The following is a 576716-nucleotide window of genomic DNA, read 5'->3' as shown; positions in this document are numbered from 1 at the left end:
AACATAGGGGCTCTACAAGAAACTTTGATTCTTTTCACAGGATTTTTTGAATTCAGATATTGAGAAACCATCTGATTAAGATGCATACAGAGAAGCAGCAAAAAAAAAAAAAAAAGAAAGACTAGGAAAAAAAAAAAAAGAAGACCCTAGAAAAACAAGGAAAGGATCAAAGTAACAAAATAAGTAATAATAAATATTAAAAAATTTTTTTTAAAGTATAGTGCCAGAATAAGAGGGCAGGGAAAGGCCTAGGAACATCAGTGTGGTAAAAGAAGCCCAAGGATGATGGTAGAAGGATTGTACATGGTTTTGATTGTTTGGTTTTTTAATTTTTGTTGTGGGTTTTTTTTGTGTGTTTGTTAGTATTTGAGCAGCTGGGGAAGGAAAAGGATTTGATAACCTACTGCAAAAATAACACTAAAGGTATTTCCACCTTGATACTTATTTCCATTTACAGACACATTCTACTGTGTTTCTATTTGTCATCTTAAATTGAGACAGCAAATACAAGGTCAGTGTTTAAAAAAAAATTAAAAAATATATATATATATAAACAACCACAAAGTCAACAGTCCATGTTTTACCTGGCATACATCCAGAGGTTTTTGAGGTGAGAGGGTTTTTTTTTATTTAATTAGGAAGGTGCACCTAAAAGTTAGGACATTAAAATTTAGCCTTAACCTCCTTGCACTTCAGTTCCACAGCTTCAGAAATTTGTTGTTGGAAATGTGCTTTTGAAAGAATAATAAGGATAATTTTAGGAACAGCCATAAGGAAATTAACTGGCATGATAAGAGAACCAAAGAATTTCCCAGAAAAAGAAAATGAACACTTCTGCAGACAGTTACGATTTTGGATGGTGTAACATAAATAAGACCTGAGGCTAAACCACATAGTGAACAGGATGAAAAGATATGTTGGATAACCAACTGTAAGCCAGAGGTCTCACGGGAGATAAACTGTGTGTGACTGTGTAATTAAAGATTATATCATAACACATACGAACAAGAGGATGAAATAAGATTAAACGGGAACTGTTCATTGCTATCTGTTCTTCTTTCCCGACTTTTAACATTGCAGACCTATTATTCCAAATGTCATGTTAGAACAGAGAAACAATTGTGGATTTTGCACAATAAGAGCAATTAGAAATAATCTTAAAAGCACTAAAGATTACTATTAGCTCTATAAAAAGAAAAAAAAATCTGTTTAGCTCTGCTGTTACAAATAAAGAATATCATTCCACCAATTTAATCAGTTCAGAACACTCACGTATAGCTGAAACCACCTGTCAAGGCTTCAAAGATTTTCCATATTGCAGCCCCTTGCATATATTTCTCTTCTCTATGATGTTTGATGAAAGAACTAAAGAACAGAACAAACTATGAGTCACTGGGAAACCCACTGCTAACCAGCACTTAGAAATATAAAATGCAATCAGATCCTCATTACTATCAGCTGTGTGTTGTATTAGTAGCCCTTAGATCACATTAGGAGCTGCAAATGTTATGCCCTAGTTTTCCATATTTTCAATTATATGATTTCTTACTGTTTTAAAATATTGGTTTTTATTCAGTCTTTAAATCTGGAATATAATTCATTGTAGTTGTTTCTCAGCATCTGCAATTCAGAAAATATTCCTAAGTATTTGTGACTACAACTAAATGTGAGAAAGTAATTTTAGACCATTTTTGAACAGAGACTAGCAGTGAAATAGAAGTAGTGATTTCTATCAAAACTCAGGTCGTGGCTACAATAACCGTGAGATAAAACAGTATTCCCCTTTTGGCACCTGAGCTCTGTCTTAAAATTTTCTAATGCACTTTACGGAAAGTTAATGAAGTTATCCATGTCAAACATGTTCAGACATGAAAGAAATTCAAAGCACAACATTTGCAACTTTCAGTTTAGGTTTCACAGGACAATAAAACGTTTTGCTATAGAGAACAATCATCAAATTCTCCCGATTATCTGAGGAGCAGGAGGATTCCCAAATGCATTCCAATAACAGATATTGAATCTGCAGCTGGTTAACATTACATTATAATGAAGTATCTGTAAGATCTGAATGCATTCTAGGCAAGCTCTAATGTACATAGGTAACTTCTCTGTTTTATAAGGGATCCCTTCAGTACCATTGAAAAATGGATTTTCAGCTAAGCTCTGAAACAGTGTCACGAAAACACAGAATTAGAGTATGTACTAAAAGAACTTTAATAGGGAAATGAATCATAAATAAAATTCACTCTTTCCACAGCCAAATCCAGTATTAGTGTGATGAGATGCAGTACATTTCACAAGAAAATGACAGAAAATCAAGTTCAACTCCTCTAAGCATTTTGAGCTTATGATACAACTAATAAAATCTTCTGTATCACCATAAATTTTGGGTTGATGATTTGTCAAGACTACAGGATTAGCTTTGAGTGCAAATTAATTTCTTAGTACAGTTTTCCATACAGCTCTGTGTCACAGAGAGAGAATAATAGTACATGAATTTGCACAGGAATATGGTACTGTATTCTGCAGTACCAGCTTAAATAACACAGTGATGCTCCAAATTTCTGCTCTATTATGATCAAGCACAGCAGTACTTTTGGAGTGTTGCCTTTTAATATATTTGAAAGAGTTTGATGTGTTAAAAAGAAGTCAAAACCAGTTGAGTGGAACCACTCCAAGAATGTACACTGTGTTGTTGTTGCAAGCATTATTTCAATAGAGGGAATATACCTGAGTGTTAAAGAACAGAATGTCTCACAGAAAAATATCTCTATTCTCTTCTTGCTTATAAAATACAGGAAAACATAACTACTGCTTAACATTTGAAAAAGCTGTCGGGATAATGCCTAGTGTCAAAGCTAATCAGCTATCTGGAATTTATTCAGAAAAAAAAAAAAAGGTAAATTCCCTATTTGCTCCAGGTGCCTGGGACAGAAAGTGAAGCAGTTGTTTAGTTTTCACTCCCCTGTGTTACTCAGGCACATCACAACATCATCCTGAAAACTCTCCACCAACAAGCCAATCATTGTAAATGCAAATAAGAAAAAAATCATAGAAATTGGTTTGGGAGCAGATGGAAGAGATCATTTGGGGTGTTTTTGTTGCTGCAGTATTTTGACTATTTTAACTATCAGACAAGCTCAAACAGTTTCAGGCAAGTCACTTAAGGAAAATAAACCTGCCTTTAATAAAAAAAACAAAAAAACCTTGCATATGTGAAGGATGTTAAAGTTAGATGAGCTTTTTGTATCTTTCACTGTTTATTTTCTAGTAACATATTCATAATTCAATTAAAAACTTCTCCTTACCATAAAACAGAAATATTCTCCATTTGGTGAGCACATCTATTGGATTTTCTGACAGTTTGACACAAATATTTATTAGTTCAGAAATGTATTGTAGGCATTAAATGCTTATATTCTATTTGCTGTTTTGTTTTTTTTTATCCTCACTGTTTGTTGCACATTTCTTTAACTGCCTCTTAGTTACCATTGTTTTGTAAGGAAAGTACTGATATATTATAAACTACTGAGTTAAAAAAAGACCTCCACCTCTTAGATTGACAGACAGAGCAGTGCCAGCATTATTAAACTTAAGACCGGTAAAAAATATATTATGTTTTCTCCTATTCAGCCAAAACAACAAAGTAAGGGGGGTTTTCCTACAGGTTTAATGTAAAAGTCCCCAGATGACAAACACAAAAGCCTAGATATCAAACAGGATGAAAATGCTGATGTTCAACACCTGCACTGTGTGAGGGCCAAGAAGTAAGATACAGAGTTTGCTAACCAACACACCTGCCTGACAGCCCAGTTTTTAACTCTTTCCTCTTCCTTCTTAAATTCCTTACTTAAAATAGGAGAGGATTCTAATAGGACAATGTGATCAAAAGAGACATTAAGGCCTACTTTTAAAACAGAATGTACATTCTGCCTTATTTTAACATGTGAGTATTTTATTTCTATTAAAAGGCTATTGAACCTGACAGGCTTTTTCATGCCTATGAAATTATTGGGGGAAAAAAAGTCATATGAGCTGAATGAAACTGTTTGCTATGCCTACCAAAGCGTTTGTGTTAATATGTTATTATATCCAATAATCTGACCAGATGTTTGCTGCTTAAAAAAAGAAAAAGAAATATGCTATCTATTCTTTCTCCCTGCTTCTCAAGGGGCTGCCACGAGGTGGTTAAAGGACATCTGTCTATCTACAGCCAATCCTAGGTATGTGCTGGAACTGCTTTTGCAGTCCATAATCACTGAGTATTCATTCTAAAGTACTTGGGATTTATGTGTAATGTCACAAAAGCCTGAATAGAGCCAATACTGAAGCAGTTCTTACATGCCATTCTTGAATCCTTCAAAAAGAAGAATATTTGAAAGCTTTCTTCTTATTTAATTAATGCTAAAAATGACTGTGAATCTATTATGTCCTCCATCGTTTTTAACATAATACACACAGATTAATTGCTGTTGTGGATAAGGAGAGTTTGCCTAACTATCTGGCTGAAAACTGGTGCAGCTATGATCTTTTATGCAATTGCTCGGCTTATGTTTTCTTCACCATTTTATGTAGAAACCATATTATGGTATTTTCAGCTATTGCCCGGAAAGTTATAAATGAATTCAAAACCAGCAATCATGTACCAGAGCAAAATGGGATACTGCATACATGAGATACTTCTGCTTAATTCAGCAGAATGCAGGGCTAAAGCAGAGACTGTGGACTCCATTTTGTATAGTTATGGCTGTGTATTGTTTGTGTTTTCCCCACATCACACTACAACAGGGTATGATCACACCAACACATCTGCAGCAGAGTCTTCGACTTTCTTGGCAGGGTGAATAGCATAAGATTTTTTTAATCTTAAAAAGGTGTGACTCCATTTAACACCTATTAGTAGAAACTGCCATTGGTTTGAATGTGATGCTTGTTTACTTTTTCTTTTTTTTTCCTATTTGCCTTAATTTGAGGGAAAAAAACCTTGAAAAGTGCTCAAAAGTAATAAGATAATTGAGACTTGACTCCCATGTATTTGTTGTTACATTGTGTAGATTTGTATATTCTTGTACTAGTTACAATGAAATACAGAGGGTTTTTTTTAAGTTTTGCAAAACCTTCGTTGGCCAAACTTGCATCTTTTCTCCATAAAATCAGTGTATGCAATGTTGGGTTCTGGAAGAGCAACCTCTATATTACGTGGCTTAAAATAACAACAGTGCAAAAAACCTTGTTTCTTTGGAAGGTTATCATAGGTATATATATATATATGTGTGTGTGTGTAAGAAAAGCAAGTGCACTCAAGGAGCTAAATGTTCTGAGTTAAAATGCACTGAAGAGTGACTCTAGAACAGAGTTTAGCTCTTCAGAACTCAAACCAGGAATCCTGCCTAAAGTCCCCCAGAAAGAAAGAGTTTTCCAGAGCTTTATCAGGCAACATGTTGTCAAACAAAACCAGGGCAAATGTGGAAGATTAAGAAAACTGGTGAGAGATGCTGCTTCCACCCCTCCTTTCTTACAGAGTATGTTTGGGTTATTTGTAAGAAACTCCTCAATTCTTTTGAGCAATGACAAATCAAAAAGTGTTTTTCATGTTTCACAATCCCAGAGGCAAGGACATGTACTGTTTTAATGTTTTTACTTGACCAAATAAGTTTTAAGTTTTGACATGCTTCCAGCAATATTCATTTCTCACTTACAAAAGAAAATAATCCTCCCTAACATTTGACAACATCTGTATGGAATACAGAAGAGTAGCAAACAGTATTTCTTTTGGACTGCCATCTCCCGAGCTCATCCTTTTAACCTCCATTTGAACTTTTGCGGTAGTTAAAATGTAGATTGACTCTTTAAACAGAGCTAAAATGTACTGACAGGGTTGGAGTAAAGGTTTGACCACACTAACAGGTTTAAGTGTCTGATACTTTTGATAATCTGGCCCTGTGTGTCATGGGTCTTTCTGAGTGGATTCCATCTGTCCCATAAAGTTATTCATTGAAACATACCGCAGCCCTTTGATCTTCCCTGTGCGAAGATTCCCGTGTTCCATAAAATCAACAAGGTGTTTTCATTCACTGAAAAGCCAGATCTTGAACTTGTTGATTGGTGAGACTACTGTGTTTGTCAGTGCATGTGCCTTTCCGCTCTTTGTTTCTGACAAGTTTCAGTGACCCAAGTAACATCAGTGAATATCAAAGTCTTTGTTATTATGACACAAACAATTGGTATTTGGCCATGTTAGCATAATATCAACTAAGAATGCAAATTAATGGTTGCACTCTGAGCTAGAATACACTGTAGCAAATTAATAAAAGTGTCAATAATGTTATTTTTTTGTAGTGAGATGTTTTAACATCTGTATGCGTTCTTATTATGAAGGTTGTCCTGTAAACTTGCTGATTAATAGGGTTACTTAAGATTGGTATTGTAGTGTGAAGCAAGCTCTTTAGTTGTTTTGTTTAGTACTTAGTTTCATGTATTATTTTAAACACAAGTAAATATTTACAAATAAAAATCCACACACTTTTAGGTTTCATTATCAAGATAGAAAGCTCAATTTCCACTCTTGTGACTACCCAATATATCTGTGCTCAGACCTTCTGCTATCTGATACATCTGAAAACAAACCCAGAGGCATGGGCTCTCACTGCACCAAGTGCATGGTGTGGGTCTTTCCTGACTGGGACTCTCAGCCACATCCAGAACTGTCACTTCAGAGCCCTGGAAGACCTTCAGAGTCATCATGATGGGAGAAATCCAATCAGGTCTGGCCTTCAACTGTTGTAGCGAATGAAGAACTGAGAACCCTCAGGGGGAACTCCTCATCCTGTCTCAGCATCCAACTAGTAGAGCTGCAGTACAGTAGGAGTACTTTCATGCAGACAAAAGTAGGGCAGGATTTTTCCATGTTGATTTGACAGCTTCATTCAGGAACTACACTGTGTAGCTTATGATTCATGATCATGAGGTCCCTTCCAAACTGGGCCATTCTGCAGCTGCTAATAGAGCTCTATACCTTCATTCCCATTGCTCATTTGGGTCCCGGTTAGCAGAAACAGCTCCTGGCGTTGTAAATGCTGCCTAGAACCATCTTACATCCAGACAAAAATCTGTTAGGACTTGTGAAATGAAAATTCATTTATTTTATTCTTTGTGTCTTCAGATGAAACTTTATTTACTCCATTTGTTTAGCTCACTATTTCATTTAAATAGCATCTGCTATACACAAACTTTTTTCCAGTCATTCATCATATCGTCAGTTAATTTTAACATCAGTATAATTTTACACATGAACAAAGACACTTCTCCTATTATTGTAAATGCTATTAATATTGAAATTATATTAAGTATTATACCATCTGCTTCCAGAAATAAGACAAAACTTTGGTATGTTTTCATGCAATTTACAGTGATCTCATTAGATGGCAGTGTAACATTCAAAACAGAAGTTTTATGTATTTCATTCTCACTGAGAACATGAATGATCAGTGATAAATATAATCATCTTCTAAAGGCAAAGTTACTTTCACATTTTGGAATGTTCCAATCTATTTTCTGTAAATATATCTTCAAATTAGATGTTGTGTTGATAACTGATTCAAGATATTCTTTTTGTAAAAAGGTTATAATTTTTAGTAAATAAGATATTATTTACTGTTAGCTCTAACTCCAAGGCCTTAGTCAAAAGCACTTGTGTTGCACAAGTCAATGCGTTAAATGGAATGGTGATTTTAAACAAGTTTTATGTCCTCTTGATCCTTAGTCCTACTGAGAATCAACTCAGCTGCAAATCGAAGTTGAGAATACATTAGTATATTATTCCCAGCAGCAAGAACCTGCACAATTCTGGGGGTCAATAGATAATCATGCATGATTTGAGAGTTAAATGGAGGGGCTTATGTCTGCTTCTCAGCATTGGCCTATTTCCTACAACATAGTATATGATCTGTGCTGCTACAGTGTGCAGACTTGCTGTGTTACTTTTCAGATCTTGTTTTTCTAGAACTGAAAGCAATCTGAGGACATTTTTTTTCTAACTCCTTTATACATTTTTTGTCCAGTACATCAGTGTCTATTAAGGAGGAAGATGGAGCATTAAAATAATCAAAAGCTTCTGCACTAAACCTGAGAAAGATAATACAAAGTAAAAGCTATCTTACACAACATTGGGCTACAGTGATACAATGAAAATGTCAGTTCATTTCCCAGGAGCAGTCCAAAAAACAGAACTAATGGAAATGATAGGGATTGTTCTGTGTTAATTTCTACTTACAGAACAAATAAACAAAAAAACCTCACCCTTATGTCTCTGTATATGCATGATATATACATGTATTGAATTTAGTAGACAGTTTTATCACTAATGACAAAAAACAAAAACAAACGAGAAGAAACAACCTAAATGCTTGTAATAAAGATGCTCAAAGGTATTTACTCCAACTCAGAGGAGAAATGCTAAACTCTTTCCATGTGAAAAAGAAGTAAAATGAGAAGACGTTGTTCACTGTTGTTTACAGTTTAAGAAACTGTGAAATTCTATGGAGAAGAAGGAAGAAAGTTTAGAAGGAAAGAAGGACTGTGGGACAGAATGGAAAGAGAGAGAGGAAAGCAAGAGAGACATTTCAACAGTGTAATTAGAAGTGGTACTCACTGCCATAAGCAGTTTTATTGGTTAAAATACATAGGCTTAGAAAAGTATAGATAAATTTATAAACAACTAAATAAAAAAAAGCATCACCTCAGGTGCAGAAAATCCTTGAGCTGGAAGAAATTGGAGGATGAAAAAACAGTGCTGTTTGCTTGTACTGTTTTCATCTTATTCCCCTCACATCTGCCATTGGGCAGCTGAGTCCACGTGATAGGATGTTGATATCAACTAATACATCCTTTTGTGCAACCTGGTACCAATGTTAACAGGAAAAACAACTAATCATATTTGTTCATGCTATGTTCATGATTGTTCCTCTGAGACACAAAAACCCATTTTCCACCTACAAAGCACTTTCAGCATTTTGAGTCATTACACTCATGCAGATCTATGCTTTTTTCTTGAATCTATAGAGTTTTAGAATTGCTGGAGGAAAATGATGGTAAAGAAGCACACTAATTTCACTAATCCTTCTTCAGCATTTCTTTACTGTCAGCTATTCTGATAACAGCAGAACATGTATGGGAAAAAAATCATTCCCAGCTAAATAATGCTTTACATCCCTCTCTGACTTTATAATATGCATTCCTTCAGCATAGTTACTGATGTCCTGTTTCTTTCAGTTATACTTTTCAAGGTTACAAACTAGTATTTCAGGTGCCTGATCAGACCAGCATTCTCTCTAATGTTCTACTGTCCTCCAATGTACAGACATCTCAGGCACTGTGCTAAAGTGAACTGCTTTTGTCTGCCAATATTCCTTGAGGGATTTCTTTTTTTCAAATACTGTCCTATGTGATGTGCATTTTAAGAAGCTCTGGTTCTTTAAAATTCCATCTATTCATCTGGAAGGTCATGTTATCAAAATGCAGTCTCCTTCAACGGCCTTTACCCATAAGGCCTGGTAAGCACTGCTATGAAAGATGGAATTCTAAGGCTTCAGTGGATGTTTAGCAAAACCTTATTTCAGACTAGTGGTTGGTTTTGTATCATGTGAGACCTCTACCTGACTGGATTTTCCCATCTCTGTCAAATGACCATGTTTTCCTTTTTTTTAATCCTAGCATTATACACTGGTAAAAGTTCATCTCAGATTTTTCCTCAGGTTCTCTGATAGAAATGTTTTATTGTTTCCCTGCCTTGGTTATTGGCACATTTAAAATGGCATGGTTATTTCCTACTTATTTATCTTTACAAACTATTAAGATCATAAAATTCTCATAATTTATTTTTCTGCTTCACTTTATCAACAAGTTACTCTGTTCCAGGAAATCAGAATCCATCAAACCAACATTACCATTGGGTCCTTGGGAGCAGGAAGGCTACACATAATGTGGTAGAGTGACATAAGTCTGCAATAAATAAAAGGAAAGGAAGCAGTGAAATTAATAAAACTTGACAACAATAATGATGTAAAAAGTTACTATTTCCAATATATTCCTGTGTTTTTTTCATTTACATATCAATTAACTGTTTTTTTTTTCCCATGATAGCAGAAACAGAACTTTTTTTTAATAATGAGGACTTTGAAAGTGAAATCCAGAATCATTATTATTGTAATAGCAGTAAGACTTAGCAGATTATGTTTTCTGAATATGTTAAGATGCATAGGTGGCTGGAGTTCCCATTGCACCCTAAGCACTAACGGTTCCACAGTATGTGTGGATTGTGTATATCATGCCTTTGTCTGGAAACAAGTGACAAAATTTGTCTTTTCATTGGATATAATCAGCTTTTAACTCATACTGAAATGTAGCATTGCCACAACCATATTTAGTAACATATTAGTGTGTCAAGCTAAAAATAGATATATTTGAGCAGAATATTTTCTGAAAATATTAGAAGAATATTTATGTGATACAGAAGCAACAAATGGATTTAAGGAATTTTAGAAGTGTATATTGTAAACATGCAAAACTACAGAGGTAAATCTGAGTATGTAACTAATGTTGCATTTTATCTGTGAGCAAATGTGTCAGATCAGGAAAAAGACATGGTCCAACACCTTTATATTCTTGTATCATCAGTCTCTGGTGACAAAAAAAAACCAAAAAACAACAACACCAAAACTGTTGCTACCGTAGAATCATAGAATGCCTTGTGTTGAAAAAGATCACAATGTTCATCCAGTTCTAACCCCACTGCTGTGGGCAAGGTTGCCACACTAGTGACCTAAGACCAGGCTGACCAGAATACCACCCAGCCTGGCCTTGAACACCTCCACAGAGCATCTGCAACCACTCTGAGCAACCTGTTCCAAATCATACATGCATCAGTATTCTCTATCAGATAAATTCATGTTCCCCATACAGTTTTCAGGCATGAGAAAACCCCCACTCTGTTTGCCAGTAAACCCTCTTGTCTGCCTGTTCAGTTGGTGAGTAAAGCACCTAGTACTCAGGGGAATGGGAGCTGGACCACACAGGGGCTTGGATACCCCAGCTCAGAGAAAATGGAAAGAGGTGTAATTGTACTGACTGTTTTTGAAAGAAAAAAAGCCTATCTGCCTTTTAAGGACAGACAGCCAATGAGATTTGCTTCAGAGCAGACAGTTTCTGATGCTGCTCCCCAGCTCTGTCATCCAGGGCTAAATGCCGGTAGAGCAGTTTGATCTCCGGCTGCTGCCGCTGCTGGCTGCACGCACACCTTTGCTGCTTAGCACAGCGTCAGGTACTCGGCTGTGCTTCACACCCTTCCCTCATCGATATCAGCTGCATCTCTGCACAGAAGCATGCCAGCACTGCAGGCTAAGACATCCCACAAGTGTCTGTGGCAAAGCCTTCATCACAAAAGAGCAGCATTTGTGCAAAGAGGACACGAGGCTGGGAACTTGCTCAAATTGTCTTAAGCCCATCCTGTTATTCTCAGTGCTCTGGACCACTTACAAGTTCTGTCTTAGGAAAAGAGAAGGAGAAATGTTAGACAATTACTGAATTAATTAGCTAATTATTCCAATGTATTTCCAGCAAACTTAAAAGAGATGAGTGTCATTGTGATCTATGTATATCTACTGTCAGATAGCATGCTAAGTAATTTTATTCCTCAGATGTCTGTAACAAAATACTCATTTGTAACATCATTACGCAGTCATGGATTTTATACAGAAAAGCAAAACACCAGAAAATTTCCTTCTTTTTTTGAAGCAATCTGCAGGAAAACTTGAACAACAACAACAAAATGAAGTTCAAATAAACAAAAAGATCAAAAATATCTCTTTTGGTTATTTTTTTCTTTGCTATCAGATCTCTTCTGCTGATTTGTATAGGTTGTCTATAAGAGAGAGTATACAAAAACCTGTCTTCAGATCTCTAATAGGAAATCCCCACTGCAGCAATAAATATTCTATCTGTGGCAGGCAATTGGCAAGCTACCTTGATCATGATAGTCCCTGGCTGACAATCACACAAAAGTGAGACCAGAAAGTATATCTTAAATGTTTCAGCATTTGGATTTTCCTAACTGCTCCTTTCAAGTCCTTTATGAACAACTTGTATATAGATCAAAACATGCTAATTTCATCATTGCTGGCCAGCATCATAAAAGAACCATATGAAAACATATGGGCACATTCACCAACTTTTAAAGCAACGAAACTGTTCGTAGAACTATTGAAGTTTCTTCATAAGATAAAAGAGCTCTGATGTTTTGAAACAATAGTACCTCTTTTTTTTTTTTAGATATGAAAACATGTGAGAGTGTTATGTGTCATTTATTATCTGTCACCTTTTCATTTAAAATACTGTCAAGGGGCTGCCTGAATATGTAAAGGCAACAAGAGCTAGTGCAGTGCAAAGCCAAGATAGGTTTAGTTCTTGACACTGAATGCAGTGCTTAATTCCCCAAGGGCACAAAGACAAAATATACAGGGAAGTAAAATCTAGTTATGAGATATAACTTACTTTACCCTCTTTTACACTGATGGGCTGCAAAGGATCTCAGAGATGCTCAGGGAAAGGAAATGACAAAGAATGGCCAAAAGAGGGTGAGAGAGGGTAAGAGTGCTAAGAAAAGACATACTTGTCATATGAAAAATTTTCATCAGAGTAGGCAGAATGGATAAGGTAAACTCTGCTAATAATCTGTAATTAGACAAAATTAACTTTTCAAGGTATATATTCCACAAATTAAAAAAACTACTTATCTTTTATTATGATTGTTGGCTTAACATCATCATCAGAACAGCTGAGAACACTTTGCACAGCTAAGATTAGCAGGTGCATTCCCAGATAAAAGAATTTATTTCTTCAGTATGGTAAACTTGAGGAGTTAACTGAGGTTGTAAGCCAAAAAACCACAACCATTACACAAAGGTGGTTATCTTAGACTCAGTTTTTAGTAACAGATCAAATGCAATATGGTGCTTGCAGTGGTACTTGAATACAGACAGAAGTCATTTCTAGAGACAATTTCATACTTCACTTACCAGTGTATAGCACTCACAAAACTAACTTCAGCAAACTTAATGATTTGTGGACAGATACCCATGGAACCATGACCTAAAAGAGAAAGTGTGAGAAAGTACTGTGCCCCACTGAGTTTATAGCTCACTGATCAGCAGTTTCTATTTATATATGAAGGTAATTGTGCAGAATTAAGGGTATTTGCTGACCACTTCATGGACTGTTAAGCACTGAGTTCTGGTTCATACAAAAGAATATTCAAGCCTATCTGTTAAAAACTGCAGTTCTATAAGTTTGGTAAGAAGGCCAGCAACATAACAGCCCTGAAGACTATAACAAGTTTCCTGAGAAGGAAGAGTCACCATCCAACATTTTAAAAATAAAACCCATTACTAAATCACATCTGGAATATAGTAGGCGAAAAGCATACATTTGTATCATAGTGGAACACCTCCCTTATGAGGAAAGGCTAAGAGACCCAGGTCTGTTTAGCCTTGAAAAAAGAAGACTCAGAGGGGATCTGATCCACGTCTATAAAAATCTAAGGAGCGGGATGCACAGGGATGAGGCTGGACTCTTCTCAGCAGTGTGTGATGATAAGACGAGGGGAAATGGCCACAAACTGAAGCATAGGAAGTTCCACACAAATGGGCATGGGAACTTCTTCACAGTGAGGGTGACGGAGCACTGGCACAGGCTGCCCAGAGAGGTGGTGGAGTCTCCTTCTCTGGAGACATTCAAGACCTGCCTGGACACTTACTTGTGCAACCTGGGCTAGGGAACCTTTTTTGGCAGGAGGGTTGGACTCCACGATCTCTAGAGGTCTCTTCCAACCCCTACAATTCTGTGATTCTGTAGTTCTGTGATAGTGTTTAAGGTTACCAAACAGATTGATGATTTTAATAGGTACCTTCTGCAGCAGGTTAAATTTCTAAAGTTACATGACTTTTCTACATTTGTTAAGCTTAAAAATTAGGATATATTGTTCCCTCATAGGTAGTGAAATTGAGGTGTAAAGACTTTGATAGTCCCAATGTTGAATAGACAGAGGAAAGGGTATAACAAAAAGCAGAGTGTAGCTCCAGTTTATAGGAGGAAAAGGAGATTCTTTTGTTATATATGTACCCAACAGAGTGATTAAGACACAATGGGTCAGATGTTACCCCAACCAGTTTATTACAGATTCTAGTTGCTTAGGGAGATGGGAAAGGGAAGATATGGGCTATAGAAAAGAGGTAGGAAAAAAAAGCAAGGTGTCTTCGTAGAAAGCAAGAGTCACCACCGGGGTTCCAGAGTTGCTCGTAGTTCAGATGTTGATCTTCAGTAGGGATGCGTCGTCGGAGGTTGTGTTATTCGGCTGATGGCGACTTCTTCACGACAATAGTACAAACATTAGTTTGTATTTATGAGTCCCAAGTGGTTGAGTCAGCACTCTTTGGAGTGGCAGCTTCTAGTTTACGAGCCTCGGCAGGAATTTCAGGCCTTGCCAGCAGTTAAGAGAGAGCGGGGAGTCATCCATCTGTATCCTGTTTTCACAGGGTACAATGGTACCAACACCCAATCTCCCGAACTACTTGTTTGGTCACAAGTCATATCTGCCGCCAGTAAACACTTCTGAGCACACCTTTTCGAAGACAACAAGCTCTAAAGAAATGCTTTCAAATGTAAAACTGTCCACAAAGTGGTGCCAGCTCCGCACAGCGATACCCACAACTCACTTCCTTACTGCAAAAAATGACTCAGAAAGCGAGCTTTGAAACAAAAGGAAAAAAAAAAAAAAAAAAAAAGAAGGGTTCAGGCAGTATTTCTGAATTTTCATGCTATCACTAAATTACGTGACTATTGGGAAGAATAACAACAGTATTCTGGTCAGCTGAAACTAAGGAGTTTCCATCTGGACTTCAAAAATTGATAACTCACATGAGCTGTGGGATCTCTAGTAAGAAAGACATTAATTGCACAAATCATCTTAGAGCACATCTCAGTGTTCAAATGGTTCTGAGAATATTCTCTTCCCTATCAGTTCAACTTCCAATTTGATCACTGCAAGTTCCAGCCAACTGCCATGCATTCATAACTCTATTAGAAAATTATACTTTCCTGCTCCAGCAGAATACAAAACACAGAATTTGCATTATTGGGATATTGATGACTTGATAGCTAATATGACCCTACCCAGAAACTTCAGCACAATGAGAGGGTCAGTCGACTGTTAAAAATTTAGGAGTAAACAGATTCCTATCACTACTGATACCTCAGCCATGTATAGATGAAACTGCTTTAAGGCAAATCTACCCACCTTGAGACCCATGGTCACATCAATGGCTCCTTCTATCAGCTTAACTTAGAGATGTCAGGAATCCTATTTTATGAACAATAAAAACATGAAGCTGTTTCCTGAAGGTCTCAATCACTGAGACTATTATTTCCAGGAACAAAAGAAAGACTTTTAACTAACTTGAAAAGTATGTTTTGCAAATATATGCTAGAGTAGACCTGTATATATAAAGAGATGACATTTGGGAGGCAAATGAGAGTTAACTTAGGCTCTATTCATATATCCAGTAAAATTTGTGATATCCATGAAATAATTATGTGATTTGGGTTATTTTAACAAGACTTTACAACAGAAAGTTGTTATTAACCTCACTTTCAAAAGACTACCTTTCTTACACTTTCACTCCTTTCCCTATGAACTGAATTTACTAAAGATTTGCTATAAAAAGAGAACAGTATCACTGCACTTTCAATCCATTTGAAATATAGAGAGCAAGTGTCAACGCTCCTGTAACTGTATTTTCTCTTTCTTCTGAACTTCCAGAATGGTTCTAGTGTCTGATCACGTTGCAGATGAAATAGTTATTTTGGCAAGCTGCCAATCAATTTCTGTTTGAAACGTAATATCTCTCACAATGGCAATAGGAGTAACTGTTTGATCTCTTCCTTTTTTTGTTTTTGTTTTTTTGTTTGTTTGGTTTTCCTTTTTTTTTCTTTATTATAATTATTATTATCTGTGTACAATTTATTCACAACATTGCCATGGTTTAGTATGTTTCACCTGAGAAGCTTTTTTTACACATTTGTTTGTTAGTCCATTAATGTGTGAGTGTTAAGAATCCATAGGAGACCATAAGAAGCGCTGAGAAAACAAAATGAATAAACAAAAACTTATGGTAGTGCCATAAGTGAAACTTTCCTTATTAACCTCCTGATGATATATATCAGTTTAAAAATGTGTTCTTTCTCTGTCTTCAGCAACATATTTCTTGCCTCGTACTGACAGAGGCATATATACATCCAGATATATACTACCACCAAGCACACTAACAGCTACAACTTCACTGTAATAGCTGAATAGATCACTGAAAAAAAGCATCACATTATTGCATCTGTGAAGTTAATAGTTTTCCTCACATTTTAAGCAGAAGAAGCAACTGAGAAGATTTCCAGAAGACATTCTTACTGCTAGCATCCCTCTGTTTTATGAACCAAGATAAGCAACAGTTAAGCGTCTTACCACAATGTTCTCAGTATTTACAATGCAGAATTGGTACATTATGTTAAGGCAGCACTGAAAATATATTTACAGCGACTAGAAATGCCTTACCTCCATTTAGTTCATGGCTGTGAATGAGGAGTGTGGAAAACCCAGTGACTGGTAGAAGTATAACTAGAGCCACCTAGTAGTCCCAATATGATTACATAAATTGTAGTTAAAAAAATATAAAAAGTCACATCCACAGTTCATATACTTTCTGTTAAAGATCTGTGCTTAAGTGAATCTTTAGAAAGCTACTGAAGGAAGACTGGATAGCTATGTAAATGACTTGACAAAGCACATTAAAAAATGAAAATTGTCAATAAAAGCTACAACGAAAATGTACTTGTTAAATGACTCTCACCTATCAGAAAGTTAATTCTGCAAAAACCTGGAGTGCTCTCAGAGCACGTGGCCATCACAGTGATTTGAAATTTCAGATACAATCAGTGAAGCCAGCTATCACATCTGAGCATGAGAAGTAGCACTAATAAGCTTATGGCAGAAAACATGAAGATGCAGACTCAACCAAAGTGCTCCATGCAAATATAAATGGTTCAGACCAATGAAAAAGCCATGTGCCTTTCGGACAAAAGCAGTGCACTTTTTCCAGTTAAATCAGCTCATCTAATTAAAAAAATACTAATTTCCAGAGGCATTTATGTTCTATATCCAAGCTAGATGACTACCACAAAAGCTTTAAGGACTGTTAGAAATTCTAAATTCTGTATTCTGACCAGGAATACAAAGATCATTAAAAGTAACAAATTCACTCTAAATGTACTCATAAATAGAACCTAAGCCTGGACTTCAGAAAACCTGATGTCTGGCTAGAAGGTTAATTCTGACAGAACTTGGAAAAGAGAGCAGCAGAAAACAAAATGCATAAAGAAACAGAACTGGCATGAAGCACCCAATTCCCAGTTACTTCTGTGTCAAAAAGACCAAATGTTTTACAGTTTCTGTAAGAACCAGTGGGAAGCAGAAAGTGGAGCTGCACCTGCTATGTAAGCAGTGTGACTGCCTCGAACTGTTCTTCCTTGGGAAAAAATTGAAAAGAAGAAACAGGGCAGTCAGTTACACAGGGATTTATTTCAACATATGTTACCTTAAATGTATGGGAAGTCTGCCTTTAGAAATTTCATCTCAGCCTTTAACAATGCCACTTCCTTCAGATTACTCAATTCATGACATTAGAACAACCCCTGACTTTCACATTGATAGGGTTATTGCAAACTAAAATTTGTTGCAAACTAGACCAACGATTCTTCTGGTTAAATAAAACCAAACTCCCGATTTTTATCCATTTGGGCACCTTTCATTCTCAAACTGAGGAAACAAACAAACAAAAAACAAAACAAGAAACCATTAACTTCATGTGAAGATCATGATGGACAGAACATAATAGAAAGTATGTAAATGCTAGAAATGAAATGGGAAAACGTATTAAAATGTTATTTCAGTGGAAATAAGCCAGTACTGCAAAAAAAGAGGCTGTGACAGCTTTCTAAAGCTCTAAAAGTTTTATAAATTCATTTGTCACCACAGTGCCTGCCACAATACATCCTGATCAAGGATTATTAACATACATCTCAAGTTGCAGTGAGATATATAAATGACCAGCATATATCACTTTCTTTCTTTGGTAATATACTGGCTAGGTATTGGGAACCATAAGTTTCAGTGGAAGATTGTTCTTCACTTAAAGCTATCTTCAGTTACTGCTCTACATCGTATCACATCTGTGAAAAAAAGATGTGCAACAAAATAATTACTAATACCATTCTTGCTATACTGAAAGTACTTTTGAGGTAGTTACATTAAGAGTAAGTTGTTAATCCAAAGAAAGATGTCTACTTTACTGGTAAAGTTGAACACACCTGCCAGAAATGATGGGGGTTATCTACAGAGTAGCAGCCAGGAGTTTGTTAGGCAACTTATATGGAATAAATTATTTTTTTAACATGCATAGGAAATTTTTTAGCTATTTAAAGTACATATTTCTGTCTTTACTTGCTAATTTATTATTAACAAGACTCAGCATCACCCCCAAAATCATTATTTTATGGTACCTTGAAGCACATCACAACACTGTTTTAGTAAAAGCATTCATTGAACAGTAGATCTTCCACAACCTATTTTTCAGAAAATTTTAACAAAACCTTCACCCTTAGTACATTACACATCATTAGCCATGAAGTGCTGAAACATCTTTTTCCAGATCTGCAATCAATTTCTACTTGGCAGAAAGTGATTTTGTCCTTATACTCATCCACTTCTCATTGTAGAATGGAAGAGGTTCTGGTATAGCAATGGCTTTAGGAAGTGTGTTATATGCTGGAAAACATGTTTTGTTAATACCTTGATTTGATATAAATGATGCACATGTAGCACTTAAATGAGTTACTCTGAACTGGAGCCCATTGAGAAACCTGGCACCTGAAACCTGAGAGGAACTCTGGTAAAGCACATCTCTGGCTGCCCTGCCCTTCATCCAGCCCCTTTCCTGAACCCATCTTTCCCATGGAGGTGCCAGCCATCTGACAGCAGACTGCAGCAGGGCTAAATTACACAGAGTCTGTCATCAGTCCTCAGTATTCTCACACAGAGTGGAGGCTCATCTGTCAGTCAACATGCTAAGAAGTTTGTGCCTCATAACTAATAGTCCTAAATTAAATTAGCATGATATACTTGCGTAACAGTACCTGGCATAAAGTCAGATCTTGTCTGTGTTCAAACTGTATGTATGCAAAAACTTATGCTCAGATTATTCCCTAAGGGAAGGATTAGGGTAAAAAAGTAATCTCCTCAGGTTCCCTCCTGTACTTACAGGAAGAAACAGCATCCACTCACATTAAATCATCCATTCAGCAATATCAGACTTCTTACTCAGTTACTATTCCCCCTTAAAATTATTGATACATAGTTAAAACACTTTTTATAGTCATGAAAACCCTAGAAGAAAGCTTGATACAATGCAGAGGATTCCAGTCATCTAGTAATTTGTGTGCTAGTAAAGGAAGTAGTAGAAAGTAGTAGTCATTTGGCATAAAACAAAAAACAAAGTGTGACACAATCTAAATCAAGATCTTGAGAGCTACTATTGTTCTTTCAAGGTAATAGTAAAACACTTCATTATTTTCTCAGGTTTATAGCGTTACTTATGATATGCAAAGAAACTCAACTTAAAAAGGACAGTAAACCAAATGAAGTGAAATCATTTTTAATTCCCTTTTATAAATGTGCATTTAAATTCAATACAGATCTGCGAGGCACTTTCATAGATCAAAAAAACTGAATACTCTTTCCCAAAGAAGGATAGTCATGAGGCAATGACATGAGCACAAAATATAACCTTATCTGTAACTAACAGACAATGAAATCTGAATATTCAGGTTTTGGATGAGCTATAATGCCATTTCTATATCATGACACTACCGTGGACGTATTGGCACTGTAAATTATTTCTCATTGGGGTTAGGGGCTTGTATTCTCTTCATATCCCAGTAAAAAATAAACTCTGTAATAAATAAATATATAAAATAAATATATGCTATCTGAAGTTATATAAATAGGTCCATCCTGAAGAAAAGTTCCAGCTCTGACTATAATGCATTGACATCTAAGGTCCATCACTGAAGTGAATCCACCAAAACTTGGTATGCAGTTCTCAGGTTTTTTTTGTTTGTTTGTTTGTTTTTTTAACTATATTACAGTTTTTTTTTTTTACTTCTTCCAGCCATTGTTGGATCTGCATGATGTAACCAGATTTTTGTGGTAATTTATGGGCCAAAAGTAATCCAGACAAAATCCCCAAGAGTCTGTTATTTTTAAGAAAGTTGCACTCCAACTTCACTCTTGTTACTGGTTGCCACACAGTTCAGCAAGTTTGAAGGAAGCTGGTCAGCCGTCAGTTTTAAGGCTTTGTCTCCTAAATGCAAACTTGGGAAAACAGAGGTCTGTCCATCACAGAACAGCTTCTTCAAATCCTTTGTGCTGGTATTGTCATATGAGAACAGACAAGATGAAATAGCATTGGGTTGATTGTCTTTCCAAATGTCCCTCTCTCCTCAGCTGTATCCTAACACATCTTTGTACAGTTCTGGAACTCTTTCAGGATCCACAGGTCTGGGCAGAAAATGTGTGAATTTCTGATGTCTTTTGGACCTTGCTCCATCTCTGGGAGTACCATCTTTGTTAAGTGCTACGAAGTATCGCCGCCCAGAGTCTCCATGTTTGTACACATTGGAAGAGTAAGTGTTATACCAGTTTTCCTCAAACTGTTCCCTGAAGATGCACTCGGAAGTTAGTTTCTCCTACACAAAGGAACAGCAATAGAAAGATAAGTCAAACTGTTATTATATACCTCAGCATATGTATGAAAAAAACAATAAACAAGATGTCCTAATATCTTAGGCTTGTGTTGCCTGTTAACAAATTCAAGAGAAGTACATAGACCTAGCTTCCATAGTTTGGAAGCTTAACTTGCTCTTTTTTCATCTGAAAACTGGACCTGCACTTGTACAGTTTGGGATTTAAACATTATACAACTCACTCGCAAAGAAGTCACTACTTATTTACAATTTAACTAAAATTCACTTGTTCCACAGTAATTTAACGAATAGATTTCTGTCATGGGGAATCCACCGCTCTAGAGATTAGACCTGCATACATTCTTTGTGGTATGTTACTTTTCAGATTTTAAGCAGAAGGACAAGACTAATCACAACAAAAGAATTGTTGTCATTGCTTGTATTCTGTGGGGACACTGTGCACTGCACAAAGGAAAACTACCTTCACCTCATTTTCTAAGCTACGTGGTCTAGTTTAAGTGCAAGCAGCATGTCAGCAGGTCAACATTTCATATTTGTTTAGACCACTGATTTTTAGTGCTTGCATTGTGCTAACAAGTGAATCAAAAGCTCAATATGTAGTAGCTGACATGAAAGCAATACTTACAGAGCCATACAGTTCTCCCTTCTCATTCATTCCGAGGTAAAGGCCACTGTCTACACCTCTTATGCTGACCAGTCCCACTGCCACACTGATGAATTCAAGGATACCTGATATCCAAAGGAAAAAAAGAAAAAGAAAAAAAAGAGATTGGTTTAATTCAACCTGTGACAAAAATCAATTAAATCATCAAAAAAAAAAAAAGGGGGGGGGAGGGCGCGGGGGAAGAGGGGAAATGTATATATAATAAATACTGCCTACTTTTTCTGAAACTTTAACTACTGTATTAAAATATATACATGTTCACATGAAAGCTGCCTGAGAAGCCTCATCCAGGTAAAAGAATCCTGCTTTATTTGAAGAAGGTTTTTTCTTTTTTTTCCCCACCTTTAATTTTAATGATGAAAGGTTTTCATTCATCACTCCGGCTAAAACCTTTGGTACTATGTGGTTGCAGTCTATAATGATTAGACACTGTTTGCCAAGTTGCCTGCTCAAACATCAGGAGATAGGTTTGAATTACCTGAAAATATACTTTACTTTTCTCTATAGCATTATCTTAAAAAAACACTTCTATTATTAGATCATTTGAATAGAAATCAAAGTACAGACGAGAATTTTATATAACAGAATCTACTCAAAAAAAAAAAAAAAAGTAGGGGGGAGGTAAAAAGTATTTGCCAGAGCTCTTATCTAAGCTATATGGGCTCACACCTCTTGACACAACCTGCTATTTTCTCAGCAGACTTTTATGTGCATTAAAATACGGCATTTTTTTGGTCATGTTTGAATTATAGCATTACTTATAGTACATTTTCCAAAAAATGTAATACATGTTAACAATACAAAGCATTCAGAAGATGAAGCACTATTTGAAGCCTGCAGTTCGGCAAGTGTGTGCCAGCCCACTACACCAATTGATATGCACAGATTACAGTGCATATAAAATACGAAAGAAAGGAGATGTGTGAACCATGTTTTTGGAGTTGTTAATAATGAAAACAAAGCCTCAGAAATAAGCTGTTCTGGAATCATACCTAAGATTTTGCTAAACTGATTTGTGGTTTTGCCACTGTACAAAAAAATCTCTATCTAAGGAAATTATGGTCAAAATCAAATATGCTATTAAAAATATCTTTTTGTCTATTTGCTGTATTAATGATCACACTCTCACTCAGGACCATTTTTCACTGCAAGGCAGATGGACTGCACAATAATTTAAAATGTTGTGAATTTTAATTGAGGTTTGGCAGGTTTTTTGTTTATCTCACCAAGGAGCAAAGAGCATAAATCCTCTACAAAGAGCAATCATAAAAAAAAAAAAAAAAAAAAAAACCCTCTACTGCATATAAATCATCCTTGTGCTCCAGTTCCTAAAACACAGGAGCCCCATAAAAGAGGTGGAGGTGTTTTGTCTCTCTGGTATCATTTTCAAAGCCGCTCTTTTTCTAAGCTCTAATAAGCAGGTGATTCAGCCACAAAGCAACCACATCAGACAAACCTGCACGGAACTGTGGTAGAATAAAGGAAGAACATTTCTAAAAAGCCTGGTAAATGTTTGATCGGAGGCTATATTTTTCTTTTCTTTTTAAACACAGATTTATTTCATGTTTACATGCTGCTGGAAATCTCCCTTCTGAGAAGAGCTCTGACTGCTGCTCTTCTACTTCTGAAAACCTCCACATGTTATAGAAGCAATTAAGCGCCATTCCAGCAGATTGTTTTGGCTGAGGAAAGGATGATAGGAAGCTCTTTAATCTCCTTTTTATGGCTGCAGAATCATCACACGCCCAAACTCGAGTGCAGTTGACAACGGCAGGTCAGCTCAGATGCCTCGTTCCTACAACTACTCTTTACGATTTACTCTTACATTACAGGAATTATCCATATTTTGGGGCTCAACACCTCGCTTTGGTTTACTGGCAGAGAGAGCAACGGGTACTCCAGGTACTCAAGAAGAATTCTAGTCACCTCTGCTTTGCCCTCCTGTACCTCAAAGAAGCCTCATGCCACGTAAGGGCCACTATGAGCTACATTATCGTATCACCCCAGGAACGAATACAGAAAGTTGGGTCCCACCCTCACCCGTTCCCCTAAACCCTGTACCCAAAGACAGGGCAAGACACCCCGCAGGGGCTGGGCAAAGCACCCACCCGCCTGCGCACTCAGACACCCCATCACCTACCGAAGAGGCTGTGGTCCTGGCGGGTTCCGCGCACGCTGCCGTCGGGCAGGATCTGCAGGTGGAAGCCGGTGCGGCAGTAGAGCTGCCGCCGCCGCAGGATGCCCTGCAAGTGAGCCAGCTCCGCCGCCGCCGCCGCCCGCTCCGCGGGGCCCCGCTGCTCCCCCAGCAGCGCCGGGCGCTCCCCGGCGGGCGGCAGCAGGAAGTGGGCGCCCACCGGCTGCCCCAGACCGTCCAGGCCGCCCAGGAGGGCCCCCACCTCGGCCAGCGGAGCCATGGGGGCGCGGGGCGAGCGGGCTAGGGCGCGGCGGCGGGCGGCTGCCGGCCTCTCCCGGAGGGCATGTGGGGCTGCGCGGCCGGGCCCCGAGCATGGGGAGCCGAGCCGAGGCGAGCCGGTGCGAGCCAGGCGACGGCTGGTGTTTATACGCCCCGCGTGTATATATATATATACGGCGGTCCCCCTGACATATGCTAATGAAGCCCTCCGCGGGGAGGCCGCGTTTGAAATTGTAAACCCGCTCCCCCTCGCCTCGCACCTTCTTCCCATCTGCCCGGCGGCGGGGAGGGAGCGAGAGAACGGAGGGAGGGAGCAGCGAGAGCCGGGAACCTCCCGCCGGGGCTGAGCCGCACGCGCACGTGTGCACTCACATCTGCGCCCGCGGTTGCGGGCGGGCACAGCGGCACGCGGGGCACTCGGACCGGCACCAGAACCTGGTTGGGGTGTGCGGGATGTGCACCGCGGGACAGGTGCAAGGAGAGGCGGGGGGAGGGGGGAAGCGGGAGATAGGGCGTTACCTGAGGGCGAGGCCTGCCCAGACACACATGAAAGGAAAAAAGCACAAAGATCTGACAGTTCTACTCCCTGTTTCTGAAACGCTAATAAAATGCACAGCGTTACCCTTGCCTTTTATCACTTCAGTTACAAGGAGGGGAATTTTTAAAGAAATTGGCATAGTCAGGGAGGTGCTTTCCCCTCTGCAAATTCTCCCCCGTGCTTAATTTATTAATGTGACATGAAACTGATCTATAGCAGTTGGGTATCAGTCTTTAAAAATATAAATGGGCAGGCCCGTGGATTGAGTTAAACGTTTCAAAGCCTGCAGACATGAAGGGAAAAGGAACGAGAGATGGCTCATCCCATCCATCTGTGCTGGGGCACTGCAGTAAGCCCGTTACCAGCACCTGGAAGCACTACAAAGCAAAAATAATGCCGTGTCCTGTAGGGTCCCTGGTATCTTTCTGTAGTTTTGAAACAGTTTAGGATCTTGCTGTCCCATTGGATACGGAGCTCGTGCATTTTCTCAATCCCAAAGCAAAATGTTTTACACATTCAAAATATTCATTATTAGCACTGATAAAGCAATGGTGTATTGATCCTAAAAGCTTGACTTTTGCATGCTTTGCTGCTTTTTCTTCAATATCTTATGACTCCTGGGGCTCAAACTACATGACACATCTTAGTGTTTGCTACATAAAGCAGATCTTGCCGATATTAAAACAAAGGTGTAGAGTATAAAATGCCAAGATCTTTCATGGTTAATTCTTTCAGAAATTCAAGAGAGCTACTTGGCAGTGTAAGGTTTCATTTAAACAAAAAAGTTGCAGAGATTCATGAAAGATTAGTTCTCCAGTCTTGCTTCATGATCCTTTCAGTTGCAGTCTGAATCTGAGAGATCAAATGGATTTGACTGCTTAGCTTTATTTGCTGTGGAGAGTATAGGGCTAATTAATTGGCAGGTGCTTTAAAGCAGGTAATGCTACACCTTTTCATCATTGCAGTCCTAAGTACTGCCCCTGTGTGCACCTGAATTATAAAAAGGCTGCTTTAAAGCAAGTGATTTACTGTGGAGGGACTTAAAACTAAAAAAACTAACGCTAAATACAATGATCAGATAAATCACCTCAGAAGAGAGCACAGGCAGACCTGCTCTGAAGGCAGTTACAGATAGATGTTATATTATTTTACCTTTCAGATAACAGAAGCCTGTCATGTGGTGGGACCCAAAAATCCACCATCACTGAGATTTCAAAGCACATCTGTGTAAACATTATCACATCAGTGTAAAACATCAACCAATGAGCTTTCTCTTTGAACCAAATCTACTTAATTGCAGCGCTAAATCAAAGAAATAGATCAAAGTTGGATCATCTATATGGCACCTATTTCTCAAGTAGCCTGCAAACTGATTACTCAAATATACATAAAATGTTTGAAACAAGCATCAAGCAATTTTATTGACATGATGGGCAGGTCAAGATCAAATTGCAATTAGTTCACTGCAGCTGCTGTGTTGCAGGACATTCACTCAGATGGTACAGCTAAATACAGGAGATATATTCTCATTAGCCAAAAGATGTCTCGTTATGGAAAGTACTACCAAGTCCAAGTGGGACTTTCCACATCCTACCAAGAGTAGAGGGCTCTTCTGGTCAGATGGCACTGCTGTCCTCAGCAATGAAGGTGTTTTTGAGAAACACATTCTCAGCCATCGCCTGCTGGAAGGCCTTTGTGACTGAAGCTTTCCTGTTATATAGTGGAAACATTTAATGTTGAGTGGAAAATACAATAGCGATCTTTTCAGAGTGGAGTCTTTAATGTCTGGCCAGTAAACCGGTTAGCTGTTTTAAAAAGAACCAGAAAAGAAACAAAAAAGAAACAAAAAGATAAGAATTTGTTCTGCTGTTTGTATTAGTCATGTGACAGGAAACGGTAGCACTTGGTACCGTTGGGTAGGGGTTGGTACCTTCTGAGACTATACCATGGGAAGTTAAATAATTTTGAAGAGTCTTTTTACAAGAGTGTGCTACTGAACATAAAGCATACAGTACATCTAGTTGACACTACGTATACTTCCTAGAGGCTGCACTTTCAGTGTCGTTGAACAAATATACATGTGCTCAAGTTCTTATTTCCATAGCAAGTAGTGGGGGCTTCTACAGACAATATAATTACTGTATATTACCTAAGAATGGCATATTGTTATAGGCAACACCTGGTGGCTACCAAGGGATTGGAGAAAGCAATGGACTGAAATCACTGATATATAGGCTGTACATACATATGTGTATATAGAAAGAGAACTGTGTATCTATCAAGTAGGTCAGAAAATGTTGTCAGCTCTAAATTTTTTTCTGCAACGTTATGACATTATTAAATTTAGAACTCCCTCATAATAGTGCTGCACAAGCTGTATTTTACTCACACAATAAAATAACAGCTAGGAGAAAGAAGGGGTACAGGTCTTGTGTTTATGAGAAAGAAAGCTCTAGGAGGAATAAAATCCACTCAACCGAACATAAAGAAATGTGTCCAGCTGGAGATATCAGTGTACCATGGTAATTTCCAGATGATTCCTATTTCTACAATTCTATGATTCCTGTATTTAGACAAGAAAACATGGTCCACTAAATTCATCAAGAGCAGAACGTACAGAAGCTACACTGAGAGCCTTATGGAGTGCTGCCAGTCTGAATAAAATAAGATTTATTTTACTTTATGTACTAGGAAAATGAAACAAAACAAACAAACAAAAAAAGGTAATTATCAAGGCTCCATGTACAAATCAGGTGATAATCTGATGATGTAAAACCTTTTAAATGCAATATAATATACAATCTTCAAAATCGTTTAGAACTTCATTTTCTGAACGGATACAGCTATTGACATAGAACTGATGTACTATATATGCATGTATACATACATTATATATATCTATGTATATGCATAATGAAAAAACTGAGGAAGTAAAATTAGTGCTGAAAATATATTATTTTCCTACAGAAGTTCTATTTTTCTTACACTTTTATTGTTTGTTTTTTTTTATATGAAAAAAACATCCTTTTAAGACTCATTGTTATATTGCCCATGTTTTTGTAGATAAAAATGGATAACTCTCGCTAAAGTGGGATGGGATAGAGAAGCTAAGTGGTGAGCTACCTAGGTAGTGAGGAATCTTTATGTCCAATTACATCCACTGAGAATGGACTTTATCCATATATTCCAACTAACTGTCTCATTTGGTGGCTTTTATGTCAGTTCTCTAAGTGGATCGCTAAACAAAGAGCACCAAGATTTACTTATACTAGATGGCTTCTGAACATAGGATGTGCAGACAACTTACAGCTTTTGACTTACTGCCCAAATAAATTGCACTCTTGTTCCTAAGCAAACGCCTCACTACAGAAGCTTTGACTAATGTGCTCGGACATAAGTAGTTACAGATGTTTATTGGGTTTTTTGAAGTGAAAAAAAGGTTAGCCTAAGGGTGTTATTGAAAAGTCATTAAACTGAGGCTAACTGATTGCAGTGAAATAATGTCATCAGGGACATTACTCACTGTTCCCATCTATACTTTTAAGTAATTGATCACTCATTCAGCTAACAGATTTACTTCAAGACACTACATTGACAAAAAGTGATTTCTTTTCCAGAAATGGATTAGCTATCATCTCTCCAAGTAGCTGCCTTTCCAGAAATACCTCTGAGATACTTCAACCTTGGATATGCTTGCAGTTGTATGAACTGTCAGATTGCCTGTTGTCAAACACAGGCACAGTTCTCCTGCGACACAGTATGATAATTACTGAAGTTTTTCTTATAAATTGTATTAAATGTATTAAGTGAGGTTTAGTTCATATATTTTCTGAAATATCTGCATATGATTACATAATGAATTCACATCTTGTTCACAGTAACAAAGACAGCAAAAAATTAGGGGGAAAAAAAACCCAGTCAACTGAACCTTGGGAAGAGTATACTTACAAAAAAAAATAAAAAATTGAAGCTGTACCTGACCCCAGGAAAAAAATATCCTTAAGACTTGAAAAGTCTGTATGGAATTTATGAAATTTCAACACAGCATAGGTGGCAATGCATGTTCTGCTATGAAAATGCTTGCCCATCATAGAATCATAGAATCATGTTCAGTGCAAGTTGTATTGACACTTCTTTGAGAAGTAAATTCTGGATACATTGTCCTTTATATTCTGGGAATTTGAGTGCTACGTTGTATACAGAACTAATTAATAAGACTTGAGCTTCTATTCTGACTTCCAGTGCTGGATTTGTTTTGCATTGAGAGAAATTTTACTTCAGGGAATCATAGAATTATAGGGGTTGGAAGGGACCTCAAGAGATCATTGAGTCCAACCCCTCTGCCAAAGCAGGTTCCCTACACCAGGTCACACAGGTAGGCATCCAGGCGGGTCTTGAATACCTCCTGAGAAGGAGATTCCACAACCCCCCTGTGCAGCCTGTGCCAGTGCTCCGTCACCCTCACTGTAATGAAGTGCGGAACCTCCTGTGCTGCAGTTTCTGTCCGTTTCCCCTTGTCCTGTCTCCACACACTTCTGAGAAGAGTCTGGCCTCACCACTTTGTCCCCCACACCTCAGACATTTATAAACCTGGATCAGGTTCCCTTTCAGTCTTCTTTTCTCAAGGCCAAAGAGACCCAGTTCACTTAGCCTTTCTTCATAGGGGAGATCCTCCAGGCCCTTCACCATCTTTGTGGCCCTGCGCTGGACTCTTTCCAAGAGATCCCTGTCTTTTTTATACTGGGGAGCCCAGAACTGGACACAGTACTCTAGATGAGGCCTCACCAGGGCAGAGTAGAGAGGGAGGATCAACTCACCTCCCTTGACCTGCTGGCCACACTCTTTTTAATGCATCCCAGAATGCCATTGGCCCTCTTGGCCACAAGGGCACACTGCTGGCTCACGGTCAACCTGTCGTCCACCAGGACACCCAGGTCCCTCTCTACAGAGCTCCTCTCCAGCAGCTCATCCCCCAGCTTGTACTGGTGCATGCAATTATTACTCCCCAGGTGCAAGACTCTACACTTGCTTTTGTTAAATTTCGTCTGGTTTCTGATTGCCCAGCTCTCCGGCCTGTCCGGGTCTTGCTGAATGGCAGCACAGCCTTCAGGCGTGTCAGCCAATCCTCCCAACTTCGTATAATCAGCAAACTTGCTGAGGGTGGCCACTATCTCCTCACCAAGGTCACTGATGTTGAACAAGACTTGACACAGAACGGACCCCTGGGGGATACTGCTGGTTACAGGGCTCCAACTGGACTCTACACCGCCAACGACAACCCTCTGTGCCCTGCCAGTCAGCCAGTTCTCAATCCCTTCACTGTCCACTCGTCTATCCCACACTTTCTTAGCTTTATTATAAGGATGTCATGGGGGACAGTATCAAATGCCTTGCAGAATCAGCCTCAACTAGAGACAAAACAGATTTATTAGTAGTAATTCTTCAATACTTGCTTATGCTTGGGGCTGTCCATAGCCAAGGATATTTGGCAGAGATGAGGTTGCATACATTGTATGTGCAGTTTCCTTTGGGAGTTGATGGGGAAGGCCTCAAAGCACAATCTTATAAAAGGGTGGGAGGAACTGAAGTCTGGGGTCACTTTGAAAGGAATGGGATATATGCTTGAAAAGGATATAGGGGAATTCTGCTTTTCTGAGAACCTGAGGAACAGAGAGAAGTACTGAAGGGAAAGGTCAGATGGATGTGGTAAAGGAATTAAGTAGTTAAACTGAGTCCCAGCTAAACAGTGTGATAAACAACCAAAGAAAAGGGACATTACCTGGCTCAGTCAACCTGGTTCAATTAAAGTATTCTTTGCTGGCTATTTGCTTAGCTCCCTGCTTCACAACTCAACTGCAAAAACTGTGCCTCTCACAGCCAAGCACTTCCTATGGACATTTTATAGTACAGGTCCAAAAATGATGGAGCAATCTGCCAGATACTTCGGCAGTTTCCACTAACTTTAAAAACTGATGACTCAATATGACAGAAGTTAGTATCACAGGTTTAATTTCAGTTTATGTGAAATATCTCACTTTTTTTTTTTTAAGTTTCAGTAGACTGCAGAACTTTCTATATTCACAGCAACAGTTTTCAAGATTTGGAAACAGATCAGGACATCAGGCATAATTTTAAGGGATTCATGGACTCACAGGAGTCTTCTTTATAATAACTAAGGTCATTGAATGTTTTTGACTCAGAAGTAAAACAGCAAACAATTTTGAGAGCAGCAAAATAACCATCAGGTAGATCGAGCTGCCAAAGTTAAGGTGGCTCAAGTAGACTTGGACTGGCAACACAAAAGTGAATTATTTCTAGCTCGGTGGGCCCATGAGACCTCAGGCCATCAAGGAAGAGATGCAACATATAAGTGGGCTAGAGACCGAGGGGTGGACTTAACTATGGATGTTATTACACAGGTTATCCATGACTGTGACACATGCGCCACAATTAAACAGGCCAAGAGGATGAAACCTCTTTGGGAGGAAGGGCGATGGCAAAAGTATAAATATGGAGAGGCGTGGCAGGTTGATTATATCACCTTACCAAGATCTCGCAGTGGTAAGCGTTATGTGCTCACCATGGTAGAGGCAACTACTGGGTGGCTTGAAACATACGCAGTACCCCATGCTACCGCCCGGAACACCATCTTAGGGCTCGAGAAACAAGTCCTATGGCGACATGGCACTCCAGAGAGAATTGAGTCTGATAATGGAACTCATTTCAAAAATTCTCTTGTAAATACTTGGGCCAAAGATCATGGCATCGAGTGGATTTATCATATCCCCTATCATGCACCAGCTTCTGGTAAAATTGAAAGGTACAATGGGTTGTTAAAAACAATGTTGAAAGCAATGGGTGGTGGAACATTTAAGCACTGGGAGAAGAATTTGTCAGAAGCCACCTGGTTGGTCAACACCAGAGGATCCATCAATCGCGATGGTCCTGCCCAATCCAGCTCTCTACTCACTGTAGAAGGAGATAAGGTTCCTGTAGTACATGTGAAGAACATGTTGGGAAAAGCGGTTTGGGTTCTTCCAGCTTCTGGAGAGGGCAAACCTCTCCGTGGGACTGTTTTTGCTCAGGGACCTGGGTCTACCTGGTGGGTGATGCAGAAGAATGGGGATGTTCAGTGTGTACCACAAGGGAATTTGATGTGGGGAGAGCGCCCTCAGTAATTCTATTACTATGTATATATGTATATATGTATGTTGTATGTGTTTGTATTTAATGCTTGTTAATCATTGTTTATGTATATATATATATATTAAGCATGATGTAATGATGTTGAATAAGGGGTGGAATGTCATGGTTTTATGATTTTTGGTACTGGTATTCCACATCATAACATCATGTAGTGCATTTAGAGTTAAAGAGTTAATGTTCCAGCTCCGTGGACCATCGATAGTTCCAGGTATGCCTGTCTCAGAAGAGAAGAAGAACTCCATTCCCCAGAGGACTTTGCGATGCTTTGCGTTCTTACGTGTTTACGCTCAGAGGGAAAGATAAAAACTGTCTGCAGTCACGGGACTCTCTTCTTCCCTTCGGGACCGAGCTCGGCAGTGGGTGTTTGTTGCAGCCGTCTGCCTTCAGCGTTAGCGTAAGGCCTTCGGTTTATCGGACACTCTCTCTCTTGCTCATTTTATTTGATTCATTTGCCTCAATTCCAATTATATTATATTATATTGTGTTATTTTCCTTTCTGATATCTTATTTAGTAAATTAGCTTTCCTCCTCAGATCGTTGCCACTGTTTTGTTCCTGGGCCCATCTCCCTTCTCCTTTTTCCCTTTCCCCTTCCCCTTCCCCGGGGTGTGGGCCCGTGGGTCCCCCGCCTCAATTGTCACGGTACCGGGTCGAACTGTCCCGCAAACCGGTGACAAGCTGTCATCTCTTCAAGCTTACTGCCCAAATGACATATATTCAGAAGCTCTTTCTCCCCTGAAGGTATTGGTTCCAGGTTTCTATGGCTGGGTCATCCAGGTAGACCTCAGAAGTGTAACTGAAAACAAAAGGGTAAGTTATGGAACGAGCTCCCCAGGGCAGTGGGCACAGCCACAAGCTGCTGGAGTTCAAGGAGCATTAGGACAATCCTCTCAGACATAGGGTTTGAAATTTGGTTGGTGCTGTGTGGAGCCAGGAGTTGGACTTGATGATCCCTGTGGGTCCCTTCAAACTCAGGATGTTCTATGTTTCCACAGTTCTATGCCACAAGACACATGCATAAGCTCAGTCCCCACTCACGGCAGTTTCCACACACGGCCCAACCACTCTGGTTTAGGCTTCCCATTCTCGGACTGACACAAGCTCTCCTCCTTCAGTCTAACAGCCTCTTATCCCCATCAGTTTGCCCAGAGCCCACCACTGCCAAAAAGCACTTGGCTGCCTGCTGCTGCCTCGCTCTGAGGCCGCCCCTCAAGCACCAGGACCACGGCAGAAGCTGTCACGGCCGCACGGCTGCCAGCGGAGGCAGGGGAGCATCTGGGCAGCGCCGCGGACCCAGGTACCGGCGGGCTAGCGGGGGCGGGGACTAGCTGAGGCCTGTCCCTTCCCCACCCCTTCCCCGTTTCTCGCGATGTTTTCCCCGGCCGCCCGCGGGAGCTCTGTCCGCCTGTCACCGGGGCGGAGCGGTGGCCATGGCCGCTCTGCGCACCTTTCTGCGGTGGCGCCGCCGCTTGGGCTCCGCACCTATAGCCCCGCCGGCGCGGCGGCTGTGGGCTGGCGGCGGGGCCGGGCCGAGGAAGTGGCGGCGGGAGCTGTGCTGGGCGGCGGGGGCTGCTCTAGCCGGTTACGCGGGCTATCAGCTGTCCGAGCGGCGGCGGGAGCCCTCTCACCGGCCGGCAGCCGCCGAGGCGGGCGGAACTCGGGCGCTGCTCCCCATCCCCGTGGCGGCCGCTGCCAAGGAGACGGTAGGTGTGTGCGCACCGCGCCCTGCCCTGCCCTGCCCTGCCCTGCCCTGCCCTGCCCTGCCCTGCCCTGCCCGCGGCCGGAGCTCATCCCGAGAAGGCGCAGGACCGCGGGGTGCTGTCAGCTGGTGGCCGAGCGCGGATGGAGGAACGCTATCCCTCTCCCTCCCCTGCGGAGCCGGCTCCGTGTTATCTTTTTAATACCAGGCTTTCTGTCTTGCCGAAGGTTTGCGCAGGGCTTTGTGGGAAGCAGCGGGGCAGTGCTTGGTGTATGCGAAGGCTGTGCTGGTTCAGCAAGAGCAGTGCACCTGCTAACTCAAAACAGCTGGCGTGAACTTGGAAATTGAAATTTCCTAGTAGGGAGAAACTCCAGCACAGTGCCATTCTTAGCAAATGATATTGCTTTTGTTTGTTTGTTTGTTTAATTATATGTGATGTATTTTTTTAAAATGTCAAGAGCCGTGTTTAGTTGGTCTGCCAGGATGACATCTCAGACCACTCGTCGGTGTTGCAAGCGACCTGCTTTCAGTACGTCAAGTTTATATTGTTTGTGGGAAGATGCTCTGTGTTTTTGCAGTGGAAACCTCATGCTGTTAATGCTTATGGCTTAAATTGCTAGCCAGAGGCAGCTTCTGTGAGCAGCGTCGCTCCTGAAGGAGAGATGAAGCAGGCACTTCTGACTGTGCATTTGTTGTCTTGAGTGCATTATCAGGTCACAGAGAACCTAACAAACTCTGTTTTTCATGCTGTTTTGATTGGACAAAACTCTACATCATTTGATTTAGCCAGTTGTAAGTTTTCAGTTTCTTTTGAAAGAAGTATGACTGTTGCATCCTAGAAAAATCACTAAATATAGCATGATATGTAATTAGGAATTTTCAGTTGCGTAAATTCCAAGATGTTGAAGTTGTAAAGTCTAAAGTTTTAAATGTCAGAATTAAGGATAGATTTGAATTAATATGAAGCAATGCATAAAACAGAATGCATCTTTTGTGCGTACTGTGCAATAGTTTTGAATGCTATGGAGCTGAATGTGGGGTAGGAGGGAAAAAACAAAAACCTTCTGTTCCCATGCAGAAAAACTGTAATTTAGTTTTCAGTCTTAATAACAACAATATTTAAAGAAATAGGTTGAAATGTGCTCGCACAGTTTGTGTAAACAGACTAAATATGCAAAGACATGGAATCTTGGAATACCTGACTTTGTTACAGCTTTTATTTTGAATGGTCTCATTGATTCCTAATTGGAGACTTGAGTGTCCAGCATTCCTAAAAAAGCATCTTTTCAATTCTTTTCCCCCTAAAAATGATGATCAAATAGCTGTGGACTTCTTGAGTTAAGTTAGTGGATTCCTCTCCTTTTTAAAATTATTGATTATATGCTGCAGAAGGGTTTATGTTGCAGTAAAGGTCATAGTTTGATACTGGACCTATCTGTTGAGATACAAAGTGGTTTTTGACCATGAGATTCATCTGTCATCTGTAATCCATTTATCCCTGCAGACCCGTGTGTCTTTCATGACAGGCTTCTAAAACACCTACAGAGGTGCCTTCTTAGGGAAGGTAAGATGCAAATACCATGTTCAAATTGCACTGAGTGGTATTCGTGGTACTGTGCAATGGCAGTATGCTGCTCCTAATCTTCCCTCCAGCAGGATGCTTTTTTCAGATGCTCTTTACTAGGACTATTGGAAGAGGCAGCTGATGTCTCTGCTCTCACTGCCTTATGCTCTACTGTAGCTGCTAGGAGGAATAAGTGAATTTTTTTTTTGTTCCATCTCTGGGGCTCCATGTAGTAGATAGAAATGCAGAAGCAATTTGGCTAACAAAATGAGTACTTTTGGATGGTTTGCATAAGCTTACAGCTTAGAGCACACACATGAAAGAACAATCCTGACATTGAAGTGATCACCTCTTGCAAAATTTGAAATAGTTTCCTCATAATTGCTGGTGATTCTTAAAGTTCAAACTTTCTAATGTGGGTCAAACAAGTCCTTCTCCTCACTGTTTGGTTATGTTAAAAAAATTCAAAATATTAATGATAGATAACTGAATTTTTAATAGTGCCCAGTGAATTTGTAAGTGAGAACAGTATCAAAATGTGTTCAGATATTCAAGTACTTGTAACACTCTTGAACACTTATAATTTTTAAGATAGATATGGATAAGACAGTCATATCTAGTCTTTAATTCACGTCTTCCTTATTTCTTGAGATGGCTTTTTGTGGAAACATAATAAGCAGAATGACCTTTGTGATTCATCTAGGCAGCTCCAGCAGACAGAAGAGGTTTCTAGTTTTCTTAGACACTGAAAGAGATGCATGTGTGTTTGTTTTGAATCCAGTTTGTTTTGACTTTCTGAGAACAGCTATCTTTTTGGAGGCCATCTTCTTCTAGATAATGTTCATATGGCCACGTGGTAAAGTATTTTGAGCAGGTAAATCTCACATAGTTAGTGTAATGAAATAGTTGCTCGACCGAGTGTATACTGGAGGTATTGTGGTAGAGATTTGCTACAGATTTAAGATTTGCTACAGATGCAGCATTAACGTAAGCTGCCTATAGGATTCCCTTTTTCCACATAGTTTTCTAAGAATAAAATCAGCCCTGAGGATCAGGGGGTTTATATGTAATTACATGGATTAAGATCTTGGACATTCTAAAGGGTACTGGTTTTGTTGTTGTATTTGTTGCCAAAGTCCACAGAGCCTTCTACTTAATTTCAAGTTATCTTCTATGCAATATTTCAAAACCATAGTAAAATTCTACACTCAAACGTACTGGTTTTATGGTAGAAGGATTCAGTGAAGACTGGAAGAGCTACTTTGTCAGTCTAGGAGATGCTTATTCAGAACAGAAACTTTTTGAAAGAGCCATTATTTTAATACAGCTTTTCTGTATTGACAACTGAGAGCTGTACTGGCCCTAGAAGAGGGCCAGTAAATCCTGAAGATTTCAGACAATGTGCTTCTCATGAAGTCTTCACCTTGTCAGATCAGCTGTGTACCGCGCTCTTTCACCAAAATACTATGGTATCAGAAAAGCATAATTCAGTGTCAGAGTATTTGTGTTCCACTTCCTTGCTTTCATATTCCTTGCTTCCACTGTTGTTTCTATAGCTGATTAATATTTTCTTGGAAATACCAATGATGTATTTCCAAGCACCCCAAAGAGATCTTTTCTGCAACTGTGTTATCATTCCATAAAGGTAGCAAATCCCAATTCCAGACTTCATGAAACAGCCTAAAAACTGCTTCCTTCAGAGGTGATTTAGAAATTTGAGTGGTTGAGGAGAGACGGAGAGAGTATTTACTTTATTAGGTTTCCTGAAGGCACACTTCATTTCCAGAAGCTGCATACTTTGGATGTTTCTAGAAGTTTTTCTTTCCCTTCTACCTCAGCAGTAGTGTCAAACTGTGAAAATACTCAAAAGGTCAAGTTTATTTGTAGCAACATATTTCTAAGTGGATTACATCATGTATTTCCAACACTATGAACTGAAGATGAAGACTTTACCTCCAAAAAGTAAGGCAAATTCCCTTAGGGAGGAGGCTCTTCTGCCTGCTCTGGGAGCATGCTGCTCTAAGAGATGCATAAAGGATCATTTACACAAGGATCACTTGTAGTTAACCTTTTTTCCATACACATTGTGTGCTTCACGCAGCAGATCAGTTGCCAAATGCAGGAAAGTGCTTGGCTCTTCAGCTTATATTGTCTGAAGCTCCTCACTGTGTAATCACCCCAATGAGGTTAGTGCTTGCCAACCAACTGCAGCAAGATTCATGTTGAAGTAAAAGGCATGTTTACCTCTTGGAATTACTTCTTTGTTCCTTAAGATGTTTACGATGCTCTGTGCTTGGGTTACTATTGTTTCAGTCTTGCTGGCAGCAAAGCATATGGACCTGTACAGCAGAATATATGTACTAACTGAAACTTCTGGAAGAACTTCTGGAGTTTGAGTAATTTACAGGTCAGACTCAAGTAAGAAGGACTGTTGGAGAATATCTGAGTGTAATATTTATTTTGGAAGATTTAAAAAATAGCTGTGCTTGTAGATAAACACTGTTACCCCAAGAATTTCCTGTAATGGTATTGTATTTGAAACTGGCCCTTTTCTCAACGTTTTAAACACATTCCAGCTTCCTATGCTTGTAAATGTTTTAATATAATAACGTCCTTATCTCAGAGAAGAGGGATTAGCTAAGGGAATTGTTGGTTGTTCTACATCTAAGAAGTCTACTAGAAATATAACTTCTGTAAGCATCAAAACAGTTTTGTCTGCTTCTGGGATTTTCCCACACTGGAAACATGACGTTTAACCTTTTGGCCACCCAGCATGAAAACAAAACTGTGCTACTTTTATCTACATGGGAGCATATTAAATAAGCCTCAAGTCAAATCTAGACGAAGGAAGTTAGGAACAGCAGTGCTTTGAAAGCCTTTTTATTTTAATAATTTGCACAGATTCTTATTGATGGAAGACAGATTACTTGCAAGTAGCAATTCAAAGAAACTCACTCACTTGAAATAAATTACTTTAAACTGCTATAACATAACATACTTTTGACTGCAAGCAAAAGGTACTTTTAATAGCAAATGTTGGCTTCTTTACCTAGTATAGGTTCACCTTCGTGTCAGTTGGAAAAAAGCAAGAGAGTACGGATTTGACTTGGAACCTTGTGTTTTTTTTTATGATACTGCGGAGCTTTTTGTTTCATATAAATGCATACTCAGTATGTAAGTTATTATCTGTTTGTTTGTAAAATATTTTGCATTCGCTGTAGATATTCTTAGGTTCTTAATATTGGAGTATCATGCTGGGGTTAGATAATAGATTCTTTGAAAAATTTTTTTTTCCAAACAGTAAATCCTATATCTGGTGTTTAAGCTTGTCTCTGTGGAAAAGTTAAATCTTTTCCCATATAATAAAACTTCTGAATTACTGTTCTAACCTAAAAGAATATTTTTGTTGTGTTTTTTTAGTAAGAAAGGTAACTATGTCATATTTTATCTTATACATCTTACTTCTACAGAACCTGAGCAATTTAATTACCATTTATTGATATTTTCAAGTAGTTTGAGGTCATATCTACTGCAACATTTTAATTGCTTTGGTGTCACTGTGTGAACTCATGTCATGTTTTAGGTTATCATACAGCAATATATAGAGTTCCTTCATGTATTTCACTGTAAGGCCATAGAGGTAAACACATTGTGCCAAATTCAGACAGATCAGAGCTCTAACATAAGTGAGTCAGTAAGGTAGATATGGGACCAGAAGTGGAGATTCAGCTGTGCTTCAAAGAAGTTTGGGTAGTATGTGGACATCTTTGGTCAGAGTACTGGATTTTCAAGGCTGTGTGACATCTCTCTATTGGTGGTTAGTATGTGAAAGATGAACCAAAAATGGGGATGAATTTTAGACAGCAGTTTTGTTTGATAGAAAGCCTAGATTTGCTCTGCTTATGTTTTTGCTGTGATTAAAGGGGAAAAATACAGAGGGATATTATTCTTAGAGTAAAGAGTGCATTCAAAGCTGATTGACTTCAAGATATTGGGTGACCATAATGGAGATCAAACTTCTGAAGGACTGCTTCTCGGTGAGATGTGGTGGTCTTGATCTTAGTTGATCTCTAAATGCTGCGTTTCTAGAAAGTGGATCTTAGGAATTTTATGAAGTCTTTGAAACTTTCTCAAAATTAGTTTGGACTCCATCTTATCAAAACATGATAAATATAAATTAAATTGATGTTAAAATAGTTGTCTGGAAAGTGTTTCCCTTTATATCCTTTGCATTACATCCTTTGGTGGTGGATTGTGTGGAAGTCACTTAGTCAGTCTTGGACGTGCTTTTAAATATCTCTGTATTAGGCATATGTATGTACATTTGCACAAAGGGAGTATTAAAAGCAGCAAGAAATTAGGCCAAGGCAGATTTTCTTTTTTTCTCCTCAGCTGATATAAACTAAGCTGTTATCTATGTGGTCCTGATTCTGCAGGAGGCATGTAGAAGTCAAGACTGTATATACCAGCACTTCAAAATGCTGCTGTTGGGTTGGCACTGTGCTTGAGAAAAGGCATCGCATAAAGTGTGGGAGGCCAAATACTGAGTGATGAGGCACTGAGTTGGAAAGAGGAAGGGCAGCAGGACATGAGCTATGAGCTGGTTGATTACAACTCTCAGTGCGTAGGTTTCTGTGAGGTTATGGAGAAGATAACACATTGTTTGTGAGAGCTTTCAGGCCTCTTTTGTCCCATTATGTATTATGTCCATTTACTTTGTGAAGGTGAAAGGATGGGAATTAATGGCCATCAGCTAAGTTTTTGGCTTCAGTTGCAGAGCTTTTCTATTATTATTATTATTATTTTTTTTCTCCTGCAAGTTCAGTGAAGCAGATTAGTATATGTGTGCAGATAACCAGGAGCTGACCTACTACTCAGAAGATACCACTGCTGCTGGGAGGTGCGTGACATTCTGCTTGAAGGAAGTGACTTTGTCCAGTTTTCTGAAGGCAGTGTGATGTGAGATCCTTGTGGTTATTAGGCGAGTTTGCAAAGAGATGTACTTTCATGAAGGTTTTTGAAGATTGCTGGCGATTACAGAGAGATTTAGTCTGGGTGAGCTCTTGAAACTTCAAATAGAAATTGGAATTTTATTGAATGGTGTTCACTTCTTTGCCAACAGTACCTTCCCTGAAGTATCCAGAACCTGCTTTCTGTGCCTTATTCTTGTGTCTATTAGATTTGATGGTAGTGCTACTTAATACAACAGGACGGCCTAACCTGGGCATAAATGTGAAATAGATCAGTTGGGAGCAAATTGTGGTATCACTAAAATTGCTTCACTGAATTATGATCCCCCACTTTTGGAGAATATATTGATGTTTTGTAATTGTGTAGAGGATTCCTTAATTCCTTAAAGGAATGCATGGAAAGATATGACTTGAGGTAATAAGTTAGACTTTTTAATTAGCATATTAAGAAGCTCATAGTAATTACAGATTCTATGCAAGAGAAAGTTGCTATAGGTTTCATGCATTGATTGCAGGAAACTGGGAAAAAAAATAGTATTCCTGTAGATGGTTTTACTTAGCAGTTAGTTAAGGCTTGTACCTGGGGTCTTCTGCAGACAAACCCTGCTTAGCCTTAACTTGAACATTTGAGCCCTCTATACATTTGAATCCATGTTAGAACAGTAGCGTAAACCACTTGTTCTGATTCATTCTGTTGAAACCACAAAGATCAAGATACAGGTGTTTTTATTCCTCAGAATAAAAATATGTGTAAGCCTGTAGTTTCTCTGTCATGCTAACCTGAAGTAGGTGCAGGCTGCTGCTGGAAGAGGTGTCATGATTTCATGATTTTCCATCAGTATTCCACATCATAACATCATGCAGTGCACTGGGAGTTAAAGAGTTAATGTTGCAGTCCCATGGATTGTTGATATTTCTGGTCACTTGGTCTCAGAAGAGAAGAGTGAACTACAACTCCCACAAGACTTCATTTTTCCATTTCAATTTTCCATTTGGAGGGGAAGATAAAATGAAATGGGAGTCATGAGACTTCCCTCTTTGCTTCCTGGCTACTTTGCCAGAAATATTAGACTAAGGACTTCGGTTTCATAAACTTTCTCTTTTGAATTTTATTTGATTTATTAGCTTCAATATCAGTTATACTGTATTATGTTATGTCATCTTGCATTCTGCTAATGTATTTAGTAAGTGAAGGTTTTTTTCTTTAGCTTGTTGCTACCACTTTCCATCTCCCTACCTTTTTCCTTTCCACCCACTTCCTTTCCCGGAATGTGGATCTGTGGGCCCCTTTGTCCTCTCATCACGACTGACCCATATATTTTCTTTTCCCTAATCTAAAAATTCCTGTGGCCTAGGTTTTGGAACTAATACTTCTTGTGGGATAGATCCAGGAATTTATCTATCTAAAAATAGCACCACCAAAACAAAAATTTGTCAGACGTATCCATTCCCTTATCCACTTTGGCACTTAACAAGTAGAGGATGCAGGTGCCAGAGCAGGGGCATTTATCCAGAGGGTAAAATTCTAGTGTTCTTACACAGCTGGAGGGAAAATATAGATTGGCTAAAATAAAGCAGAAACTGTGAGTTTGGAGACTGAAGTACTGGCATGAGTTAAGTTTAAGCATGCCTTAAAAATTCCATGTTTGCAGTATGATGGTTTGTATTAGCAGAGGGTATTTCAGGTTATGTTGAAGTATGTCTGTGGATTTCTAAATACTTTTCTAAATGTCTTAAAGGCAATACTAAGCAGCAGTACCTGAGATGGTTTGAATTTCTTGAGAGTAAATAATCTCAACATACTCAAAATACTGACAGTCAACAAAATGTGAGGTGATATTTCTTGAATGATGTAATGATGTGTTATCTGCAGATTCTCACTGTTATGCGTGATTGATGATAACTGATTACAATTGATTACAAGTACTGTATGTGTAACGTGCCCTTGAAGCAGTGTCTTCTCTGAAAGCTGACTTTGCAGAAATACTGCTTTATTACTCATGCTTACAACCTGCATTTATTCAATAGCACATGATAGCACATGAATGTTTTTACTTGTAAATGGGTATGTCAGAAGATAATTCTTTGGGGTGTTTGTTTGTTTGTTGGCTCCGAGTAGAGAGTAGCCTTCCAGTACCTAAAAGGACCTGCAGGAGATATGGGGGAGAGAGGCACAAGTGGTAATGGCTTTAAACTAAAAGAGAGGATTCTCTGAAAACGCATTTAGGTATGTTCTTAGTTAAAAGACAAATAAACATTAGTTAAGTTATTGCTACTATTTGTGTCTTGGTTAATTATGATACATGAAGTATTTTAGATGTTCTTGTCATTACAGACAGTATAATGATGACGTTGGAAGAATGGGTTATTTTACTGGTAAGATACTTCATTCCTGTTTTATACACTGGATGAAGTTACCTGTATCATTGCTTGTCCTTTTATGAAGCAATTTGGTTGATGTTTTTCATCTCTGTTAAATAAATAAATAAAGAAAACACAAGTTTCTTAATTTTAAGTTCTTGATTCCACAGAGGAGCTTGCCAGTTATGAGCTGAAGAAAGTTTTCAGTTAGTGGTAACATATTTTCTGTTGAAATCTTTGACAGTATCAAATAATGATGCAACAGTTGAAGTCACTTAAGAGTTTTGTGCTATTAAGTTTACAAATAGTCAATGAGTAGCTTTGGTTGTAGTGGTTACATGAAGCAGTAGTAATCATAGGAAGTTTGCACTGGGGAGTACTGTGGAGTTGTTTTGCCTATTACTGTCAACAGCTGCACTCTCTATGAAGAAGCAATTAAAAAGTATTTCATTTTCTTCTGGAAACATCAGACCTCAATTTTAACAGAGTCATTTTAAGTTACACAGACCTTGTGAGTTAGAGTTGCTTTCTTTTCTGAACCCAAGTCTTTTTTGTATTCGTTGTTTTTTAAACTACAAGCTTAGCTTGTGCCAAGAATTTTACTTCATAAAGATGCTGAAATTATGGAAGGATGAAAAAGATAGTGGTGAAATCCTAATTTAAGCTCTTACTGCACAACAGTATTTTGATGGATTTGACTTAATGATTTATCATATTTAATTTAGAGTTTCTCTGTAGGGAATGGTAGTAGCAATTGTAAAATGATGCATTTAAATTGTTTCCTTCTCTCTTTGAAGGTTACAGAAAACAGATCAGACCTTGAAGATTTGCACCTTTATGCTACACCTCGCGAGCAGCGGTTTCGTAAATTTGCCAGTTTAGAATTTGAAGGACAGCTCTATATGACTCCGTATGACTTCATTCAGGCTGTCACAAATGATGAACCAACACGTAAGCAGTTTTATTTTGATAAAATTGCTGTGGAGATGATGGTGATATATGTTATTTTTCCATTTGTTTTTTATTATTACTGTTGTTTGTGATTAGTGTGTAAAGATGCTGATTCTTCACCTTTTATTTTTCATGGTATCTAAATGCATCCAGTCAGCATCCTGATAGTTATTACTTTGTAAACATCTCTGAAATGTTTTCCCTCAGAAATCATTAGGTGAATGCTCTTGTCTTAGAGGTCACAGGCAGCTCAGTAGGTGTGAAAGATGAGTTCATTTTTACCATATGCTTTGACATGGATACAGTTCTGGATTCTATCCAAGCCGGACAGTTGGGCTGTGAAATTTCCTTCCTTCCTTTTTTTTTTTTTTTTTTTTTTTTTTTTTGAACGTTCTGCGTAAATAAGCAGGCAAGGAACCTAAACAATTTAGAATATTGTTATTTTATAGCTTTTGCCATCCTAAATTGTCATCTGATGTAATTTGTTTTTTGTTTTTGTTTGTTTTCTTGTTCGGTATTTGTTTGGTTTAGTGTTCTGTTTTGTTGGGGTTTGTTGTTGTTGTTTATTTTTATTTTTTATTTTTTTCCCTACAGAGATTCTACAAGCATATCAAGGTATCCTTACTGTGCGTAGGAGTTTCAGTCCTCAGGGGATCCACTTTCTACATTTAAAATTAGACAGAGGCAGCACTATGTATCAATCAAGTTAATGAAAATAAACTGTCAACTTTAGTTCACTTAATCTGTTTATTTTGCTTTAAATATCAAAGAGTGACCAAATAGAAAGGTGAATATTACAATCCATTGCTGATCTTGTTTGATTTCTGGGCCCTCAGGCATACAGTGTATTGGTAGCAGCATACAATTTCTAAGAAAAGTGACTATTTTTGCTCAAATGTGACATATATAGTACCTCACTGTAGATTTAAGGAAGAAAACTAGTACAAAGAGATCAGTCAAAAGCAGGTAAACAGTCAGAAGAGAAGTTAAAGCTTTTTTCCCCATTGTTCTCTTAGCTGTAATGAAACAGAGGAAATAATTCAGCTGATTGTGTCAGGAATCAAAACTCCCATAACTTTTAACTAAAGATATAATCACTCTTTGTAACAGTATAGACAGAATAGAACTTAGATGATGAAAACCTGCAAAACTATAAAACTCCCACCAGGAAGCAAATCTTTGTTTTCCATTGTGCTCACTAGTTGAGAAAGTACATCTCTTTTCTCAGAAATTACTGTAATTACACATCGTTGCTTCATAGTTACTTTTTCAACCCAGGTCTCCATGTGATCCTTTTTCTGTGACCATGTAATTGGGCTTAACCAGCTTTTTCCTAGGCAGTCCATTCCGTAGCATAGCCATGTATGGTTATAGACCTTTTGTGGCGTGTACTGGATATCAGTTAAAGAAGCATTACAGCTCAGTTTTATAATAGTGTATAAGTGTTAGACTAGTAAGGCTTTTCCATGCTAATTTAGGCTTCCTCCTCCCTCACTGCAAATATTGAGATCATCAAAAAGTAATTAAACAGCGTTATGTTCCCAAGAATATTCTGTGTGTTTGTCTTACCAAAGGAGAAAAGACAAGGAGTTCAAGCAGTGAGAAACTTCCTGAAGGGGGGTTGTGGTGAGGAGGGGGTAGGCCTCTTCTCCCTGATAAGTAATGACAGGACGAGAGGGAATGGCCACAAGTTGCGCCGGGGAAGATTTAGATTAGACCTGAGGAAGCATTTCTTTTCTGAAAGAGTGGTCAGGCACTGGAATGGCCTGCCTAGGGAGGTGGTTGAGGCACCATCCCTAGCACTGTTCAAGAAGCGTTTAGATGAGGTGCTAAAGGACTTAATTTAGTAGTTGGGTAGAGATAGTGATAGGAGGATGGTTGGACTAGATGATCTTATAGGTCCTTTCCAACCTTATGAACTTATGAACTTATGAAACACTTCCAAGTTTGGTGCAGAGGACCTTGCGTAGATCAAAATCATTCACAGTTAGTCATCCAGCTCCCAGGAAGACATCAAGTTAGTCTCCGAAACTGAAGGCAAAACTAACATGCATGCCTTTAAGTTTTGTATGCAAGTTGCCGAGATTACATGACAGGGATGGCTGAGGGATGGTGAAAGAGGTAGTAACTAAGTAGAAGGAGAGGACTTCATTATGATGGAAATCATATTATCTGGAATACTTAGGCAGAACTTGGCTGAATTTTGGGCAAAACTCTGACAAAAAAGAAGTAATGAGTGAACTGAACAGCCTGCAGGAGTTACCACTTACAAGTTCTTATCTCTGAATATTTAGTTTTAATCTTCGTACTGCTTTGTCAGTTTGAGCAAGTCTTAATCATCTGTCTTGCTCTATAGAAGGTAATAAGTTTAAATGAAGTATTTCTCTGAATAAAATAATATCTATTTGGACCAATTTTTTAATCATTTTGGTTCTGTTTTAAATGATAAATACTTAGATCCGTGCAGGCCAACATATTAAAATATCTATATTTTGCAATTAAGAAAAACATACACTTGGACTTCTTAAGGATTAAGGCTATAAAACAAAATCACCCTTTGAAGAGTAATAATAGTAGTTCTTTATGTCTGCTTTGTAGAAAAGCTAATAATACTAGACCTGAATGAGATCTGTGATGTAGTGAATGCATCTATTGTGATTGATTTACTTTGGAGATAGAGTAAACTCTACAGAAGTCAAGAGGGTATTCACTTCCTTTTTTGATTAAACACTAGCTAATATGGTAAGAGTATATTTTCTTTTATAACATACAACTTTTGACTCTGGGCAGCTGTTATAAAGACACAGATAAATGGTATAATTAACTTATTGCTGCTGACTTTACTATAAAGATTGTCATTAGGGAAAAATATATTTTTTCCTAGTGATGCTTGTTACATTTTTTTATCATCTGAATATGTATTGTTATGTTTAGAAAAGCAATTAGAAGAAAAGGAAATATATTTTACTCCTTTTAGCTCTTGGTAGATACTTAAAAGAAAAAAAAAGCCTAATACTGAGCTGTAACAAGTATGCATGTAGACAGAATATTTTGCTTATATGTTTAGAAGGACAAATCCATGTGTAAACATATATAGGAGATTATCTTATTGGAAAGCTAGATATAATAATTTTTATGGTAGACATAAACACAAAGCAGTTAATATTGTGAAGGGGTTTATTTTGTTTGGTTTTATTTAGTATTTTTAGATAAGGCTTTAATAGTAAATAATCAAACTGAAAAACATGTAAAATACTGTTAGCTCGTGTTATACCAAGCAACAGCATAACACCATAGTTGGGGTAGGATTTGCAGACACTCTTAGTAGTGTTACTGGGATATAAATCTACAATTACAGACACTTTCTAACCATGAACCACTCACTGTGATCTAGTATCTGTCTCATGATTGTTCCTTAATGAATCATGGAGACCATTGTGAGAAAGGAATTTGTAATTCTACAGGGTGTTTTGCTCTGTAATAATGAGCCTTTACCTACCAAGAAGTTATACATTTTACCACATAATACACACCTTTTTGTAGCTTTGTGAATTCCCATTCACTGAGCATTAGTTTAATATTGCAAAGATTTGAGAGGGTGGGGATGGACCTCAAGTTCTGAATTCTTGCAAGGTTGTGGACAACTGTTGTCAAATGCCAGTATCTTCATCTGCTCTTTGATGCTTTCATTTTAAGGATTTAGGGAAAAAGTGTCAGTTCACAGTTATCTACTATCAGCTTTCAGTTCTGATGAGCAGTTCCTGTTCTGAAATTCTCAGATTCTTTTTTAAAATTTCGTAGAAAAAATTGAGCTTGTCAGCAGCTATAAAAGCGAGCATGAATCTTAGAGATTAGGAGTGGCTAAAAAGAGTCCAAGCTTCTAATGATGTTTTAAGGATTTTTTTGTTTGTTTGTTTTGTTTTTCCTTTAAAATGTACAAGTAGTGAAGCAGGGACATAATCTAGTCTATGATTTGAATAATACTGCTACTAAATGAAAGATTAGAGGGTTGATTAGAGGTTAACCAAGTGCACTCTATTTCCTGTTTAATGCTTTAACAGTCTGTTATGGTGGTAGAAAGTATTTTCTCTCACTGAGCTAGATTTTGATTAAAAGCTATGTCTAAATTGATCACTGAAAGTTAGGAGTCCACATATGTGTTACACTACTTACTTTTTTTAATAACGTAATAGGTATTTTTTGGAACCAGGCTGTAGATTCAGTGAATACAGTAGGGAGAACACTTTATTTATTTAGAAAACAGCGGGTATGGATACATTATAATTTTAGTGACACTGTATTGTTACAACTGAATTTGGTATGTTGGTAACTTTGTGTTTTGTTGCAGGTGCTAAAAAGTGGCGATCCCTTTCCAAGCAGGTGAGTAACAATTTCTGTGCTATCTTGTAGCCACGATTTTTGCTGTAGTTGCCTACTTTCATGATGGGAACTTGGAGTCACAGAGGTTTTTATCTTTAAAACTCCTTTATTCGATAAATTTCTTACTTTTCTGTCACTTCAGGCAGATTTAAATGTAAAATCTCAAGCAGGCACAGCTGCTCAAGCATGTTATGTTGGATTTACTGACTTTCTCAAACCTCTGTCAGTTTCTTTCTCAGCTCATATCTGACTGTGTTTCTTTATTGTCTAAGTGTAACAGCTGCCTGAAATACTCATGCCACTCTGTACTTTTTGTGGTGGTGAAGTGCCTCTTACATTTCAGTTATTTTTCCTTTTTAATATTTGTACAACTGCAACAGAACTGTGTCCGCGTCCCTGTATTGAGAGGAAAATACATTCATATTCATAGGGGAAGTTTGCTTTGGTTCAGGTCAAGTGTTTTGAAGGAACTTTTATTTGCTGCTGAAATAATACACTTGCACATGCACACTGAAGCCAAGGATGAGTCTCCTTCCTGGACTTAAATAAGTTTTGGTAAAAGTTTTATGTGTCTTTCCAGTTCTGTAAACACTTATTTGTGTGAGTTTTCTCAGATGAGCAATTTTTGGTTTAATAATGTATGCAACATTTATGTATGTGAGACTTTCCAAAGTCAGTGTGCTGAACTGAAGTTAAATTAAATGGTAGAGTTGTGTGCATTTCCTTTCTTTTTGCTTTGATTTCCTAGCACTTACTAATAAAATAATCACATCTTTGTTTAATTATTTACCTACATATCAATATTTTTCACATTTTATTTTTTTAGGAATTGAATCAGATCCTTATGGAGACACCACCAGTTTGGAAAGGATCATCCAAACTTTTCCGTAACCTTAATGAGAGAGGTGAGGGATAAGAATTTATTTTCCTGACCCAAATTATCATATGTATTAACTTATTGTTGCTGAAGTAGTGTTGTGCTTTAACCTGAATCACACGATAATTGTTTGTTGTTTTCTACGTTTTACTGAATAGAGACATTCCTTTTAATCTCTGTAATGTTTTAATCATGTCAGCTTACAGATAGCATCTTTAAGTGAATTGGTATTTTAGAATATGTTAAACTGATTTTGACTGTTCCACATTGTTTGTTCTAATGAATAATTATATTTAGAATGTAGATGGAATATTCCAATATAGCCACTAAATCTCTTTTTTTAAGTGGTGCAGTGATGTGATTATTTTAGGAAGTAATGGCCCTGATATATTTGAAACTGTTTTGAAAAAGGTATTTATTCAGAAATACTATGTATCCCTGTAAAGTCAGAAGATCAAGGTTTTGTTAGCCTTTAAATTTATGCTGTTGGTAAAGGAAGAGCAATACACATTGTTTCATCTTTTTATTTATTTATTCTTTTCTTTATTGTGCTTTATCGCTTTAAGAAGCTGTGATCATTTGTGTACAAACATTCAAAAGCTGTTTACAATAAATAAACCACATATTCTTTTGCTTATTTTCATTATGGCAAAGGGCTATCATAACTTTTAGAATACTTTCAAAAGCAACCACGAGTAATTGCTATAAAGTCAATATAGATGTATAAAATATTCATACCAGCAAAAAGATTCCAAACAAATGTGTTTGTTTATTTGATGAATCTGTTTCACAGAGGCACAAAGTTGCAGAGGTTGGAAGGGACCTGTGGAAATTGAGTTCAACCCCTAACTACGTCTTAATGTTCTTAAAGGATTAAATAATCCCCTTGCTTTCAGAGGAGCTCACAGGCTTGAATTTCATGAGTCTCTAATTGTAAACTGCACTTAACACTTTTTGCATTGAGTCTGCAGCCAAAACTATGGAGAGACATAGATACTGTCATATGTTTCTAGGCTGATGTCTGGACAGCTCAATCTTGAAATATAGATTAAATAAAATTTCAGCTTCACATTCTGTTAAATCAATAAATAATTAGTTAAAGGAATGTACTTGGATGTTCCTTACCAAGTCTGTAATAAAATATCTCCAAAATACAGTTTTGATTCAAGAATACTTAAGATTTATGTTAATGAAATTCTGCAGAAGCTGATAGAATTAAGAGGATTCAAAACTTGAGTAATAACTTAGTACTTACGTAGCTTTTCCGTACACTTCACAAAACAAGTTATTGCATTTTATAGATAATGTATTATTACTTATTAATTACTTTACTTATTAATTATTATTAATTATTATCCATATGTAATAGAATAGATGAGAAGTCCTTCATAAAGTCATTTAGTAAGTCAGTGAAAGGAATGAGAATAGAATTAAAGCATCCTTCATTCTGATTTAATGTTTCCTTAATATATGGCATGAGCACTCCTGGATTAATTTACCCATTTTCTTTAAAACATGCACATTTTAGTATGAAGCAAGTAGCAAAGGCCTATATCAATGTATTTTGCAATAGATTTTTTTGAATTAGTTGCACTACGTAAGTTTATGCGAGCCATCCTTAGGGCTTGCTGTTTTACCCTTGAGTGACCTTCTATTCTTTCAGATCTTAGTATAAGCTTTTCTTTCTGTTCAATTGATATTACAGAGTCTCTTTCCCACAACAGTCAGTGCAGTCAACCAGAACTATCTGTCTACAGCTACCATATACCAGTACAAACAAAAGGAGAGAATGCTTTCAAGTCCTTTCATATTGCTGTCTTCGTGCCTGTGATAGGTTATTTGTCAATTCCATTTCCTTCCTTCATTTTACGACAAAGGAGGAAGGTGTCATCAAACAAACAAAAATTTACATTTTTTACATTTATAGACTGGCTATTGAAGAACATCTTACATCACTGAATGAGTACCTATGAGGTATCTGATTTCTTGATAGTTGCTTCTCCAAACAGATTTCAGTAGACAGTGTCAGTGCTGTACAAATTCTAGCCACATATTCATACATTGTTGTGTTATTGGAGAATGCAAATGAAGAAGTACCTGGAGTTCTTAAAATCTTCAGTGCAAAGCTGGAAGGAGGGCAGAAAGTCCTTGTGAATATTATTAAAGAATGAATTTGGCAGCGTTTAAAGAATAGAAATTAATTTTGTTCAATAATTGTGAAATCCATATAATAATACAGTGTCTTAGTTTGAATTATATGTGTTTATGTGAAAAAAGTTCATAAGACTAACTACATTGCTTGCTCTAAAAGTAGCCTCCTATTTACCCAGAAACCACAGCAGCTGCAAAGAGCAAAATAGCACAAGTTTATAGAGCGAGTCTCAGCTACAAAACACTGTCTTTTTAATGTAGTCATCAACACTAGCTATGCATTTTCACCAGCAAAGAATAAGAGACTGCGTGCCCCACTGATGTCGTGTGCCAACATAACAAAATAGGAAGCATTAATTTTGGAGTAGCCCTCATAAATACTTTGTAACATATTCATTTAAGTTAAATTTTACAAGATGTTATGTGTTTGAAGATGTGGCTGAGTTTCTTAGAAGTGCTTTTGTATTTGATTTGGACTGAAATAAAAAACAGCCAATAACTTGTGAAAATCCCAGCTGTTAGACATATCAAATCTGGGACATCAAAATACTTCTTTTAATCTTCTAAAATAATCTAATATTGTCACTACATGGTTATTGTTAGTTCAGCCTTGAAGATCATTAGAGCTAAGGGCTATTGGTGGCTATTTCCTGTTCTTAGTGCACTTTAGGGTGCTTTTCTTCATTTGTACTGTGTGTGTTCTTTTCACTTGAGCTGGAGAAGGGGAAGTAGAACAGCTTTTATGATACTGGACATACTATTTGAATATTGACTTCAGTTCTAACTTAAATTTTGCCTTCTTTATTTCTGAAAAGAAGTGCTATTAAATTCTGATTTCCTATTGACATCCAATGAAGGATGAAAAGCTTAGGCATAGAAGAAAACAGCATAGATTCCTTTAGGTCTAAACAGGTTTAATAAAATATTCATTATAATTACAAATTTCTTTAATAAGAGTTCTAGTATAAGTTGCAGGTGATTATTATGAAGGTGTGCATATAAAGAGAATTCAAAAAGTACAAGCTGTGCTTTCGTCAGTAATATTAGGCCAGGCTTTCAGTTAATATAGGACATGCACTTACAAAGCACATAGTAAAAATCAAGAACTGTTTTCAAAGAGCATGCATCAGGAGGGAGCCTGTTCAAGTTTGTAGAATAAATATTCTCATGCTGTTAGAGAGTTGCTATGCATTATTGGTGAGTTTTTCAGAGAGTCAAATAAATTATTAGCTTCTGAGTGTCTAACCAGCTTCTCTTTAGTGAGCTGTTCTCCACTAATTGTAGTTATTTGCCTTACTTACTGTATTTTCTAACAAGAATGCTCAAAAATGAACTAGAAGAGCTATAAACAACAGAAAAAAGAACTTAAATACATGAACTTTCAGCTAATGCAAACAAAAAAGAATTTGCATATCCACATGTATGAAAAATGCTTGTTCTTATACATAGATTTAATACTTTTTAGTTAAGATGTGAAGACAATGTAAAACTAATAAAGCATTATTTTTTTTCTATTGATGTTTTCAGGTGTCATATCTTACACAGAATATTTATTCCTCTTGTGTATTTTAACAAGTAAGTATTTTGGGGAAAGGAAAACAAAAATCCTTCCTTAGAATAATTTGTAAGATCTGAATTTATTGCTGTACATTCTTTTTTGCTCTCTCCTGCATATGGAAAAGATGATGTGTCTTTCTTTCTTTGAACCTCTCCTGTCCTACAGGAATCTTGTGTTATGCTTTAAGTTTACTCTTTAGAACACCTTTTAGTGAGCGTTGAGAAAGTTGAAGTTAAAACTTTGTTAAGAGCTAAAGTTTATTTTCTTATATTTCAATAGAATTTTCAGTTATATATACTGAATATACTGAATTTACTGTTCATAGAGGATGTTGAGTCTAGGGAGAAGCAAAGAACATCCATTATTATTGATTTAATTGACTTCCTTGTATATAAAAAATGATATCACACAGACAGTGATATAACATCTAGTGCATTTTAGAAAATCTGTCAAACTGATTTCAATACTTGTTGTGAAACAGAGCAGGAACTTTACCATGAACATTTACCATCCATAATCACTTCATCAATTCTTCTATCATTTACTTGTTATCTGGACTAAATTTGGCCATAATTCATCCATATTGCAAAGCATGTTGTCCAAAGACTTCACTTACATTTGCCATTAGAGTCCTTATGTTTATGAACTGATTAAAAATTTAACCTGATCTCAAATTTCTGTGACTTGAAGCACATAAACAAGAAATTAGAGACTCTCTCAAATCATCATTTGTTTTGACAAGTTTTTGCAAAAAAAAAACAAAAAACACTTTTTCAAAATTTCTTTTGAAAACACGGTGTTTTCATAGGAAATTTATTTCCTGCAACTTTGTTTTATTAAAATAAAAACAAAACAAACAAATAAAAAAAACAACATACCCATAATCTTGAACTGACCACTATGTCTTTTTCTTGGATTTTTTATTTCTACTGTATATTTCCCATAATCTATGAATTTGTGAACTTCCCTTAAGTTTCTATAACATTAATAATATTTTATACTGACATTGTGATTTGCATTTACTCTGTACACAAGTTTACTGATTTAAATTAGCTGAGGATGATTTTTTAGTAAAAGATTCTGTATAATTTATTGGGCTTCATACATGTTGGTTTTTTTTTTCCAATTAGTGAAGAAATATTTTTCTGTGTGTTTTTTCACAGAGCCACATGCGGGTTTTAGAATTGCTTTCAATATGTTTGATACTGATGGCAATGAAATGGTGGACAAAAAGGAGTTCTTAGTGGTACGTATATCTTCAGTGTTTGACCTTTCAATCTGTTAATGTTTTTGTGTTATCTTGAACTTCAGTTTTTGTCATGATTGTGTCCGATAACGATGGCAAATGTAGTTTTGATATCTCTTTAGAAGTTAACTTTTATAGATTCTTGGTTAGTGGTTTACACAAGCTTTCTGAAGGCTGTGCAAGGCCTTTGTTTTCTGCTGAGTAAGTACAGTTAATGGAATAAAAAAATAATTACAACAATCATAGAAACAGTTGTTTATAAAAATGATATTTGCAAAAGACCATTTTAGTACATTTTTTGCAGTTGTTTGCAAATAAATATGCATAAACACATATGAGACAAAGCTCACAAATAAAGAAAAATATGAAGCAAAATACATAGGTAGTGTGGAACAGACACAGGAGTGGACTTGTGTCTGAATGCAATTAAAAAAAAAAAAGGCACTTGACTTCATGCATGCTGTTTCTGAGTTGTTTTCAACTCAAACCATAAGGCTTAGTCCATGTAACCTGTGCTAACCTAAACAACATGGAAACTTGAAAGAAACTGTCTTCAACACACTTCATTTTCCTCAGTTTTCCTTTTTAAGGATGTGATGTACAGCCAAATGAGTGAGATCTGAGGTCAGAAATGCTTGTTTTCTTTTGTCGTAGCTTCATCAGAATAGGTTTCCTTTGCTTTGGAAGCTTCCACTTCCTGCAAAGTATGGCTTGCAAATCATTTTTTCTCTTATAATATTAAATGTACATTTGTTTCTATTTGCTTATTTGTGGTAGCCATCTATTCCTCAAAAAGAAAAAGCCACCCAACATTTAGTTAATTGGCTGATGGACCACATGTGAATGGAGGGAGTGTCTTTCATGATTCTTCAAACCACCTCATGGTATAAGCTGTCAACTTAAATAAAAAGAATGGCAGAGGAAATTGAATCAGGAATTGCCTTTCCAAATCCTCTGTTGAAAATGAGATTGAGAAAATAAGTATATAAAGGAGGGAAATAAGGATGCTTAAGGATGGATATTTACATCTTTCTTTTTAAGTGTGCTTTTATAATCCTGCTTTGTATTTAATATCTGTCATGATCTCTAGTAGCTTTTAAAAATTATTCTTTCTTCTTTTCCTGTTATTATACTTGGTGGATAGAGAAAAGGAGGATTTTCAAACATTAGATTTGCTGATTTCCTCCTAACACCATATTAAACAAGTTTTTGTGATAGATTAAACCTGACTCTAATTCTGCTGGATTACTGTGTCAGTAAGAAAGACTAAAGACTGTAAGGAGAGGATGTCTGTGTGGGAAAAAAATATGAAAATGAAAGTTGAGTTAGTGATGCTCCAGCTTGAAATATAGCTAGCTGCAGAGTAAACATTTGGCATCTGTACTCAGTGCATCGGTGTGCAAAATCTCCTCTGTACTTGGAAGCAGGAGGCTTTAGACGTAGACATATGAACTATATCCAGCATTTGCAAAAGAGTTCTCATTGATGACAATTAGCTTTCATAAAATTGGAAGTCAAGATAATACTTTCTAGAGAATGGTATAGAGATCAGCTGTTATGTGAATACTAAGAAAAAGTGTACATATAGTAAGGAGCTGCAAAATACTTTTTTTTTTTTCTGATAAAAACTTCAGTGGTTTTGTAAACTAATTCCTTGGGTGTTTGTGATTTTCTCTCTGCTTATGTCATAAGGGTGAGGTCAGGGAACAGAAGGATTGTGTTCCCTTGATACAGGAGATCTTTGGTTTGCTGCTTTCAGCAATCAATCTCATCCATAGGAACAATGTTCCTAGGAAAGTACTCCTAGGTCCTTTCACATTTGGTTTTCTACTCACTGGTATCCTATAGCATTCCTTCTGAACAAAAGATCCATTTCTAGAAGTTTAGCAAGTGCATTAATGGTGAATGCAACAGAATCCTACTCTCTTTGCTTCAGTGGCAGGGGAAATACATCCAAGGGTGCATTGCTTTTTTTCCCTTGATACTTTCTTTCTTTCTCTTTTTTTTTTTTTTTTTTAGTTTTCTAATTACCTGCTCTTCTCTTTTACTTGATGGCTTGTCACTTTACTTTTCACTAGGTATTTTCTTTCTGTTTCTCTCTCCATTTTCTTCTTTCCACAGTTTTAGGTTGCAAACTGTGCAATATTCTAGGCCATCTATGTAAATATCCTCTGGTGACTCTCCTGGTCAGTATGCATTGCAGTTGTTTCTGCTTGAAAGTTTGAAAAAAAAATGTGAAAAGGCAGACCAAGATCTGTAAATCAGTCCTGTACTTAAAAATAGACTAGAATATTGTGCTTGTCAATGTACCTATGTTTGCACTATAGGTAATTTATAAATATACGGAAATCCATAAAATATTACTTCCAAAAGAATTTACTCTTTGGTCTCTAAATGCCGTATTCATTTGTTTCTTTGCTGTCATACCTCAGCAGTAGTTTACTGATCCTTTTGTCTTAGTCATCTACCTTCTCTGAAATATTTGTTCTGATTGAATATGGAAAATTTTCTTGCAGTTTATCACACATTGCATTTTACTGAACACATGCTGATCCATGTGGAGCTCTCTGTGCATGTAATTTCAGTACTGTGTTTCTAACAGACTACTTTTAGGTAAAATTAAGTTTTTGAAGCAACTGCCACAGCTGTGTAATCATGCTACCATTGTTTGTATGCCATGATATTTGGTTATGAAAATATCATATTCCAGATGGAACAAATCTTCAGCCATAGCGCATGCTCTCTTTGGCTCATTTTGTGATTAGCACATGCTACAAATGGCAGTATAACATTTTCTGATGCAGGTTTTGAAAAGCTGAAATTCGCTGGTAGATGACATCAGAGTAGCCTCAGAGTGAGTGTGAAAAATAAATAACGACACTTTTTTTCTAATGGTTTGGAAATGTTAATAAGTATTACTATAAATGAAACCATGTAAAGACTATAGATAGTTACAAAGAAAGATAAGTACAAATCATAACATGAAGACTCTGATTTCCAAAAATAAACATGTATATTTTAAATCCTGTTTGAGGTTGTCTCAGAAGTCATGTTTAAAGTTCTTAACATAAAGAGATTTGGGAAAGAAGTATTTTACAAGACTTGAAAGTCTTTGAACAGACTTGAAAACACAAAGGTACTTGATAAATTACTCTTGAGGAGTAGTTTGTTGCTGCTTACAGAGAATGATTCGCCCCGACCAGGTGTTTCCACCCCATGCTTGTGCCAGCAGGAGTAAGAACAGATCTGTCTAGAAACTAACATGTAAAAAAGACTGATCCAGCTGACTGCTTAGCTGCACAGCTGTATTAAGTAGTACCTGACAACAAAGGATATGCTTAGAGGAGGTGGAAAAGGCTGGAACTCCCCCTTTTTGTAGGCCAGTACAGACCTAGTTTGGCTAAAATACAAAGCTGAAGAGGATGTTCTGAGTATTGTGCTTCCAAATAGAGTTATTAGCTTTATTTTGTGAAAAACAAAATTCTTTTGCCTCTCTGTGCTATGCTTAAGATGAGAGAAGGGAATGTAAAGGCATAGATGTAAACAAAAAAGCGTAATTGGAATATTGAAGCATTTTCATACTGCATGTTATGTTACCTATGTAGAATGGCTGTTATGCACGTGAGATAGACTGAAAGCAATACAGGAACAAAATTATTTGTTTTGTAGCTACAAGAGATTTTCAGGAAAAAAAATGAGAAGAGAGAAAGAAAAGGAGATGAAGAAAAACGTGCATTGTTGGTAAGTAAAATCAGAATAGTTGCAGCTGGTAGTCAACTTTGTTTTCTTTAGAATGATGATGCACTGTGTTCACTTATCACTTTTTTTTATTTCAAAACAAATTCTTATGGTAAGAAAAACAGGTTGGGTTACTGCAATTGTTGGGAAATTACTTAAGTTGTTTATAGGAAATAGAATATTTAAATATTCCATTATATGTAAGGACATATAGCATGAATTCCATTTGGAATCTATAAGTCTAAGAAAACTGAGTAGTAATGACTGTATTATTGTCTATAAAAGAGAGACATCGCTTTAGCAAAAGCAAACTATGCTCCTGTTCTCATAACTTAGGAAGACTGTTAATATAGGAATGCTGATACTTGATATTATTGTGATTGTTTTAATGTAGCTGACAAAAGGTGTTAAGCAAACTTAAGACTTTATATTCAAATTTATTTATTTTTATTAAATACTGCTTGTGACCAATACCAAATATTTTTAATTTTTATTATGTGAATAGATTTTTTGTGGAACATTGAATACTTATTTAATTCAAACTTGTGTCTATTGTGTGCATGAGGAAGGTAAGTCAGAAACAGACAAGTTTGTGGTTTGTCTGGAGGATGGCAGCAGTAGCAGAAACTTCTACTGACGGACAAGTTTCTGTCCAGTTTCTGTCAAATCCACAGCAGAAAAAAAGTTCATTCCAGATTCTCATATTTACAGCAAAAATTCTTCAGTTTTGGAAAAAGTAATGATTACAAAATGGAACATTCCACCTGACAATAATCTTCTCAACTGTCTACTTTTGTATGAAAATTTAAAGAATAAGATGAAAACTAAACCATTTTCTGTCTACCGTACATTAAATATAAATTTTAAGACCTGATATTATGTAAAATAAATCTTAACCTATTCTGTTGTCTTTATTTTTTTTCTTCTGTCTTCACACTGACATGTGATACTTGTCTTGGCGCATTTTTGCTGTATGTCAGCGTCTTCAACTTTATGGATATCATACTCCTACTAACAGTGTATGTACTCTAAATATTTTTAATTCATGCAGTCTTCACCAGTGAATTCAGATAGTATGCTATAAGGCTTCTTACTACATCTTTGCTATTCATCAAGACAAGTACTAATTAGTAAAGATGTAGTGGATCGTTACCTCTGTGAAAGGTTGCATGTGCTTCTTACATGCATTTAGAAACAGGTCAGTACCTAGAGGAAAGGTTGCTCTGTTTGTATAAAATGTAGGAATCAGTGTTTTTAGGAATATGACAAAGCATGTCTTAAGAATTGCAGGTCTGTATTTAATTAACCTGAACCTGTCTTGCCTCCTTGTGTCTAATGTGACATAATAGTTAAAGTCAAATTAAACTTTGCCTTTTTATTGCCTGACCCCACCCTACTGCCAAAAAAAAAAAAAAAAAGAGCTTTTATATTTTTCTGCTTCACTTAGAGAACAAAGAAATAAGAACTTTCATCCTGGGCTAAAATAGGATCTTAGAGAAAAAAGCCCTTACATTATGTATGTGACAGTAAACTTACTTCTGATCATTTTTGAAGAGTAGGAGATGCAACTGGCAAGAGAGTAAGTGGATCCTCAGGTTTTTTTTGATGTCTTCACCAGAATTGTAGTTCCCTTTTCAGTTTCTGTTGATGTCCTGCGGATCAGAAATTGCTATAGAGCAAGGAGGTGCAGCCTTAAACTGTCTGGGAAATGGCACAAGCGATGTGTTAGGCCCTTCTCAACTTTGAAAACAGCTGTAATTACTTGAGAAGTATCAAGATCTGTAAGACTTAAAAAAAGTAAAAAAAATAAAATAATGAACGCAGTGCAGAATTGAATGGATTAAATATTTTTGTATTTTTATCTGCTTAGGTTTTTTGTTTCAACTCATTTTCTGGTGCATACTGCAGTTGTATGTTAAGACTAGTTCTGCATGTATTGCATGAGTGCTTTTACTAGCCAAATGCCAACTGAAACATGATAATGATGATGAGATGCATGTAATGAAAATATGCATGCCCTAAAGTACTAATTCTAATGGCTAAAGAGAATAAGTTCAGAAAATACTTGAGATAAATGTATTACAGAATTGTACGCATAAAAAAGTGAGGTGGCATCCCTACACATGGCTTAGGAGATATAAGAGGGATAAGTAAGTGTTAGAGAGAAACTGAAGCCCTAAGGACCTAATCCTGTACACACTGAAATAAAGCAATTTATTTGATTTTTAGCAATTTAGGACTTAATGTAAGCAAGGGTATAATTCCCAGTAGTTTGTCACGTTTCTTTGGTGATAATTCATGGAATAATTGAGTGGAATTGGATAGAGGGGAAACTGAAATAACTTCTAGAAGCATCAGGCTAGTTAAAAAATACATTCCAGCAAATATTTTGAAGTGTTCTGCAACCGACACTTCATATTAAATATCTGCATGTATTTTTATTGTTTCTATTTTATAAAGTTACAAATGGATTTACTGCAGAAATGTTGCTTGCCTCTATAGTATTGAGCCTTATTTTTAAAAAATTTGAATTATATAATCAGTCATATACATATTCATTTATTTATATATGTAAAATACTGCCAAGGCAAATTAGTACATGGCAGTCACATGCATACTGAGACCTACTGCATTATGAAAAGCTCTTAAATATACCTTTGGTCATGTAACTGTATCACTAGTGGAGACATGGCAAGTGTATTGAAGACCTGTTCCCTGAGGTATTGTGCTGAAGAACTTAAAGAGAAAATGGAAGAGTGGAAATCATACTATATTTCAATTAACTAAAGGATTTCATATGTTTATGTTTCTGTGTTTGGCATATTGTGAAATACAGAGAGATGGTAAACCTTCAACTCAATAGTAATGGTATTCTTCATGATAATGATGTGTTACACATTGTTCAGCAGTCCAGTCAGTGTAAATCATCTGAAAGAACAATACAAATTGATACTAAAATAAATAATTCTTTTTTTGTTAGAAGATTTAACTCTTTTTGTAATTGAAGTTTCTCTTGCATGCCCATCTTGACATAAGCAGGTAGTCTTAAAAATAGGAGACCAGCTTCAGATTAACTGGTAGAGAGAAAGAGGAAAATCCATTCTGTTGCAGTTACCCTAATCAAGTTTAGATAGCACTCTGCTGTCTTCATGATCCTTTCCCCTAGATTCTTTGGAGAAGAATGAAGTATTACACTGATCTTTTAAGACTAATTGCAAGATAAAGGAGTTCATATTATAAAAAGTTTTTTTCAGGCTGCCAAAAATGATGCAGAACATCTCAGAGAAAAATGGTAATTGTTTTTTCTTTGGAGAGATTATACATTTGTTTTTTGTTTAAATAAGGTAAGTTAGTTCATTAGATGTGCACAGTATTTTCTTGAAATGTATGTTACAATTAAAGTTGGATTCATTAGGTTTGATATTTAATTTTCCTCACTAATGATTCTGAGAAGTTTGTATATCCAGTTGAATACTGACTTTTGTATTTTTACCAACAAGGAAGCAAATTTAATGCCATAATAAAGTAATACATTTTGGTAAAACAAATGTGAGGGGAAAAAAAACAGCAGCAAAATATTGAGTTTAGACTGCCATTTTCACATGTGCTTATCTAAAAAAAAAATCTGATCTGTGCTTTCTTTATTTTGTTTGAGTAGGTGGGGCCAGGTGATACTTTTTTGGCACAGCTGCAATATGAGTAAAAATCAAATAGCTGTAATAGATCAGTATTTTGATTTAGGAAGTGATGTAAATGCGTGGAGATTTTCTTTTGTTGAAGTGAGCCGTGTTTCTGATGATCAATTAGAAAAAAAGTCTCTTACCTGTTATTTTATTGTCCTTCTTGAAACTTCTGCAGGTTCTTAAAACAGAAGGAGAGGACCTTGTACCTAGAAGCTACTGGGATACCTTGAGGCGTAGCACAAGCCAAGCTCTCTTTTCAGACCTTGCGGAGGTATAAGGCAACCTCTGTCTCTGGTCCATAAACATATTCCTATTTCATCTATTTCTCTTCTCATTGTTTTCCTTTTGTATATATTTTGTTTCTTTTTTTCATTATACTTATTTTAAACCTGAAAATTCTCAGGTGCAATGGATTTGGTTCCATACAATGCTCAAAATGCATACAATAGCTCAAAGCTATTACTCCAAGTAAAAATAAAATTACCTTTTGAAAGAGTTGGAAAATTGAGTCCTCTTCACTCATTGTTGTAAGGAAGTATTTTCTAACCATAGCAGTGACACAATTTCATAGGGAGAGAAGTCATTCAGGAAACCTTTGTCATTTAGGCTTGGTCCAGTGATGAGACAACTTAATGAGAGTTGCAGCCTCTTAAGCATTTAATCTTTAGGTCCTTAATGTACTTTTTATGTTATCAAAGCTTACCCTCACAGAAACAGTTTCACACAGCTGTGGGATTGAAACAGAAATGTTTACAGTAAACAAATGTTTGTCAATCTTTTTTAATATTACAGAATCATTAGGGAGGACTAGTGATATCCCTGAGCTGCCCAATTCATTTCCATGGTTCTTTGAATTCTGTTAAGATTCTTGTTTCATGACTTGTTTTGAAATAAGTAAGTAAGACGTTTGTACTGATCATTTAAGTGGGTCTGAAAAGTAGTTCCTTTAAGCTTTCATATGCCTTGTATGGTGAAGTCAATTGCTTATCTGATTGTGGCGCTAAAGGATGCGCAGCAACTCTCCACTGAATGTCAAGTGTCTAGTCTTTAGTTGCATGCTTCATGAGCAGGATCATAGAATAGGATCATGCAAAAGAACATGGACCTGAAAGAAAAACCTCCAGGGTAAAACAGTCTTTTGCTTTGCTTCATAAGCAGAGTATGTTTCACATTAAAAGTAATTAGTGTTTCTGCTTGTGGGGTAAATAACTCCCAACGATAGTACTTCACAACAAAATAGTATAGATGATAGTATATTTTGGGTAGTTCTATATAGATGGGATACAAATAATACAAAAGAGAAGATGGCGCACCTTCAAGATGTCAAGGCTCACAGGGAACTCCACATAGGAGGGATCTCTGAGAAGAGATCCTTTCCTGGTGGTGGTCAGCCCTTAAATGGGGTTTGGGAGAGGTGGAGCCAGGCTCCACCTCTTCCAATCACACAGGTATATCACCTTCACCTGTGCCCAAATGGCTGACTCGGTGCTCACCCCCAGGTGACCAATCAGCGTTTCAGGCCGTGATTCAGCAGTTCTCATACACTGCTGTTTCTCTTCAGAAACTATTTTGTAATCTGTGGACCTGGATGAACCTTTTCTAATTTCCAAGCTAAATTTACGCCCTTTTACACCAGTCTGTCATTACTTAATTTCAGTAGGGCTTTTTTGTCTTATTTAGTGTTAATCTTCTTAGTAATGGTTGTGTCTATAAACACAGTCATAGTTCTCAGTTTTTGGTATTGTAAGCTAAACAAAAGAATATAGTTGGTAGTTGTCTTAAGATAGAACATACATTTCCAAGGTATCAAATACACCTTCTTTGTACCTTTCTCAGCTAGAATGTTTGGATTTTTTAAAAGTAAGTAAATTACCTGAATCTAATGTTACCAATCTCATTTTTAAATCAATACTTATAGTAATAATACATTAATCATCTTCTAATTGGAGAATTCTAATTAATCATCTTCTAAGTCTTATGAGGAGCGGCTGAGGGAGGTGGGATTGTTTAGTCTGGAGGAGGCTCAGAGGAGACCTTATTGCACTCTACCACTTCCTGAAGGGAGGTTGTGGTGAGGAGGGGGTGGGCCTCTTCTCCCTGATAAATAATAACAGGACGAGAGGGAATGGCCACAAGTTGCGCCGGGGAAGATTTAGGTTAGACCTGAGGAAACATTTTTTTTCTGAAAGAGTGGTCAGGCACCGGAATGGCCTGCCTAGGGAGGTGGTTGAGTCACCATCCCTAGCGCTGTTCAAGAAGCGTTTAGATGAGGTGCTAAGGGATTTGATTTAGTAGTTGGGTAGGGATGGTGATAGGAGGGTGGTTGGACTAGATGATCTTGTAGGTCCTTTCCAACCTTATGAACCTAATAAACTAGCATAGCTGATTTTTCTTTCCTTGTTTTTGAACTGATGAGTTCCTGGGCTATGAATCCAGTTATTAGTCCTTAATTAAGCCACCTAATATTAGAGTTCTGTCTGTCCCAAAATGAGTGCTCCTGTCTGTGGAAGCTCAGGGAGACAGAGACAGGGTCTCTCATTTCACTGGCTGTTTAGTGAGCTTGGGGAAACAAATTTTTTGAATTTGCTTTATTCTTAATCTACAGCTAACATGAATTCAGTCCCGATATAGATGCCCTTATACTTGCTAATCTCTACAGGGCTTTGATTTGAAGATAATTTTTACACAGAATGCCTTAGACTAATGTCTGTAACTTAAAATGTCATTGAAGGTTAATAAAAGCTATGTTAAACATTGGTTTAAGTTGTCTATAAAGTAGATAGCAGGTCTTTCAGCTCACTTATAAATGATTTTATGAAGAAAAATGGTATGTACTTCATTTGTTCCTCTGAGAATTTCTCACTTCTCACCACAACAGTCTTTATCTTGTTTTAAGTTTGAGCCAACTGGCTTTCATCCATATTCTTATCTCTCCCAAGGTACTCTCTCATCTCAGTGATACTATAGCCATCCGTACTAAGTAGCCTAAACCTAGCTGACACTAGAGTCTGTGTTGTTCCATAGCTTTTTGAGAAGGCTTTGTGTGAGCTGAAAAGGAGAGTAAATATGGTTTGTTGTTGTGAGAATCAACTTTCAAGATCTTTCTAGGTAAAAAAAAAAAAAAAAGGTTGTTCTTCACACTCAGTTTCTTGCAAGGGCAGTTTACAGTATTCATTCTGCTGCTCCTAATTTAGCAACTACACCATAGTGTTGCAATATTCCGTTTACTACTGAATTTGGCTTGTAAATTTATTCTTAAGTTCCTGACTGAAACTGGATATGAGTAAGTCTGTGATAACTATTGAAAAGCCAAGGACTTGCAGTAAGAAAATTCTCATTATTTTAAAGCATAGTATTCATATTTCATTCTTGGACTATGGTTCTACAAGTGAATCATCACTCATGAGTTTTAATTACCTTTAATCAAAACTGTGAATTTCACAGAATACAAAATCAAATAGGTTTTATTGTTATTTAAAAAACTTTAAAATATGTTAGATCAAAATAGTCTCATTTTTATAAATGCAAGTAGGTGTGGACTCTTCATTTTCACTGATGTAAAATAGAAAACTTATTATTAACAATAAACAATAGCTTTAAATGACTAAAGCTTTTTTATTTGCCCTTAAGAAAGAGAATTTATGTAATGCTATCAAGGCAAAATGAGTAATGAGTTAGTTTTTTGTTGCCTGCAGTTCTGTGGAGAAGCACACAGAGTTGAGTTTCTGGACTGAAGTTTTTAGAGATTTTTTATTGTTGTTCTTTTAGTGAGAGTGACCAAATGGGAATTGTAAAAAGACTTACTACATATTGTATTTGTTAAATGGTTCTTTAGATATGGGTGAGTGCAACCTAAGTCTTAGGTTTTGAAATGTTTTTGCAAGATGAAAGGCTGTAATTTAACATTTGATATCTTTTCAGTGTACTTGAGGGAAATTGTTTGAATGTACTTAGGGATTTAATTGCTTAAAAGACATAAGAAATCAGGGTATCTGTGTTTCAGTGTATTGTGTCTTGTAGTGGAGGAAAACAATATTAAAAGACAAATAGTGATAAGTTTTCTGAATTAATTTGCTCACTGTCTTAATTGAAGGACTTGAAATCTGTCTGTATATATACTATGTCATCTTAGTTCTCCCTGGAGAAGAATATGAGAATAAAGAGGAAGCTTAAGTAATTGAAATACAATCTTGAGAGTCCTGAACTGATGATAGTATTGTACAGAAAAGTTTTTCTCTTATTTCTTTAGCTCTTGGATCTTAAAAGGAAAGAGTGTGTTGTTAATGCCTCATATTTTTTCTTATTGTCTATACCTATATATTTTTAATGGTGGAATACTGTGCCTTGTTTAAGACCCTTATTTTACTGACTGATTTTTTTTAGCTTTTCAATATCTGAGTAATCTTTTAGTAAAAGATGTAAGATCGATGCACGTGCATCAATGCTATATTTATACCATAAAAAAGTTGAATGTACTCATCTAATAGTCATGCTGTTAAAAATGGGCAAAATTAGCTTTTTCTACTATTATAATTCTGTGTGAGAATATTTGATAGTTCTTTATTAAGGAAAGCGTATTGCTACATGTTAAAAAATAGTAATAATTGATGTCTGATGCAGAGATGACATATTTTTAGGAGAATGAATGAAAAATAATATAACTCCTTTATTTATTTATTAATTCATTTATTTATGTTTTTATATATTTGGCAGTAAGATTTGAGCTGCAGTCATCTGTTGTTTATAATACTGAATCAAATAAAGTACACCTTATTAAGTATTCATAGAATATACATATAAGATTATATGGAGTAACTTTTTTAAATACCTTCATAGTTGCCTGGTAGAAAGGAGGGGAGACTTTGTACAAGGGGAGTTATTCTTGTGATTTACCTCATCTGATTAGATCATTTTTGTCCTCCAAGGGTTTATGGTTTTATTTTTCATTCTGTTTCCATATTCATTGTAGCATCTGTAATATTAGGTTGTTATTCTAGAGTGTTTTCTACTGAATGCAATTAACAGCTCAATGCTATTTTGTGTGTAAAAATGCTCTTTTGTCTGACTAAATTAATTTAACAAATTTTAATACTAAAATCTTTTTAAACACTATGAACATAAACACAAAAGAAAATTTCTTTTTATAGAAAAAAGAAATTATATCTTTTTATATTTCTTTTTATAGAAAGATCTATTGTGTTGATAGATGTTCTCAAATTTATCATTCTGTAACTAATCCAGTCATGTTCTTTGATACATTCTTTTTAATTTTAATATTTAAGCGTGCTGATGATATTGCAAGTTCACTGTCAGATACAACACTGCTTGTGCACTTTTTTGGCAAGAAAGGAAAAGCTGAATTGAACTTTGAAGATTTTTATAGGTAAGTCTCAATTTTATGAATTACTTTTAAAGAAACTCATGCTGGTTCTAATTAATGTGTATTATGTTACTATACATATTATTTCTATATTCATGTACTTAATGTATATAGGATATTAAATTTATTCTCCCATTTTTCTGCACATATAATAAAATAATAAAAGCAACAATGAGACAGATGTATGGTGTGTTGTTTGGATGGTCCTGTGTCGAGCCGTGAGCTGTACTCAGTGATCCCTGAGCATGGGATGTTCAGTGATTCCATGATTGTTACCAGAGAACTACTTTGGTCATTAGTTGTATAGCTAGAACATAAAGCAGGATCAGGGAAGTTGTGCTTCCTTTTACATATAGCTGTAATGTACAGTCAGTGCTACAAAAAAGGAAATAATTTGTATTATACTATTTGGCTTTGTATTTAAGAAGTCTTCTAATGGACATGCTTATAGAAGAACAGTAGAAATATGAAATGTTGATTTTCTGTAATCATGTTTATGCTTCAGATTTATGGATAACCTACAAACTGAGGTTCTAGAGATAGAATTTCTTTCCTATTCTAATGGGATGAACACTATCAGTGAGGAAGATTTTGCACATATTCTTTTGAGATATACAAATGTGGAAAATACATCAAGTTACTTAGAAAACATGCGCTGCAGGATTCCTGAGGAAAAGGTAATTGTTTAACTGTGTCCTGATTCAGCTGAGACAGAGTTGATTTTCTTCACAGCATCTGGTATGGTGTTATGTTTTGGCTTTATGAGAAAAACATTGTTGATAATGTGTTGCTGAGCAGCGGTGTGGGGAGCCAAGAGTGTTTCAGTTTTTCAGTTTCTCTTACGGTTTTGCCAGCAAGGGGGCTGGGGGAGCGCAAGGAGCTGGGAGGGGACAGAGCCAGGGACAGCTGGCATAAAATGGCCAAAAGGATATTCCATGCTATATGACATCATGTGGAAAAAATAAAAAATAAAAAAATTAGAACTGAAATGGAGGGAGTTAGCTGAGAAGGATGCATGCATATATACGTGTGTATATACTCCCACACTTGAGAGAGGGGAACTGAGTGAAAGGTGGTGGGGTGTTAGCTGCTTGCTGGATTAAACCACAGGAGGGCTGCAGTGAGCCACAGCATCTAGTCTCAGTGTTGTCAAGGTGGAAACATAACCTTGCTGGTCCAAAATTCTGAGATTGTATCACCAATTTCTGTAGCACTAGGAATACATTCTGTTCGTAATCTGTGCATTTTACATATTTCAGGTTAATTGCTGACTAAAAAGTAGAATAGTAAAGAACATAAAATTATGTGTGTAGTTTAGTTCGTTATGTGATTTAGTAATCTTTTTGAACTTTATACTACATTTAAGTTCAGTTTAAATGATAAAAAAAAAAGCAAACAAATCTTAAGACAAAAAAAAAAAAAAAAGAAAAGAAAAATTCTAGTGATGAGGTATTTGAAAAATCCTCTTCTCCTTACACGGACACCTGAATGACATCTCTTCAGAAATAACGACACGCTTTATCTGTCTGTATTATAGTCATAACAGTGGATCACTCATATGTAGTTATTAATGGCTGTGTGATTCTTATTAATGACTGAGGAATGGAAAGAGAATGCAGAGCTGTTTATTTTGTACTTGATTAGATTTAAGAGGCAATGATATGATTGAGAGCAGAGTTCCTGCTTACTAACCCCCTCTGAGTTGCCAGACTGTCTGTTGAAGAGCTCAATTGTAAATTCTAAGTACTCTGTAAAAGGTCTACACAACTTTTAATATACAAAGCCAAGACTGTGCAACAGAAATGGTATAAAGCTCTTTTTTTCCTGGTTCCTTGTTGCATTTTGTTTAACATTAAGATCAAGATTTGTGTGTATAAAAATCTGGATAAATTGAATATAATAAGATTATCTACGACTGCTGTTATTTTTTAAACAGAAATACTTGTTTGAATGGTAAACATGTCTTCCAATAGCACTGTTCCAATAGCAAGTCTTCCACATTAGTTTCCTCTTCTTGATCTCTAATGGGCATATCAGCTGAGAGTAACTTCTATGTAGAATGCTTTGTCAATTGGTTAGAAGCTTGCTTATGTTGCGTTCTGGAAATATCCTGGCACTTTACCACTGCCATATATCTAAATGTCGTATGCTATACATCTGTTAATTAAAACAGAATATTGCCCTTTTTCGTAATGCCATATCGCTGTTTTGGTGAAAGTGTTTTCAATGCAGTGGAAGAAGTTAATTCCTGTGACTACCATCTTGCTTGAGCCTCTCATTGCCCTAGAGGCATTGCTCATAAGTTTGTGCTTTCTTACACTTGAAATAGCATTGTAATTCCAACATTGTAGAATTACTACTTTTTTTCTCTATAGTGATATTCTGCAAAACTAATACAAACCAGAGGATTCCATTTAACAGAAAGTGGGTCTAGCCTGTTAAATAATAAGCAGCTACTTTCACAGCTGGAAGTGTTAACCTTTCATAGAGCTCTATGTAGCAGTCTCTAAAGAAACCTAACAATCATTTGGCATGCTATGATCATGTTAAAATGTTCATCTGGCATGCTGCCTGCTCACATTATGTTTTCTTCCTTTTACTAATTGTATGCCAAGCATCTAGTGATTCATTCTGGCACCTGAAATAAGTACAAATACCAGCTTCTGAAGAAATTCCATGAATTTTAACAGAATTTGTGCACTAATGTAACAGATTTCTCTAGTAAAATGAAATAAAATAAAAATAAATAAATAAACCACTTTCATTTTTATGTGCAAAGGATGAGAAAGGATGAAATTAGTATCATTCTAGCATTAATTCAGTCCTGAATTCATCCAGAGTCTCTAAGATTCTTTCAGTACTGATGTAGAGGTAAATTATCTTATCTTTGGATTGGTAGCTAGGACAAGAGAATAGCAGAGTTAAGTACAAGGAAAGGGGAAAATGCTCATTTGAAAACTTAGCACTTTCATAGAAGAAGTTCTGAATCCTGGTCAAAAGGGAAAACATTTTTTAAAATTTGGACAGGCTCTGCAAGAATTAAGAGTACCAACTGAAGATATGACTAAATATGATATATAAAACGTTCAGCTTAGATTACAGTACTTACATTAGGTCATGTTTATTAATTCCATATAGTTTTGTGAACACACATACATGTAAATGGTTTGTAGTGGTTTTCATTAGTAGCTATTGTAATGTTTATACAAACCTATTCTTGTTCTCAGTATTAATTGTCACATCATAATAATCCTCATGAAATTTTTAAGATGACCTGAGGTAGTAGAGAAGTATTTCTGACTGTGTTTTCGATAAGAATTTGTTATCCATTGCAATGGAAAATAGGACAGACATCTTACATTCTTTACAAGATCCGAATTCTGTACTTCTCATATCAGTACGAACTTTGTTTATTTCAATGACTGTAGTATGTCAAATGAAGTAGATTTATGCAGAGGCAAGGTTAGTTTATTTCTTTGTTGTCACTGCTGATACTTATAATCATGCTAATACACATATTTTTTTCTTCATTAGGGTATCACATTTGATGAGTTTAGATCATTTTTCCAGTTCTTGAACAACCTGGAAGACTTTACAATTGCAATGCAAATGTATAATTTTGCAAGTCGTTCCATAGGTCAAGGTAAGTATTTATAAAACATCAGATAATTGTTAAATTTTTTATTTTTTTACAATGTTACAGTGCTGTCGACTGAAATTGAGGAGGAGACGGGCTTTTCATTCCTAGTTTGTACTTTGGGCATCTCAAGTAAAATTCTGAAAAGGCAAGGACTTTTGCTTAGAGAGAAGTCACAGTCTTAAGAGACACGATAAAGCCTTAGAAGGTCATCTAAGTACTGGATAAACTGAATGCAGAACAATTTGAAATTAAATCCTGCAGTAAAAGAGTTAAGAGGCACTTGATGACACTAGTAAGAGATCAGCTTAAATTAAATGAATGCATCTTTACATAGTGGGTGTCTGAAACTTGCTGCTCTGAGGTTTGTAGAAAGAAACAGTATCAGAAGGTTCAAAGAGGGACAGACTTTTTCACAAGTCATTAAGTGGGAATTGAAAAATATATACCAACTAAAATCCTTAATGCCAGGGGGAGTGCAAGTTGAAGTGGTCAAACTTGTGTACTTGGCCCAGGTAGCATCTCAGTGAGTCTGATGCATTAGCACCTATGTAGTCCTACATCATGTAGCTTTACTAAAATATATGGTTTTCTGCATTCTATTTCCTAACTTCTGTTTCTTGTCAATTAAGTAAATGCCATCAGCATAAATGTAAGTCTAATTATAATAAGATTTTCTGGTTTTGTTATTAGATATAGTATATGTACTGTTATCTTTCATACAAAATATTTGATATTGTGGGCATTGTTTTATAATAGTTGAGAAATACTTGTCTTGGACCCAAGAAATTCAGTCCTGTTTTACCAATATTTTATTTTGAACATGTAAGCATGAAAACTTGTTTGAAGAGATTGCTTGGATTTCAAAGTTTGAACTTCTGCATTTATTTTTTCTTCTGATATTTTCTTCATGTAGATGAATTCAAGCGTGCTGTTTATGTAGCCACAGGTGTAAAGCTTTCACCACATTTGGTGAACACAGTGTTCAAGATTTTTGATGTCGACAGAGATGACCAATTGAGTTACAAAGAATTTATCGGCATTATGAAAGATAGACTTAATCGAGGGTTCAGGGTAAGGATTTTAATTTGAATATTAATTCATTTTACTACTTACTACTACATTGGCCTGTGGCGTGGGTATGTTGCAAACCAATGGTTCATATCTATAAACACATTTTATAGAAATCCTGAAGCAGTCTGTAAGATAAATAATTCCTTCTGACATTCTTGATTTTTTTTTTAAAAAGATACATAGAACACACAGTGTATAGTACACTAATCAAATGGAGATGGTCGATTCACTGCATACTGTCACTCTGTCATTTCTTCTGTATTGTGCAACTCACAGATTGGTATTAAGAGCTCTAACAAGGTTAGTAATAACATATGAGTTATTTTCAGGGAAGAGAGAATTTACCTTTCTAAATTGGCCAGGTCAGGTAAAGGTCCACCATCAGCTGTTTTAAAGCATTATTTAAAATACAATAATTATTTAATAATGAGTGTTGAAAAGAGTTACAGGAAATATATTTTTAATTTAAGGTTACTTTTGGTAACTTTACCCTACACCTATCATTCTAAGTTACAAGAAGCTTGAGGGCAGATATTTACTTGCAGAAAATGTTCACAGGGAGCCAGCTTGCAAATCATATGTAGAACTTTTCCTTTAGGTGAACATACAGGCCTTGATGCTGTCTCCAGGTTTAGTGTAGGAAATTGTAGAGAAATAGGAAAAAAAAAACAAAAGAGTATGATCACTAAATGTCACAGTTGGTTCTCATAACAGGTGTTAACATCTTTAATGAAATGCAAAATGCTATTCTTACCTACAGCTTAACCCCCTAGCTAGACATAAATTTTGAACTTTTAATTTTTCCGTAAGATGTATATAATGATTTCTGTAATTCACATTTCAGTATATTACTTTTGTAATGTAATTTTAGTACCACAGAATTAACTTTCTACATGTAATTTTTAAGCCTTTTGTGTTGCTGAGTCTATTTGGATTACTTTTTATTTTTGTGATATAATAATCTAATTTAAAACTGTGGCTAACAACCACTGTATTTGTGATGAGCTTATTTTCTTGTTGGTCCTCAAATCGTTTTATTATCGTATGGGAATGATAATTGTTTCATAACTGTTTCAAGATGTTCAGATATATGTTTTAATTGTTTACCAATTGTAAGTGTGCCACTGTACGTTAATTTAACCAGAACACAGTCTGCTTACTAAGCAATTCTTGTAAATGTTTTACATGTTTCTACTTCACAAAGTGCATGAAAGAAATCACAAATAATCCCTGAGAATCTATGTGTCATTCAGCACTATTTAAACGTATGCACATATATTTCTTTTGCCTTGGCCTCTTTAAAATATTCTAGTGAACTCTGTAAAAAAAAAACTTTGAAGAATAGATGAGGATGTGTAGATGAGTAGCACTTAACTTTATAAATAATGTCTAGTTTTAATTAGATATTAGATATCACCTGGATTGCAGAGAAGATACAGTTTAGTCCTATTGTTCAGTGACCAAAAATACCATATTCCATTTTATTTTTCCTAAATTACCAACATTCAGGCTTGTTTGATTATTCAGAAACCATTCTTCAGTATTTCAAGACAGCTACAGTAACAAACTTACTGTCATTTCAAGTAAGATTTTTTTACACAATGCTGATTTTTCTGGGAGTGAATAGTGGCCTGTGAACTGAAAACTGTAAAAATTCTCCATTTTATTTTAATAACTCCTTTCTCCTCCCATTTAATTTTAGAATGAGGACTAGAGAAGACACAAGAACTTTCTTGCCTGGAATTGGTGGAAAGTGTCATTAATTACATCCTATTGTTTGTACATGAAAAACTGTAGAATATTTAGTGTGACTAGGATAAGTAAAAGTTTACTTTTTAGTTCCTACCTTGTGGTGTGCTCAAACACTGTTTTGTGCTAAATCAAAACTAACATATCACTAACAAACCTGTGTTAATAACTATGGTTTAAATCCATGCTCAGATTTGGTCAGTTATGTTATACAGATGAAAGAACATTATTTCCATGTGTGCAATAGTTTTTAGTAACATGGAAATTTTTGCCTCGTTTTATAGAAATGTTTGCCTGGAAGAACCTTGAGGTTATTACAGATTTAGCTGAAAGGACTGTGTGTTATAGAAAAGGACATTTTCTAATTATATACTAAGGAAAAGGGACTCAAAGCAAAAAAAAAAAAAGTGTTACGCAGATGCAGTTAAATTGAAATTCTAAAAGATCTGTATCCTGTTTATCCTACCTAAAAGCATAGCCATAAATTTATAAACTTGAAGAAAATCAGGTACTACCCCTTACAGAAACGTCATAAATATTCATTTTAACATGTATCTGTGATTTAAAATGTTTTGAGAAAATAAATGTTTTCAAGACTTTATTTAAAGGAACTTAGTTTAGTGTTTTGAAGCAAACTAGAATATTAAGCTGCCATCAAGTGGTCAGTCAGAGTATTGACATAAACTTAAAAAAGAACAGAAATTATTTGCTGATTGATTTAAAATGTTGGTTTAGGTCTTTTTTTTTCCAGTTTATATGTATGTAAGTAGATTCCCTTTCCATTACAAATTCAGTTTTTAACCTGAAAGATCCGGACCATAATGACTAAATGAAAACCTTTTTACCCAGCTCCTACTATACTGTATCTTCTAGTTATTTGTCACTTAAAGCCATTTTTTTGTATTTTCATGATACCGTTGTCTTATGCTTACCTCTGGCTGCCTTCACATGTTGTCTGCACCTGCGCACTTCTCAATCTTCTGCTCCACAGGGCTACAAACCTATACAGAGGTATACTACTTTCAAATCCTGCGTGAGGAAGGAACTCTATAGCAGATAAATTACGGTATGTGTTAGCTGCCCAGTCTGAGTGTGCTGGCATGCTTGCAGGAATGGCTGAATGTTAAACTGTTGCTGCTTTGTTTCCCATTTCAGAATTCAAGACTAGGTTATTTGATTGTATGCAATGTAGCAGCTCAAAATGTCGTGTTGTGTTTTTGACTGAAGCGTTAGGATTTTATCCTGGAGCTGACAATAATTCATGCTGTCAATGTTTTGTGAGCCAATTGCGATTTCATGCTATGTTTAGGATAGGGGAAAGTATTCTTTTGTAGTTTTTGTTGTTTTTTTTTTTTCCTGTCTGTCCTGTGACCATCTTTTCAGTAATTTCTCAAGCACCTCTAGCCAATAAATATTTCCAGTGAAGACTGGAAAAGCAGATTTTTCTCCTTGAGAGACTGTTAGTAATCTGATTCTACTTTGGTGTGTATAGATGCTTTCAAAAGCAAGAATGTTTTTGCACATTTTTTTCTACACCAGAAGTTTTAAAAACAGGCACTGTGACCACACAGATCACCTTGACTATTTCTGTATATCCACTATATGAATATTCCAATTAAATTGTATTGTGAAGTGTAAAAACTGCAGTGTGAATATTTTGGGGTGAAACTATATTGTGAAACTATCAGTCACACTGTGGATGCAGCAGAAAAGTGTTGGTAGACACTTGGATCTTAAATTCTCTTATATAAAGCAAGAGTTTGTTCCTTTGCAGTTCAGTTTCGATGCCAGCACATTTTTCCTGTTTATAGGCTTTTCAGCAGTTACTATGAGGACTGTTAAAAGCTAATGTAGGTCCCATGTTTGTCAGTTGGAGCCATAAAATCACTGAGGTTGGAAAAGACAGTGATGTACCAGACAAAACCACATAGCCACTCCAGTGAGTGGACCAGTGGAGCATCCAGTGCATCTCATGTGCTTTTGACCCACGTGGATTTAACTGTAGTTTCCGAACTATTTTAAATTCTGAGTCATGATATTGAGGTGCGATATCTTGTCTAATAAACATCTTTAGATGCCTCTAGTTTAAGTCTTTGTTCCCTAACTTTGAAACAGCATGGCAGAAAAGCAAGAAATCTAGCTATACTCAGCTTGATTTTCTTGGATCCTGTTTGTCTGAGATGAAGTCTCATCTCAGAAACTTTTAAGGATTAGAATTGGGCTCCATTTTCTCAGACTGGTAGCTCACTAGTTGATCTGATGTGTTTCTTTTGACCTCTGTGTGAGGTAGGTAAGAGATAATGTATTTAAAGTATTGACCCATTCTGGTGGTATAGCATGCCGTGTATCCTAAGCAGTCATCTTCCGAAGTCTTCATACCATTTTTCCAGGAATTGACATATCTTTTGAACAGGATGTTGTTTTGAAAAGCAGAAGTAAGGATAACTTGGGTTGTATTCAGGTTTATGTGAATCTCAATGACTTGAGATAAATTTCTGAAATAAACTTTCGATTCCTACAGAATTTTCTTTCTTCCTTTTCCACATCTTTAAAACTCACAGCATTATCTAGGTTGGAAAAGACCTTCAAGCTCACAAAGTCCAACTATAAGTCTGACGTACGGAGTTCCTCGTTCCTCCTAATTCTGCTATTCATTAGGTTGTATTTTTTTTTACATTGCCAGGTACAGGCTGCATTGTAATTACATATCATATGCTGTTTAAACTGTAAACTTTTCAAGATTATGAGCAGCTCTGGCAGAAAACTGACAAAGTATTGTATGATCATGATGTTCCCTAATAATTTCAGTGAATGCTATGTGACTGACTGAAGCAAAATTAGCTTAGTGGAAAAAAAGAGAATGAGCATAAAGTTTGAATACCTAGACACCTTGACAAAGACCTGAATTTAGGCAATAAATTAATGTGTTTGTCTGTTGAGGTGCAATAAATTGGATACACATTTATATTTATATAATAAATATTAATATATTTAAAGAAATATATACAGACATGCACTCACACAGTGGAGATTTATAATGGGAGATTTTGTCACTTTGCATAATACAAAGTTATTCTCAAGGAAAATTTTCTAAATTGAATAATGTTATCTCTACAGTACGTGCTGGGAGGCAGCACAGGGAAACCAAATTAATTGAGTGACCTAGTATGGTTACAGGCAGCCTTGCAGGCAGTAGTGTAGAGGTGGCTTGTTAATTTAACCTGCTCTTCCTCCCACCTTTAACTCTCTTGGGTGCTGTAACAAGAATGCTTCTAGTGTCTATCTGGCACCTATCAGATATCTGTTCCCTGTGCAGTGAAAAATGTGGTATAAGCTGCATGTATATGAAATTCCTTCTTCCCTACAGACGTGTTTGTCAGCTACTGCTCATCACTTGAGCAGCTGTCTCTTGTGTATATGAACATATCTTGTTAGCTATTCTGAGTTTGTTGTGGAAAATGATACATAGCTTACAATATTTCTTCAAATCTATTGTTAATATTAAAGTTTGTAGTAAATGTCAGTTAATGGAAATAGAAACTTGAAGCTAAAGCATATGAGAAGAGATATACTTTCTGTGATAAACTTAGATGAGATAGTTGGCATACTTACCACTGATTATACTATAGTTTGAATTGGCACCCTGAAATGATCTAAAACAGTACACTGCCCTCAGTGTTGTGTATCTCCATGTTGCACTATTGCCGTTTACTTCACAGAATATAGAATGCTAAACCCTTGTAATAAATAATTAAAATCTGTCCTTGGGGATCAACTATACAAGCTTGGTGTGATCCAACCAGCTGAGAGTATTCTTACAGAGCTTGATTTTCTGCAGTGGTCTTGCTACAGGGCACAGAACCTGACTTGACATCAGCAGGTACTCTCCTATAGGGCGAAAGTAGAAATCACATTAGCAGAGAACTGACAAGTAAATTTGAGACAACTCTGCTTTGATAGTTTTAAGAAAAGATTATCTAAGAGCAAAAGGTTATTAAGCACCTCTCCTATGGGGACAGACTGAAAGAGCTGGGGCTTTTCAGACCAGAGAAGAAAAGGCTCAAGAGGACCTTGCAGCAGTCTGCCAGTACCTGATGGAGATGTACAAGAAAGCTGAGGAGGGACTTTTTATAAGGGCATGTAGTGATAGCACAAGGGGAAATGGCTTTAAACTAGAAGAGGGAAAACTTAGACTAGTTGTTAGGAAGGAATTGTTTACTGTGAGGATACTGAGACACTGGATCAGGTTGCTCTGCAAGGCTGTGGATCATTCCCCCTATGTGGAGGCATTCAAGGCGGGACTGGATGGAGCAACCTGATCTAGTGGGAGTTGTTCCTGGCTATAGCAGGGAGGCTGGAGCTTAGATAATCCTAAAGGTCCCTTCCAAACCAAACCATTCCATGAAGAAATTTTTAACATAGTCCTTTCAGAGCTAATTTCTAAAGAAGGATGTTAGAGGCCAACTCCACTAGGAATTCCAATCCCTTTAGAAGTACTCTTTGATAAATTATTCATGTGTTCAGTAACTGTCATAGAGATTTAATATGTAATTCCGATTTTGATGACTTTTACAGTACTGAGGATAAATATTGTCGTAATTGTAAAGAAATTGAGATTTATATCCCAATATATTCTTGAATACTTAAAGATCTTTGCATTATTAGAACTATTTGCTAGATAGCCTGAATTCTGTGGGTTTTCTAAATCTGTAATTCAGTTTTTTAGGAAGTAATAATACGTTAAAAAAAAGGGGAGGGGCTATTGGGGAAGAAAATTTCATTTTGAGAAAGACATGATTCTAGCATGGAATTAGAACTTCATTTGAATTTTAGTAATAAACTATCTTCTGTTTTATGATTTGTCATGTGGTTAGTAATATGAAAGCTTTTAGTTTCCATACTTCTCTAATATGCAATGGTTGAATACATCTATCAGAAAAGAAAAAAAAAAGTAACAGGCTCTTTGGGTTTTTTAAACTTAATTAATCTCTAAAATAGATGAAGTGAGAAATGTGTGGTTGCACATTACAAATATAACTGAAAGTTAAAGAACTCAGACTTTTGGTGCTAGTTAGTGCTAGACTAGTTCCTTGGTGCTAGACTAGTTCCTTGGGAAAATATCTGGATACACAGTGGCAGGAAAATGTTCCAATGGAATGTGAGCAACGCATTCTTTCTACAAGTTTAGTACACTGAGAGTAGATACAATAATGATGCATACATTTAGAAGTAAATGAACAGTTCATGTAGTTCAGTGTTTCTTGTTACTGATTTTCACAAATATTTCTCTGAACTTGCTTAATAAAATAAAAAGGAAATGCATACCTTAGAGCACTAGTTTTTCAACTGGATGTGCTTTTGTTAAATAACACAATACATTTTGCAAGTAATGGATTTTTAATAAAATCGATCATAAATCTTAACTAAATTACATTCTTGTAAGTATTGTTTCATTTGAAATCTGTGCATGTGAAGCAGTTATACAGTGGACATTCGTCCATGCTTGCTGAAGGTTAATGGATACCCAACAGTGGACATGACCACAGTGAGGTGGTTGGTGGGTGGTTTACCTCCACTGGCGCAGATTTTTAAAGTGCTGCATGAAGGCTCTTGTTCATCACCGGTGAAAATGCATAGCTAATGGTGGTGATTATGTTGAAAAACAATATTTTGTGGCTGAGAATCATCTCTATTAAGAAATATTATTGTACTCTTTGTATCTGTTGTAGTTTCCATGGAAATAAATAGGAAGCATTACTTTTGGAGTGACCTACAAAAATTCCTCTTTCTTCTTTAGCCTGTTTCTTGCTGTAATATTTAATCTTGCTCCATCTTTGTGTATATACTATCAAATTAGTCTTCTGAACTGTGGCATAGTGGAAGAAATAAGAACATCCAGTGTTTCTTACAGACAGTATACAGCCCAGTGATACTCTCAGGCCAGCTGTAGGCCTCTATTCAATGGACTGTTATCCATGGAATCACAGAATGGAAGAGACCTTAAAGCTCAGCTAGTTCCAAGCTCCCTGCCATAGGCAGGGACACCTTGCTGCCATAGGGCCCATCCTGGCCTTGAATACTTCTAGGGTGGGGTCATCTGTGACCACAGTATTTATTAATGTTACTGTTCTACAATGCTGTTTAGGATTTAAGGTAACCTAGTGTAAAGAAGCATTCTTATCACCTACCTAGATTTCATTTGGCTGTTGATGATGCCTCAGTTTCATGAACATCAATAATTTTCTGTTTTCTTTATTTTGTGTTAGAGGTGAACTTCCTAGTGCAATGTCAACACAGAGAAGGAAGAAACATAACTATAGAGTAGGACATACTTGAACGAAGAGGGAGCCCTTTCTTAAAGCTTTTGATATAAATAGATAGGGTATTAGTTGAATGCTAATTGTGTGCTGTGAGGTGAGGATGTGTTTTTAAAACTTACCTTACATGTAGATTTATAACCCTCATGTTAAGTACTTTTGGGCCATTGAAGTATTTGATCTTTCATGATTTTTATACTAAGACATATGAAGTCTATATGAGTTTGAATAAAATTTAATGTATTATTTAATGAAATTTTTTTTTTCAATGTATGTTTCTCACTTTTCACAGGAAGGTCCCAAGTATGGTTGGAAGGAATATTACTCTTGTGTGATGACTGTAACCAGTGAACATCTCAGAGATTTATGGAAACAATTTCGGAGACGAGATATGCTGAGATAAAGAAAACAAGCAGGATTTTGTGCACTGGTTAGAACTGTATTTATTCTTATAAATTCTGGTTGAGGAGAAGGCTAACCCAGGTGAATCATGGATCTTCCAGGTGCAGTAGAAAACACAGGACTACTTTTCCACTAAAAGTATAGAATTCATACAACCACTTTTCAGTGTGTATTTAATTTAAGTGATAAGCTGTAGTCTGATTGACACAAGTCTTTTTCATATGAATACATTTTGAGTATTTGTTATTATTTTGAGATATTTCTCATGTAAAGGAAAACAAAAGTTTTACACCTGGCTAAGCAAACATTTTGGCAATTGAGAGAAACTGCCTATTTCAATTTAGACTGTGAATTTGCTTTCAGAAGGACACTGCTAAATGTTTGTGCTAAATTGGGAATGAGAGAGCTTTATGTAGCATAATAATTACATATGAATTGAATGTACAAATTACTCTTAGAAGTTAACAAATCTGTTACGGTAGAATTATTGATTATAATGTGAAAGATAGGTGTTTACCTAAGAGAGGTACTGTATGAACTATAATGTTCAGATTCTTCAAGTCTTATTCTTGTCTTTATTAATTCAATCGTTTAAAAATTGTATTGATTTTAAGATGTCTTATGTGTAATATGTTGAAGGAAAGTCAAAATATTCAAATTCACGCTAAGTAACACACTTTATAATATTTATTATAAAACTTATTTCCATGTGTATGTTCACTTACCTATTTCTGGTAGAGTAAAATTGTGTTTCTTGTGAATAATGCACTTTTATATGAAGACATGGCTTTGAGTAGAAATTATAGTTGTCTAATTCACTACTCTGGAATGCAGAATCTGAAAAATAGGTAACTTGTGTTTGTGTCAAATGAAAAAGCAAAACAAAACATCAATGCATGCAGCAGCACAGAGCAACACTTACTAATATTTGAATATTACATATCAAATACTAGACATAAATTAGGCCTTTCTAAGGTGATGGAAACTACAGGCAGTCAGTAGCCACAGTGACTTTAATGACATGTGTGTTTAGTTAATACTGAAACATTCATAAAAACATTGCTACATTTGGGTCTTTCTCTTATTTTTTTCCTTTGCTATTCTGCAGCAGTTTTTTTTTATCTTACTCCCTTTCAAGATGACTGTTATACGTTGTGTGTTAGATCTCAAGAAACATGAACACAATTTTATATAATTCCTGAAAAATGTATTTACCATCTTGGGCTGGATGGTACATTTGTGTTTGCTTAGGAACAGTCTATGTCTTGAAAGATTTCAAACTGAATATACTGTAGGGAACCTGCTTTAGCAAGGGTGTTAGACTTGATCTCTAGAGATCCCTTCCAACCCCTACATATCTGGGATTCTGTGAAATCTTTTGTTACTCCAAATGCCTGTAAAAAAAACTTTCTGAAATTGTGTTTAGAGCACATTGTTTAACTGTCATTGTATAACACATGAAGAATATATAGCATCTGTATAAGTACAGCTATGTTCAGAAATGCTTAATGTACTGTAACAATTCTGTTTAAAAATCAAAACAAAATGAAAAGCGGAATTTTTTTTTAAGAAATTTCCATCTAGAAAATTTAACAAGTGCTAATTAGTGTCTTTTTCCTTAGCTTTAAAGAATAAGTGGGCTCAGAAAGCTTTTGAAGGATGCTATTTTAATTTATATTTTACTTAGAAATATCAAATTTCCACCCTGAATTCCTTAAACTAGTAACTATGTAAAAAGAATCAGAAAACATTTGTATAGGGGTTCTTGAATTGACACAAAAGAACATAGATGAGATGTAATCTCTGTGTTGGATTTAGGGAGTCATTAGTATTCAATGTATCATCTTGGTACGCAGAACTGTCTCACTGCTTCTTGTCAGTGTAAGTAAAACCCAATTTGCTGCTTCAGTTATGAAGGACAAAAAAAATGGGAGGAAGGGATAGGGAGTTATTGAAGGAGTTCCCCTCATCCCCCTTCAGTCACTGCTGCCCTCTCCCCAGTGGTCTCCTGTTGGAGTAGGCACCAGCACCATCATCATTTGTCTCCTTCATTACCGTAGGCAATGGTGCACTTTGCTTTTATGGCTGGCTTGAGACAATTTTATCATTTTCCTAACTGTAGTCACTCAGTATAAAATAGAATGTGAGAAGTGTCAGATTAGTTTTTGAGGGTATTTTTTTCATGTTTACTACAAATAATATATGTAATGTAGAATATGAATAAATGCATTGTATTTCAAAATAAATGTACTTGAAACTAATTTTCATTGCAGTGTATATTATTAAAATTGAATGTTGTTGGTCATACTGCCTGCTTTCCTACAGTTATCTGGTTATTTTTTCACCTAAAAATGATAGAGGAATGTTTCACTTTCTTTTAATTCACTTTATTTGCATAACAGTCTCAAATGAATAATCTTGTCATGTCGTGCTCTGGGAAATGTCTGGATTTTTTTTTTCCAGTATCTGTTTCAAAGTAATACTTTTAGAAGGAGAAAAATCAAACCAAAATCTTTTCAGTAAGTGAACCCAAAACAAAACTATAGCAGTACTGTGTCTGAACTCCCATTAAAGTCAAGCCAAAGCTAATATGTTTTCTAATATATGTGAGGTCCAAATGTACAGTACTTTTTCCAGTATTTGAAAGTCCATGAGAGCTTTTGTTTGGCATCCTGAAGCTGTCAGCAGGTGGTGCCCTTGGACAGATTAAGTTCTTATGCATGAATATATAATTAAATACATGGGGTGTGTGTTAATCTTGAATGAGTAATGTTAATTTTTACCGCTACCTTGACTTACAGATTCTTCCCACAGGTGAACACTATTGTTAACTGGAAGAGTTCCACAGAAAATATTAGTACTCAAAATTATAATATAAAGTACCTCTTATATGTGCAGAAATAGCAGCACATTAAACATTTAAGTTTTAGTAACTTGTTTCTATTCAATCTAAGAAAATAAACTATTACTCCTGGTCAGCTGTTTTGGATTTTTTTTTTGTTTGTTTGATTCTGAAGTACACAAAGCTCTGAATTATGTACTTATGCCTACCTTAATTAAAAAAAAAAAGATGTACATCATTTTAAATTTAAATTTTTCATTTACAGATTTATAATTGTTCATTTTAAACAGCTACAGCTACAATCCATGCTTTTTTTTTTTTTTTAATATCTGGGTTTACTGTAGTGCTGCAAAAAGAAAAGAAAAAAAAACCCACAAAACAACAAAACCAGCCTTTCAGATATGTAAATCTCTGCCACAAGATACTGAGCCTTGAACTAGTCATGGAGGCTTTCTAAAAAGCACGTGTAGAGAATTGTGTGAGATCCAGAAATACTGCAAACTGTTTTAAACCAGCAAGCTAGCTGAACTAGTTAACCAGGCAGCCCTGAGTGTAGGGGTTTCACTAGAGGCTGCTGACAGCAAAAATTGAGCTACGTGTGGGCTGCCGTGGGGCCAATCTATTTTCCAGAAGCTGAAATGCAGAACAAGGAAGATGGTAGTCTGGATTCAGAGAGACTTGTGCTGCTGTGGTAGGTGCTCGCAGATTATACTTCCTGCCAGAAACAGTGTAGCTTGTGAATAGAATGTGCCCCTGCACTTGAAATCACATGACAAAGCATGACACAAGGAGCAGGAAGGGGGGTCCAGGAGTCCGTCTGTGGCAAATGCCCTAAGAGACTGTCAAAGCCTTCACTTTCTCTATGTAACTTAAGTCATTTTCTATGTACCTTAATGTTGATAGTGGGCAAATTGCTGAAACCTGGCCCACAGACTCTTGGGAAGGGGGAAGAAAAGATATATTCTGAGGTTCCAGGGCCAAAGAAAGCAGGAACATAGGCAGGTATCTCGTTCCTGGACAACACTCAAACCCATATATATGTGAATAAGGCATGGAGTTGCTCGGCCCTGTCAAGAAATTTCAGGGCATTACCTGTGTACAAACAGGTTTCAATTGCCTGCAGAACTTAATAATGGTTAGGATTTAATAATGAAAGCATCTGTAGTAGACAAATAATGTTTGGTTGTCAAACTGATAGTTCTCTACTTAGATGTCTCCTTTAGGAGAAAGTCATTAACCTAAGAATCTGCTACTCCAAGGGGCAGAAACAAGTGGTGCACACAACCCCTGGTGTCACCAACAAGGTTTCTTACAAAGAGTTTTTCAGGGGCATTGCATTCCACAGGGCTCGGATTCTTGCATGATTTTTGTGTTATGCAGAATCTCATCGGTCGGTTAGAAATGGTATAACCTTTTCCTGTTTTTCCCACCTTAAGTGGCAAAAGGGCAAAACAGTATAGAATAAAAACCTCAATATGAATAGGCCTGGGAGAAAAACAATGAAAAAATTACTGCCAGAAAGTGACGGAAGAGTAGGTGAATAATAAACCTAAATACAGCTTTGAACAACATCCCTTATGACACTCTACAGATATAGTATTGTATCAGTCCAGGGACAGCATTCAAGAAATCACTATGAAACATTTCTTTACCTGAAGAGGAGCTAAGTGAGCCTCTTATGTGGAGACTATGGAAAGTGAAAAAATGAAAAGCATACAACAGCAGTTGGGTTTGGGTATCCAAACTCTAAGTACTTTGCTTGAGTGAGCAGAGAGCATGAGAGTGAATGAATACCTTCGGGCCAGCCCTTCAATAAGCATACATCTTATGGCTAGAATATTTAAGACAGGAGTGGCTACCAAGTAGCTTATTTCCATATAGCTGGGAGCTGCGAACTACAGGCAGATGGTACTCAACTCCAGCTATGATGCAAAATGCATTTGCTAAGTGGAATCTCTCATGAAGGAGAGACTACAGAAAGATTTTTTTCTTTGTATGGTAAGTGTGCTTCCACTCATAGGCACTCTGGAGAGGAGGTACCAGCACATAAGCTATCATGAAGGTCAAAGAACATCCCTGCAGAGCCACTGGCTTGTCTAATTAGCAGTGTAGCTGTTTGTTCGTCTGTGTCAATGTGGATTCCTGCTTCTACCTGCCTGTCTGTGCATTGCAGTGGTATGAAGGCAAAGTTACCCTCCTGCCCTGTTGTCCTTCCTCTTCTGTTGCTTCACAGAATGTGTGAGACATCTGGTGACTGAGAAACTACTCCATCATATCAGCTTGCTTACACAAATGAGATGTTAATAGTCAGAAAAATAAATTCCTAGTTAGATTCACTGGAAAAAATATTTCTTCATTTAAAAGCATTTTTAATGTGTGTTTATTCAGCACTAACAACATTCTGCATATGCCTTGTTTGGGAGGTTTTAACTGACCAAATAAAAAAATACATGTATTTCTAAAATGCTGTGCTTAAAATAATCAGAAATTTATTGTGGGATTGTAGGAAGAATCATGCTTCGTGACTTGCACTCAGTAAATTCGTGACAATTTAAAATGAGCTCACAATATGAAGTATTGTTTTTCCACACTCAGTTGTTGTAATGGTAGTCTTAAGAGTTCAGTGGAATTTTATAGGTGTTAAACGTTGTGCTTCCAGCTACTTGTCATAACTCATGAATGGGCTGTAAATATGAATGTCTATGGCTATCTCTGGATATTAAATCCTCAGGAAACTGAATGGATGCTTAAATAATTCCCAACCTAATTCTGATAAATGCTCTCTCACTTGGTATTCAGGTATTTAAACCACATATACATTAAGAAGAACGCTGTCGATTTACATAATCGTTGTTCTGGTTATATTCTTTTATGGCTCATTTTACTTTTTTATTCTTATTGGTTTGAAATTTTATGACCTTCCAAACAATTGCAAAACAGAGCTCTAAAGAGACTCCTTATGGCAAATTACCAATTGCAGATCATTTCTCTCCGCCATTTAAAACGTTCTCCCTCCTTGATATTTCCTTCTATGTTGCTGCTATTACTTTATGTGATTGATTATCAGGAACTGTTTATCACATGTTAAAATACGTTCAAAATGCCTGCATAATTTCTCTAGATGTGCACAGACCTTGTCCTACTGTTCGCTCTATCTGGATGACTTGCTAAGGTCAGAATTCCTAGTGCCGTTCCTCAATTCTTAAATGCACAAAATGCTCTTAACAGCTACCTCTACACAACAGGCATTGTAGAAATGCAGCATGATCGGACAGTAATGCAAAAGAACTCGTAAAGTCAGCAATAACAACTGTCATGTAACTTTTATCTCAAAGTGGTGCTTTCAACTTTCACAGGAATATTTTTAAACTAGGCCTCTTCAGAAGGTGTGAAGGCAGCTTCCCATGGAAAGAGGTGCTATCAGCACTCTCTACTTCTGTACTCAAAGCAGGAACCTCCCCTTCAGAGTGCATGGAAGACTACAGCACCTGTTTCATTGTCACCATCTGATAAGGACCTTGCCAGGTGAGATGCTAAGGGAAAGAGGGTAATCTAAACACACCGAGGCCACCTCTTCAAACCCAACTACCTCCTGCCTAGCTCCTGACAAGACAAGGCAGTCATTTGCCTTTGTTTTCTCTGTCTATATTTGTGTGAGCAACAGCACAATGTGGCCCAAGTAATTGCAGAGAGGCTACCTGAGCTCAGTCAGTCAGGAAACCTATCTATGATGACCTAATGATTTAGGTCATCCCAGGATTTACTTTTGCCATAATGCAATAAATCCTTTTAATATGCTCTCTTGAGGTTTTCTGTTGCTAACAATGCTCTTTGAAAGCTGTGCTGCAGCACAAAGAGGGAGGAGGAGGAGGAAGGTTTCTTTGGGGAGTGGCAGAGCTGTGGAGGCAATGACTATGGAGCCAGAGGGACAGGCATGGGGTGAGGGCAGAAGGGAAGGGCCCTCTACTGCACTCTGACCAAAAGATGATGCAAGGTAATGAGCATCAACCAAGGCAGGCTTATCTGGTGTTTGCCAAACTGAAATAAAGTTGGCCTGTTTGTTTCATTAAACAGACTAATTTTGAACCAGAATGAATATGAGTTTGGAGCCCTAGTAAAGAGTATGCCATATTAAGAATTAACAGCCATTAGAATACTAAATAAACAATCTCAATTATTGTGAACTCTGAGTAGTAGGAGGGAAATGGTACTATCCATAGAAAAGTCAGAAAGCTAGTCTACTGATGCCCACTTCCAAGGAGGGGCAATAAAGAGCCTCTAACCAGAAGCTGTACAATCTGATTTGAGGTCTTTAAAGAATTAATTACTTTGTTATAAAGACTTCACTGCTTATCACGTTTCCCTGCCATGTGTTGTTGTATGTCCTGTATCATATCCAGCATTTTAAAATGGTATATGGGAGAATTCTATCTTCACAAGAACAGTTTTGCCAGCATAAAGGCATCAGCACAGCAGGTGCTGTCTGTGCACTTTGGGAGTGGTACGGGAACAGAAGGCAGCACACTACCGTTCCTTTCCTCTGTACTCTTCAAAAAATGCATGAAGGGACAAACAAATGGGTATTGGAACATTCAAGAATTAGGTCAGACATACAACTTATTATTTAAATAACACATAATATTTACAAAAATGATACATTTATGCAGCTTTCCATAGGTTCCAGGTATGATACAAAGACCTACTCATTCTTACACATTGTTTCTCATGGTCCAGCCCTATATCCCTGGAAATACACAACACACCAGGTGCCTTTTCTGTGAGAGCTCACTGTCACTTATTTCCAAATAAACATATGAAAAGCCATCAAATGGATTTAATTACCTTCACTTCTTTCACCTTTTGCCAATAGAGCACAGGACATGCCTTCAGGCAGTGGTAATTTCACTCTTCATACTTTTAAAATCTGTTTTGAGTAACTGTGGATATTTTCGTTAAACATACTCAAGTCAAATGCTTTAAATCTTGTATTAAAAAAATTGTCCTGACAATGACTTGCAAAATGAATTAAAATTGAATTCATTAAGTAAAACCATGTGGTTTTATTGTCAGTGATACATTGGTTTTGGTCCTTATCCCCTTGTTTTATGAAATACAGTATGCATGAATATGACATTTAGTTTTTTAGTACCTCTTGCAATATCTTTACCTTTTCAATTGAATTTGTTCCCTTTCCTTTCATGTTTTAGATTGTTCCATTCCAATTTATATTAAACTCTGGAAGTTATTATAAGCCATTATTATAACACCATACCAAAATTCCATATGATGCAGAATATTCTCTTACTGTTATATTTCCATCTTTTCACAGTGCAGTGTTTGTACATTGATGAGATGGTTCCACTGAGCCATTCACCAGTATTTTTCTTGAATGGGTGAAGATAATCTCCTGCCATGGCATATTTTATAGCTGTACACTTTCCCTTCAGTGTATATAATTCTGCATTGCTCATTCACCCAGTTCACCGAGGCTAACTGAAATTCACTTGGCTAATCTTGTAACAACAAGGGAATATGGTTTTGCATTGCATTAAAAATACTGCAGCTTTATGGCCATCTCCCCTTTCTGTGAATGTAATAAGCATGCCAACCACTCAACCTCATATTTTGTAACCTGGTGGCACAGGTATTTTATGTTCTGGGTTGTTTTTCTTTTTTTCTTTTTTTTCTTTCAGTCTCGAGTCCTGTTTCTAATCAACAGCAGCCGCACTGCCATTAATTTGCTGCAAGCACGGTCTCATGCGTGGGACATTATGGAGCCTTTTTCCAAGTGAGGACACGTTCTGTGCCCCCAGCTCTCCACGCTCACCGCACTGCCAGCGCTCTGGGAGCTTCCAGCAGCCTGCAGAGACTGAGCCCTTCCCGGCATTTCTGATCCCTCAGCCAGGATTCGGCTGTGCCTGGATTTATTGGGACACCTCAGAGATGTTTGGTGACGACGCCCGTAACTTTGGGAAGGGTGAGTCAGCAGCTGCGTGCCGGCTAGCATCCCGTGCCAGCACCGCGCGGTGCCGGGGCTCCAGCAGCCTCTCAACGCCTGCTGCAGAGCCTGCCAGTCGTTACTGATCAGCGTGAGCTTTCATTGCTAACTGTTAAACACTGTCTTCAAACCGAGCACTACTTGTCCAAGTCTTTTTAAAGCGTATTCAAGGGAGGTTTAATGTCACAGACGCTGGGTGCAAAAACACGATGGAGGCACCAAAAAGAACCACAGGATCCAACCCCCTGCACAGGTCTTGCAGCACTTCTGCCCGAGCCCACCGTCTGAGGCACCTACACCGCCCAAGGCTGAGCCCCCAACCCGTCCCGGTGGCGACGGCAATGTGCGGGCGGGGCCGCCCTACGCGGGGGAGGAGCGCGGAGGGAGGGACCCGGCGGGGCGGGGATGTGCGGCCGGGCCGCGAGCCGCGGACTGCACGGTCGGGATGCGGTGCGGGAAGATGGCGGCGGCGGCCCCCTCAGCTCCTGCAGCCGGGGCGGCCGGCGGATGGGGCGGCGTGCGGCGGCGCTGCCAGCGGCTGCTCTACTGGGTGCCCGTGCTCTTCATCTCCAGCATCCTCTGCTGGTCCTACTACGCCTATGTCACCCAGCTCTGCCTGCGTGAGTGCCGCCGGGAAGGGAGGGTCGGGTCGGCAGCGGGCTCCACGGGACGGGGCGGGCGGATGGGGGGCCGGGTGCGCTGCTTGCTGCGTCCGCTCCACCGCCGTGCTTGCAGCCGGAGCTGGTGCAGGTGGCACGAGCACAGCGAGCGTTCATTGCACAGCTGTGTGCAGGAGCGGGGACTCCTGCCGGCCCACACTGAGAGGCTCCGGAGAGTTCCCGGTCGGGGAGCGGTGCGGGCAGGAGGTTTGAGGTAGCCGGACTTCTCGTGCCGCTGCTCGGCCCTCCAGGAGCTGCCACGGCTCCCGGCTCGGGCGTGACGCCGGCTGCTGCCGTGCCCTCGGGAGTAACCCGGCTGCGGCTCGATGCTCCACCACCGCTCGGACGCTGGTTACGCGAGCTGCTGGGTTAGAGCAGTGGAACTAGGAGGGTCCGTTACACATTAAGCTAGCTCGGCTCTCTGAGCCGACTTCGGTTCCCGTTGGAGCGCATCTTGCAGGAAACGATCTTTAAATTTTAGATGTGTCATGATGTTTAGATGCTTCATGATCTTCTTTCGAGTGCAAGTGTTCAATGGCGCAGAGGAACGCAAGTTTTCTGTTGCTTCCCCTTCACTGATGTTGGAGGTTCAGGGACCGTCTTGCTGCTCGGGATCAGTTCCATGAATGACGGTGAGGGGGAGTGCCCGGGTCAAGCTCGGTGCGTTTGTATGTCTGTGTAACTTTGCCGGACTTAAGCTGTTTGTATTGAAAATCTCAGTAGTCTGATAACTGATTTGGGATATATACATATATACTGTGGTTTTTTTTTTTTGGAAGAATGTGATGAGAGGGCTTGTGTCATATGGGTGTTTGGCTGTGCAGCTGGACTATTGCACCAGCAATGGTTTCTAGGCCTAGCACCTCTTTGGGTGAAAGGCTCCTGCACTTGCTATGGGGTACTGGCAGCACTGAGGTTGAGCTTCTTATGCTTTTTTTCTTCCATTTGCAACATTCAAATTTCATAGAATCATTAAGGTTAGATAGATGGCTAAGGTCATCCAGTCCGGCTGTCAGCTCACCATCCCATATGCATTAATTGTGTCCCTTAGTGCCACAACTTTATGTTTCTTGAACACCTTCAGGGGCAGTGACTCCACCACCTCCCTGTGTGCCCTGTTCCAGGATTTATTTAAAATTTGTTAGTTTTAAGTGCTGTTCTTCAGCTAAGGAATGGGATTTGGGTTCTGCGTTCTGAGAAGAGGAGTGAAGGGCCCATTGTAGTGTGAGGAAATGTCCTGCCAGTGGCGGGAAGCGGCCAAGGAGTTGTCAGGTGGCAGCAGGAGGGCAGGATACATCAGGAAGCAGTGACCTTATAGTCAGTGTCTGTCCCAGTGCACACAGTCTTTGACAGTTAGACAATAGAGTCAGCTTAAAACTTACTGTAAGCTATGATATGTAAATCCTTAGCCCCTCAGAGCAGAATGTTTCAGATAGGGGAGAAGGGAGAGGGACTACAGTACCCACAGCTTTCATTACCAGAGTCCTTTCTACGGAGAAATGCATTTCTTTACATTTTCTTTCAAAATCTTTCTTCACTCCCTGTCCATTCGCCCTGTGTTACCAGTGTTGGAATTCAGCATAGCAGTTGCCTGTGACTAGCACTAATTCCATCTTTAATCCATATCTGGATGTTTTTCCTCATTTTTGGCATATTAAGGCAAAACAAACTTGTGTCTTGTCTCACTAATGAATGTTTAGTGTAAACAACAGACGGAATAGCTAACAACCCTGAGAACGAAAGCCAGCAGCAGGAAAGGACTGTAAGCGTTTCAGGCCTTTGAAGCCAGCCTGTCTGCTCCACTCATCCTCTGCTCCTGCAGCGCTGCCGGCTCAGGGGATGTGTGTAATGCTGATTTGATTGTGACTCGCTGTCACTGCTGCAAACAACAAGACAATGTACAGCAGACAGCATCAACCGTTGTGCAGCAGGACTCAGCAAGCAGCACTGCACATGTGTATGGTTTCTTTGAGCTTTTAGTGATGAGAGTTTCAATGAGTGATTTTGGATGTTTTTGCATTTCTTTCTGAGTCATGAAGGAAAATCTTTATGTTTAAAGAGGAACGATGTTTCCTTTCATTGCTAAGACTGTTAGGGATGGTAGTTACAGCATTGAGTGATGTTTTAGATGTCGGTGGGGGGTGGGGAAGGAGTGAAGAGTAATGATATAGCTTTAGAAATTGGGGGGAGGTGGAGGGGTGGAGGTGGGAGGGAATTGAGAACTTAGACCTGTTATATTACCATGCTTTAGCCTTTAAGATATAAGGGGAAAGTTCCTGAACACTAGCAAATGTTTATCCTCTCCTGCTAGCTATGGAGTACAAGAATTACATGTGCACTTGAGTCAGTTTTTAATAGTTGCAAAGCTAGAAGTGGGTTAAACACAAAGATACATTTATTTTCAAAGGATCTGTAACACAATGTGTGAGAAATGTTATTTCTTACAGACCTAAAGGACAATACTGCTGCTTGCTTTGTCTTAGCATGTCACTTTGGGTGCAAGATGTGAAGTCATCACTGAAGGGCTGGACTGAACACTGATGTTTGTAGAAGGGAACATGCATTGTACTGGAAACTTTATTTTCTTTACAGCAGTCTCTAATTTTTCCTGGATAGTATAGATAGGCTTTTTTCTAGGATCAGCAGCACGCTTAAGTAAAATGGGGCTTTTTTTTTTTTTCTTCAACTTGTTTTAATGTAATGGCCAATTGATATCTTTGAGCAGTTCTCCATGAAGGAATGAGATGTATCTATGTGTGAGTGCTGGAGATGAACATTTTCCAGACCATCAATGCCATTTTTGGAATTAGCAGAATAAAAGGCAAATGTCTCAGACAGCTGAAAGGCCATGTCAATGTGATGAATCATGGTGTTGCATACAAATATGAAGGATAATATTACTTTTTCAAGTTGGTGGAAGCATGAATCCAGTAGTATGCAGTTCTGAACAAAGATGAGAAACTAAAGCATTGAAATGGCTGCTTATTTTTAGGAATGAGAAAATCCTTACAGACTTTTTATAGCTTAAAACTGATCCTGTCTATGTACTGAAAAAGGCTGTGTGCTGTAGAGGGTAGGTTTTAATCCAGGATTTCTTGAGCTTATTGCCTCTGACTAATTTGTAGTCTTTAGTTAAATCAGGTGACGTTTTGTACGAGATACCACAACTTGTCAAATTCATTTCTTCCATAAAAGTATTCCATGTAACCACAGATTCTTGCATCTGGAGATAAATGAATGTAAAATGATGCTTGGTTATAGTACATTTGGAAGTATGTGATGAAATCTCATGGTTTTCTAACTCCTGCCACTTGTCCGTGTACATCTGGGGATGCATAAATTTGAAACCAAAGAGATTTTTAAACATATTTCTTTTCATTGCTTTTATCTTCTCTGATTGCAAGCCGTTCAAAATTTCATAGTGACATACCTTAAAAAAAGAGGAGAAATTACAAGCTATGTACAATTAATATGTTCGGTTTTGATAGCAAAGCCAGTGAAATTTCAGCCTAAGTTATTTGGTACAACAGCATGAACTGCAAATTGAGATTTTCCCCCATCCTCTTCATCTGTATGTCCACACTCAGAAAATGCATTTTTGATGCATAAATTCTGCATATGGAAAGAAAATAATTTTTCTCATGTCTTCCTCCTTTAGTGCATCTCTAACTCCCATTAGTAGAACTATAAGGGACTTGGAGTAGTTATCCACTCCGTGCTTTGGGTGAGGCAGAACCTGTAGTTATTCTGCTTCTGACAGTTGTTTTTCAAAAATATTTCTGACACTGTTGTATATGGAGATATTTCTTTTTCCCTACTGGTTGTGATTTGAAGTTATGTATAGGAAGGAAGATATGGAATTTGACAGTGATGTAGTCACCAAGAACACCTGTCACAGCAACTGTGCTGGTGAAAAGGTTGCCCAGTAAAGTACACGCTGGTTTCATGTACTCAGCTTTAGTACATTTTTTACATGATATTGATTTTAATTTGAAGGATAATACTCATCGTCAGGGAGTCTTATCTTGAAATACAACCTGAATCTGTAACTTTGAAGGAGGTAAACCAATGTGTCATGGAGCATAGAAATGAGCAGTACGTGGGTTTTTTTAGTTACTTCAGTTAAGGGAGAGGGAAGAGAATATTCCTATCTGGTGAGCAGTTTGGCTGATTTGGGAATGTGTAAGTGATTTCAACAAAGCTGAAGGAAGAGGCACCAAGACGTTAGCAGTCCAGGAAGGAGAGTTTGTAAACTGCAACCTGATATTTTGGATCTGAATATGAAACTGTGCTCTGCTCATCACTACCTGCAGTACAGAACAGGAAAACATGACACAATGCCCAGATGCTAAAGATGTCAGTGGTCATTAAGTGGATGGAGGACCAGACTGGTTAGGGCTGAACAGAGGTTTTTTGTCTGAATGCAATGTCAGTGGAATGGAATTATGGCAGGATAAAAAGCTGCTTAATTTTCACAATATAGACGCAGAACTAATGCGTGCCCTAGAGGCATGGCACAGTGTCATCAGGGGATCAGGAGCAGCAGAAAGAAAGGAAAAAAAGTGGGGGCCCAAGATTTAGTCAACTGTATTTGAGCTCTTTGCTCCATATGTTCTCCAAACGGATCAAAGGACTTATTGCTCAAGTCTTGCAGTCATCTACAGCTTATGTTTTGCTGTAGAAATACAGGGTAGTTGGTTGATTGTTGACAAATGCCCTATCTGAACATGTGTTGCGAAGGTAGTGAAGGATTTTGGTCAAAGCATGTTATATATTTGTAATGTTTTGCAAACACCTTTTTTTTCTTTTTTTTTTCCCTCTTCTAAGATCTTTGGTTACTTTTAGGAAAGTTTAAAATCTCACAGCTGAAGTAAAATTGGCTTCTGAATTTTAGCCAGCACAATTCCAACATGTTTCTCATATGTAATTTGATTTCTCTCTGAATTTAAAAAGAAAAAAAATCCATTTTTGAAATTGAGTTAAAGTATGTGTTAATTAAGACTGATGTTTCATCACATGTAGTGCCTGCTGTGCTGCTCTAGTTTTTGTGCCTTGAAGGTTAAACTGGCTATAAGTTGAAAGTCTTAGGTCTGCGATGAAGATATAATTATCAGATTGAATTGTGTCTTTCTTTGAATATGTAGCACTGCTTGATATATAGCACCTTGTAAAGATGTATTCACTGGTATGTTTTACTTCTCTGCTGTAAGGAATCTGATCGTACTCATTGTTTAGGAGTAGTTTTCAGGTATTCTTTTTGGCTTGGAAAGTAAATGAGAAGTCTGTAGAGGTGAAGGATGAGATCTGTTTTAGGATGTACTTGGTTTGCAAGTAGTGTTTTTGTTGACCCTACCTAAGAGGCTGTCTGATAGTAGCTTCTTGCTGAGTAGTAGGCATTGATGTAGTTTGATGGACACGGTCCTAGGGCTTAAAATGAATCTACTGACACATTCACAAATACTGCCAAATCCATATGTGTGGATTCCTAAGGACTGCTTAAGCTGACCTTAAATCTACAACAAACTGTTCTGTTGCTTTTGTCCTTTAATGAAGCAGTGGTGGCTAGGTCTTCCCCCTTGTCATTTTGAATCAATGCAGTTCACTGCTCTGTCTGGAAGAGTGGTAGTTTGTATTACTGGCACTGATTTTTTTCCTCTCTCTTCTTTTTTAATTTTTTCTTTTATTTTCAAACAAGCATAGAATATTTGTCACAACATTTTGATGTGTACAGAGTTGAACTGGATCTATAGACCAGTGTTTTACTGCTTCATACATGCTATAAAGATAAAATGCATACTCAGTTTTGTGAATCAGGTCCACGATGTTAAATAATATAAAAGTTTGAGAGAAACAGCTATTTCTAGGTGTGGCTGTGGAGTCTTAGAATTAAATCTATCTGATATTCCCATTCCAAAGTTTTGATGCGCATCCTTAAAATAAATATGGAAACAAGATTTTAAATTTAAAAATTCATTCATTGCTTTCTCTAATCTTGTTATTTATTTTTAACCCATTACATTCACAGCTCAGAAACTTTGATTTTTAACATTAATACTTTTCTTCCAAGATCTTTGGGCTTATCTGCTAGCAAGTTGTCTTCCCCTGTGTTTAGCTACCTGGAGATGGATACTTACTTAATTTTTCCATGAATTAGAGTAAAAAAATTCTAGAGAAAATGAACTGTGTTTTAAGAATTAGGAAGTCCAGTTCTAGTCCTGTGTTTTAAGGTCAGGTCTGAGTCAGTGCAGAGTAACTTAGCAGAGTCAAAGGAGCATGTATGAGTTAACCTTTTACAAACAGTTTGTAATCTGGTAGCCTTTGTCATGCTGTCTTCCTGTTGTGTGACTGGACCTGCTTTGGTTAGTCAGAGGCTGTTTTGCTGGTCATTTTCCACCCTGCTCTGAGCCTGAAGTCCTGAGGCTGAGGTACTCTCTGGATATCTTCAGTCTTGTGGAAGCATGCTCACTAAGGCTGTGCTGTGACAAACCACATCCGCAGGTCTCTGTGGCCAGCGATGTGGTATCCTCTTCATAGCAAACTTTTTTTTTTTTAATCTTTATTGTGAGGATGCTGGAGCACTCGTACAGGCTGCCCAGAGGCTGTGGAGACTTATCATCCAGATCAACCAAAGCCCCCTGACGTGGGCCTGGGACCCTGCTCTGGTGTCCTAGCCTGAAGCAAAGGGATTCTGTGGTCCTATCTAACCCCAACCAGTCTGTGATTCTGTGATATAGGAGATAATTTGGCTATCAAAGTGGCATTTTTCATGTTAAAATGCCTTTCTCAGCTAACAGGGTGAATTCCCCAGACTCCTCTGTGTTCTCTCCATCCTGATTTTTTTTCCTCTGAATTTTTCTTTTTTTCCACCTATATTTTGTAACATAATACTTTGTCATCAGTCCACTGTTACATTGTCTGTGCTTGCAAAAAAGTATTTGGCAGTGTAGATGGTATACTGATTGTGATATGTCTTGGTGGATGGTATGCAAGAAACAAGGCTTCTGGCACCAGAAGTTGGTATCTACTTTGGCCAACATCCCATGTACGTCCCAACCTGCTCCCTGATGCTGATGAGCACTGTCTGTGGGCTGTGTAATGAAACAGAGAGGCTCTAATTATGTGATAGTCTGCTGGTACTGAACCGTAAATGGCATGCTGGCAGCGTAGCAGGGGAAGGCTAATTGCTAATGAGCCTGGCCCTGCAGTATCGCAGATGAGCAGAGCTGTAACTTTTTACTGACTACTTGAAGATGGGTCACGGGTTTACAATTACCTCTGGCTCTGAAAATATGGAAACTGACATACCACTTCTATTTCAAAGGATTTTACTCTGCTTCCTCTGAAATTGTAAAAATTGCTTGACAGTTGGGCTTGGTGTGTCCTTGGTGCTTATTTTTGGTCATTGCAGATGTAAGTACTTTCTACGCTTATTATTTCTATGCTATTTGACTACCAGTAAGTGAATGTGCAGCAGTTAAGCTCATATTTATTAATGACCATACATGGTCTGACCTACTTTTTTGTGCATTACCAGCAGTGAATATAACCCCTAGGAAGAGAGATGAGGAAACCACCAGAAAGCATAGTATAAATGATTCACAAAAGACTATATATATATCATCAAATACTGTTGAATAATGTTGCAAAGCCAAATCACTTTCAACTGAAAAAACAGAGAATGTTTTTTTCAGTAAATGCATCAGGGGAGCTGAAGGAGGGGAAAATAGCAAATGTTTCTTTGTTCAAATTAAAAATTAGTCAGTATTTTCTTGTTAGAAAATGATTGCTCCATGCACTTCAATAGCATGATTTTTAGAATTATAAACAAATTGTAGTTACTCTAAGAAGATTTTGTATTGCAGTCATTCTACAAAAATAATTCTTCACAAGAGCTTTAAAGAAAAGTTGTGTTTGTAAGAGCTGCTCATTTTTCTGCTGGTTAATTTCCCCCCATATCTGGGGGAAAGAGAGTTACAGCAAATCTTAATTCATCCCTGGTTCCATATTACTGCAGATACCTTTTCATTGTTTTTCCACAACTTTATACTTCCTCCAGGGAGCCTTTATCAAAGGTGATTTAAAAAGACACAGTGAAAAGTTGTAGGCTATTGGATATCTTGCATATCCCTCTGTGTCACTGTCAGAGGGGATGTTTGCTTAACAGTTCGGTCAGACTCCTTATAAACAGCCATCGTGATGTTTGTAGAAATAAATAGTGGTGAGGTGGAAGATGTTGGCTGCTCTCCAGAGTTGGCACTTTATCTTGCTCAGTGGGGGCAATTCAGGAGTGCATGGAATAGCACTAAACTTAGCAGTGGGTAAGAGAGATTACAGTGGTTAGATATGTCCAAAAAGCTGGTTCTCAGTCACCTGTGGGCACTTAATGCTTTAGCCTTCGTGGTCTGCAGCTGCTGTCAGGAGTACTTGGCTTCCAAGCTAGATATTGCAGAAGCTGAAAAGATGTTCCACTGAGCAGATGCGGTCTCTGAAAAGCATATTTAGTCTGGGAGGTTCACAGAAAATTTGAAAAGTTGTAGGCTTGCAGTGAGAAAGAAATTGCTAAATTTGAATTTGTCAGATGAGTTGGTCCCTTACTTGCAGGCATGCAGGGAGTTTTAGTTGGGGGCAGATGGATTGTCAGCATTCAAAGTCTCTCTGTACTTAATAATTGTAATTGATCACCATAAACTGTGCTGTTTTAGGGCTGAGGATGTGTGGAGGAAGTGAATGTGCTTGTCTGATGTTGATTCATTGTTCAAAAAATAAGTCTCAAGCAACTTAACTTTGGGTAAAATATATTACCTAATGGGTGTGACAAGTGCTGTGAGAGCAGTGCCCTAAGTCATTTCTCTGTTAGGAGGAAAAATAATACAAGATTGGTTGAATTAACTTTAGTTTGAAATTAGTGCTTATGCACTGTATGCCTGGCTAAGGCTTTTTTTTTCTTTTTTCTTTTCAGAGAGTAGTTATTCTGAGAAGACTAGCAAAATTTCCATTACAGACTGTAATGGTACAGTTATGAAGGTTTGCAGAATCCTCACGAAGTGGACGAAGAAAATAAACATTTGTGAACTGTCTTTCTGCCCTAATTTGAGAGCTTCAATATTATTAAATTAACACATTAGCTCTAAAGATGTCTTTTAGTTACTTCTCTTGTATGACTATTTACTTAAAATTTTGGTAATTCTCACATGTTCTCATCCTTCGGCATTTCTGTTCCTTAGAGTTATATATGCAGGTTCCCTCAGCTTCTTTCTAGCAGTCATCTGGATTGATATCTAACTTACGAAACTGTGCTGTTGATTAGCTAGGTCAGAAGGCTGAGGGCAAAACTAGAGTTCTCTTCCTAATTCACAACTCCTGTGGTGTCTTTCTTACTTCTGTAAGAGCTTGATGAACATGTTTATTTGCTGCTTTCACTCAGGTTAGGTAGGTGCTTATTTTAGTAGAACTATAGTAAAATATCTATTTTAACAGACCTGGAATAATTTAGCCCATCTAGTCCAAATCCCTTATCAAAGTAGGGTTAGATGTCAAATCAAGCCAGATTATTCAAGCTTGTATCCATTCTCCAAAAGTGGAGGCAGCACAGCCTCTCTGGCCAGCTTGCTTCACCAGTGAACTATTCTCATGATGGAAAAGCTTTTCCTTGCATCATATCTGATCCTTTCATTTTAATTTATGCTCAGTATTCCTTGTCCTTCACTAGCCACCATTACACTAGCCCAACTCCACGTTCTTGATGCCTCCCAGGAGTTGCTGGGGGGAGGGTGGGGTCCTCCCAGAGCCCAGGGCTGAACAAGTGCCAGTCATGCAGTCCCTGCTCAGAGGATGGGTGATTCAGTCCTACAAGCCTGGAGGCTCTTCCCTGGACTTACAGCTCGGTTGTTTTGGTGGGCCCAAAGCTTTTGCCCAATGTTCTGATTGTGGTCTATTTTGGCTCATTTTTATTTTTGTGCCTTGGAGATCTGAGGTATCACCGATAAAACCTGTTCTAGAGTCTGAAGTCTCAGCCTCAAAAACAAACATAAATATTGAACATTATAAGGAACATAATAAATAACAATAATAATAATGAACAACAGCTAAGAAAATAACTGTTCTTCAGAGGTGGCTTCTCTTGGTCTAAACTTGGGTAGCTTCAGATAAAAGGAGGTGCTATGGAACAGAGCCTGTGAGTAGAAGACAGGAAACCTTGTAAGTAATTGAATTTGATATTAGATATTTATGCATATTTGTGATGTATGTATGCAACTGTACTGTAAAAGTATGATAGTATGTGGTCTTAAGCTTGTATGATTTGATGATGATTCTTCCCTTTTCAGTTGAAAAACAAGTTTAAAATACTGAGCTATGTTTGAATAGCAAATGACATATTTTTTACTCTCTCATTTTTCAGTAACAATGACAAACATTGGAGAAAAAGGTAAGATTTTTGTTAGCTGTTTGTAAATGAAATTCATATGTCGGGGTAATATAGCAGTTTTCCAATAATCGAGATGCACATCTAATGAACTTGAAATGAGTTTTTCTTTTTGTAATGTTCCTCAACTTCCTTTGTTATCCTGTTACTGCTTTTGCCATTCAAAATAGAAATGAGAAAAATAAGAACTTCTTACTCTTCTTACTGTCTTTCTGAGGAGTCAACTAGAATAACTGTCATGTTCTGTTTTGAACAATCCAGAAAATGGGCAGTGTTTGTTCAGGGTACAACATAATATAATTGAGAGGTGAATTTTTTTCTTCAGCTTCATTTTAGTTATTGTTTTGAATGAGCAGAACCCTTAAGATATGTAACTCTTTTAGAAATTAATAAGACTGCCTGATTAGCCATCACTGCAGCTCCTACCCAAAGCCATTGAGATTGCTTTTCCAGGTGCTATTTTAAAGCTGCATTGCAACTTAAAACTAGAAAGTGTGGTGCCATAGAGCTTGAAAAGTGGGGAGAAGGTAAGGGTTCTAAGGCTCATGGTGTGCTGCTTACACTTGTGTACTTCCAGCAAGCTAAGTCATTTGAGATTCCCTCACTTAGTACAGGCTTTTGCTAATAAAGAAGTATTCAGTTGTGGTTTTTTTATTTATTTTATTTTTATATATATATAAATATATAATAATTATTATTTTTTTGCTTGAAGATCAGAAAAAGACATTGGAAAAACTTTAGATGTCCTTATTTTTATCTGCTCAGAACCTTGGGAAAAATTTCACCTGGCCTGTAGTGTTTTTAAAGTGAGAGCTAGGTAGGTGTGGATTGCTTTCTATTGTAGTGTTGTAACCTTCTGGGCAACAGTGGCTGTTTTTAAGTGGGTTACTTTCATGGAGGACTACACAGTTCCTTTTTTTTTTTTTTTTAAGGGAAGAGTGTAAAATGGGAGTATTTTTGTGCAGCAGTGGGTTTTTGAGACAAGGCTCTGTCACAGTGTGGGGAAACTGGTTGCTGGGTGACCAGGGAAAAGTGATGGATTAGGACCTTGGCCACACTGGAAAACTGAGGCGCTTGGGTCTTGTGTAGACATTAAAGGGAATAATATCTTTAGGCTATTTCTTTCTTCATGTGTATGAAAAAGGTAAAAAAAAAAAAAAAAAAATACTATTCACAGTTACCACTATTGCAGCGATAAAGTACAGATGAAGCTTAGTAAATGCTGGTGTACCAAACCAATGTAATGCCCTGCCTTGCACTCATTTTATACCATGAATATACTCTTTTAAATAGTACTGATTTTTGATTGAGAGAATCGGGATTTTTTTAGAATTGATAAAAAATGTTCTACTAAAAATATGGACTGTTTCTGACAGATGCTTGTACAATAGTGAAATAGTCATTTAGTGTGATCTGGGATATTATGGTTGTTCTGGGTTCCAGATCTGTTCCTTACTTACGCTGATGAGACTTTTTTTTCTTTTTATAAACAGGACATATGGCACTGTGCAGTGTTGCTCTTCAGATGTTGTTAGCTTTTGTTTCTTATTTTTGTAACTGTCTAGTGAGCAAGAATAAATATTTACCATGTTGCCACTTCTTTTGAATAAAAAACCATTGTTACCAGAAACATATATTCAAGAGTTTTTTGTAGTTTCTCCTCCAGATTAACAATAATGTTCATTGTTGCTTTTCCTGCAGTTATGTAGAGCATTACATATGTATTATGGAAAATTCTCTAATGCTCAATAGCCATGTTTATGTAGGCTAACCTTTTGGAGGCAGTATTTCAGATTGTGTAGTGAAAGTGCACAGGTTTCCCTTTACTATGTCTATTGATGATCTAAAACATTTACAACAGCTGCATAAAGAATCCATGTAACCCTGTGCTCTGTATAATCTGAGTTCATCTGTACAGCAGGGAAATATTTTGCACTGCTGCGGTCCTGACTGGTCTTTATTTGCCAATTCTGTACCAAAGGAAGAAGAACTGAAGGAAATGTTCCTCCTTGTATACTAGGGCAAGTAAATCAGAGAGAAAAAGTTTTGGATTTAGTATTCACTGTAGTGAATTGATGGCCTCACTGGTGCCTTCCTGTAGTAATGTGCAGAATGATTGGTACATACAGTGGGAGCTTTGGAACAGAAGCACGTATTGGTCCATGGCATGGCAGGCTGTTTGAGTGAATCTTAAATTCTGTGTTATCTTAAAACAGACCAGCATGGTAAATGTTGACTGGCTTCTGATTTTTTTTTTTAATTAAATTCCTGACTATATTGCTGTGAAGAATATAAAGTAGTGAGCACTTTAATTTAAAGAACCTGGAGGGCAGCACGTCTGTTTCTAAAAAAAACCTATATCTTAAAAATCTAGCAAAACATATTGACCAGGTTTGGTTATTATTCAGGTATTGTATGCATACTAAGTCTCCTCTCTGTAGTTCTTCAGATATTATAAGAGCTTCTTGTTTAGACAGCTATAATTACCACATGGTTCGTGAAACAGAATGCATACATGAATCAGTTAAGTAGGGTTTAACCAATGTATGAAGAGAAAGTGCTTGCTCAGTACTAGGCTGTTAACAGTTCCCTTCAAACTTCTGCAATATGTGTAGCCTGCATAGTGGCTTTCCCCACGCAGTCTGTATTTGTCTCACGTAAAGTTGCAATGCAGTATTTCTGTTGCAGAGCTTTTGCAGAGCCTCTGTATTTACATCTGTTAGAGCAAATACCTGTTGCATGTACTGTATCTGTCTGCAACTACTATAATATCACTGGTCTGTTGGTATTAATTCTGTTCCTTTTTGATTTTAGTTGTGTGCCTGGTCGCTTACCACATATTTTTCATGCTGTTCGTCTGGTCATATTGGAAAACAATCTTTACTCTACCAATGAATCCTTCAAAAGAAGTAAGATAAACTTAACTTTTATTTCTGAAATAGCTTAGTCAAGTGCCTGATTTTGTAGCATTTGGATAACTTAGTCTCTGATCTCATGTGGATACCATAGAAAGATATGGCTAGTAGTTACAGCTTCTTACTTGGAATAAGTCAGATTGCAAACAGCGTAATAACAAATAATAATAATAATGAAAAGACCTCTAAATGTTAAATATATTTGAATTATTTTTAATTAGATAATATTATATTAAAAAGAACTCCTTTCAATAAAAAAGAAAAAAAATTAAACTGTTATTTGAATTAACAGTTTAAATATCTACAGGACAGAATAGTTTTATGTGGATAAAAAGTCATTTCTGTGTGCTTAAGACACATTTTGAATTGCCTGTCAGCGTTTGTCAGTTGTCCCCTAAACGAAAACTACTTCCTCATCTGTTTGGTTATGAAGGAATTTGATTGTGGCATGAGCATCTAGTCAAGTAAGCTGATGATGGGAAGCCAGTGCTGACTAAACAGGAGGCAGCAAGTATAGAAAAGCTGCATGGAAGGAAGGTTTGTAGTTTCTCTAAATTAAAGTCCAGCTGGTATAGAAGTGTTCAGTGAGAAAGATGGAATTGTCTTGAAGACCATTAAGATCCAAACTATGTTCAACATCACATAGCCTCAAGGCAGTTGCTTTTAGTTCTGTGTATTTGATTTCATTAATAAATAAATTGATAAAACAATAATAATAATAATAAAGTCATAGTTTTTAATGAAGTTATTCCCCATGCAGCTTGGTACAACCTGAACAAGCATTTGGCCTCTTCCATCCTGTCTGTGTACAGACACCCCAGCTTCCTCAGGAGGTGCTACAGAACCTCTCAGCCAAGAGGAAGCATTCTATGGTTGTTTTGGAGTTTGAAATGCCCACAAAGCCAATACTTCTTTTGGGATGGAAGCATCGTCTTCTACAGCTACTGTGCCAACATCATATAAGCAGCTTGTGATTTCTGTGGTCTGTTTTGCAGAGGTTGTTCTCTGAATAGTTTTTAGTGAAGGAAAACAGATGGAGTTGTGAAGACAAGTAGGTGATTCAAAGCAATTGATGTCTTCCTTGAATTTTGCACTGCACTCTCTACTACGTTGTAGAGCAGAAACGAAGGAAATAACTGAAAAATTAATTTCATTTAGTAATTATGTCACAGAATAGGTGCATGTACGTGGTGACTTTGGTGGTAAATCAGAAGGCCATCCAAGTTGCTGGTCTGATGTCACTAAAAGACTTTCAAAACATCTTGACAAATCCTCAGTAATTACGTTGATATTTGAAAGCCAACACAGATTGCTACCCAAGCACTTCAAACAGCATACTAAAAGTAGTGAAGCTAGGTAATGGGGAGCAGTGTGTCAGGTTTTTGTGTTCTTTGAATTTCACGGTGTTGCTGACAAAGTGACATCTTGTGTTGTCCCATGTCATTTTGCTAATTTGCTAGGGCACTATTTTAAAATATAATTAGCATGCTTAGTGATGTTAAGTTACTGTTTGCCTTTCAGTTTATGGGATAAAGTCTGTACATGCAAGTGGATGCACTTCCAACTTAGTGGTCAACTAGAGCAAATATTCATTTGAGGGCTAAAAAGAGAATAACGCTTTTGAGTTTTGTTTTCGTGAATACAGCTGCTGGTGCAAACCACACAGCTTGCATGCTAGTTTTTAAGTTTATTTCAAATTTTACAAATGAAAGTGTTCAAGTATCAGCTTCGTGGCTTGTAATTGAAAATATTGTTAACCTGACTCTTCTGCAGCTCAGTGTGTTATCCCTCTCCCTCCCGTATTAGGGTAGTTGCCCTGAGAAACACTTCAAACACAAACAGTATTGTGCTACCCTAACTGCTTCAGGTCAGACTGTACCATTCTGTGCCTCCATGCACCAGCTGTGTGCAGGCATTGCGTGGCAGTGGGAGAGAAGATGGCTTCCAGGAAGGTTTTGCAGACTACTCTGAGAAACAACACAAAATGATAGAGCAATAGCTTTATGTTCTTCAAAATAGAAACAGTAAAAACAAAGGTCTTCTGAAGTGAGTTTCTGAAGTGAGAAATCTTTTGTCACCCAATTATAACCAACTTAGATGTTAGCAACAGGAGTGCATTCTTGCTATTTAAAAATGAAAAGTAATCTGAGAAGCTCAAGGTAAACCACTAACTTCTACTGTAAGACTGTGATATCATCAGGAAGGTAGAGTGATGCTTTCTCTGTGGAAGTGAAAATGGATTCCTGCCTCTTTTTTTTCTGCTCCCTTGGCTTTACATGCACTACTTTTGTTTAGGGGAAAAAAAAAATAAAGGTCGTGTTACTATAGTGACTAACTCTTCTGCCTTTCTGTAGACATAAATTCTAGACTCCTGTATCTTCCCATTTCAAGAAGCTGCAGCAACAATGCTGGCTGTGATGTGTTGAAAATCACCTAGAAGTACTGCAAATTCAAGCTACACCATACATCTCTTGAGTATATTTTTCCCCTCAGTGGAGCTGTTTGTCCTTGTGTCCTGTCACATGATGACAGTTTCATGCAGAAGGTGTTGAGATTGAGATTCTGCCATGCAGGATACCCAGCTCTTCCCTGTTCCCAGCCAGGCTGAGGTAAAACCACATCCTAATGCATCCATGTAAAGAACACCACGTTCTCCAGTGACAGAAAGTAAAAGGGAAAATGACAGAAACCTGAGAAGAAACTCAGCATTTTTTTTTTTTAGTATCATATTTTTATTTCAGTTAAAGGCGTCCCTAGCTTATATTCATTATCTAATATTTGGTATAATGGAAGTAGGTAAACTACCTTTCAAAGAATTGGTAATTAAATTTGATTGTGCTAGCTCTTGATCCTGCCCTTGACATGTGTCTCTTAATATTTCTGGAAGCATTCAGCATTACATCTATACCAAATGAGAAATAATTTTTTTTTGTCTTGCTTCAGTGATTAGTTAAAAAATGCCATAAATTAAATTGATGGTCTTAGGATCAATGAGTTATTTGCTGTAATACCTTGTACATGCTGCTAATCCATCTTTATAAAATGAATGTTTCTTTTTACGTCTCTACAGGTACTTACTTAACTTGAAATTTGCTGATGTGTCTTTGGTTTTAAAAATTATTTCAGTTTCATCTGTCATACTCAGACAAAGAATCCCTAGAAAGGGAGCCAAGAGGTGAATCCCAGCAAGAAGTCTTACGACGAGCAGCCAAGGATCTTCCCATCTATACACGGACAATGTCTGGAGGTAAATAGGTGTTCAGGAGACCACAAAAGGCAGGTGTCTTGATCTGCCTGGCTGCCTGAACTAATTAAAAAGGGTTTGGTTGGTAGGGAAGAACTTCTTTTCATAGTTCATAAACAACATGACCTAATAACTTTAATGTAGCTCTATACAGTTGTGTTCATTCAGTACAAAGAGTGTTAGAAAGTAAATTGCTGTGTATGATTTTTCATTTTACAGGGGACTGTGAGGGCCTTGCTAAATGTTTGGAAACTGAAGTTAATTAATAGCTTTTAATACTAGCAAACTGCAGGTGAATCTGTACTAGTTCAAACTACATTGATTTCTTTGTTCATAAGTTAAAAAATAATAACAACGAATTAATCATTAGCTGTGTGTGGTATGTAATTAGATCACAGAAAGAAACAGTTTCTGTTTTACTTGCTGGCTGTTCGGCTGCAAGAAAAATTATATTGTAAATTTGTGAATGTTTGAGCTTAATGATGCTGTAAGTTTGTGAATGTTTGTTAGCCGAGCAAATGTGGAAGATAATTTCATTGAAAAAATTAAAGTTGTTAGAATAATAGCTTAAAATAGCTTTTTTTGGTTGAAAAGATTTTATGGCTGGTTCTAGAAAGTGTGTTATGAGTTTGGCTGGTTGATTTGTAGCATGCACTTGAGGTTTTTAAAAAACAAACAAACCCTGATGGGCATAGTTAAGATTGCAAAAATGGTATTTTAGCTTTCCTCTGCTAGATTCAACACTGCAGTACCTTAAGGATGCTTCAGAGTTTGCAAATTCTTCTGATCTCACTGCAGCACTTTTCTGAGACCACAGCTCAGCAGAGCTCTCAGGAAACAAAATGTATATCTGTAGATTAAGATCTAATCTTGCAACTTTTTTCTTTAGCAATCAGATACTGTGACAGATGCCATCTTGTAAAGCCAGATCGTTGCCATCACTGTTCTGTGTGTGACAAGTAAGAAAATATTTTAAATGAGTAGCTTTCCTGAATAAATGCTTTTTTCTTGATGCAGAATTTCACATGCAATAGCTTTTGATTTTTATTCTCAGATTTTACAGGCTTAATATTTCAACAGAAAATTTTTTTATCTTAACTTTTTATTTTTCAGGTTTATTTTTGAGTTATTACTGAGGTAGCTTGTAATCTTGACGCCAAATTGGATTATGCGGACTTACACACCATTTAATTAATAGATGACAGTTATTAATAAGACCTTTCCTTAGGATGAAAAATCTGCTTTTTCTGTTAGAATCTGAATATGACCACTACCCATCTCAATCTAATCATGGTGTCACTTATATCTCACTTGAAGTAATAAACTTAACGTCCTAGTTTTTACTGGGTAACTTGAAGGCTGTTTCTGTTTAAAGCAGGAAACAACCAAGAAGCCCCCATTTCTATCGGAAGTAGTAGTATAAAGTTTTTGTTCATAAAATGTGGAAGGAAGCCCACCTCTGTATTTCCCACAATCTAATTACTTTCATTGTCAGCTTTCATCCTTCTGACTTTTCTCCTGTTAGCTTCAATGTCTGTGGGCTTCTCTGCTCTTGTGGTCAATTATTCAAATGTCTAAATTGAGAACAGTCTTCTACAAAGACTGATTTTTGTTGTCCTGTGGCTATTCCAAATACTCTTCAGCTGCTTATGTGTCAGACTTACCATTTTGCAGGGCATCTGAAAGAGTCCGTGACTGAAGGCAGAAAGAGGATCTTGGTTGTACTGTGTGTGGTGGTGATTGCAGTGTAAGAAAGGAACAGCCTCACATCTAAGCAGAAGAAAGTGTTTTCTCATGGAATGCCATTAGTTAATAATTTTTGCAAAATACCTTAATTTCATCCTTTAAATTTCAATGGCTTCAGTTGTCTGATTTATTTTTTGTACATGTTTTATAAATGGAGAGTGATTAAGTGCAAAAATATTTTGGATGTTTCATACATTATAAGTTCTTAAAATACATATGTGTATGTATAAATATAAATGTAAATACTTGGATATATCTTTATTTGCATCATTAAGTATGTAATAATTGAATAAGCCTGGTTCCTAAATCTTTGTCAGAGAAATGTATTCAGATAGGGGAACAAATCTTAAAGCTGATTTTGTAGGACAGCATGCTCTTCCATCACTAAGCTCTTGAAAAAACAAGTAAACTGTATTATGTGAAATTTTTATAGTCTTTGCTTAACAGACTAGGTAACTAATAATACGTATGTGGAATCTTGATCTCTATTTAAATTAATTCTGATGAGTAACTGTGTTTCTGACTTTTCTCTTTTTTTTTTTTTTTATATTTCAAAATCTGTTGTTTTGGTGGTGAATTTCTTTTTAATTTAAGATGCATTTTGAAAATGGACCATCATTGTCCTTGGTGAGTGTACTACATGTTTTTCTTTTTACTTTTTGATCCGTTAAAATAAACGTTTTAGGTATCGTTGGTGGTGCTTCACCATTCCTAAAACTGGATACTGACATGAAATTACTAGTCTTGCAAAACAGTTCGAATTATTTTGTATCTCCTTTTGCCTATTTATGAGTTGTGAAAAAGAAGTTTATTTCTGAAGTTAGGGTGAGGAAGACTTCTGGTAAGAAAGAAAAATTCCTTTTAGAATTTCATCTTTTTTTCCATGTATTGTTGTGGACTTCACTAAATGATGAAATATTACCCTAGGTTGAAAACCAAGGGGAAGTGCTGTGCTCTCCTTCCCTTACCAAAGTAACGTTTGCTCTGTGAAGTAGAGCTCCTAGGACAGCTTACATGAGCTTCCTGGAAACATCTTGCTAGCTCTTCAGTTTTAAGGGTTCTTTGTTTTCTTGCTATCTTTTCCCTTCTTTTTCCCTTCCACTCTTCCCCCTTTTGCAGCATACTGGCCTTGAAACCAGTGGATGGGGATATGGAATTAATTTCCTTCACTTCGATGGGCATCTCACAGAAATTTATTAGAGTCCAATATTAGAAAGCCTCAAGTTGAGAAGACTTTTATTTAAAAAACCCATCTTTAGACATTCTTTGGAAGGCCTCTTTGACCAACAAAAGTAAGGGTACAAATCAGTATAGTGGATAGATAAACTTTTTTAAAAGTTTTTTTGGTGAGGAGAAGTGGAAAAGAACCCATGTGATGCTTAGGGGAGCAGGGAAACAGTAATGGGAATTAGTGCTTGACTATTCTAGTAGGAGTAGGATTTCTGGAGAGGACAGGTAAAAACAACCTTGGGAAAGTAAGGGGAAGCATTTGGAAGGAGAGATAGTGAGATGACAGTCATGTTCTTGCCCCAGATCAGCCATTTCTCAATTCTTGGGAGGCTTCATTTTGTCCTACACTCCTGTGCTAAAGAAGATGTTGTAATAAGTGGGAAGGATGATAATTTGCCTTCTAGCTACTCTAAAATATTTAAGAGATGCAGAAATTAATGATTTCTGTAAGCTACTACTACCCATGTTACAGATGGAGCTGTAGATAGAAATGGTGATGTCTTGAAGCATCACCAGAAGATATAATTTGATATATAACAATTCTAATGCTAACAAGGTGTGTTATAATCAATTTAGAAATCATGAGAAACGTACCTCCTTTTGTCCTTTGAGTTTGAGAATCATAGAATCACTCAGGTTGGAAAAGACCTTAACGATCATCAAGTCCTACCACAACCCAACCATTCTACCCTAACTCTGACAACCCACTGCTAAATCATGTTCCTGAGCACCTCATCCAAACGGTTTTTAAACACATCCAGGGATGGCGACTCAACCGCCTCCATGGGGAGCCTATTCCAGTGCTTAACAACCCTTTCTGTAAAGAAGTGTTTCCTGATATCCAACCTAAAATTACCCTGGCACAACTTAAGGCCATTTCCCTTTGTTCTATCACCAGTGAGAAGGGACCAACCCCGCTCTTGCTGTAAGCAACTTTCAGATACTGGAAGAGAGCAATATCGTCTCCCCTCAACCTCCTTTTCCCCAGACTAAATAGCCCCAGAGAAGAGTTTTCTAATCCTTAATTTTGTGATTCTTTTTGTTAACTGAGTTGCCTTGTAACTTATTTGTTTACCTGGCGTTTCTAGTAAAATAACTCTTGAGTTAGAAATGATCTGTTTTCTACTTTACTTCAAAAAAGAAGCATTTTCAATGTTATCTATAATCCAAATTGAACCTAGAATGTTCTTTTGAATAAATATTTAACTGTAATAGAACATGCTTATTTAGTATCTTGTCTGTGTGCTATCAATTTTACCCATCCTCAAAATGTTAGTCTTCATATTTAACTACTATTCATGGTTTTTATTATTTGATACTGCATATGCAACTAGAACAGTTTCAAAAGCTTGATGTTTACTTTCTTGTTAATCTTTTAAAGCAATATTTTCTTCCTGTAATAACTCCTCAGTCTGAGGCTTTGTCAAAACTTAGAAGCAGGATGATTAATGAAAGTTTATTTTAATGTAAAAAAGAATGATAAGAGAAATATTTGATTCAAGAAATGCTGTCTTCGCTGAGTCACATTCTATCACAACTATCACGTGATAGTTCTTTTCTCATGCTAAAAAGTGTCATAAATACTACCATAAAAAAATGCCACGAGAGTAAACTGTTATCACAAAAACCTTGAATCTGAATAGCTTGCAGTTCATCACAGAATTGCTAACTTTGGCATATAATGAAAAAAGCCAATTCACTAGCGAGAACTGTGAATTTGTTTTCCAATAAGAATCATGATGTGCTTAGAAATGTCTTTTTTTTTTTAATTAGAACAATATATTGTGATTCCTACTAATTTGTCATTGATACAGATTTTTAGCTGTCTTTTTTCTGTTTAAATGGTGATACCAAATTTAATGTTTACCCAAGATGGCATGTTTTGTTAAAACAAATGAACAATAAAACCCCACCTCTGCTGACCCAATGGATTGGTACCAGTGGTGTACAGAGAAAGGTCATTTGATGTTTTAAGATTTTGCTTTGTTCTAATTACTGCTTATCTTGCTGTTAGCTTCACTATCTCCCTAAATAAAAGAATAGTTGCAGTAACCTCTCGAGGCAGCTGAAGCTGAGCCTGTCAAAGCTTTTTTTTTTTCATTATTTTTTTTCCAGAATTATTTTTCAACATTGATACTTTTGTGGCTGTAGTTTTCTCTTAATTACCTAACATCCCTGATAAATGAATAAAATTTCACATTCCTTCCTTAACTAACTCTAAGAAGAATTATGTCAAATTTAGCAGTGCAGTGGTTTTGTTAGCTTCTTCATGCAGCCAAATAACAGAAAAAGGGAGCTGTTTACCAATAAATTCTCCATGGGCACCCATTCAGTATTTTTCATTAGATGGATGTTATATCACTGTGTTTGCTAGAGCTGTAAAATTCATAATACTTAGCAGATTCCCATTAAGGGCAATATATTACAATACTAAATGGGCCCTCAACATGTCTCTTTGATAGCGTATATGAGTAGCTCATCATCATCTATAAATCCTTTAAAAATGGGAAGCAGGTAAACAAGCCTGTAGAAAAACATAGTGAGATTTACATTAATATTTGGATGTGTAAATGTTCTTAGTCTCTCCTATTTGCTATCGTGTTGTCTCTGGCATGGAACAATTTCTCTTTATTCCTTTATTATTTTATGTCAGTGTAATGGTAAAACTTGGATACCTAAACCTTCCTATAAACTAGAAAAATTAACTGTAATTCATATTTACATTAGATGTGCTAGGAACAGATTTCATAGAGTAAGATGAAATTGCATTTCAGTACCTGTTGAAAGCTGTACTACATTGTAGAGTTCCTTTAAGTATTTATTATTATTATTGTTGTTGTTGTTCTTTGATTAGAAATACTATAGTAATCCAGAAGTTAAAGCTAAAACATGTTTCAGTAGCTTGAGGCACTACAGATAGGAAGCAAATCTGAGTCTACAGAGTAATATTACATTCTATGAAGTAAATAAGTTTAATCTTAAATTGGAGGAAAGCAAAGCAAATAACTACCTTTACATTCCGTTTTCATTTTTACTTTTTTTTTATCAGGGTGAACAACTGTGTTGGATTCTCCAATTACAAATTCTTTCTTCTCTTCTTGGCTTACTCTCTACTGTATTGTCTTTTCATTGCTGCAACAGATTTACAATATTTTATCAAGTTCTGGACAGTAAGTAACTATACTGTAAGAGAATGTAGCTAGAATTAGACTTGAGTTTTATATTGTAACCTTCTTTTAATATGAAGTACAATCTCTTGTGTATCCTATTTTATGAAATTTCTCTTATTCCTGGCTTATTTTAAAGTTGTATACAACAGCAACCATTTAGAAAGTATTTTGCAAGAGAACTGAAATTTTGGATAAGTTGTATTAACAGATTCTAATGTCATGCTATGGAAAAGCTTTGGGAAGGAATTTTCTTTTAGATGAATTATGACTATCTAGGTTCACAACTAAGGATATTACCTCCTTAGGTTTGCAGTTTTGATGCTATAATATAAACAACTAATTAAACAAGATCACTTTTGGAAGATAATTTTTCCCTAAAATACACTTGGAAGTTCAGATCCAAATGTCATGTTCTTGTGTCAGTGTTTATACTAGCTCAAGAAGGGGCAGTTTCTTTAGCTTACATGCTGTCAAAAACCAAATTGCCTATCTGTCTGTGCGTAAAAGGTGCATCATTTATTTACTCAGGCTCTTGTTGCATGATATGTTTCCGTCTGCACTGAATTGGATCTGGGTGAATAGAAGATTATTAATAATCAAGTTAAACAGCTATTTCCTCATTTCTAAAAGCATAATTTTTTTATTTATTTTTAGAATGGCCTTCCTGATACTCAAGCCAAGTTCCACATCATGTTTTTATTCTTTGCTGCTGCTATGTTTTCTGTCAGTCTGTCTTCTCTCTTTGGGTACCACTGTTGGCTTGTCAGCAAGAATAAGTCAACTTTAGGTAAGCTTAATGCTTCTATGTTTGGCAGCGAAAAATAATGAACAGATGGCTATTATATCAGAACAGGTTTTAAGGCACTGCTTCTACATTTAGTTGTAAGTAAACTCAGATATGTGAATGACAGTTTAACAGTTACGTGTTCCGTCCACCACACAGTTGTGGATGTGTGGGAAGGGCTGCTTTATGGATTAATTTTAAAAGCTTCAGAGATGATGCCTGTGTCTCTGCTGTGGGACTATTTAGAACTGTGTCAAATGTCGTAATTAAACCAATATTTCCCACCACCCTGATGTGTGGTTGTCAAGTTACACCTGTCCTTTACTGTGTCGTGGATTGCAATAATAATACCAATTCACTGAAGTTTTTAGACGGCTAAATGTTTTCCTGTTGATACAAGCTGAACAAGGATACCTCTTTTGTATTTTCTTTCTCCAGTTTTCTTGAGATTTACTTGTAGAAGATTAGAGGAAAATTTTGAAGATATATGATTTGGAGGAAAGCTTGTTTACTTCAAGGCTTGTGTAGGGTTTGTGGGTTTCCTCTGCATTCTGTATGACTTAATGCCCCTTACTCTTGTCTAGGGATGTGCTGTGGGAGCTCAATTTCCCCCGTGGATCCAGAGTGGTCTGAGTGAACTGTGCTGTCAGCACTGCAGGACATGCTTTATATAGCCTGCTATATATATAGCCAATTAGGGGAATTAAATGGCTATCAGTCAACATGTGGAAGGTGAAGGAATTTTCTGCCTCAGGCACCCTGCAACACTTGAGGCTATATTTAGCTCTCTTCCCCTGAAATTTAGAGTGGGCTTGCATGGGCAGTGATCTGGGAATATAAGTAAAATGCTTTCTTTATGTAGCTGTGAAAACATACAAAACTTTTCTACCCCAGAGTGTAAAAAAAGCTGGTAACATAGGGTAAGCTTGATTTCTTTTCCATTGCTCTTAGACCCTTTGTTCAGCCTAGTTCTTTTCCCTAAATGCTGTGGTGTATCCACATGTCAAAACCTTCATGTAACACATCACACCATTAGAAGCAGGTTCCTCACTCTTTTTCATCTTGGATCAGGGAGGAGGCTGGCAGGACACTTTCACCCATTCCTGCATACACAGCAGTGTGTAACAGTGACTGTAGATTCCATGAGCCAGCTGGGTCATTTGAGCAGCACAGCCATTCCTCTTGGCTGGACGTGTAATTGCATGAAAATTGGTGTGAAACTTGAATGTGCTATCTTGTGAAGAAATCTAATGAATTTTTGCTTTATCTTTAAGAGGTATTCAGAGCACCCATATTTCATCACAGAACAGACAAGAATGGTTTTAGCTTGGGCTTCAGCAAAAACTTAAGGCAGGTGTTTGGTGATGAGAAGAAATACTGGCTGCTGCCTGTGTTTTCAAGGTAAGCTCATTTGTTGAAACTGTTCAATGTTCACGACCCACAGAGTGTGGGCTTTGGTTTTTATTTATTTAATTTTCTGAATTAGATATGGTAATATTTGTTTTAGGGGAAAAATATTCTTCAAGGAATTTTTTTTAAGCACAAGTCTAATTTTGATTTTTTATTTTTAATTTTTTCCCCCAGCCTAGGGGATGGTTGCTCCTTCCCAACTTGCCTTGTTAATCAAGATCCTGAGCAAGCCTCCACACCTGGTGGTCTTAATTCAACGTGCAAAAAGTAATCTGCTTTTTGTTAAAAGTTTCAAGTACTTGGTATTCTGTTTCAAGCCAGTGCATGTATAAATTGAATCATGTTTTATGCGTAGACTTTCCTATTAAGAAGTACAAGTCAAATTTAAATCAGCCAAGTTGTAGTTCAGCTAAGCCTTGTGAGACTTGTATTTAAATTTATGTAAATAAGAGGTTTTTTCCGTCTATACATACGTCCACCCTGTAACTGTCTCATTTCAGTGACATCTCACAATGTGTGTTTTCCATGCCTGCCTCATTAGTGTCAGTATGTTCTGTTCTATGTGTGGGCAGTTAGTTGGTCTGCCTGATGGTATTGCCACGCAAGGCTTTTGGGGACGGCCAGCTTCTTTGTATCTGTTGCAAGTTAGTTTGTGTACTGGAACCCAGATCTCAACATTTTTGTGTGACAGGTAGCCCTAAAGTAGGGGGTGGGAAGGAAACCATGTTTGCAATTCATGTGTTCTGTTACTGCTGATAATCAGAAACATTATCTTTCATAGCCACAACATCCTTAAAGTATGAAAAGTATGCGGATGTTCTTGAAACCAAATGAAAATTTCACAATAGCTTAGTAAATCACATTGTACCTTTTTAGAAATGTTTACATGATGAAGAGTGATAAGGATGGTAGATATGAAAACATTGACTAAAAGGGGCTAACAATCATATTGACAGTCATTTATTCATAAAACAATATGTTGCATTTCAGCTAGCTGTGCATTGACAGACAAGAAATGACATCCAGCTGGAGAATGTTTTAAATCTTTCCCTAGTGACCGTGTCAGTGAGAAGGGAACCATAGCTTAAATTAGGAGAGAGATTCTGGAGGTGTTCTCTCTACTGTTATTGTGGCAGGTTTGCAGTAGTGGGAGAGAATATGGAGAGAGTGCATTTGGGACTAATGGGTACAAATATATATGGTCTGTCAAAGAAAAAATTTTAAAGTTTCCCTGTTCTGAGATTACACTTGTACCTGTGACAATATATGTATTGATAGAAGGCGAGTGATTCATCAGAAAATAAGCACAGTAAGGGAAGTAAAATACCACGTGTAACAGACTGTTTGAAATGTCTGTTAAGGAAATGGAGTTTTACAGCCGTGTTCTTTTTAATGACATTACAGTGAGAACCACCTGTTCCCTGCGAAGCCGCTACGCGACTCCCAGAGCCACCTCCTTACTGATACGCATTCCTGGTCAGACATCGGTGCGAAGGTCGAAAAGGGCAAAGTTGGTAAGGAACTGTCATGTGCTGCAGTGATTCACTCCATAATAAACTTTTGTCAGATACAGTGTAAATATGACCATGGTCACTCGGTTTGGACTAACTACATTTCTTATAAGTATACCACTAAGCTTATTTGGGTATTTCAAGCTGCTGTGCCTTTTCATGGCCCATTAAACCTTTCATGCCTGTTAAACATGACAGGGAGGTACTGACAGCACCTAGTGGGTACCAGTCAACACCATCAGGCTGGGAATTCTTTTGGGGACAAACTTGTTATATGTGAATATGATGATGCCTTGTTGCAAAAGCCATGTAAAGAAAAAGTTCTTTGTTTTCTTAAAGGTATGAGCAATCCTGCATTAACCATGGAGAATGAAACCTAGCTTCCCTAAGAAGAAACAACTGAATATTTTAGGAAAGGTACGTTGACATTCTGTCCGTTTAATTTTCTGTTCCGTGATTCCTGATCACGTGAAGAATGCACAGAAGTTCCTAAAGTAATTCCTGTGTGTTTACTTTTCCTCTCAGTTTGTTTTACCATGAGGCACATGAATTAATGGTTTTAAACTAAACCTGGGTCATACTCACAAAATACTGTTTCACCTTTACACTCACTGCTTTTAGGTGATATTCCAAAATGTTTTGATTCCCTTTCTCTAGGTAGCTAATGACATTTTGATTATTTGAGCTGCTCAGGAAACCTTTCTAAAGCTAGGTTTAAAACTGAAGTTACTTCTTAACACTTAACAGATTATAGCTTGCTCTGCTAAGCAGGCAAAGTTCTATTAGACGATGAAGGAAAAATAGACCTGTTCTAATATGTAAGACTATTAGCAGGTTGTTCTATGCTAAGTACAGAGCTGCATCCTAATTCATAATTTAAAGGTAATGCCAACGATCAATGATCAATGGTTGTCAAAAAATTCTTTCTTGCATTAGTATCTTCTAACATAAGAAACTGGTTTGAGAAGCAGCTAGCAGATGACACAAAGCTGTGTGGCACAGTTGACAAGCTAGAGGGAAGTGATGCCATCCAGAGAGATGTGGAAAGGCTTGAGAGGTGGGCCCATGCCAATCTCTTGAATTTCAACAAGGCCAAGCGCAAGGTCTTGCACTTGGGTCAGGGCAATCCCAAGCACAAATACAGCCTGGGCTGATTGAGAGCAGCCCTGAGAAGGATTTGGGAGTGCTGGTTGATGAAAGACTCAATGTGAGCTGGAAATGTGCGTTTGTAGCCTGGAAGGCCAACTGTATCCCAGGTTGCATCAAGAGAAGCATGACCAGCAGGTTGGGGGAGGTGATTTTGCCCTTCTGCTCTTGTGAGACCCCATCTAGAGTACTGTGTCCAGTCCTGGGGCCCCCAGCATAAGAAGGATGTTGAGCTGTTGGAGCAGATCCAGAGAGCTATGAAGATTATCAGAGGACTGGAGCACCTCCCCTACAAGGACAGGCTGAGAGCTGGAGCTCTTCAGCCTGGAGAAGGCTCCAAGGAGACCTTATCGTGGCCTTCCAGCTCCTGAAAGGGACCTACAGGAAAAGTAGGGAGGGACTTTTCATAAGGACATGTAGTGACAGGACAAGGAGAAATGGCTTCAAACTGTAAGAGGGTAGATTTAGGCAAGATATTAAGAAGAAATTCCTTACTATGAAGATGCTGAGACACCGGAACAGGTTGCCCAGCGAGGTTGTAGATACCTCCTCCCTGGAAGCATTCAAGGCCAGGCTGGGTGGGGCTTTGAGCAATCTGCTGTAGTGGGAGGTGTCCTTGCCTGCAGCAGGGGGGTTGCAACAAGATGATCTTAAAAGGTCCCTTCCAGCCCAAACCATTCTTGCTTGGAGATGATATCCCAAATAAACTGGCAAGATTTATTGCAATAACTTAATTTTTTTAAAACGTTCTTCAATTCTAATGATGTGTTTTGTGTTTTACATTCTGTTCCAGTTCAAGAAAAAGCTGTTGGTGGAAGGAAGATGAATTCTTCCAAAATCAGCTCTATTGGCCAGCTGCTCCTGTCTGCTCCTGTGTGGATGTGCTCAGAAAACAAACTGACAGATGATTAGCTGTCTCCATGTCACCGCTTGAAACATGAAACAAAACATGCTATTTTGAATCACGTAAAGAATGTTTCAACTTAAAATTACTAGTTTTGAATGGTGAAGGGTGATTCTGAGTACTATGGGGGGTGAAATAGTCTTGAGTTTACTATTGTAAAAATTCTGTGGCTGGTACTGCTTCAATATTCAGCACAAAAAAAAAAAAAAGTTACCTCCTTTGGTACCTGCCTAGATTCTTGCCCTGGTTTTGAAAGTTCAGCTGTTAATTCAAACCACTGTAAGTATTTGACTTACTAAAAAAATCAAATGTTTGTCCTGCTAGCTTGATAAAGTTGGAGAATAATCAGTGCTGATTATGGAATTCAGTTGCTTGGTGGACCGCATTTTCTTTTGCGTGCTTGATATGCAGTTTTTTGAAGATAAAGAAACCCAAGTGAAGTGTCAGACTGTCCCTGGAACTGTTTTGGAAAACATTATTGCAAAGACTCCCTTTTGCATAACTTGAGAAGTTGTAGAGGGGGAAAAATCTCCTTTGATAATTGAATACTAGTGAGTCTCTGGTGAGTGAGTGATTAAAAGGCCCACATTCAGAAGGGTAACGTAAGTGAAGCTGGTACACTAGGGATTTTTATGAAAGCTGCACAGGACAATCCTATGAAATGGGGATTTTATTCTCCCATTTAGAGCCTTCATCTCTTCAAGAAAAGGAAGGCTGGCACCTCACTTGAACCAAAAGTCATTTTGTTTTGTTATCGATGTTTTTATTTTTTGAAAACAAATCTGTGTTCCTGATGGCCGCTGTCTTTCAAAATCTTACTTCTTAACTGGTAGTTGTCTCAGATATTTTTTTACCTGTTCTTTAAGACACTGCATTTTTGACTGCATAACTTAATATCATCTACAATCGAGGATACATTGTTTTAACTTATGATACTTGCAGTTATGGGACAATGGACAGTTGACCAGTACCAAAGGCTAGACTGCTGCACATCGGAAGCTCCCTCCAATGAGCTGGAGGTAGACAGCAGTTTTCTTAGTATCTGAGTTAACCAGACAGATAATGAAAGATACAATGCTTTATCGACTGCAAAGTCAAGGAAGTTTTTGCAACACAAATCTAATTGTCCTGTGCCTTTTGTATACACATTTATGGTATCAGTGTTTACATTTAAATGCTAAGTATTTGTTGTTCTGAAAATAACAAGAAGGAACTTAGTTATGCTTTTCAGATAGGATCACAGTGTAAAGATTCAAGCTGTTTGTTCGAAGAAGAGCAAGCCCATTTAGAATACTGGTAGCAAGACTAAGTGATAGATCTCTGACAGGAAAAATCATTAACTCTTCTACAGGCAGGTAACTCTTTTGTTTTTCCTGGGATTACAACTTAAGTGATTAGTGTTGGAGCACAAATGTGGCTATTTTGTTTTGTTTCTTGTGAGGAAAAACGTAATGTGTAGTTGTTTTTTTTTCTCTCAAAACATTAGCAATCAGAAACCACGTGATTCTTGCCAGAAGTGCCAGAGTAGAGATCCATTGCTTTTTTAAAGCTAGCATGAAGGTAGCACATGGTTTACATGATGACTGCAGACAGCCTAGTAACCAAAAGTTTTCCACAGCTATTTATTCAGTGTTGTCTTATCAGCTTAGTTTGTATTAGTTTTTGTTTAAGGTATAAAGGGGAGAGGGAAAAAAATATATTTTTGACACTTTCAAGTTCTCTGGCTGCATAGCCTCAGTTTTATTTTATTTTTTTAATGCAGCTAGGGTGATTTGTTGTGGAGCATGCATTTGAAAAAGTAAAAAGTAAAAATTCAGCTTTAATGTAACCTGCTCCATATTTTTACATAAAGACAAATACAGCTTTCTTCCCAGCAAAATTCATAATGGGAATTGCTGTAATGCAGGTGGCAGACTGGCCCTGTGGCACGAAGGCAGTCAGCTTCCCTGGCTGTGTCCAGGGCTTGCAGTGTCTCAGTAAGGCTCTGAACTGATGTAGAGAAAGGACAGAGATCAGGAGCTGCCCAAGTGTCACAGTAGTCACATTTAGAAAGCACAATAGCCCTAAATAGTGTTCAGTTTTGATGTCGCTGTTGGCTGTCCCCCTAGGAGTAAAGTGAGGGAGAACATGAAGCTAAGGAACAAACTGATGAAGGGAGAGAAAGGAAAGATGAGAGATGAAGGTCATTCAGTTAAGGTCAGCAGATCTGAGCCAGAGGGCCACGGTTATGCCTGATCACAGGCGGGTGTGCACTGTGTGTGCCCGTGAACGCCAATGGCAGCTGGGGTGAGAGCAAACTCAATGTGTTCCAAGGTGTAGTTTCTGATTCTACTATATTTTTGTCTTTTAAGTGCCCCAACAACCTACATAGTATAGAGAGAAATGGAAATGGTCATCCTGACATATTGTCATTGAGCACTAATGCTATTCCAGTGCATGTGGGAGAATCTGTGAACAGGTAATACAAGTAAGAACACAATGTTGTTTGTCCGTTCCCAGTGATTCTCCTGTTCTTTACACTGTTATTGCTAGGCACTTTACTATAGTCTTGTAGGTGACTTCTGTATTTTTTTTTAAAGACTGCTTTATACCTACTGTACAGTTAATCAACTTTTTTGCTAAAAGAAAAAAAAGCCCTGATATATGTCTAGAAATAACAACTCTACATTTCGGGCTTCTTTGGAAGTTGGATGAGTTTGACACTCATCTAATGAGCCCGAGTCCCTCAAGACAGCAGAGTTTATTTTGTATACACATAAGCAGTCATATGAATCACTAGTCACCCCCACATGCTTAACAAGCTCCCATAATTTGTGTTAGAACAAATCCACTACATCTCTACACCAGAAGTGGCCCACAGATATCTTTATCAGGTGAAGTACTGGTGGTACAATGGTCAAAGTCTTCTCAGAGAGCTATTTTTACTATAGCTGACCATCTAGATGCTCCTTCAATTGAGCAATTAAACAGACAAAGCTCCTGTTGTGAACTAAAGCATAGACTGAAAGTAAGTTCAGCAGTTTGAACTACTGAAGCCCTGGTAATTATTTCCAACACTGTACTTAAAATCATGGTATTTAAAAGTAGGCTTTAGCAGGGGTGGAAAAAGAAAGACTGTTTTAGTGCATGGTATTCTACAGCTGTTGTTAGTATCACAGCTGGACTAAACACTTTCACCTTGATTCAGTTGACTGGTGTGTTGGATGTAGTGGGAAATTAATTTCCACATATCTTTAGTATAGAACTTTGCCACTTGTTAATGTACTGCTCATATAAATAAATGCTTCATGTTCAGCAAATCACATATGTACTGGTCATTCATATCCTACTTTCAGTTTCACCAGTCATCACCTGTACTACAGCTTAATTAACGTAGCTACTGTAATTGCCCTCTTCACTCCACAGGAACAGTTATGTGAAGTAGAGGCTGCAATGAGCCTGGTCCTGCTCAGCCATGGCCTGGATCATGCACTCTGACCTCTTCCCCTCTTTCTACAGATGCTGGGGGGTTTTGGTGAAATCCTTGTACAGAATTACCAAACCCTGTAACACAACTTCTCACCCAAAACAAGATTAGAGAACACACTGTACTGTTGTATGGGTGATGGGGTGTCACTGTTGCCAGCTATAGCTTTTTCAGTAGTTAGGTGGTAAGAGGACAGGAAAAGCAGCAGCCTTCTGGGGTGAAATTGAAAGCAAATAGCATATGACTTAACCCAAGAAAGCCTTGTTTGTTTGTCCTTTGCTGTTTAATTTTCCGCCTTTTTGGTCATTCATTCTAGATAGATAATCCTTCGGTTTCTCAGACTTTTCCTAATGGCACCTGTTCCTGACATAGAGTAACTCAGGCATCCTGCCCCTCTAGTTCTCAGTACTTGGAGCAACGAGTACAGGCTTTTGCCTAGATCCTCCGGTTGAAATCTTCTCAAGCAGATGGGCCCAACACTTTGCAGCAGCAGTTCAGCGAACACACAGGGTAAGCAACCCCATTCCCACCCTCCTCCATCTTCACAGCCATAACTGATTGCCATATCTGAAACAGACCCAACACCTCCTGACAGTCACTATTTTGGGAAGCCTTTTTTCCCTTCTCAGTTCATTTAAGAAGTCCCAGTTAACAGTTATAATTACACAAACTGTGTTACACCCCATTATTTTTCCTCATATCAATAGATACTGAACCAGTCACTATTTCAAGCTGGCAAGCACAAAACAAGGTCAGAAGCTTACTGATGGTACAGGCATGTTAGCATATAATCTCTGCATAATGTACTACCACAGGTATTGCTGTGCTTCAGAGCATGCAGAAAGACAACCATGAAGAAGAACAAGGAGCTTGCAAAGCTCATCTATTTTATAATGAAAGATAAATAAAAGATGCTGACAGCAATGTAATGTCTTCAAAAACAAGCCAGCAGCCTGTTCCAGATGGTAAGGTGATAAATGCAACCACAGCTCAGAACTATATCCAAAAAAAGGTACAGCATGTTCTATGTAATGCCACTCGACCCTCACAGTTGAGCTGTTGCTGATTTCCAGTTCCCACAGAAGGAAAGGCCTCCCTTCCCCTCCATCTACTTTCCTTGCTGTATTGTCAGTTAGCTGAGGCATTTCATGAGAGCAGGAGAAAGCTCGCTCGGGCAGGAGAATTCTCCCACTTGAGCAGAGGCAAAGAAAATCTCATCTGTGCTGGCAGGAAAAGAACATGAGAAGTCTCCGTCAAAAATCAAGTTCACCATCAGAAAGCAAATTATATTCCCAACCTGAGATGTAAAACAATGGAGGAGAATCATCCTCATTTCTCTACCATAACTACTCAGGTGAAAGGGAAGACAACACCTAAAACAAGCTCCTGTAAACCAGCTATAATACATTCAGGGTGAGGAATGCCAGTAAAACAACTTATGTTATGACTGGGGAAGTATCCCCAGACAATTTGTGTTTTAATAAAACCTGATTTTGATGTAGATTATTTGTGAGAGTTTGTTCTAATTCTACAATCTATATATCCCACAGTTGTTACTGGATGCTTTTGGCTCCCTTTGCATCACTGACTTGTCACAGTTAAATAAAAAGCTTGGAGAGCTCTACTTAGTTTATTCGTGTGTAAAATAATAACCTCACAATTTATGGAATTACAGTTGTGAGCTCAGTGCGGTTTAAGGAATTAACAGTATGGGAGTGTTAAATAGCTGGCGTTTACTGAGAAGTTCTAAGAAATGATTGACTGTGGAATTATTTTCTTCCTTTCACTGTGTTCAACCAGCTTAGACAAGTTAAGAAACCAGGTGGAAGTTCAAAAAGAAGATCTGGAAATGTACTTTTCTCAAGTGAAAACAACATGTGGTAAAATGGAAAAAAAACAGCTAAAAAGCACATCAGCAAAACAGAATGATTTAGCTTTGGGAGCCTAATGCAGGCCTCAAGTTTGTTGCCTTTCTTCCCCCTCTTTCTCTGAATAGCATGTTAGTTTGTATGTAGCATACTGAAAATAAACCAACCCCGGGCCTTATAAAGTTATGTTTTCATTCTGTGAATGCAGCTCAGTCCAACACAAAGGGAAAAAAAAAACCTCAGCGTGCCACTTCACAATGGTGAAAACCAGTAACAAGAAGGAGATTCAACTGTGTACTACAACTGCTATGTTGTGCTTCTACCGTGACTTCAGTATATTACTTCATCACTTACCTAAATGAAAAATCCCAGATAATATCAAACACCTTCAAACAAATAAGCTTAGTATCAAAACAGTAAGTTCTTATGTGGAATACCTAAAAGAACCCTGTCTGAGAGTACTGGACTCCAACATACTCATTTTGCAAGCTGATTTAATCAGCCCTTAAAAAAAAAGTTGATGAAGTGACCACAAAAAAAAAAAAAAAAAGGATGAAGCAAGAGAATTGTTTGTACCTGAACAGCAACTACCACTCAAGAACATTCAGCCAACAGGATTAAAATCAAGATTTCCTAAGCATTAATATTTAGAACCTAGGAAACCTGACTCAGCACTATAAAATAAACTGATACAATATCTTACCTGCCATTTCACTTCCTGGGACAAGAACATCTCAAAAGACAGTGTACTTCAGAATGAAAGTTACAGAATCAAACCTGTTACTTAAGACAGTGTTTTAGGGGACTCCCCTTAGCATGAAAATTAACACCATCAGTGCTGTGTAATTAATGGAAACACAACCTATAACCCTGCAAAAGTATCTAAACTGTATTTATGTAGAGCTACACATGAAGCATACCTGTTAGCAACCAGCTTATTCTGCTGTGACTAGACCCCTCTTAACATCTTGCCCAGATCCACTCTTTGCTATCTGCAGCTGTTCAGGCTCCCCCCATTTAAAGCAGTACTAGAATTATCTTTGATATAGCACTTTGAAGCTAAATAAAACCAGATAAACGATAACAGACTCCAAGACACACTGCACTCTTTGGCTCCAAGAGTTCATAATGCCCCACTGTCACAGAGCGAATCAGTCATCTCTTATTTCAGCAAAACACAACACTGGGAGAGCATGGCAAGAAGAAAAGTGCAGACCTTACGCAAAACTCTGTCTACACCAGTTATGTCTTCCAGTCCATAAACTAAAACACGAAGCAATCATTCCATCCTCACTGCACTGCATGTCCCCCGGGTGACCAACAAGCAGAGGTACGTCATGGCTGCAGGACACTCCTACTCATGCCTCATCTACTAGTTCAGGATCCAGGTCAGACTAGTTAAATATACTCTAATACCACCAGATCCATGTAAGTTAGCAATAGGAGAGAACTGTGACAATCTTGTCTGCTCACAGCTCAGTCAGAAGCTCTCTCACCTTCATCAATCCAGGCTTCTAATTGCCTTCTTATCCTTCATGTTTGGAAATGGTTTCTAGAATTAGAAACCAGGGACTGAGGTGACAGCAAGTGGTCTGCAGTAGCCTGGGTCCTCCTTTGAAGGTAGGGCTGAAATCTGTTCTCTTCTCCTCCACAGGAAACAACCCTTACCACTAAAATGACAACATTCAGGCTTGTTTGTTGCTTTTCAAATCCCCTTATCAGATTAAATTCCAGATGACAGACTTTGGTTTTCTTAGTACAACCACTGCACAGTTAGTGTCTGCATCCCTCCTGAGCTATCTGTCCCTGCTTCCACAGTCTGTATTCTCTCTACATCTCAGTTCAGTCAGAAGCTCCATGTTCCCCAGTGCACACATTCCTGCAACTTTTACTTGGCTTCCTGCACAAGGGAATGAATAATTCTTGAGCTTGAAGTAAACAGACATAGGATTCAGGAAAATTCTTGGATGTCGGAAGTTACAGGTCATTCCCAAATTCGTAACAGAAAATGTCCCGAATACTCCAAATCCACTTCAGACCTGTTTTCTCCCATCTCAGGGATTCCTCCTGCTTAGTTTCAATGAGGAAAAGGATTAAATGCTTGAAAAAAAAATAAAGTGACAGAACATAATGTTCTTGGAACATCTGACTCCAAGAGCCAAAAATACAAGTGAGGAAAAAAACCTAATCAAATCAGACAACAGCTTTTGATACTGCATTCCTTCTGACAAACCTCCAACAATAGATTTTAAATGGATTGGGAAGAGGAGAAGCCTGCAAAGAGAATTCCTGTCTCTGAACAAAAAGGTACATGTCTAGACAGCTGGAACTCTGCCTTTACATTTATTTTCACAAAATGAATTAATTCTGTTCACTTTGGAAACAAATTGATATTTGAGGCTCCGCAGTTTACAAATAACAATCCTACACGTAAGAACAGATGACCTTCGCCCCCCCCCCCCCCCAAATCTTGACAACTCACCATGCAAGTCACTCCTTAATGGAAACTGAATCTAATTTTGGCACACAAACCAAGCGCTGCATAGATGCCTCCCAGCTGTAAGCAACGCTCATCACAGCAGATCACATTTGATCAGAACGAGTTCTCACACAGAATAAAGCATAATCTTTATCAGTGTCTTTTAAGGTTTTTCTGTTGTTTTTTCCTCCACCCCAGGAAAAAAAAAACAAAACGCTACAGAACATAATTGCTTAAAGTTAAATGTCCCATGTGAATTTTAGGCTAGGGCTAATGAAAAGTCAGCCTGATCCTGCAGGCTCGTGGCCCTCTGTGGTGGGACACCAGGTGCATACCTGCTGCTTATCCTTGGGTTTAGGTTCTTCCACCAAAAGGAGTACCAGCTCTGACAAGCCCATGACTGGAAGCAAAGCAAGGCAAAGGGTAGCATGCAGGATGCACAACAGTCACTTGAAAAGGATACCCCACTCTGATTTAGAGCTTTTTACCATATACACCTTCAAAATCCTCTTAAAACACCCCTTCGTTCACACCTAAAAAGTTATTTCAAAACAAAACACAGTTCTTAGAAAAGTTATTCCCTTCAAAAATTAATCACATTTACCCTGTATTAGCTATTAAAGTTGAAAACAAATGTACTGATTTCAAGGGTTCTTCATTCTGTGCGTACACATTTTCAGTTGAACCGAAGTATTAAAAGCTAGAGTTTGATGCCACAGTAAGAATGCATCGTGCCCTTCTGTCAGATAGCACTTATCTTCTTGTTAAAGCCAAAGTCTGAGTTAAAAAAACAACTCTCTTTCACCTCTAATGCATAATGATACCAACGGAATTCATCAGTGGGGTTTGGTCACTTCAGGAGTACGCTGTAGTTAACACTCTAGCAACACAGGTCAGTGGGAACCAGTGCAACCAGAACTCTGCTCTGGCAGTGGCATCCATCAGCAAGCAGTGAACTGCAGCATTTCACAGAGGAAGAGAACCATCATGTCCAAACAAAGCAGCACTGCAGTATCACTGCCCGTAACACACCTTCCAGGAAGGAAAAAAAACAACACAAAAAAAAACTTAACGAAACCACCAGTCTCTTGTTATGTAAGAAAACATTTTTAGGCCTTTATTTACAAAAGCTTTAAAAACAAATACCCTCTGTTATGCAAATTATTTGTTGTTTAAAAAGGACCACCCAGTTACATTGTCGTAACTCAATGAAAAAAGGTGTTTGGTGCTGTCTGTTATTTGTCTTTGCAGTACAAGGTACACAGAATAATTGGTGAACATCTGGAGCTGTTCGGTGATTGATTTCGTGTGGAACACACACACCCCTACGCGCGCACCCAGGCACACGATGCCGCACTTTCCATCATTTCAGGCTCAGATTTAGCTATTCAATACCAAAAATGCTTCCTGCACAACTGCTCTGTACACATGGGAAGCAGAGATAAGCACATATTGTAGGGTCCTTTAAAACAATATATCTAAAATATATTGCTAAGATGTACTCAAAAATAAACTAGCATTACACTCCTCAGGTAACTTTATTTGTTTTACGTTATTCATATTTTGTTGTTTTACAACAAATATCTGGAACACCTGTCTTTGTAGTGACTACAAAAAGCACGATTTTGTTGTCCTAATTCAGTTAAATTATTATCTTTTTTCAGGTCTTTGGGTTTTATCTTGAACTAAACTGAGTTTGAAAAATTGTCAAATTGAGTACATAATAAATATGACTTCATAAAAAAATATTTGGAGTATAGGTTACTAGAATAAAAGTTAATCAAGGGAAGCATGCCATTACAAAATTCCTACTATCCCATTAGCCTTCAGATCTCAGCTTAATGGCAAGACAGTAAAGCCACAGCTGTTCTTTTCCTGAAGGGTATAAAGCTGTTTCCTCAAGCTTCTTTTCCTCATCACAGAGCAGACCTAAAGCAGCAGGCCAACCAGCAGTTAGCATGTGCAGGACGTGTCTGATGGCAGAACAAGTAAAACAACAGCAGTTACTATGGTTTCAGTAGTATGTTTTGCTTGAACAAATGAAGGTTATGTAGCAAACGTCATATTCTATGAGTTGAAATATTGAAAGATACCAAAAACAGTGTGAAGCTGCTGAACTTGCTAAGGGCAAAAGAAAAAAAAATCTTCAATTGAAACAGAGGATTGAGTCAGAGTTGCTCTCTAAAGTGCAAATTTGATGGTCCACAATCTTGAATAGCTAAAACGCCTGCATACTGGAAGGAACAGACATGAACGGGGAAGTTAGTTACAATCAGCATGAGTGAATCTGGAGAAGGGAGGGGAAAGAGACAAAAAAAACTAAAGACCAAAGACCGATATAGGTAAGTTTACCATACTATTCATTATGATTTAACTTTCCCCTTCTCTCTGCCACACTGATCCTATACATGCTTCTTTACAAATGGGTAGTTATGACTCCAAAAAATAACCCATAAAATTCTACATATCAATATTAAGATCAAAATCTGTGATAGGAACAGTCAGGTTTAGTACATAGAAAGGCAGAAAAGAAAGTGTGCTGAGAAAGGGGGAAAAAAAGCCTTATTGTCCAAGGGGTTCAACCAGAGATAAAACGTATGTACAAGCATGTGGAGCTCAAAAAGATGGCCTTTCATTTCATGTCATGACTGCTTGTTGGCTTCTTCTTCATAAGCATTTCCCGTGCCATTTTGTACATAAGATGACCCCGAACCAAGGCCATACAAGTGGCCACAATATTTGGCATCGTCAATGTGATCTTCAAAGAACATCTGAAGTGTTAAAAGAAAGACACAAATTAATGCCACCCAAGAGACCCATTTTAAACAGAGTGACAGGCTTAAAAACATTACGTTGGTTTTAACACTGTATATCACATACCAAGATTCAGATGACATAACTAACGTGACAATACACTTAATCTCAACACACGATCAAAATATGCTATGCAGTGTGATTCTTTAAAGGAAATCAGTCGAGGTATGCCATCAGTCACCCTGTGCACCTCACCTCATGAAACAACCACGTGTTTTGGTAATTTGGTATTACCTCAGCTACCACTTGCTTTTCTGAAAGTGTGAAAGTATTTCTCCAACAGATTTCTTGTGGTTTCTCACAACAGATATATGTTTGGTATTTGTTACAAGTAACCACAGTTTACCTCCTTATCACTGTGGAGGGGATCCATCATACCTTGTCTTGAAACAAATTTACACTACATGGGTTTGAGGTGAGAATGAGGAGGTACTTTTTTGAGCATAGAAACTACGGAGTTTAGGAAATGCAACTTCCTGCATTTCTCTACTGCCTCCTCTTAAGAGGAGGGCTTCATTTGAAAAAGAACAGCAAAATGAAAGAAAACTATTTTTTTTAGTAAGACTGCATTTACATAAGACTTTACAAGTCTTAATTATCAATAGAATTCTTCAGGTTCTGTGCTGTTGGAATTATAAATGGAGGAAAACCCCAAACCACAGCTTGCTGTTGCAGCGTCAATATTTATGTATTTCTGATGAGAAGAAAAAGATCCTAACTTTTTGGTTGGGATTCAAAAAGCCAGCAAGCTGAAGTTCCAAAAGAAATTATTAACACTTATCAACACCATTTCATACTTTTAAAAACATTGTGGAACAGTTTCTCGCACCAACATATATTGATAAACAGTGAACTCCACTGAAGAAGCTGTAGAAGTGCACACCAAATATATTTATTGCTGCTGACCAGCATGTTTTTACTTTGAAATTCTACTTAAAAAAAAATTCCTGAAAAAATAATTAGCCTTTGTTGGCTTATTTAAACAAATTATTTGCACTAAATGCTAGACTTCTCTAAGTAAGAGCTTAGACAAATTCAGGCAGATAATCTGTTTCTTTAATAATATGCAATTTGTTATATGGCAATCATGGGTTTTGAAAGTCAGCATCTTAGATATGATCAAGTACTTTTCTTCATTTAATTTAGATTTTGTTTTAAATTCAAGAATAAAAGATTAACAACAGCATGCAGACTGCAGTTAACACCACCTGTGGAGATCACAGGTGGATCATATGACAAGCAAAATCCTCTGCTGCACCTGTAGCCCATGACCAGCTCAACAAGGTCAACAGTTTCAGGAGAGGAAAACAGCATTGTGAAGAGCAAGCCAGATTACATCACAACACTTATTTTTCACCTGCTGTCTCACTAGCAGTTGTTAGAAACTCAACGTCAGTTTTCTTCCTTTATAAAAAAGGCCAGTTTAGAGCAAGTAGAATCCTCAGTATGCAATAGTAAACCTTACAAAAAGATTAGGCTTGCTATTGCCATTATTAAATGGCACCACATCTCTGGCAGAATGTCACATTCAGATGCCCCAGCATTTTTACAGTGTAACTGCTTTCAAGAAGCCTCTTTAGAATTTGTACTGTTCATGCAAAGTATCCTAGTAATCTCCTATTGTACGCAGACAGATAGCAAGGACACACAAAGCTTCCAAGTCTTGATTTCCCTTTCTGCAAAATTTTAATTGACTGATGTGTAATGTTTTAGAATCTAAGTTAGTTTTGTCTGTGCCTTACTGAAGGTGGACTTGGGATGAATTATGTTATTTTCCCTGCAGCAGCCTACAGGTCTATTTAATACACATGTACCCTGCAAGTTTTAGCTGGAAGTGGCTAGCAAAGGCACATCTGCTGATTCCCTGCTGCTAGGCCTGTCACAGGCAGCAGTACACACCAGCTGGGTGTTAGAGCTCAGCAGAAGCTCTACAAAAAGCAGCCTTAATACAGTCATCCAGAAAAGTCTGGCTTCAGCTGCCACTTCACAGAAGAAATTCCGCAAAATAAGGAATGAAAAAAAAAAAAGCCAGGCATACAATAAAAACAAGAAGGAAACAGAGCTCACAGTAGCTAAGTATAGAAACAGTAGGGCTGGTTCACAGTTACTCTGGGGGAAAATACAGTCTTAAAAAACATCAAAAAAGCAAGTGGCCTCTGAAGCCCCTTAGAGATCACCTTCAAATACATCAGACTTATAAGAATCAGCAATTCCATTTACAACAGCAAGTTACTACTATGGAGACAAAACCAAGACACAAGCACCTACTTCTCTCATTTTGAAAAAGGCCATTCCTGTGAGTAAAGAATCAGATCCTGCCTGATGCTGTGGTCCTATCCTTTCCAGCTCTAACTGCTCAGCCACTTCTTGCAATCCACCCTGAAAATGAAAACATCTGTTAACAGTTGAAAAAATGAAAACAGAAAACAGAACACCAATATCTGGGAAAAACTTGTTATACCAGACTTACAACTTCAGTACATTTGAAATGCTTGCACAGAAGCTTTAACAGACTCTGCTGGAAGCTCAAGCTTTCAGTATCAACAGTTGTATTCAGTTCCATCTGAGAAGAGCTTAAAACAAGCTGTGTCTGACCAACAAAACTACTATTGCTTCATGTTCCATCCTCCCCAATGCACAGATGTTGCAGCTTAACAGAACAATTCCTTCAAGAGGTTGAAAGGACTGGCAATGCTGAAGAACAAAACAACCCTTCTATCTGAATGAAAGTTTAAACGGTAAAAATGTCTTTCTACAAGAAACACATGAATTCAAGTTCTTACAAATGGGTGCTCAGTTAAAATATCTAGGCTCCCTCTGAAACACTGTTTTTCTCCTCCACTTACCTTCCAAAAGTTCAGTAGAGGGTTTTTTACTTCCCTTTACAAAAACTAGGAAGACAAAAACTAGAAGACAATCCATCTGTACAAGACATTCTACTCATCTTTAAAATCTGTTTCATTAACTGTCATAAGAGGGTAGGAAAAAAGAACATACAAATCATGGATTTCTGTTTTGCAAGTTGCTTCTTAAGATGATGAACGGCAAAGACAGTCAATTTCCACTTAGAGATGTATATTCAATAATCACACCACACAGAATGAAATCTATCTCTTACTAAAAAGAATATAAGCAACCCACATGCAAAAAGGAACCATTTCAAACTCACTGTCTGAATGCTTACACATGGTTTAAAAGAACGTATTGAGAAGGTACAGAAATGGCTACCTATCTGCTTGTGTAAGATAAAGCTTGTACAGTTTTGAAACTTATTTTCTGTTAAGCTTAGATTATGTTAAAAATATCTCAAGTTGTAGAGCATCTAAACAAACTTCATTTTTGTGCCTCAAAAATGACTGTTGATAATAACCATTTGCAGAAGCAAACAGTCAGAAATTTAGTTTGGTTTTACGTATATATGTCTACCCTTCAAGTGATCTGCATTACACTTTAACAGGGATCTTTGTAAACTGGAGGAATATGATTTTGCACTTTTTAAAAATCATTCATTGGTAAATCTACTAGGCACAGACTAAAGCACGTGGCACATGCTTTATGGTCTAGAGACATAAAAAACCAAGGACAAACATTTAGTGCAACTATAAGACTGTGCAAGGTAAATACGTCACACAGAGGAAACTTTTAAATCGAGACTACCTAGTATCTGAGGTCACCTGTGTCCTCACACCTTGAGCCTGTTTCAGTTGTAGAAAGGGAATCCATGTGAGGTAATAATAGTCAAAGAATTGATACAGTAATACAAATCTGACCAGGATGTCAGACCTAACATTAAGAAAATTTCTACCAATTTTAAGGCAACACATTTTATTTTAAAAATGAAAGCTCCAGTAATAACATTTCCAAGTAACAACAAGCTAACCAACACGAACCACTGGTATTGGCATGTCTAGCTTTATTCTAGCATGAACACTTAAGTATAGTTTGCATAAATTTGGGAATTAAGTCTATACATAGCACAGCCAAGCAGTGCAGCTTGGAAGAAAACAAAGTGCTTCAGTCATTTGCTTTGGAGACAACATTCAAACACTGCATACAAAGCTAACTCAGTCGTTTAAGCTATAATCTTAAGAAGTACATGGTTGATGGGCAGAAATCTAATCAGATCTCAAATAAATGCATGTTCTCTACAATCTAGCTCCCAATAATTAGCTATTGCTATTTGCAACAGCAGTTGCTTTTTCAAGGTACTATTTGCTGTTTCTAAACTCCCAGCTTTCCCAAGCTGCAATTTAACAGTGCCTCATCATTATCTTCTGCTAGCTGTTAGGCTATCGACACCAAGTTCAAATAGCTTTTAAGAAAAAAACACTCAATCACAAACCAATACTATTTATGCAGTGGCTGCAAGCTCTGGAATATAGCAAAATTTACAGAAACAGCAGCAAAGCAAAGAATGCTTTGAAAATAATCCTTCCTATATTTATAATTACTAATAGATATATTTGTAAAGATTTTGTTATAATTGCCTCCAAAGATCATTAGGCTACTGAAATTTTTTTTCAGGAAAGGCTTTCACACTCAAGATAGGAAGATTTAACTTGTGGGGAAGAAGAATGGTAGAAAGGGATTCATAAGAAAATGAAAGCAAGGCCTATAAACCTACTTCAGAGTTGCCATTATTGTAAAACTGAATTGAATCTTCTACATGAAAAGATTTTTTAGAGGCCAACTAGGAATTTAACCTATACTACACAAGTTCTTCAAGTTAAGTCACAGCCTGCATGCTGCTGAAGTAGACTAATGTCCATTTTTTGAGTAGCATGCTGCAAATTCATTACAAGAGCATAAACAGCAGAGGTAGGTGGGGAGCTTACAGTAAGTCGACATTCTTGTATGAAAATAACTTACACAAGTCAATAAATGACGACTGCACAGCAGTTCAATTCTCTGCCATTTAATAGAGATCGAACGTGACACACGTTAGGAGAAAATGCATGCATTTTTAGAGTCACAACATGGAACATTTAGCAACCTTTTTTTTCAGACAGCTGCTCTTGATACAGTACAAGTCCACAATAATTTCATTACTGATGTTTAAAGTGGTAGGATAGCCCACATCTCTTCCTGTTAATACCAGTCTGCAAGTTAGAAGAAAGGATCAAGATCTACTGCAGGAAAGCTGCCCTACATATTAAACTCTGAAAAAGCCTGTTCTTAAGGTTTGCTGAAAGATGACCCACGAAGGCTTTTCTTACCTTCCAAAATACATTTGAATCTCTAAACATTGCAGATTACACACAACTGTCTTAATTAAATGACAAGAATGTAATTCTCTCCTCCCCAAAACCACTTGACATATCACCTCTGGAACAGAGACATGGAATGTCACTTTCTTGCCTTTCCCAGGTCACTGAAGTAGATTATCCACACTGTTCTTGCTAAGTGTATCACCACCACAAAGATAAGAGATATTTTCCTTCACTTGCAAGTAAGAAGGTTGTTTTTTTCTTGTTGGATTTGCTGCCCCTAACCCTTTGAGACTCCTGAAGTCCTTTTTCCCCCTTCTAGTTTCTGTGGAGAAAAACACATCTAAAATGTTCTCTAATATCCAGCCATTTGCGCAACCGATTATCCCAATAACTTGATAAAGACAGGGTAGGCATACTTTTCCTAATAACTAGAAGGGAGCTCTCCATTTTCATCATCAATTTGGTTAACAAAAGGAATTACACATCTTTGTAAGCTACTATTTAAGTGACACACTAAATATCAAAGGACTATTAACTCCACGCAGATCACTAGTTCAGCATGACAAAGTGAAAAGCCTTAGGATTTCATTGTACTACAATCAGTGCTCTCTTTTTATTCACGTTCTTTTTAAAAAAGGCTGAAAGATCAAGTTACTTTCCATAAAAGCAACAAAGTCACTTATTGCCTCAGATGAGTGGTGCACTTCATTCCCGTAGCAGTCCAGAATCTTAAAGTTCTTTAGCAAGTACAGTCGTTAACAATCCCTGGTAGCATCTTTCACTTTGCTGTCTTCCCCTTCACCATACTTTGTTTCCATTCATTTTCCAGTTCAATTAAGTCTCCAAACGTCATGCCAATTAGCAGCCCCGCTGGCCTGATATGAGAGATAAGTTTCTAAAACTGCTTTTTTTTCTAGAAGTCACGTGCTGCTCCTGAACATACGCTGCTCTTTATCTTTCCTTACAGGGCCATGTGAAACATTCTTCACTCCATTCCTCTTCCCAAAAGACTTCCACAGCATCATGGTTGCAATTACCTTTGTGAAGACGGTCGCAGCCCTTTAGTGGACTGCACAATGAGGAAATAAGAGTACGTGAAACGCAGCGATTCTTATCACTCAAGAAGTGAAGGATTAATCTCAAATGTGAGTTTATCATCTGGCAACAAAGACTGGGCATAGCTATAAATACAGTATCAACACAGTATTTTTTAACTGGTGAGTAGTTATAAAAGTTGAAGTGCACTTCTGCCTGCCGCTATCAATAGCCTTTAATATTAAAGGCACTAAGCTCAACAACAGACCTGTTTAAAGGATATTATCAGAGCAAAAGTAGAAAACCAGCATACAGAAGAAAAGCTTTGAGCACAAAGTATTCTCATCCCCATCCCAAAAGAAATGTTTGGACTGAATCATTAACAGTTTACTTACCTTCAGATTTTTGCAACTCTTCATGAGATACTTTACATCATAGATGACAGGGAAAAACAATCGCAGTATCTCAAAGAAGTCCAGCTCTTCTTCAGGTAAATTAGAGTTGGTCAGGATTTTGATTAGATAGCCAAAGTCATATCCACTGCAAATAAACAAAAACAATACAGTCAAATAACTTAGAAGCACGCTTTTCACTTCCAACATCAAGACTGTTAGACATTAACAGGAAGATATTTTGCCTAGTTCAGCACAACTTAGACTGACTCTTACAACAGAGTAAGAATTAGTGTAAACAGCCCCACTGCAGCTTCCAGAGAAAACATTTTAATTTAGTCTCAAGAGGCCACGTGAAGAAGCAAAAATGTGATCTGCTTGCAGATCCAATTACACGATCTGATAACAAGAACAGAAATAATCCTAGCTATTCATCAAACTAGAAGGGAGGAAAAGGCTGCTACAGTTCTTTGAAATCCAAAGGAAGGACAAGCTTTCACATGAGCAAACACATTTTTATGCCTAGAGGTAAGTTTAATTCTCAGCAGTGAAGACGAGTGGGTTGTCTTCAACCTTCCAATTAAATTAGTACAAAGTTAGCCAGCTATCAACTTTCAGAAGCTTGTAGACTATGACTCATTTGGAAGGCAAGGACAGAAAGAGTTTGAAAAATTTGTGCGTACATACAAGGCTAGGTAGAAGAAACTGAGATCTGACAGAGTGTGCATAGTGGAGAAGAGCCTGGGAAGACTTTCTTCTCTCCACAATCCTTGACTGAAGAAAGAGGACACAGGAAGGGGGTGTGGTGGTAAAAACAGAAAGCATGAAATAGACTACTTTCACAAAGGGTTATGAGATGAACCAGAGGGTTTCAAGTACACAGTAAGCACAACCAATAAAAACTCATCCTTTTCTTAGGAAGGTGGAAGTAATAAACCAGATTACTCATGATCTGATCATAAATCTGCTCCTTCCTAATCCCTTGCAGGATTGCTCACACACACGCACTGAACCAGACAGGAGACTGACACATGCTCTTAGGTTAGCACTGAATTAAACAGGTTTCTAGATTATGTTGGTGTCCTGGGTTCACAGGTGGGACAGAGTTGATTTTCTTCATACTGTCTAATATGACGCTGTGTTGTCACTTCAGGAGAAAAGCAGTGTTGATGATGCACCAATGTTTTAGCTGTTCCTGAGCAGCCTTAAACAGCATCAAGGACATCTCAGTTTCTCATACAATCCTGCCAGCAAGAGTGGACTGAGAAGACACAAGGAGCTGGGAGGGGACACAAACAGGGAGAGCTGACCTCAACTAGCCAGAGGGATTCCCCCATACCACATGACATCATGGGAAAACCATTAAATTGAGGGGAGTTGGTCAGGGGCAGGTGCTACCTGGGCAGTGAGCAACTGCATCATGCATCACATGTCTTACGTGTGTATAATTATGATTACTGTTGCTTCTCTCTTCACAAGAGTTTTTATCTCAACCCACAAGTTCCACTTTGTTATTTGTTTTCCCAATTCAGGCCCTCACCCCATCAGCAAGTGAAAGGCTGTGTGTGGTGCTGAGCTGCCTGCTGGGTTAAACCACAGCAACTTTAAAAATGACTGTACCAGCAGGGTTGCCCAACTGAAGGCTGTATCAGCATTCACAGCACATACACAGTCTAATTCAAGTGTACGGGTGGCTACCCAGACATGAATTCTCAGTTTCCATCATCGTGTTCATTCTTGGTTGCATAAGCATCGTATTCTAAAACAAGAATTTTGCAACATGGTCCAGTTCTTGACTGGGGTCTTTCAGCATTAGTTGTGAGGTGCGCAATACAAGACAATACAATTAATCATAATTCAATTACCCTCTAGAACTACCTGAAAGGAGTAAAGGTAAAGGGCAAGAGGGGGCTCAGCCTCTCCTCCCAGGTAACTTGCAATAGGACAAGCTGGAATAGCCTCAAGTTGCACGAGGGGAAGATCAAGTTGGATACCAGTGGTAGGTGGACATTTGGACCACATAATCTTAGAAGTCTTTTCCAATCTTAATGAACCTATGATTCTATAAACAAATCAGCTAAGAGCACTGTACTACCGATCCTGCAAATACTTAGCATCTACTTGAACTGGTGATTGCTGATGAAGGCTTAAGGCTTTAACCTACTTACTTGTAAAGAGGTTTGCTTTTTGTACCTTTTGTATATGACTAAAATCTCTGCATCGCCTTAGCTTACACATTTCTAGGCAGAGGGCAGACACAGGTTACTGAATGTATTGTTTCTCAGAAGCCCATTAATACAAGATATGGGGATGGTATAGACTACTGCAGCTCTCCCAATGGAGTTTCCAGTATGCTAAATAGGAACTTCAAGCTGGATGAATCCTGTGCTGCAACCACTGCTTTGAAGCTGTTCTGGCAGCAGTCCAAGCTCCTCAGCAGCAGCCACTGGCCAGCGAGCAAAGGAGCCAAAGATAAAGAAGGTTTTCAATGGAGCCTTAGGATGTAAAAACCTGCTGCATACTTAGCAAAACAATAGCTTGAAAGTTTTATTAGATCACCTGTGACACAAGGGCAGCCCTCCACAGAACAAGGGGAAAAGAAAAAAAGCCCCAGCAGTGAAAGAAAATAAACAAAACTGCTCAGGATTAAGTAGACTCTTAATCCTCTAGAGACTACAGAGTTTATTCACAAATGCACTGAATTCCTAACATCTGTCTGCCTTGTGACTCAAATATAACAAGTGCATCAAAAATTTTCAAGTGAAGGAAACAATATTTGTGTTCACACCATTTCAAACAAATTCTATTACTGGACTACTAGAAAACATTTCCTATTTCTATGAGAAGGAAATACTGTAAGAACAGTCAAAGGATTCATTTAGAATTTATTTTGAGAAGGAATAGGCTTTAACAACTTCACAATTATGATTTTTTTTTCGGCTGGAGATTGTAGCAGATACATTCATTTTGGAATCCTCATAAGGAAAATGGAACATGATATGTGAACAGGGAATTTATTTGACAGAAATACCATTCCATAACATGGCAGCATTCATTAGATATCTTTCCATGTATCCTAAACACAGACCAGTTTTAGTCAGCTCAACAAAGTTCTCTCTTACATTCCTAAAAGTTCCAGCTGCTTACACTTACTCCCATTGTGCCCATGTCAACAATCAGAAAACCACGTGTTATTAAGAACAATACAATATCAGGGCATTCATAATTTTGTTAGTATACTTCTGGGGCTTGATATGGTTCAGTCATCCAAACTTATAAAGACATAGGAACCGTCATGCCAATTGAAGGCTAAGGTATATTTAGTGCAAACATTTTCAAGTGGCCACTGCTGACTGCTAACAGAAGGGTAAGAAGGCTTACAGTGAGCAATTATGTAATTGCCTGTTCATTAGTGAAGTTTTCTTCTAATACTCTAACAGGCAATTAGTGGTTGGTTTATACCCTGGAGCAGGGAAGCTTCCTTTCTTAAAAAGCTTTCACTATTTCTAATATAATCACTTTAAGTTAGAAAGTGCAGCTAGCCACAATCCCTGGAGCTATACAGCACCATACGCAATCTTATAACCACTGTTTTTCAATAAACGTGGACAGCTGTAGGCAACAAGACTATCAAGAGAAGATCAGATGTGACTACATTTCTTTCACTCATTGCCCAGAAAAAAAAAAGAAATCAGACAATTAACAATGACTCCACCCAAGCACCAACAGGCTCTGAAACAAATAATACCTGACAGGGCTGAAAAACTTTACTTCACTGTATAACTAGCTATACATTCACATAAAATATGCTGGCTAGCTTTTAAGTTTTACTAAAAGCAGTTAAACATAAATTATTAATGAAATGCAATGGCTAGGAACTTCCCAGCTTCCCAAAACACATTTAGGCCTAAGACATACCTGCAGTACTTCCCAAGGCATATCAAGATCACACATACCAGCGAACCAAACACCCAAAAACAGAATGTGAGCTATTGTTTTATGACTGGCTAGAATGTTAAATGTCCACAACTCTCCTGACTGCGACAAGTATTATCAATTCAGGGCCTCCCCTTTTTCTCTCATCAACTCAAATATACTTTAATGCACTGAACTTTTAATGTAGTCTCCTATGAAACTGCAGTATATGAAAATTGATGACAACAAAAACTTTCTTCGCTCATGCCTAGCGGAACTGCAGATCCACAGATTTGCCAGTAGGTCAGAATGCCAAAGCAGCTACATCAAATGCAGATAGATAACATGCAGAGAAAGCTACTTCAGAAGCTGCTATCTTGGGAAAACAAAACAAAACAAACCCAAAACATAAGACTTCCAGGAAATTGAAGAATAGAAAATGAAACAAAACCAAAACAACTTCTCACTATGAGAAAGGAGCATTCCCTCGTCTGACAATGGGCTAAGAGACTCAGAAATCTGGGGTGTTAGCAATAATCAAAGCATTCTGAAAAACCAGAAGCAACAGCATAGTCAGCAACTAGCAAGTACAAACTTTCCACTATTCTAAGAATTACTGCATAGAGAGCCTACATGAAACAAAGCTTCATCTGAGCTGTCACACTATTCAAAGTTTACACTAATAGAAAATCACAAAGATATATTTATAAACAACTGCTTACTATTCTTTGCAGCACGTTTTGTGACCCATGTTCATTTCATATTTGAGCAAAACATTAACATCCTCAGAATTTCACCCATTACTCCAAGGTTTTGTGCTTAACATCAATATGCTCTGTCAAGTGCAAAAGCCTTTAAATGCTTTCAACAGAGTTGTGGACGTTCAGTGTTTGGCACAGGAAATTAGGAGGATGTCTTAAGATTTCTAAAGACATTTTCAGTGAAGTCCACAAGAAAAACACTTTTTTGCACAGATGCAAATGAAGATTATTAAAACTATCCCAAAAACTAGACACAAACTGCTAAACTCTCAATTATTGCAGTTTACACTATACTTCCATCAGCAAAGTGTTATTCATATCAATCATAATCAGAAAAGCTACATTTTAAAAAGAATATCTAGTGCAGAAGTGGTTTATGACTCTTCTGCTACAGGTTACAATGTGTCCTCGAAGTTAACACTAGAAAAAACTTTGTAGCAATACTTGCTTCTACGTGGCAATAGCTGTTGACACACAAGTTGCCTAATGTACCTCAGCTATTCTCCTGAAATATCCAAGTTATTTTGCTGTTGTCAAGTGTAAAGTACAAATTTGCACATAATAATAGGTATAAGACGCTGATACAAACTTAATTCAACACCCATTTAGCATCTCTGGTTATTCCAAAGTAGTTAATGGCATTCTTATTCCATTATTTTTCCCAAGCTGCTGCTGTAGTTGCAAGACAGCAAGAGTAAGGTTACACAGGAGATGTAATATAAGCAGAGACAGCCGTGAGTGGAAGATGTTATACGCAGAGCAGGCAACAAGGACGCTTACAGATTATCTTTTTTTGAAAGTCAGTCTAACTGCAGAAATGTTTCTACTAAGCAATATTGTTCAATAATTTTAGACAACCAAATGTGAGATTTTAACAGCCCCATACAAAATGGCTTTTTTTTTTTTTAATCACTGTTTATAGAAATCTTTTGAACTTTACTGAATCTTAGTCATTAAGTTACATGCAGAGTACCATGGCTTTGCTAAGTGTCAAGCTATATAACAACATGCCTTTCTAAGCCCCCTGGAAGAGAAAGCATCTTCATTAAAGTTTGTATTCAGGTGGAGCATCTATGTAGTTTTGTTCTTTTTCTTTCCACCAGGGAAAGCGTACAATTACTTTCCTTGTTAAGTGCAATTTTCTACCATCTTACATTCCCTGGTGAAGCAAGCCTTAGTTTTTAGCTGCTTAATGACTTAAATACTGATTTCTCGTAAATACTGATTTTTCTGATTTCTGATTTTTCTTAAATACTGGATTCTCCTCTGAACTCCCCTCTAATACTTAACAGTTAAGGATGAAGGATTTGGTGTGTTGCTTCCCCCCCTCCAGCTTTGACATCAAACACATTACCCACCAATGTAGCACATATGAAAAATCAAGAACATGACTGCAAAGAAACCTCCAGTATTCAGCTAAAACACTTATTCTACTTTCGTTGACTTGCTTAGCAGACAGCATTTAGGAAATACTACTTCTCTGAAAGGGTGATCAGGCACTGGAACAGACTGCCCAGAGAGGTGGTGGAGTCACCGACCCTGGGGGTGTTCAAGGGACGTTTGGATGTTGTGTTGAGGGACATAGTTTAGTGGGAGCTATTGGTGAATGGTTGGACTGGATGATATTTTAGGTCTTTTCCAACCTCGGTGAATCTATGATTTAAAAAGTTAACTTACACTCATTACATAGCAATAAGCCTTTAAACTCACTGTTACTTGTACAAAGCGCAAGCTATCACTGGCATATAAGCTGACCATGCAATTGCTAATGCCTAAGTTTTAAAGTTTTAAGTATTATTAACAGAAGATCATAGAATGGTTTGGGTTGGAAGGGACTTTTTAAGATCATCTCATTCCAACCCCCTGCTATAGGCAGGGACACCTCCCACTAGAGCAGGTCGCTCAAAGCCCCACCCAGCCTGGCCTCAAATGTTTCTGTGGAGGGGGCATCTACAACCTCACTGGGCAACCTGTTCCAGTGTCTCAACACCCTCAGATTAAGGAATTTCTTCCTAATATCTAGGGTGAATCTACCCCATTACAGGTTGAAGCCATTTCTCCTTGTCCTGTCACTGTATGTCCTTATGAAAAGTCCCTCCCCACCTTTGCTGTAGGTCCCCTTCCAGTACTGGAAGGTCACTATAAGGTCCCCCCAGAACTTTTTCTTCTCCAGGCTGAAAAGCCCCAGCTCTCTCAGCCTGTCCTCGTATCTTGACTGATTTACAGTATTCTGGCACTCTTGTTTCTATTTCTACTTGGAAAACACATTCCTGCAGTGGAACGATGGTAAAGTACATTCACTGCTCCAGCTAGAATTAAGACTTCTACCAGGGTTCTCCTAAGCTGAAGAATTTTCATCTGCTCATATTAATGGATTCACAGTAAATGTAACTCTGCTTTATAAAACTCCTTACTAATAACTACGTGGTATTTCCCATGAAACAAACTATATGTGCTCAATAACTGCTTACACGTAGTTTGTTTTTAAATCCACTATTATTATGTACACATGCGATATTAAAGATATAATGCCACCTGCTGGCTTAGAAGTTCCACGAATTGCTTGCTTATTTAACAGTTTTGCTGTTAAAATGCCATCATCTACACCATTCCCATCCTGTATACTCTACTCTTCTAATACACAATACCATACATATCACAGCAGAAATAGTTTTCTAAGTCTAACTAATCAAGATATACGCTATACCAGCAGATGTACACTGCTTAAAACTGGAGACACAAAACCCAATTATCAAAACAGACAACTTAATTACTTAACATACAGAATTTACCTGTGAAATGAAAGCCACTTGACTCCTTCACAAAGTACAACTCCCGATGTCATAAGCAGTTCTGCAAAGTATTGTGTCTCAATTCCTTCTTCCTCATGCTTTTTAAACTGGATACCAGATGTTGTTAACAGTTCAATAGAGTCCTGTGCATACATATCTTCTCTAAAAACAGAGAGAAAAACATTCTTAAAATCTATAGACCTCACTGATCATAAACCTGGTAAACTTTTTTTTCCTTATGCATTAACACAGACTTTACTAGCAATACAGGAGCAGCAACTTCAATCTGTTCCATGTTTATAAAAATAACCACTTTTCATATCTTTGGTTGAGTTTCATTAGCAGCTCATTATTCCTAGCACTTCCTATTCTAGACCCCTTTACAAAAATCTACTTCCTGTTCCTCTTCTCATTATATAGAACATTCTTTTTGCAAACTACAGAGGAAAGTAGATCTATGAATACAGTTATCAAAGTTTAAGGTAAAAGATATTCTTAATTTACAAAACAGTTGGAGCACTGATACCTGCTGTATTATAGAACTTAAATCAATCTCCAGATCCCAGTGCTATATTTGTTCTGTATTTTCCATCCACTTCTTGCTATCTGTAACTTAAGCTTGCTTGTACATTCAGACACACACTCATCAAAAGGGAAGGAAAACAATTCTAATATGCCTTACTTGATCTTTTTATCTCTGCATAAGTTCCACTTACCACCACCATTTTTGTGAACTCTCGGGTATTTTATAGTGAAAAGGTAAAACTTTAAATGTATAATCCAATCTTCATCATCACAGAAATATATAAAACAATCAATGGAAAAAAAATGCTAAGGTGGCTCTACTTAGATGTTATTTATATTACTGTCTGCAACATACCGTTCTACAAAGTCTCTTTACCATATAGTTTTCCATTTTAATGGAAAAAAAATCCTCAAGAAATAAAACCAGTAGATCAAACTTGACTATTAGGTTCAGTTGCAAACTTTTATTCCTTACTCTTAACAGCAAGTCATAAATCATCAAGAGAGAAATACATTCTTGGGACACGTATCTTTTTTTCCTTCTCTCTCACACAGCTGCTCATTAGTTCTCCAGCTTTAAGGCATCAGCTTCCCAACACCTGTCCATTTCCATAACACATTAAGGAGCCCATCCAAAACAAACATGCCTATCATGCTCAAAATAAATAACAGTTTATTTCTAGTTTGTTGCTCTGCATTAATCAGGTGAATAGTTACTTTATAGAAATATTTATGCTCATTAAAAACATACAGTGATAAGAAGTGGTTGGAATAACAAAAAAAAAAAGCCTTCCAGGCAAACTCAACAGCTGCTTTGCTTTAGAATCAGAACACTTGGAACAGTGTCACTTCCCAAAAGGAAGTTTAGGAAGACACACAAAAAAATCATTTGGTATCCCTGTTCAAAATGTTCAACCTTTATGCAGTACTTATTTCATTTTGTATGAAATCAACCCATAAATGAACGACAACCTAGATCCCACTTTGCTAAACTTTCTTACCTATGCAGCATCTGAAATGAATGGAAAACTACTTTTGTTTTCAGCTGCTAGATATTAGTAGAGCAGCAAGTTTAGACAATGAAACACCAAATTGGCACTTCCTTTTCTTTCAAGAGATGCTTCAAACAAAACTAAAAAGAGCATGTCACTCCTCAGACCAAACTTATTTGTGACAAGCCACAACACTACTTGTTCAGAAAAGTAGAATGATTAAGAGGGACAGCAGATTTTCTTCATAATTGTAATTACTTTAGAAATAAGTCTTTTTATCTGAAAAACAAAAAACAAAGGCTTGTTCTCTGGGCTTCCTTTGTAGGCTGCAATTTTAACTTATGTATATTGAGCGTTTCAATGATCAGCCTAAAAAACTGCCTAAAATCCCCAAGCCTTCAACAACAAATTTAAATTTGAGGCTCTGATACTTTTCAGGACAAAAGAAAACCTGTCAGTCCAATTATATCTATTTATGGAAAAAATCTAGATGGTGCTCTAGCTGCTTTAGTAACCTTGTCAAGTTCTGATAGATGTAATTAGAACTTTACTTAGGCATCTCATCCCGCTGAGTAAGTCACATTCATACTTCAGGGTTTACCACTAGTAAAGAATACATTCTGAAATGAAGGCCAAAATACAGCTTTGACAGACAGTAAAAAAAACAATCTTCATTTTCTAACATAGTAACTAGAAGAATCCAAAACAGAAATCTCTACAAGACAGACCACACTGAAATAAGGGAATAACATGCATGAGTTTGACTGACAGAAGTTTCCCCCACATAAAGGATCCTAGTCAGTAGATTAAAAATAGCTGTTATAACTTTTACAACCTATTTGTCCGCTAAATCAGAAATGTAAATCCAAAAGTATAAAGATTTAACACTCACGTTAAATTAAATTTAAAATTAAATTGCCAAGTTGAAGTTCCTGGAGGGTATTCCCCTTGTTCGTTCATAAACGTCAGTCCTAGTTGAATTATTTTTAGCAAATCTACATTACAGCGTAATAATTGGTATTGATAGTCTGCATTGCTTCTGAATTCTCCAATAGGCCTTGCAACTACTCCTGGAAACTCTGTATCCTGTAAAGAGAAAAGCAAAACTTTATTAGAAGATACCTGTAAAATTTCACACTTATCATTTTAAATAAAACATTTCAAGCATCAAAAAAATTCCAAGGCTGAAGAATACTGTGTGCAAACATACCTTTAAACTGGTAACAGATGGGGGTCTTACTATTTATGCATTAAGAATCCACTTTTTTCCCCCAATAGAGGTGGATAAATGACTTTACTACCATCAAGTTCACTAACATCAGATATCATCACGTTTTTTTACAAGAGCTTCTTAGATAAGCTCCAAATGCTTACTTACCATAGCTACATAGTTATACTTTCGTATAACTTGACGAATTTTCTTCATCTCTTCGTCCAAGTTACAAGCCCAGACCTCACAGATTCTTTGGCTATGGTCTACGGTAGCTGCTGGCATAGTGGGGGGCTTTAGAGACCATACATCAAAAGTTACACTTGACTGAGGATCAGTTTCATAAAGAGAACCTTACTCTCCTTTTTTTACCTAAGAGAGGAAGAAAGCATTAAGCTCTTATTTATCAGTTACTAGGAAAAGATGGTTAAACTGCAGGAACAAACTTCACCCTTCAGCCCTTCACCACAGCATAGCAGAACCACATCAGTTTCACTTACAAAAGTTTGTTAGCGCAAAATAAAGCCCTCAGATTCCGCTGGTAACCGTACTTCGTGCAAAAAGCCATGTTCGCTGGCAAGCCCTCTCTAATGCAACGGATCAAAAGGACACTAGGGCCCATGAGCGGAGCGAAGGAACACGCTCCTCCGGGCTCCATAGCCGTGCGTGGCACGAAAAAAGCGCCAAAGCGCCTCCCAGCGTTACGCCGTGCTCGGGGACCCGCCAAGTGCCAACGAGCGGCCGGTGCGAGCACGGCAGCGAGCACAGCAACCGCATCTGCATCCCGGCGGCATGAGCCCCTTCCTCCAAGCCCCGCCAAACGCGCACAGACGCGGCCCCGTTCTCCCAGGCGCGTCCCCGCAGAGCCGAGGCCTGCCGCGTGCCCTGAACAGCCTCCAGGCCTCAGCACAACACCGCGAGGCCTTCCTCAGGGCCGGCGCACTCCCAAAGGGCCGCGCGGACAACCCCGGGGATTCCCCAGCCCTCGGGCCGCCTCAGGGCCGCAGCCCCACCGTTTCCGCGGGCCGAGGCCTAGCGGGGCGCGGCTTCACCGGAGAACCGCCGAGCTCGGCCCCCCCCTCGCCCGCCCCTCACTCACACGCTGGGCCGCGGGGGGGGCCGGGCCAGGTCCTGCGAGGCCCCCGCGGCCCCCGCCGCCCCGGAGCCGCGAGTGGGCGCGCAACACGCAGAGAACGCAGCGCCCGCCACACAAAGCCATTACATCATCGCCGCGCGCCGCCGACGCGACCTTTCCCCCCTCACCTCACGCCGCCGCTCGCGGAGCCGCCAATCGCCTCCGGCTCCACCCCGCTCCCCCCTCGCCCCGCCCTCCCTCTCTGATGGGGCCGGCGCGCGCCTATGACGCAACTGGCGCGCGCGGCCGTGGAAGAAGCGGAAGGAGGGGGCCAGGGGGAAGGAGGTGGCGGTGAGGTGCGCATGCGCGCGCGGAGGCCGGGCCGAGGTTCCGCCGGTGTCCGGCCGCCCGTCGGGCCGCGGTGCGGCCATGAACTGGTTGTTTCCTCTCGGCAAGGGCGGCGGTGCCTCTTCGTCTGCCGCCACGCTGCCAGCCCTCACCAGTCTCCAGCAGCAGAAGCAGCGGCAGATCGAGTCCCTGCGCGGTGCGCACGCCTCGTGAGTGGCTGCGTCCGGGTCGGGCACCCCTGTCTGGGCCTGTGTGTGGCTTCACCCCCGGAGCGTCGTCGGGCCGAAATCGGAATTCTCCTCGCGAGGCCCTGCTGGCTTGCACGGGACGGCTGCGCGGCCCTGCTCTGCGGGAGGAGAGGGGAGCTCCCTGGGGACGGGTTATGGGAGTGTACTTGTTGAAAGCAAAGGGTCAAATATTGGATGTAAAGGTTCTGTCAGTTGTGGCTGTGTTGGCAGCAGTAGCACGGCTGCCCTACTAGTTCTGGGAGCTGTTCTGCTGAGGCACAGCTTTACCTCACTAAGAGCTGGCTCTACTAGAGGCTTGTTTTCCCTTGGTGCTCACCGCATATGTAGGCGGGGTTTCTCCTGTTCAGCAGCAGCAGTTTTACAGTAATAGGCCTTTCTTCTTAGAAACTTCTGAGAGCACAACTCAGTTTCATGTGTTCCTAATCTGTTAACTGTGCTCATCTCCTTTTACAAACATACAAAAATGAAAAAGATGGGGATCTTCTTGAAAGAGTAGAGTGGAGGGCTACAAAGATGATAAAGAGTGTGGAACACCTTTATTTTGTGAGGAAAGGCTGAGACCTGGGTCTGTTCAGCCTTAAAAAAGAAGACTCAGAGGAGATCTGATCTACATCCTTAAATATCTAAGGAGCAGGAGGCAAATGGATGAGGCTGGACTCTTCAGTATGTCATGATAGGACAAGGGGAAATAGTCACAAACTGATGCAGAAGAAATTCTGCACAAATGTGCATGGGGATTTCTTCACAATGAGGGTGATGGAGCACTGGAACACGCTGTCCAGAGAGGTCTGGAGATGTTCAAGACATGCCTGGATGCCTGCCTGTGCAACCTGGTCTGGGGAGCTGCTTTGGCAGGGAGGAATAGAATCCTTGATCTTTACAGGTCCCTTCCAACCCCTCAAATTCTGTGATAACCATGCTTGATGTATATATATCATGTTATGCTGACATATCAGCATCTTAAGGGTAGGAGCATGAGAGATTACAGCGAGAATCCTTCAGTTAAGAATGAAGAATGGTGATTTCTGTGCATGGTGTACCAGAGGAGAACCTTAAACTCTGGTTGGTTTGCTGCTGATGTCTGATAGTTTCCTCAAAAAGTATGTGTTATCCCCGGAGAGAGTGGATACTTTCTTGTGAGGGATAAGGTCAAGCTGCCTGAATGTGGTGAGTAGCTGGATTTGTAACTTACTCCCTTCATTCCTGAAGCTCTTAAAGCAAGAGTTGCAAATTACACGTGCAAATGATGCTTTGAATAGATGCAAAACATGCCTAGCATTGTAATTAACATAGATTTGCAGGTTTTTGGTATTTTTGTTTGTTTGGGGGGGAGGGGGAGGAAAGGAGGTAATTGTACAAAAGAGTGTCTGGCAGAGAATGTAGGGGTATTTCTGAACTTGGGTGCAATGAAACTTTTTGGGAGCACCCAGCTGCCATTATTACCAATCCTAGCTGTGTTCCCTCTGCTTACATGGGCACTTCTTGTGGAGAAAAATATTAGTAACCAATTGCAGGCAGGAAACGTGGCAGAGAAACTAGTCTGCTTCAAAGCTTTGGTTTGACTGAGGAATTATAAGGTGAGGCTGATTTTTTTTGCCATTTCTTTCCTGATCTCAGCCTTGGTATGTTTGTGTTGTCAGTTAATTATGCATCTGAGCAAAATCTCCTCCTCCATGTTCTTTGTGTTCTTTGCTGCCTTTCAAGACACTCTTCCTATGCATAAAATCACAGAGTGTTTTGAATGTTGAAATCAACTGGTGCAGTTGATTTTAAGGAGTTTTTCTTGGAAGGAGCACATTTGAATTCACTTTCATAAGTTTTTGTGAGAAGTTTCTTGATGGTTGCAGAGGGTCTGTCTCCTGATAGTCCCTGGATTAGGGCCTTCTTTTTTTTGCAAGTAGCTTTTCTCCAGGTAAAAGTTCTTGTATATCAGTGTAAGTGATAGAACTTGAGGTATGCAGACAAAAATATACCTATTAAATAATTTATTATTGTATTAATGAAACAATCAGTGTTATTTATCCTTTATACACTGGTTTGTAGGCAGTGTAGAGGAGCAATACCTTGTTGTGCACAGGGTGAAAAATAAACTGGGATTGCTGACAGATCAGTGGGCAGCACCATTGCTCTGCCTGTATTAGTACTGTTTGTGATAATGCTGAGGTTCGAATTTTTTTCTTTTATCTTCAGTATTCAATATAGTATTCTGAAGCATATTAACTTCTTCAAGAGTTTTCAGTTTCATTCTTAAAAAATAAACTAATTAGAAAACATCTGAGATCTTGCCTGTTTTTAGAGTATAGGTACCAAGGCTGTCATACTGAACATAAGTTGGATGCTAACAATTTCTTTCTTGACAGCATTGCAGAAATTCAGAAAGATGTGGAATATCGTCTGCCATTCACTGTCAACAACTTGACAATTAATATTAACATGTAAGTAGGTTGGGATATCATTATATGCACGTCTTAAAAATTACAATTTTCTCATCAAAAGTATCAATGGAACATAAGTAGGTCCTTCTCATAACTCATTTCAGGAACTATTTCCTAACTTCGTGTTAGTAGTCTTAGTAATCTCTGTGAAACTAGCTCTGAACATGATGCAGATGCTCAGGTCAAAGCATAATTATATTTTGCCGTGCTCAGTTCCTCAGGTATCTGCATATTTTTAGTTGAAAGTGAGCAGTGGAAAACAGTGAGGATTTCTGATGTCTTTGAATCCCTGACAGGTGAAAACAGAGAGTAACTGACAGATCTGCTGTTAACTCCTGGTATCAACTCTTACCACAGTGAAGCTTGTGGTTCATAGTTTGAAAATGATTTGTTATAATATGCTCTATGAATTTGCTTGTGCTGGGGGGGTGCTTCTGCTCTGGTAAATGTTGATAATATTCTGTTCTCAAGATTTTTATTACTCAGCCATGTGGTTTTGCTAACTTACCTGATATTCTTGCAAACTACACTGCACTGCCTTTAGAGTAATACAATTTGTGTGGAACTATTCTCAACACATTATAGCTTTGCCTTTGCAGTGGACATAAATGCATCATTGTTATTCTGCAGTTCTCAGTAAATGCTCTCTGGTTCCATGAAAATCTAGTATGCTAATGTCTGTGAAGTTTCATTAATGACTTCTGATCTTGTAACTGAATAATCCTCGCCTGTACTTCATACTATATTTCTCTGTAACTGTTTTCATAGAAGAGTAAGGTTACGTAAATTATTGTGCTTTTTCTTTGCATAAGAAGCCTTTTTAAAGCATATTTTGTGGAGTGTAGTAATGGTTATTCGTGTATTTACAGCTTGCTTCCGCCTCAGTTTCCTCAGGAAAAGCCAGTCATCAGTGTTTTCCCACCTGTGAGACATCATCTAATGGACAAGCAGGGAGTATATGTGACTGGTCCATTAATAAACAATGTATGTATGGTTTGTATTTCCACATGTACAATTCCACACATGTACGATTAATTGCAATTTTAGTACGTTATGGTAGATTATTAACAGTACTTGTGTTGTTCTTTTGTGTTTTGTTTTGTTTTTTTTAAAGAAAGGTCTAATGTTGATCCTAATCCCTCTCAAGTGTTCTTGGTTTGAAAACAAAGGCTCAGTACTGTTTGTTCTTCTTATTCCTATTAAAGAGTAGAGTATTCCACAGAGTTAAAATTAAGTTAAGATAGCTTAGAGAATTCCTGTCTCTTTTCTTGTTAGTGCCAATAGCGCAGTTTGAGTTTCTCTACAGTTTCTCACAAATTAGTGAGAAATATGTTTTCAGACTGTTCTGTTACATACTTTTTTCAACCCTAATCCCGTTAGAAAAGATGCCAAAGTTTTGCCCTAATATGCAGGATTTTCATTTGCTGTTCTTTTTTTGTTTTTCTTTTTCCCCCTGCACCAATAATGATGTTGTTGGGGGTGGGTCTGTTGTTTTTTTTTGTTTGTTTATTTAGAGTGACATCTCCAGAATGATGCAACTAATTCTGTTTTTGATCTCTTATGTAAATCTTGTGGGTTTTTTTTAACTGTAGCTCATTAATTTAAGTTTTCATTGTTCATCAGAAAATTCGTATTTAATTGATTCCCTGTTGACAGTGGAATACGCAGAAGGACTTCTAGTTTCTGTTTCTCTTCTGAGTGGCTTTGCCACTTAAAGCATTTGGTGGTTGTACATAAGCAGTTTACATTAGGCAATGTATTTCTGAAATGGCTTTCAGAATTGTCACGTGGACATAGTAAAATGTTCGTGTTCATCATAGTTTATAACTGCTAGATTCCAGGAATATTTTTGCTTCTTCACCTAGCTTTAATTATTATTATTTTTTTTCGTTAATACTAGTTTACAATGCACTCAGATCTTGGAAAAATTATTCAAAGTTTACTGGATGAGTTTTGGAAAAATCCACCAGTCTTGGCTCCTAGTTCAACATCATTTCCATAGTAAGTATTTATAATGATACATATAATACATACAATAAATATCTATAATGATACGTAATCATGTATAATAAAGTCAGCTTAAAATTACAAAACTGAATATTAGGAGGGCAGGAAAAATGTAGTGAGTTTAATGGGAGAAACATGTCTGCTGCACCTGCACAAACTGATGGGTATGCTTGATCACATTAAGTATTTTGAGAAGAAACAGTAGACTTGGTTGGATTTATATGGCGATATATTTTATGTACTTCTGTTTTCTTGAAAGTGTGCTAATATTTACAAAAGATAAAATCTTGCATTTGCTTTACACCATCAACTGAGAGTGGTGTTTCTCTGTATTTTTCATAGTTTCTCAGGCTTGGAGGTAGTTTTCTGTTGCACATGTGCAACTGTGCATTTTTAAATAATCATATTAAATATGCAGAAGTAGCCTGAGACATTGCAGCTTCGTCTGTACCACAGTGCTTTTTAGGGCTGACAGTGATATTGAGATTAGATGAAGCTGCAGCTATGAATTTAAAAAATCATGTTATTGAAAACTAGTTATGAAGGTATTGTCAAAGCTGTTACATTCTATATTGTAAGCAATAACTAATGAATGACATGCATTTCTCAGGATTTTAAGATGTAGATAATATAAACTTATGTTTTAGTTAGTGTTTGAGAAGTTGTTTTATTAGAATTAAGAGTGTGTGCATTTTTTTCTGCTCAAAGTATATGTTCCACAACAATATTCTTTTTATGTTAGAAGTAAATGAGAGCAGAAAATGCTAAGTTGTTTATGGAGTTGAAAATTCAATGGTATGTCTTGTCTGTGGTCTAGCAATTGTAATACAAATGATAAGAGAAGTGCTCTAAGCAGCTGTTTGCTGACAGCCATGGATTTTGTTTGTTTTTAGCCTTTACAGCAAACCAGCTGGAATGCCTCCATATGCTCCTCAGGGGTTTCCATTTCTTCCTCCATACCCACCTCATGAAACAAGTAGAACAATGGCACCTGTGCCTGTTTCTGAATCAGTTTCTTCAAGCTACACTACAGACAAGCCTGCTGCTCCCTCTTATGGCTTGATTGCTGATCTGCCACTACCTGTTCCAACAGCAGAAATAGTGCTTCAGGTCTGTGTGTTGACATTCACTGCTTAAGCTATCAGATACTGGGTGCAAGTCCACTGAAAGACACACAAGGCATTGCCAGAAAACTCTAACAATTGTTTTGCTGGTGCTAGGGAAATGAAACTGTAATTTTGGTTGTGATGAAGATTTTTTAGAACAAGCTTGAAGCCAAACATGTTTCTTCTTGAGTTTCAGTGAACTAGAATTATGCTGCACTCTTCCCTGCAGCTGTGACTGTTTATCGAGATACAAAAAATGAGGTGCTTTTCTGTACAAGATTTCCTGCCCAAAAGCTGTCTGGTGAGAACAGTGTGCAGTGTCAAGTGGTCATGTGTAGAACATGAAGAGGTTCTTATTTTTCTGCTTCAAATAGCTACTCTTCATGGATCTGAGTGTGTGTACTTGCACGCTTCTCAAACTTCTTCGATCTGGAAGGATTTTTTTTTTAGTACCTTCCAAAAAAGGTACTTGATAGCCAAATGTTTAGTCTTTTACCCATCACAAGAATAAAACCCTGCCTATAGAGAAAAAGAAAAGCTTTTCTCATCTTGGAAGACGGTTCTAGTTTTGTAGAAATGAAAATTTCTACCTTTGAAGACAGATTTTTTTTTTTCCCCTCTATAGACCTTCTAGGCAGGATAGGAGGGAAAGTCATGCAGGAAATCAGAACGTCAGTTTCTTTTATCTGTTTTCAGTTCCCTGAGCTATACTCCTCTTGTGTGTTTCCTGGGTCATTTGACTCTTGTGAAATTGATGACTTAGCAAAACAATATGTTTTTTTCTTCCAAAATTGACTCTTTTTTGATAGTAGGCCACCTCAGATATCCCTTACTGTTTTGTTGTGATGGTTGAGTTGAGACTTCCCCTGTTTAGAGATAGTGTTACAGTTGCTTGTTACTTTTCCAATTTTACTGGTTGCTGGCAAACATTCACCTCTAGTTTTGGATTAATCAGGTTATCTACCAAGTAATCACTCATAAAATCTGCTAATCGTTTCTAAAATTCCAATTAGGTTGGCCAGAATGGATTTACTTACAAGATGCCTGATGTTCCTGATACCTTTCCAGAACTTTTGGAATTGAGGTAAATGATTTTTCCATAGCCATTAGAAGGTGATTACCGCTGTGTGTGATTTTGCTCATAATTCTGCATATATCACTGAAAGGTCTTTGTGGAAATGATAAATAGGACTGCTACCAGTTACTAAAATTACACAATGAGAAAGTAAGCCAGTCTTGTATTCAGACAGGCTTATTTTTTAAGGTATTCTCAGTGGGAACAGTACTTAAGGATTCAACACCAGAAAAAAGAGCATTTACTTCTGTTTTCCTTAAATGTCAGTATTCTGCTGTCTTTGGGGGTTCACTGAAGACTTAGTTGCTGCTAAAACAGTAGGAGGAAATTTCTAGATAGAAAAGGGGTGGGAAAATAGACTTGAAACTAGTTCAGAAATGACCTTCTCTTAAATGGTTGGGCAGAAGCAAAAGGTAAACAATGGAGACTACTTTGTGAGCAGCTCACCATTTGCAGCAGGGTTGGATTCAATAAATCCAAGTGGTTAGGTGCCAGCTGTCCCAGGGTGAATCACTGTCTTATCTGAATAATTCATACACTTATTTTGATGAAAATATTTGCATAATATATCTTACCACATTTCAAACATTGCGTCAGTTACTTTTCCCAGCAACTCCCTCAGGCGTACTGAGACGGTCTTCTGAATCACTTATCTGGGATTGAACACAATACTAATTAATTACAAACTCTGGAAGTTTTGGGAAGTCAGTTTGATCATTTTTTTGGCCTTGCATCTTTATGCTTTTGTCATAGGTTATTATCAATGTTGTTGTCGGTGTCCTTTCAAGAAGGAAAAGACTTTGGCAAGGAAAACTTCTGTTTCTTTGTTAGCTTCCTTGGACGCCTTCTAAAGAGCTTGTGTTGAATTTAGCTAAGTCAGCTATAACTTCTAGCAGCATCCTAAATATGTAACATAAAGTTTGTACAGGCTATGAGAGGGATGTAGTTGAAGGATTTATCAGCAATATGAGTGTATTTAAAAGTCATGAACAGTAATGCAGTTACGCCAAGTGGAAGAGTTGGGAATGAAAGAGTGAAATTGAGCATAGGGAGAGGGGAACAAGTTTTTATCTTTGTTTCTCACCTCCTAACTCAACTGGCATTAAATTAAAATATTTTTTCCATGTTGAGTGTGTTTGGCATTTGATAGAAATTGGTAGGTAATCTCCCTGTATCTGTCTCAAGCCATGCACCTTCCCATCTTCTTTTTTCCTACATTGTATTAAGGAAGGGACTGCCACCATAGTAGCACTAAAACCACTGTGAAGAAAGGCTTGAAATATGAGATACATCTTAATACAGAACTTTTTAAGCACACTGCATAGTAGAGCTTGCAATCCAGGAGAAAACATAAAAAGCTGGTGAATTCCTCAAACTTTTGTCTTCTGGCAGAAATGAGAGACTCCGCGTTTAATGCTTATTTTTAACTTTAAATGTTTTCTTTCTGTTTGAATGTAGTATATCAGAGCTGACCAATATGAATGAGAAGGAGGAGGTATTGTTGGAACAGTTTGTTAATCTACCACAACTGAAGCAAGTCATTACTGATAGAGATGAGTTAGTGAAAAGCATTGAAGAGCTCGCAAGTAAGATGTCAAAAAATCAGTATTCCTGGCTTTGCTCTGAGAACTAAATCCTGTAAAATAATAATAGCAACTTTATTTTACAGAAAAAAATTTGTTGCTGGAGCCTAGTCTAGAAGCAAAAAGACAGACAGTGTTGGATAAAGTAAGTGAGCAGTAAAATCCTTTTCAGAAATTAGTTGTAATATCTTAGTTTTTCAGGGGGAAAACATTCTTTCTTCTTTCTTTCAGTACGAGCAACTAACGCAGATGAAAGCAGCGTTTGAAAAAAAGATGCAAAGACAGCATGAACTTAGTGAGGTATAATCTCTTCTTAAGAATACTTCACTAAACCTAGGTTTTGATTTGTATCTCTATCCAAACAGATTATTCTGATTAAATTCTAATTTTATGTGAAATAACAAGATTCACTTTAAACATGAAATAAAATGGTGTGAAGTTACAACTGGATTGAGAGCAAAATAATGTTAAAATTGCACTGCTATTTTTCTTACAGTACTGCAGAAACAGAGTTGGACAGGGGTATGATGAGCCTTTAGAGCTGCTCTTAAATACTGGGGCAAAGAGTATTAATAGTAAAAGTACTTCTAAAGAAGGTTTTAAGTATTGTACCCATAGATTATATATGCTGTCATAATGGCTTCTGCCATCAAATCCCACTATGCTGTTTCATAGAGGTGGAGATTCATTTGGTCACTTAGACTTTCATGTAGTAAAACATAGGGCCACAAAAATGATAAAGGGCCTGGAACACCTCTTACGAGGAAGGGCTGAGCAACCTGGGTCTGTTCAGCTCTGAGAAGACAAGACTCAAGAGAGGATCTGATCCACGTGTATAGATATCTAAAGTGCGGGAGGCAGAGGGATGAGGCCAGACTCTTCAGTGGTGCGTGCAAAAGGACAAGGGGAAATGGTCTACAAATTGACATACAGGAAATTCCACACAAATGTGCATGGGAAATTCTTCACAGTGAGGGTGACGGAGCACTGGCACAGGCTGCACAGAGAAGAGAGGTGGTGGAGTGGGGATGTTCAAGACCCGCCTGGACCCTTACCTGTGCAACCTGGGCTAGGGAGCTGCTTTGGCAGGGGGGTGGACTCCAACCCCTACAATTCTGTGATTCTGTATTATTCACTTTTCCATGTTTCAGTCATCTATCTTTCTTCTTCTCGGAAATGTGGATTTTGATGGGCAATACAGTACTAATAGACATTTTTATTTGCTTAGAGTTGCAGTCCAAGTGCTCTGCAAGCCAGACTTAAAGTAGCTGCTCATGAAGCTGAAGAGGAATCTGACACTATTGCAGAAGACTTCTTGGAAGGCAAAACAGAAATAGATGACTTTCTTAGTAGTTTCATGGAAAAGAGAACGGTATATAAAATAACATTCTATCATGGTCATTCTAATCTGAGAGATATACAGTATATAGTACAGTATACAGTATATAGGTAATAAATTAAGACAGACTTTGAGTAGTCCTATGATTCAAGGGTGCTTTAGCCAGCTCCAAGGAAAGTTTTCAATCTATTTAAAATGGGATCAGTGTTCTGGATACATGTATATTCAAGGCAGGAATGAAAAGATCTCCTGTACTAGACCTTTGCCTGTGCTCTTGGGGGTATTTTTGTGCCAGTTTTCCCTGTATTCTCTATAGATATAAGGAACATAGCCACATAGGCAGTTTTAAATTTGGGAAGCTTACATGTTGTAATTAATAAATTAATCATTGTAAGTTCTTAAACTAATTAGTCTTTTGACAGCTATCACCAAGGAAGTAGCATGGTCAAAAGCCACTACTCATGCAGAGTTAAGTGCAACTTACTGTGTAGTGTACCTTTCTTTAAAGGTACCTGATAAATGCATTTCATAATAAAGGAAATGTTTTTCAGGTATGCAGTTGTGGATGGAACAGTGTTACCAATATGTACAGTTGTTCAGCCTCAAGTTTTGAAGGGAGGTTCACAGGTCTCTCCCTTGCTAAAGAGCCTGTAAAGTAGCTAAGTCATTAAAGAGTATGTGTATGGTATGCAGTATGTGTTGTGCAGAGTTCCGTTCAGAACTGTCTCTTCTGTCTCTTGTTTTCCAGCTCTGCCACTGTAGACGAGCCAAAGAAGAAAAACTTCAACAGGCAATAGCAATGCACAGCCAATTTCATGCACCACTATAGGTAAAATGCTGTTTCCATATTTGTGATGAACCAATGTTTTTAATCTACCACATTATTACACATAAACTGCTAACTGCAACAGATTTGTTATAATGCCTAGTGTTTTATTAATGGTCTGCTTGGGAATAAAGTGTGCTGCACCAGTTCATTAAATTTAAAACACAATTTCTGGAGGAGTTTAAATATCTAATTATGGAAATCTGTCTTTACAGGTTTCTTGCAAACTACACCTGCCAACAGAAGAGTGAAAAAAAACCCAGTAAAGCACACTTTTTAATAGCTATTATTTGCAAATAAGCATTTCATCTTATGTGGTTGTATTTATAGAAGAGATTGTATACAGAGCTGGGACTGTTTTTGTACAAATTAGAATGTCTCTTTATATTCTCATTGTACTCAAGAATCCTTCTATTGCAAACTTTGCACTAATTTCTTGTATTTATTGTTGATAGTTCTTATTATATTTAAGTTCCTGCTGCTATACCCCATTCTTCAAAGATTAAATATCTAAATATGTAATTTTGACTAGCTTTTTACATTTTTATAAAAGCATAATTCATATCTTTTGTATTTTGAAATTGAAACTGATTTGGCTTGATCTGTGGAGGAGTTTGAGATAAATGGTGATAGAGTTTTGGAAACTGAAGAAGTTCATAATCGGAGATAGTAAATTCACAAGCTGTCTTTTCTTGAAGCCAAAATGTTTAAGAACAATTTTTGTTACTTTTAAGTGATAACACAAAACTAATTATAGCCTGTGCTCTGTTTTGGATGAGCAGATCTGGATTAAGCAAAGGTTATGTTGGAATTAAGTATATTGGAAACGAAATGGAATGAATGATCTCTGTGTAGATGTGGTATGTTGCTCAGTAGCACCGATGCACTTGATTTCAGGTGTGGCCTGGTACCTAGCACTGTAATTAAACACAATTTCATCTAACGATTTCATTTTCATGTTCGTTTTTACTTATTGAGAAACAAATTAGATTATCTTCTAGTTCATCTTTTATGCAATGTGACTGTGTGTGAAGAGCTCAAAGACAGTACAAAATCTAATTCTGAAGTTGTTTGTGAAGTAGTAGTTACCCTCTCCTATTTTTAAGGAACAAAGGAACTGATTTGGCTGTGGTTAGGTTGTGTGTTGTGTTAAGGCCAATGCTAAAACTTGGAAGTGAGCCTTAAGTCAGCCCTTTAATCACTGAATCTTGTCTCAGGTTAGACATTTTTGTTTTCTTTATTATTATTATTATTATTTTAAGTGTGAGCATGTGTTAAATGAGAATGGCTAAGAACAAATGCAGTATTCTGTAGGAGAAAAATACAACCCCTCAGCACATGCATGTGTATTCTTTCTTGCTCTTGCAAAAAGGCAAATTATTGTTCTTATCGGTGGATTAGATTTCCATGCAGATTATGAAGTTCCAGAAGAACAAAAGTACAGTTTCTGGAGAGAACTATGGTAAAGAACCGAATAAATCACTGTCAGGGAGTCTGCTCCTTCCTTACCAGGAAACAATGATGTCTTAGATACTGCTCTGTGTTACCTAGCCACAAAGCATCACAGTTTCAAGGCTCAGTTTAAAGGAGGTCATAAAATCATTTAGGTTGGAAGGTCAGTTCAGTAGAGTACCTTGCCACTAATCTTCTATCGGTCCTAAACTCAATACTGGCAAAATGAGGTAGGGTATTTCTTTGGAATTAGAGAAAAGTGAGTACATTTGAAGATAAGAAAAATGATGACAAACTTAGTTGCAAGAAGTCAATACCAGAGGCTAGTGACTGTTTGAATGGAGCATTAATATCAGTCCTGCTGTACTTTACAATATTGTAGTTGTTTGTCTTAAGCTACCACCTTTCATGGCGTATGTATTACTGGTGTTTGATGAGGTTGTTTTTTCTTGTAAAGCTAGCCCAAATTCTGATTGGATGTCCCAATAAAATACAACTGTGATCCAAATCAAAAAAGATATATATGTGCCTGAAGAAAAAATTAATTGTAAGTGCCACTGATTAAGCAATAATGTACAGAATATCTTTAGAAATAAATTCCACTGGCTGTGCATAATAGTGCTTTTATATGGATGTAGTACTTCTGCTAATTTGATAACTAAACCCCTAATTTAACGCAAGCTTGGCTTGCACGAAAGGTTTTCAAAAGGCTTTGGACACAGATCTCCCAGTAATGTGGTTTCTGCAGCTCTTCCTCAGTTGGACAGCTATTTTCCTTACATATTTTGTAATGCTATGGAATTGCAGGCTTCTGTCCTCATTTGCCGCCTTCTGTTGAATGTTACATATTATGGTGCTCTTCTGTAATGACTGAACTCTACAGCCAGGTCACTTTTAGGGGAATTGCTTCTTGAACTAGTAAGAGTTTTCAACACTTGAGTTTTTTCTCTTAGATTAGTTCTGTTTTTCAAGAGACAGCACTTAGAAATGCAAGATTCCTCCATAGAGACCTGATGGCAGTGAAGGAGAGTCTTAAAATGTCAGTGTTCCATGCAGTGTTTCTTTCACAGGGATGTGGAAATCTGAAGTCCTTTCTATTCTCCTTTTTTCATTTTCTCTCTCATATTGTTGTTTCTGTGTTTAGGATTTTTTTTTAAGTAGTCAAAACCCATTCTTTAGAAAAGAAGCATGAAACACTGAATCCATCAGTGACATACTTGGTCAATTAGAGATATCCTGTAAAATAAATAGAAATGGCCAGCCTGCTTCTGGCTCTTACAGGATTTGTCAGTTTGCTGCTGTTTTTCTCAGTGTTGCTTTTCATTTTCTTTCATTTTTCTTTTAGTCTAATACTAGTTGTGCCAATGCAAACTTTTCCTTCAAGCTAGCCTTCATACTGTCACCAGCAGATATAATAAAACACTAATAATTAATCTTGTCAGAGGCAACTGGCTGGTAGTTCATGGTGAAGCATGTTCCTTACCTTATTTTGCAGAAATGTGAGGTGTATTTGTAAATTGAGCTTTAAGCAATTTCCTATGAAGTGTAAGAGGATTGAAGCTGCTGTTAGATGCACATCCTAGAATCTTTTGAAATGTGTTAAGCAGTCTGGAGTAAGTAGGGGGCATACAGTGATTGGTTTCTGAAGACCTTCCCCTGTGTCACACCCATTGTGAGGTGTTCTGCCAAATAAAAAAGTGAAATAAGTGAGTAAGAAATGTCAGAATAAGGAGGTGACTTGTCTTTGGTGTTCTAGTAGTTTGGGGTGGAAGCAATGGCCCATTCTGTATTGTAACTGCTCACTGAGCCTGGTTTTACCTGTTGTAGTACCTGATCTTATTTGCATAGGTTTTTGTTTTTTATTTTTCTGTAGCTGATTTTAGTCCTTTTGGCAAGAGGCTTCCTAAATCCTGAACTTATTTCCATATAGCAATTGTAACTTGATGGTATTGCAGACCAGAGAAATGTTAGAACATGTCTGAAATCAATTAAGGTTCACTGTAGGGGGATATTGCGTACAATGTTGTTAATGGTAGGTTCTGTTGGAGATTATAGAAGAAACTTCTAGATTTCACAGCTTATTTGACATGCTAAGCCTTTCTGAAAGACAGGGACTGTCAGATATGTATGGTTATGCTAACCAACACTACAAGCAAAAGACCATATAAATCAGTTCTAAGTAATATCTAATCTATAATTGTCTTGTTTGTTCTGTACATGCTCCTGCAGCTTTGCCACGTTGGACCTTGACCAAATGCAGACGTTAGAAATCTTTTAGTCTTGTTTCTGTTTAAGTTCTTATTACTCCCTCTCAAGACAAGAAATTGTCTCCTAAGAGAGATAAAGCTGAAATAAAACACTGGCAACACAGTTAAAGTCAGCTGTTTCAGCCTTATTGTGTACATTACTCTGAATAATAAATACTGTACTGTGTCAAACTTACAAATAAAGGCTTATGGGATTTTAAACAAATTTGATAGTTGTCTCAAATTATGGATAGATTTGTGCATTTCAGTTATTGGGTAGGTACAGAAGGTAGATACAGAATTGTGCTGGAAAGTGGTGGTGCAGAAACTACTCAAAAAGACAAACTTTCATTCATGGTATGCAGTGTTCTTAGCTGTTCTAGTTTAACTCTTTAAACTGTAGTAATTCCTGGAGCCTTCTTCATTAAAATGGGTTTTGTAAACCCATATTGCGGCTCTAGTTAATGCTTTTTTAAATTTTTTAGCTTGATCAGACAGCCGTAGAAATCAAATTTATATATAGTAATAAGCTACAGAGAAAGCCTGCATACAGGTAATAAGTGAGTACCATAACAGTATGAAAGTGTCTGCAATTTTTAGTCATTGAATGCAGTACATTGTTCAGAATACTTCAGGAACGAGTAGACTTAAAAACAAGTCTTTGCTTCAATTCAGTCACTTCAGTGAATCAATAAAGTTTAGTTAGATTATTTTACATTATGCTTTATATGAGAAAACCACTACGTTTTAAAATAGCATTATTTACTGCCTCCTAGTGTCTTATTGGCAGACTAAATAATATAAGGTAAATGCTTATTTTAATATTCTGTTCTGTCTTCCAGTTCTCTGGCAACATTTCTGGCCATTCTCAACACAGGTTTGCTGTACTCATGGTGAAATCTTCTAGGCAGAGGGCACCTCTTTGTTACTGCCATTTTAATTATTGTAATATTTGTATTGTCAAACATCTTTTATGCTATGTGAACTTCCTGTAACTTGACCTTACCTTCAAAGAATGTAGTTTGCCCACTCAAGTTTTATGAAGAGCTTTCCTTCCTCTTCCTTGCTTTTGCTGAGATCCTTCCCCCTAAGCTGTCTCTTCCAACTTTATTTCTTATTTCTCAGCTTTTCACAATCACTTGCCAACTTATTACCTTTGTTGATGTTGTGTGTAAAGCTACCACTAGAAGTAGCTGGTCAATCAATTTTCTTTGTTCTTCAGCCAGAGATTGTTTATTGGATTCACTCTTTGATCCTGTTAACTTCAGTGTCCTTTAGGTACATATTTTCCTACTAAAGAACACCATGAATAGAGGCTAAAATTACACTGCAGAAACCTATAATGCTCTTCTAATCCCTTCTTCCCAGCTGTTTGTTATGCTTGTGTGTCCTATTACAAATTATTCCTTGGCTCACGCCAAATTTGCAAGAGGGGAGGATTCCTACAAGGCTCCAAGAAATTACAGTAATTCAGTGTGATTTCCACATCCTTCATATTCTACATTCCCTAAAAGAATTAAAGAAGATTCCCATGTAATCAATTCAAGTTAATTCACAGCAGCTTAAAAGCTTGATTCACATGTGAAAAATAAAAAGCCTTCCTTGACCTCATTACAGAAATTAGGGAAGCAAACTGTAATTTAATTCGGGATTATGAAATAATTTAACCATCTATACACCACCTAAATATTTATTTGGAAGTGTTTCTCAGCACAAATAATGTCACAAATACATAACATTGCAATTAAAACAATAGTAACTAATGCAAAATTCCATGGATTCAAAGACATCACAGCAGACTGTGAAGCAGAAACTTCATTTAAAATGTTAGTATGTTGGCATTTCAGCTGGTAAAGCCAGTTACAAGGAATTGCATAAGCAACATGAAGATAGTACTTTGAGTTTGCAAATTATATATATATATATTTTTTTTCCTGTCCTGCATTTGTTTCTAGGCATGTCTAATACGGTACAATAATATGATATGCAGTTCTACATTTTAAAGATGTGAAATAATATCACCCAGTCTCAAACTCATTTTTATGAGGAATAGTTGTACATATTTTGTTTTCAATGCTGACTTGACAGCCATGTTTCTTTACTTTGAGAAAACCCCTTCAAAACCTGTCAGTACCGTAAATTTGACGGGCTACATTCAAAATATTAAACATTATTAAAAGTACAATTAAAATCAGGATACTCATTTATTAAAAAGCCATGAAGATTAAAAATGAGAAGGCTTATATAGATATAGATTCTCAGCAGCATGTAATTTATCATAGCCCTCTTCTTAATTGAGTGACTAATATATCAAACTGAGGATTGGCCTTCCCAATGCAGCAGTAAGATAAATCTTGCTGTTCAAAGACAACTTCCATAAGAGAATATTAATAATACTGAAGTTTAAGTACTCATTTTTTTATAAGAAGTTCTTAGAACAAAGTGAAAAGATATCCCACAAAAGCAAACAGACTAAGAAAATCTAAAGTTTCTGAACTGAGGTATATTTATATAATTCAGCAAGTAAATCTGTACTTCAAGGAGAAGTATGAAGCGCAATCAAAGTAAACTTACATTACTACCATGCTTTGCTTCACTGAGCTCAGTACCACATCACTGCCTCCAAGCCAGTAGGAGCAACAAGAATTATACTTCTAACTGCTTGCTTAAATAGAAGGGGGGGAGGGGAAAGACTTGGAAGCACTGCAGCTTGATGTGGAGGCCTTTTAGTGTGTTTCAAAACATCCTATGTGGGTTACTTCCATATCTATGATTACAAAAACTACTGTACCTAATTGAAAATTATAAAACCAAACTTGAGATTATATTTCCCGATGTGTTGTTCTACTCCATCTTTAATATTAGAAAATAAATACTTTGAATTAGTCCTTTTCTTAAATTAGCATTGCTATGCTCTTTTGAGGTTGGCAAATGCTAAAAAGAGAATTTTTGCATGCAGATAACAGATAAAAACACCTTGGTTTTGTATTTTGAACAATAAAAATTGGAAGAAATATTCTTCATAGGAATTACTCTATGGCGATAACCTTTCTTTAATTCTGAATTTGGAGTAGTACTTATATAAATTATGAGTGAGTTTGGACTCCTTATGGCCTGTACAGCGTACGTGTCTTACTCTCTCTGAAATAACATTGATGAACAGGTATCAAAATAGACTTGAGACTTAGGATTTTTATTGTGTTCAGAATTTTACAGCCTAACATCTTTCATTTTAACAGGAATTTTCTGCCACAAAGATTAAGTGTTGTTATACTGATGGAAGTTTTACTCACAGAAACTTCTGAACTTTCAGCGCTAGTTGAGAATCAAGCACCAATGGGACGCAGTCACGTGCAGCAGCTGCTGCTTACTAAGGAATCTTTCTTTGGGCTCAATGCTGCTTTGTCCCCTTAAGCAGATGTGTTCATTTGCTAGGTTTATAATGCCTGTAGTAGGAGAAAATGGGCTGTAGTAGGAGAAAATGGGAAATAGTTGTTGGAGTTCAAAAAGCAACACTGCTCATGGGGAAAAAAAAAAGAATATATAGTGTGTCCAATGGCAAAAAAATTACAAAAATAAGTTTTTACTAATTCACCAGTAAGCCTAGTGCTAATGAGCCTTCAACTTTGTCCATACATAGATTACTTTGGAATTCTGTATTTTTGGAGAATAACTATTATTTTGTACAATAAATAATTATGGGAATGTACACAGTAAGGAATAATTATGCACAGCATTGATAAAGTGAAAAGAAACACCATATTGGCTTAAATAAATATTCATAACATCAGAGATTACCTTTTGTTAGCATTGTGTCTTAAAACTAATGATGGCTTGTTCTGCTTAATCTTTACTTACAGAATTGCACAGTTCCCTTTCTTTGGATTATTTCTTCAGGCCACAGACAATTCCCATTCTTTGTCTGATTAAAAGTTGTCACTCCACACCATAAAGGACTCAACAGCATCTATATCCTTGCTGCTGTGAAGGCGTTTCAGACTGCCAGGCATGCAGCTTCATCTGAATCCTTGCCACTGTCTTCACTAGGCAAGCAGCCACCCCCACTTGGGGACCGACAGCTTAAGTCCTCCACCCCAGACTCCTGGTCACTGTTAGCTGAGAGGTCAGGATCAGAGCTTTTCAGGTTGTCCTGTGTCAAAATCAAGGCTGAATCTTCTTCATCCCCTTGTGAAGGGCTCCGGGATGGGAATGACTTCAGATCGATGCTGTACTCCTGGGGAGTGTTAGCGATGCTGTTGTTGGAAGCAGAAAGCACTAACTCCTTGCTTCGGTCTTGCTGCTTACTCTTGACTTTATTCCCATTTAATTGCAATTTTTGAAGGTTTGCCAATCTCTGAAATAAAGGAGAGAGTATGTATTACATGCACACATTTAGGATTCAGTTTTCCTTTTGTCTTTACCTTTTGAAAAAAACAAAGAAAAAGAAACTAAGTTGAGAACTCAAGCCAAGTGGAACCCTATAAACTTGCCTACTTGTGGAGTGTGGAAATGGCACAATGCTGTCACAAACTGATGCAGAACTGAGTTACAGAAAGATAAAAAAATTATTTAAAGAATAATATTTGTCCACCATCAGGTGATTTTTTTCCTTAAAGAAAGAAGTCTACCTTTGTGTCTTATGAATGCCAAAAGCAAAACATTCCTATCAATTCATGTGAGGACATGGATGATGACTGGATATTGTCATGCCAGAAATGGATATAGTGTGTAGGAGATCCTTCCACACGTGGAGCTGGGTTTCATTTGCCATTAGATCTGAATGTCCCAGATTTTAATGTGTTTATTACCTCTCCTAAGACTGTCAGCTCTTCTTCCAGCTGTTGAGTCTCCTCCTTCACTGCCATCAGATAATCAATCACTGACTGTCGAGGATGCAGCCCCTTCTCAAAGCGGTTGTACATACCACTCCAGAATCTGAAATTGATGGGGAGGTCGGGAATCTTGTGAGATGGCTTCAGAAGACTTAAATACATGCAATTTTTCCAGCCTTTTTTCCCCAACTGTGCTGGAATGTGTACACATATTGCATACACTCATTAAATATTTGATAAAGTTTATGGTTCATTTACTTTGGGTCTATGATGAAGATGCAAATCAGTGGGCAGAGCTTGAACCACTTACTGTATACAACAGAGAGAAAGGTGAATGACTTAGATCACACGGCTCTGGGTGATTCACTGATTCAGGCTTTCAGCAATTCAGGACATTACGGATAAGCAATGGCACAGCTTATCAGAAGAACATGTGTCCTCCAAGAGTAACACAGACTTTTGCTATGGTACTTTGTGCTACTTACATTGCATCGCTTTGGAGCATGGAGCTATTTTTCAAAGAAAAGAACTCAAACTCAAGTCTGTAGCTTGCTGTAGCACATTTCTGTTTTCCTCAGAACACGTGGCCAGAAGCTGACTTTGCAAGCATAAGTAGTTCAGCAGACAGGTTAAGTAACAGAGAGACCTGCCCTTGGATGAAGCTGCCAAGCCAACAAGCTATTATTCCTATCCTAATAGTACATTATTTAAGTCACATTCTTCCCTAAGTTTATCATCTGATAGCTCATGTTTGGAAATCCTCACGCAACCAAGTAATTCAATTAAAATCAACTGGATTACTAAGCCAGTGAGTATCAGTATTTCTTTTATAAATCTCACTATACCAAAGAATGAGATTAATGGCTATTTTTAAAGTGTTTTAAAATGACTATGACCTGGGACAGCAGATGTGAAAAACTCAGTTCCTGTCATTTAGGGTATTTATTTTAGCAAGAGATTTTACTTGCTATTAGAAAATAAGCTTATTGTTTTTGCTTAAGTCATGTTTCTTGTGTAATTCTAATCAAGTTCTCCTTATTTTAAGATCAATGGCGCAATTAATTACTTGAGTCAGGATGTCAATATGAGCATTTTGAAATTTATTAGGTATTGTTAAATTTTGAAGAAAAAAAACAACAAAACCTTTGAAGTATACACAACAGGTGTACTTTTTAAAATGACAACATGGAGAAAGCCTGCCTTTTTTATTTTTTTCCTGAATGCTTGGCTTAGCAATTAAACTGTATCAAATTATCATTTTGAAGTCTCAAATGGAAGAAGTTTAAACTTAAATTTAGAAAACATTGATGATAACAGAACTGAAATAGCTGCTTCCCAGTGGAAGATGTGAGTAACCACAAAATTAGGGCATGCAACTATCAATATAGCTCTAATCTTAAGCTTCTTTTCAGACTAATACTCTGCTGTGGAACACTGCAGAGGTGTTGGCTGACTGAGCATGCAAAGAAGAGACACACTGCATTTGAACCTGAATTCAGTTTCCATACATTTTCTTACAGAATCATAAATAGAAAGGCATTATGTTCTGTACTAACACAACTGTAATGGTGTGCTCCCCCCTCTCCCATCTTCCACCTTTTGGCTTGGCTGTTATGCCCAAAGCCTTGCTTAGGACTGATAACGCTGGCCTGATAAATACTATGACTGAGCCAATCATCTTAGCCCATAAATAGTGAGCAGACTGAGAGCCCCTTGAGCTCTAATTCTCATTACCAGACTGCATGTGATCCCCAGTTCCTTTGGGATACTGAGAAGCTTGAGTGGCTGTAGTTACAGGGTGGATTACGTGGAATAATTACTGGAGATAACTTTGTGAAATACTGTAATCTTAAAAGAGGAAAATAAAAATAAAAAACTGTTGAAGAGATCTCCAGGGTGGAATGCAGCAAATACACAAGGAGTCTGTTACTTGGTAGTTCCCTCAGGAACATAAGAGCTGCAATCCTTACATTGTTAGCACCAGAGGAACCAGTGTGCTGACTTAACAGACCCAGCACAAAGAATGGAGCAAGTTGTAAAACTCTGAAGCCAGATCACATGGATGGAAATGTGGTATAGAACTGATAAACTGTGCAGTAGTCATTTTGAGTTGGCAGCTTTTCAAATTGTCTGTTGCTCAAATCACAACAAAGATAGGTATGATTAGAGTCACTCAAGCACCACTTGACAGTAAGAAGATAGTATAAAAATGGCTTAAGAGAAGCAGTTTGGGAGAAAATACTATTGCAGACAAGTCAGGAGGACTGGGACCAGTCAAGTGGCCGAGCCTCTCTTCCCCTGCCATAGACACACCTATTTGGTAAGATTCACAGTCACTTCTTGCCCCTGGAAACTAAGAAATATCTATGGAATTATTCTATAGTTTAACAGATGTGCAATCAGCTGTACTACTCACCTTGTTAGTGCTTGTACATGCTCTGCAGACAGTGTTATTATCACTGGAAATTTGAAAGAATCTGTAATCTGTTGCTTCAATAAAGAGTACTATCATCTAAGTTAGTCAGGGAGCAGCCAAGCCCCTCAGGAGTGGCTCTATGAGTACACTCAAACACAGAGGCAGGTGCCTCACACTATGGGTGAATCTGTAATCCTAAGTGTTCTCTTTGGAAGGTCATCCAAACAAAACTGGACCTGTAGCACCAAAGTAGGTATTAACCCTTTAGCACAAAATCATCCTATAGTTCTCAAAGGCAAGGAATATTACCTACTTGTACAAGAAGTTGCAAGGAGCCATCTGTGGGTGCAGGGTCCCTTGGGTTTGACTGTGTTCTGGTCTGTACAAAGGATTCAGGTAATCTGCACGATTTTTCCACAAGTGAGCCCACAATGAATACGTTCGTTCTTGGACTCTGAAAAAATATAGTCAAGTATATCAACATCTCTGGCATGCTTCAGGTATTAATAAAGCTCTGTTAAGGCACTCCAATGCTGTTTCTACTCAGCTTTATAATTCCTTAGCAGAATTAGGTGTAAGTTAGAAGTGTAGAGATGCCTTGGTGAAACTGGAGGGAGTCATTTATAACTCATGCAGGTCATACGCAGTTGGTAAGCCTGATATGTGTATGAATGCTAACTGACTTCAGAGGCTGAGCAGTCATTTGTTGTCTCTACTCTGAGAGAAATTCAGGTTCAGCCTAACATGGTTATTTTACCACCTGGTACTGACAATTGCTACACAAAATAATCTTTACAAAAATAATCTTCACAAAACAATGCTTTACAAGGGAGGATCATGATTCTGTCAGGCAAAGAGGCTTTCTGCTGCTTTTTAAGGTTCAACACAATAGGTCACTTTTTATGTGGATCACAAAGAATGGGTTATGGACACAACTTATGCCATACAATAGTGGAGTTGAGTATTGACCAGGAAGCATGTAGTACACAAAGACAGGTTAGAACACAGAAGAACAGTGACTCAAACTGAGAACTTAACTAGGGTTAAAATCATCTGGTTTTTTTGGGTTTTTTTTTCCTTTTTTATTTTTTCCCATAGCTTTGTTGACAATTTGCCTTATATATTGTCAATGCTGTGGCTTTATAAAGATCTAATGCTCTCTCATCAGTTCTTATTAATCCCTGTCATGCACACCATGGATCATAGTCACAGCAGAGACCCACCTGGGAAGATCAACTCCTCTGGTATTAATCTGTGTCACTAGAAGATGACAGCCAGGAATGCTACACTGCACCTTGAGCTGTATGAAAGCCTGCACAGCTTCAATACAGTAACACCCACAGACCTCGACAGAAATACACGACTAAAGAAAAGGCCTTCTTACTTCAGCTCTTGTCTCTCCTTCTGGCTGTTACACAGGAAATTACCAAACTGGCAGGAATAGATGTGGTGCTGTATATGGATCAGGAATCTCTCGTTGAACTCAAAGGCACAAGGAAACTGTTCCATTAGCTGCCAGACACACTCGATGAACTGGTCAATAACTGGGGAAATCTCCTTTGGATCTCCATCTAAATTGCCATACCTAAAGCAAGACAAGAAACATTCAATTATAACCTGAAATCCTCTAGGAAAACTGAATTAACACTAGTGAAAACAAAACTCTCCTTTTCAGCATACAAGCTATATTGTAGCTATTAATTTCTAAAGTCTCAACCAGAAGTATATTCTTACTTACAAAAATGATGCAAGACTCATTAAGTAGAAGGAAAGCAGAACTTTTCAAATAGGAACAAAACACATTTACAGGTGTCTTGTTGCCTCACAGGTAGTTACAGCTGGCTGCTGCATAGCCATGTTACAACATTACTAATAGACAACTGTGCCACAGTAACAGAAGTCATCATAACTGCAGTGACTTCAATAAGTCACTGGACAGTCTCTCAATGGTATACTACTGCCAGACCCAGTAAACAAAGCAGGAGACTAAATGAATAACCTCTGCAGGAGATAGTTTAAAGCTGCCCTCTCTTAGTGACATTTTTAGAAGTTGGGAAATTCATTACATGCTACTGTCTCTATCAAGTGAACAGGAAGCTTTCTATCTGTAAAACTGCCTGCTGGAACCACTTGCAGTAGGGGACCTTGAAGAACAGAAGCCTGAAATATAAAACACAGAAGTAAATCAGTGTTTTATAAAGTTCATCTAATAGGAAGAAACATTCTTAATTATTCTGTTTGTCTAGTGTATATATATAGTGTGTGTATATGTACACACACACACACACACAAACATTACATGTGTATGCCAACACAGTGAAAATCCATCAGCATCTAAAATTGAAACCCCTATTTCTCCTGCTGAAATTTCTCACGTGTTGTGGCATTGCACAGATTTCCTGAAAAGTTGTTTTGTTTTTAACTAGAAGATAAATTTACATTCATATCAGCCAATATTATGTTAGAGAATATTATATTAGAGATGCCCAAGATAACTTTTCAGGTAAAGAAAATCAGAAAGTTATATATTTGGACATTTCTGAACAAATGCTACTGCTTTCATCACAAGAAAAAGCATAATAGGAAAAGTATATCTTAGTTAATGCTAAGCATTTCTATGAGTTATCTATTAAGTATTATCTTGGAAGATGGATGCCTTCCTGAGCAGAGACTGAAGTGGGAAGTCTTGGGACTACTGAAAGATCTGCTGGGGTTCCAAAGGCGTTTTACAAGCCATGAATTATTTGTCTCTTACATACATCTCTCAATGCTCATAGCAACTGCAAGACCAGCACTCAGTGTTCCCAGCAGCAATCTTTGAGTGTATATATGAGAAATATATGAAAAAATACATGAAAATATTTCACTTCATTTCCAGGCAGCTAACTTATATAGTGGGTGAAAAGAATGTGGTGATATGCTCAGGGTGTTTTGTTGATATGCTTTGAATGACAACAAGTAAAGTTAAATTGGAATGGCCGTGGATAACAACTACATAAAATATACATAGAGAGAAAAAAGCTTTGCATGGCCTTACCTGTGGTTAAATTTGTGACCAAAGGAAACCCAATCTTTTTCAATTAAAACCTAAAATGAGAATATTGCCTTTATTGTAGTGGAGCAGAGCTAACACATGTTGAAGCAGGCAGAAGAATTGTATAAATAAGCAATATTAGAATCCCAGGTAATTTTCAGAATAAGCAGAAAAGTTACAAGCCAGACACAATGTAAGCAAGCAGTACTGGAGTCTCAAGTAATTTTTACAGTGAGCAGAAAATAATGAAGAATGTGCACCTCCACCAGTTCAAGGGGAAGTAACATTCTTGAATAATGCAAGTAGGATGTCAGTATTTCTGCATAGCTTAAATTACTTTAATTCATCATTTTCTAAAAATAGAACATGACAATGTTTCAAACCTCCTTTTAATAAGTGCCCATCAACTTAACCACTAGTGCTGGTTTGCTTTGAAAAGGAACAGATCTTTTGACAAGCTTGTTCATTGCAATCAAATGTGTAGGGAGCACACAATTCCACTAGAAACAAAGTTATTCATCTTAGCATCCTCTAAAATGTTGCCATAACATTTTCATTTACTCCGTGGAAGAGAACCTGCTTACCATGAATCCTTTCATAGTTCTGTAATGTGGATCCAATAGAAGGCTTGCTACAGAGCAAACCTGGGCTGTTCTGTCCCAGCCATCAGAGCAGTGAACAAGCACACTCACACCTTCCTCGGCCACAGCCTGAGAACACAGAAAATGTCAGAGACTTCATGGGTAACAGAGAGGCAATGGTAAGAGAGGAAAAGTGAGACAGCACAGTATGGGAGGGCATTCATTGGGAACTGGTAAAAGTGTTTTTTATTCTACCACAGACTTTCTGAATGATGTTGAGCATAATTTCTCTTATTTGCAAGATATTCATCTCATCCTATCCTATGCAGCGTGGTGGCTGCAGCATCACTTGTTGGTGTACCAGTACAGAAGGATACAGGATCCATATCAACAGTGATTTTATAAAAGTGTGGTGAATCTTGTCCCATGTGTCAAGCAGTCCTAATTGTCAAGTTGTTGTCTATTCTGGTTTTGGGTTACTTTCATGCTTATAGTGACGGTGTTTTACCTGCATGGAATAACTAAATATTCTTTTGCACTATGTAGAAAGAGGAGAAAGAAATAACCCTTTGACCATACCCAGGATGGAGAAGATCTAGATGGCAGTACCAGTTCACAGTTCTGTGAATACAAATGAGACCTAAATATTGGATCAGGGAACTTCGAGAAGAAGGTTATAAAATCTCATTACTAACACATGATACCAGCACAGTCACCTGGTGGAGAGCTACAGCAGTTCTCAGTGCAGAAGGCCTGCCGTGTACAAGAATATCCTGACCACACAGCTCACAGGACAATTACAGTACATCAGTTGTTCAGAGTCAATAGTTAAAGCCAGTTCAGCTACTCCTAATGCTCTCACTCATATACCAGCAATAGAACTGCCATGTTTCCACGTGACTCCTAATTTCTCTCCTTGATGGAGATCTTAATAATGGTTATGTTTACCTCTGATGCCAGGATATTATCACACCATACTGCATTAAATACAGCCTCATCATGGTTTCGGTCAAAGCCTGTGGCAGAGATGAACATTCACATCTAATAAACAACATCGTAACAATAAATTTAAAGTAAATAGCTCTGGAGAGAGAAACCTATTTTATACATAATCCAGAAGAAACGCATAAAGAAGGGGTTATACTAAACTCCCCTAAAGAGTTTTGTGGTGCATTATTTTTAGAACTTGAGAGTTATTTTGAATTCTAAGGAGTTTGGCATTTGTCATTTCTAAGGAGAACTATACTTAGAAAGCAGAGAAATAGGTTATGAAAGACACTGCTTAGAAAAATAAACGTTTAGATTAAATGTGGGCTTAAAAGGGAACAAGGACAATAATAAATTATCTATGTTTATCCCAAGAGACAAAGTATATTCTACTAAAATAGAACCCATATGGGCAAAAGACCAAGAACTGAAGACTGAACTGTGCAAATAAGAACAAGTCAAAACGCATGCCCAAGGATGCATAAGACCATATGGACAAAGAATGTACTCCTTCCTACATTAATGGTGAGTCACTGACAAAAAAGCTGGCAGAAGCTAACTAAATGACTTGATGTCTGTAAGCTAGTAGTGCTGGGAGAAATAATGTGCTTTTATCCTGCATATGGTGTTCAGGTAAGAAACTGCAACTGCTGAGCAGGAAGAAACAAGGCAGGAGAAACAGGCAGTTACTCAGGAGGGAGATCCATTAAGTTTATCCATACATTCTTGTACGGAAGGTCTCATAAATGAAATGGCCTGCATAAAAAGAATTGTTCAAGTTCTTATTTATATTCTTAAAAAATAAGAATAGAACCAGAAAAAGATGTTGCTCAAGAATGGAAGTAATAAAATTAAAATTGCTCTTAGAAGATGATAAATATCTGCATTACTTGAAGTGGGATTAGAAGAAATAATTTCTTACTAAAGCTGGCACTTTTTCTCTGAAGCAGTTACCATGCATTTAAGAGTAGAAGTCACTACAGAATTTGGCCATTGTAATGGACAAGTATTGGTTTAGGAGGTGAATTTAGGTGGTTGCTTAATAACTCCAGGAATAATGTTAATATTTTTGTACAAACACAGTGTGAAGTAGTAATCATAGAACAGAAACCTTCAACAGAGAAACAGTGGAGAAAGCAAGGGCAATAGGGAAAGCAGCAGTGACAGCCACTGCTAGAGGGTGAAATCACAGAATTGTAGGGTCTGGAAGGGAACTCTGGAGATCATCTAGTTCAACCTCCTGCCAAAGCAGGTTCCCTTCACTAGGTTGCACAAGAAAACATTCATGTGAGTTTTGAGCATCTCCAGAGAAGGAGATTTCACAGCTTCTCTTGGCAGTTTTTTCCAGTGCTCTGTCATTCATGAAGCAATTAAGATTTTTTCATGTTCACATGGAACTCCCTGTGTTCTAGTTTGTTCTGTTGCCTGGTCCCATCCACTTGATGCCCACTCATTAGATATCTACAAGCACTGATAAGATCCCTGTTCAGACTCCTCTTCTCCAAACAGAACAGCCCCAGGTCTCTCAGCCTTTTCTCACAAAGGAGATGCTCCAGGACCCTATCATCTTTGTGGTTCTCCACTGGACTTTCTCTAGTAGTTCCCTGTCTGTCTTGAATAAGGTTATTCAAATATATGACAGTAACAAGATATGGGATAATAGATATTACAGTAAATTCAAGATATTCAGTGCAAAAACACAAACTTGTTTTTACTCTATTACCAAAATGTCCATGCAACAGCACCTAAAAATTGTTTTTCTTTGTCATCACAAAAAACATTAGTTTCAGATACAACTTTACTAAAGACTACAACAGTTACCCACAAAGAATTTGGTCCTCACTTTCTATATCTGGTTAGTCCAAGTTCTGTTTCAGTGTTCCACACTTTACCTTTGCAATAAAGATGCCAGCATCCATAATGGCTTTGATATGCTTCAGCCAGCCAGAATTTTCAAGGCCCCACAGAAAGTCACTCATTGAAGGTGATTTCATTTCACAAACTGTAAAATAAGCTTAATCTTAAATGCACAGTCAATATGGTCCCTTATGCTTTCAAAACTTTACCATTACTTTCTCACACATTTGAGAAAAAGGGCTGTTTCCGATTTTCCCAAGTACATACACTTCAGTTTAAAAGAAGCTGTTGGGAAGCCTGCTGCAATCAGTTTACCAAATACATCCTTCTTAGCAGCATGCATTTTCCCAGTTGTGTTGTGAGTATAGTTTTCAAACCCTTTAGAGAGAAGGACTTTTTTTTAAAACACTGATGGCATAGAATCAAAAATACACATATTTCTGCCATTGGACAGGTAGACAACCACCAAAACATGCCAAAGCCACTTATCCCCAACCATATTTGCTGGTGATGCTGAGTTAAGAAAGTGACTCAAGAACAGTGCCACGAAATCCAGCCTTTGGCATCACCACATGCAGTGGTGCTTCAGATAAAGCAACTCACTCAATGGCTCCTTCTCTCTCAATGAAACCTTATTAAAATTTGACATGCAGCCAGGAAACATCACCTAAAGGTGAGGAAAAGTCGTAACTCAACAAGGAAAATATTTTGCTGCAAACTTTTCTAGTTCTACACCGCGTTTAAATAAAAAAATATATATATCTCCCAGCTTTCACATTAAATTATATCCTACCATATTCAATAGCCTGGGTTTTTTGTTTGTTTGTTTTACATTACAGAGTTTGTTACATCACAAGAAATAAAGCAATAATTAGATATTAATTATAATATATATAATTAGATATATATCTAAATTAGATATCTAATTCCAGCAACAAGCACTCAGCAGCATTTGGTGCGATCTGGAGTGAGATACTAAACTCACCACATAAATACACATTTATTCTGATCTATGTGGAACTACACTGCCTCTAAGTAAAAGATATAAATCAATGAAACTTGTTTAAGGAGTACAGTGAAACAATGCCTTTTTTTTAAATTGGGTTGATGTATTACCTGTAAATTAATAATGTCTTACTAGCTCTCCAAACATCCTCTAAAATTCTCACTTCATTTTCACCTGTAGTAAAAATTCCATTTCCTTCAGCATGACCAAAATTTCATTTTACAGGACAAATTCAGAGTTTATATCACATCTGAGTGTATCCAACTGTCCTCACTCCTTTTAATTCAGAAGCAAAATAGCCTAATGTGTCCATGTGAAATCTTGCAATCCTTGTATGTAGGGTCTCTTCCAGATGGTGATTTTAAAAGTCATTTTTGAAGGGTATTTATAAAAAGTGCATAGATAGCAACACTGAGAGCAAACAGCTTTTCACATGATTAATGCTTTTGTGCAGATGGGAGCATGACCAATTGGTAGCTGAATTCTGACTGAAGCTGCTGTCTCTGTTTACACAAGTCCAAGGTAAAACTAAATAGTGCTTTGCTCATTCCCACTACCAAACTGGAATCAATATTTACCTACTACTTCACTGTGCAAAGTTCAGACTGTCCTAAACTAAAGACACACACCATATACTTCCCATGAATTTGGCTACTGATCTGGACCTTAGAACTAAGCTCAGATTCCTAAGGAAAAAGGCATTTCCATCTAAATAAGAAAAATAAATAAATTGGTACCAGCATGAAAAAAAACTAACAAAAAACTCCGTACCCTTTTTCCAACAGAATAAACATACAAACCCACTTGACAGCAGAATCTGGGAGAAATAAGACCTCCTGCACCCATGCCATGGGAAAGAGCACAGGCTAGGAACAGGAAAAAAATCAAGAACCTATGGACAGTGGTCACCACAAACACCAGACAACAGGTTAGCACTTCAGCCTTTCCAGTGAGAAGTTCTTGTACCACATTTCCTTCTAACACTAAGAATTATGTCAGGGAAGTTGTGCATGGGATCAAAATTAACACAAGTGCCAATACATACACCCTTGTTTAAAGAATAAAAATCAATATTATACAAAGCAGAATGAGTCAGCAGGGACAACAGTAAGACAATTGTTTTCTGGAAGGAAATTTTTAATTCCAGAAAAAAGGGAAAAAAAGAAAAAAAGGATTTTTCTTCCATATTAAAGTGAAATTCCATTTTTTTTGTATATTCTAAAATAAGATCCATTATCCTACCAATTTAATATTACATTTAATAATTTATATTTTAGTTTACAAAAAAATTTTGTTAAGATTAACATATTATACAGAAACAAAGCTATGTTAAAGTTAATATAAATAAATTTGTTAGAATTAAAGTTAAAATCACAAATGGAAAAAAAGAGAAAAACTGTCTTTCTCATGTAAGGTACCAAGTTCTATTTATGCACCAAAAGTCATAAGATTCAGCAAAATTCTCAAGTCTTACAGACTTCTTTAATTTCTGTTCTTACAATCAGGTCTCTAATATGAGACTTCAACAGAATATAATCTCAAAAGAAAACAAAACATAAGAAAAACAAACAAACAAACAAACAAACAAGGAGATTTTTGCAACAGATGCTAGGAAGTTCTGCCCTTAAGCAACATTGTTGGGAATTATGTTGTTACCTTTCGGTTTGGACCAGAAGCCCAGCTCATGAACTTCTGGCTCTAAAATAATATACAGCACTATCTCGTGCAGCCAGGCCAGTTGTTTACTGCTTCAACTTTGCTGGTCTCAAGCTGAGCAAACAAAGGGATGGGTTTGTTCAGCCAGCCTCTACTCTAGCCAAACAAGGCTTTGCAGTTTGCTAAAAAATCTATTTTCCATCCTGAGACCTTACACCTAAGCAACTAAGCAAGAATACCCCACAATGTACTAAACAGATGTTAACCTAAAATGTGTGTATCCTCACATTTGTAATGCAGAGAGCAACGTGCCAAAAACCTTCCTCCTTCAGTTGAACAACAACATTACTGAACAGGGACCACAGAAAGTCCACTCAGACTGACTTACAAACATCTCTGATCAAAGAGGACAGGAAAAAGTACATTCCTGTACATCTGCCTTCTTTGTTAGTCCCTATGGGAGGGTAGAACTCAGCAGAGACACTACATCTCTTGAAAAGCAGTAGCCACATCAGCACTTCACTGGGGACTGGGCAGCTCTTCTTGGGATGGTCCAACTCTACAAGAAATGAGGACCAACAAGAAACTGTCCTCAGGCATCACACTTTGCTCCTGGTTTTCATAAATTGCTCTTATTTGGAAACAGAACACATCTCTCCCTATGACATTCTTAGATCTAAAATTCACATTTGCACATGGATGATGGGATACATAGAATAAAAGGGTATGGGTTAGAGCATGAAGCCAAGGAAAGCTAGATCATGCTGATTCAGGAGGTGAACATTCAGAAATGTTTTGTTGATGATATATCTGAAGTAAATACTGAGACTGTGTGGGCTGGAGCGATCACACATTATTTGCCTGTTAAAAATCAACAAACTGTGGGTCAAGGATGGCTTATTTATCCTTACCCTTTTCCAAGAAGGCCTCTGAACAGTAATGTAATTCAAATAATAATTGGCAGTACAGATATCCTGTTTTATACACTAGGTATTTATAAAGCAATTATTAATTCATGTGGGATAATGAAGGTGTTGAATTGTTATACATATTGACTATTTCATAAACAGCCCTGATGTGACATGCTCTATGCAGAAAACAAATAAATCTGTTAAAATTTAAAATGCAAAGAAAAAAAACCAACAAAAAAAAACAGAAGCCATTATCTTTTGAGGCTGCTTTTTTAAAGCCTTCTTAAAAGACTTTTTAAAAGTCTTCTATGTTTTCCATAACCATATAGCCAGACATAAGCATTGTTTTCACTGTACCATCAAACTATAAACCACAAAGGAAGAAGCAGTAAGGTACTGAAGTCAAATTACACTTGTCATCAGTAAGTTTTATCTAGAAACTCATGGAACAAGTTGTTTTCACAATGAGAAATATATCCCTAAATGTAACAATGATCCATGGCCCAAATCCATGAGCTAGCAGGTAGTTTTCTTTTATTACTAATTTCAGAGAAGTTCTAGTTTGAGTCTAATCTTTTCCTTAGTATTCAATAAAGAACAGTAATACCTTCAAGCATTTTCTGCAGACTACTTCTCATGACATGGATGTTCTCAATGCCTATGAATTGAAACTTGATGTTGGAGTAGTTATCTTCATTTTCATAACCCTTCCCTGCTGCCCGGTTTGCCATTGCGTTGAGCTGAAAAAGTTAAGGAAACTGGATGAAAACAAGCATAGAAAAGACTCTTTTCAAAACAAAGCTCATGATCTACTGCAATAAATCAGTTATTTAAGTCAGGTGTAAATAGGAAGCATTTGTCACAGTGTCAACAGGAAGACTGATCTCTATTTCACACACTGAATGCTAACTTAAACACAAACAAAACTACAGCTTACATAAGGCTCCTCTGCGAGAGCACGAGGTTTTTAACTTGCTTTTAAAAGGCTATATTGTTTCGAGGTCAGCATTATGTTTACTAGCAGAATATACCCAGAAGGTGGCAGTGTCTTATCTGTTGTGCCACTGTTCCACGGCATACATAACACTGTGACGCTTCCCAGAACATACCAGATTACCCACAAGTTGATACAGCTTCCTTTTCTGAAGCCTAGAATAATATAGGAGTGAAAGTTGTTTTCCCAAGAAAATATCTTGGTTCCAGCAACAGAAGACCACAAAAGACCTGAATTTACAACATTACTACAAGCACCTTCATCTGCAATGCAGTGCTATCAAATATTTTGCAGACCTTCAGCTAAAACAAAACAAAACAGGACACACACTGAAATGGAAGTTGGATTTTTAATAAATGTGGTAGAACCCTTGAACTTCGCAATAAATATCAAGGTATCAGGAGTAACAAAGTTGTCAGCATTACAAAGCCTTCATGTCTTTAAGCACAGGTAACAAATTCTGTTTGGGAAAGATCTCACACTTAACTAACAATGAACATTGCAAATCCATAATGAAAGGCATCAACAAAGCTTTGAGACACCTGGGGAGGTACAACTAGGACCAAAAAAAAAAAAGACTGGCCAATATTCATGAAAAAACAAAAGAAAAGATCTTGCTTACTGTCTCCAAAATAAAGGATTAGGCAGATAACTCATTTTCCAGTCTGTTTCCTAATACAGCAGGAAGCATTATCAATTTGCTGATTCTGTGGTTACTTTTGAAGTTCACAGTCATATACTACAGTACTTAGCTAAGCTCTATCATGTAAAATGTGAAATAGAGTTTTCTCTCATGTCTCTCATCTTGGCATTTTCTAAGACTTCCATTTCCTCCAGTAGAGATTTGAACTTAGCAATAGGAATACAGTTACATTTGTGGAGGAGCATTAGGAATTGAAAAACTGAATAAACATCATCATAACACAAAAGAAACTATAGATTGGAAACTGTTAAAAAAAAAGACAGCATTTTAAATTTACTCAACTCTTATGTAAAGCTTCTTTCAGCTTGTAACTTCCAACAAGGGAAAAAGTGAAGGAAAAAAAATTAGTCTATTAGCTGGTGGCTTGCTGATCTTTTTGACTGTCAACTAACAATTAAAAAAACCAAACCACTGCCTGTGAACAGCATGCCATTTAAGGCCAGAATCCTCAATGTGATTTGCTAGAAAGATTAAAATTGTCTGTTGACTCCTAACTTTTCTCTTTTGAAGCAGACCTTAATATAAGCAGCACGAAGACGTTTCCCCTGACAAAACCATATAGCTACAGGAGGAAAGATCTGTATGCATGAGTAAGTCATTGTGAAGTCCAGAAGCTCTAAATGAAACACACCTAGCGCTTAACTGACCAAATCCCCAGCAATGCACATGCTGTCTCTCCTCCAGCATAGCAATTGTATCACATAAATCCTTCATTAAAAAGAAATCTGAAATAGACTAAAGTAAATAAATATAAGGTCAAATTTACAAGGCTTTCTGACACCCATTTATTTTAAATATTGTCAGTTGCCAAACTTTGCAGCTGACACAATATTTACTAACAACTTTTCCACATCAACTATCCAAATTCCATCTGTTGCTCCTAATGTAGTTGTTGTTATTCTCTAAGTTGTCTGTCCCTGCTTAATTTCTGTGAATATGAAAATACAACCTCTAAAGGGTACAGACCTCACTGGTCAGATTTCCTAGCATCCTCATTAGTGTGAAGGGTAACAAAATTCTTTCTTTTTAAGAAGATTAATAGAACTAATTTGTTTCATTCATAAGTTTAAACTAATTTCTTCTGTAAATGTATGGAAGAAGGAGAAAATGAAGATGGTATTCAAAGTAAAACCTCAGTGCTGGTCACCCTGGTCTAGTTAAATAAAGCAGATACAAATATTTCCTCCACAGTCAAATCTTTTGTTTTGAAGATTAGCAAGCACAACAAGGGACAGCACAAAAAATGCACTTATGAATTCTGGATTCTAGGGTCTGTCAATATTCATCATCTTCACAAGTAGTCAGTCCTGTTGAGAAAAAAAAGCAGCTATCCTTCCTAGAGCAATGGCCCAGACTTACAGACGCATCTGTTCCTCAGAAACAGCTTGCACAGGGACCACTGTCACTGTTGAGTCACTGCATAAATGCTCCAGGGCTAAAAAAGCCCAGAAAGAAGGTATCACCCTTATCTTCCCAATAAAAAAGAGGTAACTGTAGGTGAAACTGTCCACCAAATTACAAAGTGAAATGAGACACCCCTGACTTTGTTTCCTTCTCCCAGCTATAGCTCATCCCATATCTACTAGGAATTAGATGAAGGCTTGCATTTTTGGTATCTCTTCCTTCACATGCTTTGTTAGTTCCAGCAGAGAAGAACACATACCCCTGCTCCCACCTCCTGGCACTGAATCCTTCCTAGTCCTCATAATCTTGAGCTATTTGCCAAAGTTGGATACAATTTTTATTACCTTCCAACCTCTTCTAGGTCATTACTGTGTTTTCATGTTTCTGCATAGCATAATTCCTCTAAAGCTTTAGTCTTAGCCAAAGATTTCAGTTAAAGAGGTATGGCATCTGAGATAGTTCTATATCATACTTCAGATTATCTCTCTATAATACCAAACTGCTAGAAGTATTCAAAGTACTCTCCTCAATTCTTGTAACCCGAGTAAGTGCATTTGACCTTAGCCTCAAACATATATTGAAATTTTCCCAGTTGTATGATGTCTTGCATGGAAAATATTAGTCTAAGTAGGTAGAGGCTCACAACATTACAAATAACTGTAATTAATAACTGTAATTTTCTAACAGGAATTATTTTTCACTAACCTCATCATTAACATCCTGTGTGTGCGTGTGTGTGTGTGTGTGTGTAAAATAGCCTTCTGTCAAATAATCTAACAGTTACTGCTTCAAGTTATTCTTTTTCTATACCTTAACATTTTGATAAGAACAAAAAAAAAAAAAAAAAAGAGAGACACAGCATAAACAGTAAAACTCAGAAAAACAGAGCCAAGATTTCTAGTTAAAACATGCCTGATAAATCTTGATTTAAACTGTGGAGTTGCACAAATGCAACTGTGCCAGTCATTTGGGCTACGAATCTTCTCAAACATATTCAGCTCAGATTCAGTCCTGCTATGGGCAAGAAAGGTAATACACTTACTTTGGGACGAGTGTCAACAACATATATGAAATCACTTCCTGGGTTTGCTTTTCTGATGGCCTGAAGCATCTGTTCATCTTCAAGGCATCTAGCACTAAAGCCAGATAAAGGCTGGCTGCTCCTACATATTGAGGCCTGCAGAAAAACGAACTAGAAGTCAGTAAACTTATTAAGCAGAAATCAGTTAGCACTAAAGAAACTCATGTTTACCACAGAATTATAATCACATGGGAAAGGCAAAAAGAATTACATTTTTAGAAACACAAGAAAATATTAAGGTAATAAAACCTCAGTACCTAGGTCTTGAATCAAAGTTTTAGAGCTATTTTAAATATAGTATTTCCCTCATGTGGATTATCTCCTGAAGACAATCTCTAGAGAATAATGAATATAGCAGTGCAATCACAATAACGTGTATTTATTTTTATTTTTATTATAATAATAATAATGACATAACAACATAAAGAATGAATCCTTCTGCACTCTCACTCACACTTCAGCTACGATATTAATTACACCCAGCATAGACCAATAAACTCTTTATTGAGCAGTCTGAGATATGAGTCCAGGAAACAAAAATGTGTACATACTGTGCAGCCAGATCACTGATGTGCTGTATTTTTAGTACTGCCTCTAGAGAAAGACCTCACTGCACAGGAAGTGAGTCAGGCAGCATGAGTCTTGGAGCAAATTTATTAATCAGTGCAATTGAAACAGTCAAGAGAGATTCTCTCCAGACTCATCAGAATCAGGCCTTCAGATGAAACTTGGAAAGAAGGAACTGAACACGGAGCAGGGAGATTGTATTTCCCAGTTTCTGCTAGGCTGAGAGTAGTTGGAGCTGTAGGGGCGCAGCGCTGATGTAGGCACTTTCTACACACTGAACATGAGCATGAAGGGAATCTGCCTGCTGAAGGTCATAACCCATGCAGGCTGCCCTACAGATTATTTATTACTGTGAGAAGGAACATGCTGATTTTCAGCCAAGTTTTTTCTGTACTTAGTAAATGGGATCTTTAATATACAAAACCATGAATTGCTTGGGAGCTTTCTCAGAGTTTAGTAATAGATTCTGCCATCAAATCAGTAGTTAGCTACTTTTGCCTGCTGATCAGCACATATCCCAGTGATTTAATACATGCTAATACTTTCCATGACAAAAATGGTATATATGGCTATATTCACAACCTATCATTTTAAAAGAAAGAAGATATTTCTCCCTCAATCATGGTGTATCATACCTGAGGTAGACACATACCTCAAGATTAAGACTAAAATTAGAGTTGCAGACTAAGGTTAAGGATCAGGAAAGTTAGGGCTAGAGCTCATTACATTACAGCACTCTCTGTGCTCAACAAACTAAGATATGTGCTGGCACCGGAAGAAGAAAATTGCTTGTCTATCAGGGTAAGCTTGAAGTTAAGATCACATATAGCCCAAGCTTATGAAACAGCTGCACTGCCAGTAGTGCAAAACCAGGAAGACAAATTGGCCTAATAACCCATTAGATATCTCAATCAGAAATCATTACAAATGATCACCAAGAAGAACTTAAGCCAGACCAATTGCTTATGAAGAGCTCATACATCTAAAAAATGAATTGGGGTGTGTTTAAGAGTAGGTCAAAAGATCAGGTTGCTTTCAACCCCACTGGCTGAAAATATACTTCCAGACTTTGATCTCACCATAGCCACAAAGGTTCTGAGACAAACCGAGTGGTGTCACAACATCATTTGAATTTGTGAATAACCAAATTGCTACGTGACTGTTCCAGGAATGAAAGACTGAATGAGTGGCACCCACCCCCACTGCACAACTCTTCCCAACCTGCTGTTACTGGAGTTATTCAGTGTCTACCATCACAAAACTTACCCTACTCTTGCCCATTGCTCTTTTACCTGTCAACTCATACCAACTTCCAAACTCACAAGGAGGTACTCCAACACTGCTTACCTTTCAAGATCAAGGAGCGAACACAACACTTCAGACCCCAGTGGCCTGAACATGAATTCTAACCTTACCCCGAGCTCCAGCCACAACTGGAAAAAACACCTAGGCTGAAACTATAGAACTTATCCAAGCTGGACCACTATGTACTGAAACTTAATTGATCCCTTAGACTTCTTTCACTAATATTTGGAAGTGTCCAAGTGTTTTGAAAGCTGAGTATCTGCATTTGGACTTAGCCGATTATGCAAAGTAAATAATTTTGAAAATGTTGTCCTTAATTAAATAAATGAAACAATATACAGTTTATATATAGATGGTATTAATTATTTAAATCTTCATATTCTCCCATCTTGTAATCAAATCCTTAGATTTGTACTGAAGCAGAATTCTGCTGAAATAAGTCGCAAAGAAGGAGTCCAAAAACATCTCATCCTGCCTTTCTGAAGCTTGAACCTAGGACAGGTATCACCATTAAGAAAAAACTACCCTAACCACCTTTTAAATCTTTTTAAAAGCAAACACTGTTTTCTCCTCACAGAACCTCACTAGAAGAATTACAAAAGCAAGGTCAAATACTGGAAGCTAAAAACTCACATTGTTATCCTTGCAGTAGTAGGAAAGAGCTGGGAAACGCCTTCTGCTCCGAAATTTAGAGCTCCCCACTATGATGTGTGCAGTCGCAGACTTTGGTACATACACTTCTGTAGGATAGGAGTCACAGACCTGTGAAAGGAAACTGATTATTTAGTCTACTAAATACATCTAACATTAGCCAGCTCCACTCTACTGCAAAATAAACAAACAAACAAATTGGGGAATTCTAGTATCAGGGAATATTCCATAGTACAACAACTATACACATCACCTGCATTTCCCAAAAGCTTTTGAAATTGGAAAGTGTTGACTATATTTTGCAGGCAACAAAACTGAAGCAGAAAGGTTTAAGGGCTGCATTTCCAAGTGTTAATTCATGTCTTGCTGAGAATATACATTCAGGTCAGAGTATCGTAATCTTCATTATGTACAGCATCGTTGTATTTACAACTACTACTTCCACCTGAGCAGAATTTGGATACAAGAATGGAAAAGCATCAAGTTCTCAAACATGGGAGGGGACTACAGAGCCAAAATTTCCACTGAATATGGATTACATAACATAAAAAAAATAGGGTCTTCAAGAAAAGGAATTCATCTCTATGAAATGAGGATATTTAAAAGGCAAGCAGCCCAGCCAATTTCTACCTTCTGAGAGGAACTCAGTGATAAGGGAGGACAAAACAAAACAAAACTTGCAGGGAATGGCAAGAGATGCAAAAGGAGGGGCTTGTGGTTAAAGACGTTGCTGTGGTGAATTGGTTTCTATGCACGATGCTACTTTTCCTACACTTTATCTTAAGAGAGGTCAAATACTTTTTCTGCATGTATTAGCAAAAAGAAATATTGACAGCACACTCAGCTTTCTCAAGAACTTCAGAGGCCCTCCTTAATATAAACATACTAAAATCAATAGAGTAAATGGAGTGTATGGACCAACTTCTTTCAAAAAATATTTTGCCTATTATTTCTCACAATTAAGTAACGTTCTGTGGACTTAATTGTGCAAGACTGAACTAAGCAGGACAGACTGAACTAGGAAGAGATATCTGTCAGCTGACCATCGAAAACATTTAACAGTTAACCATAGAGGCTTCAAAGGATTGTGAGGGTAGCCACTGACAAAAAAACGATTAAATTCACTATTTCAAGGTGTTTCTTTTTCTTTTCTTTTTTTTTTTCTTTTAGCATACATGCAGTATCAGGAAAATGGTAAATTAAAAACTTTAATTTAGGCATGAAATATTAATAATATAATACTAATAGCCAAATAGTAACATTTAAAACTTACTATAGACAATTTTTACCTACATTAAATGAAGACATGTCCTTTCTTCTGCTATTTGTGTACATTTTGATGTGAAAAAAAAGAGCTGCACCTTACTACACATGCGCACAGAAGCATGAGCACACAAAAGTTCTGTATCTGAGTGCTAAGTAGTCCACAGCCAGTACAGTCTATGGGTTCCATGACATAAAAAAAAATAATAAAAATCACAACTCACTCCATAGTCTCTATTTACATCACTAATCTGCCAGTAATTGTTTGGAACACCCATCCGGTTATATTCTTCATTGAGGTCCACAAGCTTCCAGCCTTTCTCTCTTTCTTCTTTATCTAATTTTGGATTGAATGAGAAGCAATACAGCTCTTCATATTTCACTGAAACAAACAAAAAAAAAAGACACTTCCGATTTCTGATAAAGACAACACATGCAAAAACAAAATGTAGCACTGTCCCTAATGTAGTTTCTCTTACAACTACTATGAATTGCTTCTTGAAGTCCCACATCCTGTCTTGTAGCTATTGTCAGTCAAGCATAAATTGAAAGTACTGTGCTTTTTTTGATGTTGCTATTTGCATAAATCAAAATATATGTGCTGTATTAATACAGCTACTCAAAATATTCTGTTCTACTGGACATCTTATCTATCTATGCAGCACAGTCTTCCTAAACGAACCAACTCGAAAGTACCTGAAAAGTTTCCAATAAGTTCAATGAAATTTTCATTTTATGAACTGCAAAATTCTGCTCTTCACTTATTAGCAAAGGCATCTGAGATACAGCTGTTGTAATAAATACAAAAATAGCATGTGCTACATGAATCATTTCATCATGTCTATAAAACCATTTAAGTAGCTATGCCACCTGTCACCCTCTGTCCAGAACTATATGGGGCAAAATTTGCTTGTACTGAAGTTCTTAAATTCTTTTTATTTTCAAGGTATCTCTATTTATACTAATGAGTGACTTAACTGTGGTGGCAAATGGCAGACAGACACTATTGCCATTACATGCCACCTGTCACTGATACAAATAGCTACTCAGCATATAGCTTGAAAGGAAAATTGTTATTACTGCTGAAGATACTGCTATGTTACAGGGGCATATTTCACTTTGTTGCTTTAAGTTCCTTAAAACTGAGACAGTGAAAATTTGCCTAATGGTTTCTGAATTTCTCTGATTATGTAATCTTCCCTAGCATAACGTTACATGTACTGCAGTTGCATGTTACTAGTACTACTATTACTACTACTATTCTAATTATAGATGTCACTTGATAAATAAAGTTCAGTTGCAGCGCTGGCTGACTGCAATTTTTCCACTCTACACAGTAGATAAACCTGGTGTTCTCCCAGCAAGACAAAAATTAAAGCCAGTTCTTTCAGTTTCATACAGACTGGTGCAAACACTTCTGTAGCTATCATTTAAAACAGGCAAGCCTTGTCAGTTGGTTCCTATAAAAACAACTATGGCACAGAGGATCAAATGTTGGATTTCACTGCAACAAGGAAAGGTTTCAAAAGGATCCTGACCAGATTTAAGAAATTCAAACAGAACACTTTCAAAAACTAAGTAATCGTAGGCCAAAACACAGGCAGTCCAGTGGAACAAATGAACTACTTGCTGAAAAAGATTTCATTCATTTTAACAAATATATGCACAGCACAAAAAGGGAGAATTCAGATCTTGATGTGGCCACTAAAGATATCATTAGATTTTTGTCACAGTAGGAATACAAAATTTCACTAGATTTAAATACTTTTAGTATTTTCCTAAATTCACACTAATAAAAGGCAGCAGCTACTAATAAAATAGCATTATAATATATTTTCTATGGTCAGTGATCCCATAGACTACCATTTTATTTAAAAGTTCATCTCAAAAATTATAATAAATAGATTATCTCATAATGAGCATTCTTCATTGCTCCACAAGTGATTATTTTATAACGCCTCTGTGCTCAGAGACCTCTCCTTTTATCATAATGCATCTCTATTGAAGTATTTTCTCTTAAGCTGCAAAGGAGAAGAAAAATGCACAGCTACACTTCACCCTTACGTTCTCCCTCTTCAAGAGCAAGATTCACATTTGTGCCATGTTTCCTCCCCATACCTGGCCTTGCCAGACGTATGAGAGAGATGTAGACATCGTGGCAGTCTCGCTCCTGAGGGATGACCAGCTGGATAACCTGGAAGTTCTTGCAGCGGATCAGCAGCGGGCAACCTGTGGCAGTTGTGGCTTGCTTCTCAATGGAAGAAATTTGGCTGTGGAGAACCTGCAAGGGAAATGAAATTGGTTACGTCAAGTGATTCAAGTCTTCAGAAAGAAAAACAGTTGCTTGTAAAGATCTGCCAGGACACAGGAGCTTCTACTACTGTTTCAGAAAACACACAGTCTTACAGTTTTGTTCCTGTCTCCAGTATCAGGCTCCAGAATTACCACATGACCTACAGACAAAGAAGCACTTCTGGAATGTTTCAGCTGCTCTGACATTAGCCTAGTCACAAAGCTTTTCCACAAAGTGTCTAAAGCCTTCTGTTTTGTTTTTTTTTGTTTGTTTGTTTTGTTATATGCTAACAGTCGTCAGAAAACAAGCTCTTTTGTCTATCTCTACAGTGAAAAGATGAACCAACATCAGTTATATTAAACTGGAGTGTTTTGGTTAAAATGTTGGTCCTGATAACTGACAGAATGGAAGCTCAGGAAGACAGACAAGAACTGACTGAGCTGAAGCGGTAATCCACTCTCTAAACAGCTGAACTTGACAGCAGTGGTTCCTCAGAGAATCACAGCCGGTATTCATACAGTGAAAATCCTTGCATTCCTCTTACTTCATTGCAATATCCAGAACCCACAATTTTTTTTATTTTTTATTTTACAAAATTATCAAGCTCCGAAGGTTTTCAATTGGAATTTCATACACTATCCCATGATAGGAGCATCTGGAGCATCTATATAAACTGATTTACTGCATTTAATCTACGTTACAAGTTGTTTTCAAATTACCATAAATAAATTGTCATGTACTTACAGCTAACTGAAAAAATAAAAATCATACCCAGGTTTCTTTACGAGTTTCAGAACTATTTTCCACAAATATGACATGAGTAGCTGTTAAATACAGGGTTCCCACTGAAGCTTTTCTTGAAGATAAGCGATCAACTAACCGCACATTTTCCACCTAAACAAAGAGAGGACAGAGGAAGAAAAGAAAAAGAAAAAAAAAAGGCCATGGTATAGCATATTCTAGTGACATCTCAACATTCATATTTTGTCCACTACAGACATTGTGTTGACATAAGATAGATGTTTACCACCTAAACAATACACAAAAACAAGTGAGATTGATCTACTTTTGTAAGCAACAGAATTTAGGATTCATACGACAGTTCAGGTTGGTAGTCAAGAGGTCCCGAGTCCAATCTCCTGGTCTAAGTATGTCCAGCTCTGAGGTTAGATCAGGTTGCCCGAGGCTTTACCCAGTTGGGTGCTGAAAATCATCAAGGATGGAGTCTGTCCAACCTGTCTGGGTGACCTGCTTCTTTGCCAAACTGTTCTTACAGTGAAATTAATAGAGAAGCATGTCACAAGATACAGTAGTACTAGAAGAACCACTGAATACTTTAGTGCTACGTGTAGTACTTTTACTTTTGTAATACTTCTGGTATTGAGGTCATGTCTAGAAGGTTTTCCTGAGGAAATCATTTTTACAGCTCTTGTTAAAGGGAAAAAAAAAAAAAAGGCAAGACTTATTAAATACTTACCTCCTCTCGAGCCCATTCTTCTGGAGCCCTCCCACTAATATCAGCTGGAGGGCTGCAGACACAAGGGCACAAGAGCATCCCAGATTTTAAACTGCACTATACATATGCTATAAGAAGATTAGGGAATAAACTGAAATTCTGAGAAAGTGACACAAGGGAAGTAAATTGAAACTGTGAGTCATAAATAGTTTTTTGTTGCTACAGGAGTGATCTAGCTAACACTCCCTCCCAGAAATTCCAGTGAATGCTCAAGTCATTACTGGTTTGTAAGAGAATACAGAATGGTAAAAAATAAATCAAACACAGGAGTATCTCAAAACTGTGAAGCTTGAACTAAATAATGTTGGAAGGTTGCCTCACAACTGAAAAAAAAAAGTAAAAATAAACATACTATTTCACACATAATATGAAAAAGCATAGCTAAAATCATCTGAACCAGAAATGGTGTGTGTGAGAGCATGAAAAGAGGCTTTTCCCATAAGATCTTCCCAGGGCCGTATGAAATGACTATCAGAAAAGTATTTATGTGTGAGAAAATATGATATATTAAGTAATCAAACTCCAGATCTAACATAATGTTCATTTTTCCCCCTCTTGTGGTACCTCTGTATCCAAACATCTGCTAGTAAAAGAGCTCAAAGAATTTCCCACTTTGTTAACCTTACCACAACCCTGTAATAGTATGGTAGGATCTGGCATCCATTCAAGCCCTTCCAGAATCATCAGTGCCACAAAGAAAGTTACATTTAAATAAATAAATTGGGGGGGGTGGGGTGGGGTGGGGGGGAATAGAGAGAAAAGTAGAAGGGAGAAGTGGTTGAGTGAATTTCTTCAATGGGCCTCACTCAGACTTACAGATAAGTCTCCAGTGATAGTTCATAAAATGTTCCAGAGTTTGTGCCTGTGGGCCTACTAGGGTTGATAGCAGTAGACTCTGAAGAAATGCTTGTCTTCAATCACTTTTCAACTAGAATAAAAGATTTAACACCCACAGTTTTGCCTCAATGGACAAGAATTGATGTTCTCTTTTTGCAGCAATGCTGACAACAGGTGAGAGATTGTAACACGTTCTGAATCCTCAAAAAGGTAGCTTGTGGCTTTTACACCGTTAATACATGCTATGTGCCATGTTTCATAGGCATTTGATCTGATGCTATCTAGTGTTTAAGACTGATAAGCTAGAAGGATAAATAGATTAACAAGGTAGACAATGAATGCCTGAAACAATTTGTTAACAGCTTTAGTGGGTTTTCTACTGCAACAATTTTAAAACAAAAATTAATTGCTTTTACTAAAAAAAAATAAATATCCTAGTTCAAACACATTAAATCAAAATAATGCTGATGATCAAGATCATATAATGTGTGGTAAATCACCAGAGTGGTTTTATAACTCTGGAACACTGGAGCACATAATTTTCACACAAGCAGCAACAGCACAGCTGTGTGCAGCCTGCCTACCACTGGAAGAGAGCTTCAGTATACTGCTAATCTTCTCCATAACTTCTTTTCAGCTCTCCACTCAAGACTTACAAGTTCTTTTGTATACCCAGTTATTTTCAGGATCTGGAGCTGATAACTGCTGGAAAAATATGACTCCATTAAAATCAGAAGGGTTCTATTCTTGTGTTTGAAGTACAAAAGCTGTGAGTGCTGCTTCAAGAAAATGGGAGAGGGCAAAAGAAGGTTAAAAGCTTTACCACTCAAGTTGAAATAAAAGCAATTTTGCATCAGTTTGCTTAAAAACAGAGTGGGGTGCAACAACAAAAAATAAATCAGCAGAGTCCTTTTCATTTTTAATAACACAGACTCCAGATTACATTGAAAGAAGCTTTCCATAAGACTCAGAAATGGGATGTAGTGCTTCATGACGATTTTCCTCTCTGTTTTAAGTAATTTCACTGAAATCACACAGTGATGCCATCACCTAAAGAACTGAACATTTGTAACATATAATCTAAATACACTGAATTAGTTTACAATAGGAACAGTGTGGATCTTAAACATATAAAAAAAGCTGGCTTGGTAGCAAAATGTTTAAAAATTAAACAATTAGCAAAATCAAATTTCCCTCAAGGCCAGCTATTATCTGCTTTAAAACAAACAAACAAAAAACAGCTAGAAAGCATGAATAAAGTCTTTTCCTAGAATCATCTACTTCAGAGTTCACATACTAGAGTCTTTTACTCCTAAGAAAAGAAGTTATTTTAATAAGAGACATCCTTTTACTCCCTTACCCTGATGTTTAGCTATGCAAACCTTTTTTTCATCCTTTAAAGCTTTTTCTGGAAGTTGGCTTGCAGTGAGCTCCCGTTTTTAAACAATCTTCATGATTCCCATAAACATTTTAACTTTTGGCTCTCATTCTTTCTAAATAATTTTCACATTTTTATGCACTTTCCTCTTTGGAGTTGAACATTTCCATGTTAAACATTTCCATGGGATATTTTCCCCACCTCTTTTACTATTTCAGGAATACTCAGCAAAGCATAGTCATTGCTGTCACACAGAAGTTCCAGTTGTACTTTGAACCAGGTCTTTCCATCACTGCTTATGATCAGGTCCTAGATTTATTTAGAATTACAGAGAATTATTTTCTTTCCAATATAATCAAATAGCCTCTGTAAAAGCCATCATTTACAATACCTGCAATTTTATCTAGGATCATATCTCCAGCAGTTATCCAATTTGGCAATGTTTTCAATTTCTATGGCATTTCCTGCCTCTGTACCCTGCTTGAACTTATCTAAGCCATTGCAGGTGATGTGACAACAAAGTTCCTTGCCTTTCCCATGTAACTTGCCTCTGAGAACAGCCTGTCACATTGATTATTTTTCTTATCAATTTCCTGATGTGTTTATTACATAACCATTCTCATTTATAACCAGTAAAACATTAGTTTCCACAATTTTTTCCAGACAATATTTGTCCAGAAACACAGACACAATTGGTCCAACTGTCTATGGTTTGGTTTTGTTGTTTTTTTGTGTTTTTTTTTTTTTTTTTTTTGCTCTGGTTAAGTATAACTCTTGGTAACTTCTGTTTATTTTAGAATATAGGATTTTTTCTATGAACAGAAATCTGACACAGTTAAGCATTCAAAATGCTAACCAAACCAGTCTGAAGAGTGGTATCTAAGTAAAGACCTTAATAAATTATTTGAAGCTTCTGCCTCCACCATTTACTTTTGCCTAATGACTGTAGTTGTCTGAACTGAAAGAAAAGACTGCCAAGAGATTTAATTCAATTATTACAATTCCTTATATGGGGGCCAAACCCTCTTTTTTTTTCTGTGCAATTTAGATGACAAAAAAAGGAGGAAAAAATAGAAATTAAAGGGAATTCGAATTCAAAACAGATGGAAGGCATTTTTTACTGAGAATAAACACGACAAATGGCTTACAAATAAGGTTGCCAAGAGGTCATTCAAGAAAAATTTGTATTATTAGAGAAAAGTGTGGGTCAAATCTCTATTCAGGCACAACTCTCACCAGTTTCAATGGGATTCCCACCTAAGGAAGAACAACAAAGACATGATCCTGAAAGCGATCGGAAAAATTGCTGTACCAAAACATTTTTTCTAAAAATACCCACATACCCTTAATTTGTTTTCATCCGTAGTACAGATTTATTCTTGAAAAAGCTCTGGCTGCATAGCCTATTTTTAAAAGCTTCTTGAATACAGTACCTTCGTTCTTACTTCAGTTTATTTAGGTATTTCCAAACATAAGACATGATCATAAAATTGCAGAAGTTACTGCTCCTTTTTCATACATCGTGTGGGAAAGCTCTTCCAGATAACTGAAGGATCTATTTTTTGAGGGGGCATAGGCTTGAGTTGGAGAAAGACAGAGAAGCAACATGTCAAGTAAAACTGTCATGGGGTTTTATTTCCAGCACAGACAGTATCTGCCTGCAGCTTTTCCTCCTATATAAGAGCTAAGCTGAGTGATCTACTGCAATTTTAACACCACATATGGAAGGAGGATACAGGTGGAAAATATGTCCAGAATCTAACAACAAAATTGCTCTACTCCTGACCATCACCAAGCAGGATCTGTTATTAATGCTTCCTTTTCCTTCCCACCAAAAAGGAGGAAAGCTGTGCAAACCTTTACAGAGAGGAGGAAGGTACAGATTGAAGACAAGCAGGGAATCTCCTAGCTCAGGCCACATCGTCAGATGCTTCTTTCTTGTACAGTCAGACAAAAATGTACTGCTTTGAAACAAGTTAGCGTCAGATAAAACCTGATCGTGTACACTGACATTTTAGAGTACAAAGGGGTGGAGGCATTTTTCTTACTTCAAGGGTACTGCAAGTGCAATGATGCAGTGACTTCAATCACTGATTCTCTGAATATGGGTGAGTTTCCAAGGTTGTGAATGGTGTCTACCACCAAAAGAAGCTTTGATTGTGGGTTAGTTTTGGCCTGTAAAATGAGGAAAGGAAAGAGGGAACTGAAGTTCGGAAGCTTGCAGTGCATATTGGGCAGGGCCATGGGAACACTAGAGCATTATAGCAAATGCACAGGATCTGCAAGACAGATCAAGCTTCCAGCACGGCCTTACAGGCTCTGCTTGTGCCAGCTCAACAGCTGCTATTTCATAACCACCACTACGGCTGAAAAGCTTGCTCCAGTGCCAAGGGATGGGGCTGGCTTAGGGTATCATGGAGCCCTAGAAAGGCTTCATGTCCAGCCACAACTTCATCTTCCCTAAGGCTCCTAGACCTGGGGTTGCAGCTGTTTTCCCTGCTTACCTTGCAATGTTACACACACAAGGAGAAATCAAATCTTGAGAACTAGCAACACGGCCCTGACTGACTTCAACACTGCAGGCATGCAAAAGCTAAAGGAAGAGCTTGTGAAAGCCAAAAGCCTGAGTCTAATGAGAAAAAAGGAGCACAGCTGGTATGGTTTGAGGCCAAGTGGAATATTTGAGCTTTCTTCACCCTGGTTGACCTCCGTCATCCATGTGTTTAGCATAATTCTCCAGAGTGAAAAAATATAACATGCAAAAGACCAAATGCTGCAACTGTAAAGATGTTTTTTACCCACCCAGGGAAAGTACAATGTTGTACTCAGTAAACAAAATATATAATAAAACATCTTTTTGTATAGTCCTGGAACAAGAAAAATGGAAAACAGAGCTGCCAATGAATGTTACTATTTAATGTGGTTTCTATTCTATTTCAATAAGAATCATAAAAACTGTAGTCGATCCATGTAAATTTTCTGTATTTTCATCACTGAAAAGATTTCTCAATCTGTAGCACAGAATCAGAAGACCACATATGTCAAAAGAATCATCCTTAAAATTTGAAAATAATTAAATTTAAATAAATACACCTTAAATTCCTTAGGGCAAGCCAGACAGGAGGGGGAGAATATTCAAGAAAAGTTTAAGCAAGCCTAATTCATTGAAGGACTGAAGTAAAGCTGAAATAATGGAAAGAAGCTGAAAAACTTTTAAGGAATTACTTGAACTACTTGCATATTAGCAAGATACTGAACAAATTACCAAACAAATAGTTTGATTAAAATTATCTGATTGTCTGATGTGATTTATAAAACATGGGACCTCAATACCATATTATCATACATATATGAGTAGCAATTGTGTAACTGATGCAGTGAACTGTAACCTATTACAAGTGTACACAGCATTGCAGTATGGTGTCTGTACAACACAAAGACACGGAAATTATCTAGGAAAGAAATGAGCAACTGATGAATTTCCTAAGTCAGTAAATCTTAATTTTCCAAATTTTTTTAGATTTACTTTTGAAAAAGAATAAACAAAATTATTGTATATTACAATAACATGTAGCAGGGAGGAACAGTTGTGCACGAAGCCAAGAAGCAATGAAGAAAAGAATGGAAACCAAATAATTTTTTGCAGGCACATTATTCTGGCACCTTCAGTGCCAACTTTTGTTTTGCTTTGATCAACACTACAACCTAAACAGAAATAAAGTGCATAGGCATGTATATGAAAGTTATGCTTTTTTTCCCTTTTGAAACATTCCAAATCAAAGGGTTCTTATCCCAAAGGTAATGACAAAAAGGAAAGCCAAGTGAAAAATAGAACTGAATGCACAAAAGCCAAAGAGGTGAATCCTGAGTCTCTTAAAGATAAAGGAACACCTTCATCACCTTAAATAGCCTTTGGATCACTGGCTCCATCAATGTTCTTGCATCGGCTCATAAATTTGGCAGCATTTTCCCACACAGATCATTCTTTCCTTCACTCTCTTCTAAACTGCCTTTCAGTTAGCATTCTGAATCAGATGTTTTGGTATTAAATCAGAAACACTATTAGCCTGATTTAGCACAACAGCTCCTTTTCTCACTTGAATAAGTCACTCACTTCACAAAGGTCAGTGTACTGGATTCACTCAGTTAGATGTAACCAGTCAACACTTAATTAGTTATTATTTAAATGGTCAGCTGTCCTACAGGCTCTTACTACTACACAGGCAGAGTTTCAAAGAGGTGTACTGGACGGTCTCTAGAGGTCCATTCCAACCCCTACAATTCTGTGATAATAACTATATGGTGTGTTTTAACCTATTTCACATGGAACTTCCAACAGGATAACCAGAGATCAAGAACAGAGAAATGGATAGAGAACCAAAAGTTATGTTCTGTTTCTTTAGGAGAATATATATTAACATGTAATTGTGAGCTATATGAATAAGATTACAGAAACCAGAAAACAGTTTTAAGAGTAGTGACCAGATAAAGTTGATTATTTTAATAAAAAATGAAGAAAGTATTAATGCCAAAGTTTCCGTACCTTAGTTACATAACTATGTTAAAAGCTTGTACTGATGAAGAATAAATGGTAACTGGAGACTACGAACCCTCTCTAATGAGATTTCAGAGATATCTGTCTATGCGTACAGACCTTCTGCTCTTAAATCATGTATCTAAAGCTAAGCATTAAAAATCTCATTCCATAAGTAGCAATGCCCAAAGTAACACAAACTGAAAAAACAGGAGAAAATACAATACAAACTTTCCACTGATAAGCAGAAAAGTAAAATTCCAGCTGTGACCATTCTTGAAAGTTTTACTTGTAGTTCTCTGCAACAATCATGTTACTTGAAAACAGCATGAAGGGTTTTATCTATTGTCTCACCAGAGTTAACTGTGTTGGGTTAAATACATCTCCAGTACTAATACATCTTGCATAGCTAATGAAATTCAGGAAAGAGAATGGCACAGAGGACTTCTGTGATTGAAGTGTGCTCTTCTAGGCCAAATCTGCCAAAAGAAAATATCACTCATTTGCACAATGCGAGAAATTTGTTTGGGAAAGTAATGTACACGGTAAAAGGATTTTTCATCATCATGAGAAACAGAAATCTATCTTAAAGTTTTCCTGAGAAAGAAGTCATTGAAAAGAAATACCTCACTATAACATCACAAAAACAAAAGCACCTGAGTAACTCACATCATCCCAAGTATTGTGTTAACAAGAGATACTCGACCAAATGAATTTCTGAGTTAATTCCACCAAAGTCAGCTGCTACACAAGGGATAAATACGATATATTCTTCATTTTAAGAAGCCCATCCAATCAAACTGCTGCCAATAAATGATGACAAATTATATGGAACAGTGGTAAAGTGATTAGCAACAGTGCGCAAAGTCCCCTTATGAAATAAATATATCTTTAGAGCCTTATCTGTCTACCTGTTCATGGTTAGCATATCCCTAGAGATGTTAACAAGATATCCTTCTAGTCTATGTGGAAGTATTGTTCATTAATATTGTTATACCTGTTACAAGCACTTCAACAAGTTTTGGCAGTTATCATAGCCAAATCTTGCTGCTCAACCTGTACTAATGGCTGACAGTGGTTGTACTGATTTTTAAAAGATTATTGGAATTATATATAACTTTATTTAGCTATGCTTGACAGTTAGCAACTTTTAAATATACTCAAATTACAGCCTTCATAAATAGGATGACATTTACATTGTGACATTTACATCACTGCTGCCTCTGTGTATTTGTGGATGCACTCTCCATTCCACCTAGAACATCATGGTTGAACAATGGCATTTAGTACATAAAAATCTGTGTTAGAGACTCAGCTATATACTGTCCAGAATGGCTAAGGAATACAAATTAAAAGACAATGAAGAAAAGCAGTTTTGTCTATTTCTGCTGTTGACTTGCTATTTTTGCATGCTAAGGAGAGATGGCAGTTATATTCAGAACTAGAACTAAAAGCATTATGCCTTCTGGTGAAAATCTAGATAGTATATCATTAGCAAAAGTATGTAGTCATGTCAACAGCACATGAAAAAACTGAACTACTGAGCAGGTGAATACACACATTTTGATAAGAAAGACTCAGAATTGCTTTTGGAGCAGGAAATCCTGCTGGAGCCCTGTGGTGCTGCCACAGAGCACACAGTAAGGTTGATCCAGAGGACAAGATATATTTAGAGTTCAGAAAAACCTTCTGACAATCAAAGATTTTTAGAGAAACTAAGATAGCATGGTACTGGAGGAGAGATCCATTTACAGACTGAAATCTGCTTTAAGGATAGGAGGCAGAGTAGGACTTAATGGCATGTCTTTCAGTACGGAGACAAGTCAGCAGTGAAATCCTACAAATTCTAGACTGTTTTTGCTCAACTTTATCGTGTCCTGGAGAAAAGAGTATGCAGTAAAATCATCAAGTCTGTGGATGATAATAAGCTTTAGAACACCAAATGTTATATTTGTGGCACAAGAACTCCAGAAGGGCTGTGTGCAAGCAAGAGATGCAGACAAATACACATGGTTTAGCTATGGGGGAAGAAAAACACCCTAAAGCATGTCTACGCAACATGGATGGACACAGAAATCAGTTCCCTCAAAGAGTAGAAATCCAGGGGGCATTGCTGACATTTCTCAGAAATGGGTTATGATCAAGATTTATGATGAAGGCATGGAAAAGGTGAAAATGAATGTTATTCTCCAAATTACCAAAGCTAGAAGCAAGGAGTACTGAATGAAAATTCTACAGCTGTGATCTTCCGCAACTTGATCCCACACAGGCAAAGGATGGTAGCATCTCCAGAAAGGGCTTTGGCAAACACATGCACAAGAAGTCTGTAAAGGGATGTGAATCAAACAAGAGAGGGATGGACATTGCCACAAAAAATATGGACACTGTAAGAATGAAGAACACAGCCAGGATCTCTTTCCACCACTGGAATACACAGAGCAGTGACCTAAATTAACAACTGGTCCAGATGATATTGAATTTCTTTCTGCTTCTGTTTGTTTCTTTTATTTAAATGACAGCTACGCTATAGACGCTCAGATTTATTTTAATATTTGCAAACTATCATTCACTACTGTTCTATTTAAACTAAAATAAAAAACAATTGCTAATCATTTTGGCAACAATTGATGTTACAATTTTTACTGCTTTTTGAAAGAAAAGCTTTTATTTAGGACAAGAACTTTGTTTTAATTTTGTATTAGTAATTTCACTAATTTTCTAAGGTTGAGACTTATCTTAATTTTCAAAGTGGTTGGGAACTCTGGAAAATCACATTATTGTGAAATAAACACCTCTACAGAGTAGAGCAGTTGCTTATCAAGCTTTTCACTGGACAAAACTGGATGGAGTTGGGAAATGGGATACCAGAAACTAACATTCTGTATGGTGAGACTAATTTTACACTGTTGAGGATGGAAAGCATTTAACATTAAATTTCAAATTATCAGTGAAAAAAATCAGTAAAAACAAACAAAAATAAACAGCACTGTTTTGGTGCCTGATTTCCTGTTTCCTTGAACAAGCAAATCAAAGATACCATATCCGCTAGATAACTGTAGATAGACTGGGGCATCACTATATTTGGGTGTAACTTGAGAAATATATTTTGTCATCTACTCATATTTAATGTCTTGGCTTTTATCCATTTGAAGAAGGATTTTCTAAAGGATTTAAAGACATCTTTGCATCCTGCCCTCTAAACTGCCTTATTCCAGAGACATAACTTCCAGCACAGCTACAAGTATAAGGAGATGCCAGGAATAAAGACTGCACAATCAGCTCCCAATGAGTATGATTGCCAGAGCAAGTTTTGAAACATCAGTGCTGTAATTTCTCACAGCTGTATTGTTGCTACACATATGCAATACCCACTTCTGCAACATATTAAGGCATATGTTTGCAGAAAAACTAACAGAAAAGCTTCCATTGTCCACAATAGGCTTGGGTTATCCATTAAAAACAAGTAGAAAGAATTGTTTTCAAAATTTTTTTGCCCTTATTAATCCCTCTCATATATATATATATATATATATATATATATATATATATATATATATATATATATATATATATATATATATCTTTTTTTTCACATTCACGTCTTCAACATTCTTTGGCTCATGGCCTGATCCAGCAACTTCCACTGACCATTTCCTACCTGTGGTAAGATGATTCTTAATGTTCTGACATTCTTCCTTCCAGAAAAGCCAATAATAAAACATGAAATACGAAGGAACAGATCCTATAAATACATATGTTCCTAGTATATTCATTTTGTCACCTAAAGACCCCAAAATCCAAGTCGAATAAGAAGAATTTCATCTCAAATTAGCATCATCATGTTAGATACTGACAATAAACAAATAGGCACAAATAAAACACAGATAACTTTTTAACAGCTTTGAAGGGTTCCTGGAAGGAAAGAAAAATAAATAAGATAAAAATATATCCTTTGCCCACTTCAAATTAGTATATTGTGGGTGTTCATTTTAGATGTTATTTTCATGTGTGTGCCAAAATAGTATCTCAATTTACAGAGCAAGATGGAAATTCTGTTAATAAACACAGGCTTCACCTGCAGAAAAATGGGCTAACAGAAGACTACAGCATCAGTCTATAAAAACTAAACAAATTAATCACCAAATCTGACACTGGGATGAGCTACAGGACAGCACACCTTCGTTCTGATTACCTACAACCCACGATGGGGGTCTGCATTCATCAAGGCAACTCAAACCCCCAGCCCAGCGCCCAGCACCCCCACCCCGGGCGGCCGGGCAAGCTGCAGCGCCCTATATCCGCAGCCCTGCCCGCCGCGGGGCTGCTCCCACCCGGACCCACCTTGGGCATCCGGATGTGCTCCATGGCGGAGGCCGACCCGGCCCGGCTCCTCACGTCAGACGGGCAGCCATGCGCACCTGAGCTCGTACAGGCCTTTTAAATACGGATATTTATATATATATATATATAATATATATTAATTTATCTCCACGCTTTCTGAGGCAGATGGGATTAAAATAATTATATATATATATTTTTTTTTTATTATATTTTTTTATTTTTTAAAGGAGGCTGTATTAAGAGCGGAGGATGCGGCTGTTTGGGTGCCGGCAGGTCAGCAGCTTGGCTCCACCTCCCGCAGCCGCCATGCTGCCCGGCGGCGAAGATGCTCGCGCGGCCCGGAGCGGCCGCATCCTGCCGAGGGACGGCGCGGGGCGGCTCTTGGCGGGTCGGTGTCTGGAATTGCACCGCTCGATGCTTCCCGTGAGGAGAAGGACGAGAAACAGCAAGGGGAGCTCTGCCTGAGGTGGCCTCCCCTTGTCTTTTCTCATTCCCTGGTCCTGCGATCACAGTATCTCCAAGGCAAAAGCTGCACTCTGTGAAACTGAGGCACAGAACTGTGTTAATGTCAAGCTCTGAGTGTGTCTTTCCATAATTCTCGGTGTGCACAAGGGGGGATTTTTTTGTGACATGTGATTTTCAGTCTCATGCAAGAAAGTGTTTGTCCCATTGCATGCCTTGCCTGGCCTGTGAGATCTGGTACCTCCTGAGGCAAGAATAGATGTTTGAGGGCTGATTTCCTCGGGTTACCTGGGCAGACATGGAGAACATCTCTAACCAGCTTCAAATCACGGTCACATTGTGCAAACTGACAAACTCGTCAGAGTTTATGTCAGCGTGCAAATGAGAGATGCTGCTGATCTCAGACAAACCTGGCTTGACCTTTTACCATTTCCTTCAAGAACTACTTAAAGCTTGTAAAATGCCCTAATATTTTCTATTGATCAATCAGCAGCCCTTGACAAATAGGCAATTCCATTTTGACTAACCACCTTAGAGACAGAAACAAATCTAGTAAACCATACAAAGCCTATGGCAAGAGCATTCTTCAGAGGAGCAGAAGCTCCCCACGTATTCTTATATTGTCAGCAGAGAACAGAGCAAGCTTAAGCTTTTTTATGAAAGCTAAAACATGGGTTGAGGATGACTTGAGGCCACCAAAATTTTTTACTGTAAGAGTATAAAGCCACTTGCACTGTTCCTGCCGATGTTTCTCTAGTCCTGTCACCTTTTTGATAGATTGTCCAACATTGCGATTTTTTTGTGCCAGCACTTTGGTTAGAGGAGACAGAAGATGTGCTACTAGGAGTAGAATGTAAGTTATGTCTAGATTTGACCTCTCTGTTTCCTTCTGCCACTGTTTTCACCCACTTCTGCCTTTTTTTTTTTTCATAATTCAGCTGTTGTTACTGTATGGGATTGGATGGTTTACCCATAATCTGAGACACCATCAACTGGATGAAATCTCTCCTCTACTGAGAATTTTTATCTTTCCATTTCACTTTGGTCATGCTGATCTGATATAAGAGTTGAAGATATTTTCTATTTGAAAATTCACTGGAAGGCATCCATAAAAGTGCAGGAGTTACATAAAAAGTCATGCATTCACAAGGCTCTCAAATGGTGGCATAGTTTGCTCTCTATCTTAAGCATGAGCTGTCAAAATCAATTCAGAATTAACCAACTATGGAATATGTTTCCTTTGTAGTTATAACTAAATGTGATTCACAGCTTACATTACCATCTTTTGGCATTTGCAACTGCCAGTAAGTGAATTTGGAAGAAAGCATGGTCATCCTTTCAGTGCCTGGAGATACTTGCCTTTCCTTTGGTACATCTTGAGGCTTATTACAGCCAAGTTTAAGTTCTGCTGTTGATGGTGCTTTATCTCTGCTTCAATATCTGCAAAACTAAGCTATTGCTCAGAGGACATTGAGATTCTGTATGTAACAATCAGTTGCTCCACATCCTGAAAGAGTTTATTAACTGTCTTGAGCAGATAAAATTATTAATGGGTGAGTATGGTTATAATCAGAACTTGGGTTTAGATAAAAGTTCTGCCTACTGCATTTGTCATGTAAAGATATAGTAATTACAAGCTTTTAAAAATTCTCTTACATAAAAATTTCACTTTCCATAAGGGAAGTTGTCTTAACAGACGCAGAATCTTCACAGACTAATCCTAAAAGTGAAATACAGAAGTACAGTGAGACCAACAACAAAACACAGTACTCCATAGTCTACCACTCTGACTCAACTAAGATGTTGAGACAAGAATATTAAATTGTCATTACTAAACAGTTTTTTAACTATCTGCTGCAGCTGCCAATAAAGTTCAATGCCTGCAGAAGAAGGACAGCCACTGAGGGCTAGAATGAAACTACTGTGTTTCTTTTCCATGTCCATAAGCAGGAGAGACAGGTTTCAGCCTAATCTAGTAAAACCTGAAAACACGTTTAACTTACAATGTACTAAAATCTCTATTATAAATAATGCAGTCACCTGAATGCTCAAAATTTTTCTGTTAGTTAAAATGTGGATTTGAATCATCATGTTAAATCTGGGAGGCTTTGTAGAGTTATTTGTGTTTTGCAATTATACTTTACTAGATTACTGTTGGCTACCTTTTAATGTAATCTTCAAACTCAAATAATAAATTTATGTACTCATATTAACACCTATTATCAAATGTTATCTACAGATGGCTTTAAAGAAATAGAGACATAACTTAAAAACCCACATGTTGAGTAGAAATCCACACAGTTTCTACAGGTGTGTCACCAAAGAAGCACACCTGCACTTAGAGTAAGAAGTTGTTTGCTGGCATCAAAGCTTTTTCCTCTAGTGCAGCACACAGGTTGCTGGGCTGGGGTGGCAATCTGGGATCTTTTCACTCACTGGACAGCAGTCAGGCACTGTAGCATCAAAACTCCTGTTTGCCTTTTACCTTTTGCCTGATGACAGCAGCCAAAATTGCAAATGCATCCATGTGATTTGTAGGCGTCTGCAGTACTTACACCTTGGATAATCAGTACCGTAGATTCAGAAACAGTGTGTCTTGTTCTGTGTTTCATAACTTTTGAACTTTTAGAGGGAACATCCCAGATTTCTTGTGGGCAGTGCTCTTAGACACACAAACTTCTTACTCAGTTAATCTAACAGGAGCTGCATGTGACAAGGTGAAAGCAAGTAGCTTTGACTTTATTGTTTAACTCAGCTGTTACTTGGCTTGACCTTTTAACATTTCCTTCAAAAATTACTCAAAGCAGTCTTTGATTTTGTCTTGTTATAAAACATTATTGCATGGTTATAAAAACAAAATTCACACAGGAAAAAGTACCAGTAGTACTCTGGAGACCCGATCAGTCTTGTTCTACAGATAGCCCAACTGATATGCTCCTGGCCTGAGATGCAGAACAGAGAAATAAAGCAAATAAAACTCTGAAAGGACTCAAATAGAAGCCCAGTTGCTAACATGAAGATTTCACCAATTGAATTATGGTTTTGGCAAAGTACTAACTTTATTTTTTAATGAGAACATTTCAACAAGATCAGAACAGTTAATCCAGCTACTCTAAAATGATCTATTTTTCGTAACAAAGCATGTCAGGACAACCTACAGCACAGTGTTGGGAGGACAGCTGCAATATACTCAAGCTGCTGTAAGTCAGACCAGAGGGTAGAGCAGCTAAGACACGGGAACTTGGCTGACCCAGACAAGGATGTCACAAGCCCTGATGGCCACAGATGTCACCTCACTGTACAGGATGTGGTAGTAGGAGTAGGGTGTGGGATAAAAGAAGGAAGAATTTGGTGTAGTCCTCTGTGGAACTAGGAGCTGAGCTTAATGATTCTTCTAACTTGGGATATTCTGTGATTCTTTGAACATCTATACAGAACTGAAACTGAAGTGATTCCTACTATCTTACTGACAGTCATCACAGTGAGTGATCAGAATTCATTTTGTCTGACTTCTGCCTCTTGAAATCCTTCTGAATGAGGAAGATATCACTTTGCTCCTATATATACTGTAGTGCTAATGAGAGAAGCTGACAATGAGAAGTTGTCAGTGATGTCTTTCTTATTTACGTTCTGTGAAAAGGAGGTTCAGATCACACAAGCCTTTTTCAGCTACTGACAAGCAGTTTACATTTTGAGAAATAGCAGACTAAGCAAGGGTCATAGAAACCCCAGTGTTCAGACTGGAAGGGTGTTATGATTGAATTCCCATGCACTCTTCCAGAACTTGTCCAGTTTTTATTTGAATTCAGTTTGTTTTATTTGCACTGGGTAAGTGTTTTTCAGGGTCTATTGCTACTTACTAAGTTTTGAGGAAAAAAATAAATGTTGGAGTGGGTTCTGAAGAAAACTGTGTTGAACTGCTTCTGGCATTCTCTGTCTGAAAGCTCTGTAATCTGAGTTTCTGTCAGTTTCCAGCTCTGTGTAGTATTAGATTTATGTTCTTGATCACTGTCAATTATTTTCACAGATCATGTATGCATGAGAAGGCAGTGCTTGTTGTAATTTGTTCCCAGAGCGGAATGTCCATGGTTTTGTTCCAAGGTACTTCTGCCAGCTGGTCACAGTCAGGATGTATGAGCTATCATGACTGAAGTCTTCACCTGTAACAAAAGGATGTAATATTCAGAGAAAAATGCATGAGGTGAGATGTATCATTAAATACAGATAGCTACAGATATGGTTATACATAACTGCTTGCTCTGAGACTTGTGGTTAGCTAACAGTGATTATATTCAATGCATAAAGTATATGACTATGCTGTATTTTTGCTGCATGCCACCCTGTCAGTCACTGAACTGTGTGAGCTTTTACTTACTGGCTTGCATCTATAATGCTAACCTACATTTACACATGACTCAGAAAAAGACCAAACATTTGCCTCATGCAGGCCCAATAGCTTTTCCTTGTTCTTGGTGTCCACAGAAGGCAGATATCTCAGTAGCTGGGCTCACCAGCCACCTGCCTCATGTACATTGTGTATCACCAATTATGTAAGAGTAACGCTCCAGATTCTCATACTTTCTGTTCCCTGCTTCTGTTTCAGATATTCTGCTGCTTGCTGCTGCTGTTTTGCAAGCCACGCTATAGCACCTGTCACAGCACTGTTGTCCCATGCTAGTGTATGGGAATTGTTAAATCATGGCCTGAACCACTGGATCACCTGAGGCGAGCACAGAGTCAGCTGCGGGAGCACAGGTGAAGACAGTTCACCTGTGTGACCTGAAGGGGTGGAGTCTGGCTCCACCTCTCCCAGACTCCATTTAAGGGCTGACCACCACCAGGGAAGGATCTCTTGTTGGAGATTTTTTTTTCTTTGTGGAGTTTCCCTCTGTGACCCCTGGTCTTTGGAGATGGGTGAGCATTTCCTTTATTATTGATTGTCTCTTTGCCATCTTGATAATCTCTCTAAATTACACCATCTATCAAATATCTGGAGTAACAATACCATCTGGTATTATTCATTTTGTTTTCCACCCTACAGCTAGAGGAGACCTCAACAAATATCTCGATCTGATTTTCATGAAGCGACTGCTGCTGATGCATCTGGGAGTATCTGCTTGAAGCATTACTCCTGAAAGATCAAAAGGTGAGTCCTGGCCTGGGTTTTGGCTCAAAAGTAACTTTCCTTCATGAAACTAGTAGTGGAACTGCATCATTTTAACCTAAGTTGACTGGCAGTGTCACAGATAAGGAAGTTCATGCCTGCAAGCCTCTATTGTAGGCAGAGACCGCCCTTCAGCACCAATATAGTCCCTTACAAGCATTTCACTCTCTGAAGAGTGAATGTCCATCTAAAGCTGGTCTCTCAGTCTCCCCAATAGCATGGCAGTCTTCCGTGTGACAATCATTGACAGATTCTGTTGGCACTGGCAGCAGCCCTGGGAACAGAGTGCTGGTTGACTATGGATGCCTGCTGCACCTTTATCTACTGACAATTATTAGCCTCAGAAATCCCCTCCCAATGGGCTTCCCACGGCAAACTGTCAGGGTTAGAAGCAGGCTTAAGCATGGAAAATGCCCATCATATTATAAGGCAATACTGTAAAACTTGCAAAACAGAAATGTGACTTTTGGTTCCTGTGAGCACTACCTTGGCCAATATGTCTAGTAAGCAGTGTCAGAATATCACATTAAATAATAATGCAGTTGGCAAAATTCAAGAAAAAGAGAAATACTACTAAATAAGGCAGTAAAAAGGAAACTTCTCCAAAGGATTTAACTGTTGTCCTATGTGGCTTCCAAATTGTGGCTCTTTGCTCAGTTTGGGTTGTAAAGTTCATGTTCCACCACTGCCTAACTGGTGGGGACCATACAAACCCACATCAATACTCTGTCTAGACACTTGTGAACCTACAGGACCTGGTATCTTCCACAAAATAAAAGCTTACATAAGACCTCTGCGTTAGGAAATGCAACTTGATGTACCTTAACCTGCAGGGTCATGAAGCTCTTGTGTCTCCTCCACAGCAGCTCTTGCTTTTCTTCCTTCTCTTTGACATCACTATGGATCATCACTACAAGTCACCATACTTCAATTTTCATTACAGCAGTGTGCACACTAGTGCCATTTCTCTAGAGTGTTTATTGTACAAATAAATAAATGCATCAGAGTATTGCTGGGAAGGAGTGTACCAAAGCATCTACCAAGCTGTTTTTAAAAGAATTAAAAAAGACATGCTAAGTAGTACTAAGTCTAAAAATTGTTTCTGTTATTGTTGCTGAATGATCCATTGTATAAGGCAGCTGCAAGTCTTCATTTTTCTGAACAATTCTACACCCTTCTTCACCATAACTGCTCATCTGCTTCCCCTAGAGATATTATTTCTTGACTAAAAAATCTAATTCTGTGATCTATAGCAACTTAAAAGATCACCCATCCACCTCTCTTGAAACTATTAGATCACACTCCTCTGAAAGCATTCTGATAATGAGACAGGCAAGACTTGGCGTCAGATTCACTGAGAAGCAGGCTGGAGTGACAGTGACAGCCTGAGCTGCTTTTGGTTGACCTTCACCACTTTGAATGTAGCTAGCTCCCACATTGTACTGCCAGATCCACTCCCACTCCATATGTGAGCTAGTGTCCCTGTGGACCTACAAATGACACAGCCTGGAGAGGCTAACTATTAATGTTCAGCAACACTTTTGGCTTCTATGCTGGGCATGGGAAAGTCCACACTGGATAGGCTGATGTGTTGGAATTGTGCCTAGCAACACAGAAAGCCTTAAATTTTCTGTTAGCTTTTTAATTCTATTCTATTTTTTAGCATCCTTGACTTTTTGGCAAATTTCTGTGTACTACGATGGTAGATTTTTCCCACAAAATAGGAGAGAGAGAAAAAGTGCAATAGGCAGGAACTATACCTGCTCTGATTTTTGAAGGCAGTCTGCTCACTTTTCTTATGTGTCAAGGTTATGTGTCAAGGCAATGACTAGGGTTCAGTAATGATCTTTTTTTTTCTTCTTTTTTTAATTAAAAAAAAAAAGGTGCTAATCTGCTTGTATTTCAAGTAATCTGATTTCCTATGGTAGTCAGATTGGTGGTGTGTGAGGTGTGTGTGTGTTATGAAGAGGTGAAGCTCTGACTGAGAATTTAGTTCCCAGAAGTTTTGGCTACTGAGCAGAGGAGGCAAGAGATTCACCTGAACAAGCAGCAGTGTGAGCACGGTTTCTACTAAAGACCAGAGAATCTGAATGTGGGAGAGCTGTCTTTCAAAGCAGGAAAAGCTGCGCTCTGTGTTCAGCAGAAACTTCTTACAGAAATACTAAGAGTTACTCAAGTACTTTGAGCTTAAACACTTACTCACTGCAGATTTGCACCCAGAGAGCTGGCTGCTGGCCAGATAATACCAGAGAAGAAAACTCTGGCCTAGTGATGCAAGTAAAGAATTGGCATTTGACAAGGAAAATCTGCTAAATTCTCATATTAGAGTTTTCTCCCTCTTTCTCTCTTTCTCTTTTCCCTCTTTCTTTCCAATATAACATCAACTTTTCACTGACAGAGAATTGTCACATCTAAATATACATTTTTGTGTTTGAAGTTACAAGTGTCATAGAATGGCTTAAATTGGAGTGGACCTTAAAGATTAGTTCTAACTTCACTGCCATGGACAGGGTTGCCAACCATTAGATCAAATAGTTTGTTCAAGACTGGTTGTTGACTACCAGTTGGAGTAAGTGTTTGCAATTTACCCATTCAGTACACTCTTGAACCTGGGATTGTTCAGAATCTAGGTTCTTGTTATTGAGCAAGAAGCTACTTAAAAGGATGGCTGCAAAAATGTCTCTTCTGCCACTGAACTTCATAAATGCAGAAGCATCACACTGGTAGGGCTAAGGTTTGTTATAAAATAAGATTTTCTGTTTGCAGCAGAACTAGTCTTTGTGCTTTGAGGCACAAATAAGAAATCCCTGTTTATAGGCTCTTTGTTTGTTTTGGCTATCAGTGTTACTCTGCTGCAAAATAGCACATTTAGTAAAATCTCTATAAAGTTTAATAAACTTTTTAAGCATCTTGGTTTGTTTCTTAGAGTGACACACACAGGAGCCCAGAAGGCACTTGGCTGACTGGCTAGCCATGTTTCTGCAGTTAAGTCCCATTTGCATTCAAAGATTCCACTGGCTAAAACAGGCACTGTCTTACTTCTATCCCAAATGTTCCCTCTCTCCTCATGCTCTCACACATTTCCTGAGTGTGGGCTCTTTTTCTTATAATCCATTTATGAGAGTATCAGTCTCTGCAGGAAAAGATATTTCCCAGATTCCCTGGAACTTGAGGTACACCTTTTCTCAAGAGCTATAACATTAGAGATTCTGAAATTAATCACCCCATTACTTCATAGGTAGTATCAGCACCCTGCAGATACAGTGCATGTCACTGCAGATTTTCTGCTTCTCCTTCCTAGCTGAAGCTGAGCAATTTTCAACTTTAAAAAATGCCTTGAAACAATCATATCTGTAGCCACTATCCAACATCCACTTGCAATTGTGCTAAGTTCTTAAACAGCTTTTTGAGTTGAGCTGCTAATCCAAATTGTTATAATGTTGTTACAGCTATTTAAGTTCAGTTCTATGTTGTCTTTCTTCTCTTATTTCTTGGTTTAGTACTAACATAATCCCCCTTTTCTGTACTCCTTCTATTGGGAAATAAATCCAGTCCATGTGTGCTAATTCTTATAACAATCATACATTAAAAATATATATATAATATATATATACAAAATGCTTCTAAATGCTTGCATTCAGGCCTAACATTTTCCAGGCAATGTTACAAACATAGTGCTTTCCAAAACTACTTTAGTAATTAAAAATATATTTACCCTTTTCAAAAGACAAAGAATTGAAGAGGATCTTCTGGACCATCATGTTTAGTCCCCATTATATGATCTTCTTCACAAATTCAGTTAGCTCCATTTTAAAAACTGTAACTTCATTTTCCCCTTCCACACCTCTCTTATTGAAGTATTAGATACTGACTCATATGTCCCAGCCAAGATGTATGGGTTTGGTTGTGCCAGCACGTTCCTTTGCCAATCTAAACAGTTCCTCTTTCTCTCTCTCTTTGAAATATATACTGTAATCACATTTCCCATCAGCCTTCAATTTGCCAAGATGAAAACTCTCTTTTGGAAGTATTTATGCTACAGATTGCACTATGGTGTATATACACCACAAGACAGCTTATGATGAGGGCAATCTTCCTGTGAAAGACAACGATTCTGTGCAATCTTTTCAAGTAGATAGATCTTGGCAGCTTCCTTTTATTTGATACGCTTACTGTATTATGTCTCTTATACTATCTTTTTTAACAGATCTAAATATCAACCTATGAATAAGAAGTTATAACATAAATTTAGATACACCTCTATAATGCAAATGTACATACGTTTTTATATTTGTCAAGTCTAAAATATTGATTTAATTATGTTGTGAAGGAAGATCTATATAAAATACTGCAAAGTAATTTGTGTACTAGGACAAGCAAACTTTATCTGGAAGATTAGAAAATGTGTGTTGAGAAAGTTAAGAACATTCTTCCCCTTTGTTTTACAGAGATTCCTACAAATGTGAAAACACCTACTCTAACAAGTGAACAAGGTCACATGCAAAATCCAGTGTAATTTATAGGATGTTATCTGTTTTCCTTCGAGAAAACAACTTCAAATGAGCAAATATTTTAAATTACAACAAGAAATTATGTGCAATATCCAAAACATGTTACATTCTTCCTTTCCACTTAGAAAGCTAGTTTTGACTCAATGGCAACTATCTGCAAAGGTATTCTTTTCTTCAGCTTCATATATGTATACATATACACGTAATGTATACATACACATGCAAACACAGATGAACAAAGACATACACAAAATAACTAGCTGTACAATTTATGGGATCTCTGTAGTCAATTACAAGCCTCAGTTGTAAACATTTGTTTCCTTGGGGAATATTTCAGTAATTACTGAATGCTGTTGTTGTGCAGAGATGGAGCAGTGTGCTGACATTGTTTCCCCAGTGGTACAGGAGGGACCAAATGATTCAGACAGCTTTCTTCCCACCACACTAAGCAGAACTGAACTTAAAAATGTGTCAGTATATATTTATACCCTTTCTTCTCTGAGGGCAGAAGGGCTGTTTAAGTCTTCCACATCTGGCTGCTCTCTCCCACCCTTTTCCTGTGGGAAGTTCTCTCACATCTCTGGCCACAGAGAAAGGGAAGATTAGCTGTGTGGGGAGACTATATAGCAACCCAAAGGTCAGTAGAATCTTCCTGGGAAAACTGATTTAAAGTATTGCTTTACTCTGAAAAGTGGTTTTGTAAAGATTTCAGTCAGTACGGTGACTGGCAGAGACATGTTAAGTCACAGGAACAAATTTAGGAAAGCTGGAGATTCTAGTAGGTAGGGTCTCTAGGACAGAGTGTGGAACTGCAGAACTGTGACTACTAACGTTTGCTGAAAGTCAGTGTAAGAATATTATCAGTGAAGACCAATGCCATTGCCAATAAAACAAATTAGGTGACTGAAATGTGTGGAGAAACCCATGTTTCTCACAATGTGACTATACCACACGATTGGCACATAGTCTGCAAAAGAGGCTGACCAGACTTCCAAAGATCAATTTTGCATAGTTTGTATGACAGGAAAAAAAAACCTAACAGCAGTGACATAAGACTCTACATGAATATTTACAAGAACCTAGAATCAAAAACTTGTTTGTTAAAAGATAACCGTCTTTACAGAAAGCTTCTTTCTCAAGTGTGAACTTTTTGTTCAGGCATCTCGGAAGCTCAGCAAGATAGCATCTGTATCTGCTTATTGAGATTTCTTTGTAAATCAAAGGCAAGATATTTTCTCCCACTCCACACTGGAAATTTAGACTCTTGGAGACAGTTCAGTATCTGAAGTCAAAAAGATACACTGTCTGTGGGCTCTGTTGATGCTGAGAAAGAATAGTTTATGGTTCAGAATCAGAACCATAGCATCAGAATTGATACTGGCAATGCACACCATGGCATAATTTTTGCTGTACCATTTTTAAAAAGGAGTTCCATTTTAAGCCTTAGGATTTCACTTCTGCTGGAACACTTTTTATTATTCTCTTTTTGCTGGTCTCCATACCTGATAAACCGCCATTGGCTGATGCTCCTTTTGTGCAGACTTCCATTGAATAATTCATATAATGCATACTTATCCAGGCACAGAAATATCTAAGTATCTGAGTAATGCATGTGATTTCTGAACTTATCGAGCCTTTCAACTCAGAATGCAAAACTTGCACTTATTTCATGCCTTAAAAAGTCTCAAAAACAAAATCACAAACCCATCCTAATTTAAGAAATTACCTCCTCTTCTTCTTGGAGACAAATTAAAGTGTCATTTTGATGCACAGCTCATGTGGAAAAGTAGAAGAGATGAAAGGAAGCCAACTATGCAATCTCATTGTGCAGATTTCATTCTTTAAATGTGCCGGAACTTATACTGTCTGGTTTAGCTTCAGCAAGTTATCTAATATATCTTAGTGAGGGAACTCATGTGATCCATTATAGCTAATCAAACCTTAAGTACTTAGGCAAATTCCAGCTCCAGAAGAGAATAAGTTGAGCCTGTGAACAGTAATTGTGTACAACAGACTATAGCAGTGGTTAATATGTAAGCAACCTGCCGATAACTATAACTAAAAGTATATTTTCTTTGCTGATGAGGCTGGGCAAGTTTCTTGGCATGTGCACATTCTACTTTTAGAGGTTTAGTTGACACGGCCTCAGTTGCTCAATTTACCATAGGCTGCTGGAGATACTTGTTGGTTACCTCAACAGTGTTCAGGGAAAAACAGAAGATGATTGCAGCTTTCCTGCCACTCCCCCTACACTCCCCTTGGTACACCCCCTTGAAGTGTCAAATGGCAGGCCCGCTTTACACAGCTGAAAATCAAGTACTGCCAGAAATTTTTCCTACTGTTATGGAAAAGCAATAATTCATTTCTGACTCTACATAGCCAAGATCTCTAAAGAAAATAAATCCCCTAAACTGATGGAAAGAATAAAAATTGCCATCCACTGATCATGTAAATACACTGTTGAATTTTTATACCTTTTTTTTTCCTGAAAATGAGTAATCATTTATTTACAGATATACACAACTTCTCTGTGTTTGATTTAAATGTACCTTTGTTGTTGTTCAACGTAATAAGACATAGTGGTTTTTATTTATTAACACAAATTAAAAATACTTCTTGGGTTTTTTTCTCCTTTGCAACATTTTTTCCTCCGTGTTTGTATTTGAGAAGGTTAAAGGACGATCTGTCCTGCATAATAAAAGTTCTTATTTATCTAGTGACCAAATGTATTTCAGTCAGCTAAAACGTGTTCTGCCAAGTAATTCTGTCATGACCTGATGGGTATTAACCTGCTGAAAGGGAAAATACCTTCATTTTATCTGAATATCTGAAGGAAGATACATAACAGAACTTTCAGTGTTGCTGGGAGCAGTGCTGTCTGGAAACTCCTCTACCTAGCTCATGGCAATGCTATTCAGAGGCAGTGATCCTGTGAGGATCACCAGTTACAATCTGTGAGGATCACAGAATCGGTTCCTTTGGATTTCACTCCATTCATGACTCTCTTGACTGGTCACCCAGCAAAGACTACACTTGTCGTTCCCTGAGAATGCTGTGTAGACAGAGTCAAAAGCTCTACTAACGTCTACATCCACAGCCTTTTTTTCATCTAAGTGGGTTGCATGATCATAGAAGGAGATTGGGTAGCTTAAACAGGACCTGCCTTTCAGGATTGCACTCAGATGATCTGTTCCATACCCTTCCAATACTGACATCAGGCTGACAGGCCTGATGTTCCCCAGATCCTCCTTCTGACCCTTCCTATACATAGGTGTTACATTGCCAAGTCTCCAGTCATTTGGGACCTCCCTGGTTTACCATAACTGCAGATAAATCATGGAAAACGGCTTGGAGAGCACTTCCACCAGCTCCCTTAGTACCCTCAGGTAGATTCTATCAGGCCCCATGGTCTTGTGACAGTTCAGGTCGAGTGACAGGTTGCTAACTGTTTCCATCTGAATTGTGGGAGATTTATCTGCTCTGCATCCCTGCCTTTCAGCACAGGGTTCTGAGTACTTTGAGGATAACTGCTCTGACTATTAAAGACAGAAGCAAAGAAAATATTGAGTACTTCAACCTTTTCCTCATCCTTGGTAGTAATGTTCCCCACTACACTCAGTAAAGGATGCTATAGTATAGGCAGAATTAAATAACTTATTTAGTGGTTCAGATCAATGCTATTCAGTAACATTCAGAAGATTTATGCATAATGTATACATTTTATTGGTAAGGATAAGAACACATAATCAAAATTGCTGACCTGCTGGATATGGCAAGGGTGTGAGCAAGTATCTTTTTTGCTGGAAATGTTTTGGTAGAATTTGTTTCCCACTAATAACATAATTTCTCTGAATAACTAATCTTTATTGTACTGCTCATGTTAATGATGGCAGTCTGATGACATTCCACACCATACCTAAAATGTCCAGAAAAAAGAATGAGAGAAATTTTACTGAGAATAAAACTAGTCCACCCTGGAGGACTACCAGACCTCCCGGAAACATTCATTCTGAGTTCTGTGACACTGCCTTTTTATAAAAGCAGTTATGGGTTTGTCAGTGTTTCAAAGCCATTGCAGAGAATGAGAGAGCAGGCAAATCCACACTTGTCAATGGAGCAATGCAATGTAAGTAAGGCTCGAGAGACTATCTGGTTCTTTCTCATGTATTAAATCACGGAACTTTAAGACCCCTCTTACACTGGATTTAAATATTTCAATTCATCCTTTAAAAGCAATTTTGACAGAGGAAAATGAACTCATACATGACTGTTTCAGGTGGCATTTTCATAGAAGAAAAGTCTTTTGATCCAATAGCTAATCATTGCTTAACTGCAAGAAATATGGTTAGTTATTGTGAAAAGAACTGTATTTAAAACTCCTTGTCTGAAAGGCAAATGACTTTTAGACCTAAGCAAGAAGTGCACTGGAATATACTTGATCTTCAACTTCTTGAAAGAAAAAAAGGAATAAGGAAAGGAAGAAAGAGAGAAAGAGATGAGGGAAAGAGAGAGAGAAGTATGGGTTTTTCCTATGTGTTTGATAGAATGTAGAATTAGCCTCTTCAGGCATTATACGCTGCAGAGTGGGTAGAAGTACAGTAGGGCTGGTTTAAAATCTTTAGGAGTAGGCTGGCTTAGTTGTTTTTAGAAATGTAAGCAACATAACTAGCTTGGACTGAGGGTAGTTGACAATTAAGTACAATCACCACTTTTTTCTTCATATCAAATCTTGAATCCTTGACATCTTGAATCAAATCTTAAGAACTATTTGTGGAAATTTACAGAAGAGTTTAGCTCAGCAGTGAAATAGAGAATGTGTAAACCACTGATCACACCATATACAACATAAATGATACAGAATTTCTTGTAAAGTTGGATCTAAGCAAAAGCCTTAAGTTTAAAGATGGCACATAACAACACAAAGGCAATGGAGAATTTTATTCAAAAGTCAACTGTATCACTGAGCTCTGGTGTTCACAGAACAACTGTTTTCTTAAAGAATACAGAAGGGATGAGTATATGTGTGTATATATATATATAATATACATATGCACATAAGCACACACTGTATACAATGACAGAACATTACAGAAGAGAGACAAGCAGATCCACAGCCAAAATTTTTAAAGGTATTCCCAACAGTCTTACGTATTCAGACCATAGTAAGGAAAGGCCTTGTAGAATATATTCAAGAAGTAGAATATATTCAAGAAGAAAGAGATGATGATTGCAAGATTTATTCCAGCTATTCTTAATGCTTGTTATTCTTAGCAATAACTCTCCTTAGCCAGACTATTCTTAGGCTTAAAACAAGTTTTTTAGAATATCTGGCCCAGGGGAACAATCTGAATTATTTAGGCTGAAGGAAGGGGGGGAAAGCGCAAAACCTCTTTAACCTATGAAAACACAGAGTTGCCAAGTCTCAGGCATCTCAAACAAAAATGGCAAAACTCATAAGAAGCAGCAGTTTTATGGAGCTGATGGACAATACCAGAATGAAGAGAACCAGAACTGCATGTGTGTCAGGCAGGCCTCATACTGTGGCACTTTTTACAGCTCTCAGACAAATTTGGGCTATGGGATATGTCTCATAAGCAACATCCAAAGCACGACATGTTAAGAGAGCTGCAATAACTCTCTCCTGTTCCCAGTGCTCCCTGGAGCTTGGCCACAAAATCCCACACGGAGCTGCACATGATGCACTTTCCTACCAAGCCTGCCTCAGAGCTGCCCTGTGAAATACATCTAGTAAAGGCTTGTAGGCTCTCCAGCAGTTTGAAGAGCCTGGCTCTGGTGCAGGCCACCTCCCATCACCTTGGGGGCCACGCTGATGCCTTTAATCAAACAAAGAGAAAAGTACGACTTCTCTAATGTTTGTCTTGTAATGGTTATTCTGTATGTGCAGACTGCATTATTTCAGTAATGTATGTAATTTCAGTATGTCTAGAATATAGAAGATTATACACAAGATACACAAACTAGGTGGTCAAAGAAACAGATGTAAGTCTCAAAGCAGGGAATTGTTTTGTGACAAATTCTTAGGTAACTTAGATTAACTTCTTAGATTGTTTGCATTAGATTCCTGCCACAACAAGGCTGTTCATAATCAAATCGTAGAATCACCAAGGTTGGAAAAGACCCCCAGGATCATCTAGTCCAACCATCCACCTACCACCAATATTTCCAGTAAGGTAAGAAGAGGTGGTGGTAATGATTTTGGAGAAAAATATTGAATGCATATGCACCTTCCAGGAAAATCTTTACATATGTAACACAGGCAACCTATTTAAGCTGATCTTTTGTGCCAGCTGCACACATTAGGCAGAACAATCCCTCTGGCGGGTGCCTACAACCTCAGCAGCAACCTTGCTGCTAAGAGGCAGAAGTGCAAAGCATTCAGGGCGAAAATAGGTCGGAAAACGCTGGTAAATGATGGCAAGAACTCGAGAAGAGTCGGCAATAAACGTCAGAGGTTTATAGGCACCCGCTGGAGGTGGGAAGCGGGATGGCCGCTCGCGGAGATCCCGGATCATTTGCCCGTTCGGCAGTGCGGGAAAGAGGGGACGGCCTCCGAGTGGGAGAGGAGGAGGGAAGGGCGGGAATGGGGAGTGAGGCGGCCTCGCACGTGTAGGAAGGCCGGGCATGGGGGCTTTCTGCTTTCGGCCCTGAGAAAGCCCCGCCGCTAAGCCCGCATCTCCAGCGCAGCCCTTCCCGCCGCCGCGAGGAGCCGCGCCCGGGCCCCGTAAGTGCCGCCCTTCCTCCGCCTTTCCTCCCCGGGAAAGGGCGGGCGGGAGCCGCGGAGCCGAGCTGTTGGCGGTCTCCTAATGAACGGGGCTGGGGGAACGCCTATGCCGGGGTCCTCTCGGCTGGCGAAGACGAAGCAAGGGAGACCAAGGGCTTTCTTTCAGCTGCCTTTAAAGTCCACTGTGTCTGTGTGTTTTTTGGGGGGGGGGGGGAGAGGGGGAGAGGGGGAGAGGGGGGATATCTTTTTACGCCTTCCTCCTGCACCATGTCACCTTCCCTGCTTGGCTACCAACGGCTGGGGTGTGCGGGCTGTGAGGTGTGGGATCTCCTCGCTACCTGAGGGGGAAAAGGTGGGGAAATCCCACTTCAAGGGTGAGCATGGCAGAGGTGCGGGTCTCTGGCAGTAGTAAAGCAGTTGTGAAATGTAAGGTTCTTCTGCTGGCTTTGCATGTTTAAATTTAGAAATGTGATTTAAGCGCATGTAATCCAATGGGTGACACTGCTAGCAGCTGGAGAAAGCTCGTCTAGTGAAATAGTCTTTAAAATGTAATGTGTCTGAAGCAGCAGATCAAAAACCTTGATTTTAAAATATTGGTTTTCACTTGAGCTTTATGATGATGAGGTTGGATTGGCTGAGTGCTTTGAATCTGATGGAGGTCTTGCCTCAGAAGGAACTCCCATTAAATCAGGTGAACAAGATCAATGAGTGTTTGGGGATACCACGTGCCTTGGTTCTGACAGGGAGTGTAGTTTCTACCGATCGCTATGTCTGTGTTTAATGCTTCATTCCATTGAGAGTAACTCAGCTTTGAAAGTGAGAGATTTCCTGAAGCTCGGCTGAAGACTGTGTCCTGTCAGAACTGAAGGGCTCATGCTAACTGCACCACTCTGTTTCAAGTATATTAATACCCAACCAGTATTTATTTTAAAAGCTTTCAAGCCCATTTCTCTTTGTATTCATCCTTAATAAAACCAGAACAAAATACATTACAAGGTGTTCAAATGTTTCAGAAGGGGGGGAGTGTAAGACAAGGGATCACAGTATATAGAACTTGTTTATATAGAAATAAATAGATGATAGTTTGTTTATCCTAGAAAGACAAAATAAAATAAGTTCTATGAAAAGTTCATGTAGACATTGTGCAGATTCAGTACAAAGTGGATCTTGGATCCGAATTTGGATTACACAGGGTGGAAAATGTTTTGTGTTCTGTTTTGTGTTACCTACCTGCTTCTGTAAGCAGATGTCCATTGCTGTAGTTGGCTCCACTTGATTCTAACCCGGCCCACACAATTCTTCTGAACCCCACCGGGCTCTTGTATAGACAAACAGGAATTAAAAACACCCCACACTTACTATGACAACAAGGTGCCGCAATATTTTAATGGCTCATTTTTAGTCTGTTACTATCTGTTGTGCTGAGGGTTATCTGTGCATGGAATAGTCTTTTGTCTAACTGATGTTATTAAAAAATAACTTGTGATGCTTCATATTTGGCTGAAGACTGGTCACTTTGTGAAGTTCAAATGTAGTGAAGTTTTCATCCTGAGACTCAGTAAATTGGCTAGATTAAAAATGACCTCAATAAAAGATGTATGGAAATGTATGGAAAGGTAAGCTTTGCTAGTATAGCTTTTGATTATTTTCACCCATAGAGATTTGTAAGGTTCATTTTGTCACCTGCCCATTATAAGACTGGTATTAATCTGACAAAAAAAAAAAAAAAAAAAAAAGCACACAGTGTACTTTCCTGCATTGTTGCTGTGCTGTTTTTAACTAGAATTCTCCCTTGCTCATAGGAGGACCACCAAGTGATTTTACCATACACATTGTATATAATCCACATCTCTTAATTTGTTCATTTTACTTTTTAAGAATAATGTGTTATTTTCTGAGAAATATATGGAATAAATATATTTTTGCTGTGAATAACATTCTTCTTTATGTGACTCTGGGTTCAGTGCAGTCTAATCTTTACTTTCATTACTCTGAAAGCAATGAGCTGCTGGTTTGCCTGTTTTGTAGTTGTGTGAATTTATATAGCCTAATCCCTGATCCAAGCCCATTTTGTTTGAAGTTAGTTATTTCTGTGTTTGAAGTTTGATTGCAAGCTGTTTGATGAGATGAGAAAGTGATTGTGTTTATTTTGTTTGCGCAGTACCATGTGCACTGTGGTTGTGGAATAAATAATAATTTAGAAGGAATTTGGAAGGGATTATTTATTGTCCTTTCATTTCGTTAGTTTGAAAAACATCTTCATATTGGTTAAAGAAAATGTAACATTTGGATATCATGAAGATATCTGATTACTCCCATGAGGACTTAAATAAACACTAAATTGAAAGGAATTAATGCAAGATATGTTATAATATGGATTTTATTTTACCCTTGTATATTTTTGGACTATCATGCAGTTAAGAGAAACAATAGGAAGTGACTTGCCATGAAGTGCTTTCAGCGCTGTGAGCTAGGATGAGAAGCTTGTGGCAATATAGAAGTAGCATGAATGTGTGGTTCTTTTCAAAGGTGCACTGTTTCGGTGAGCTTTTTAGGAGAAGGAGTTTAGATGACTAAGCTGTATTTTTGATCCATGTCAAGTTAGTCTAAATTGTCTAATGGTTTCAAGTGAGTATCTGGGTGTTGTCATTAGCAGAATTCAATTGCTCTCTTCTGCTGCAAGGATGTAAAGAGAGGGAAGAACTTTCAAGGGTGGTACTGAAGAAGCGCGTGTCATGAAATATCAGTCTTATTGTGTGAAAATTGTAGGCTAAAAAATTCTTATAGCTTTTTGCAGTACTTGTTACAAGGTATTAAAGTGTATGTTCTGCAGTTGTTGTTTGTCCTGAACAATGTTTTTAGAAACTCTGGAAACAAGAGATACATTATCCCTGAACATTGCTTTCCAAACTGTGTCTGTTTCTTTATGTAGACTCACCAAGGGCTTTCTCCTGGTTGCTAGGGAAGTCCTGGGTTTGGAGCTTCCTTCAGGCCAGTTTGTGGAAATTACTTCTGTGACTTTTTCCTTTACATCAACCAAGGCCTTCAGGGACTCCTTTATATTTTGAAGATAAGTTTTCAGGAATTAAAATGTAGATGTTTGTACATAATTTGGGGAAGAAAAAAAAACCAACACAAAAAACAACAGTCTTTCTCCTTATTTGTCCCATGAAAATGCAACTTTTGTTACGTTGTTAGAGCATGATCTTGAAAAATACCATATATACCATATAGAAGCAAGTTACTCTTGCTGTGAGGCAGTTTGGTAGAATGACTGTCTTCCAGCAGCAAGGTATTCCCTGTCTGTTTTTTGTATGGTGGAAATGGAAGAAACTGGGGGACGATCAGCCCTGTAACATGCTTTTATGAAATGAAAGAAATCCGTTCTAATTGTTTCAACATTTATTCTTTGTGAGACACTGCTTCTGAGTATCCAGTGCAGAATTGTTTGGAAGCTTCCATGCAATATCCAACTACTAGAAATATTTTATGTGACCATTTTAATTTATTAGATGCATATGCCTAATTCTGAGGTAATAAGTTTCAGCATCAGACTTAATAACCCAATTTTATATCTAATTGTCCAGATATAAACTTTTAAGAGCCTCCCCCGAAAGTCTGTAGTACTTTTTAAAGCCTTCTATGGTGTTTAATTGCCTGTGTACTCCACTTCATTAGTTGTCTAAGTAAATAACTTTGATTTGTATAAAATCTAAGATTTTTTTTCCTATTTGACTGTTTTTCTGTCCTGTGTAGTAACAGATGGGTTGCACTTAGTTCAATGAGCCAGATGCAAAAAGAGCAGAATTTGCAGTAAAATACTGTTGATGTTGTGTTTTCACCCACACGCAATAAATTAAGTCAACTCTCTGATATATAAGGTGAACGTTTACACAGTTTCATTGTTACTAATTAGAGTGTATCCACTATGCTCTGGGAAACAGGTAGCTTTCTCCATCTTGATTTGCTTATAGGTTTAGTTTGTGCATTTCTTTCTGAAGCAATGTCAGCATAAGCAGCTCCTGTGTTCTACTTTGGACTGCTATCTTTTATTCCTGCTTCAATAACCCTCTGTGTCTGCACAGTTGTTTGTGGTACTGTGCAATAAACTGGGTTAGGAAAGTTTCTTTTTATTTTGTTTTCTCCCTTGAGATACTTTTGATCAAGAATCTGTTCCCTCTTCCATTTCATCACATGACCATGAACATGGCTGTGCAGCCCCAACTATGGATGCAGAGAAGAGAGTAAGCAGTAGGAACTGTTTAAATTGTACTGCTTCTACACAGCTGTATAATGTAGAGTAATTTCTTTGGTTTCCTTCCTTTTTTTCTTTTTCTTTCTATTTTTTTTAATCTGGAGAAAGCATTAGCTGCAAAACTTTGGTCACAGGAATGCTTTATCCCTCAAACTTCAGAATTAAGTTTGGATGTTTAGAATCATACTCCTTTGGAGTCCAGTTTGATAGTTTCATTCCTTTGGACAGAAGGTAGAACAAGTAATGTATTTTAATCAAGAAGATGGCACTCACCAAGTGCATCTTTGTTGGTACTATCTTTTATTTTAATCTTTTAATTTTTTTAATCTTATATTTTTATAATCATCTTATATTTTTTATCTTTTTATTTTAATTATTTAATTATATCTCAACTTGTCCAAGTTTGTGCATTGGAAAGCCTATAGAAGTCATCTGTCTGCGTATAGAATTGGATCAGATGAGGAACTTGCATGAAGCTGCATATTTTGCCACAAACTCCTAGGGGCCCAGGAGGGGCCCCATCTGAACTACTGAAGTCCTTGAAATTATTGGTATTTCTTGTGACTGATGCAGTTATGATGAAGTTTATTTGGCTTCATTCAGTGTTGTGTCCCAGTTAGATTACTGAGCATAACAGAAAGATAATTTCTTGAGCACATATCTGAGGTAGTAGCAATCACAAGAAATACATTTTCTAGCCTCTGGAGGCCAAGATTGTCATTGTATCAGCCTTCAAAAAATGGTGAAGTGTAGACCATGCAGAACAAAACTCTGTAGCTGTTGAAATCCTACCCAAGGCTGGAAAATGAGAAGCAGACTATACTATATGTTCAAAATGGGGTTTCAGAATACGTCCATACACCTAGCTGTGTGGCAAGCAGCAGCTGACCATCCTAGAAAAAAGTGGAAATCACAAAAATTTTTGCCCCGCCCTGCATAGGTTGTTCTACTGTGTTTTGTTTCTGATTTGATCATTTACAGAGGCTTGCTCTTCTTTTGTAGGTATCATTGAAGACTGTTTCCAGAAACTAGATCTGAACCTTCTGCCCCTTCTGGGATCTTTCTCATTACTTAAGATAGCGTGCTAATGTTACGTTGTTTTATGGACTATGGAAATTTAAACAATGTCATGTGGCAGAATTCTACATATAAAAGATGTCCTGGCTGGTAGAGAGGGCCTGTTTTGGTAGTTGTAGAATCATAGAATGGTTTGGATTTGCAAGGGACTCTATCAAATTAGCAAACAAGTCAGCATCCAAAGAAGAAAAAAAATCCAAAGAACAACCTGTTACAACAAGACTGTTGCTGTATGACTGTGAGAGTGTGCCCTTTTTCTCTTGTGACTCCAGGCTTGTACAGTGTAACACTGAGCTTTTGGATGGTAGGAAGAAGATGGTGCCTGGATGCCCACCTCAGCCTACTTACTGTGCTTGGATGATCAAATGACATGTTTTAAAACATTTGAGCAAAGGAAAGCATCAGTATGAAATTTATATCAAAAAGGAAACGGGAGTTATCTACTTCTAGACTGGTTAGAGCACGTTAGGTGCTGCTGTGAAGCATGTTTTCCAATTTCTTTAGATCCAGAAGGATGATGCAGGACTGTGCCATGGAGTGGAACAAAGTGCAGTGAATGGCCAGGAGTACTGAAAGACTATCTTTGAAAATAAGCATCTGATCTGGACAAAAATGTTGGTGTAAATATACCGAGGATGGCTTGTCTCTGCCTATACCTGCTGCAGTCAGATCACTTCACTGATTGTGATATACAGGTGGTTTCACTTGTACATGCCTATGTTGTTCTTTCTGATTACGTTCTTAGTTCTGCATCTAGTCTTGGTCCAAGTGTGTCTCACTGCTGCTTTTCAAGTTCTGGGACTGATGGAGGGCTTATTCTTTGTTGATGGGAATAGTAGGAATTAAAAGTAAGATTCTAGCAGTGTTTGATTACCTATCTCTGCTTATCTTGGCAGTAGCCCATCAAAAATGAGCAAAGTATGGCACTGTAAAGTCTAAGACGATAAAAGCTCCTCCAGTGGAGTGCTCCTGGTAAATATGAATGCTCTAGTGAAATGTCTCTCAAAGAAAAGAACCTTTTATTCCAGACTGACTGTAGATGTTCAACTGATGGAGCATCGTCAAAAACAAAGCATGAAGTTATTTTTATAAGGGTTGCATTTGCTGTGCAATGCAAAATGTTGGATCTGCATAACCTAAAAAGCACCAAAGAAAGAAACCTGTAAGAATTTAGGTAGAGAGCAATCCTATTGGGTTCTTCTTGGGCAAGGAGTTGACTGAAAGAGTATTCCTGCAGGAAGCAGGCAGCTGAACTTGAATTGCAGAGCGAATAAGCCCAGTTCCTGTCCTGAATCAACTGAGCAAGGTTTGAAAGGCAAACGTTCTTGTTTGAATGTACTCATAGCAATGGTATAGTGGAGCTGACTGAGTCAGGAAAATGGATGACACATCACTAGGAAGACAGCTGAAGCCACCATCCCACATACTTTACTTGTATTTGGTTGTTTTACCTCTGCCTTTTCATACTGTTGTTTTTTCTCAGATTAAGTTTTTGTGCTGGCCTTATTTGTGAGCTGGGTGTTACTGCAGGATGAATAATTGCAGTCATATTTTTTATCTTAGCACAGCTGAAAAGCTTTTTGTTCTACTAAAAAGTATGTTTATGGAAATAATTTTTGCCATGTGGGTGCAATCTGTAGTAAATTCAAAGAACTTTTATAGCAAAGCTCATAATTTTGAAGGGATTTCAGGCTTTTGATTATACATAACCGAATTTTTGGATCAGAGATAAAGAATTAAATATTTTCTTTCTTAAAAATAAAAATAAAAAATAAAGCTGACTCTTCCTTCCCTCCTGTTCTGGAGCTTAAACAGCTTGGCAGCAATGTTTGAACATGGTTCCAGTTAAACCAGTTTTGAAACTTAGTTTGGCAGGCTAGGATGGAGTAAGGCCAAAGTATATTAAAACTAGGTTTGAAAACTTAATTTGAAGCTAAAATTGTAGCTGTAGCGAGAGACACTGATGTTGAACCCAGATGAAATGTTTGTTTCTTTCCTCTTCTTTTTCTCCTCTCTCCAGTTAGACAAGCTGTGTGATGCTGCTGGAAGCTGCTCTGACTTTTCATGAATCTCACGGCTCTTCTGCCTCAGCCTTAGTGTGATGTGCAGTTACCTCATTCTTTGAGGAGTAGCTGACTTTTTGATTAGATAATTAGATAAAAATTTGCTTATTTAATAACTCATGTAAAGCCTCTAATGCTGCAGATATCTGATCTTTTTCTTTGCTGTGCCATCACACAGCAAAGTCGAATCAAAGGCTGTTTCCATCTCCCTTGAAACCTAGTGTTTTACAAACATAGCTATTTTCAACTGCTTTAGTTTATCTGCTGTTGACTTTAGAAGTACAATTCGCAGTATGACAGAATGACTGCGGGATATTATTTTTCAAGTCAGTATAAAAGCGATTGTGCATCTTTTTTTCCCACAGTGAAAATGTCTAGACTTTTCTGAACCTTTGTAAAGCTGTTATCCAGACAAATTAGTTCCATGACTTTGAACCACATCAGCCTCAAGAATTATCCAAATATCTGGGGTCACCAAGTCATTTTACTTTTAGCTATAATACAAAACACTGCTAGTAATCTGAAAAGCTGACAGATGTGAAAAAAAACTACTCACTGGTTACAGCCTCTATTTTTTTTTTCCTTTTCTTTTAGAAAGGTTTTCAGTCCATCTAAGTGTTGAGATATTTCCCATCAGAATGGGTACTCTGTTGCAAAATAATTCAGGCTGTCTTCATGCATCGATACTTATATTAAGCATAGGTGCCATGAGGAATCCTTTGTGGCTCAAGTCTAAACCCAAGGATAAGAATAACAGTCATTGTAATACACAGTTATATTTTTGGGATATGTTCAGTTAATTTGAGGGACTATCACACTCCAAACTGCCAGCAGTTTCTCTTTGATGTTTGGTACTGTTTCAGAATTTGTTTCAGAATTCACGCTAAAATTAACTCTTCTATATCCTGGCCTTTTCATCTAGCTTAGTGTGTGCTTCTAAATGGCCTTTTGTCCAGCATGTACTTGTTTTTATGCTGTCTTTGTATGCATAATATGCTTTGTATGTATATAATATGCATAATATGCTTTATATCAGTCTGATCAACTTTAAACCAAGAAATCCTCTGAATACAGCTCACATTCACTTGGAAGGCATCTATCTACTCTCTTTTGCACAGGCTTCTCCAAATGTGCTTTAGTTTAGATCCAGACAGTCAAGCCTGTGAACATTATTTTGTTTGATCTTCTGTCCTTTGTGGGAGAAAGGGGAGAAAAAAATAGTAGTATGAATAAACTGTGATAACCTCTTTCAGAAAGAGTCAGACTCATTGTTTTATCAATTTCCCCAACTGAATGTTAGCTTTCAAGCTTTGAACCTGTTAACAGAACACAACTGTCATTGTATGACATAGCTTTCTGGGATGTTTTTTCAGTTTGTTTCCAAAGCCTACCTTACAGAGCTATAGGAACAGGTAGAGTGAAAGGCAATTAGAAATTACTTTAACTCTTGAAGTAGTTATGATAGTGTTATCACATTGCTGATCCCATTGTGCATTTTACAGTTGAACACCTCTCTGCTTTTTCAGAGGTGCTTTCTGAGATCTATGTGTAGGTTGTGACAAAATTTCAAATGGTACACACTCGTACATCTATCACATCTATCTATTTAGAGAGTAAAATTATATCTCAAAATAAAATAATACACAGTGGAGTCCTTATTCTGAAAACTGAGTTTGATCTGTTTGATCTCTGAGCTCATTTTTCTCCCATTCCCAAGTTTTGGTTTAATAACTGTCGCAACTTTTATAGGAAACATTGCAGTCCAGTGGTGAGCCCACTGACATCTTTCAGGGGTGAAGTAAGTTTTTCAGCTCTGTACAATTCATCCATTTACACCTGCCTGGACTAAAACATCCTTTTAAATGTATTACTAAAATTCCTGGCTGTTGATTAATTGTCTGCAGTTTGTGGCAGGTTTTGTAGTTCCATCAGAAAACCAATTTTTAAGGACAGTTTTGAACAGTTTTTTGCACAGTGAGGTTGTGGAAACCCCAGCCCTGGGGACATTCAAGGCAAGGCTGGATGTGGCTCTGGGCACCCTGGTCTAGTGGTTGGTGACCACCCATGGCAGAGGGGTTGAAACTAGATTATCTTTGAGGTCCTTTTCAATGAGGCCATTCTATGATTCTAAGATAGTGTAACGGTTCTATTGCTTTGGAGACTGTTTTCATTTCTCTTTATGGCTGTGAGGAATTTCAGAGAAAGTGACACGTGCCTTGTGATGTTTTAGCTCTCCTGCTTAGAAGACTACAAAGTCAATACTCAGCTATACTTAGCAACTAGAATTAGTAAGTCGCCTCAAAAAACAACAACAACAACAAACCCAACACAAAACAAACCCACAAGCTTATCAAAGAATCACAGAATTGTAGGGATTGGAAGGGGCCTCTAGAGATCATCAAGTCCAACCGCTCTGCAAAGTAGGCTCCCTACAGCAGGCTGCGCAAGTAGGTGTCCAGGCAGGTCTTGAATATCTCCTGAGAAGGAGAATCCACAGCCTCCTTCGGCAGCCTGTACCAGTGCTCCATCACCCTCACTGTGAAGAATTTCCTTCATGTATTGGTGCGGAACTTCCTATGTTCCAGTTTATGGCCATTTCCCCTTGTCCTGTCCCCACAGACTGCTGAAAAGAGATTGCCCATGTCTTTTGGCTCCCCCACTTAAGATATTTATAAACATTAATAAGATCCCCCCTCAGTCTTCTTTTCTCAAGGCTGAATAGGCCCAGATCACCCAGCCTTTCCTCATAGGGGAGAATGAGAAATGTCACATGGCTGGAAGAACATGACTTTTCTCTTTCAGACTTTTACTCTTAGGATTTTCAAAGATATCTTTTAACATCATGTCAAAAAGAGACCAGTCTGTCGATATCCAGTTCATCTTTAAGTATCCTAAGTGTGAGTTAGGATGGCTAGTATTGCTGCTGGAGAGTTTCACTTGAAGTAAAAACCCTACTGACATTCAGAGGGAATGTAAATGCAAATGCTATGTAACACAACAAGAAGTCATTTGTGACAGGTTTTCATAAGTATCTGAAAAATATCAAATTTCATTAAGTTTGTAATATTCTCTATGTGCAGGCTTTGGGAGTAGAGATCCCTGCCTAAATCAGTAGACGATGCCAAATAGTTCTAAGCAGATCTTATGGCATATCTTCAAGGTTGATTTTTGCCTCTTGCTCTAGCTGGAAGTTCTGCTGTGCATAGAACGATAGATTTTTAAAACTATGCATGATTAGCACCAGAAGATGTGAGATGTCTTTCATATAACTTCCTAGATAATTGCATTTCAAATAGGAACCTGTTTGCTCAATTTGGTCCTTTACAACTGAATCTGTGCTGGCTCCCTTCTTCCCCTGAGGCAAGTAAGAAATGGTTTCTGGCTAGATCCAGCTTCTGTGCAGACACTTTGAACTCAAGTTCCTGTCATTGCCACCAGAGCTTGTGAGAAAGCAAGGGAGGACAAAATTGTTCCTAATTGTGATCCAGCCATAACAACAATGACTGGGCCACCCAGAAATAAGCCATCCTTTTGGATAGTAGATGCTGAAAAGCAATCCAGGAAATACTGTGGTCTGTGCTCACACACATGCGCATAACACACACACACACACACACACACACGAATGCAATCACACACGCAATATTAGGAAAGAATGAAAAATCTTTTTGGTGATAACTAGACAAGTTATTTGCAGCATCTGGAGTTTTGGGGGCCTGAATTTTGGATTTAGGGTTTGTTTGTTTTTAAGCACATAGATAGCCCAGATTATAATAGAATCTAGGGTTTTATGGAATTTTCCCTGGGATTTATTCACATCACGGTTGGAGATGAGGCTATGTTTTTTTCTGTAAAATTAGAAAAAGTATTTGATTTAGAAACAAATACGGGGAAAATTATCTTGTTTCACTTCAAGTAATGGGTGATTAAAATGCTGAAAGAGGTGACCATTTTGCTAAAGAACAAATATGAGATATTTTTGTAACTAAATATGCTTTTTTTCTCTGTTGCTGATGTTCAGTACTTCTTAGTCAGAGAAACATGTTTAGGGAATTCCTAATTACCTATGTGACACCCCTTCTTGGTCAGAAGTTGGGCATGCCTTTCAGATTTATCAGAAATGGCCAGGGAAGAAAGTGACTAAGGGGAGGAGGTCATATTAAAAGTTTATTGAGATGGCCTGAGTTCACTATGGGTAGAATTAAAAGTTATAAACTTATAGGGCTTTCTCAAGGCTCAGAAATAAAAAACTGAAAAACTGGATTTCACCAGATCTCCATTTGGGAGAGAAGATGACCTGTCCCCACAGCTGCAGTTCCAGTTGCTGTGTGAACCAAACTGTCCTGAAAGCACAGTTGTGCAGTTTTAATGAGTGGACCACTGCAAGCAGCAGGTATGTTGTCTGATCTTCTGTGCCACTTGGTAGACACTAAAGTAGCATCATGGGCACTGCTATTTAACGTTCATATGACTTTTAGTTTTTACAAGCAGAACAACCTCCTGGAAAATTTGCTGAACTGCTAAGCTGCTAGCTTTTCTAATGCTATCCAGACTGTTCATACTGAAAATAAAATTGCAAGCTAAGAATTGTGCTGTCTGGCTTGGGATCACAGATGCACACATGCACACACATAAGTTGGGCATTGTGTAAGATGTTTGTTCTTCCACATGCCAGTTATTATTTTCAGAATATTCAGCACTTAATTAATTAGTTTTTGTGTTGTCTTAAATACTTTTTACACTGCTGAAATGACTTTTTTTGCTATTGCTAACCTTGTTCTAGCCTTGTTCTGAGACAAGAGCTGGTTTCTTCAGGCAGACATGCCAGCTTTTCAGGGTCAGTGCAGTCCATCAGAAACCATACAGGTCTGCACAGCAGCAGCCTTTACTGTGGTTATGCAACTCTTGTGCACAGCTATAATTTGATTAAGATACAAATGAATGAAGAACCCTACATCTTTTCTTAGGAGAAGTTCACAAAGGGTTTAGTGTTTATCTTTTGAAGATGCTGAGTTTAGGCACGTGAAAGGGCTCTTGTGATCTTTTTACTTAAAAGTCATTGGCTAGGCCCCTTCTCTCAAATGCTTCAGTGTTAATCAGTAGAGAAAGGTTTGGGGCTTAATTTTATCTTAAAAGTCATTAATACTTACTGTTAGTTGAGCAATGAAGTTCTAGGACTGGTCTAGTTTGGCAAGACTTTATTTATTTGTTTGTTTGCTTGTTTTATTTTAAATTTTGTCTGGTTTTGAAGAGAACAAAAATAGATGGGCTATGAAGATGTTGAAGGCTTTAGAAGGCAAGAGTATAAGGAGCAGCTCAGGTCACTCGGTTTGTTGGGCTCAGAGAAGAGGAGGCTGAGGGGAGACCTCATGGCAGCCCACAGCTCCTCATAGGGAGAAGAGTGGTGATGCTGATCTCTGCTCTCTGATGATAAGACCTAAGGAGCAAGGGAGGGTCAGCTTGGGTGTTAGGAAAATACTCTTCATTAGAAGATAGTGGGCATGCAATGGGATGCCCATGGATGAACTGCTGGAGTTCAAGGAACATTTGGACATTCAGACACAGGGTTTGAATTTTTGATAGTCATGTGCAGAGCCCAGAGTTGGACTTGATGATCCCTGTGGGTCCCTGCCGACCTGAGGTGTTCTATGACTACAGTTTTATGATTTCAGCTTTTGCTAGTAGCTTGCCCAAGAGGCTGTTGTGGAAACATAGTAACCATGGGCTAAGAGATACAGCCCTATTACTGATGAAAAACAGTAAATAAAACAGCAACCTTCTTATCATTTCTGCAGGCATTTTCCAGCACGGGAAATTATTGCTAATGTAATACCTCTGGAAATTTCTAATAGTAAGATCTTAAAATAAAACCCGAATATTCTCCCAACAACAGAAAATACAAATCAGCTGAGAAAGAGATTATGTATTCTTGAAGATTCCATGTATAAATATGTATACACAATCATAGAAGGACTGGACAATTAATTTTTAGATGATTAATTCAGATAATGTAAAAATGATAATTTAAAAATGATAATTAAAACCAGGCAATCTTAAAAAAAAATACTGTAAAGGAAACATTTGAAACAGCAAAAGTACTCATTTTGTAAACTGATAAAACTAAATAGTAAAGCATAAAATTATAGTAATGAAAGTTATGTAATTCTTAATTTGTTAATAATATTATAACTGAAGAGTCCCATTTTTGGGGATAAAAGATTAGTAAATTCTTTGATTACTTTTGAGATTTGTTGTTAACTTTTGAGATTTACAAACAACATTTGCATTTATGTAGGCTAGAATAATCTTAAGTTTCCATTATAAACAAATATATTCAGTGGTATGTTACTACAAATTTGCTCAGTGATATGGTACTACACATTTGGCATTTGTCTTGGAGTAATGTCATAAATTGATCTTTTTTTTAAGTTTCTTTGCTTTGATTTGAGGTGGTGTGAGTTCCACCAGCCTCATCAGAAAGTAGAATAGAACATTATTCAGTAACAAATATCTAAAAAAAATATTCAGTGCTTTGATATTTTAGATTCTGGTCAGTCTTTCTCCTGTATGTACAAGAGTAACATTCTAAGTAAAGTCTTAGAAAAGTCACTAGATGCTTATTAGCAGAGGTTTAATCTACTGTGGGTGAGGTGTGCCTTTAACAGGAGAACGTTGCAATAAGTGGGAATAAAGAAAGGCAGGGGCTGGGCATTTAAAAACTGCTAGAAGAATTTCAGGAGGTGAATCTAGTGTGTTTAAAACATATATGAATTAATATTCCAGAAATCTAATGAATTTCATAATAATAAAATTTTTCAGTATTCTGCATTTTATAATATTTTTCCTGACAAGAGCCTTAAGGCATCCTGTGGAAGCAGTTGTCCATATAGATCCCTGTGACTGAGAGACTTGAATTCCTACATATAGGATCATCCCAGCAGGTTACATCAAAGGTGACCATTATATTAATTAAACACAGAAAAGATGCCTGCTAGCACTCCTTTTACAAGTACTAATACATCTCAAATCCTCCTGGAGTTGCATAAACTGTAAAAACCATGTCATGTTTTTTACTTGTGAATATCAGAACTTACCTTTGTTAGAGTTGGCTCCAAAGTCATGACTTTCAAGGCGAAGTAGCAGGCTCTATTTGAAATTTCTATTTGAGGGATTGTAATGTTTCACTTATACCCCAGTCCTGCCAGCACTTTTGTTCATGTTTAACTTCCACACATTATGAATAGTCATATGGGCAAGCACATGGATATGCATTTGCAGAACTAACGCCTCCAGTTATGTAAGAAGGCATAACTTTTTGGCCTAGAGCTGTGAGGCTGTATCTGTGAGACAAGTCAGAGACAACAGTGGAACAGCTTTTAACCAGGCAGAGTTTGTCATTTGGACTCCTATAGTATTTTGATTTAGACTGTGCCAGAGTTTCTTTTCACAAATGAATTGGGATTATTGTTATTATATTTTTAAATCCCTGGGCATAAATTTCTGCATAAATCTCTGACATCTTCATATTGTTTTGACACTAGAAGAGAAAGTCCTAGAGGAACCTTCTGTTGGAAAATAACAGTTCTCTCTTTCAGTTCATTCCTTCTGAGGTGGTCAGCTGTTTCATTGCAAGAAGAAAATTTCCAAGCAGATTCTTCATGGCAAGAATCTGCTGCAGAAATCCCTAAGGTACACAAGTTAGAGAAATGTTGGATGAGGCACTTCGGATGAATCCAAGAGTGATGTGTTTGCTAAGGAGCAGAAAATGCCAGAATCTAAGCTCTCCAAAGTCAGAACCAAAGTCACGAAGTAATGTTGTTGGTCAGAACAGTGTATCTATAGCCTGTAATCGCCAGGCTAGGGGAAAAGTTGGGGTGACTGGAATGGAGGTTAACACGAGGAAAAATCATGAGTACTGATACTGCTGGAGCTTTCATGAACAAAAGCTTTTCTCTCTACGCCTTTTAGGACTTTAAGAAAGGAATAGCCTCTGATAATGTAAGAAATGACATCTGAATTCTTGAAATAAGCCACCCCAGTGGAGCATGCTGTTTTTGGAGATGTTTCTCTTTGGCTCTAGGAGAGATAAGGAAAGGTTGTCTTGTCCCTTGCATTTAGCCACAGAAAGTAGGACATATCATGGGAAAAGAATAAGAGCCTTCTGTGCTTCTTCAGCAGGGGCAGATCTTACTCTCAGGGAAGAGTGAAAGCTGAAAGCAAGTCACGGGCTGACACAGTGCATACACTTCAATTAAAATATAGGAAAAAAAAAGATTTTTTAATGATGGGGAATTTAGAGCTTTTCTTATCAAGACTTGTCATTTCAGTGTTCTCTGAACAAAAAGAGAAATACCAATACACAAATGTTTAAAGAGAAACAATACACTGTGAATAATACTGACTGGAAATCCTACTGCCTTTTTGAGGTACTGCCACTGAAGGAGTAAAAATACTATTGTGTATTACCCTTGGAGTTTAGTTTATTATGGAAGCTAATTTTTAAGAAAATAGGATTATTTATTGATTGTGTCACAAGAAGATCTGGACTATTTTAATCTCAGCATTTTTCCATTTCGAACCATATAAAGGAGAAGAAGCTATACAGTGTGTCCTGGTTCAGCAGAACGCTCTCTAGCCAGGCGCTGTAAATAGAGACTCTTGTGTCTTGTTTCTAATCACAGTAATATTTTTCAGATTAGTTATGTGCTTCTAAAGTGCACTCAGCAAAAGCTTTTTTCATGCTATGCTATTGGGTTCAGGTCTCAAAGCATTACAGAATGTTGCTCAAAGTGTTCGACACACTTAAGTCAAATTATTTATCAGAAGGGCAGCAAATGTGAAAACTGGGCAGACTTAGGTTTCACAGTGGGGGATGAAGTTAAACATCCCCATTTTTCTCGTCATTCAGGGTGTTTTAAAAAGTGTCTCCATTGGATGCATGGGGGGGGTACCTTCACAACCATGTGTGCTTTGTATGTAGGAAAATAGATGTGTTTCAGTGGAGAAAACAGCATCCTGATGAGATGTTACATTGTTGAGAGAGTGGATATGGTTCATCTGAACAGCAGTGAGACTTTCTCCCTCCCTGCCTGTACTGGGCAAATCACTCTCGAGCTCCCGACCTCCAATCACCTGGGGCTGCAGAGCCTCCACCTCCTTCACAGCAGCTTGCACACAGCGTTTAGTTTGCTTTATCACATATTTCAGTAAAATCACGTATTTAGGACTACAGAAGTTCAAGACTGGGTAAGAGAAGCAGAAAATTGTCTGTCTAGCAGAAGTTGTTCTGTAAAAGGTTTGTAATGCTGAAAGAAGGAATCTGAAAACAGTGTAGCTTATCATACAAAACATTACCTTCTAACATATGTGTTTTTGAATAGCAAGACCTGTGCTATTTTGTATTAAATTTAGTGTACTTTACATTGTTATTATGTCTTAAGTGCAAATTAATGTCTTAATATATGTGATTAATGTTTTCTTTCTCAGTCTGAAATCTGCTTCTACTTTGGATGATAAGTCTTTCATTTTCCATTTATGCATATTCTGTTACAGGGGCTGCTTCCCAGTTTTAGGGCCTTATGAATTATTTAGATGCACTACTTTAGACATTCAAAGACAATAGAATTTCTTTGATTGTCTTGGGCACAAAGTCAACTTTTAGGACATCAAGAAGTTGCAGCTGGAGTAGAGTCATGAATAGAATGTCCATGTGTGTACACATAAATTTTTAACTTTTTTTTACTTTCAAGTTTTACTGCACTGGATCTAATCAGTGTGATACTGCAACTTTGAATACAGTCTTGCAATAATAAATATAGCAAGCAATTTTTTTTTCTGCTGAATTCTGCAGGTGGAAAACAACAGGTACAACTTTTAAAGGTTTTTGTAGGAAACTAAGGCTGAAGAAAGATTCTGAATTAATCTGTATATTTGTATTTTTGCATTTTGAGTACGTTACAAACATGTTAGGATATTTGCTCTGTAATTTATATGCTACTTGAAGTGTAAAACTACTGCATCTGATACTTATTAAATATATTAGAATATAATAGGAGATTATCAGTATAAATTAGAAGTAAATTATCTTTAAACTAATTTTGCTTTGGGAATCTTTAAATACACATCATGGCATAACAGTGTAACAACTTTCAGAGGTATTCTATGGCTATATAATACTTTTTTTGTAGGTGAATGTTTACCTTTTTAATTAGAATTTTTAATGGAAAATTTTGTACAAAATATTGATTTTCAGCTGCAGTGGTAATTTAATCAAAAGCTTTGTTGTTTATTTTTCCATCTGAAGCTTGGATTTGATACATAGTGATTTAAACCACTTATTTAATATAATTAAAATGTTATTTTTGAATGAAAGTTTGGTACAGCGCACACTGACCTTATACAACCGTTACTTTTATGTTCTATTGTTATCCACCTATTTGTGTTTTGTTGTGGAGTAGAAGGCTGATAGTTTGTGAGAACTGTAGGTTTTATGGACTGCGTATCTAGTGCAGTTTTAAAGCTGAACAGAAACTTTCCACACGGAGACTTTGCCCCTTGCACTGTGTTTGTAGATAAAACTTTTTTTAGACCAAAGTTGTGCTGCAAGGAGAAGGCTAGCACTAGATAGCCATTAAATATTCCTGATCATCTGGCCATCCAAAGGAATGGAAGATCTGGTATGAATTTTAAGACTGAACTCATCTGCTTGGGTTGGCATTCAGATGAACAGCAATAAAGTAGTAAATTGTCTGCTTTACAGCCAGGAGTTTTGCAGTCAGGAAAGATTAAAATTAAGGAGAAGGTTCTGTAAGCAGCTACTGTAAAGAAAAAACAACAGGACAATAAAGGATAGGATAGGGAATGGCACCCATTCCCTAAGGAATAAGGGAAAAGGGATAGGAGAAGAATCTGTGCTTATTTAGGTACTCCAACAAATACTGTCTATGTCCATGAGACTTGAGGAAGCTTTTTCTTTTTTTCCCTGTGTTAGATCTATCCTATTCCCCTCCTGTTATTATGAAGTCCCCCTGTCCTGTGTCTCTTTGTTGTTTGCAGTTGAAAAGGAAAAACTGTAACCTCTGACATGAACAGCTGTGTACTTCTTTCTAGGAATGCATTCAGGGAAGGGTGAGGCTTGAATATGGACTGAGCGTTGGTCCTTAAATCTCAGGCAGTTGAATTGAGGCCTCCCTTTTTCAGATGACTGTTGAAGACATTTTCTGTGTTACGGAGTACTCTGTAGCAAAAGAAAAGCTTAATCCAGGAAAGGTTTCAGGAGTGCAGTGACCCAGAGTGAGCAGTCAGGAGCTGCCACCACAGTTTGCTTACAACAAAGGCATCTTGCCAAGGTCAGTGACGAATGAACTTCATAGATGTTTGCTTCTGACAAATGTTTCTGTAAAGTAGACCAGGCACAGATGTGAACAGGAGAAGAAATGCATTGGATCTGCTTTTAGTCTCACTAAACATCTTACTGGAGATAAATGCCTGCAAGCATCAAGCTGAAGCTGTGAGGAAGCCTCTGAGAAGAGCCAGAACTGCTCAGCTGCGTGGGGACAGGCCTGAAGGGCCTGGATTGAGGTGGTGACAGCAGGAGTGAAGAGGTTCCAGAGGCCCCAACAGGTTTTGAATGCAGCAGGAGTAAGGCCCTTTCTGAGCATGGCTGCAAACAGTTTGAGGTTGTCCAGGACGATGCTGCCACCAAAAGGCACTCCCAGCCATTGCCTCTTTGTTTCTGTAAGTTGGTAGCCAACCATGAAGTGTTTTTAGCTGTAGTGCTGTGGTGAGATGTGCTTGTTCAGTAGCATGTATCCTTTGGGCCCTGTGCCCAGATTATTCTTCCAGAGTGGGTAACGTATATCCTTACAGGTGGCACCTTAGATGAATCACTTGCCAGTGTTTTCTGAAGGCACTTTGTTACCACCTGTGCTGTTCAGGCCTGTGTGGAGACCAAATAATTTCATCAGTTCTTCCTGTCAAGTATGAAGTGATCTGTACTGGACTCTTCCAGTGTTTAATCCAAATCTGAATGGGGCCCATGTCTGAAGCAGTGCTCTGTACTTGGGGCACAGCAACACAGGTTGTGAAGTAGCAGTCAGACATTTGTGGCACATGTATAGATAGTTAGGAACCAGTGTAAGGAGTTCAGAATTGCAGTGGTCCTCATAAGATACGTGTTTTTCAGGGCTGTGGAATGATGGATATACCTAAAATGTTATGGGTTTTTGTGTTTTAAGGGTTGTTTGTTAGTATGATTGTTGTTTTGTCTCCATGAAGTTTGTGTCTTGTACCTTTCTTTGCTTGTGCTGCAGTCTTAAAGAAGACCAAAGAAGAAAGGGTGGGTTGGATTTAAAAGAGGTGTTTCACCTTACAGACTTATGGTCGGCAAGAACCAGCCTCCTGTGTGGAAACACAGAATCATGAGTTGGAAGGAACTTCTGGAGATCAGCTTGTTCACCCCGCTGTTCTTTTCACAGGAATCAGAGAAAGGACGAGCAGAAAGAAACAACGTATTTTTTCAAAAAGATTGCTTTTCAGCTGAAAAAGTAATGGCACCCAGCTGGCCACTGTGATCGATGACTTTAAAATCCTCAGGATTTATTGCAAAGTGTAAAGGAGTAATCTGAGATACATTTGAACAAAAGGAAATTGTTTAGTGTTCAGAAAACAAAGTCTGCCAGAGTAGTTTTTCCTGTTAATGAAATATCAACAATCTATTTGAGGGCAAAAAAAATCACTCAAAAAGCCAAACCAACCAACCAAACAAAAAACAACAAAAATCCTTGCCTGCCTTGCCTCCTTGCTCAGTCCTGGGACAGCCACCACCTTTCCAACAAGCACTCTGCCTGAGCTATTCAAGTTTGTTTACGTTCAACTTCCCTTTCCCTGAAAGTTGAACGGAGACTTTTTTTGATGAGTCTCTTTAAAGCAGCATGGCGATGTATCTGGGGGAGCTACAGGAAGAGGAGGAAAATGTTTCTGCTCAGATTTCTCTCTCTCTTTAATATCCAAGGCATTTTACTTCAGGCAGTCACTCAGAACGGCAGTTTTCTTGCCTCTGAATCTTTGTTCTAGGAGCAAATACTGCCAAAGTGAGACATCTGTCTTGATGGAAAATCATTGCTGTTAGTGATGAGTAGAAATGTCTGTTACTTATCCAGGAGACTGATACAGATATGGAGGAATATATGAGCAGAATACACTTGTCTAAATGAAAAATGGTCCCTGCTCTTAGGAGAGTTGCTCTAAACAGATCATGAGCACAACGTAGACATTCATGGTATGGATTGCAACAATAGACATCAGTCTGGGGAGATGGCAGATGGCACTGCTTAATTCTTACCAAACTCTTCTTGCCTATCAGTTCTTAGAAGCTTACAAGGAAGAGTTTTATACATTTCTTTTAAAGATAGTTGGTTCTGGGAAACTTTGTTGATGTGTGAGGGTGTAGAAACACTGATTTAATCTTTCAAGCAGTTTTTACCAAAGTGAATTCTAAAGGCAAAAGCCATGTTATTTGCATCCAGAAGGGGATATTGTATTGGCTGTGTCAGTATGCTGTATTTTAAAGCTTTTGGTGTTTATAGCCTTGATATTGTAGCTTTAAGGTATGTATTTATGTTACTGTTGATCCTTATCTTGAAAATCCTAGTGATACATGAGTTAATAGATTGCTGTTCTGGTACTGTTTTAGAAATGTCTAAGAATAAACCAAAAACAGATAAAGAGAAGCAATTTCTTCTTTTATTACAGCAGCATGGTAAACCAAAACTTTATCCCTAGAGAAACAAGTACTAAATATAACCAAATCTCTCAGGTGTTCTGTGAGGGGAAAAGCACATGCTGTCTTATTCAATGCCTTAGAGGAATGTAAATATATTAATAGGTGTGATTAAAGTTCTTTGTGTAAATGCATTTATGTATCTGTTCTGCGCAGTTACAGTGCTACCTGCTATGTACTGCAATGATCTACTTTGTTTCAGAGCTCTCCATACACCATGTTGCCCTGTGGACCAGCTTTGACCTTTGTTCGGTGCCTGGTGCGTAAGAAGAATGTCAAGGGGGAAGGTCTTGAAGACTCGTTGTGCCGATGCTTATCTACGCTGGACCTTATAGCACTGGGAGTTGGAAGTACCCTTGGTGCTGGTGTCTACGTCCTTGCTGGAGAAGTTGCCAAATCTAATTCTGGACCTAGCATTGTTGTTTCCTTCCTCATAGCTGCCCTGGCATCTGTGATGGCAGGTCTCTGCTATGCTGAGTTTGGTGCTCGTGTTCCCAAGACTGGTTCTGCATATTTGTATACTTATGTTGCTGTTGGTGAACTTTGGGCCTTTATCACTGGCTGGAATCTCATTTTATCCTATGTTATAGGTAAGCCTAAGAGCAAACGTGGGACCTGAGGCTTTCTGAGAAAGCAGATATCAGAAAGGGATTTGTTTATTTCTGTTTCTGTACTTAACCTACTGTTGTTTTTCAGTCCTACTGGGATCAAATAACCAAGGTACATGTTCCACTACAGAAGGTATAAGCATACCTATCTGTATTTGCATACCTACAGGTATTACAGAACTGTTGCCCAAATCAGTATAAAATCAATATATCTGAGTGTTGTTTTGTAGTGCATTCCTGGTAGGAAAGCGGTAAGAATAAGGTTGCATTTAGCTGCAGTCACATACATTCATTACCAGAGGAGAGCATTAGTCTTAAATACTAACTCTAGCAATATATATGTTCCTAGTGTTTGTTTTTTCTTATTTCTTTACTTCCTGGTAGACAATCTTTTCTTAATGTTATTTCCTAAACCCCTACAATTCTGTGATTCTGTGAAACCATTGTTTTGTATAGTATAATATTGTATAATTGTGTAATATTTTGACTTTAAAAAAAAGTGTTGTCCAGAAGGACTTCAAATATAAATGATATAAAAGTATTTCTCTTGCAAAATTTTGGGAACAAATTAAGTACAGATTTGTATATTTTATTTGTAGGATAGTATGCTGCCATTCATCTACATGGAAATCTACAATGTTGAAATCTCTAAATAAAAGTAGCAGCATGTTTAGTTTTATTTCCTTTTCAATAGAAGTAACTGTATTTCACTGCATTCATGCAAAACTCTAAGTGTGCATATATTCTTTATGTAGGTACATCAAGTGTAGCAAGAGCCTGGAGTGGCACCTTTGATGAACTTCTTGGAAAACAGATTGGTCATTTCTTCAGAACCTACTTCAAAATGAATTACCCTGGTCTGGCAGAGTATCCTGACTTCTTTGCTGTATTCCTTATATTGCTTTTATCAGGTAAAAGATATATCATTTGTGATGGTTGTAATGTCAGAGTGTTTCTTACAGTCAGAAACTAAAAAATGCTAAGCTGTAGTTTGTGTTATGTCAGAAATACATAGTAATATCTGAGCAGTTCAAATGAACATTTGTGCATTGACGAAATGTCTCTGAGAATTAAATTTATATGAAAATAATAATATATATATATATATTTGTGGGATTTTATATATATATATATATATATGCATACTGTCCTTTCCTTGATAGTGAAACATAAAATAATCAGTTATTGTTAGGTTTTATAAAACATGTGATGAACATTGATGCAGGAAAATCTTTACTTCTGTTGTATTTTAAAATTACAAGAACTGATACCTAGTGTATGCTTTGTGAGGCATCAGAAATTTCCAAAATAGTGGAACCTTTTCATTTGCTTCCCAAAAGTGAGTGTTCTTAAATTTAAGTGAAGGAAATGCTGTGTGTGTTTTAAAGTGTATAGTTCATTTTATACAGCTGGAAGCATTTCATTGTTAAATAGAGGTTTTACACATCTCAAATATTTCTTGTGTTTAGACTCTCTTTAGATCAAATAGAAGCAGGAGCTTTTTTTCTCTAGGAAGTTACACTGATATATAAACACATTCTCTTATTCTGAGTGTTTTTGGACTCTACTGGGGAGAAAAATTCTGTTAAGTTCCTAATGCTACAAGAAGTGGCCAGTGAATCGTAAGCTTTTAGTAGGTCTCTGTACATAAAAGACGAGTAGTAGAATAAAATAGGAAGCCTTAATCTGTGGTTATGCTTGTATCTTCAGTTCATTTGTTCCATCTGGTTTTTGGTTTTGTTTGACTTATGAGAAGAAAACATTAAAAAAGGGAAGAAATTGCTAAAGACTGTAACAGGAAAAGCACTGAGAACTACATTATTTAAAAGACAGGATTTCTTTAGATTTAAGATGCATCTACACTGTGAGTTATGCTGCAGTGTAGAGATTTCCAATGTGACTCAGCACCCATACCTGCAGAAATTGTAGCCAAAATACCATTTATGCAGAAAACTTGAGCAGCTCATATGATAACTTCTGTGCTATGATGAGATAGAAAGCATCTCATTAGCAGTCAGAAATTTTTTAGACTTTATCTTGAGAGGCTTAAAATTTTCTGAGTTAATCTCTAAATAATGAGGGAAAGCATGTATGTGATATTAGTGGGAATGATTACAGTGCAGAAAAGCCAGAGTCTTTCCCACTCTATTCATTTTTCCTGATCTGCTTTCTGCCTTTTTTTCCATAAAAATATTATTATGCTAACAGTTCTTAGACAATAGGATCCTGATGAAATAACTTTCCTATCATATAAATGCACCAGTGTGCAACTCAAGGCAAGCACATTTTATATCATACTTCTGTAACAGAATCTCTGTAAGTCAGAGATACATATGAACTGGAGGCATGCATTTATTTTAAAGGATTTGTTAATTAGCTAGGAAATGGGGCTCTTACTCTGTGATGGATCCACACTAAAAATTTAGAACAAACAAATCAGATTATTAATCTAATAATTATGATTATTTTAAATCTAATCATTATTTGTTCTGTACATGATATATTCTACCAAGATGTTCTTATTAAAAAACTTTATAGCTCCTCTTGTTTCACCACATAATATGGAGGTATGAACTAGAAGCCCAGAAAAGCAGTAACAATTGCTCAAAACACTTGTAAATACCTCAACAGAACAGTTCAAGAAGGTTGCTGTTTTGTGTTTTCCAATACACACCTGTTGCCATGCTGTCAGTTTACTGAATTTGTGCTAAAAGTATAAAATCTATTGCTGTTTTTATTATTACTTGTTGTACTGACAAATACATCTTCTTGATAATAACTTTCTTACTGTATATTGTTATTATTTACTGTAAATTATTTTTATTTTATAGGTCTGTTATCATTTGGAGTAAAAGAATCTGCATGGGTGAATAAAATTTTCACTGCTATTAACATCTTGGTCCTACTCTTTGTTATGATTTCTGGTTTTGTGAAAGGAGATGTTGACAACTGGAAAATAAGTGAAGAATATCTCATAAACCTTTCTGCAATAACAGAGTAATTACTTTTTAAAAATGACTTTCTCATATTCTTAGCAACTGGTGTTAAACATGCTTTTGTACTATTGCAGGTATCTTATTAACAGGTAGCTCAGTGTTGGCAATGATAAACTTTTTATTCTTTTAGAAAAAGTTTTCATTTTCTAGTTTGTATTTTCCTAAAATATAATAATAATTAAAAAAAAAAATTCTGTCGTACTTCAAGACTTTTATTTGTGACCATTTGAGAAATTACTGGCTTCTTGTCCTTAAGGTTAATTACAGTATTTTATTAGTTAATTAATTACAGTATGTGAGTATGACAACAAAAGTTTCCCTACACCATTAAAATCTTATTACTCTGCCACAGACAGCAAAGGGGGTAAGATGATAGTTATTAGATTCAAGTATTATTCCATTTACTGTAATTTTTGTCTTACAAGTTTTCACATGAATGTGTCTTCTCATGCTGCTATGTAAAGCGGAAGCCTGTCTTGATGGCATTTTAAGATATTGTTCCAGAATTGCAGGGGGAAAGATGCATATGTTTGACCTACCAGTAATAGAAAATAACATGTTTTTCTGCTGTATTTTTATTCTTTATAGGAATTTTTCATCCTACAATAATGTGACGAGTATATATGGGAGTGGTGGCTTTATGCCCTATGGTTTCACAGGAACTTTGGCTGGTGCTGCAACCTGTTTTTATGCTTTTGTAGGATTTGACTGCATTGCAACAACTGGTATTGTATTTATATGTATGTGTATGATAGCTTTTTGGGGTGGGAGCAAAGGAACATAATGTCTTTTTAAAAAAGACTTTTTTTTTCTGCCCAAATCATGCTAATTGACCCTCAATTTTTAACAGTTCTCTGAGATATCTCTCCTAAAGGCTGGATTGTATATGGGCATATGGGTTGAGTACTTAGAAAATAGCTAGAAATCATGGGTTTTGACAATTCTAAATATAGAATGTATTTTATGTCCATTAATTATGCCTGTGTTTTTTGAATGTCATTTCTGGCAACAAAATAACTGATTTTTTATTTGTGCGGTTTATAAATAGGATAGGATTCTGAGGATTTAGGCTTACAAATAAGCATTGTCTGTGAAAATATCTTGTAAAGCTAAATGTTTTTGGCGTATGTGTGTTTTGTTTCTTTTTCTTCCTTTTATTTTCAGGAGAAGAGGTCAAGAATCCTCAGAAAGCCATACCCATAGGAATCGTGGTGTCCTTGCTCGTCTGCTTCATGGCCTATTTTGGGGTTTCAGCTGCACTGACTCTTATGATGCCATATTATCTGCTCGATGAGAAAAGTCCTCTGCCAGTAGCATTTGCGTATGTTGGATGGGGCCCTGCAAAATATGTTGTAGCAGTGGGATCCCTGTGTGCTTTGTCCACAAGGTAAAGACTTTGATATGCTTTGGAAAAGTTGATGGGTATTATAAGACATTTAAATATACATTAATGTGTTTGTTTGCTCACTTCCTGCAAAGGGTTAACATTAGTATTAGAAGCATGTTTTGATCTTAAATCTTAAATTATGTTTTAATCTTAAATCGTGTTTTAATCTTAATTTCCTTCACAATATTTTCATTAGTTTATGTTTCTGTTTAAAATCTACTGATACTTAACTCTACCTCTTGACCAAAAATTCTGACCTCTTTGACCAAAAATTATTAAAATAAGTATTTTCAGATACATGACCTGCAAGTTACCTCTGTTAAGTGATGAAATATACCTCGCTGCCTTTGCTCTGTCTCACAGTCCATTCTCAAACAGCAGCTTTACAAACTGTGTGCTTGCAGGCAAATTGAAGAGGCAAATACCTATCTCCCCTTGTCATCTTCATTGCCTGTTATTCTCCAATAGCCAATCTGTCTTATGACATCATTCCTTCCTGTGATTTTTGTGGGATTATTTGAAATGTAGATTATAGCTGTAAGAATAGGGTAATTTACTTCCTCCTGTAAAACTGTGAATGTAACCTGCTATTTTAATTTAAAAGATCAGTGAAAGCATACAACATATAAGTATGTGTTCATATATATCACACCCTAGCTGTAATGTGGTATAAACACTGTCATGGAATAGAACGCTGCTTAGTGCTTGAATTTAGGGATAGAAAAATGCCGATTCCAGTCTTTTACTTGAGATATTTTAGGTAAGGAGTCATTCAAATGAGCTTCAGTGACATGAGTACAGACTGGCATTCCACTAAGAAAAAAAGTATACCTGCTTAAGCAGGAATACTAACAGTACTCTGAGGTAACCCTGGTGAGGATCAGCCTGATTATGTTGATCATGCTTAGTCCGGATGATGATTTAAAGAAAGGGAATATTTTGATGTAAAAAAATAATGAAAAAGGCAATAGTTTCAGAATGACATAAAAGCATTATGTAGCTGTCTGAAGAATATTATTTACATAATTAATTCTGAAATTATAGTTATTTTCAATCTAATTGTCATTGGGGGCTCTACTCAAATTTTCCTCTATATTGATAAATAGTGAAAGTGATATGTAAGTGCTGATACTGAAAAACAAAATGCACTGAGATAGCAAAAAACCGTTTCATAAATTTGAATTGCTTGCCTGTTTAAAGTGTATTTTGAAGTGATACATTTCCTTGTTTGGAGAGGTTAATCTTTCAGAATGTTGATCAGTTTAGAACAAAACAAAGGATATTCTATTTCATATTCTTCAGTTTAGAGGTGTAATTTAAAAAAACAAATTCAGATCATTGCTTTTGGTTTGTATGGTTACCTCTAATCATGTTATGTTGTGAATTTGTTTCCTCTGGGTAAAGGTGTTCATTGGTATTTCCATTATTTATGTGAACCCACTTAAAGGGAGGTAGGATAAATATAAAGTCAGAACAGCACAAATTTAGTTGTGGATTTTAACAGTATTTGAATTGTACAACAGGATTTGAAGAGTAAACTGTTGTCCTGATTTAGAAAACATTCATTCTTGAAAAGTGCATTCATATATCAAAATCAGTTAATGTGCAATACTTGTGAGATTATCTCATGTGTGTCTAACCTTAATGCTTGTGTCTCATGAGTATTACCAGAGGTACTTAGCATCTGTGGTATGTAAAATCTGACCCTTCTTTAAGTGGTTTAGTTGACACCCTGCAACACCTAAGGCAACCATTCAGCTGGTTAAATGCCAGTATGCTGCTGTGGAGGTTGTATTGGCTATGAATTTGCCTTTATCCTTTTAAAGTTTTTGTTTTCATAATTATGATTATTTAATTTTGAGGGAAAGAAACCACCTAATATAAGAAGTCTGTTTAAAAAGAGCTTTGAGTTATTAACAGTTTAAAAGCTTTCTGTGTGTTGCTAATAACAAATCTAAAATAACTACTTATTCCATAAAGGAAACAATCTCAGAGAAGCTTGGCTTGGAGAGCTTTAATGGAAAGAAACAATGTGCTCAAGTGTAACTGCTGGTGCTTACTTTGAGTTACTGTTAATCAGCAGCACCGTGTGAAAATGTGAAGCAAAAAGATGCTGCAAATGCTTATTGATTTGCTGCTGCTGAGTGACAGACTTTTTTGAGGAATACTAAAGCTTAATTGCAGTGAGCGTGACCTGGCATATGTTCCTGGTCCACTAATAGCCAAGTACTACAGTGATGGCAAGAGTTATTTTGCTGACCAGAATTCTCTCTAATGAAGAAATTCAAATTCCTAAATTAAAAACAGTCAATCAAACAAAAAAGGTATCAACTTTACAGGGAAAAAAAAAAAAAAATTCTATTTCTGCCAGAGCTGTAGTTTCTTCGGCTATGGGGCCTTCTGATTTTGTCTTATGATCATAAGATTCTGTATATGGCATTAATTAACATTGTTTATCTTTTCTGTGATACAGCTGTGCTGTCTTATGATCATAAGATTATGTACAGGCTATTAATTAGCATTGTTGATCTTTTTCATGATACATCTCTGCATGAACTGTGTTTGCTATGTTGCATGTGTTTGCTTTTTACTCAGTCTTCTTGGATCCATTTTCCCAATGCCACGTGTAATCTATGCTATGGCGAAGGATGGGTTGCTTTTCAAATGTCTAGCTCAAATCAATTCCAAAACGAAGACCCCTCTAGTTGCTACTCTATCGTCTGGTGCAGTAGCAGGTGAGACTTAGAGTTGATCCTTGTAAAGAAAGGTGCACTGCTAAGCGCATTGCTTGTGTGGAAATTAAACACTTGTGAAATTTTGATTTGCTTTTGACTGATCAAATATAACTGTTGCCAGGTAAAGTAGGCTACTAGTGAATCTTTTTTTTTTTTTTTTTACCACAGATTTTGTATTTGTTTGCTAATCTTGAGAGCTTTTAAAGCCTAGGTTCAAAATCATCAACAAACTTTAGAACAACACTGATCAATTGAGTGGAAAACCGAGAGCAGCAACACAGAGCCTAAACCAGAATCCATAAACTCTTCCAAGCGTTCTTTTCATGTAGTTGGATTTACCAGTAAAGCACTGTGCTTTTAATAACCTGAATTTGAACTATACATTTTTCTGTTCTAGTCTTCTCGGCTCTATGTTCCCTTTACCCCGAATTCTGTTTGCCATGGCACGCGATGGTTTACTCTTTAGTTTTCTTGCCAAAGTGAGTAAGAGGCAGGCACCAGTTTTTGCCACCTTGACAGCAGGGGTCATCTCTGGTAAGCTCTCAAAGCCCGTGTTTCTTAAAACTGAGATTTGAACACTCTGTGCACGTGCATGGTAATTCATACTTTTGAAAAAGGGCTGCTTGTTAACTTCCCTTGCATGTAAGATGGGAATAAAATCAAAGGGTTTAAGAACTCTAAATCATAACAGTTCTGATTGTGGTAATGTCTTTAATGTCACAGAATTGAAAGTGATTTTATTTATGTATTTATTTTTAAATATTAACTTCTTGTGCTGTGAATAAGCTTCTTACTTGATCTGAGTCCCTTAGGCTGATACCCTCCTCACAGGATTTTCTTGTCCAATGAATGTAGAAATATGTACCACATCTTTAATGGGGAAAGCAGTCGTCAAGTTTTTTTATTATGAGACATGAGAAAAAAACCCTGTATTTGCAATGGGATCAGCTTTTTGTAAAATACATACACAGATTTTATTTTCAATTTCTTCTAGAAGAAGATGATTCTATTCTGGGACAATCTTACCAGGTTACAGTTGAGAAATGCGTTTTTTTGTGTGTGTTGGGGAAGTTATGTGTGTGTGTGTGTGTGTGTGTGTGTTTGTATACACATGCCTACATATAGTTTAGCAAAATAGCATTTTAGTTGCTGCTGCCAACATTTATGTTTTACAAAGAGAAATTTTTAACATACAGCTGTTTCATTTCTGTCCATACTCCCTGAAATGGCACTGCCCAAGTTTCATGGTGTTATTTCAGAGAGGTGTCTAATTATCTAAGAAACTGGAAGCACTTGGTGTTTTTAACGTAAAGGCAAATAAATGCCTTAAAACTAAAATGTGAAAGACATGCCTTATAGCATTTAGCAACCTGTCTAACACTGATTTAAACTGAGTTCAGAACTAAGACTAAAACATTTTATTTTGACTTTTAATTTAGGTTACTTTTTCCTCTATAATATAATAATTTGGGAGTGCAGTTATGTGAGATGAAATTAACACCTTTAGCTTAAATCAAAGTAATGAAGAGGAGAAAGAAAGCCTAAAGGGTAACTAATAGGTTTTCCTAAAGGGTAAACTAATTGGTGTGACTGTACAATCCTGACTGTAGCTGTGCAACAGCAGTCACATGGACTTGCTTGTAGACATCATGGGGAATTTGGTGTATGAATAATATATTTGAAGGCAGCTTAATCTATTAAAAAAATGCATATTTGGTAACTTGTGGTCATAAATAGTTTTGCCAGAGAAGTAAAAATATGAGCAACAGCTCATATTATCTGATTTTTCCCATTAAATCCTAGCATGGGTAGTTTCATAGATGTAACAAATGTTATCCTTTATCCTGTTAGCCTGTTAGGTGCTTGGCCTCAATTAAATTTACCAGCTCGTGGCTAAAGCTGAGTCAGCTGTCACATGCTGTTACTGTGACTTACTTTTTCATATATACTAATCATGATTATGAAACTCTGCACATGGAAAAATATTTAGTTGTCCATTTATAGCTCCTTAATTGTAAATTTGTCTGCCATCATTACGTAGAACTTGAGTAGAAATAAGAGAGGTGAAAAAGCATTTTTTCTCTCTTATTCAGAATCTTGCTTACACATTTTGAGAATTCAAAGCAGTTAGTTATTCAGAAATCTGTCACATATATGAAGTAATGACTTCTTACAATAAATGACTTCTTGGATTTATGAACATCCACCCTCTTTAAAGAAGACAGGAAGATTTTCCTTCCTTCATTGGAAGAGGAGACTAGCAGATGAAATAAAACTTCTCTAACACAGCAGTTGTGCTTTCTGAAGCCATGTTTTTGTCAGAATCCAGAAGGAGGGGGAATGTGTGTTTCTGTGTTTGTGCACAGATAGACCTGTCTACAATTATATTAGAAGTATTTATAAAATAAATTACATATAAGCATTTCTAAATATATAAAAGTTTGTGTATGCATACCTGTACAGTGTATAAAGGCTACATTTGATATTTTCTTTTATTGTAAGATTAGTTACGATTAAAAAGATTCAATATTTATAGACTATTTGTATATCTCAATAGAGTAAGTAAAATACAGATACTTTATGAGGTTTTTGACCATATATCAATTAATGCTAGCCTTTCATTTAGTGACAGTAAATTTCAATTAATTGTGCTTATTTCTCTATGAATTCTCTGTGTGCAAACAACACAGACAAAAAAGAATCTCCAGAAGAAGGCGATATTAACTTTTATAGACAAAATGTCTTCCATAATTACTCATAGTACCATGGTAATTTCTGTCTACTCCAGTGATCTTAAGAATATTATTTCTTGTGATATTTTGCTGTCTTTCTTGAAGACCACTTGAACTAAATTGGTTTATTAAGATAATAAAAAAAACCCAAGCACCTATTTCATTATAGGCAACTTCATAAATGTACACAGAGACTATTCTGAAATCAGTGGAAAGTTCACATACTAAACTGGGTTGCATCATTGTTCCTCTGTTTTGCAGTGGAAGCCATCTCTTAACTTTTATGAGATTATTTCACAGCATCAGAATCTTATTCTATAAAAATGTATTTTAATGGGCCCTCATCCAGCAAGCCATGTATGAAAAGAACTTCTGACCAAATAAATCCAATACAAATTGCTTGATTATTGCAGCACAACTGTGTGGCCCGCCAGTCTGCCTATCCACACAAATAAGATTCCCAACTGCAGGAAATTAGGTTCAGGAATGTTGACTATGACTTCAAATGTGCTTTGAAGAATTACTCTGATTTCCCTCATACTGCTCTCAGTAAAACAATTTAAACTTACGCTGGTGACGGACTTTAAAATCTTGACTCAGTATGTAAACCTCATACAAATTTTGCATTTTCTTTTCTTTTCTAGCTATTATGGCATTTCTTTTTGACCTAAAGGCTTTAGTGGACATAATGTCTATTGGCACACTTCTTGCTTATTCACTTGTGGCAACGTGTGTCCTCATTCTTAGGTGAGTCAAGGACACCCTTTCCGTTTTACAATGGTTTATGTTGTGTTGTTCACTGTCTGAACAGAAGTCACATTTACAATGGATGTTTTTGCTATATAACTAAATGTTTGAGAGCTGTCTGTATGCATATAAATGACTACTGAGAAAGAAAACAATGATGTATTGTCATATCAGTATAGCCATTAGTCACATTAAAACTTCATGTGAAATCTAGACATCTTTTCCAGTAGATAATATTTTATATTAATACAATCAATGCTGTACCTTGGGCCTGTCACATTGAGGTGGCTCTATGTGGAGAGATGGAGATGGATGAACAAGTTAAAATAATTGCTTTGTATTGTCCTGTCAGAAGTCAGTAAGGCCTCTCAACAATTCAGATCATCACAAATTGTCAGTAGAACTCTGTTACTTCTTCTGTTTTACAAACAGTTTAATAATATCAATATATTGATAGTTTTAGGCTATTTCTATATTTATTCTGTTCTTTTTAATTTAAAAAGTCAATCTTTGTTATTTATGTAAGTTTGTGACTAATCATATGCTCACACACTGGGAAATTCTCAGTCTCTACTGCAAAGTGCTTAATACTATGCCTTTAGGAACACAGTTCTTCAATTCCCAGAATAAACTTCATTATTTATTACCCCACTTTTTTTTTTTTTTTTTTTTGCACAGGTATCAACCCAGTTTAACCTATGAGCAACCCAAATATTCTCCAGAAAAAGCAGCCTTGGCTGCATCAGAAAGAGAATCTGCAGTAAGTGAATCACAGATAAATATGATACAGGAGAGTCACTTCAGTCTTCAGACTCTGATTAATCCATCCAGTTTACCTACAGAACAGACTGCAACTACTGTTAACTGTTTAGTGGGTCTGTTAGGTAAGTAATATACAACATTAACATAAATAATGGAATTTCATTATAGACAAAATTGAACATTCAATAATAACATACCTTCCCTCGGTCATCATTAATGCATCATTCTGGAGAATGCTTTTATATTTCATGATGGAATAAGTCCATAATCTTGTGTATTTTCCATTACTTAATCATTTTCATAGCATTTCATACTGAAGTTTCACTATCATTCATCTTAAAAGTCACTTCCTCTTCAAAGCTATTCCATCATTTTGTTTTTCACACAGCTTTCTTGATTTGTGGCTTGAGTGCTCTCACTACATATGGGATTCATTTCATTGCTAACTTGGAGCCCTGGAGTACTGGCCTTCTTGCTGCATTGGTGGTGTCCTTCATAGTTACCATTCTCCTCATCCAAAGGCAGCCTCAGAACCAGCAGAAAGTGGCCTTTATGGTGAATAAAATAATAGCTATAATGGGAGGTTTGGATGTATCTAAGAAGTGGGAAAGGGGCAGAGGGAGAGAGAGACAGCCTTTTTTCAGGTAGTCTTTCATTACTGCATAGTTGCACAGTTGTTTGGGTTTTTTTTGTCACTGTAAGTGTAGTGTATGCTCACAGCTGAATCGTGCGTAGGTCTCATTCAGGTCTCAGAACTAAGAAAAGGGTTTTGCTGCCCACAGATTGAATGTGTGATGCGCAGATGAATGTGGCTGCACAGAGTAAGTGTAACCTTTGTATAGTCAGTTGTAACAGCAAGCCAAATCTTCTAGATGTTCTTTCAAACATATGCCCAAAGTGCCCATTGTTGAGACACAAGGAAATTTAGTCCTCAGTTTGAACACTTAGACACTAGAAAACAATTCAGAAACTGATCAGCATACAGTCAGATTATCTGCATTGTCTGCAGTGATTTGGATCACAGTATAATTTGCACCTCTCCGAGGTACGGCATTTCATTTTGAGCTTATGTTCTAGGGACTATATAATGGAAATAGTGAAGCATAGTGATGAAAATAAAGAAGTCTGATAGAACTAGGGAGGCAACTTGGAAAAAAGGATATATCTGTAAAAATAGAAATAATACTTTTCATCTGTACATTCAGGAATTCATTGGTATGTGTTGAAAGATTTTTTTCACAGCCTTAGAGAACATATTTTAAATGTAACTTACTTTAAATGCTTAAGATATGTAGAAATTGGTCATTAAATACTGAAAAAGAAAATTTTACTATAATTCAATAAGAAATTTTTACTATTCTTTTTAGTGAGATTTGTCACTCCTAGCTCATGTTGTATAACTGAAGTATGACATAAGTAGTTGACATAAGCAAGAAATTATATTTAATATAATGAATGTTTTAAATATTTCCCTTTAGGTTCCATTATTACCATTTTTACCATCACTCAGTATCCTGGTAAATATTTATCTGATGGTACAGTTAAGTGCAGACACTTGGATCAGGTTTAGCATCTGGATGGCACTCGGTAGGTACATCTGCTCATTTAAATCACCTTTGTTAGGACTGATGAATCCTGTCTTATCTAATTCAATTCTTTGCCTTTAAATATTGGAATAAAAGCCTATGTTTTAGTAAAAGTCAGCTAGTATTTCTAGTTAAAAAAAATTAAAAAAAATAAAAATCATGCCTTAGAAGGGATATATATTCACCAAAACTGCAAAAAAAAGTTTTGATTTAAAAGAAGACTTAAAGTTATAGAATTAGTTCCAGTAAGTTGCAATACTTTTATTTCTTGTTTACTTAGCTAAAATTGTGCTGAAATCTTTTTGCAGTAGTTTTTCTTTTGCTATATCAGACGTTCTCCTTTAAGATTGCATTGATTTTTTGTAGTCATAGATTAGAGATACTAGTTTCCAAGACCTGTTAGAGCAAGCAGCTATGCAAAATTGATGCACTGAAATTTATCATCTCCTCTTTCCGTACAGTAGACAGTATTTACTAGACAGTAAAAATTAGCACTACTTGCCTGAAAACCCTACTAACCTTTTATTTTCTCCCTTTTCCTTTTGACAGGCTTTGTTATTTATTTTACTTATGGCATCAGACACAGTCTTGAAGGTCATCACAGTGATGGAGATGAAGATTCTTGTTCAGAAAATAGTGGTCTGCAAGAAAAGAACCCTGTGGAAGAAGTGGATGAACCTGAAAATGCAAATGAAAGTGATAAATTTCTTGCACATGAAAGGACAAGTGAATGTTAATTTTTCTAAACACATAAGTCTTTTAAAGCTTTAATTGATACTTTACTTATGGACTGAAATTTCAAAAGCTTTCTACCAACGTCGAGCCTCTTGAAAGTGTTTACTACAAGGCCTGGCTGATACTTTGGTCAAGCTGCTAATCCATCTTCATCATTTCAGAACTGACAGCATGGAGCTTAAAATTTAAATGAAACAAACAAGCAAGAGAAGTACCCTTTGTCAAGCAGAAATCTGGATGTATTGTTTGAACTGATGTATACAATTGCTGACAGTCACAAAACATGAAGAACTGCTTGCAAGAAGTTCAGAATATTTCATGCTGCATTGTGAACACAAGTGTCTTTCACATGTCGTCCTTATCTCTGTTACATGTTCTGGTGTCCCAAATAGCAAAGCAACTAACTTGCTATTAAAATACCAGGTACTCATTTTTTTATACAGAAGTAACACTCATGGGAGAGAAATCGAAGATAAGCCTGAAAAAAATTTGTGAAACAAATGATGAATTGGCAGACCTGATACTTTGCAAAAAGTAGAAAATCATATATTTTTATAAAACTAGTAAAGAAAGATTTTTTCCCCCTTACTAATTAGTAGTCATGAACCACTCAAATAGAAAAGATCCTTTAAAGTCTTTTATTCCCTCTAAATACTGTTCAGGATTTTCCCTTCTGTTTTACACAAACTCTTTTCACTTCAGAGATGCTCTGTATATAAAACAATACTTTCCAGAGCGGTTATGTTGTTTTCTGCAAAAACTTCTCTTCAGAAAAATTGATGCTCAAAATCTCTACCTTCTTTTCAGATAGAAGGAGGGCTGAAAAAGAAACAAACAAACCCAAGCTTTGGAAAGAATGCTCTTTAAAATAGTATTTCAGTGTTTCATCAAGCCACAAAAATATGTTAGCACAGCAGTTTTTTGTGAGCCAAGTCTACACCTCCAAATCCATTTGTGTGAGTAGGATGTCTAAATGCTAACTTCTGTAAGGAACCAAATGACTGCAACAGTGCTGTGTGAAACATTATTTTAAAGCTAGTGAAAATGTACACTGTTCTTTCAATTTAAAAGTCACATTATTTAACAAAGGTACCCAGACATTTTAACACTTTTTCTCAGCAAATAGTAGACTTCAGTCACTTAAAGGATTCTACAATATGAAATTATTTTGCAAGAAATAATTTATAAAAATATCTTCCCTAATTTACAGGATATTTTTTTTGTACTTTGTTATGGAGAGTAGCATATCTGAAGACTAATATTGCCAGTAACAATCATTGGCATTAATCTCTGTTGTTAGGTACAAAAATTTTATATCCTGGGAGAATGGTGTTGGTTGGCAGTGAAAGCACCTTTTTATAACTGCTGGAATTTTCCAAAAAAAAAAAAAAAAAAAAAAGAAAAGAAAAGAAAGAAAGAAAAAGAAAAGAAAAGAAAAAGCAACCAGTTAAGCTGCTTCTGTCTCTCTCCCTTTCTGTCTTTCTTCACAGCAATGGAATCATGCTTTTTTAATCTAAAAATGAGTTTTGTTGTTTTGTTGTTGTAAGAGAGTAACATGCCTAGATGTAGAAGACATAAAGAGGAGTCCCTCTTGATAGGGAACCCTGGAGTGTCCCAATGCTCCGTGGAGGAATGAGTCTGTAGTCTAAGCCCTGATGCCCTTCTTTCCAGTTTGAACTGGGAGGAAAGTATGTTTTTCAGCCCTGTAGTTGGAAGGAATTTGTACTGTTGCAATAGTGGCCTCTGCTGGCTGCTCAGCTCAAGGAGCAGCAATCTGAAAAGATTACCACTGCTTGTCTCCTGGGGCTTATTCCTGGCTTTATAGCAATCCAGACAAAACCACCAGAAAATATTTTCTGGAAGACCAAAACAGAGCACTTACAGGTGCCCGTGTTTTTCTTTCAAAGTGCAGGATAAGGAGTGTACAACAGGAAAACCACCTACCTCTTTAACTGAGGTTTCAACATGTGCATCCTGCAACAGCCGTTGTCCTAAGGACCATTGTTCTAAAGACTGGTGGTCCTTAAAAAGGGATGGGACAAAGGATGAGGAGAAACTATAGAGTAAATGGCAATGCAGTCCTATTTCTTAAAATATCATAATTCATCCTAAAAAGTTATAGCCACTTCTTTGCGCAATTTGTCACTGTTTTACAAGATGTTTGTAAAGAAACACTAAAATGTCCTATTTGACTAATACAATATAGTGTATGCAAAATGTTTTGTTCATAGGGATAGACAGTGATTTTCAGGACAGTGCCGAAAGCTGTTGATAAGTTTCAGAACCTTTCTTCAGTGAATGAAAGAGCCATCTGTGTCGGTTGGATTTGCCATTTTAATTGTGTTTCTCAACTGTGTGCCTGCCTATGTGTTTGCATCGATCTGAAATTAGCCTACAGTGATTCTGATGTATTAATTAGACTAGTTTCTATACTGCACTGGAATTTTATTTTGAAGGGAGTCTGTCAGTATAAGAACTTCCAACTAAAGCAAATGGTAGGTAAGGCTTTTGGAGATATATGAGAGATTTTTTCCAGCTTATGTGTATTTTGTATATAGTGTTTCCCTGAACATTTCTATATTATTAGCCTCCCATAATTGAAGTAATTAATTATATGAAAATAATGTGACTGTTACAAGTGTTGTAAGGGAGACTGGGAGCGGCTGCAGCACAGGAACTAGCCAGTTAACTAATGATAAATAAAATGAAATTAAAGGAAAATCATTGGGTATTCTCAGTTGCTTTGACTGCACAAGGCTTATTTGTATGTATGTACAGTTAATGCTATTAATAGTTCATGGCTAAGAACACTACAAGCCAGAAGTGAGATATTTATGCTAATTTTGATGTGCATTTGTACATGTAATCTTGAAATTCCAGATGCTTTTCTGGGATATTAGCAGAGCAGACCCCATGAAAGACAGCCATGCTGCTTCTTACACAGGGGGGTATGTGCAAAACCAACCCCAATTTTGTTCTCGTGTTTGCTGTATTTGCCAAGCGAGCAGCTGAAAGCACAAGTCCGTTGGAACTCAATTGTTATTTTTTATCATACTCGTAGTTGTTGGTACTGTAAATTGTTCTGTGCAAATAATAATGGTATGTATTTATATATATATTATTGAAGGTAGCTTTTTTCTTTTTTTTCTTTCTTTTTTTTTTCAGAAATAGATCCTCCAAAAACTATATTTGCATTGGTACATTCAGGATGTGCCTCTAGATATGGGAATTATTTTTATCAGATTTAGGAAAGTAAATCAAAGCAAATATAAGGGAGAACAAATAGATCTCTTTTTTTCTCCTTCGAGGAGGCATAGGAGTTATAGCTCACTTCTGCATAATTCACATTACCTAATGTGACCTCCATTCAGTATTCTAAATTCTAGTCCTAATTCTGCAACAGGAAGTGTTATGAGATATCTCAGATTTCATTATTTGTTATCCTGGACAAAACTATTATGTTAACAATAGTGTGCTTCTTCCTGCACAGCAAATATGAGGTAGATTCTTGAAACCTGTCACACTGTGTTCAGGTCCCCATGCGTAAGGCCATGTATATTGCCTGCTGTTGGAGAATAAAGATCAATACTAGAGGTACAGGGTTACTTATCTATATGCTTATGAACTTAATTATGCCATGCAGAAACTTCAAATGGTACAATTAATTTAAAAATAGTATGGTAAAGCTTAAATACATGTTTCTATATTTTATTAGATGATGAATGTATGAGTCTAGCCACCTTTTCCCTGAAGTTTATGGAACGATATACAAATATTTAAGAAAGAAAATGCATACTATTTTCATGAAGGTTTTTAATAAGTGCCAAGTTCAGATGTCCTGCAAGCATCCCAACCTGGGTGAGATCCTGACAGTGCATGAGATCTACATGAGACTGTGCAATCATGATAATCCTGTCAGATGTCTTTGACACTGGGGTGCGTTTTGTACAGTAGAAATTTAATTCACATGATGTTTAGCATGTGTTACTTGGTTACACAAAAACAAAATAAAAGCACCTTTTATTGTAAGGTCCTGGTTCTTTCCAGGCCTGCCAGGAGGTTGTACAAATTGCAGTATGCTCACTGAAAGCACTGAGGTTACTCAGTGTTAAGCAGAAGCAGTAAGCGGTACTCCATGTAGTGTAGGATCTTTGTATTTGTTTTCAATTTTCTGTCTACCTTATTAAAGGTATATTAAAGAAATATTAATTTCTTTCTGGTATATGTTTTGAGGACCTCTGCATTTTTTATAGTTGGACCTTTCCAAAGCAAATGCCCTCACAATGTCTTGATCTGTTTTCCATTTGATTTTAGAAATCAATTTCTTCAGCATCAGCTAAGCTGGAGGATTTCTGTGCTAAGATGTGCATTACAAAGAACTGTGTGTCTACATATTGTTTATTTTTACTGTAAGTTGGACAAATTCGGTTGCCTTTGTATGTTTCCACTGAGCCTTGCATGAGGCAAACTCCACCTTCAGCAACAGAAGTTTAGTTGCAGTCAGGATTTGAAAGTTTAGGAGGGTTTTCTTTTGTATTAACAGAAAGCAAAGCATGAAATATGTGTTATGTATTTTTAAGAATAGTTATGTGTGCTTCATTTTAAGAAACATTAGTTTATATACATTTTAACTTTTCTTCTTGTTCACGTGCACATCGTAATGATTACGACTGTCATGTGCTGCTGAGCATTTAAAACAGCGATAGAATGACTGTGATACAACTTAAAATACAAATTTGAGTACTCTAGCCAAAAGTCCTGAATTTTGTGAATGTAAAAGTGCGTATTTAAGAACATGGTGCTTGTTTATTCATTTTTTTTCAATAAGAATTAAAATCAGCAATATTTTTAGTTACTTTGGTTTCAAATTCTGATGGAAATTGCATTGCTTTTCCTATATACTGTAAGATATGTTTTGTGGGATAACAATTGTGCATTTGTTCCATATTTTTTAAATAAAGCTGAATATCACTTGTATGTACTCCGTATAGCACCTCTGACTTGAATCACTATTGTAGTTTTAGTAAATACTAAAATAACACTGTGACATAATAATCTCTAGTGTCATCTCATGTAATGACATTATACAAATCATAATTCCCAATAAATAGGATGAAAGCTCATATAGCTTTTATAGAGGGGAAAACAAAACAAAACAATCAGGTTGGAGTTCTGTCACCCAGTGCTGAGACCTGAGGATTGAAAAGACTGAAAATTACCATTTGAAAGACTGTCACTTAGGACACCTACTTACATATAACATATGAATGTTGAATCTGGGCAATAGATAATGATAGCCTTGAGATACAGAACCACAGTCCCAGCATGAACTTGCTCTTGTTTTGCAGACATTTGAGTCATCATCTTTGCTCACAGATTTAAAAGCAGCTGTGATTTTGCTCTACTCTGGGTGTACTGCAACCCTTCTAATGATTACAAATGAAAATGTAACTAGTTTTCAGTGCGTATCCATTAAAAATATAAAACTCAACACGTATAACTTTAACACTTTTCTTAATTGTATGTCAATAAAGCAAAAGGTAAGTATCAGCTTGAATATGCCCTGGAATGAATGCAGATGGGCTGCTACCTCCTAGTGCTGGTACTGTGCTTCTCAGTATGTACCAGTGTGTGGGGCTCTGTCAGCATTACATCTTTGACCTGGCCTGTGCGTGAGAAGTGAAATTTGACCTGAAGAGACACCTAAGAATTGCAATTAACAGCAGTTCTGCAGATGATACAAAGGAAAATAAACGCTCTCTGTCAGGAGAGGCTATGAGCATTTACATTTTATATTCTGCACCTTTTCTCACCCATCATCTCCACGGTTCATTTTCTTTAAAACAAAAGTGACAACGTTTTCAGAATCCAGGACTTGGTGGTATTGTAGTTGTCTAAAAGTGGAAATAACTCTTTCAATAGCAACACCTGCTATAAAGCAACTTCTCCCGGGCAGGCTTCTGGGAACGACTTTGCTACTGGAATGAAACTGACTTCACAGCGTCCTTCTGCTCCCTTCAGCCACATCGATCAGAGCTCGACACGCACCTGCAGTGCCACCTGTGAGGCGGCAGAGACGCAGCCCTGCACAGCTCCCACCTGTGCCCGGTGACCCGGCGCGTTTACGACGCTGCAGGACGGAGGGAACCTGCAGCCGGCAAGAACCGCAAGCGGCATTGGCGAGCTACCTCGCGCGAGACCCGCTCTCCCTCCCTTCCTCAGAGGAGAACCCCCATCGCCGCGCCGGGGCCGTGGAGCCGAGACGGGCGCGCCCGACGCGGGCAGCTCCGGGTCCGAGGCCCCCGCTCCCGGCACCGGCATGCTCCTCCCCGCCGCGGGGCCACCGCCGCTCCCGCCCCGCCTCAGCCCGGCGCTCCGGCCGCTCTCGCCATGCGGTTGTTGGTGCTGCTCAGCCTGCTGCTGCTGCAGGAGACGCTGCCGCACGGTGAGCCGCCGCGACACCCTCACCCCCCCCCCCCCCCCCCCCCCCGTGCCCCTCCCAGGTCCGCCGCCCCCGCCACGTCGGGGGCTGGCGGCCATCTCGGGGTGCGGGGGCTCCCGTCCTGCATGGCGGGGTCGGGCGGGCTGCGTCCCGCCGGCTGCCGGAGAACCGATGCTGCTGGCAGGAGACGCGGTTTGTTCGGGGCCGGGAATTCGGGTGGAGATGGCGGGAGGCGTCGCAGGAACAGCCGCAGCCCCTCCGCTCTCTGCCCCTCCGCTGCCTCCGCGTCTCTCACACGTCGCTCAAAGCCGGCGCTCGGGTCCCTGCGCCGGGGAGCAGCTGCCACCCCGCAGTGCCTTGAGGGGCTCTCGGTGCAGCTGGGAGTTGGGTCTCGCCTGGTGCTGGCGGTGGAGGATGGAGCAAGGGGTGCTTCGTGTCTGTCAGGGAGCAGTTGTGACTTTTTTTATTTATTTATTCCAGTTTGTGTGGGTTTTGTGCACGGTTGATCTTTTAGTAGGAATGATTAGACTTTCTTAACACAGCATCAGGTCACAATGAGTTCTTGGCAGGGCAGGGGTTAGCTTTTGGCTGGGGATGGAAGCTCCTAACCAAGCCTTGGCTTATTTTGACTTTGACATCTGGAGAACTTAGATAATTCCCTGCAATTCACAATGTGGCTCTGGCCAGTGGCTTATCCTCTTCTGAAGCTGCCAGCTGTTATGTATTGGTGGGATGGAGAGGGAAAACAGGTACTGTCCCCTTCTGCTGCCATCTGCAGTATGTTGCCAAGGAGAGCTCTGGGGGTGAGGTCAGGGCCCCCTTGAAACTGGAGGTCTGCAGAGAGGTCTGGGTTCTGACGTGCAAAGAGAAAGGAAAAGAGGCAAGTCCCTCAAGTGGCCCGGGGAATGTGGGCTAAATTTACTGTAAGGACATAAAGATACATCAACCCAAGAGCTGTTAAGCACTGCCTGGGGAGGCTGTAGTATCTCTGAACTGTGAGGCATTCACAGTGTCCAGAGCAACCGAGCTGGGGTAGGAAAGGCTTTTAGGAGTCCTTTCCAGATTATTTTTTTCTTAAGACTGTGAAGGAATTACATTCCAGACAAGAAGTTGCTGTATTAGTGTGGTGTAGAAGAGGATTTTGACTTAAAGATGGTCAGTGGGTGTTGCCACATCAAGAAAAGTGTTTTCCATTTAAGAAGTAGGCAACAAAAACCCAGAACAACAAGAGAGTTGCGGCTTGGGCTAAAGATCTTCCAGGCTTGCTTTCTTAGTTCTTCTGCTTTGTAGTGAGGTTCAGCTGTGTGCTTCCTGCTGCGTCATCCGGAGACTGACCTATGTGAGCAAGTAACGTGGTATGTGTAATCAAGTTTAGATGAGGGATTCTGATGTCAGAATAACAGTCCTGACTTAGCTGGTAGTAGCTTACGAACGGTGAAATATGTTCCTCTACATCGTCTGCAGACTTGGATGACAAGTTTTCTGTAGATGATTGGTGTCTAGCCCTTTGACTTACCTTGGCCATGTTGAGTGAAGAGGAATTGTCTTGGACCATGTGTAAAATACGAAATATGCAAAACAAAACAAACAACAACAACAACAACAACAAAAAACCAACAAGAAAAACCCCTCACCAAAGCGGTTTGGATATTTTACTTTCATATTGTGAAACTAATGTATTTGTCTGATTCGATGCAAGCAGTTGCAGTTCTTAGTGATCTCACAGGGTGTTACTCAGATTTTTTTGATAAAATTGTACTGATCTGTGCTTCATCCCTTAAAGCAGTTGATCACAAATATACCTACTGCCAAGAAGTGGTGACACGAATAAGGCACAACTGTGGACCAACAGTTATCTTTCTTTGGAGAGAGAGGGCTTATAGAAGTGTAGTAGAGGCATGATATGATTTTTGTGTTGAATATCTGATTGCAACCTTATATATTCTCTTTGAAAACTTGCAGGTATTGTATTTATGTCAACTGAAAATGGAGTTGCAAATATGTGGGAAAAAAAGGGTTTTTTCATTCTTTAAACCTACTGTTAAGTTTCTTTATGAAAATGAAAAGTACAGCTATACATTTTTTGCTGTTCACAGGTCTGTGTTTAGCCAACGTATCAAAATACATTCACTTATTTGTTTTAAGTCTAGCTAGCAGTGCAGCCACCCCATACCCTGGTTTCAGCTCAGGCAGTGTTAATAGTTGCGATGTCTTGCTGCTGCTGAGCGATGGTTGTGCATTGCTGTGGTGGTGTGGAGCAGGCAGGGCCGGGCTGTGCCACATGCTGTCTGCGGGCTGGATGTGCCTGCTCTAGGGCGTCACAAGCAGAGCTGTGTCTAGCCTGTTCCATTCTCTTAATTATGGTCACAAAGACCACCATAGCTGTGTAAATGGACTAGTTGAGTTTGTTCCTTCCCTAGGCAAGTCCTGTAGTTTGGGTGTATGAATGGAGGACTCTGTGGTGGGTTCTTTGTTTCCAGGTGACTTTGGTAGCCTGTTCCCTTTACCTTATGTGACAGACTACTGTACTAGTTAATGTCATTAAAGGGCACATTGAGATATGGCCCAGCTTTGAGAGGGGACAGATTACGAGGCGCAGGAAGCAGTGGCAATGGTGGGTGTTGAAACAGACTCCAAAGGAGAGCCAGGGAGGAGCATGGCTGTGGCTTGCATGGAAGCTCACATCTCAGGGACGTGCAGAAGAGAACCAAAGCTTCAGCATGGGAAAACAAAGCCCCCGGTGATGATGGTGCTTCCTGAAATGTCCTCTTGTCACCTGCAGGGAAACACTAGATGAGAAAGGCAGAGTCTGGATGTTCTGGGGAGAGTGGAATAGGAGGAAAGTATTTTCTCTAGCTCTCAGTGATCCTAAACATGTGGAACAGAGGAAGCCTGTGTGGAAAGGAAAAACTTCATCTAAAGAAAATTGAAACCAGGCTTCTGGCACTCAGAATTGGAACTTTCATAAGCAAGCCTTTAACGATTTTGTAGCGGCAGTGTCAGGTGTGGAAGAGGACTGCATTTCTGTGGGGTGATGCTACGAGGACAGTGTATCATCAAGCACATGTAGGAATGGAGGTTGGCAGAACAGCATGACAATGGAATGCTGACAAATAGGCTAATCTAATTAATGTTAAAATAAAGAGACAGAAACAAAGTTTGTGTGTTTCGAGAAGTGCTGTGGGGAAATGGAATGCACTGCTTGGAATGAGAATGCTGATCTGGGGCCTTGAACACCAGGGCACAAATTGCACAGGGGAGAGGAAGGAGCTTGCCCTGAGGGAGAAATGGCAGCTTGATTTGAAGACTGCTGTAATCCCTGGTGAGCTTTGTCAGTAAAAGCCATCTGAACCAAGATAGCAGCACTATGAAGGGAAGACAATGTAGTGTGGCCAAGGGTATGGCTGATCGTTAGGGGAAATTGAACAGCAAGGGCCGCAGATAGCAGCACGAGAGTTACTGGTGCAGGCTGGCTTGCCTGCATTGTGTTGTGATGCTGAGTGTGATCAGCCAGATGCCACAAGTGGTGGGCTCTTAGGGCAGCTGCTTGGAGAAGAGCAGCAGCTCCTGACTTGTTCCTGAGCAGCGCTCATGATTGGATGCAGATGTTGCTTTAGAGCAGCCAGGCTGTAGTTTTAATATTCTTGCAGGAATAATAAAAGCCAAAGAGCGAACTGTTGCATTTAATTTGAGAAGGGGGAATTACTTAAGATGAAGAGGCTTCTTAACACACATCTGAGTTAAATATAAAAACCAGAATAGAGCAGACAAAAGTTTGAGAAACAACTTGCAAAAGGGATAAAAAGCAACCATAAATCCTGTTCTCCTGATGTGCTGCAGTGGGGCAGGAAGAGACAGCCATGAGCTTTGTGGGCCTCTTAGGAATGGGCAAGAGGAAAGAACCCCTACAGGAGCAAAAAAACCTGTAAATTACACACTAATTGTCTGTATGTATGCATCTGTGTTCTCTGTAGTGGTGTCTGGAATGTTACTGGAAAATGCTGGTATAATAAACACAAACTGGAAAGTGCAGTGTCTTACTGGGCACTGGAATAACATCTCTGAGGCAGATTCTTTCTCTTTGGAGGAATCATTAGAGGACATCTCATTAATTTTCCAAGCAAGTTGCTTCAGATCAAATCGACAAAGAATGTGCTTGAACCTGGTGTGCAGCCTGCTTTTGCCTTCTTTCCCTTACACAGTGGTGATGGAGTTTAAATACTTTTCTTATGCACGGGTTCTGTGCCAAGAACTATCAAATAGAGTGGGGATGTAGCAGTTCAGAAGGGACTTGCTTGAAGCACACTGCTGTGCTGCAAAGGTACAGGTGCTGCCGATAGTGCAGCCAGTACCAGCTGTAACCCATGTTAATCAGCACACAGTGAGGCTGACTTTAATTCATAGTGGGCTTTTTGTTTGATTTTTATAATAAAATGCCAGAGTACTTAGTATGGAAAAAACTGTATTCAGTGTGAACTAGCTGCCAGGCATAGATTGTAGAGTCTTTCTGCCCAAAATATCAGTTTTAGGCTCATCTCATAAAAGATTTTGCTTCCTGCTGTCAGTTACAGCATGAAAAATCTTCATTATTCATTTCCTTAGGTATTTTAATGACTGAGATTTTAAAGACTGTTCTCTCCACTTTTTTTATTTTTCTTTTTCCTTTCTTTTCCTTTTTCTTTTCTTTTTAAGGCTTATGTGCATGTGGCACGTGGTGGGAACAGCTAACAGCTGTGAGTAAGCCTCTGAGATAAGTCACTGCACTGCACAAGTGCACCCTTTAAGCAACTGCAGCATTCATCACAGATCCTTTTGGACAGGAACTTTTGGGATCACTTGGTGAGCTTATGCTTTTCCAGAAAAGTTAAAAGCAATACATGGGCTTACAAACAGAGCATAGAGACTTGTAGGCCAAAGAGGTGAAACTGGAGTTGTGTGTGCTTAGGAAACATTTATTCACATGGATATGTGTAGGAGTAACTGGTCCTCTGAGAAGTGATCCTTTCTGTCCTCTTGCCTAACACCCAGCTGAGACTCCGAGAGATGCAGTTCTGTTGTTAAATATTTGGTTTTTCTTGCTTTCCTCTCAGAAGTGTTTTGCAGTGGTGCTTTTTGAAGGGACTTGCATGTGACAAAAGGAATCTTTATTCACTATTTAGTCATTGGTTAGCTTTGCTGAAGCACTTCAGCTGATTGGAGGAGTTCCAGAATTCATTGGTTTGAAGAGATGATTTTTACTCACCATTAATTTTCAACCCAGAGACAGCTGAAATCCCTGTTAAAAATTAGACTTTAAGACATCAATGATAATTTTGTGTGAATCAGTTTAAGATAGCTCACTTTTCCATTTCCTTTGGTTTGTTTTAAAAGGCTGCTGTTGCCTCTGGCAGGTAATGGAATCTCTTCTGCTTCTGTTTCCATCTGCTCAGTAGAGGTAAATGGCCGTTATAGAGATGTGATTAATTAAATACTACTTTCAGGTGACTTAAGTACTATTTGTATTTTCACAGTACATAACGTAAATGAAAAAAGACCTGCATTATTACTAGCATTGTAAGAGTCACCATTAGCTTCTGTACTTCCCATCTTTTTTCTACGTCTCTCTTAGAGCAGCACAGTGGTTATAAAAGGTTATACAGCACTGATGGGTTTGTAGCCATAGGTATAGAGACAGAGCACTTGTGTAATGTTGCACAGTAAATGGCAGTGATATAAGATAGCAAAGACAAAAGTTAGTAGAGAGAAAAATAATGTATTCCTTTCCCTTCCCATCTGCAAAGTTCTCATGCCTTACATATTTGCCTGTTTATATGACCTACAAGTATAGATTTTCCAAGTGTTGTTGAAAGCTCTTTTTTTTTTTTTTTTCTGTCCAGGGAAATGAGTCATGTCAGAGACCTCAGAAACTTATGGAAATTAACTCTTTCTCTTTTTTATGAATCCTTTATAGGAAGAACAGAACATTAGTTATTCTCTGTGATAATAAAGAAAAAATGATTTGCAAGAAGGCTTTTTTTTTTCTAATTGGTAACATTGCTGCCTTTTCCTTATTTTATCAGTTATTGGACAGTCTGCAAAAAGTAAGCGTCCAAAGGAACCAGGGGAAAACAAAATCAAGCCTATCAACAAAAAAGTAAAACCCAAAGGCCCAAAAATGAAGGAAAGGGAACCTGTTGACTCCTCCAAGTCCCAGTCCATCCTGATGCAGGTGATGGATAAAGGCCGTTTCCAGAAATTAACTGCCACTTTAAGCCTGTCTGCAGGACAAAGCATAGAACTGCGATGTAAGGGGAGTAATGTGACTTGGAGCTATCCTTCATACTTGGACACTTTTAAAGACTCCAGACTCAGGTAAGGTATTTTCCATATTTTGGGGGGAAAAAAAACAAACACAAAAACAAACAACAAACTTAAGGTTCACCTAGTGGTTTCTTGTCTGTAGCAAAGGGTAAGTGTCTTTTGGTCCTCCTGTTACTGCCCTGGGATGCACACTGTGGAATAGTCGTGTTGCATGTGAACTGGGTTTCCTTCAGATGAATCTAAAATAGAAGATGTGGTCCAGAGGGACACCAGTATGTTCCAGCCACTAACAGAACCACATAAGAGTGAGGCTGAAATAAAAACCCTGAAATGTCTGAGGGTGGGTGTCGGGGACTGACTGCCAATTCTGATGTTCTGCAGAGACCTGCTGCTGTTGGGTTGTTGCTAATGTAGATGTCAGTTAAGACAAAAGGATTAATTTCCTGAAGGAGTTCAAACCCATGTCTCTCAGGTTGCAAAACAAAAAATGTACTTCTCTAAGAAGCAAGTGAGGCTAGTGTTTCCCTTTCTATCAAAGTTATACTTGAGTGCGGAGGGGGCTGCAAGATTCACACTGCAGAAGTGCAACAGAGCTTAATGCTGAAGGTAGTCACCTTGGGTTTAGGAAGGATTTTTCTTTCATCTAGTGACATCTTAATAGATGCTGCATAAACAGTTGTGAGAGTAGGTGGAGGAGCAAAGGTGTCCCATTGATATAACCATCTCCAAAACCATGTGTTTGTTGACCTTCCCAGTTCTGGAGCTTAGTATATGCATAGCTAAGAGTAGATTGAATGTAATATTCTCATTCTGTATTTGAAAGAGGAAGGCTGTGTAAAGGAGTTCAGGGATATCTGCCATTAGCACTTATTTTGCCAAGAGAAGAGCTCATTTTCCCTGCTTGTTTTATGGAGATTTATCTTCAGATATTTTCAAAGAACAAGTAGTTGAGATACTAAGGAGCACCCTGGACAATACCCTGGGAAAGTGCTTACCTTATTAGATAAAAGCAGAGGTATTAGTGTGTGCAAGTTCTACTGTCATTTTGTTCCTAAATTAAGTAGAATTTAGCTTTAAAAAAAAAAAGTTTAGGAGTTCTAAGTAAAATCTCTATGATAAATTCCACTTCCTTATAATCGTGAAGCTACCTTTAAGTCACAGTTAATTACTTTCACTTTGCTTTTCAAAGAATGAGGTTGAAAATTGACAGGTATACCCTGTGGTCTGTAACATCCTTTTGAAATTCATGAGCTGATTCTCCTCTTGATTGTATATTTACTTGTTTCCTGGCAGCTAAGGAGTTCCAGAATAAACTGTCTGAATAAGCCTCTTTAGTGTGAGAAGTTGAAACAAGCCTAGTTCTGCTAAGGGCTTATTGTGGCAGTGTCTCTCCAAAGATCTGAATAATTTGAACAACTGTGTTTTCATTTACAATAAACAATATTTTATTCAGAATAGATTTTAAAAATATATTTGATATATTTTTCTCTGATAGGACAAGGGAAAATGCCTGTAAACTCAAAAGGGAGTAGATTTAGGTTAGGTGAGAGGAAGGAATTTTTTACTGAGAGTGGTGAGGCAGTGGCTCAGCTGCCCAGAGAGTTGTGGATTCCCCATCTCTGGAAGCGCTTGAGTCCAGGTTGGATGAGGCTCTGGGCAACTTGAGCTGTTGTGGGGGGCAGCCCTGCCCACGGCAGGGGGTTGGAACTGGATGATCTGTGGGGCCTCCAACCGAAGCCATTCTATTACTCCAGCAGGTGGCACACGTCAGCCGCGGTACGGGCCCGGCCGTACTGTTAGGGATTCGCTTTCATACTGAAAGGGAGCGCCACGTGAGTGGTGGTCATGGTTCCCATTTCTAAGTCTATCTCACCCTTAGAAGGAAGCTGGGGCAGAGGTGGGTATGTATAGTGTGCATATTGGTACACAGGCAGGAGTGCTTTCACAGGTATTGAGGAAACTGCAGGGTAGAGCTGCGGTGCTGTAAATTGAGACAACAAACCACTTAGGCAGTGAGAACCTATCTGTGTCTGAATGTCACTCATTTCACGTGCTCTGAAGTCTGTAAGCTGACAGGCTCTGCTTCTTACCTCGAGCAGTAAGGATGTTCTGTCCCTCTCCCTATGTTTTAGATAGCTCCATTGTGGCAGTACCAGTGCAGCTAGATGCTCACTAGTATGCATGCTATGTTTTGGCTTCCTTTAGCTTTTTCTTGCTTTTAAACTTGTCACAGCATTTCTGGCAAAGGTCTTTTGAACTTAAAATAACTAAAGCTTAATAAGGTGAATGTATGGAAAATGATTTTGAATGAGGCTTTTTATCTTTCTTTGAATGGTCTCAAAATGTTTCATTTTTACTTTGAGATATGTGAAGCAGAGCAAAGCTTTGGCTTTTGAGAAAAAATTTATCATCATTTAAAATACTAATGAAATTGAAAGCTGAAAGAAATGTAGATCAGTTGATGAATTTGCCATTTATGGCTTACTCAATGTAGTCTGTTTTGTCTGCTTAGCACGGCCATGTCACAAGCCTCAACATTTCCACTCTTTCAGTTGCCAGGTTATGTTAGTGCATGTTTGTGGAAGTACTCACTGGGTTATTTCCATTGATTACCAGATAGCTTGTTCTCAGTTAAGCAGAACACGCTGTACAATAATCAATTAACTCTGACCTTGTTTTTTTCTTTTTTGTCTGTTGGGATTTCAGGCCATAGTTCAGTGGCTGCATTAATGGTTGGAGGCTAAATGTTCTAGCCTAATGGGTTCTCTATAATGTTGCTTTTAGTGCTTGCAGAACATATTGTGCCAATGTGGCCATGTAGCTTATGAAATGTGAACCGTGGATCTAAAGGTAATAGGGACTAGGACGCATCTTGGATTTCTCTTTTCTTCTGCTTGACTATGATACACAACAGAATGTCTTGTGCAATTAGGAATTGATCAATGCTTATCCAAGAGCTGAAGGTGTTCATAATGTAGCGTGCGTATATTAAAAATGGAAATGTTACTTTTCCATAATTCAAAAAGTGGGAATTAGATGAGGTCATGTAGGACATTGGCAAATAGGAAGCATGTTTTGCCTCCTTCTTTCAGGCAGCTCTCAAAACTGCTATGTGATGGATGAGTGTGAAGAGCCTGAAGGCTCTGGTGGGAAAGGTCATTCTCCCTGTTTGTGTTGCTTACTTGGTGTGTTTTAATTTCTGAGCACCCAGCCTTGGCTGAAGGCTGAATGCTGAGTTATGTGAGCCTTAGCTAACACATACCAGCTGTGAGTGCGGTCTCCTAGCAGAGCACCCAGGGAGCTTGAAATGTCAGGTGTTGTGTGCAGCTGAAAGCAGCAGCCTCTGGATAAGTGAATGTGAACAGTTAGCAGAAAGCTGCCCGCAGTCAAGATGTGAGCCAAGCAGAGCCCATGTGGTAGAGCCAAGCGTGTCTGCAGTAGTGCTGCAGTTACACAATAACAAGGTGGCCTAGAGGAGAAAAATGCCTTTAAAGTTTGCTAATCCCTCAAATAAAGGATTCAGTAAGTCCTGCATCTGCCTTAAAAAATAACTGCTGCGTGAACAGAAAGAAATAGGATGGTAAGCAGAGAGAGAGAGCCCACAGCTTAAGCAAGAGCACAGGAGCTGCTGGGAATTCATGCAAGCTGTGTCCAGACCCAGCCTGAAACTCAGAAAAGGAGTTTACTATTAAATACCTAAAACTGGGAAAATCTCTCCTGACTTGATTACAACAGAAATGACCCTAGATGGAAAGGAGAGCAAGAAGCCTTTGTGTTCTGGCTCTGCTACCATGTAAAGCAGTTGGTTGAAAATAACATTTTTACAGGTTGGAGCTGTGGTGAAATGTGTCAGTGCTGCCACATATCTGTCCTGACAGGGTCCCCAGACCACCTGTGCTGTGGGACCAATGCTTTTGCAGTGCATCAGACGGCAGTGTAGCACGTGCTACTAACTCTGACACTGCCTGTCTGCAAGAAAGAGCCAGGAAAGCAAACAAAAGTAAGAACAAGGTGACACTGTGACTAATTAATTTCATAGTTAGGACCCTTAGAAACAGCCATTATCTGTATGTACAAATTGATTTACAAGTTTCAATCCAGTGAGAGAAATATTTGGAGAAGGAGGAAAAAGTGGCTGGGTTTTTCATGTAGTCGCCTCATGCCCCTGGCAGCATACTTCCAGCAGTACCCATACCATGTTCTGAAGTAGACAAGGGTGACAGGATTGCAATGAGATGGAGTGGGGCTGAGGAGGAGGCAAGGCCAAGATAAGTTGAGATTGAAGGTCTTCATGATGGGCGTGCAAGTGGGAAGCCAGACTGCTGTGTTAGACAGGAAAGTGTTCATGCTGGAAAAAGGCATAAATCTTTGAAGGAACTGTCATTAAAGTGGCTGCTGCTCACCAGTGGTGAAGTGGTTATTTTTTTTTGTTTGTTGCTTTTTTTTTTTTTTTTTGTAGTATGCTACTGAAGCAATGCTGCAGTTGAAGTAAATGGTATCAGGAGAGGAATGTGATTCATGTGGCTTGATTTGGAGTGTGAAAATATGGGATATATTTAGACAAACTGAAACAATGTGAACACACTGTCTAGGGCAGTCACAACCCATTTTCAAAGCAGGGATTCCAGAATGAATTCAGGAGTTAACTATATGTGATGAAAGCTTACTGATGCTCATGCATGAAGTTTAAATAAAAACTGTTCACGTGCAGGTCTTTGCTGGAACAAAGGGGGAAGCTACAACAGAACTCTGTAGGAGAAAAATCTGTAGCAGAACAGGAATGAAAAAATCAAAAGTAGAAATGATCTGACAAAAAACATACAAGGAAACACACCTGTGTGTGTCTCTGCCTTTTGTTTTTCTTCACTCCAGTATAAAGCAGTTGGACAAGTATGGTCAGCTGATCCTTACAAACTCCACCGCAGCAGACACAGGTGAATATAGCTGCTGGCTTCAGCTGTGCAATGGTAACAAATGCAGGAAGGATGAAACAAAAATGGGTTCAACGTACATCTTCTTCACAGGTAATTAATTATTTTGGGGATTATTAATATACAATACTGTGAAAATGTTTTGTTTGCTAGCAAGGAATAAGTCTATATCAAATTTTTCACTGTTAAGATGCTTTTCCCCACAATTTTAGTCTTTTTTTAAATAGCAGATGTTAAGGAATAAAGTTTTGGTGAAGTTTGCAGATATTTGCTAGCTTTGTGTGATTTGTGAGTCCACTTTCCCTATGGATTATGCCAAATGCGTGCCTGAGATAATAGAATCAATTACCTTTGAAAATACTGACGTGCTGAGAACCTCCTACAAAGTGAATCAGTGAAACTTTTAAAAATGTGTCCTCATAAAGAAAATAACTCGGTGTAGGAAACTTGTTTTGTTATGATATTGGGGCCACCCCATGTACTCTCTCCCTCCCCCTGTATATTTCCAGTTACCCGCTGCTCATTTAAGATCTTGGCCTCGTCAGTCTTGGTGAAGACACAATTTCTTTGCAGCATCTGTGTAGCATGTTGAGAGGCAGAACACCCTACATGGATGTATTGCCCTGCTGAGCCTGAGATTGGCTGCATCCCCAGCACAATGGGGATGAGGTCATCACAGAATAGATAACCGTGTGCAGTTTACTGCTGCTTGGTGCAAAAGAGTGGAAATCAAATGGTTAATTTGGTCTTCTAATGGAAATAGTTCAGAGTGGTAAGGCAACCTTTGCTGCATGATTAAAGCTAACACGTTCTTAACTAGTGAATATTCCAGTCCAAGCATTAAGATAGGATTGTTTGCAATAGGTTTTGGATCTAAATAAGACTATGAGGCTGTGCTGAAGCCATTTATCAGAAGTGCTTCACTTTCAAGGATAAATCCTTCAAAAAGGCTGAAATAAACTTCTCAGTTAAGTTACTGTGGTAAATGCTTAAGCTAGAAAGAGGAAATTCAACTTTATAAGGAGTAAATCAAAGATGGAAATATTCTATACATGTCTATCTAAAAGCACAAAATATTTCAGTTACTTGGCAAAGCAGTAAATCAAACATTTTATTTAAAATTAGGTGTATTAAAAGACTATAGCTACTCCAAGTATGTCTTTCCAGTAGTGCTCATCTTACCTTGTGGGTTTTTATTTTTTGTGTATGCTACCCTTTTAAAAGTGGACAAGTGAAAAACAGTAGATCCAAATGAGTGGATATTTACTGAAAAAGAATTCTGAAGGTTTTTTTAAGATTGAGAGGTCTGGCTACAGCAAGGACCACTTTGATTCTCTTTTCTGTTTAATGTTTTTAATGCAGTCTGTGTAAATACACGCTCTAAGATTCGAAAGTGTTTTTTTCATGTGTCTTTGAAGCAAAAAGCTTTGCATTCATTTTTAATGTTACCCGTTTTTTCTTCTTGCTGTTAAACCAAGATCTAAACATTATCCTAACTATTTCATCTCTTTTGTGTAGATAAAGAGGAACTTTTTGTACCTACTCCCAGTTATTTTGAAATTGTCTACCTGAATCCAGATAAACCTGCTGTCATCCCGTGCCGTGTTACTACTCCTTCAGCAAAAGTTACTCTACACAGGGAATTTCCAGCAGAAGAAATTGAAACAGATGGAAATAATATTATTTATGATGCGAAGAAGGGCTTTGTCTACCAGCACCCTACTTTTGATCATAAAGGTATTGTCTACTGCAAAGCAGAGTCACAGGGAGCTCCTCAGATTTCCATCAAGTATCACCTGCTCTATGTGGAGGGTAAGGTGATGTTTCCTATATACTTACATTGACTCCTGTTTCTTCTGCTGACTTTGTTTAGAAAACAAGTTTTAAAAACTGGGTGTGTAAGATGAGTGAATTAGTCCCTGCATTTTGAAATCTTCATCTGAACTGAATGTGATAAAATTTGGTTGGTATGAGCTTCAGAAGTTTCCCAGTGTAGTGTGGAAAGTTGCAGGTGTACGTCACTTACGTGTTTCATTGGGCAAACTGATGCACAGCTTGCCTCTTACTATGTCTTATTAGTCATTTAATGTCAGAAAGTGCTTTCCTGTTTCCTAATGCTGTTCTTCTGTCAGTCCCCAGGGGCCCACCCTCAGCCACGATTGTGGCATCACCTGGTAGAGCCAAAGTCAGAGATGGCATCCACATAGTCTGCACAGTCCTCGGAGAGCCAGATGTAGATGTGAACTTCAGCTGGCAGTACCCAGGGCAAGAGGTAAGAGAGATCTGCCTTGGCTGAAACCCCTTCTGTTCTTCATAAAGGCAGTACTTTGGATGCTAGTCACTGTCTAGATTTGGTGTAATGAAGGCTCTTTCCACTTGTGGTGTCTGCCTCTTGCTAGCACAGGCATGCTGCCAGGAGGAAGCAGCACATCCTTTTTAAACTTCATCCCTCTTCCCTTTTGGGAAAAGCCCTGAGAAACCTAGAAGCAACACAGAAGGATTCGAGCAGTTACTAATTTATGCTCCCTGTCCTGTCCCTTCCTTTAAGTGAGGGCAGCTCACTTAAGCAGCAGTGCTCTTGGTTAGAGGCTCAGAACTAAGATCATGGATTGGGTGATATGGTGAGCATGGGTAAGGTGGAATGTGGGAAGAGTTTGGCAGAAGAGTTCCTGTGTCTGGAGTCCATTTGAAGTTGGGAAGGAAAGAGGCAGGCATCTAAATAACCAGAGAAACTTGCAGCTGTTGGCAAAGTAAAAAGTAAAATGCTGGAGAAAACTAAAGTGCATCCAGGTCCAGGGAAATGATGAGCAATAGTTTGTGTGGATTTTTTTGTTTTTTAGTATTTAATTTTTAGCTAAACACCCACTGTCATCCTCTGTATTCAGCCTCCAGCATTATGTTGAGCGAAATGTAGCAACAGCTTGCAGTGTTTGTGGCCTTATTTCTGAGAGTCTTCATAGCAATTTACTCTCCTAAAACTCTGGACCTTTGTCATTCTATACCTCTTGCTGCTTTTATACCTTTCTCAGTTGAATAGCTGTTCAGGTGTGGTTGCTGCCTGGTCCTGGCTCACTGGTCTTATCGAGTGTGATGCAGAGCTGGCACACACTACAGCAATGCCTTTCCAGCCCTGGTTCAGCGCAGACAGCTAAACGTGTAAATTACCTCCCTTGTTTGCTCTAGATACCATGCTCACAGTGCACAGCACGTGTGCCATCAGGAGAGGACTGCACCTTCCCCTTGTACCCATGTACAGGGGTTGAGAGACAGACTTTGGCCCGTGGCTTGCATCTGTCGTGCAGCCTGGACCAGATCTGTGTGCCGATCCATTGCTGGAACAGCTTCAGCTGTGCCTGGGTATCAGGGGGAAAAGTCTCACTTGGCTTTCTGCCCCAGCAAAGTGAATGGCAAAGCAGCAGCACTTAATGCTTGTTGCAGACTTTTCTTAGTAAGTTAGTACTGACACAGTGCAAAAGAAATAACTTTGAGAAAGTTTCTCAGTTCCACCCCTCTAATTTCAGTAGAGAGAAGTTCCTGCAGTAACTAACTGCTCAGTTATTGCATCTCATTCAATCCCGTACTTATTCCTCTTACTTTTCCCCTCAGGTATTTTTTCTCTTGCCCCTCCCTGGTAATTGCATTTGCCTGCAGGGAGCACATACCGATCCACTCCTTCATATGCTTCCCTGAAACTGTCTTCAAAGCAGATGCAATTAATTTGAGGAAGACTGGGCCAACAGCAGCCCAGCCAGGCAAACAGAATCTGCCTTGCATGGCGTTTACCTTCACTTTTAATACAGTCAGGGAAGTTCCCCTTGCTGTATTCAGGGACTAGCTTAGGCTTGAATTTCAGTGTGCAGCAGTACTTGGTTGCAGGCAGTGCTTGATTTTCACACTGGGAACAGGAGGCTAGTGCCTTGCTAAAAAGTGGTGGGGGTTTTTTGTGTTTTTTCATTTGTTTGTTTGTTTTCTTCTTTTAAAGGTAGTTGTTGCTAGCTGTAAACATCAGCCACTGACCAGGCAAAGCCTGCCTGCATTGTGACTCATCCCTAAACTTCACCAAGACCAGCAGCTTTTCCTGTACTGGTCATTTTGTGAATTCAAGGTTGTAGCTTTGGCTCTAGATAAGTGCTTAACTCACTGTTTGCTGCTATTAACTTAAGCCTTGTAGATCCGTATGGGAAAGTGGTGGATCTACCTATTTCATTAAGTGCAAAGAGCTGGCTTCCAAGCAGAAGGCTTTTTCTCAGTATTAGCACAGGACAAAGCAGCACGGATAAACCTGCTGACATGCACGATGGAGACTGGAAGGAAAGAGACAGCTTTAGTGCCTCATTAGGTCTGCTGCTCTTCTCTTGGCCTTTGCAAATGCAAAGGTAAGAGAGAGTCCAAAAAGGAATTCACGTGTAGAAAAAATGTCCCGTTGTGAACAGATGAAACAATATTGTAGAAATATATTTCTGAGTATCCTCATACATATTTTTGGCTTTGATGTTATATACAGTTCTTCTGGAAAGTGTAGCACAAGAACTAACCTAGAAGCAGCTGTGAATTGTTATTGTTTATTTGTATGTTACTTCATACAGCACTTCTGAAACTGGAAGAGGAGGAATTATTTAGTCCCAAGTAGCTTTGAATCGTGTTTTGTACCTGAGAGTTTGATAGAGCAGCATCACTAAATATTCTTGCTTTTTTATTTTTCCTCTTTAAACAGCTGGAGAAGCCCGTGATCATACAAAACTTCTGGAGACTGATAAACAGAGGAACTGGACACACCACAAGAATCTCAAAGAGTGTTCTCGTTATTGAGGATTTTGAAGCCAGAGATGCTGGAAACTATGTTTGTATAGCTCAGAACCTACAAGGAGCAACAACAGTGGCTACTAGAGTTGAACTGAACTAATAGGAAAGGCTTCTGGACTCGTAATGAACTGTATGTTGCTTTACATTTTAACTGTTCTGTTGTGTTATTTTTTGTTAATGTTTAAGTGAAAGCTTTCTCTATTGCTTTCTTTTCCCATGTCAACGCATTCCATTTTCACTAGATAGAAGGCCACGGCAAAATGTGGTGCCCTACAGGTGGCTGTAATCAGCTGTGTTAGAAATACTATAAATATACTACCAGGTTTGATACTATAAAGTATAATCCACTTTCAGCCTGAACATGTATATGGCTTTTTGTATTTGGGAATAGATGCTCTTGCACTTTTCTTTGCATGTGGCCTTTTTCCTCGAACCCTTTCACAAGGTGAACATGCTGCCTGCTTTGTGCCTTCTTCCTCTGTGAAAGCTCAGAGGATTTTTAATGTCTTCAGAAATCCAGCAGTGCAGGTGCATCTCTTGTGGTGCTGTGCAATATAAGATTTAAAGTACTATACGTGTTTAAAACAAACAAAAAAGCAAAAAAAAAAAAAAAAAAAAAAAAAGGGGAAAAAAAACCCAAAACCCCCACAAAAATTTCTTATAGAAGCAGCCAGTAGCAGTATTTTTAAACAATTAAATTCCTTAACATTATAAAACTCAGTGAGTGCGTGTTCATTTCTTATTTATAGTAAGATACATACACACACAATTCTCAGTCTTGGGAGGAGATGGGTAATAAATATACTGTAGGATAGCAGAGTGTCTCCAGAGACTTGCAGCCGAGTGACTGTGGTAGATGCTGTTGCATCCTTAGAGCTCAGTGTGTTGCTCACTTAAGGCTGCATTCCACAGCAGATGTAGCACTGTAGCATTATTATTTTCTAAAGTAAAAGCTTGAATTTATTTATGTAGTATCATTTACAGAAGAAACAAATAACAACGTAACATGATTATAAAATGTCCGATTATACAGCAGGTGTTCTCTCAAGTTAATAATTTCAGCTTGACTGTTACTTTACTGAGGAGGAAGGATGTTGGGTTCACGTGGAATAGTATCTGGAGAGAGAAGCAATTGCTTCTCACTGTAGACTGCCACCACAAGGAAAGAGCCCTTCCAAAAGAAAGGTAAGACCCCAAATCCCAACGTTGTTGGGGCGTTTTGGCATTGCTGTTTTCTTTTTCTCCCCTTCTATGGCTCAAAAATAGGATCCATGCAAGTTAGAACTTCTAATACAAAACTAATTAGTAGTGCAGTTATGTAACAAACCGTCTCTTAATGCAAGCAGTGCTATTTACAAGGCCTGTGAAAAACAGCTTATTCTGACCTGAGGAACCTAACTAGGAGCCTTGCTTACACGTTTACATACATCTCAGCCTGCATTTGAGGAGCAGTCCGAAGGATTTTATTTGGCACTGGCTTGAAGTAATCCCTTGCTCCAGAGATGTCAGACCTTTAAGCAAATGTTTATAGTACTGCTTTGAGTGGTACAACTAATGTAAGGAAGAAGGGCCATGTATCTACCCATCAAGTCACGAATCTGAGTACTGCTGTAACTAACACAAGCAGTGAACAAACCTGCTGAAAGTTTCCTCTTTAGAGTGAAAGAACCTAAAATAATGTAACTAATATGATATCAATGAAAGCCTTTGAAATGACTGTGCAAGTCTCCTGAAAGAGGCTGCACAGGGAACACCCCACATTGTCCATTACACTGCTGTCCTCTGGAAGTAAGATAGCTACCAAAAACTATACCCCAAGCAATTGTATCAACGTGGAATGTGTAAGAAGCAGTCCTTTGAGAATCTTCCCATTGCTATAAAAAGATGTCAGGGATGCTACACTGTTACTGAAATTACTAAATATTTATCATAGAATTTTATGGTAATACCTGAACAAGGACTTCACTGTTTTTCCTTCTAGGCAAGACTTTAATCTGACCGGAGTAACTTTAATAAGCTCTGAGCTTCTGGATGAGGCTGTGCCATGTTTTCATTCCTTTGTAGCATTTTCATTTACCTGGAAAATACTTTGTTTTAAACTACAGGAACTGTTTCAGCTTCTTAAATTTCAAGATGTTCTTAAGGCTTAAATTGGATGATTACATTTCTTTATCTCCCACTTGCTCAATATTTTAATGACAGTTGTCTAGCCTTGTTCAGTACTCCATCATTTCCCTGGTGACAGACTGACAGGAGAGAAAAAGATTATGTAAATGCATCACCCCTGGATAGCATCCCTCAGGCTTAACCGTTACATGGGAGGAGCACGGGAAGGTCTCAGACCCAATTATATCTACAGAAGCAGCACCTTTACTGAAGAATCTTGTGGGTTTTTTTCTCTCCTGCAAACATCAGAAACATTGCCTGCACCATTATAAACAGTGAGAGGAAATTACTGTGTATTTTAACATAGTTCTTGTTTTCCCAGAAGCCTCATGGGCAGACCCGATTCTTTCCAGCTTGATGCAAATGCATACTTCCACTTAAATAAGCAATGACACAGGCTAAAAGAATGAAGCCTGAGAAATGAAGTCTTAAGTGAACAGTCAAAGTCACGTGCCCTGACCTGCCAGCATTGCTGTTTCTATTTCCCTGCCTCAGCCTTGCTCCACTAAAGCAAGGTAGCAGCAATTAGTGATGGTATTTGTTAATTTTATGGATTAAATTACTATTTCAAAGTTCTGATAATCTTTTTAACTCCAGGTCAGCCCTGAAGTATTTCCTCGTCATCAGGCAACTGCAGTTCTGAAGAACAGTAGTTACTGTAGAAGGAATTTCCAGCACAAATTGCCTGATAGCAGGTGGCACACAGGTCTCGATGTCTGCCCTGACAGACAGTCTCCAAGGAGCAAGAGGAAATGATTCAGCTCAAATTTTACTGCAAGGTATGGTGCAATTCAAACCAAGTGCCTTTAAAGTATGAATAGCTGGAATGACAACAAACCGTTTGGAACTGATAAAAATGTTACTGTGGCTTCTCATGAATTTCAGCATTCGAGATAGATAAGGTAGAGTATCTGAAGAAAATCATATAATTGCTCTTATAGCTCTAGACATTTGGAATACATCTATGTGTATAGAAATTACCCAACTTTAGGGCTTTATTTGCCTTTGCCAACACATGGTATCTAAGTCAAAGCTGGAAGTGTTAATACTCAGTTAAACAGAGATAAGTACTGAAACACATGAACAGAGTATTTCTACAGTCTGAATTTTTATACAATTATTTCATAACAGCATTACAAATCTGACTGCAAGCAATTCAGAGATGAGAAGACTCCTGTATTGCTGACTTACCCTAGCTGCCCTCCACAGTCTTTGTATTACTTCCTATGCCACGCTTACTGTTCTGCACTGGAGAAGCCTTCCCCTTCTCCCTGGTGTGAAGGGGTGCACACTGTGCTTGATCTTCAGGCATCTTACTGTACTCTTCTTGAATGTTTTCTCTGAGGCACCAACAAATTCTTCACAATGCCACACTTCTGTCCTTGTGCCTTGAGTTGCTGGACTGCTGAATTCTGGTGCTGCTGCAGTGGTGTTTTGGGTTTTTGGTTTGTTTTGTTTGTTTTTTTACAGAAAAGAATCCTGACTAAAAGGGAGTAAGTTTAAGAGGAGGAGTCTTCTGAGATGTCTTTAGCAGAGGGTACCTACATTAACCCAAACATACTAAGAATTTTATCACTGCATAATTCTGTGATGTTATCTATGTTTTTGTTGTTTGGAAACAGCTATCTCAAGCTGAACAGCTGATGGTTATAAGCAGCTCTGTGTAACTTTGACTTACCAGAGTGGCAGGGTGGAGTTGCGATTTTCTAAGGGTTAGGTGAACATTAATGTTTGCAGTGAAGCTTTGCTACTTTGCTTCTGCTGTGCTGAGCAGGTACTAAGAGATATTAAAAATTTAGAAGAATGCTGCTGCTTCTTAGCTTAGAGATCATTTGACTACACACGCAGGAAAAAACCTTTCAATTAGTACAAAAATTTATTTTTCAAGCATTCAGCTCAAATACACGTGATTGAATCTCTTTGACCATAGCAAATGAGAGAGTTCCAATACATACCTTAAGCCAAGTTCCAACCCCCAGAAGAGTTCCATAATTAAATTTAAAACCCCATAAAACAATCATAAGCACTGAGATCACTAACAGTGGCACGTACAGTGCCTTGAAGGGGGGGGGAAGGTGAAGAGAGTATAACAGTCAGTGAAATGGACCCTTAACTTGCAGGTTAGGTAACATTCAGTAAATTGAATGATGAAACAGTTGATTACAAGTTTAATATATTACATGTTTACTGAGTGCATGAGCATAGTTACCAGTCTTGTTTCTGTGTTCATCATTAAGATTGAAGTATTGGGTAACATAGTTTGAATTGGTTCTCCAGTTTAGTTTCCTCAACTTTTCCATCTCAATTCCTGTTCTCAGACTGCTGGAAAACACAGGGAAACCTGGTTGTGTCTTATTGTAACAGTTAACTGTATAGCTAACAAACAGCATTAGCTGAACAGTAGCGTTGTGGTGGTGCTGGAAATGGCACTGTAAAACCCAAGCTCTTATAAGCACAGAGTTTTGGATTACTGATTTGAACCTGTGTCTAGTAGATATGATGTAAAGATTTTAAAACAGGTCTGACCAAGGGAGTAGCCAGGTTCAGAGATTACCTTGTTTAAGCTGAAACTCAGCATATGACATTTCCAGAAATGCTGACACCCTCAGCCTCCAGGTGCAGCAGATGGACAAAATTCTTCCCCTACTCTATGGAATTTCCTGTACAGGATCTTTTGCCAGATGAACTGGTAAAACACCGATATCCTGCAGTCTTGGAGGGAAGGTGTAACAGACTTAGCAAGATAAATATCCACAGCTATCACCTTGCCCCTCTTCCACAGGAATTGAGCCAACCCTGACAAATGTTAATACAAATGCTTAAGAAGTGAACGTGTCACCAGGTACACTGAAATTCACAGATGACTTAAGATTCTTCTTGAGAACTTGAGCACTTAATTATTGCAGTTTGCTCTTTGGCTTTCAAATCTTGTATTTCTTTCAGTAGATGACCTCTGCAATGGCTGTTTAAGGATTCCTTTTCAGCAGGTAAAGCGATAGGTCTGGGCACCTAACCCTGCAACCGTACTGACAACTTCAGAGCCACAGTGTCCTTCAAGGTCAGATTCTGAATCTGTTGACTTGAAAGACAAAATTCACTGCAGCTAACAGCCTCTTCATAACCGGTGCTGTTGTGCACGCACAATATGGCAACAATTCAGTTTGCTGTTAAAATTCATTCAAAATTGCATAGAAAGGTTTAGACCAAGACATGGAGTCAGTGGACAAAGCTTTTCACTGAACTGCAGCCAGGAAGATGAAGGAAACTGACCTACAGCACTAGTGGCTGTCATCATTTCTGTAAGAGTACTCTTGGCTAGAAGCATGCGCTGACACCATTATTAAGGAAGCACATGTCAGTCTGTAGTCTTCAGCTTTTATCCTTTATTACATACACAGCAAAGAAGGCAGCATTAGACACACGCACAGTGTGTTACATCCATTCCATCCACAGCACACATCGCACACGCAAACAAACAGCCTTTAAAAAAGTGTCTGTGATAAGGAACGTACTATAAAGGTTGTGATCTTTAAGCCCCTGAGCTTTTCCTTATGGTTAGGTGAAAAGGCAATGAATAAGTAAGTCTTTCCTTGCTCTCTAAGTGCTTTGTGCGATGCTGTCCATAGAGGTCATAAAAAGTCTTTTTGGGAGAGGCTATGCAAGTCTTACTCCCATAGTCTCAGTCTCTTATCGGCATTTTTGCACCCAAGTTTCCAGTTCCATTTAGTTGTCATACTCAGCTAATATATCTCTTGCTCCTGCAAATCACAAATGAAATGCAATCCCCTTTCTTTTGCGAGATGTCATCTTGGTGAGACTGTAGGACTAGAGAAGTTAGCAGAATTTCGTGGGAACTGAAGAGGCACAGATGGGAGAACTGGGAGACAGTTTCCTTGGGCTGCTTAGGTCACCATTGTGCAACTTCCACAGAAGTTCTTCATTCTCCATTGACAGACGTTTGTTGACTTTTGATTCTTTCTCTAGGGACTCCTGTAATACAGCTTGCTCAGTAGAAAGTTGCCTGCAAAAGACAGATTGATGTCAGAGCACGTCATGGTGTTAGAGGTTACAGTATTCAGTTCATTGTTCAAGAACAGTTTGAATTTGCATTTAACTCTGCTTTGCTTACCAGCTGAATTATTTCTTAGGATGAGAATTAAATGAGGATTTACTGTGTTTGCAGTGGGATTTACATTATTAGCTTGCAAAAATCAGGAGGAACTCCCAGTAAGGAGCGTTCCTGAAGGCCAGTAAAGATGGCCAGAAAAACTACTTGAAAAGTGAGACTTGTCCCACTAACAATGACATACGTTTAGTGGCTGTGCTCAAGCCCTGGGCTCTTGGTGCAGGCTCAGCTCTACTCAGAAGCACAAATTGAAAAGGTTTTCCAATCCATTTAAGTAGCAGTTGAAGTTAGGAGAACCTCAGACCCATTTTATTTGTGCTAAATATTGCTGTAATTACTAACTGAACCACGCTGTTTTTTTCCCTGCTCTGCACTGGGCACAGATCACTCAGCTGAAGCAGTTAAATGTCAAGTCAGGTTCAGCTTAGAGGCGCTAGTACTGGACATGCCAGTGGCATTCTGTTGTAAGGTGGTACATCTGAGATATTTTTTCTCCCTGAAATATTGTTTTGGAGCACTTTGAGCCTTACTTCTTTACAGTCTCTTCCTGTTTGGGTTTCTACACAAGAATGTACAGATACAGAGACAGAAGTGGAGAAGGAAAGATTTCTTCTAACAGGAGCTACGTAAACTAGACAGTGATGTTTACACACTTTGCTTTCTTCTTATACAGTCATCTTCCCCAGGTTAATAAGGACATCTAAAAATTCCCAGATATTTTTCACCTTGAAAGTTCCATGTGCTTGTCCATCCGAGCTTTTAATTCTTCATTTTCCTGCTCAATCTTCTTTAATTTATCCATTAGGATGATGTTATTTTCCACCTTGGAATAAAAGGTCACAGTTTAAAATAAAACCCATACACACACACTCAAAATACCAGCAACCTTAGTGCAGAGTTTGCAGACCTTGTTATGATAAAGGAAAAAACAGGCAGAGTGACTTCAGAGAAACAGGAGACTGACCTGCTATCTTGGCTTCATATTTTGTAATAGTCAGACAGGTCTACTTTCCTTACTCTTGTGTAACGCTGGCATTGTGCCACTTGTGCTGATTAGATGCCAAGAGGAGCTGGATAAGGTTTATGTTACTTGACTAGCAGATTCTAGTAACTTCTGGGAGTTACAGGCAAATCTGCTGCAGATTGAAGGCTGCCCAGAAATACCACGCTAGAGCAAGAAATTGAAGAGGTTCCCACTCTCCCTGCTACTCTCCTGATTTTGCTTCACTGTTGCAAGATTGTTACCAATAGTTATGAAAAAAACCCAACAGTTATTAAATTGTATGTTCCAAGTGCTTCTCCACCCTGACAAACTTCTGTTTGAAAAGATGAGGGTTTACAAGTAACGTTCTAGCAAGTGCAGGCCAATGGTATAGGGCAACACAGGATGCTGTGCAACATTCAACAAATAAGTAACATGAATGTATTCTCTTGTATCCAAACCTTTCTATATTGCTCAAGTCATTATTACAACAGTGTTCAAAGGCTCCACCCAGGACAAGGCCACAAATTAGATGTGCCAAATAATGTTAAGTTCTGCCCCCAAAATTGCTGTTTCATGTGTAATTACACGCTGGTTGGGAACAAATCCACACAGCTAAACAAATACTTTAACAGTAACAGGTAAAAGGTTTGTTCAAAGCCATTCAACTCCAGATGAAAATATGATCTCTCCCTGCTTAATTAACACAGCTACCATGTACAGGTCTTCCTAACAGTGCAGTCTATCTTCCATAACACTTGAGTAACATTAATGGGTACTGATTTTTTTTGTTTGGGAGATGGGGGAAAGAGAGGAGAAGGTGTAGAAGAGGCTCCCAGATAGCCCCATGCTAACTTAGCTATAGCTTGTGCAACCCAGTATCTGCCTTAAGAGATGGGAAGACCACTTAGAGCATCTGTTCCCCCTCACCCCAGCCTGATACAGACAGAATTGTACCTGCAGTGGGAGTGTGTCCCATTCTTTTGGCATACTTCCTTTTAAACAAGAAAAAATCTTCACATGCAAGTCTGACCAGCCTGAATTCACGATCAGAACATAGCTCAGAGAAACAGTCCAAAACTGACAGACCCCCAAGGGAAACCCACCAATTTTTCCATCTTCATTAGCTTTATTTCCTGCTGATGGAGTTTCTCATTCTTGATCTCCAGCACTGCTTTCAAACTTTCCAGCTCCTGTTCCAGGTACACGATCTGTGAGTTTTTCTGAAAGATTTCCACACAGTTTGCTTATTACCTGAATTTCATGAATAATTCAACTACATGTTTCCCCGCCATTTAAGAGAGAGCAAGAAAATGTAAACTGCAATGACAGTTATTTGTTCTAGGTGAACTTGAGTTTGACAGCTTTGCACAAGAAAGAGATCTGGTACCACATTCTCATCTGATTTTCTTTGTTCTTCATTTCAAATCAACAGTTGCAGTTTCCCTTAGCAGGTGCTCAGAAAAGCCTTTGTACACATGTGAAAAAGCCTCATGAGTCAGAGGAAGGTGCTAAAGCTGTCACAGCCCAACTTGTTTTGTGAGAGTGCTGAAAGGCTCCCTTTAAGGCCAGGAGTTCCCAAATTTATTTCGCATTACTCATAACCCATCCCAGGAGACGATAAGAGTAAACATTTGAAGAGATTTTCAGGCGCTGGAGCAGTTCAGAAAGCACACAAAGTTTATAAAGCCATGCATTTCTCTGTAGTTAGTTTTCACTATTTTCTACCTGAAGATACGTAGCTCATAAGAAGAAATCTGACAGTTTTGCTTTTGCATCCCCACCGAAGGCCTGGCAGTGCAATTCAATTCGAAAATCCTGCACTGTTTTATGTTTGTAACTTATCTACAATACAGCACATGCAAGACTCAGCTTTTCTGGAGGGTGGCAGAAAGAGTGGGGACAGGGCAGAGTCTGTTTTTTCAGAGATGTCTCTTCCAGAATAAGGAATCTATCAACCACGGTACAGTAAATGACATCCTTAATATTTCAAAGGCAAAGTCAGAAGCAGTAATGAGGAGAAAAAGTTTCAGTCCATTTCAAGGCAGTACGAGTGGAAAACAAACAGAAGTTAATCAGTGACTGAGTCTATCTTTAAAAACAAACAATTCCTTCTAGCACATTTCGGTAGAAAGCTGAGGCACCACAATGAGGACAGCTTCAATGCCACATCAGCAACCTAAGGCTCGGAGGAGATGCTTGTAGTTTTGTGGGATGCAGTCCACACAGCATGTCAGAGCCCTGAGCAGGAATCGAGTTCAGAACCACCACACTTCACAGTAACACAAGGGCTGATAGTCTACGTCTGTTCCCCTGTCTGCTTTTAAGGGCTGCAGCATTGGTGATTTTGTTTAATTTCTATTCTTTGACAGAAGTCAGCATGAGGGAATGCTGTACAGTCTCAGAGACAGAGGCAGACAACTTGAACTTAATTCCCCTCTTTTGTCATTTTAAATGGAATGTAAGAGCTAGTGAGAAAAATGAATCTGAAAACTAAAGGGCATCTTACTGCCCTTTCAAGGTACTCCTTTCTTTTTCTTTTCTTCTGCCCAGAAGAGCCTTAGCATGTCTTTACAGTGACATCTGAGCCACCACATCAGCTGCTCATAGCAGAACACAAAGACAGATAAAAAGACTGAAAAGACCCAAATAAGATTTTAGCAGAAAAATATAGGGATATCAAGTGACACTACTTAAATACTACTGGAAATCTAGACGTACATATCTTCAAAGGGCAAACAAGTTCTAGTAGTGCAGCATGTGTATTTACTAGGGAAGAATATACTGTGTCAAACCATTATCTTTCCATACAGAAGCCTTAGGTTTATGAAGCTTATCTGCCTGGATGGAAAGTACATTTACAGCTGCATAAAGTCACTTGACTATTGCTCTAAAATAACATCTGAGCACGGCTAGGCACAGTGTTCTCTTCGGTATCACCTCTCCCAACCACAGCAGCACTGCTTGCAGATTCTTCTTGCAGCTCTACCTTGCCACCAGAAAAAATAACAAGGGAAAAAACAGTCCAGTGAGGATTAGAGCTGCTTCTACTTGGTAAGCCTGCACTTTTGCACACAAATCAGATGTTTTTCTTCTGGCTTTTTCCCAGAGCTCTCTATGTTCATGTTTGGTTTTCCATCCAAAGTGCTCCCTGGGCAGAGGTCACATTACTGGAGTTCTGCTCTGCCATTCTCTGACCATCAGGGTCTTCCTCTGTTCCACTTCCCTGACCTTAAGCTGTATTAGGATATTATTTTTTTCCCCAAGCTTGTGTCTGTTGCTCTTTGAGTGCTCAACCAAGTTGAAAACAGGTAGAGCTCTAGAAGACACAAAGCAGTGGAGGCATAAAAAAAATCAACTATATCCAAACCCACTATAATTAACCAACTGTCCTAAAAGGCAGACTGGCTACACTTGCCACACTGCCCATAAAGTAGCAAAACAGACAAAATCTGAGGACCTGCCACTAACAAAGAATCCTAGATGTTTTTTTTAAGCACAGAATTTCTCTTCTTGGGAAAACGTCACTACACATCACACTAGAAAATAAGCATGTCTGAATCTAGCCATCTCCAAATGCATGGAAAACTCTCAGAGCACATTTCTAATCCTAGGAACATCATAGATGACAACAGACTTGGGAGAAAGGTGAGAATAAGCAGTTTATCTGAAGGATACATCAGAAACAAACACAAATCATTAAGTTCATTAAAGTCTCAAGTACAAGAAGTGAATTTTGTAGCAGTGATACAAGACGGCCTACACACCCATCGTGGTGCAGGCTGAGCATCTATCAGCTGACCAGAAGCAAGCTGTGATACACCTGCATCCACTCCAGTCTTCGATTTCACTTGGGCTTTAACTTAGACACTCAATAAATTTATAACTAGTAAAGTTAGTAACATTGTACTACTTACAAAAACTTCTGGTAGGCAATCCATTCACATACAATATTAACATCAGTGCCCTCTATCAGATGTGATTGCAAACCTTTCACATTATGCAATAAAATAAACCCAAGCATAAAAGGTCTGCCTGTCTGCTTTACTTCTGGAGATCTGGACTTACAAGACTGGCTTTTTCTTTGGCTGTTTGTTTTCGCTCTTCTAATTTCAGTTTCTCATTCAGCATGACATTTTCACATTTTAATTCATCAATTTTTTTCTGAAATGAAAAGAGAGAGAGCAGTTAGGCCAAGAATTTGGTGCACATCTCCAAAATCTCATAGAAGTTTTAGAGCTGCAATGACTCAACCCTTTAACATACCTCCAGCAATTCCCGCTTCTCTTTAAAGGAGTCTTCAAGCAACTGCTTTTCAGATTCATGGGCATTCTTGAACTCTGCAATGAATCATTTTTGCAGATTTTTAATATATATATATTTTTATTTTTTGAAAGAGAACAGTTAGCCAAAACACATATGCACAGATGCAGTCACTGCCAACATGGAAAGAACATTTCTCACAAACCATTCCAAAGCCTATGCAAAGTATCAGATTTATTGCTGCTTTAGATTTGTGGGTCATCCTCTCCCAAACACTTTTCATTAGTTGATGCATCTCAAGTCTGAGAGCACTCATCTGCATGAAACAGATGGGTGAATTGAGCACAGATCCACATCTGAAAAGCTGAGTTTCTGAAGGGAATTAGAGGGGAAAAAAAAAAAACAAGCAAAAAACCACAACATGCATCTCCCAGGAATTTCTATAAACAGATTTCCTTTCCCACTTTGGAAATACCAGGCAGAAGAGCTTGCTCCTCAGTAACACTGGAAATGCCACCAGTTTTAAGGAGATGAAAGGATCACTGGAAATTTCCTTGTCAGGTGGAGTCAAAGGGAGGATGGAAACCACCTCCTCTTAAATCATCTGGACACAGTGCAATTTAAAAACTGCACACACCCCTTCCTAGAAAAAACTTTACTCTTCAAAATGATGCATAATATTTCTCAACTTGAGAAACACTCCCATGTCAATCTAGGTACAACGTAACCCTACTTAACGTTCATCTCAATTTTGAGGTGCTCCTTTCAGAAGTGTGGGGGTGGGAGGGACAGAGTTGCTCCACTGCCATGACATTTTGAGGGCAGACTGTAATTTAGATGCATCTTATAAAAGTCATCTCTGCTCTTACACTGTTCTGAAAGTTTCGTTCAATGGTGATGGGATCATAGTTATTTCTGTATATAAAATAGATCTGTTCAGATCCAAAAGGAGGAATTCAGCCAGCGTTTGTAAGGGTAGCTGACCAGCATGGACAATGAAATGTACATATTCAGGTTTAACGTATTTGGATATTTTTGCTTGTGACTAGCAGTACTACACTGTATGGACTTGAATACAAAATACTTGCCCGACAAAGAGGACTTGTATTTCTTTTTCAGCTCCTCTACTTTTTCTGAGTGGCTGTTCTCAAGTTGCAGCTTTAAGTTTTCATGTGTGATATTTAAGTTGTCCACCTGCAATATGACAAGATGAGTTTTTCACCTTAGTGTGTCATTTTAACCTCTGCTTGATGTATCTTTACGGTGGCTTTATGCTAGGTAGCATTTAGCAGATGGTCACAGGAAAAGCTAAGCCACATAATAGGTGAGAACAGTTTACAGATACCAACGGGATGTGTGTGAGTCTCTCACACATGGAATTGCTGCACAGCAAGTTCCCAAGCCAGGCGTGGTTTTAGAAATCTTAACACTTGAGCTGCTTCAGGTATGCAGCAGACCTGCAGGTGTAACTGAAGCCTGCAGAACACTGCATTTCTGCCATGTTAAAACAACCTTAAGGCTTGTCCAGCTTTGATTTGCTTCTGTAATTGCAATCAAGTAGAGTTCTACACTAGATAAAACATTCATTAATAGCAAAAATAATATATCTTATATATAAAGATTACTTGAGGATATATATATAAAATATAAGATTATTTAATCTTATATATAAAGATTACATTTGTAGCCGAAAACAATTGTTAAAGAATATTCCTACTTCAGACACCACAAACCTGCTCCTGGAGCTGTGCTTTGTATTTTTCTGCTTCTTCGATGCAGATACTTTGGAGCTTCTTGCATTCTGTGGTGTAGAACTGCTTAAGCCTCTCCTCCAGTTCAGCTAAATCATTGCTATGTTGCTCATTTAATTTCTGCAGGAACCCTTCATAGGTGACTTTCAGTTCATTCCTGTCTCTCTCCGATTTCTCACAAGCTGCAGAAGTCGTTACTGAGGATGGCAAAATTTAAAAACAAACAAATCAAACAAAAAACCCCTTCATCGGTCAAGTTCATTGCTAAGTTCACAGCCTCAATGCAGGTACAAAGGACAGGAATGTTCCCACACAGGAATACAAAGACATGTATCATTTATCCATTGAATGAGTTCCACCCCAAAGACACAAGGCCTTTTTACAAATACCAAATACATTGTTATGCTGAGAATTAATTTAGTCTAGTTAAATCAGGAACCCACACATAAAGCACAGATGTGATGGTCTGTCATGATACAGAAGAATGAATGTCTCACTGGAGTGCTCTAATAAAAGCATTAATTGGATCTGCTACTTCACCTAATTTGATCCCATTTCAGGAGCTATTTGTCAGAGTACTTCACTTTCTGATGCATAAACCACTTAGCGAAATTGGAAAGTCTTACCATCCTGAAGGCCATCCATCCAACATGCTGCCCGTGCTCAAATACAGAGCACTGAGGCGACTGCAGACTGCTCTAAGCTGAGGAATACAGAACCACCAATCTGAAACATACTGCTAATGTGCATGCACTGAATGGGCTTCAATATGCAAGACAGAGGGCAGTTCAGGCCCAGGGCACAGCATTAAGGAAGCAAACAACAGAATACTTTACAGCTCTCCATACATTTTAATTACCATAAGTTAAGGAAAGTGCCTAGGTTTGTCTCTCCATATTACTGAGCAGGAAAAGGAGGAATATAACTTGTGCTTTTGAGTTTGAAATTTAGCACTCACGCCTCCCACCAAAAGGGCTGGAATGGAAAGAATCCCTTTTTTGCGGTGAATGCGACTGGAACAAGCAGCTCGTGCAGCTGCACCCAGAGGCTGGAAGCAAGGGGAAACTGGACCTCGAGCAAAATCACTTCTGTGCAGTATTTACTGCTTTTGTTTAAAATACATTTTGAAATAAATTAATCAGATGAGTATCTCCTTCAGAGGAAAATCAACTCATATGTTAACATGATCTTGAATGGAACATAGGGGAGTTCATGCATGCACACATTTTATAGCAGCTTGGCACACTGCCCAACCAATATAAACTCTGTGAAAGCATTGGAAGATCCAAGAATTTTGGTACAGGCATTACAGGAAATTCCTACCATAGCTCTGTTTGAGCACTAAGACACATGGATTGTACTACCTTCAAGGGCTGAGTCCCAAACCAGTCCTGGCCTCAGCTGTCCTGAAAGCAGCCTCCCTGAGCAGAGTGCCTGAAGCTGGGCATGTGTCGGTGTTCCCCTCTGCTACAGCTCAGCAAAAGCGAGAGAGAAATGAATGGTACCTGCACTCCTCTAAGGAAAATGCACTGAAGTCTTGGCACTACTGCCATCACTGGTGGCACGCGCACTTGAAGCATAAGAGGAAGTTGTACTGCATGGGAATTTCCTTGCATGTGCATCTACTTGAATTATTGGTGGCTTTCTGTTGTTTTTGTTTGTTTAAAAAGCAAACATAAGCAAACAAAACCCACAAAACCCCATCTGCCTTAGCTTTGTGCTAGTTCCAGTGGAAAGCTCTGCTGCACAGGACAGCATTAAGGCAAGCTGCTCATCCTGCAATTGGCAGCGATGCAATAAAAGCTCAACACAAACACATCACAACATTCACTCATGATTCACAGCTTTCTACACTCTCACCAAGTAAGATTTTTATTTCCTTATCTTAATTCTTTCCGTGAATGACAGTCATAACGGATTCCTTTGGGGAAGGGAGGAGAAAAAACATTACCAAGCTCTATCATTTTTTTTTTTTGTCAGTCTATCCCATTGACAAAGTTATTGAAATGTATATGCTTTGCATTTTCATGCTTTTGGGGAAAAAGAAATGTCATAGATAGAGAAACTCTCTCTGATGCAAAGGAGCAGGCAGAGAACCAAATGGAAACATCACTCATCCAACCACATGCAGAATGGACCTGGCCATTTACCACTGAGTAATGGGAGTATAGAGGCAGCTCACATGCCTCATTTAAAGTAATTGTAGCAAACTGCTTCAAATGATCCACTTCCTTTAAAAAAGGAGTCATTCAACTCTTACAAGGCCGGAGCCAGTCCTTTGCCTCTGGTGGCCTAAAATAATTTGCTGCCTCACTTCGTCTTGTCTTTAAATATCAGCATAGAGATCTTCAGATGACTCAAAAGGTTTCAGGAAAAAAAAAAAGTCAAACAACAAACCCTGCCTTTGTCAGAGAGAACAGCCACATCAGGTCTCGTTCAGCCAGTTTGCCATCCAAATTTATGAGAAGACTGGTGTTATGAAGATAAACAAAAACTAACTTTTGAAAGTTACCTTGAAGGTAACTCCTGGCCTCTCCGAGGCCAAAGGCTCCATGCATCCCTGCAGACAGCACGTCGTGCTGCACCCTTGCCATGCAGGCAAGGAGCAAAACCACCAATGTCACCACAGGCATGCAAGAAACTGCATGCAGAGTTCACATCTGGCCACTCATTCACAGCACGGGAATACTGCAAAACTCCCGACTGACCAAACTGGATGACTCAGTGTAAGAATTCTCATTGAGCAGGTGTTTAATTTTGTGGGGAAAAAAAATTGCAACTGGAACCTGCGCTCTTCCAGTAGCACATAAAACACCATTTCAACTTTTTCAACATTCTGAGGTGCGCGCTTCAATTTTCTGTACACTCCTGTGTTGTGTTATAGCACTTCCTTCCACAGTTCCACACCTTTCTTAGGCCACTCATTATAAAATAAGACCACAGATTTCAAGCAAAAAGCAACAGCAGACAAACGAACTGGCAGCATTTGAAAGAAAAAATCCACTCAGTAAATCAAGCAGGGTTGACTTCATTATTGATATAGCAAATCCATCCATGTTTTCCTGCACTTGGTTGTCCCAGTGAATGATCCAAGAGAAACCATCACTCCCTGTATTATTACAGCACAGAGCAGGATTATTTGGCATTTCTACGCTTCTAACACCGCTTAGTGCACAGTGTAGTAAGAGTGGGGTTCTTTTGGGCAGAACCACCACCTGTGGCAATCACAGGAAGTTTCTAAAATTTGGTAGCCGAGGGGCAGCCCTTACAACGGCACAGCATCTCCCTCTTAAAAAAATAGTTTGTTTTTATTCCAGTTATCTAACAGTTCATCATAATAAACCAATCCAGTCCTTATGGATCAAAAACTTGCATAAAAACATCTCTCAACTTACTGTACTCTAACGTAAAAACCACTGTAACCGTAGCTCAGAGAAGATAGCAGCTTACCTAAATTTAATTACTTCAAAGCAGAAGTTATCTTCATAAAATTATCTGAGTCACTCCCTGTCCCAGCTGTGCTTTACGAGACAAGAAGCCATGGAGCTGTCTGACACTGTGAAGCAGAGGCTGCTGAAGCAGCAAACTGGTGGCACTTTAATACGTGTGGGGGATGTGAAATGAGGGTCATTGCCAGAGAACACCAAGCATGGTACTACATCACAGCCATAACATTTCATTGTTCCAAATTTACTAATCACATAGGAATATTTACGTGTACGTTCCGTTGACCAGCAATTCTACCAGAGACACACAAGCTTCTTTCCTGCTCTCTATAAAGGTTTATTATTATAATCATCCAATAATTAATTTGTGTTTTGGGCAGATTCTCAGCATTGGAAATTCTTCTACCCAAGCATGCTTTCTGTTTATGACCAAGTTTCTCTGGGTGTTACCCATGGCACAGCATCAAGCCAAGTGCTGGGCAAGCTGAAATGAGCCACGAAAACCAAGAGAACGCTTTAAGGTGCGTGTAGGCGGGTATGGCTGAATGCACACAGGTATCTGCCTGGAAGAAACTTTCCATCCTTTACTACTACAAATACCACCATGGCGCCAGCAAGCAGGCAAAAGCATGGGAGGAAATGCTCCTTCCTCCAAATAACTGATGGAAACATCTAGCTTCTGTTAAATGTTTTGAAGAATTACACAAACCTGGAAACTAAACCACATTCACTTCATCAGCCAGTAAAAAAAACAACCACAAAACAACAGAACAACAACAAAAAAACAATGGCCTTTACATCCCAACCTCCAAAGCATACTTTAAAGGTTAATTAGTAATAAAAAAATTGCACAGAAAACGACATGAAGACATCTCTGAGGAAAACGCTGTTTGTCAATTGCAATGCTGAGGATTCAGGTATGGCTGCACAGGATACGTGCACGTCCCTCCTGGCTGCAGGTCCAAAAGGCCAGCAGCTGCTGTGCCAGCCCTGCAGTAGCATGGGCACGGGCCACAGCCAGCAGAGCTGCAGACTGAAATAATCCAGAGTCAAATTCACTGCAAGGAGTAGTTTCACATCTCTGAGGAAAATATGCAGTTCTTGCTGTTTCTACTTACATAATTAAAGAGGCAAATAGAAATGATTTATATAGCAGCTTGTATCTTAATGAGGAGGAAAATTTAAGTGACAGGCAGCATTTGGATCTGCCCTGGGTTTCCAGGACCGAAGCAGTTACACTAAAATCCCTCCCTGTTTAGTCCCTGAGGCTGTAAATGGATCTGGCCTCCTTTAAAAAGCCCTTCCCCAGCCACCATCGTGTCCAACCCCCACATGGCGCCTGGGGAACGTTTTCCACACACAGCCTAACGACCCCACAGCAGTCCAAGCGAGACTTCAGGGCTGCAAGACTGCATGGTCCAATCAGCCCACTATGCTCTGACTCCACTTGACTCCATTTGCACACTGTCATTAAACAAGAATGTATTTGGATAGGAAGGGTATTACAGAATTACAGATTTTTGCAGCAAGCCAGTTTGGTTTTACAAGATAAATAAAGGAGCCTCGGAACATACACAATTTAAAACTTCAAAAAGGCAGACACCGAGGACTCAACACTGCAAGGAATGAACAGCAGAAGACTCCGTGCTCCTCTCAAACTTGGCAACATCCAACACACAGCCTACGTGGAGCTAGACACACCTGTTTCCTCTTCCTCGATGGCCTGTTCCCAAACTGAGCAACATGCCTTACAAACATGTCAGCCTGGGACTCAGAGAGACCTGTACGGTGCCCGTACAACACAAGATTCAAATTGTCAGCGTGTGCCTGGAGGACACCATCAATCAAAATTATCAATGCTTACCCCAAACAGCCTATGAGAACCTAAGTACAGCTGTACACATTTAACAGCAGAAACACAAAGCTGATTAGCAGGTGTGCATTTAAACAGGTTATTGTCAGCTAAAGCTAACAGTGCAAGAATGCATTTGAAAACCTGGTCAACAAGTGAGGGCTGGCTGCCTTTTTTATCTTCTTTAAACAAACCTTCTTCAATCCAGATGGAGCCCAAGACCTGCCTCGTTTTGCAGTACTGCAGTTAATACGCTCCCATCTCATGCTAAGAGGGTCAGACAGGATATGTGTGTGATGGAGTTAAACACAGGACCCTGCATAAAGATTAATGCTTCTCTGAAATGACAGTTTGGAAACCTGAGGCTGCCCCCAGCTGCTCTGCAGAGCTGGCACAGAAGCGTTACCACTGCGAAAGGACAGTGACAGCCCTGGACAGCATCACCCACCAGCAGCTCTGCAGCACAGTGTGGCTGATTTGTCCGAAGCTGGCTGGGTCCCCTTTGGCTGCAGTGTGTTCTTGTAGTAGCAGCCTCGTTCCAGGAATGAACTAAGCTTTCAGAAAACAAACAAACCAAAAACAACCGAAACCCTAACAAAAGGGGCTTAGTGCTGGTCAGGTTTTGGCCTGTCCCTCTAACCTGAATTTCCCTTTCCTGTTAATTGACCTGGATATAGCACTCAGATAATAAAGATAACACTGCAGACACAATGGAGGAATAGAGACTTACTTCAGGAGGATTGCTGTCAGAGTAAGACGTTCATGATAGGTAAAAAAACAACAACATAGATCTGTCCAGAAAGTTACATACATAAAAAACATACGCATGTACAGAAAACAAATTATGTCACCTTCACAACACAACTTCATAGTTCACCCAACAACGCAAGGAGCCTGTTTGCGCAGTGCTACTCTCGCTCTAATTTTGTCACTTCCTGCCAGGCTTTCAGCTCTGAAGTGCTCATGGAGTTGCACTAATACAAAAATCTGATAATTAAATATACACCTACATGCAACAAGGCCTGCCCACATAGTCAAGTCTGGCTGAGATGGCACTCAGCTTCCAAAGCACGTGAAAATACAAGTTTCCAACTCTTCAGTAACAAGTCATTCCCTAAAACTACTCCACACGCATCTCTTCTGCTTCCCAAGGATCTCTCCTTTGTAAAGGAGCTCCATAACAACAGAGGTGCACTGTCTATAAACAACAGCTTCACTTTCAAGCACCATCAGTTTCAATTTGATAACTTTTTACACTCCACAAGATTACTCTGCTTTGAGATTGAACAAGTTCTATGAAGTTGCCATCACGTGCGGTTAAACCAAGCTTCAAAGCCTGCAAAACCAACCCTTGCACGTTTTAGCTCCATTTCGTATTACAGCTGTCTGCTAGGATGAGTTCAAAAATGTAATCTCATTAGCCTGATGCCATTACTTCCTGTTGGCTTCGCTTTCATTCAGCTACAAGAAACTAAGGCAAGATAAAGATTTTGGGCAGTGTATTTCACAGGTTTGCAGATGGCTGCTTCATCTCTCTAGAAAAAGCATACACATTGGGTATCAAAGCAGAGGACACACTGTGGGACAGCCTGCCAGGTTCAGACAGGAACCACGTATTCCATGAGCACAGGCAGTGGTGCAGAGCAATGCAGCAGTGAAGCACCTGAGCAGAGCAGAACAGCCAGGGAACTCACTGCCTGCCACTACAACACCATGGCATCTGGCTTTTCACAGACCAGGTTTGCTGCAGTTCTGCTTTCATTAAGATTAGGAAAAATAAGTTCTTACCTAGCTCTCTTCGCAGGTTGACTAGCTCTTGAGATAACTCTTTGTGTTGTTTCAGTGCTTCCTCCCTCTGCAGAAGGAAAAACAAACAGAGGGCAAACATGAGTGATCCAAGCAGGGCACCTTCCAATAACTTGCATGTGTTCTGAAGGAAAACAAGAGGCAGGAGCGAGGAGCCAAGCTATGAATCATTTAGGATAACAGTTCTGCTGTTACCAAATACACAGATGTCCTGTCGTTAAACAAGTTATACTTTAAAAGAGAGAACAGGGTTTGGTGTTGTTTTTTTTTTTTCCAGGATAACACTGCAATTAAGATCCTGCTTTCGCAGCCACTAATTACATATTTTATGATGGGTGGAGCAACGTAACCTTACAGCACAAACCGAGTGATTGCTGACAAGGGCACCGGAATACGGTGAAAGAGGCATGCACTGAGATAAATATCTGAAGCTTCCTTAAGACAAATGCGAGCACAACCCCCAAACTTTGCCAAGCACTCCATCTGCCCCCGGCAAGGTGCGAGAGGGGCACGCAGCGGCACACAGAAGCAGCCGCTGCCGTCCCCGCTGCTCCGGTGCGGGGAAAAAATAGAGAAAGAAAAAGACAAGAGGAGAAAGCCCACCCGCACACCGCCGCCCCCCAAAGCAACCCAGCGCGAGGAGCCCCACGGCAGCGTTACCCTGGCTGCGGCGCACTGAGGGTAGAGGCAGAGCCTGCTGCTGGCGCAGCCCATCTCGGGGCAGCCGCAGCCGCGAGCGCTGCCAGCCGCAGCCCTGCCCTCCGCGCAGCCGAGCCCCGGGCTCCGGGCGATTTCCCGGTGGAGGGGAGGGGAAAGGAGCGCTGCCCTTCCCCGTGGACGCGCCGCTGCCGCGCTGCGTGCGGGGACGGCGCGGGGGAGGCCGTGCGGCCGGCGCACGCCCCGAGGCAGGCTGGCGGTGGAGCTGCGGCGCAGGCAGAGCCGCGGCTTCGTGCCGCTCCTTCCGCCGGGACGCGTCCATCCCGCACGGGAGCGTCCCGCTGCCCGAGCCGCGCGGGCAGGCGTCCCGGGGAGAACAGCGGGCTTAGCGCTCGTTTGGACGCCGACGCGCTCAGAGAGGTGTTAAGCTGCCGGGCCTTGGCATCGAGGAGGTGGGGACCGCTCCCTGCAGTCGTCCCCACCGCAGCACTGGCAGGCTGGGAACAGCATGCTGCAGTAAGGCGAGAGCATCCCTCGCCCCAGCCATGCCGAGCTGGGAGCTTTCCAGCAAACGAACCACTAAAGCATCTTCCAAAGCCTCCTTCTTAGTAACCTTGATCATTACTACATCAGCGCACTCTTAAAAGGCAGAATGCCCCTTTCCCTCCCTTCCAGCCTCGCTGCTTTGTTTGCATATTCACTCTTTATCCTAATTCTGAAAAGCAACCATCCTTGAGCCCAAGTTCTCCCAGGCTACCTGAGCCACTAGGAGAGCCCAGTTTCCCTTCCCTTCAACCCAGTTGGCCAGACCACGCCCAGCCCCCCAGGAGATGCTATCATTTTCAGTGAATGTTCCCAAAGGCCTTCCTTCATCGTGGTCCACAGAACATTTTGTGTCCATTTTAATTAAAACTATCTGATGAGGAAAGGACACAGAAATTAAAATATACTGAGGACTGACCAGAGGCCAAAACCTCAAAATAAAATGAAGTATCAATGCTCAGTTGACACATACATATATTCTACATTTCTCGCATTCTGCTGCTCTTGCACCCTTTTGCTTTTTACTGGTGCTTTTGAATACTGTTCCTTCACCCTCCCACTAGCCCATTTGGTTTTCCAAACCAGGAGATCCATGCAGACTTTTATCATGACCACTCATGAAAGTACATTCTCAGAGAAGGCCAGCCATGGGCTGCCAGCCTAGGGAATGGGCTGCCCAGAGAGCTGGTGGATACCCTGTCCCTGAAAACACTTCAGGACAGGCTGGACCAGGCTCTGAGCAGCCTGATCTGCAGGTGTCCAACTCCCCTGCAACAAAATAGAGTAGATGATCTTTAAAGGTCTCTTCCTATTCAAACAATTCTATACTTCTGAGAAGAGGCAGTTTGAGGTGGTCATACACGGTCAAGCAGCCACATTCAATAATCAGACTGATAAGCAATTCAATTAGCAATATTATCATCTAAGTTGTGAAACAAACGAAGATCTGGATACGGGGGTCTCCACATGAAAACTCAGAAGTTTAGGACCTGATGTTTAAGTGCCAAATACCAAAGACCACTTGAACGATCCACTGAGGACCATCTTCAGTTTTTAATTTGAAGACAGGTATGTGGGTACTTCGTGATGGAATATCAAGCTACCTTCTAGCTCATATTTCACATGCATATATACATATTTCACAAATCTAATATAGATTTTCATGCTAGATGAAAATCTATATTAGAAATTGAAAGAGCAGGAGGCAGAATCAAGCAGTTCTGGCATTTCTCCAGATAAATCTGGCAATAATAAAAAGCCTTTTCTACTGGGATGATCCTTGACTCGTTGTCAAAGACTCAAGGAGGGTCTTTGGAACAATTTCTGGCAAAATATATGAGCTTACCGCAAGATCGTGTAGAATGGCTGAGGACCTATTTGTCTCATTTCAAAAGAATCTGTTACAGCTGTACAAGAAATTTTTTTAGCAAAAACAAATGTAGAAGCAGTAGGAAGCAATGAGATTAGAGCTGGGGGATAAAGGCTTTGCCACAGACACCACTATTAACGTGCGCTTCTCCAACAAGATGCAGCAAAACACTTCTCACTGTAACGCTGGAACCTTTGACATTTCTTGTTATGTGAAAGATTACATTAAAAATCCTTCACAGTTCTTGAGAATTAGTCAAGAAACTCCAGGGAGAAACATTCCCAATAGCAAGGACACTTGAGTTGGCATGTGAAAACATGAAAGCAGGAAACAGGAGGAGGCTCAAGGTGGGAGGAGGGCATGACAGTTTTAAGATGTCCAAGCCAGGAACAGAATAAATGACAGAATTTCTTATTCAGAGTTTTGTTACTGGCAATTGCACAGCACAGTTACAAGCTTAAGAGTGTTTTTCCTAGCGACCAGCTGTTTTTACTACAGTTCCAAGTTCAAACAGCTCAGCCTAGTAGCATTTTAGACAAACAACTGAGAGAACACATCAAGGGCAGAAAACTGGCTTCCTTTATCAGCAGGACTCTCTGCACAGGTCTGCATTCCAAAGTGAACACAAAAGGTACCTAACACCAAGCACACCACCAGCCGACCTTGCTGGCCATGCACATGTACCAAGTGTCCACTTGTGACACGAGATATCTCCAAGAGCTGAGGTACCTGCATTTCCAACTGGCAGGTATTGCTCAAACAACCCACACAGCAACCTTGCAGGCCCCAGATCAGGGAGTAGGTGGTTTTACGGCAAGCTGGCAACTCTTACTGTTAGTGTATTTGCCTGTGAGGATGTGCCAGGCCAATTGCTATAGGATTCTCAGCCCATCCCATTGCTGGCCAGCTGCTGTGGAGCTCCACCTTCTGCTTGCCACTTGCAGCTCACAGAGCCCAGGTCGGTCATGCTCCCCTAAAAAGAGGAGCTCAAGAGTCCTGTTTTCCTTTGGCAAGCTTTTCTTCCCACGTTAACAGCAAGCCCTTCAGCAGCTAGCAAATGCAAACAACAAACTATGGCATAATTTCACTTTTGAGTGCAAGTGCCCAATAAGCCAATGCCACCCATTAAGCACATATTACAGTCTACATCTTCCACTACGCTCTTTTTTTGGAAAGGAAACGTGTTCTCTCCAGAAGTTGTACTGAAAAAAAAAATAACACCATTACTTACATTTATGTACTTTAAAAAAAATATTTAAATATCAAGCAGCAGTGTGGGATCAACAAGCAAATCATAAACCTCTTACCACAATTTGCTAGTCCACTCCATGTAATGCATCACTCTTCCAGGATTCCTAAAGCATTTCCAACTTAGCAAACTTCAAGCAACTGTCATTTAACAAAACCCCTCCACCCAGTTTTGCAGTTCTGAGATCAATATTTCCGTATACCGCAAAGCCTTCTATTGTAAACTTTCACATATTATCTGGTTTGGGACAAGTAAAATACCAGCATATTTACTATGGAACAGTCACACCCAGCTTTCAGTTCTGAAATATTTCAAGAAATCAGGTGGTGCTGTGGGACTCATTTCACAGCAAACATCCCTATACTGGGATATATCAAGGCTGTGATGCGACATGGTCCCTGCCAACAGAGGAGGGAGCAAAGCTCAGATGATGCTATTACACAGCACTCCACGGCATGCACAAACACAGGAAGCTTTGAGTCACACTTAAAGGCACCAATTATACCTGCTACAGGCAGAACCAAAAGGTGGAAGCAGCTCTGATCCAGATGGCTGTAGATCAGCCTTCCAGCTTTACTACTAATACACCTCCTAAACAAGTCATTTGAAGAGTCATCGTATGTGGGACATAAATAACCTTCAAGATATAAAAAAACAACTAGCTGTTTTATAAAACATTCTATTAGAAAAGACGCAATAAAATTTGTTCAGAGTGCATATGGCAGAAATTCATGAGGGTAGCAAAGAACAGAAGGATTGGTGTGCTTTACTGTCATACATAGGGTCAAATTAATTTTATTCCAGGAAAAGAAGGACTGGTTTTGAAAACCATTTGATGTCAGACCACAAGCACTTAGTCTGGAAACCATACTCAGAGAGAAACACTGACTATCTTAAATAAATAAATAAATATTTGCAAGCAGTTCTGTAATGTTAGTGCTTAGACCTTACAGGACACTGACTTTGTATGGAGGAACAGACTGTCATTTAATTATTTTTAATACTCGGGCAGGCTCAGTCACCAACAATTCCCAGCATAGGGCGAATCACTCTCACCCAAGCAGATACTCCTCTTAACCAGACAAAGGACTAGAAAGTGAAGCCTGCTCCATCCTCATGCTGCAGCAGTCACGGAAAGATCACCAGCCATAACACAGAAACTGAGTCACATCTTTGTGTAAACTCCAGTCACCCCTGTGTCATCAGCTATAGATCAAAAGTAGTTTTGAAGGGGTAATAAAATGCCATTCATACCTCCTTTGCGGTATTAAATTTGAATTTATTATTTTGGTCCTTACATTAGGTACTTCTATCAGTTCCTGCTCCTACTTTGATGGCAAAGCCCCATTCTCTAAAGAAATCTCAGAGACAAGCTAAGGAAGTTAGCCAAGGAAGTGGCACAAGAAACAGCTTTCACCCCCTGCCCCAAGTTTATTGTTGAATGGAGAAATAGATTATTACTGCAATTACTGAAAATATCATTAATCATCTCAAATCAGTAAATCTAGAATGAAATGACTACTTCCAAATTACTCTTGATGTTAAGCGTGTCACCTTTCATGAGACAAAACAAGCAATACATTTTCACCTGTCCTTGACTTATTGCTTCAAAGAGAATTAAATTAGCTGATCACGGAAGCACAGTCTGAGGCCCAAGATAACCTTACTGTAACTTAGAACATTTGACTTCTCTCACTTGCTAGGTACTTTTATGGAGAATTAGGCATCAGTGCCCCGATGTTTAGTATGTGAAACACCAAAGCAGAGCACCAGCCAAACTGGATTCCTATGTCACTTAACATTTAACATGGTTATTACAGCTGTGGGCTCTTCATGCTTTTACAAACTTTAGATGGATTCTTATAATCACATAGGAACTTTGTCTTCCCATTTTAAAGAAGTTCTATCTTTACAAAGTTAGGCCACTGTACAGTAATATCTGCTATTGAACAATCATAGCCCACTTTGTTATTCTAAAATATTTCTGAACTGTGACATCAGTTAAAGCACCTCATACAGAATGACTTATTGTGAAAATCCTGATCTCATAAGCAAGTAAATTCACCCTATTTCAGAGCTCATTTCATTTTTCAGCATGTTTTGAAGCTTCTCTCAATTCATCTGTTTCAAGCATAAGGCAAAGTTTCAGATACCATGCAGCTTTGACAAATTATACGGTCTGAAGTTCTAACATCTATGAAATTATAATTACCTTTAAAATGTTTTTTTTTCAGAATGTTAAGATATGAGATCCTATGTCGGAGAAAAACAATACATCCTATAAGGATGTTCATAATATAATCTGAAAATGCAGTACAGAAAAGCACAAAAGTTATTTTATTTCTTTCAGTAGCCCCTCCTTTTATTTCAAGATTTTAAGAGATACATCTAGCTTACTACTGTGTAATTAAACCTTGAGTCCTCTTAAAAAACGAAATGAGTAAAAATTAGGAGAAATGACAAGGTAGGGATGGGAACTAGCTTCCTCAAGGAAGGCAACGCTGGATATCTGAAACATCAAGTCTTTTTGCAAGTCAAAAATTTGTTTTCTCAACGCACTTTTTGTTAAGAGTAGCACAAAGAAAGGACTCCCAGTTCGCTGCATCATCCATTGTAAATACTCAACCACACCTGGACTGAAGTGCCCTTCAAGAAGCTGACAGTTAAGAGCTCATAAAACTTCAACATGGCTGAAAACATTCTGTTGCTAAAAATTTTTCGATTAGCAGCTACATATTACAGGGAAATTGAGAATAATTTGAAACCTCCTTGCTTTCCTACAGCTACCTGTAAGAAGATAAAAGCTTCCAGGTTTGCTCTAAAGGGGAAAATATTTTGTATTTTTTAAATCTGAAGAGACCTGAATGATATCCATTAAATATCCCCGTTCTTTCTTTTGAAGAAAAGAGACATATATACTTTGGAAAGCCAGATCTGAAGAGAAGAAGTGCATTTTGAATGAACATCCTAATGAAAGCCAGACAAGTTTGATGTTAGGTTCTGGAAGGTCAAAATTATAAATTTAAAAACTCACAGACAGGCAGCTGTGCTTAACAATGGCCCTGCCAACATATTTCATATTTATATATAAAAAATATGATTGTTCTAAAACTCTTCTGTTTACCACTAAGTGCTTAGTGATGTAAGGAAGATATGCATTTCTCACCTAATTAGTATTTTCTGTTACACTTCCATAATGGCCAGGAGAAATTATTCTGATGCATTTTTCTCTGCACACAGAAAAAAACAAAACTCTACAGGTGCCAGGAAATTACCAAGAAAACTAGTACCTTGACTCTTGCAGTCATCTGTGTGTCAGGAAATGCCAGTTATAGTACCTCATAAATTAATGGTGGATTTTTATTTCTACCTAGAAATACTAAAGACCATCTCAGCCATATAATTTTTAACTTATTACTTATGTTGCTTCCTGTATCAGAAGCAAAATTAATGCTATCCCCATATTACTGACCATGCTCTTTAGCCCCACAAATCACATCGGAAACATCTTTAAGAAGTGACCACAGCCACTCTAAAGTAAGATTTGAATGGTAAACTCCAGTCTTCACATAAGCATGCCAAGAGAAGAACAGCAGTAAAGCTTGGTTTCTGTTCATCTCTGTCTCAGGGGCACAATTCTGAAGCTTAGTTCTATTACGGAATCTTTTGGGAGCTCTTGAAGCACTTGAAAAGATTTAATTTCTTAAACTAGAAAAACAGAACTGCATATTAAAACTTTTCTTTTTCTTTTTTTAAACTTGAATACTTCTTGTAGTTGCGATTAAGATGTATGCATTCAAAAATGAGGATAAAATGTCAATTCACACTTTCAATATCAACAAAGCAGTTTAGGCAACACATTTCCTCTTGAGAGGTAAGCCTCCTTCGAACAGCTTTAGAAGGGACAAAAACAGATTTTAAGACCAACTCAGTACTGAGCTGACAAAGTAACGAATAAAAGCCACAAAAAGCCTTCACAGTAAAACAAACAAAAACAAAAAACAAAAAATGCAACCCAACAATCCCAAAGCCATGGTGGTTTAACCTGAGCCCACGCTGCTAAGAGCCTCTAAGGCCCGCATTCCTACCTCACATGAGCACTAGTGGTTTCTCACCGACACTCCTTCCCAGAATCAACCAGTTCACAGGGATATAGCCCGTAAAAATTTGGGTATGGACAGCCATACAAAGTCAGACCTAGAATAGCATTTGGTTGGTTTGGTTTTTTGGTTTGTGTGCTCTCTCCCCCCAACTTCCTGATGGGGTTCCTGAGCGGGCTCTCCCCAGCCTGGTGGGCACCAAGCTATGCAGGCTGAGTGCAGGCCCACAACAGTGACAGGTTCACTACCTGAGCCACAGCCTCACTTCCACCAGGTGCCTTAAACCACATTTTTAACGTTTCAGTGTACACAGCTACTACTGAAGAGACAAGAAATAAATTCAAAATTAACATTCAAATGCTGTGCTGCATAATTCAGAGATTATGTAGTTAAAGTTTAATGGAAAACTGCTTTCCTTTGCACTTTGTAAGCCTATTGTGTATTCACCATTTCCTCTGTACTGTCATTTTTCCTTTCCTGTTTGAACATTAAAAAAAAAAGAAAAGAAAAGAAAAGGAAGAAAGCTACAGCACAGCAGGAATTATGAGAGGTTTAGAAGGGGAACAGCCATCTAGACAGCGTAGCTTGCTTTTGTAATAAGATTGCAGTTTGACACATGCTTTGAACACTGTACACAAAATTATCTAACAATGAAAAAACTTGGTGCAGTTTGACATTCTTACCAGACAGAATAAATGCAGCTTTCTGCATTTATTCTGCCACCAGGGTTTCAGTCTAGTGAATGAATCCAAGGATCTCCTGCTCATTAAAAATTAGGTTTTACAATATTATCATTCTGGACTGGCTTATCTCAGAGAGACTTGCTTAAATTCAGAACAGTCTTGGTAAAAGCACACAAATCATCTGGATAAACCCTGACAGCTCAAGTGGTAAAGCATTATCAGAGCCAGCTGTTAATATTGACAGCTCCATGATAACGCTTGTAGCAAACACGTTTGAACTCATGCAGAGTTTTGTGACAGATTCCTGCTCAGCTGGGAACAGCACAGCAACCTCGCACAATCTCATTTAACCCTCAGACAGCAGCCTTGCAACTTCACTCCAGAGGGCTGGTTGCATTTCTGACATCAGTCATTGCCAGCATGTTCTAATTTTGTCAGCAGCTATCCCATTTCAAATGAGCTCATAAGAAGCAACTTTAAACTTCTGTGCAGAAATGCATCAGGAATCTCTAGAAGGAAAAAAAGGAAAAATAGCAGCAGCTGAATCACCCAGTAACTTCAGCTTCGTCAATTTTTCCTTCCACAGGGTATACATGAGGCTGAGGTAGGTTCTGTCAAGATCTGGCTAAGACATACAGCCTTAAAGCAATGTAGCAGCATAGCACAGTTCTTTTCTCTGTCTGACCACACAGTCTGTCCTCAGCCCCTTTGCACAGGCTCTGATCAGGAAGAATGGTCCATGTCACTAATCTGGCAAAAAAACGTCCTCTGGTTTGGATAGCTTTCTGGTAGCTGCAAGCTGAATCAGCCTTCTGCAGGGGCAGACAAGCACCAGAGGAAATAAGAGCAGGTCCTTTTGATGACAGCAAGGTATTTCATCAATTCAGGCTGCACTGTGTTACTTCATACTGGACAAGTAGGAGGAATGGAAGCACAACCTTGTTGCTCAGCTAAGAATATATTTTAAATATATATATATTTTCTTCAAGTAGAAAAGCAGCAAGCTACTTTTGTAAAAGATGAAGGTACTTTCTGCTGGTTTTGTGGTAGTTAAAGCAGGGGTTTGCAGCTCGAGCTAAACTTAACAGAAAGTTTCTCCCTCTACTCCTTGAGCACATTTGCAAACTACATCAAAAAAGTCTCCAAGATCTAATTCCAAAAAAAGAAACGTGGCCATTTGAGATTAGGTTAGCTAGATGAAAATCCACATTTCATCAGAAAGGAATGAGAAACAAAAAAAACCTCACTACCTTACATATTTTTCACTAAAACACAGAAATTGTATAGAAAACTTCCCCAGCTAATTAGCAGATTTCAAAATATTGTTTACATCAACCATAGCAGAACAGTCCTCCTCACTCCTACAGTAAGTACACTAAGACTAGGACCATCTTATTCTGGGAGAGAACCTCAACATCAAGAAGTGAAATAACTAAAAGCAAATAAATATGTCATTTTTTGTCCAGTTCTCAAGTGCTTAGACTCAACTCTTGACAATTACTCTTTCTATATGACTGGAAAGAAATAAATTTCTTTTTCCACCCATAATATAATAATGAAAATAAAGAAGCTAAATTATTATTAAAATAAAGGAACTAAATTATTACTTCCCTACTGCTCTTTTCTGTCCTTAGTCACTTTTAAAAATAATCATCCCCATTATGTGCAATGAAATAATGCCTTGTAAAACCGCCTGAAAGGAAAAAAAACGCACTGAAAACAGCATGAAATAAGTATATACATATGAAAGCTTAAGTATTCTGATAAAGATACAAAGATAAAGTATTCCTGACATTTAAGATATTGCAAACACAAAATATTTGAGAGAAGAGCCTATGGCGAGACTTTTAGTTTTGAAAAGTTAGCAAAAATTACAGTGATTATTATAAATTAATTAAAAGACTGACTAAAAGCTTAGCAGGGAAATTTTCACAATTTCAGATTAGATGACAGGCATCCAAAATTCCTGTATCAGATTGCTTTTAAAATCTTAAATTATATTAGAGAAAGGTGTTCCAATCCAGGGTTCAACAAGAAAAAAAGAAAAACAAAAATCCACAAAACCTGATAAGAGAAGCTGCTCTTGAACTTAACAGTAATAACAGACTTGAACTTAACAGTAAAGCAGTATTTTTAGTTAAAGGAGAATGAGCAGATATTATTCCATTAGAATAGAAAGTTATGTTTTAGGATGTTGCCAGAAACAACTGTGTTGTTTTTTGTATATAGTACTGTGAAATCACTACAAATGAGATCAACTAAAATACAGCTGGTATCAATCTGAGAACGTTAGCTACAAATGCAAAATAAACTGCTAGTAAAGTCTACACCAACTATCACAGCATAAGTCCATAAATGTTGTAATTTCCTTAGCTTCAGATTTCTCTACTCTCAAAACATTTCAAAGCAGACCATTTTCTTGTATACCATCAAACTCATGAAGTCAATTAATTCCACTCTAAGTTCCAGGTGCACTTCTAGTGTTGGTATTGTTTTTAAATTACAGTGAATAATTTTAAGATAACACCAATAAATAGATTATTATCAATCAATAAATAGATTCAATAAATACAACCATTACCTCCCTGCACTTCATTCTCAATTGCTCAAAAACATATCCACTCCATCTACCCTTCTATGCAATGTCAGATAAAGCAAGATCAAGCAGATTTTCCTACAGGGGCAGAACTAGAAGTATAAGCTTGGAGAAGTGTTCAGTCATGAAGAGCTACAGACTGTTAAGAATTTCTTTTCAGAAAAAGATGCGAGACTGCAGAGGCAGTGAAATGATCTTTTTTTAACCCTCTTTTATCCAACCAATGCCAGGAGCAAGTTTTCTGTGGGAAGACAGATAGGAACTAGAGAAAAAATAGCTATCATTATATTAATTATGCAACTTTACATAAATTATTTCTAGACTACAAATGCATATTAATGTTTATTAAAAACCACACTAACACCACGATATTCTGTTGTAATAGCACCATTAAGTGGATGCCTTTAGTTAATATTCCTATAGATAACTGTGGTTGCAATGTAACACATGTTAAAAAAAAAGAATTCTAGGAGGAGGAAGATACAAGAATGCAGCAATGAGTAGAAACAGACATTATTTATCAATATACTAATATATTCAGAAGCCACTGTTGAGAACAGTTTAACAAACTAAAAGTAGTACAGATTAGTTCTAAGTTTTTACCTCAGACTGGAGGTGCTGGATCACAACTGTTAATGCTTCAAACTTCTGATTACTGCTTGACAAGAATTTCTTGAGCTGCAGTATGATTCCACTTTGGTTCTCACATTCTGTTTTGTACTGTGCCAACTCAGCTGTTTTTGTGGCAGTTGAATGCACATCTGTGGAGTTTTGTGTCTGTATGCACGAGCTTTTAGGACTCCGCTGCTTGCCCTTGTCAACTGAAACAACGAAAACAACAGCAATAAATTTATATACACTTCATGTCTCACCAAGGCTTAAAGACAGGTACAGACACTGCCTGAAACACCAACTAGGAGAAATGGCTATACCACCACAGAGTAGACAGCACCATTTGCCAGGTTAGGCCTCCCTACTTTTACTTGATCTTTTTCTTCCTTTCCAAATGTTCACTGCAGAAATTTCGCTCTGTAGCTCAGGTTTGAGCTCCATTAACCAAAGATCTTCCAACATTTTCTTAGTGTCGGGAATTTCATTTACAAAGACAATATTTTAAAATGCTCTAAAATTCAATCAATTTCAAGTATGCCCTGCTGCTCCTTATAGTCCAATAATCACACGGTCCATTTAATACTCTTAGTTATAGTGCAACCTCAATCACTTCACAGTACACAATCTCGTAGTGTCAGAGGAAAGAAACTACATTACATAATCCAGTGCTCAATTCATAAACACCACAGATGTTACAGGTTTCTCTGCTACCTTTGGACTGAAAAGTTAAGTTAGCATAGCACTTCCCCTTTTGATCATGCACGGAACAAGAAAATGCTTTTGCAATAAAAGGTTGATGCAACACACAAATATCCCTTGGCGTTTTAATGAAGACATCTAAGCAGATTACTTTATACAGTTTCAACTTAACAAGATTTCTTCCAGATAAAGTAACAAAACCTGAGAGGCGAGATTTAGAGGAAAGAACAGGAATGTGCGGAGAGAAAAAAAAAAAAAAACAAATTAATGAACTAGAAGTAGTTGCTAATGAATCCTTCTGAAACCCAAACATCTGGTATGAAGATTGTCAAGCGACGCTTCAATACTTGAGCAGTGAAAGGCTCAGTCACATAACTGAAGACAGCATTAATTGAGAGTCAAACCTTTACTGTTAATCTAACCAACACATCACCTATTGGATTAATACATCAGGCTTGCAAAGACTTCACCCATTTCAAATGTGAAATAAGGTTTCCTGTTCAAAATATTTATGTCATCTGCACCCCTCTTGCTGAGCAGGGTGTGAAGGGCCTACATATTTTCAAATAAATCCACTCTAGGCAAGATTTTCTGCCTTCCCTTTTAGAGAAATGTCAGCATATTGTTTTATACTGTACAGATACTTTTGCATTCTCAGAAATTTTTCTGCACTCCTGCTTAAGAGGTACTGACTGTTGCAGAGTAGATTTTCAATTAGAAACACACACTGCAGATTAATAGTAGAGCTATTAAAGGTGTCAACATAACCCAAATCAAAAGACAAATTTGATCGGTAGGTAAAGCAGATCAAACTTATTTGCCAGTTCTAATTAGCTTTTTTTAACCATCATTTTAACAAACATGACTATTTTCTCACAGTGCAGGCACAATGTCTTTGAAATACACCTCTTTACATGAAAAGAGGGTTCAAATTTAGAGCCATCTTGTTATATTCCCAGCAATCTCACTTCAAATGTTAGTAGCAAATACCAGTCAGTTCTGAAGGCTGTTAAAAAAAAAGTCACAAGAGACAATATTCAAGTAGAGGGAGAAAAAGCAAATCAACAAAGCTGAGACTAGAGAATAAAAGTGCATGCATTCAGCCCTTCCTTGCCCAAGTAGCTCACGTACTCCTGCTCTCATTTATTTCACCTCCCTCCCTCCCTCTCTGAATGTTCCCTTTACAACAAAGGCAATTTGAGCACTATTCCTAATTCAAAGGTGCTTGGTAAATTCACTAATACAGATACGTATGTCATTACTTAATTAACTATACGAAATGACTAACATCTATTTGTTATGTTCCTGCCTAAGCTGCTTTAAACTTCCACAAAGGACTGCCGACAAGCTGTACTCAGGAAAGTAGTTACATCAGATACAATTACCTAATGAAGTTGTTTTTATTTAAATACACTGATACAACAGCTAACCACAAACAACACAAGAGTCAGCCCTCTGCTGTTTCCACAGTTCAGCCAGCCTTCACCAGCTTGCCAGTCTCACATCGCTGGTTTTACTGTGGCACCCACAACACTGAGCCTATTCAGAGAAATTTATTCACCATCCACCCAAGCCAACTCTAGATACTATACTAAAAAAAGCTAAACAAAAAACATACAAAAAAATTCCCTGACATTCCTATTGGCAATTTTATCAGGCATGGGTTATGCACAACTACTTCAAATGTTGAAAAGTATTTCTCAGCTAGCATGAAACCTCCGTAGCACGAACTGCCTCTACAGATTAACACCAGCAGCACTCCAGTGCTTATTTATGGCCCAAGTACCTCTGGGCAATGACAGATTGTTTCCAGATTTGTACAGAAGGCATGCTATGATGTCAAAACAAAAGCCATGCTTTCATTGAAACAAAGCATCAAGAGTCTAATCACTGATATAACATATCAATGACAGACTCTAAATTAAAGACCGTATCGGTTACCGGCTCAAGTCCTCCTTGCTTTGCCATTTGTGATTGCCACCTTTAGACAAGTCAGGCTTCTAATGCAAAACATTCCCCTCCCCTCCCCCGGACTCTTCTCCAGTAGACAAGAAAACACTGCATCAAGATGCTCTATTTCAGAATACTGGAAGTCACAGATTCTCAAATTTTACATGCAGCATAGTATCCCTACAAAGCCAACACTGTAGTGTCTCAACCTTCTTTATCCCTATCAAAATGGCAGAAGTTTTGCAAAGACTGAGCCTTCTGATTAATGAATTATTCACAGGAGATTCAATCTCTTGCTGGCAAAAATAATACCCTATGACCATGTAAAGGTCCAGAAATCTTCTCACTCCCTGTAAGGCCACTACACAATCAGCAGCTGCAGACTCTCGTTTTTTGATGAGAACATTAGACCCATCCCACTTTTTATTTATTTATTTATTGTAAAGAGAACAATTTTCCATACAGATTCCCTGGTTTAGAGGAGATCATAAACAAGAAACAGAGAGCTGTTCATACATTAGTTTAAGCATTTCAGGACTGCACAGTACTTGAAGGGTCAGCTACCTCAGGACTTGCCAGACACTGCTTGTTTCCTAAGCCTCTCTATCTTGAGCACTGCTGGATTACCAGGTGAAACATCTATCACTCACTTTTTTGTTTGCACAGCCAAACCAAAGCCTCTCTGTGCTTATCATATACCAGGAAGTTCTATGTAGTAATGTCCACATTTTCTAGAAATTATTTTCTTTACCCAGAGATGCAATTTGTCTAAGACATTCTAAATACCAAAAACAAACTACTTGACAAGCACAAATAAGAACAACCTCACTTCTCTCCTCTCACTTTTGCAATCACCATTGTCTTACCACTAAGCACCTTCTTTTCAGATTCCTCTTCCAAACTGTCAGCTTCCACAGGCTTTTGAAAACTCAGGTGTGTCTTGCGTAAGTATTTTTCAAAGAAAAACCTTCGTTCAATATTTTCTTTTGTAGGAAGATGAAGGCTGGTAAAACCTTCCTGCCTCTCTTCCATCTTTTGGAAAGCCTTGTCTACACATATTAAGTTGCTGCTCACTTCTTTGATCAGTAAGATCAGATCAGCCTGAGTATTTAACCGAGCTTCCATCTCTTCCCTTACACGTTGGATTTCCTCAAGTACATTTCTTATATCCAAGTGACTAGATTTCATCTCCGCTTTCAGCTCCTCTTTCACCTGCTGCTGGCTCCTCTGTAGTGCTAGCACTGTTCTGATTTCTTCTTGAGATGTTTCCATGTCATGCTTCAGTTCCTTCTGTCCAGCTTCCATCGACTTCTGACAAGCTTTGACTTCTGCCAACAGTGCAGCAAAGCACTCCATCCTGATCCCAGCAGTCACAGGACTTCTTCCAGTGTCACAGCTTCCAAGCAGTCAGGATCATTTGTGAGGCAGATTTCTCAGATAGTAAAAGAGCTAGCATATGCCCTTCAGAATGGTCCTACCTCAATTTACAGCTCCCTTCAGCAAAAGCATTAAGTAAAAGGCTAGTACTAGGCAAGACTAGTACTATGTAAAATACCTAGTAGGCAAAGCTGTAGAGTCAAAGCTCCATTCTCAAAACTTCACCAAGGCACTAATCAGTTTAATTGGCAGACTGTGCCACACCTGAATTTTTTAAATCTTTTGCTGACATCACTGTATGTGGGACGTCACCCAGAAAGCCACTCCCAGCTGTCATTTGATCTGTACATCAATAAAGAATGCCTGAGCATCAGCTACCAGGATTGTTGCAACACAGTCAAACAATGCAAGAATACCGTGGCCCTTCCTTTTCAACAAAGGCTCAAACAAGTCAAAAAGAGTCTGAATTGTATGTAGAAGCTGAATATCAAAAAGCTCAACAACGGTTGGTTATTTCAACCATGTATGCAATAAAGTGGTTGTGCACCCACCCATCTGCTAATGTTTGCAATGAGACACAATGAGCAAAGCAGTGAGGACCTTGGCCATTTCCCCACTTCCACTGAATACCCTCCTCATTACTACAGCTGGTAATGCTCATTTAGTAATCTATGGAAGAACCCAGAAACTGAGGAACTTCTCCAGTTCACCAAAAATGAACACTTACAAAAGACAACATGGGAAAACTGATTAATAACCTGTTTTTGATAGGTTAAGATGAAGACTTGGCTATCAGCTCTGATTTAACTTATCTTTGTAGAAGCTAAAGCTTCTAAATTATAAGCACAGAACCCCAGGTTTTAACCTCTGTATAATAACAGGAAGACTAATTATAACATGCTGTTGTTTTGTCAGTGATTAAATTATTCAGTTATTTGATTTGCTTTGAAAAAATGACCATCCAGTATAAACATTAGGCTACTGTAAGCCTCTGCATCTGTCTTCAAGCAAGTGACCTGACATTCAGAATAACACCCAGCATACAGAGCGGGCTTCACCGCATCGCTGAAGTTAAAGTTTGAGGGTTTTTACATTCTATCTTTTGGCACCAAGGTGCCTTTTTTTTTTATTTCCCCTGAAGAAATGACGATCCATGAACACCCCAGAGCAGATCTACACTGCTCATACCAAACAGCAGCAATCCCAGCAGCATGGTTTTGAGATGGGAAGCATTACAAGTAATACTGATAGCATGTGCACAACTTCAGGATTTCACAGTGCTGCTGACCGAAGAACCAATCTGTCAAGTCCAGCTTGCAAGGCAATGTTACTCTTCGCTTTGCAGCTAACCTCCTACACAAGTCCAGGCACACTCATGGGAAGGAATCAGAGACATCTTCCAGAAACAGCTTGCAGGCATTGCTCAACTGTCTCAAACTCTCCTAGCTTCCTAGTGGACACAAAATATAGACTATATATATATATATATATTTTCCCCCCTGAGTCTCTGTATCAGCTACTAGAAGGCCAGGCACACACTTTCTGGTGGCACAACTGTATTTAGGTAATGGTATTTTCCCAGCACAGCTACAGACCATGTGTTTCCTCTTCCCCTGCCCCTGCCCTATTTCTAGCTGGACAGCCACCTCAAGTAATCCTGAGTGCTAGTTATCATGCACAGCCAGCACTGAAAACCAGTACACAAAAAAGACTGCAGAAGCACAATCTAAGTTTGAATTCAGGTAACAACACCTGTGACAAAGTTCATTAGGCAGGTGGAAAGAGAGATATAAAAACTCAGCCGTACTTCTGCTTTCCTAGACCAAAATCTGCAGTAACTTAGAATGGCATTATAATCCTTCATGCCAACCTTTACCACACTTAAGTACTTCCTAAAAATCTTAATAATACAGGTGAATTACTTGCACAGATCTTGTCAGATGCTTCCTGGCAGTAAACGAGAATCCAGCTGAATTGACATCCACTGGCTCAGTGATGATACAGGTGGAGAATGGGTCACATCATAAAAGGGTGTTTGCATGGCTTACCAGTGTAATCATCCAAGTTCTGCCTCCCCTTGACAGCTTCTGGTAGCCAGTTACAACTAGTTACTGTCTGCATGAAGTGGAACAGCTTGAAGCATTCATTTTCTGGTAATGTTGAAGCCATAATTACATAAAGATCTCATGCAGTAATTCCAGCTGCATAAAATAATTGTTTTGTATAAAAAAAAAAGATGGTGACACAGCAGAATCTTAACTGGGACATCAAGGAGGCCTTAGGGCAAGCCCTTTTCTATTGGACGTATATGGAAAGCCTAGCTGGCAAGGTCTGGGGAATTAAACGGTATGTGCGACTGTCACTTCTGTTCAATGACATCAGCAACAAAGGCTGAAATTTTCTTTCTACATCATTCACCTAAACCAACTGCCAAGCACTCTCTGCTACAATACCATATTCACCTCGATAAGTGGCTTTTTGCTTTATTTGAAAACATTAATCCTACCCAGAATGAAATCTATGTGTTCGGTACAGTTCCCCCTCAACAAAGGCATCCGATCACTTAGCACTGTTTGGTGATTTGTCAAAAGCACCTTCTTTATGTAATTTCTAGGCAGGTTTCCTTTACTTTTCTCCAATTTGGAAGATGCTCTTCAGACTTATCTAAAATTCAACCTGTGGGTAGATGCTACAAAACAAACTGAAAGTGCACTGAGTTTGCCGGTACTTTCAATTTTACATCCAGCCTCTCAACAAGCATATTCTGGCAGTCAGCAACACATGAATAACAGCTTTCAGCAATGCATGAGTGTCTCAATTTAGGATTTACAATCTCAGAATTACCAACTCCTGCACGTCAGCTTCTAGCTAAGCTACCTCTGTCCCTGATGTATCTCAAGCATCTTAGTTTTTTCCTGTTCAATTTCACAGAATGAGAGAAACCAAGCAGTAATGATTTGCATTCAAGATTAATTCTATTCTTTAAGTATATGTTACAGAAATACTTTACACAATTATTTACCAATTACTAAACACCATTTTCTTTATAGCCATAATATCATGGGAATAAAATCCATGAAGCGAAACATAGTATAAATAAATAAATAAATGCACCGCACTTTTTAAGGTAACAAACCCATTAAATCAGATTAATAGCTATACTTTACAGTGTTAAGTAACACAGTATATTTGACACGTTAAACAAGACAGCTTACAGAAAGTTTACCATAATTCATACCAAAAATTCCACTACTTTGACCTTCAGGATTGTTTCACATTCTGTAAGGCTGATCAGTTTGTACAATCCTGACCAGCGCGAGGCCTGAAACAGCGATCAGACATTTTCATTTCTCATACATAAGAGAAGTACCTCATTGCAACAATTTGTGAGCTTTTCCCCTTTTTAAAAACTCTGTTTTATACCTAATCATAATTGAAAACTGGAAGAATGAAATAGAAGAAAAAATAATCAGCAACTGGATCAAGCTTCTGCAAATGTACCAATAAACGCTAAAGTAAACTTGAAGGTCTACCTGTTTTTATAATAGCCTGAAGAAACAGCCATACACTGAAGACTTTGATTCTAGAGACTTCATCTTTTCCTCCTATTACAAGACTGGCCCAATTAGCTGCAAGTATCTACAGGTCAGACTCCAGAATTTTTCCTTCACAAGTTACCAAGCTATGGCATTTCAGAACATTCCTACAAATAACGAAACTGCTGGATTAAATCTGGAGCTATGCATATATTACATAACATATAAGAAGGGAAACAGAAATTTGGCTAGCTTTAAGTTGCAATCTTAAATTCTTTAACACCTCCTGCTCTGAGCTGTAAACCCGGGAAACAGCTTCACACAAACATTCAGGGAAAGCACAGCCACAAGCAAGTAGTGAACACTTCCCTTCTGCGCCTTCTAGAGTCCAGGCTAGCAACTGTACAAATGTAGACACCAAAGAAGTCAGGGCTTTCTTGTAAGAACAGCCTCAGGCCTGTCTACATCAACTGGGGCAGAAGGCCCTGACATGTGCTGTTCGTGCCTCAAGCACGTGAGTCAGTTCTAGTCAGCAGCAACATTTTAGTGATGTGCCTGGTTAAATCTGTCCAGCTGAAATCCTGAAGGTGCTTTTCAATCTACTTATTTAGCTGATCCTGACTCAAGCCACTATAGAAAGACAAACAGCATTTCCCATCTTGCATCTCCTCTCTGCATCAATGTGGCCTGCAGCCTGGTAGACATCTACAGACCTTCTGAAGCAGAATGGTACCACTCCCTTTCCTTCACTTATACTGCAGCCTTTTGAACTGTCCCCTCTGCAAGGTCAGGCACAAGCCTGTGCCACGAAACATCAATTTACTAAGCTGCCATCAAACTCCTTTCAAGGTGTTCTGAACAAAATCAACAACATAAAGAGCCTTTTTTAAAGGTTGTGATAACTGAACAAAGTTTAAATGCAAGCAGGTAATATCTATCGTAGATGCCTAGTCAGTAAGATTAAACCTCACACATTAGAAATGACTTTTTCTTTCTTTCTTTTTTTTTTTTTTTTGCAGAGGCACAAAGATTTCTCAGCATTATTATTAAAACAAACAAACAAACAAAACCACTAGTACAGAGCCAGAAGGGAAGTGCAGAACCTGCACATATTACTTAAAGCATTCAGTCAGAACCACTGTTTCTTAAGTCTTCATCTGTTCTTTTATGCCAACTCAGCTGCTGATATATAGAACTACAGCACTAACTTCCAGCCTTGTCATGGTTTTAAATTCCTTTTTTGTTCCTCACTTTCAAGCACTGAGTTGGATGCACTTATTCACAGGACAGTGAAAAGGAGAGAGAAGCCTCAGATGTTGTTATGCACTTCAAAGAGCCCAATGCCTGTGTAATGCTTTCATGGCACACTCAGCCCATGTATCTCACATCCACTCTGGGTTTCAGCAAAGACAGAGCACATCCCTTGAAGTAGAGCCATCAGCATGTCAAATGCGTCACTGTCCGCTACAGCCTGATTAGTGGGTAAGAGACCAAGTGCTTACAGACAATGCAGGAGTCTCGCAGCCTGAAGCTGTTTCCTAGAAACTTAATACATAGCATGCAGATCCATATTAGCATCCTGTTTGTTGACATAGGAAACAGAGCACAAACTATGGGCACCATTTTATTATCATGTACTTCACAAAGTAAAGCATGAGTGAAAGGAAGCCTACAAGTGCATGCAATGGAGGAGAGACAGAGAATAAGCACTCTTCTTAAGTGAGTTTCTGCCTAAAGTCTTCCACCAAAGGCTTAGAAATCTCAAGCATATCTTAATTCAGTGCAAGGGCTCTTCTACAAACAGTTGTCAGTCTGCTCCTTGCCAGGAAATCTGAAAGGTATCTCATTCACTAAGGCTTTTAAGTGATAACCCACAGCATGCAGCAAACCCTCTGCCCCAGAGTGACGATCTGAACTTTTTCCTGCTGTCTTTTTGAGAGGGAGAGATGATCTTCCCTGCACTGAGCCACGAAACCAAAGTAAGCAAAACAGTAAGGACATGAGTTTGTGATACTGCACTAAGGTTCCTCGTTACATCATCTTTCCAGTTCCTACCCCAATAAAGTACACTCTCACTCATAGCAGCCTTTGAAGTGGGTCCCTATATAGACTCGCCTATTAAAATTAACCACCCATTAAAGCCTCAATATTTCCCAACCAAAACTATGCCCTCATGGAAGCGATTAACACGGAGGCATCTTTGTTTCCTCAAAGTGTCACCAGTCCTACAGAATATGGCTGTTGATCTTGTACAGCTTCTTTTAGGTTCCTGCAAGAGAGTACTTCTCCCCCTAGAAGAAACATGTTAATGATACACAATTTAGCTTGCCAGTAATTTGGTATGATTTTTTTCCCCCATACAGATGAAGTATACAGATTCTTCAAGTTGCATTAGCTTTACTCAAGTTCCTGAAGATTTTCTTTTTTAAAAGCTACAATGTTATAACAAGCTTTTCAAGAAGCCATATCATGACAGATAAAAGATAGCTAAACTAAATATAAGAAAGCATATCAACTTGCAGATTGCTGGTGGCTTTTAAAGTAAAAGCACAAGGAAGGGTATTATCTCACTCATGTCACTGCTGCAATTTCTTGATTAACCAGCCTGTTTCTAAAGAGCAAGCTTTGAAGGAAAGTCCAGTAATAAAGATTCTCTTGAATCATGCCCCATTACATTAGTACAATGTCTTTCTTTGTAGCTCTTTCAGTAACTGTTTCTTTTCCAGTCTTGATGACACCAAATGTAGTTTTTAGTACAGATGATGTCAAATGGCCGCACATTTTGTCAACCGGTAGTGCTTTGATGAAATTAGTGAAGATGACAGGAAAGAAATTTTAAGAAATAGAACAGCAACATCTATAAAAAATCAAAACTGAAACATTTCAAGAAAAAGCAATATCTGAATTTTATAACAGATATAAGACTGTAAGGAAAAATTTTCACAAGCTATGGTTTACAAATAACTTAAGGGAGTCTCAAACTTGAACATTAAGTATATAATTAATATATTAGACTGATATCTGCCACTTAAATGCATAGTACCAAAATAACTCTGACTAACACTCTTAAATACTAGTATTATGCCTCTCATAGGATGGATCCTCTACATGGATCCATCTTATAGCAGTACAACTTGAACAGTACAACAGAAGCACCTTGTATATTGTATTAATATTTCAATTGTAATATACTTAGTCAACATGCTCCCTCCAACTATAGCATCTAGAACTGAAATAGATTTTCGCATATATCACATACATATATAAAAAATATATTAGTAAATTCACCACACATTCACAGATGACTGCAGACTAAATAAATTTGAAATGCTCTACAACTTATAGAAGACAACTGTAATATGAACCAGCTAGATTAGCAATGGACCAGGCTTGAATGCTATTTTTCCTTTAAATAACCAAGAACAATACTGTTGCTTGATTTTTAGCTTGTTCTGATGCATATTAGTTAAGCATACCGTGCTATGCACATCTATCTGAGAGAAAAAAGAAAACAACGAAACAATAGAAAGCCAAAAGCAGCTGAGAGAGACTGGCTGTATACACACTGACAAATCACCTCTTACTGCAGTATTTATTTTTTAAGGTTTGTTGTCTCATTGATTTAAGGACAAAGATGACAAAAGGTCAGAACTAATTGCATAAGGATGTGTAATTGTGTGCTGCAGCCTTGGTCAGTAAGGACCAAGTTGAAGCTTTTGAAATATTTCTCAATTTATTATAATCATCTTAAGCACATTGTTTCACTAAATTCAGTTCATCCAATACACCACAGGCACTTTAAATCATTGAATTTTCTAGCTCTTGAAGGAAAGAAAAGAAAGTGCTGTATTCAGAAGCTAGCAGTTATGTTTATATAAAGGGTCTACAATTTATTGAGTTTCTACTTCATGTGTTGCACCAGGTAGACAAAAAGACATCTGAGGGGGTCCTCTTCTCTGCATATCTTCTTATAATCGCAGCTGAGCACTGTCATCCTTGACATGCTTACAGTTTTCAATAGAGCCGAGCACAGAGACAATAACTGTGTACCTGTTTCCTCCACCTCTTCTCTCCATTCCAACCTCCCACACAAGAAGTTGCTCCTTGTTGTCTGGTGCCCTCTACTGTTTCATCACAGCTACATATATTTGATGTTCACGTTGCAGGTTGTCTATGAAGTTAAGCAGAGTCAATTGGAACAAGGAATCCTGCCATGATTAGTTCAAGCTCTTCCCATACACCATTAATTGCCTCCCCAACACAAATCCCAAGCCTTTCCCATGTCCACAACCTTCCTGAACATATTCGGGGCTGCAAATATTAGGATAACTTGATCTGAGAAAAGGCTTTCAGCAGAGGCAAAGGAGGGTGCAATTACAGAGAGAAGCCCACTATATACATGTATATGCATGTAAAAGACCCTCATACAACACCAGAGGGTGAATGACAAGTCCAACCCTATTGTAGCTCCCAGCTTTCACATATGTTAGGGAGTAAAATGCCTGAAAGCATAGCCAGAAAGGAAGGTGCTATTTGAGTTTCAATGCCTGAAGAATCTCATAGCATTTAGCATAATGTCAAATTTTGGAAAACACTTTCTACCTATGTACCATGGATCCCTACTTTCTTGCCATAAATGCAAAAAAAAAAAAATAATAATAATAATAATAAAAAATAAAATAAAATAAAATAAAAATAAAATAAAATAAAAAAATAAAAATAAAAATAAAAATAAAAATAAAATAAAATAAAATAAAATAAAATAAAATAAAATAAAATAAAATAAAATAAAATAAAATAAAATATCCCCAAACCATGCACAAAATAAATCACAACCTAATTTAGAAAAGTCAGAGCCAAGTACAAGTACATTTGAAAAAAATAAAGAGCAATTCTTCCTTCACAAACAGTATATGGTTAGTTAACTGCCAGAACACTTATCAGCTCAGCTTTACACCAGATCCAAGAATTTGATACTTCTCGGTCAGTATTCCTGAACCACTGCAAGTCTTTCAGAGACCATGTCAGGGTCAGTAGCTAGCAGGGAAACAATCTTTCCTTGAAAAGAACTGTACTGTACATTTCCATCACTAGACCAGAACATTAATATTTAACAACATTTCTCATGCAGTATCTGCAGTTATCAATGATGGAGAGAAAGGACAGAGTGGATTTTTTTGTTTGAACTCAGAAGCCATTTATTCAATCACACTCATATGAGCTGATGTTATATGACCGTAACAAATGTCACTAGATTTGAGCACGAGACTGAAATGCTGCCTAAAGGATATTATGGATGAAAAAGTAGGACAGGCAATGGGAATTTAAAGAGCCTCCAGAGCTCTGGTTATATTTTGTGTTATCGCCTTTATGCCAAGGTTGTTTCTGAATGTATCCAAGAATAGCTTCCTGTGTTTGTGAAACTCTGTGTCCATTTAAAGACAAAAACATATAAGATGACATTCAAACTCACTGATGCAGTTCTTTAAAAAGCTGGGTGAAAGCACTTCTAAGCATACAAAAAGCACTACAATGAGTGCTAATGTGTCTATGGTCATATTTCATCTATCAAAAAATGACCAAATTGGTGGGGTTTTTTTTGTTTTTGTTTTTTGTTGTTGTTCATAAAAATTACAGAATCACAGTATCAGGGATTGGAAGGGACCTCAAAAGATCACCTAGTACAATATCCCTGCTGGAGTAGTAACACCTGGACAAGTGTAGGCCACAGTTTCAGGTTAAAACATAAACAGCTAACATATAAATACTTTTGGAATATGCAGAGTCATCTTTTAGAGAAATGGTTGAGTATAAAAAGAGAGTGCATGAGAACTCAGAGATCAAGGCAGGAGTTCAGCCAACAGATTAAAAAGAAATAAAATCCAGTGGTGATCAAGCTTAACGACTAGAAATAAACTGAGGAAGAACTTTACAGTAGCTATTTGACTTACAAACCCTTGAGAATGAATCCTAGAGCTCCTTGGAACTGGTTACAAAATGATAATGTAGCATTAACAACATTGGTCACTGTGGCATCACCCAAAGACCCTGTTTCAAGCAGCAGCTGAGTTGGATTTAACCACAGCCCAAAACTGGCAGCCCAGCACATTGCTCTTCTCCAACTATGCTAATTTCATTTAATTAAATTTTCAAGTTCAGTCTCAGATTAGGTGTTTTCCTATAACAATACTACAGATTACTTGTAGAGGACTCCCCTAGTATGTCTATGAAATCATGCAGGGAAAGCTCTGCTACATTTTTTCAGTATGAAATTACTGAATTGTTTATTTCTATAACTGTTTCATAGCTCAGTTAAGGATCTGAGGTAATGTAGATCAGTACTGTCTTTCTAAGACACTATAAAAATCTATAAATATCCAGAACTCCAAGGTTCCTTATATTAAAAAAAAAAAAAATTACATAGTAGAAGTAATTTTTACTTTCATATTTATTACTGTTCTACTTTGTAGTATAAGCTCATGTGCTGCTGATTACACAGATCAACACAGTTAACATGAAGTGAGGTCTCTGGAGAAAGAAAAATGTAAACAGCCATTAAAACTGGACATAAGCTCACAGTTTGAGGAGACTATCTTTTAGGAGGTGGCTGAAGTATAGCATGTCTTAAAGAATACCAGTACAGATTAAACACATCTAAAATTAACCTCAAAGAAGCATTTTAAAGTCACCCAACTGATGAAACACAATTTGCTGGTCAACAGAACAGAAAAGAATTGTAAGAGAATAACTTCAGACAAAATCATCCATGCAAACTCAGTGCTCACTCATGCTGCAGTGAAAACATGAGACAGAAAGCAGGACATGTGAAGTGCCAAACCCTAGCACTCATGTGCTGCAGGACAGTTCCCTTTTTCAAAGTTACAAAAATGCACTTACATAATCATTAGCAATCACCATGTCCCATTTAAGGAACTATTTCTGTATTTCCTGTTAAGACAAATAGTCTTCCTGTTATTAAGCAGCAAAGACTTCTCACCAGGGACATGCCTAAAACACTGCACACCACTGCCTCAGGAACTGTGCCTGGCAGCAACCCAGTGGAGCCCATTGGAGAGACACCTTGCCAAGCTCAACACAAAGCAAAGAACAGGGCAGCGCCCAGAGCTTTTGTTAGCCACAGGATGCACATCCCCACCCTTCAAGGGTGGCTGCACAGACCTGGAACCAAGGGACTTTTCATTCAAATGACTCTTAGCCAAACCACGCAACTGAAGGTCGCTTTGGCAAAGGCTGCTCAGCAGGTACCAGTGCTCCCATCAAGAAAGGAATGTTTGCCATGCCTGTCATAGGCTCATTTCGTTCCTGTCTGCTTGTGAATATTCATCATCTTATTCTCTATGCTTAATGTTCCCCTGAGCCACTTCTGTTTAAGCCAGCAAATAACCATGAAGGAGGCAGACTTCCATTTCTGCATAACTGAGTGAGGGCAAGGAAAAGTTAGTTTTGTGAGGAGCTGATAGCACAAATAACAGCGGTGTCTCCAGGGGAAAATACCTGCAAGGCTAAAATTGCCATGTAAGATTATCTCCTGTACAAGACCCCAGACTACAAAAACCTCTACCTATGCAACTAAAAGTCAACAAGAAAAAAAATCACTTTTCATGTATCTCCTCTTCCTTTGGTCTACCTTCTAGCCCAGATGTTCCTCCCAAGACACAGGAATGCACATTTTACAGGCTTAGACTATTTATTTTTACTTCAACATTTTTTTTCCCCTCTGAAAGCAACAAAACTTTGTTTCAAAAGTTGGTTGAGTAGTTGTTGTTTTGTACATTAATACTTGAACAAAGAATATAGCTTTGATTTTAGACTGGTTACACAAGTAGCATATGTATACAGCTAAGAAAAACAAAGTCTAGCCTGATGTTTTATTTGGAGCAGAACAATTTAAAAATGGCATTATACATTCAGTTAATTTATTCTTCTGCTGGAAGCATTCCCAGTATTGCTGATGTACTACATAATATTTGAAAAGATTTAGCACAAAATAAATATCCCATGTTTACTAATGATTCTGATGTTGGCATTATTCACAAGCAGACAAAAATTAAGGCCACAGAGATATCTGAGAGCCTAAAAGAAGTACCGAAGAAGGAAAGCTAAAGTTAACTCCTTAATAAATATTATTTGTAATACTTCTCAGACTTATTTACTGAAGGAATTCAGGTTCTCTTTAAGAAAAAAATGAGCTTTCAAATAAAGAATTTTCCCACAGATGTTCCCAGCTGTCCCATTTCCTGCCTAACTAGAAGTATTTCTATAACATCACAAACAAAATGTTTACTTCAAGATACTTGGATATCTTGAACCTGTACTGCACAAATGTGAAAATAGTATATTGCCATGAAAAAAAGGAGCAAAAATAAATTTAACCAAGAAATAAACACAGGTTTATTACCTCTCTTGCTTGAAGTACCAGACATCAGTTTAGATGATCACAACAGAATCTTCACAAAGAGCAACAGTAGTGAACCATCTCAGTCAGAAATGAACCAGGTAATTTAAGGAGGGTTATTTTTGTGTTCAAGTATGTGGATGGTTAAACTTAATAATTCTTTTTTTTTTTTTTTTTTTTTTTTGCTTGTTTGTTTTTAAAGATTTAATACCATATGTAGTATTTTTGACACCCTTGTTTTTCACATGCTACTTTCTTCTCCCTTTAAGACAGAGCTAAGAAACAATACTTCCATGCTAGGGAAAAGGTAATGGGGAAAAGAGCAATCTGTGCAGGCCATTAGAAAGGTGCTGGTGACCCCACTAAATCTAATTCAAATCACAAGTAAAAATCAGATGCTCTGGTTTACTGTGTTGATAGAACTAACTTACTTAACAAACCTTTGCTCAAAACTAAGACCTAATTCAGTTAACTATTTCTGACACTAACATGACTTCAGTGAACTACAGACAGTAGAAATGTCAAGAAGAAAAGCAAAGAGAAGAGCAGATGAAGTAAGTAACAAGTTAGCCAGTTTGACTACTGCAGACTTCACCTAATTTTGTTCTGAGGGAAGGCAAGCCATGAGAGGACCTGCCTAAGAATAACTTTCCAAACTAATTACTTTTGGTATGATATTTAGTGAAATCAGCTAGAGGTGGCTGTAACCCAGCACATTCCCTAGCAGCATCAGAACTATCAAACACAGACTTGGCTTCTTCCTATGTGTGATGATGTTCAGTGATTTTATTTTTTTTAAGTAATAAAAACAGTCAAGGAAAACTACATTACACGTCACTAAAAAAAAAAAAAAAGAGTTGATCAATAAGCAGAAATTAACAGCTCTTGCCATTAATTCTAGGGACAGTGATAAGATCTGGGGTCCCAATTTTTTCAATACAACCCTCACAGTACTTAAGATCAATCAATCAAATATAATTGTAAACCACAATAAACCTTTTGCCTTCCACCTCAACCCCTTTGAATGTCATGAGTTTTCTGTGCCTAAAAAGGAAGGGGCAATAACAGTAAACCAATCAGCTATTAATACTCAGAATGTTCCATTCTAGCACAGTAATTTCAACTCAAAAAGCTCAAATTAAATGGACTCTACGAAGATAGTAGTACTTACACAACTAACTTAACTACCATTTCTAACATGGTAGCTGACTGTTTGCATAAACTGCACAAACTGGTGGGGGCAGAATTTATAAGTTTAAGTCTAGCTTTACAGTACTTGAAAAACCTCAAAGTAATTTCAAGCAAGGCTTTTTAGGTGTTGTGCTTTTTGTTTGTTTTAGTGTAATTGTAGCTACTTGTCACTTCCAATGCCCAACCCACTTCACAGCAATAGAAGTTACAGCCAGATCATTTTCACCTGTGAGGCATATCAAGTGGGAACAAATTTAGCATATGCAATGATATTAGCACAGATATCTTGCTAGGTCTTTTGTATTTACTCTGCAATTAACTGTCTTCTGAAGCATTAACTCCACTCATTTTGTGTTGACAAATAAGTGAGGCATTCTTAAAAGATCTTAAAAAATCTGTGTAAATGAAGGAGTAACACAACCCAACAACACTAGTTGAGAGCCAGAAAGCAGAGGCTGTTTTGCACAGTACTCTGCTTCCTCCTAAGCTTTTCCAAGCCAAGCTCCTTATTTATGTTCACTTTCATGCTTTATTAAAATACATACACAGTGTAATTGTTGGCAACCCACACAAACTACTGCTTTGACACTGTTTTTTTTGTTGTTTCTTGTTTGTTGTATTTTTCTTTTTTTTTCCTCATTAATTTATTGTTATTACTTAAAAAAACTAGCTACTATTTTTCGCTGTCCATTTTGTTAGAGAACTAGAGTTAGCTTCATTTTATACCTGGCTTGGATGAGATTTGTACGGACTAAATGTTATAAATGCCAAAAATACAAGAGTTTGACCACTTGAAAAGATCCTCCATTCAGCTATCATTTACATGCCTACCAAAGTTATGATCTATTAAAATTAAATCGAGCACACCAGGCAGCTCATTCAATACACTGTCTTGAATAGATGAACTCAGGAGTTAAGAGCCTCAGACTTGATCAAGACTTCTGCTCAGAACAGATAAGCTGTTCTTACTCCTGAAATGTCTATTTCCTTGATAGGTGACACAAATATTTAGCATCCTCATCATGTATCAAGTATCTCCAGCAGACTTTCAGATTTAGAACACAGAGTTGGGTATATTGGGTGTCTTCCTATGACTCTGTAGGAATCAGCAGTATTGGACAATAGAGTCCTTCAGTGATTCTTTGGAAAACGTACTTTATATAAACAGTTAAGCAATTCACAAGACCTGAGGCTTTCAGAATCTTCAACATTTTGTTTATGTGCTATAACGCACTGCTTAGCTAAGCACAGAAATAATTTCATATGTGTTTTCAGGAGGGCTGAAATCCAGATCTGAAATCATAACCTGCCACAAGCAGTTTTATCTGAATTATGATTTAGGGAAGATACCTTATTGGAAATAGCTGCTCAATGAACAGGCCTGCAATGTTTGCCTTTTGCCAGTAAGCAGGAAAGAAAATTTTTTAAACTGAGACTGCCGTAATCACATCACATTCTTTGGAGATGCCCTTAATTACCAAAGTATTAAGTGTAACAAGGTTTAGTAAGCAATGAAAGCCACCAGAGGGATAAGAATGCTAAGTACAGTTTGCTTAAGGGAAGAAGAAAAATGGCACCATGGAGGACTTACAAAAAACACTGAGACAAAAATTTACCACAAAAAGCAACAGTATAGCCCATTATACAATCCTTGGACAAGCTCTGTGAACAAAAGGCATAGGAACTTTGATCTCCATTTGCAAAACTCGTTCCTTGTACAGAATTTTATCTTTATGCAAAAGGAAATGCAAATAACTCGAAATTAATATTTTGAATAACTCACAGAAGAATGCCTTTCTCTGGTAGTTTTTACAGAATCATACACAGATGACGATTTCACCTGTCACACCACTGATGCAAGAAAAGCACAAAAACATTTCAGTCACCCTGAGTTAAAAAAGTTATAAAAGCATTAAGAATTTTTTTTTAAAGCAAAATTTATGTTTTATCACCGAAAGTTTGGTTCACATTTAACTTATGTTTATCCAGTTGTGAACTGTGAGATTTATGTTGCAGTTGCTTGTAAAGCTTATTTGTAGAAAGTCACAGGATAGGTAAATTAGATGTTTTCTGAAGCGTTTCAGTGCTTTTGTTTTTTTAAGAGAATAGGTTCAACTACACTTTCAGTAGCTGCAGGAATTTCACTTTTTGATATTTGCCTGCATTTAAAGGGAGAAGAGACCTCCAAGTATGAAGACCCCAAAGCAACACAGGACATATAAAGATGGAAAACAGATATAAGGCAGCAAGCTGGATGACCTTAATATACACTAAGCCTCACAGTACATTTCCTCTAGGTTTATTCCATTCCTACAAAAATAAACCTAATTTTATTTGGTTTGCAACTTTCCAAGATTTTTGAACTACTGCTGTTACTCTGACATTCCTGATGAACAAGATGTAAGCAGTGTAAATGCACTTAATCACAAGGATCTGTTTCACTAGAGACACGATAATTAATCCAGACTAATCTAACACCAGTGTAAACTGTACTTCCAGCCACAACCAGAGAAGAAACTGGCAAATTGTTACAACATATCATATTTCAACATATCATACATCAAATCAGAACAGAAACTCAAGAGTTCCACCCATTTCCTCTCAATAGTGTTTACATCAAGTTCACAAAGTTACTATACTTCAAACTATCAGACTGAATGTAACAGAAGAATCCAGTTGCTGCAATTGCCACAAATATCTCAACATGGTCATACAAGGCAGTTTATGTTAACATCAAAGGGAGCAATGGATTAAATCTGCGATTATGCTCTGTACAGTCTACGCCAAAACTCAAAATGAATGATGCTTATGTAATGCCTTCTTTCCCATACATATTCACATTCCTGTATGAACCCTGAAATTCCTTTTTTCCAATTACTCTTACTTGTTGACATAGTCCCTATATATCCTATTTCTCATTGCTAACACGACCTTAGAAAAAAGCTATGTGTTTTTAATCCAATTAAACCACTACAAGAAGAGATACTCAGACTTATGCTAGGAAAAAACAACAAAACAAAACAAACAAACAAACCCACCGTCTCCTCCTGGTATTTAACAACAAAAAAAGAACCTTTAAGGCTTGTGATATATATTCTCATTGTCTGATCTACTGTTGCTGAATTTTATGAACCTGAAATAAGCAGAGCCTAGCTCCCAATGCATTCCACTGTTTTTAAAATATTTAAATCTGTACATACATGGACTCTCCACTACAGACTATGACCTGGTTTTCCGATGGCCTACTTTGGTACATTCAGCACTAGCTAACCACTGGTCAGCTTTCTGCTGGCATGCTGAATTCCTGAAAGATGAAGATACAGTAAAGTAGAAAGGGGCACAAGGAAAAATTTACCTGAACCTTTAGTTCTGTAACTTTAAAGTGCACCATGCACAAGCTAGAGAAAACATACAGAAGATCTATTCAGCACTTCTTAATTAAGAAAGTGCCGCTTGACTGGAACAAAGGTCTACCAATGTCGTTTTTACATTCTGTATTTAACAGAGACATCCTGCAGGCAGTTTTTACTATCACATCCACTCAAATGAATAAAAAAAGAAGAGGAGTGCTGTTGCTATAAAATTACCTTGAAACACGCCTTGACATTTTTACTTTTTAGAATGATAGAAATTGTTAGTAGCAGCTAATGAACATATGGAAGACTGAATATTATTTGCCCATTTCTCCTTCAGTGTTTCCATTCCTGGAATACATACTACGTGAAAATTTCATATTGTTAGCAAAATGGGCAAGTCTTTGTGCATGTATCTACATCATTGAGAAGAATTTTCAGAATAAAGGCATTTTAATCCTATCTAAAAAGCCAAGTTATGGAGAGAAGCCTATATTAAGTTTGGATAATCAGCATATATTGTGACAGTAATTGAATTTATTATCCAGGACAAACTCAGAAAATTTATTTCACCAGCAGTAACAGCAGGGCAAATGTTTTAGGTTGCTATGTAAAATGCTGGGATAGGAAGGAAAGGTGGCTGGCAGAACTAAACTCCAGAAAGTACTAGCCAAAAACACTGGTGTTCAAGAAAGAAAGGAAATCCCTCACAGGAAGAGCTTGTGCAAAACTAGCCCATGCAGCTGCTTGCTCCTCCCTAAATAAAATGCAAGAAAATCACAAACAGTGCAATGGAGAAAAGACTTAAGTAATATGAAGATTGCTATCATTTTCTTTAACGTCATTTACCTTAGCTAAGAACAAAATCACCACCCTCTACCAAAACAACACATCTATTTCCTGGAACAAATCTCAGCATCCATGCTTATTTTCCCATTCCACTTATTGCTTTCCATAACATTTAAAATGAAAAAATCACATCATATGCAGCTGAGAATTTTTTAAACGGTCTTTTCTGAAAACACACACACACACTTGTCCTGAATGTCTCTAAAACATCTGAAAGAAAAACTTCAGACTTATTAGGTTTGTATCAAGATGAGCAAGCAAAAAAAGTTCTTGTCGTATTTGTAGATGAGATGTTCAGCATGACAAGTCTGACAACAATTATGTACATGCAAGTATTCAAATATTTCTCACAAACAGACAAAGCCACATAGAGAAAGCCTGTCTTGTTTCCCACTCCTATCCCACCTCCCACTCATTGTGCACAAAAAACAGAGCTCCCAGCAGATAACCATCAGAATGATTGGATAAATATGTAATGGTACAAACTTCCTAGTTCTATTTTTGTATCTGTAGAAGGAAAGAGCAAATTCTGATTTGCATTCCATACACATAATATACACCTTAAAAATGAGCAGCTCAGCAGGAAGCACACAGAGCTCATGTTTTCTTCTTACACAGAATATGAAACTATGCTCATAAGCCAGACTTAAGCATAATTCAAAAAGTTTTATGCCCCAAATGGTTGTTATTTGCTAAAAATAAACTGCTGCTGAAGTAAATAAGGTATCATTCAACACACGCTCTAATCACTATATGAAAAATACAAACCTGTGTGAAATATAACAGTGCTTTTCTTATAGCCAGAAGGGAGACGAATGTTTCGGAGCAATCCCTTCGCTGTCAGTCGTATACGCATGTTGGATAAGGAAAATTTCGGGGACCATAACATGTCTTCAGTGCAATTAGAAGATAAGCAAATAAGAAACAGCCTCCATGTAGTGTTACATACTATGCTTTTAAATCACCGCTGGCAGAAGTCAAGCAATTCGTGCTAAAGAAAACCTTGAAGAAATAATCAAAGCTCCATTCCCTTGCCCTTATTCCTTACGCACAGACAAGCAAAAGCAGAAAAAGGCAGATATCCACAGCGTAAATGCTGCTGGCAGCTTCTCCCCACCAGATGTTGTGGAAACAAAGCTTGTCTTCAGAATAAAATCGACTTAGTGATTTGGAAAACAAACAGCCTCTGAATTACATCACAGTGCTCACGCTTAATCTGCTACGGGACTCTGTGGGACTGGGAGCTACAACAGGAGGAAAAGGAGGAGGAGGGGGGGGAGGAGGAGGAAGTGGGTGGTCTCCCCAGATGAATGTATCATCCAGCAGTGTCACAGATCATGTAATTGTTCTTCAGAGACTACCAGGGAGACTACTTGAACATTCCTGGAGACATTTGGCAGCATTCTTTCCTTAACAAGGAACACTTCAGGCTGCATTTTTCAAACGTTTTGTTAGAATTGACAGGAATGTATCAAAATAGAATTATCAGCTAACATTTTCTACCAGAGTTTTTCTTCTGGCACTAAATATGTCAACATTTAACATCTTAACTAATCCACAAACACATCTGTTCTGTATGAACAATTTACTATTTGAGATCTGCTTAAAGAAAGTACTATTCAGCTTGGCAGCTCAGCACAGCAGATGCTTCCATTTATCAGGAGAAGTGCAAGGAAGCAGGCATCTATTTCATACCAAAACAGACCACTGCCAGCTGGAGTTTGAATGCACCTAAATGCTGCTGCTGGACAGGCACAGAAACAGGGACCACTCAAGCCAATGCAGAATACAGTGCAGTAACAGCTGGCATCTCCTTTTCAGTTTGCTTGCAGGTTCTGGGGAAGAGAACAGATATATTTCTTTTTTATTTTACAACAAAATCAGATACTTTCTCATTGTTGCTCCACTCCTACCATTTCAGCAGACTACAGCCAATGCTCTCTATCATCCAGCTTTCAGATAGTTCTTCTAGTTTCAGAAGCCATTAAGCCAACTTATTCTCTGAAGCACATATCACCCAAACCAAATTTAATCACTCTGACAGGTCTCATCCCACTGGTGAGATCCTCTCCTTACTAAAATGTAATAGGTCTGTAGTAATGTCTTTCTTGTTCAAAATGCACATTTTAAATTCTCCAGTGTTGCTAGAACTAAAAATAGCATTTTGTTGTATCTGAGCTCTTAATCTCTCCAGCATCACACCTAAGGCAGGGCAGTAACAGTGAAGCAGCCCACTAAGCACACCCTAAGAACAGCAGCCCTTCATCAAGATACCAGACCTGTTAAACCAACCTTCACTGCACACAGTGTGAGAACATGGCTCAATGTTTTACCATGGCATATCTAAGTATCTATTTCCCAGTATGATGATACACCACTGGCTTTGAAATACTGTAACACTACATCTTCAGTCTGCACAAAACCATTAGAAATGAAGACATAAGTATAAAGTATCTTTCTTGTTCAGTTCCCAGGGCAGCCTCCGCACACAGCAATCCATGCATGATTTTATTACAATAAAATCTTCACAGATTCCTTTGAGTTTGAAACGCTCTGGCACTAACAATGCACGCCTGTGTGTCTTTGCAATGCCCCACAATTGTAGACCCTTCTTAATCCAGAACAATCATCAGAGGAAGTGATGACACCTCCTGTGCTGGAAGATTTCAGTCTCCTATGTTTGGAAACAGCACACAGCGGTAAACCATAAAGCTTGTTACAACACATTACAGTAGCCTTGTGTACTCATCATAGCTCATTAGCCCACCTCTTCAAATATTAGATTGCTATTGCAAAATCCTCCCTTGAAGAAGACATCTTGAGATTTTGACTTGGCCAACAGCCAGCCTTCCAACACTATTCAACACCCAACGTACCAAGTTTTCCTCTCCTCTCTGAGCACCCACAGGAACTCTCTTCTGTTTTCCTCCTAACTACCATGACTTCCCAAGAGAGGGACTACTCCAGGAAGCAAACATCCCTCCACCTATTTGAATCTGGAGCTGTCTTTGCAAAGACAGAAACAGTCTAATCATGTCCAAAAAGAAAAATCCATCTAAGTAAAAATGAAACAACCACAAACCTAAACCACCAACTCTCTCCATTTTTGCCTGGAAAAAAATGGCTCAAGAACTCCTCATCAAAAAGTAGAAATACCCCAATGAAATCTTAACTTCCTTTCAAGGAATAGGAGCTAAAACAAAGAATCTCTAGAGGTCAAGCATGATGTAATGAACCAGTTTGAAGACAGAGGAAGGAATGAATCACAAGGCAAAATATGAGCAAATAAAAGCTCCATATACACGAAAGCTTTTGCACCAGATGCCAAAGCATCTCTTACAGAGACACACAAATAATACTTTCCTAGCTTTAGCTTGATAGAAATAGGCTATGAAGAAACAGATATACTATAGTGCCGTATTTTCCTTTTTTATTTTTTTAATAATTAAAAAAAACCAAAACGACAAAAAAAAAAAAACAACAGAACAGCCTTTTTAGGCTCTAGTTCTCTTGCACCCTATAGCCTAAAACAAGGCTGCTTTATGCAGTAGAATGCTTTATGCAGTAGAATGACCTGGCAGCACCAATAAAAAGCACTAGGGAGATGTCAGACTTATCTAGCATGCAAAACGCAGAGAGCTCTAACAAGCAGCCAGTGAGAGTACTGACATCCCTCTTTGAATAGTTTTATTAGAAATTTAACTAAAAAGGGATCCTCCAATGCAGTATTTGCATACCTGTCTTACTCCATTGTAAACTTCACTGGGATGACTGCACATCTATCAGCGTTGTTTTCATAGGAAATGGCTCCTCTAGTTCAGCATTTGTGCTCCTACAACCAACTTGTGCCAACAGGGCACAGAGCCAGAGACATGCTTCATAGGACTCAATGACAGGAACATGCATTCTCTACATTTGATGCATAATATGAGGATCTGAGAGATCTTCTATAACAGATAAAGGTCTTTCCTTCTGGGCAAAACAAAAGACTGCACTGTTAACAATCACATAACTCACTCCAGGTTGCTAAATGCATTAATACCTAATGACACGATCAGATTGATGGTAGGGAGAGATCTATTTTAATCCTGGCAGATTTAGTGCATCTGCCACTCCCTGGGGAAAGCTAGCAATGTGACAAAAAGGGAGCAGAGGACACTCGTATCCGTAGGCTCTAAATTCAGACTTGCAAGTCCAAGTCTCCAGTATCTAGACACATTTCTCTTGCCTCTTTGCACCACTGTACAAGCCTCTGAACAGGGTGACTGTCTCACCACAAACAAGTCTAAATCAGCAGTCAGACCTTTAGATCTGAGATGAGCAAGCAGAAGACAAATGGATCCGCGTCACAAGACAGTATGGGCAGTGCTGAGCAGATGGGTATTACTGGCATGCTTTGATTTGGAAAGAACTGAGAGATGACTGCTTACAAAAAGGGAGAAGGGAAGCAAAAAGCTACTAAGCATAAAAGGGTAATCTGTGACCTAGATTTTCTTTCTGGAAAGACACCACTCCCTCACCGTTTCCCTTTGACCATTTTGCTCTAGTCAGTGCTCCAGCTCAAAAAGCTCATCTTCCTGCAGGCAACAATGCACACTGCCATGCTCCACAGCTTGCAGCTCCAGGATAAGCTCAAAGCCTCACCTGAATAAGAAAGCCAACCTCTTCCTGCCACAGAACAGAAACTGAAATAGTAAATAGTTTACTTTTCTTCTAGCACAAAACTTTTAACCATTATACATTCAGCAGCTTTACAAACAGAATGTGATGCTGCAGTGAATTTCCAAGCAAATAGATACAGAAATCAGGCTGGTTTGTTTCTTTCGCGCAACAGTGGTGGCACTTACATGATCTGCCCTCTTTCAGAAAACACAATGGCAACAAACATCATAAGAATAATTTCATTTTTAACTTCTGACTTAATGAATCAGCAAATTGTTTTCCACATATAATATGTCCCTTCTAAGATGGCATTTATTAGAGACTTCCTCCAAGTCAGTCTTTCACTGCTTCAAAGCACAACTGTTACTAGGCTATAGTGAAAAACATCACTCCTACTAGAGTAGGATGTATTTAATATGCCTCAAAATACAAAGTTTCAATGATCTACCCAGATGCATCAGAAAACAAAACAAAACAACTACTTCAGTGCTACGGACTTATGCTGTATACCAACAGGCTAGGTGCATATTAGAGCCCTTGTGAGCACTGGCCCCAGGAAGCAATGAAAACAATAAGGTTTTTTAAATTAGGGTAATAGTCTACAGATCTATAAATACTAATCCCTTTATTCACGTAATACCAGTGGATAAGTGCTGCGCAATTGCTCTTCATCTACAACCTCACAATGATAGCCAGTACCCAGACAACCCCTACTGAAAATCAAAACTGCAAATAAGGACAGTTCAGACAAGCACATCTCCCAAGATACACTGGTCATTTATCAGCTTGGAGCTCCCAAGGTTCACTGAGCAAACTCAAGTCAGCTCATCTCAAGTGTTACACTCACCTTTTGCAGGCTTCATACATTCATTGCATGCCTAGGTATGCAAATAAAAATGCTGACACCTTCAGTTTAGAAGCTGTATAATTACCTTTGACACAAAACGCACAAGTTCCATGTTTCTGGGACAGCTCTATGTTCTTTCAAATTTACACCACCTCAGATTCCTAATAGAGGGGATGACAGCAACAGGAAAAGCTACTTTGCTGAAAATGTATCTTAAAGAATTCAGGGAAAGAAAAGGCTAAAGAAAGCTAAAAGGAATAACACAGTGACTCAGAGATCTTCAAAATAACTTAAAAAATAAAAAATAAAATCCAGGTGTTACTGATAATTTACAGCAGGTACTACAAACACAAAACAACACACAATTTGAAGAACTTGAAGGAGTATAAAAACAAACAAACAAAAACAAACCCTAATCAAAACCAGAAGACAAACAGCACAAAACTAACCTCTCACATAATCAGAAGTTATACATATCTAAATTTAACTGGAGAGGGAAGGACATGAAGACACTACCACAAGAAGCAAATTTAGGATGGCATTTCCAATAATGTGATACAGTTTTGTGTAGCATACAGCAATTTAGTTGGAAATAACAAAAAGAAAACAGTTTATCACCAAACCTGATTGTCAGTCAAAGCTATAATGCCTCTTCACGAAATAAAATCTTATTTTTCACTTAACTAGCGAAAAGAAAAAAAAACACAAAACAGCGAGGATTCAGATGTTTTAAAACTATTTCTAAACAGTTTTAGACAGAATGATAATAAAAACCAGCAGCTCTGGCTAATCCTAATAACGTGCATAATTTAAAGCCATGATGACAGACTTAGGGGCTAGAGATTACTTGAACTTCACCTCCCAGCACTGGGAAGTGTTCTTTAAGTATCAGTTGGACTTAGCTTATATGATCTACAGACACCCAGTTGTCCCTCTGCTCATGAAGAGGCTGTCCTATTCGGTATTTAAACAGTTCTGAGAAACCTGCAGCTCTGTGTTCATGAAATAGACACAAACATTCCCACAGCAGAAAGTCAGAATATTTCTGCATTATCAACAGTTTGGAATATGCCTGCCCTAAGCTAAAGAGCAATTTTCTCTCAGATGTTTTGGAATTAAATAATAACAAACGTAACTGAAATATCTAACTTATAATTAAGAGAAAGGGTCCTTTCTTGAAAGTGCTAACAAACAAAACTGGTCTTGTAGCACAGACACCATTTGGGTTATGCTCCAAAAGGCCTTTAATGAATTAATTCTTATAGATGTATCTTAATTCTGCACTTAGATGGAGGTAACAAAATGAAGTCTTGTTTTTATTGTTGGTCCTCGTGTAATAGCTACAGCACTTACACATATTTTACTCTATGTTTATAAGAACATTCTTTATTAGCTTGTAAGTATTCTAAGGCCAGATCATGTGACAATTGAGTCAGTCAGATAGTCCTCATAGATCACCTGGATGGAAAACATCTAAAAATAACAACAAAAGACTACAGCAGACACTTTATTGCAGCTATAAAGGCAACAAACAATCAAATGCACAGTACTAGTAACTCCATAATGTTTAAACTTGATCTTTTTGTTCTGTGTCGAGATAAAGATGGAAGTCCTACAATTTCCAAGCTGAAAAACATTGTCTGTGTTCATTAAATACTAAATCTAATGTAGTTACTGTTTCACTCTATAGTTAATGAAATAATCTCAAGTGTTTCCTGAATAACACCAAAGGTAATTTATTTCTCACGCCCAGCAGAGTAGAGCACTAGGAAACATTGAAAGAAAAGTTGATTTGGCTCAAAAACAGAAATTTTACTTTTTACAAAAATGCCAGACTACACAGAATCTTTTTTTTTTCTTAAATGGATACATGAAACTTGATTACTTACACTACTGAAATAGAGTTTGTTACAAATTCTCATGAGAACTGTACAATACTCTCTATCAGAGCTTTTGGGTTTTACTTTTGAAGTAATTTAAGACAGTTGGAATTTTATTTTTTTATATGAATGACATTCTTCTGAAGATTATTTTACATTGAATAACCTTGCACTTGCAGATTTAGATATTCAAGAAAAATGAGATAATCCTGATAACATTTATGTCATATAGCAGGGAAAGTGAATTGAAAGTGAGTACTAAGGTACAGACAAAAATAAGTGCTCAAAGTGTTGAGACAGAAGCTGTTTGCTGTCTTCTGCACGTTTTGTTCACACCAGTTTCATGACCTATAATTAGAATTGCCATCAAAAGCATTCTTCTTCCTATCACATTTTAACTCACTTGCTCTCCCCAGTCTTGCTCAATGACCAACCATACTTCTGTTTCAAAGTGCATCAAGGTCTTTGTATCCACACAACTCTACTTACAGAGTTTCTTTTACAAATTTCAAAACTTTGTCTCCAGACAAAGAAAACAAAAACAAAACAAAAACCCTACACCATATCAAGAAAGCCCTTCAGATTTAAGAAGAAACAATAGAGAAACAGAGCTAATAAGCTGCTCGACCAGATATCCCTCACCAGTAGGTAACCTGCCTTTATCATGCTGAAAACTGTTAACAGTAAATGAAATCAAAGCATTCACTGAAGACCGAAGTATAAGACATTCATAACAAAATTCAATCAGCTCTCAGTTTTAATTTTCCTAATTTTTAAAAGAAAACTAGCACTTTTTTTAGAGAACACTTACATTTGCAGTTACAAATACAAGTATTTTACAATCTTAAAATACAATGTATTTTAAGATGCTCAAGGTTTTTTTTTTTTGTTTGTTTGTTTGTTTGTGCTTTGTTCGCTTTCTAGACACCAAAAGTGCAAATATTTAAATTGTAATCTTTCTATCAAGGAATCTCCAAGATAAAAAGAAACAGATGTTTACCTTCTGTTTCTTCAAGGTTACAACAGGGCATAAAAGAAACTGAACATCTAAAAGTATTCTCCATTAGTTTTGAACTACAGTATTGTGTTAGTAAGAACATCCTATTCCACTGTAAGAGTCCCAGTGAAAAGCCAGCAGTAGCCACCTTCATCAGTCTGTTCTAAGAAACAGCACCATGAACTGTTAAAATCATACCAACACTCATTCTTTTTTGCAACAGGCCACCTGACTGAAGTAATTTCCTCCCCAGTGTTATATTTCTCACAGATGATTTAATTAAAACAAGCAGCCTTTTAAACTCCTAAATGGCTAAGAAAACAGAGCTTCATCTTTCATGATGCAGTGCATACAGCTTCTGAATGTTCTTTGTTTTTCATGGCTTCTCTAGCCTTCTTTAGAAACGGGTTCCAGTGTCTGTGTTCTATTACAATAAAGTATGATAGAAATCACACCATTCCAATCTTATAATACTTTATGATATAATTCAACAGTTGCCCTAACTTTCCTGACATGGTTGTTGTGCTATAAGCCTAAACTATCCAAAGTACACCATATGTCCCTTTCAGAATCACTGAACAGAATGATAAAGGTTTCCAACAAAGATTTGCATGCTTTATTCCTAAAATAATAACTTTACCATTGGAACTGCCAAAAATACATTCACTTGCAAAAAGGAATCGCTTTCTTTAACCTTCAGTCAAGAACAGTGACAAGAGATTTAAATATTCACTTTCTAAATACATAACATTGTCGTTTACTGCTCAGTACTACAGGTAGATCACCGTTTCTACAGGGAGGCCTGGAGAAAGGAAAGAACACCAACTGAAAGCATTTTAAAGGAAGTTCTGCATCTACTTCAAAACTATAGCTCACAAGAGGCAACTGTTTTAGTCATAATTAAGATGTTACAGTTAGTGTACAAGTATGTTGTGATCTGAACTTAAGAAGTAATAAAACATACTTTGCCTAAGAAGTTAGTTTTCCCTTGGCAGTAAAACCAGTGCTGTAAACAATAAACATGTAGAAATTCATTGACTAACTGGAAGATCACCCATGAGAAACACAAGAGTTGAGAAAAAGGACCCTTGTGTTTTACCAGAAACAAAAAATGATCAGGTACAAGTAACTAGTCTCTCCAAGTCTACAGGCATACTAGCAGCATGCTGTGTCTTGTTTTGTAAGCGTATGCTGGCTTTGTGTAACTTCTTTAAACAAATGGAAAATGTAGAAATGCTTGCCATTTTTTCAACTATGAAGAAGTATTAACAAGAGCTCAACAATTAAAACATTGATAGGGTAACCAATATTCCCCCCCCCCCATAGAGTCCTGCTTCAAGACATTACATTAATGACTGTTCGGGCAGCACACATGTCCAAGAAATAGTGAGGTTCAACTCCCTGACTGAATGAGGCTAAAAACTGTAAAGTGAACTAACTAGTTAACTATGAAATAAGAGAACAAAAGCTTTAACTAGATACAATCATTAGAACAAGGCTGTATTGTAATATCAAGGCAACTAAAAGAAGAAAAAGAGATATTGGGTCTACGTGGTACCAGCTGGCATTACTTCAGTTCATTTCAGAAAAGATCATTTGTCTCTTCTTAAAGTGTAAGAAATTGTACACTGAACATCCAAACAGCCTCACAACATTTTTATTGTGTAGTTAAAAACTATCTGCAACCATGAAGATGGAACAAAGTCTTGCTTCTCTATCAGTAAGCTTATGTGCATAAAGAGAACATTATACTAATGACCTATATAAGTTACAAAGCTATTAACTTGAAAGTCTAACAAACTGCCTTATTTTGGAAAGTGATTCAGTAGAAAAAATAGGTTTTGTAAGATGAACACTAGAATGCAACTACTCTGCTGGCAAAAATAAGATGTTAAAGAACATTGCTGAAAAAAAAAAATATCACCAAACATTATGGCTATTTTGAACTTTATAGTCACATTTTTAATGCACCAAATATAATAATTCAAATAATAATATAATAAATATATAAATAAATATAATAAATAAATAAATAATTCATAAATAAATTCATAAATAAATAATTCATTCTCTTAGCTTGGAAAAGTTGAATCACAACAAAAATTACATTAAACTTGGAAAAAAGGTGAGGGAGCACTAACTGGATTTCTGCATGGAAAATACAGAAAAAGAGCTGTGACAGTTCTAAGAAAGAGAGTCATATTTAAGCTTTTAATCCAGAGAAGACACACCTTCCTTCCCCCTTATCACAAGTTACCTCCACCTAAGTAAGCAAAATGTTCTTCCCAGCAGTATCGTCTTCTACGCTTCTATGTATAAAGGACCACATACAGAAGCTAATGAAACGCTGTCAGACAATATATAAGCTAATGTTACTTCAGGCAAATAAAAATTAGAGTAACAAACAGAATAAGCACTTGTCATGTTATATGAGCAAAGCTGACTTGTAATAATGAGAGATCTCAAGAAAAGCACTAAGTCACAATTGCTAGTCAGATATTTGACATACACAAATCTAAAAGGCAAAGCATTAGACTCACATTATGCATACAGTTTGTCAAAAATATACTACCATAGTATCCAAGTGACAGGTCAGAACTGTTTTACTCAGCAGTTCCAGACTCAAATTCATGACACCCGGCTTGCTACAGCACCTCTTTTTCTGAAAGACATTTGCTACTCACTCAAGGGACACAGGGCTTTCCACTGAAACTCACTGTCTTTCAAAAAGGGGTTTCCAGTAATTAAAAGCAGCTTTTAATTCAGCAAGTACTCATTGATGCTAAAGAAACTAATTTTGACTGCACACTCTCTAGAAAAAATCCTGGAAATTTCCATGGATCAAAATCTGAAGGCCACTCTGTCTCCTGGCAAAGAGAAACCGTATCAGGTGCCCTAACTGGCAAAACCACCAAAAACAAAGACAAAATGAAGTCCTTAAGCTCTTCCAGACTTTGGAACACCATCTGCCACTTAATCACTTGCCACTCCTCCTTGCCATCCAAGCAAACACATGCACTAACAAGTTTGGATAATTTCACCTTCATGTGTAGTCTGCAGCGACAAAAACACAGACAGCTGACTCTGAAAGGGTAGCTACAATGAAGCTTCCAGAAAAACCTGTCATGCTGCATGACTACTTAAGTTAAAGCCACAACACATGAGTTTTAATCATTTCTTACCTCAGCGTGGCTGAACAACAAAATCTACACCTAAGTTTCATTACCACATTTTTTTCCTCCTGTTGTTAGTGTTAAAACCTTCTTATGCTTCTCTGGAAACAGAGACTGACAAACAGAACAGACTGCATACTCTAAAGCTGGGTAACCAGAAGACATTAAGTAGACAAAACAAGACTTCACTCTCTATGAATTGAGATCAAAATCTATGAGGATTCACAGAATTTCTGTTGCAAAACTATTCTTCCAAGAAAAGAAATAGCATTCTAACATAATATGTAAATCAAATTTAAGTTCCACTTCAGAGTACGTAAGAATACTTTCATAAAACTCACCAGATCCAGAAGCCAACAACCTTTGGTGTTCATTTTTTCCAAGAGTACCTATGATGTTCAGAATAGAAAGCAGAATTATACTTCAAGTCAGTAATGGAGAGAGTTGCACTTTTGAATCTTTTTCCACATTCCTTTCCCATGATCTACGTAGTTTTATTTTCATCCTTGTTATGACTGACTGCATGTTTGACTAAAAGATTTGGTATGATAAAAGGTTAAATTAATAGGAACACATCTTCAAAAATAGTCAAACATTTTTTCTATTTAGATTATCATACTTCACTTAAGTCAGGTAGCACCATTTATTTATTGTCTTGTGTGAAAGAATAAAATGAACAGATAACAGAATTAAAAACAGGCAGAATAAATAATTATCCATACAAGCAGCATCATAACTTTTTCCCAGCTGAATACTCCAGTTACTTTATTTACATAAAGCAGGTACCAGATGTGCTACCTAATCAAGTTAGATATAAACAAATAAGTGAGAAGACTAATCTACCATTATTGTATTGTTTTAATGTTATGTAAAAAATGAACTAAGAACCTCATTATTTTGAAGGATATGAATTTAAGGAAAACGCTTTTTGCTAGGTTTAAGAGCAAAAGTTACAAGCAGAATTTATAGAAAGTCTGTTTACAACATCTATCATATTCAGCTTTTTTCTTCCCCATAGTAGGTATGTTAATAAGAAATGATCTGATTTGTACTATGACTGTACTTGTTTCCCTCAACTTGAATCCTGCAAGTGCATCTTTGCTCCCAAAATGATTTTTTATTACTGAATTTGTCTGAGAAGTTGGATGTATGCTTTGATTCACTCTGATAAAAAATTTCTATTAAAGATAAATACAGAATACAGAAATTTAAGTATGCATTACTCTGAACAGCCAGAGCTGATCAGCAAGATGTCAGAAGAACATTGCTTAAACTAAATAGAGAAACTCAGAAATGTCAGTCTGAGTAAGTACACAATCTTAAAAGAAGTTTACAGAACATCTTTCAACTTGATGTTATCAAGTGCTTCAAGTCCGCTTGGGATGCAAGTTTGAAGCAGCAGTGTACATGAAGCACTGTGACTTTAACCTGCAGATAAACAAACATATACAGAATACCTTGTAGAACCAATCTGCAATATGTGAAGTACACATGAACAGAGCAGACTGACAATCTCAACTGCTGAAGTTACAGAGTATAGCTCCTCTTTATCACGACAGATAGATACAAGAATGTAATTGAAAATATAACTTTACCCCACAACTGACTGCTTCTAGTCTCACTGACTTTCCTTGCTGAGTGCAATGGCCCAGATGATTTTGGTGTGCATTGGTTCAGGGAAGCACACCTGGCCTTGGCTCCTAGAAGAAGAGGCTTAAATCAGGCTTAAAAGTACACCTACGCCAGCAAATAAAGACAAGCCTAAAATCACTCATTTACAGTGCCAGAGGCATGAATCTACAGAAATAAGAGTCATTTTCTAGAAAATTTAAGGCTACTTTTAAACTCAATTTTGTTTTTACCCAAACCCATATGCATTGAATATACTGGGCCTGACAAAAAAGCACCAGCTTGTCAGGCCGCCCTATAATTTTTGTTTATTTCAGTGATTTACAGTTTCTGGCAATGTCTGCTTCTTATTATTGTTTACTATTTTAAAGCATACCATTATAACATGACATTTGGCAGGCTTAAAACTTAAGCCTAAAGCAGAAGCATTGTATTTAATTAGGTTTATCCAATTACAATAACCAGTTCACCACAAAGATGGTCAGAAGCAAGCTGATTATAGCTAGGATTTAGGGGACAGAGAGTACAAGCTTATTTATCTGCTCCTATTATGCCTTTAAATTTGGTCAGAGAATGAGCTGTCAACTGCTGTTTGTGGCTTGAGTGGAACAGCATTGACGGCTTACAGAAAAGTCCTGGCTAAAACAGGAACAGGAACCAAAACACTAATACAAAGCCAGAAAGAGCATTTTAACTACATTTCCTTTATCACAAAGAGATGAAGCACAGTTATCTATCTCCATTCAAAATAAAGCGGACCTCTGCTTCCTCTTAGGCAGTTAGGAGAATATCAAATAAAAGAAGCATGGAAAGGTTAGCTGTTAGTGCAATTGCATCTCATTCAAAGAGATATTCTCGTTCTGTAAGGTCCTTTCTGTTCTGACAGGGGTAAATACCATCACAAGTCTGCATGAGGAAAAGCACAACCATATCCAGAGGATAAAGTCAAATTTAGTCTACGTGCAGATCACCAGCAGCTACAGAGCCTGTTCCTGAGCTTTGTGTCACAAAAGAAAGACACCAGAATAACGTAAGACTTGAATGATGACACCCATCACATAATGTAATTAGTCCCAGTACCATGCACAGCCATATTGCTCTTTTAAGTCCACATCACTCAGATGTGCAGCCTGCCTCCTCATTTGCCTGAAATAACCAATCAATTACAACAATTCAAAGATGTTTTAGCTTTCTTATGAAGTCTTACAAAACTTGAAGCACTGATGTGATTCTACTTCCTCACAGTAGATCACTGTTAAATATGCATTACTTCAGGTGGCAGCCAGGTGCAAAAGGTAAGGCACTGCAACAGCAGTAGCATTAGTTCCACTGTAGCTACAGATTCAGATACCTTTTGGAGTTCCTTTCAACGAGAGAAATCCAGGTCTTGGTACTGCTTTTAAAGAGACAGATCCAGAAGTTCCATTCTGGCAGGCTGTTTTTGAAGGCCCTTCTCCATTCTTGATGATTACTGTGGTACTTGTAGCTACAAGACAGAATGATGGAGAATTTGGACAAGAAAGTACCTAGCTTGCAGAAAATTAAATGCTAAAGTAAGCCCATTTTGTTGTTAAAATTAGAGACAACAAAAGTTGGAATAAAAATACTATGAACTTTCTTGTTATTTTCTGTAAAGATTGATTAACTGTAACAGATTAGTCCCTGAATGTTACAAACACTTCTCAGAACTGGACATACAACTTGCACAGGAGGCGGGTATATGCAAGAGAATACTATTAACAGTACACTAACAGAAGCCTTACCATGTCATACAAAGCAAACATAGAAGACACTTCAGTTTGTCTAAACCAAGAAAGAGCATCAGTCTGTGAAGTCATTCTGGCCACAGAATTGACTGGTTTATGTTTTCTTAGCTCGCTTTTTTAAATAAATAAATAGAAAGAATAGAATAGACAACTGCCTGAAGCAACATCTTTCCCTGTTCTTTCTCATTTGAATAGAGATACATGCTGCCAAACAAGTTTTCAAGAAAAGTTTCTGTAGTATGCATTCCTAAAAGTGATTTCCTCAATGATTTGCTCCTTGTGTGTAGACCCTCCAACATATATTTCTCTCTGTAGAGGGAAGCTGAAGCCATACAGGAAAACAAAAACAAACAAACAAAAACAGAAAAAGAAGCAGATAGACCCAAATTAGGAAAAGCAGGACATTTTCTGTCTCATGTAAAAAATTATGTTTCCAACAGAGCAGTTGCTGCACAAGACATTTTGCTCAATTTCAGTGGATCTTCAGAGAGGTTTAGTTTATTGTCATAAGAAAAAGTTTTAGTTGAAGAAAGAAAATTGAAACATGAAAAGAGACAATTTACTACTTTAGTTTTGCAGCAAAAAATATGAAATGATTTCTGAGGTACTGACTGAATATACTTCAGCTCGAACAGCGAAAAGCTATGGTGATAGTCAGCATTGTGACACATTAAAAGTAAGAAGCTGACAACATGCTTACCAGAGAAAAATCAAAAACTAAATCACTCTGGAATAGATGTCATGCTATTACTTTTTTTTTTTTTTTTTTTTTTTTTTACATACTCTTTTTAAGTAGAGGAAGCAGGAAGAAGAGAGATTAATAAAAGAAAATTCATATAATATCTTATATAATATCAAGTTTGCCCAAGAATACTGTTTTATGAACAGATATTTATACATGAGAAACATTTTGCATAATGTATCAATGCTGCAGTTATTCCGGTAGAATCTGACCCTGTCCAACAGCAGATGTTTCAAGTTAACTTAATAAAACACAAGCTCTGAAACAGTCCACTTTTTTTTTTTCTCTCTAAGCTACTACATTAAGAATTTTAGCTCAAAGCTCACTGCAAGCAGCTACTGCCTGCCTATAAACTGCTGTGCTACTTTCCAATAATTCACAAGCACATCGTACTAGTAATGCTTTGGGGATAAGAGTGCTGCTGGTGTGTGACCGGTATGGCACCATTTGCTGCATTAGAACCTCTGGAGTCAGACAACCAGACCACGTGCAGAAGAAGGAGGCAGACTTGCCTTTTTCTATGAGTAGATGCTGTGGTCTTGGATGAGATACCAAGCTTAACATGGTTTCAACCAAAACTAAGAGCTAAATGTTGAAATACAACTCAACAAGTGCTCTTCTTTTAGTCAAGCATTGACCATATAGAAATGTATCACAAGGTCAATTGCTAGAACAACTTCTGAAACAATTATTTTAATGCAATTCTAATTTCTTCTCTTAATCTGAGATTTTAAATATTTCAGTATGATCAATCACAGTATTTTCAACCCATTGAAACCGAGGAAGTTTGTTAAAAATTCATGTTTTTGATGCTCACACTGACGATGTCTATGCAAAGTATGTTTTTAATATCAAAATTTCATGATTTCCAAATTTCTCAGAGAGCAAGAGTCACTCTAAAGAAAAGAATTATAAAAATCAGATGACCATTAGACAAAAGAGTAATGCTGCTGAAATTATCAATCCAATGACATCCCATAACAAAAAGCTGAGCTGACACAGCAGGATACATATGTTGTTTTGTAAGGTTTTTTTCCCCACTAACAAGGTGGGCTCCTTAAACAAAAACAAGCAACTTAGTCAATTTAATGCAGTTGAGCATACCACAACAGTTCATTATTGATTTCAAGACATTCACAGCACAAGTTTCCAGTCCTGATCTTGTCAGGACACACAAGTCTAATAAAAGCATTTAAGGGTTAAGAATACAGACTTTTCCTGACATGACTGCATAGCAGACTAACTGAAAGACTAGGAAACAAAAAAAGGAATAGCTCTGTACATAAAACACAGGAAAAATTAAACTTACTACTTCTCTACAATTTGATTCAAAGTCATAAATTACACTATATTAACATATAATCATACATCCCAAATTCATTACACACTCACAGTTTATCAGACTGAAATCATTCTTATGAAGTTCAGCAATTTAACCAGTGAAAATCATGTCAGTGAAAAACATCAGAAATCAAAACATTACGTGCATTCACAAGTTACAAGCTTTAAAAAAGAAAAAGAAATACAACCTACTTCTTTTTCCAGTAAACGAGGCTAACAAAGGAATAATACAAAAGCTGTAAGATCCCACTATCAGCAGAGTCAATAAGGTAATATCACAGTGGCTTCCTGAATCAGTTGGTGGTGTTAGTGTAGAATTGATGAAAATATCAGGAGAAAAATTAGTTTCCGTGCAACTGCGGAGTCCTCCTGGTATAGTCATTTAAAAAGGATCAGAACAAGCTTGAAGTCAAAGCCAGACTGCAGCCATGTTCAACCTCTCATATTCCTCTTGCTTGCTCTTCGTGAATCGGAGTGGAAAAAATTGTAAGCTTCGAGGCAGTGGACAAAACAGATTAAAGCAGCTAGCAAATCACTCTAAATAAGGAGTCATCGGTTCGGATACTTAATCTGCATACATTTCTTTGTCATGAAGCAATGACCCTTTCCTACATGAGGAGTAAAATGAAGAGAGGACAAAGCTGCTTGGGAATTCCAGACACTATTCTAAAACTGAACAGCAAAAGTCAACATGGCTGTCAGGGCAACAGAACCAGCCTGATTACAGAGAAACACGCAGTGCCTATTTTATTACACATACTCTTATTCCTTTGAGGAATATTCTAGCTTTTAATTTTTAATGAAGATACTACAGGAAATAAAAAAGAACAAGAGAAAATTTAGTTATTATACATATATATATATGCATGCATGCGCATACATTAACAGAAGTTGCATGTTAAATCATAGTTTGTTGGGGCTTCTTTTTTTTATCCCAGTCCATCGAAGGCAGATTTCAAAAGAAGGCTGGCACAAAGCAAGCCTTTGCCCAGTCCCTGAGATGAAATAAACAATGCAATTGCAACTGCACATTTGAATGTACTCATTTGAATATGTATACTGGAAACACTGATACATCTGACAGTTAGTTGAGTGTTAATTTCGTCACACTTATACCCTTTTAACTACCACAACACCTGGTACAATTCCTGGGTGAAGCTTCAAATTTAAGCTAGTTCTGACATTTTTCTCCTCAGTTTTGAATAGGACAGACTTGCAGGATTCCTTACAATAGAACTTTTCGAAACAGTTGTTGCTAGGTATCAGTTTAATTTACTTACTGCTGAAAAGACTTCTCTCGCTCTGAGTGCTGCTGAGTGATGAGACACTAGGTGTTCTCTCCAGCACTGATCTTTTGACAGGCACTTTGGATTTGGAGAGTAGTTTACCAGAGTTAGCACGGGAAGCTGGAGAGTGTTTCACAGAAGCACACTTCTCCCTTGGTGAAGATTCTAGGCCTGTCAAATCATGGCACAGAAGGACAAAGGGAGGTAGAAAGCAAAAAGAACAGTATTAGAAAAAACCCTAAGCAATTAGTTATTCTACATGTACACCTACAAGCAGAAAGATTTACCCATATTAGAAATATCTACTAAAAGGCAATCATCTCATATTTACATGGTAAATAAAATAAATGTCTTACTTTTTTAAGCTCCTTCCTTAACACAAATGCTGTAAACGTCACAAAACAGATCCGAGTACTTAAAAATCTCCATTTTACCTTCATGCTGACCTGACACTTAAGTAAAGAGCCAGACTTTGTAAGATTGGCCTTCAAGGCAGACATTTGCACGCACATAAAAGCTTACTACATGCATTCTACTACTTCTGTGTATAATGGTTAACTGTGCTGGCAATTCTATGAAAATATTACCTTTGCCTCCAGATGACCTAAGACAGATTCTTTTGTTTATTCCCACCCCCAAACACACATTGCTTCTTTTTTTCCTGTTTCACAGAACACTGCTTTTAAGGACAAACAACACAAAACTATCAAACTGTGCTCTTTTCACATAAATATACCATAAAGCTGACTAGTTCTACAAAACTAGTTAAACAACACATCTTGGAACCAAGTTAAACAGACAATTACTGCAAACATTTTTGCATTAACTGCTGCTCTCATTTGAACTCGCTGAATACAGATGCTCAATAGCTAGGTTAATTGAGCTATTTCAAAATGGAAAGTGTACCATCTTCAGACAGGAGCTTCCTCTCATACTGCTAAAAATACAGTTGTTTTTTTAGCAAGAACATTTCAGATTAGTTAATTAACTTTCAGTTTATTTCTCAAAAGTGTGCACCTAGACCAAAATTACAATGGTTTAGGAAAGGTTCTGTATACATGTCATGCATGTACTGAGTTGACTAGTATCAGCTCTGTTTTAAAATTTAGATGTCAAAATCTTTATATAGGCCTCCAAATAATCATGGAAAAGAGTTAATTATTTTTGTAGAGAAATAAAAACAGAGAAAAGGAAAACAGATTTAGGTATTTTTAATTATATAAATTATACTAATTCCTGTGTTTATTGCCTTTTTGAAGTCTGATAAATATACTTTATCTTACTTAAAAATAGATGAATTTTACTTAGAATGACCAGTTTTTCAATCTGAATATAATAACCCTTCCTTTTATTCTTCTCAGTAGGTATATTTCTGTCATGCTGAAGCTATGGAAGAGAAAGTCGAAATACGACAAAAACAGCCAGTAATTCCACCTTATTCAACAGCAGTTTTGCAGCAGAATCCCCCCTTCTTGAATACCAGTGATTAAGAAACCAACAGTTTGCACCAAGACCAAGAAAGCACGGCATTAAGGGATTACACGAAGATTTAGGCAACAGAAACACATCTGCATTTCAACAGTAGGTGGTGCAATAGGATTAAATAACTTGCCTCAAATCTTCTATATCAAGTACACAAAATCTGAACAATGTGAATAAAGGAAGATACATCCATGCTACTCCCTGCAGTTTCAGTCAGTTCAGTAATAGTAGAGAAACCTTGCCTACAATATATACAAAAGATGCACTAAGATGATATGATACCAGTTATTGAATATGACACACAAGCTTCCATCAGTCAAAGAACATGCTTAAATGTCTGATTTCCCTTAAGATCTGCACTTTTACTACATTACTATGCAGCACTGTGATGCTGCATATGGTTTTAATCTAGCCTGGTATTAAATCAGAGACAAAATTATCAGCCATATTTTGGAATTCCTGTTATTTAACTGCATCAGACATCATCAAAGCACATCCAACCTTTTTTCATTTATGAGAAGACCATGAACCACAAGCTGACCTTCGTTCATGGAAGTCACTTCAAACAGAGGCACTCCAGGCAAAAACCTCCAAAATCACTTGTTTAATAAAACAAATAAAAGAATAATCACCACTGATTGTGGACTTCACAGAACAAATCTGTTCTAAACTAACTTTCTAAAACTTTGCAAGTAAACAAGCTCATTTCATTAATGGATCAACATACCAGAAAACTAATTAATCCATGCCAGTCAAAAATTCCTTTTCTAAATAGCCTCTCAGCAAAACAGAGTAAAAATTAAACTACACAAGCAATCTCTCTTAATCACCACAGCTCCTAAAACAAAACAGAAGGCTGCTGTACAAACACTGCAGGTTAAGTTTCTGTGACTTCATGCATTAAAGGTCTACATTTCAGGAGGCTGCTTTTGGAACAAATATTGCTGATAAGCTACATTCTGATGTTTGCTATTGTGCTGGGCTTCAAGTTCAGCCACTTCAAAAGATACAGGAAAGAAATCCTGTTTTCTTCAGTCACTTTCACTCAAGATAGATAGAGGCAAGCATGTGAAAATACAAATATGTAATTTCCAGCCAGGTTGGTTTCTTTGCTGAAACTGGAATGAAGAAATTCACTGAAACAGCTGTGAACAAAAACTGGCTCCAGGACACCAAGTTTCAAGGCAGAGTAAAACAGAATGTTTTTGTTTTTTTCTTAGAGGGGCATTCCCTCTAAGGCTTTGGTTAAAATAATTACGATATAGAAATAACATTTCTAGAGAGCCCTCCTTGAAAAACTTTAGTCACAACAAGATCATTAAGCAGTAACTCTTGGTGTTACTTCAAGCAATAACAATGACTTTATGAAGTACTTTAAAAAGTACCATTTCCTAACCAGAACTGAAATAAAAGGCTTTGAAGGTGGAGATGGGAATATACAGTATACAAACAAAACTAATGAAAATGTGCACAAAAGCAGGATATTTAGTGATCTATTATTATAAAGACAACAAGCAATAGCATCAAAGTAGCTGGCTTTCATCAGTTATTTAATCTAGTCATTGAAGGAGAAGTATCACATTCCTCTAAAGTGAAGAAAAAGCTGGCAGTTCTTCAGAAAAAAAAAAGTCTACGCAATGACTGTTACAGCAAGTATGTTAAATTATCTCTTGTATTGGTATGGAAATAAGCAAGGAACATGGGTCATTTTTCAAGCAGTTCTGATTTCATGTCCTCGTACAAATAAGTATCCTCCCACGTGAATCCTGCCAGGAAAACAAACATATGCTAGTAGTGGCTAGCTTTAAACAGCACTGACAGTGGGCAGATTTTAAGGTTAAACATGTATTCATCAGTTCAGAGATTTAGTATCCAAAGTTTCAAATCCTACCAACACATTTCACATCTAGAACTGAGCACAGGCCAAGTGGAGTTACACAGCACTGGAAATTAAAAGTCAGAAGCCCTTCATAAACAGAAACTTAGGGCAGACTTAAGTTCACAACAGGTCTTTGGAAAACCTTTGTTGCTGTTGCTTTTGTTTTTCAATGCAACAATAGCTGATTTAGGGCTTTCATTGCCATTTTTCCTGAACACATTAAATTTTAGTCTTTTGTCTTATTCCTTTCAGATTTTTCTTCTGGAAGTGTAAAGTTCCGGAGTGTGCTAAGTGTTCCAACTTATAAAAATCTTATGCATGACAAAAAAAAAAAAAGCCAAGTCTAACCTATGGGACAAGTTCTTTTGTAAAGCAAGGATACTGAAACGTTCAAAAGAACACTTTGATGTCTGCTGAAAGGAGTAAAAAAACGTCATACAAAGACAAATTCAGCTTTGCTATTGTTTCCAGCTCACAACTCTTTCCAGAGATCTAAGAGCACTTCTGGTTGTTGCTCTGAACACTGTGCAGTAGCAAAAGTACTAATAAATTTCTAATGGCTACAAGCTTCAATAGCCATTCAGCAATATAAGCTGTGCTACATTATACGCAAGTCAGAGTTCCTTTGAGGAATAAGTGTTTGTAGTACTGTCTCTCCTTTTGAAAGCCTCAAACTACTACCAAAATTGACAAAGAAAAGGTGTCAGTTATGTTTCTAGTAATACTGTAGCTGCTAAACATAAATACAAAGATAGCAGATTTAGATGACTGATGAGTCTTCAGAGAGATTCATTTGTTTAGGGGACAACAACTGATCAGAGAACAATTTAGACAGAAGGCAAGATTTAATTCTATCTGATGTAGGATCCCATAATATTATTCTGTTCACCTACAATCATTAGGAACGTGCTCTTTGGCACAGATATCAGTGAACCAGCAGCACTTTTGTGCCCCAAACACAAAAGGACTGCTAGCAATCGCCTGGATGGATATTCACATGTTCTTCCCCTTCCAATGTTCTCTAAGTAAAACTGGAAAAGAGATCATCAGTGCTATAAAGCATTTTGTGGTTGTTAAGTGTTGACACAACCAACTCTTTTCATTCTCTCAACCAGTCTGTAATATCAGTATTGTTTGCCATCTGGCTATGTGCCTCAATTTTAGGTTTCACTTTTGTGGAATGTGCTGAAGCAGAACCATGAAAGACCACATCCATATGGTTTCCTAGTTGTGTCCTACAACCAAAGGCAAACCCAGTCTCCAAACAGCAGCTCATTTTATGCCATCTTCCAGGTGCAACTGCTAGTTGCACTGCAACTCCAGCAGTGCCAGGAGACTGTCATACACTGTTTGCTTGTTTTAATAAGAAGTCCCAACTAGTAGCTTTAACACAGCTATTGGAAAGTTTCATCTGCTTAGTACTAGCAGGCACAGGGAAGAGACATAGTAATATAATGTGAATAAAGCCCAGGCAAAATAAAACCACCAACCACACTCAATTATATTTGTCACTATTTTCTAGCTCACAGGATCACGCCCCTCTCATATTGTGCACTAAAAATGCATTGATAGCTTATACCTTTTATATCCATGTTATCACTACATATTTTAAGTTTTTCTTTATTACGTAGGAATTGTGTTCTCCATGCTTTGCATAAAAAACAAAAAAAAACACGCCTAATTGCAGCAGAATATAAATATATCTTATTTTTCTCAGTAAGACAAGGATTTCTGTTCTTATCCTCCTGTACTGTGCCTCACCCAAGAAGAATTCAAAACTAACCAGTAAAGGTGAAGAATTATTTGAAGATATCTCAGCATGTTCTTGCAAGTAAATGACTAAGTACAAAGAAATTCCCCTTCAGGGAACTGGTGTGCACATCACTCCTAAAGGAGAATATACTTATAGGTACTTAAACATTTCTGACAGCATTTACATGTGAACTGGAAGTATCAGTCTCTTCAGCTATGACTGTGTTTCTTGCTACAGGTATACATAACTGTAATCCCAATACAGCTACTAACAAGTTATGTGCAAAAAGTCTAGGAACTTCTATGGAAAAAGTCACTAGATATGGAACTGATGGCATCAGAAACAAGCTGGGACTTAACAGTCATACATAATATACATACATACATAACATATATACATAACAACACATACATACATACATATACATATATACATAACAACATACATAATACATTCAACATCGTATTGGAAATACTACAGTCTTTGCAATAAATATCATTAAATTTACACTCAAACTTGTCTGCAACCACCACCACTTCCCCTTTTTCTTCCTATCTCCAAAAAACTCAAAACACCACCTTAAAGATATCAAGCCAGCAATAGATCTATCAACTTGCTTTTATGTTATTCACAGTAAAATATCCCTTATTACTCTACAGTCAAAATAACTTACAGCTTCTACTTTCTTATAACCCATTTGACTTAGAAAACTAATAAGAATTTTATTTGTTTTTTAAATGCTTACAATGCCATACATAATGTTTACAAAACACTAATTACTATTGCACAATAAGACTGCTCCATGTTAAAGAAATAAAAGAAAATAGGTGTAAAAATTATAGCAAGATTTTCCAGTAGTGTATGCAGTCAAAACTAAAAGCAGTTTGTGTCTAATTCATATTAGATCATTTTATGGCTCCTTTCTGGCTTCAAAACATGAATCAAATCCTTCTGTACATGAATGACCAACATGAGCAGCAGGGTCTTAGAGATCAATATGCGGTGCAAGGATATGCAATGCAGCCTTCCACCACACCATTCCAGTTGAGGATGGCCCGGAATAGAGAGCAAAGTGGAATGGAAACAGCAGGGAAGCTTATCTCAAGAAGTCTGTCACGATTTTATGACTTTTGTTATTGGTGTTCCACATCATAGCATCATGTACAGCACTAGGACCTGTGAAATTCCACACAACTAAAGCTGCTTCCTGAACTCTCACACATGCATCAGCATCAGCTAGATAAAAGTCCTCTCAAGTATACAAGGTAAGCTTCCCTCCCCCCCCACCCCCCCAACTTTACATGGGGAATTAGCAGATCACTAGTTTTAACATGGCATGGTGACTAAATCTCTGTCTCATTAATAGCGAAGATTTTTCTCAAAGACCAGGTTCTTTCTTCCCCAGACATCAGGCATAGTTTGTAGAAAAGGAAGCTCAAAGAAAAGGAACAAGTAGAACAGCTTAGAGAAGTCACCTGCTCTTCTGGTAAAAATCACAAGGCAAGCCATGTTATTTATGAACCTACTTGAGACAGACTTGAGTTTCTTTTTACAGACATCTGTCAGCAGTGTCCCTTCAGTAGGGCGCATTCTCCAAGCTCTCTTTCATTAGCAGTTGCTGGCTGCATAACACTGAAGTCAGACTGAAGCAAGCTCTGTGTCATATTATGGACACATCTCACAGAAACCCATATATTAATTTTCTCCTTCCCACACTTCCAAAGAGAGATATGAGAGTTTTACGTTCATTTAACATAGACTTTAATTAGTCTAATGAAGAACCGCATATGTATTAAAGAGAGAAGGGACCAATTAAAATGGACTTATGAGTGCAAGGACAAATGACGACCTTGAACAAGTTAGTCTATGAAGAACCCTGCTTTGTTGTTCAGAGGGAGTGGGGAAAGCACATAAAAAGAGTGGCTGAAATTAGATTTTAAATCTGATTTGCAGACTCTCTCGTGCACTTCAGATTTGTTCATGAGAAAGTATATGGATATCTTTACAGGTTAACTCCCCAGTCCAGCTTCTTGATAAAGACCTAAGAGTTCCAGGCCAGAGAATCTGGAAGTTGTGTTTGATTTTTGAAATATTTTGTTTCCTCTTGGCAACACATCAATACAACTTTGGAGAGGCAGATGGTAGATAGCAGGAATGATAAAAGCTGTGATAAAATGATAAAAGTGATTTGCAGTTACTATGTTTGGTTGATCTTCTGGTTCAGTGTCAGGACAGAAACTTAAGACTGTGGGAATGCTTACTGAAACTAAGTTGTTTTGGTTCTGCTTCAGTAGTTTTGTGAAAGGCTATACCAAAAAGTCCTGAATTATCAAGTTTATATACACGTTTCCAAACTGCGTGAAAACCCACTGAAACCATTTGGTTTCAATTTTCTAAAATTGAATTAAAATGTTTCTTTGTGAAATAAATAGCCACCATGCTCAACAATGAAGTCTTAATCTGCTTTAACTTTGGAAGCTTCTCTGAATGACACTTAAGTGCAAGATTGAGCCAAAATTTTAACAGAAAGAATTTAGTAATTATAAACTAACAAACAAAATCAGTATTTCAAAGTATCACTAGAATCTTTTGTGTTTAACACAATGTAAGTGTATTTACTATAGAATAGGAAGAATTCTTTCTATACTCCAGTTCAGTCAGATACAGCACAAAGTCATCCTTCAGGATAATCAACAAAAAAGCTGATTTGTCAAAGATTCTCAAGGAAAAATATAATTCAAACAGTTTAACTTCTGTTTATCTAAGCTTTCACTACGCTAGATAAGTGCCATGAAAATACCAGGAAGAAAGGGAATGCCATTATCTTACATTCGCGCAGGAGTAACCAAATAATTAGGTAAAAAAATCAGATGTTACTGACATGAATCATAGAAAAAAAGTGGTACCTAAAACATCAGAAATAATTGCTGGATGGTGAACTACACTTTAGAAACAGAGGCAAAAAGACATTCTGGTTTCAAAGATGATATTACATGACTTCATTAATTTCTGGAAGTCTTCAACAGTAAGCCATGGAAAAATATTTTAAACGTCCTCAAATAGTGCCTATTATGCTTAAGATGTGACAGAGCTCTTATTGCTAAGAAATCCATAACTACATGAAGTTTTATACAATAGAAAGTAAAATTAAACCATGAATTCCTGTTAAAGCAGAAGTGTAGGTGAAGTAGTAGCATATCAGAAATTGTACGTGCAGTTAAAGCTCTGCTCCTTTACAAACTTAATGGTAGTTTGTAGCCAGCAGTACAAAAAAAAACAAAACACCACAATTGTAAGCACTTAGATTTTATATCTAAAATAAATCACTTGTATTCCTATTTTATACTATTCAAAATCAAAACAATTTCCTGTGGTTCAGACTGTCGTAACGCTTCACATGCATTTGTTGATACAGGCTGACAGCAGAAGAATTTGGAACAACATTCTATGGGGTCATCAATACTCCTCGTTTTCTTCAGTTCCCCTCACATCTTCCTTCAAGTCAAAAGAAGGCCTGAGTCTTTCCAAATCATTTTACCTCAACTATTAACAGGATATTACTCTTCCACTGTGTTTAAGTATATCCAATTGGAAGACTGCATGCATTAGCTGGTATTATAAACAATAGTTGCTTTCATTTCTGACCTGATTCAAAATCATGAACCAAGTTTCCAAAATTACACACACCTTCCAGTAAGGATCAAGTGACACAAACACATTACTCTTTTAAATTCTAGTAGGTATTTTTAATAGTAGAAAAATATGATATCAAGAGGCATGTTGCCTGTCTGTCATCCAGTATCACACAAGTCTACACACACCATTGTGGAAAAGTTATCTGAAGGGAATTATGACTTTTGTTCATAAACAAGTATGAGATTACAAGTCATTCTCTCTTATGGAGGAATGGAGATGCATAGATTGCAATTGGGACTCAATTCTAGATTTAGAGATCACTTGCAGAAATGGAGTTTCTACATTTCACAAATCACCTCTGCACACTGAATCAAATTGGACTCAACTCTAAAATTTCTAATTCAACAAAACTCCAATATCCAGCCAAGACACGCTAATATTGGTGAATAGTAGTAGTACCCTTCGGGGGAAAAAAAATTACATATATATAGGTATACATATCTAGTTTAATGAGCTCTTCAAAGTACATAATGCTTAAAATACAAGTTTTCTTCTCTTTCTGTTCACTCTTTCTGCTGTCTCCTATTTGGAAAACAATCAGGGAACTTTCTTAGAACATATGCATCCTATTGGTGTATACATCCAAAAAGTTCATTTTATTTAGAAGTAAAAAATAAAATAAAATACCAAGAGTTAAACTCCTGCCAAGTTGTGATCCGATTGGCATCTTACACGGAATTTTTTCTTTTATTTCTTGGATGCAGGGATGTTTTCTGTTTACCCATCAAAAGGGCAATGATGCAATCTATTGCTTTCAAGAGTTCTTTATTACTCTGAGAATATGCATGTGAAAACATTTAGGACAGGTGGACTGATTGTCTCCCCCAGCATACATGTGAGATGACATAGCTAGACGATCATGTTTATCTTGCTGTCCTGCCCTATTACCCAAATATACCCAGAAACTGGTTAAGAGTTAGTTCAACCAGGCTGTTAGGATTTGGACAGCTAAGGTCTGTCTTGATAAGCAAAGTCAGAATTCAGTGCTGACCCAGTTACAGGCAGTGTGGGCTGGATTGCATGACCTCTAGAAGTCCTTTCCATCCTGGATCTAGTTAGTCTGTCTATAACCTAGAGAAATCCTAACAGGAAACAACTACAGCTACTGAGCAAGTTACTTATCTGTGCTGCTGGAACGATACTGAAGTTCATGTTTAATAATGAATTGTTCAAATTATGTAAACTGAAAGAAATAGTTATTCCTTATGCTAAGACTTCAGCTAAACTAACGGGGAACTGTTTCATTCACCGGCATCTTCCTGGCCACAGTAAACGTATGTAGAATTTTATCTCAAAAACTTTAAAAACAGATGTGGTAAACATCTGTGGACAGGGCTTCAACTGAAAGGCATGGCCTGGTAAAACAATGGGGATTTTACAATAAAACCAAGAACTCCTACTTCTCTTCAGCCTTATTTCCCCCACCAGTGCTCCCCCTCATCTGATTTGCATCAATACTATGGTTACCAGGGAGAAAGGAAACACATTTATGAATCTCTTTGGCAAGGGATAGGGCAAGTTCACCTGATGAAGTTCAATGTATCAAATCCTACTTTGCAGCATAAGCAAAATAAAGAGTGAGATGTACTATGAACTGTGCTTTTTGCTTTCATCTTAAGCAGCCAGTTTCCAACAGGAAAAGTTCAGGTGCTGAGTTCTGCAATTCTAACATACAATGAGTTATGGAGAGACAGCTTCAGCTAGAGAGATCTGTGGATAAAAGGGTTTTCTTTCCAACAATAAACTACAGTCCCTCCATTTAAAAAATAGAACAGATGTACTTTTAGAAGCTGTACCTATGACCAGCCAAGCTTACATGTATTTCTAATGATAGTATCATGAAGCTGCTCCGGGTTAATAATGTAAGCAAAAAAAAAAAAAGAAAAAATCTATATCCTATTCCTATATGGAATTTACAAGAATATTTCCAAACACCTACCATACAACTACAGAACATAGTTCCCACCCACCAGATCTAAACAGTAGCCTAGAGTCTACTTTTGAGATCTTTTTCTTTTCCCTTCTCAGTATAAGTCAGTTTGAGTTTAATTAGCAGCCCAAGCAGCAGTCTCTAATTTTGTTTTATCCTTCCTAGAAACTGTAGAGTTATATCAAAATTAGGTTGAAGAAAATATGGTACATCCTGAAATAAGGGCTCACTCACTTTGGAGTACTATATATCTGCTTATTGTAAACACTTTGTACTTGAGTTCTGCATTTTCTCCTTTTCAGTTACACATCTTTAGAGTAACTTCAGATGCACCTCCACAGATTTCTTTTATATAACCAAACTATAAGCAATAAAGTTTTAGATACTGTTTTCCCTCCTAACCACCAAGATGAGATTTCAAGATGATTAGATAGAACCCACTTTTTTAAGCTCTGTATTAACAGTTTCATTAAACTCACATTTAGCATCAAAAACACAACTCTGAACCATCAAAGTATATTAAATGCAGTATTTTATTTTAAATATTAACTTTCAATGGTAGCATCCCAATCAAAATTCATCTTACCAGAGCTTGATGATAGAACAGTTCCTTTCTGAGAAGGTGCTTTCATTGTGCAGGTATTTTTATTTTCACTTCCTCTCCTCAAGGGAAACATAGATGGCACCATTTTAACCTTGGACACTGATGCACTTGGTAGAGCAACCGGGCCTTTCTTTGGTGTATTTTTAACTTGTGCATTCCCACCTTTCACAGAAGGCATCTGCTTTAAAACAGATCACAATAAGTTTTCTTGTCCAGGTCTTAAGTTACGGCAGAGAAACAAGTAAACCTTTTCACATTCAGGAATTTAAGAACGTATCTAGGACGTTTAAAATAACCAATTCATAGGCAGCGTTTTCCCTTTTACACAGAACTCTTATTCTAGTTCATATACACACTTGTTCAAGACTGTTCATGCTGAAAAGCTAAGCCCGTGTACATAAGCCTATAAGCACGTACAGATGTCCCAGTAGTTTTTTGTGACTCAGTGTGATAAGCAATAATTTGGTCATATTATGCACTTTTCCACTTTTGATTACAATAATCCTTATTTTCAGAAATTAATCCCCACTTTACAAAAGATAATGTACCAAGTTCAATCCAGCGGAGTAATGAGCGTTTTAGAAAACTTGCTCTACAGATTTGCTGAGTCTCAGCAGAATAATTAGTATTGCAAAGGCTTCCATCTCTGAACCAGATGAATTAAAAGCATTCTCTTCAGTCTGTGGTTCCAAAAATAGTGAGTAATGTAGAATACAAAATTTATTACAATATCTAATACTATAATTTCAAAATTAGAAAAGAAAATTCATACTTTCACGTTACTAATTTCTTCTGTAATACTACAGAAATGGGCAGCTGTTTCCATTCTACCTACAGGACATTCCTTCTTATACTGAATTTTTTAAAAGTTTTTTTTTCTAGCAAAGTAGTAAAGACCAACAAAAATTCAGATAACTCCAGGTTTTATTAAAAAGTATGCTGCTTCCATTTCACTGAGTAAACTAAAATTTTTCCCAACTCAGCCCCAAAGCTCTTTCCTTCTTTCCCACTGTTACACTTCTGTGAGACCTCTGAAATAAGTATCTGAAAGCAGTACACTTCCCTTGACAGGTAGCTGACTAGTCCAGAAATGTTTTCCAAGCCATCGTGCATGCATGCATACCTTCCAGCCAGGAAGTTTGCACCTTCCAATTGGCTTGCTGCCCCAAAAAAAGTATACGTCTTCTGCATAAAGCATAGTTTCTAGCCACTCTTAACTATTCTAATGAGTTCCATTTTTACTGCAGGTAACTCCCAAACTATTCAAAGTAAACTGTTAAATTAACAAGTTAAAAATGTTTCACCAAATTGCTGGTCTGAAGATTTTGTATTCCTTAAGATATGCTTAACATTTCTATGCAAAAAATTTAAAAGGCATGTTTTAGAACTAAACTATGGTCTGAAAGAAAAAAACATTACTGAAAACAGATAAAATAATTAAAATTACAGTATCACTAAAATTATATTGATAACACGCACAGTAAATCTGCATTTCCAAAATTCACAGAATCACAGAATTGTAGGGATTGGAAGTGACATCTAGAGATCATCAAGTCCAATCCCCCTCCCAAGGCAGACTCCCTACAGCAGGTTGCAAAGTCTTAGCAAGTTGCAAATGTACAATTTTGCTGGTTAGATTGCGTTAAGATGCACATGCCTTCATTAGAAAGTTTAGTGACTGTACTGCACTAATAAAACTTTACAAAAAATTTTATAACATGGAATAAGATGAAGGCTGACCCTCTAAAAAGCACTTTAAGTCAAGTGCTAACTGGTTAGACAGAGGTTCAACCAGTTTGCAGAATTTTTTATTTCTCTTTCCTTTTAGTAGGAAGAGACTTGTGCCCAGAAATGAATGTTACAATTACTTTTGTAGACCTAAAACCCATTCCACAGTTTCCATCCAGCACTGAACTGAATCCCTTTTCTTCAAGTATACAAAACATTTAATTAAGTCAAGCTTACCACAGGAGCTGAGTGCAGGACAACTGTTTCATTTGCCACATCTAACAACGGCACTTCCAGAATTTCCACGCTGCAGTTTTGCTCTTTTTCACCTCCACTGGGAGGGATGTTTTGAGCATAAGGCTGCATTAAGGATTCTGAAGTATCCATTTCATCATTCAGCATCTCTTTTGAGTCTTCTCCACATGTTGGGAGCACAGCAGAAGCCAAGGAGCACACTGAATTGGTAGCATTTGCTTTGCCAGTGTCTTCCAGATTCTGCTTCAGCACAGGTGTCTTTGAAGTCCTGTGGGAAGCAGTTCTCGGATGTGTCGTGGCGTGCACAACTTGGCTAGCAAAGAGGTGTTTCTTAAGATGCAGCTTATGGGGCTTATTCACAGGCAGTTCCACTTTCATATCTTTAGCTAAATCTATTTTCTTTTTCAACACTTTTACAGAGGAGGACAGTTGCCTTGGGGAAGCAACAAGTGAGGATGAGGAGGTGGTTGACTTTCTGGGTGACTGAAGAGACTGTTTTAAGGGTTCACTCTCTCTTGAATGTAGCACAGGCCTAGACATAACCTTTGGCTTCACATTTTTGAAATTAGGTTTGGGAAAACTAATAATTTCACATTTCCTCGATTTGGTTATTGATGACACAATAGGTGATCTGCCCACTGTTCTTCCTGCAGTTTGACCTGAACTAGATTTAAGCGAAGGCCTTCGGTTATGCTCCCCTACGAGCATCTCGTTTGGTCTTAGTTTAGTTGACTTGTCTTCAAGTTCTGCCACAGCTGGAACAAGAAAACTTGCGTTTCTTGTTCGCTCTTTAGGAGTTGAAGTAACTAGAGCAGAATCACTTTCACCAGCCACAGGACTGAAGACCAAAAAAGTTGCTTCACTTTTCAGTTCAGGCTTAACTGTTCTCTTCAGTTTTGGTACACTGCAAGGTAGCACTTCAGACACAAAAGGAGTGTTGTGCTTATACTGAAAAGCAGCACTTCCAGGGATGCTTTGTTCTTTGGTTAAGGGTTCACTGGTTTGCGTTGATACTTGTTCTTCAACGTTTTCTACTGGTAGAACGCGCATGTTATTTCCAGGACTATCCATGCATGTCTGAGCAGTGGAATTCCTGGTTTCATCACAGTCAGCAGAATTCTGCAAGAATTTTACTTGCTGATCTTCATATGCAAAGATGTACGGTGATAATTCAGCTTGTGTATGAGGATCAATACATCCAGCAGCTTGTTTTTCAGACTCTGTTTCTGTTTCCAATTGTTCTCTGTCAAAATTAGTATTATTTTCTACATCGAGTTTAACATCTGTAGAGGCAGGATAATGTAGTTCAAAATCAGAAGAGGTATCTAAGCTTCCTGAAGCCACTACTGTAAAAGAGAAATTTGGTGTTTTTTCTGAGCTGATTGCACCCAAATTCTCTCTCATATCTCCTTCATAAGAAGAGACTGGCATTTCTCCCAGATGGACATCATTTTGATCAGTTCCCACTGTTCCACTTACAATGTTAGTAACATCCAGTGTGCTCTGGTGGTAGTGTACTCTGTTTTCTACCATGGACTGCGTGCACTGCTCTGAAGCAGGATGTGATAATACACAGTTTGATTCAGACTGACTGTAAGGCATCAATTGTTCAATACTCTGATCCTGCATTTTTGTCATTGCCACATTACCTTTCAGGAAGTCTGTTCCTTTCAATTCACAATTCAAAGGACATACGCTAGCCTGCTCAGTCAGAGAAGACTTGCATGCAGTATCCTTATCTCCCAAGAGAACTCCTCCTTTACAGTTACATTTACCAGGCACACTTGGCAGATGAAATGCTTCAATACACTGCTGTTTTAAAAGAATACTTCCAAAGTCACTCTTATCTTCAAGAACAGGATCGCCTTTATGCCCAGTCACTGTATTTTGGTCAGTTGAATCACTATGTAACTTGGCAGCACAACTCTCTGAAGAAAGTGTAGCTTTGTCACATGTGTAATTATTTCCATTTTCATCCCTTAAAAGTAAAGAAGACTTCAAACCATTCTTTGCTTTGTCACCTGACTTTTCAATATTCATTTTGATGGGTAAATTTTGAACACTTTTCATTTTATGGTTATTTAAAACCCCAGAGAATGCAGACTTCTGAATTTTGCAGAAAAAATAGCTTTTCCCTGGAACACAACAGCTGTCTGAAAGACATTTAAAAAGCAGTTTCTTGTTTCTGTGCTCTCCAAGAGGATTCAAAGTTTCTAGGATTAAAATGAAATGAAAAGTGATTAGCTAAACCAGGATTTTATAACATTAAGCATTCTTAAGCAGTTGGACGTGACTTAAATCAAGTGCAGCCATTCTGATCAACTTTGACCACCCTTCTCAACTGAAGAGCAGGGAAATAAGATAGGTGTTGAACATCTCTGCATACCTGTAGTAATGTATTCCAGCTCTCTTATCAAAGAAGGAGGACACTGGCATTGAAAACAATGGGAAACAGATCAGGGTTTTAACTAAAATTCAGACACAAGTGTGGTGTACTTAAATGAGGATATGAACATAATTACATACTTGAAACTCAGTGAAAGGAAAACAGCAGGACATGAGCATCATAATTATGCATATAAGAGTGATGGAATAATGCACACTGATTTACAAAATACATCAGAAGTCTGAAGTGATTTGACTGCAACTTAAACACAATGAGTAGCAGAACCCTAAGAAACTGAAACTCCAGGGAAACAGAGATACCTGAACTGTTCTACCAACAATCTTTACCAGGGACACAATACTGATTGCAGTACACCAAGACAAGCCAGCGAGGTAGCAAGATCTGAAAACACACTACTGGAAGATTTCTACGACTTCAACATAGTTTAGGTACACTATGATCAGAGAACAATCCTCAATTTTTGAATCAGAGACTCCTTCAGGCAACAAGTTTGTAATGACAAGATAAACAATCCTTGATTTGTTCTTTAGCAGGAGGTAACTTAATGCCACACAAAGTATATAACCCATTTCAGAAACCAAAGCAAGGGAAAGAAACACTTAGAGAAATACTACTAAAAATTAAAAGAAAGCCAGTGCAATAAATAAGATAAGTTACTAGAAGCAAGATTTTATCATTCAAAAAGCTGACATTTTCTCATAAACCTTATTTTCCTCAGTTGGAAACATACCTAGAATAGTTACATTCTTAAAACTCTTCTTCAACCAAGCAAAAGCATAAAGCTTTCCAGACATATTGTAGGCATATAAACAGTTCTGAACGCAGAAGCAGCATTCCAAGTAAGACCATTCTAGATCTACATGGGTTTGTATGCTCATGACAGACTAAATGTAGAGAGGCTTCTAGCCCACCGCCTTTTCTTTACACGTGACTTTTTACCTTCAATCTGAGACAGATGTTTAAAGACCACTGTATGGGAACTGTTGAATCATGGCCTGAACCACTGATTGGTCACCTGAGATGAGCACTGAGTCAGCCACAGGGGCACAGGTGAAGGTGATATACCTGTGTGATTGGAAGGGGTGGAGTCTGGCTCCACCTCTCCCAGACCCATTTAAGGGCTGACCACCACCAGGGAAGGATCTCTTCTTGGAGATCCCTCCTGTGTGGAGTCAATGGTGAGCCTCAACCATCGCAAAAGGTGAGCCACCCTTTACTTACTAACAGTTTGTGTACCATCCATATAAAGCCTCATGGAAATATACCATCTTCTGTGATATCTCTATCTGAATTCCTTTCTCTAGAACTATTTGCCCAACAACCACAGAACAAGGAAATGAGACACCAAAATAAGGCAGCAATCTCCTCCTTGGTTACTCTCAATTCCAAAGCAAAAATCACTGAAGATAAAGTTCTGTACTAGATAAACCCTGCTTAAACTCTCTAGTTTCCTAATACTTTGATCCTTTGACTGCTCACTGTTATTCAACCCATATAGAAGCATGAACAATAGCAGCACCCTCATTTTAATCCTCTGTAATGAAACGTGAGGTAGGTTCAAGAGTTCTTCTGCAGAACTGCTCCCCTGAGGCTAGGCAAGAACCTGTCCTGAATTATTTTCCATCCAGCTAAGTTGATCACAGACTCAACTATTGAAAAGCGTCTGCAAACCTTGCTTCCACTGTTGTTTTGATAAATTAAAATCAATTCCTACTTGTTTGGAGGCTAACCTATAATATACCATACAGTTTGCCCAGCTAGTCATGCAACAAGAAGTTAAGAGATTCCATTTTAATTAAGCATTAGTTCAGATGCAAAGACTATTCTCATCTCTTTCAACAGCTTTCACACAACAGATAGTAGGGAACTCTAGTGTGTCACTTCACAAAGTTCAGATCTCAAGAACTTAAAGAACAATATCTTAGTTTACTATGGCTTCCTGCTACGCCAACATTTGAAACAGGATGTCAGCTAAGTAAACCTTAACATAATCAATGCTTAAGAAGTTCCAGGGTTTGAAACAGAATAGAAAATAATAAAATTGTTTAAGCTGAGTATATGTATGTGCACATGTGCTAACAGAAATCTGCTTGGACCAGGTTTTCACATAAAAATATATACAAAAAAATACAACTGATTCAATGATTTTTAAAGCAGATTTTCACTTCCGTAATCGATGCCTTCATGATCAACAAGACTAGATTCAATTTCTGCTTCATATCAACGTTTGGAGTCTAAAAGTATCTTTCACAAATACAAGGAGACTTTCTACAGCTTAAAAACAGTGTCTCATAAAATCTGTACTATAAAGTTAGCTCTCAAAAATTAAGATTATGTAGCTCTGCAGGCACTTGAACATGTTAATCAGGTCTATGAGCTTCCAGACGGTGAGAAGTTCTTCTGATTTAAGAGTTGCTGTACACAAAACAACTGCCCTTCCAAACAATATTCCTTTCCAATACATTGGTCCTGATGAACTGAAAGAGTTAGGGAATTCTCTAAACTAAATACTACTACCAGACTCTGAGTTTAGTTATCGGATGTCTTAGGCTTTTCTTTTCCACAACAGATACATAAAGGAACAGAAGCACTGCTTCGGGGGAAAAAAGGGAAGCCAGCTTGGAAAGCAGATTCTCCTAAAAAGAACAGTGTCCATCTGCTGGTGGCCTCAGATCCAGCACACTCTACAACACACAGAGCAGGACTCAGAGCAAGATCTTGCAGCTTCTATTTATCTACATGGAGTGTCGCTGAACATGTGCAATAGAAGGACAGGGGACAGACACCAACTGCCTACTAGTTCAGCATTGGGTAAATAAGAGTCAAAACAATATGAATTAATATAAATAAAGCAAGCTACAAAATCCCAAATTGCCACAAGAATGCAAGCCAGTTTAAATATGTTACTCTCACAAGGCTGACAGCAGTAATGACGCTCTTCCTGGTGTTCCATCTGGAACTCGGTGTTTTCACCCACACAGTCACCATGTTTACTCAAACCCACCAGCTCTGTTTGCACAGCCTGTACCAAGGGACGCAGGGGAGATCTGGAAGAAAAGAGTGTGCCCCTACAAGTGGGAAAGCAGCCTGGAAGCACTCCAGGCAACTCACTGTACTTGAATGCTATGCTCAAGGCATCTTCAGTATCCATACTTCATCAGAAAGCTCTATCACACCGCCAAAATTACCACTCAGAAGTTGGGAATTACTTTAAAATATGTTCTGGGAGAACTCCACATTCAGAAGACTGGTTCAGTGACTTTTCTTAAAAGTAAAGAGAGTGCTCCTCCTAGTTAGCTAACTAAGATATTTGAAGGAAGTGTCCATAACTGGAATCTAGCATTTGGGGAATATGGAGGTATAGCCACCTGACCAGGAAGTTTTGTGTGTTCACACGCCTTTCCACACTCTGCTTTACAGCAGCAGGAAAGGTGAAACTCACAGATGTAAGACATAAGCACACACAAGCCGGTGACAAATCCTAGCTATAAAAAGCAGTATTTTATGAGTTGTGATTAAGTGCATGATCAAACAAAACCAAAGCTACCTCTTTGAATGGGCAGATTAGAATAACAATAAGCCTCTCACTTGAATATTCTGGTACTTTCTATGGCTAGGACTTAATCAGGCTCTCATTCTTAGCTCCATTGAGACAACATTCATGGCTTTCTGGGGTGTGCAGTACACATGGTCACTTGTGTTCATAATTATCACTGGCTTGGCTTTTGACTTTAGTATCAATAGCTACTAAAAATGAAGCCAGTGCACAGTTTTCCATGAGATCAATATTCAGTTTACCCCTCTCTAGGAACTTCCAAAAATGACTAAGTCTTTAATTCCTAGTTAAATTAGTCCTCAACTTTTCAATGAAATGCTCCCAGGTTTTCGGGCAGTTATATTTTTTTCTGCTGTCATAACAAAAATTGGCTTTAAAAAAAAATCAGTTCCCATACAATCAAAGATCAACATTCAGGTTAGAATGAAATCAGGAAGCTAGAACTTAAGACAGTATGCATTTATTATGGCACTCCCTTAGCAGGTCAAGGTCCAAGCCTGACTTTTTGAAAGATCTGATTGAAGAGCTGAGCACAAATTGGGCTGATACCCATCAACCCCAACTCAGTGCTCCAAGTCATTTGGCTGCTTGTGGTTACATATACTGCTCACCTGGTCTATCGCCTGGATCTTGGATAAACTGCTGATTTCTCCACTGCTGCCACTTAGACTTTATACAGAAGCAAGCACAGGGCACCAATGCAGAACAGCTACTACACTTTGGATTCTCAGCACAAATTCAGGAGCAGTGGAGATAACAGGGGGTGTTGCTATGCACATGTTTAAAAAGTATTTGTTATATATATACACACACACAGTAAATTTAATCCCCAAGTCTACAGATTTCTGATTAAGCAGACTTATTGTCTGCTGCTAGTCTCAACTGAGAAAGACAAGACTTTCATAAAACAGCAATTTAAAAAAGGCAGAAGCTCTCTGCAAATGCAAGAACACCAGGCTGCAAAGGTGGTGGCTGAGATGCCAGGCATAACTCTGGAGAAAAGAAAATAATTCTTGCTTCCTAACAATGATTCACAATAGACATGCTCAGCAAGTCAGAGCAGAGATGGCTTTAACCATTACTACTGAAATAACGCCTGCACTAAACATTTGCTTTTTAAAATCAAGTTCTAATGCCAAGCAAATGCACCACAATGCACTAGGCACTAAATACGGAAACAACTTTAAGATACAGTGCTGACTAGAAATTCTTCATGCTCCTGAATTATTTTACAAAGCATCTGTGCTTGTGCCCCTGGATTTAGTGCAAACACTGCCCAACATTTAATGGACATCACCAGTACTCTGGCAAATACTAAGACTGTATCATTAGAATATGACAGCTGAGGCCACAGCAAATCTGATGTGCTCCGGTTTTTGTGTCCTTTCAGATCTTCACCTAAAGCTGGCAGCCAGTTCAGCAGCCAGCTATATTTAACAGCGATACACAATGTGAACTAGTTTACTGAGCATTGGAACACTTCCAACGTAATTTGTAGTGAAGTAAAATACAGTAAACCCAGAAGTATTATTTAACTCTGGTGGATTATTCCGTGTAACGAATCTATAACCCAATTAATTATCTGAATAGAGCAGATCAATACATCCCCAAATAACTAAATTAGTAGCATTCTTGCCATGGTATCCTTTTGCAGTACAGATTATTCATCAAGATGCTTAGGATTTCCGAAGTTAACCAGGTCAGAAGCTTAATCAGCTCCCAGTTTTCACAGACTCAAAGATGCCTGCTGCGCAGAAGTAGGCACTTATTCAGAGAAGACTACAGCCAGCCAAGGAGAGGTTTCACGTACTCTGTAGGAAATTCTACCACCAAGTTAGGACAGCACTCTTGCAATAGCATCACAGCAGATTTTCATTCTGAAAATGCTGTTATTTGCCAGTGAAATAACAGTCTTTGCATTTTATTATACTCAAGGCTACTGATTATATCTATGTGAACAAAATTGAATAGGTTAATAGAAACAATATTTTTGTAGCCAAATAGGAAACAATTCCAATGCAATAACTAGAAGTCCTACAGATGCAGTGGTTGCTGTGGATTTTCAGAAAGCATTGCTGCATGCTACTATAAACTCTATCAGTCTTAACAACTTAACTGTTTTTTCACCTGCAATCTTGCCTGGCTGACATCTAGAGTAACTGGGCAACTCAAAAACATTGCTCCCAACCCTCTAGCCTGAGGGAGAGGAAGAATAAATAAATCTAATGCATTGTTTTTATATCTTAAGAAAAATAAAATAAATACGTTCCCTACAAAGGAAACTTCCTCACAATGAGCTCAGTTCTGCTCCTTGAGTTTTGTTTTTATATTTTAATTCTTTTATATAGATTCCTTGTTTGTTTATCTTTTGGTCTCAGAACATACAAGATTGAATCCAACAGGGCCTGGCCCTGCAGAGCCAAGAACAGCGCCCTAGCAATGTAGCACAGAAGAATTACAAAACCAAGAAAAATGCCACGACAGTTCTGCAAAGCAGCTCAGTGAAAACAGCTCGAATGACGCAACACGTAGGGGGGGGGGGGGGGGGGGGGTTGCAGTCTCACCGCCCGCAGCCTGCGGGCCCGGGGCGCTGGGCCAGGTGGGGAGAAGGGGAAACTACACCCCTGGGGAAGGCTGCGGGGTTATTCGTCTCGCCCACGCGATGTGGGCTGGATTCAGACTTGGCCTGCCCAGCCCCTCGCTGCAGGGAGAGGGCTGCACGTCAGTTTGGGGCGGTACACTGCTGTGGAAGGCCCTGCATGCACTGGGCATCAGCGGGATTCACCCCTACCTGCAGCTTGTCCCATCAGTCCTTTAGAGACCCCTCTGTAGTGCTATGATATCACAGGAAATCATAACGTGATAAGATGCATGTCATGCAAATCCTTTTTTTTTTTTTTAATATTTCTTGCTTAAAGTTAAGATCAAATACACATGCTGCTTACTATAGCTTTCATTTTATTTTGTGTTACAGCCAAATCTCTGCATTTTCATGAGAGAGTTGAAGAACTGTTTCAGCTTCCGAGTGCTAACTTCTGAAGTAGTTCTCCTCATTCAATAATTTAGTTGACAGCTTCACAGAAGAACAAAGATAAAACCAGGTCCCACAAGAGAAAAGGTACATACAGACCTCTACAAACACCCTGGAACTACTTTATATGGCTCAGAGCATTAGCTTTCATTTCAGCTTAAGCCTGACCAGCATCAGTGCAAGGGGAAGCAACAGAAGAGCTGCAGACCTGGTGCACATCTATACCTACTGCTCCAAAGTCCAGAGAGGATGCTGGCAAGGTGCTGCTACTGTGCTACAGAGGGACCTTATTTATTTTACAGCTGCATTATACTTTTGTTCTAAAACTAAGCCATAACCCTAGAGTAACTGACAGCCTAACAGCACTGCATGTTTAACAGGCAAAAAATGCCTTGCACATCCTTTGGCTGTCTGCTTGGTTTTTTGAGATGTCAACTCTGTCCTTTTTGCAAGGGTTGATCACACATTAACTTCTCCCCCTCCATCTGATGATCCATTGGTATGCCCAGATCTGCTCTCTGGAGCCCCTTGGACTTGGTGCCCCACTCAAACTATCCAGTCTGCAGTACAGTTAGCCTCACGTTTAACCATTATCAGCTTTGACTTCACCAGTTTTATGAACCTGACAAAGGAAAGCCTGTGTGATTATTTAAAGAACATTAATGTCATCCAGTACATTTTTAGTACTGATTCTACAGCCAGATACGTTTGTTAGGAGGAATCTATAACATACTGTTTATTGAGCTAAACTACATTTTAGACATGTACACATGCAGTAAATAATCGGAAGCACACACAGGTAAAGGAAGCCTTCTATTGCTACCATTTAAAAAAAATTTCAGTGGAAAAAATACTGCAGTTTCTACAGTCACGCAATACAGAAATTAAATGAGACCTTTATTTTATTATAGTCACAGTTCAAAGCTTCCCTTGCTCAAAACTGTAGAGAGCACAGGATGTACAGCTTCACTGTACAGAAGGTTCAAAGCTGTGTTTTCCAGGCTGTTCCTCCATGGGCATCCATTACTAAGATGGCAACAGAAACAGACCACTATTTCTAGATTTACATTGGTCATAGACTATTTACTTCTAAAAATTCAAAAGAAGTAAGATGAAATGGCAACTGCTGGGTCACACAGTCACTTAACAGGCCAAAGCCATGGAACTGTCATCCACATCAGAAGAAGTCAAACACCAGCACTTAATTCAGCAAGTGTTTCATCACTCTTATCCAGGTGGAGAACTCCTACATGGGAGCGACACAGATAAATGCACTTGTGTAACATCATACAGTAGATGTTACTTCAGGCAACTCTGCCTCCTGGATTTCAGCTTAAAGACAGAAGACAACAATTTTCATAGTTAAATTTCTTACAGCATCCTTTTTGTGAAAATGAAGAAGAAAAGCTTGAAAAAAATTCATAAGGTACTTATATAAACTGAACTTGATCAGCGCCCACAGGACAGTATTCAGTTGTACAACTTTCTCAAAATTATCTCATTAAGTTTAAATTTGGAGAACAAAATTATGTTATCCATAAGCACGAAGTTCACCAAAGCCTATCAACAATGCTGCCACTTCTAGACACCCATCTTGAAATCCACTAATTCACGGTACACCAACTCATTTTCAGTTCTGTTAGGACACTAAAGGCACATCTTATTGACGTAAGTACTCTGGTAAAAGAAATCTCAGCGTGCTGCATAATTCTGAACTCAGAGGAACTGCCTAGGCAGGGGGAAAAAAACAAAACAGAGAAACCCCAAACCACGGACACATACTCAGAACTGAGTAATCCAAGAAAATAAATATGGGGAAAAGTCACAAAGCTTCTGGTAGGAAAATACAACACCCTAATTGCAGAATCCTGAAAGAGAAAAAAAAAGTTGAGCTAAAGAATTCAAAAGAGACCTCAATTCCTTGGTGCGCCCATGTTCCATTTCTCTAATTTCAGGAGTGCTCTGTTCCTCCTACACAAGGTATTTGAGGCTATTCCTAGAACAGAAGGCAGTTTTTACCTTGATGTTTTTTCCTTCAAATACACCATCGAGGTTTTATTTTCTATGAGCCAAGTTGCACATACCAGTGGTGCTTTTACAAGTCATTTAAGCAGAATACTGCTTACAAGTATTAGCTGTAAGAAATAAATGCTGCATTAGGTGCCTTCTCCAATGCAAACAGCCTCACAAGAACCAAAGATGGAAGGAACTGCCATTTGAAATTCAGGCAATTAATTTTCTGGAAAACCACATCCAAGACTTCAGAGTTGCAAAAGAGTATGTATGATTGTACTGTTCAAACTTTTTTTTTTTTTAAAGTTACTAAGAAATACCTGCCTGTCAAGTAGATATAAGAACAGCTGGTTGTCCTACGCTTCCCTGGGCTGGATTTCTTATATCTGCAATGAAGTTCCTCCTCAAAGCAAGGTAGGTTGCAAGTAAGAAGAGCACTGCGCCACATGACAGGGACAACCTTTATGCAGAAAGCCAAGGCTCAAATTTGCCAAGAGTTCAGAAATTATTTGCACTTCCCTGTTTGTCCATATCACAAACTGACCAGTGGCCAGGGTCCTTTATTTCTGAGTACAGATAATGACCTTAAAAAAAAAAAAAAAAAGGACAAGCCGCAGCTGGTCTGTGATTTTTCTAAAAGCAGAAAGGAGAAAAATCTAAATTCTCAGCTAATTGCATGTCAGATAAATAGCTTTTACTGAGGTCTACAAACCAGGTCAAAAAATCAAGTTGTCAATCAGACAAGTCTTTCACCTCAATAAACATTGCTAGACCAAGTCCTTTCATCATTTCCTTCACAAATGACTATTGACGAGAACATCAGATGAGAAAGGTAGAACAAATCATCATCTTCATTATATTAAACTGTACTAAAACCTCCTGAATAGTTTTACACAGTCATCTTCTCTCATCCAAACCAGAACCAAGATCAACTCCTTGCTTAAGATCCCAGTTTCTAAAGTTCTAATTTTTAGCACTTTATCACCAACATCAGTTTAAACAGTTGCACAGAATCCAGTTTGTATTTCTCTGAGTTCCGCATTTGCATGCCTATTAGAACCAAGAATTTATAGAGGTGGGGGGGGTTGTTGTTGTTTGTCTCTTTGTTGTTCTTTTTGTTTGTTAGTTTATCTATTTGTGCTTACTTTCACAAGCCTGCTTAGCATCAGCTTCCACAAGTAGAAGAAAAACAGCAAACTTTGGAATTCAGGTTTACTTACACGACAGATACTTGCATGATTGCATAGAAAAATATATTTCAGAAGCTCTTTGACAAAGCAATAACAAGTCTAATCACAGTCACGTATTCAGTTTGCTTGCAAGAGAAATTGATGAATTAGATGCTTATACCTCTCTTATTCTTTGATACAAATGGGTAACTCATTTATTCTGCATACAGAATGTTCCAGTTCTGGTACAGAACTATGATATATCAGTTCTGTAACACTAACTGTGTATATTGCTCGGGAAGTAATACCTCCTATTTATTTAAATGGATACTACAACAGATACAAAGAGCACAGTAGCGCTGGTTACAAGCAAATTCACAGCCACAAAACACTATTTTTCAAACAATCACCACCAGCAGCTATGCATTTTCACCAGCAGTTAACAAGAACCTGCATGACGTGTTCATAAAAATCTGCACCAGCAGAGGTGACCCACTGTCACTGTCGCCACTGCTAAATGTGCCACACACCACCCCACTGTGTTCCGTCTACTGTTTGGTCTCCAGAAATATTCAGCAAGCATCAGTGAACGTCAATGAGTGTGATTTTTTCTGCACAGAGGAATTCAGTTCCACACCTTTGCATCATATGAACTCTCATGTCAGACACCATGCTGTCAGACTGCCCCTCTGCTGCCATCTGTCACATGGCAACAACATTTATGCAACATTGGCAGGTAGGTTCAACCTCTACTTCCATACGGCCAACATCCAACTATGACATTGCAAGTCAACATAATGAAGTAGGAGGGATTACTTTGAAGCAGCTCCCATTTATTTGCTAAGATTCCTGCCAGGTTAAGCTTCAAGCATAAAATCTGTATGCAAATCAGAGATCACTAACTAATGTGACTCCCCACCTGATTACAAGTGCTTCTATTCCCAGCAAACAATGTCACAGCACAGCCTGACTTGGACTTGGTTAACTGAAACTGGAGCACTAGTGACCATGAGCATCAACACCTCCCTAAACAAGAGCCCACGCTTGCACAGAATCCTCCATGGCCTGGAGGGATTCATCTTGCACATACCCTGAAGGTCAATACATTCAAAATATTCAGTATGGGAGGGGAACCAAATTCCAGCTTGGAGAACATTCCTTGGATCTCACCATCAGACCTCTCTCAAATAGAGGCTGCCAACTTCTCACATCTTTCATCACTTGAGCCACAGAGATCTGGCAGCACTCTCGTGCCATTCCACGTAGGTGCCAGGATGCACAGGGCCAGCTGGGGTCCTGGAAAACAACAGCTTCTCAGAACCTAAGGATGTGCCTCAACAGCTGCACTAATGCAGCTAGGGGAACCAAAGCGTCTCTGCTAATGCCACACCTGGGCAGGCAAAAGAGTACAGCTGCAGTAGCACAAGGAGAAAAACATAGGGAAGAAAAAAAAAAAAACACACCACAAATTTCAGTTCCTATCCAGTCTTGCCTGCCAGATTATAGTCCTATTTTATTATTCCAACACTGTAAAAAATTATACAGCTACCTACAAACTAGTTCACTAAGTAATTTCTTTAGTTGTGCCCCAGGAGTTAGCTCAAAGCTTTTGTTAACTTAGGAAGATGAATTCAGATCCTTTGCGAAAATGTTACTTGGAACACAACTGCAGAGATAACTTTTAGAAAAAAGGAAAACAAAAACCCAAATGATGTGTGAGAGTCACAAGATCACTTGCTGCTTAATATAAGTACCATTTTCAGAAAGAAACAAGTTGTCAACACTGTCAAGCTTATTTAGAGAGAATATATACAGAGAAATCCCAGCCACTAGCTCCTCCTTCTGCCTGAAGGTGCTTGAAAACATTCAGATATTGGTTATGTGCTTGAGTGGCAGCAACAATTTCTTACGCAGAACAAATGCAAATACACATCACCTGCTCACACCAACTAAAAGCCTCATGACAAAGCACAGAGCCAATTCACAGCTGCAAGCCTGGGAGCTTAGGCTGGAGGACACAGGAATACACTTGTTTTTCAAGTACCTGAATGCATTACCATAGTCTGATTTGAGTCAGGATTGGCTTTCTGGAAAGGCACAAGGTGTGTAAGGATTATGCAAGTGCTTTTTTCTTATATGAATCAAAGCCAATTGGTGGGCATCAGTCAGTACTATGCTATCACTTCGGATCTCACGCTCATTTAGATCCTGACTGGCCCCACAAGCTGCTCTTTCACTCCCATTTGCTGAGGAAGGGACCAGTTCAGCAGCACATTAGCCAGCTGCAATGAAGTTTTCTCCACTGATAAAATAAAAAGCCTAGGTAAAAAGTTGTGTTACTGGCTCTACACTACAGCAGCAGAAAGACAGAGGGAAAGATTGGACAGACACAAACACAAGCACAACACTAAAAATATTTCCTCTCTTCAGTGAATGACAGAATTGTAGAGAGGACCTCTGGAGATCATTTAGTCCAACCTCCTTTCTAAAGCAGCATTTCTAGACTACGCTGCACATGAAAGTATCCAGGTGGATTCTGAATACCTCCAAGAGAAAGAGCTTCTCTGTTCCAGTCACCTTTCCTCCTCTGCCATTCCAGAGTAAGACCAGGGGACACTGAAAATAACATTTTGAGAATAATATATATTGGCAACCTAAGTAATGGTAATTTTAAGATGTTACTCTTGCACCACAACCCTACAGAAGTTGCCTCAAGGATTTCATTAGAAGGCATTTTTAATTCTATCAGAGACCTGTATCTGACTGCCACATCCAGCCTTTCCTCCTGCATAACTGTTTCAGGATAAAAGGTTAAAAAACAATGCAAAAATGAACAACTGAAAGAATGCACACAACACAGAGAAGCTAAAAGTAGAGGTTACAGCAAAGCTAAAAGGTTAAGCCATGGCTATCTGCTTGACCAAAATCCCCTGAATCACTGGCAGAGAACAGTACCAAAGCAGAGCACTGGCGCCTGAACTGGGGCTTTTTAAGCAACTACCAGCTTGCCTGTGCCTCACGTTGGCTTTATTCTCAAGTACTGGATGCTTGTTTGTTGGTTAGTTAGTCCTTCCTGGAGTCCAGCTCTTAAAACAGAGTATTTATTACAGTTTGATAATATATTCAAGTCAATAACTGTTGTTTGATATAATTAATAATATTGTTTGATATTAATACCTTGGATTATTTCCTTTCTTTTCCCCATTTTAGGTATAGTTTCCCTCCCCTCTTACTATGTTTTCTTTATAAGCTTTATAAGCTCAATTGATCTTTCCTTCTATTTATAAATCAAAAATACCAATAGCTCCTATTTCAGTATTTTAATTTAGCTCAAGATAGTAAGACAGTAAAAAAAAAAAAGCTTTAATGTGCAACAAAGATCACAGATCAAAGATCAGCTCAAATACTGAGAATACAAAACTGCAATGACAAGCTGAAGCCCTATTATTATCTCAGTCTCTCTATTTTAAGAGCTGAGACTTGATTGTTCTTTTCAAACTTTAACTGAAAATTTTTACTTGTTTTGCCAGCACATCAACCAGCCTTCCAGGAAATAATGTGTCAGCAACATATGGAAACTACTTGCACGAGTTTTTTTTTTTGCATTTCTCCCAAAGCCTGGCATGGTTGAAGTATTAATTGTAGAAGCCACTAATACCTCTGTTTTCACTGTCAAATTTAAAACATCGGGGGAACATTAAACCAATGACAGTATGTGATTACCATTTTATAGAACTTACCAAACCTCCCTCACTAAGATTATCAGCTTCTAAATAATTTTTGTAACTAAAAGGCTTATTTTGGAGTACACTTATGCACAAAACTTCAGAAAGCACAAATAATCTTACTATCTACTAAGTAGCAAACAATAAACAGTAAAGAGCCATATGTAAGAGAGTGCTTCTAGAGAACTAGCAACTTCTCATTAATGCATTAGGAAACTTATTCAGAATACAGTGGCATAGGGAAAAGAAAGGAACAGCACAACTTACTGAAGACAAGGCCCAAGCATTTTGAGAGATGAGTAAAGGCTGTCATCAGAAGCTCTCCTCAGTGGCATACATTAGAAGGCAAGCAAACAGCAAGACCAACATGGGGGGGGGGGGGGGGGAGGGGAAGGAAAAAACATAGAAGCTGGACTTTCCAGAGCTCTCCCAAGAGATTTCAGCTTTCAAAGATCAATTCAGCCATGCAGCAATAATAAGCTCCAGCTAAAGAATTTTCCTTTGACTCTGCCAGCAATTTATCAAAAGCTTGCTGTGTGCTACCAGCACCATCCTAGAGCAGATTTGAGAAGGACATCACAAATCAGACAGGTGATACTTGCAGAGAAGTACACTGTCACTTCATTCTGTGCTTACAGTGAGGGACAGGAACGTCATGCAGCAGAACAAGTGATCAGTTTGCCTGGCCAGGAGCGGAGAGGAAGGCAGATGGACTTGCCAAACTTCCCCTTCTGTTACTTAGTGACTTTTTAAGAACCTGAAGAGCCAGAACACCAGGAAACCCTGTGATGGGTGGGTGGCTGGAAGAGCAGGAGGGGCAAGGAAAGTTTTAAACTCCAGAAATCTCAAGGCCGAAAGATTACTTGTCTAATGTAACATTAAGCTTGTTATCTCAAGAGCAGATTAAAATTAAACAGGCAGGATGGGGAAGCATTGCCCCATGCTCCAAATCTCCAGGAGAAGCACGCAGACACACAAGTGTTTTCCACACCATCCTCTCACCACACAGCACAGGTTATAGCAAACAGCTACTCCAGGAGACAATTCCACATGAAAAAGCATGCAAAGAAGCTTGGACAAATTTTATTTTAGCCTACCTGGACAGCCCAAGGAAGGAACAGTTGTTTGGAAATGTCATATTGCAACACATCAAGTAATTATTCAGTTTTGCCCCAACAGAAGTAACAGCTCTCTTTCACCTGCTTTAAGTGACGTTAACCACAGTCACTTATCCTTGTCTGCTACAGGCAAGGAAAACAAGAATGTGACACTTCCAAAAAGCTCAGCTGGAGACTTTCCTCTGATGAATTTAACCAAAACACTGACTTATCCTAGAAGTGTATAATTCACTGTTACACCTATTTAATGTAGCTTTTTCAATTAATTCAGTATTGCATGGAGGAATAATAATAATAAGAAAGAAAAAAAAGGTATACATCAGCTATGTAAAACAGTGTCAAAATTATTTTCAACATCTGAAAGTATTTATTTCCCCAGGCTATAAAAGAACTACAATAAATATAAACAAATGCGACCTAACAAACTCAATTTAAATGTGAAATTATGACAGTTGTATTAAAAAAAAAACCCTCTAACATACTCATCATTCAAATCAAGACATTCAAGCAGCATGTGCTTACTGCCAACGTGTTAAACAAATCATTGGCTTTGGGTGTGCACAGTTGAAGAGTTAAGCATTCCAGAAGAATTTCTCTTTGAATAAGAAACAGTATCTTCTCTCTGTATATTTAAATCACACAGTTCCATGACTGGGTCAAGGTATAAGAAATGAAAGCTACTAGAAATCTTATAAAGGGTCACAACATTAAAGAAATCAGAAAAACAGCCTCTAATACTTATGGAACATTCAAATGAATTAATTTCCTCATCCTTTCACAAGTGACAGAATATTTATGAACAAGAACGGTTAGAAGTAATTTGCTGAAGTCAGGAATAAAAGGTATTGAATATGGAGTGCAACACTTATCTTCATCAATTCTTGTATGGTCTTGGTGGCATTATCTTCCACTATAACTGACAGTGGATGAGGAACCATCTTTAAGATTTAGTAGATAGTATTATCTTTTATTCCTAAAGAGGAAGACCTGAAGACTGTTACATTCCCACCCCGATCTTCAGCAGATGATAACTGAACAGAACACTTGCTCCCATCAGCAGACAATAAAATTTAAAGCTGGCCCATGTTCCTAGAGGACATAATCTCTACCAGTAAGCTTTGTAATACTAAAGTGCTTCCAGATGTCAAACTAGTTTGGCAAATCCAAATCTCTTTCTGTTCTTGACAGAACCCTGCAGAAGTTACACAGACAGTGGCAGGCCTTGTACTTCATCTGACACAGCATGCTGCTAAGTTAGCAGTGGCAGAAAACACCAGCAGAACAGACAAGAAAACAACACAGGAATCAGAAGGAACCAAAGCAATAACCCACTGAGGATATCCAGTTGGAGAAAGACCCCAGCAGCAGCACAGGCATTCTGCAATCAAATTTCCATGGTGCCATATCCCATGGCTGCTCAGCTGGGGCACACAACAGAGCAGGATGTGGTGTCTGTAGGGCTTACAGCCACCAAGCATATTACTCCAAAATAAAACCACCACTGACTGAAGCTGGCACAGCCAGGTCCTTCCTGCTTTGCTGCAGCCAGCTAGCACCATCTCACCTTACCTGGTCCTCCAAGGTTATGACATCAAGACATCTTTACTGCTTGATCATGACATTAAGGGGTTCCTCAAAAAGCCAGTGTGTTCAGATGGTGCTGCCCTGCATCCACTCAACACTGAGCTGTGTACAGGTCAGGTGTTTCTCATTTTATCCTCCCTTTGCTTACAAGAATCTCCCCTCATGAGGATTATGTATTTTCACTCCATTTAACTACAGCTTGAACACCTCCAGGCAGAAATGGAATCACTGACCTCTGTGAGGTTTTCCAGTGGAGGTATTTAGCATCTTATTTCTTGTCAAAACACAGGAAATTATTTTATGCACTTGTAAAACACTCAAAGGTAAACTCTGACTTCTTTCTCTAGCCCGATGTGCCCTATCCTCCGAATAACCACCAAATGACAAGAAAGAAGATACTGGTGACAAAGGCACATCTGTCTTCCCTTCAGGGGATGGGCAATGAGATAGATATTTAAGAAGATTTTTATTTAATTTATAATCAAATCCCAAATACATTCAGCCATAACACTGTCTACAACTAATAACATGGATGATAAGAATTACCCCATACTAGTTTTAAAAGACAGCTCTAGTGCTGCTCACACGAGGATGCTTTCTGGCACTGTGCACATTTAAGACACCACCTCTTTAAGATACATAGGTCACAACATAGTAACATGATGTGTTAGTCCTGTGCTTGCCATTTGCAGTATTTTTGTTTTCTTTAGGATAGATGAGTTTAAACAATTAACTGTAACCATGGCCCACAGTATTTCACTTCCATGCTTTATGTACAAATACAGTGTAATCAGAATTGAACAAAATATTAATTGCCTGAGAAGTTATGACAAACAGTTACTTATAGATTAGAAATTATGGGATTTGTGATTATTTTCATTTAGAATTCTTTAAGTATCAGGTTTCACATCCACACATGCGGAAAAATTCACGTACGTGTTTAAGTTAAACATGAGATTTGTAAAACAAAACAGGATGAGGACAGGCAATTCTCTCTGCCCAGCCAGCCTTTCCTCAGCACGCCTTGCACACTGCATCATTCCCTCAAGTGCAGGGAGCATCCCATCACCAATGTGGCGTGGCTGCAACCAGGCCACTAATAGAAAATACTTGGGATGCTTGGCAGTAACCATGGGTTTGCATCATCTATCACTGCAGCCAGGAAAAGCTCCCCTGATATGGATGTTTTCAGCAGAGTTCTCAGTACACGTGAGGTCAGAATGGAACTGGATTAGAGATGCAGTCCTGGGGTCAAAGCCCTTGCTTCCCTCCCAGCAACAGGCAACAGAGTCCCATTGGTTAAGGTAAAGAGCATTAGAAATATGAGGAACTTGAGTGCAATTGCTTTTGGCTTTATTCTTCAACTTTTTCCACTTCAAGTCATAAACACCAAGATTCCCAAATTAGGTTTGAACATTATGTTTATTAAACCACTATTCAACTCTGGCACTCCAATCCAAAGAGATCCAAAAACAAAGGTACCCCAAGTTAATGTTGGGGCACCTTGTTAAAATTAAAGTTAATCAAAAAACTTTTAAATTCCTACATACTGATTAGCATCTCTCAGGATTATTTTTCACTATCTTATTTATACTGGATTTAAGACTTACAGACAGCTACTCCTATTTAACCTGAAGAGTCCTGTAAAACATTCTGATGCCATCTGTAAAAATTGCTTTTCCCTCAACTACATAGGAAAAAATCAAGTCAATTGTCCCCTTTTAGGACGTCCCTGTCCAAGACTAGCCTTAAATTATAGCCTTTGAAGTTACTGGATCACCGCACTACTGAGCAACTTCTATTTTTTTTGGCTGCACTGGGAATGGTAAGAGTCCCAGGGCTAGGCACATGCTGTTCTACTTAAATGGCAAGAAGCCAAATCCATTTAAATACTTAAACATTAACCTCACTGCTACAATTATAAGGGGAAAAAAAAAAAAACAAAAAACCCAGCCACTATTCCAGAGAGATTAACTTCATTCCACAGCCAGCCTCCTGAATACAAAGGCCATTTTGCCACTCTCTCTGAAAATGACATGAGGAAGAACTGAGAAGTATGGAAAAGTTATCAGACTATTCATTATAGTTTCACTGACAGACTTCTTTTCTCTGCAAGCAGGGACACAAGCACATTATGTGACATTTTCCCTTCCAGCTCTCTATATTAATCTCCTGCACTTAAAAGTGCTACTGTTTAGCACTGGGAAAGCCAAAGAGTTTCACAGACATTTCTTCTGCTTATCCTACGTTGGAAAACATTTAGCAAATGCAGTCACTAGGTAACCTACCCAGCCAGACAATTAAATAAAGCAAAAGTCAGATATTTTCCCATGATAATGAAAATAAATAAATAAATAAATATAACAGTGTGAGGAATTAAACAACTCACAAAAAGCAAACAAAACCAAGGCTGAACTCTTATCTAAGTTTAAGACACTAATGCCAGATGGCTCAAAGCTGAACAAACAAGCAGGAGGTTGATACCTACACTTTGTAGCAGGCTCTATGATTATTCAGTTATTCAGTGTTATTTTGTTCGGTTGGTTTTGTCTCAAACAAAAACAAATCCCACCAAATTATTTTTAAACTTCTCTGAAATGCAGAGCTAAACAAGAAGTGTGATGTTCAGGAATATTATTCTGGGGGAAGAAGCCAGCAAGTTCCCTACACAAGTGCTTTCTAACCCTGCACTCCTTCTGCTCTCTGAAGAACAGGAAATAAAATAAATTAAAATAAATAAACCTGCTGTTTATTTTCTGCTATCTGCATGCATTTCCATTTAAAGAAGCACAAAATTATTTTATATGAATCAGCCAATAGCCAAATTAAAACAACTATTGACAACATATTGCAATAGATTTTTTTTCTTAGAAACCTTTTCTCCCTGCTTTTTTATTTTTATTTGTTAAAACAAGAGCTAAATCCCAGGCCTCCCTTCTGCAATGAGCTGGCACTCACGTTGTTTATAAAAAAAGTAAGCAGTTTGTAATTGTAGCTTTATTCTGACACGAATCTGATATAAACAACACTAAATATAACTTATGTGGATACTATGGAATGACCTCTACACGACCAGACTTGTTTTATCAATGACATCCATCCCATTATAAATTATAGCACCAGAAAAATCAATCCCAGAGTCCATCACAGGTCCCACACTACTTTCAGTAAGGAAGCACCTGAAACAGGTGGAAGTCTGTGAACAAATGACATGGTAGAAAACAAAGTTCTCCTGCTTACTGAGCACTGATAACTCTTTAGGGGAGGGGAAAAAAAAAAAAAAACAAACAAAAAAAGCCAGCACAGGCTTACTATATTTAGAAGACAACTTACCTAGAGTGCACCCCACATCAGAATAACCACTGAAGCTGCGCCACATGCCAAGCCACACAGACCAAATGTCAAACATTCTGCTTGAAGGGCTACTCTGCCTGGTACAGCTCCTTACCCTCACTCCTTTCAAACAGTTCTGGGGCTGTTTGTCATATCTCTCAAGGCTCTGCAGCACTTTTTTTTTTTTTGTATAATAAGTGCATTTTTACAAATGCACGCCTGTGGCTACAAAATCACTGTACTGTGAGGATCACACAGTGGCACAAAGCTCAGTGACCCATGGGACATGGCATTTCAGCTGGCACAGACAGACAGACAGAAAATACTGATTACTATGAGGCATGGCAGACAGTGAAAGCCACACATAGAGCACAGGCAGCCCAAGTAAGATGGCAGCATCACTGCCTGGCAGTGGGAGCAGCCAGCTAGCAGGCTCTAAGGGATGTAGGGAAACCAATGTTTCAACATAAAAAAATAATAATAAAAATAAGCAGTGTAAGGGAGAAAGCATGTGTAACACTCAAGTAATAGCTAAGGCTTCAATTCCCTTTTTGGTAGAGGCAGCTTTTCCTAAGACTTCAGAAGGCCTAATAACATGGTATCCTCCTTTAGGAAACAGAAGGCAGCTGCTATTCAATCACCACCTTGCAACCAAGCTATTAATTGAATAACCAGTTCAAGGCAGATTTCCTAACATCTTATGTATTGAGATACTGCACTATTTAGAGTAGAGAAGCATGAACAAATAAATACTAGTTGTGTCTAGTACAACTATTAGGAAACATATGAGACCTATGACACAAACAGATTTGCTTTATTGGGCATTACACTGAGCCCATGGCACACAAACTCAAGCAAGATCACAGCAAGGAAAGACAGATAATGCTGCATCCTAACCCAGTACAGAAACAGCTCAGATATCCTGGTCTATGTTTGTACAATAAGTTTGCTTCTAACTTTTACCACATGCAATATTCACTATTAAATGCATAACCAACAGCCTCTATAATCTACTGAGAAAGCTATCAAATTCATGAGATTTATGCCACTTGGTATTAGATCAGGAAGCTAAAAAAGTCAAAGCCTTGTATTCTGCACAACACCAAATGAGTATCAAGAGAAGCTATTCATTAGAAGAGTCTGTACACAGCAAGGACATTGGTTCTGCAGCTACAGACTCAAGCACCTCAACAGAGGTGAGCCTCCTAACAGCTTGGCAAGCCCTGCTTTCCTTCCAGGCAGATACTGATGGTGCAACCCCTTAAAGGCACCCACTGCCTAAGGCCACCAACTCATGCAGATTGCACAGCCAGCCATTATTATCTCCTGGTATCAAGGCTCTGGCTGATTAAAATATTTTAGCAGGAGACAACACCCAGACAGTTTGGTTTCATAATACTCAGCCGTAACAATTTCTGAACAGGTCCTATGAAAAACATGTGAGCACAAAACAAGGCACAGGATACAGATGCACTGCAGGGGAGATCTAAAACTTCTATACTGAGAATGAGAAAGAGTAAGGACAGAACCAGACCAAAATACATGAAAGAAACTGCTTTAATTTAGAGAAAGCTTGTGAAGGAAGTATTCTAGCAATCCACCTATAGATACAAACTCAACCAAGAACCAATCACCTGCAAGTAAGCATCATGCAGTGCCTAATGCTTAATAATGTGCATAACTCACTCTGCATGGTGAATATTTTATTATGTGAAGGCTGAATAATGCCCAAAAATAACTGGGGCAAAAAATTCATTATATTGTGCTACATGTGATAACAAAAGCGTGCTCTGTGAACTATAAATCACATCAGTAGCTTATTTTCCAGTACTTTCATGATGCTGATTGCAGCTGCTGGATAATCCAAGAGACACTGCAAAAGATGAGATTTTACAGGCAATAATAATGGTCCATGCTGCTTGAAAGACAGAAGAATAAAGTGGCCTAAGTCTGGTTTGTATCAAACATCGAAAGAAAAATGAGGACTTTATCAAGCATTGAAAGGAAAAAAAAAGCTTTCTTAGCAGAAACCTGCAACAGGCTTTAGCTACAGAAACTTACACATATCCGAAGTACAACTGAGAAGGTACATATTCCATACAGACTGCCTTGTTACAAAAGTTGAAAGCATATGTAGAACAGTGAGCTGTCCAGAGGTGACGGTACCAAGAAACACTAAGCTTCTACAGATGTCTGTTACATATCTCCAATGTAATACAACTATCAAGTCAGCATTAAGGATGGTCAAAGATGGGGCCCAACTGGCACACAAGCCATGCAATTAGGCAGCATCACAACAGTGGAGCATTATAATCAATAGGCTTCCCAGATTAGATAATAGTTTATTGTTACTACTGCGTAATTGAGTAATGGTTTTAAGATTAAAACTAGATCGGTTTTAATCTAGACTACTGATGGAAGAGAAGCAGCATGCAGTGCATAAACCACACGAGAGTGGTGCAACAGACAGAGGCCACCTGCAGTGCCAAGAACCGCTAAGTCAGTACATCTAGAAGTAGCTGCACCACATGGTTGTAACCAGTGATAGCAAAGGTAAGGTTTACGTTGTCATGCTCAGCCAAGACAGACTTAGAGGAGACAGCATCAGTGGGAAACTTTTCATGCTCAGACAGTCAGGGGTAATGAAGAATCCACTTCACCAAAAGCTTCAGATGAGAGTCAGAAACAATTATGTGCTCGGAGCAGCCATTTGGTACAATGTGTGTACAACAGCTGCACAAGGGCTGGATGGCTACTACTCAAAAGTCGGAAGAAGCAAGCAAAGAAACACCCACTTTTTTTCCTTCTCACTAAAGCAGTAACTGGGAAGGATAAATATATATATATATATATATATCTCTACCTGGAGATATATATATATCTCCAGAAAGAGCCATGCAGTAATGATTTAACACCTGCATGTTTCCAAAACTGGCAGCTACTAAGTCTCTCAAAAGGAATCATGAAGACACATTCAAGGATGGGTGAAGCACCACCAACATATCTCCAGAAAAAGAGGACAGAACAGGAACACCTGTAGCAAACTGCACTCAACCTTACACCAAGAAATAACTACTTCTTTAGAGACAACAAGGGAGACTTTGACAAGAACACTAGCCATCCAGGTCCCAAAAAGCTTTTCTAAAGAGAACGTTTGGATTTCAGACTGCTATTTTGCACAGAAAGCATGATTTCAGCACTAATTTCTTTGACTAGCTTGCCAAGCTCACTGTTTCAGTCCAGAGCTTCATCTGAAGAATAATTCCTTTAAAGAAGATGTAAGGTTTTATATATATGTATGAGTTTGCTTTACTAAGCTCCACAAAGTGGAAATCCTAGTACTGCATAACCATCGCTGCAAGAGCTAGTTATTCACAAAAACCACTCTTCTCAACCCAATGGGTTCTGGTTTTATTTGAGCTTTAGAATCTTTAATTGCAAGCTACTCCACCAACACAAATCAGTTTTCAAACACCTGGGCTCATAAATCAAGAAGGAATTATTTGGTTCTTAATCATATTTAATTACTCCCATTTCTGGAAAAAAACCAAAAACATTTAATTGATAAAAGATGACTTCTTAGAAGATGTGTTCTTAAAAGGATGACTTTTAAGCTAGCTAAACCAAACAGCAGTATTCAGGTATGAGCAGAGTAAGTGCAAATCAGCAGATTTGCCAAGCATTAAACAAGTCCAAGTAATGAAGATATCATAAGAGCTCCTGCTTTGCGACAGGTCTAGCTCCATCAGAAGAAGAGTTTCATCTCCAAGTGACATCATACTGCAGCTGACATGATATTCCCCAACAGCAGTGCCTATGGCAGGAATAGGCGTTAAGTGTTTTAAACAAAACTTGTAACTTATTCTCATCTTTTCCCCAGAAGAATGCCACTGAAATTCAACAACAAGGCAGCTTCCTGTTATTAAGAAGGTTTTAAGACAATTCTTAATTTAAATGTTCATTTAATGTTCATAATGGCAATAAAAACAATTCTAACATTGGAATTTGTATTACATATCTATTTGGTGCATGCATCTCCCAAATGGAATGCATACCTTAGTTACTTCCACATGTTTATGGTTTATGACTTTGTCATTAGCTGTCTTTTATCAAGCCATTTAAAGGACAAACTATTTAAAGAAACAACAGTAAGGAATATTGCAGCTACAAAGAATAACACTAAACAATATAGAATTAAAGATCTCAAAAGTAAGAAAGATAACATCTAACTGAAAAACAAGTTCAGTTTTCACAAATTCCAATCAAGCAATTCCTGGTACTTCTCTGAAACTGGACACCCAGCTTGCAGGTACTAACACGCTGTGAGCGCAGCTATTGCTCCACAGACAGGAAACTTTATTGAATAACACCTAACATGGGTGAGGTGAGAAGTTCCAGACAAAGGTTGCATAGCAACAAGCAAGAATTTATATGCGCTGCTTTTCTGCAGAATAATCATTCACGAAGTGATTGGTACTTATAACCATGAAGCAGTTTCACCAGTTTCTCACTATTTATCCAGTAACAACTGTTAATCTCTCCCAGAAGGCTAGAAGACCTTCCCAAGCTAAAAGCAATTCGAAGGACACTGGACAACTCACAGCTTCAACTGAATGAAAGGACAGGCCAGTCACACAGCTACACTCAGAGTGCCTAAGGATTCTGATGGCAGGAGCTCTCATTCAAAGAGCTGCCCAATGCATACACTGTAGTCCTCTTGCAACTCTGAAGCACACTAAAGAGTGTCCCTGCACAGTGACAGGATGCATAATCTTCAAGACAAGGAACACCAACAGCTCGCTTTGGGCTAATTTCCTTGACGCTCTCCTTGCGCTGAAAGAGTGAAGCAGTACCAAAACCTGGAAAATCCTACCTTTGGATTTCCTCAAATGAGAGCAGCGCTTGACTCATTAGGACCATATGGGTAAAACTCCAAGTAAAATAAAAATGGTACATCATGTTTATTTTGACAATAGGCACACAAACCGTAGTTGATGGACAAGTTCACAGCCTTTCTTCTTTCCAAAGAATTTCTTTTTACCTGTCCTTGCATTTTACCACAACTCTATCATGCAAACACAGATTCTTAGTTCCCCCGGAACAACAATCATACTTCATAAATTCATCAGTCAAGATCATTCAGTCTGCTGCAATTCAGTGCTAAGAATAAGACCAATCAGCATGTCCGTCCAGCAGCCACAGCTGTAACTCAAACAGGAGATGAGCTGAGGGGAAAGAAAAGTCTGTGGCAATCCCTGCACCAATTACACTCATCCAAGAGCATTACCACCATCCAAGAGTATTACCACAGTCATTCAAAAGTGTAATGGCTAGAAGCATTTTTCTCACCAGTCATATAGATTTGGCAAAGAAAACCATGTCAATGGACACTCCGATCAAGAACTCATATATTTGTTTGATGGCATCTTTCAAGTCCAAGACACAATATGGACCCCAGATATTCCAATGAGATCGGAGGAAAACAGTCACTTGAAAAGCAATTGCACTTACCTCTGCTCATAGCTCTGGTTTTGTTTTGAAAAGGGGTTTCCACCTTATTCACTGATTTGAACGTGTCAAACACAGCAAATAAAGTGGCACTAAGAAGCAAGGTTTTCTTGTTTCTTTCTACTGGAGATAATATAGACAGCTACAACAAAAGGTATTACAGTTATTAGCAATTATCAGCTATTAGAATGAAGAGGTACACCACACACATTCCAGTTGTTCCATCCCACTGCATTACCTTTGCTGTGCAGCTTATGGCTGCTGCTGACCAACAAAGAAAGGCAACAGCCACAGGCACATCCAGCAGGACCCACAGTACAAGAACCCACCGTGAATTATGACATTACAGCTGCTACTGTTACGAGTGCACTGGTTTAATAACTCCTAAGTACTCTCTCCTGGACACGCATGGTTATGTGGATCTGCATCTATTACACGCAAAAATAAGCTAGGGCTCATTTTTAATAAGGTATTTAAGGACATGGAAAAAATAACTGTGAAACCACTGTAAATATTTGAAGATTGCTGAAAGCACAATGGCAACTCGGTTTTTAGATGACAGTAAACTGGAAAAGATAGTATCAATCTTATGATTAAAAAAAATAAAAAAGCCTAACCAAATGGCAGAGCCAGGGGAACACAGCTAAAGGGGAATGAAAGCAGAGACTGGAGAGCTAACATAAGTGGGCAATGCACAGCCATGCTGGCAGCAGCTCGAGTTATTCCTGATGCAACAACTAAATACTAACTGAAACAGTTTAAAGAAAGCAACTGAAGTGCAGAACTAACAGAATAATTAGGGATTAAAGCAATTAATCCAAGGGAAGGAAAAGCTAATGAAGTGAAACATGAGTTAATACCATTTGGTAGAAAGTTGCGTTCTGAAATAACTTTCTGGAACTATAAAAAAACACTAAACTTAAAATATTAACACTGATCTTTTTCTATTTTGTTACTTGGGGGACAAAGAAAACTATCAAATAACACTGATTTTTCAGCAGAAAATATAAACATGCATAGCCAGTGCATTCTGCAGAATAATCTTAGTAAAAACAGAGGAAATAGGAAGGCAGTAAACAACTTAAACTTTCCCATGCCTTTATCAGAATGACTGCTGAATCTAAAAACATCTTCACACATGAGTTAGAAAAGGTCGAATCTCCACAGTGAATGTACTCCCTCGAAAAAAGCTAGGCTGTTCTCATAAAAGTGAGAATGTTTAGAAGAAGCTGTACAACAGCCAGCTATACTTTGTAAACACTGAAGAAGCTCTGAGTCTTGTTTCTCCTTTCACAGGAGAGAGCAAAATAAAGAGCATTAACCTCATCCTGCTTCAGCCCCGCTGCCACACAGCCTGAGCAGCCCAGAAACTTGCCAGGTAGCTGCCAGAACTCATGGGATACTGGCAGCTTTAAAAGCACTTGATTTTCCTGATCTAAGATTAAATGAAGTTATATTACAATAGTGAATTAAGAGAACACAGTGAGCCAAATTGAGATTGGGCCTTCTGGGGAGGCAATCACTTCAGCAACTTCTGCTTGGTCAATATCTAATGTGGTGCTTACAGGGGACTCAACATCCCAATTACAAGATGTCTCCAGTCATAAAGCATTAGTAGCACACTTTAACATCTTATACGAATCTTAAACATATTGCACTTGCTGCATATATACTATTCAGACATAAAATCACATAAATCACCCCTCATTATCAGGACAGCTAAACTGCATTCCACAGTTTCTATTACAAGTAACACTATTTTTCTGGACTGCTGAGATCATTAGTTACTTGGCATGTTAGATCTCAGCTCAGCTCTGAAACTTACAAAGAATATCACATTTGACATTTTCCTTAATAGTTCTGTTCTGTGCAAGAATCTTTGCTTTCAGAAAAAAAAAAAAAAAGAAAGCCCACTTCTTACATGCTCGATCGCAGATAGAGTTTGAAGCCACAAAAGACAGGAGTTAGAAATAAGAGCCCAAAATATATTGCGTCATTACTTTGTTCATTTCTCACTTTGCCAAGGCATTTATATCACATCATCACAGTCTAACAGCCAAAATCAGCTCCTCAGAAGTATGCCAAAAATAATAATAAAAAAAAAAGAATAGGATGGGGAACCAAGTTATGCATTGAAAATAAATAGCAAGCCTTCATATAAACTGCTAGGAAAGACACTACAACAGCAGCCTTGAGGTTACATCTAGGAAAAGTTTGACATTTGGTCAAATATTTTAAACCTATGAAACCTTTATATCCAGAACCACATTTATACTGTGCGGAAAATTATGCTGAGCAAAGTTTTAGTACCAAAACCATCTGACTGTTTCTACTTTGGCCACAGCTACGAGGCAGTCTGATCTCAGCCAGGAATCACAACTCTGTAATATTTTTTAAAACTACATGAATTTTAAATGTAGGCTTGTTACCACACATGCAATTAACCTCTATGAAAACAGCGCTCAAAAGCAAACTACTGCTCATCCACAGTAATTAGCACTGAGAACTAATTGCTGGTATCAGCTCACGTGGGGCAGCCACTGCAATGCATCATTGTATCTCCACAGGAGTACAACGTATGTCAGTGTGATCAGGCAATTTTCAATGCCTATTTTACTTAGTGATCCAGACTGCAGTCATATTGGTCACTACTACCCACTCCAGAAACATCAGAGACAAAAGGTTGCAAAGATAAGTTGCATTCTATAAAAAGCTTACTCCTCCTCACTGCAAAGAGAGTAATACATATTCCTTCAGAAAGAAAAAAAAGATAATTATTAAACACAAACACCTGTTTACAATCTCCATATCACGTGATTTGTTAGGTAAGGTGCAATATTAACAAAACTTCATATTACAGCTAGTCTTAAGCTATCATCAGCTTCACGATGGAAACGCCCATTAATTAATTGCTTTACCTGCCACAGCACGAGTGGATCTTTTAGACCAATCCCACACGAGGGATTTAACACAGTTCTGCAGTTCGTTATAGCTCACGCTGTGTGAAAATAAATAAAACAAAATGCCCCAGCACAACCCTCACCCCAGTGTCAGATGCCAGAGCTGCGTCTGCATCAAGGGCACATATAACCTCAGAGAGAAGGAGATGCTCAGTTTTCTGCTTTGCTCCGGAACTTTAAATACACGCGGAGAGGAGGTATTGGAGGTTTCTTTTTTTTTTTTTCTTTTTTTTTTTTCCCCTCCATAAATATTTGAGCTGCCGCCTCGGAACAACGGTATCAAGTATAAGCTCGGCGTCCTTCCCAGTCGCTCTCCTCTCCTCTGTGTGCACGGACGGGCGCGGAGCAGCGGCGCACACCGGGCGGGTTTCTCCTCGGGACCCAGCTGCGCTGCCGCCGCGCTGCACACCGCGGCCGCTCGGGAACGCGGAGGCTGAGAGCGGAGTGCCGCTGCCCTTCAACCCGGCCCCGCGCTCGCAGCTCGGCCCCCGCACCACACGCTGTCGCTCCGAGCTCCCGTTAACCGAAAATAATTACGATAAAAACTTTTAAAACCTGAAGTTCTCGCACCGTCTCTCAGATGCCAGCCCTCGCTTTTCCTTCGGAAGAGAAGTCCGACCCGAGCAGCGCAGCGCTCCGTCGCCCCGTCCTGGGCTGTCCCGCACCGCCCTCCGGCCGCACCTGCCGCCCCCCGCCCCGCTCCGCTCCGCTCACCTGGCGCAGGGCCGCCCCTGGGCGGTGCTTATGTCGGCGGGGGCGCGGAGAGGGCCTGGCCGCGCCGTTCCGCGCAGATGGCGGTGAGAGGCGTGGGCAGCGAGCGGGAGAGCTGGGTCAGCGACTGGAAATACGGTCCGGCCAGTAGGGAAGCAGGTCCGAGACGCTGTCGCCGTACTGGAGCTGCTTGGCGGGGCCGGGCGCTCAGGCGGCGGTGCGGGCCGAGCAGCGCCGGCTGCAAGTGACGGTGAACGACTGCAGAACTCTCTTTCGGTTTAACCGCGCGTGGCTCCGCGCACGGCGCGTGAAAGCGTTGAGGGCGCGCGAGTGGCTGCCTCGCGGGCCCGCCCGGCAGCCCGGCCCGGAGTAAATGATTAACCCGGGGCAGCGGAAGGGCAGGCCGGGCCGCATTCCCCTCGCCTCGCCCGGCCCACGCTGCCCGGGACGGGCGCCCTCGCATCCCCGCTCGCTCCCGCTGGCCTTGTCCGGCCCGGTGCTCCCGTCCCAGGTGGGAGACGGTGGAAAGCGCCCAGTTGTCCTGCAAAGTCAGCCGGGATTAGCTTAATGGTGTGCAGCGGTGCCGAAAGGCCCGAGCTTTATTTTCTTAACGGCTGCAGGATGCCAGCTTTGTGCTGAGTTTATGCAAAATAGGATACGAGTGCAAACAGAGACGAAGTTTATGCGTTCGGCGATAACCGCTACAGCTTTAACTCTGCCTTCTGGCGCCTTGTGTGTGACACATGCTCTTTGTGCTTTGCGTCTCCTACGAGTGGTGGCAGAGCCTGTGTTCCCCTCCCAGGGCTGTATCAGAGAGTGACTGCAGCTGTGTCCCGTGCCAGACCAGTGGAAAGAGAGTGTCCGTGTGTCAGAGGCTCTCCCGACTCCAGGGAAAGGAGTGTTGTGTCTCAGCACTGCCATGAGTGAAAAGCTGCTTTTTTTTATCAGCAGCGATACCGTGAAGGATGTGAACTGGGTGAACAAGTCCTTCATACAGTATTAATAAACATCACCTGTTTTCCACACACTCTGCTGGTTTCAGTGAGGCTCATATCAGGCTCCCTGACCCTGTGGAGGTGCTCTGAGGGCTAGGCACCAAAGCAGTGTCTGCAACCAGTGGATCTGCCCATAACATGAGATACAGGGGGAAAATCCTTCATTCACCTTTACAAAGCTCCAGAAGGTAAGCTCTGCCTATGTAACATTTCGGCAAAGCTTTCCAGTGCCAGGAAGGCACCCTGCTGCCATAGCAGCCTCGGGGCTCATTATGTGCTCAAATAAGAATCTGCACAGAACAGATTTGGTGACTCCATAGGAAATGCTTGACATCACACTAATTCCCTGACCTTCCTTCCACCCTCCGCTACCATATACAGTTGCTGGCTATTTATATATGATGAATATGATTCAGTATTGAACAAGCCAGGAAGACACTAAATCCTTCAACCTACTAATTAAAAATTTGGATATAGCATGATTACTTTGTTCCATCACCACATGAAAGAGGACTATTTGTTTTTATTGTGGTTAGCTTAGTAGTAACAAACAAAATATTTTATTCCTATCCACGAGAAGCAATCTTGCCCGTCTTAATGGGCTTCATCCAAAGTGTGCTGGAATGAGTAGTAATATGCATGGGCTTTGAATTACCATGTGACTGCAGATCTGGTGAGCTGGATTAGAGCAAGAGTGCTGTCGGACTACAAGGCTGAGCATTGTGGAGTTAGACACCCCAAGAGGGAATAATGCCTGTCTTTTAGTGAGACTCTGTACAGTGCTTTAGTCCCTGGAAGGCAAACCCTTCAGTATTGCAGCTGAAGCACTCTGTCAGGCATCTGTTGCTGTGGCTGGACGTGTGGAGCAAGGAACATTGTGAGATTTTTGTGGTGTCATTAGATTACTGCTCATGTGAAATTGAGTGATAGATAGTTTACATAGCCGGCCTTTTAGCAGAGTTCACAGGCATGGCTCCAACTGTACATATGGAGGCTAATATTGGTTACAACTTGAAAATGCCTCTGTCTTTGTTCCTGTGAGGATGGTCTGGAAAGTATCGACAGACTGCTACATCTGAAAGCTTGTCATGTTGATCTTATCCCACCAAAAATCACAGTGCTTTCACTGCACACCGTGACTGTTCTATTGTGACTGGCTCTTTCATTTTTCCAGCTATTTGTCTAGATCTTTTGTACAACAGGAAAAAGAAATCAGTTAAAAAAAATATATATAACACTTAGATTCTTTTAAACTGAGATAAGAATGAGGGAATTTGAGAACAGTTGCATTGGCATTTCATAAAAATCTTCCCTAATTCAACGTGACCGGAATTCAGGTTGACAATGATAGTAGAAATCATTACATAGAGAAAATGTTTGTCAGATCCTGTCAAGGAGGATTTCAAAGAAATGGACAAGGAAAGAGTAGAGACCAGTTAAGGCCACTGACATCTGTACAATTTACTTTTTTTTTTCTTTTTTTTTTTTTTTTTTGCATCATTTGCTCTTGGAGATCTCTTTCTTGGGGTTCCAATCAAATGCTGTTGGAAAACAGTTGTAATCACAGCCTCCCAACACCCCTTTCTTATGCTGATAAGTAGCAATGAAATAACTTTTGTCTCTTTTTTTTTTTTCTCCTTGCTTGCTCTATTCCTTTTTTTTGTTTGCTTTTTCTGTAAATGTTTGATGAAGAATTAAGTATTATCTTGCTTAACCATTTAAAAGGAGGGAAGGAAAAGAGAAAGAAGTAAGAAAGGAAAGAAAAAAAAAAACCTTACAAAAAGAAGAGAAATAGAATACAAATGATAACAAGGGGGAAGGCACCCAAAACTACAACGAGGAATAAAGCAGAGTATAGAATTAGAAAGACCAGAGCAAAGGATGAAGAACATAGGCTGCATGTCTATACTCATGTCTTAGGCCTCACAAGTACTTCTAAAAGGACTAGAAAGATATACTGCTGAGATGGGCATATGGCTGTCTTTAATAATAGATATGATTGCAGGAGGTGTAAATAAATTGAAATAGTACCAGGTAACTTGAGTATCAATAGCAATAAAAATGCAGCAGTACAGGGTAGCCAAGTCAGTGTTCTTTTGGTATCCAGTGTAATAGATGGCTTTGAATAGGTTATTAGGGAACTACTCCTGACTCTTAATGGTTGGTTGCACTGCACTTTAATACTGTATGATAATTGGCTAAAAAAGCTTTCTTGTAACAGGGACTGAAATTCAAATTTCTCCACTCCAAGCCATATACCTTAATTGTTGCATTACAAAATGATGCTTTGCTTCCCTGTCCAAATGAGTGTGGATTAGTTTGTTCAGAATAACAGCTTTCCAGCAGGCACAATGAAAGGTGTTGCACCAAACTAGCCTCTGGCCTGGTGACGAAGGGAATTTCCTGGGAAGTGAGAGGTATAGATTCAGTACTGTCCTTAATACACTCTCCGGGCTTCTAAGCTGTTGTCTGCTGGGCCATCCTCCTGGCCTGCTTTTGAAAGATACTGAAGTCCAAGTGCAGACACTGCTTCAGCATAGATCAATAATTCAATGCTTTAGATGCCAAGAACACTGTAACTTTAGCATCAGGAGCTAGCAGCTCAGGTGCTTCTTGCACTATCTATTAGAAATTCTGGTCCACCGTACTGGTGCTTCTGGTGTGGGAGCACCTGCCTCAGAGCTGTGGGCTAGGAAACCAGGCCAGAACTTGAGGGTTTCAGCTCTTAACACTACAACAGATAGTCTGTTGTGGATAAGGCTTATCTTTGCAGGGCTTGGGAGGGCACTGTGTTGTGGATTTGTTCTTGTTCAGTGGTGTACTCACTGGTAATTCATGGCATTGTGAGGCAGACTTCTGTGAGATAAAATTCCAGCACGCTGGAGATGAGCATACTCTGTTGAGATTTTTCATTTTATTTTGTTTAAGGTGGGGTGAGGGCCAGTGGAGACACGTAATGGATGTCAATAACTACATTTAATTTCTTTGGCAACTGGTAAGTACTGTTCTCCTTTGTTTGCTTATGCAGACTATGTTTAAAGTATTTCATAATATAAATCAAGCCTTTCTGGAGGCCAGTGCCAATTTTGGTTGAAGAAATGCGTAGCATCACAGTTGAAAGTTTTCATTATCTTCTGAGGCTCAATTACTAATGAATATTCTTTAATTTTTTTTTACCACACACTTCACATTCATATGACTTCTTTTTTGCCCAAGGCCTATTTGAATGAAACTGTGTATTCCTGCCTTGACAACATACTGACGATGTGTGTTAAGAGAAAATAATTAGGGATAGCCCTGCTGACAGTGTTGCTGGATGGTAACTTGCACCAAATCCTATAATTTTACTGGTGATTTTACCTGGAATAGCTGGAAGTAAAATAATTCTCTTGTAAGAATCTTGTAATTCTCATCCATGCTTCAGAAAATAGACAGTCTGTGGGTATATCTCTGGGATAAATTAATCCCTTAAGCAAAAATTTTCTTAATTTGGTTTCAATTAAACAAGGTCCAATGCTATGCTTGTATGCAGCATTGGTGAAAGACTTGAAAATATTCTTAAAGCTTTAAGCATTAGACAGTTGTAGTTCACTTGATTCCCTAATGTAATAAAAGCCTTCCTTTCCCAAGCCATTATCAGTGAGACAAACCCCAGCACTGTCTGTGTTATTAATTATTTATTCTTTCCATTTTTTTCCTTAATGCACATTAAAGAATTGACTCATGGCTTCTAATACAATTCTGAAGAACAAACTCAATTGATAATATTTGGAAATGTTTTCTTATGACAAATAAAATAATGAGAAGGACAGTAAGTTTCATCTTCTGTGGAGTTAAGATAACAGTTTAACTACTTTATTGCTATTCGTATTTTGATAAATCTAGATAAGATGTTTTTTTTCTTCTGTATAGTAATGATTGTTGGAGAATTTGAATATTCTTCTTATAGATATGCTAATTTTTTCTGTTATTTTTCCTACTTGAAATGAAATGACTGCTTTTTCCTCCTTGTTTTCTTGTTTTTGTTTTCACGAGCTTGTATAACCATGTGCAGAACAATAGATTTATGGTTTTGTACATTGTTGTGATCCTTTGATATTTTCCATGTATGTTATTTTTAAGCTAACTTTCACATAAGCAAATCTTTGCAAAAGTTCCAGACATGGCTGCTCATCTATTCTGATAGAAAAACAAACAAACTAGAAGATCATACAGTGAATGGAGGGCCCAGCACATTGCAGTGTTTTCAATGCATGTGAGTATAATTGTGAATTTAATTGCCTTTGACAAGGCAATAAGAAGGGACATTTCAGCTGTGTAGGGATGTGGCTAAACGTTGCAGAAGTGTACTGGTTGGAATGGTGGCTGCTAGGAAAAGGTTAAATTGTGGATTGTACGTAAAAGATGTTTGAGAGATTTATATACTGCCAGAACATGAAGATCTCCAGTCACACCTGCAAATTTCCCAGGAGAATTGTGATATTCTTTGTAGATATCGAGAAACCATTGAACAGGAAAAAAAAAATTTAAGAATCCTGATTTTCAGCCATTCTATGGGACCCAATGCAAATTAGAGGAGAAATGGAGGAACTCTCCAAATAAATTGCTGGTGGAGGTATTGCAGAAGTAAGGGAAAGTGGTTTCATCACTGGCCCACTATGGACTTAATATTTTGAAAAAACAAATCTTGCTGAAGCAAAACTAATTGTGTTCTTATCTGTAGCCAGTCAGCTGTTTAAATGGTACCGAAGATTACTTCCTCCTGTGACTTTCCTGTGATTAAGAGACAAATAAATGATACTGCTGCTGCAGCATCTCCCTCATTTGGGGCTCGGGTGTGAGATGTAAGTTAGCAGGGTTTAGCAACTATTATTTGCACTGTGGCAACTGCAGACGTGGGGATGAATAGGCTCTTAGCCAGCAGCAATGGCCTGGTGATGTGACTTGGTGTGACAGGAGAGCAGCCTAAGCTAACTTGCGTATAGCAAATGCAAAGTAATACATGCTGACAATTTCTGCAGATCAGCTGATGTATTACAAGTTGTTAATGTGAGTTAACTTCATGGTACTTCTGAAGTCACAAGACAGTTTAGTGTCCCACACTTCTCTTTGGTTAGACTCTGCTCTAACAGTAATGGCCTTTCTGTAGGCTTCTGGGGATTTCATATCTCTATGCATGCAAATGTATTGCATTACACACAATGCCTTGAGATTGCAAGTTATACCAGGATTCGTAGTGGCTGGAGTAGTCCAATATCAAAGTAGTTGCATATGTAATGGGACAGAACCAGTAGAGAAATGACAGTAATTGTGATAAAGTAATTGTGATAAATACATTCCAGACAGAGACTTTCCAATAACAGAGAGAGGAAGAGCTTGAAGCCAGTTCAGTGTGGCAACAAGATGTTCCCATCTGAGCCTTAGTGAGACAGGATGGAAGGAAATAATGCTTTAAGGAAGCTGCTCTGCAGCAGCCTTTGACGGGATTTCACACTGCTTACTCAGAAGGGAACTGTTAAAGGTGAAAAGCCTGACAACTAGAGAATGAAACCTTTTCCTCATCTCTTTTCCCATACTCCCTATTATAGACAGGTGAATTTCAACATTAATGAAAGGACAGCGTGTACTTTTGATTTTGAGGAATATTGAATGCTGTTCTGTATGCATGAAAGGGGAAAACAAACATGAAATTTAGAGTGAAATAATCCAATAGGAGAAAAGATCCATTTTTTTACATTTGTAGTTAATGTCTTTTAGTCCATGTTTTCCATTGCAGCATGGATCACTTAGAGGTCTTCTTACACTAATTCATGTTTCAACCAAAACTCATTTTTCTTAGAAAAGATTTGATTAAGTATTATTTTTGTTTCCCATTTCAATATTTGTTCTAAATAATCAAAGAATCATTGCTAGGGAAAAAGCATCTTGATTGCAACAGCATGGGAGACTGTTGTTCTTGGCATAATTTTAATGGATGGGCAGGCCTCACAGTAAAAAATTATATATTCCTGTCTACGATTTCCCTTTGAGCCCATTGACTTTCCAAATTGGGCAAGATACATTGTTGAATCAGGTGCATCTGAAATAAAAAGAACATTACCTTGCTGGAAAATTGCAAGTAAATGAAAAAGGTATTGCAAACATTACGTATAGACAATACTCCTCATCTGAGATACAGTAGGATTCATCTATGATGTTGTGTTGCTATTTAATTCCAAAAAGACAGTGTAAATAAATGAGGTTTTGGATACTCTAGGTAAAATTCGGGTAAATATTTTAAGCGTGCATTATTTTGTCTATTGTGTTGTTTTAAATATTAATTGAACATATAATGAGCTGTAACATAAAAAAAGTTTAATGTAAAGTTATGAAGATATTAATGTTAACATTGTGTGGGCAGTCTATTTCGTTTTTTGTTATTGCTTCAGTTCCTTTTTCTGATAGCCCAGTAGTCCTGGATAGGAGAAGAAAATTTAAGTTGCAGTAGGAATTAAATACTTCTTCATTGCTGATTGCTTGTTTTCTCTTAGCTAAACTTAGGGCGAGCATGAAGGTTAGCCACCAAGATGCAACATCAGAATCTTCTGAAGGCAGAAGTCAGTTTACTTTCAAAAGGGATTATGAAAAACATGTATGTTTTTTATTGTGATGAGCTTCCGAGTCAGAGCTGGATTGCACTCCAGAAGAGTACTCGTTCCTGCTGTCCCACATGGTGCCCTCCTAAACCACAATCTTTTGCTCAACTTCCTATTAGCATTTGTCAAGTTTTATAATTTTCCAGTCTGAAATGCAAACGGTAGCAACAAATAGCATTTTCTAAGCTCATACATATGACTAGAATTATCTGAGGAATTCTTCTTTGTCTGACTGTTATTTCATCATGTGATACTTCATATGTATCACAGAAGACTGTGAAATACCATACATATTATGTATGATATACACACTGACTTGTACTTCTGGATTTTGTTTGCCATTTGCTGTGAGCAGCTTGCAGTGGGTTTTAAATGGTTATAACAGGCACTGCTCACATTAAGAATTACTGATCCTCTGTCTCTCTCTCTCTCTCTGAATATTGATATAATGGATGGTGATGCCAGCTATAGCTGATTACTTCCTGCTCTTTAGTCCTACTGTCTTTGTGGAAACTGAAGCTGCAGTTTTCCTTAATTAATCATACTGGTCAAGAAACTCAAGACAGTAAGTGTAGGGGAGGCTTCTGCAATTGTCAGCGCTTATTTCCTTTAAATACACAGCTTGGATATTAGCTAGCAGAAGTAATTTTTTAGGGAGGACTTTGGGCATTTTTACCCCAACAAACTTCTGCAGTATACCTCTCCCAGAGACCAAATTCTTCACTTTGCAAAAAGCTTCCCAAACTGAGGCATTATACTACTTTAAACCTTAGACAATGATTATAAACTTGCATCCTGGTGAAAAATCTTAGGATTCTTGATTATCACAGGTGTTCTGTAAAACAGGTAAACCATACTTATCTCATTCACGAGTAGAGAGTATCAAAGGTTTCTGTGACTTGCTGCGTGCTGCAGAGATGATGGGGGAAACATTCTTACTCCTGTAGCTATGTCTTCAATTTTAAGTTTCATTTCTTCATTTCATACAGTGGTTTTTCTTCTTCTTAAGAAAATGAAATCCATGGATCAGAACAGTTCATTTTTTTCTCTGATTTTCAAAATGTGTATGTCCCACAAATTTGGTAACTTGTTCTCCTACTTTTGCTGGATTCCCTGATGGGTAAAATAGTGAAATAAACAGAACTGTAGTATTTTTTTCCCTTCAGATGATAATACAAGGTTTGCCTAAAATATTTATCAGATAATCTAAGAAACACATTTGTTGCTGAAGATTTATACCATATTTCCAAGAAGTGAATTGCTGAAACTTGCTTTTTTTAATAATTAAACTTGAATACACTCCAGTAAAGGCTTTCTCTGGTATCACATCAGAGTTGCTTGCATTTAAATTAGTGGGTCAGCAAGACAGGACAGTGGAACCTTTTATTAGCAGCTGACTTCTCTCGAGTCTCATTTTACATTTTCAGTTCCAGCACTATACAGCTGAAAGAAGATATTGTAGGTAAAATAAAGGAGATAAATAACAGAGACAAGGCAGCTGCCAGACATCAGCTTCCACTGAGATCTTAAAAAATATCTGTATTCTCAGTGATAGTGTAATGAATCATAATGCAGCACATTTTCTTGTGAAACAGGTAGGTTTTTGTATTCTCTGGTAAGAGTTTTTCATAAGCTAACTCTATGGAAAAAAGGTCAGTATTTTTTAAGGCTGTCTTAAATGAAGAGAATGACCATCAAGTGAAAAACAATGGTAAACATCTATATAAATTAAATTCCACTTGCTGGAATCTTTGTGGTACTGTTGTTATCCAAGGAAGTCCACATTTTCCCCGCAGTCACTTTGTGACGTACCAGAAGACCTCACAAATGAATTTAGTAACATTATTACTGTGTCAGGGTATTGAACAGCCTGATGCTCATTCAACATCTTATAATGGTGGTGTTCTTTGAATAGCTGCAGGATGTCTTCAGTTCTCTTGAATTTTGTTTTTGAGGGCTAATTACTGTAAAAACAACAGTGATATCATGAGATGTACTTAGGGAACATCTAGTGTGCTATCCATTGCCAAGTCAGAGGTGCTGTGTTTTTCTTTTTAATCCTAGTTTTCTTCCCTGACTGGACAGAAGTGAAGATTTTTTTTGTTCTGGCACCATAGGATAAGGTTGTTGCTCATTAGTGTATTCTGAATTACAGAGCATGTACGAAGTTACAGGGCTACATTCCCTACAGAATGATATATAATGAATATGTATTAGAACTTCTTAAGGAGGTAGAATACTAGAAAAGGTTTGTTGTTACAGCTGTGTTTTCTTTGGGATACAATGTAAATGATCTGCTTGAGGAGCAGATTACAGAGCTAATTCATCCCCATTGTAACTTCACTGGATTTAGTTAATTCACGTGGAATTTTTCCATCCTTAAAAAAAAAAAATCAGATTGCAGATTATATGACTGGATCAGTGTCCACTATGTAATGCTTTAATGTGTATCTTATTGTTAGTATCTTGTTATTATGAAACTTTATTCTAACTTCAAAAGCTCAAATATTTTCATTTACTGTTGAGACTTAAAGAGAAAAATAAAGTAGAATTTAGTTTCATCATGGATTGCAAATATTAATGACTTTTTTCCAAGCACAAACATAGAAAGGAAGCCCTTCCTTCACTGCTTTAAAACCTTTTCCTTAGGCAATTTAGGAGTAACTTGTGTTCTTCCAGATTGGTTTTTCTTTTCCTCTGTACTAAGTCAAAGGAGTAGAGAAATCATCTGTGAAGCTGTTAAGTCTCTTGTTAGGAAGAGGCTGTATGAGGAATAGATTGGAACTGTGCTGAGATCTTTAATCATGCTACATAGTAGAAATGGAGAGGATTCAGTGGCAGAGAAATAAACAATTTGAATGAGAATTATTGCAAAAACTTCCATGGCATATTTAAAGTAAATCATTCAAAACTATTTGGGAAAATAAATAAATGCATTAAAAATCTCTTATCACAAGATAGAATGCTTGTGTATATTGCAAGTGTTAATAATTATAACTTAAAAATACTGACTTAAAGACTTTTCAGCAATTACATGAGGCATTTGCTGAGTACCACATGATTTATTTCAGAGTGCTTTGCTCCCCATATACCTATCTGGGAAATGTTAGCAGTAGTTTACAAATGTAGTATTACCTAAGAAAGTAGAACATGTACAGAGCACCATCTAGTGCAGGATTTCATTGACACAGAAGTCTTTCTACTGTCACTTGTCTTTGTTTAGCTAATTTGTTAAGAACCATCACATTGAAGAAAGAGACAACCCTTTTGGCCATGTAATTCTTCGGGACTTTCAGCTCAGGACAAGAAAATTGGAAGCACTGACATTCAGGTAATCATCTATGAGAACAACATACTTCTAAGAGGAATCTGCTTATCCTCATGCCCACAGTGCTGGGTGATACTCTCATTACAATAAATAATGACCATTCTAGTTATTAACCAGGCTGGACATTGATTCCCACAACATTTTACAGACCTAATTGCCATTTTAGATTCCTCAGGTGCACCATTTAGCACCTCAAAGCCTTCACTCAGCTTCTGCAGAACCTCAGAGTTATCCAAGTTCCTTAAGCCCAGGTATTCACCACTTGCGTATGCAAGTCATGACTAATGGACAAGATTAAATATTACCATTAAAAAAGGAAGAAATAAATGAAGTTTAGATTCAATAGGAGGCAGGCAAAAGAAACAGGCAACCACTATGAAATGCTGAGGAAGGACAGAAAAGAATGAGCTACAGATTTTTTTTGTTGCTTTTTTTATTATTTTTTTTCCCAAAGGCTGTGTTTCAGTTCTTTAGCAAGCAACCAAATACATGAAGTTGGCCCCAGGGTTGTTTAATCAATATTTGGATATCAATATTATATTTCTGATGCAGTCTGTTTAGCATTAAGTTCGTATTTAGAGGAACTGCCTTAGTTAATTGAACATGTAGCAGTGATAAGCTGGCTTTCATCCTGCATTAAACAAAGGCTGAAATCAGCCACAGGGACTTGGAAAGGATAATTTTGGATGAAGTACTATGTTCTCAAGCCACAATCACCCTAAAGTTTTATCTACTCTTCTTATGAAGAGAAGATCAACAAACATTGCAATGTTGTTCTTTATAGATTTAAATGCTCTGTTGCATAGAATTTGGATGAATGCTTGAAACATTGCTCATTTTCCATTTCTCGGGCATATCCTGATGAAAATCCTAGTTTTGAACGGCTCTGTTTTTTGCATTCTAAGCAATTAAAGCAACCAGAAAACAAGACAGAAACAAGTAAAAACTTTTGAAAAAGTTTTCCTGGACACTTTCTTTGCTCTTACTACTTCTTACACAAGTGCTAAAAAGAACCTACTGCTGAAGCTAAAAAAAAAAAAAAAAAAAGAGGGTATACCAACTTTATTTTTCATTAGATCAAAAAGTGTGAAAATTTAAGCAAGATGATAAATCTAGCAAGTAAAAACCTGTCTTTCTGGGCATACTATTTTTCTAAAAGCAATGAAAAGTAGCTTTGATAGAACTGAACATTATACTTAAAGATGTTCAAGAATTGGTGTTAGGAATAACAGTTTTGGGAATGCAGGCAGTACAGCTAAAGAGAAGTTTCCACTAGAAACTGCTTTCTTGTAAGAATAATGATTCCCCTAGAACATATTTACTTCCTTAACAGGTATGAACAATTGCCAACAGTCAGTGCCAGGCAAATAAGGAATACTTGTGCTTTCTCTTCTAAGCTGTACTCTTTTTTTCCAGTAGTTATTTATACTCACTCTTTGAAAGAAAAGAGTTTGTGTATCTGAGAACAATTATGATCATTTTGAATTACATTATCTGTTCACATGTTTTTCATTTAGCCAAGATCATCTACTGCACAAGGAAAGGCCACAGAGAGATGGTAAGAAATACTGTATTTGTATATTGCTAGCCATATGCGAGGTGCATTTCAAACAGCTGGGATGTCAAAGTCCTTGTTCTGAAGAGTAACCAGTGCAAATAAGCATAGAAGTGCATTTTAGAATGCACAAAGAAAGATTAGTTCCTCTTTAATTTTATGATATCTAGGAGAAAAAAAAGGAGTAAAATTTCTCACATTTTGATGTAAAAAGTATTCCCTCAGCTGAAAGATGTCATTAGCATTCTCGTAAGTAAAGAAAAAGGAGGGATGCACACTGAAGCAAACAAAAGGTATTACTGCGGATTATTTGAGTGTGGTTTGTACACATTAGTAAAAGTCTGTCTTTAATTTAAATTAAGCGTTACATGATTTGTCTTATCACTCTCCAAACATATGAGCAAATCTTTCCAGCTTTTACGATTTCCACATAATGTTATCCCTAGTTTTACAGGGAATTCAATCTTTCTTCAAGCAGCATGATTTGAAAACAATGATTTAATACTGAATGTTGAATATATACGTATCTGTGTATATATATGCACGTATATATGCAAACATACATAGGCCAGGCTGCCTTCCAGTCAGACACAGAATTACATTTCATCAGGTAGCTTTTTAGAGAATGTACCAGCCCTTCTCCATGGCAGCAAACATTCATCAGTTAGTTATTACTGCCTGCTACAGTCTGTTGTGGTGCTAGGCACCAAAGCTATAGCTATGGAAAGTTTCTCTTATGATTTTTGATGTACAAGGAAAGCATGAATCTGTAACTTGACAACAGGAAAGGCCCAGATAGCCAAGAGAAGAACTACAAAAAAAGGAAAGGCTTGTAAGTGTAAAAAACTTTGAAATGACTGAAAAGGGCATTCAAATAGAGTTGTGAAGATTAATAAATACATGAAGAAAGCTTTTATGGAGTCAAGCACTGAGAAACTTTAAATGCCAGATTTTAGATTGCATGTGAAACAATTTCCTCTATGCATGCATCATGATGGTCTACACTCAAAGCATAGCTTACATTAAAAATAGACACAGCCTTTTGGTAAAGATGTTAATCTATTTATGTCCACAATATCTATCTAGTTACCAAAAAGAAGAATGGCATAATTACCAGCCATCTAAAAATGTTAGATTGAAGTGATATTACCATCTCTAGAAATTCAACTGATTTTTGCCTGGTAGCATCCCTTCTCTTGATTTGTTCTAAAGAAGCTATTTCCACAAGGAAACCAATCTTAATGTTCTATTTAAATTGTCTTTTCAGATGCAATAGAATTTATTTTAATTTCTGAGACGTAACAGTGACAATATGTTTTTCTATTAATAAAGTAGGATTTCTAGTTACCTTTTCAGATAAAAATCCTCCATGTTGATCAAGACATCCTTTCTCCTAGGTAAACTCTTATGGATTCATAAGCTGAATTATCTTCTTATTTACATCTCAGACAATATTAATTACAGGGGAATTATTCTAGATTATATAAACATAGATGAGAAGCAAACATCTGCCTATCTGTTTTACTTTGGATTGATTTGCTAAAAGATAAATAATCTTAAAAAAATGTCAAACAATGTTAGGTTCAAATTGTGCTGGTCTGACCTTCATTACAACAGATTTTAGAGAATACCACCACCCATGCCAAGTGTACCAAACTATTCCATTGTCAGTCTTTGCAGTATAGGGACCTTTGTAGTACAAACCATTCAAGTTGGCTGAGTGACACCTGGTGGAAAAGTAAAGGAAAAGATAAATAAGATTTCATCCAAAAGATGCAAGCACTTCAGTTTCTGCAAGTCAAAAATTCACCATATTGATAGCAGATCAGTCTGACAGTTGCAAAAATACACATTTGTGTACTGCATTGCCCCTGCAGTCCCCAAACAGTTTAATTAGAGCACAATTGCAATTACTCTTAACATCTATGGAACAAAAATTATTTATGTTCTACAAGTTTTGTGACATTAGTGGATCTCAGAATTCTGCCTGTTAATCTATCTTAATGACAAATGATTCCAGAGTCCTTTAGGTCTCATGTAGCAGTAGAGCCTACCACAAGCAAAAACTCTGGGAAAAAAATATTGTGATGCTTTTTACTGTTCCAGAGCAGCCCTCCTAATGTTATGCAGTTACCCACATAGCGTGTTACATGACAAAACGTGAACACCACTATGAGTTTGCCTGTTTATTTTTTATTTAAAGATAAATTACATCTCACAGCTTGTAAACAGATATATATACCATTTGCCTGGAGCATCACAGCTGGCATTTTATTTGACTGAACTAATTATATTTTTTTGTCCATTTAACGTACTGTAACAAACGCTGTTACAGGTTGTTAAATATGCTAACTGAAAACAAACCAATCAACCTAGCAAAACCCCAAAGGCTTGACTAGCTACCACAACAACCTTGATATTCATTTGGTTTCTACAAGAATATAGTAAGTTTAGATTTTTATGTCACCATATGGAGAGCAAAGTGCTTGTTTCTTTTGCAGCACACTGGAATAGGTTTGTTTTACTTATCTGCCAATTCAAAATTTTGTCATTAGTGTTGTTAATATCTGGTTGTCAGACACCATAATGGATTTCAAAAGCAGACTTGAGAAAACATTAAAACATAAAACAGTCCAAATGAACCTTATGGATATTGTTACTGGCAAATCTTAGCCCCACTGGCTTTACTTACACTTTGTTAACAACAGTTCTTGATAAATGAAATAGAGTGATAAAAGCCTTACAGGAAAATTCTCGTACATAATGCTTATTTGCTGTTTGTCATTTTTAAGATTAACTTTGTTAAAGGGTTGAAAGCTTATAAGTTGCAGATATCAAAAGTGACTTTAGTTTTGATAATGATGAACTTGTATCAGAGATAATCTTTTTAGCTATACAAATTCTGTATTGAGACAATACTTTGTATCAAAATGGATTTTGTTAGAAGTATCATAATAGATAAATCCTTCCTTTTACTTCTTTTGATGGAAACAGAAGTTGATTTTATCAGCAGTAACATGAGTCCATAATAGCCCTTAATAAGCGCTGTGAGGTACTAATAGCAAAAATACATTCTGTAACAGACTGGATTCAGGATAAAGTAACTGGGCATACTGAAAAACAGTTGGCATATGATTGCCAATACAATTTTCTGTAGCAACAAGGCTAACTTTAAGGTGACTATTGACTATGTTCCTCCTTTCTTTCTGACAGGCTAGTTTTCAAAGCCAAAAACACTACAGCAATAGTTTTAAAAGTACAGCCAACTCTCAATTATCCACGGACATTTTATCTGAGTTATATATTAACTTAGTGCTAGATGCAGATAGATGGAGTTGGTTCCCTGAAGAATGATTTTAATTCTGCCTGAACTTAGTGACTCCAGCTCAGCCCTACATGAATGTAGCTATCCTGTCTTCAGAAGGTTGGAGAGGCACAAAGCCTGAGTGAATGAGACTTGTGGCACCAGCATGATGTCTGCCAGCTCTACAGTCATCAGTGCACTGTACAACTAAAAGTGGGAGTGCTGGAGAGAGAATAAGCACATGCCCACATAGGCTTGTTGCTCTTATTTGGCATTTCTAAACCTACAGATCTTTGCATTACCATAGAAGAAGGAAAGCTTATGAACTGAGTGTAGTACCAGAGAGAACCTAGCACCGTGGACTTTCTTTCCAGGCTGAAAATCTCTGCTTACAAACAAGAGCAGAGAGAACATTTTTCTGAAGGAATCCGGGTTAACAAGTGCAGAAGCAAGAGATCTGAGCTATTTTCTGTGTCTCTTGTATCGCATCCCTTGGTATTCGTATTATCCGAGTAATTCTATATTTCATTAGGCTCGATATTATACAGCAGGGCTACAAAAAATTCCTTCACAGCTGTGAGCTCCTATACAAACCAGCCAAGAGCACTAATTTATTCTCTATTTACTAATCTATGCACAACATATTTGTGTTCTAAGTGCTCTCATTTCTTTGATATTTCCAGTACTGTGCATTTGTTGTAGTATCATAAAATCCTACAATCTCTAGTATTTTGCAGTTTACAGTTTTCTATTAAGCTTAAAATAAAGTCAGTAGCAAGACAGTGCAATAATACTATGAATAACTGATTTTCATTATCCAAATAGACTGTCACTTTAACTATGTCAGATACACATCCATAATATGAACTAGCCTAGTAGGAGTCAGCTATCTTTAGTAGTTATGTAGCACCAACAAGGTATTAATAACTGTCAAGTTCTGCTGTAGAGCTACTTTTGCTGAGAGACTATTCTTCTGTCCAGGACAAGGCAGTATTAAAAAAACTAAAGAGTTTTGGTGATTTTTTTTAAGTATGTCAGTTAAGTGAGTGATTTTTCACTGTTAATAAAACCCATTTCATGGTATCACAGTTTGATATATTTCTCTAAATCCAAAATAGTTACTTTTCCCATGAAATTATATCTCCCACAATTCATTTTCCCTTTTATATCTTATCTTTCATGATAACTGCAAGAATATTTGTCTACACAAATATTTTCTATATGTCTCAAACATTCTGCCAACCTGATCTAGAAGCTACTTCATATCAGCTAAGCTGGTCACAGACAACTTATGGAAAAAGAATTTGGAAAATAAGGAGTTAAAAACCAGAAACAAAGAAAGACACAGCAAAGAGAAACAGTGGAGTTGATTCAGCCTGGCAGCCCTCGCTCGGTGAACTGAGATCATCATGAGAGAGTAGTATGCTTTTCTGAGCTGCAGTTTAAAGCTATTACCCAGATATATCACAATTTCTGTTCATGGCTATATTTAGTGTGTGAATTATGTGAAACAACAGAGCCATCTATATATACAGTGCTAACATTAGTTTTATTCTTCCTTTTTTAATTGTTTCTTTATAGTTAAGTAGGGTTTTAAATTTATTTTAATGAACCCTATTTTAAATTATTTTCTTCTCAGTTCAGTCATGTGCACTGACAGAAACTGAGTGAGCACATTCCCATCTTGATATAGAAAGAATAACAAGAAGGAAATGCTGTGAACTGAGATAAAAATCTATGTCTTGTTAACCCAGCACTAGCTCAAGTTAGCAGATATCCTGTAGTACTGCCACATCTGGTCTAGTGAAACACAGGAGAAATACAAGAATGAAGTACAACAGGAACACATCTGCATGACCTATTTTATGCTAATTCGCTTAAAGGGACAGAATTGTCTTCTTCTTACTATCTGATAACAGAAATGACCAAAGCCTGTGACAAATACCATTTCACAGGCAAGCTTGGCTAGTGCAAGTGAACCTCAGTCCTAACAGCATTGAAATCTCTGCTTGAGGGCAAGGACAGATTGCAAATATAATACATTTTGTCTACTTATCTTCTAGCAGATACATTAATGTATGAATATATGTGAAGTAGTAGACAATGCAGATATAAAAATCAAAATACCTATTAAACCACCAACCAGCCTTTTCCTCTTCAGCACAGTTGCCTTCATAGTTGTCATTGTCCCTGTCTCTAGTACTGAATTTCATTCCACGATGATCAGCCCACCATTTTACTTCAGGATGAAACCCCCCAGTTAGGGAATCACCAGCTGTACCAGAATATTCACCACAGCTCATCTGATAGGAATGCTAATGAAAATTAAGGAGAAGAAAAAAATAAAGTAATCCAGTGTCATTATCCTTTATTATGTCAGGGAGTGAATCCCACAAGGAAACTAGCCTGTTCAATTTGATACTATTTATATGCTCAGAAGTGTCATGCCACTCAAACACTGTGTACTAGATAATGAAGGAATATATAGACACTTCACAGGGCTAACATTTTTCAGTAATTTTATGTATAATGACAAAAGCTATTAAGTTTGCTTAGAGTACATATTGAAAAATTTGTACCATTATTGTTGATAATACAATAACAATTGAAAAACAGCTTTTATTCCTAACTGCTAAAACTAATATTCACACAGATTCCACTGAGTATGAAATAAGGACAGTCTTATAAACCACTGTTATGGTTATTAGAAAATTAAAGGTGATTAGAAAACTTCAATCATTTGTAAGAAAGAATACATGTTAATAAGGTTCATAAATCTTAATGAAAATAACAGCATGTGTATGTTTATTGCCTGTTTACAGAATTCACATTTTCATTAAAACCTTCAGTCATTATTAAACATTTTATTACCTCTTCATCTGCAACTCCAAATCTCGTATATTGTGCATAACGTTTTTCTCCTTCAAAATCACTGAGATCAATTCTTAAAGTATAGTTTCCTTAAGAAATAATAGAAAATATTTATGTAAAACTGGCCTTTCTTGCTACTTCTCAGAATATTATTATAGTAGAATATTAAAATACTAATTAGGTTTTTAATGTCTTATCGGTATCATCATTATATTCTTTTAGCCTTCTTTGTTTATGCCTATTAACATATAATTTTACTATGTTTTTCTTGATTCACATGATCGATCTCAGAAAATTTTAGATTTATTCCAATGCAGATTTTGGAGTGTAAATGAGAAAAATGCTTTATGGACTTTATATTATATTAAGGTGTTTGAAATAGTGGTGAAAACAGAGTGAGAATAATAAATATGCATACACACCAAAGAAAATTCAGTTTTACACTCTGAAAATAAGAGTTAAATCAGGATCATGTGTTGGTATAAATCTTCAGAGTCCACTGATTCTAGCAGCTATGTCCATTCACAAGACCTGAGAATCTAGTTTTATATATATACACACACAAACATTATTTCCACTTAAAATCTCACACTGTGTTAACCTAATTTGTGAACTTTCATGAGTCGCAAAGCCTTTAAAATATAATTTATATTGCAGCATAGATAAGTTTAAGTTGCAGTTTATTTGAATGGATCTGAGGTACCTTTAATCTAACAGTAGTAAAGTAAAACCACAGCAGTGATTTCCATGCAGATTAGCTGGCTAAGTCAATAGGTAACTTTTGTATATTCAGCACTCTATAGGAAAACAAAAATTATTGTAGATTGAGTAACTATTAGAAAAATGGAAATAGCTTTTCAAGACTAGCCTAATGAAGATGACAAGCCTAGATTTACCTTCATGTAACTCTACGCATTCACGTAAAGTCCTGACTAAATGAACTGGTACAGCATACTACACCAAAACTGTTAGTGATTCTGACTGTGAAAGGGGTAGCGACAAATGTTTTAAGGTATACTCCTGCCTGCTGTTCCCAGTCTTGAAGGATCTCCCTGCTTTCAATTGGCCCAGTGAGAGCTTCAAGCTTTTGTTAAAATATAAATATTCTAATGTGTTTTTTTTTATTTTACTAAAGGTCATGCAGATAAACAAAGCAACTCAGGATTCATGCTAGCAATAGAATGGCCTGGGAAGAGAAAGAGAACAGAAATAACAAAACTTATCACAGTACAAATCTTACCTTGATTAGTCAAGTAATGAAGATTCTTATTTCCAAGCCAATATTCGCTATTTGTCAAAACAAAGTTTCCAAAGCCTTCTTCATAGTCAGTCCAGCCTCTATAGATGAGAATAAATGACTAATTTGTGTAATCAAAAAAATGTTTGTTTGCATATTTTTGTCATACAATCACAGGCTGCAGAATAATTCAAGCTGAAAGGAAACCTTAGGACACCACTGTAAGGAGCCTATTTTCTCAACCAATCTCTGAAAAGCTCAGTTCTTAGGGATCTCCTTGTTGATACAGCCAGTCTGCTATTAGGTTCTACAGAAGCTATCCCTTCTCCAGGCTGAACAAGCCAGTTTGTCCTCACAGGACAATTGCTCCAGCCCTTGATCATCTTACTAGCCTTCTGCTACCAATTTTTCTGTCTTACACTGTGTATACTGCACCAAGTCCAACAAGACTGATGCTAGAAAAAAAAGTTAAAAAATAAGATCTTAAGTATTTTGGTAACTTGACCTAAGAGTTTATCTGAATCATACAGGCAGTCTGTGATAGAGCCAAAAATGATCACATCTGGAGGCTGTCCCCACTGAATCTCACTGTTCCTCCTTTTTATCTGAGATAATTTCTTCATATAATTCTAAAGCTAATCATTAACTTAGCTCCATCTGGTTTCATCTTTCTCCAGTCTGTTTCCAATTTTGATGACCAAGTCTAGTACCTACCTATTGAAATTCTGGCTGCCATCAGAACGTCTCTGAAAAACAGTCCAACCACCCCCTTCAGACATGTCACAGAAGGCCAGGAATTCATTAGGACTCTGGATAGGTTTCATCTTATAAAATCCACTTTGCTTGTGGCCATCATTGTAGATTTCCGCACAGTCTGTTCACAAAACATCCATTGCACACAGTTCTTTTAGTTCTATACTTACTGACAAAACCAGAAAAGTCAAAAGAAATCAAGTCACATCAAGTAAATGACACATATGAACAAAGCTAATAGAAAGCAAATACCTCCACAAATACTTTTATGACTTTAATTCCTTTGGTGATGCCACTTCTAATTTACAATTGCAAAATCCACACTGGAATCCTGTTACAATTATAATTTCCCTACATATAAGCCATTCAATAATCTTCAAAAACAAAGATGTGCTTCTACATCCAGATAGTCCACAGGAGAATTGCCAAATATGAGAGTATGGAATTACCAGTGTTAGAAAAAGGAAACAATTACTGGACCTAATACTGTTGCCCCTTTTATCATGCAGGTCCAAATATATACAGAAATCTAACCGACAAGAAATGTTATGTATGTCTAAAATGTTACTTTTGGCCTGATACCATTTTTCAGTCTGGTCTGCATTGTTTTCAAGTATTAATCACCATGTAAATCATCATTTCAGAGCTCATGAAAATATAACAGCACTGTAATCACACTATCTCTTTTCCTCAAGGAGTTAAGTAATGAGAGGAGTTATTTGTTTATATGTAATCTACCATCAAGCAGTCACACAGAAAATATATATAATTTTCAATGTTTCTGTTTTTCCTGGCAGAAGTGAAACTGATAAACTGTAAGATTTTCCCTGAATTCTTTAAGACCACGTTGGCTGAACTTTCAGGCTAGTTTGGAACTTTACAAAGGACTACATTTCTTGTTAGTGAAAGCATCAGTGAAGATTGGACACAGAAAATATGAACAGCTTATAATGAAAACAAATAGCTATACCAGGATCTGGACAAATTACAACAAAAAAATATATTTAAATAACCAAGATGTCTTTGCAGGGATTATTTTGACTGGATTACAGAAAATCACTTTTCCTGCATCCATTATTTTCTCAGTATGTTAGCAAAATACTTAAGTGCATTTTAATTTTAAGCAAGTGTATTTACTGTGGAATTCCTCTCTCATCAAATGACTCCAAATTATCCAGATCTATTGGCCTTACAATGTTACAGCAGCCCAAATGAAAGAATGCAGTATAAAACAAGGAAAAACATTTACCATGCTATTAGGAAAGTGAAAAAATAATCAACAGAAACTGGAAATAACTTGTGTTATCCAGGATCACATTTAAAGAAAATTGAAGAATACACTTAAAGGACAAAAACCTTTCAGCTAAATAGGTTTTTAATAGTTTTTCTCCAGTAACAAAGAGATCAGACATAATAACAGAAAGAGAGCCTTTTAGAATGATGTATATGTAAATAAATATGTAGATAAAATTTAAAGTCAGATTTATAACAGCTTTATTATATGTGATGCTTGCTTATATATAATATTTTCTTCCATAAACACTACAATTGTATTTAAGCCAATGTATTGAATATTTTAGAAATTTAGACTCTCCAGTGCTGGACAGCTAGAAACCAACACTAACCAATAGTCAGACCCTCAAAGTGTATTTTCAATCTGATTATTGTTTGGATATTTTAAAAATTATTTTAGAAGTTTAAGCATTATTCCAGCACGACAAGTCAACACACTGTGCCTTCTTCCACTGTAGAGGAACCTGATCACCATCAGAATGCTGTTGAAGATATAAAGCCAACTTATAAACTGAACTTTACAACTTTGGAAATGGTGAAGTCTTGAGCTGAATCTAACTCAGCCACACTATTGCAACATAAAAAAATATATAATTAAGGTGAGATCCAGACATCATCATTACAAGCTCATGTGTGTAAATATGAATATATCAGGGACTTTACAGGTTGGAACTCATACACCTATCATTTTAGGCAAGAGGACTGTACATGCCAGGTTTCTTTATGAATATGGGGTTTGGACTTAGAAGTTGAGCATCTTCCACTTAACTGCTGAGCACATCCATTCTTTTCATTACCTTTTCTATTTTGCAGAGACATCTTGTTTCAGAATGAGATACTTAATCAGCAGAACATGAAAAACTCAGTATATGTTGAGATATTGCTATCTCCTATACAATAAAAAGTCTTCTTTGTTCCAATCACGTTTCAATTAATTTAAAAATTATTAAATCATTCCACAAGTGGAATCAAGCTTTCAGCTCTCAAGCAAGATTCAAAATTAATTTGGGGCTAGCAATTATAAAACACTATTAATATTAAAGAGTAAAAGTAATATTATAACAGAGTATCTTTACTGATAGTACAACCAGGGATATTTTAATATCCCTTAAATTATTAGCTACTTGATGCAAGACTATCATACATTGTTAACATTGGCAGTTATACATCTTAAAAGTGAAAGGATTAGAAACTGTACACTGAGCATCTTCTACAAATGTTTAACCACATCAAGTTTTAAAATGTTCTGTTAGAAGACCTTTGTAGATTTGTGGTAGTGGCACAATCTCTCCTTCCACCAAGGCCTTCCAGATCATTTTTATTCATCTGCCTTGACTATATTAATATAAATAATTCTTAAGTTAATTTTAAGTGTTACTAGTCCTAGTATATTCTACTCCAAAAAATGGAGTTGAATTTATTTTCTACTATATGTGACATTACAAATTTCTTAGATGGGAATGCATAAAAACTTCAAGACTCCAGTGGTGCTGTACTTATGATTCTTTAGCATGATTTGTCTTTTCCTAACAGAAGTTCTTTTCATTGTGCAAAACCACAGAAGCCAGATTTTCCCTGTAATAGTCTGCAGTTGGTTTCCTTTTGTGAGAAGTATTACTATTATAGGTAACAGGAACACAAAAAAAAATATGTTATAGTTAGGAATTGTTTTTAATAATATTCCTGTAAATGGGAATTCTCCTTTATACAGAGAGGAGCATCAACTTGAAAACTTACTACTGCTTGCAGCTGAGAAAGAAAGGGCTTTAAGATAGCTAAGCCCCCCAGATCCTTTAGGGCTTTCTCCATCAAAAACATCATCTTAAAATCTATTAAAAAACTACAGAGTAAATCATATATACATATATTTAATTCTATTGTGATATTTCATTTGAAAGAAATAGAAATTAAAATGTAGATTGTCCAGCCCACTTTAAAGGTATAGCTCTATGTAGCAAGTACAGCCCTTTTCTGAGTTACCATAGATGTCAAGGTGTCTGTTCAACTCACATCTTGGTAACACAATGAAGGTAACAACAACTGACATAGAGATGCGAGCATGCACTGTGTGCAGTTGCAATATCTTTTCTGAGACAATGATTACCCCTAAACTGATGATGCTAAACAGTAAATAGCAAGAAATGAAATTTTTCTGATGATGGCTATCAAGCTGATTAAACAATCAGGAAGCTACCAAATTATTTCTGAGAAAATGAGTCAGCTTGAAATGTGTAAATGTATATAGATGGGAGTAAGAGACCTAGATAACTGACCAGTTTAACCAGATTTCACACTTTCAGTAGCTGCTCTGCCAAGATCATGATGTACCTCCAGACCCTAGTGAACACCGTGAGAAGCCTGCAAGCAGACTACTGGATTGACAGTATGAGGTACAATAAGTAGGATCTTAGACCTCAGACGTTTGCAAGTGAACTTCTAGGGTGATTTCTCACTGAAACATGGATTAGCAGACTGTAGAGACCAAGATGGTACACAAACCACTGCAACCAGATTTCCATCTCCAGGAGGTGCGTGTGACCTGCAATTCAATCGGAGGTGTGAGTCACCCACCTCTGCAAGAGCAAGTGTGTGCCTGTAACCCTGAGAATGTGTAAACGTGAACTGAGATTCACTGACAGTTCCAAATTCTGTGTGTTATAACTTCTTGAGATAAGTCAAGGGATGTTTAAAAATCTGTAACAGTTTACTAACATTCTGCAAATGCATGTCATTGGCTTTTTTCTGTTGTATTGCTGATAATTATTCTAAATATACTGTTCAATGATTGTTTTTAATTATGCACCATTAATAAATTAATAAACCTCTTCAACCCTGATTTCATTTATATCATGTGAGATGAACAGATTTCCCCCAGGGCAGCAGGCCTAGGTAAAAGATGAATGCTGTGCTTGAAACAAACAATTGTCTGTGAGTTGTAAGACAATACATCAATGGGCCTGATTGTGCTAAAGCTTCTGGGTATCACTACAATGAACAGAAATGAATAGCTTCATGTCTAACCTGAATACTGTCTTTTTCCTCCCAAGTCAATGACACTGTTTTCATCTCTTCTGTCACTGTACTGTATCTCTTTCTTCTCTAAAAGCTGTATAATTTTTAACTGCTGCTGTTTCACACGATGTTCCAGAAGCCTCACCTGGGCCTGAAGCTGTATCTGCTCTTGAAAACAGTTCTGTCGATCCTAGAAAGGAAAACATATTATAAAATAAAAATTCTTGTCAAGTGTTGTATTTGTGGTACTAGTCAAAATTCGGGGAATTTCTATTACTGACATGAAACATATACTGTGGGAGACAGAGATCAGCTCGAAATCATTGAATGCTGCCTTGTTGATAATATGGCTCTGAGACAGAGGACTGTATAGAACAAATAGGGATGTTTTGTAGCTAGGTATAAGATAAGCTCTCTGCTGTTTATGAATAATTGTTTTGGAACTTCCTTGCTGTCTAGCCAGCATATTGTTAGTGGAAAAGTACTGAATATGCATGTTAGAATATAAAGGGACTTGCTTAGAAGAATATAAGATATAGAGAAATGCAACAATAAAGAAACCTTCCTTGCACGAGAACCCTGTGTTGTGTTGCTATCACGCAACAATATATGAACTGTCATTATTATCTTATTTCTGATCTAAAAACATTGCTGATGTCCAAGATCCTTTGTTTTTTGAATACTAGGATGCAGTTCACTTTCAACTGAGACAAAGTAGCTTGATACATTTCAAGAAAATATTTGAAGATAAAAGAATGTATGTCGATGATTTTATTAAAATGATTTAAAGCCATCATGTTCCATTTGACTGTAATATTCAGTCTCGTAGAAAAAAATGTGTTGAACATGCATGCTGACTACACAGAACAATCCTGAATATAGGCCCCCACTGAAGGTATTGCTGCATATTATCACATGCTTGCTAAACTGCAAACTAATACACAGAATAAAAGAACAGGGTAAATACAGGTGGCAGGACAAGACAGTTTGGCTACCTCTCTGGAGCTGGCCTGCCCATGCCAAACAGCTTTGACAGAAAATTGTCTGGAAGTTCCAACTGCTTGCTACTGTGTCCCAAGAAGCCATTATTGCTTAACCACAAGGAGGAGCTGTATAATGAGACCTGCAATTTTCCAAAGAACAAAATTCTTGGGAACAATGAAAAAACCCAACTTATTAAAGAATACTCCCTTGAAAATCTTTTGGAATCTACCTTCAGTGTGACACTACCTCATGTACCACTATAAAAAGTCTTTAACTAGCAATAACTTACTACTATTCCTTTTTGCTAGATACAGATCAAATTAAAACTGTTACAGTAGAAAAATACTTTAAAAACGTGAACTGGATAGGTCTCCAGCAGACCCCACTGCAGGAAAACAAACTGAAAATAAATTCTTTTCTATTTTTGAGAAGTAACTGTTTACACTACACATCTAGAAGCAATTACCTAACAGTTGCTAACAACTCTGCTTATGGACTCAGTCCCATATTTAAACTACTAACATGTGATCTCAATCTTTGTTTTATTTTATTGTTGTATAAAATACTCTTTAGCTAGAATTCTTTCACTAAAATTGATGTTAGAAATCAGAACAATTCATAAAACTATAAAAACACAAGAATTTTGTTTAAAATGTTTTTGCCCAGTATTTTTTAGAACCTAAATGAGCTTTAAAAAAAATCTCAGATGAGATTAGCATTTTAAGAAAATTAACTTCAGGACATTCTCAACTTTTAGTTACTGTCAACCATCACCTATAAAAATTTAACTGAAAAAAACAAAAACAAGAATGTTTCATAGTAATGTCATTTTCTCAGTAATCTTATACAAAAGCTAGCAGATGCCTTCATCCTAGAGAGGCAGATGCTTCCTATTCTGTCCTTTATAGACGTGCTTCCATAAAGAAAAAGTTTCCACAAGAGAATAAGGGTGATACTATAAAACAATGGAAAGCACAGGAATAACAGTAGAATAACAAAATCCCAAGCAAGAGCAAACAAGAATAAGCCTAAACATAGTAGCCACAAACAGAGAAAAAGGGGGGGGAAACAATGGTAAAATAATAAAATACTACTCACCCTTAGAAGGACCCAGGTAGACAGGGACCTCCAGTGAAAGAGGCTTGTTGCCACTGCCGATCCTTAAATGAGGTCTGGGAAGGGGTGGATCCTGGCTCTACCCCTCCAGGTCACTCAGGTGCACTGCATGCACCTGAGCTCCACTGGGTTGGCCCTGCATTCCCACCAGGTGCTCTATCATTGTTTCAAGCCATGACTTAGCATTTCCACTGCAATATGCCACAATTAGTTATGCTTACCAGTTCTAAATTCAGCAATCACTTACACAGGCAATTCTGAATCAACGCTTCAATCTCTAAGGTCTCTTATAGTTAGGAGCAGAATATCAAACTAGGAAGGACAACCAAGACAGGTACAGGATTGGTGAGTGTAGTGGAAATGCATCTGAGTGACCAGAAGGGGTGGAGCCAGGATCCACCCCTTCCCAGACCTTATTTAAGGGTTGGCAGTGGAAATGGGGATGTCCTAGTAGAGATTTTTGTATACCTGAGGTCTTTTAAAGGTAAGGTGTTTTTTTTTTTTGGTGTGTGTGTCTATAGTTGCTGTGTTTGGGCTTGTCCTCATTTGCTACAGGCAATTAGTCTGTTACTCTACAATTTTTACTATGTTTCCTATTGTGTTGTAGTGAGGTTGCAAGTATTTTGGTGTATTAAGTGTGTTTTAATACTTTCAATGAGACAGAAGGAATAAAAGGTTTTGGGTAATGGAAATGAAGGAGCTATGGTTGTTGTTTCTCAGTGTAAGTTATAGTGTAATGTTCCGGGGGCAAGAGAGAATGTGAAGTTATTGATCTTGTTTAGTGGGAAGTTACCTGTTACCTGGTAAAGTAGATCAAGTAGGAAAGACAAAAACATTCTTCATTCTTTACATTAACTCACTACTGCTGTGATCACCAAGCCTGTTATATACCAGTAATTCCTAAGTTGTTTTTTTGTGTGTATAGTTATAATACACAAAACTGAAGATATTCAGTTATTGTTACTGCTGAAAGTATATGAAACAATGCTTGTGTTAATGTATCATGGTAGCTCTTTCAGTGAAAGTATTCCACTATCTCACATTCCATGCTGGATCTATTAACAAGCAAACCTAATTATTTTCTTCAATGCTATTGCCTAACCATTTCAACCTTGTTGAATGCTTACATACCCACTTTTATTTCTCCTATCAGAAATTTGTTTTTATTTACACTTAAGCTATTTTTCTAGATTTGCTCTGTATTATAACCTTTTACATCAAAGGTTCTGCCATCAAACATAGTTGAGATGTGTTTAAGAGCTGCAGAGAACAAAGCATGAAGTATTTAGAAGAAAATCTAAATGTGATGAGTAGAACTTACAGAGCTCACAGTAGCAGCTGTTAAGCTAGCTGCAAGGAGAAGATCAATTGCAATCAAAATCTTCATTCTTTGAAAGCTGTAAAGAAACAAATGGAACAGTAGTTAATGTAAATATTAAAGAAAAATATATACACTTAATTTGATTATTTCCAGTAACACTTAAATCTATCAACCTATATCTATATCCCTGTATTTTACAAGTTCCTTTTATGTTTTGCTTTGTTACAATGTGTAAATTGTGCGATGAAACACAACTTAAAAAAAAAGCAGTAAAAACAAAAACTATCCTTTTAGGCTACTATGTATCAAAGTTCTATGAGCATTTCTGGACAGTTATTGAAGGTTACAAAATAACAAGTTACTGTGAAATAATACAAAAGCAATATATCCCTTTAAAATGCTCTAAAAGGCAGGACAATATTTCTTCTCTTAAAGTTGGGGGAAAAGCCTCTCTTACGTTTGAGTAATTAAAATCTGAATTTAATCAGTTGTCCTTGAAGTAACTGGTTATCTGATCCTGCAATTACAATCACGGGAGATTCACTGAGAGGTCAGAATAGCTATCAGAAAAGCAGTGAATTATCATGCAGCAGGATCAAATATCCCATATGTACTCAAGTGTTTTGCATATGCTAACTGAGCATAAAGGTATAGTCTAGGAATTTATGGTGATAACTTATTACTTTCTTTCCCATATTTCTACACAATTTCAAGAATCTGTTTAGTAGCTGTTCTCTGAAAGCAAATGTTTATCTTCTGGTGAAATGTAAAGCTAAAACTGTGTTCAACAGAAACTTGAAATCCTGCTCTAGGAAAACTGCTTTTATTGTCAATTTCCCAAACTAATTTCTTCATGCACCTAAATATTTTGGTCTGGTTCTTTATAGCTGTTCATAAAAAATTATCCAGAAATGTACCCAGAGAGCAAAATAATTAAAAACATAGAAAGGGAATGTATTATGTATGTGTAATGCAGTAGAAAACATTAATTCAAAAAAAAAAAAGCAAAAACCAAACACAATGCTAAAAACATCTCAGTCCACATCACAGATGAAAACAACTGCATACCTACTTTCTGTGTTACTGCTACTAGCAAGTCCAAAGAGTCAACTTTTGCTGAGAGACATCCAAGGCTTTTGTTATAAAACCAATGGTGTTTGCCAGTTCAAATTAAAAAAAAAACAAACACAAAAAAAACAACTCTTGTGTAAGAGAAACCCTTTCCCAGGAGAAAAAAACAACCTCAGATAGATGTGAGGATTAATTAGCACATATCATAACAGAATGAGAAATCTTACTGTAACACTTCTGAGCTGAAAGTACAAGCCCCTAATGGTTGCTTTTTATATTAGTAAAAGGGAAGTTTAACTGCAAATCTTGTGTGTTGTCTCCGTTCTGGAAAATCGAACGTTGAAGTTCAATTCATATCAAATTATACATATAGTCTAAGATTACACCTGGAATATGTGCTTGCATGATGATATGGGAAGATTTCTCTTATAGCTGCATAATTAAAATTATAGAAAAGTACCTCTGAGGACTTGCATTTCTGTTTCTGGGCCTTCTTTGCAGGCAAACCTGGGAATCTGTCTGCCAAAAGGACATCTACTGACTTGAAGTTCAAACCTGTTTATATGATTAAATTCATGCACAAACTTTGCATTGTTATAATTAGTACAATAAAAATTGAGCTATTTCCTTATCTGAAAAATAGACTATCATCCATAATTTTATCTACTTCTATGCTTAGAAAACAACCTTTATCGAAGAGCTATGCATTATTATAAACTAAAGAACCACAAATTTCAGTACAAAGTTTATTAACAATCTAACTAGATATCACAGCAAAAAATAGCTAAATGCTATGGAAACAACATTCACACATCATTAGCAATGTTGTATGAGTTTTACAGCCTTCACAAATAAATTATTTTTAATCCTTAACTATACAGATTATGCTGAATTATTTCTTCCTCCCCCACAGGTATCAAAAATGTTTACCTTTATCCTCTGGAAAGAATTCAAAGCTGTTAAATCTTAAGATGATGCAAAGAAATTCAAGTCCCTTCTCAGACTGACTGTTTTTGCTATTAAATTCTGTAGTGCTGAGGCTTACATATACTATGAGTCAGTGGGCAGGAATGTTACTGAGGAGCTGCACTTCTAAAGTCTGATTGCAACACAAGAAGGAGAAGATGATAGTTCTGTGCCTAACACAGCACTTCTGAAATAAAAATAGACCAAAAATAACAAATCATTTTTTGTTTTTTTTTTACTGATGTGATCCAAGAAATTGGGCTCAGAATGACATCCAGCTTTCCTGAAACAGAATCTATATCTCTTAGGCTTCTGTGGTTAAAAAGATCTGGTCAGTCAGACTATACCTTGCTGGTTAGAGCTGATAGAATTAAAAATAAGTCTGCTTGAAACAAACAACAGAGAAAACTACAAACAAGGTGAAGGAGAACAAGGCGGGGGGGGGGAAGAGAATCTTATATGATGTAGGAGTTTTTTTGCTGAATTGAAAGGCTCTGAGAAGTGCACGATCTCAGTGACTTGGTTGGAAAATATCACTTTATATACAAGCATTTTTGATCCAGATGAATATGACAAACTTTTAAATGCAGTTTGTTTTGACTATTTGCCTTCCTTCTTTATGCTAGATCGTTCCAAATAGTTCAGCAAATGACTGTTTCCACAGTGCTTCTAAACAAGGTGAGCTCTTACGGAGATATAAAGCTCATTTTATTTCTGTTGTTTTATAAATACAATTTGATCTTATTTTTGAAGACTAATACTCGTTGAATCTTTAAATAGTTTGTCTTATCTGGAACCCCTTTACCTGTCAGTATCTCATTTTACTAATTACATTGCATTCTAACTGAATTCTGAGTTTCAAGTAACTGAAATATCTCATGAATGGCCTATGCTAAGAATCATTCAAAACAAGTATTTGGCAGATAATTTTTGCTGGGAATCTTACAAAAGCTATTGTCTTTTGGAAGGAGGTATTGTACCTGTTCATAGCATGACTCCCGACTTAGCTCATGAAAGTATAATACAGCTCAGTGTATAGGCTCTGAGGAAGTGAAAGAAGGCATGGTATTTTAGACTCAGATTATTAAGAATTCAAACAAATTGCAGGGGACTACAAGTAGATTCTCTATAATTTAATGTTTTTAAACTAAGACTAGATGTCTAAAATCTATGGCTGTGGTTCAGTTAAGCATGACTAAATTCAGAGCAAGAGTTATATACAGCATAATTCAGATCTATGTTATTCAGGAGGTCTACAAGCTATATATCAACTGAGTTATTTTACAAGAATAAATATATTAAATAGAAGATTCTTTTAAAGAATATTTAAATAGAAGTAAAATAAGCACAAAAGGAAAAGACCTGGCTGTTCACACGAACCTCATTGCTGCTCTTGGGAGAGTTTTCACAGAAGTGAAAAAAAAGCATGCAGGGATTGTTAATTATTTTTATCAGGTTTTTGACAGAAGTATACTCAGAGAATAAAATTATATTCTTTGCTTTAATGCTAAATCAAAAATCAATATGCTTATTACCTCCCTCAAACAAGGCAAAATCCACTGCCTGTTATTTTTGGAACTGTTCTCAAAAAATAGCTAACAAAATGCAGTAAACTTTGCTCCAAATATGTTAGAACTTTCAGCTGTGTACTTGATGTTTTATCTGGCAGCAGATCAACAGCTTATAAAAACAGAGAATACATGGTAGATAATGTGTTCATATCACCCTTTTATCATTCAGTCTTAAAAGAAATTGCAAGCACATGAGAAGCTTTTGTGGTATACTGAATCATCAGTTTTCTGTGATAAATTCTAATGTAAGTGTTAAATGCTATTTATAAAACTGATTTTTATCTAGGAAAGTTTTAAATCACAAATGTCACACAGGAACTTGAGAGGATCAGAGATTGTACAGCTATGACACGGTAACTTTGTGCTTGCCAAAAAAGTACTTTCATTCCATCTGTTACAAATTAATTTGTTTATACTCTTTTCTGGATTGTTGTTTAATGCTGAGGATAAAATAGAAGACATGTAATTGACTCCAGTTGAGGACTGACTCAAATCAAATTTGAAAACATGCATTCAGCATTGCATATCCAACAAGGGGCAAACAGTCTTTCATGTCTTTGAAATAGTAACAACAAAATGCTTTTAAGTGTCAGCTTAGTTACCTATTTTCTGAGTATTAACCCCAATAATGTGTAAATTTAACTATAGTTTGTTTTTCGTTTTGTCACTGAAATGGAGTTGAAATCAAAGATGAGCCAACCTCAGCTTTATGCACTTTTTCCTTTATGTTCATGCTTTTATAGATAGCTTCCTTTACAAAAAAAAGTTTAGTTTTTCCATTGACTAATTCAAATTGTCTCCTATATTTATAAGAAAATCTGGTTCATAATTGCTAACATTCCAGTTGCTAGAATACTGTCCTCATGTTGTAATTTTATTCCACAAATAAAAATGCTGCATAAGAAATTAACACAAATTTCTCATGGTTCTTTGCATAGCTGGCTGACATGTTACATAGCTTCCAGTCTTCCAGAGACCATTGAAGGTGATTACAACTCTTAACTTGAGTGGGGTTATTTTAGATTATTTAACAGTTTGCTTGGACTGTATTTACTTAAGATTAGCTCACAAATTAAATGAGTAAAATAAGGAAAATCTGCACTGGATTTAGTCAATAGTTTGGCCTGCTGTAATAAGTTATATCCACTGAATTTCTAAAAGAAGAATGTTTTATATCAATTTGGAGCCACACATGAAAAAACAATGTGTCATACTAACTTCAGCATCAATAGATTCTCAATACCCCATCAATTACTCAAGCTATTCAGCACTTCAGGATTCCAATGGCATAATCTACAACAATTTGAAGGGAGTCCTATTTTGTTAAAAGGCCTCATCTCTCTTACATGTACTACTCATTTACCTAAAAGGTTACATCAAAGTGTTAAAGTAGCTACAAAACCATATTAACTTCAAGTGACGTGCTCTTAGTCGTAAACTCATGAGATGTTCATAATGGGTATTTCTGCTGTAGTTATTGCTATTTTCAGGATGGCCTGTGAAGTTCTGCTGTACCAAACATAACAAGCCAACAAAATGATTCTGTATCATTGTTTATTTTTCCAATTCTCCACTTATTTGTCACTACCACAAATTCCTTCTTACTTTTTTTCCCTACCACTGTTCTACTGTCAATTTTTTCTCTCATTGTTGCCTTCCTTTGATATTTTACTGTTCTACTTCCTTCATTCCAATGATGTGCAGTTCCATGAGATAACATACCATGTCACTTCAGTGGTGTTCAGACTTCAGAAGAATCTGAAGAATCTACATGATCCACCAGAGGCTTCATTCAGCCTTTAAAGTAGACAGTGGCCATTTATTGCTTCACTTGTTCAAGGTATATCATGCACTTGTTTATGCATTACAATTAACTATTCCTTTCTGAGTTTATAAATATTTTTCTTTTCAATGTCAGATGAGTTAGAGTGCTACAAGCCAGTACTTTGCTTACTTTTGGACAGAAAAAAGCTTAAAAGCTCTTGATTCTTTTAACATGCAGTCTTCAAAATGGCTTGCCACAATTCCATTGAGAGCAGTGGGAGAGGCAAATTAGGCCAAAAATACTGAAGTTAATTTATAAATTTCTACAGATTACATCTACTGTAAATACATTGCACAGAGTGAGCAGGAACTGTACTTTACAATGCAATCATACAAATAACAGATCTCTAAATTTTGCATAACTGCATGATGAATTTGAAATGTTAGGACAATGAATGTGATTCCCTGATGAAGCCAAGAAGAGAAATAACAATGAAGTCATTTTTTTATGTACTGTTCTAAGGTACAACAAAACATTGTCTTTAATCAACCTCATTTGTGTTGTATTCTAAGAAACATGTATAAAATTGAAACATTATACAGAAATCAGCAACAAGCCTTCATTATCATAGACAGTAAGTAAATTCAACATACTTAAACATCATTTTTATAACACTCAAAATATTGGGAAACCTTGATGTTTCTCATTTAAAAATGTAAAATGAGTGGTTACCCCCATAGACAGTAGCAACTGCAGTATTATTAGCATAGATAGAGCATAGAACAGAAGTTAAAGATGTAGATCTGTACACATCTCAAATATGAATTAAGCTCTGTGTGGAAGAGTATATGGTAGACAGGTGACTTGCTGAAGATATCAGTGCAAGAGCAAGGAAGAATATTCTTGTCCTTTCAGTCAGTTCAGAGGGAGAAATATATATGATACTTCCAACCTATACAATCATTAAATCTTTCTTCTGCTTATTTAGTAGTTTTTTCTCTTCAATCTAACAGGTGTTTAGATTGTGACTCCAGAAATCTAAATAACATGGACAATGTTGTGATGCACCATGACCATACCAGGTATTATGAATTAAAGGCAGTTCCTACTTAGTTGTTTGAAGAATCTGCAAATAAGCTCATTCAACTCAAATCTATCATTTCAGAACAGCCAATTGTTTTATGTGCTTTTGTTAGCCAGAGAATGATCTGATGTTATTACTGAACTGGAAGCAGGAAAAAAGTAAACAAAACTGTTAAAACTAAGAATACAAAATATCAAATTAATGTTGAACTTAACAATGAACAAAGATGGACAAAGATTAAGCACTGAATTTGGAAGTTGGTTGTGAAACTGGATCTGAAATTAAAGGTGGAACGGTGCTTACAATCTTGCTAATTTCTGTGCTATAGAGACCTACTTTAAAATGATATTTAAAGCAGGCTGTAATGTAGCCTGTCTTGAAAGTGGAAAATTAGAATGCTTATGTTCCTAGGGCTTCTTAGGCAGAGCAACAGCAGGCCTCCTGATGTGTTTTGGTTGTGAGAAATAAGCATGCTTAATAAAACCAAGCTGATTAAAATTGGTGGGGTGGAGACAAGACAAACTTAGAAAACATCTTTCCAATCTAATGTTGTGTGAAAATAGGAAAAAGAATAACTTTAGTACAGTAGTCTGATAGATGGTATGTAGCCATATTTTATGGCAGGCAAAGCCTGGCCAGTTTCATTTTTGGAAAAAAACTTTGTAGTTGTCTGCTTCTTTATTTTGTCACTATTTCAACAAAATGCTGTGACAACTACTGCCTTCACTTCAATGACATTAAATATGAGGAGTTGTTAGGGAGAATTATCTCTCTTCACTCTCAGTTAAACTCTAACCCTTCACTTCTTGTCTTCTGGTCTTTACATGTCCATATTCTGTTTACTTCTATACTGAATGGAAAGAAAGCATAATTAACAAGAGAAGGACAGCAGATGTACAAGGGAAAATCATCAAATCATCACATCTGACATAGTCCAATTTAACTGGGAGATTGAAAGCATCTCAAAACCTAATTAATTCAGGTTTTGTGAGGTTGCATTCATTAGTGTGTCCATTGATGTAACCACTTAAAGAAATCATTGCAGGAGGAATTAGTGTCAGTGTAGAGGTTTGTTAGCATAGAAATGGGACTTCCCAAGTAAAGTATGGGGTTTTGTTTTTTGACAAAACATTCTATGAGCCATATTGTATTGGCTCACAGTTCTATCCAAATCCTGAGATGCTATTTTAGAACCATAATAGAGTGAAATTTAATGTTTCTTGCAGTGTAATGAAGGTACCTTATTACTTATTATTCCTTTTCTAGTCCTCCAACTGCAATGAAAAAGTTGGTGTTGATGAGCTGGCACTGTTCTATTTCTCTGGAGTTTTAGTTATTTACTTATTTCAGTAAGAACAAACTCACAGCCAATTCCAGAAGAGAGATAGCAAAGCAAAAAGAAGAGAAAAATAATTCTCAAATATCAGGTAAAAATCAGTATGATGATCCTGTAAGTGCCCAGAGGAGACATGCTATCAATATATTACATGTAATTATAAGGAAAAGAAAATGCACAGCTATGACACCTAGGTGACTACAATAAAGACATTGTTACCAAAGTGCTCTATTGTTTTTGTATTGTTTTTCCTTATCTTACAACTTGTCTGTGTATATTTTTAAGAGAAATTACAGTTAAAAAGAAAAAAATATATAAAATGGTAGTCATTCTACTATGGTATTTTTTCTCTTAAATTCTGCTTCCACCTGCTGGGCAGTAGGGGGTATGCCACTGTGACAACAGAAAGCCAACGGCAGCCTTACCGACATCGTAAAGCATGGTACCCGAAGCCAGGATAAAATAACATTAAGTGTTAGTATAATATAGATGAAGAATACCTATTCATTACATGTGGAGTTTCCACAAATCTGTTGCAGATTCTTTTTGAAGTGATTTCCCTTACAGGCATACAGTGATGTAGCCAATAGTAGAAATTGGAGCAAAGTGCTGTGATCACTCACCTTTCACATACTGCATGTGGTACAGAACAATTCCTTCAATTCCAGTGCATCTGCTGGAGTAAAAAAAAGGTTATATATATATACGTATATGTAGGAACATTACACTGATTTTTCACAGAGATTTTATTCCTTTACTAAGTTACAATGTCTTTTTTTTTTCCTGGATCAAAACATTCATACAGGTGATAATGCATGGGGATTTAACTGTACTTCTACTACTGGTAAATTACTGGTACTGATACTACCAGGCAGTATCAGTAGGATGCCTCTGGCCCAGGATGAACTGTGAGGTTTAAGCAATATTTTGTTTCTGCTCTAGAAGCTCAGTGTAAGATATAACCTGAACACTGTAGCTTGCTTCTCCTGTTGTGGCAATGGGATGCACCCTCATGCCTTCAACTGTAGTACAAGTACTATTAGCTTGTCTGGAAAAGTAACTGATAATTGGAAGTGGAGGGTGCAAGTTGAGCCACCTGAGGGCTGGTAACAATTCTGCAATTTATTGACCAGCAACAGCTGGGTGATAATTGTTGGAGTGTAACTGCAAACCATAGTTTGGCAAGCACTCTTTAAAAAAAAGTAAATAAAATGAGAACTATCAGTTTTAATAGTGCCTAATTCTTTTCTTCCCCTATGTTCCCCCTTTTCCCCAAAGAACAGTTAAGAACCTAGACCTGCGTACCACAGGCTGCAAAGCAAGTAGCTGAGCACTATTATACCAATGCAGAAAATTCGTTGGGAAGGATTATAATGATTTCCTCCTTTCCACCATTGTCTTTTTCAGCTGTAAATTCTTGTAGGTGACCAAACAAAAAATGCAGACACAAACACTCTAAGTTGGTATTGCCCTAACAAGAACCTCTTTCACGGCTTGCAGTTTTGATGTTATTATTTTACCAGTCTACCAGACAAGTGGAATCACTTACAGAGTACACCACCGTTTTCGTATTTTATTTGAGAAGCAAAACGAGCCCGACGCTACGCAAACAGGCAACCCCCGCTCCTCCAGCGACAATTCGGTCCCAGTCCGGAGCGCTGTTCTGACTGAGAAACTACAGCTCCCAGGAGGCGTTGCGCGAGGGCAGGATCGGCGCGAGTGCGCCCGTTGGGCACTGCATGCTGGGATTTGGAGTTCTCTCCGCTGTGCTCTGGAGGCAGTCCTCGGCCGATTGCGCCGCGGGCCTGAGGCGCATAGGAGCGCGGGAAGAGCCGGCTGCGCGGCGCAGATGGCGCATGCGCAGCGCGGAGGGGCACGAGCGAGCCGCGTTACTAGGTAACGGTGTGTATCCGTCCGCGGGGGCCGCCTCCCGTTCCCCTGGAGGTGCGGCGAGCAAGATGGCGGCGGTAGGCTTTGAGGTGGTGCAGTGAGCGCCTCGGCCTCTGCTCGTCTTCGCTGCTGGAAGGTGAAGCCTTCCACCGGGCAGCCCGCGAGTGGTGAGCGGCGGTGGAGGAGAAACCGGGCTTGGGTGCCTTCCTTTCCGCTGCGAGGTGAGCTGAGCCCTTCAGAGGCCTTCAGGCCGCGGGGCCGCCTGTCGCCGGGTGGTGAGAACAGGGGCTTCGGAGCAAAGACCCGCCCTCCTCGTTGCCGGGGGCTCCGGCTCCGTGATGGAGCGGGCGGCCTTCGGCGTGCCTTGAGAACACCCGCAGCACTCCGGCGGCGGGAAGCGTGGCGCTCCTCTGCACGGCCGAGGATCGCGGGACGCGCTGGGCCCTGGGTGCGCGCTGTTGAGGCGGGCGGTCCTCCCCTGGTCTGGGTGATTAGATTTGTGGCTGTATTTGCTTCCGTGAGGGCTGTGTGGTGCGGGAGGGAGCTTTCTCTGCCGTCTCTGTCACGGTTGGCAGTAGAGCGTAGGTGTTCGGTGGCTCAGCGCTGAATTATAGTGCTCAGTGAAGAGTGCGTGCCTAAAAAGCTGAAATTGAGGATGTGCTTGATACCGTCTTCATGGCTCTGTGCTGCCTTTTTATGACTTAGTGCTTTTCATTTAGCTTTTTCAAGCTTTGAGTACAGAGGAGTACTGCTCACATCTCTTACAACTGGGATGAATGCTGTAGTAGGAAAAAGTACCAACAAAAAATCCATTGCAGAAAGAAACGTTGTATGTCTTATGTATTTTTTATTGTATTAGCATGTCTTGTAGTGGTACTTCTGGCAATTTGCACATTGCTGTAAGTTGCAAAATGTCTGTGACTATAATTATGTAGATGGTTTGATGTGTAAATGTTGTGACTGTAGACTTCTGTGCTATTTTCTTATTACTGTTGTAAATACATTTGAAAGGGTTTTCAACTCCCTGGTAAATATTGCAAGGCAGTATGCACATGCACAGTCGGAGCTCTGTTATGGATTCCCCATTGTCCAAGAAGATGAGTCTGTTACTGGGTGGCTGCATAAATAGAACAGTGGAAGGACTCCAAAGCATTTATAAGAGGATTTCATTTGCAAATAACTGGTATACTGGAAAGTGAGGCAAAACACAAATTAGCAAAGTGTGTTGGGGATGAGAAACAACACTGCTTGTGTGAGAGCTTCATCTCCAAGAAGAAACACGGCTGAACCTCTTTGATTCACTACTGTGTTGGTAAAAAATCAGCGTAGCTCTGTGATCATAACTTTGCATGCATGTAACTTGTTTGGGAATGTCCCAGACAATAGTACGAAAGTTTAGCGACTTGCTGTCTGAGAAGAACACAATGCCGTTTGAAAACATTTTTCTTACAGTCCGCTTGCTGGAAGCAATAAGGTTACTGTGATTTGTGAGCTGTATATAATGGGGTACATTGGTCTGTATCTTACCCTTATGTGCTAAGAAAAGTACTCGGAACATTACATCTAGAATTAATCATAGAATCCTAGAATGGCTTGGGTTGGAAGGGACCCCAAGGATCATAAAATTCCACCCCCCTCCCTGCAGGCAGTGTTGCCAACTGCTAGATCAAATACTAGATCAGATTGCCCAGGGCCCCATCCAACTTGACCTTCAGTACCTCCAGGGATGGGGCATCCACAGCCTCTCTGGACAGCCTGTTCCAGCACCTCAATACCCTCTCAGTGAAAAACTTCCGCCTGACATTGAATCTCTGAGCTTTTACTACAGTTTTAGTAGAATTATATAACAGTATTATGAGAAAGTGGCTTATTGAGTTTGAATGTAACCCCAGATGGTCTCTAATCTTGTCATGACTAACTCATTATGCTTAGTGGTGTAGGTCATCATGGAGTGCCAGTTCAAATGTCAGTTCTTGCACATCTACACAGCTGAACAGGTTATCTGTAATAAAAAAAAATCTTAAAAAAACATAGATGTTTTCTAAAATAAGCTAAATTGGTAACTGTGGATTTGTTTTGAATGGTTGTCATATACACTTTGTATTGGTAGAAGTTTCTCTGTGAGCTGCTCATAAGGTGCTTGCATTTTTTACTTGAAAAATATTGAAAGAACATCATGTTTTTGTTTTCTAAATTAATTTGACAGTTTCCCTGGGTGAAAATTGCACAGAATATGTGGTTTTACTGATCTGCCTAAGTTTTGCTCTCTCTGATGGCATGGCTTCTATTTGCTTTCCTTGACCCTACAGCCAGAGCTTATGCAGCTGTTTGATTAGCTAGATAGCGGATTCAATTTGAATCAAAACTCATGGATTTTTTTGTTTCTTTATTTTTTTTCTTTTTGGAATTTTTTTTTGTTGGCCAATATGGGTTGTTGGTAGAACCCTCTGATTGTTCCGTCACAGGAGTTAGCAAGTCCTCGTGATCAACTGCTTTGGAGTCGGCACAGCCGGAGCTGCAGTGGCTGATTGAGGTACGGGGTGGGTTTTCGGGAGGTTCCAGTCTCTCGGGAACCGAGTGAGAGCAGCTAGTCCCGGCAGACCCCGGCAGCTCTCTCTCGCGAGAGGCTGACGTGGCGTAGGCGTTGCCAGGGAAACGGCAGGGGATTTAAAACGATCAGAACCCGGAAGTACCGCTCAGTCCTCGTGATCAACTGCTTTGGAGTCGGCACAGCCGGAGCTGCAGTGGCTGATTGAGGTACAGGGTGGGTTTTCGGGAGGTTCCAGTCTCTCGGGAACCGAGTGAGAGCAGCTAGTCCCGGCAGACCCCGGCAGCTCTCTCTCGCGAGAGGCTGGCGTGGCGTAGGCGTTGCCAGGGAAACGGCAGGGGATTTAAAACGATCAGAACCCGGAAGTACCGCTCAGTCCTCGTGATCAACTGCTTTGGAGTCGGCACAGCCGGAGCTGCAGTGGCTGATTGAGGTACAGGGTGGGTTTTCGGGAGGTTCCAGTCTCTCGGGAACCGAGTGAGAGCAGCCTGTCCCAACGGCTGTTCCCGCGAGAGGTTAACGAAGCGTTAACGAGGCGCAGGTGTTAACGAGGTAGGTGTTAACGAGGCATAGGCGTTGCCAGGGTTTCAGCGCCCTCGCCCACACTCCTCAGCTGATTAGGGCTGAAGGGGTATATCCCTGAAGGGCTCAGGGAGGGCCGCGAAGTATCACATTACAATTCATATCTATATATATATTATTATAAACCATTATTTATTTATTTACTCTCAATTTTTTTCGTTTCTTTGTTTTTATTTTTTTCTGTCATGGTCTCTACAAGACAGAGGGCTTGCCTTAAGAAGGCTGTGGCGACCCAGACAGAAGGTCTGCCTAGAAGTGTGGCTACACAGGTCTCTGGTTGCAAGGAGTGTCAGAGCCTGCTACTACTAGATGAGGGTGCTAAGCAGTTCTCCTGTGCAAGGTGTGAGCAGGTGGAAGATCTGCTTAACATGGTGGTTGAATTGAAGGAGGAGGTTGAGAGACTGAGGGCTATCAGGGACTGTGAGAGGGAGATTGACTGGTGGAGTAACTCCCTAGAGTGCCAGAGAGAAAGGTACCAGGGAGATCCCCCACAGTTTCTGGTGGACTCCCTGACCTGTCCCCGTAGGGCAGAAGGGGGATATCTGAGGGATAGGGAGGGCTGGCAGAGAGTCCCTGCTCGGTGCCGTGGGCGATCTCCCCCTCTGCCTCCCCAGTGCCCCCAGATACCCCTAAGCAATAGATTTGCAGCATTGGAAGTTGAAGAGGTGATAAGGGGTGAAGTGCAGGAAGATTCCCGCAGGAGGTCACCAATGGCAAGGCAGTCACCTCCGTGCATTGAGACTGCTGCTACTAAGAAAGAAAGGAAGGTGATCGTAGTGGGTGGCTCCCTTCTAAAGGGAACTGAGGGCCCCATTTGCAGACCAGACCCAAACCACAGGGAAGTGTGCTGTCTCCCTGGGGCTTGAATCAGGGACATTACTAGAAGACTCCCGGACTTGATTCGCCCCACCGACTACTACCCATTACTAGTAGTTCAGGCAGACTGCAATGAAATATCTCAGAGAAGTCTGCGAACTATGAAAAGAGATTTTAGGGGATTAGGGCGATTAGTTCAAGGGGTGGGAGCACAAGTGGTGTTTGCTTCCATACCTTCTGGGGTGGTGAAGGACACAGAATGGGCTAGGAAAACACAAGTGATGAATAACTGGCTGAGAGGTTGGTGTAGAGATAGACACTTTGGGTTTTTTGACCATGGGACAGTTTACTCGGCTCCTGGCCTGTTATCTGTTGATGGGACACACCTATTCCAAAGGGGGAAACGAATCCTAGCACAGGAGCTAGCTGGACTCATTGAGAGAGCTTTAAACTAGCTGTGACGGGGGAAGGGGATAAAACAGGGCTCTCTAGTAAAGAGCCTAAGGAGGCTGTGCTGGAAAAAGGGGTGAGGCAGATATCTCAGCTGAAGTGCATCTATACCAATGCACGCAGCATGGGCAATAAACAAGAAGAGCTTGAAGCCATTGTGAGGCAGGCTAACTATGACCTTGTAGCTATTACAGAAACATGGTGGGACCTCTCCCATGACTGGAATACTGGGATTGATGGCTACAAGCTCTTCAGAAGGGATAGACAGGGAAGAAAGGGTGGTGGCATAGCTCTCTATATCAAAGAGTGTTTTGATGTTGAAGAACTAGTGGTTGGAAATGACAAAATAGAGTGTCTATGGATAAGGATCAGGGGGATAGTCTTTAGGAGTGACATCGTGGTGGGGGTCTGTTATAGACCACCTAGTCAGGATGAAGAAATAGATGAGATGTTCTATAAACAACTCGTAGATGTTGCACGATGGCCAGCACTCGTTCTCATGGGGGACTTCAACTTCCCTGATATATGCTGGAAATACAATACTGCGCAGAGGAAGCAGTCCTTGAGATTTCTAGAATGTGTGGATGATTGCTTCCTGACTCAGCTGGTGCAAGAGCCTACCAGGGGAGATGCCTTGCTTGACCTACTTTTCACTAACAGGGAAGGACTAGTAGGGGATGTGAAGGTTGGAGATTGTCTTGGCCGGAGTGACCATGAAATGGTGGAGTTTGCTATTCTGGGTGCCGTCAAGAGGGTGACTAGCAAAACTATTACCTTGGACTTCCAGAGGGCAGACTTTGACCTGTTCAGGACGCTTGTTGCAAGGGTCCCTTGGGACTTGCTCCTGAAGGGTAAAGGGGTCCAGGAAGCCTGGATGCTCCTCAAGATGGAAATCTTAAAGGCACAGGAGCAGGCAGTCCCGGAGTCCTGTAAGTCAAGCCGGAGGAGCAAAAGACCAGTGTGGATGAACCGGGATCTTTTGTTGAGACTCCGAGAGAAAAAGAGAGTCTATGTCCTCTGGAAGATGGGTCAGGCTACTTGGGGTGACTACAGAGAACTGGCCAAGATCTGCAGGCAGAAAATTAGAAATGCTAAAGCCCAGCTTGAAATTAGGCTGGCTACTGCTGTAAAGGAGAACAGGAAACCCTTTTACAAATATATTAACAGCAGGAGAAAAACTAAGGAAAATTTCCCTCCTTTACTCAACGAGGCAGGCAATATAACCACAGACGATAAGGAAAAGGCTGAGGTTCTCAATGCCTTCTTCACATCTGTCTTTAATAGACAGGACAGTTATCCACATGGTACTTGCCCTGACCTGGAAGTCCGGGACGGGGTGCATAATGCACCCCCTGTGATTCAAGCAGAGACGGTCAGAGATCTTCTCCTCCATCTGAACTGCCACAAGTCCATGGGGCCAGATGGGATCCACCCAAGGGTGCTGAGGGAGCTAGCAGAGGTGATTGCCGAGCCACTTTCTGCCATCTATCAGCATTCCTGGTTATCTGGAGAGGTCCCACAAGATTGGAGGCTTGCCGATGTGACTCCCATCTTCAAGAAAGGCCGTAAGGAAGACCCGGGGAACCACAGGCCTGTCAGCCTGACCTCGGTATCAGGGAAAGTTATGGAACAGATGATATTGAGGGAGATCACACGACACGTGCATGGCAATAAAGGGATCAGACCCAGCCAGCACGGGTTCACCAGGGGCAGGTCGTGCTTGTCCAACCTCATCTCCTTCTATGACTGGGTGACCAGACAGGTAGATGAGGGAAAGGCTGTTGATGTAGTCTACCTGGACTTCAGCAAGGCCTTTGACACGGTCTCCCACAGTATTCTCCTAAGGAAACTGGCAGCCCGTGGTGTGGACAGGTTCACTCTTCTCTGGGTGGAGAACTGGCTGGAGGGCTGTGCCCAGAGGGTAGTGGTTAATGGAGTTAAGTCCAGCTGGCGTCCTGTAACGAGTGGTGTCCCCCAAGGGTCAGTTTTGGGGCCCATCTTGTTTAATATCTTTATTGATGACCTAGACGAGGGAATTGAGTGTATGCTCAGTAAGTTTGCAGATGACACAAAGCTGGGAGGATGTGTCAAACTGCCTGAGGGTAGGGAGGCCCTTCAGAGGGATTTGGATAGGCTGAACAGCTGGGCTGAGCTAAATGGGATGAGGTTCAATAAGACCAAGTGCCGGGTCCTGCACTTTGGCCACAATAACCCCATGCAATGCTATAGGCTTGGGGCAGAATGGCTTGAAGAATGTAAAGAGGAAAAGGACCTGGGGGTGTTGGTTGATGCTCGGCTCAACATGAGCCGGCAGTGTGCCCAGGTGGCTAAGAAGGCCAACAGCATCCTGGCCTGTATTAGAAATAGTGTAGCCAGCAAGAGCAGGGAGGTGATCATCCCCCTGTACTCAGCTCTGGTACGGCCGCACCTCGAGTACTGTGTTCAGTTTTGGGCCCCTCACTACAAGAAGGACATTGAGGCCCTGGAGCGTGTTCAGAGAAGGGCAACAAAACTGGTGAGGGGCCTGGAGCACAAGTCTTATGAGGAGCGGCTGAGGGAGCTGGGATTGTTCAGTCTGGAGAAGAGGAGGCTCAGAGGAGACCTTATTGCACTCTACCACTTCCTGAAGGGGGGTTGTGGTGAGGAGGGGGTAGGTCTCTTCTCCCTGATAAGTAATGACAGGACGAGAGGGAATGGCCACAAGTTGCGCCGGGGAAGATTTAGATTAGACCTGAGGAAGCATTTCTTTTCTGAAAGAGTGGTCAGGCACTGGAATGGCCTGCCTAGGGAGGTGGTTGAGGCACCATCCCTAGCGCTGTTCAAGAAGCGTTTAGATGAGGTGCTAAAGGACTTAATTTAGTAGTTGGGTAGAGATAGTGATAGGAGGATGGTTGGACTAGATGATCTTATAGGTCCTTTCCAACCTTATGAACTTATGAACTTATAAGTCCAAGCAAAAAAGGGGTATGAATGAATGTGTAAGTTATGGTAGGATGGGCTTACCTTGTAGGTCCCATTTCCTTCATGATACAGTAGTTGGTTATGCTTGCACAAAAATGCCACTGTGTTCAACTGCACCCACTGAAGGGACTGTACTGTGTAATTCTGGTCAAAGGCTGTATATTTAAACAAGATACATGCCTTTAAACTTAAGCTTTTTTAATTCTTTTTTCCTGGGTTTGAGTATGAAGATACTAAACGGGCCTCAGTAAAATGCTGAGAAATAAATAGTCAGTTTTTCTTTATTTTTCAGATAAAGGGAAAACTAGGCTCATGTTGAAAACTTTGTAGTTCAGCTTACTTGGAGAAAGTATCTCGCTGTAAGACTGTTTTTCTTCTGTCTGTAACAGAGCTTTCTAGTACATAGATGTAATGAAGTACAGGTTTCTAACATAGTAGAACTGTGTTAGCAGCAATTAGAATTCACAGTTCTTATTGGTGCCTGGTGTTGGATACAGCTATTGAGCAGCCTAAGCTAATTTCATTACTACAAAGGAATACTTTGTTTTCAGACTTTCAGCTTAAACTTCATTATGTATGTCAAAACTGGAAATAAATGTGAAAAATTATAAGATACAAATTCCTTATGCTGCACAGAAAGACACTATTAAAGAAAAGAGCAAAGGTCTAGGAAAACTATTTTGTTTTGTTTTTGCTAGAAACTAGTGCGTAAGTAGTATGGTATTCCCTGCTTAAATAACCTGTAATAGAGCAAGTAAAAAAGCAAATCAAACAAAAACATACAGACAAACAAAAAAAGCAACTTTGGAGACCTGGTATTAAACTGACATCACTGGACCTGAAATTGGAGGCTTGATAAATTTCAGGTGATCTTTGCAAACACACTGCAGTGTACTTTTGAAGTTGGGGATATTAAGATCCTCAGATAAAAACACATTTACCTCCTAAGAGTAGGGATTTGTAAATTAAAGCAGTTTATAAAGCCTGTGAAAAAGGGACAAAAAACATCCACAGCATCCCCTCCCAGCTACTTCTTTAATGTTTAATGATAATGTCTGTATTACATTTTTAATAATAGGACTAGGTTGCTAGAATATGTAGTTGTCATCTCAGAGATCTCTATGCAAAATACATAAACCAATTTTAATGCAGCTTATTTCTTTCAGCTATTTCTTTTAGATTCTTTTTTGGGGTGCTTGTCATGGCAACAGGAGGTGGTTCATTTGAAGAAGGCATGAATGATCAGGACTTGCCAAGCTGGAGTAATGAGAGCCTTGATGACCGGCTGAACAACACGGTATGATTCACCTTAGCTCTCAGTTGTTTTATGCAGCACGTTGAAGGAAACAAGTAGATTCTGTTATGGCAAAAAACTAAGTGCTGTCATTACAGCTTTTCAATTAAGTATCTGTGCAATCAAGAAAAGTAATTGAGATATACGTACACATACACTTGATGTACAAGTGATGGGTGTAATTCAGAGATTGTACAATCCACAGATGTATTTATGGGAAGTGTTTTGAGTAAAATAAAGTAGCTATACATAAAAGCATGCTAGGTCATTAGAACTGAAAACTGTTAATACTAAAAGCTCTAAATTGCTTATGATTATTTGCCGAAGAAGAAAAATAGAATTTTGGCTCTATTTTACATTAATTGATAGCATTGTAGGATTATATGGGTTAAAAATTGCCTGCCAAGCTTAACACAAGCAGTGAAAAAAATGATGTTTTGCACTGTACTGTGTTTTTATTTTTAAAATAGAAATAAACTGTTTCACCAAATTGAAATGTTTCCTTTTTGTCTACGTGGATAGCAAATATGAATTTTCTTCCTTTTCTTTTGTCTTCAGGACTGGGGAAGTCAACAGAAAAAAGCAAACAGATCATCAGAAAAAAACAAGAAAAAGCTTGGTGGAGAAGCTGAAACGAGGCTTACTAATGATATATCTCCAGAATCTTCACCTGGAATGGGACGACGGAAGACCAAAGCTCCTCACAGTTTTCCTCATGCTCGATACATGACACAGATGTCTGTTCCAGAGCAGGCTGAATTAGAAAGACTTAAACAAAGAATAAACTTTGGTGATCTGGATCAGGTTTGTGTGAATACTAGCTTTTGCTATAAACGTTACTACTGAAGTTGTTCATTTATCTCTTAATAATTTCTAGGATGAATGATGCAGGCTTTCATAAGTGATTTAAATAAAAAAGCTTATATGTACTGTGGGAACCAAATAATTCTAGTTCTTAACTTGAGGAAAGTTCAGAACCAGTATTTTTTTTTATTCATCATACTTGTCTGTCACTTAAATGTCACTTATTTTATTCTGAAAGTTTACTCTGGAAGTGACGTTTATCATTCTGAACGATATTGTCCCTGCATGTTAAACAGAGAAGGAGCAGCAGCAGCAGAAATTGTTCCTCTGTAATGTGGAGAAATGTATGATATGAATTCTTCAGCTCTGACTGCTTCTTTAGGAATATTGCCACATTGAGCCCTCCTTTGTCCAATGCAATGTGAATTTGAAGGGATTGATTTGTTAGCAGAAATGTATTCTTTCATTACTAACAGATCCAGAATGGAAATCTGTTAATCTTTGCCAAAGCTTGTTATTAACTTAGAGTTGTAGTGATGATCTTTGAAATGTGATTCATTAGAATATAAAGGCTAGGCAGAACTTCCTCCAGAAATATATGAAGAAAAGTTTGAGAGATATATTACTTTTAAAGTAGCATAGTATATGTAGAATATGCTAAGTATTATTTCAGGGTTACCTGAAGATATAGGATGCCTTTCACTATGGCGGAGGTGGAGGCCAGAGCAAGGATGAGAAGTTAAGCTCTCTGTGGAACTACACAGCTCTTCTGCTTTTCAGATGTTCCAGGAGTGCGGGTTGCTCTTTGAAAACTATATGACAAAGATTACTGGCCCTGTTTAGCTGTTGTCTAGTGAGTGACTTAGAAGGGAACTATAAAATCACCAATAAACACAATTATTCTTTGTTCTCTTTGTTTATAGAGAAGCATTGGAAGCGATTCTCAAGGCAGGGCGACTGCTGCTAACAACAAACGCCAACTTAATGAAAGCAAAAAACCCTTCAACTTCTTGTCACTGCAGATAAACACTAACAAAAGCAAAGATCCTGTGTCAGCTTCCCAAAAAAAGGAAAGTGGGGAGCCATTGCAATGTAAAGAGTTGTTTGGAGCTGCTCTAAATAAAGATTTCCTGCAAAACGGTCAGTTCTCTGTTCAAGAAGATGGAGGAGAACCAACTATGGATAGTAGCCAGGTACCTGTATAGCCTGTAATGTCTGCAGAATGTGGGCTCTTCAAAAGGTGTCAGTTATCCTATTTTTTTTTCAGTGCATTTTTCCAGATTTCTAGTATAACTCTTGTAGTTTATTTTGTGCTAGAAATACTCTTCTGACTGTTCTAAAAGGCAGCCTGAGGAAAAGATTGAAACAAAATCAATGTATTGTCCTTTAGAAATCTAATTATTAAAAGAAAGTAAAAGAAGCTGTATTAAGATGGATTTGATTCTGTAACACCATTTCAAAAAATAGTCTTGTAGTTGAATATTTTGATGTTAGTAGTATCAGCTCAATTCTGTTTAAGCTGATGTCAACAAGATTGTGCTTCGGCCTTACAATTTCATGTGTGCATATATGTATCCTTAAAGGCTTTTAAGCACTTACATAAATGTGCCTTTATGGTTGGAAATACAGTATGTTACTTTATTAGTAGTACTGCACTGTTGCTATCACCATGTTTTGTGCATTGAATACCTTACAGCTATTGCTGAATGCATTCACTAATTACAGTGTCTTTACAGATTGTCAGCAGACTAGTTCAAATTCGTGACTACATTGCTAAGGCCAGCTACATGCGGGATGATCTTGTAGAGAAAAATGAAAGATCGGCCAATGTTGAGCGTTTATCACACCTTATAGATCACCTTAAAGAGCAGGAGAAATCCTATCTGAAATTTTTGCAAAAGATGCTTGTAAGTTTGAGAACATAATATATCTGTTTCTGCACAGTAAGCTGTTGGGTTTTTTTTGTTTTGTTTTTAAAGAAGTTGAGTATTGCTGTTTTGATGGTGCTACTGGGGATGTTGGTTTATGAGACGTAGTACCTTGGCTCAACTCAGTAGTTTCTTTCCTTTATTTGGAGTGGTGTGTACCTTTTAGAAAATATGTTTTGAAGTACACAGACCATCTCCTTTCCTATCTGTAGAGTCTTTAAGTTGCAAATAGTTCTTGTTCTAGATAAGAAAACATTTTAACAACAACTTACATTTAATATATTTCAATACTTTTCTGTGGAAAAGTAGTAGGTGGCACTGCTTTAGCCAGTTAGTACTTAGAGAGCACTATAAATGGTAAGTCAAGTGCTTGGTAGAAAAACAGCAGCTAACTGCAAAGACTCCTTCAAATTTTATGTTTAGTTCTGAAAGAACTCTGTTACTATAAGAGAAGTACAACTATATGGATGGAGTGTATGCGTTTAACTTCATAAAATTCTTAAAAAAAAAAAGAAGTAGAAAAGGACTGGAATAAATTTTAAGACGGATGCATGAAGACTTGCATTTTTCTTCATCTCAGAAAAAGGAATTTCTTTTCTATTTGGTACTTCTTTTTGTAGCTAATTTCTCTTGATATGCAGAATGAATGCTCCTATTCTGTAAGGTTGATTTCCATCTGGGGCTTCATTGTTAAAATTGTGAAACAGTCTAGAACTATCTTTGCTGTTTAATAGCTTTTATTAGATGGTAGTTTTTAATATATGACAAGGTAGAAGTGGATATGCTTGCAATTTAAAAATGTTTGTTAAGCCAGAGCATGTGTTCAAAATACAATGTACTGAACTATTCAAGAAAGGAGATATTTTCTAGTATGAGTGTTTGTTCCTGCACTGAGGACAAACTAAGGTATTCAGCTTCACAAGAACAGGTTACAGACACTGATGTTACAGCAAACCTGAAAGGGAAAAGTGACTGAGCTGCTCTGAATGACAGGGTAATCTGGCCTTGTAGGATTTATAGCTAAGAACGTGTATTGCCTTCAAAGGTACACTTCAGAATATTATTTTAAACTCTAAAATAGGATTTGTCTATGCTGATTTTCTTTTGTTTTTGTCTGTGTTAACTTGTTTGAAGTGTATTTGTTACTTACAGTAAATGTTTCTATTTGGCTTGCTTATCTGTGTTTGTCTGTGTGTCACCAAGTTCTTTAACTGGAGCTTTTTTCTTTAGAGGTGTTTGACAATTTTCTGAAGTCTTAATATTGGCAGAGAAAATAATACCTGTAGTATTGTAACTATGTAAACTGTAGGGAAGGTGTTCTGATTTTATGCAGTGTTAAATGACCTTCAGTTTTGCTGTTCTCTTTCTGGGAAAACATGTTGTAAATTAGACTTTCAGACTCATAGCTAAAATTTGGGAATTTCTGTACACACTAAAAAGGTGTTGAAAGGTCCTGTACAACTTTTTTTTCTAAAGATCTCTGGTTGAAAGGGAATACCAAGGGGCTTAAAGTCTAGAATTTGTTTCTTGCTTTTCCTTGGCTTTGTCTTTTCATCTGATTCTTTTTAAAGTAGGATTTTCACATAAAATGAAATCAAAGGTTTAAATGTTTTGTTAAGCTTATCAACCTAAATGTGGAAGAATTGGGCTTGAAAAATGTTTTCTGTTTATTAAAGAACCAAGTTACTCTGTTGAGTTACTAATTGAGTGAAACTTGGAGGCATGTATGGTACTCCTTTTACCTTTCTTCCCCTCCTTCCTTCCTGTGTTGATTTCATTTCTGAGTACTCTATTTTCCCTTTTCTCTGTTTTATGTAAGCAAGATAAAAATTTTGAAAGAATGTTCAGTGCAAGTTGTATTGACACTTCTTTGAGAAGTTTTAAATTCTGGATGCATTATCCTTTATCTTCTGGGAATTTGAGTGCTACGTTGTACCCAGAACTAATTAATAAGACTTAAGCTTCTATTCTGACTTCCAGTGCTGGATTTGTTTTGCATTGAGAGAAATTTTACTTCAGGGAATCATAGAATCATACGGGTTGGAAGGGACCTCAAGAGATCATTGAGTCCAACCCCCCTGCCAGAGCAGGTTCCCTACTCCAGGTCGCACAGGTAGGCGTCCAGGCGGGTCTTGAATATCTCCTGAGAAGGAGACTCCGCAGCCCCCCTGTGCAGCCTGTGCCAGTGCTCTGTCACCCTCACCGTAAAGAAGTTCTTGCGCACATTCGTGCGGAACCTCCTGTGCTGCAGTTTCTGTCCATTTCCCCTTGTCCTGTCCCCATGCACTTCTGAAAAGAGTCTTGCCTCACCACTGTCCCCCACACCTCAGACATTTATAAACCTGGACCAGGTCCCCTTTCAGTCTTCTTTTCTCAAGGCCAAAGAGACCCAGTTCACTTAGCCTTTCTTCACAGGGGAGATCCTCCCGGCCCTTCACCATCTTTGTGGCCCTGCGCTGGACTCTTTCCAAGAGATCCCTGTCTTTTTTATACTGGGGAGCCCAGAACTGGACACAGTACTCCAGATGAGGCCTCACCAGGGCGGAGTAGAGAGGAAGGATCATCTCTCTTGACCTGCTGGCCACACTCCTTTTAATGCATCCCAGAATGCCATTGGCCCTCTTGGCCATGAGGGCACACTGCTAGCTCACGGTCAACCTGTCATCCACCAGGACACCCAGGTCCCTCCCTACAGAGCTCCTCTCCAGCAGCTCATCCCCCAGCTTGTACTGGTGCGTGCAATTACTCCTCCCTAGGTGCAAGATTCTACACTTGCTTTTGTTAAATTTCATCTGGTTTCGGACTGCCCAGCTCTCCAGCCTGTCCAGGTCTTGCTGAATGACAGCACAGCCTTCCGGTGTGTCAGCCAATCCTCCCAACTTCTTATAATCAGCAAACTTGCTGAGGGTGGCCACAGCAATCAGCAATATTATGAAAAGATTATTATACTTTCAATATTATGTTCATAATATTGTATTATATTGTCCTCTCAACAAAAAGGCATGCTTTCCAGCTATTTTTTAAGGTGGGCTGAGGGAAGTAACTTTTCTCTGATGTATTTTAACTGTGCAATGTACTTTCATTCCTTCAGATCTGTTTCCATGTGCTGGAAATACGTTATAGAGGCAGTTCTGAGCATGTTTTGTTTTAAAATTGATGTACCCAAGTCTGTGGTGATTATTGTCTATGGCAAAAATATAGTGTATAAAAGTAAATGTTACACAGTAGAAGATAACTCTGCAAAAAGTTTCTACTTAAATTAGTTTTTAAGTTGGTAAATATTCTAAATCTTGTGTCATTTGTAACACCAATGATACTGTGCCTTATGTTGCTTAGCTTTAGCATTGTTACATTAATGTATTGCTATGAATTTATTCTTCAGAGGACAAAGGGATGCTTAGACTAGTCTTTGGGGCATATTAGGTAGCTGACTATTTCTAAAGAAAACTTAACCTTGAGAGTGGTGAGCATACCTTGATGGCATAGGGTTTTTTTTTCTTATTTTATGTATAAAATTCCTGGACTGAAGAGTACTATCTTAAAAGTGGATCAGTTTCATCTTTTAACTCTTGCCAGACTTAGATTAAGTTACATTCTTGCTTATTTTGACATCTGTAACAACAATACTTTACAAATGAATTATTCTCGTTATGGTAAAACAGTTCTGTATCTTTCAGGCCAGAGATCCTCAACAGGAAGCTAAGGAGGAGTTGGAGAACTTGAAGAAGCAGCATGATTTACTGAAAAGGATGCTACAGCAGCAGGAACAATTGAAGGCTCTTCAAGGAAGACAAGCAGCTCTTCTTGCTTTGCAGCATAAGGCAGAGCAAGCAGTTGCTGTTGTGGATGATTCTGGTATGAAAGCACCTCAAATATTTGTTTTAACTTGCTGATTAAACGATTAAAGCTGGAATTGTAGAATACATATTAAAAGTTCCTTAATAATTATATGAAATCTTACTGCAGGGCTTTGATTTAAAAAAAAGGACATTGTAAAATGGCAAGTCATTTAAAAACAACACAGCTGATTTGTTGTTTACCTGTAAAATCCTATTTATTTATTTATTTTCCCTAAGAATTGTTCTGCCATGTCATGTTAGGAGTCTGCAACTTTTTGCATGTAACATACTTCCTTCCACCTCTCCACAAATGCTGTTAATTTTTTTTTTTTTTAATTGGGCAGCCAGATTTGTGTGGTCCTAAGATATTGTGTCTTTGCATGAAGCAACTTTGTATTTGGGCTGCTCTCCTCATAAGAGCCGTCATTAAACTTAATTAGAGGGCAAGCTAGAAAAGTAGTTCTTACTATATTTGTTTTTTATGTTTTAAATAGCCATATTTGTAGAAATATAAGCATTGATATCTACATTTTACAAAAAAACCCCTTCTTTAAGGTTGTGTACACAGAAAAAACTTCTGCTCTTTTTCTGTCCTTGATTAAATATGCTATAGGCAAGAAGGTAGAACTACCAAAGAAAACTCTTGATTTTGGTGTAAGAAGTGAAGCAGAGAAGGTGCTAGAGAGTTTATAGGAAGCTACTACAGGATCAAAAGCTGCAAGTGCCTTTGAAAAGGGATTTTCTTGTTTCTTTCTCAAACAGCTTCCAGGAACTGCTTTTCTCATATGTGCTTTAAAACAGTATAACTGTGATAGAATCTTTTTTCCTTTTTACTGAGATACACAAAACTCTCCTTCTTCTTGAAGTAGGTAGAAAATGGGGACTACTTACTGTAAATTATGACTTTATTTAATTCTTCTTGTTTTTAGTTGTGTTCTATTTCCATTTATGTCAGTCTTGGTAAGCTTACTACTGTTAGTATTGACTTAATTAGACTTCTAATTTTTCAGCAAGGACAGGAAATGCAACGATTCAGATTCAACTTGGAAAAAAAAATTAAATGTTTGTATATTTGTAAATTGTGGAACTTTATTGTTACTAGAACATATAATGTCATCATGATATATGGACAAAAATAAATAATTATGCTTGATTTTTCTTGTGAATTATTGGCTGTGGATGAAGAAAATTATTTGAGCCTGTTAGCTACCAGCTATAACAGCATGTGACATAACAAGAACAAAGTATTTTCATCAAATGGTCTTTATTTTGTTTTTCTGAAGAATTTACATTTTTTTCTCCTTTTTTCTTCATTCCCAGTTGTAACAGAGACAACAGGTAGTGTTTCAGGAGTAAGCCTTACATCAGAATTAAATGAAGAATTAATTGACTTAATTCAGCGCTTTCATAACCAACTTCATGATTCTCAGGTCAGTCTTTTTGTTGCACTCTGAAGTTCTACCATTATCTCTTATTCTTTTGAACAGTTAAGTATTTGTCTTCTGTATTTTCATTCATTTGCTGGTGGAGTAATTGGAGTTTCTCCAGACCTGCAAGCTCAGCATCTTTGTGTTTCTGAGGGTTATTTATTAGCTAACAGATCCACACTTTGTCTCAGTTCTCTATGAAAGTCTGGTTTAATTATATCTTAATGCTATATACAATTGGAATATCATAGAAATGTTTTCAATATTGTTTTACCTATATAATAAAGTTCTTTGTTCTGCCGCTGCGCCTGTCAAGTCTGTAAGAGGCCTTATTGTTTATTAGAATTTATTTTGCTTTTTATCTGTAGTGCTTTGAATGAAACAAAGTTATTCTTTTTAGACGCAGTCTGTACCAGACAATAGAAGGCAAGCAGAAAGTCTTTCACTTACCAGAGAGATTTTGCAAAGCCGAAACTCTTCAGTGTCTGAACACCGGTCAGATGAAAAGGCACAGCTTTTCAACAAGATGCGGATGTTACAGGGGAAAAAGCAAAAAATGGATAAACTGTTAGGAGAGCTTCATACGCTTCGTGACCAACATCTAAATAATTCTTCCTGTAAGTATATTTAAATGGAATTACCCATTTTCAAGAGTATGGCTTTAAAAACATGCAGGGTATATGTTTTTAAGGTGGCCTCGCTATTAGCTAATGAATTATCACTGTAGAAGATGATAAAGCTGTGATGGGGTGATGTTACATAACTGCTTTTTGGTGGAGTAAGTATTTCATACTTGTGGGAGGGCTTGACAAGCAAAATAGGTGGGTCTTGTTATAACATTGTTGCAACTGAATTGAGGTTGTGTGACTGAATTTTTTTTTCAAGACGGGCTTGTCAGCAGCACTTCACACTTCATACGGTGCACTCCACAAGTCAGAATGTGAACATTCTGAATTTTATGACAGTACCTCTGTTTTTATGTACTTCTGTTGTTAATAACACTACAGGATAGTACAGTTTGATTTTTCTACTGTCAAAGGAATTATCCGCTTGTCAGATGTACTTGGATCTCAGGTCATACTGGAGGAAATCAGCTGTCTGAATGGATTGAATGTTTTGGACTGTTCCTTGGATGATTATCCTATTCTTTAAGTCTCCTATGTGGGCCTACCATTTGTTACAGCTTTCTGTTACTAGACCTATGTTTGTCCCACTTGAAACTTTGTTCTGTAGCTGGAAATTGGTGAGAGGTGATTATAGGGGTAGTGTGATAAAGGAACGAGTCTCTCTGGCATGCTTCTGTAGAAAAACAGACTAGTTTGATGCTTACATGTCTAAAACCCATTCTTCTTACATATATTTAACATGTATAATCTGTGTGTATTTGGTTTTATATAGCTGGAAAAAGCTAGCATATCTCAAGGCTGTGTTCTGAAGCCTGTGGCTGCAAGAGCTTACTAGTTGGGGAAAAAAAAAAGTTATTAGAACTCTTAACATTTAAACATTTTAAAATGTTAAAATTTCATCAAAAGCAATTCAACCATAAGTTAGCCCTTAGAAGCCCTTAGTTAGCCACTCTGTGCATATTGATAGCTTGAAAACTTCCACTTATGATTGATAAAGCTAAAAAGAACTGACTTAAGTATTGTTTACAGAACCTATCTGTTACTTTCTGTTGGAATTGCCTGTCATGAAACTTAATACAAAAGTTGTTGTTCCCCAATGAAAAGAAGGAACTAACTGCTGTTTTGAATGCTGTTAAAATTTTCTGTAGTTATGTTTTAATGTAATTTGGTTAGGTAGGTTCCATTTTTGCAGGTTTTTTTCAGGAGGTATGTTTCTTTTTTGTAGTTTTTCCAGCTTCAAGTTCTCCTCAAAGGAGTATTGACCAAAGAAGTACAACTTCAGCTGCTTCTGCTCCTGTAGGCGTAGTAACTGTTATCAATGGTGAATCAAATAGTCTGGCATCTGCTCCCTATCCTACTGATTCCCTGGCTTCTCAGAATGAGAGTGAAGAGGACGACAATCTAAATCCAACGGAAAAGCTTCAGTAAAAAAATATTTGTTTCTATAATCTTTTTTAGCATTAAGTTTTAGGCGTTTTTCAGTAAGTTCTGTGTTAAGAAACTGATACTTTAATTTACTTAATGGACCACTTAAGTAAATGGTCTGAGACAGTAAATGACTGCTTAGCTTCAAGCAGGAGTTTATACAGTTAGAAAAATTACCATAAACTTTAAGAACTATAAATATACCTATCTATTTTTTCAGTTTCTGTGGATTTAATTAATACTGGCTTGGTGTTTTCTTTTTTTCTTTTTTTTTTTTTGTCAGGAAGCTAAATGAGGTTCGTAAGAGACTGAACGAATTACGTGAGCTAGTTCACTACTATGAGCAGACATCTGATATGATGACAGATGCTGTGAATGAAAACACTAAGGAAGAGGAAGAAACGGAAGACTCGGGAAGTGATTCTGAACATGGGGATCCACAGCCAGTTACAAATATTAGGTTGTCATATATTTTGTCATCTTAAGTCTTTGTAACTAAGTTGTCATAACTTTCCTGAAGCATTGAAAGATTTTAGTGAACTAGAAGTAATCCATTTTTCACATTAAATTTTTGTAAAACCTTATTGTAAATGTTATTTTTATGTAGCTTAGACAGGTTAGTAATAATTCTATTCTATAGCAAATGTAATCGCTTTAGATTCAAGTACTGAAATGTGTGTGAAATTCCTCTGGAAGATGGGCAGCTGTAGAGCTAGGAAGTTCAAGCAGAAACAACCTTCAGTGTATAGAGGCATTCTGAGCTATAGTAAAAGGATAGCTGTGTGCATCTGTGCATCTCTGCTGAAATCAATACTAATTTGGTTATGAATCATGCAAAGCTCATTATGTAAATGTAGACCTGGAATTCCTCTTGTAAATTGATACTGTTGCAGCTTGAGTAGGGAGATGATTGGTAGCTGCTTCTGATTTTTATTTATTTTAGCAACAGTCTATAGCAGAGACGGACATTGAGAATTCTCAACATCTAGGCTAATTTTGCAAGTGACTCTTAGGAGATTTTTTTTATTTCTATTACAAAGGATTAGGAATTTAAAAGACGTATTTATAGAAGTGAGTTAATAAAATGGCTGAAGTAATATTCCATCAATACTGATTCTTAAGAAGTTAACACAAGTAATGAATTTCACCCTAGAAATCCTCAAGGAATAAGCAGTTGGAGTGAAATAAATAGCAACTCAAATGTACAGTGTGGAACTAATAACAGAGATGGAAGACATCTTAATACAGACTGTGAAATAAACAATCGATCTGCTGCTAATATAAGGACTCTGAAAATGTCTTCTACTCTAGGTATGTTCTGAAATTTTCTAATAATTTAGGTCTTAGCGCATACACAATTCTGATAGACATGCAACATTGTCTATTTTGGAGAAGTTTGTTGAAAGTGCTCAAACAGTAATCTGATATTTTTCTGGAAGATAGTACTTAAATAAAACTATCCATTTCAGTAGTGTTCAGATACTGTTTTGTTTATTCTTCCCTCTCCACTTCTCCAGACTGTCATAACAGGGAGGATGACAAAGATACTGACCTACCCCAAGGTGAAGATGATGAAGTGGAAGAGGACAGAGCCAGTGAAGATTCCATGTCTAGTCACAGAAGCAGCCTGGGTGATGTTGCAGGAGATGCTGAGTTTGAGCAGAAGATTAATAGGCTTATGGCTGCTAAGCAGAAACTTCGACAGTTACAAAACCTTGCTGCTATGGTGCAGGTATACTATGACTATAAATCCATGCGTGTAACACTCATTGTTTCATGTAATGCGAAAGTTTTAATGGGGAAGAATTCTGTTAGTCTACTATACATAATTCACTATGAAAAAGGAGACAGTGGTTGATTTGTCTGAAGTTGATGGTGACACCAAGTTCAAATCTGGAATTTTCCTGGGTTGCTGATCTAAGACAAGAACAACCTTAAATCCAGTGCCAAGATAAAGTATTTATTAACAAAAAAAGCCTGTAAAAAGAAAACACAATAGGAAGTGCAGTACTCTTTAAATAATTTTCAGCTATGGTTTAAAACTTATAATGAATATTCATTTTAGTTCTGGAATCCTATGTTTTGCAATGTTATATTGGATATGATTAGAATTTCAGATGTATTTGAAGTGTTGCAAGAGCCGAGATGTTTTGGGAATGTTTTGTTTATTAAGGATCTTGAGAGAGCTATAAATTTGTCAGTGCTTTTAATTTGAATGTCTTTTGAGTATTCATAATTTTTATTAAAATGAACTTTTTTGAATCTAATGCATCTATGAAAAACTGAGATTTAAAGCACCATCTGATTTCATGTCTGTGTATGACAGACTGTAAAGGTTTTATATGAGAGCTATAAAATCAGTCTTAGTACATTTTTTTTTAATGATGCTACCAGTATAGACAGTGTATAGCTATTTCAGGGTGACATGGCTGTCAAAATTCCCAGCATCTTGATTGGGCTTGTTTCTTAAGACCACTACAGAGATTTTTAACTGTCTACTGTTATAAATCAGAATGAGAATACAGAAAATTAAAAACAGAAACATATATTCAGTCTTCATATTTTAAAATTTTGAACCTTTGCACTCAATAATTGTGCTGTATGTAGATCTGTGTGGTTATGTTGCACTTAGGCAATGATGATTTCTTCAGCAGGTTCTGTATTCAGAAAGATTGTGTTGAAAGAAGAGTTCTATGGCTACAAGTCAAGATCTTAAGATTCAGTTGAGAACTCGGAAAGGCTATGACAATAAAAATGTGGTTAAGAGAACCACGGAAAAGATTGTTTCTAAAATATAAAAAAAATCACTTTTCAGAGTTTGTTTTTTTTAAGCTAGTAATAATTCATGTTATTATTATTACAGTAATTAAGAGTCTGTTTTTCACCTCAGTTGTATTTTGTTCTGTTTTCCTATCACTTTTTTTTTTCTTGATGTGCTAATGTATTTCTATCTTCTCAATCACTGGCATAAAATGATGTTCAAGTGGTTCAGACTCCCAGAATTGAGGCAAGAGTTATTTTGCATTTATATTGATAGCTTTAACAGTTTGAGCCTTATAACTTTGAATTATCTAGTTAAGATAATTTAAATTATCTTAGTTTGAATGATAGACTGTTCAGACTATTTAGTTAAGAAAAACAAATTGCTTTGGTAAAATTTTTTCGGTAAAAACAAATTGCTTCACTTATATTCTCTTCATCAATTTGAAAATAGTCTTATTGCTTTCCTGACTTCCTTTCAGGATGATGATCCAGAACCTCAAGTACTGACTGCAAATGCATCTACCATGGGTGACATTTTGGGTGAGATGGAAGAGACGAAGCAACAACCAAATAATGTTCGAGTTAGTACCAATAAGCTACAAAAAGATGTAGGACTGAATGAAAAAGCAAGGTATGTCTTTGTCTGAGGACAGCAGAATCTTACTTTAGATGACTTCTTGCCAAGTAATATGTGGGTAATGTATCCATGCAGAGAGAAGTTTTATGAAGCTAAACTGCAGCAGCAGCAGCAGGAACTTAAGCAGTTACAAGAAGGAAGAAGAAAACTGATGGAAATTCAAGAAAAAATTGAAGTGTTACAGAAAGCTTGTCCTCACCTTCAAGTAGGTAGACTTTCTTTGCTTTCTTAGGCTGTTGAACAATGAAACATACTTCTCACACCATTTTTTCCCAAGTAAAAAAAAAACAACTTGATTTAAAAAACTTCTGACAGTAGAACACAATTACTGACAATTTGGATTTCTAAAGCTAGAAAAAAGATCTGTATATCTAGTTTTGTTGAAGTTGTTGCTCGGCGATTGCTGTATCAAACTGTAGTTTCATGGTCCTTTGTCCTCAAAAACTGTAATATTAAAGTTTTCAAAAATGGAGGACCTTCTGTGGTATTTTTAGATTGAAATTTGTCTGCTCTGTCTGCTAGTCACTGCATCTCCACTTGTTATTTGCAGGTTCTGCTGTTGTCGAACAATATTGCATTTCATAAACATTGACATTTTGCTGTATTCAAACTGAACTGCAGTGCTGTACATTTTTTTAATACTCTTTAAAGACAATTTTCTATGAAATAAGCAGTGAATGGTCAATGCTGTTTATCTACAGCATTATACAGTAATAGATTAAAAACAATTTTTGACTAACCTCTGAAGTAAGTACTTAATGAATTTTAAAATCCAGGTTCTCACTGAGTACTAAATACTTCTACTGTCTCAAAAAGCCTGAATTGTAAATTTTAGAAAGTTAGGCTATTCTTCCATTCTGCTTTTTCTTTCAGTCTGCTGGCCTGGGTACCAGCCCAGCAAATAGACAAGCTGCACCAGCAACCTCAACTCCAGCCATGAATGAGTGTAACGCAGCTGGCAAGCCTTTACTTGAATTTGGTGAATCTGTACCAGTAGGCAATGAGGTAATTCATACTTGATATTCTGATACTTCATATGGAGAACAAAAAATAAAAAAGGAAAAAAGTTATAGGAAACTTTAAAGTACCCAAAATAACATGTTATATGGAGAGAGTATAGTAGAAGCCATGATAAGAGTGTATGTAATTTTACTTCATTTCTAGAAAGAAGTAAATATTGATAGTGCTAAACTGTATTTCGTGTTCCTGGAAGATTTTTTTTCCTCTGTTAAGTGAGCATAAATGGTCACATTTACTGCATTATGTAATAATGTATTTGATAAAAAGATTTTTTTGCTCCTTGGCTAACATTTGAAATTAATTGTGAGATTAAAGAGTGTCTGAAACATACACTATTTTGTTATTTTAAAAAGTAACTATCCTCTATTGTTTAATTACCTTCTTAAATTTTAAATTGGAATAGATGGCTATTACTGGGTGCATTTGTAATGTGATTAATACCAGTGCCCGGACAAAAATGTCAGTATAGTATCGAATGATGAAATTTTGTTTGTACACTGATGCCTTTCATTTTATTGGAAACAGTTATGGTCTGAGATGAGAAGACATGAAATTCTAAGAGAAGAATTGCGATGGAGAAGAAAACAACTTGAAGCTTTAATGGCTGAGCATCAGAGGAGGAGAGAACTGGCAGAAACAATATCTACTGTTGCTGCATCTGTTAAAAGTGAGGGGTCAGAAGCTCAGTGTACTCCCCAGCAGAGCAGGACAGAGAAGTAAGAACATGAGTCGCTCTTTGCTGTCATTGTGTGCTTCTGTTATTTTATGAGGTTTCGGTCTTGAGTTACTTCTGATTTTTTTCTGAGAATTGTCAGATGATGGTCTGACAATAATGGATTTCTTGAATAGATGGATTTCTTGACTTCTAAAGTCAAGTTGGCAATGACCCAATTCTGTATGGTTGGTTATTTGTTTAAAGTGTATTTCCTCTCACTGAGGAAGAGAGAAATGCATGGAAAATGCCAAATGCGTGGAATATTGTTTCCTCATCTTTACACCGTTTGTAGAGAGAGCAATTTTCCAAAACAGCTTGACATTTTACTAAATTATTCTGATATCCGAAGAATACTAGTTTAGTTTTCTGTTTTATAATACTGAAATGAATTTTGTTGCATCTTGGTTAATTGGTAGACTTGTACTCAGTAGTCAGTAGGTTGTTTTAATAGTCTGCCATAGAATAGGTTTTGTTTGTTTGTTTAAGTTTTTCCCTAACACCTCTCGTTTTCAATGTTCAGCAGGACAATGGCTACGTGGGGAGGTTCTACCCAGTGTGCACTAGATGAAGAGGATGCAGATGAAGATGGTTATCTCTCTGATGGACTTGATCAGGCAGAAGAAGAAGAAGATGTGCCAAGTATGAATGACAGCTTTTCTGCATATCCCAATAACCAAATACCAGAAAGCGTGTATTTTCTTAAAGGAAATAAGGATAGGTAAGTGGCATTACTTGTTTATTTAACGCTTGTCAGGGTGTTTTTTGTATCTGTGGAAGGACTGCTGCACTAAATGCAAGGCAGATTGCTAGTGAGATGCGTGCAGTGGCATCTTCTTGACTTAGCCTATGTAGCTACAATGTATATGACTAATTTTGATTATTCTGTGTTCCTGTGTGTTAAATGTTGCCTGCTATTCAATTTCCTGTTTGTGTTGCTCCATAGCTCCTCATGTTCTGTTTCAGGCAGTGTAGCAGAAGGTGACCTACATGAATTTTTTTTGCTGTCTCTTCAGAATTGACGAGTCAGAAAATTAGTAGTAGTTTCCTATTGTTTTGATTAAGGAAAAAGAATTTTAATCAGAACTAACACAGAGACCTTCCGTTTGGAAGCTGTGCTTCTTACTGTATTATGTTTATTGCTTCTACCTACAACTGAAACAATAATTGAAGCATCCCTAAAAGGAAAGGTCTGAAATGCTAGTTTTTGTTCTCATTCTGCTTTCTGATCCTTCTCTGCCTTAGGTGGAAAAATTGCCATCCTCTTTCAGCAGATGGGAATTACCGACCAATGTCTAAAACTAGGCAGCAGCAAAACATCAGTATGAGACGACAGGAAAACTTCAGGTGGATATCTGAACTGTCTTATGTGGAGGAAAAGGAACAATGGCAAGAACAGATCAATCAGCTGAAGAAACAACTTGAACTGAGTGTTAGTATTTGCCAGACTTTAATGCAAGATCAGCAGGTAGGCATAAAGAGCAGTTAACTTAATGTTCTGACTCAATATTCTCCAAAATTTTTCTAGCAATTACTTCTAATTTTGATAATTTGGTCTCTGTTATTTGTTTTCTTTCCACAGACTCTCTCCTGTTTTCTACAGACTTTGCTTGCAAGCCCTTATAATATGATGCCCAATAACGTTGCATCTTCTCAAGTACATCTTATTATGCATCAGTTAAACCAGTGTTATACTCAGTTGTCTTGGCAGCAGAATAATGTCCAAAGGTTTGTACTGGGATTTGGCTTTATTATTTGAAATGCTTCAGTATGTGCCTTTGGTTTTTGGCAGGCTACCCAGCAAGATTCTGAATTCTAACTGTAATGGAAAGATGTTGGAAAAACTTTGTCCTTGCTTAGATTTTTCAGTCATAATTTGTACATAGTAATGCTCCATTTGAATATACTTCTTAACATCTTCTGAAAAATTGTCTTTTTAAAGAAAATAAATAATAACAGAAGTACTTTCATTTAATGCTATGAGATTTCAAAATTTTCTTCTCTATTTTATGCTCCATAAGTGATATGTAGTTACTAGCCCTTTTAGCATAATGTTTTAAAGTAATTCTAATGGCAATTGCTGCAAATATTTTACATCTTCTGTGGTTTCTGTTTAATTTTTTTTCCAAGCTGCGTTCTCCTTGTTGAGTGATTTTATTTACTTTTTTCATTCTCACAGGCACACTTAATTTCTGTGAATGTGTCTACAGTGACAGATCAGTTGATTTTAGACTGTGTGTGTCTGTTGCTCAGGATTAAATAACAGCACAAACGTAGTTTGCGTGGGTGAAATGGTGATGGTTACACGGAGAGGCAAAATATAAAGCTTGAATTACTGAGTATAGATTTAAAGTTTTCTGTCAACCCGAACATCAAGGGCACTTCTGGTGTCTGTGCTTGCCTACTACTACAATTGCTATTGAGTTGAGGAATGTCAGTTTTAAGAACTGTTCACTTCACTGGTTGGTGCAGTTAAGCTCTCTTAGTGAAGTTGTGATTTTTTTTTTGCATGGTGCTGTCATTCATGATACCATCTACTGCTACCATCCTGCTGGTTATTGTATTTCTATCAAGTTATTTTCTCTTGTGCTGTTTAAATTAAACCATGTCCTTGTCCTTTTCCCTTTCCTGGGGCATCAGTCCATGGGTCCCCCTGCCCCCATTGATCCTGGAACCAGGCTGAACTGGCCCGTAAAGAGTTGATAGAAGCATTCTTTTTCCTCCTTTTTTTTTCAAGATTGAAACAGATGTTAAATGATCTAATGCATCAGCAAGAACAGTGTCAAGAGAAGCCATCAAGAAAGGAGAGAGGCAGCAGTGCTCCACCGCCTCCATCTCCTGTTTTCTGTCCATTCAGCTTTCCTCCACAGCCTGTGAACCTGTTAAATATACCAGGATTTACTAATATTTCTTCATTTGCTCCAGGTGAGTATTACTGCAAGTATGAAATGTAATAGATATATAAATTTCTATTCCCTCATTTAATGTTAACTTAATGCAACTCTGGCTCGTTCTTCAGAATGAAATTGAAGTCCTTGAAATTCTTAAACAGTATTTAAATCAGCAGAAGTTTGTATCTTTTGGAGTGGAGTGCTTGGACTTTGAGCCTTTTCAGAAAATCAATATGATCTGAAAGCTACCAGCTATGTATCTTATATTTATTTTCTGTTCTAGAATATATTTTAAATTACACAGAATCTGCACAGGAGAGTAATTATGTTTAATTTGGTGCTTCCATGTAGTTTCTAATGTTAAAGTAAGCCTTATATCTTTGGCCTAGTGAATACTTGCTCTGCTGGAATTTTCCTGTGAACTTGTTTGCTGAAGAACTGGTAGTCTCACACAGAACTGTTTTTTTGTTGTTGTTGTTGTTTTGGTTTGGTTTTTAGGAACTTATGATTTTTTTACCTGTCTTGTAGGAGTGAGTATTCTTGAACTGCCTTCATCTGTGTGTTGATGGGGTTAAGATGTGTAACTTGTAATGATGTTTGAAATCTGCATTTAAGATAAATTCTCATAACTGCAGCGTTTTCAGAGCGAGAGTTTTTTCTTATTTTCCCAACATGTATTTTTTTTGTTTGTTTCAGAGTTACACAGTGCCATGCAGTGTCGCAGACTTGACTTACAGTGCACAGATAAATGATGTAGTAACTTATGACATTCTTGTTTATTTTATAGGCATAAACTACAATCCAGTGTTTCCTTCTGGTTTTGGAGATTTTGCACACAGTGGTTTCCCACAAAGCAGTGAGCAGCAGCAGCATCCTCTAGATCATAATGCTTCTGGAAAAAACGAGTATATGGCATTCCCCAAACCTTTTGAAAGCAGTTCCCCTAATGGAGCAGAAAACCAATGGTATGTTTTGTCACAGTGCAACTCTCCTGTAATCACTGTTGTTGCACCCTGTCTCAAGCCCCATAGAGATAGGGTTCTTTTCAGGAACTTAAAGTAAATTAATTCTTATGATGGTATGTTTGTGGGTTGTTTTATTTTTTTTCCGTTTCTGTGCTGTTTTCTGTATATTAAGTGATGTATTATTTCAGGAATATTCCGAGGTTAAATGCAGTGTTGGAGTAGTTTTATGATTTATTTTGGTTTTTTTTGTCTGTGGAGGAAGATTTCTGTTTTGAACTTGAGCAATTGAATTAAGAAGAGGAGATACATAGCTTCAAAGTGATATTTTTTTAATGCAAATGTAGGTGATGGTTAATGTTGTTTTAAGGGTGTTTTATAGTACTACTTTAGAGTAACTCAAGGAACATAAGTATATTCATGTTGCAATCAGTCAGAGATGTGAACTTCTTCAGATGCTGTCAGTTTTTCATTTGGAAGGGATCTTGCTACATGTTTTTTAAATGTCAGTGTTCAGCTGATGACTGAGTACCTAAGGCAGATGTCTTACACTATAGATGAAACTATTTGCAATACATACTGTTTCTGTCCGAGAAACCAGGATGTAATATATTGTGTTGTTTCTTTTTAATGGAAGGAGTCATAGACAACCTGAAGATGAAGTGGAAAAAAGGTCGACGTGGCTTAATGATAGTCAGGAAGTAAAAAAAGATGATCAATCTCACCTGAAAGCAGGCTTTCCAGTTTCAGTACAGAGCATGGCTTCTGGTCATAAAAATCAGCCTGATACAAGCAGGAGAAGAAACTTCGATGAAGAGTCTGTGGAGAGTTTTAGTAGCATGCCTGATCCAGTTGACCCAACTACTGTGACAAAGACATTTAAATCTAGAAAAGCTTCAGCTCAGGCAAGCTTGGCATCAAAAGATAAAACACCCAAATCGAAGATTAAGAGGAAGAGTTCTTCTCAGCTGAAAGGCAGAATTAAGAATACTGGTAGGCTGCAAATAATCTTATACACTGTGGCAAACTCAGTTGGATTATAGTCTCTGCATTCTAGAGAATTTACTATCCATAGGTGGTATTTATAAGTTGTTAAAACGTGCTACAGAAATATGAATTCATTTTTATGTGACACAGTTTCACTAAAGTTTTTGAGTATTTCACAGAATAAAAGCATAAATTATTTGGAGTCCTGATTTGAGTGCATACTGGGTACAGATGCAATAAGAGATAAACTAAGCTGCCTAGATAAACTTCGTCTTCGTTAAGTCTTCATGTTCTAGCTAGATGACTTACTGGGAGGTGTTTCTGTAAAATACAGAATTGGTCTAGAATGAGAAGGACAGTACCAGTGTATGTGTAGTGCTGCAGTCCTTGAGATTTTAGTGCTGTTGTATCACTTCAGCAAACAAAAGAAGATCTGAAAGATAATTGGTGTTTTATGTTTAGAAATGGCCCTTGAATCTATGTATGAAAGTAAGAAAACACTTTCTTTTTTTTAATTTCTCTTTCCACTTCCTCTCATAAGGTTATGAAAGTGCAAGTGCTTCTAGTGTGTGTGAACCCTGCAAAAGCACTAAAAGCAAACACTGTGAAGAGGTCGTTCATGCAAAGGTGTTCAGCAAAAGGAACCGGGAGCAATTGGAAAAAATAATTAAATACAGTAGATCTACGGAAATGTCTTCAGGTATTTTCTGAATTTCAGTAATTATCTTGTAAGCTTTGTGTAAGGAATTTCCATATTTAGTACTAGTTTATTGTTTAAAAGCAGTGTATTATGACAAGACAGCAACGGTTTACTTGAGCATGAGGATTTTGCTTTTTAATTTCTAAGGTTGCAGTAAACATAAAAGAATGTAACGTTTGGGTACTGACTGCCATTTTGTGTTTTCTGTAGATGGGATACTTGATTAAAATAATTTAAAAACTGTTAATGTAAGAGAAACAAAATCCTAGTTGATGGAAAACATTGCTAATTGGTATTTCTATGGAAACCAGACAAAACTGTTTACCATTTTAACGACATCCTGTACTGCATGCGTATTTTCTTTGTTCATGCTTAAAGGAGCTTGATCAAATGTCATTCAAATGAAATCTTATCATGTATACCCTTACATTTTTGCCATCAGCACTGCTTTTCTTGCATCTATGTCATAAAAAATACTCTTGTGTCTTTTTAGATTCTGCCAGTACCTTGTTTGAATCATGCAGATATTTTAGTCATAGTAGCATGATGTACAGCTTTGTCAATGTAATCGTGTCCACACTGAGAGCTGTTTATTAGTGTTTATATAATAAACTTTGCCAGTTAAGTTTTTACAATAAGCAGCGATGTGGTTTGGATGATTAAGCAGTGTTCCTCCCGCTGTTTTGTATAGACCCTGTCTTAATTTCTGGTGCGCGTTTTTGTGTTTATCACTGTCTATCCCCACTTTCCTACAGCACATGCTAGGAGAATTCTGCAGCAGTCTAACAGAAATGCATGCATTGAAGTGCCAGGTAATGCATTCATTGCTTAGCTTCAACAATGTCCTTTTATTCTTTCCTGCTGCTTCCTGCCTCCTTTAGCTTTGGTCCTGTTGCTCAGACTGTTTAGCAGATGTTCAAGCTAGTACAGTTGTGACAGCTTCTCATTTACAAATGAGGCAAGAGGGGCTACTTGTAATAAGCATGGAATGCAACAACACAAACTGCCTTGAATTATAGTTGTGGATAACATGTCTATTGAGTTCACAGTCTGTCAAAATTGCGCATGGAAAATAGTCTGTGACAAAAAGTAATTTTTAAGTAGGCATTTTTTATGAGTAAAATCTGCTGTTACAATTTAGAAATGGGCAAGGGGAGCAATTTTTGTTTTATTGCAGACTAAAAAACCTTGCCTTTGTGGCTTAAAAATTCCAGTATACTATTGGCAGATAATCCAATTTTACAGTAAAATTTGCTGTATTGCTGATATCTCGTTAACTTGAATACTAACTAATGTGCATCTGTTAAAGTCTGAGTTTTCCAAATTTAACTTTGTTTTTCCATTTAACACTTGCCAAGTATGTATGTAATAACATAAAAGTTGTGATATAAGAATGGTACTTCTGATTCCTAAAGGAACGTGAGACTTAATGGGAATCACACAGTGTTCTAATGTATGTGTAATGCGCTTAGGGGCAAGTGGTTTTATTATATAACAGGAATGTATGGAAATAGATTTATGTAAGTGTGGGAAGGAGTGGCATGTATTTGTCCCAGTCTCCTTCATGTTGCTTATTTGTTGCAAAAGTATGGAATACTTACATTAGCTTGAGACCTTTGGATGTCTTCTTATTTGAAATGCTTTAAAAGTCTGTGTTCAGCATTGAATACCTTTCAGATTTGAAAGCATTGTTGTGGTGGGTGCAGTATTCTAGTCAATAAGGAGTGCTTTTGAAAGGTACTGTTTGAAACTGTAAGAACAAAACCTGATTGATACAAATGTTGTGTGTTTCATACTTACAGGATTTAAGAATTATTTTGTTGTGTTCAAGTCCTTTTTGCCTTCAGGAAATGAATAAGCTTTAAGAAAATATCTACATCTCTTATGTAACAAGCAGGTTTTTTTTACAACTGGATACTTGTCGAGAAATGATCTTTTAATGATTTTTTTCTTCCTTGCAGAAACTGGTAGTGATCTTTCTATGTTTGAAGCTTTGCGTGACACAATTTATTCCGAAGTCGCAACTCTTATTTCTCAAAATGAATCTCGGCCCCACTTTCTTATTGAGCTTTTCCATGAGCTGCAGCTGCTAAACACAGATTACTTAAGGCAAAGGGCCCTATATGCTTTACAGGTATGCACAAACTTTAGAATCTTGTGTATTGGTTGAAGAAATTCTAGATATTCTTTTTACAGTACAGTTTTTTTTTTTTCAGGATATAGTGACCAGACATTTATCTGAGAACAACGAGAAGGGGAAATGTATAAAATCACTAAATACTGCAACATGGATAGCATCAAATTCTGAACTCACTCCCAGTGAAAGTCTTGCTTCTACAGATGATGTAAGCTTTCATTTCAGAAGCTAGTTTGAAATACTTTTCCGGTATTCTGTTTGCATGCATGCTTGTGTACTGAAATATTCATAGTGGTGACTGTAATTGTCTAAAATCCATAAAAGCCTTTTGCATGGTATTAGGGAGGAGCAGAACATGGAGAAAAATATGAAAAGTATAAATTGGAAACTGATATTCAGAGATAGCCAATATCCTGTGAATACGGTCAGGGCAAGTACTGATCACAGGGTTCCCTATTTTTTTTTATTTTATTTATATTTAAGAAACAGTCGAGTCCTCCACCTGGTTTCCTGTTTGCTTAGAGCTGAAGTGTTTGAGGGGGAAAAAAAAAAAAAAAGAAGTGCTAGAATTACCTGACTGGGGAACAACCCTCTTTTCAGGATATGACAGCTAAAAAAGTTTCTGGCTCATTCTCACAACTGTGAGAGTATGGTAAACCCCTGCTTTGCACTCATCTGATGAATGTTTTATTTTTAGGAAACTTTTGACAAGAACTTCCCTACAGAAGCATGTCAGGACTGCGAACAAAATGATGCAGACAATGGGAGTACTATGTCTACATCTTCACATTTTGAACCCTTTGCCACTGATGACCTTGGTAAGAATGATGTGATGTACGTCACATGTATCATTCCTTCACTTCCTTTCCAGAAATGACTACAGTAATCTACTCTTCAGTAGTGTATTTTTATGACCTAATATGTAACCACATGGTTTTAATACAACACTTTGAGCAATTAGACACTTCTGAAACACTTTGTGTTGGTCCAAGTGTCTGTAAAAGAACATAATACAACTGCAGATATATGTAAATTTCAAAACCTACAGCTTTGATTCTTTCTCATTGTATTCTTGTCTATCCTTTGGAAACTTTTTATTTAGATTAAAAAATGTTTTTATTCTAAATATAGGCAACACAGTGATTCACTTAGATCAAGCTTTGGCTAGGATGAGGGAATATGAGCGTATGAAAATTGAAGCTGAAAGTACCCTTGGCTCTGAGGGCTGCTGTAGTAATTTTCAGGGTGCTACTGCTGCTAAATTAGAAGGTATGCATATATATACATATTTTACTTAGTTTTAGAGAATAATTATTCTAAATATCAAGAGTAATTTAATTGGCTGACTTGTTTTCTTCTTCCTTTATGTTGAAAACAAAGTTTCATAGGTTCTTAATGTGCTTGAGTAAATAGATTTATTTTAAGAGGAAAATGTATATGTTTGAAATCAATATTTCTTTAATAGTAAAATTAAATGACTTAGATGCATACACTCTTTTTTTAACAAGGTCCCAGCATGAGTGAATGTCTTTCTGTGCCACAGTCAAGTGAAGTTTCTGCTGTCCCGTGTCCTCGCATAGACACTCAACAGCTTGACCGGCAGATTAAAGCAATTATGAAAGAGGTCATTCCTTTCCTGAAGGTAAGAACTATTGTCAGTAACGTGTACTAGGAGAATAGGAAGAGGAGCTGCATGCTTGCATAGAATACTATTGTTTGTATTGAATCAGTAGAAAATGTGATAGCCTTTCCATGTTCTAAGATGATGAAAGTAGCTTTCAAATGTTAATACTTTGTCTAGTGAGTTCTAAAGCAGGTGCCTCTGCATTTTGTACCTATGTGGATGTATTTCAGTCCCTGAAAGGTAGGACCAAAATACTGGATTTAGTTTCAAATGAGTTTATAAATAAATTTGTTACTATTAGGGTATGGTTGCCATCAAATACCTTTCAAATTGCCACTTCTGTGTAAAATTGATAACTCATATCTTAGCAACAGCTGCCAGTATATACCGAGTTACAGACATTGCTGAGATTGAAGTAAGGATTAAATACTCCAGTAGAGGAAATGGTAAGGTTTCTAGATTGCACAGAGCTAGTGGACTTTTGTCTCATGAACAGAGATTTTTGTTTGGAACTGACCCAACTGAATAGAAATGTTTGAAAATGTATTTCTGAAATGCTTGCTCAGGAGAACTAACGTAATTTTAACTCATATGATGTGACTTGAGATATTTTTGAAAAACACCTAAGTTGTTGATTTTCATCTTTTTTCGAGTTTAAAGCATCTCAGTGTTTGAGATGATTAACTTTTTAAAGTGGTAACAAACTTACTCTGTAATATCCTTTTAGGAACACATGGATGAAGTATGTTCTTCTCAGTTACTGACGTCAGTAAGACGTATGGTCTTGACTCTTACACAACAGAATGATGAAAGCAAAGAATTTGTCAAGTTCTTTCATAAGCAACTTGGTAGTATACTTCAGGTTAGTAGCTTTCAGTTGGCATTTAAAGTACCAAATTATTTTAAAAAGATTACAAACTATTATGTACTTAACTAATTTTGAGAATTGCTAACAGTATGATATGTACTTAGTCTTCAAAGCTTGAAAGCTTGTTTCAGAAACTGAAGATTTATTTCACTTCACAGGATTCCCTGGCAAAATTTGCTGGTAGAAAATTAAAAGACTGTGGGGAAGATCTTCTTGTGGAGATTTCTGAAGTATTATTTAATGAATTAGCCTTTTTTAAACTCATGCAAGACTTGGACAATAACAGTATTTCTATAAAGCAGAGGTGTAAACGAAAAATAGAAACTACCGAAGAGATGCAGTCTTATGCTAAGGAGGTTTGTCTCATTATTTTATTATTTGACTTTTCTAAGTTTCCTAAATGTCTATTTCCAAACCTTATGTACGAGGAGTGGTGGTTGTTTGCTTTAACAAACTACTTCTGTGTTGTTATAGTATTGATTGTGTAGAAACATGAACTGTTTTCCTCCTTAAGGAAGATTTCCTGTGTTATAGGTTACTGTGTGCTACATAAGTTTAATGATGTAGACTTTGATTAAAGGGAAGTGGTGATGTGTGTGCATCTAGGCATGGGATAGTATTAAGATCTGGGGTCACAAAGTAGTCAAATTAAGTGTTTTAGCATATGAATATCAATTTATCATCTCTCCATCTATTCCTACAGCTTCCCTTGGAGTAGTTTAGTCAGAAGGTATCTTTTTTGTAATGTTTATTCTGGCTAGGTAGTCATGAAGCAGTTGGCTTGTTGGCGTATGTAGAAAGTATGACTTTCTAGAATTAGTGTAAAATTTGTCTTCAGAAATACATGAGAACATGCAGAATGTGAGTACATGTCCTGCACTAACAGTGCAGGTTTTGGTTGTTTTTTTCACTGCTTACAGTATTGTTAAGATGAGTTGGCATTTCTTAATTGTGGAATTGCAGTTTTTAGGAACTCAGTTATGTGAACTATTTACAAAGGAAGCACTAAAACAGATCATTTTCATGTAACTTTTAATTAAATCAGACATATATTTACCTCAGTGCTTTTTATTGTATAGTATAGTTATGACTTCAGTGGCCTTTCAGCCGCCTTTTAGAAACATAGAAATCCCTCAAGTCAACAGAAGATAATATGAATCTGTCATGAACTATCAAGTCCTACAAGTGATTTTAAGAGTAGTATCAGCTAAACTTAATTATACCTCAACTTAGATATACTAGAGCTATACCTAGTGGGACACTGGCTTCTTTAAGGAATGGAACAGTCTATAAGAGATGCCATGAATCCAGAGGGATTTGGCTCTAATTTCCTATGTTATGTGGATTGCTTGTCTTTGTTACATGAAGGACTGGTTTATCCCATGCCATAAGAATGCATGGGGTCAACTTAGATCTGACATTTCTTCTATTCTCCTGAATTGGGATTAAGGTCAGTGTTTGTATTGCTGCTGAAGTGCAAGTTTGGGTTCAGTGGAGCCAGAGCTGAGCCAGAACTGGCAGGTCCTGGCTGTTTTGTACAGAGCCACGTAAATATCTCTGTAGAGTTTTTCAGGGTTTTCAGATCCAGGATCCTGACAGAGGCATATCTGATTTTGCTCAATTTTTGTGGCTGTCTTGAGTCCTGCAAAGTAACTGGTTTAGATTCAGCGCTTAAAAATGCAGCTGTCTGTCTTGATCAGAGCTGGCATATTAATTCTATAGCTTAATTATGATTCAGCCACAGACTAGAAAAACAGCCTGTGTAAGCATTCTTTTTTTTTAAATTAAAAAAAAAGGCAAAGCGTGCTTGCATGCTTATAATATTTTGTGACATAAAAATTGTGAAGATGTTTGTGTAAACATTGGATAATATGGAATTCCCTGTGGCTTTCCACAGTTTTGAGAAAGCAGTTCTTAGTGAGACTGGCATTTCTGGTGGCCTTCAGGAAGATTTTGTTTAGTTCAGTATTTTTCTAAGTTACTTCAGTCTAGAACTGAAGATAGTTTGTGTTTCTTCTAGGCAAAAAAAGGTCTCCAGGTGGATGTTTGTTCATCTACTGAAGATATCGATGAGGACAAAGTATGTTTATGCTTCTCAACTGTGTTTAATTACTCAGATAATTTCACAGATCACTTACTGTTTTCTACGATGCAAATCCAGTAGCTATAAGCAATCAATTTCTCAGTGTTTGTGAATTTATAAAACATCTTGTTTTTTGTCGTCTTCGTTATTTTCAGTGGTTTACTTCATTGAAGTAAATTAACTTTTTTAATTTGAGCTGTCAGTCTGGAAAATGACTACCAAAAAAAAATCTGCCTTCATCAGTTACTCTGTTGAATGCCTCAGTAAACGTAACTTGTATCTTGTCTCCTTAGTTGTTGTTTGTATTCCTGTTAGTCTTTGAGGGTTATTGCATTTCTTATAAAACTTTCCTTTTATCTTTCAACAAGAGCATTGAGATCAATAAGGACAGAAAAGCATCTTTAGTACTACCAATTTGTGAAATTCTACGTAGAATGAGTTTTGCTTTAAAAGCGTCAGTTTGAAAGTCTAAAGAGGGGCTAAATGTTGAATGCTATGCAACTGGAGTAGTCTGTGTTACTTTCTTATTAGCTTTAGGGTAGGAGCTTTCTTTTACTATTCTTTTTTCTATATTACAAAACAGCTGTGAAATTTTTCTTTTTCTATAGGATTTGATCTGAGGCTGTTCCCTCTATTCTCAACTCCAAGCACTGAGAGTTTAGTTATTCCTTAATTCTTTTAGCAGCAAAGGCAGTGAACAGAGATGGCACTTAACTATTTTTAGCAACAAGCATTTTCTTTTTTTAATCTTATCAAGTCATTTATTTTACCTCAAAGAGGAAGTACATGTTCTACCTTGAAGCACAGAGTAGTTGAGGTACTATGAGTTGACCTGTGTGTTCTCCAAGTTAACAAATGTTAGAAGCTAAAATGTTTCCTTTTTTTCTTTGTTAGTTTCAAAAAGCACAAAATCATTGTTTATGAGGAGTGGGGTTGTCTTTCAAATTTTGTATCCAAGCAAGGATAGGATATAGGTGATGCATGAAGCAGTGTTGAATGCTTTCCTGTATGGGCACAGAATCATAGAAACACCAAGACTGGAAAAGACCTCCAAGATCATTCAGTCCAACTGTTCACCTGTCACCAGTATTTCCCACTAAATGTGTCCCTCAGTTCAACATCTAAATGTTCCCTGAAAATCTCGGGTTGGTGATTCCACCACCTCCCTGGGCAGCCCATTACAGTTGCTTGATCACTCTTTCAGAGAGGATTTTTTCCTAATGTCCAAACTGAATCTTCCCTGGCACAACTTGAGGCCATTCCCTCTAGTCCTATCACTAATTACATGGGAGAAGGGGCTGACCCCCTCCTTACCACAACTTCCCTTTAGGTAGTTTGGATTGGATTATCCAGACTGGATATAGATATATATAGAGAGACTTGTATGGGCATAGGGTAAGCACTTTCTTCAAGAGCTTAGAGAGTCTGATACTGTTTTGTAAGTAACATTGGAAATTTGTGTATCATTGTTTTGCTTGTTTCCGCATAGAAGATTCCTTAAGATTTGGAGCAAAACTCCAAGCTTTACTTGGGATTCATTCAGAGTGAGCAGAATTTTCTCACTTAGGATACTTCAGTAATTCAGCAGAGGAACTGCTGAATAGCTATTGCCAAAGGAATGAAAATAAGCAATTAGAAGTATTCCTAACATCTAATAGAGGCCTTTTAGTAGTGAGGGAAAATTGCTAGAAGGTAACAGTGCAAGTATTTTTTACTTCCTCATTTTAATGACTGAAAAAAACCTGTTTAAAGCTAGTTAACTGATATGAGCCTTTTCAGATAATGAAATACTCTGTTATGTACCTTATAGCTATGTCTGAAGTGTGTGTTCTGTCATAGTAGTATCTGATGCTGTTTCTGAAGTACCTTTCCAGTACTTGTTATGTGGGCATCTGTCCTTAAACATTAGCTTTTAGTCTGTAGATATTTTATTTCTGAAGGGAAAAAAAGGTGACTCCTTTCGGCAGGAACCATAACTTAATCTTTAGATAAACAAACATGAAATTACACAGTATTCCTTGTTTTCCTAGGACAAAGATGAGACTGAAACTGTAAAACCAGTACCAGGCTTAGAAGCATATGATGGTAACGAAGTTCCTGAAAGTCTCAAGTCTGATGGTTCTGACCAAGAGGAAGATGAGGAAAGTGAAAGTGGCCCAGTGGCAATAAGTAAGTCTTTTCTATGACTCGTTATTCAATGCTTTCTCATAGTTTTAACCAACTAATTTTACAACAGAATTTTTTTAAGTACTTCTTAGCAACAGCTTCTTTTACCAGTTTATTCTAGACAGTTCTCTTCTAGTAGAAGTTTTCCAGTGCTTTGTTTACTAATACCTTGTTAAGGGTTAAATGTTTCTAGAGGAGCCTTTGGTCTTTGTAATTGGTAGATCTGAGGACAACAGCTCATGGTTTTGTTTTCCTTATATTTCCATTATTTACAGTAATGTCTTTTATAGCTGTGATGTTTCACACTAATAGAGCAGTGAGTGATCTTTTTTTATTGTAACATGGCTTACTCAGAGTGGATCTCGAAAGTATGCAATCATCATAATAATTTCAAAGTATTCTTTGAAATCAGTGTAGTAAATCCCAAAACAGATTTGGATTTGCAGCCATTCTTATTCTGTCAGATGTATCAGTGAGAGTTCTTATTGAGTAAATTGAATGAGGTTGATCAATATGTAATTCCAATACGTTGATGGTGTTATGTTGATTTACCTTTTAGGTTTATCAAAAGCAGAAACTCAAGCTCTCACTAATTATGGCAGTGGAGAAGATGAGAACGAAGATGAAGAAATAGAATTTGAGGAAGGACCTGTTGATGTGCAGACATCATTACAAGCGAGCAGTGAAACAGCAACTGAAAATGAGCAGGTATCACCAGAGCTGGAAAGGCAGAAAAAACCTAAGCCATCACATAACTTTTCCTAAAAATATCTTTGTATATTTTTTTTCCTGTTGCACTGTTTTCATATTAGTATTTCCTATGAATGTATTTCATATGCTTCAGGTATTTTGTTTACATATATTTACATGTGAATACTGTGAAATGCGTGCACATATTTCATACTAGTTAAGACAAAAACATGGAACTAGTGTTTCTAAATAGCAAAAGAGTGAATTAGACAATAAGCTATGATACGTGATCAGTAGAATTTGTTCTAAATCATTTTCATCTTCCCAATAGACTTCAAGCCAAGAACTGAGTAAGACAAAAGACAGTGATATTTTGTCATCTGAACAACAATCTGTTAATGTTAAAGGTAAGACCAGTATGAAGTTAATTGAGAGATTAACACTTTTATTTGAGTTTGCATACTCTGAGAATTATCTCAGTGCATGTGATGTATGAAGGAAGGTGATGAAACTTGCGTGAATTATTGGATTGTTGTTTTTTTATGGAACTGTGTAATTTAAATAGATACGGCTGTGTTGATGTAGACACAGTAAACCTTCTCAAGAGGAAGCTTGAAATAATCATAAATACATAGGTGTGTTACAGTTGATTTTTTTTATGCTAGCATGAATTTCAGAAATTTTTGCTGCCAGCCATTGATACTCAATTGTAGTTGGGTAATTTGTCTATTATAGTATTTTGATGTTTGGATTTGTCTGGTGCCGTTTTTTTCCCTAATTCTACCATTTAGTAGCAGTTGAAATAATGTTATAGTTTAAAGATGTATACTGAATTGAAGCTTATTAAGAAGTGAAAAATCATTTTCTGTCGAGAGAAACACTGACAGGTTCTATGGATGTTGATACCACCTCCTTTCCCTCTGTCTTGCTGTTGAAAATACTGGTGTATAGTTCACTTTCATTGTTCATTTGTAGTTTTGAATCATGATTTGTTTAAGAAAAAATGTACTCTTGCATACTCAGAATATTTTAGTGTCTCTAAACATCAAAAATAAAAGCTAAAATTTAAATTTAATGTGACTTTAGGAGAACAAGAGGGAGCTACAGTTTTACCTCATTACCTCAATGCAGTGGAGAACACACCACCTTTAACAGTGAATACGCCAGAATCATTTATTTCGGCCAGTATGAAAACAGAAGAATCAAGTTCATCTTTACCAGGAAATGAAGCTCAGATGCTAGATACAGCATGTGTAGTAAACAAGTCTTCTGCTGCAAGTTCAGAAAGCTCCATGGCCGGCAGTCCTGACACAGATTCACCTGTGTTAGTGAATGAATATGTGAGTATATTTCAGTTGAAATGCATCTAAAAGAAGTAAAGCTTTATTATTATTTTTTTCGTATTTCAGTATTATTTGTAGTTTCTGATCTTGTACAGTTTTCATCTACAAATTTAATGCACGCTTCTGTTTGATGCACTCCTTAAAATGTTTTAAAATCTTAATTTTGAGTAAAAATAAAGTGGCACTAAATGTCACTGTTTTTATTAACAGGAAGCTGGTTCAGGAAATATAAGTCAAAAATCTGATGAGGATGACTTTGTGAAAGTTGAAGACTTGCCCCTTAAACTTGCCGTCTATTCAGAGGTATTTTGCTGAGTTTTGTTGGGTTATGATTTAGAATTGCATGCCCTAAATATCTTATTTATCAGAACAGCAATAAGAATTGGTCAGAACTGAGTTTTGTTTTACCTGTTACAAAGGCAGACTTACTGAAGAAAGTAGCATCAGAGGCCCAAACCAACAGCTTGTCAGATGAATTATTGCATGGAGGTGGAGAGCAAGATCAAGAATTAGTAGGAGATGCCCAGACTCTGAAAGAACCAGGTAAGAATTATTTTCTGTATAGTCTCCACATGTATTGGTATGAACAGATTTTGCCTTATATACATTCCTGTCAGATTCTTTGACTAAACATCATAAAAGGTTAACATTTCAAAATGCATAGTATAATTTAATGGTTTTAGAACTTACAAATAAACATTTACATTTGTTGTTAATATTTTAACATTTTAATATTCATTTTAATATTTTAAATTTTAATTGCTAGTATTTAAATCAGTATTGCTACAAAAGCTCTAGAGACTTTACAGAATAAGAGAGTATCTCTTTAGGAAAAATAAAATTATTTTTGTTATAAGGAATACTACAAGTTAGAAAAACTCTTAGTGTGTATGATGGCAATAAATATTTTCATCATAATTTTCATGAAACTCCTGCACCTACAAAAACTTCACAGTAATCTAAATCAACTTATTTTTATTTTAATATGATACCGATATTGGGATAAAGACTCAGAAAAGAGTCAAATATTTGCCCAGCCAGTTTATTATTCTAAAAGTTTTGGTTATCTAGACCTGTTCATTGGATGTGGGATGAAGGAAGCAATAGTAAAAAGATTAGAAAATAAAAGCAAGGTTTGTTATAGGAATGGAGAGATAGTTACCACCACAGTGTCACAAAGTTCCACGAGTCAGTTCAGAAGCAGGAGTGGGGAGGTGGGGTGCAGATTCTCTCTCTGTTAGTTGATTGCAGGCAGAAGGAAAACACAGCAAGGGAAAAACATGCACTTATTTTTGATTTTTGTGTAGTGTGTAATATGTACACACACACATTGTCCAGTTCTTCTTGGGTTGCGTAGCGATGGCACATCTGACACAGGTACATCAGTCCAGTGCAGACATATCTGCATCAGAGAAGCCAAGGCCTCCACAGAAGGCTGAGCCACTGCATCTCAGGAATAGTCTGGAATGTGACAGATGTGTGAAGGCTTTCCCCTTATCTTCCTTGTTCTTGATACCTCTGTGTAGGCAGAGACAACTCCAGCTGTCCTTGCGCTCCACAGCAATCTCTGGGACAAAATGAGTTTTTGTACAGCATCTCACAGGCATTAGAGGCTTCTATACAATTGTTAGGCTTGCAGCTCTTCAATGTAAGGTGTAGGAAGGATGTGCAAAATGGATAAATTGGGTGTTCTGATGGCAGTATTTTTCTGCTAGTGTAGATAATCCCAATTCTTCAAACAACATAAGCGGACAAAAGCATTCTCTACTGCAGTTGTAGTGACAGCACGGTATCTTCCAGGATAGTGTGAAGATGCATCTTCTATTTCATACAGTGCTTATCACCATTCTGCTTGTCATAACCGTGCTAGCAGAAATCCATCACTTCAGTCTGGTGAATATGGACGCAGAAGCCTGATGCAGGGACAGCGTGGATAAGGATGCTATGCCACTGAAAGTGTGTAGCTAGCGATTAAGACATTGTTTAAGTGGGACATAGCTGTAGCTTTTTTTCAGGAGCCCTTGAGTTAAAATCCTCGTGAAGAAGAGGCAAGGATCAAATATTTCTTGTAATTATCCGTTATTCATATTCTTTATCAAGTTGAAATGTTGTTAGAGTTCTGTCTGATGCTTTGAAGCTAGTAGACATTAATACTCTTTATTTTACAGAAACTTTTGGAGCTCAAAGTGCGTGAGAATAAGCTGAAGATACCTGCATATTTAAACTCTATGTATACAAGTGCATATGGAAAATCAGCACTAACTTCACAAATTCTGACAGCGTATGAAAATGTAAAATAGTTTTTGACACGCTGCCTCTTAGAATAGGTAGGCTAACTTCTGCCTGTGGCAGTTGGAACAGCTGGAACTGAATCTTCTTTTATTCAGTTTTGCTGCACTGTTCTTTTTCTGTCTTAATCTTTTTTATTGTGACTTGTTTAGTAATTTTAATAATTTGTTCAAAATTGTAGTTTTAAATAAAGTTTGGACTTGTCTGTAAATTTCTCTTTTGGAAGAATTTCCTCTGGCTTATCAAATGATATGAGGAGTTTGTTGGAAGCTAACTGACTTAAGTGTTGGTGTTTATATAGTTTGCTGCTCCTGTTCAGAGAAATGTTTAGTTTTCCTGGGAAAAGAAACTCCTGTCTCACAGCTTCTTTGTCTTCTACAAGCATGACTTGTAGATACAGTCTGTATCTCCTCCTTGCCTTATAGCCTAAATATAGCTGGCCTGTAACTAATACTCTGGTTCATGGCCCATGGAATTAATTTCTGTCAGCACATTTGTCTGAGGTGAAGTAGATACCCTGTTTTGTTGTTAATTGCCAAAATACATTTTTTCATTATTTCCAGTTCTGTGCTTTTCAGTATGAAACCAGATAAGCTTGGCTGAAAATTTTTATATCTTTTCACATGTAACAGTTAAAGTAAACCTGTAGAATTTTTCCCTTAAGCATTTAACTTGGTGAATGGTTTTGGATGTACAAAGGAAGAAATACAGAAAATTATCATTAAAAGTTACTGTGTATTAAAAAAAAACAAACAACCAAAAAAACCCCCCAAAAGTTCAAGGTAGCACCTAGTATTTTAAATCTCCTGGCAAAGGCAGAATTAGGGTTGTAGAAAAGTAGATTAGAAAACTAAATCAGAATAACAATTTTATTTACTCTTTCATGTTCCTAATTATATCAGAATTCCTAGTAACAAGGAGTCATAAATTGGGCTAGAAATAGCTTACCCAGTATTATCTACTGCAATGTAGAGATACCGTTTACCATTTGTTATGACGAAGCTGTTTCCAAGGCAGTCAGGAAAGCAGTGATCACCTTAAATTCAGAATTTTCTTCCTTCTTGATTAGTATTACAATATGGCCATATGGTATGGAAGATATTTTAGTACTAGTGAAGGCTAAATAAACCCGAAGTACCATGAAGTTTGAATAAAATGAATCTGATTCTACTGTGATTTCCTTTTTATTATTTTTTTATTTCAAGCCTCAGCTTTTATGAATGGATTTTAAAATGTCAGATTAGAAATAAGGAGTGATTGTAAAAGTATTGTATGTATTAAAAGGTTTAAAGACAATTTAGTTACCGTGCGGACTTCAAACTCACTATGATACTGTATGTAGAGGACAAGGGAAGTACTCTGTGACATTGCAAGCTGATGAAAATGAAAGCTTTTAATCACTAAATGAACACAGGAATTGATAAACCTGATAGAGAACATAACATTATTTAAGGCAAAATATGGTTTACATATTAAATGTTAAGCATAATACATTTTAATGGATTTGCCCTAACTCTGGTGATGAAATTTTGAGCAAAAACTGTATTTCAACAGCATGATTGAATTCAGTGAAGATTATAAATGCTTACTGAGACAAAGGTGTAGTACAAGTGAGCCACTGGCTTTGCTTTGATGGTGGATGAAATTGCAGTTGAGGAAGTGTGCATGAAATCCACTGCAACTTTGTCAAGCGTTGCCTCATTTTCCAATGTTAGATAAAGTTGCAGTCATAATTAATATTGAAGCAGAACGTTATCCTCCAGGAAGGGTTGTCTACTATAAGAGAGGTCAAAACTAAGGAAGGATGCCTAGTTGTATGGATGGATTGGTTAAATATAATTTTGAATGAGACAAGATAAAGAATAGTACTTACCCTAATTACATTCATCACCAGCACTGTATGCCATAATGTCCACAGAGAAGTAGTACTGATCTCGTAGTCACACCAGCGGGAATTATACTACTGCTGCAGGTAGGCATAGCAGGGAACAAACCTTTTATTTTAAAGCCCTTGTACTTAGGACAGCTCTTTGTATGGAGTCTCGCTCTAACAGCTTCAGGAGCAATAAAGAAAGCTGATAGTGTGCAGTGCAGGTGAAGTCTTTAGTTGCAACTTCAGGATTAAATGCTGTTTAAAAATCCACGTAAGGAAGGGAGGAATTTTGTTGTTTTTTTTTTAATAGTAAAGTTGATGTAATTATAGCTGTCAGGAAGATGACATGCTGAGGGGAAGAAAGAGGCAATAGTAACCAACCGTAAGAAATTATAGGCCAACTTGAGACAAATAACCAATGAAAAGTTCTTACCTTTATTGTATGCTAATTACAGATGAGTGACTTCTTGGGTATAGCTTTTGAGAAGTCAGTTCTATTATGGTATCTGTTCTGAGTGTTGTAACTGCTTAAGGAAGTCTCTGTTTCAAAATCTTAATTAGAAATAATAGAGTATTGTGTGTCAGAATTCTGTATAGAAATAGCATTTTTGTCTTAGTTTTTGTTAGTAATTTGGTAGGGTTGAGGATATAAAGGCTTGTGTTGTTTAAAGCAGCCTAAAAATAACTGAAACTGCCCTGTAATTATGTTACTGTTCAGAGCTGTAGTTCTGTAATCCATAGGCTGTACTTAAGGCTAGCTCCCCCAGTTAAATGAGACGTGAGACAGGAGAAAGAGTTGACATTCTCCATTTTGCAAACAAGAAACATTTTTCATGGAAGAAAACCTTCAATGATGGGTGAGTTACTCTGTGACAAGAATGAAGCCTTCGACATTCTCCTGCCTCTGACACTGTAAGTCAATTCTCTCCATACTAATCTATCTACCTTTGGTATTTCTTTTTTTTGTTCACACTTTCTCTCTTCACAGAATCACTGAGTTTAGCAGGTACCTTTGGAGGTGATCTTGTCCAACCCTCTTGCTCAAGCAGGACCACATCCAGACAACTTTGAAATCTACAACGTGGGAGACATTACAGCCTATAGGGAACCTGTTCCAGCACTCAGTCACACTCACAGTGAGGAAGCATTTCCTGATGTTCAGATAATTTCTATTTCAGTTTGTACCAAAATATATAATAATATTCTGCTTTAATTATTGCCTGCTGAAATAGTATATTTGCCAAAGGAATTAAGCTGTATCTTATACTCAGATATCAAAACTTCCCATTTGAGTAGAATGTCTTTCTTTCCAGTAGTAGTAGAAATCTTTCTTAAGATGGGTGCAGAAGAGTATGAATCAAAATTTCTGCTTGGTAAACTGCTCACACAGCAATCTGAACCAAAATAAATATTATAGTACACTACCCACTGTAGGCATTTTAGAAAAAAAAGTGTGAAAGGCACCTGTTGGGGTGACTAAATGGCTGCTGTACAGCCTTCTGTAAGGAAATAACAGTGAAATGGGAACAAACATTTTTTGGAACTGTTCAAGATTCTGAATTTCATTGTGCTGTTCCCTTAGGAACAATGTATGGAACAGTAAGTGAAAAGGTGTTTAGGTTTTTCTTTTCTCCTTTCTGTTGTTTTTAAGATGAAAGTTAACATACCAGAGCTGATTTTCTTCTATTGCTAACAAAATTTAGTAGCAGCTCTTTGCATGAAGTTGCTGTATAACAATACTAGTGCATAGAGAACAACCTACAATCCAATTCATGGAGCACACTGGTACAGAGTGAAACCAAACCCTGTTGGAATTTGATTCACTTTTGTTGATTGTAGGAGGGAAGGTACAGTGACTTTTTTTTTAAATAGGTTATGACACTGCTTTTGAAACTTTATTTTAATCAGATCAAATAATTCCAAAATGAACAGAATATTGTATGTTCCAAAATTACTGATTACAGCATTCACAAAAGTATAAGCATTAAGTCAACAGAAAACCCTTAGTAACTTTGGGCTCCTTTTGCTGCAATGCCAGTGTTCTGAAATGTACTTACCTCCTACAGGCAGTATTTAGATTAGGATTTTGTTAACGGAAGACATTCAAACAAAACATAACCCATCAGTGGTAAATTTAAGATCATAAGTTAAATGACTAAGTTAACTTTGTCTTAGTCCAAAAGAAAACTTTACCCATTCAATACAAGCTTGTATATTCAGTGCAGTCATATTTACTCAAACACCGACTGGAACATTTCTTGTCCTACTTTTATATAAGCTTCTCTTTCTTCATTTGTCATGAGAGACACAAGCTCTGGATTTTCACTAATTTCACCATATGAGTAAGGCTGACCAGCTACCATTAAAATAGGATCTAGTACTTCTTGCTCTTCCTCTTGTTCAAACTTGCTGCCTGCTACTTTTGTTATTACTGTGCTAAAGTGTTTGGCATTTTCAGACTCATTAGTGTCACTGCCTGGTTCAAGTAGTTTGCTTTTGACAGCAGGAGCATGGTCTGTGCCAGAAAAGGGCTTCATGGATTCGTGGATGAGAAGAGTCTTGATGATTTCATTCTCAGTGACAGTTTCTTTAACAGTTTCCTCTGCTTCTTCAGAAGCGTTTGTTCCTAATACACAATACATTAGAGCTATGAATAGTTTTAGTTACCACAGATACTGTGTAAATGAAATATTTTTTCCTACTTCGTTTAGCATTCTTTAAAGCACAGGCATTTCATAGAACTTTCTGCTTTATAAGTCAGTACCAGTGTTCTGGCTCTAAGCAGGCAGTAACATTGCAGGATATGGTGTTTAACTTCTGGCTTTAGGATTATTATGTAAAGCAGTCTAAAAAATACTTTTCAGAAACTAAGTTTTGATAGTCACTAGACCGGAATTGAAGGACTATTGTATATTATGAGCCAATTGCATAACATTTTCAATAGGAAAGCTACATTTAATTGTAGCAACACGCTGCTAAATTATTTATCAGTACTCAAAACTTACCAGCATTGTTGGTGATGGCTGACGTTGCTCCTTCCACAGTGCTGTGTGTCATCCAGATAGGTTGCTCTTTAGTTGCTTTTTCTTTCTGTTTCTTCTTGTGCTTAGAATCTTGGACATCAATAATTAAGTTTTGACTATATGTATTGCCAAAAGAGGAATTTTGGGTGGCCCATTTTTCAGGTCTGCTATAAGGTTCCAGCGTGCTTGAACATACTTTCTGGTCAAAGCTAAATGAAATGATAGCCATTTTGAGCAGATTAAATACAGGCAAGAGCCCTGCTTCCCATTGAGATTAACCAACTAACCAAATGAAAAAAACAATTGAAGGAACAAGTTTTAGATACCTAGCTTTAACAGGTTCTCTCTAGTTTTAAATAATTTTCATTCCCCTTACCTCATAATAGAAACAAGTGATTCTGAACTATTGATTTTTTGCACTGTTTCTTCAGTAATGCATCTCTAGATAAAAGCATACCTGTAGAGTAACATTACTTTATCACAGGAAAGGCTGGGAACTATATTAACCAAAGGAGAAGTCTAGAAAACAACTCCTTAAATTAAGTAAATTTGTAGCAATTTGGAATGCCACAGATAATTCAGGCTTCTTCATTAAGGAGTTTCCCATCATGTACAGTATACAGTACTGAACAAGGCAAAATCAAATAAAGCAGCCTGTAGATTAGGTATTTCAAAGATGCTACAACTGGAAGGCTGCTGGAGAGGCTTGTATTATTGGGAGATAGGCAAGTTATATTTATACCTTTCTGATATTCCTGGGATTGCTGTTGGCTGAGGTTCCAACAAGTCATATGGCAGAACAGTATCTTCTGCCTCACGCAGTAGCACAAAGATAGGTTCCATCTGCTCGTTGAATTTTGCTAGCAAGGTTCGAGCATCTTGCTTAGGCAGTGCTGAGGCATCTTCCTCTACTTCTGTATTGCAGTAAGTACAGCGGAAAGTCTCTGCAACGTTATCACAATTGGAAAATCTCATCTTCGCAGAACGCAAAAGGTAAGCAGTAACTTGTTGAGAAATCCACACCTGGATAGTTTCCAGAATACTCTCAGCTTTACTAGAGTTTCTACATTTGTTCATTGCATCCAAAAAGAATTCAAAAGTTCTTAAGACAAGTTTACTTTTTTTTCTTTTGAGACTGTATTGCCATGCTAGCTATGTAAGAGAAAAGTACCCATACTGGGGGGGAAAACTTAGGTTGGTTAGACATGAAGTAGATAGTAATTTCCTTCTTTTCTGATCTTCTTAGTTCACAAACATATGTAAAGACATTTGCAAGCATAAAGAGCATCTGCTGGTTTTAGTTCAAAGTTTTACAGTTCAAAAAAAAAAAGGCTTGGTCAAAACATATACTAAATCCTACATTTGTGTCAAAATGAAATAACTCACCAGCCTGTAAATACACACCTGTAAATACATCAAAGAGTTGATTGACTTCCAGGTCTGTGTATGTGCTAGAACAAGATGGACATTTAAAAGAGGACCTGGTAGTTGAATCCCGCTCATCTGTTTCTATCTTCCGGCGTACATGGTCCAGTTTGTATTTTATCACATCTACCAGCACCTTATAATTGATGTAATAGTAGTTGAGCCTGGTGCTCTTCCCATTAGGCCCTGTTTCAACTCGCATACGTAGCTTCACAAACTTATCTGCCTTGAGTGTGTTGAGAACAGTGCGCAGTTGCTTGTGTTCGTACTTGAGCAGCTGTAACAAGTCATCCTCTTTCACACAGGGGTAGCGGGTCAGTACATCCACAACCAGGGAGTGCTCTACTCCATAGAAACCCCTCACTACGTATTTGGCAAGGCGCTTTAGGGCTGCAGGGACTTCTGTGGTAACATTTTGCTCTTCCATCACAAGTTGAACCACTGTCGGAGAGAGAGGCATTGTACAAGCAGTTACACTAAGCCTTTTTGTTCACTGTCACTTGCTCTTCTGCAAGTCTCCACTGAATAAATTACTATAGAATCCTTAATCTGCGGGATGGTATTAATAGACAAAAATTAGGTATTCAGGTACAGAGATTACAACTGAAGTATTCGTGTCCTCTTGTGTAAAAACTCACAGAAGCTATCTAGGAAAATAGGTCACAGAAGACTGTGTCTTCATGTCTAGGCCTGCCTGAAGTATCCATTTTCACTCATGGCTTGTGTCCTGACCTGTAATTTTCACAGCTGGCTAAGTGAGAAATCTGTAATAACACGAACTAGATGTGGTTGTATCTCCTTGTGTAGCACAGCTACAATGGGTATTTGAGTACCTCTTAGTGGTACCTCACCTTTTTACAGTGTCTTTTTTTACTGTTTTCTCCCTTGCTGGCTATGATGGTCAAGCAAATGCTTAGAAAAGAATGTTCTATCTTGCTCAACATTGCCCTCGCTCAGTACAGTGTTAGGGCTGAGACTGCTTGGTCCAGAGCATCAGAAGGTAGACAGCACATTATGGCATATAGTAAGTTGCTAGCACTTACATTGACATCCACTGCTGAGAGGTACCTTGTTCAATTCTGCAATGCTGTTAATATTGCAGTTACCCTTCAACAGAAACCATAGTTAAAAACAAAAGCTATAATTTATATTTACATCTCATAGGGAAAACACTGTCTTGTCATTAAGCCAAGTATAATCCTGCTGGTCAGAGGCTAGAAACACAGAAAGAAATGGGCACTACCGTGACCTAAATCTCCCACAGTAAGAGCAGGGAGCACTGTATCAGGCTGTTCAGATGGAGGAGATTGAATGTCCGCACTTCAACAGGGTGAGGGCCTGAGGAGCCTGACCTGGCTCTGTTGTTAGCTGCATCACGAGTAGAGGTTGGACCAGATGGCCTCCAGAGGTCTCATCCAACTTGCTTTTTCCTTGAAGTAATAATTTAACTTCTTTCCTCCTTATTTTTATTTTCCTCCTCTCCAGTTCTACTTTCCCTTCTTTGTCCTCATTCTCTGAGAAGGCTCAGTCAGAAGGCAACATAGCTGATAGGACTGGATAGATAATCCCTTTCCCAGGTGGGAAAGCATAGGTCATTGAGCTTTTGTTGAACGGAGTCTCACAGAACTAAATCTAGCTGCCACTGTAACCTTAGCAATAGCTAATACTGTCTGTGTACATGTGTGCAGGTGTCTGCACTGGGGCAGGGACATCCTCTAGCCAGTTACTTTGTCTGTAACTCCATCCCTCCCCCCCCCCCCCCATCCTTGATGAAAACTCAAAGTCACTGCTTCATTTACAAAACACACAGACCTGAGTACAGCAGCTGTCCTCAAGCCACTCAATCAGCTGCACTCAGCAGGACATTTCCATTTCACCACCTGCAGCAAGGTCTCTTCGCTCTTAGTGCTGAGGAGGCTTTCTAGTTTTCCTTCAAAAATCAGGAAAAGCATATGCAGAAGAAATAGTCTTCATATAAAGTATAGTTGAGAAGCTGCTATTGGACCAGACTAAGAGCTTAGATTTGCTGCTTTTGGCCCAGGGCTATGGGCTGGACTCCTATGTCTGCTCTTTGGTGTTAAAGCACTGAAGCACTTGAGTAGGAAATGTGATTTCTGGAGTACAGAAAAATAATAATTTAAACAGGAACAGGATAAGGAGGCAACCTCATTAAAGGAGACATCAGACCTGAGCTGTAAGCTTGGGGTTTGCTGGCCTATCGAGTCTTATGATTCCTTATCCCAGACCTGTACTTGCATGAAGTGCAGAGATCTGGATTGCACTGAAGTGCTTCCAGTCACTTTAGTGTTAATAGCACTTCAAGTCCAGAGTCTTAGAACCATTAAAACTATTCAGGGGAACAAATAAACAAAAAAAAAAACCCAACATGTCCAACACTCCCAACACCAAACCAACTAAACATAAAAAACCCAGCACTTACTCAACAAAAGCCACTGTCCATCACCTGTAATGCAAATACTATGAACATATCTTGCAAAAATGCTACTAACAAAGAAAAAAAAAGCCAACACATAAATTTACTCTCAACTTACAGTAGAAATGTAAGTATCCAAACTTTTGGTCAAATGTAGAAGGCAATGGCTTTCTTTTAACAAAAAAACAGCTGAATTTATACTGAATAAATAGCACACATGGAAAATACAAACCTAGCATTCTCTCCAGCACCTTGCTATACCTGTTTTGTTTTCCAGTCCCCATTGATAAACTTTCCCACCTTACAATTGCTGAGCTTAGAGGCTCACAGTTCAGGAGGAACTGCTGTTTTTAAGTGCTGTTCTCTGCAGGCAGATCTCCATTAAGAAGAGACTGAGATCACCCTTGTCAAGGAAAGGAGAAGAAAAGGGAGCAGCTCTGCCACAGAGACTGAAAGGTTTTAAGCAGGAAACTGCTCCAGAGCTGAGCTGCAGTCGTGCCCCAGGGAAGAGACAGGTATTTTGCTGCTTGTAAGGATTATTGAGAAGTAATTTTTTTTTTCTAGTTGGTAGCACATATTGACAGATACCTTTGAAATCATGGCCTAACTTCTACTTTTATATGCTTTTGAAGTACTTTTATGAGGGTGGGATGTACTTCTTTTGACCCTTTTGTTATTTTAGATGCTGGAGCGACTCTTCTGTATATGATTTACAGGGAGCTATTATAACTTTAGAAGAGAAAATGCATCACTTTGATTTGCTGTAGTCAAAAATGTGAAGTGCCTTTCAGACTTTCCTTTGTTTTGAGAAACCTGCAGAGAATTGCTGGTTGTGTTAACAAGCAGTTATCAAAAGCAGCATTTCAAGTTCACAGACATAACACAGAGCAAGTTCTACAAGGCTGATCTACAGCTGCTTAATTACTCTACTTGAAACTGTCTGAGCAGACAATGCTACATATTTTAATTCTTTTTTAATTTAGACTTTCACCTTAAAAGCTCTAAAGAAGAAACATTTATCAAAGAAGTCTTTTGTCAATATTAACTATATTATTTGCAACTAAGTTAAAAATTTTTATTGTTACCTTCTTCATATATGCAGAAATCTTGGTTGCTATCCAAGAATCACTCATCCCCTAAGAGCTCAAAGTAACTGCAAAATGAGCTTAAGTATTTCCCAGCCTTCCCCTACAGCCTTCTGTGATCAGCCCCAATTATCACCCAGCTGGAGCAAGAGTCCTCAAATCACATTTTGTTAGGAACTGAATGAATTCATTCTCATACACATTGCATCAGAATAAAGTTACAAATCTGATTGCTCAATGCTACTACATACAACAGATCAGGACTGAAATTTTAAGTGACTGCAATCTCTGATTGGTGTTTTCATTAGCATGACTTTAGAAGACTACAGGTAACACGATAATTAACTCATTTTTGTTGTTGCAAGACAAAAACGTGGCCTGGGTAATTTACCTAATTAGTGTTTAGAAGCTTTCATAACCCAAACAAGCTTGGGAAATGGCAAATGTTCAGAACAAATAGCAGATATGTGTTCAGCTTTTGTGTTTTCGGTATGTTCTTTTTAGGTGGCTTCTGTCTACAAGGGAAGCAAATAATATTTTTTCACTATTTTTTTCTCAAGAAGATAAAATACTTTTTTTTCTCCTTTTATGGGTGAGAAAACCATGTTTAAAACAAATGCTAAAATATTGCTGCCAGGTGCTCTTAGGACTGTACTCAGCAATTTGTTTTCCTATTTGTGTCCACCATGTATTTCTTATTCTTTGTGTACTGTGTGTTAAATTTAACATGTTCACACAGAACAGTGGAGCAGGTGTACCTCCTTCCATGCAGTGGTTCTTAGCATGCTCCTTTGCTATGATGTTCTATCAGAAGATGGAAAGGGGCAAGGCTGTGTGCTGTTACTTGTGTTTAGTCTGTGGAAAAGGTTTATAATGATTAATGCCTGCGGGTTTCCTCGCTAAGTGTTTTCAACAGGGAAAGTGTTCCATAACCTCAGAATTTTATTCATGTAGCTGTCCTCAGCCTGTCTGCAGAGGTGTGGAAGCATCGTGTGAAGGCATAAAGCAGCTTTGTAAATTAAGGAGTGCCATGGTCTAGCTGGTAGTTCTGCTCTCCGAAACAGGAAATCACAAGCACCTGAGCATGCTGCGGCTGATAAGGAGGGCTGGCTGGCTAAGGACATCAGCCTGCACATAGCATAGGTAAGTGTGCAGAGCAGGGGCACCACTAAGCTCTGTGCCTGCTTGGGTGGTGCCTGGGATTCTGTATGAACTCTTGCTATGTCCCCTATAGCTTCCAGTTTGTGCACTTAGAGAAGGAGCAAACATTTTAAGCAAGATAGCAATAAAAAAAAGAGGCTTGAGTGTTTTCGAGTGCATGTAGTCCTGGCACTGAGGACCGTGGGAAGCAGGGTTTGAGCTATTAAGTTGTTGTGCAACAAAGATATTGCTGAAAGTGGAAGCTTGAGACGTGGATAGGCAGAATTGTCGGGTTTTGTTCCATGCCATTTGAACAGTGGTGATGCTTGTGTAGAGTGGTGCTGGCACCGTGATGTGCTTGAGGCTAGTCGAGGAAAAGGATGCAGGTATTTGGCTGAGCAGCCTGAGATGGGAGACGTAAATACAAAGCATGATCATAAGTTTAATGAGAAAACTAAAGGGTTGCTGCTTTGTGGAGCAGGAATATAACCAAGATCCCTATGGAGCAAATGCAGTATATTTTTTTTTCCTGTGGTTGGAGCACCTGGTCTTGTGGGAGATTTTGATGTGTACCTTGGGCAAATGTGAGCTTTGCAGGTTGCTTTTCTGTCTTCCTGATCCACCACCTTCCTCCTGTGTACTGCTCCATCCTACATCCTCTATGCTAGCTGGTAACTAACTCCCTTAGTTTATAAAACAAGATCTCTGTCTCATACCTTCAAGTGCTGTGAATTGACAAAACACCTTGAAGGTGTTAAGTGAGAGCATGAAACCTACTGCCCTGTGCCTGCAGTTATTAATTGCTCCATTGTCTTTCTCTTTCCTTGCTGTCCCCCTAGTCTCTGCCTTAGCCAACATACCAGTTGTTAATTTTTAACGCTCAGTATGTTTGTGAACCAACCTTCATTAAGACCATTCATTTTTGTTATCGGTTTTCCTATTGTGCTCTCCCCTGCATTATTGAATTACTGAATCTACACTGGTCACAAACTAAACCAGCTCTGTTTAAGGCTTTTGATTCTTCTGTAGTGTATACTGTAATCTTCCCCACATCCAGAAAGTTGGAGGATGTCATGCTTATGTTAAATATGGAGCTCTGAGATATAGAATTTTGGGGATTGTTTTTTTTTTTTTTCACTGCGTATCAGTCTAATGGAGAAAGCTTAGCACAATTAATGACAGAACTATAAAAGTGGGAAACTCAAAGCAAACTTTAGATGTATAGAGTTACCTCAAATACAAAATACTCGTCATAGGCAGGGAATACTGTACTGGGACTCTTCTACTGCTCACTCATAACCATTGAGCTAAGAGAACAAACTCTGCAAAACAAAGGAGACTGAAATGGTCCTGTATGCTGTTAATGTAATTCAGAGCTGATCTGCTGTGGTGCAGAAAATGGCCTAAGGGCAGAGCTCCAGGTACTCAGTATGTAAATGGAGTGACTCCTTTATAATTAATTTTGTCTCTTTTAAGTAACAGTGTGGGAGCAGACGGAGCTACTAAAGACCTTTAAAATCTTTCACAGAAAGATACAGTGCTCTGGACACCCAGTAGGCAGGCTGAGAGGAATCAGCTGCGTGGTCTTATTCCCAAGGCAAGTTGTGATTTCTGCCACTGCTTTGAGCTTTATTCTTTCTGGCTAATCTTGTTCATCTGGTGCAAAGGATGGGAGGTTTTGCTGCTTGGGGACATTTGGTGTTTCTTTTTCAGCCATGATGCTGGTCCTCCAAAACCAGAACTACTGATCTTCAGCATAAACAGGTCATTTGCTTGCTGTTACCACTAAACTGAAAACCAAGGTTCTGAGCTTTTTTGTTTGGGTCTGCTTCTTTCTCCTCTCAGCAGTGGACTGAGGGAGCTGTGTGAAGGGCAGACAGGTGATGGTGTGCTGTGAAGGAGTGAAGTGGGTCGTGGTGCTTGCTTAGAGGTTCTCTGCTGCTCTGTTAATGCCCTCCCCATCATGCCTGTTTTCTCTAGCTCATCTTCCACTGAATTTCTTTTCTTGTGAGTATTGCCCATAACATCTGTGGGCACTGTTCTGGAGTTTTTTGTATAAGCACAGCAGAGCCACATCACCGTTGTGCATGCTGCCAGAAAAGAAAATCAAACTTAAAAGAAAAAAATACATATGGTTGCTTACTGACCTGGGGAAAAGCAAGCTGAAGAATCAGTGCTTTCTGTGGTTGTGAGGTGCCTCAACTATAAGTGTAGTGTACGTGAATATGAAGAAACATATCTGTCCGTTTTCTATTAAAATTTTTTTCTTCATTTTCTATTATTTTTTTTTTTCTTCAGTGAAATGGCCTTAGCTTTCATGATGGCATCTAGGACAGCTGAAACAAGGGAAAGGCAGTAAGCATATGCTAAAAACAAAATGTCTCTACTTGTAATAAACAAATGTAACTTCTCTGGCTTGAGGTAACCTTTAGAGCAAGTGCTTTCAACATCAAGAGGTGGAGATTAAATCAATAAGCAATTAATAACATTAATCACTTCTGACATGGAAGGCAGATACAGTATAGCACACTTGCTTCCTGTTCTTAATAGCTTTTAATATTTTTGTTGACAGCAGACGCACACATTCAGGCTCTGGATAGATCCACAGGATTTAGCTATGTGCAATTATAAAGCAATTTCCAGTGTGGAAATGTGGATTGTCTTGCACAAGGGGTGTACCAAAAGCATGTTAGTTAATGACAGTAAATAGTCTACACTGCCTTGCTCCATATACTGTAAAGTGGGAGAGGGCTAATTAAGGAAGTAAACTTACCACTTATTTTTAAATGACAAAGTAATTTGATTATGCCTCTTATGCAACTAATTCTAAATAAATCTGAACATCCCCCCACCAGATTAAAGCGTGAATGTAGCAGTGTTGTGGCATGTCCTTCACGGTTCAGACTGTACCGCGTAACTTGGTTTGTTCTATATGAGTCATCTGACCCAGAAACTGCATTTCAAGCTACATGTTATTTTTAGCTTAATCTAAAGTGTGATTTTTAGCTTACATAGGTGCAGCGGACGTTTATTATAGACGTCATCTATTTTTAGATGAAAAATAGACTGGTAGTACAGTCATGCTAACATGTTTCTACTCGCTTACATTAGTTGGAAAAGAAACATTAGAGTTGTAACTAGTGTAGTCCTTTTGTTTTTAAGGTCAGTTTAAATAGCAGAATGTAGATTTGTGTGGTCTTTATGTGCCAGTGCTTTACATCCCTTTGAATTTCTTCTTGCTGCACTATTGTGCCCATTTTTCTATGGCTTAGGACATCAGTACTTCCTTCACCTGGAAGCTGTGCTTCTTCACACAACAGCTGATAGTTATTTGGCCAATAACATTCCTTTTCTCCCTGCTTCCTCCGTTGATGGAGGGAAAGCTTATTAGAACTGGCTTTGCTGTAAGCTGGTAACCTGGTTTCTGAAACAAGGGATGACTAAAGGTTAGTTTATATTTATTTATTTAAGAAAGGAAAACAATACTAATTGAAACTTATCCAGACATACTTTCGATGAAAGTTAACTTTGAATCTCAGATTTATGGGCAATAACTTGTTCCCTTTTCTGTAGAATTGTTTGTGTTGTTTGAAGTTACTTAGAAAAATAATAATAATCTTATACTAGACTTTATTGTTGAGAATAGAAAACTGATAATACCCACTGAACCAAAGCACTGCGCTGTGTTCTGAGTATTCTGCTTATTGAGAATCCAGCTGTGACTGGATGTCATCAACTTGCACATTTTAGGTAGAATGCCTTATGCAATAAAGTCACTGCAGGTATCAGAGACAGCAAACACTTCCTTTACTCCAGGGGCAAGGATAAATTCATGGCTCTGCTATTGCTTCAAATATGAACAGCATTCCTTCTGTAGGGTGGTTGAAGTTCTACAAGCGAACCAACAGGCCCCTGTGCTTACTCTCCTGTGTTTTCTCTTCACATGTTATAAAACAAGAGTTGGAACTGTATTTTATAACTAGGCTTAGAAACTATCTATTGACATATATAAAACTACCTTAGGAAACAGATAATGTAGATTAATAATAAGGTACTTGTATTTCTCCTAGTTCCTGACTGACCTTTACTTAATTTGTGTTTCAGCCAATGAGACAGTCTGACTTGGCTTTTCTCCTCTACTTCGTCCAGTTTTAGTAATTAGTTACTTGTAACTGGCAAATAGTTTAGGCATTACTCAAAATCAGTCTATGGGAAAGTGAATGTCTTTTCTGACATGTATGTGTAACATCTGGTGACTTTCAGTGAGGTATGAAATCAGTGCAAATATATCAGTCTAAGAAAGAAGTTCTTCAGAATACATATTGTATTAGTATTTATTTTTTTAAACAACAAAAAATTCTGTATTAAAAAATGTATCTGTCAACAGGACAAGAAAGTTTCAGCTAAGGATCCACAAATCAGTGAACAGACACTTAAGTCTCAGATCTACTTTTAAGATCTTTTAAAGCTTTTAAGATATTTCCACAAAAGCTTGTTTCTGTGACTACACATGACTCCTTGGTAGGTCATTTTTTAATAGGGTGTCTTAGAACATGTCTTCATATTGGCTATCAGAACAGGAGCTATTCATCCTATGTGCTTAGGAAAGAATAACAGAACTATGTTATCACAGATGATCTTCTATCATACAACTCTTTTTGTGCTTGGTAGATGCCATTTTAACTCATTCGTGCTTTAAAATTACTTCAATTAAAGAAACAACAGCAGTGAACAAAAACAAAAAAAACCTCAAACCAAAATAAAACTATGTCAGTGTTGAAGGGATCCAGAGCCAAATGCTGAACTCATGTTGCAGAAACAGCTGAAATCAAACCAGATGCATGTTAGTATACATTTCTTGCCTCTGTAACTGCTGAGCAGAAAGCAAGAAAGTCCAATGCAAGACAGGGTTCCCTGCTTTTAGAAGCCCATTAACGTTTCCATATAACATTACTTTTCTGAAGAAAGGTGTGAGGCTGAGGAGTCTTTTTCCAGATGTGTTTTTCCTCGGAGGGCCTCCATCCAACACAGGAAGGGTACAGGACTACCAAGGACTGCAAGGATCTGGGCATTCCCTCAGGTAGGTCTCTGTGTGACCCTTATCCACCTCCATCAGCGTTGTGCACACTGTCAGCTAATAATAAGCAGGTGGGAGGAGAGAGGAAAAAAGCCTCATTAGAGGTATTACTGAAAAAACCTGTCTCCAATCCAACTGAAATGTGCACTTATTTAGCTAATTGTGGGTCTAATCTCTAAATCTGTTTAACAAATCAACAACATGCAGGTAGAAATAGCTTGTGTCCTCAGACAAGAATGCCACCTCCACTGAATACACTAACTTTATTTTAGAAGTCCTCTTGGACCCTTCATTTAAAAAGAAAAAACAAAAACAACACAGCAGCACCAGACTTCCTGCAGAAATAGAAGCATTACCTTATTGAGGACAGGCTTTGTAGAGAGAACATCATAAATAGCTGGTAAGGAGATTTTCTGAAAGAAAGTAATATGTCGGTGTTAATGGATGTGAACCTGTTCCCTAACACTGCGTAAATGCTGAGAACTGCAGTTTTTGACTCCTCAGTAAGATAAACCTTTAGGAATACACAAGACTGCACAGACTTGTGCAGACTGTGACACTGAGGGGCCCAGAACAGTACAGAGACAGTCTGCTGCCTGACATTGTGTGTTTGAATTCCACTAGTAATAAACAGCTCAGAAAACATTTCTCAAAAGTATCTTTTGTTTATCCCCTGCATATGCAGCAGCAGAAAATACCTGCAGGAAACCCACCTAGATAAAGCCTAAAACAAACAAACAAACAAAACCACAGTAATATGAAGAGCTACCTGGTACCCTTAACCAGAAGAATGGACACATTACAAAGCCATTAGCCACCTTTGTCCTTGCAACTGTGTTTGCAGATGCTCTAGATCCTTCTGGCTCCTGCTGGATTAGAGCTGTAATTTATGCTGAAGGTTTCCAAAGAGCAAGATGTGATATTCAGAGGATGTTTACCTCTTGTGATGTCTGGTTCAAGCACTTCATTGCGGGTGTTCTACGATTATCCAAGATGAGCGGAGGCTTCCAGCGATCATAGTTTGTTTCTAACACATACCACGTGCCTTTCTTTATATCAAGGCTGGAAAAGAAGTGCACAGTTGTGGTTTGCTTCTCTCAGTATAGACCATAAACATACAACCAGATTTTTCTGTCATGACAGAAAAATCATATATATATCATATATATATATACATACACACACACACATATATATATGATTCTAATGAACTTAGTTCTTGTTCAACGAAAGGAAGAAATGTGACAATTATTGGAGGAGCCTTTTCTCTTCTGAAAAGAGGAATGTCATGTTGAGAATACTCATGTTGTCATGTTGAGAATACTCACTCCCAGATATCCAGAGCAGCTGTCCTGGAGCGAGTAATCACACAACCTTCTCCAGAATTTTTTCCCCCGAGGATGAAGTACGCTGGAGCCAGCAGCCTTGTTTTTGCCAGTTTGTCTTTTGCATCCTGGTAACTGCAGAAAGCAAAGTAGCATTGGACTGTCAAAGGCTACAAATGGTTGGGGAACTGAAGAAGAGCCACAGAGCCGGGAAGAGTCTCCGAGCAGTTACTCCTTCACATGAGAGATTACACTGATCTGGAAGAACACAGTTAAGTACAAACTGAGTGGAGAAGCTTTTACTTCAAGTTTGGTTGTTGAGAGGTGTTCCTTGCATATTGCCTGTGTTAAAAATGAACAAAATGATGCTGTACTGTACTGGTGTTAAATTCCACCTAACTCTTTTACTTTGTTTCCGTTTACTTCCTATTGTATATTATTATCTGATGGATATCATAGAATGGCCTGGGTTGAGGAGGACCTCAAAGATCAATTAGTTGCAACTCCCCTGCTGTGGGCAGGGTCACCAGCCACTACAGCAGGCTGCCTAGAGCCACATCCAGCCTTGCCTTGAATGCCTCCAGGGATGGGGCATCCACAGCTTCACTGGGCAACCTGTTCCAGTGCGTCCCCACCCTCTGATATGTCTTGATGCAGGATGCAGTTACACATTCAGATGCCAGTAGTTTCAATAGGGGGAAAAAAGAAGTCTCAGAAAACCATTTGAAAAGCTTACAGGAAGTCACGTGCCATGCTCACTCATCACGAGAATATGAGCAAAACCAAAACTATTTAATGCTAATGTTTCTGGGAAGATATCTATATCATTAGATATTAAGCATGTATCTACAATATTCATGCTATCCAGGAGTAAAAGAGGTTATAGTAAAACATTTACAGGGAGAAAAGAAGCAATACCTTGTAGCGTTCTCTAGTACTGTTCTTGTAAGAAAGCCCATCCACATACCATCTCTTCTACCAAGAAACCATTCAAAGATACCTGCAAAATATCACTGGTTAGCTTCACTCCTGCTATTCTAACTTTCACACCCTTTAAAATGAACTGTTCTATACCCTACTCGTCTGGCATCCTTTCAACATTTTTGTGACTGTTGCATCTGTGGTTTGAAAAACTTGTACTGAAATAATGATCAAAATAAGCATTACTCACCAATATAACCACCATCGAGACTGAAACGCTCGTTCATTGTCAGAGTGAACAAATCCTGGAAAGCATTAAACAAATCAGCCTCCATCCATCGCCAGCCCATTCATATCAGAGATAAGCGAAAGGCAACATTGCAGTTCACATGAGAACTGAGCTTCTTGTTCTTTAGACTACTTCCTGTTTTGTAAGGGGCTGGAAGATGAAACCCATGTGGAATAAGCCCTCACTAATCTCTGCTTGAGTAAGCAGAAATAATCATTCATAATTTTCAGCTGGAGACCGTGTTAAAATTCTCTGAAGCTAGTTTTTAAGGTCTAGATAGAATCTAGACTTCAGATGTCTATTAAAAAGACGCGCAGGTCTCCTTCTCCAAGAAGGGCTGAAGAAAGAGAGCTAAAACATCACAAATGCAGGGTTTCTCCTCTGGGATCACAGCAGTATCTGCCCATCTGCTAGCCAGAAGTAACAGCCACTTTATAGCACATCATATGCTCTCCCATTTGCTTACTCAGAATTCAACATACTTTTTAGGATTCACCCAAGCGCATTTCATTTAGGCAATCTCATTTTAGAAGGAACAGTGCAACACTGTTTCCTTTTATCTTTCTTCAGATCAACGTGGTAGATCAATTAAGAGTTCATAAATCAAAAACATCCCAGGACAGTGTTAAAGCGAGAAAACCTTTAAGTTTGAAACACTATTAACAAATGGACAAGCCTCCCCCATACTTACTGGTTTGACACCTGACACCATGCCTATGTATCCTGCAAAATTTGTAGACCTAAACACTGTTTTGTTGTTTCTCTGGAAGTCCAAGCTGACCACTGTAGGCTTCAGTGTTCGAGTTACAGTCCAGGAGTTATTTTTAACATCCCACCTATGGAAGACAGAACAACATTTTTAACTTCTGTCCCTCAGTATCTTTTAAAACTTCCAATCACAAAGCACAGGTTTCCCACGTGTGACACCTGCAACTCTGATCGTACACCAAGAAACACTGCTCAGTAGTTACCTGAGCAGCACAAGCAAGTGACTATAAAGTCTAAATACATAAGCAGCCAGTCAAAAGAGCCAAATTTTATTCATGCCAACAGCATGAATACAGCACTACTCAGTACTGAACAGCATGATGGTTTGTTTTGAACCAGTGACAGCTTCTGAATGATACCTTCATTCTGTTCCTACTATCTGGTGGTATTGCATGTGACAACAAACCTACTGTATTCTGAAAGCATGTGATGATTGTAATACAGCAGCAGGAGCCAGTTCCCTCAAACTCTTACATTTCAAAGGAAGAAAACAAAACCAAACACAATGGATGGGCCCTATATATATAAGGGGAAGGCCTGGTTCCAGTTCGTAAGATAAGCCAGAGGAGCCATAATGCTAGATAGATGCATAATGCTAGAGCAGAATGCTAGGGAGTGCTAAGGAACACCTACACACAATTCTCTGGAAACAACCCAAGTTCTGGGAAAAGCTTTGAAAAGTTGCCTCCATTTCTAGGGAGCACATTGCCAGGCTTTGGGACAAAAGGGAGAAGCTCAGCACAAACTCAATCAAGGGATGGATGCAGTCACAGTTGATGGTATCTGATTTTTTGATGGGCAGGTGAGAAGTCTAATCAATATGAACATGTAAATTCCACCTGAGCACTAACACTCATCTGAGTAAGTGACGTTACAAAATATATATACATTTTAAAATATATATACATATACTTGTAAATAAAATTAAATTCCCAATCACGTGGCATAAAATGAAAATTAAAAGAGGATCCAGTGCTGATCCGGAGAGTTTGTATCTCATTAAATGATAATGCCAGGTAAGTGAAGTACATAAGATATCACTGGCTTCTGAGCAGAAATGGTGGGTGATGGGAAGTGCCAGTGGAGCACTGTAGTAGTAGACTAGTGGAATCATTTGGAAAAAAGTCAAACAAACCCAACTCAAACCAACCCACATTTCACTGCACACAACAAAATTGATGCTCCCATCACCTAAAGAGCAAGATAACACTGTGCCTCTGAAATAAAGTTACATGGACTGTTCTCTGCAGATTTAGGTGGAGCTGAAGAAGCACTAAGTAACACTGAACACAACTGTCTTCCAGTCATTCTCTGCAACTGCAGTGCAGTTTGACATATGATCAGCAGAACAATTCCTTTGTTCAATTTAGCCTCTCTTCTACAATACACAATGCAGACTTTCTGGTCAACATTTTTAACAACACTCAATTCATCACTTACACACAAAGAAGGCATGCAGAAATTTCTTCCTCAGCTGAGTCCCCTGTTCTTTTTTATTTCAACTTCAAAGGCAAAAGTTCAGGTACTTACCCAAGAAAGAGTCCAAAATCCAAGTTTCTGGCATGATATAGCTTTCCTGTATTGAAATGAATAAATAAATGTAAGGATATAAAATATTCTAAAGAAACAGACAAATATCAGCTTAGAATAAACAGAAAACACAGACAAGCAGGAAAATACCATTATATAACTGTCCTTTTTTTAAGCATAGAAAAATGTGTTTCATTTTTCTCCTTTTTACTTGGAAAAATATTTTGTTATAATTGAAATCAACTAACTTTTTCAATTGCTGTCCATCTCAGCCTTTGACACTTCCAGTATTCTTAGTGCCACGGTAATAGCTCCAGCTTTCTCAAAAAGTGAGGTTTTTGTAAGCCTCCTAAGAGCCCTTCAGAAGTTTTCTAAATCACAAGACATGCAGACAAGGGCTGCAGAAATAATCTGAAAAATGAAATAGTCTCTTAGAACAGACTATCCACTTTCTCTAGCTTCACACACAGGCAACAGCTAGAAACTAGGTGCAAAAATGGGTTGTACCAGAACCTCTCATGGCACTGAGAAAATAGCAGGTGTCTGGTTGGTGTTTCCTTCCCCCAGAAAGACAAATGCTACCCACTACAAAAAGGAAATACTGAAAGAAAACCCCACGACTTCTTTGAAGGTACTTTTTTTTCTTTTATCTTAAGACTCCTGTCATCTATTATTCAGTCTTAATTAAGCCTTTTTTATCATACCTTTTTATTATCATTGCTTGCCTACAGCTGAGAAGGACCATGGTCTACATACTTGAGGTAGATCCTTTACTACCATAGGACAAAACCAGAAACACTATTCTGGGATGGATTACCTGTTTTATCTTCTGCCACTATTGATGTGCACACAGTGAAAATTTCATAGAAGATGTTAAAAATAACGATCTCCCCTACAACAAAAGAAAAAGGAAATTAATTTGAAGCTTCTGCCAAAACCATGAAAAAAATGAGAAAAAAAATCTACTGCAAAGTTCAGTATTCCATAGCACTTCTATTAAGAAATGTTTTTAATGCTGTCCGATGTTTGAAATGACCAGTTCAGCAAAAGCAAGACCTTCCTGAAAGGTCTTCTTCTGCCTTACTATACAGAAAGCTGATGGCTAGTTCCCTCTCTGGAAACTTCAAAACGAGCTATAAAACTCACTTTAAAGAAATAAGCTGTTGTATGTACCAGTTTTCCCATGCCAAGGAACAGGGATACTGCCCATACATAAAGGAAACAGTGGGACTAGGTGCATGGACCAATCTTCTCCAGCAAGATCCCAGAAGAATTCAGTGTCTACTTCCTGCCTGGAATTACATTCCTTTTACAGAGGGTGAAGAAGAAAGGCATGAAGATATGGTAAGAATCGTGAGGGAATGAAAACACAGCATGAAGCAGAGCCTTGCCTTTGTGTATTGACAGCAGACAATGAGATGAATGGGGAACCAAAGAGAAACAGGGAATCTCCCAAAGCTTGGGTTCACAGAAGACAAAGCTAGCTCCAGTTCCCAAAGCTCAGAAGTGAGAAGCTACAGCTACACAGAGAAGACCCAGACTGATAAAAGGTTTACGTGAGGTACTGACATCTCTTCTAAAACACTGGTTTCATTTAGTGTGGGATGGAATGTATTCCTTTATCTACTTAATAGTTTACTTGTTAAAGTCAAGCTGAGTACAGTTATACTGCGAACAGTTAAATATACTAACTTTAAATGAGTCTAGATTCCTTGATTTTCACTACATTAATAAAGTGGGAACTTTTTACCCAAAGGAATTCCAGATGAATTTGCAATCCCTTGGAGCTCTTCATTGAAAGGATAAGGAAGCGTATCCGTCAGATGAGACTGAAAGGAAAAGTTTTGTATGTTTACTGTGTAAGTTCATGCTATTTGAAAGAAACCTCTCCCCAGCAGGAACCTCCTGAGCACTGTAAAACTGAGTATTTAATTCTTCTGCAATGTGCAGAACTTCAGGATGTTTGTTCAGTACTTGGAAGAAAAGTACATACAGAAAGCAAATACTATTTATCAAAATACTGACGTGTAAGCAACAGAGATGAGCACAACATGTAATTATTGTTAGCAGCAATAAACACAGTAGCATTAAGCAGGACTTCTAACATTAAAACAGCTCAACTGGAACTGATCTTGAGGTTGTCAGCATTTAAGAGAATCTCTAGCATCATGACATAAAGCTAGCACATATGCGTACTTATGTCAGCCTCTTGCAGGCACTCTGGGGTACTGCAGCAAACCCAATGAAGCATGGCCAGCACAATCTAAGGCCACTGCAAAGCGAGATGGGAATAGAGCTCAACCTTACACCACTTCCAGCTCTACACTGTTCTCCACTGTAACAATCCTATGCCTATTTTACCCAGCACTGACTTCTTTCAAACCTGGCCAAAGTTGTTTTGTAATCAGAAATTGATAAGAATTTTCAAAACCTATTTTTATTCTACTGTTTAAAAGGAGCCTAACACAGCAAACAACTCCAGTAAAGTATTTTGTTACAGTGATCAAGTAAATAGCAGATATATCCAACATGACTAATCCAAAGTCCAAAAGATCTCAGAGGAGATGTATGTTAGCTTTGATAATCACAGGGTTAATTTAACTCTTCCAAATAACATTTCTGTTCTGGATAATCTAAGAGGAAGAATTGCTACATGTAAAGTTTGCAAACGCCAAATTTAGTAGCATTTTCCTTCTGGTAGTCAGACCATACAGTCATAAAATAATTAAACTAGAAATACTTACTATTTTGTGATCCACTATGTCAACGATTTTGCCACTAGGGAAGAAGGTGTTTGCTATATCTTTAATGATCTGGACTACGGCCTTCAACTAAAAAGAAAAAGGGCTTTTATTGAGTAGAAGATCTTGAGCACAAGAACTGACACTCTTTCACATACTTTTCAAAATATCATTTTACAGAAAAAAAAATACATTAAAGAAAGTGCCAGATGCAGTGACACTGCTGAGAAAAAAGACAAAAAAAGCCAACTGCCCACCTAAAGAGACACTTTTCAAGCTTTATTCAGGTTAACATTCTGTATCAGGGTCCCTCTATCAGAAAAAGCAATTACAGGAAAAAAATAAATACTTGTCCTTGGCTTCTACAATCACTAATACCCTGCACTGTTCCATCTTTAACAATTCAAATAAAGTTCTTAGCTTAAGCACTGATATTTTTGTAGACAGAAAAGTCCAGACAACTTCCTTCAGAAAGTACAGCACAAAAAAGTTTCTGTGCCTCTGATTCCAACAGTCGCTGCCCCTTATTCCTGATTCTGCTAGTTAAGTGTTGAACAACCAAGCAATTATTTTATTCTGTAATCATATTAAAAATGTGAACTAGAACTATTAAACCTTTAAAAGCATTTCAGCAGAGGTATTCCTTCCAAGCCATTTCCAAAAAGAAATCAAAAAGCCACATGCATGTTTTATATATGCTAAGCTTAAATGCAAACTCTGCTTTTCCTACCTCTGTCTTTTTGTCACGTATCAACTCATCCCATCTTTTGCTGGGAGGCAAATCAAGATTTATGACATATGTGGGTACGTTCCCTTTGAACCTAAATGAAAAGTAAAAGTGCAAATTTAAAGAAGGCTTTGAAAAATATATTTGACAAAGTGCTTTTCACTTGCGACCATAACCAGAATTTTCTGTAACGGGAACAACTCACAACAAAACCTGAGCTACTGATGCTTGTAAATTGTTGCTTTTTGCAATTTATTAGACAAGTCCAATCAGACTACTCACGTTGGTCCTGAAGGAGGGTACATTTTACTTCTGCAGTCTTCTCCATACTGTGAAGACAGTAAAAGATTACTGTTAGATTTTTTTTTTTAAACCATTTCAACAGACTTAGTTCTGATTTGGACCTTTAGGACAAACAAGTTCATGAACGTTCAATAAAAAGGGAAGGGAAAGTCCTGGGACTTGAGAATAAAAGAGGTAGTGCAGAAGCAGCTACTTCCCCGTGCTATCTGACAGCACTTCAGATATTTTGTCTGATGAGCTCCAAGGCTAGCACAAGTTTATGATAAATACACAAGCCCATTTGTACTCTGTGACTCAAACATATGACTGGTATATGACTGAGAAGCATTTTCTTCAGAAAAACAAGAACCTCAAACCTCAGTTCAGGCCAAGACAGTTTGTTCTACTTAATTTCTAATCTCACTTTACATCACCATTCATAAACACGTTCAATGTTAAGCTTCATTTTGTAGCTGGGACTGAGAAAGCACACGTAACCACGGGCAAACTACTCAGCCACAGGAATGAGCTATAAAGGATTTTTATTTTTATTTTTAGATGTACTTTGGAAAAGTGCTCCTAAACTACTCTAACTTACTAACTTAACTCTTACTAATGTGTCCATGTAACACATCTCAGCCAACAGGATCTCTCGCAGTGAGAGCTAACTAATGTCCACATTGTTCTTGGGCAATTCACATAACTGGTTTTTAATGCCATGATCTATTAAACACAATGCCTTACACAATGCCACAGACTTTAAACACTGCCATAATTTGTTACAGTGGGGGATGGAATTTTGAAATGCTTTTGTTTTTTATGCATTATCATAGTCCTCTTCCCGTGGGCTTTCCAAGCACGCAGCAGCTGCATGCTTCCCGGAGTTCTTTGCAGTGCTGCTATAACCTTTGCACGGCTGGAACAGAAGGCTGGACGGATACAGGAAGGCACTGCATTTTCAAAACAAGGAAGTTTCAAAACAAGGAGGGGAGGTGGAAATAGCACATGACTAATTGGGCAACAGAAGTCAGAGGCTTCGTGCAAAGGCTAGCAGACACTTAACAGCATTAATGCAATTGTCTTGTGAAATCTTCCATCCTGCAGTACTAAAATAAATTAGAAAAAATGACTGCACAGATTTGGACCTTCTGGAAAAATTTGCTTCTTGACACTTAACCGCACCAAATCTAATCCCAAATGGTCCCTTTCACATTCAGAATATAGGCAATTTTCAGTAGAAAGGACCGGGCACAAATGCTGCAGGCAGGACTGGTGCAAGGTTACTGAGAACACACGCTCACGTAACACATAAGTGATCAACTGCACACCAACAGGTTTAGGTTAAGTCATGTATTTAATTAACTTCAGCTTGGAAAAGCTGCTGACAGTTTTGCTAGTTTGTATGACACACTGCAGGATCTTCCTACCCATATAAGTTCATTATCTGTCAGTATAGCCGGTGCATACACTGTGCAAACTGTGGTGGCCACCAGACTGATCTCAGAGTATTTTATATTTCAGGTACTAAATGTTACATCATTCCCATCTCTCTCTCATGCAACTTTAATCTTGTATGTGAAGCTATTTTTGTTCTCCCAGTCCTTTGCAACCTAAGCCACAAAAGAAGAAAAAAGGGATGAGGTGAGGGAATGGACAAGGGAAGAGATAACAAAAGACACAGAGAACAGATAAAGTATCTTCTCCTTACAGCTCAGCGTTTAGACTCCTTATCTGTCTATGAATAAAACAAGCTTAACAATCTCCAGAAGACTCTGTATACCTTACAGACCTGTTAGCACTGTTTGATCTACCTGATGAAAGCCATTAGCAGTTTATTTATAAATAAATTTTATCTGTCAGTGTGTAATAGATTTTAAAAGCATGTCAAAACAATCAGAACACAAGAAAGGGTTTTATTTCTTTTTTTTTTTTTTTTTTGAACATGTGTTCTGGCAATAGACAGAAAACTGATCCCTTTGCTTTTCTGAAGATTAGCTGCAAACTATTTAGACAAGGTTAAAAAAACAGAAAGTCAACTATTTCTGAGTTTCCCACTCTGAACAGGTCCACATGATGGCCAAACACGCGTGAACAGGTGCACAATTTCCTCATTTCTTCTGAAATATTGAATGCTCAGGCTGTCCATCTACTTTTTCTAAATCACAGCACAAAACTCAGTAACTAGCTATTAAACCACCTAAAAAAAATCACAACTATTGGTTGCTTGCAGGATTCTTTACATGACCATAAAAACCACCCGGTACTTTCTATGGACCAGGTTGAAATAAGTAGCCATGAAATCACTGCTGTATCAGCAAGATCCTCGTTCTTGCACAGGCTTGACAATGCAAGAACAGCAATAAATGTTGCCTGAGAGATGCACAAGCAGCCCTGCAGCACCAAGGAGGGGACCACCTTCAGCTTCAAAGGCAGCAGAAGCTCCCCAGTGCCAGGAGGTCACCATGAAACTGCTTTACTAACATCCACCAAACCCTTCAGGAGAATGATAGCTGTTCTGGATGGGTGATTAAATGATCTCTGTTCCTGATTTTACTAAATCACCTTTCATCCATAGAGTGTATATCCTGATTACCTGATGTACAGCTGATTTTAGAATCTGTATGTACATAACTATGTAATAATGTACACAAACAGATGCTTTACAGCACGATACCAAAACACTAAGAGAAAGAACACAGTGAGGGGAAAGGACAACATGAGAAAAGATGAGCTGGAAATAGTAATAATGAAGGAAATAATACAGAATAGCTTTGTTATCATCTATTCTAAGAAAAAGAAGTAGAGCAGAACAGGAACTGAGTAGCTAACAAACTACTGAGGTGAATTGCTAGCCGAGAAAAATAAATAAATCAATTACTAACAGTTACTATTCACCACAATAAAGAAAATTAATGTGTGGTTTAATGACTGCTGAGTAAATATTTCAAAAACTAGCCTGACTGCTTCCAGATAAATAGGCTGAACGTAGCCCGTCCTGTCTAAACAATGCTCTAAGCCCTTCTTTATTACCCTCAAAAATGTTTTTGATATAGATCAATTCCAGTATCCTTGTTAATATTCAGCTTTTCTTGTCTTCATATTTTAAAACAGGTATGTTTACTCTATGAACTACTGTTTTGTAGTTACAGGACATACCATTCAGTTTCTCCTAGGCAGAACAACTGCTTCTGTACTGCATCTTTTGGTCTGCAAACTTTGTGATACAGAACATTATTTTTCTCATCCCCTCTCCCTTTACAGGGCAGTGCCAGCCCTGTGCCGTGCTGCAGCAGTCCAGGAGATGTCCACCTTTCTGAAGATAGGAGCCCTCTCACAGCACTGACAAAATAGGAATCAAGCAAATTATAATCACGTTTTAAACAAAATATTAAGTATGGTTGTGGAGGCCTAATCGAAAGCCAAAGGGAGTGGCAGTCTGCACAAGTTCACGGCACTTGCATGTTCTTTGTTAGCAAAAAGACAGGAACCCGGCCAGCTGTACATAGGAAGACAACGAACACTTTTATTCCTTCAACTGCTGTTTATTCCTCTCTGAATGATGCAGTCCAGCACCAAACCAAATCCCAAGTCTGGCAGCTGGCTGCACAGCAGCACAACCAGCAACCTCAACACCCAGAGGGTACTGTATCAGTGCAAAGCTTCACCGAGTGCAACCAAACGCAAAACCCAACTGCAGCCAGCAGCAACTTGCCACTGGTTGCCCCTTTCCTCCCCACAGAGGATAAGGAGAGTGGGAGAGCTGAGAGAGGAAAGCACGCTGTAGTTCTTCAGGACTAAAAACCACACCAGGAAAGCGGGATGGCCTTGCTTGCATGCTAAGGAAGCGGCGGACAGCCCGCTCTGAGCGAGGAAAGCTGACTCACGTGAATGCTTCAACACTTCAGAAATTATTACTTAGAAGGCAAGCACCCCACACCAGCCCGTTCGACGGAACCATAAAGGCAGTAGTGAAAGGCGCACACGCTTCCAGCAAGTCCTCCTTCACTTTCAGATCTTAAACCAACCACGGTTGCAGCGCACTGCAGTACGTACGAGACGCAGTGATACGAAACACACAGCAGCACGAGTGCTGCTTAAAGGCCGCATAAGCGAGGGGCCGATGCCCAGCCCCGCACAGCCGGGCGTGGCACAGCGCAGGTGCCGCCGTCCCGGGCGGAGGGGCTCCCGGCCCCGACCCTTCGCCAGCACGGCCTCACCGCCCCGTGGGACTCACCGGGTCCGGCGCCACGACGAGCAGCACCAGGACCAGCAGCACTGCGGGCGGCAGCAGCGCCCGGGCCAGGGCCGCCATCCTCCTCCCTGCGCTTCACTTTCCTCTCGGCACTTCCCGGCTCGGCTGGGAGCGCCGCTCATGCGCGGCGCCCACATGACGGCCGCGGGGGCGGCAGCGGGCAGGGCGGGGCGGGGCGGGGCGGCTCCGCACCTGCCGCGTTACGGCTGCTCTGCGCGTCCCCGGCCCCAGTTCTCCTTCTTGTTTCTTTGTTGCGCGGAGGACTGACTTTCAGTCAGTCCCAATTTTTCATCCATTCCTTGGAAATGAGGGGTTGGCCCAGTATTAATATTTTACGCTGAGTTTGATGTACTGAAGTAGCTCATTAGCTTCCAAACAACGCACTAGTAGCAGTTATTTTACCTTATTTTCAGGTATAACAATAAGAGGTTTATTTTACCTGAAAATTCCTTATTAAGGTGGGAAATAGAGTGATTCAAAGTACTCTTCAGATGCTGCATCAGCTGAAAAGTGGGCAAGAGTACCACAAGCCAACAGCAAAGCCCCACAACGTCCTTACCAATTCTTGTTCTAAGAAAGAGGCGTTAAAAATAATGTGCAAAATATCTTTTGAGGTCTCAGGAATAAGAACTGCAAAGCTGAGCAGCTGCAACATGGATGCGCTGGGACCTGGGTGAAAAGGAGCCTGCTTAATCCAAGGAAAGCTTCTCCAGCAGCTCCGCACAAGAAAAAATGAAATAGAATTCTCTCTTAGGCAACACTCAGAGCAAACCAGTGGCACCAGTTTTCACTTTGTATAATTACTGTGCGTGTTTGAGAAATTCTTTGAAGCAGGCAAGTTTTATGGTAATGAGATTCAAGGCAGTCACCTTTCTCAGGAAGAAAGTATTTTCTGCTTAAAGATGCAGGAAACACGCAATGGAACCATTCTTAACACCAAGAGAAACAGAGTATTAGATCTATCATTCTAGAAACATTGCCTGCCATTTATTCACTACTACAAATAAATGGTGTGTTTGTCATAATATGAAGTACAAATCCTGTCTAAGCATTAAAAGCCTTCTAGGAAGACTGTGCTTTAGTTTACATCTTGTGCTTTATCTGGTACCCAAGTCAGGTTCTGCATGCTACATCTACTTAGACACACAGAAGTACAAGCATTCATGATTTAAATGGCTATGCAATTAATTCTCATATAAACCAGACGGTGGCGAGGAGAAAAAAGGAAGTGCCTGGCAGACAGTTAATTGGAAGGTTGCATGACACTGAAGAAATTAAGAAATAGGAAAGGAAAGAAGAATTATAAGGCAAGAAAGCTGGAGGGTGTGCAGCAGTGTGTAGGAAGGAATCCAAGCTTGAAATTGCACAAAACGTTATGAGATGGTGGAAGATGGTGCAGAACCAACCAAGAGATTTAGGAAATGAGAAGTACAGAGTAACACAACGAACTTGATGCTTTCGTGGAACTGTCTTTCCCAACTAGAAATTCAGGCAGTTTCTATAGGGGCCAGCCACATTTATTGATTAAAACCAAATACCTGAAAGACAGTTTTCTAACTACTTGCAGGTACCTGAATATATTTTTGTGTTCTATGATAAGAAATAGCCAGATTGAATTGCACCTGTTATTTTCTAAACAGCAACAGCAGCACCTTTTGCTCATACTTAGTTTCTAGAGCAGTTAATTTACACACTTCCTTACCTCCAAGATATTTTTAACCCTGAAAAGTCAATGTGGACTTTGGAAAATGATAACGAGCTCTTTATGAATGCACAAATTACTTTTTAAAGCCTCTTAGTACTTTCGGTTTAGTTCTTTCACCAGTTAACAGTTAAAGAACAGTTAACATCTTACAATACCTGTGTTTTTCTGAGTGGTTGTTCTGGCAGGTTCCCGTCAGAACACCTGGTCTCCAGGGCCCACACTACTTCAGGTCCTCTATTTTGATGTCTAGGCTGCTTCTAATCAATTTGCAAAAATCTAAGTCAGAAGAAAAAAAGCTTTAAGGTTTACTCATTAGCTGTACTGCCTGAAAGGTAGTACAGTCACTAAGTAGTGACACCATTAGTACTTCACATCCATCCTTCTGTTTTTTTCACATTAATTCATTCAGTACCTATCCACTTACCAGATCTGTTAATTTCTCCAGAAATAAAGACTTCACAAGTGATCCTTTTTTCACTGAGTTTCAGTTCAAGCTCTTTCTGCTAATACTGCTACCTGGAGACCCCTGCCAGAAGACAGTATCACCAAGAACAATCCATAAATGTCTCAGATGGGAAAATATACCAACACACTGTTTACAGCAAGAGTTTAAGACACGATGCTATTTGCCATTTGTCATGCCTTTGATTTCCTTCTCCTAGGACTAATATTTCAGCAAATGCTCCAGATCTCTGCTTCTATATTATAACCTCAGGACACCTTTCATTTCCAGCAAGTATTCAGTACATAATTAGTCCCAGCATGGAGGGAAACAATATCTCTACCACCATGACAATTTCATTCTGCCACTTCCCTCCCCCATCACTGCCAGTCCATTGCTAAATCCAGCAATCCCTCCTGTACTTGTCACAACAAATAAAAGTTCCATTTCTTTTTGCTTAGCTTCTTCCTAGCTCTGTAACAAACTTGCCTCCAAGTCCCATTTTTTCTTTACTATCACTCCTGGTTACTTTCAATACCTACCCCTTGCGTTCTTATATTTGAAATGCTACATGTGAAATGGAAAATTGCTTCCCACAGATCTCAGGATCTTCTTCAGATTCTGAACACTCATTTCTGCACTCTTTCCACCAGTTCATCAGACTTCTGCTTTGAGCTGCCTCTGTGTTTGAATAATTGAGTTCTGACAGAGTTTTATTGAAACAATATATTCTTGGAAGGAAAAATAAATGCAGGAACATCAGCCTACTTTCAAGCATCAGCACTCACTTCAGATTCACAGTGGTTGTCGATCAAGAAAATCTACAATGCTTTGCAAAGTCACTTAAAGCTGAAGATTATTCAAAATAACAGATAGTGAAAGACAACAAAAAAAACCTGTCAGCCACTTTATATTACACACTTATCTAACAGCTCAGTAAACAATTACCCTGGCACACAGTCTGCTCCTTGTGGTGCAACCTGCTTCCCAGTGCTTCTGGAAACAGTTCTGGCAGTAGGCCACTTCCAGGTCTGTGGTGCTGTGACAGTTGTGTAACAGGTTATTTACATTTCCAGACAGAGGCATGTGACCTACAGCTACTCAATGAGCATTGCTTCGTTTTTGGTGCTAGACCAAACTTCAGTGCATTGGGTGAAAATGAATTGCATTTTTCTCTATGACAGCACAACCCACAGCTATGCTGCATTTTCACACAAGAATTCCTCAGACTCTGTCCAGAAGCCTTTGCCAGCAATCATCTCTTTATTTCTAGCTTTCTACTTTCTCCCTGCAATTTCAGCATTTACAGCTTTGGCAGAGCTCCTGGTCAGTAGCAACATATCTTTTCTAGCAATTACAAGAACTCATAATCCGGCCTGTGCTCACTATGAGAAAGGTAGCAAAGCCCTCTCCTTCACAAAAATGGAATCACAGAGCATATGGACAGACACTGCTTTTCAGAAGCTCCTAAGCTTCGTCTGTTTGACCTTTTCTCCTACTAGTAAAAAGTGAGCCATGCTCTACGCCTACACGGCTCTCTTTCAACTCTTAAAAGAATTTCCTTGCTCTCCCCTCTCTTAGAAAATTGAGGATAGCTACTTTTGACACAGATTTCCCTGGAGACACTAACTTTTCTCTGTCTCAGAACTACTAAGTGCCAGACAATTTTCTCTCTGGACTGTGTAATTGTACATTCTGATTCCCAAGTCAGAAGCTATTTAGCAGATAGCCTACCATTGATAAAAGCAACTTTAAATACCTTCAGTTTTTCTTGGAGATATACCCTTAAAAATAAGCCAGATACTCCTGTGTGACACAGAGAAGATTTTCATACCTGGGTTATTGACGTGTTAAGGAATTTTAACAAAATCCTGGAGATATCTGTAAAATTACAAAGATCAGTTCTGCCAGTTACAGTTTTTGCAAATGTTTTAATGCAGTCTTACTAGAAAACACTTCGATATTCATAACAATTTCTTGCTTCAAAAGCACATATAGTTAATATAAACTGTTAATAAATGAGTATAATTTTTAGTTATTTCTAGTACATGCTAATCTGTTTTGTACTAGAACTAGGAATAAAACGTTAACACTTTACCAAGTTATTTATCTTCATTATAAAAAGGCAAAATGATTGATAAGCTAATGTGGTCACCTGATACTATTACATTTTTGTTAACAGTGTGATCTGAAACACAATGATTAGATAAGTGATGCCTACGGGGAAAAAGAACTCTGCAGAAGAGCATTTATGTTCAAAAAACAGCTACTCAAGGGTCTCCTGTACATGTAAAAATTTAGAGAAGTCTTTGTGATTTAGTTCATAATTATACTTTTATTTCATTTCTCTGCATTCTGTTATTCTATCAGCATTAAGACACAACCTTATGAAGCAGCTGAAATCACAGGAAGGCCTCCAACAACTTGTACATATGAGAAAGTTAGAAGCATAATCATCCCAACAGTTGCACAGAACAGTACCCCAGAGGGGAGATATTTCATTTCAAGCTAAATAGGGAAGAAAATGCACTAATTCCAAAACAGACATTCATGCCAGGAATTAGCAAACATGTTTATTCTTGTAGAATAGCTATCAAATTGCATGTATGAATTCAATAAACTTCATTGCTTCAGAGAAGAACATCCTTTGGCAAGATCTCTGTACTCAGGCTTTCTCCAGAGAAAGGTCTCAATTTTTATTTGCTTCTCTGCAAACATGAATTAAAGAATCTTTACATTGCATCATCAATTTGCCCAGCCCATGGGATTTTTCTTCTTTTGGTATCATAAATCTTTCTGGGCTACCCCCTTATTTTCTAAATTCCTGGGGAAAAAAAATAAGCCAATATAAATGCTTTTATTACTGACCTTGGCTAATTTTCTCATGCTGGCTATAATTTGTTTTACTCTTGAAAACTCAATAGTTAAACAATTACACAAGGCTTTTTCTCAAGAGCAACCACCTATAAAATTAGAACAATTTAAATTGCCATTACTGTCTTGACTTTATTGGTCTGTTCTTGTGCTTCTTAGAGACATCACTATCCTACATTAGCTTACAGCTTTATACTATTTCCGCAGTTCATACTGGCAGCTTTGGGAAGAGCTCAAATTATTACCATAAAAATCCTCAACACTGTTACCAAATAATCTTTATGATGTAGATTACACAGAAGGAGAGAGAAAGTGATCTGAGGTAGTTCCTATAGAGATGTTTTTATTGAAAAACTTCTTGGTAATCAGAACAGACGTAGGAAACCACATTTTATACAAGATACCAGGAATACACATAACACTATGACCTTCAGAACAGTGCTGCTGTTTTATTAAATTAAAGTCTATGTTCTAAAGAAAATAGCAAGTTTGACTGAAGTTATCCTTCTCCTCTTGTACTATGAGGAGCCTACCACCACAAGACAGTAAATCCCTTCTATTATGAGACAACTGCATTTCCATTTGTTAAAAGGTTGACTTGTCCAGACTTTCACCAGCATCTGGATTTTGCATTTCATAATTTATCATTCTGAACAATGAGTCTGTTTCAAACACTGCTTTATGAAGACTGAATATTCCGGTCCCTACCAGATACAGAATTGAATGGTTCCACAGATGCTCTACTCAGTATCTGGTATGATGTATTCTATTTCCTCTTGCTTGTTCGAGGCATTTATGTATTTATTGACAGTTCTATGTGTTAATAATATTTCACTTTGCTGCTCTCATCTGCCCTTTATTGCTGCCTCTAAGCTCAGTTTTTTTCATCAACCTTGTGAGATTCAGTGGGTCAAATAACTTGTTTCTCCATTAAATAATTATCTTACTATTTCAATAGCATGTAGCTGTAGCATAAGATTACTATTAATCATTATTGAAATTTGAGACTAGGTGATGTTTATTTACAGCTCTTAGGCAATCCTTTAAAAATAACATAAAAACATAAGCAAAACAGCTTGTGTAAAAACAATTATAAAACATTTTACTTGTGTTTTCAATATGATCTTATCATCAAAGATGCAGAAGAAGGTGGACCAGTTGATTGTCACTTGCAGTATCTATCTGCTTTCACTTTTGCTCGTCTGTGTGGAAAGGGTAACAAAACAAAACATTAAAAACTGAGCATAACTTCTGAATGTTTTATTTGCCTGTAAGTCTTAAGCAGGCACTGAAAGCAGTTTTCTGTTTCTTTTTTCAAAGCAAACACAAAAACCTAACACCACTTAAGCTTTGCTAGTTAACTTTGAGCTACAACTGTACTGAGTAACATTAACCTTGTATTTCCTTTCAGATCATGACCTGCGTTTTGCCAGATCATTCTGAGGGATGGAATTCATACTGAGTGAGAGCTGAAACTAACACTCAATTTATGATGGCTGCACTGCATTTTTTCACATCACTTAGAATTTTCAATTATCAGAAGTAGTTTTCTGCATTCCACTCAAAGAATTAATGTATGAAAATTTATACCATACAAAACATTTTAAAAAGTTCAGGACAGTTTCTGTATTCCTGGCTCCTGAGAGAAATAAGAGATTTATTACGAAATTACTGATGCACAGAATGCCAGGGATTGGAAAGGACCTTGAAAGATCATCTAGTCCAATCCCCCGGCCAGATCAGGAACACCTAGATCATTCTCACTATATATAAGCTGCCATTTTTCCTTAAAATACAGCTCTCCCCTTTTCCAAAAGGCTCTGATACTGATACAGGTAAAAGCTTATTTCTTGTTACTAAAAAGAGTTGTCCCTCACCTCCTCTGTATTCAATGAACTGAGGAGACCTAGAGATAATGAATTCAGTTCTGATGAATTTCCCAACCTTGAAATTTCAGGTAAATATGCAAAAATTTGGAGCAGTAATAACAACAAAATTGCATAAGACTGGCTGCAATATATTGACTTAGAAGGAAGTGCTCATCTCTCTACCTCCTCTTTACCCTCCCCTCCATGAAACCTACCCATTTTTTGTAACCAATTTCATTGTAATCCCATCTCCCAATAACTTTTAAATTAATGAGTTATCTCCTGTACATTAAAGTACCTGTCAAGCAATGCTTCATGAAAAGTGCCTTCTTTCCTGGCTTTTCTGAGGGCTTTCGTATCTTCTTTGCTTACTTTCAGCTTTTTGTCTTGGAAACTTTGAAATTTCTTTCTATAAGGGAAAAAACATAAGAATAACCTCTTTAAAGTGCTGTATTTCAGTAACAACTGTGATGAGTATCTTGTGTAGACAACTGGCCTAATAAAAAAATCTAACAAACCATCAAGCTATCAGAATGCACTAAAATTTATGTAGAAGAAAACTACTCCATTTTTGGGGGGCACTGAGTGGGAACAACACCGTGCATGATTAATATGATGCAGTTAAAAGTTCTTCAGAACATCTACTCCTTCATGTACTAGCAAAACAAATCAGGAGTAAAGGTGCACTGGGTGTAGGTAACCAGGTGTTGGTAGCAAAGAGGCTTCAGCTGTGATCCCTGTGAGAAGAGGCTTGGAACACCCCCATAGCTAGACAGACCCACCATATGGTAAGGCTCTGTTTAGCAGAGCTGGTGTAACCACCTGAGAAAGGAAAAAGATGTCACACAGGCAGAGGTAGAGGAGGAAGAAAAAGAGTGAATGCCAAGGACAAAGGAGAAAAAGGTGATCCAGGTGCCTGAGCTGATATTCCCCTACAGCCTGTGAAGAGGATCACATTAGAGTAGGGGAACACAGAGAATAAGGGTGTTAAAAAGAGAAACTATCACATACTGGCCACTTTCCATCTTAGAGGAGGGGACAGAGGAGTCTGGAGTGAAGCTGAGCTTGAGAGCAAGGGGAAAGATAGGTTTCTTATTTTTCACTTGTCTTTCTCACTACCCATATCTGTTTTAAGAGGCAATATATTAATTTCCCATAAAGCAAGTCTGTTTTGTCTGTGACACGAACCAGCACACAACCTCCTCGGGTTTATCTTGACCTATGAACCACCTTCTCATCCTTTTTTAATGCTCTTGCGCTGATGAGGAGGAAGAAGCAAGCTACCAACTGATTGAGAGTTTGGCCCTTCCATCAAAGAAGCTCCCCCAAAAAATAGGAAGAAGTTACTTAAATCTGTTAATGGCTCCCAACTACGTACACATAGTTGATTTCACACTGTTTAACATTTCCTTTGTCTTCCTGCGGAACATCATCCTTCTTCTTAGCTTCTCTTTCAGCACAAGTTCGAATCTATTCATTGAGAAGAAAATACATAATAGAAACTTTTCTTTTTTAATTCAAAAATTGCAAGGTAAAGAAGACAATATATCCTTCATAATCAAATGAGAGTCACAGATGTTTTAAATTCTCAGCTTTCAAATTGGTTAACTCACAGCTAGAGAAAACAGCAATAAAAGCAAGAGCTTCCTATAGTACAGGAAAGGATTAAGCACAGTACTTCATAATACCGTAAGACATAATTCCCTCATAGCAGCACCATTATAACTGTTAAGAGTTATCAGGGGTAAAATGTATTTCTGTGAGACTGACTCCATAGTATTATTGCTCTGACAAAAACACACTTCTCTCTATCTGCAGAGAAATGTTTTTGAAGTCCAAATGAAGTCTTTCCAAATCCACTTATATAAATGACCTCTGCACCTGCATCATTCTGGCTAACCCTTCTCTGTTGATGGTTCAGTCAGAATTCATCTCTCTTGTACCAGGGGAGAACTATCTGGTATACTACACAAAGGCTTTTACCCACCACTTCTTTAGTGGCATAAATATTTGCAGCAAATAGATAAGTACCTCACTTTAGGCAATCTGGAGCTCATGTGCTTCTTCTGGGGCCAAATCACTTGGTAGCTTACAGAAAACAATTACACCTGTATGCTCTCAGTAAACTGTAGCATACAAGTACTCGGGTAAGCCTGAATATCCATGCCAAGTCTGTATTAAATGTAGAACATTGTAATTACCTTTATCATTTCTTCCTCCCCTGCAGTTTTGCTTTTGGCTTCTATGTCTCCATCTTCATTACAGCTAATAAAACGACTGTTTGCTGCTAGTAAAGCTATTTTTTTCTGCAGAAATATCATATACTGTTAGTAGGAAGTTTGTATATAAACCTTAATGGTAACACTGGTTCTACACGATACAACTGAAAACTCTGTGTGTTCTGTTCTTATACAGACACATACACACACACATATATATATACACACACTTCAACAGCTAACTAGCAGTCTTCTTCGTTCTTAATTCCTATATAGCTGCCAAAATGGAGGAACATGAAGTACATTAAAAATTCCTAAAGAAGTACAAAAACTACACTGTACTTGGGAAAACAGAATGTAAGAACTTACAATATGAAAGAAATTGCAAAAAAGACAACTGGTAAATAACATTTTACTGCCTGTCAATACAGACCACAAGTCAGAATACAGTCATAACACCAAATGAATTATCCTAAGCAGCTTACATCTTGGAAGACAGGTTCCCATTGCTCTCTTGATCCTATAGCATCTGAACGTCCAACAACAAGTCCATCTGAATTTATACCCAGGTATTTGCCATAACCAGACTTCAAAGCAATCCTCAAAGGGAAAATGCAGGGAAACCATGAAGAATGTCTTGATTTAAAGCAATTCATGATTTTCAATAAATCACAAATATATTGCTAATAAACAATGTATTTCAAGAGAATATAAAATCAGGTATTCACATCAGAAACAAAGAAAATAAATATCAAGACTTGTAACAGTTTGTAGCAGTAGTTACCTTGTATCAGACAACTTCACGGCAGTAAACTGTTCAGGAGGACTAGGGCCTTCATCATCTTAGGAATGAATTTTCCATTAGTTATGTAGTATTTGTTACACACTATTTAACCTGTTAATACTGCAGTTTCAAATAAGCTGAAAAACTATACAACTGTCACTGCTAAATGCTATGAAAATCTGCAATAATGTGTTTCTTTAAAAATTCCTTTAAAATGTCCACATTCTTAAAGAAAAACAATGGGAGTGCTTACTTACATTCAAGTAAGACAAAACAAATACCATTCTTGTTCTAAGATGTTTACAGTCAATGTTTTACAGTTCTAAGGTGATGTTGAAAACCTTAATCTCCTTGTAATATTACTTTCTCAATAATAAAATTACAGTTTGTCTCCAGCAACAGAGCCCTAAACCTTAAAATGCTACATTAGCTTCTCCATTCCTCAAAACCAAAGTGAGATAATACCATCATCACTGGTTTGAACTCACTCTAAAAATGAAACACACTGTCAGGATTGTGAAGCATTTCTTATTTGACTGATGGTTCAGACTCAAAGTAAAAGACAAGCTCATCCCCACCATACTAGTAGTCCACTTGCACAACAAAACCAACATATTCTGATGAGGATGCAGCAATAATCCTTTACACTCATTTGCCTTGAGTTTCATTCTCAAATTAAATTCTATAAAATCTTTATGGTATCAATGTTATAGTGACTATTATCCAGTAACAGGTGATCATCTCCAATGTGGTTCAATTTATTATACAGATAAAACATCACGAAGAAATGAGTGGAACTGATTGTTAGATTTCAGTCATACTACTACCGAGATTACTGCGTTATTTGTAATGAACTGCCTTTAGCTGTAAAACTGTTTGCCTTTGAATGATGCTACATTTATGCTTTTTATTTCTAAAACTGCTTTTTTCCAAATTTCCTGAAACAAACCTTTGTGTGGTGCTCCGAGCGTAAACAAACCATTATCAAGGGCATGGATGTAAGCTCCTTTATCCATTTCTATAGCTATAGTTCCTGTAATTTCACCGAAATTACTGACAGCCCACCAGTTTCCTAAAACAAACAAAATATCCATCAAAATTAATGGAGTAATCACAAATTCTGACTGCAGTAGTTCAGAACTCATCATTTCTGTATCTACTCCAAGACTTGACATTCTACAGGTAACAATTTAAGATTTTTGTGCATTATTTTATAATACCCAGCCAACTTAATGGTGTTGCTGCTGGAACAGGCAATCCTGCTATTCTATCCACCTTGCTATCCCTAATCACTGGCTCCTGTTCTCCATCCCTCTGTAGAGCTTTGATTCATCCAGGTGATCCAGCAGAGGATACACCTTGCAAGGAAAGTGTTTTTTACCCCTGAATCAGCCTCTTGCAGTTTTGCGGTCACACCCAGTTACTAGATATCCAACACAACAAACACAACAGAAATCTTTAAACTATCTTCTGTGCAATTACTTCATACAAATGGCAGTTCTTAGACTTACGATGTTTCCAGCAGAATAACATTTGAGCCTTGTAGAATTCTATCAATGTAGCCCTACTTACATGCATGAACTAGAATTATGATGTTTGTATTTTTTAAACAGGCAACATTCCTTCCTGTTATATCATCTTACAAATATTTTCTGCCCAATTAAGGTAATTATTTTCAATTCATCAGAATAGGATGTCTTTTCTCCTCATGGTAAATTCAGCAAATCTATCTTTCTTCTGCAGAAATAATCTTCCCCTATCTTTATAGAACACATGGAGCAAATTTTCTTATCCTGTAGAGTCACAGTTTTTTTTAATCACAGAGTCGCAGAATTGAAGGTGTTGGAAGGGACTTCAAGAGATCACTGAGTCCAAACCCTCTGCTAAAGCAGGTTCCCTACAAAAGATAGACATCCAGAAGGTTCTTAAATATCTCCATAGAAGAAGACTCCACAACCTCTCGGGGCAACCTGTTCCAGTGCTCCATCACCCTTATCACAAATAAACTCTTGCACATGTTTGTATGGAACTTCCTGTATTCAAATTTTGACACACTGCTCCCCGAGCAATTCAAATTCATCAGCCTATGAATTTTCCAAATCTCTTCCAGTGTTTTCTTTTTAAATCCAGGTAAACTAAACACTTGCAACATTCTGTGAAGCACAGTAGCTTATTTTCTCATCTACGGTCTTTCAACAGAGAAATAGGCATGCATTCCCTTGTAGCCCCTTAGCACAACATAGAAAATGACATTTATCCTGTTAAAAGCACTGTGCTATATTATACATCTGCATCTCTCATTACACTAAATATTTTTTCAAGCTGTTTTTGTGAAGTGAATTGTGGTAAACTAAGGACAAACAGCACTGAAGGGCAGTCTGTCATGTTATCTCTCAAAGCCATACATACTTTGATCCTTCTCTTTTAGGAAAAAATAAGAAGTAAAACTATAGTTGGATACGGAATAATATTTATGTCTTTACCTTCAATTATTAACAATAACAAATTCATAATGTGAATCCATAACAGCAGCATAACAAACTAAAGCAAATAAACTAGCTAACAAAAACTTCCTTCCAGAAGGACTGAAAGTCTGAGAGAACTAAAGAACTCAGGGAACAAGTAACTATTGACAGAATAAGAATAGAAAGCACAGATGTTCCAAACTAGGAAAAAGTCAAATAACATAAGACATGTTATTTGTGCAGAAATATATAAAATACTGTTATAAGTCTCTGCCTGCAGCAAAGAGTTCTGGGGAAAAAAAAGAGGGAAAAAAAAGGGACATCCAAGCAAACAAAGAGTTTGAGATTATATAAGAACATACTTGGGCTAATAGAGGCTGGAAAGGCTGTAACTAATAAATATAGCGATGAGTGAATATAAACCTGAACACAGGCTACACTCAGTCTCAAGAGCCCTTTAACAACCTTTTCCACTTCTGCTGTCCCCTATAGCTGCCACCAAGTCACCCAATCCCCAGAACGCTACTCACCAACGATATCAAGTTGCTCTTCTGCATCCTCATCCCTTTTCCTTTTCTTGTTCTTGTGCTTTTTCTTGCTGCAAAGCGTTAAGAAAAACGATAAGGACACACCTCCAAGCCAGGCCACGGCAGCCAGCGCCTCGCTCTCAGGAGCGGGGAAGCCCACGGCGACGGGCCGGCCTCACCCCCTGCGCAGCCGGCTAGCCGAGAGGCCCAGCGACTACCGAGGAGAGCCGCGGGTAGCCTCACCTTTTCTCCTTTTTCCCTTTGAGAACAAGCTTGGTGGACTTGACACACGAATACTCCGCCATGTCCAGCTACGGCAGGCACAGCGGGACACGACGCTACGCCACGGACGGAAGCCGCTGAGGGACAAACTTCCTTGCCTCCCCGTTCTGCGGACAGCACGCGCAGTCTCCCGCCGCGCCTGGGCTTAGCGCCTGGCGGCCGCGCGCGTGCTCTGCGAGCGCGGCGGAGAAAGTGAGCTGAGGGTGTTTGTGGCGGTCGACATTTCGGCTTGCCTACGCTGCACTGAGGGGAGAAGAACTGACTGGGCACTTAAAATGTTTAATGCAGTTAATTTGTATAAGCAACAACACTTTATTATTTCATTAAAGAAAGAGGGCAACCAAAGCAGGACGATGTTTAAAATCCTATCTCCCTTCGACTCCTGCTTCTAGCCCTGCGTGAGTTGCCTCAGCTCTTTGCAGAACTGCTAAACCCTCGGTGCCCGGGAACCAAGAGCCTGCCCCCTCTGAAGCGCACTGGGGCTCGCTGTGGGGCACGGCAGGTGCTGCTGAGGGGTGTGCTGGTGCCCGTGACAAGAACAGATGCATGGCACACTGATTGCTGGCAGCCACATTGCAGAGTGACGGTGTGCACAGCACAGGTGGCATGGCAGAACCAGGTACCGGGCCACACTGGAGCTGGAGCTTCGGGGGAAGATGAGCCATGGAAACAAAGCCTGTAAGTCTGCCAAACGCGCTATAAGCACAATGAGTTAATGGCAGTTGTTCCCATCCTTGTAGCTGCTTGACATTCCACTGAGTAAAATCCATCCTCTGGCTTTCATGGAGGGCATAGCCAGCTTTCTCTTGCTGTGGTAAGCTCCTTGTCCTCTCAACAAATGCCTTATTTTGGGAATGTCATTCTTAATGCATATATAATCAGGCTGCAAGCTAGAGAAGTCATTTTTAACGTATGTTTTGTCATCTAGTCCCTTAATTAAAGGGTTTTAGTGCCCCAAAGTTTGTTTGCCTCTGATGATTCTGGATGGTCAAATGTGAGGTACTGTCTCCACCAAATCTTGCCTTGTGCACGTACATAAGCATGTGTGCTGTATTACTTCTGATTTCATTACATGCTGCTGGTTGCAAAGGTTCTATGAGTAGTAAGCGAGATTCTTAGATGTGGTTATATCAAGACCTTTACAATTGCTGAAATCACAGCCAGGTGGTAGAACTCCACACGTGTAACTTTTCCCAGTGAATGACCCTGCAGTTTGTTGATGACTGTAGCTGTCTTCTGCGGATACTTTGATTGGATCCAGGATGCTGCTATTTCTCACTGAAATGCTCTTAATTTTTATTTGTATGCCTAATATGAATGGTGTCATTTTTGGAAGCTGTATGGGAATAGTTACATCTGCTGTGAAAAGTGAAAACAACGGTATGTCTGGAATGGACTTTTAGGAGTTTTTGGCACGTTTCCCATTTTTGAACTTTGGAGAGAAGGAGGGTGGGAAGAGGCAGAGGCTTCTCAGTAAAAGTGATAGCTGAGTCAAGCTGCTCATGCCTGTAAATTCTTTTTAATTTTATTTTTTTAATTTTTAATTTTGTGTGTGTGTGTCAGATACCTTTCTGCCTGTGTCTTTATCTGTTTCAATTTGTCAGAGAAAGACACTCCTCTTCTTGGTCAATCTTTGGGATTTGGGTAACTTGAAGCAAGGTGTTATTATATAAACAATATTTTATGGGTTTATTGAATTGCTAGTCCCTGGAACTTGCATTTTTCAAATAGTTCTTCAATTACAAACTAAAAAAGCAGAGACTATAGTTGCTTTGGGCAGTGATGGACTTCTTGCTGATGACTTCTGACTTCTTAATGGAGCTAAAATCAGGGAAATATTGTGTTTGCTAAGGCTTACATCCAGTCAGGCTGTGAAAATCCCATATGCCTTACTATATGTGAAGGGACAGAGAAGATCCAGATTTCCAAATACAAGACAGAGACCTGGTTATACTGTTTGTATTCCATCCATTGTTTTTAAATCTCATCCTCAAACACATTCTGTTTTCTGTCTTTCTGGAGGTTATTGCCTGACTTCTAGAACCATTTTGAAATTGTCAGCTTAGGATTTTACAACAATAGAATGGTTGTTACTTAGTATCTTTCCTTGTTTTTGGTGGTAGATAAAATGTTTTATTTGCTGGCAAAATATTTGAGTCAGTATATTTTATTTTATTTTATTTTTATTTTTTTATTTATTTTTAGGCCTTGATTCTATGAAGAGAATATCTTCAGGGGTTATTTTCTTAACTCTGGTTCTTCAACTTGACAACTTTATTTATGATTGATCTTATTTTTTGACTGCTTAACTGTACAGCCTTTGCATCTTGAGGGTGTTTGTGTGCACTCATTGCAGTGGGCCTGTATAGATTGATACAGTGTTATCAGCACTTCAAACAATACAAACACTTTCCCGGAAGGTAAGATGAGAGAGGAAAAGCTGATATCTTGGTATCTTTTGAGGCAAAAAAGTCTTGATTGCTTGTGATTCAGAACATAAAGCATTATTTAAGAGGCATTTCAAAGTTCAGTGTTTTTAAAAATTACCTACAGTAGACTCTTCTTATTTTTTTCCTCATTAATTTAAAGTAAAATAAATAAATAAATAAAGCAAACCATAGCAGTTTGTTTTAAAATATTTTTTTAAATATATGTATGTATATTACTTGATGGTAGTGCATTGGCTTTATATTCTGTTATTTGTCCACCAGATGCTGCTGTGGCTGCAAAAATAAGTGCAGATTAAGAATTTTCAAAATACTAGTCGTTTTATTTTCATTACAGATCACGCTCACATATTCGGATCCTGGAAAGAACTACACACGTTTACCTTTATTGCAATGTGAACATTCCCAATGAGCTGAATTAAGCAACACACTCTGTGTCAAGTTAAGCATGTTTTTAAGCTTTTTTAGGATGCAACTGTATCAATTGTGCCTGCTATTTTAATTTCCCCATCATGTAGAGAGAAATGTACAGATAGAAGATTAGAGTCCATACATTTCTGATTTTAAAACAAATATATACGTGTATATATGTATTTTCAGGCTTCCAATATACATCTAGTTGTTAATTCATATATTTTAGGTTCCTTTTTTAATTTAGTGACTCCAGCAACAGGAATCACTGTGGTATATATAGTAGAAAATGAAATCTTTTCCTACAGGGCAAAGCAATGCCATCAATCAGAAAACTGTATCTAAAATGGTACCACTTTAGAAAAGCCATTTAAACTCTAATTTGCCAGTTAGTGTTTTTGAAATTAAAACAGTCTCAAATGTGCTGGCTACAATTGTTTAAAAAAAATATAGCAGTTCATTTTCCTTATGGCAATGGAAATAAATGGAGCTGCTGTGTTTACAAATGTAGAAAACAGATCGCTTTTTTTTTATGACTGGATTTTTATGCTAGTTTGGAATTTGCTGCGTGTGCATTTTATTTTGAATTATTTTATTACCTAAAGAGTGAAATCATTTGCCATCTCTCAAGCAGATGGGGCAGAATGGCTGAGGTGTCATTTGCAGAATGTGCACTTTCATCACTTGAGTTTGAGAATCCTCACAGTGTCTCCTACAGGCACTCTGAATTAATGAAAGTAGAGAGCTGAACCTGAGTGTCCATGGGCATAGCTCAGAGTCATTGGAGTCTGGAGGAAGGCCTGGTCCAAAACATGGGCACTGTGGAGTTTTCTTCTGCCTTTTTAAACTTACATTAGGAGATATAAAAATACCTCCCCTAACCAAATTAACTTGAACTAGCTTTCTTGGATGGCAGAATTGACGAATAGTCTATATGCTTTTTTTGCTTCCATTTGTAAGTATGGGGCCCTTGAGAAATGTCTAAGCTGCTGACTGATGTAACAGCCAAGACTGATATAGTTTTGTTTACTCATTTCCAGAAGGATTGAAATCTGATGTGAGTTAGAACCAGAGTAACTACATTTTAATTTTTCCCTGTGGGACAAAGTACATGCACTGAAATGTTGCAATGGTTTCTCATAATGTTCTGCAGCAGTTGTAGGAGAGTGTAGGAGCATCCCCAGGACATGATGGTGCACACCACAGTGACATGACTGATGTATATAAAAACTGATTTGATTCTTGGCACTTCAAATGCTGAAAATGCTTTTATTATAACTTCTCAAATTTAAATATGACCTGAAATTGCCAATTTTTAAAAACTAAAATGGTAATGTGAGGTTTTCAGCAGAGACAAGTAAATATTTTTGAAATTGCACTTCTGCTCAGTTTGTGGTGTAGTAGTTAGAGTGTTTGGAAAATAGGAGGGAGGTTCTGGGTCTGTTAGGAGCAGGATGGAGCCCCAGCTCAGGTCCTCACTGCTCAGCATCCCTGGTTCAGAGATGCTGTGGTGATGGCTTCTCAGCTTCTCTTTGCCTGCTCCCTCCCCTCCCGTGCTTTCCTCCACCCTTGCACTGTGAAATTATTGTGGCTACCTTTTTGCAGCTATCCAGGCTTTCCCAAACTGCTTTCTCAGTCACTGGGGCTGCTGCTCTGCAGTTTGGCAGTAGGGGACAGAGCACTGAGGGTGTGAAAAGAGATCAATAGGTAACCTCAAGAATACAGTAGTCTCTCACAGATGCCGACTCAGTATGTTTCTCACTTGGGCTCAGGCCTTCAGATCTTTCCAAATGCTTCATCATGTCCAATTCCTACAGTTTCTGATATTCTTTTCCACTAATTGCTCTGATTTTTTTGTTGTTCAACCCTGATTTACTAAGGAAGTTGTGTGTGTATGACTGCATTTGTCTATCTATCAGTTTATGTTTCTATATCAGTATTTTTTAACTGGTCAACTGCATTCCAATTTGTCAGATAGGTGGAAATCACAGAGACAAACTCTGGTTAAACAGTTGCTAGGTAAGCAGGGGAAAGAGCTGTAACTTTCCTCATAGGCTTTAATTTGAATTCTTGCATTACTGGAGATGGGAAAAGACTCCCATGGAAAGAAGTCTGTGAAAAAATACTCATAGTAAATCATAGGACACTAATGACTGAAAAATCAAGCTGTATTGCTTCTAGTAATTAAGAAACAATTTATTGCTATATATTGTAATTTATTTTTTCTAATGGAATGGAGATTTGATTCTGCGAGTTGACTATATTTGAAGTTTTTTGACATTTCCTGATAAACAACCAGCATGTTTGATGCCAATGTAGTTGAAAACCCATTCCCTTCCTCACTGTTACTGTATTGCAGATATATTTGCATATAAATTAAACATGGCAAGTTACCTGCTTTGTGCTGTGTGCTCCTGTGCAGACTTTTACCTCTCTGGAATGCACTTTTGTTCTTGTCTAAAGTGAGCCTTATTTCCCTTGCTATACATGGTTTGTTATGCCATTAGGAAAGCCACAGGATCCGTGGGGCCTATGTATACATCTAAAAAAAAATCATTTGCATGTAGTGTTTATTGGGTGTTTCCTAGAATCATAGGATCCTTAGCCTTGGAAGGGACCTTTAAAGGTCATCTAATGCAGCTCTCCTGCAATGAACGGGAACATCCAGAGCTAGATCAGTTTGCTCAGAGCCTGATTTCAAAAAATAAATCTTCCTTTTTGTGTTTCTTCTGTGATTTTGTAAGAAATAAACAGATGGTGTTGCATGGTCTAGGAGAGGTGTGCCACCAAACCTTCACAGCCTTCCTCCTGAGGAGAAATAGCTTTCTGAGGGGGCTTGGGTAAAGGACAGTGGGGAAAAGCCAGCCGTATCTATCTATCTAGCTAGCTGAAATTATTTTCTTTTTTCCTGAAAAGAAAAAATCCTCATGATACTCCTGTTTCATGTCCTTGGAGACAACATGGGTGTCCTTTATAATTTCAATGGAGATCCAAATTATCAGAGCTTAAAATAAGAATGAATTCCTTAGCAGGGTGTTCATTCCCAATGCTGCTGTCCTCCCAGGCCATAAAATAGTACACTTTTTCTTTGTTAATTAAATTTCCTATCAGAATACCCATATAATTTTTCTTTTCCTTTTTCTTTTTTCCCTAACAGGACAGGAACATTTACCTGCTATGATTGTTTTCATTGCCTATTTGAATTTGAAGAGCTATTCTAAGCGATTTTTCTCTTTTACTCTCCTTAGCTCCAGAGTCCACATCATCTGTCATGACTGCAGATGCTTTTCCCCTACAAGGCAGTTTTTATTAATGCGGTGGCAGTAAATGTCTTTTAAAAATGCTTTTGTACAGACTTAACAATTGCAGAGGTGGGAGGGAGACCTGTAGGCTACTGCCTCTGTAATATATGTGGTCTAGGCAAAAATATAAAAAGCTTTTTGCTGTGAAAGAAATCTGAGCTGTTCCTTCTCTCACTTCGTTGTGAATGTGTAAACTGTAGGTGACAGAGGTTCCAAATGTTTTATTTTCCTTGCTGGGCCAAATATAAGAAAGAAGTAACTCCTGCATATTTATGATGGTCTAACAGATAGACTATTCTACTTGTTCTTCATACTAAAGGCCTCCAAATTACAACAGCATTTAGAAGATTTTGAAGCAGTTACAGAAATGAAAGACTGATTTAGAAGCTCCTGATCTTTGCTCTAATCACAATTGTCAGTATGTAGCTGTCCTTTTGTTATCAATTCTCACTGGTTTGCCCAGCTTCTTGTTATGCTTTCTAATAGCAGCAGAAGCAAAATAAAACAGGTACATCTTTACACTCTTCCTTCTTTACATTAGAAAATAGAAATTCTATGACATAGCACAATGCATGGAAGCTGTTTTAAACCGTGGCAGCCAGAGATGGCAGCATTCACCATTCTAATACAGCTCAACTTTGATTTTCTTAAGGCTTCAGTTATTTGAATGAATGATGTCAGACTTTTAGCTGCCACTGAAAAAATACAACACAAACTAGAATTCCCATCCTTCATGTTTATGAAGAATACATAAAACCTGGCAGTAAGAGTGTAAAAATTTGAAAGGCAGAACAAAAGAAGACTATGTGTATTCCTTTTTTAAATGCTGCTTTTAATGCCATTGTTGTCAGGTGGTTTTTTTGCTTGATTGATGATTAGTTTGAGTTGGCAACATCTGTTGGCTTGTGTCCTGTCACAGCTGGTAGGTTAGTGGGAGTTGAAATTGCTGATCTTCCCACATCATGATTCTGAGAGAAAAAGAAAGAGAACATTTCACCATGCGTCACCTGCTTTCTTGCTCTTTCCCCCACAACATACTATCAGATACATCAATGTTTTGCTTATGGTATAGGTGCAACACAAAATACTTTTTCCAATTAAGCTTTGTTGTGCTGAAGGAGTCTCTCTTGCTCCTGAAAATCCCATATCTAATTTGGTGAAGATAAAAATAGTTCTTTTGCTGTCACAGCTTCCTGAAACTGTATTGTGACAAGCGTGATCTGGTTTAGATCATAAAAGGTGAAGTCAGGAAAACTGGCCAAGGAGTTCAGTGCATCCAGGAATACTGTCTGGTTGGGTCAGGATCTCAGGGGATAATCTGGGCAGAGTTTTCTGGCATGCTCAATGGAATGGTTTAACTTATACAATTCATAATGAAGTACTGAGCTATATGCATACTTATCTCTTGGCCTGCTTTGGAGGCTTAAGTCCCTAGAGGTGTGTGAGGATCTGCTGTAACTTGTCCAAAGCACTAGACCTGACATTTTCCTGTGCCTGCTTTTGGGTGCTTGGTCTTGTGTTGGGTTGGAATGAGGGTTAGATCTGGTTGCATTGTGTTCCAGTGGAATAATTTAGCAGTAGTAGCACTCAGTCCTGCCATTGTCTTTCTTGTGGATGATGCAGTCTGGCTCAGGCTTCATCACTGATGTGTCTAGCATTGTCATATACCCCTTGATAGGAAAAGGGGAACAGTTTTAAACTAAAAGAAGGAATTTAGGTTAGACGTTAGGAGGAAGTTCTTTACTCAGAGGGTGGTGAGGTGCTGAAGCAGGTTGCCCAGAGAAACTGGAGAACTGTGGCAGGGGGTTTGGAACCAGATGGTCTTTAAAGTACCTTCCAACCCAAGTCATTCAATGATTTTGTGATGTAGGAGGTATGAAATGCTCAGCCCTGCCAAACCTGTGTGTGGGACTTGCCAGTGTCCAACAAAAAGACACAGTCTAGTTAAAAGGAAAGTTGTTCGGCCCAGGGCCACAGCAATGGGATTAAGAAATCCACGATCATACAAGTTATTAATATGCTCCATAGTTACGCACCTTGTTTCCTCCTAGAGACAGGGACTTTCTGTTCTGATCAAGGCAAGCTGTCTGTGCAAGGAAGCATAGAGGTTCCCTCACCCCGGGACAGGGCATGAGAGGAAGGCAGGAAGACGTGACTAAAGTTGGAGTGGAAAATGAAAAGAACAGTGGTTTATCTTTTCCCCTAAATTGCATGAAATTCAGAGAACAGGCTCATGTTTAAGTAGAGCAGATTTTTAATGTAAAAATATTTTTGGTAGTCTTATGGTGTGAGGCAAGGAGCTTATCCTGCAAGCCAGGTTACCCTTAATGTTCCCTCAGTGCTCTTCTGCTGTGCTGGGACATGTTAAAGAAGTGGGGATGTTTGTATATTGGTCAGGGCTTCTGGCTGATGGAGTGTGTAAAGACAGCACTTCTTGGTAGCAGTGTCTAGCAGTCAAGGCTCACAACCACTTCATATTTTCAAATATTGTTTGAAACACTGTTCACAGTAGTTTATTGCAGCAATCTGGAAAGCTTCAGCATTGGCTCAGATGAACTGCACTTCTACGTCATGCTTGGGTTGTGGCCTGAGACGGATTGCTCACAGAAAGGCAATAAACATAAACACCGACCACTGTTTGACCAGACTTCTAGAGGCAATGAGGAACAAAAGTACCCTGTGGAATCAAGCGGAGTCCAAGGCAATACAGTTATTAACAAAGCAAGGCTTTGGAGCATTGTAAGGCCTGAAGTACCTTTACCCATGTATACAAATAGAGCATCCATCCAGCAAATTGCAGTGAAAATGCAGAGAGGGAAAACATGGAAAGAGCTGTCAGGCTCCTGAATGCTGCATGGAACTGACTTCCTTCCTTTAGAAGCAGTTTTACCCTCTGACCTGATGGTACCAGCTCTTTTCTCCATCTGTTTCTGAGGCTGCAGGGAGTATGCTACTAAAAGATGCCAGAAGTGTTTGTGGGTGCCACATTATTTCCTCTTCTACATGCAACAGAACTTCCCAGCCTTGCTGACAGTGATGTCAGCATTTTTGATAGAATCAAAAGAAGCAGTTATGGCTTCTTATGTAATGTTACTTTGAGATTCAGTCTTCCATTTTTCCAGTTCTGCTCTCTCCAGCAGAGAGAGCTGGAGATATCAAGTTGACATTGTGTTGATCCTAGTTCTGTATCAAATTTCTAACAGGTTATTTGCTTGGAGTGTTAAATTGCTTTTGTACCTTACTCTACTCTGCCCTGTTGCTGAACTTCAGAGTAAATTAACTTTTAGCCTTGGTGTCCTTGCAGAATGGCACGTCACTGCAGGCATATGATTCAGATGAAAGCCATCAGGAAGTGACCTTTAGGTTTCCCAAAAGTTACCTTTGAATCCCTTCCTAGTGGAAGGAGGGAGAGCAGCTGGTGCCATCTGGCATTTCTATTGCCCTCTTTGATGCTGAAGTCAGTATTGATTTTGGCTGGATACATAGTACTACCTTATGCCTCTACAAAAATAACTCTACAGAGAGGCAAAGGGATAATTTGGGATGGACTGGTTGGCTACTTTTGGCTACTGCTGGGGCTGTGGTCTCTTCTTAGCATGTAAAATGCAATGCAGCCTTCCTCTCACATGATATCTCCCATTTCTTTCCTTTGTACTCCTTAAGGGCAGTGAAATTTCTTATTCCATCCATGCGCTGCATGCATGCTTTGTGGTGGCTTCATTCATCCCTGAAACGTACTCTAACCATAACCATAGCAGTTGTACCTTTTATCTCTTCCCATGTCCCTTGGAAGGGTTTTGAGTCTTGTTACAGACATCTCTGTCTCTCTCTTTTTTTTTATATGTTAATTTGACATGGTTTTTAAATCCGTTATGACCTGAGAAATAGGTCAGTTTTCTCAATTGTTTGCCAATTTTTGGAGAAACTGACGTGTCCATCTGGCTCAGAGACAGATCCCTAGTACTGGGATCACATTGTGCCTCAGGCTGTTGCCTCATAACTATTAGATGGTGCTATGATTTTCTTTTATAGAGGCTGTATACTTTTGGATGTATCCTAGGAAATGATGGACAGGTGGGGATGGAAACTGTGTCAAAACAAATACATACCCAGCTCCATTTTGTAGGAGAGATGTTGGCAGCCCTAAAATGCTGAAGTCAGTGAGCAGGTGCAGAACTAAGTCATTAGAATACTAATGCAGGTATGTTTATGGGACTATTTAGGTTCCAGTGAAATATTGTTAATTTAACTATAACATTAAGTGAAAAGGATTCATCACTTCCATCATACCAGTGAAAACAATGTAGATCTTGGGATAAAACCTTTCAACGTGAAATAGAAACAAGGAAAAGGAGAGTATGACTGGGTTAGTATTGCTCGTATTTATAAGTTGTGGCTAGCAGTAGAGAAGTAAGCAAGCATTTTCTCTTAATTAAAGAGAAGTTATAAAGACAAAGAATTGCTTCATAGATTGTTTTTAAAGGTCATGAAGAACTCTACACTAGTTCACCTACGGTGTAGCTAGCTTTCTAACTGTAATATTTTATGCATCAGATCATGATTTAACAGGATAACGCAGGTCTATGGATTAGAGCCATTTGTCTTTTCCTTTATTTCATTGACTGCACAGAGAGGGTATGTATTTTTGAAAGTTCAGATCGAAAACCTATTTTGTAGCCTAGTGGGAAGCCAGCCCTCCATTAGGAGCTCAGTATTTTACCACAGGTAGTGCGTGCAGCTGTTAGTGGGCTGACTTGTTTAGAGTTTGTTGGATCTTCCCTTACCTTTACCTTACTCTGTTAGAGGACAAGTAGCAGCATTATTCCGTTGTTTCATTTTTTAATTTTCTCAGTGTTGTGCAAAGCAAAAATAAATAAATAAATAAGAATGTTGAATCAATAAAAAAAATTCAGTTTAACAGCTCTAAGACAAAAAAAAAAAAAACAGTATAAGTTAATTTTCTTATAGCATTTTAGTGGCAACATCTTTTGATGTTTTTACTTGAAATATTATTTGGATCCTCTTCATGTGAAATGATTTTTGAAGCCTTTTCAGACTGTTAAATTAATAGATTAGTTTTAGTAGTGAACCAGTTGGAGTTAATCAATTGAGTACAACTGTACAGAGGCTCTCTAAGCTAACCTGGATTTGAAGGGTTTAATTTTAATCATAGTCTGAGAGCTACAGCTGCTTCATGTTTGTTTAGCAATAGAGTTGATGAGCAGCTAATTTGAAAGGAAAGTGCATACACAGGTGTGAAATTCCTCACGAGTATATGAGAACTGGGTTTGGAACTATGAAGATGGTGCTGAACATATTGCTGTATGGTAAGCCAAGTCATTTTTTTCTATTTTTTAAAATATTTCTAGAAGAGTGTTCTTGACTTAAATCCCTTTACCGCACTTGACTTAAATCCCTTAACTCAAACATTCCATACTGTTTTATCATACCACTTGTGCAATCATCCAGTATGTTAGAGACCAGGATTTGGTATCCTGTTTGGGCTGGTTTTGGGTTTATATCTTCTGGTTGTAGGACTGAAGGCCTAGCATCAGCAGTGCTCTGACTATTTCTGTCATATTTTCTAAATGACGCTATTATGATTTGTCTACAAAAGCTAACAGCAATTTGGTTTGAGGAGTATTGGCGTACTACTGTCTGTTCTTGTAGGCATACAGAGGCTGTAGAAGTATGAATCCTTTCCAGCCTATTTGCCTCTATGTAACCTTAGCAAAAAAGAATGTAACTTCTAAGAAAGGTGGAATTGAAAACATGATCTCTGGCATTTTCTACTCACTGATCTCTGGTCAGCATTTTTAGTTAGTAAGCATTCTGATTTGTGATCCCTTTCATGTTTAGTATGATTTCCCTACTGTCCATTTCACAGTAACTGTGAATCATGACTCGTAGCTTAAATACTGTCTTTAGCAACCATCTAGTTAACTTTAGGACAGCATACTGGCTACTGAATTGTGGAAGCTGAGGAGAAAACACAGGATTTGCCCTGTTCATCATGCTACAAGTTTGGTAAACTGTGATAAAGGCAGCTATTGCTACACTTCGCAAATACTGTTGACGGGATTGATCACTTACTCAGTTAGGCTTTGAATAATTTCTGTGTGCAGGGATTCCCTGAGATGGCAGGATATGTGAAACAAATGTTGTAATGCTATTGCCATTGCAGTGTGGGATTCTTTTATGCAGCCAGACCCAGAGCTCCAATTTATAGTGGAGAAAAATTCTGGATAAGATTCAAGAATATGTCAGAAGTCTGAAATGGACCTAAAAGGTTTTGAGCAGAGTATGTGTAAAAACAACAGAGTTAACTTTTCTCTGAAGTCTGGAAACATACTCACATAGATAAGGTATTTTCCAAATTCACATAGAAAATAGGAAAATATTGTCTAATATGTCATCATTTTAATGACTGCATTTTCTTGATAAGATCACATGCAAAAATACCGTGCATTGCTCCTAATATTTTCATGTGCTCCAAAAATGGGGCACCGCTCTTGGAGGTTCAAAGCAATTGCCAGACAATGCAGATAATTCAGTAATCTGGCTTCTTTGTATTAATTAAAAATGGATATTTATAAATAGTTTAATAATAATGCAGAATGTTACCAGCATTTGTTAGGTAATTAGATGTTAGTATTCATCTTTTTACATATGGGAAATAAGATGAAGATATTACAATGACTGTTGTGAGACTATGCAAGCCAATGACAGGGTAAGGAACTGATAAAAGCAGTTTCAATTTTTAAAGTGTTGAAATAATCACATGCACTGTGTCTCCCGTAGCAAATGCACAGCAGATCCTTTTGGATTTCACTGGGCATTAACTGTTTGAAATGAAGATGAATAAGGAGAGAGATACTTTTTCCATTTTAGAAACCTGAATTGCTGATGTTGCTAATTGATTAGACTGAAAATACTTTCCTTCTCTGTTAGTGCAGTTTCATCTGTGATTTAAAACATGTTCAGGTATTTTTCCAGCTGTGGATTAGCAGGGTGAGTAATGAATTCCACAGCGTCTTCATATTGTCCAACACTGACCAAAGAGGGGAAAAAAAGAATATTTTTTTAATCCCACTTTGTTGATATTTCTGATTGCTTTGCTTCTTTTGCTGGCACGTAAATTATTTTATGTTTAGAGTTGTCTTTTTACAAAAGTGCAAAAACATTTTGCTGATATTTGAGTTTCACAGTGCCTGACTTTCTTAGAGGAAAAAAAAAAAACCTGTTGTGAAAGGCTTCAGATGCAGTAGTAAGAATAACATCCTGTGCCTGGGAGGCATTGTGAGCCACCAGAATCAATCCAAAAACCTTATCAAGTAGAAGTAAACAATAAAATGAAACCCATTTATCTGAATGGGCAGTACTGATGTATGATCTGAGGACTGTGCACTTAACCCTGTTAAAACCAGCACAGCAGAGGAGAGGTTTTTTGCCTTCCAGTTTTCCATTTATTCTTGTGCACAGTGTGAAGCTTGTGGGGAGGGCATGTGTGTCTTGTGCACATACATGCGTGTAGCTGAACTTAAAACCATCTTCCATTTCAAACAGAAAATAAACGTTTTTTAATTAAGGTTTTATAGAACTAATGCATAACAGAAAAAACGTGGTTGTTTTTTCACATGATTTCTAGCTTCCTGTATAAAAATAAAAAAGCAATCTTTGATTCTGTCCTAAATAATCTTGTCAGCATGGCTTTCTATGCAGTAAGAAGAAAGAGTAGATGGAGCCTGTGTATTTTTGAAAGAATATCTAAAAACCTGTTATGGCTTTCAATGTGATGCTAAATTGAGAAGCAGTCATCCATTTGATCAATTCTGCTCACTCCAGTAGATACAGACATATAAGAGACTTGATATCAAATCTACCTTGTCACTGTTCATCCCAAGTTTGTCTCTATAAGGCTTTCTCCCATGACCACAACTTCTAACAGATCAGCTGCTTGAGTATTTATCTGCTTTTGCACCTTACTCTGTTCTGTTACTGAACTTCATTGTAAATTAGTATTTTGCTAGTTTGCATGTGACTTGCAGTGACTGTGCTTTTACAAAACCTCAAACATACACGGATATGTTTTAGATGCAGCTCAGATGCTTTACCATTGTTATTTGATTAGAGAGTCTTTAGTGTCCTGATTTTTTTTTCTTTTAGGTTGTGACTAATGCTAGCAAACAACACTAACAAAAGTGAATTTTGTAGTATTTTCAGTAGTACTTGCATGTTTGTGATGGCTGATGGCACTGAAATGGCATTTTTATTTTAACTTATTTTCATTGAGTAAGGAGATTGTTGTGGTCCTGGCAACCTGCTGTAGTTGACGGTGTTTGAATATGAGGGTTGCATCTTGGGAGATCTCTTCTGACCTTATATGATGCTGTGGTTATAAAAAAGGACATAAAAAAAATAACAGTAGATTAAGTGATCTTGAGGAAATTTAGTTTAAATTCACTGGAAAAATAACAATAATGTTTCCCATTTCAGACAGAAAATATACAGTGTAGTCAGCTAGAAATCCCATAATGCTCAGGAACTTGAGTATGGAGAGCACTTGTAAATTGATAAACATTGGGAAAATTAAATTCAAGCAAGAGGTGAGACTTAGAATCTTGGAGATAATGTAGAAATTATGGGAAAGAAGACATGTATAAGTGAAGATAAAGAATACCAGTAGGTCTAGGACCCCAGAGCCAACAGCATACTTTCTGGATAAAAATAGAGATATTGAGGTGAGAAGGATAATGGAAAGTGATCATGTAAATTGAAATGACTATAAACAGGTTAGAAATTCAAGTTGCTGGTACACTGAAGATGGATTTGAGATACTCTCCACCTCAGAATTCCCAGAACTCTGGTAGTTCCACTTGAACATAATTTAAACAAAGATAAAAAGATCTTACAGAGGTCAGCAGAGTTGCAAATGAAAAAGTATTTGAGAGGCAGACAAAAGTTATCATGAAAACTACAGGTGAATAATACTGACCACAGTTGCCTTCAAACCTATAGACAGAAGTGCAGTAAAATGGAGTTAAAATGCTATGGTTGTTTTTGAAAGACAGATTGCATAAAATGTTTTCTTTGTTTTCTTTGATTTGGTACCAGATTTTCTGAACAAAGCTGGTATATCAGATATTGCCTATTTGAATTTCATTATAGAATTTAATATAGTGCCACTTAATGTATAACGGGTTAAGTTAGAGGAAAAGGGGCACAAGGATGTGGTTGATTTAAAAAGTGTGGCTAATGTTTAAAAAATAAAATTTCCAGTCTAACTATTTATTAATGTAGAGAAATCTGAATATTACTGTGCAACCTCTGAGGAGGCCTTGTCTAAAGTACTGTGTGTTTAATATGTGTTCACCCGTATTAAAATTACAAGTGCAAAGAATTGATTGCTATTAGTATAATGAGGAAGGAACAATGGAAGAATTTAACTCATTCAGCTTAGCAAAGTGAAAGCTGAAAGGGGATATTAGTTTTTCTATGAATATATATTAGGTGGTCAACAGAAAAGAATTCTATACGGTAAAGTTATTTTTAGTAGATTATGATAATAGACAGAAAGATAGAATATAAATAGACTGTAGACAGAAATAAGTGCAAGTGGAAATTGGAAGAACAGTTAGATGCTTTTAAAATGGAATTTGACAGGTTTCTAGAAGTTGTTGCTGGGTTGGGCACCCACGGTAGCAAGGAAATGCCTTAATGACTCTGGGTAAATCCATTCCCATTACTGTTCACATGTATAATTCTGATGGAAATTTTGTCATAGAAATATCTCATTTTATTCTCTAAAACAGTACCAGAAGGAGGTAGGCAGTTGGGCACTGTGTATTTGTTTTATCATTTTCAGAATTTAATCAGCTATATCATTTTTATTTTTGTTATATGCTGTAGTATTGGACTTCTTTGAAAAGCAGAAAATTGATGGGGCAAAAAATTTCATTGTCTTTGTTGCTGTAGTTATTTAAAAGGCATGTCTTGCTGCGTAATGCATTTTGTATAGGCAATAGGAAGACAAGTATTTCTGGTTTTGCTTCTTGGGTATCACCAAGTCATAAACACTTGGGATGTGGATTTGGTAGAAATAAAACACCTTCTAAAATTTTGGATAGAAATGAAAAAAAATGGTAGAAATCCATGGTTCATCTGTATTCAATTCCTAAAAGCTTTTGATGAAATTTCAGATGCTCACTGTGTAGTCTCCTCTAAATAAGTAGTAAAAGTAACAAAGGAGTTTAATTATGATGTAGCTGTATGTAGTATTATGTAATTGAAGGTAAAGCTACATGGGGAAAAAATGTCTAGTGATTTAACAGAAGGTAAATGATGTGTATGTTTGAATTAGAATTATCTGCCATTATGAAGTGTTAATTTTTACTGCTAACAGCAAAAGAGCAATCTGGGCTGGTGAAGTATCCCAAGGAAGTCAGCCTGTAAAAGCTGTGTCAGATTGACCTTGGCTTAGTTGCCAGACCACCATCTAGCTGCTTTTTCACTCCCTTTTCCCAAAGGACAGGAGAAGAAAATAAGAAGGAAAAACTTGTGTGTTGAGATGAAGTAAATCTGTTACCCATTGTAACCAGTGGGGGTGTGGTTTTTGCCCGTAACAGTTTGGATCTGCCATTCCTTACCCATGTCCCTTCCACAGCATAGGTACCCTCCTGTGGGTTGCGGTTCCTGCTAGGAACCTGCTGCAGCTTTCTTCAGTGTGCATTCACCTGCTCCAGTGCGGGGTCTTCCATGGGCTGCAAGTACTGCCTGCTTCACTGTGATGCTCTCCATGGGCTGAATTGAAATTTCCGCTTCACTGTGTCCTTCATGGACTACACAGGCACGTGGCACCAGCAGCACCTTCTCCCCTTCTTCTGTGACTGACCTTTGTGTATGCAGGGTTGTTTTTTTCACATTTTTCTCATTCCTCTGCCTTTTACTTTCTGTGCTGTCTTTGGCTCTTTTTCAAACATGTACCACAGTGGTACCACCAACTTCACTGATGGGTTTTGTTTTTGGTTAGACGCAGGTCTGATTTGGAGCTGGCTGGAAATAACGCTTTACAGCACGGGGACAACCCCTTGTCTCCACCTTGCTCTTGACATGTAAGTTAAATACAGGAGTACCTTCCTGGGCCTCTGACACCTGAAAAAAAAATAATAATCAAAGCAGCTTGGAATAGTCTGACAACAAAACAAAAAGACAGCTGAAGTATGTAAGTGTCTTCCTTAGAGTTCCAAGTTTTGTTGGTTATACTGATGTGAAAAGCAAGAATTAAAATAACCATACTGTAAATGTGGCCCTCTATCTTAAACTTTGATATCCATTCCTAATTTAAAGCTATGCCACCTGCACTTGAAAATGTTATGGTAGAAAAGAATCTGTCAGAAATTGAAATGGTCCCATTGGCATAGAAAGAAATTTACCAGATCAGAGTAGCTCTAGAAAAAAGATATTAATAACACAATGCACAGAACTTTAATAAAGAAGTAAATTAAATCTTTTCCTTGGTCCTTATTTCTGCAAATCGATTTTGGCATTAATCATTTCTATTTTTTTCTTTCTTGGTCAAATTCACTATTCATTAGTTATTTATTTTTATTTGTTTGTAGATAAGGAATAGTAGTGATGAGCTATATGAGAAGCTGGCAGAAATTGGTTCACAATTTGTAGTCTATTCAATCCTGGGATGTCTTGGTGCTGTAGGAATTTGTCGCACTTAAATTTGTAACAGTAATATTGAAATGAAGGAGATGATTACTCTTCATTTCAAAGCTGCTAGTTTGGAAATGAAGTTCCATACACCTAGTAAATTCTTTGATCAGCTGACTGCAAATATGCACAGAAACACAGCGTGTATTATATATTTTACTATTTTACAGGTTGAAATAAGTTTTGTTTTCCTCCTTTTGAAAATCTGTGGTTTGAGAAGAGTTAACATCAGATGTTACTAAAACTAATGCAGGCAAACAGTGAGAATTTCTTACCTTTATTTGGATAAAATCTGTTTACTAAGCATGCTTATGAATCCTAACAGTTTGAAACACATCACTTTTGTCTCTTATCTACCTTAAGTAAGCTTTAGTTTAAAAATTGCTCTGCATGCAGCAGTATTAAGTACACAAGTTCTGAGTTAAAGGGAAAAGTTGATATTCTCAGGAGGATTACCCCCAAAAGCTCTTTAAGCTTTGGCTATCTTATGGCACATCTATTCTTTCAGTCATGGGAATAAACTGAACTGTTTGGATAACTGTTTATTTTTCAAGATGATTTGTGAATCTGAACTATAGAGTTCAAGTATCATTTTTATCTTTCACATTTTTCTTGGGCTTAGATACCAAATGATCAGGAATCACTGATTACTTCTGTCTATGACCTTCAGGTGAAATAACTGAAGACGTACATAGATATGTCTAAGGCTTTTAACAGATGTTTTAAACCATCATTTTGGAGGAGATTTTTAATATAGCAAATCAGTTTTCTCCAAATTGAATGCTTGAGACAGAAGCATTTCCTTTGCTCTTTTATCAAGGTAGGTGGAAGTGATTAGAGCAAATTCTGTCATCGGTTCCTGGTATTATACTTTTATCTTCAGTCCATAACAGGTTGACTGTGTCAGTGCACACTCTAGGTCATCCCTTGATCTCTTCAGGCAGCCCTGGGCCACCCATGTGCTCAGATGGATGAGGTGATGCAGAAATGTTTTTTTGAGGCTGATGCAGTATTTCTAACTCTTGCCATTTCTGGCTTTTTTTCCTAAATTTCCAGCTTTGGGAATCATTACAGTCTGAGCTTTAATTTCCAGTGAAACTCCTAGTCAAAATAAAGAAAATTAATATTGCCTTTTATTCTTTTTTGTTTTCTGGTAACTGATCCCAATTTAATTCCATCTGTTGAAGTTTCTGCTGACCATATCAGAGACACCAGAATTCCATGAGAGCTGGACTTTGCAACTCAGGAAAGGACAAGTAGCAGTGTACTGGCTCTTTTTTAGTAGCAGAAGAAAAGAAGCTTAGATGGAAACTGAGGCCCTAAAATTTAGAATTAAATTTAGAAATTTTAGTATTTCTTACAAGCAAACCTTTTAAAATTGTTTTGATAAAAGCACTGTATTTAATTTAAACTGAAACAATTCTCTTTCAAGATTTTTGAAGAAAGGGATAGATTTGAGGAGAGATTGACCAGGAGATTGAAACTAGGAAGAAATGTAGCTAGCAATGCTGAGTTTGGAAAACAAAGCTATAGCAGAAGAGAAGTATAAAAGGCAGTTAGAATTGTGAAAATTTGGTGCTTTTTCTGTCTTACAGTATCAGGTTCCATACAAACGAGCTGGAAATGCATCTGTTTCTTACAGTTGTACATACTGTCAAATGTTTCAAAAGCAAGTGTCCTCAACTAGACAGGTGGCACTGTTTGTATTAATTGCAATTTTTTTACTTCAGCGGGTAATTAAAAAATATTTTCTGAAATGCTGAGTATGTACCTAGACAATATAGTGTTGTGAAGCACTGTAAATGAAACTCAGTGGGCACTGCTTTAGAATTTTATGATTTGCTTTAGATTTTTATGTCTTTTTTAATGTTGGTGACTTTATTTGTCTGTTAGTTTTCTGTGTTCTAGAATGATCTAAGGTTCAGAAAAGATGGCATTTTATGTAAACATATGTAAGATGAATACAAAGGAAAAGGTTTTAGTTGTTAGGGTTTATTTGTTCGTAACTTTCATTTAGTTGCAGCCAACGTTCTCAAATACATACCTTCCTAAGTTTGCTACGCTTTAGTGTTTCTGGATCAGTTTCAGCAAATCTATTACAGGAAGCATTTTAAACAAATGGAGACAAGCGAGACACAGTAAACATGATAAAGATTCAGCTTTGCTTCCGAGTTCCTGATTTACAGCCAGTGCCAGCAGACACTTGTGTGATAGAGTGAGGACAGTTCAGTCTTTAATAAAAGTGATCCAGAACTACAGAAGGAATAAGATTCCATTTAAAGACTAAATATTTCAGTTCAGAGCTAATTCTTGCAACTAACCTGAGAAATTGAATCCTGTTGATTTTCTATTTGATAAGGGATTCTCTTTTAGCAATGAATTATCCTTAGAACAATCTTTGTTTAGTGCTGTGCCTCTTCTTGGGTGTACAGTTAGAGCTTCTAAAATAAACGTGTGGAGTTTCTAAGTCTTTGGTTACTTAAGCACTAGCACTTTATTTTCTGCCTGGGATTTGGACAGTCCCATAGCATATGTATCAGAGCATTCCTGTTGGTGTTATACATTGCCAACATTTGCTTATTCTGGCAATCCCAGCTGTGTGCTCTCAGACTGGAGCATGCTATTGGCCAAATACTGCTTGCTTTGGTTGATAATCAGCTCTGGACCAAGAGAAAGGAATCGATAAAAGGATTTTCAGAGTTAAAAGCACGAACTGCTGCATCTTGATCATCAAGTGACAGCTCTGCAACTGGGGCCTGTATCAACTGTCTTTGGATTTGATTCCTGTGAACCTCACAGAAGAAAACACACTCTCACCACTCATTCAGGATCAAGTATTCTAAACTGTTTGAATGATGTGAACAGGATTTTGCCCATTGTTTACTTCTGTAGAACAATTTCAGTTAATTGATGTTAGAATCTCCCAGGGGCATGTAATTAAGCCATTTCAGGAAGCAGCACAGCCAATGGAATAGACCACAGGAGGGCTGTTGTGGTTTAATCCAGCAGGTGGCTAAGCACAGTACAGTTTTTTTGCTCACTCCTCCATTTCCTGGTGGAATTGAGGAGATAATAATAATTAAAGAAACCAAGGCAGAACTTGTGGGTTGAGATAAAACTATTTACTAAGATAGAGAAAAGGGAAAGGATGTTAATTATGACAGTATAAATGTATATAACAAGTGCTGCACAAACAATTGCTTACTACCCCTAGCCAATGCCCAGCTAGCCCCTCAAGCAGCGGAAGAGAGAAATGAACTCCCACCCGCTTCAAAACTCCTTCCACAGGATGTCATGTGGTACAGAATATTTTTTTGGCCAGTTTAAGTCAGCTGTCCTAATCGGTTCCCTCCCGGCTCCTTGGTGCCTTTGTGAGAAGGGTCGTGGCTCTGTATGGCATTTCTTAGTAGTTACTATTAACACTGGTATATCAACATAGTATTTATCCTAGAAACAAAACGTAGCACCATACCAGACACTTAATGAGAACAGTTCTGTCCTAGCTGAAACTAAGACAACTGTGGGCTCTCTATTTCTACAATTGAGTATATCAGAAACAAAGAAGAGAGGTAATTCTTGTACATGTAGGCATGCAGATGAGCAGTTACGATTGTGCCTTGTAGTTTGTGTATCATGCATTATTTTTCCACTGGAGGGTCAGATGTATAGCGTGGACCTTGGGGTATGACTGCATTAATAATGAAGTGTCACTGTGGAGCTTCTTTCACCAACTTTAAGTCTACAAACCAATGTATCTTATAGTAACTTGATCATATGCTCACAGTCTCTCTTTCAGAGAACAAGCAGTACCTCTGAAGGTTAATGCTGTGATATCGTGGTTCACAGCCTGATTGTGGCTAGCTCTGTGTATCTGTTAAGGCCTTCTCTCCTTTATCCAACTCCTTCATGTCAGCTTTTGGTACATGGAAGAAATTCTGATACTTAAATGTGCAAATTAGGCTGTGCTTCTCCCCTTGTGATCAGAGAGAGGCTATTCAGCCTATCCTCATCTTTCAAAGATCTTTTAAAAAGCAGCACTCGAGAAACCAAGCTAAAGCAGCAACTGCTTTCAAATAATTCATTTTCACAGCAGTCTACTGCTACACCCTGCTATTTTTTACTTAAGCATAATTTGCTGCTTGACTTGGGAAGGAAACTGAAGGCAAATTCTGACGTTCAGCTTGAGACATTGCTTTTAGAAGAGTGGTGTGGCAGTGAATGTGAGCCTGCAAATGCAAGCAGATGTACACATTCAGTAAGGGGATGATTTGATGCAAAGTCTTTACCAGTTTAAGATTGCGCATGAGAAATTCAAAAGGAAAGAGAGTTCTATTTATTTCCTTTTTTCAGCCAAAGCAAAAACACTTTTTTCTGTGCCTAGAGTAGCTCCTTTCCAAGCTGTGCTTTACTTGGACAAGAACAAATCTCTGCTGCAGATGTAGCTAAATGGAAAAGGGGAAAGGGCAGAATGAGATTTGCTGCTTGTAGTATAAAAGGAGATAATGGCTGGATGTCCAATGCTTTCACTGGGAAAACACCCTTTTTAAAAACATATAGAAGTAAATTTGTAAGGGAGGCTGATGTGACTGTTGCTTACAAAGGAGCCCTTAAAGAACTTCCTTTTCTTTGAACGTATGGATAGTAGCTGTAGTTCAAATAAGCATGTGTTTGTACATAGAGAGGAGGTAAAACAATATATATAATAGAATTTATTGCACTGAAAACATGAAAGAATATTTTAGCAAGAAATAAGAAGAAGTGCAACAGCAAAAATTTTAAATTTTTGAACTTTAAAATTTTTAAATTCTTGTTTTTTGAGGGAGGGGAAAAAAAAAAGATTGGAAAGTAAGTCTGGTCTTGTAATTCCCAAGCAACTTTGTATTATTTTCTGGGAGGCTAATATTGAAACAGGAAAGAATAGGGTGCTGATTGTAAAAAGCAAGATGAGAGAAGTTCTGACTAATAGGGAGTGAGGTGGTACAACACATGCTGTGTGTGCAGACATAGTTACACTTGATAGAAAAATAGTTATGTAAATGTTCAAACACTTATTCCTTTGACACTGTAATTCTTAATATTTCTACCATATTATGCATCAGTGGTCAGATGTATAGAAACTAGAGAGTTCAGTCCTGCTAGGTTTATTATTATTACCTTACATTTTTTACTGGATTAGAAATATTGGAGATACCCTTTTTTTTTACTTTCTTTCTATTTTTTACTTTTTTTTTTTTTTTGTAAAGTGATTACAGGTAATGGAATCCATTTCATTTTCCTTTGTATAGAGCACTTATCAAGAGAACAACAGTAATCTTCTTGTTGAGCAGTGTGTGTTACAGAGAAATCTGTTGATAAAACTGCAGTGATATAGTAGATGAAAACATAACTTTCAGTGGAGTGTAATGGGATCTTGCAGAAGAAAAAATCCAATAACTACTTCAGTTTCCCTGTAGTGTTAAAAGTTTCAAAGCAGTTTTTACCCTTGCTTTCTCAGCTTCTCCCTGGGAGATTTGTACTGTGTCTCTTATTTTGTTACTCATCTCACATGTTTATTCCCACTATTTTATTGAGTGTGTAAGGATTGACAATACATGAGATGGTGAGAAGCATGGAAGAGCAATGCAGCAGTGTGCAGAAAAAACTCAGATAAGATTTATGAGAGAGCTCAGTTTTTTATTGATTGTTTCACTGTTCTGAGTCTTCAGCCTATCTGAAAAGGGACAGAGGCAGCACTCCTGTTACTTTCAAATATTCAGTGCTTGTCCTTTTTTTTGTTTTGTAGTCAGTTTTCACAAGTAGAGAATATGCCAGCAATCTCAAAGCTTCACAAGCCCCTCTGATCTTTAAAAGTGGCAGTGTAATGCCACTAGGAATCAAAGCAATCTGTCTTTCAACTGCACAGTTTAGGTTTGTGTGTCAGGGACATTTAAACACTTCTCGGTACTGCTTTTTTTCTCCCCCAAAACAATGCAAACATCCAGATTTCTTGTCTCTGGCACTTTAAACAAGCACAAAGCTGTTATCTGACAACTCTTGTTAACAAGACCAATTGTTCCCACAGTTATAATCTCTGTGTTATCCTTTTTTTTTCCCTCTACACTGCCTCCTTCCCTTTTGCAGCACTTTTCCCTATCCCCTATTATTCCCTCAGTTTGTTTCAAACCACAGATAGGTGTCTGGGGTAGAAGTGGAATTTAGTCTTTTCTGTGGAAAAAGTTCTGTTGAAGATTAAGGTTTGCATTTGGGAGCTAACAGAACTAGGCTAAATGTAATTTGTGCTAACATGTTCAGAAGCTGAACAACAGAGATTATCCTATGCCTGATGCCTGGCCAGATGGGCTGTAGCTTTCTCTCCAGTGAGGCTATTTTGTCAGACATTGGGGGTAGATTTATTTTTGGAATCATCTCTGAGGGGAAAAAAATGCAAATGTTAAAATGGATTCTAAGTCTATGAAGAGAGTGATGAAGGTTTTACATTTAGGTTTAATTTCTTCTCTGTGTATTGATGTGTATGCTTATAGGTACAAGGTTCTTATCATTGTACTTTTGATAATTGTAGTTAATCTTTTTTTCCATAGCAGGTTTTGTTTTTTTTTTTTAACATAGCTACCAGCCAAAAGAAGTGGTTTCTAGCTCTCTCCTTTGATAAGCATCAGAGAAACATAAACAGAAAGCAGAAGCTGCTTTTGCCATTAGATCTGTTGTAGGCAGCTCATCCAGTAATGCCAGGAAATGATTTAAGAAGGATGTTCAGGAGCCCAGTATCTAATTTCACTGTGAGTGCTCCCATATCAACACTATACCAGTGTGAATGCATAAGCAGAGGCAGAGATGATAAAACAGATGTTTGGTGAGGAAAATAACAGCTCAACCAGATGAAATAAAGCCACAGGAGCACCAGTAGCATAGTGTCACTGTGAACATACTGCTCCATCTTTTCAGCTCTGCTTGGAGTCTGTGTGATACTGGTTCTGACTATCATGTTGCTCAGCACGATTGGCTATTTTGGCTTAGTACTGGATGGTGAGGGTGCCACAGGTCCTGGCTGCCTGCTTCTGCTGAATCAGTGAGATTCTTTTGTAGTTTTTACATCATCTGTTTTCTGTGCTGTATCTGGTTGCAGGTGCTCCTTCCTTCTCCATCTCCCAGAAATAAATATCGTTCCTGGTGTTACAGAGAAAAGCTATTCTCATACAGAAATAAGTTGGCTCTGTTAGCATTTTTTCACTCTTACAGCAAGTCTGATTGCAGTTCCTGTAAGCTGTGTATCTTTGAGCTCAGCATCTCTAAACTCCTTGCCATTGATGCATTCTGTGGGAGACAGCAATTGAAATTAGGGAATATGTTTGCCTTCTTAGTTATGATGAAGGTAACTTTATAATTTGAATAAACAGGCAAATATTTACATACAGGATGCAGGAAACAAGATATGTACATATATAGGAGAGACATTAGTTTCTCTGTGTTAGGTGGTATGATGTCTGTGCTCTAATCTGATTAATCTGATAGGAGTATTGAAATACTTTTTTTCCGTTCCTCCTGCCTTTCCTCCCTCACTTCCCTTCACCTATAACAAGCTTTGTCCTCCATAAGATGCAAGGACATGCTTTGAAGTCCTGGGAAAGATTATAATGTTAACAGCAGAAAGAGAATGGTATTAACCTCCTGTGGAGACGTAATTCTTTAGGTACTAATGAACTAATTTTGTATTATAATACGAGTAACATACGGAAGTTGTCTCCTTTTGTAATAGTTATTTTAAGGTTTTCAACTGCTCCTGTCATATAAAACGTTTTACAAACAATCTTAGGTTTGCATTGAAAAATAAGCCTCTCTCTGCAGAAACTACTTATTAATACATACGCAATGTGTAATCCACTTTCTGTATTCTGTGAAATTTTGAAATTTGAGAGACTGGAGCGGAGCAGAGGTTTCTAATGCCCACAGTGGAAACAACAGATGAAGGAACGTGCTTTTTGAGCAATTGGCAGTTGCAGATTCTGTGTACGTTCATCTTGGACTTGTTCTGACAAGCCATGCTGTAACTGCAGATTGGTGTCTTAGTGGAAAAACTAGTTGCTAATTCACTGACCCATGTCCTGTTCATCAGATGTGATGCTTAAATGATTGTCTAGATGAGGATTGTTAATGAGCTCAAGGGAGCTTAGCATTATTAACAAAAGAAGAGTAAGTACTGCTCATTGTCGACACAGTTGTAATTGTACTATCTAATTAATATTTAAAAAATGCTCTGGTCTTGGATTTGCATCATGCTGGAAAAAAATGATTAGTCTGGGAAATTACTGCTCATGTCTGATGTCAGACATGCACACAAAAAAGCAGAAAGGCCTGACCGCTCCTGTCTGACGCTTGCAATAATTTATATGCAATTTAATACTTAAAGGGGTTCTTTTGTGAACAAAAATGCTAAGGTGAAATACAATAAAATGTAAATGCCATAAAAGCTAAAAAATATTTGTGAAATGCATATAAAGTAGCTGTGAATATACATAATACTTCCTAGAAAAATGCACACAAGCACCAACGTCAGATAAAAGATATTCCCCATTGCTGTTTCCTTCATTCCTGCTTTGAAATTCTACCATCTTTCATCTTGGGTGCCATTTTCCAATGGAAGTTCTACTTCTATTCATGCCTGTACTGTTCCCACTAATCATACAGGAAGTTTTGACAGGTATATGTTGAAACCACTTTCTATGAGTTTTGATGCATGTACAATGATTCTGTGGCATGTCCAGAGGAAGGGCAATGCAGGCATGTGCCTGCAACTTATTCTATTTTCTACTCAGTCTTCTACTATGTAGGTGTTTTACAAATGTTGTGAAGTAGAGACTGGGAGAAACTTCTGCACAATACTGCTAGATAATGAGTAGCAGAGAATTAATTAAACCTGGCTAAGACTACATTAATTGCCACTGACTCTTCTGAAAAGAACAGCGAATACTTCCCGCTCATGCTATAAGAATTTGACTTTGTTACAGTATTAACAATGTTGCTACTATGATCGGTTGTATCATCTCAAATGTCAACAGTGGTATGGTTAAGTAAAGAAGTAAAGCATCTAAATTCATATTTTCTAAATTATTTTGGGTTGCTAATGTTCCATAAGGCATTATATTTGTATACAGCTTTTGGGTGCTTTTGCAGATCTTTTGCTGCTTTTGTGAGAGAAATATTCACATGATGAAGCAAAAGTGCATAGAGAAAAATCTTTATTTACATTTTTAAACTAGAAACAATCTTTTCAACTAATAGTGAAGGAATACATCTTTGTATATGATAATTGCTTTAGTTTATCCTCTTTCTCCAAAATAAATGGCTAAGATTGTGAACTAACTTGTGAGAGAGACAGAAAAAACATACTTTTTCCATTATTTCAATATTGTGAATGCTTCTGACCACAACTTTCAGGGACACTTCTCAGTTTACATCAGGGCCTGCACAGCTGTATAAATGAGTCTAACTTAATTGAGCTATGTATGCTAACAGGGCTTTCCACCAGCATCATATATACCCCTGTTCAGTGTGTTATTGTTGCAGGTGTACTAAAATGGCAGGAACCTGATGGAGTCACATCAATCAAATCTGACATTAATATTCTCTATTTTTAGAAATACACAAGCATGTGATTTTGCAAACTAGCATGCTCATTCCTCTGTTAACCTAACCAGTACAGCCAAAGGAATACTTGTGTGATTTAATGCCAGTATATGTGACCCTGTGCTAAGCCAGAGGGACATACATAGACCCAATGCCCACTGGTAGTTGCTATGCTCTGTAATTCAACACTGTAATTCAGTAACTTTTAAAAAACAACTAAATAGTTACCACATGGTGGAAAATTAGCAATAGGAGACTCAGATTTTTGTGCGGTATTAAATCTGCACATGGAAAAAGTGAAATATCATCCTCAATGCTATCCATGTGTTTAGTCACATTGAATGAAATGCTTATAAAGCATGGCATTATTTAATTTTTATAAGATTTGCCACATCCAGTTAGATTTATTGCAATTGCATTGAAAAGCTTTGTGCAGGTGCCTTTTGAGCTGAGCTCACTCAAGTCAGGACATCACACACACTATGTGCAGTTAGTCACTGGATGCATAGTATCGTATTTAAGTAATCCCATAGTAAATTGATTTTTAGTAATCCAATAGTTTGATGGGATTGCATGTATATAACTCACATGCAAAAATATTGAATATATTGAAAAAAACTGTACAATGAGAATTTGCTGTGGTGAAGGGTAATTTGACATTGTGGGAAGGGGCTGTGGTTCTCTGTAAGGGTGGTTTTGTTTTATTATTTTATTTTTTCATCTCATAATCCAGGGAAATAGCTTCTGAAATACCAGTGTTTGCACAGGAAGGGTACTAGACACTTGTTGATTTTTGTGCGATTTTTCACTAGGAAATGCTAGTACTGATACCTCAGAGATGTTCATATCTAGACTTAAGAGAGAATCACTTTATTCTCAGTTGATTTTGAATATTTCTTTTATCTCAGTTAAAAATATCTGGTGAACTGAAATTGCATAGTGATTTACTGAGTATCCAGCACTGGCATGACATACTGATCTGCACCTTAAAATCTGTTAATCATTCCTTATACATGACTTTGATGAGGTAGAATTAAAGTAAGATTCCAGATTTTTCCTGTCACTGATGTGATCGATCAACACATCAAGAAGAGCCATCAAGCACTATTGGTACATAGATGATATTTGGGATCCTCTTAATTGAGGGATTGAGAGTGCAGTAATTTTATTCCCAAGCAGTATGGAACAAATACTTTCTGAGTGGTGCTTCAGAAGCCTCAGGCTTAATTCTGCTGGGATTCTTGTCTGTGAGACTCTGCACTCCTTGAAAGAAAAATAACTAAGAGTACCTGTTACAGGAAACTATGAAGGTTATGGGTCCAGCTACAGCTGAAATCATGGCAAGACCCTTTGTAAAACTCTCTGGGAACAAGGAGAGTGACGTTCTTCAGCTCCGGCTAACTGTACTTCCCAGTTTGTTGACTAAAGCTTACTGGATATTCCAAGCCAGCTTTTTGATGAAGAAGAGGGAATAAGAAGCTTTCAGATACTAATAAAAAGGCAAATGAGAGTCAGAACTAATCATGTAAAAAATCTTACTCTATTCTCAATCAATGTATTTTGCTCCTAATTGCTGAAATATCTAGCCTTTTTTCAACCATAATTCCTTCGGCAGCTATTGACATTATGCTAGAGTTTTTGCCTTGTTTGTGACAGTGAAGACAAACAACATACTGGAAAGGAAAAATATTAAAATGGATTAATATGTGGGAGACCAGATGTGAATTGGCAGCTGTCTGTCTGTCTTATGTAACTGTAACAAATGTAAATAAATAGCTCATGATTGAAGGATAAGCAAGTTATTTTAATTTTGTGACAGGGAGCAAGAACTTCCGCTTGTGGCTGTTACTGCAGAACAGCTGATAAGATCCCACTTCAAACTTTAGCTATCATTTCAGTTATTTGTTTCTCTCTTCATTCCCTGACCCATGGACTGGTCTCATCTTTGCCCTTAGAACTGGATAACTTGGTCAGTCTTCCCATGGACATCAGTGTGACTTTGGATTGGGTTTATATTCTGTGTTAGTTTGAGCTGACTTAAAAATTAACTCTTATTACCCTTCTTCAAGAGCTTTCAGTAGCTCTATGTCATTCTAATTCGTCTCCTTGTAACAATAAGGTTAATTTTAATAGTTTTTCTTGTATTTATTTATGTTTCTTTTTTCTCTCACTGCATATCCAAATGCTGGCAATGCTATTAAAATAGCTTAGTTGGTAGAGTATATTAAAACCACCCAGGACAGATTTTTATGGTCATTACTGTGTTAGGAAGAAGTAAGATGTGTTAGGAAGCAGGATGTGCAAATGCATCTTCCCACTCACAACCATTTGCTGAATAACAAAGGAAACAAACAAACAGAAAAACCCAGACCTTTCAGTTAAAATTTTATTTAATTTTAGTTTTTATTAATAAAGAAGTCCTTTTTACCCTGTCAGAAAAGGAAAAGGTGAGCTTAGGAAATTCTGATACTTATGATGAAGGGATAGGTGATGTCATTCATTACTTACCATTCTTCGTTACAGCAATAAGCTAACCTGTAATGTACATGTTCATTAAAAAGGTAAATGAGTACAAATGACCCTCTCAGGGGCCAAAGCATTCAAGAAAATGGAAGAACTATAAAATGCATAGTTTTTTTTTCTACAGTTAGAAGAGTTTTGTTTTGTTTCTTCAGTAAAATGTAGACTGGCAAAAATTGTAGAATTTGAATCACCTAGAAAATATTGTGAAGGAAACATAAAGTTAGAGATAATGTGGTTGCTGGATAAGTATTCTGATGGACTGGTTACTGCCATACCCAAATTAATCTTAATAATAATTACAGTTTGGACTTAAGCCCTGAAGCATAGGAGTTGCTGTGAAGAGACAGCCTTGTCCTAATGGATTTTTTGATCAGAGTTCCATTAATGAAGCAGTTGATTAAGACAAATGAAAATGAGAAAAATTGAATTACAGACTCAACACTTTTCTGCATGCACTCTTCTTTGGGCTGGGAGGTTTTCCTATTAGAGCCCCAGGACCAACACTATTTTCAGTCAGACAGTCCTTTTCTACTGCAGTACCAGCAGAGAGCTAGTCTCCCACTCCTAACAAATGATAAAAGGAAGTGGTGCAGTCCATGGAGAGAGCAGCAAATGCTGAGGAGGATGTAGAAATAGATATGCTGGTCTTCTCCACACTGCTGTGCTTATTAACCTTTCTGAATTGGATATTTTGTGTGGAAATTCACTGAATATGTTTTTTTCTTTGCCCTTGCAACCTGTGGATACTTGGCTGACTGATGATTATGGTCTTCATGCAAGGATTCCTCAGGGAAGTTCCATGGCAAGTGTTACAGCAGAAGCTGGATGAGCTGAAGCTTTATAAATTCTGTGTTAAACTGTCATTGCTGAAATCAGTGTACAAAATGATCATGTAGTGGGACTGGAATTTCAACTAATGCTTCTGGGACACTTGGGTTTTAATTTCCATCCTCTTATACACGGGGAAAAAAATGTTCTGCAAACCACCTTTTTTTTTTTTGTGAAAAAGACAATCCCAACCCAACTGTTTTCAATTGAGGAAAAAGATGATATAGAGTGTATTTCGTTTATGATCAGAAAACCTTATTTCTTTAAGTCATATCTGCTATCTGGGTTTTGTTTTTTAATTGTAGCTCTTTGCTCACAGATAACATACCCTGTTAAACACACAGGGAGAGTTAACCTGCAAAAATTATCTCTCTTTTTTTTTTTTTTTTTTTCCCCCAGGGAGTTGCCAGTAACACTAACTGGGGTAAAATACAACCACAAACTGTGGCAAAACTGTCTGTATTGCCTAATGCAATTGTTCTATAATGAAGTAATTTTCTTGTCTTCATTGTTTATTTTCTTTCAGCACCAGTAGGAGCATTATTTTACAATGCAACACCTGTTCTGCATAAAAGTAATGTGCAATTGATAACACTGCATTATACTCACGCCCACTGAAATCTCCACTGAGGTCCAGGGGGATTCCGCTCCTTTTAATGGCTGCTTGGTGCTCTAAAGCCATATGCCTTTATCATTGCATGAGTAGCTTCTTAGAACAGTCTGGTACAATAAAAAGAGGAGATAATCATTTAGACAAGACATAATTAAGTGAACAGAACCAATGAAACACTGCAGGAGTATTACAAAATACGAAATTGCAAATGCTCCCCAATGAGCATTCGCTCAGTGTGCCATTATCCAAAAGCACTGTCCTCATCTTTTGAGAACACGTGTTCATTTATTCTTCCTTGGATGAGGGGTCATCCATTATACCTTTCCATATTTCATTAGAATACATTTCAAGTTCAGAGTTGTTCACTATGGAATCAAAAATGGGGTCATTTTAGAACAGACACCATTTGTTCAATAAATGGAAATCTACTCTAATACAGACTATTGTAAGAGCTTTATTTCTGAGGATATAGCCATGCTCCTTTTGTTCATGTCATTTTGCAGAACAAAGTTATTGTGTGTTGTGACTAGCTGACGTTTTATGGAAAAGAACCACTTGAATGTAGTCATTTCACCTGTGCTTCTAACAGAAATTAGTCTTTACTGGAACACTACAGCTTGTTTGACAAGACCTGGGGACAAATGACTTTAAGATGATTCAGGGCTTTTCTGCGTCACAGCTGAGCTTTGTTGAGATACTTTGGAATAAATATGGCACAGTACTGGAACGAGGCTGGGGGGTAAATTTTTCAGTATCATTGTGATGGCTAGGAGAATTTACTTAGTTTCTTTGCTAATTTGCACTCAAAACTAAAAAATTAACTAAAAAGGGTAACAAACGCAAACCTAAGCAATTTAAACTTACTCATATCCCTTCATTACAATGTGATTATTGCACGCATCTGTTCATCTTTGGTAAAGCTGCTGCCATTATTGTAGTTCATTCATTCTACCAGTCTCACTGCAATCAGGCAAAGATTTGTTCAAAAAATTTCTTTTGGGATCCATTGTGATTTCATGGTCTGCTTGTCAATAGGAATGTGCATAAGCATAGTAAAGTGTAGAACAAGCTGAACACATGGACTGACATTTGGTGTTTTTACATGCACAGTGAAATGCGGGAGATGAAAATATGAGGCTGACCCAATTCATGTCAGTCTTCTGTATTTATGAATACAGCTGCTTCCAAGAGAGGGCATAGTGGGTAGGGCCTCTTAGGACTTCTTGCTTCTTAGTGATAGATATCAAGAGAAAGTTAAGGTTGTAACAGAAGCCTACCATCAATTACTCTATGAGTATACTGTATATTTTAAAATGTTCTTATAGGCATCGTGGAGATCCATATGAAGAAACAATGCTAAATAGGGCAATGGGAGATGCATATTTTTCTCAATACAGAAACAAAGCCACCCCTCAGTGCTCTGTAGTAAAGCGCTTTGAAAGTGGGGAAATAAGTTTTAATCAGTGAAGAACATTCTGTGGAGAAAACTGTAGTTTCCAGTTACAACTCTTGCATGCTTTTTGATGGTGGTATTTATCTTTTTTTGGTGCAGTTGGGATTTTTCTGCAGTCTTTATTTCAGTGGATTATATTTTTACTGGATTTCTGGGCATAAAACCATGTGTAATTGAGAGTGGCGCTGTCCTCTGCAAAGCAGGAAGCTGATGTACAATGTAGCAATCTCAGTGCATCTTCATACTAGTCAGCTGTCAAGAAATAGTTTCCCTTTCACTTGGAATAAAAGTAATGGAAGGGCTAGGTGGTAGTATTGTATTTGAAGGGTAGTACAATCTCTCTAAAATCACACAGGATATTGATTTAAAAGTCAGGCAATGCAGTTAGTAGTCCAGATACTGAATTTTACTTGTCCTGAAAGAATGTGACTCTTTCCCTGCTGAACACAAACCTTCCAGTCCCCTCCTAGAAATAACAGTAATGTAAGGAAGTTCTTTGTCTTCTGGTTTGTTTTTACTGACATACTTGGCATTCCAAAATACCTCAGGAAAATTAGAGAAGGAAACCTCCTCCAAAGAATTTTAAAGATAAAATTAGGTAAGACGTAGAGTTGACTTATATACTAACTTAGTTTTTCAGGGCTAGAGATGCCTGAGTACCTAAATTTAATGTAGACAACAAGACAAAGTTGGATCTCACAGAGAACTGAAAGCATATATGAGTAAAAACAGAGTTTCGGTCATTTTATCATTAATGTAGCTGAGGAGGAAAAAAGAAATTGTATTTACCATGTTTTCCCCAGTGTGTAAGCAGCAAGCACTTAGTGTTCTTTGGGAATAAGACAGATGGATTTCACAAGAGATCAATCTAGAACAGTCATTGTCAGAAATGTCAGTTGTAGCAGCAGAAGGGACCTGCAAAAGGGGATATGAAACCAGAAAAAGAACAGACATTTCTGTTATAAGATGTTGGAGAGTAGCAGGATGTCCTGTGTGATATCAAACCAGGAGGTTGAATAATAGTAATAACCTGATTAATTAAAATGTGAAGAAGTTAAATCACTTCCTTCCCAGCCTTTGCTCTTGGATCTGAATAATTCCCTAGATTGTATGTCCTGTTCTTTGCTTTATTTTAGAATATAGCTTTGTGTTTTCAAATGGCTCAAAGCATATATGAGGTAAGAAAATCAATATTATTCTATTTCTTGTCCTTTAGAGTGTTGTATGGATAGACATGGACCAATAGACTGTCTCCCCATATGAAGACTTGGAAAACTTCTCTACTGAAAATATGATCTTAGGGGAAAAAGATATTTTTTCTCTTCTCCAGATTCAAATAAAAACTGTCAAAAATAAGCATATGCATTTAGAGATGCATATCAGACTCAACTGTCAGCTAGGAGCTAGCTAGATTTGAAGAGATTTCTGGAAGTTAAATGAAGAAACCGGGATGCAGATGGTGTGAAATTACAAAGAGAGCTCTGGGAGTTGCTGTGTATGAACAGAATTATCTTAGGGGAGTTAGCTGGTTAGAGTGACCAAAGAAATACAATGGCCTTGAGAACACAGTGCTTGTAAGGATGATGACTGATTATTTCAAAGCATTAGACAATAAGTTGCAATCGTCAGCTAAGGACTATTCTTAAAGTGATCAGAAAAGCGTGGCAAGGCATATGTAGTAAGAGGGCACATCCTGTGAGAATGCAGTAAGGCATATCCTGTAAATACAGGAAGAAGTTCCCACTGACATAACTGAGTTGGAAAAAGCAGCAGTGGAAGGTGAAGAGGTGTGAAGTGTTAAAAGGGATTTGTTAATGTCGAAGTATGAAGAGTTTTCTTTTTTTCCTCTTGAAAAGCTGAATTGGAACAGAGGAACAGATGTGTGAAAAAGCAGGGCAATACAGGGGAGGGGCCTAGGAGTGTCAGTAGATTAGAGGAGGCAGTAATGTCTTCAATGTGTTTTCCCAGCTTACCAATAAGAAGTCCACAACTGTTAAGCTTAACCTTTTGTACAAAACAACCGTGACTTAAAAAAATGGTAGAGTAAGTTGCAATGATGTTTCCATTGTGGTAGCTTACGTTATTAAAACAGAATGTTGTAGAAATGAAAGAGCAGATATTGGCTACATGTGTGCCATAGTGATTTCTAAGGATATTTGGAAGTCATACAAACACTAATCTCTTTTTCTTTTCAAGGGGCATGACCAATAGTGCTGGGATTGTTGTTGAAAAGCTCACAAACGATGTCGTTGCTACCAGAGTGGGGGAAGTCCTTCTTCACATTAAGTACACTGTATTTTTTGCTTTGGACTGCATATTAGGTCTGAAAAGAATAAATCACATACTTTACAACTGAATAATGGAGAGTTTGTTGACACTAAAGGGTAATTTATGCTTGAAAATTTTCTGTTTACAATATTTGCTTCTGTTTTATTTCTGATTTGAGTTGTACGTATTGCTATCAGAGTAGTCTGGGCTCCCAGAAATGACAGAGGCGAAAGAAAAAACAAAAAGAAAACAACAGCTTGTTCTCAAGATTTAAAATCAACCAAAGAATTTAGGCTTTAAGCACTGTCTTGTTGAACTGGCTAATAAATGCATTTGAAGCTAGATCAGGTATCTCTACATACCACGATGCAGACATGTTCTTCAAAACAGGAAAGTCTTAAAAGTTAAAGCTTAGGACTTGCGGCATGTTTATGTCTGTGTCAACAAGGAGTTATGAGCCATCATGAAAGTATGTCTGCCTGCTCCTGAAACAGTTCCTCTTCTTCGTTAAATATCCTGGCATCAGTCACTGGGTGAATCTCTGATGTCAGTAACCTTTGTAGAGTTATTAAAGGCAGATAATTTATATGGTGCTCATCAAAATAATAACCGAGTATTTTACAGAGTTTTAAACTGATATGTTGCATTTTTTTCTTTTTTTCTTTTTTCTTGCACTACCTGTCTGAAAAACACTGAACGTTTCTTTGCAAATGGGAGATTTTCCTGCTCAGGAGGTTTTCCCTTGTGTTCACTTAGTTTTGTTTTATGAAGTGGAATTCCTTCTGCTTCTCTCTCAGTGCCAAATTTCCTGATTAGTATAGCTCCAAGAGCCAGGAAGAAAAACCTTCTGGGGCCTTGTGTGATTGTATAGGATCTCCGAAGTTGTGACTCTACAACAGCCCTTTAGATTTGGTGAGGAGGAAGATGTCAAGGCAAGAAAGAATTTGAGTGCGTTGGCTACCTCAGTCAGCCCCATGTTGGCAGTTGTCCTGGAACCCTGCTGTTGTACCTTGGTCTGAAAGCAAATTCTTTTCTTGGGGAACACTTGCCTTGTCATCCATCTGCCAAGCCTGTGAAGAAAGGGATTTGCCTCTTAGCATTTGTAAACAAAACATTGTCTCAAAAGAACATATATCAAAGCCTGAGATTTGATATTAAGTAAAATACTTATTACTGATGCACTTATTCTTTACCAGCTCTTTCTCATTCATTCCTAATCAATTTAGAAAAAAATTCTAAGCTCATTACGGAATTTTGAAAATATGTTTAGCAGTGCTTATTAGGATGTCATTACCTTGATCCAAAGCTGATGACTTTGTAGACATGAAAGGGAATAAAAGTGAATGATGACTGATTTTGGTATTTAGTAAAAACTCTCTTGGTTTCTTCTTGAACCAAGATGATATGGAAAAAATACCAAGAATAAATTAAACTGTATTTGTTAGAAAGGGTGTGTAACTTTTCAAACCTTCAGTTTTTCAAAATCTGTATTACAGAATCCTATAATCTGGCACTAGTTTACAATCGAAGTATACTAAAATATGCATATTTTATATAACATGTTCACAGTACTGTTAACATCACTGTAGGAGCAAGCACTATGGTGATTAGTGGTCTGCTACAGTGCCAAAGATGTTATCATATTGATCACTGCATACATCAGTTGTAGAAAATAATGTTCCTTCCTGAGCACGTAAATTCTTAGCTTGTCATTAAAATAAGTTACATCCAAATGCAAAATTATTCTGAGTACTAGATTAGTCAATGGAAGTTAAAAACAAAAAACAAATCACAAAAAACAAACAAACAAACAAAAACCTAACCAAACCCACTTTAAACACATTGCAACTGGAGAAAGCAGAAATTGGGACATTGGGACAGCTTGATAGAAACAAAAGAGATGGAGGTTGCTTTGACACATTTCAGGTCAAATGTTAGAAAACTTTGGAATAAAATCAAATTTTTATTCTAATCTTATCGGATCAAATAAAGTCCTATTTATATTTGCTTGTCTGGCATGTCTTGAAAACTGAATTAAAACAACAAAAGAGAAGTTCAGTGACTATGAAATATGTATAAATGCTTGCACATGTGGTAATATACATTATGGACGATAATTTTTATTGTAAGCAGCCTCATGATAATAAACATAATAACCCACTGCTGTTTTTTCTTTTTAACTATTGCAGCCTCATCTGCTGATTTTCTTTCTCAATCACAGAGTTTAATGTGTCGAAGTGAAAAATGGGCTAAAAGAATTATCAAAAAGTCTGAATTAAGGAACCTGATTGCATGCAATTATTTGCACAAACTATCTCTGGAAGTATGAAAATAATTGTATTTTAATCCATTTTAGTCAGTCAGAGTGTCATAGGTCTTGGATCAATTAATTAATCTTGCTTATATACTTAAAAGTCAATGCTTTACTGGTCATGTTCTACCAATACTACAGACAGAAATGCTGGAAAAATTCTACAATGTAATAAAGGAACTTCTTGCTTTCTCAAACTCCTCCCTCACTATGATCTTTTAGCTCTTTTATTCTTCCAAGTTGTGTCAAAAATATTATTTTAATTAGAATGTGCTATAAACAAAACCCAAGCTTATGTAGTAACAGAAATCAAATCTTTTCCATCCTTACAGCCTTAATACTTAGAAGCAAATATGCTCTTGATATAAGCTCTGAGCTGTTGTGTAGTTATGTTTATAATCACTAGAAAAACTTTTTTTCTGTGTGCATTTTCCATGTTATGAAAAATTTGATACGTGATATTTTACTTGTGTCTTTCATACATTAAAAAAAAAAAAACACAAAGAAAACAAACCCCAAACAAACAAAAAACAAACAAGAAAACAAACAAAAAAATGAGAGCACGGTTGTTGCCTTAGTACAGCTTAAATCCCGCCCAGATCACTGACTTCAGAAGCAACAGACTCATACTGTATTGCTGAGAATTTTCATGGGGACAAGAACAAAACTTGTAATATGAAAAAGAGTAATGAAAAGGATGGACAGAGGGGAAGGGGGAAAAAAAGGAAGATAGAAAGGTTGTAAGAGATTTAGATAAAATAAGATGGAAAGAAAAGGAAATCTTAAATAAAATTAAAGCAGTGATGCCAAAACAGCAGGGAATAAAAAGCCAAAATAAACATGAGTTTGATTAAGGAAAGAGGAACGGAAAAGATAGAACATTATTGCTTACAATTTAAAACCTTAATACTGTGATAGTATGTTTCGAGTTTTAATGAGACCTCAGAAGGTGTGGCTGTATTTGCAGAAAAATTCTAGAGGCTGGATGTTTAATCTCAGCCATGCTGAATTCCATGAGTAAACCACTCAGGATTTCACTTTACGTGCTATCAGTAAGATACAGACCAGTGCTTCATGCACAAGACAGTTTGCTGTTACATTTTTATATGGCTGGTATTGAGATTCTGTTATCAATTTCTGAAATACTCCAGGGAAGTAAAGATAAAATGGTTTTCAGAAAAATGAGTAAAAATAATGATGGCTTTTAAAATACTACAAATCATGAAACATCTCTTTTTGATGAAATCGGGTGAACGGATTGCTCAGAAATTAGTTCAAAGTAATGAGTAGCTTACCATTTTTATCAAACCACTGAATCAGAATAAGGAAAACTTATGATGAGATGACCTTCATTTGAAAGTTATGAATATTAATTAGAGCCTAAAATGAAGAAATAGAGGGATTCAGTTAATGGAAAAAATATTATATAGAATTTTTCATTTGGAAAATTCATTTTACTATGCTACATGTTTAGAAAGTAATATGAAAAGTAAATTTTGCAGGTAAGAGACAATATACTTACTAATTGCTTGATTCCAGCTTTCTGTCCTTTAGAAATTTAAGATTAGGGAACAGCTGTTTGATACAAAGGCTACAAGGTTTGCTATTCTGAAAAAGCTCATGAGCAATTTTGTGGTGGATCACTCATTTATTTGCAACTGCAACAGCTTCATATAGTGATTTTCCTAATGAAGCCATCAAAAAAGTTTTTTGAATTTCCTGCACTCCATTATCAGCCTAAATGAGACAACTTCTTTTAGATGAGGTGGACAGATTGAAATATTTCAATAAGACTCTACGGAGGTGGCACATTGACAAGTACGTTGTTTAACACACCGAGTTAACTCAGCCTGAAGAGGGCAGTAAAGATAAAGCTTTCTTTTTTACTTACCTTTTCACTGTTTTCATTGTTGAAAATGCATTACTGGACAGCACATATTTACAGGCATCACACATTTCTGAAACTATACTGTATAAAATATACTGTCAGGTCAATGAAATCCTTTGTTGGGATTTATCTGAGTATCTAACTCCTTCACACGACAGTGAGAAAGTAGAAGACATCCATCACTCATGTAAAGCAGCTTGCAGAAAATCAATTGTATGAGCAAGACTTGCTTCAGCTGGAACATCCCCCTAAACAAAACAACATTTGAGTTCTGCAAGAAGGTAAAAGAACGATTTTGCAGATTGCCAGAAAAGGAAATGTTATTTTCGTATTTTGTCTTAACCATTTCAGAGAGGGATTTTAAGAGTTTTTTACATATATATAATATATATATTATTTATATATATATATAAACTTCTTTTCATCTGTCATGGGAGCTTCTTGACTGCTAGGCTTAAATGGAAACTTAGGTTATTTTCCTTATGTAAGAAACAGTGAATTTTGTATGATAAATATTATGTGTGTACCAGGGAGGAACTGCAATTGCAGAACAGCAGATATCTGGATAGTCATCATGTTCTTTTCTGACTAGGTGTTATGTTATTTCTCAGGAGCCTGCTGTTTGTTTTAGCTCAGCTGGTAACACAACTTTTTAAAGCTGAAATAAATATGTGTTAGCATATTTTGTTTGTATTGGTACATATACACACAGACATTTTTATGGAACATATTTTTAAAAATGTTTTGGATGTACAGATGTAGTGGGTTTTTGTGTATGTGTATCCATATGGATAGTGCGTACTACTTATACCCACCAGGAAATATTTTTTGAGAAGTTTAGGCAAAGCTAGGACAGTAGTTCAGTTTTTCCCTTTGAAGACAACTGTTAGAAGATGCTGATTTAATCGATAACTGCTCATCAAGGAAATGGTGCTGAAAGTGATAGTATTCCAGTAGTAAAGCAGTTTTCTGACAGTATCCCAAACAAGTTTTACACTTCCAAGGAGAAAATAACTGATTTTCCTCAGATATTTTCTTGGACAGCAACATGAGGACTAGCTGGTCACCTGGCCATTACCAAGTGGAGTTGAGTCATTGCTGTGGAATCTGTTCTGTGGAATCGTGGGAGGGAAGTAATCAACATGTAAGGACAACATGTAGTGAAGAGGCCATGCTGAGGAACAAACTAATTTCCTATTTGGCAGAGAATTCTGTTTCCCACTCCAAAATGCAAGCTTAGAATCCAACACTGAAATCCTCTAGTCTAAGAGAATTGAAATAATTTCTGTGTCAGTCTCTTAAAACTTGTATGTAACTGAAGCTTGCTTTTGCATCTTCTGTTGTCTGTTTTAAATTTAATTGATTTCTGAAATTACAAGATAAAAGCTTGAGAGAGGCAGCATTTTCACTAATATGTTATTTTGACCAAAGTTCCCTATTCTGTAGGATATTTCCCTATGAAATGCAGCTCAGTCATGTATAAAGACATCAATATTTTTTTCCCTATCCTTTGCTAAGTGGGAATCTTCTTAATCAAATCCCGAGGCAGATACTGAGCTTGTGCAAACTGTGGAGGAAAACTGCTCTACTGAAATATAAGCATAAGCTGGTGGAGGAATGAGACCAGTACAGTTAAGCACCTTTAATTGTTTGGAATGGCTTAACTGTGCTTTAGATTTAGAATTGGAAAAATCATAAGGTAGGAGCTAAAATATTCCTTTCCAGGCCACAGTTCAGCAAAACATTTAACCATGTACTTCAATTCGTCCTTATTCAGTAATGTTATAAAGTAATGTATTTAACTTTAGTCAGGTGCTGAAGTTCATTGCTTTTCAGGGCATTTAAAGAGAGCTTTCACTTGTACCCATATTAAAATGACAGTTTTCCATTGCCAAGACCTAACTGAGTGATATTTCTATTTTTAAAATAAAGCACAAAGACATATCTCTCACCCTCTTATGAGGAAGCGTAAAATTACACTGCAGTAATTTCCTCCCTACCTGGAATTTCCATTTATTGTACTTATTGACTGTGTTTTTCAGGTGCCAACAAACAGAAACAAGTGCAGATTTGCTTATAGCATTTGTAACGTACATATGCACCCTCATAACAAGATAAACTTCTGTGAAAGAATGATATTTCTTCCTATGATAGAGTATTAAAACATGTTTTTGGGGAGAAGTCGGCAAAGATAGCACATGTTAAGCCACTGGAAATGGACTGGCTCCTATGAATAAGTTGACAGACATGTTTTCGGAGTAGTTTAACCTGGATGTTACAATCGGCCTTCTTGGTGTTCTTACTTTTCTGAAATCACAGCCACCACTTTGCCAGGCACCTCTTTGATGCAGCAGTAATGGTGAAAACACAGCTGACATGGAGCTGAGTGTAAGACTAGGCTTGTTGCCAAATTAATCCAGATCCAATTAATCAAGATGGCAGCTGTTTGTCCTGAGTGATACAAACCTGTTGACAGTTTCCATCTTTCAGTTATGCTGTGCATAGCCTAGATCCTTCTGGATGGCATCTGCTGTAACCTGGATTACTGCCAGACTAGAAATAAAAGCAGTTACTTTTCTTTTTCACTGAAATAATCTGTTTTTGATTAGAGTTGACCTCATCAAACTTACAATGTAACAATCCTCTGCTTACTGTATGCCTAGTCACAAAACACAGCCCAGCCCGATCCTGTCATCTAGACAGAAAATAGAAACATTTAAAGCATAGAAAAAAGTATATGGACAGTCAGGGATGTAATAGATGCAATTAGAGTTAGCTATATGACGCCATGCTTTTCATCGGTTTGTTTCAAAGAAATCTCCATTCACTGTTTTCCCAGGAAATGATTTTGCAATGTTGTTAAATATACTTATGCAGGTTTAATATAGAAGTGTCTTCTAATGTAACAGTCCAAACACTTTTCTTTCAGCCTTTATTACCCTCCATGCTCTGCTATAAGTGTGCTATACTTTTGAGTGTTTCCATATCTTTTATTATGGCCTTAATAGGTTAAAGAACACCTCCTTGGTCTCTAAGTAACCTTAGCTTCTTCGCCATTAGTACTTTCTGCCAGCAGTATCACCCTGCCTAATTCCTTTCTGTACTCAGATCTTTTGAGGGGCAGGTTTTAAAGTCCTCACTGTGTTCTTTGGATTTGATCCAAATTATTTATTCTTTCCTTATCAGATGAAATACAGAGAAATCAAAACAAGACGTGAACAACAAAGTACAGAACAAATAAGTAAAATGAAGCAAAAATCAAAGACATAAAAAGACACAAATAAAATTAAAAAACATACAGTGTGAACTGAACAACTTTTCAAATGCAGTCTCTTAAATGTGATGTTTTTTCCTCTTTTTTTTTTTTTTGAGTTTGCCTCTTTATTCCCAGAGATCACTGTTTTTTAATTCACTTTTAATTTGCTAGTCATTTCTAATTTTGAGTCTTTCAGGAAAAGACATTAACACACATTTTGTTATATTTCTTATATGCTGATAATAATAATAGTATTTTAATAAAACTTCTGTGCATCTAGACAAATTTGTTTATGGATGTTAGGGCAAAAAACACTTTCAAAATCAGAGTGAGTATCTGCCTATAGCTTTTGGAAGCTTAATAATAGTATTTTCTTGGTACTCTGAACCATGGCCTGTATTGCTATGACCAAGCTAGGCACTGCTGCAGGCTTCTGTCCCTGTCTGTTTCCTAGAGGACTAGGCATGCACAGAGTTCAGGTGACGAGTGTGTACTGTATTAGAAAGTGGACTTAGTGCTCTGCTACAATGTTGTGAAATATGACAGTAGCCATTCCTGTGATGTGGCAAAAGCCTATCAGACTTCAGAACAGCTTTATTTAAGATAAAAAAAATATGATTTTTTGTAAAATTTCCTATTAGAAATGTAGCATGTATTTATATTACCCTCAGGTTCTGCACGATAAAAGTGGTTAAACCCTTAGTCTTTTTAGTAGTTCACAGTTTTATTACAGAAGTTATTCTGTAGACTTTATGCTTAGAGCAAGGTCAGTGTATTGCACTGTATAAATTATTCTAAGTAATTGCTGGGTTATTTTATAGCTTAGTCACAGGATTTTTTTATTATTAAACATAGCCTTTTCCTGAAGGCTGGGAAGAGAAGGGCACCATAAATCACGTGGCAGCTTGCCATTTGGGGTTTCAGCTTTACCTGTGATAAGGATTTAATAACAATCTGGCCCAGACACCAGTTCCCTCTCAATTACCTTTCCACATGGGCATTAGTTCACACTGTTTATTAAAAACTCCCCTTGTAGTTGTTTTAATGGAGTGTTTCAGATTAATGGCCCCAATGGAGTTTAACTTCATTGCACTTCATTAAAGCTAGATTGTACAAAAGGTTACTTCAATTAAATCCAGAACCCGACCTTAAATCTGTATGGATTTTTTAGAAAATGTGGTAAAATTGCTATGCCAATCCTTTGAGATTAGCACGGCAGCATCTTCTTGGAGACTGAATTTCAAAATATGCTTTGAATTTGCTCCCAGATTAATATTCAAATTTCAGGATTAAAAGGTGAAAGCAACTAAATGGTATATGATCTATAAATGAATTGGCTAGACAGTTTTGTTAGAAGTAGGGAACAACCTAAGGAAACTTAAGTGCTTTTGCTAGCTTGTAAAACATTTGCTGGATGTTTCACAAAACTTTTATGAGGAAACAGCCATTTATCTGTGCTACAGGAGAAAATCCTTCTATAAACAACTCCCTCATTTTCTAAACACAAACCTCACTAATGACTGCCTAATATACTCCCTCTTTTGCACGGGTAAGCCTTGAAGCACAAAAGTCTTTGGTATTCTGAATTGCCTGTTTCCTTGCCAAATGTCATTGGAGCAATGGGTATTAGAAAGGTGGACCAGAATGAGGTGAGAAATGCTGATGCAGAACTTTGGAGCAAGGTTAGGTGGAGTGATGCTGAGGTTTTCCTAAAGGAGAAGGTCAGATCTGCGGTCCTTCTGCAAAAGGTAGTGGAGTTGATACCTTAGCAAACAGGATTGAGAAGCTATACTGTGGTGTGGACAAAGGGGATGACAGAAGGTTAGGATATTTTAAGGAATATTATCATGGCTTGTTTTATTGATTTCAGCTGAAGTCTAGATAAGATTGTAAAATGGTCTTTGTGCACAAAGAGCAAACTTATGTGCAATGTGCTACATGTGTTTTACAATATTTTTATTTTTAGTATTTTTGATATGATGCACACTGGATGCTACAGCCTAGATCTGGCTCCTATTATGTTAAGGATTATGAAAACTATAAAATGATGTGAGATTGGCTTTAAGCAGTTCACAGTCTGGTTTGACGTGATGTGCAACATGTGCAATTGCCAAGGAAGTTGTGTAAACAGTATTTCTGGTTAGTATTGCTGTGTCAGGTCACCTTGCTCTTGTGAACAGCAGCTCAAGCTAGGCAATGGGCATGGTCTCCTATCCCAAGATCTGCTGGAAGACAGATTAATATACATAGATCAAGACAATCTCTTGGTTAAAGATGTCTGATAAGAATTTCTTCTTTAAAAACTTACTTGGCTTAACAAGCTAGCTAATGTACACAAAAGAAAATTTTCTGTCAAGTGAGATAAAGTGGGTAATCCAGCCTACAATATTCCCATGTATACAATGAGATTAATTTTACATCATCTATTTTTTAAATATAATCATATTATGTCTGTTTCTTTTTGAGTGTATGGAGGATTAGGTGCTACTATTATTAATCTTCTGTCTGAAAAGTTCTGTTATACTAGGCTGTGTAATATGTCTCTAGGTTAGTGTTGAAGGTTATTTTTATACTAAGAATATTTGTAGCAATTTTATTTAAGGAAATACTATAAAAAAAGAACTAAAGAAAAAAAAAGAACAATTCAGAATTCTAGATGATCTTAATGGAAAGGTTTGGGGTGCTGATATTTGCTTTTGTGTACATATAAGATACACGAGCCAAGGTTGGCCTTCCATGGGTTCACATATGCATCCTGATTAGAACATCAGGAAGAAGAAATCTCCTTTTAAATAAAGGAGATTACACAAACTCATGAAAGAAAGGTAGTTGAAACAATAGTTGAATTGAATTCAGCTCCTAAAATCTTCAAACTGTGATTGCTGGAAGGTAGAGTTGGACGAGGGAGAAGTTTGTTCCATAGTTCCCCTTTTTATGCTCTTCCCCATGGCTTTTGCTATTGGCCTCTACCCAAGCTGCACCAGTTAGCTCCTGGCTTGCTTAAACTCACTTTGAAGTTAAGGCTTTGGTTGTGGTTGTGGAATGGAGAAGATAATTTCAAGGTTGGTCCCCCTAGAGAAAAAAACAATTTTTTAAAAAATTGTTAATCTTCCTGTGCACTTGTTACCTTTAATGTGGTATTGCTGCTTTCCTTATGCTTTGTTGCGACTACTTAAAATGCTGAGGCAGAAGCTGTCGTCACATGTAGGTGGTGAAGTGACTGGTGTAGCATCTGTCTTTTCAGTGGGACTACAGTTTTACATCTGTTTTGCTTCTGCCAACTATCTAGCTTCCTGCTGGTCTCCATATCTGCATGAGAGACATCTGCCCTCAGCTGAAAGCAAGCATGTCAAATGGAGGGCTGGTAAGAACAGGACCCAGTATGTCCTCTACAAAATAAATCCTTTGTGATTTATCAGAGTGGTCTGCAAACTAGGAAATTAATATTCTAGTCTCAAACTGGTGCATGCATTGCATGTGTAGCTCATGACAAAATGAAAAAGGCTTTTATTTCACCTGTAACTGATCAGAAGCTATTTATCAAAGAGGAATTCTGTCCTCACTACCTCTGTGTTCTTGAATAATCAAAAATATTGGGTACTGTCCTAGTCCAACAATGTTTTTAAGGGTTTGCTTACCTCTAAGCCCAACTTGGGCCACTGGTGATAATGTGAGGGCTGCTCTGAAAGTGATGCCTCCTATTTAATTTTGTTGGCCCAGAGTGTCACAGGCAGATGTTGGTGGTATGGCAGTAGAGTTTAAACCTTCCCATCAGTACTCCATTGCATTTTGTTGCCATGTGACAAATGTCAGCTAGGGGCTAGACTGTCAAAATGGTGTCTGACACAGAAGTGTGTATGAAGCAAAAGTGTGGAATTTAATTCCTCCATGAAGAAAACATTGCTCACCTCTGCTGGTGCAGACTGTTACACGTGTAGCATGCAGGCACTCGTTCATTGCTGGCAAAAATGCATATCTACTGATGATGACTGTTGAACAATAGTGTTTTGTAGATGAGGACTTGCTCTATCTAATAGCGTTACTGCGTTCTTTGTATCGCTTGTTGTTTCCGTGGAAATAAATAAGAGGCTTTACTTTTGGAAAGACCGATGTGCTTACATTAGAGTGTGAGTTAATGGTGTATTACACTGGAGCTAGTATACTTTGGCACAGTTCAACCTCTGATCTGTGAATGCACATTTTTGACAGAGACTGAAATTTTTTTCCAGTGTTTCAGAAAGTAACATCGTGTTTCTTTCCAAATGCCACTCCATTAGGGCACATCATATTGATACTCACCTCACGATTCTGACTCCTTGCAGAATGCTATGTTAAATTCAAGGTCATGGTGTTAATCTTCAAAGTCCTTCACAGAATTGGTACATGTTACCTTGGAGAATCTCTTTTTGTGACTACAACCTCTCCTGACAGCTGTGTTCCTCAGGAGTTATGAAGCTGTCAACCTCAAGGGTGAAGCCTGTGAGGGCAGAAGAGAAGGCCTCCTCAGCAACACAGCCAAAGCTTTGGAAATCATTATCAGAATAGATAAGTTTGACCACAAATCTCTCTGCCCTCTAGGCGAAGTATAAAACTCACTACAATTTAGCTCCCATGGGTACAACTAAAGACAATAAAGAAGAGAGTGAAAAAGGTAAACAGTAAGAAATAGAATAACAAGATGGGAGGATGAGAGAAACAGCTCTCCCCGCCATCTTGAAATAAAAGCCTTTGTTCTAATTTCTGGAAAAATAATCTGAGCATTTCATATATGACAGAGAAGGCATGCACATTTGTTAATTAGGCATAATTTTTCTTTCAAATTGTAGTACATAGACATCCATTGTGTACTCCTAAATTTATAGTTTCGTTTCAATGTAATATTACATTACAAATATTACATAGTTTGTAAGTGTTAATAAAGTATATCCCATAACACATATGTAAGGTCAAAAAAATGACAAGTAGTTGTTTTTATTTATTAGAGGTGTTGGTTTTTGTTTTTTGTTTTTGTAAATTGTATAATAATAGATCAGATCGTACTTATAATCTTACAGCTTACCAAAAACACAGATTCACTGGGAAACGAATATTTTACGTATTTGTAGGTAAGAAAAATATCAAAACCACAAGCATCTTGTGATCTCAGACATTTAAGACACCTGGCAGTTCTTTTACCTTTTCCCTGTTTTCCTGGGATTGTCTATCTTTGATTTTTACTGATATAAATGGCTCAAATAGGTACAGATTAAAGTTGAAGGGTTTTTGTCTCTCATGTTGGAGAGACTCCTTTAAGAAGGTGTGAAGGTCATATTTTGTTTTGTGAAGTATCAATTATTTACATAAATAGGGTGAACTGGCAGTGTCTGTTGTTCCTGCCATACAGGTCCTCAGGTTAAATGGAGCCGATTGTTGATGGAGGTGCCATACCCAATCTCCTGCTGACCAGGATATTTATTATCGAGAAAGCTCAGTCTTGCATTTTTCCCTTCAAAATGGGTTCTCATAGCATTAGGGTGAAAATAGAAATGCTTCTGGTTTTCTAATATCGATTTTAAAGACAGAATTTAAACCTTCTAAGTTTCTCCTTGAAGATGTCACACTGGAGAAAGAAGATGGAAAGGCTCTGTCCTACAGATAGTGCTTTTATGGAAGAACTTCAGTCCTGGAGAATGGGACTTCACTGAAATTTGTTTACTTCTAAATCCTTGCAATTAGTTCAGATGTGCGTAGTTCCTTCTGCTTTGTGTTATAACTGTCCAAAATATTGAAGCTGGTGGAGTCCTTCAGCTCGAGGCTTTTTCTCTCTTAGCTGAAAGGTGCCAGTTTGGTTCTTACTGCCTAGATATGAAGCTCCATGTGGTAATGGTATTTAGTGAAGAACACAGCCTAAGTCCTAAATGGGCAGGTATTTGTTACAGTGTTTTATTATTATGACTGCACTTCCATGAAAAATAGTCAAATACATCACCGTGGTTGTCTCTTCCAATGGAAAGGAAATTATAGTTGTTATATACTTCATTACTATGAAGTGGGTCGCTTCAAAACTATTTGCTGATTACAATGTAACGCTGCTACAGTAATTATATCCTCAGCTGAGAAATAATATTTGTGTTATTCTAGATATTTTTGCCTAAATTACCTGACATTTTGCATTTTCATTCTGTGCAAATGCTCGTAAATCTGTAATGCAACTGTTCATCACAGAAAGAGAAAAAGAAGCATTGGATGTTAATGCTGTGAAAGGAGACCTGTAGAAATGGGGAAAAGTGTGTGTAGATGGTAATTTAATGCAACAGAGATCCAGTGGTGTTTATCTGCTGTCTATGGTAAAGCCTTCTGTATCCAGATACTTTGTATATACTTCACAGTCAGATATCTACTGCCTAAAATCCGCAACCTCTGTCTTCCCTAGAGAAAGTCTGTCTCCTGGAACCAGATCCTCAGTCATCCCCTTATAAGCAATTTCAGTTTACACTGTTGCAAGGTCTTAGCTTATATAAAACCTATATTTCTGATGACTATTGACTGTCATTAAGTGCTCTGAGATAAAGACATGCACCTTGTCTTTGGTTGCTCCAGCCCAGTTTTCCAGACATCACTGCTGCTTGGGACCTGCAGGTCATGCTTCTGTTGGCAGCAGTAGCAGGCTGCCTTCGTGTGTTTCAAGAACATTTGCCCCCTTTTGGTATTCCCTCAACAGCTATGGTATATAGGCTATTGAGCTGAATGAGAATGCTTCCCGTGACATTATTTGGCTCTTAATGCTGAATTTGATCCATTATTAAGCAAATAACAGATTAGCATTGTAGATGTAAATACCTCCTTAGGAGCTCAGAATAATGCATTTTCCCTGCATGTTACAGAAAAACGTAACAAATTCAATAGCCTTCATATTTTTTTCCTAAAATAACTTTACTGTTGGTATTACAGCTTCTAGAGTAATTGGCTGCTATCTACTTTCATCTGCAGGGAAAACACCTGCTACTTGTAAGCAATTGTTTGTTAAACTGCTTCAAAGGTAGGAATTTGTTTTAAATGACAATTAAACTATTGCATTAAGTCACATTTGGTTCCAGTGTACTAAAAGTTCAGTAACCTGGTGTACCTCGATATGTACCATGTTTCAGAGTTGCAAGCTTCAGATCAAATGTAAAATACACTGTAAAAATGGGTAATAAAATATTGAAATGGCATGGCCCATCAGGGCGTAGACATGCAGAACAGAGCAGGGTTGATGGCTCTCGTGTTTCTGTCAGCATGTTTCTGCCAGCATGTTTCTGCCTGCTACTTGTATGCACTGAGCTGGCTGAAAAAGGAATTGTATTTGCTATCTATTTGTTTTTCATTTGGCAAAAAGAGAAAACATTCAGAATAGAAAGGAATATTTTTGACTGCCTTCAAAGTTGGTTAACAGAAGAAAATGTATTTATGTTTAAATAGCTAAGTGAGCCATAGGAAAAATTAGTGAAGCTATTCACTAGCAACATTCAACCAGATCAAATTCAGATTACTAGTAATTGAAGCAATGCATTTTGACTGAGAAAATGTCATTCATTAGGAACACAGCTCTTTGTATACCCTCTCTTGTCCTATAAAAATGCTAGAGTTCAGCTTTCCTGAAACAAACAGCACTTCTCTGAGGACTGTGGTATGGATTTCTTGATGTCAGGGACTGTGAGTGGTAAAGAAGGAGTTAAGCACTGAAGAGAAGAATATAGATTACTGTGCTGCAGGCATCTATCACCGCAGTGGATGAAATAAAGGAAGTTTGGGAAACAGACATATCTTCCAACAGAAAAACAATCAATTTTGGATCCATATGTAACACAGCATATATATTGTTTCACTAAAAGGCATCAGTTTTCCAGTCAATACTTTTATGAGAAATACACTATAAAACAGTTTCTATAACCGGAGATTTCTTGTGAATTGGAGCGTTGCAACTAGTCAGGAGTCTGAAGAATTTTTAAAATGCAGTTATTTTTAAGATGTACTTATTTTGATCAAAGATTTTGGGCTGACTCACCCCATGGATACACATCTGTTAAATGTCAGCCATTAGGCAGTAGTATCTCGTAATTCCAGGAAGAATCGTTTTACATTCCCCACAAGTCACAACTTGCATCGTCTTCAGCTTTCTGTTACATGAGGGTTTGTTGCTAGCAAGGTGTAGGTAAGTGTGACAGCAGGGCAGGAATGATTATGATGAGTGTTGCTGTCAAATCATTATTATGTTTACTACCAGAAACAGAGGTGCACGGCTCTAGCACCTGCCTGTCCCTTTCCTGTAAGCAGCTGGAATCAATTTAAATGCATTCTGACAGCAAGACCTAGACTAATAATTGCTCAAGTTATAAATGTGAAATTGTTGTTGGCTTATCTTTTATGGATGTAGTATAGTAGTAAAAAAAACTCTCACAGGCTTACTCTAAACACAGAGAAAAAGCCCAGCATATACATGAAAATTAATCTACTCTTTTTAGAGATTGAAATAGCAGTGAATGAGTGTTTTAGCAGCTAAGGCTTTCAAGGATTAGCAAAAACCATTGCTTAACTGGCCATTATTTTTCTGTCATAATGATTAAATCAAGAAACATTAATTAAATATCTCATTCCAAATTACTGCGTGGTGATGAAGTTCTGGTGGTTTCTTGCTTGTGTTTGCATGTGAAATATTCTAATTTGTGTGTAAATGCTTGTGTTTTCAGACAATGAAGACAATTTCCTCTGTGTGTTAATGGTAAAGGTACTGGATCAGCCAAGTAACAATAAAACAGTGATGAAAATTCTGTATACCTGGTTTTAGTTTTTTTAAGTTGCACTTCTTTGCATTCAGTTGTGTATCATTAAAGCAAAAACTTTTACAAACCTAACTGTAGGAAGGAAAGAGAAAAAAGGGATTGGAGAAAATGGGAGAAGTAGCATGTTGTAACTGGTGACTTTCAGTTCTCTTTACCTGAGATTTCTTGTCACTGTTCTGCTTATCAGTCTGCTTTGTCCTATGTTTTTGCAAGATAGTTTTGTCTTCATTCAAATACTGCAATGAAATAACAATTCTCAATGTCCTGTTTTTCTGTGTGAATCCACGGTGTCTGGAAGAACTTGCTGCTGCTGAAATCCAAAATGGTGCATATGCACTGTAGTCACTAGCAGAATGCAGGCACTGCTGTGGCAAGCAGCACGTTCAGGATGGAGCAGCCCACAAATTCTGTGCTTATCTGAAAGCTTCGATTTTCACAAACTACCCTTCAACATAATATTTTAAAGCTATTTAACACAAATTCTGCTTGTGTTTAGGGATGTATAATTTTGCTTTTGAAATAATACATGAAAGTCATTTGTGATAATCTTATGTAGACTTGAATTTTTTTCCTTTTAATAAAATAACTGACCAAGAAATATGTTTACTTTTTAAATTTTTTATTTTTTCCAGGAGAATGCACATGAATGCACTTTAGCAATCATCTCTGAAAGAAGTAAAGATTTTCTGTTATCCTTTGGGATTAAAACTCTGTTCTTCCATGTGGTGAATGTTTTCCACTCCACCTATGATGACTGATGTCAGACTCTATCAGGGTCATAGTTTTGCTGTTTTCTGGGTCCGAGAAACTCACGGAGTCCATATGTTAGTCCAATCAAGAAGCATAGTGTTTTTTATAGAATCAGATAATTACCTCCTACAGTTCTGTTTTTACTAGCAGAAAGTAATTTTTAAACAACATTACCTGGCCCCCAAATTCTGGTAGTTTTTAGATTTTCCATCACAGCAGCCTGTTCCCAATCCCTTCTGCATATAGTTAATTCCTTGGTTCTAATGACCCACATCTGTCACGGTGAATGTGTTGGTAATTCTGAAGTGTTATAAGAGGTAGCAGTCACATTACAGTGCACTGAAGATAAAGGAACTGTTTCTAAAACTAGATCAATTTCTTTGGTATTTAACTGTAGGTAGCTGTATTTGGAAAATCATGTTTTGAAATGAAAGCCATTTTATCTTAGTTTTGAGAAGTCTCTTTGGCTACTAAAATTGTAACTGAGTTTGTAGAGGGTGAAGTGAAATTAAGATATAAAGAATTTCTGCTAAATCACAAATATGTGTAGAATGTGATATCTGAATCTCCAGAGGTGGAAACAGTTTTGTTGACTGTTTTGTACTTATAAGCTGATATATGTATATGTATTTTAACATTAACAATTGTAGCCGGGAAAGTTTTCCATAAGAATGAAAGGAATATTTTCTCTTCCAGAAGCAGGAAAGTGCTGGTGGTAGGAAAAGCATCAAAATATTCCCTTGCTCACCAACCTTTTCCATAATAGTGTGTATTAAGTATAGATGGACTATTTGCTGTCACTTTATAGAACATTTTAAATAACAGATGTTAAGAAACAATTGAACTACTGAATGGGAGAAACAGAGATGGGAGCAACTTAGGAAAGACAGAATTAATATCTTCCAAAAGGTATATTGAGTATTATGGCCATTAGTGAGAGATTTTCAGCTATAGATCTGTATTGATTTGAGTTACAAATACCACTTAGAATTCTATAACTTCATCCTCTGTTGTCTTGCAAGAAATTGCTTTAGGATATCACTATGGATTATGGGTAGTGAGACAGTGATGTCTGTAATGTCTAATTCTCCTATTGCATTGCTTTCCTTCCCTTCTGATGCTGCTACATTGCTCTGGTAAGAGTGATGATAATATGGCTCTTTGAATTCAGTAAAAGTTCACTAACAAGAGTACTGTGTTAGTTCAGCCCCGGGATTTCTGCATATGTCAGTGAATACTGTCATTGCTTGTGTCACTTCAAGCAAGTTAAGTTAAAGTGCAGATACAGTAATGTTAATTATTATTCATGGGGCCTTATCAGATTTTGCAGACTCTTAACCTTCCATGCCAGAGATCACTGCCACTCTTCTTCCATCAGAGGAAGAAAGGAAAGCTGTTAGGGTAGAGGCCTATTTTTTTTCCCACTAGGTAAAACATCTCTTTAAAATATTGCAGCAGGAAATAATTGTCAAGGAGTGTGATGAGGTTAATGAGGAAAAAGCATAGTATAGAGTGTATTCCATATATTCCGTATGTAGTTATTCTTAAAGTACCTGTAGTGTCAGAGTTATTTATGCAGATGTTTTCTGTTCCACAGCAATTTCCTACAGCCTCTGCAAGGCTATTCTATTTAGAATAAAAAACAACAACAACAAATATTTTAAAATAACAGCAACAACAACAAAACAGCCTAACAGTCCCTCACCTGTTAGGTTTGACCTTTTCATGATACTGTCTATCTTTACCAAACTTGCCTTTTTTGCTAGATCTTGACCTGCTTTAAACTGACAGTATTGATAAATCTGAGTCAGCACACACATGATACAGCTTTGGTTTACTCTTTTTCTCCCAAATACATCAGTAGTTTTTTTTTAGATATTGTGCTAAATTTGTTCATACATCTGCTGAATGCTTCCATTCTTGTCAATACTAATGCTACATTATTAATTCTCTCAACAAGTGGATGAGGCTAGAGGAAACAGAGATCTGATTAGATATATACTTTCATATTGAAAAACAGCACCTTAATCTCATACATAAACTGTATATAAAACTGGGACTATGTGTTTATAGGAGATTTCAATTCAGGTACCCCTCCTGATCCATAATTTGTCCTTAACATTTAAGCTGAATCTTTATTCAGATTGTGATAGCATTTTCTTTCCCTTTATGACTGAACATAGGTAGTAGGTGGCTAACAAAAGCCTAAATATTGAAAAATTCTAATTATCCTCTTTCTATTTTTTCTAGAAGCCAAAAGAGGTCAACCTTTTTAGGGCTTTAAATCCCAGATCACACCTTTTCTAAACTTGTTTATATTTTTTTGTCTCCTTTTGAATTGATGTATGACCTTGTTCAAGTCAGTATCTGAAACAGGACATGTTCTTTCTATCAGAGAACTCAAAGCAGTAAGTAAAGTGGAATAATTACCCCATATTGCATTAAAAAATCCAGTTAAAGTATTTGAAGATGAATTTCACAATTTCATCTTCTGTTTTTCATTGTTAACTCTTTAATCAGTTGGTTTATATGGTTAATATTCTTCTCTACAGCACCAAGTTTAGGAAGATATGTCTAAATTTATATGAAAAATTGGGACATTGAATTTCTTTATCCCAGGTACAATGTTGTCTTCTGTCCTTATAGGCTTTAGTTTCCGATTTTGAATAATTTTTGCAAGTGTTAAAAATTAGGCTGGAAATACAGGTGAATTGAACACATTTTCAAAACTTTTCATCTTTGTAATCTACAAATTTTGTTTTTGTTTTCTATCCCCTTCACATTCCATGTAGCTGATCAATCAATCATCAATGAAAATATTGACTAGAAATAGTTTTTTTCTGCTGTTCAAAATTTTCTATGAATTTGACATAGGACTTTGCTTTGGGAGCAAAGTATTTCTCCTATGTTACAGGGAAATAATCCAGACCAGATTTCCATATTTATGAGATTGCCATAGAGAATATTCGAAAAAACAGCAATGTTAATGTTTATCACATCTACTGGTTCCCTGCTATCCATTAGCTTGCAACTCTGTCAAAGAAATAAATTGTGCTAGTCTGATACATTTTTTCTTGACAAATCCACGTCATCTGTTTTTTATCATCTTATTATACCTGAGGTGCTTATAAATTGCTCAGTAATATGTTCCAGAATCTTTCTAGGAATCAAATTTAGACTGTCCCCAATTCCCCAGTCCTTTCCTTCTCTCCTTCTTAAAGGTAATATCATGAATATCCTTCTCCAGTCCCTTTGGACATTTTCTATTTCACTGTGAATTTTAGAAAAAAGTAACGAAAGTTTGCGACTGTTTCAGCTGGTTCACTGTGTCCCCAAAACTGAATTTATTCAAGTTTTGCAAATTACTGTATGTATAATTTATCTATATGTTTGTTAGTCTAGCATTTCCCTAGGAAGGCTGACACTCCTGTTTACTTTGTAAGATATGGTTACAATGAACATTATGTGTAAAGAATAAAGCTATTGAATGTGTCAACTTCTTCCTTATCATCAAATCACTTTTTGTCATTAATATGTTAGACTGTTGATTCAGCAACTACTAGAATGGTTAAATTTTCCTATAAATTTATTTTGTCACACGGACATTTTACTTTCCCATATTTAAAGTAAATGTTAGATATTCAATTCAGGAAGAATAGTGCAGCTCTTCTTCATAACTGGCTGGAAGATTGCCGTGTCTTTGAATGAAGTACAGGTCATGAATTTTGTAGCTGATGTCAAAGGACTGTAGAGAAATTGCCAACTATTTCATTCAGTAATTATCTCATATGCATTAAAAATAAAAAAAAACATCTAACATAGTGTGAGAGTTACATTTATGACTGTTCTCTGGAACCTAAACCAAACCAAAAACTCTATTTCATTCTATTTCTTGTCCATAGCTATTCATGCAGTTCTATACTAGTTGTTAACAATGACAAAAATATCAGAAATTAGAAAGGTACTCCAGAAAGAGCATCCAGCAAGGCAGGTTGAGAAATGAGACTGTGGTAAGCAGCTGCATCCCCCAGCAAAATCAATAGGTCATGTTGATATATTCATGTCAGCAGTGTCTGACTTTGAAGACTTTTGTTCTTGCAGTCAATGGAGATTGTTGTTGTGTCTTATGGAAGAAAAATTAGTCTCTTTTTTAACTGCCAGCCTTACACTTTTTGACACATGTATGATTTCCCTGTAGCAAAGTATTAGAGGTTCTTGATGTTATGTGTTGATATACACTTTGTCACCGTGCTTGGGATCTGGCAAATAACTGTCATTTTGCAGCATCCTCATGTTAGCATTTAAAAACTAAAGGGAATAGCAAAGAGAAAGACACTACAGTAACTAGATGATATGGGAAAAGCATGAAAGAAAAAGGGGCAAGAGATATTGAATATTTATGAATGCTTGCTTAGTACTGCTTGTTTTGGGTGAGTTCTTTGCTCTGTTTGAGAGGGTTATTCAACACTAAAAAATTTCACTCAAATTGATATTTTCTTTTCTTCTTTTCTTTTCTTTTCTTTTCTTTTCTTTTCTTTTCTTTTCTTTTCTTTTCTTTTCTTTTCTTTTCTTTTCTTTTCTTTTCTTTTCTTTTCTTTTCTTTTCTTTTCTTTTCTTTTCTTTTCTTTTCTTTTCTTTTCTTTTCTCTTCTTTTCTCTTCTTTTCTTCTTTTCTGAATTGCTCGAAAACAACAGGTCTTTTTTATTTTGAAAGAAATTCACATTAGTAAAAGCAGGTACAGGTGTGGTAGGCAGAGTATGTAAATTCTGATTAACAAAAAAGCTCTATAATTTTATAGCAGATTTTCTTTACATTGTGCATAGCTTTCAAGTTGTTTCTCTACTTTGCTTGCAAGCTGTATGAGCTAAACTTGCACCATATTCAGTGAGACATGCAGAACAAGCTTTCAATCCAAAATCATCCTTTGCTTATCCTAGTGAGAACTTGAACTCAATTTTTCCAATAATCCGAAGAGCTTATTGTAAATGCAATTTAAAGTCAACATCTCACTGGGTAGAGATACCATCAGGAGTTTATAACTACAATAAATCTTTAATATATCAAAGATACTTTAACAACATTTGGAGGAAATATTTTTAAAGTAAGGGAAAGACCTATATGTCTCTCACTGAGCATACCTCCTAGCTTAGTTGATAACTGGCCAAGCCTCTATTTTTTTTATTTTTATTTTTTGTTTCTTTTTGTTTTGCTGTTCAATTCAAGTCTTTCAGATTAGAGGCAGAATAATTTGAATGTCTAGCTGCAGACACTGTATTACATAACTTACTGCCTGGCATTTTTCTTCCATGGCTGAAACTGGCCTTGCCCTCATTTTACATCCCTATTCACCATCACTTGAAGTCTTGCAGTACTTTAGCCACCTCCTCTTCATTTCTACTCTTTCCATGTTTTTCTTGCTTTAGACTTTAAAGAAAAAAAAATAACAACAGTGCTACATTGGTAGCCATTGTATGTTTTGTACTATGTTGAATAAATATTACTATTTAAATACTGCTCAGGATTTTTTTTTTCCAGAATACCTTTGTTTGCCTTTGATTGCAAGCCTCTGCTGGGAGGCAGAGATCAAATACAGTTGTGGCACTGCATTGCCTTGTTTCAGAGTTCCCACCTCAGTGAACACAGAAGGTGGCTAGAAAAGAGCAGTAGTATTGCCTTGTGGGAGTAGGTATTGTATGATTATAGGGGTAGGAAAAAAAAGTCTACATCACTCATATCAAGAAGTCTGAGGTTAACAGTTTCAGATTGTATTTAATGTGCTTCCTCTTTATTGAACTTTCAGGGCCTTATTTTTTATAATTGTAGTTCTTCTGTAGTCAGGTTTAAAAACATAACCTATCTTCATTTGCATTTGCGGTGGTCAGTTGAGCTCACAGGCTCTCATTTTAGCATGCATTTTACTGAACTGTCGTGTCCCATTACTATTTTTGTAGTACTGGGATACATTAATAGTATGAACATGTTATACTGTTCTAGGCATTTAATTTCCTTATGTTGAGAGGAAGATGTAGAGTGGCTTACAAACACTTGATTTCATGGTGAATATTTCAGGGAGCTGAGTATGTAGTGCAAACTGGAATTTAATTTGGAAGAAAAACTGAAAACAAAAATGGAAATCTAAAATGGGTGTCTGTAGAAGATGAAAGAGAAAATTTTGCCAATTTTATAACCAAAAGCTACCTAGGAGATACTTAGAAGAATAGCTAAGTACGATTTAGGAGTATACTATAAAAATATGGCATATATTTCCCCATCAAAACAGAAATAATTGCCTTAGGAAGAAATTAGAATATTTGTCTTTCTTTTCTCTACTACTTTTTTGATAAAAGAAGTGTCCCAAATCTGAAGAAAATAAGCACAAGAAGAAAGTCTCATAAAAATATTAAGAAATATATATAGTTTTGCTTGGAAGGTAGAAATGATATCTGGTATTTATCTAACTCTAGTTTTCTAGAGTTTATCCACCAGTAAATTGTGTCTTCTACCTGATAGTTCATTTCAATGAGAACTGGTGTTCAGAGTAGAATGTAATAGCACACACCAGGCTTCTAAGTCTGCTACTGCAGGTACTAGAGCATGAAATAGAAACATAAAGATTTAATTAGGAGAGGGTAAGTCCCGTGATTTTCTGAATTTTTAGTGTATTTTGGGTTAACAGGGACAAAATTGTTCAAGGAAAGAGGAATCTGGTATGCAATTATAAAGGAATATTTTCCTGATGCCTTTTGAAAGTGAAACACGTGTGAAAAAATGTGTCATAACTTTTTAGATATCCTCGCTTTTAACATAAAGATACTCTACTATTGCATCTTCTTCTTCTTTTTTTTTTTTTTTTGTTTTTTTAATGGTGTTTAGATGGTTCAAATAACCTTTAAGTATTGTCCTCCTGTGCTAAAATAGACAGACTGGATGCTACATCCTCAGCTGGCACAAGTGGCTGTCACTGAATTACTTCAGAGTAGAAGGAGAAAGAATTTGTTTCTAACTAATAATATGCCTTCTCTCTTAATGATTTCCTAAACATGGCATTTCTAGCTATCACCTGCTGTTCTTATTCAGCTGAATTTACAGAGAAAGGAATGTGAATACAGTGTGCCCTGCTTGAATGAACGGTGAGATTCTAATTCTAATTCTAATTCTAATTCTAATTCTAATTCTAATTCTAATTCTAATTCTAATTCTAATTTTATGTTGTTTTCTTCAGTCCCCTTTTAAGGACCAAATTTTCTACTTTTGGGTTATGGGTGTGCTTGTTTCATAGTTCACTTTCTGAAGTTTTGTGTCTTTATTAACTTAGAGTGAGACTGGAGGCTCGAATATCCTTATATTATCCTGGTTATAATTAGCTTACTAATCTGACAAATGAATATCTTTTTCATCCTAGCGGATAGCTCTACTTCAATACCTTTCATGTTTTAAAGCTTGCTCTGTCTTTGAATTGGATATACGTACCAGCAACTTCTCAGGCTGAGAGATGAAGGAAATTTAAATTACCTTGAGGGATTTAAGACTGCTTTTTTCAAACGTAATAGACTATCACTTAAACTAGATTATTAGCCTTTGCATTTTATTTTTCAGAAGGTTCAATTATATTTTTAGAAGATATTCAATTCTGTATTATGCTATTAGTATTTGGATGTCCATTCTGCAGTCTGTCTTCAAACTTTAAATTTTGGATACTATTTTAGATTTTTTAAATCATTATTATATTATTATTTGATATTGCTGAGGTTGATTTTTTTTTTCTAACAGCTTTTGTTAAATACTGAAGGTAATACCGTACAGCTTTTTATTATTAATGTCTTTTTTTTTTAATTTCACATCCATATTATGTTGGTATTGAAACTTACATAAGTGAGATCATAAACAAACACCAATTCTCCTCACCACCCTTCTCCTCCCATTTCTTCTCTCTTTTCCCTCATTTCCCCCCCTTTTTTTTTAAGGGGAAAAGAAGATAAGAGTGGCTGTGTTGGCTATGCTATTGTATACCACAAGCAGAAAAGCACGGAGTTTCTTGTAGCTACCAGGTAGCAATGAATTTATATGATTTGGCTGCAGGTAGTATTTCTGATGTAGCCCCAGTTTGAAGAAAGAAAAAATTCAAACTTGTTTTATATGCTCAGAATTTGAGGTTTTGTGTCTTTTTCCACTCAAATTAGTTTAACCTTTTCTTGGATCAAACAGTGCTACTCTGGACAGTTACAGACATGTTTTGAATAAAATAGGTCATAAACATGTTATTCCCATCCCGTAATGGAGAATGCTTCACAATGCAATTCCAAATATAATGAGATCTCTTATTTCCTGTACTACTTTGTCTACCGTCTAGTGATTGCACTTTCAGTGGCACACTATTTGTGTGAAGTGATGGTGATGTTCAATGCCAGGTTAGACTACAGTCTGATTAATCCTCCTTGTACTTTGCCTAAGGGTCTCATAACTCATATTCTGTGTGTTTTACAATGGTAGGTATGAATTCAGCAGAGAATCTGGATATGGAATAGGTTCATCTGCATCAAATACATCTGCATCAAAAACAGAGCTAAAGACTGTTTCTGTGAGTATGTGATTTCATACAGTTTTGGAAAAAAATCTGGAAACAAATTGTGTTATGTGATATTCAAACTCTTTATAAGCTTTTATGTGTTTAAGGGTAAATTACAAAAACAACTTTATGATAATATTACTTCAAAGCCTATCAAGAGCTGCTGGGGTTAGTTATGAATGGATTGTATATTAAATACCATTTGGTAAGGGATAGGCAAACTAGATTTTAGTTGGAGAATGAATAGAAAAAAATAAGCTCCTCTTACCTTTTGAAGTAGCCTGTGTAGTTTCTTGGAGTTATGAAGGAAAGATATGCATTATCTGGGCCTTCTCTGTGGATTTTGTATCAGGTGCTTAAGTGCCTCACTGTTCCAGATATATCTAACATGCTTTGAAGTGATCATATGATTACAAAATACAGCTGTGGGTTGCTGATTTTCTCAAATGCAACTATTAAACTGTATATAATATTCTCTTGGTTAGGATATATTCTTAATTCATACTTCATAGTTCCAAAGATACTCGCATCCCAATCTCTTTCTTGCCAAGACAGAATTTTTGCCTCAGACAATGCAGTAGTTGGAGAAAGGAAAATGCTTCTAATTATGGCTGTTAGAAATATAGCCAGTGGCAGGAAACATGTTGAAGATCATAGCTTCATAAACCAAATTTAGTGCACTAACTTCTGCTTCAGTTTGCCTTGAAGACAATTAAAGACTTTGAGGACACTTTACCAGTTTATCATCACAAAACTGGCAAGAGATTTTGATTTCTACCTCTCTGATATCTCTAAAATGGTGCTTTAAATTCCAACTGTTACCCTTCCTTCTTTAGAACACCTTTGCATACTTCCATCTTTTCTTATTGAAGCGTATTCTGGATTCTCTCAGCAACAAAGCTAGGATATGTTACCTCATTAAGACTCTTCTCCCAGGCATCCCCCTCCCCTGACAGTGCATGGAATGTGTTATCCTTTTATCCCACTCTTCTCAACTCCACGGACTGGGTTGCTTTGTTTCTGCTTTATCTGCTAACTGGGAGGCTTTGTCTTCAAGTCACGGTCTGGTCTGTATACTTGAATGTAAACATCAATAGCCTATTAATCCCAGGTGCAAATCAATTGAAATCTGTGGAGGTAGACTGATTTAGGTTCAGCTACAAATCCATGTAATTGGAATAAATTATTATTTCTTTTAACAGCTTTTAATCAGTCCTGCTGATTTCTGTTAGAAAACTGAGGGTAGATTTGTATTTTGAGGTCTGTTTGAAAGAGATGCAGCTG

The 576716-nt window shown here is 37.8% G+C and overlaps 14 protein-coding genes across 32 annotated transcripts; 6 read left to right on the top strand and 8 right to left on the bottom strand.

Moving 5' to 3' along the window:
• Nucleotides 1-20617: 20617 nt before the first annotated feature.
• On the bottom strand, nt 20618-24188 carry FGF20 (fibroblast growth factor 20). The gene is given in 4 exon segments (XM_065736119.1): nt 20618-20901; nt 21545-21648; nt 23724-24168; nt 24171-24188. Coding segments are annotated over 4 exon segments (813 nt in total). The 3' UTR covers nt 20618-20655.
• Nucleotides 24189-33169: 8981 nt separating this feature from the next.
• MICU3 (mitochondrial calcium uptake family member 3) lies at nt 33170-80491 on the top strand. 6 transcript variants are annotated; one of them, XM_065736998.1, is made up of 15 exons: nt 33170-33442; nt 43131-43284; nt 47633-47664; nt 48491-48569; nt 52220-52267; nt 53414-53496; nt 57166-57237; nt 58215-58253; nt 61093-61188; nt 66200-66300; nt 66803-66974; nt 69832-69940; nt 70851-71008; nt 73749-73823; nt 79367-79452. In XM_065736998.1, exons 1-14 carry the CDS (start codon nt 33170-33172, stop codon nt 73815-73817), a joined length of 1485 nt encoding a protein of 494 aa, XP_065593070.1. In that variant the 3' UTR covers nt 73818-73823; nt 79367-79452. The 6 variants fall into 6 exon arrangements, with proteins under 6 accessions (XP_065593070.1, XP_065593068.1, XP_065593071.1 ...); XM_065736996.1 differs by lacking the exon at nt 73749-73823 and having other exon boundaries at nt 79367-80491; XM_065736999.1 differs by lacking the exon at nt 58215-58253.
• An 8270-nt stretch (nt 80492-88761) lies between these two features.
• ZDHHC2 (zinc finger DHHC-type palmitoyltransferase 2) lies at nt 88762-117927 on the top strand. 2 transcript variants are annotated; one of them, XM_065736994.1, is made up of 13 exons: nt 88762-88936; nt 99375-99401; nt 102213-102307; nt 105440-105560; nt 106447-106516; nt 107898-107930; nt 111583-111703; nt 112358-112490; nt 113762-113888; nt 114072-114164; nt 115302-115411; nt 115748-115825; nt 117348-117927. In XM_065736994.1, the coding sequence occupies exons 1-12, from the start codon at nt 88762-88764 to the stop codon at nt 115786-115788; spliced, it is 1146 nt and encodes a 381-aa protein (XP_065593066.1). In that variant the 3' UTR covers nt 115789-115825; nt 117348-117927. The 2 variants fall into 2 exon arrangements, with proteins under 2 accessions (XP_065593066.1, XP_065593067.1); XM_065736995.1 differs by lacking the exon at nt 117348-117927 and having other exon boundaries at nt 115748-115828.
• An 8432-nt stretch (nt 117928-126359) lies between these two features.
• CNOT7 (CCR4-NOT transcription complex subunit 7) lies at nt 126360-146167 on the bottom strand. Its single transcript, XM_065736992.1, has 7 exons — nt 146017-146167; nt 145086-145289; nt 144600-144793; nt 142191-142352; nt 134726-134870; nt 130354-130464; nt 126360-128042 (listed from the first exon to the last, which is right to left on the bottom strand). Exons 2-7 carry the CDS (start codon nt 145200-145202, stop codon nt 127914-127916), a joined length of 858 nt encoding a protein of 285 aa, XP_065593064.1. The 5' UTR covers nt 145203-145289; nt 146017-146167; the 3' UTR covers nt 126360-127913.
• A 184-nt stretch (nt 146168-146351) lies between these two features.
• On the top strand, nt 146352-157905 carry VPS37A (VPS37A subunit of ESCRT-I). Of its 3 annotated transcripts, none has more exons than XM_065736988.1 (12): nt 146352-146549; nt 148949-149023; nt 149893-150007; nt 150924-151024; nt 151924-152140; nt 153150-153220; nt 154670-154797; nt 154881-154939; nt 155026-155094; nt 156023-156166; nt 156882-156962; nt 157175-157905. In XM_065736988.1, the coding sequence occupies exons 1-11, from the start codon at nt 146422-146424 to the stop codon at nt 156960-156962; spliced, it is 1188 nt and encodes a 395-aa protein (XP_065593060.1). In that variant the 5' UTR covers nt 146352-146421; the 3' UTR covers nt 157175-157905. The 3 variants fall into 3 exon arrangements, with proteins under 3 accessions (XP_065593060.1, XP_065593059.1, XP_065593061.1); XM_065736987.1 differs by having other exon boundaries at nt 146354-146536; XM_065736989.1 differs by having other exon boundaries at nt 146438-146549; nt 148957-149023.
• Nucleotides 157906-164188: 6283 nt separating this feature from the next.
• MTMR7 (myotubularin related protein 7) lies at nt 164189-200845 on the bottom strand. The gene is made up of 14 exons (XM_065736986.1): nt 200805-200845; nt 188970-189092; nt 188024-188186; nt 186130-186287; nt 184625-184753; nt 182081-182215; nt 178545-178677; nt 174400-174509; nt 171524-171649; nt 170943-170992; nt 169290-169490; nt 168219-168359; nt 165466-165592; nt 164189-165011 (listed from the first exon to the last, which is right to left on the bottom strand). The coding sequence occupies exons 1-14, from the start codon at nt 200826-200828 to the stop codon at nt 164652-164654; spliced, it is 1980 nt and encodes a 659-aa protein (XP_065593058.1). The 5' UTR covers nt 200829-200845; the 3' UTR covers nt 164189-164651.
• A 33441-nt stretch (nt 200846-234286) lies between these two features.
• Nucleotides 234287-254003, top strand: SLC7A2 (solute carrier family 7 member 2). Of its 3 annotated transcripts, XM_065736983.1 has the most exons (12): nt 234287-234373; nt 239061-239448; nt 240222-240377; nt 242298-242463; nt 243051-243187; nt 243627-243849; nt 246982-247118; nt 249961-250063; nt 250742-250947; nt 251214-251380; nt 252304-252412; nt 252961-254003. In XM_065736983.1, exons 2-12 carry the CDS (start codon nt 239076-239078, stop codon nt 253146-253148), a joined length of 1965 nt encoding a protein of 654 aa, XP_065593055.1. In that variant the 5' UTR covers nt 234287-234373; nt 239061-239075; the 3' UTR covers nt 253149-254003. The 3 variants fall into 3 exon arrangements, with proteins under 3 accessions (XP_065593055.1, XP_065593056.1, XP_065593057.1); XM_065736984.1 differs by lacking the exon at nt 251214-251380 and having other exon boundaries at nt 252961-253051; XM_065736985.1 differs by lacking the exons at nt 234287-234373; nt 246982-247118 and adding an exon at nt 246445-246584 and having other exon boundaries at nt 239064-239448.
• Nucleotides 254004-259507: 5504 nt separating this feature from the next.
• On the top strand, nt 259508-276850 carry PDGFRL (platelet derived growth factor receptor like). The gene is made up of 6 exons (XM_065736991.1): nt 259508-259591; nt 265648-265939; nt 270761-270912; nt 272338-272631; nt 272952-273091; nt 275534-276850. The coding sequence occupies exons 1-6, from the start codon at nt 259537-259539 to the stop codon at nt 275720-275722; spliced, it is 1122 nt and encodes a 373-aa protein (XP_065593063.1). The 5' UTR covers nt 259508-259536; the 3' UTR covers nt 275723-276850.
• A 4700-nt stretch (nt 276851-281550) lies between these two features.
• On the bottom strand, nt 281551-391916 carry MTUS1 (microtubule associated scaffold protein 1). Its single transcript, XM_065736993.1, is given in 17 exon segments — nt 281551-281660; nt 281662-281809; nt 282640-282737; nt 284003-284119; nt 286965-287060; nt 287163-287236; nt 288248-288353; nt 288893-289107; nt 295997-296063; nt 307815-308032; nt 341095-341142; nt 342349-342453; nt 343734-343868; nt 347512-347682; nt 358844-359039; nt 360827-363057; nt 391804-391916. Coding segments are annotated over 16 exon segments (3951 nt in total). The 5' UTR covers nt 362915-363057; nt 391804-391916; the 3' UTR covers nt 281551-281591.
• A 13029-nt stretch (nt 391917-404945) lies between these two features.
• FGL1 (fibrinogen like 1) lies at nt 404946-422438 on the bottom strand. The gene is made up of 8 exons (XM_065736982.1): nt 422365-422438; nt 420364-420439; nt 416952-417132; nt 412599-412758; nt 411888-411985; nt 410648-410736; nt 409904-410091; nt 404946-406199 (listed from the first exon to the last, which is right to left on the bottom strand). Exons 2-8 carry the CDS (start codon nt 420427-420429, stop codon nt 406040-406042), a joined length of 942 nt encoding a protein of 313 aa, XP_065593054.1. The 5' UTR covers nt 420430-420439; nt 422365-422438; the 3' UTR covers nt 404946-406039.
• Nucleotides 422439-430077: 7639 nt separating this feature from the next.
• Nucleotides 430078-473249, top strand: PCM1 (pericentriolar material 1). 8 transcript variants are annotated; one of them, XM_065736974.1, is made up of 39 exons: nt 430078-430267; nt 438570-438700; nt 439256-439501; nt 440425-440694; nt 441238-441408; nt 445107-445284; nt 446589-446698; nt 447096-447312; nt 448547-448745; nt 449030-449206; nt 449900-450057; nt 450264-450478; nt 451989-452140; nt 452222-452351; nt 453020-453151; nt 453692-453882; nt 454405-454599; nt 455124-455346; nt 455461-455606; nt 456616-456803; nt 457557-457734; nt 458369-458724; nt 459260-459418; nt 460174-460230; nt 461380-461552; nt 461635-461763; nt 462253-462373; nt 462687-462824; nt 463064-463197; nt 463907-464041; nt 464206-464403; nt 466068-466127; nt 468161-468299; nt 468856-469004; nt 469318-469393; nt 470073-470326; nt 470540-470632; nt 470749-470872; nt 472498-473249. In XM_065736974.1, the coding sequence occupies exons 2-39, from the start codon at nt 438605-438607 to the stop codon at nt 472521-472523; spliced, it is 6093 nt and encodes a 2030-aa protein (XP_065593046.1). In that variant the 5' UTR covers nt 430078-430267; nt 438570-438604; the 3' UTR covers nt 472524-473249. The 8 variants fall into 8 exon arrangements, with proteins under 8 accessions (XP_065593046.1, XP_065593045.1, XP_065593052.1 ...); XM_065736973.1 differs by having other exon boundaries at nt 454402-454599; XM_065736980.1 differs by lacking the exon at nt 441238-441408 and having other exon boundaries at nt 430079-430267; nt 454402-454599.
• A 3366-nt stretch (nt 473250-476615) lies between these two features.
• LOC136048468 (general transcription factor IIE subunit 1-like) lies at nt 476616-481096 on the bottom strand. Its single transcript, XM_065736118.1, has 5 exons — nt 481083-481096; nt 478919-479385; nt 478257-478458; nt 477497-477723; nt 476616-477117 (listed from the first exon to the last, which is right to left on the bottom strand). Exons 2-5 carry the CDS (start codon nt 479364-479366, stop codon nt 476723-476725), a joined length of 1272 nt encoding a protein of 423 aa, XP_065592190.1. The 5' UTR covers nt 479367-479385; nt 481083-481096; the 3' UTR covers nt 476616-476722.
• A 6889-nt stretch (nt 481097-487985) lies between these two features.
• Nucleotides 487986-501608, bottom strand: ASAH1 (N-acylsphingosine amidohydrolase 1). Its single transcript, XM_065736990.1, has 14 exons — nt 501493-501608; nt 497259-497305; nt 496980-497070; nt 496253-496339; nt 495259-495337; nt 494326-494400; nt 493509-493554; nt 491902-492046; nt 491172-491226; nt 490919-491000; nt 490004-490135; nt 489614-489737; nt 489032-489088; nt 487986-488732 (listed from the first exon to the last, which is right to left on the bottom strand). Exons 1-14 carry the CDS (start codon nt 501568-501570, stop codon nt 488643-488645), a joined length of 1188 nt encoding a protein of 395 aa, XP_065593062.1. The 5' UTR covers nt 501571-501608; the 3' UTR covers nt 487986-488642.
• Nucleotides 501609-506335: 4727 nt separating this feature from the next.
• FRG1 (FSHD region gene 1) lies at nt 506336-514763 on the bottom strand. 2 transcript variants are annotated; one of them, XR_010622252.1, is made up of 10 exons: nt 514638-514763; nt 514398-514465; nt 512352-512474; nt 511403-511460; nt 511104-511218; nt 510601-510705; nt 509778-509869; nt 508698-508808; nt 507638-507733; nt 506336-506481 (listed from the first exon to the last, which is right to left on the bottom strand). XR_010622252.1 is itself a non-coding variant. In XM_065736972.1 (9 exons), exons 1-9 carry the CDS (start codon nt 514697-514699, stop codon nt 507697-507699), a joined length of 771 nt encoding a protein of 256 aa, XP_065593044.1. In that variant the 5' UTR covers nt 514700-514763; the 3' UTR covers nt 506858-507696. The 2 variants fall into 2 exon arrangements, 1 of the variants encoding a protein (XP_065593044.1); XM_065736972.1 differs by lacking the exon at nt 506336-506481 and having other exon boundaries at nt 506858-507733.
• Nucleotides 514764-576716: the final 61953 nt, after the last annotated feature.

This window comes from Cyrtonyx montezumae, unplaced genomic scaffold, assembly GCF_038088225.1.
Source record: "Cyrtonyx montezumae isolate F1298 unplaced genomic scaffold, pur_monq_1.0 scaffold_2, whole genome shotgun sequence".
In the NCBI taxonomy this organism is placed as follows: Eukaryota; Metazoa; Chordata; class Aves; order Galliformes; family Odontophoridae; genus Cyrtonyx; species Cyrtonyx montezumae.
This window is presented reverse-complemented; position numbering and strand designations above follow the sequence as displayed.

Excerpts from the sequence above, each read along its gene's own strand:
- PDGFRL (XM_065736991.1), top strand. The coding sequence starts at position 259,537 with ATGCGGTTGTTGGTGCTGCTCAGCCTGCTGCTGCTGCAGGAGACGCTG. Across the intron at positions 259,592-265,647 it reads GCAGGAGACGCTGCCGCACG|TTATTGGACAGTCTGCAAAA; the intron begins GTGAGCCGCCGC and ends TTATTTTATCAG. Across the intron at positions 270,913-272,337 it reads AACGTACATCTTCTTCACAG|ATAAAGAGGAACTTTTTGTA; the intron begins GTAATTAATTAT and ends TCTTTTGTGTAG.
- ZDHHC2 (XM_065736994.1), top strand. The coding sequence starts at position 88,762 with ATGCGGTGCGGGAAGATGGCGGCGGCGGCCCCCTCAGCTCCTGCAGCC. Across the intron at positions 113,889-114,071 it reads CTGCTGCCTGTGTTTTCAAG|CCTAGGGGATGGTTGCTCCT; the intron begins GTAAGCTCATTT and ends TTTTTCCCCCAG. Across the intron at positions 115,412-115,747 it reads GGTCGAAAAGGGCAAAGTTG|GTATGAGCAATCCTGCATTA; the intron begins GTAAGGAACTGT and ends GTTTTCTTAAAG.
- FRG1 (XM_065736972.1), bottom strand. The coding sequence starts at position 514,699 with ATGGCGGAGTATTCGTGTGTCAAGTCCACCAAGCTTGTTCTCAAAGGG. Across the intron at positions 511,461-512,351 it reads GCTCGGAGCACCACACAAAG|ATGATGAAGGCCCTAGTCCT; the intron begins GTTTGTTTCAGG and ends TTCATTCCTAAG. Across the intron at positions 510,706-511,103 it reads GGGAACCTGTCTTCCAAGAT|AAAAAAATAGCTTTACTAGC; the intron begins GTAAGCTGCTTA and ends ATATTTCTGCAG.
- ASAH1 (XM_065736990.1), bottom strand. The coding sequence starts at position 501,570 with ATGGCGGCCCTGGCCCGGGCGCTGCTGCCGCCCGCAGTGCTGCTGGTC. Across the intron at positions 491,001-491,171 it reads TCTCGATGGTGGTTATATTG|GTATCTTTGAATGGTTTCTT; the intron begins GTGAGTAATGCT and ends GATATTTTGCAG. Across the intron at positions 489,089-489,613 it reads TGAACCAGACATCACAAGAG|AAAATCTCCTTACCAGCTAT; the intron begins GTAAACATCCTC and ends ACTTTCTTTCAG.
- MICU3 (XM_065736996.1), top strand. The coding sequence starts at position 33,170 with ATGGCCGCTCTGCGCACCTTTCTGCGGTGGCGCCGCCGCTTGGGCTCC. Across the intron at positions 43,285-47,632 it reads CACAAATGATGAACCAACAC|GTGCTAAAAAGTGGCGATCC; the intron begins GTAAGCAGTTTT and ends GTTTTGTTGCAG. Across the intron at positions 58,254-61,092 it reads ATCATACTCCTACTAACAGT|GTTCTTAAAACAGAAGGAGA; the intron begins GTATGTACTCTA and ends AAACTTCTGCAG.
- LOC136048468 (XM_065736118.1), bottom strand. The coding sequence starts at position 479,366 with ATGGAAGAGCAAAATGTTACCACAGAAGTCCCTGCAGCCCTAAAGCGC. Across the intron at positions 477,724-478,256 it reads ATCCCAGGAATATCAGAAAG|CTTTGACCAGAAAGTATGTT; the intron begins GTATAAATATAA and ends CATTTCATTTAG. Across the intron at positions 477,118-477,496 it reads AGCCATCACCAACAATGCTG|GAACAAACGCTTCTGAAGAA; the intron begins GTAAGTTTTGAG and ends ATTGTGTATTAG.
- PCM1 (XM_065736973.1), top strand. The coding sequence starts at position 438,605 with ATGGCAACAGGAGGTGGTTCATTTGAAGAAGGCATGAATGATCAGGAC. Across the intron at positions 464,404-466,067 it reads TGCAGTCTTATGCTAAGGAG|GCAAAAAAAGGTCTCCAGGT; the intron begins GTTTGTCTCATT and ends TGTTTCTTCTAG. Across the intron at positions 468,300-468,855 it reads AAGTGGCCCAGTGGCAATAA|GTTTATCAAAAGCAGAAACT; the intron begins GTAAGTCTTTTC and ends TTTACCTTTTAG.
- VPS37A (XM_065736987.1), top strand. The coding sequence starts at position 146,355 with ATGCGCGCGCGGAGGCCGGGCCGAGGTTCCGCCGGTGTCCGGCCGCCC. Across the intron at positions 152,141-153,149 it reads CAGCAGAAATAGTGCTTCAG|GTTGGCCAGAATGGATTTAC; the intron begins GTCTGTGTGTTG and ends AATTCCAATTAG. Across the intron at positions 156,167-156,881 it reads GTTTCATGGAAAAGAGAACG|CTCTGCCACTGTAGACGAGC; the intron begins GTATATAAAATA and ends CTTGTTTTCCAG.
- FGL1 (XM_065736982.1), bottom strand. The coding sequence starts at position 420,429 with ATGAAGATTTTGATTGCAATTGATCTTCTCCTTGCAGCTAGCTTAACA. Across the intron at positions 412,759-416,951 it reads AGGAAAAAGACAGTATTCAG|ACTGTGCGGAAATCTACAAT; the intron begins GTTAGACATGAA and ends TTTTGTGAACAG. Across the intron at positions 410,737-411,887 it reads TCATTACTTGACTAATCAAG|GAAACTATACTTTAAGAATT; the intron begins GTAAGATTTGTA and ends TTATTTCTTAAG.
- MTMR7 (XM_065736986.1), bottom strand. The coding sequence starts at position 200,828 with ATGGAGCACATCCGGATGCCCAAG. Across the intron at positions 182,216-184,624 it reads ACTACTGCAAGGATAACAAT|GCCTCAATATGTAGGAGCAG; the intron begins GTGAGTTTTTAG and ends GTTTTTCTGCAG. Across the intron at positions 165,593-168,218 it reads CCTTGCAACTTCTTGTACAA|ATTCTGGAGTGGTATGTACA; the intron begins GTAGGTAATATT and ends CATCAATTTCAG.
- SLC7A2 (XM_065736985.1), top strand. The coding sequence starts at position 239,076 with ATGTTGCCCTGTGGACCAGCTTTGACCTTTGTTCGGTGCCTGGTGCGT. Across the intron at positions 240,378-242,297 it reads CCTTATATTGCTTTTATCAG|GTCTGTTATCATTTGGAGTA; the intron begins GTAAAAGATATA and ends TTTATTTTATAG. Across the intron at positions 250,064-250,741 it reads ACGTGTGTCCTCATTCTTAG|GTATCAACCCAGTTTAACCT; the intron begins GTGAGTCAAGGA and ends TTTTTTGCACAG.
- CNOT7 (XM_065736992.1), bottom strand. The coding sequence starts at position 145,202 with ATGCCAGCAGCTACCGTAGACCATAGCCAAAGAATCTGTGAGGTCTGG. Across the intron at positions 144,794-145,085 it reads AGTATAACTATGTAGCTATG|GATACAGAGTTTCCAGGAGT; the intron begins GTAAGTAAGCAT and ends TTCTCTTTACAG. Across the intron at positions 142,353-144,599 it reads AATTTTAAATTTAATTTAAC|AGAAGATATGTATGCACAGG; the intron begins GTGAGTGTTAAA and ends CTCTGTTTTTAG.